This window comes from Hippocampus zosterae, chromosome 12 (genome assembly GCF_025434085.1).
Source record: "Hippocampus zosterae strain Florida chromosome 12, ASM2543408v3, whole genome shotgun sequence".
In the NCBI taxonomy this organism is placed as follows: Eukaryota; Metazoa; Chordata; class Actinopteri; order Syngnathiformes; family Syngnathidae; genus Hippocampus; species Hippocampus zosterae.
Window position 1 is genome coordinate 15,201,727 of NC_067462.1, and position 576,716 is coordinate 15,778,442.

The 576,716-nt window shown below is 43.1% G+C and overlaps 15 protein-coding genes, 3 long non-coding RNA genes and 1 other non-coding gene across 34 annotated transcripts; 10 read left to right on the plus strand and 9 right to left on the minus strand.

The window, feature by feature from the left end:
* The first annotated feature begins 11,156 nt into the window (after window positions 1-11,156).
* Window positions 11,157-85,156, plus strand: plcl1 (phospholipase C like 1). The gene is made up of 12 exons (XM_052081743.1): window positions 11,157-11,941; window positions 59,140-59,214; window positions 59,969-60,256; window positions 62,469-62,747; window positions 64,785-65,176; window positions 66,804-67,911; window positions 68,930-69,106; window positions 74,130-74,492; window positions 75,594-75,797; window positions 78,495-78,570; window positions 78,729-78,838; window positions 79,614-85,156. The coding sequence occupies exons 1-12, from the start codon at window positions 11,771-11,773 to the stop codon at window positions 79,812-79,814; spliced, it is 3,444 nt and encodes a 1,147-aa protein (XP_051937703.1). The 5' UTR covers window positions 11,157-11,770; the 3' UTR covers window positions 79,815-85,156.
* LOC127611334 (uncharacterized) lies at window positions 75,805-78,063 on the plus strand. The gene is made up of 2 exons (XR_007965291.1): window positions 75,805-76,936; window positions 76,987-78,063. It is a non-coding gene; the product is annotated as an uncharacterized LOC127611334 (long non-coding RNA).
* Window positions 85,157-89,089: 3,933 nt separating the features above from the next.
* On the plus strand, window positions 89,090-272,969 carry rab5b (RAB5B, member RAS oncogene family). Of its 3 annotated transcripts, XM_052081807.1 has the most exons (7): window positions 89,090-89,097; window positions 267,919-267,942; window positions 269,533-269,791; window positions 269,874-270,025; window positions 270,593-270,715; window positions 271,664-271,757; window positions 272,018-272,969. In XM_052081807.1, the coding sequence occupies exons 3-7, from the start codon at window positions 269,626-269,628 to the stop codon at window positions 272,131-272,133; spliced, it is 651 nt and encodes a 216-aa protein (XP_051937767.1). In that variant the 5' UTR covers window positions 89,090-89,097; window positions 267,919-267,942; window positions 269,533-269,625; the 3' UTR covers window positions 272,134-272,969. The 3 variants fall into 3 exon arrangements, with proteins under 3 accessions (XP_051937767.1, XP_051937766.1, XP_051937768.1); XM_052081806.1 differs by lacking the exon at window positions 89,090-89,097 and having other exon boundaries at window positions 267,845-267,942; XM_052081808.1 differs by lacking the exon at window positions 89,090-89,097 and having other exon boundaries at window positions 267,884-267,942; window positions 269,538-269,791.
* On the minus strand, window positions 157,886-200,249 carry satb2 (SATB homeobox 2). 3 transcript variants are annotated; one of them, XM_052081747.1, is made up of 15 exons: window positions 199,442-199,559; window positions 191,757-191,802; window positions 190,000-190,215; window positions 182,467-182,652; window positions 175,737-175,863; window positions 174,644-174,767; window positions 174,083-174,185; window positions 172,934-172,984; window positions 172,269-172,861; window positions 170,359-170,571; window positions 170,178-170,264; window positions 169,134-169,286; window positions 167,706-167,900; window positions 160,915-161,112; window positions 157,886-160,094 (listed from the first exon to the last, which is right to left on the minus strand). In XM_052081747.1, exons 2-15 carry the CDS (start codon window positions 191,782-191,784, stop codon window positions 159,606-159,608), a joined length of 2,763 nt encoding a protein of 920 aa, XP_051937707.1. In that variant the 5' UTR covers window positions 191,785-191,802; window positions 199,442-199,559; the 3' UTR covers window positions 157,886-159,605. The 3 variants fall into 3 exon arrangements, with proteins under 3 accessions (XP_051937707.1, XP_051937706.1, XP_051937705.1); XM_052081746.1 differs by lacking the exon at window positions 191,757-191,802 and having other exon boundaries at window positions 160,915-161,091; window positions 199,442-200,249; XM_052081745.1 differs by lacking the exon at window positions 191,757-191,802 and having other exon boundaries at window positions 199,442-200,249.
* Window positions 231,981-233,242, plus strand: LOC127611329 (uncharacterized; the record flags this gene model as incomplete). The annotated part of the gene is made up of 3 exons (XM_052081815.1): window positions 231,981-232,422; window positions 232,514-232,802; window positions 232,907-233,242. Coding segments are annotated over 3 exons (984 nt in total), but the record flags the coding sequence as incomplete, so codon positions are not given.
* dnajb11 (DnaJ heat shock protein family (Hsp40) member B11) lies at window positions 239,414-244,789 on the minus strand. Its single transcript, XM_052081795.1, has 10 exons — window positions 244,590-244,789; window positions 244,132-244,288; window positions 243,394-243,491; window positions 241,875-242,007; window positions 241,403-241,545; window positions 241,155-241,237; window positions 240,799-240,856; window positions 240,605-240,716; window positions 240,373-240,532; window positions 239,414-240,204 (listed from the first exon to the last, which is right to left on the minus strand). Exons 1-10 carry the CDS (start codon window positions 244,661-244,663, stop codon window positions 240,140-240,142), a joined length of 1,083 nt encoding a protein of 360 aa, XP_051937755.1. The 5' UTR covers window positions 244,664-244,789; the 3' UTR covers window positions 239,414-240,139.
* Window positions 245,147-254,645, plus strand: tbccd1 (TBCC domain containing 1). Of its 3 annotated transcripts, none has more exons than XM_052081780.1 (10): window positions 245,147-245,440; window positions 245,697-245,875; window positions 246,692-246,756; window positions 246,823-247,089; window positions 248,801-248,959; window positions 249,613-249,729; window positions 249,803-250,052; window positions 250,135-250,321; window positions 251,369-251,884; window positions 253,564-254,645. In XM_052081780.1, the coding sequence occupies exons 2-10, from the start codon at window positions 245,836-245,838 to the stop codon at window positions 253,787-253,789; spliced, it is 1,827 nt and encodes a 608-aa protein (XP_051937740.1). In that variant the 5' UTR covers window positions 245,147-245,440; window positions 245,697-245,835; the 3' UTR covers window positions 253,790-254,645. The 3 variants fall into 3 exon arrangements, with proteins under 3 accessions (XP_051937740.1, XP_051937739.1, XP_051937741.1); XM_052081779.1 differs by having other exon boundaries at window positions 245,147-245,437; window positions 245,509-245,875; XM_052081781.1 differs by having other exon boundaries at window positions 245,147-245,437.
* crygs2 (crystallin, gamma S2) lies at window positions 255,035-257,057 on the plus strand. Its single transcript, XM_052081809.1, has 3 exons — window positions 255,035-255,178; window positions 255,766-256,008; window positions 256,657-257,057. The coding sequence occupies exons 1-3, from the start codon at window positions 255,170-255,172 to the stop codon at window positions 256,927-256,929; spliced, it is 525 nt and encodes a 174-aa protein (XP_051937769.1). The 5' UTR covers window positions 255,035-255,169; the 3' UTR covers window positions 256,930-257,057.
* lcmt2 (leucine carboxyl methyltransferase 2) lies at window positions 257,066-267,620 on the minus strand. The gene is made up of 14 exons (XM_052081817.1): window positions 267,453-267,620; window positions 267,235-267,359; window positions 265,828-265,909; window positions 265,563-265,746; window positions 265,337-265,493; window positions 264,531-264,720; window positions 263,304-263,411; window positions 262,660-262,747; window positions 260,824-261,042; window positions 260,526-260,756; window positions 260,356-260,453; window positions 258,852-259,039; window positions 258,180-258,315; window positions 257,066-258,101 (listed from the first exon to the last, which is right to left on the minus strand). Exons 1-14 carry the CDS (start codon window positions 267,489-267,491, stop codon window positions 257,883-257,885), a joined length of 2,064 nt encoding a protein of 687 aa, XP_051937777.1. The 5' UTR covers window positions 267,492-267,620; the 3' UTR covers window positions 257,066-257,882.
* trnar-acg (transfer RNA arginine (anticodon ACG)) lies at window positions 266,918-266,990 on the plus strand. Its single transcript has one exon. It is a non-coding gene; the product is annotated as a tRNA-Arg (tRNA).
* A 126-nt stretch (window positions 272,970-273,095) lies between the features above and the next one.
* Window positions 273,096-278,406, minus strand: dbr1 (debranching RNA lariats 1). 2 transcript variants are annotated; one of them, XM_052081786.1, is made up of 9 exons: window positions 278,238-278,406; window positions 277,711-277,909; window positions 277,516-277,640; window positions 277,012-277,092; window positions 276,848-276,933; window positions 275,303-275,527; window positions 275,142-275,219; window positions 274,924-275,069; window positions 273,096-273,995 (listed from the first exon to the last, which is right to left on the minus strand). In XM_052081786.1, exons 2-9 carry the CDS (start codon window positions 277,905-277,907, stop codon window positions 273,305-273,307), a joined length of 1,629 nt encoding a protein of 542 aa, XP_051937746.1. In that variant the 5' UTR covers window positions 277,908-277,909; window positions 278,238-278,406; the 3' UTR covers window positions 273,096-273,304. The 2 variants fall into 2 exon arrangements, with proteins under 2 accessions (XP_051937746.1, XP_051937747.1); XM_052081787.1 differs by having other exon boundaries at window positions 277,711-277,957.
* A 188-nt stretch (window positions 278,407-278,594) lies between these two features.
* Window positions 278,595-295,374, plus strand: armc8 (armadillo repeat containing 8). Of its 2 annotated transcripts, none has more exons than XM_052081777.1 (22): window positions 278,595-278,890; window positions 279,842-279,918; window positions 281,083-281,154; window positions 283,295-283,437; window positions 283,517-283,614; window positions 283,707-283,799; window positions 283,894-283,974; window positions 285,283-285,358; window positions 286,002-286,092; window positions 286,157-286,217; window positions 286,300-286,500; window positions 286,573-286,668; window positions 290,494-290,576; window positions 291,137-291,218; window positions 291,339-291,425; window positions 291,669-291,761; window positions 291,863-292,012; window positions 292,846-292,941; window positions 293,037-293,132; window positions 293,987-294,059; window positions 294,314-294,407; window positions 294,490-295,374. In XM_052081777.1, the coding sequence occupies exons 1-22, from the start codon at window positions 278,846-278,848 to the stop codon at window positions 294,521-294,523; spliced, it is 2,022 nt and encodes a 673-aa protein (XP_051937737.1). In that variant the 5' UTR covers window positions 278,595-278,845; the 3' UTR covers window positions 294,524-295,374. The 2 variants fall into 2 exon arrangements, with proteins under 2 accessions (XP_051937737.1, XP_051937738.1); XM_052081778.1 differs by lacking the exon at window positions 278,595-278,890 and adding an exon at window positions 279,129-279,190.
* Window positions 295,375-296,206: 832 nt separating this feature from the next.
* On the minus strand, window positions 296,207-425,317 carry kcnh3 (potassium voltage-gated channel, subfamily H (eag-related), member 3). Of its 2 annotated transcripts, none has more exons than XM_052081742.1 (15): window positions 424,779-425,317; window positions 339,561-339,794; window positions 336,080-336,214; window positions 333,450-333,589; window positions 328,148-328,400; window positions 326,078-326,235; window positions 324,234-324,435; window positions 318,561-318,920; window positions 316,680-316,879; window positions 316,177-316,426; window positions 309,860-310,074; window positions 304,653-304,912; window positions 301,924-302,024; window positions 301,765-301,817; window positions 296,207-300,786 (listed from the first exon to the last, which is right to left on the minus strand). In XM_052081742.1, the coding sequence occupies exons 1-15, from the start codon at window positions 424,852-424,854 to the stop codon at window positions 299,863-299,865; spliced, it is 3,561 nt and encodes a 1,186-aa protein (XP_051937702.1). In that variant the 5' UTR covers window positions 424,855-425,317; the 3' UTR covers window positions 296,207-299,862. The 2 variants fall into 2 exon arrangements, with proteins under 2 accessions (XP_051937702.1, XP_051937701.1); XM_052081741.1 differs by lacking the exon at window positions 424,779-425,317 and adding an exon at window positions 340,350-340,522.
* LOC127611335 (uncharacterized) lies at window positions 409,003-411,895 on the minus strand. The gene is made up of 2 exons (XR_007965292.1): window positions 409,894-411,895; window positions 409,003-409,788 (listed from the first exon to the last, which is right to left on the minus strand). It is a non-coding gene; the product is annotated as an uncharacterized LOC127611335 (long non-coding RNA).
* Window positions 425,318-426,397: 1,080 nt separating the features above from the next.
* On the plus strand, window positions 426,398-441,795 carry idh1 (isocitrate dehydrogenase (NADP(+)) 1). Its single transcript, XM_052081793.1, has 9 exons — window positions 426,398-426,531; window positions 430,478-430,607; window positions 432,450-432,741; window positions 434,832-434,934; window positions 436,113-436,290; window positions 436,888-437,039; window positions 438,172-438,312; window positions 438,392-438,554; window positions 441,098-441,795. Exons 2-9 carry the CDS (start codon window positions 430,486-430,488, stop codon window positions 441,189-441,191), a joined length of 1,245 nt encoding a protein of 414 aa, XP_051937753.1. The 5' UTR covers window positions 426,398-426,531; window positions 430,478-430,485; the 3' UTR covers window positions 441,192-441,795.
* A 563-nt stretch (window positions 441,796-442,358) lies between these two features.
* Window positions 442,359-447,520, plus strand: epsti1 (epithelial stromal interaction 1). Its single transcript, XM_052081811.1, has 4 exons — window positions 442,359-442,557; window positions 444,024-444,097; window positions 446,639-446,808; window positions 447,265-447,520. Exons 1-4 carry the CDS (start codon window positions 442,492-442,494, stop codon window positions 447,432-447,434), a joined length of 480 nt encoding a protein of 159 aa, XP_051937771.1. The 5' UTR covers window positions 442,359-442,491; the 3' UTR covers window positions 447,435-447,520.
* Window positions 447,521-486,660: 39,140 nt separating this feature from the next.
* Window positions 486,661-499,041, minus strand: tnfsf11 (TNF superfamily member 11). Of its 2 annotated transcripts, none has more exons than XM_052081797.1 (4): window positions 498,646-499,041; window positions 494,354-494,389; window positions 489,466-489,592; window positions 486,661-488,091 (listed from the first exon to the last, which is right to left on the minus strand). In XM_052081797.1, the coding sequence occupies exons 1-4, from the start codon at window positions 498,844-498,846 to the stop codon at window positions 487,658-487,660; spliced, it is 798 nt and encodes a 265-aa protein (XP_051937757.1). In that variant the 5' UTR covers window positions 498,847-499,041; the 3' UTR covers window positions 486,661-487,657. The 2 variants fall into 2 exon arrangements, with proteins under 2 accessions (XP_051937757.1, XP_051937756.1); XM_052081796.1 differs by having other exon boundaries at window positions 486,661-488,094.
* A 20,733-nt stretch (window positions 499,042-519,774) lies between these two features.
* akap11 (A kinase (PRKA) anchor protein 11) lies at window positions 519,775-554,921 on the minus strand. 5 transcript variants are annotated; one of them, XM_052081725.1, is made up of 12 exons: window positions 554,657-554,921; window positions 553,284-553,370; window positions 551,566-551,676; window positions 546,945-546,998; window positions 542,648-542,779; window positions 542,246-542,504; window positions 537,385-541,468; window positions 535,828-535,956; window positions 530,137-530,223; window positions 527,502-527,548; window positions 525,591-525,790; window positions 519,775-523,378 (listed from the first exon to the last, which is right to left on the minus strand). In XM_052081725.1, the coding sequence occupies exons 2-12, from the start codon at window positions 553,344-553,346 to the stop codon at window positions 523,193-523,195; spliced, it is 5,352 nt and encodes a 1,783-aa protein (XP_051937685.1). In that variant the 5' UTR covers window positions 553,347-553,370; window positions 554,657-554,921; the 3' UTR covers window positions 519,775-523,192. The 5 variants fall into 5 exon arrangements, with proteins under 5 accessions (XP_051937685.1, XP_051937686.1, XP_051937684.1 ...); XM_052081726.1 differs by having other exon boundaries at window positions 553,284-553,388; XM_052081724.1 differs by lacking the exon at window positions 554,657-554,921 and adding an exon at window positions 554,572-554,651 and having other exon boundaries at window positions 530,137-530,220.
* Window positions 554,922-555,915: 994 nt separating this feature from the next.
* LOC127611332 (uncharacterized) lies at window positions 555,916-562,059 on the minus strand. Of its 2 annotated transcripts, XR_007965289.1 has the most exons (8): window positions 561,804-562,059; window positions 561,546-561,635; window positions 560,165-560,257; window positions 559,965-560,066; window positions 559,785-559,859; window positions 558,803-558,916; window positions 558,656-558,733; window positions 555,916-556,910 (listed from the first exon to the last, which is right to left on the minus strand). It is a non-coding gene; the product is annotated as an uncharacterized LOC127611332 (long non-coding RNA). The 2 variants fall into 2 exon arrangements; XR_007965288.1 differs by having other exon boundaries at window positions 561,546-562,057.
* Between the last annotated feature and the right edge of the window lie 14,657 nt (window positions 562,060-576,716).

The following is a 576,716-nucleotide window of genomic DNA, read 5'->3' on the forward strand; positions in this document are numbered from 1 at the left end:
GAGCGAACACAAATACATACAGTATTGAATTTCAAACAGAAGTAAGATTGTTAAGAATTCGGTGCATTGTGTGAACTTCACTATAATCGTTTCTTGAGAAAAGACAGAATGAACAATTTTGCTGATTCATTCTCAACTATTTAAAGAACTCCCATAGTGATGTGGAGTTGAGCCACATCTATGCAAGAGAAAAACGATCTGGGCAATAATCATCCAGTAATTGATCATTTTCCCCAGGACTGATTGAGGAGTTTGTGTGGCGTTTGCATGTTCTCCCCATGCCCGTGTGGGTTTTCTCCGGGTATTCCAGTTTCCTCCCACATTCCAAAAAATGCATGGCAGTTTAATGGAACACTCTAAATTGTCCCTAGGTGTGAGCGCGGATGGTTGTTCGTTTGTGTGTGCCTTGTGAATGGTTGGCAACCGGTTCAGGGTGTCCCCCGCCTACTGCCCGAAGACAGCTGGGATAGACTCCAGCACACCTCACGACCCTTGTGAGTATAAAGTGGATCAGAAAATGGATCGATGGATAGTTTTTATTTTACAATGATTAATCACAAATTCTAATTCTCTTCCTCTACAAAGCAAGTATGAATGTAGCATTTCATTGTGCTTTTACAAGTCTATAATCCATTGATCAAATGACTGCACATTTGCACACAATGAATGTGTACCCTTGAGGAAACTGCTTGATCAAGCATGAGCAGCATTTAAGTGGTGTCGGTGAGAAGCTCACTGAAGTTAAGTGGTCCAGACAGACGGGTCCATGCCCACCATCCCCCTCACTCTTTGACTCGTAGGCCATCTGCCTCGTTCTTATGAGGAGTAATTCAATCAGTGGCAGGCAATGAGCCTTAATCTTTGACTGACTGTTACCTCATCAGTCACTATTGAGTGACAAGGTGTGCAGTGGCCTCACAGCTGGACGTCACGCCTCATGTTTTCTCTCAGTGACTAAAATGAGATGAGATTAAAAATCAGACGGAGGCTAAATAATATTTAATTAAGAAACCAATGAACAAATGAAATAACTAGCTAACGCATAAGTGAAATAACGAGGCAATGAACCTCCCCCCACAAAAATAGCATCCCAGTGAACTGGTTAACATACTAGTCATGAAGCAACTAATAAGGAGTACAGTATTCATATTTCATTTTTCCACATATTATCTGACAGCCTCATCCCAAAATTGAATTCTCTCAACATTCAAGACAGCAGCCCATGTCCCAATTTTTTTTTGGGGGGGGGGGGTGCGGGAAGTGCAGACTTGTTGAATATAAAAAAGACATTTCATGTCGATAAGTTTTCACAGCCTTTGCTCAGGACTTTGTTGATGCACCTTTGTTGCAGCCTCAAGTCTTTTTGAATATGATGTTGGAAATCTTTGTATTCCCATCTTTGGGAAGTTTTGCCCAGTCTTTTTTGCAGCATCTCTAAGGCTCCATCACGTTGAATGGGGAATGTCGGTGCACAGCCATGTTCAGATCTCACCAGAGATGTTCGATCGGATTCAAGTCTGGGTTCTGGCTGGCCACCTCAAAGATATTCAGATTTATTCTGAAGCCACTCCTTCAATGTTTTGACTATGTGCTGGGTGTCGTTGTACTATTGGAAGGTTTAAAAACCTTCGACCCTGTCTGATATCTTGAGCGCTGTGGAGCATGTTTTCATCCAGGATGTGTATGTAAAATAGCTGTTAGTCGTGTGCAGTGATGCATATTTTAGTATCATCCATCCATCCATTCTTTGGAACCTACTGATTATCCCCACAAGGGTCATAGGTGTGCTGGAGCCAAGCCCAGCGGACTTTGGCCAATAATATCATCATAATTAACTCAATCTAATCTTGTTTTCTGATTAAAATACATAGCTCCCAAATGAAATAACTCGTCAATGAATCCACTATGGATTTAAGTGACTGCGCTAACAACCCCCCCCACAAAAAACAAGTTCAGTAGTTCTAATTCATTCGTAATTGAGGCAAGTCTCTTTGTTTATAATAAAAATAAAAGTGGTATTTGTATTATAATATGTCAATAATAATGTCATTAGCAGTCTTTTCTGCCATCATTTCATGAAGTTGCACAGATGAAGGCTGACCTGAAGTCACCCTCCCCTCCATTGGGGGACGTGCAAATGGAGTTTTGCACTTTTTTTTAACAAGTTTACAACATTCGTGGAATTAATTACTGCAGCCACAAAAATGGCTTCATTATGGCAGTTGGGAGAAACAAATAATAAAGCCCAGCAAGGCCACTAACAACCGACTGCATTTATTACACACACATGCACATTGCACACACAGTCATTATTGTGTCTGCATTGATATTTGTTGAGTTTGTGTATGACGATGTGCAAAAAGGAAATAGATGAAAGGAAGGAAGGAAGCAGACTGGATGAGAGGTATTAATGATATACAGTACAGTAAATATACTATTGGGACGAAGGTTAGAGGAAACACTTAAAAGACTATTCACTGCGGACTGTATATTCATCTTAATGTAACAGACGGTGTCTGTATTAAGACAGCTGTCGACCGTCGACACCTGCATTTGCGATTAAGCGACAATTAAATACAAAACACTAATGAATGATTTCGCACCATTCATTTGAGCTCCGTTGACCCAATTTCTCTGTCGAACGCACTCTTGATTATTCTCCTTATGTTAATAGTAAGCTGTGATTGGCAGGCGACTAGTTCAGGTTATAGCTCACACTCGCCGAGTCCCTACAAAATAGGGTCAAAACCTCAAACTCACCCGGACACTAACGCAAATGGATTGGGTGGATTATAAAAATGGATGGAAACTGGAGTGGAAGGTTCGTCTCGACTGTTGATTTGTTTGTTGATGACGCCATCTAGTGTTAAATAATCATAATGCAATCCTAATTTGGTTCAGAACCAATTGAACACCTGCAAATAATGCCTGAATTATATTTATTTACGAGAAATTGGGGAAATTCCAATTAGGTATTTCTTTTCTCTTTTATTTCCTTTTCGTTCTTTTGACCAAGTAAATTGTGCGGGATGATGTAATGCATTGCAAATGTTTTCTTTCTCTCCCTCATGTAAACTAGCGAGTGATACTCTGACAGACAGAAGAGGTTTATTTTGACATCCGATTATATAATTTTACATACAGTTTATTGAATTTGACAAAGGATTTGTCTAAAATTAAATTCAGCAATTTCCATCCACAGCCATCCATGCCCTGTGCCATTCTGTTGATCATGAGCTGGGGTCCACCATTTCGGGTGATAGGTCAACTACAACTCTGGACTGGTTGCAAAAAGAAAATAATAATCTCAGAGCACATCTGGCTATAGAGACAGACAACCATCCACACTCACATGGTCACTGAGTGGGACTGCATCCATGCTGTTAGCAACAAAGTCAGACAATTATACCACTGCACACCATCGGTAACTATTTCCGGAATTTATTACCTCTAATCAAAAACAAACTATTCCTAAACCTGAAGGCATATGTAATTTGATACAGGTGTCATATTGATTTATTCTCGTGTTTCTTGAATGTTTGAATAAATTTGATATCACACGTTAAAAACAAAAGAAGAAAAGGTGAATTACAGTACACTGGGATGTTTGGAAACAACTATACAAGTGGAAGGAAGAGTCTCATTTCATCATTTACCGACATCAATTAGGAATCAAGGTAAAAGGATATTTGGCAACATTAGCCAAGGGAAAGACAGAGATGTTGGCTTTTACAAATCATCGGCGCTGTTTCACTGTGGCCATATACCCAGTCCATACAAATGTACGAGGCAAACTCTAACGTTGGACATTGTTAGAAAACGCATGTTACATACATATCTCCATTTCAAATGTTGACAGTGCTTTTTGTCGTGTTTAGGCCACCAGCAGAGAAGAACCTGTAGCCCTGACATACCACCAACTGGTCCAATAAAAATAAACTCAATTTGCACGATGACATGACAACGAGAATTAATAACAACATACCTTCTTCCTCTCTCTTAAATGGAAATTGAGTCAAGGTCTTGACGAGACCCCCACAGGAATGCAACACAGAACATCATGCACACGCACACACACACACACGCACACGCACACGCACACGCACACGTACACGCACACACACGCACACGCACACGCACACGCACACGCACGCACACACACACACACACACACACACACGCACACACACACACATTCAAAAGTCATTTAACGTTTTCACGCCAAGGTGGCAGCATAGCACGAAGGCATGATTTTCAACAGTGGCACACTTGAGCATTGACCACAGAACAAACACCGTAGCAACCCTATAATACTAGTGTTTATACCGTCTTAGTACCTCTAATATTGTAAATATTAAGTATAGAAAATAACAATATCTTTACTGTTATTGAGGAAAACACAGTATGCTAAAGAATAAGACAGGCACATGTTTTTACAGAAGTAAAACTATGAATAAATTGAAGAGGAATTTAGAATGTAATTGTTTTGAATCACCATAATGATTTAATGGTATTTGAATGAAATGTCATTTCAGTGAATTGAATAACTGTATATATTATCTTGCTAAGGTATTTTTAAAGAGTCACAAGTCACAAATATGTTCTCCCCATGCCTGCGTGGGTTTTCTCCAGGTACTCTGGCTTCCAAGAAGACGCAGCATGTTACGCTAATAGACTGGTGAGCAGCCCAGTGTGAACCCCACCTCATGCCCAAGGTTAGCTTGGATAGGCTCTAGTTGCCTGCAACTCTAATGAGGACAATGGCTTTATAAAATGGTAAATAGAAAACCTACTGGCGGATTTAAGTCGCTATCCAACAAAGTAACAAATTAGCAAATGAACGATATAACGTACGATTGAACTAACAATAGCATAAACCAGCAAATAAATCAACGAACTAATTAAAAACTCATTCAGTACCAGCCAATTCTAGACCAAGTCTGAAAAGACGTTTAAAAACGTCTTTGGGAGTGAATGAGTTTTAACCCAGTAGCACTAACCGGCTAATAACCTACTGTATATCAGTGGTTCTTAACCTTCTTAGAGGTACCAAACCCAAGCAGTTAACATGCACATTCACCGAACCCTTCATGAGTGAAAAATAAATATTTTTTTAAAAAACAAATTCAAGATACAACCCCTATGTTTTTTGTTTTTATTGTACGACGTACACAACAGTCACACACAGCACTGATTGGACAAGCAATGTCATGTGATCATTTGCAACCAGTGATGGACAAGCAGGCGTGTCATAACTAACATTTTGAGTCGGGTGTGTGTCTTACCCTCCATGGCAGAGGCTCCGTCGAACCCCCGAGACACCTGGGGTTCGATCGAACCCAGGTTAAGAACCACTGATCTATATACAAATAACCCAACAAAATAATAAATGGACCAAGGAACAGGCTAATAAACAACAAACAAATCCACTACAGCTAACAAACAACTAATTAAATATCTAGATAATCAACCATGGAAGAATTATTTAACCAATTAGCTGATGAATAGTCTAACAAACAAACACAATGTAATGAACCAATTAAATTAAATGAACCAATGAATGAACCACCTAACAAAGGTCGACTACAAAGAACCAAATGCTGTACCTCGCGATCAACCACTTCACAAACCAAATGAGTTCTGTAACTAGTTAACAATCCAACTAACAAACTAGATATCTACCGAATCAACTAATGAACAAACTAACTCGCTAACAAACAACTATTCATTCATTCATTTTTCGAACCGCTTGATCATCACTTGGGTCGCGGGGGGTGCTGGAGCCCATTTCAACTGTCTTTGGGCAGTAGGCGGGGGACACCCTGAATCGGTTGCCAGCCAATCGCAGGGCACACAGAGACGAACAACCACACACGCCCACACTCACACCCAGGGAATCAGCCTACCATGCATGTCTTTGGAATGTGGGAGGAAACTGGAGTACCCGGAGAAAACCCACGCAGGCCCAGGGAGAACATGCAAACTCCACACAGGGAGGCCAGAGCTGGAATTGAACCTCTGCACTGTGAAGTCGACGTGCTAACCACTGGACTACCAGGCCGCCCAACAAACAACTAACTTTTATCGAATGAATTTTTTGTATTGTCAACAACACAGCCAAGCAAACAAACCAATGAAACAAGCAATAAAAACAACCCCGTCTAGCTAATGAATTAACCAAAATCCAAACAAACAACAACCAAACAATCAAAGAAACTAAAAAAGTCAGATATATTCAGCTCTAGCGATTTGCAACTTTGAGAACAAGCAGGATAGAAAATGTATACAGATAAGCATGGATGGTTTTCATTAGACAGCAACATGAGCTCAATGATTTTATTTTAGCTAAACGATGCTAGTTCTTTTAGAATTGCATTCTCTAACTTAACTCATCTTTGTACACATTCGGTGGAAAAATTGCAAACGAGTGAGGGGTTTTCTCATGTTATCAGCGAACTAGTGCGTTATGTGTTGCTATTTCAGCAACATATAACGTCTGAGTGTGAGGGGTGGGCTGGGTGCACTAATGGGCCTCACTGGCTGACCACATTCCACAGCTGTGTGGCTCAAGGACCGACACATACTGTATCTCCTCCGCTTTACAACATTTCCCGAGGACCCACTCTTGCATGCCTTCAAAGGTTTTTTTTTGTGTGAAAAAAATAAAAACAACAATTGCTAACTCAATGAACGATTAAAAAAAAAATACAGTTTATAGGTCCCTTCCGTGGATTTACCCAACTGTGTCCGGTTGCCTCTTCTTTGAGTAGATATTCTACTTTTTATGTCTTGGGTCATTTCTCTTTCACCTCTCCAGAGGATGAATCCTAAAAACGGACTTTTTTGGATGGTTCGCAGGCATTCAAGGGATACTTTAACATGGAAGCAACTAACTGGCCCCTTGAGAAATGGAATCCATGGGAATATATAACAATACTGTGTTATTATAGATCTGTAGAATGGAAATCCTGGCTGTCCGATGAAAAGCACATGCTGTGTTTCCAAATGTTGGGAGTTTTCAATTGTAATCAATTACCAAAATAACAACAAAAATTAAATTATATTATCATTGCATGAAAGATAAATCGATACCTTATTCATTGTAAAGGGGAAATATGGATCAGAATATATATTTTTTGCGACATGTACCACTATATTAACTGTACTTGTATAATTAGTAATTAAAAATGGTGTTTACAGTTTTCAATCCGTTAGCAAGATTTGAATATACCGTAGCTTCACTTCATGTCTCTTACAAAAGCCATGCCCCTCACTAACATAAAACTGCAAAGGACTGCTCTAGTGAGGATGGCCCATTCGCCACTTATAAACTTTCGAAATGTACGTTATGTTTTTTTTCCATCAGGAAAATGAGATGAGCTTGCATTTTCAATTTCATCTATTTGTTTTGGAGAAATCAGTAAATAACTAACTACTGTACTCTCAAATTGCCCCTTTCTGCAAAGCCATAAAGCCATGCCCCCTCCTGATTCCTTTTTCTTGGTGGGAGGCAGCGGAAGAACTGGGTACGATTTGTCCATTCAACATCATTATACATACGGTACATTATTAATAATGTTTAAAAAAGAACTGCAATCATTCGCAGCAACATTGATGTGGACATCTCTATTATCTCCACTTCAACGTTTGAAAATATCACAAGGATAAGCCTCGACACGGCTCATTAATGACAGAATGCAGAATTGAGCGGCTTACATGGAATTTCTCTCATGCTGGATCTATTTTCATTGATTAGTGCCCATTATACAAACACAATGCTTTCAGGCTGACAAAAAAAACTGTCCGTGCCCATTAAAAAAAAAATAAAATCACAATCCCCAAGATGTGCTGAATGTCATAAAAAATGTATCAAATCACTGCTTAGTTTCGCAGGAGAGTGAATTTTCTGACAGATCTATTTCGTAAGTGCTTATGTTCCGCCCAATCAAAGGTCCCTTTAAGGATGTGCATGGTAAACAAGCCGACTTTAACCATGGCTGCTACATTGCTAGCATGACTTATTCATGTTGGAGTGTTGCAAAACACTAAAGCTGTTTCTCAGTTTGTGTTCTTGTCTGTTCCTACTTCCCTGTGATCTTCAGTCGCAGTTATTAAATCCCTGGTGTTTCCAAAAAGAGACCCCAAATATGGGTCTGGAATTATAGTATTTCGCCTGACGCAAGGTCAGTCTTGATAAAACTCATTCACTCCCAAATACGTTTTTAAACGTCTTTTCAGACCTGGTCCAGAATTGGCTGGTACTGAATGAGTTTTGAGTGAAAAAGTATTATTATTTCAATAGCACTTCAGTTTAGCAACAAAAGTTACTTTTTATTTCGCATCAACAGAATTATTTTTTTTGTGTTTACAATTCTTTAATTTCAACAGATTGACGCTCCATATCAGAATAAAATGTGCTTATTTGTAACATAAGGTTCTATTATTGGCTTCAAAGATCCGATTTTGTTTTTTTTCTCTGTCATGGACTTGTTGGAAAATCACAATAGTCCCAAAGTCATTCTCAAAGCCCGCATAATAGATACATCTACCAATATTTTCATTCGGTGACTATATGACACTTCTCAGACAATTGTATAAGACAGTTACTGCCTTTGCTTTCAAGATACCCAGCCATTTCATTTCCCGATCTGCTTTATCCTCACAAGGGTCGCGGGGTGTGCTGGAGCCTATCCAAGCCGTCTTCGGGCAGGAGGCGAGGGAACACCCTGAACCGGTTGCTAGCCAATCGCAGGGCACACAGACACAAACAACCATTCGCACTCACACTCACACTCACACACACACTCACACTCACACTCACACTCACACTCACACTTAAGGACACTTTAGAGTGTTCAATCACCTGCCCTGCATGTTTTTGGAATGTGGGAGGAAACCGGAGTATCCGGAGAAAACCCACGCAGGCCCGGAGAGAACATGCAAACTCCCCACAGGGAGGCCAGAGCTGGAATTGAACCCGGAATTGAAGCCTCTGTACTGTGAGGTCAACGCGCTAACAACTGGACCACCGGTCCTATGCTTTCAAGATACCATATTTTATAAAAATGAAAGACTACATGACATTTGATATCAATTTGTGAATAAATCTTAAATTGAGCATATTTGGAAAGAGCATGTTTCTGGATTACAACGTCAATTTGTTTATCCTAATGGGAAGCATGTACAAATATCAGTCAGCTGTACAGGCTTGGTCTAGTAGAAAAAGCCTGCGCGTTATCGATGTCAGCAAGTGTATAACAATCCTCCCAGATTGGGATTGTGACCTTGAGCGGGACATTTAAATCTTCCGCCCTTCTGCTCAAGACAACGAAAGGTTTCTTGTGCAGAATACACTTTGCATCAGAATCGTAGACATACGTCACACAAAACCAAGCATACCTCTGCTAAATTTTTCAGCAGGGTGGTGTAAAACCTTTTTATAAGAATTGATTTCGGCTTTGTGATAGCACGGTTCAAAGGTCCAGGTCGGACCCTCAAACTAGAGGTAATCTGATGTCAAAATGCTCAGTGATGTTTTGTACATTTGGAAGCAAGCACATTATCAGTTGTGCATGGTATGTAACACAACACATGCTGAGGTCAAAGGTGAGATGGCTGGACACATGCAACAATGCTGAACTGATTTTGTTGAGAATCCCGTGTTGCTATTTCAAATTGTTTGCTGTGACTTATTTGTGCATTCATTTTATATGTTCCTCCTTAGTTATTCTAGTCTTAATCAAGCATGACTGCTCATGACAACATTTATCTCAAGGAGAGGTGAATCTATAAAGCTCTATTTTTCACCGCTCGCCAAATTTAGAATTGTTTGGCCTTGGCTCCGGAGCCTACACCCCACTGAAGTTGAATTATAGCAAATCCAAAGGTCATGTTTATATCTCTACTGAACTAGTCGAAATTGGTTTTTAAATGATAATCATCCATAATACAAAGCAGTTTTTAATACAATTCACATAGTGGATTGTGCAACTAAACCATAATTTTGAAAGCGTTTAATTCTTTTTTTCCCTCTATAGGAACATTAATTTATACAATACAATACATCTTTATTTATATAAGAACTTTCACAACAGCTGCAGCTGTAACAAAGAACTTTGTAGAGCAGTTAACCAAAAATTACAAAATACGGTAATATGACACAAGACATGCATGGACAGCCATGCAATCATAACCATATTCCAGCATATGCCTTGTTGGTTGAAGCAGTTATGGATGAAAGAGGAGAGAATCAAAGTGGCCTTTCACCAGTGGATCAGAGACATGTTCAAAATGTACACACGTCTGCTAGAAGCTAAGTATGAAAGTAAACAAGAAGTTATAGTGCCCCTTGATGAAAAAAGAGATTGGTTCACTTCTCCTGTCCCATTGAAATCCACTTCAATTCCAAGCGCCGACTCTCAGGTCTAAATACGCATCCGCTCTCCACGCCGACGCAGACTGTCCAAAAGCACTCCACTGAACACAGATTGTTTCTTCAACGAAGGTCATGGCCAAAATGCTGAAAACAGACCACAATTGGTTCACACGAAGCACAACAAACACCATTTGACAAAAAAAAAAAGTTGGACTCTGCACCGGATCTTGTACCTGTGCTTGAAGGGATTGGAATCACTGCATCGGGAATATTTTGCCTCTCCTAATCTGTTGTACCATCGTTTTTAATGCTCCATTATATTTTGTCCCTGATGCGTTTTTTTAAAGTCTTTTCTTTGTCATGTTGTCCTCGTGGATGAAAAAGGTCGCTGCCTATTTTATCAATAGAGTAGAGATTACAGATATCTGTTTGAAAATTAAAAGTAAAAAGATAAATACTCCAGTAAAGAAGAAACAAATGAAAAATCTACGTGAGCATGCAACGAACTACAGTATTTGTATTTCGTTTCTTCCGACCAATTATTACTTCCTACCATTACGGAAAAGTCAAATTGAATATTTTCTCATGGCACACCTAAGGATCTCACTGCGCAAAGAAAGTAGGAATCGCTTCTTTAACCAATGAAGTAGTACATTGTGAATTTTTGGATTAATGGTCCTTGTTTTTTCAGGACTCACACATTTCAATCACTGTATGCCCATTGGCCAAAACACACGCCAATCATGATTGAGGTCACCATTAAGGCGGGGTTTGACTGTAGGCGAAGAGGCGGGCGCGTGTCAATTGTTCCGTTTTGCCGTCAAAAGTCACTCGCTGGTGCCGTCAACAGTGCAACCGAGTCGGTAACAGTAGCACATTATTTTGGGCGATGGGAATCGCGGCCATGTACAGAGAGAAGGCAGAATCGCATCTTTTTCTACTTGTTTCAACTTGGCTTCCTTCGTGCACTTTGACATCGGAGAGGACGCCACCTAGCCAAGCGCGGGGTTTGGAACCCGTTTGGATTGGATCCACTTGCAAGTGCACCGTGACAGACGTGGGCGGGTTTTGACGCACACTCGCGGACCCCCTCCTCTCCACGATAAAGCACTGGGAGGACTTGTTGCGCTTCACCAGGGGGGCGCGCACCAGTCTGGTTCTGCTCCAAAAGAACCAAACATAGACACGGCCGGTTGCGTTCAAGGACCCAAACAGTGAAGCCAGTGGATGTCGTTGTGATTCAACACCGCGGGCTTGCGCACACACACACGCGTACACACGCTTGATCATTCTTCTTTGTTTGAACATTTAAATGGCATTCAAGCACAACCGAGCCAAACTTTCCACAGGTTGATTCATTTCCTTTTTCAAATCACCGACTCGAGCCGCATCAACATGTCCGAGCGCGATGGACTCTGCAGCGACGGAGCGCCGGACTCTATCCCGGCTCGAGTGTCCCGCGGCCGGCGCAGCGGTGTCGTCCTGCCCGGCGGGGGCAGTCAGGACCCGGAGACCACCCTGCTGGAGTCCGTGAAGGCAGCACCCCGTCGAAGCAGCATCATAAAGGTAAGAATATATACATGCCTTTGACTTATTTGAGACAATTTGAGTTTTTAGACAAAAAAAATCTTCATGACTTGAAATATATAAATTGGCAACATTTGGGAGATTTTAATTGAAGACTGACACTACACATTGTCGCTAATAAAAAGAATGTGTGCTTAAAAAATCAGATCTTGACATATATTAAATGACCTCCAAAAGGGGAAATACATGCATTTAAATGGACGATGACAGGTACTCTGTTAAAACATGCTCAAACATGCTGATAAAAATATTTTGCATTAATTGTTTGATAACATATACGACTACTAATATTAATAATAATATGCGTTTTCATCTGAGAAAAGTGTAATATTTTTTGTATGTCAATAGAAAAAAAAAATCCCAAAATTTAGTGATACATGCTTTTTGTTGCACAGTGGTTAAGATGCTCAGGGGCCTCCAAGGTTTGTATGTGGGGCCACCTCAAAACCATTAAAAGCACCACCAAAACATGCTCAAAATATGGTGTTTTTATTGAACAGTGACAGGTAATGAGGCTTCTCATTAACATGTTTGTTGATTTTTATCATAGCCTAATCTTTTTTGTGTTTGGGGAAAATAGTCAAATTATCCAAAAAATGCGAAAATAAGTTATTATATTGGACAGTGACTGACATAAGACACAGCACACTTATGTTGCTGCCTAATAAAAAAAAAACTAAACCATGTATCGCCAACTTGTATGAGTTTTATCAGGACAACATCAAAATCAATTTCTTCAGCTTTTGGAAACAAAGAATATAGCCAATGAATGAAGGAGATACATGCTTTTTATGGGACTGTGGTAATGTGGTAACGTGTAGAGCTAGATTAAAATGGTGAGTAGCCACCTTAAAACTGTCGTAATCTCGCAAAATGGATGCAACAAAATTAAAGTATTAATTCAGTTTGCTTCTTTTGAATTTAAAACTATGTTGTGGGACTTTGTGATTGATAGGTTGCCCAACCCTGGTTATGTTTATTACCTGGTAGTCTGATTCCAAAGCTCTCACCTCTATCAAGGTGACCTCATGCTTTTCCATGCTCACACGTGCTCAGGTTGCAGGTGAGTAAGAAGTAGGATGAGGAAGTGGGGAAGCGGATCATGTTTGGCCATCATTACACTTCATGTCAGAACCTCATTTGTCAGCAATTGTGTGGTTGGGTTTATGAAACTACAACTCAATCCAGGACACAGAGATCGACTGTACGTACATTTCACCGCAAATGTCTCCAGATTAAGGGGTCGTCGTTTGAAGAAACCTGCCTTATTGGTTGTAATCCATCCATTTTCCAACACCGCTTATTTTCAGTCGCGCTGCGGACGAGCTGTCGCCTTTCCCAGCTGACTTAAAACAGATAGTGGCCACTCTCAGTAGCAACAACTGAAATCACGAGTTTTCTATAACTGGAGTTTTTCACATCCCTGTGCCAGTCCGTGGAAATATTTTGGCCTTTTTCTTTTAAACATGAACAACCTTCTTAAGGTCACGCCACAGCATTTCAGTTCAAAATTCAAATTCAAGTCCAAACTTTGACTAGGCCATTCCAAAACCTTTGTTTTGTCTTATTTAAAACGTTCAGAAGTTTAATTGCTGGTGTGTTTGTGTGTGCTTTTGCATAAGGTCATGAACTAATGGCTGAACATTCTTCTTTAGGATTCTCTGGTAGAGAACAGAATTCATCGTTTCGGGTGGGGTGAGAAAATGAGAAAAATGGCCTGAAATATTTTAGTACCACTTTGATCACATTTTGTATTTCCTCCCCTTTGCTCAGATAATTTTTGGGTCAACAATCAAGCAAATATTTTTCATATTTATGATTGTAAATCCTTATTGTGATTGTGACAGAACAGAACAATAGCCAATTGTTATGTTGAGCGTTTGTGTGCTATGCACCACCCTGTCCCATTGTGGTCCTGTTTAGGTTCCAAACTAACTGGGCCTGAATTGTGTGCCCTCTGCTGGTTGCTGCCATGGAGCAAACTCCATTATGCCTGCAGAGCTTCAACCTGTTGTGATAACACTTTACAGCAATTCCGCACCGTTGATAAAAGTGTTGAAATCGATAAAGACATCAATTTATGATGCCTGCTTTTAGTCCAGGTGTTTAAGACCACCTCGGCTCATTTCACACGTAAAGCAAACATCCGTCGCCATATTTCCCATCAATGATCCGTGACAGCAACCCGTCCATCTGCAAGAGCCAGATCGCCCTGTCTCAGCTCTGCTGACAGAAAGTGGCGGATGAGAGCCGCCATGTCAGTGATGGGCTCAGTCATCTGTGACAATGTTGCCCCGTTGGCACCCACTGTGAGGTGTCACCGCGTCACATCACTGTCAATTGGAGGAGATGATCTGGTTGCATTACAAGCCTTAGGTTTAAATGGGTATTTTGTCATTTTATTGACTTTTTAAAGTGATATTTAGGTGATTTATTTGTTTGGCTTGTCACATGTAAAAAAAAAAAATAGAAAACAGACATCAATCAGATAAATCAATGTGCTCATTGCTGTTTGTGAATGCAAATTGAGATAATAAAAAAAACAACATTGCAAAAGTAATAATAAAAAAAAGAAATCCACAATTAAAAAAAATACATAAGAGAAATAAATTAACAGAAAATATGACTTTACAGAAAAAAACTTTACTTTTATGAACTAACAAAGACTTGAAAAGCCACCTTTTATTTGTTTATTTGTACCCATTTTTATTGACTTATACTACTATACATATTGTTATGTCATTAAATATTTTATGTAAATCGGAATTTGTACTTTGCACATTACATTCATGGCTAGTGGTTTCTCAGAGTTACTAGCTCCTTGGCATTATCACGAGTCAGAATTTTGTCATTCAATAAAAAGGGGTAGGTGCAACCAAGTTCTGCCTTCAGTGAAATAGGTCAGATATAAGGATCAACGAGAATCCAAACAAAATGAATGTAAGAAAAAAAAAGCGTTGACAATTTACTGATGGTCACTTCATGTCAAAATACTGCACACTCACCTGATCATTCGTGAGCTGACTGCTTACAAACGTTGTCTAGCATTTGGTGCCTCCATAGCATTACGCGAGAATTCATTGTCCACCTTGAAAAAAAATGCATTTTAGATACACACATGCATACAGACACACAATGTTCCATGAAATAAAGGGCCCAGTTAGTTCAGGTGGCATTCGCGTGACTTGACCTGACTTAACTGAGTGGATGGACACCACTGTCACCAAGGCCGTCATATATAGAAAAATGCCCAGTAGGCCGCCTCAATTCCTCTAAGCCATATGTTTAATTTACTCGATAACCGCAGCGGAGTACTTGCTTTATCATGTGTAATGTTGAATGTCTGTGTGCACATGTGTGTGGCCATCTATCTACGGTATTTATTTGTCCATCCATGTGACAAAAAAACAAACCAAAAAAAAAACCACACAGTCACTCACAGCACACAGCACTTCTGCTTGGCGCTATTATTTAAAAAAAAAAAGACAGGTTCACTCATGAACATCACATAAACACTCAAACCAATTTGGTGAAAACAGGCAACTGCTAATCATAAATCATAATGCGTGCTTGTGTATTTGGGTTATACGATTTAGTCCTCAGTGGCCGAACAAACTCACAATACTATGTGCATGTCCTCGAGTATCACAGCACCGCTGCAACCACACCTGCCACTGTGCATTCACAAATTATGTCAACTATAATCAAACATTATTTAAATGCATACAAAAGTAATCAATGTTTATGGCACACAAATATCTATCTATCGATCTAATCTAGAACGATTTCCTTACACAGTAAAATGACTTTGTGGCCTTTTTTACAGTCTCACTGTAGAATGTAAATCACAGGTAGCCAGAGATGCACGTCTCGCCCCAGGGAGAAAGTTATAAACTAGCGACAGGGTTCTTGCAGGACCGCCTCTAGAATGTCAGAAAAAAAGATACCAGGCCACGCGAATGCATTCACTACAAGTGCTACAAAAGTGCGCTTTCAAGTCCAAAAGGTGTTTTTAATCGTCAAGTTTATTTATGTAGCCTTGAATCACAGAAGAGTCTCAAAAGGCTTTAGAAGCTGACAGTTGACAAATATTAACGACATCCCTGATCTTAACCCCACAGGAGGACATGGAATAACTAAAAAAAATATAAAACCTTCGTAAAAATAAGAAACCTTGAGATGGGGCCGCAGATTGGGACATAACCCTTCCAGGATGACCAGGCTACAATGGAGGCCCGTATACTGACATCCAATTCATTCAATCATCATCACCAAACCGGCGATTACGGGGGCAGGCGAGAGAGAAGTCAAAAAGGTCAACATGTAGTTCATCTAAATGCGATAGTATACAAATAAGTCTTAAGTGAAGTTTTAAGCTGGTGGCTCAAATTTCCGTATGTAAGGCATTGTAGGGCACTGGAGCTTTAATAGAAAATACTGCACATGTCCTTTCAAGAAGAATAAAACAAACAATTGACAGTATTTCCTTTTTCACTCATTCATTTTCCAACCCGTTTATCCTCACAAGGGTCGCGGGGGCTGCTGGAGCCCATCCCAGCTGTCTTCGGACAGTAGGTGGGGGACACCCTGAACTGGTTGCCAGCCAATCGCAGGGCACACAGAAACCAACAACCTTCTGCGCTCACACTCACACCTAGGGACAATTTTGAGTGTTCAATCAGCCTGCCATGCATGTTTTTGGATTTTGGAGGAAACCGGAGTACCCGGAGAAAACCCACACAGGCCTGGGGAGAACATGCAAACTCCTCACAGGGAGGCCGGAGCTGGAATTGAATCCAGTAGCTCTCTCTGTACTGTGAGGTCGACACGCTAACCACTGGATTTGTTTGTTCGGTTCAAAGATATAATCATGATTTTTAAAATGTTATTAATTATACCTAGAAAATGCTTTTCCAGTTGAAACGGCATGGTCTTAACGCCAACGTTAAGAACTACATGGCATCAACAGTAGGATTAATAATGAAGTCAGTATTTAGAACAAATTTTATTTACGACCATTTTTGAGTTGACTGGCTTAACTCAATGGCAAAGTTACGTTTAACCCATTTTGAGCTATACAATCCCATCACACAGTCGTGCACCCATTTTGTGCCATTTTGCAACCCTTGTTCAGTGGGGATGAGATGTGAAGACGCTCTTGATGGTACCCTGTGTGCTGAGCTACAAGATCTTCGTACAATGTGTGCGGTTGCCCTTTAACAGAAATCTATTGAGGAGAAAGCGTTGCAAAGCAGGGAAAATTTCGAAGCTTGTTTTGCATTCCTGCGACAACACACGCGTCTGAGACACCAACCTACACGCAGACTTGTTTGTTCAACTTTTAAAATGCAAACACAGGAAATGAAAGGCATAGGCAAGTAGCATTCCCGATAATCATCCTTATGATCATCTTCATCAACTTTAATAGATTGTTCTGGTTACGTTTTAGTGTAATTCATGGTTCAAGTTTGTCTGAATTGGCGATGACATCATCGCTTCCCTTGCAAGCAACCTCAATATCGAGCATGTTATTGTTATCAAGGTCAAGAAGTACAGACTGTTTTGAAGAGATCTCGTCATTTTTGAGAATGTTTGCAGCCGTTTTCATTGGACATCGGCGCTCTAACCTTCTTCAACTCTGACTCAGACTCCCCTGAATGTTTTTACAATATTATGAGGTTATGTAACTCTGATGAATTATGAACACTTTCTATGCTGTTCCCGTCTGTGTGACATGGCCAACGCCACTAGAAACCACTCAAGATTTCCAATTCAGTTCTCCACGATACAAAATGGATGACTGGCTGAGTTCTGATGTGGCTCTATACGGACGTAACTGTGTCGGCAACACAAATGGCATCACATCACAGTGTGGGAAAAGAACGCATTCACACTTGGTGAATTGTAACCCTATTTTTTTTTCCGATAATGACAAAACGTGCATGTTGAACGTTCTAAAGACTCCACACTCGGTTCATTGAAGACTTTAAATTGTCTTTGAATTTTACGAAAAATACGTAAAAAACTTTCTTCCCTGAAAGATTTATCTGTGTTTGATGTTTACAAAAAATAATATGAATACCATGTCAAGTGCATGTTGGAGGGTTCACGCATGACACGCCCACTCAATGATGTCACGATGTGCCCCCTCACGCAAATTGGTGCCTGCTACGGACGACAATGCCCTTCGCATTGCGTGTGTACTCTGCGTAAAGGGAGCGGCAGCTCTAGCCTTGCTTACACTTGCGTACACTGGTGAAAAATAAGGACGCTAAATCGAATAATTCCCTCAGTCGTAGAAGTCGGCACAGATTCCATTTTAACAGAATAATAATTTCCCGAGCAATGCGATTAACTCAAAAAATAAACTGCATTCCCGTAATTAGTGCACAGCTGCGGACGACGATGGAAATTCCGCCGCATCGTGCAATTTACGCAGAAACGCTAATCTCAATCAGGTTAAAGATCTTAGCTCAGCCTCAGTCTGCCATATCCATGCGAGCCAAACGAAGCATCATTCAATTAGCTTGTCATGTTTGCATGTAAACTGCCAGCAGGCAAATATGGCGATGGCGGCTGATAGCATGGGATTAACAAGTATTAGGGCACAACACACCGACTGTGAGAGAGGTAATTCACATACGATGCTGTCTGTTGTGTAGATGAGACAAACATCTTTGCAATAAACTCTAGACTGAACTAAAAGTGCTGGTGGTAATCCAATCATTTTGTCATTGAGTCACTCGAGGATTCCTAGCAACTCAGTGTGTGATTAAATGTGTGTTTGCGTGTGTTCAAATGTCACCAGCTCATGCAATTGGAAGGAGGGCAGTGTGACATTGATGACATCACGCTGACGGGGTTTTGGATGCCGAGGAGGCATGGGGGGCGGATGCTATGATCATCGAAACATCTTGATTCGCCAAGCCATCTGGCGAGATGTAGCTTGGGCCTCGGACTTGCAGGCGGGTGACACTTATGGAGGGGAGAAAAAAAACCCGAAATATGTGGAGATGCATTTTCAGAGTCTCAGATATGAATCAAGTGGGAGAGTATGATACATACTCGTACATCAGCACCGTCACCAGCCCTTTATTCCTGAACGTAAAAACAACAAGCGGATGCTTTGGAACCGATATAAATATACCTATATAAAAGTCTATAAAGTCAGGAAAAGCCTGCTAGAACAACTGACCTTGTTACTTAGAGAGACATTTTCAGGTGCTCATTGAAGTCCGAATGGTCTTATCGTCCCTAAATTTCACTGAAGACTGCTGTCTTTTATATTTGTGAAAACACATCCAGAAGTGGGCGGCCCGGTGGGCCAATGGTTAGCGCATCGACCTCACAGTGCACAGGTATCGGGTTCGATTCCACCTCTGGCCTTCCTGTGTGGAGTTTGCATGTTCTCCCCGGGCCTGCGTGAGTTTTCTCTGGGTACTCTGGTTTCCTCCCACATTCCAAAAACATTCATGGCAGACTGATTAAACACTTCAAATTGTCCCTCGGTGTGAGTGTGAGCACGGATGGTTGTTCGTCTCTGTTTGCGCTGCGATTGGCTGGCAACCGGTTCAGGGTGTCCCCGCCTACTGCCCGAAGATGGCTGAGAAAGACTCCAGCACACCCCATGACCCCTATTTGAACAAAACCATTCATAAAATTATAACCTCCTGACAAGTGAATAGATGAGATCAGAGCTGGCATTGCATGTGAAGCACATGTGGGTAGTTTGTTAGTGGTGTGAATTGTGTGTTTTTTTTCCATTTTATTTTATTTATTTTTTTGTTCCAAATCCTGTTTTCCCCTTTAAAATGTTTACATACATTATTTCCTTTTTCTCACTTTGTTGCATTCAGTCAAGCTCTTGTATCATCTCCCTCAGTGCCAAGCAGAGAACAATCATTTGTTTACTCCTGGACACTGGTCAACAGTGATGTGTGTGTATGTGCGTGTGTGTGTGTGTGTGTGTGTGTGTGTGTGTGTGTGTGTGTGTGTGTGTGTGTGTGTGTGCGTGCGTGTGTGCGCGCCAGCGCGTGCGCAAGGATGCATGCAAAGCAATGCTGGCCACTGAGGGCCCACTGTGAGTTGGTGTCATGCTGCTGCTGGTGCAGTCACATCAGCTCATCACAGCTGTTGACTGTTGGGGACAAAGCATCTTCTGTCATGTATCAGCACATCACTTTACATAATCACAGGTCGCAACATTTTGTACACCTGCATGCTTTCTTTTCACATCGTGGACTGCTTAGCTTCATTCAAATTTCACACGAGACAGTGGATTTCACCCTACAAGCTCAAGAATAACCATATTTCTGTGCACCAGTTTTAATGATCATTAATCAGTTATCATGCCCGACCTACACATGTTCCAAAAGTTGGGTGTTTTGCTATAATTTTTCAATGGGTGTGAAAGGTTATATTTCCACATTCAAGGAATGTTTTGAAAAATTACAGTATTGTTATACGTTTCAAAATGTTTGTCATAATCTATTCAGGTAGATTATCACACCTAGGGACAATTTAGAGTGTTCAATCAGACTGCCATGCATGTTTTTGGAATGTGGGAGGAAATGGGAGTACCCGGAGAAAATCCACGCAGGCCCAGGGAGAAAATGCAAACTCCATACAGGGAGGCCGGAGCTAGAATTGAACCCGGTACCTCTGCACTGCGAGGTCGACGTGCTAATCACTGGACCACCGGGCCGCCCTCAACTTGATTTAATAAATTTATTTATTTATATTTAAAGTGATCCCTTTCAGTCGAACTGCAGAGTGACAATTTTTTTTTAGCTGTTACTGACAGGCAAAAGCAAATATGATGGAACTTTTGGTGCCTGAGCAGATGATATTTAATCATGTTTGCAGGAGAATGAGGTTGGGAATGAAAGCGTGTTTGGGTCTTGTATTAGGATGTTAATGCGATTTATGTTGGGTTTAGAAAGTTGACCTTCACCCCTCCCTCGCTTGTGACGTGGAATTAAAACACCAACGCATAAAAGAGGATTCGGGAGAGAAAAAAAAAGTTGAGGTTGTAGTGCGGCAAGGACATCTGAGAGACAACAAGTTGTTTATCTCCAAATCACTTCCTGTCCCGCCCACTTTGTTTGTGTAAACGCATCTCACTTCGTCCTTGTACCACCATCTCACACACTCTCCCTCTCTGTCTTTGTGGATCTAAAGTAGAAAAGAGGATGGCAACCAGACAGACATATACACGTGTGTGTGTATATGTGTTTGTGTGTGCTTTGCCCGACAAAACAAGCCGACATGCAGTCTCTAGAGTTTCCCCCGATCTATCCACCCCGAGGTTAATGCTACGCACAGCTGACACACGTGCACGCGCACACACATACACACACACACAGGAGATGATGTAACAGGCTCCCGTGGTTGTGGGTCAGACTGCTGTCTCTCATCCGACAAATTTGAATGATTAAAATATATTAGCATTTGTTTAGATTTCAACAGTTTTGTCCATAGGGCAAACAGTATAGTAAATTGTTGCACTCAGACTGTGCCATAATGGACTGCGAATGGAATTAAGTATGAATATTATATAAATATACGGCATTAGTCATTCAAGTATAAAAAGTCGTATAGTAAAGTCGTTATAAATAATGAGTTATAAAGTGACCCCCCCCCCCACACACCACTATTTTAATAGCAAAAATTTGAATTTCCTATATTTGTCACTATGTGGTAGCAAAGTAATGCTTTTTTGTGCTCATTTGTTTTCTGTCATTTTGCTCCGCTGCAGAAACTGCCGTGTGAACGCAAGTGGGGCTGCACCGACGCTGTGTCGGTGCTGGCACGCGTGAACGTTCCACACAATTTGCTGCGGTGCAAAATATATCGCAACAAACTACATCAGTGCAGCGCCGGAGCAAATGTGCGCCGTGTGAACACCCCTTATATGTCAGCGTAAAGCTAGCAAACGTAAACGAAAATATACGGGCCTAATCCCAATTCCCATATTTCCACTCTTGTTCCCTTCAATTGCTAGTGAAGAGTGTGTGAGTTTGCAGGTTTTCCCAAATCGCCCCAAAACTCTGTTGCCCCGCCCCTTTTGCAACCGTGTTCCACGTCCCCGCAGCCAAAGTATATGACCCGTATACAATTATTGCGGATGTGATGAAAATAACGGGAAATTGGTGATGTTCGGTGGAATTCCTGTGCCTGTGCCATAAAAAATAATTTCAAGCATAAATATCAAATTATTACATAATTAATGAATTTTATACACGTAATTTCAATCGATGTTTTAAAGTCACCTACGTATTTTGTCCGAGTGTGGTTGCCGTGCTCAGTGACCTTCTGCGCATGTGCTGCATATCGTGCGCTGCATACCGTGCGCTGCATATCGGTTGCAAATAGTGGAGGCAGAGCTGACATCAACTGGAAGCCCGATCAGGAGCTTTTCCTTGACTTCTTCCTGACTGCAGTTTAATATCATTTTAAGCCATTAAAAAGCCACAGTGGTGCAAATCAATGATGTAACACGCAAGGTCCCATTTCTGCAATTTTTGCACGCTTCTAACCTGTATTCACGAACACTGCGTGAACACTATGCACACATTTCAACATGTACGCTTCAATGAGCACTGTGGGGTGTACTGCGGTTTGAGTGTTGGGATTGGGCTGTGTTTGGTTGAATATTTAGGTGTTTAAATATAGTGTTTCATTCTGTTTTGTGAAATGGATTAGTTTTACACCAAGCATAGTCTCTTCCATGATCAAAAACTATAAATCATCATCAGAAAATCTGTTGAGTTGAGTTAACAACACATTATTTTTAGAAAAATAACATCTGAACATTAACTGACATGTAAGTGTTAAAATAAGTTAGGTCTTAACTTTGAAAGAAGATGAGTTGCCTGACACATCTAATATTTAAACATTCAGATTCATATCCCAAGAGGCTACTTGCACGCATCACCAAGCTCGTCTTCCCTTATTATCAAAGTAGCTTCCTGTGTACTTTATTCACCCAAAAGTTTGTAGTCTATCATTAACCACTAATTGACCAAGTAATTTGTCCTAATTTCAGCAAATATTTGTATGACACTTGAAGGCTACGAAAATAAAATAATTAAAAGCCACCTTGACTGATTGTGTGGTATTGTTGCAAAGCTGAATTTATTACAAAGTATCTCCACATGATTGGTCAAGTTCCGCCTGACCTAAATTTTCACATATTTTGTATTTTTATTTTTGGTAAACTGGAGTTCATGTGAATGTTAATGTTCTGACAAATCAAATCGTTTCCTTCCCTGATGAGCTAATGAAATTCCTGCATTCCTGCAATGCCCTCGCGCTCTCTCCCCGCGTATACACAAACAGCAGCTGGTCCTTAGCAACCATTTAGATTCAGTAGGAGAGGAAGAACAGATATTTGCTGAACCGTGTTCATGAATGGACAAATGGAGCCACACACTTCAATATCACATAGAGCATCATCCATACATCCCCTTGTGACATGTACTTATCCTCATTGGGTTTGCGGGTAAACTGGAGCCGACCCAAGCCCGACTTTGGGGAGAGAGCAAGAGTACATCCTGAATTTGTGGAGTTGCTCCTTTCAAAAGAAACTCTCCAGTAATTTTTTTTTCACCTTTCCTCCTGTAATTGTTGAAAACTCACTTATTTGCTGTTTTGGTGATTCGGCCAAAGCAATAACAGTATTTTTCTGCTACCATTTTGTGGCATATGTGTACCCAAAGAACTACTGTATGTTGAAGTGAGTTGAGGAGTTTTCATTTCGACAGAAATATATTGCTTATCCCTGTCAGGAGTTCCGGAGTCGTCCGGAAAAGAATACGATTCCAAAAGTGTAGACGCAGATAAGAGTTGACAAAATTTTTACTGTATTGAGAAAAGCAAGACCAACAAATTACAACGAAAGACGCTGATAACAAAGAACCAGGATAAAAACAGGACACACCAAGATTCTTTCAAGAGACACGTACAAATATGAACATAAATTGCTTGTCACAAAAGGACAAATTAATCCAATACATGTAGAATACAAACCCAGAATAATATCATGTACAAAAAGTACTTATATGGATGAAAATACAAGAAAAACGTGACGAGAGAACTACGAGGCAGAAATCAGGAATATCAAGAATATACAGACACTTGGAAACGAGAGTCGTGAGAAAGGCTGAATAATCTGACAAATGGTTGTCGGCGTGGCGGAGCTTTGAAAGGGGGCTGGTTAACGATTATGATTCGAGACATGTGCGGTTCTGGAGGGAACGCCCTCCAATCCTGCTGGAGACTGAAACACAAACAGGGCAAGATCATGACAATCACCATCAGTTAGAAACCGTTTGGGGTTAGGGGAGCATCAATTATTGCATATTTTCGCAGTTTGAGACAAGACAAATCCACTATGAAAAGCGGGGGTTCGTGATATGTTTTAATTGTGTGAGCGAGTATGTCGTGGTGCGTTATTTTTATTGCTATTCGTTACTAATAACTTTGTTTTAAATCCAGTGAAGATGTTTGATTATTTGAATTTTTAGTTTTATTTTATTTTTTTAAACTGTTTGGATTTTGTTGTACTGTCTCAAAAGGGCTGCTGGCAAAGGGTTCATTGAAGCAACAAAACAGACTTTTGTATGATATGGTCTTCCTGGGTGCAATAAATATGATTTGTTTAAATATTTAAATGTTAGTACACAGTATATACGTGTATGCGTGCGCATGCATATTTGTGGTTGTGTTCGCGACCAAGCTGACTTGGTTTGAAGAGGGTGGGGGAAACTTTGGTTTGTGCGTTTGTAAAGGTTGCTCAATGACACGTTCACTGGAGGATTGCAGGACAGATGTAAAGCGTAGAGGCACACACAAATTCGAGTGCTGGACTTCTATTGATGTTTAAATCAAGGCCAAATTAAAATACAGTAATTTAGTTAGCATGATTTGACCCCACCCAGACAAACATCAATCGTACACGGAAGTAATTAGTTCTCGCTAATCTCGCTTCTCTCGTACTTTTCATGTCAACCATAACTCATTAGTGTTAACACTGCTTGTGTAGTTACAGTTCCAAATATGATTTTTACAGTAAAATAATAAACCACTTGATGAATGAGGAGGGATTATAACTCACATCTGTCACATAATAATGAAGTGAAATCGAGGACGTTGAGGCACAAATACTTTAAGAAATGGCTACCTTTGCAATCTTGATGTTCACAATGTTATGTTTAAGGACCTGTATCCAAACACTTGGCTTGCACAAGTAAAATCGATCTCCTGATTATCCTGTCAATGAAAGCAATATTCGGTATTGGAGGTTCTTTTTCATGATACAAGACCACCCACTGAAAACAGGCTACGTTCAATGAGGCTTAACAAATAGCGGTAATTGTACATCCCTTCACACACAAATACAAATTGAGAACACTCAAAAGCTTATGCCCAGATGCTCACACTGGAATAACCAGCCAACTCAATTTAGGCTAAGTATGTCACTCACTAGTTGCTACTCCCACAAGGATCGCGTTGTTAAATGCCCGGTCGCTGACGAACAAGACCCATATTCTGAGGGAGTATTTCCTTTCCAATGACTTAGATTTTCTGTGTCTGACGGAGACTTGGGCAGGTACTGGTGAGTACAACGCTTTGATTGAATTGTTGCCACCTGACTGTGGTTTCCTCGATACCTCGAGGACATCAGGCCGTGGTGGAGGTACGGTGAGCATCTTTAAGAACAATTTCAAATGTAAACGGTGCACATCCACCACATCGGCCACCAGCTTTGAAGCAACCTTCTTTGAAGTTGGTCGTGTTTTTTCGGTGCTTTGTGCTGTCATTTACCATCCTCCTAAATACAACAAAGACTTTTTAAGCGACTTTTCAACCTTTCTTGCAGAAATCAGGCTGAGATATGATCATATCCTCCTAATGGAGGATTTTAATATCCATGTGTGCGGTCCGGAAAAACCGCTGGCAAAAGACTTCTTAAGACTTACCGACTCTTTTAATTTTGTACAGTATGTGACCAGCCCGACACATGAACAAGGACATAAATTTTTAACCCTTGCACTGCTAGTCGTTTCTCTGATGCCTTTAATAACCTTTGCGTACCCTCGTCTAACACAGAGGAACTCACCTCTTGGTTCGACTCGTCATGCCGTGTCATCCTGGATTTGGTGGCTCCTTCAAATACTGTGCTCCCAAAACCTAAACCCGAGCCATGGTTTAACGACATGACCCGCGCAGCTACGCAGGGGTGTTGCAAAGCTGAACGCAAGTGGAAAAAATGCTCCGCATCATAAGGCGTCCTGTCCATTTTGGAGAAAATTTAAGAATTTTAATGGCGCCTTATAGTCGTGAAAATACGGTAGTCCTGCTGGTACAGTTAAGAAAAGAACCTAACTGGTTTTCGACCACACCTTCAAGTTGTGCTGTGGTTATTTTCTCCTCCCCTTCTGACTGTGGTGCCAACATAAATAAGAAATAGAAAAAAAAAATCTTTCAGACTTAGCCTGCTAGTGTGCATTAACTGCAGAACCAGGTCAGAGACTGGCTTTGTTTGCTGTTGGCAACCAATCTTCTCGAAACTTGCAGTCATTATTGTGCAAAGCAAGAACAGTTCACATTTTGAGTCACCATTATTTCCTTGAATAGTGACCTCGAAGAGACGCTGTGTTCCAATGAGTTGTTGGGTGTGGCATCCTCTTATGCGAACGGAGCGCTTTTGAGAAATTAATGCGTGTTACTTCACTTCATAGATGTGATTGGGAACGCGAGTGAACTGCATTTGAACTCCCTTGCTAAGAAAAACAGAAGCACCTAGTGTACCTAAGCTTTTAGAGAAGACGAAGAGAAGCGTAATGGGTTTTGTCATTAATCCTTCTCTATTGGTAGACTCTCCTGCTATGTTGGTCTCACTCAGGCTAAAGCAAGAGTTCACCTCTTGCACTTTGACACTGGGGTATCGTAAGCACTTTATTGATGACCTGTCAGCGTATCGCCCAGATTATCAGACAACTCTTGACTGGAATATTAGTGACACGGGCAGTTTTTTTGTTTGTTTTTGTTTTCCATACTGTGTGTTCAGGTTTATAAATGCTCATCTAAGGCTAATATTTGTTATGTATGATGCAGGCCTTCCATGCAAAGCATCCTGCGGTGTTCATGGGAACATGGGAGGCTAATTAGCATGAAGTCAAACAGTGGCCACATGCAGAGTTAGGAAGGTCAGTGTACAGTACATAAGGTAGGCTCAAAACAACTCGCTAGTGTGTATCAATTAGCTCCCTCGCCTGCCTGCTTACGCTGAAGCATTGTCATCATCATCTTTCAGGAACATCTTGTACCATGCTTTTGATAAGATCACACACACCAAACCGCAAGAATTGATGAAACCTCAGACCATGTTGACAATAGGCAGTCTAACTCAATAAAGCTGAAATATGAAGGTCATTTCTCATGCTAATTACGTGTCGTGTTCTTTTTTTAAAGCATTATTAATTTGGTATTTGTTAAAACATAAAAACAACAAAACACGAGTCATATCTCACACATGATGTCGGTGAAATGTGAAGATAATTTTTGTTGTGAATCAAGTTTTGCAGGTTTGCTCATTTTGTTAGCTTTCCTCATTGTCACACAAGTGGAAACAAGATTTACAGACTGTAAAACATGAAAACAAGTCTGATAAGTTGTTGGAGCAGTTCTATTAAAGCTAATCACAGAATCTATCAGTAGATAGCACTGGCAGATTACCAAAGGCACAGTGCCCAAAGGATACCCTTAAATTTAATAAAAAGACACAAACCTACATCCACGCTTCGATTTTCTGATCCAGTTATCCTCACGAGGATTGCGGGCATGCGGGAGTCCATCCCAGCTGTCTTCGTGCAGTAAGCAGGGGACACCTTGAAATGGATGTCAGCCAAACGCAGGGAATGCATAGACGAACAGCCATTCGCGGTGAGAATCACACCTAGGGACAAATTAGTGTTCAATTAGTCTGTCGTGCATGTTTTTGGAATATGGGAGGAAACCGGAGCACCCGGAGAAAACCCACGCAAACACCACACAGAAAGGCCGGGGGCCAGGAATCAAACCCTGCACCTCTGCATGCCTCTATCGCCGTATCAACCAGACACTAACATGAGCATCAATAATGTGGTGTTTACATCACATTATTGGATTTTTAGAGGTTATTGTGCTGCCACTGCAGCATCTTTTGTGTGCATAGTACACAAGGCAAAGTTTAATCAGATCACTCTTGTGTGTTTGGCTGTATGATATGGAATTTCAAGTGTTTTAGTTTTTGTGGCAAATGGCCCTGTCTGGCTGCTGCAGGATATTTTGTTCTTCCAAAACCGGGCCCAACGCATGGCAGTAATAAAGATTTGCGTTTTATTTGTCAGTACTTGAGATATCAACATGGGCCCAAAATGATTCGATATTATTGTGGTAGGGCAGCCCGGTCGTCCAGAGGTTAATGCGTCGACCTCACAGTGCAGAGTTACCAGGTTAAATTCCAGCTCCGGCCTCCCTGTGTGGAGTTTGCATGTTCCCCCTGTGCTTGTGTGGGTTTTCTCCGGGTACTCCGGTTTCCTCCCACATTCCAAAAACATGCATGGCAGGCATTGAACACTCTAAATTGTCCCTAGGCGTGAATGGTTGTTCGTCTCTGTGTGCCCTGCGATTGGCTGGCAACCTATTCAGGGTGTTTAATCAATTTCACCTCTATTTCGACTCCATCCACTTAAAACTCATCCACTAGTGTTCTCCACAGGGACGAAGCCAGAAATTTTTCGGTGGGGTAGCCAGGGTGACACAACATTTCAGGTGCCCATTCACATGCTCTTTTCCCCCTCAGTAACTATCGTAAGTAAAAAGCAACATTTCTCTGAATTAAAATTTGTATCTAATGACATTTTATTATCTGTTGCTGTGCTTTCATTTCTCATCGTATACTTCCATCACATGCAGTGATAGCTAGCTAATTGCCAAGAAAAGTGATCTTTTGTCACAGACGGCTGACACTATTTAGCTTACTGCAACGAATGGCCCATTCATTCAAATCATATCTCATGAATCACAATGACACAAAAATCTCTTCTTAATTCTTCACAATTCCAACCGTTGCCGTTTAGTTGTGTTGTGCAAGATTGGCAAATGTGTGCATTTTCTTTCATGAAACCACAACTGTGGATGAAATGATGAACAATGACTTCACAGCCATGTTGTTTGCTTGCTGTGGTGTGAAAGTAATGATTCTGATGTTCTTCGCCAAAGACAGATTTCATGAAGAGTTTGCTTGCAGATTAATTGCAAATGTGCTTTTTAAATATAAAGTTGATATAAATGTGTATTGCGGAGTATCAGGAGATCTAAAAATACTGCATCCATGGAAAGGCACAGGTATCTATTGCTATCTTTTCTGACAACAATGAGGCAGCGGGTGGCAGTGAATGAGGTCCTGATTTGAGCCCATGATGTGCTTCTGTAATTTGTAATCTAAATGACCAAGGTGACGTATGTAGCTAGCTCATTAGCATATAAAAAACAGCATACATTTGAATGTGATGCCAGTTAGCGCCACATGCAGTTTGCGGTGCGTTCCTATTTGCATCGGAATTCAGAGCTGGGAATGACATCGTTGACGAGTTACCAGCGTTTTGGTGATGAAATTAGGAAACAAGATGGTGACATCCGTGAATGTTAATCTTGCAAATCCGACCAACTTCTTGGACAAATATGCCGTCCTTCTGCAGCCTTCAAACATGGTGGATGAACAGGAAACATTAAGTCGCATAAGGTTTTTTGTTTTAGTGCATTTAATTTCTTTTAAAAGTGAAAGGGTGAATTTTCATCACAGCATGCAGATTTTGTTTGATTCTGTTTCTGTGTAAGTCTTTGTTAAATCACTATTTTATATACTCCTTCAGTTTTGCTGCTGCGAGACTAGAGTTGCTCAACTTGGCATGACAAATCATACAGATAGGATGCCGAGTCGCTACATGTTCCGTGATGCATGTGAATCAATCCACGTGGTACATACAGTATTCGTACAAACCCTTTGGGTTTTTTTTGCTTGACATTAGCATGTATTAAAACATTAAAAAAAAATCACATGACGTACTATCATGACAGTCACACATTGACGACTGAGCGAACTAAATTTCTCGCAGCACTAATTGGACAAGCAATGTAAAGTGGGTGTGTCATAACTAATTGACATCTTGAGTCCGACATGGCAAAGGCTCCATCGAACCCTTGAGACCGATTCACCGAACCCCTGGGGTTCGATCGAACCCAGGTTAAGAACCACTGGTCTCGAATAATCAATATGACACAGCAGACATGGCAAATTTGATCGAAGACTCAAACAGAGTGGGCGATAATGCTGACTATAAACCACTTTTGCACACCATTTCTGTGTCATCAAGTCCCTTGAATTTCTACAAAACATGCCAGGAGGAGATGAGTCACAACATCTGGTTGGGAGACAGTTGCTAGCATCCTACATTGGAGAGGCTGCATTCCCTTTTGTCCCCAGTCCTAAGAGTGACAAGTCTCAGACCGAGGCTGAGACCAAATCCAGGTTCAGCTGTGTGACGGTGGTCATATAGCATGCCTTTGGAAGGGTCCAATGCAAGTGGAGGCACCGACAAGATCTACAGAACACACGGATAAAATGGTAGCTTGTTTTCTATACGTCCACAGGTGCCTCAGAGATGTGTCAGCCACACCCAAACGATTGCCCAAAAAAGGCAGATAAAAAAAACTTGAGCAGAGTTTCCCAACCTTTTGTGGACCGCATTCGATATGTGTTCAAATATGTACCCTGTACCATCTAGTGAAGGAGCATTGAAGCACCTTGACTCCTGCTCATCATCAGAACAAAAAATTTTTTTTTTCGATCGTAAGTAAGTAAAATACCAAATAAGTGGCATTTGGGAATTCCTCACGATACACACAATGAGCTTCCACAGCACACTGGTTGGGAATTACTGGACATCCTATATGATCCTGCTTGTTCTTATAATATTCATACTCTAAATATGTATCAATAATACACTGCTGTAATCCTTTTTTTTCCTGTCAATAAGTGTTTTATTCAGCTGACTGTCCGTTTGTTTTATTCTTCTTCCAATTTACTGCAATTAGTCCTGGAAGATATAAAATGCAGTTTGTAAAATTATTCAAAAAATCCGAAAGAAAGATACAAAGTGTACTAAAAGTTTCTCTTGGTAGCAAAGTATGGATCATTGTACAAAAGAGTATGCATAAAATGTAAACTACAAGAAAAGATCCATCAATCTAACTCTTACAGTTTATCTCGCAGTAGACCGACCAATCATGGCCTCAAACGCTTGCTGGGCTGACTTCACTTCAGCCAGCAGTTTTACGTGGCTCGTCTGTGCTGATTTTAGCCAGTTATTTTTCTTATAGGTCTTTTGGAGACCAGATGTTGCCACATCACGTCAATAAGGAATAGCGTGTGCTACCAGGGAGGGCAGGAGATGGTAAAGGACTGAGGGTTCAGGCATTATTCCCCGTAAAAGCTTGACAATACAGAATACACGCAATAGGCTATCACGCACTGTATCATAGATGTCACTTTTGTTGGTGTTATTTTTATTTCTTTCTTACTTGTTGTGATGTTACTGTCCTCGGCCACAGCCACGTTTGGTGGTGCCATCTGCACCAATTTACTGTAAACAAATGCATGTCTCGTACCAATCTACGACTCTATTGTTTAATACAGGGTGCAACATAGTTTGCATATACCACGTTAAAAAAAAGTAAACATTCCGACATCCGTGTCCAAAAGAAGGCTGCATTAGCTTCAACGTTAATGCACTACACATTATGATGATTACATAATGTAACAATGCGTTGATGCGTAACTCCCAGGTGTGTTTTTTTTTTAAAGAAATATACCGGTAATCAAAAATTAAAATACTGAACAAATAAGGAGTGAATATTTGACGCACAATCCGGTTTGCTTCGTTTACCCGAGGTCTTCCCATGTTCAGTGACCCTGTGACTGAGAGTGGGAATTTCCTCTCAACTGCGCTGTCTCTCCATTATGCCAACCTATCGTAAACATTTCACTGACACTTCTCTGCAGCGCAGTTTGATTTATTTAGTGCAGCTCTCCATCTCTGCCTCGGCCTGTCACCCCTATCTCAAAGAGGCCATGTTTCTCATCCATTCTTGTTTGTTACCAAGGCACCACCACCCCTTGCTGAAGTGCTTTATGCTTAGGAGTGTTGAACTTTTTTTTTCAAATACTCCGAGGACCATACTAAAATCGTGAAAAAAATGTGATGCAATCATTGTTTCCGATGTTTTATGAGAATTTGTGGATTTAATGTTGGGTTTTTATAACACTTCGACTGAGATACTTTATACCAAGTTTGATGCCTTGTGAATAGAATGAACGCACTGGACACATTAAAATCTTTGTGATGTGTCATAAACACGTGCTAAATTGTGTTATGGTCCAGTGAAACAAAGTGGTATTTTGTGGCCATAATTCAAAACACAAAACTGGTCATCACCAAAAGAAAACCATACCTAACTGGACAGTGAAACATTGTGGTGGCAGGGGCATTCCTTAGCTGTTTTCTTCAGCTAGAACTGGGGCCTTCCACAAAGTGGAGAAAATAAAGAGCAGTTTAAATACCAGTCAGTATTAGTGCTAAACATTAATGCTTCTACTCGAGAGAGAGTAAAAAAGGCTGGAAAAGCCAACTGGATTGTACTGATTACACCTGGAGAAACTTCCAGGTGTGTGCTGACTCTCATTTAATAAGAGTGTGAATGTGATTCTGAATACAGCCACAACAGAGTTGTAAGAGGGTGTGCACACTTTTGCAACCACGTTATTTAAGTTGGTTACTGTTCCTTGCCTTCTTGAAAATATAAAGAAAAGAGGAGCGGGGCTCACTTCATTTCTTTGTAAACTTGCCATTTCGTCTATTCCACTATGTTTTATAGTATTGTATTATTTTCTTTTATATAAAATGCTAGCATCGCCACTGTTTTAGCCACAGATTAATTCATATTTTCCGTCCTGTCTCATCCACCTGCTCTACGTTTCTAACTTCAGGATGTCTTCGTCTAGACGTCTTATTAAAGTTGATAACATGGCGACACTGTGCAACCACAGACGGCTCAAGGTGACATATTCCCTCCTTCCCGAGCTCGTTAGCATGCTGTGTCTCCATGGTGGACGTGTTAATATTCGTTTAAAAGCCAATTTGTTAATATAGTATTAATCTCAATCTTATCTGAAAACCTAATTTAAATTTCCACAAGTTAGGAATGAACACACACACACACACACTCACACACACACACACACACACACACACACACACACACACACACACACACGCTCATCTATTACAATAAATTGTAATGTTTGTTCCATGACAGCCATTTAAAACTGTCAAGTGAAGGATCTTTGTGAATGAAAAATTACTCACTGGCTTTGTCTGTCATAAAAACAAGGCAGCAATTGGCAGATTCAGAACCAAAAATTAAATGAAGACATTGTACCCTTAAAGTGTTCCTCCGTCAGCCCATTTCGAGGTATTGAAGGAGAAACGGAACAGTATTGTAAAGTGATATCTGGTGTTCCCATCTTTATGTCTGGTCTAGTATTCGCCAGAACAGCGCACCCGCAGCCCTCCTGATGATTTTTAATATAAGCTGTCATAATAGGTACGGATGTGAAGTCACGTCCTTGCACCCAAGAGGGTGTGTGTGCGTGGGGGGGGGGTGTTGTTTTTGGCAATTGGTGATTGTCGTCATTCTTGTGGAACCGTTGTGGAGTGTTTTGGCCGTGACATGAATTGAAGGAGAACATCCTTTTCGACAGCATGGTTGTACCAGCACCGATTTTGATGGGGTGGAATTCAACCGTCGTCACTTGACGGCTGTGGGGCACTTTTTAGTAATTTTTGACAGCCCCGTTTTGTTCAGTCGGAGATTTCAGTGCTGTTGGGCAGTCTTAAGACGAGGAGTGATGGGCGTCAATGTGGAGTGTGGAGGTGTGTGTGAAATATGGAGAGAAATGAGTGTTGACGCTTGAAAGTGAAGCATATCCAAATGGAATGATGAATTGTACCATTTGTGCTGTATGTACAGCATGTATGTATGTTACACGCCAACAGACGCTGCTGTGATCAAGACTTCAAAGCTATCCGCTTCTATCTCTGATTGCTTCAAACAACAAAGAGTATCTACATATTAATCTAGCCTTTGTATTGGATCGTGTTGTTTCAAGTTTTTTACCCCTTAGAGAATGACATTTTGAACGACGATATGTTTCACAGAAACGTTGCCTCGATGTACGTTAGCAATTACGCACTTCTGTCACACTCTCATCACACGTGGTGATGCTAGCATGTGCCACACACACACACACACACACACACACACATACATTTTAATCTACAAAGAGGACACTACACCATTCCCACTTCCTTCCAGTTTCAGTAATGTAACCCAGAGTGCACACTGAGTTGTTCTACTATACTTTGAAGCATACATTCACACAGATACACTCACATTCACCACTAATGTGACGCTACAGACGACACACGGACCGTTCTATTCAGTAAATCCAAACATGGGTGTAGTTTACGAGCCATTTAAATAAAGCTCTTTCGCGTATTGCAGAGAGACGAGAAAAACCTGGATGGCATGCCAGGCTTATACAGCACTACAGGAAACCCTGAATTATATTGAGTATTAATTATGCTCAAAGGCCAGGTGTGAAGTAAACTTGTTCAACCGTCTTTTGAAAGATACTGAAACTATTTCTCCTGTCAGCCATTGTACTGCATTGTTGATTCTCCTGTTAACTGCTCTTTGCCATTGTTATCTAGTTCATCAGCAAAATACCTCAGCACTGTGTGGTGATGCACTGCACACATTCATGCAAACAGTTGTTTTCAGTGGCCAAGAAGAGAATTCGTAACAATACAGTTTCGTTCTTGCAAAGCGTGTGCTTGCATGTAACCTTTTACGAAAACAGTCAAACTATATGAGTGCCTGGATGGAATCCTCTGTAATGTTTTACAACTATCAGTGCTGCCGAATGCATCATGCTTTATTTTATTTTTTTTAACTGTCCTAAAATAACTTGCAGTTGCACCCCCACTACGTTAGGGGGCAGTGGCGCTCTCATTGGCAGAGTTTGCGCAGGGATCATTCTCAGGGAGTAAATATGACGAGGCGTATGTAGCGCTTGGCTTCAATGTGCCTGCGGTGGCAGACGAGGGAAGGTCGATATACTTACATTGTCTAAAAATTTTGGCAGCGGACTGAATGAAGCCAAATAAATTCAAGCGTCACTTATTACACCCAAATCACGCTGATAAGCTGCTTGAGTTTTTTATAGCAAAAACGTGCCGAATATTGCCAACAATCATGCCGCTTTGTGACTGTTACAGTACTTCAGTAAACTAATCCAGTCATACAGGTCCCGGCTACACATTGAGCAGGAGCCGAGAGTTGCTGTGTCCTGCTTCAAACCTCGCTTCGAAAAGCTGTGCATTGCAAAATGTGCTCATTGTAGCCATTAATCCAGACATCATCTTTGATTAAAAAAAAAAACCACAAATTATTTTATGTATTTTTGTTTTGCTGGTTAAAGTTTTTTTTAAATACTATGTTCCTGAAATAATGTTGGTGATTAGTTTGAATGTACTATTAGTTATTGAGTTTATGTCATTTTATTTTTCAGTATCATATGGTTTGACATGGTCAGTCCAAAAATAGTTATTGTTAAATTAAGGATTCAATGTTATTTTTTAATTTCAGATGCACTTTAAATCTTTTCTGTTCCAGTTACTAAAGCTATTCTTTGTTGTAAGTTGGTCCATATTTCTTTCTTTTTTTATTCTCTTATGCCTGTACGTTAATAAGGATACAGTGTTATGCAAATGTGTACTTATAACAATTTTATAGACAAATGATACTATTTATAGTCGTGGGGGGAGATGTTTTCCTCTTCTTTGGGGGGACCATGACAGAAAATAATTGAGAACCACTGCCATAGTGTGACCCGCTATTGCTGTCTTAATGTGGCGTCACACTTCCAGGTTTGACACATGCCAGGATCTTGGCATACATAGTTTTCATCAGATGGCGAAGAGTTTCTTCTTGTTCTGAAAGCATAACTCATTAGAGTTGGGTCCGGATGTCGGTACGTTTTTTTGGTACAGACCAATTTGGGTAGGTATGACCACCCCACTAGTCACATGAAATCACATGGTATCGTGATTTGATTCTGAAGCACCGCTTTCAAAGTTGCGACTGTGCGCGAGTGGAAGAGTTGGCGATATTCCATGACATACTTGAATACAGCACTGTACACAGACTCGCTTAATAACATCACCCACTCACAAAAGTTTACACACACTAAAAATACATTTCCCTGTTGGAACCCATTTAGACTCAACCAGCCACACAAATAGATGATATCACGATAGTCAAGCTGGCCAAGCACTTTCCAGCATGCTCTGATTGAGCTTGGAGAGATGCACTTCTTGGTGCTGGCGCGGGCAATGGCTGGCTATGTGGCCGGTTGCCTGCCCAGCACCAACACAGAGATTGTGATAGTTCATAAAAAACATACTAAATAACTTAATATATTAATATAAAAATAGAAATAATAATATTATCGAAGGGCGGCCCGGTAGTCCAGTGGTTAGCACGTCGGCTTCACAGTGCAGAGGTACCGGGTTCGATTCCTGCTCCGGCCTCCCTGTGTGGAGTTTGCATGTTCTCCCCGGGCCTGCGTGGGTTTTCTCCGGGTGCTCCGGTTTCCTCCCACATTCCGAAAATGTGCATGGCAGGCTGATTGAACACTCTAAATTGTCCCTAGGTGTGAGTGTGAGTGCGAATGGTTGTTCGTCTCTGTGTGCCCTGCGATTGGCTGGCAACCGATTCAGGGTGTCCCCCGCCTACTGCCCGGAGACAGCTGGGATAGGCTCCAGCACCCCCCGCGACCCTAGTGAGGATCAAGCGGTTAGGAAGATGAATGAATGAATGACTAATATTATCGATTTGACCCCAATTATTCTCTTTATTCTAGTTCATGTCCTCTTCCAACTGTCTTTTTTATTGTGATGGTTTGGTCGAAGATGCGTTTGAACTCTTCATAATTATTTTTGCTTCCTTTTATTACTGTGTAACTTAGTTCCTTGTGCAAGACATTTGCTTCCTACTTTTTTATTTTGTTATACTTAATTTATTGTTTATTAACTCATTCACTCCCAAAGACGTATTTAGATGTAGTCTGAAAATGGAATTTTCAGACCCTTTCAGACCATTTTCAAGTACAGTCAATATAAAATGAGGAGCTGGGATTAAATGTGTGTTTGTGATCTAAATGCGTCTTTGGGAGTGAGTGAGTTAATATTTATTTATACTACTTTTAAAATTGTAAATGGTTGTTTGTGTGTGCCCTGCGATTAACAAGCAGTTTAGGGTGGACCCTGCCTACAAAGACAGCTGGGATAGGCTCCAGCATGCCCGTGACCCTTATGAGGAAACGCAGATTAGAAAATGGATGGATGTTTTGTCAAAGTACTGGTACATGTTTTGGGAAAAAACCCAAACATTTCTTTTTTTACATGTGGAAATTTAAAATACCTTGGCCAATCACAAAACCATTCAAAGTTTTATATTTCTCTCTCTTGATCCCAGAGGTCCTGTGAATTTACGCTCACGGAAAATTGCCCGTGTGCTGCTGAAAGCGCCGCCTGGACGTTTCTTAAGGTGATAGCTTCAAGGCTAATCGTTTTTAGTTCATTCTCCAGTGCAAGCGGGGGAAATAAAACATTTTTATTTACTTTCCTCAACCATGGCATGAAAATGGATTCTAGACTCATTGAGAAGCTTTTCAAAGGGAAGGAACAGTAATATAATACATCAATTGTCTTTCAAGTTAGTATTACCTTATTTCTTTTTGGGCTGAAGTTACCATTATTTGTTCATTCATTCATTCATTCATTCATTCATTCATTCATTCATTCATTCATTCATTCATTCATTCATTCATTCATTCATTCATTCATTCATTCATTCATTCATCTTCCTAACCGCTTGATCCTCACTAGGGTCGCGGGGGGTGCTGGAGCCTATCCCAGCTGTCTCCGGGCAGTAGGCGGGGGACACCCTGAATCGGTTGCCAGCCAATCGCAGCCATTATTTGTTTGTTTGTATTATTGAAGACAAAAAAAGCAAACAGTGCTGACAGAAAATTAAATCAAATTTATTGAACTAGGGAAGCACATTAATCCTTTCATGCACCCTGTCACCTGACAACATGATAAGCTGTCCACGGTAGTAACCACTGTCCCTGAAAGACCGAACATGAGAAACAGAACTAAGTTACAGTAAGAAACAAAAGTCAACAAGAACCAAGGTTGAACAGGACCTTGGACCTATTTGTCAAATACAAAAAAAGACCCCTAAAAGGGACCCTGCAGACAGCAACACGTTGGAGAAAAAGTCTGATGGTGACCATCATCAATAAGATGTTTCTGTTTGACCTTAAGAGTTGCTGATATTATGACTTCTGGCTTGTCCCATTAGAAGTCACGGGTTCTCCTATAAGTGGATGTTCAAATGTGAAATACATTTTGTTACAAGGCTTTTATGATAACTCGTGAGCTTGTTGTATATTCTTGCACCATTCAGGTAACTGCTCAGGATTGGTGTCGTGATGGCGTCAAAAAATGAAATTGTGCATTTCTTTGTGTGTGTGTGTGTGAATGCGAGGCATCAAGAGTGCCACATCTGTGCATGGTGACGCCGTGGTGGCAGTCATTTCCATGGTTACAGTGATTCGCGATGCCCTGTGAATGTGTGCCTCCTGCAGACAATGCTGTGAGCTCTCATTACTGCTCTCTGTGCGTCCTACATCGAGCTGGGAATGCCACGCAGCAGGAAGAGGAGGCAAGCCTACAATGTGAAGAATGGAGGGAGGTGCGGAATGAAAAGAAATCTTTAAAAGTGGAGCCGTGGAGTTAAAATGGGGAAGATAGTAGATGGATGCCAAGATGTGACAGAATCAAATAAAAGCAACAAGGGGGAGATCAGTTCGGATTGTAATCGAAGCTGTCGATTCAAACACTTTTCAAAGACTGCTTTGTACAATGGAAGTTCTAAAGTTGCACGATTTGGAGTCTTCGAAATACGCCTATGGTTGGATCTAACGGAGGCCCAAAAATATGGCTAGGTTCTAATAAAATCATGATCGACTTGTGGTTAGCACGTCTGCTTCACAGTTCCCACGTTCTGGTTTCGAACCTTGGCTTCTGCCCTCCTGCTGTGTGGAGTTTGCTGCCTGTTCTCCGTGTGCTTGAGTGGGTTTTATTCCGGCTTCCTTCCACCTTCCGCAGACAAATGTTAGACTTTAAATTGACCATGTTTGTCTCGATGTGCCTTGCTAGCGACTAGTCCAGGGCATAGCCCTCCATTCGCCCAATGTTAGCCGGGCCAGGCTTTTGCTCACCTGCGACCTTAATGAGGACAAGCAACAATATGAAATGGATAGCTGGATGATCAAAAGAAAAAAAAAGAATTGAGTGATTCGCACATCGACCTCACAGTGCAGAGGTACTGGGTTCGATTCCAGCTCCGGCCTTCCTGTGTGGAGTTCGCATGTTCTCCCCATGCCTGCTTGGGTTTTCCCCAGGTACTCCAGTTTCTCCCTACATTCCTAAAACATGCATGGCAGGTTAATGGAACATTCTAAGTGTGCTCTGCGATTGGCTGGCATGGCTAGCAACCGGTTGAGGGTGTCCCCCGCCTACTGCCTGAAGACAGCTGGGATGGGCTCCAGCACACCTTGCGACCCTTGTGAGGATAAAGCGGTTCATAAAATGGATGGATGGATGGAATTCACAAATACACAGACTTTTTTTGCGGGACTCTATCCTGTTTTTTTTTTTTTCCAGACATAAAAAGCGATTTGCTGTTCTTTTACTTGGGTCAATGCAATATAAGTTTAGTAGTACTTTGGCATTATTTCATAGAAAGTGTGTCAAGGAACTTTGTTGAAGTCGGTTTAGAATTCTTTTTTCTCCCATTTCACAGTATCTATAGGCGATATTGGGGCACCAATTGGAAGGGCTTGATCTCTATCCATCACAGTGGTTAACTACATTTATTTCCGAAATTGTAATTTTTACTTTTGTATGACATTTGGGCACTAAATGTGCTGTCACACGATGACACCCTTCAGCATTAATGCAGTAAAGTGCTTTTTAAAGAGGACTTTTTGCTCTACAAGCATATGTGTGTGTCACATTCTCGTAGGCGGCACATAAAGGACTTGGTTTGGATGATGACTGTCTTTGTATAGTCCATGTGTGTTTGTGATCTCAGGGTGCCTGTGAGAAATGACAGATGTCGTGTGCGTCGAAGAGATTGAAGAAGCGTAAGGGGGAAAAAAAAGAAGCTAATTGAGTTCGGAGCTGATAAGGAGATCATCGCGATGACAAATAATGCCGCTAATGTAGGACACGGTCCTACCAGTCCTTACCTTTTTGCAACCATTTTGCTGAGAATTGAGGCACTATAAGCATCTGTCAGGTTTCTGGAAAAAATATTTGCTTGCTACATCGAGACAAGTGCGACCGCGGACCAAGTGTTCACAGTCGGATCCTGCGGGAGGTTGACACTGAGTGCTCCGTCTCTTTCAAGCACCTTCAAACTTGTTTACCAGTTAACTCAGCTTGTTGGTGCTTGTGGCTAAACAGGTAGCAGCATGCAAAATCATTGTTTGCCACTGCAGTGGAGTCTCCATTTCATTGCCCGCCTGAAGTTTTATGTTCTTTAAATATTCTTTTATTTGTTTGGGTCCAGGAAATTTAGATGATCGCGATGATGTCAGACAAAATGTTAAGATCTGGCGGGATTTTTCTTTTTAACTCTTGCATTGCACATTTTCAGACGTTTATTCATACTGCTTCGTGTGTTTGTGTCTGTTCATCGGTGGTACATGACCTTGTTTCCTTCATTTGTCTCGTGTGTGTGTGTGTGTGCATATGTATTTTTGTTACATAAGCAGATTATATTATGTAATATTTTGTTGTTGTTTTTGGTCGAGGTCATCATTTACTTGCATGTTAATGCATGTTCTGTGTGTGTGTGTGTGTGTGCGTGTGCGTGTGCGTGTGTGTGTGTGTGTGTGTGTGTGTGTGTGTGTGTGTGTGTGTGTGTGTGTGTGTGTGTGCGTGCGTGCATGTGTGCGTGTGCATTACCCTAGTATAGCATCTGCAGCAGCTGGGTGCCACCCGTGGGGGTTTTGACCTCCGTGCGCACACACCTCCACTGGCTAGGAGCTGTTTTCTCTCATTATCTCATTCTTTTCTCTCTCTCTCTCTCTCTCTCTCTCTGTCTCTCTCTTTCTCGCCCTCACACACACACGCACATTTTACACACTTACATCCACGCACGCAGAAAAATTCCCACAGTGCCAACATGCTTCCATTCATGTGTCCATTAGCATTTAATCTCATGAGATTTCAGCGCAGGCTGTATGGAACGAGTAGCCCTGGGTGCAGAGTGCAGTTTGAGGCGTGGTTTAACGTGGGGCACACCTAAACGTTTGACTCCGCCCACACAATTCTAAGCGCCTTTTTTTTTCTTGTTGTTAAACAATTTTTTGGGGGCGCTTTTAATGATGTGCCATCTTATGACATCATGCTTCTTTATATTTTTTTAACACTTTAAAACATTACGTCGCATTCAGTCAGACATTTCCATTGCCATTTTCTATCCCTGTGTATTTATAGCGAAAGGTCGATTACAACCTGGATTAGTCACAGGCAATCACAAAGCTGCATTGAGGGAATTTGATCCTGCTTGAACCTGATTAGTCGCCAGTAAATTGCAATATGTGAATGGAGTTTAAAGCGGCAATTTCGTATGACACTCCAATACTAGAATACTAATAACAATGGCATTTTGTGTTCCAACTAACTTCATGCAAAAGACCAGAACTGGTCTCCAGTCAACCAACCACAGGGCGATTGTATGATGGATGGAAGTTGATGCCATGCCAGTGAGGCTCTGAACCACTACATTTCCATAGACATTTTCTACAGACATTTTCGCTCCATCTTCCCGTCTCGCTGTCTCCAATTCTATTCAGGTAGTAACACAACGGCATTTATCATCATCTATTTCATGCCTGCTGCATGCCTCTTCCTCCCTTGTCTCGCTTTGCCAACCTATTAAATCCATGGTCCAACTTCTCTTTCCATCGTTTTGTCACGCTTATCCCTTCACCGCTACATTCATCATGCCATATGTGTGTCATTTGAGTGGCCCGCTTGGCGGTGCGGTTATGAACAGAGAAGATGATTAACTCTAATCCGCTTGATTAGCTTTGCCTCCCCTTGATCAAAACTTAGCGAGCACAAATAATGCAGCTGCTCACATCCAACAAAGAAACGGCAACATAACAAGGAGTCAATAAAAACAGCCGTTTATCCTTTTTGTAATCCCATCTGATTTAGTGGCTCATGGCTACAGACAACACGACAGTCTGGACTGGTTGCCAATCAACCACAGAGCCTTGGTGAATGACACATCGAGCTGGAATTGATCCCATGCAAATTTAGACATGATCGATTCTTCCTGACTGGTTGCCAGTCAATTGCAGGGCCTTATTGGGGTTTAGAGTGGGAATTAATACTGTGCCAGTCCCACTAAACTACCAATGGTATTTTCCATCCTAGAGACTAACTGCAAAATGCTGACTCCACCTTGGAGCTGTCACCAGTAAATCACAGGGCGATTTCAAATGCGGCAATGAATTTCTTAATTTAAATGCATCATCGAAATCATCCATTTATCCATTTTAGAATCTGCTCTATGCTCACAAGGGTCGCGGGGGGTTCTGGAGCCTATCCCAGCTGTCTTTGGGCAGTAGGCTGGGGACGCCCTAAGCTGGCTGCCGGCTAATCACAGGGCCCACAGAGACGATCAACCATTTGCACTCACACTCACATTAACCTGCCATGCATGTTTTTGGAATGTGGGAGAAAACCAGGATTCCCAGCGAAAACCCACGCAGGTACAGGCCGAACATACAAACTCCACATAGGAAGACCACAGGTGGAATCGAACCCTGCACTTCTTTGTCTTAATGCAACATCTCAAATAGAACAAAGTTGGAAAATGAATGACATTGTCGTTATAATTTCAGCAATTCTTTTGTTAATATTATGTACGTGAAATGTAGTTTTAGTTTTTTTTTAGTAACATGTTTGTTCGACTTTTATTGATTTGTGTTGTAAATATTTATATTTCCACTCACCTTCACTGTATTTCTGATCAAAGACGATTAAACACCAAAACTTAGTCAAGACCATCCCTGCACAGATTTACACTGTGCTTTACACCATCATCCGATCTGTCCGCCATTCGAATCAGTTTATGCACACATTTATCTGCATCCATCCATACACTTGCACATCCTGTCACTTGCCTTTAAATGTCTTCTGTTAAATGTTCTGTGTGTGTGTGTGTGTGTGTGTGTGTGTGTGCGCGTGCGTGACTTTTAATGGTACATATGCTTGGTACTTTACCTCAATCGTGCGTTAGTATTGATATAAATTTTCTCACATGCGTAGCCTATTATTTGTGTTTCCAAGTAATGTCAGTTCATGTTAGCTCCAGTGGCTTCAATACATCATTTGTCCATCTGTCTCACTTGGCGTTATTTTGCTCTGTCTTTTAAGGCCAAGGCCACATCTTCAATTTATTTACAGTAATTATGTAAAGAACACAGAACAGCAGCAACTATTGCTCTTCTTCGACTTCATGGGAAATGAGGTCAGAGCGTGGTGCCTTGTCTGATGGTTATCCTGCAGATTAAGTAAGGAACATAAATCTCATTATTACATTGAGATGTTTGCTTCACTGTCTGCTCAAACGGGCTCGAGTTTTGTTTTTGCTCTTGTGTTTCTTTTGCGCTCATTTCACCCAACTTTTCCGGACGTCTTTGCAGCATTGCCATTCGTTGTTGTCGGAGGTTTGTCCTTCGAAGAAGAAAGGACAAGAGAGCATTTGCCTTATGTGAGCGCCCCCAAACTCCATGAATTCATTTTACGCTTGACTGACAGCAGCCTTCGAGCACCAGTACTAGAAAATAACAAATAGACAGGAGATTAAAATACAAAAGAGGGAATATGTCATTTCTGATTGAGATATCTGTCTACACATATTTTTTTTTTTACTTCCAGTAAGTGAGGCACAATGTAAATTGAGCAGTATTTAGTGAAAAAGGCAGAAAAGCTCTCCCATGCTAATTTCCATCTATAGCCTTCAACATGTTTTCATATGTTTAATTGTGCTTTAATTGGTTTAACTGTGTTGAAAGCTTGTGGGAGGTATAAAACCATTTGTGTGATCTCTCGTGTAGAAATCCAGAATTTTATTATTAAAAGAAATTATTAACAATTGATTGCGAAATGAAGTGTTAAGAATTCCGTGGGATGTGTTGAATTGATTGTTGATTAATTGTGTCTTGAAACAACTGAGTCGAAATGAAGTGCAGCACTTGGCTGCAACTACCTGAGCCACCGTTGCTACCGTCTCACCTCAAAAGAAGGACATCGGTACGTCAGCTATGGGAAGTTGTCGTCAAGTCCAACGTTATCGAGTCCAAGTCAAGCATGAGTCACAAAGGTTTGAGTTCTCATGGACAGAGTCCATGTCCAGGTATGGTCAGGAGAAAACCTTAAAACATAAAAATACTATTTTTATGACCACAAAATTAGAGAACTTGTGATGTTCAGGGTGACACGATGGACGACTGGTTAGTGCAGTGGTGCAGGGTTCGATTCCGGCTACAACCTTAAACTGTGGAGTTTGCATGTTCTCCCTGAGCCTGTGTGGGTTTTCTCTGGGTACTCCGGTTTCCCCCTACATTCCAAAAATAGGCATGGCAGTTTCATAGCACATTCTAAATTGTCCCCAGGTGTTAGTGTGAGTGCGATTGGCTGGCAACTAGTTCAGGGTGTACCCTGGCTACTGTCTGATGACAGCTGGAATACGCTCCAGCACACTCGTGACCCTTGTGAGGAGAAGCCGATTAGAAAATGGATGAATGGATGGTTACGATGCTCAGCACTCTTCTTAGATGGCATGGAAGCTTTTCCTTTATCAAACATGTGTGCAGATAAACAACAGTGTTGCTTTATTCATGGTGGTCGCCCTTGGACAGGACAGACGACGAGGAGATTCGGCACCGGGGAGCAGCAAACTGCACCGAGTAGTGAGAGACGGCTACTAAACAGACTAAACTCAACGCTAATGAATGAATACGAACTCATCGCTGTGGCAGGGTTTGCTGTCACCAATTCCCTCGCGGTCAGGTTAACCAATCAGATGGCTGTTTTGATAATCTGAAAAACTATTTCAAGTTTCTTTTGAAAGAGGTCATTCATTTTCAGGCATTAACCCTTTCATGCACCGATAATGATAACCTGTCACCTGATAGCATGATGAGCCGTCTACTGTAGTAAATGATGTCCCTGAAAGGGTTAAACATAGTTGGACTTGGTCAAATAGGATAAAAAAAAAATCTATAGTTCAGTCCGGGGCAGCCCGGTCGTCCAGTGGTTAGCATGTCGGCTTCACAGTGCAGAGGTACAGGGTTCAATTCCAGCTCCGGCCTGCCAGTGTGGAGTTAGCATGTTCTCCCCGGACCTGCGTGGGTTTTCTCCGTGTCACGTTGTGCACGAAGTGATAGGATAATTGCTTCGCGCACAACAAAAAATAAGGAAGTGGATCCCCGAAATGCAGACTCCAAACAAGGTCTCCGTAGCAAAAGGGTTTAATATACAAAAATTTGCACCGACAAAGTAGTAACATAAAGTGCTGGTTAGAACAAGGACCAGAGAGCACAAAAACAAATAACAAAAAGCGCTTGCACAAAAGGCAAGGGGGGAAAATAAGAATCGCGAAGGCAAACAAAAAACAATGTAACCACTACACGCAAGCGAGAGCCAAATCACAAACTAAGAACCATACTTACAAAATACTGAGCACCGAGAGTTCAAAAAGCGAAACACGACGAGGTCTGTAGCAATAGCAGTCAATGAGCAAGGAAGTAGCAAGGCGAAATTCAATACTCCAGCGACATGTGCATATCAGAGGGCTCCTTAAATACAGAGTGAGATTAATCATAGATTGGCAGCAGGTGTCCACAGAAGTCCGCTAATGCCACCTGCTGGCCAGACTGAAACATAACCGTGACACGCCGGGTGCTCCGGTTTCCTCCCACGTTCCAAAAACATGCATGGCAGGCTGATTGAACGCTCTCAATTGTCCCTAGGTGTGAGTGTGAGTGCGCATGGTTGTTCGTCTCTGTGTGCCCTGCGATTGGCTGGCAACTGGTTCAGGGTGTCCCCCGCCTACTGCCCGAAGATGGCTGGGATAGGCTCCAGCATCACCCGCGACCCTAGTGAGGATTAAGCGGTTCGGAAAATGGATGGATAGTTTAGTCCTGATGCAGAGTATAATTTAATGAGTGTCCTTCACCTGAGTTTCTTTGTTAGCATTTGCAATGGCATGCGGTATAGTGTAGTGTATAGTATACATAGTATATAGCTGTAGTATCAACAGCGAATTGTGTGTGGGTGACCGTTGACATGCAAGAGTGAATGCTGTCGTCCTTTTTGGGAGATTGTTGCTTTACTGCTGTCTGGGCTAGTAATGGTGCCGTCTGCCAGACTAGTTGCTCCGTTATGCTACGTAACAAGGACTTTGGCATGCGGCAGTGACATAGATAAAAAAAAAGGGTATTATTACTTGCTGTTGCATCATTTCTGTCAATTGTGCTTGAATAGAATACATTGTTGGAATTTGTGGAGAGGGGGAGGGGGGCGGTGGCAGTCTGAAAGTCTAGTCAGTACTCCACTTTAAACTACAAGCTCAATCTGCCATGTAACATTATCACATGAATACTTCTCTCGGGGTCAAAATAATTTTTTCAGAGGCTGAATTTGAAAGCATGTTTACTTCACGCTGCTACTCACAGTTGAGGTTTACAACTGACAAAACATTTCCCTTTTTTTTTTTACATTTACAATTTAAAAATCAAACCATTTCCTCAATAGAAAGTCTGCTAGATTCATGCTAACATTGGTCAACCTCGGTAAAGCTTTGTTTATGATTGGCACTCTCACCACATGTCATGTTGCAAATGGTCGTAGCCTAAGAATAATGGCTAAGAGGAAACTAAAGTAGTTTCACCGGGCTAAAAAGGGATTTGATTATGGGGGAAATTGAATGGCTAATGACGAAAACATGAGCATTTGCTTCTTTGGAGTAAGGGTAACACAAGGACGAACCTTGGGTATTTGTCTGTGGTGATGTTTATCATTCGAAATCTTGAACCTCCATTCTCTCGTCTGGAAAGTCTTCTCCCTCCCTCATAAAGGACCTTTCAAATGTGAAAATGTCATCATGACAGTGCATGCACTCAGCATGCCACCTGCCAGCTAATTACCTTACAGTCAATTATTTATCTTCCTCATCCTGCTTTTCGTTCTTCATCTTTTTCTGTCTTCATCTGTGCCTCGTCTTGTGTGAAAGATTCATCAGGCCATTTTGCAAAACATCTCCTTTTCTGAAGCATACATGGCTCACATCCAACTCATCTCGGTGCGCTCCTCTTCCCACACACCCACACATGAACACACTGCGCTCCGATAGCAATCTGGACTGTCGTTTTATTTTCGTTTGCGAACGTATTGGCTGTCCCTTATTTTATTCCATTGATGAAGTGATTGCCCTACAAGGCCTTCAAACTCAGGAAACCTATAAGGGCCTCTCGAGTAAGAGTGGGTAGTTCAAGAAGCTTGGAAATCGGCATTGTTAGCCGGAAAATATACACTTTTATTTTTGTCCTCACTGGCCTGTTCCCCCCTCAAAATGACACATTAAGACATGATCCCTCTCCATTAAATCATGTGTGCCACAATTATTAGCACCTCTGATTTTAATACTTTGTACAACCCCCTTTTGCCAACACACAAAATCGCACCTAATCTTGTCATATACTATTTCACAAGATGGGAGAATACAGAACGAGGGACCGATTCTTCTTTGCAGAATCCCTCGGAGTCATCCAGTGACTTGGGTCCTCTCATCTGGACTCCCCTCTTTAGCTCACTCCGCAGGTTTTCAATGGGGGAATGAAATGGCCAGGGGAGGAGCTTGATTCAATGACTGTTGAACCATTTCGAGATTTTTCAGTAGGAGAGTATGCTTCGACAATCAAAAAGTTCACTTTGTTTTAAGGTTTTGAGCACATCTTAACCAAGGGTGCCAATCAGTTATGGAGGGCATTGTATAGCTGATTCTTTCTTTCTTTCTTTCTTTCTTTCTTTCTTTCTTTCTTTCTTTCTTTCTTTCTTTCTTTCTTTCTTTCTTTCTTTCTTTCTTTCTTTCTTTCTTTCTTTCTTTCCTTCTTTCCTTCTTTCCTTCTTTCCTTCTTTCCTTCTTTCTTTCCTTCTTTCCTTCCGCACCAATGATCTAATTTAGGGATGGGCAACAGCGGCCCCTGCCTGCACACTGAGTGGCACCGTGATTAAATTTAACCCTCCCAAAAACATTATATGAGCGCACATGTAATTGCACTTTCATCTGCAAATGCACCAAAATTGTGTCACAAACCTGTCCTCTTGAACAAATCGTTTCTCATCTTGTTCTTAACCCCCCCACAATCTTGCCCCACTTTCTCCCCGGCGTTCACCGCCATTCATTCCAGCTACAATCTTCTCCCTCCTAACCTAACCCCCCGTCGGTGGCTCCACTCACTTGTACACTGAGTAGATATAAGTGGAGTCAGACGAGCTTGACGGTGTTACGTAACAAATGTCCTCTTGACTTGGAAGTGTGTCATCTCTTGGGATAAAAGCCCCCCCTCGGTGGCCATAATCCCAAAAAAGACCCTCTCCCAAGCCCCCTTTGGGCCCTCCCTGGAGAATGTTACTGCTTGGATGGTGTGATGGAGGAAGGAAAGGGCAAGGGAAGGAAAAGGAAGAAACAATAACAGAGACGTGATCTACAAGGACTGAGTGGAGGGGGAAGGCGGTTGTCGGGGGCGACCACTGTTCTTGAGAAGTAACGAGAAGAGAGGGAGGTCGATGAAGATAAATATTGTCAACATGAAGGAGAGCTGATGTCTCGTCCTTTGTGTGCCTTTACAACGATAATCATGCTCCGCTTTCTCAACGCGGACAGAAATGTATTCATGGAAACAACCGATTTACAATCATGGTTCATCGTGCTTCATATTGAGCTTTCATATTTTCACCCAATAACATAAGACAAATATGCAGATGTCAATCAAAACCGAGCATGATTGTCACATACGGCTCGCTGTGCTGCACTGGTGGCATCCACGGGAGCACTGGATTAGCGTCTGCCTGTAGCAGTAATCTATTGAGTTAATCTGCCGCCTGTGTGCCTGCGGCTCAGTAGCCGGATTTACGGCATCAGATCATGAGATCCGATTGGCAGCAGAATTACGCAACAGCCAGGTGTTGGCATGGGTTGTCACTCAGGTGTGTGATTTATGAACAAGGATAACGAGTTGCTCGATGAATGGGAATTGAAGTGTGTGTGGGTGTGGGTGTGTGCGCACGTGCCACAGCTCGAAATGGATTTTCACATGAGTGTTCCATTGGCTCCCTCAGTTCATATCAGTTGAGAGATTGTTGAAGGTTATTGCAACTCAACTCAAGGCCTTTTTATTGTCGCGTGACTAAACTTTCAAGAATCCAAACAAATGATGCAATTTACTTTACATTATGTGAATGTGATTCCAGCTCACCCGCCAGGAGGTCTAGAATTCTTGAAAATCGATTAATGCATTTTTATGTAGTGGCTGGCGAAAGTATCCATCCCTTCTCTTAAACTTTTGACCTTGTGCTACATTACAGGCATTTTTTTTTAACAATCAACACCAAGTGGGGCGCAATTGTAAAGTGGGATGACATTCATAAGATATTTGAAATTTCTTTTTGGAAAAAAATGGGGCATGCCATATTTTTCAGCCCCTTAACAGTCAGTGCGAAGCCCACGCAGAAGTTCTCTGAGGATTTCAAATTGATCCAATGTTAACTGATGATGGGAATAGAGTCCACTTGTGTGTAATCCACGCTAGTCTTATTGGAAATGAACCTGTTCTATGATGGTTTTAGAGGTATGTGAAATGAATATTGGGGAGCAGACCAAGGACCACAGCAGCCAAGGCCAGGATAAAGTTGTGGCGAAGTTTAAAGCAGGATTAGGAAGGCAAAACGCAGAGCTGCCAAATGTTACGGAATCACTGAGTCAATGCAAATTCGTTACGCCCGCCACACATCGAGATTGTTCCAAATATTTTATAAAATCATCCGAGTGGCTGCCACAGCTGAGTTCTTATTTTGCCTACCAGAGTCCGTCTGTGATGGGAGAACTTGTTTGAAACAATTTTGGACTTGTTTTTGCTTAAAAAGAAACGTTAAGACGGTCAACAACTGCTGTGCTAAACAGATGAAGGAACAAATTCCATCTTGAGAAATCACATGACGTTCAGTGGCCTGTGCGTGTCAGAGCGCTGTAAAACACCTCTTCTGATGAACAAAGCGGAGGATGAAAACGAGTGACCAGAGATCTTCAGTAGGAATCCTTTCAATTGGAATGAAAAAGAATTGTACTTGTAAACGCATTTCAAGTCGGCGAGTATAATTTCTACCGCTTTATTTCACTTTTGAAATCAGTTACCAGATTTATTAATTGCTTGTTTTGGTGAAAAAAAAAAAAAAACCTTGAAAAAAGTAATCGTGTCGTAACTCACAAATGCAGTATTGACGAAAAAAAATAATTGCAATTCGATTATTATTCGAAAGCTTTCATCTCTCGTCTGCACTCCTGGGTACTAACATTTAGCATTTGTTTGTTTTTTTCCCCCCCACTGGGAAAGTAATTTTCTAGAATAACAATACACGTTTGTTTGAGTGTGCGTATGTCATGTGAACTCATTCATCTTGAGTGAAGAGCCAGCTGCTGTCCAGACCTGCTCCATATACACCACAATGACCCATTGTCCTTTCACTATTTACTTTGACTGCACCTCTTACTGGCCTTCTGCAACCCCCGTGCCTCTTTTCATCTCCCTCATTCATGCCTCTCGAGGAGGACTCCTAGGAAAAGATGGAGGTGCAACTGTTCATTCTTCATCATAACAACCATAAGTGCAGGTTCTAATGAGGTCCAATTTATATTCCTTCTGGGCAGCAAGGTGAATTAGTGGTTCGCACGTCTGCCTTAAAGTTCTGAGGTTTCAGGGCTTAAATTTCTTCTCAGGCCCTTCTGTGTGGAGTTTGTTTGTTCTGCCTGCAGTTTCAAGGGTTTGCTGCAGGTCTTCTAGATTACTCCCAGATTCCAAAACCATGCATGTTACGTTTACTGAAGACCATGAACTGACCGTCCAAATATGGAAACGTGACTATGAACATTGTTTATTTTGCATGCATAATTGGGATAGTCTCGAACTCATCCGCAACAATAATGAGGACAAGAGCTTTAGAATATGTGGTCCATGTATTTATCCAACTTGCGTAAAAAAATAATTTCAGTATGTTGTTCATTTTATGGGCGGCCCGGTGATCCAGTGGTTAGCGCACCGACCTCACAGTGCAGAGGTACCAGGTTCAATTCCACCTCCCTGTGTGAAGTTTGCATGTTCTCCCCGGGCATGTGTGGGTTTTTTCCGGGTAGTCCGGTTTCCTCCCACATTCCAAAAACTACTGTGACCCTTGTGACGATAAGCGGATCAGAAAATGAATGAATGGATGAATGAATGTTCATTCTAAATATGGTGTGTGGTCTTGAATTATTTATTTATTGGACCAAATTTCAGTTTCAATATTTGTGAAAAAAAATTAATCTTGTGATTAGTGCAAATATTCATCAAAGACAGTGATCTGCCATCATAGTTTTTTTTCCATTTTACCCCAGACAATATTGTTAAAGATCCACATTGCAAGTTAAAGTTACCAGCTATGGTTGCAAAATTCGCATTCCAAGCATGACGCTTTAAAAGTAACTTAAAAGGAATAACTAACTCATTACTCTCCATCGACTTTCAACAACCCATGCAATTGCTTTCCCAGCCCGACTCGTCAGCAAAATGTCAGCAATTGTATTTCCTCAAAGCATATCTGCAAGCAATAAATATGTACTTCCTCCATCTCTAAGCTTAACCTCCAGCAACTGGATTCAGTTGCAAAACATGCAAGCTCATGCACGTCAGGCATATTTTGTGTGTGTTGCGCTACGAGGTTGTATGCAATGCAGTGATGGCGAGGGGAGATAACGTGTCTGAATGTAAACCTGAAGGGCGGATGTGAGCCCGCACAGGGCCTGACTTCGAAGTTCCACTCTTGTCGAATTAATCATATAATGGGAACCATTGTGTCTGCTTATACTTTAGATGATATGCCGAGGAGCGCCTCATACGGTAACCTTCGGATTATATGTTTTCTGCTAAACGATGACGATGAAAGTGTTACATTGCTATGTTGTGGTTCAGCGTTCGAACCACTGCTCCATTTGCATATCTTTAAGCTCTTGTTTTCAATTGGCTTACCCGTGTACAGGCAAGTCCCAATTTTAAGAATTCAGCATTGATGTCTACCGGAAGAGATGCAGCGTCATGTGAGGAGCAGGAATAGGACTTAGGAGCAGACATGACACAGAAGTTGAAAAGTACAAGTCTTTATCGATGAAAATACAAAGTAACTACAGAGAGCAGGGCTGGATGCAGAAGACGCGGAAGAGCTGACACTCTAGTAGAGCGCTCGACATACTGACAAGCTGTCACTGAGTAATCCAAGTTTACATACTGTGAGACATAAAGCCCATACAACAGAATAAAGATACAAAAGCAAAAAAAGAGCCACAGCAACAGTATAGCAACATAAACAATTAGGAGGGACAGTCACAACATGCAGCCTAATATAAGAAGAGGAAGAAGGAGCAAAGAAGGTCCTCCACTAAAGTCCAGCGCTCGCGTGGTGGGATGCCTCCGAGTGGCATGAGGGCGGGGAAACGCTCTTGGGCCCCAGACGCGGCTAAATGCCCACCAGCATCTCACGGAAATTATGTAATATGTTTTGCATTTTATATTATGCATTAAGCTTTCCATGCATTTGATTATATTATTTTGCTGTTTGAATATGCAAAGTTTAATTCTCTTCTGTTTTATGTGACGCTTTCCATGAATTTCAACGGGAAGTGACATAAAAAGTTCAAAGTCACGTTAGAACATTGTGAGCGAAAAAAAGAGCTAACAACAGTTCATCATTTATCAACATGTTGTTGTTTAGAATTCACGGTACTTGTCGAAAGAATTCCTAAGCGTCTGTTATTGATCAGTGGCCTTGCAGCGAGAAGCAACATCAGGAACGGAAACAACTCAATGATTGAGCCGGAAAGTTCTGTGAGACCTTCAAGCACACACGGATGAAGGCAACTTTGCTCGCGAGGTAAACATTGATGCCAGCCAAGCAAACGTATGGATTTCCAATGCCGGCATTCCCTCGTTAGTGAGCGCCTGTTTGCCTTTGTTCACGTATGCGTCCCAGAAAATGTCGGAGCCGAACAGATACGCTTAGTGAAAGCAGGTCAGCGCTTATTTAGGTAGACAGAGCATGAGCGGCCTGGCTGTGCTGATGATGCTGAGGGCCTCGGACGTTTGGAAACATTGATGTTGTGGCTGGAGGCTGATAATCCAGAGTGTGTGTGTTGCATATTTGTAAATTGACCTTCCTGTGCATGACATACAACGCCATCCAGGAAACTATGAGCACGGTCTGGCAGAGTGTTTAATACGGCATTCGGCGTTTCCCCCCAAGAGGACATCTATGGGTACTAATTCATTGGCTGCATCGCTCTCCGTCGGTCTCTCACTCTCTTGCTCTCTCTCGCACTCTGCGATGGCATTTTGTTTGGATTGTTCATCTGCGATTTAATCGTAGGCTTCACGGCTTAGTCGCCGCTCAGAGGAAAAATCAGAGCAGATGGGAAGTGGAGAGACGAGGCAAGTGGAGCAAAGGCTGAGGGCGAAAAAAAAGGATAAAAAATAGCTTGGGTTGTACCATTCTATTAAGTCAGTGGGTCTTAACCTGGGTTCGATCGATCCCTAGGGCTTTGGTGAATCGGTCTCAGGGGTTCGACGGAGCCTCTGCCATGGAGGCACACCCGACTCAACATGTCGATTAGTGATGCCTGCTTGGCCATCACTGGCTGCAGATGATCACGTGACATTGCTTGTGCAATCAGTGCTGTGGAAAATTTAGTTCCGTTAGTAGTCACAGTGTGATTGTCATGATTGTACGGCATACAATTAAAAAAAAATACGTATGCCATGTAATTTACTTTTTTTGTTTTTAAAAATGCATTTTTTGGTATATCTTGATTTTGTAAAAAAAAAAGAATCACATTTATTTATTTTACACTAATAAAGGGTTCGGTGATTGTGCATATTAACTGGTTGGGTTTTGTACATCTAAGAAGGTTAAGAACCATTGCATGCGGTACACCCAAGTATCATACAAATGTTGGTGCAAAGCTCAATAACACTTCGGATACAAGTGGAAAAAAAACGTTGTTTTCTGTAGTATTAGGATAGGGCAGAAAATGAACTAAAGTAAAGCGTACCCTGACATACTGTATGGGTTTAATTCATTTAGTGAGCAAGCTCAAGCTTTGTGTCAAATCCCCATTTAAATGCAATTCATCAATTCCAGTGGTCCAAAAAACAACTGTTCAGGATTGCGGGGGAGTTTGAACCTATTTCAGACGACTTTGGGTGAGAGGCAGTCTTCACTCGAGACTGGTTGCCACTAAATCACAGGGCTATTATCCAACACAAAAAAGTGATAATACTGTACTCAGGGGGTATTGTGTGTGATGGGGCATCAATTATATTTCTTATATAACTAGATTCCAACATGGTGGATGATTGGCTAGCACATCAACCTCACAGTGCAGAGGTGCAAGGTTAGATTCCGGCTGCGGCCTTCCTGTGTGGAGTTTGGATGTTCTCCCTGTGCCTGCGTGGGTTTCTACACCGGTTTTCTCCCACATTCCAAAGACATGCATGGTAGGCTGATTGAGCACTAAATTGTCCCTAGGTGTGAGTGTGAGCGCGGATGGTTGCGTGTGAGCTGTGTGCGCTGCGATTGGCTGGCAACCGGTTCAGGGTGTCACCTGCCTAGTGCTCGAAGACAGCCGGGATAGGCTCCAGCCCGTTCCGTCCCCCTTGTGAGGATAAAGCGGCTTGGAACATGGATGGATGGATGGATGGAGTATACAAAAGAGAGAGACAGTGGTTACACGGAGAAATGTGAACAATCATGATGATGTGAGAGATTTTTTTTTTTACATATCATGTACGTACATTTAACATAGGTACATAAGTATCATATTTCACGTATCATTCAGTATTCATGTATCATATCAGTGTGAATACTTTTGCCATCTCTGCTCCTGGCTTGAAGACTTCATGCTATTGCTGTTTATACCGCTCAATTATAAAAAATAATAAATTGACAGCTGCACTTGTCTGCATCATCCGTTTCCTAAAAAAAGTAGACAAATCAAATATTCCCTGGAAAAAAGATGTAAGCTTTTACCTTTTTCATTGAAATGTTAAATCGGTTTGTTTTCTCTGTAGAAAGGCAGGATATTATGCATTTTTTCCCCTTACTGTACCTATTGAGAACATACAATAGCTGTAGTTTTAACTACCATTATGGACTGTGCTGAAAAGAAGCTTTCCACCCCTGAATCAGAACATTAGTCTGATAAGATAAGATAAGATAACCTTTATTTGTCCCACATTGGGGAAATTTGCAGTCTACAGCAGCAAAATTAGGGAGGAGGAGGAAGGGTTTCATGCACAAAAATAAATGTTTCAGAAAGGTGTACACAGTATGAATATAAGTTGCATATATATATGTATTATGTATACATAAGGTGGCTTTGCAATATTTATAATGGTTTCAGGTTTTCATGCATGTTTATTCAGCAGCTTGACATCAGTCGGTAGGAACGAGAGTGAGTCAAATACATGAGCAATTACAGTTTGCAGCACATGCCTGTAACACAGATGCAACAAAGCAGATTTTTTTCCAGCTCTCAGATTGCCCTCCTTGGCTTCCCTTGTGTTGCTTTACAGTACATTATTGATGATGCCGATGATAATGTCAGGTTACCTTGAAATGTAGGTCTGTTTGTGGCACATCTCTGCACACATTCAAAAGATACACTCGGTTTCACGATGAGGCCCTCACAGTTACAGGTACATATGTTGACGTTGTTCGGATAAGCGCTCAGCATGATGCAGTTCAGTTGTATACCGCTCCAATCCACCACCATAGTAATACATCTTACTCCATTGATAACTCTCTGACAGCAACAGGTATTGCATTATCGGCTTGCTGATAATACAAGCTTCAGTAAGAGCGCCGACACTCATTATGTGATGCGAGCAGGTCCCCCCTGGCTGACACCTCCTCACCGCATCGCTGATGAAGGTTGTCAAAGCGGTGACGTTTGCCCGCCATGCTGCGATGGAGCTGTCAGTCATATGTCTCGATGGAGGGTGATTATAAGTGCAGGGAGCTGACAAGTGAGCAGGGTGTGTTTATCAACCTATTTTTAAATGACCTAGGATGATGGTCTTTCCTGACGCGCGCACACACACACACAGACACAGACACACACACACACACACACACACACACACACACACACACACAGGCCTGTACTTCCTGCCTGTTCTAAACAAAGCTCTGCCCCCTCTTTGTCCATGTTCCACAAAGTGACTGTTGTTCCTGACTTCTGACCTGTCTGTCATTAAGGCTGTTCACACGGCAAGATTTGGTCCGGTGCTACGCAGGGGCTGCCCTAGTAGAGCATTCACACGTGCAAATTAGCTCCGGCGTAGCCCCGGAAAAAGGCTTACACCGGACCAAATTTGATCCACCTCAGGGAGGTGGTTTAAAAATTTGCTCCGGAGCAATTGCTTGTTTACGAAGCAGCACCGATGTAAATTTGCACGTGTGAATGCAACTGAGTCAAATTTGCTCCAAAGCAAATGCTTGTGAAGAGTACGTATGGCGAGAATGCGTTGCTTTCGTGCTCTGTCGGACTTCCGTCATGTGTTTGTTTAATAACGACACAAGACTTGGCTGGTAACATCTTTCCTTTTGTAGGAGACTGCACTGTCTCAGAGTTGTTTGTGTAGTTTGTTCCTTTGTTTTGTTTTCACAACCCCCGCCCCCCAAATAATTTATTTTGTGATTTCCTCTCTTGATTTTCTGTTTGGCACATTAGTGTTTGCTTTTCTGAGTGTCATTGAAGTCATCGTTGATTTACGTTTTCGTGGGCGGTCACTCTCGAGCAGAAGGCACGGAGACCGAGAAGGAAAAGGACGTGCCGGTCCAGTAGTCGCTTGAGTTGTGTATACGTTTTAAAAAGAACCAACACGACAGCTCATTTGTTTTCTGTCATTTTGCTCCGCTGCAGGAACTGCCGTGTGAACGCAAGTGGGGCTGCACCGACGCTGTGTCGGTGCTATCACGCTCAGCGGCTTTGTACGTGTGAACACTTCACACAATTTGCTGCGGTGCAAAATATATCAAAACAAAATACATCGGTGCAGTGCCGGAGCAAATGTGTGCCGTGTGAACAGCCCTATTATTGTGTGGCTCATGCTAAGCAAGGCAGGGTGTCAAATGCTGGTCTAGAGGAACTAATGACAATGAAAATAATCTCTCATAGAGTCAATGACGCAATCATAAAACCTGTATTAACAGTACAGGTAAAGTGTAATTTTAATGAGCCAACGAGAGACTACACCAATGTAGCCGGATTTTGAGCTGACAGACGTGTCGCAGACCAACGTAGTGTCTCGTCGTCGATTTTGAATTCTCTTGACATGTCGTAGCTCGTTTAGCACGACGTACTCAAGGATAAGACGCTTCATGACAACGAAAGTCTGGCATGTCGTAATTTTTGTTCTTCTTGCCACATACTGTAACATGTCCTACGTCGTGCTTCAGTTGGTCTCTCTCGGCATTGACCAATAGGAAGATGTGCCCACCTACTTATGATGAGAGAATGGACCTGGCACACACAATCACGATGTGATGTGTAGTATTTCAAAAGTGAAAAAAGGGGAAATCTTGGTATACGTAGCATTTCAATTCATGCTATGGTTGCTAACTACAACGCTTGTTGCGGATTCTCAAATATGGTATCATTCAACAAATCAATTTCTTTTTGGGGAATAGACAGTGCAGACCGCCCTCTCTCCACCATCCAGGAACGAGGCCATACTCTCCTTGTTTTTTTTTTGTGTGTGGCCTTTTCTGAACATAGAAAGAATGCACATGCACTTAATGCCTCCGTCAACATGACAGCCGCTTGTCCCGCATCCCCGACGGTCTGCGCCGATGGACTGAATCTTGATGGAAGCATGCAATGATTGGGCAGAGTCTGGTAGAGTGGTAGTGTGACATCTCGTCCAAGATACAGAACGATATTTATCTGGTAGTCTGACAGTCATGTCGTTTGAACTAGGCCATAACGGTCATGGAACTGTGTTTTGTCCCCCAGGGTGGCGGGCTTGCCGAAAACTATCCCAGCGGTCATCGGGCAGTAGGCAGAGTACACTCCCTGAACTATTTGCCAGACAATCGAAGTACATTCCAAGCAAAAAAAAAAAAAAAAAAATCCAGTGTTGTCCAAGTAATTTTTGTTCAGTTGTAGTAGAAACACCTCCCGCCCGCCCTTGCAATAAATAAATAAACAAACAAACAAATAAATAAATAATATGTTTTGTCCAGAGTGTTTTTGTCTCATGATGGTCTCAGATGATCGGCAGTAGTCATGTTGATGATCATCTGCGGATATGTAGGCTGTTGCTTTTTTTGTTATGATGTTTCCTACATTTCCTTTGGCTTAAATTGACTTTTTTACTTGAAAAAGTTTGTTCTTAACTGTCATTTTTGCAAAAGAGGTGATGTCACGTTAACCACGGTACAAAATATAAACATCTTGATGCTACAATGATTTTTTTTTCCCAGGATCCTTCGGTGCAGAAGGTGGGCGGAGGCAGAAAGAAGACTGTGTCATTCAGCAGCATGCCCTCAGAGAAGAAGGTACATTTTAAAGCACGTTTCATACCTACACGCAGATACCATGTGAGATAGTCGAGTTCTTTAATGTGGAATCTTTTTATTTCTTGACACCATTGACGTTGAACAGGAATGTGAATTCACCTTTTCACTCAGCTACTTTGAGAATAACATCCCAACCACTGAAACGCTATCTTCCCCCATAAAGACATCTCATGGACTGGGTGGTTCTCTGAAAACACAGGCCAAGAGTGCGACATCTGAGACCAAAACTGAAAGAAAAAAATATTATTTAAATCAATCCTCCCTGCAGTGTACTATCAATAAATAAAGATAGCTGACTCGGCCATTTGTTGTATGTCATGGTCTACTCAGTTGTGACACAGACTCCAAACGCGGAGCACAAAAGTACCGACTTATTTTTAAATGAATTATTTTTACACTTGAATAGCTTCAGTAGCTTCATACACAGATATCGAGCTGAAATACAAATGGCTAATTATACATCGAAATTTCCCTCTGAATGGCGACGCAAACAATGGCCATCATTTACGGCTGTTGCATTCCAGGATCACATGGGCACCACAATTTATGAGATGTTTGCTATCGCAAAATGAAAAATGCTAAACTGAGCAACTTTAAAATCTTTACTGACTCGCATGTGAGAATACACCCCCCAAAAAACAATGCAGGTAACTAGTCTGGAAAAATGTACTGATCAATTTTATTGTCGACATGGAACGTTCAGTTAAACACAACATTGTTTTTCATTCCACAGGTGAACAGCGCAGCCGACTGCCTGGCCTTCATGCAGGGCGGATGTGAGCTGAAGAAGGTGCGCCCCAACTCCCGGATCTATTGTCGCTTCTACACACTGGAGGCCGACCTGAGCTGCTTGCGCTGGGAGCCGTCCAAGAAGGACGGGGATCGGGCCCGCCTGGACGTTGTCAGCATCCGAGAGGTGCGAACAGGCAAGAGCACTGAGACCTTCCTGCATAATGGACCCCTGTGCGAACAACTGGCTGAGGAAGCCGCATTTTCTGTCATACATGGAGAGGACTACCAGGTAAGACTGAACGAGGGGCGTGGTGGCTTAAAGGTTTGGGTGGGCAAATGGTTCCATTTGGAGTTCAGCCGACCTGTTGCATGCTTCCAGCCAGGTCGCAAAACAGTCAACAATCCCTTACATGTTATTGGACCAAAGCACGGTGATTGAAGAAAACAGGGAAAATGGCTAGAATTGCGGTTTTAGCCTTCTTACCTCTACCAGCCTTATTTGAATGTGTGAAGTGTTAACTTGTCAACTATTGAGCTCTGTTCCAAAGGTGGCGGTGTACCCCGAATTTACACGTAAATTTGAATGCGCCCCAGTCGTTCACCAGTCGTGAATTCATCATTCTTATGGCTGTCACTCATCTAATATTGTATTATCAGTTATTCGAATAATTGTTCCACGGATTAATCAAATAATCCTATGAAATGTTATTTTGCATTAACATGTAGTACAAAACTATTTTTCCTAAATTACTGTTTATTAACAGTGACTAAGCAATATCACTTAAGTGAGAGTGATGTTGTATACATCAGCCTTTGTGAATCTGATTCAGTTGCTGGTTTGGTCCTTGTTTTCCAAAGTAAAAGCAGATATTTGCAAATGTCTTATTTTGATCAAACGCAAAAGATATTCGGTCTGCTTTCATGAAGGTCGATAGAAATAATGGCAACCTAGGAAATAATCTGTCTGCCTTGCTCACTGTATTATTTTCAAAATCACCACATTCAGAACTTTGAGCAAAGTTCTCCAACTGACTTTATATAACATCAGCCAAAGTAGAAGAAAATAGATGAAAACAAAAACAACAACAACAAAAAAATTGCAGTGACCGACGCAAAACGAGCCATTTGCAGCTCCGTCTTGTCAATTTCACCGTGTACATTACGAAACAAGTTTACCAACTAACTTTAAATATCACATAAACTGAAATAGAGGCGAGCTGAGGAAAACTGAGAACTGATTCGAGCAACGTGAGCCAGAGTCAAGCCGAGCCAAGCACAGACAGATCATAAGTCACTATCTCCCTGAGAGTGAGGCACGGCTCCTCTCGCAACAGGCAGTCTGTCTCGGGACGAGCAGTCGCTGTGTGTGATTGGCCAATCATAAAGTGCCAAGAGTGAATACATAAGTAGTGACCCAATTAGTTTTTTTTGTCTTCTGCACGAGTCCAAATAATGACGAGCTGTACTGGTTTCATGCTCATCCTCTGCAAAAGTGCATCGCTGGCCTGTGTGTGTGCGTGTGTGTGTGTGTTAGTACACTCTGCTCAAGCGCAAAGGCCTACGTGGGGCTTTTTTTTTTAATATATATGTTAATTGATCGCTACTTTGCAGATTTTCGTTTATCGCGGGTGGTTTTGGTCCCCATTGATCGCGATAAACGAGGGATTACTGTACATCAAGCTGTATTGGATTGGATTGGATTCCCTTTAGCGTAGCTCCATCTAGTGGATGTATAAGGCAACCGTATGCTCCTCCCAACTCTATGCGCCTTTATGCAGCTTGCCCTTCATATGAACACTGTTTTAAAATAGGCCATTCATTGATGGCGCACCTTATTGTGCGGAAAATACGGTATTTCTGACACCTCTGATTAATTCCAGTGGATATTTTTTTAATACGAGAAATGCTGTTCGGCCTTGAATGAAGGCCATAAATTCAAAATAATCAAATGACCAACAAGTTGTATGATAATGTCAAATGCCAAATGAATACTTGGACACACAAAACATTGAATTTTGGCAAATAATTAGAAAATAGATTCCCAGAAAAATTTACCAATAAATTTCTGAATGAACAACTGCGAGGGTCCAAATGAATAATACTTGACTCCATCCATCCATCCATCCATCCATCCATCCATCCATCCATCCATCCATTCTTCAATTTTCTAATCAGCTTGTTCTCACAAGGGTCGCAGATGTGCTGGAGTCTATCCCAGCTGTCTGTGGGCTGTAGGGGGTGGGGTTACATCCTGAACTGGTTGCCAGCCAATCACAGAATATTAGACTCTTGCAGAGGAATGTTAAACTGTTCAATAAACCATTGCCTGTACCAGTTTGCAATAGGAAAAATTTGAACAAGGAGGCAAATGTTTCAAATATATTGTCTCTTAAAGTGAAAGTGCAATCAGGGTTTCGGTCAAACTTCAAGTTACCACGATATCTTCATTGATCATTGCACATGTTTTTTATTTTTTAACCCAAACAATTTCATCCCTATAGTCTCTAGATTTGGTGGCACTCTCAGCGGATGTGGCCAATATCTGGGTGACGGGCCTCCGTTACCTGTTGGCGCACCCCTCGATCGTTGGCGGCGGACTCGCAGGAGGTAGCGGTTTGGGAGAAGCAGCAACGATGGAGGGCAGTCTGGGCAGCAAGATGAGGAGCGAGTGGCTGGTGACAGAGTTTGCTCGAGTGGACGAAGATGGTTACGGCATCGTGTCTGAGGATGTGGCGGTCACGACTATCATTAAACTTTGCCCTGGCATCAAGGAGGCCAAGGTGCGACTGTTACCTTTGCTATGGCATGCAGGCATGGGGAATCTGTGTACCGTAACTGTCCTGACTTAACTCATATAGCATTGGTTAATACATCACAGCATCAGTCCCAATATAAAGTCAAGCTATGTTCATTCCAGAGTATATGTTCCAGTTCTGAGGTAAATACAGTGATGTATGGGGACAATTTGAAAATATAAAAGGCTCTCCAAATAAGATGTAACGTGTGCTTGCTTCAAGCTGCTTATTGTCACTCAACAGTTGATGCTTACTGTAAAACTAAAACAAAAGAGATCTAAGCATTGGATTTTTAAACATCAAAATGTTCTTTACTGCTAACGTATGAAGCGAAATGCATAGACAGGCAAGGGAAGTTAGCATAAACGATATAGTAATTATAAACGTTCAACTCACTAACACAAATGGGGCTGCAATACATCCCAACCTAGCATAGAATAATACTCACCATCAAAAAAATGTGTTCATTGTCTCTTTCTTGATTGGTGATGGTGGTGTTGTATTTCTCATAATGGACCTAAGGTGCTGCCCAGCATATTGAGGCAAAATGAGGAGCATTTCTAAATTTGGACTTTCCTGTACACTGTAAAACTCTGTTAAAAACCATTGCTTGAATTCTGCGATAGCGCTCAATATCAGTGGTTGGATCTTCCACAAACAGCATGAACTTGTTTATGCGTCAAAATGCTTTTTAGATCTCACCTTTGATTTTTTAGCAGAAAATATATTGTTTTTTTTCTCTCAAAGTAGCTGCACCTTTGTTTTTCGATTGAGTTTTCACCTTTCAGATTTCAAATATTGATGTCAATGGCGCCATGTACTACTTAAAGTATTATCGTTATGTTATATGGAAGAACAGAGGTGGGGCGCGAGAAGACTGCCATAGTGCAGACACAGAGTGACTTTTGTAAGCCATTTGTGGAACAGTGGCACAAAAATTGGGTGTTGAACAGTGATGAAAAGATACAGTGTCGCTGTGGGAAAAAGTTATACAACATCCTGCTTTGTTAGGTTTTCTGTAAAACACACAGGTCACGTTTTTGATGGGCCGACTTGGCAAGATTAACATAAGTACTGGGGTTGGGCGATTTAAAAAAAATAGAAAAAGAATCATTATTACTTTGTTTGACATTGAAATCACGCTATTCAAAAACAATAATTCGTTGATTTCAACACATCATACTTATTCCATTTCTATTCATCCCTGCAAATAGAGCACTTTATTGTTGAACACATTTTTTTTTTGGTCAGGTATAAAATTACCCAACTATCAAAAGTCATGTGTAATTCTAGCCTCTTGCACTTTCATTCTGCCGCACACATTCAAACCATGAATAAGCATATCCCATCATCTCTTTATCATGCAGGATTTATTCTTAGTCATTTTGTTGATCTATTTTAATTTCTGCAAGCCTTGGGACTTCCTGGGCTAACCTTTTGTATTTCGTGCCATGTCAAAGGCGATGTCCCACGCTGGTGTATAAAATCAAACAGGGTCTATAAGCCTGCTTTGTTTGCAAATGTTATGTAATTTCCTCAGGGAGGCGACCGTCTTTTCACATTAGTTTGAGGGGAGATGCTAATCAGACTTTGATAGAATGAACGTGAATTTGCCTTGATGAGGAAAAAAAAAAGATTTTCCAACATGGTCTCTGCTTCATTTATTGGTTTTTATTAATGGCAGTGACTCTCTTTCTGCTTCGTGAATTTGTGTCCTTTGCTGTCAGAAAGGCAGACATTATTTCTTCCCCCCAAGGAGCACGTAACAAGAGAGAATGTTAAGAAGAAAAGGAGCAAGATTAACGAGTGAAGGCGAGTAGGACAAAGGATGAGTAATAGGGACGACATTGTTACGGCGCCATGTATCTGGGACATTTTCATTTCCTCTGTGAAACAAAATAAACCAACGTTTAATCAGATTGACCAACTTCATGGAACGGATGAGTCAAGAGTTTTGGAAAGTTTGTTAACATTCATCTCACTGATGGGACTCTGTCCTCATCTTACGATTTGCCTTCACAGGTCCGTCTGCGCTTCAAGGAGATCCAGCGCAGCAAGGAGAAGCTGACCTCCCACGTGACGCGCGAGGAGTTCCAGGAGGCCTACTGTGAGCTGTGCACCCGGCCGGACGTCTACTTCCTGATGGTGCAGTTGGCCAAGGACCGCGAGTGTCTGGACACTCAGGACCTGCGCCTCTTCTTGGAGACGGAGCAGGGTCTGTCCTTGGCCACCACCGAGGGCTGCTTGGAGCTCCTGAGGCGCTATGAGCCCTCCGCACAGGGCAAGGAGAGGGGGCTGCTGGGGCTGGATGGCTTCGCTCGCTATCTGCAGTCTCCTGAGTGTCAGCTGCTCGACCCTGAGCATGAGGGGGTGTGCCAGGACATGAACATGCCTCTGTCACACTACTACATTAGGTACCCAATGCTTCACAGATGTGTAGTAACATTTCAACATTCTTCGCCGCCGTATAAGTGTCGAAATAAGTTAGTCACTGTAATAATAGTACAATATAAAAATTGTAATGCCGACGAAGGCGTCATGCAAAGGAAGCTTAGGTCACAAATATACCTGTCGCTCATGCACAACACTTTTAGCATTCTTTATTTTCACAAGTGTAAAAGAAGGTAACCACTGTAAAACGTAAAAAAAAAAAAAAAAAAAAGGCATTATAGCAAAAATACATTCACTACAGTAAGAACATAAACACAATAAAACAGTCTTGCTTAGTGTTGATACCAACTGATGACGTGTATTGTGACTCTGGAGTCTGCGAATTGCTGCTTGTTTGTGACGTTGTGTTTCTCTCGTGAGCTCTGTTGCGAATAACGAAATCCATGAGTATCAACCCTATAGATGCCATAAGGTGGCTGTAAAGCACTACTTTTGTGTAAATGAAACTCCTCGATTCACTTTCACCTCCAAGGAACTCCTTGACACACAGATGATGGTGCCAAATATATATATATATATATATATATATATATATATATATATATATTCCTCCCATATATATATATATATATATTTGACCAGATAGTTTTGATATGCAAATACCATTCCTTAAATAGGAGGTTGACTGTGTTCTTTTTCTCCTGACATACTCCACTTTTGGAACAAGTGTATCCAGAAAGGCTAAAAAACAGACAAAAAAACCTTCATTCTTTGCTGTGCAATTAACTTGTGATTGGAAACGTGCTCAGGTTACAAAAACAAAAAGTTGAGTGAACATTAACATTCATTCATTCATCTTCCGTACCGTTTGATCCTCACTAGGGTCGCGGGGGTTGCTGGAGCCCATCCCAGCCGTCTCCGGGCAGTAGGCGGGGGACACCTTGAATCGGTTGCCAGCCAATCGCAGGGCACACATAGACGAACAACCATCCACGCTCACACTCACACCTAGGGACAATTTAGAGTGTTCAATCAGCCTGCCATGCATATTTTTGGAATGTGGGAGGAAACCGGAGCACCCGGAGAAAACCCACGCAGGCCCGGGGAGAACATGCAAACTCCACGCAGGGAGGCCGGAGGTGGAATCGAACCCGGTACCTCGGCACTGTGAAGCCGACGTGCTGACCACTGGATTACCGGGCCGCCCCAACATTAACATTATTCATTTATTAAAGTCAACAAAGTTTGATAACATTTTAAGTTGACAAAATATTTTAACTTCTGATCATGTCAAAATTAACTTTCCCGTATTTTAAAAAAAGAAATGAGAGTTTACAGAACCAATTACTTAAAAATAAAATTAAAAACAACTTAGCAATTTATTTCGGAGCAAACAGCTTGCATTGTTGTGCTAACTAACATTATTATCATGATAGTTTCTGAACCTCACCCTTACATCATAAATATTACTAAATATATTACTATATTATTGTTAATACTATCATTATTTTGAAAACCTGATGTGGTAGAGAAAAAAAACGAACTAATTCACAATCAACGCAAAAATGTTTCATTGCATCCCTTATCAAGAAATGTATTAAAAATCTGTAAACCTATGTTATTCACTAATTCTTCCGATTGTTTCGTCAGCACCTCGTACCGGTCCTACCTTCTGGATGATCAGGTCCATGGCAGAGCAGACCTTGGCGGGCTTATCAAAGCCCTTCAGTCTGGCTGTCGGTGCCTGGAGCTCGGAGTAACTGATGGTCCAGAAGGAGAGCCTCTACTCGGGGTTGACTATGGTCCAGACATCCCTTGCCACCAGCATCAGCATTACCGCCACCACGCACCCGTCACCATCCGCTCTGCTTTGGAGGTGGTCAACATGTACGCCTTCCTGACGTCGCGGTACCCACTCCTGGTCTACTTGTGCCAACGCTGCTCACTAGCCCAGCAGCGTACGATGGCACAGCATCTGAAGAAAGTACTTGGCTCCCGGCTTTACACTCCGGAATCCCTACCAGTCAGCTTGGGAGGTCGAGCCACCACCTTACCATCCCCTGAGCAACTGAAGGGACGTGTCCTAATAGTGGGCAAGAAGCTCCCTCCGGATCATGAAGGATCCGACGGGGAAGTGTCTGAGGAGGAAGAAGAGATCGGAGGAGGGGGTCCTCTGGCTGGGCGGCGGTTGACCATCCCGGGTGAGGAGGATCTGGGTGTGGTTTTGGTGGTACCTCCACCCTCCAAGCCGAGGAAACTGCACCTCCACAAAGAACTCTCGGACCTGGTGGGAATCGCTCGGGTAGACAGCCGCCACTTTTACGCCCAACGAGCTGTTCGCAAGCAACACTCGCCGCCCAGCAGTCCCAGCTCTCCCGGCACTCCCTCGGTGAACGAGACACCATATTGGACGCTGTGCTCCTTGGGTGAAGGGGAGGCCGGGCGGCTGACCACAGAGAGTCCGGAAGACCTCGTCATGTTCACCAAGCGCACTTTAACGAGGGTGCGGCCCAGCTCGGTGCGTCTGGATTCCAGTAACCCAAACCCGCAGGGATACTGGAAAGGTGGTGTGCAGCTCGTGGCCTTAAACCAGCAGACCCCCGGCGCCATGCTGGACCTTCACAGGGGCCGCTTCTCTCAGAACGGAGGGTGTGGTTACGTCCTCCGACCTGCCGTCATGAGGGACGAAGTATCTTATTTCAGCGCCCATACACATGGCTGCGTGCCTGGTGTACCACCGCAAACTCTTCGCATTAAGGTTTCTTTCCATTCTATATTATTTAACACTTCATTGCCATATTTCCCCAAATAGTGGCAGGCCACTTTTCATTTATTTACTGAACTTCAGATAGGTGAAAGGATTGTCCTTGTGAATGTGGGTGTAAATGTTCTTTTCTCTGTATATGATTACCTGGCGAGTTGTATATCATGGGTGACTCTAATGAGGATAAGCCGTGCAGAAAATCGATGAATGGATACATGGCAAAAGAATTAATTGGCCTAGTTTCATGAAACATAAAAATGGATGCGGCCCGGTGATCCAGTGGTTAGCGTGTCAACCTCACAGTGCAGAGGTACCGGATTCAATTCCAGCTCCGGCCTCCCTGTGTGGAGTTTGCATGTTCTCCCTGGGCCTGCGTGGGTTTTCTCCAGGTACTCAGGTTTCCTCCCACATTCAAAAAAACATGCATGGCAGGCTGATTGAACACTAACTTGTCCCTAGGTGTGAGTGTGAGCCTGGATGGTTGTTTGTCTCTGTGTGCCTTGTGACTGGCTGGCACCCGGTTCAGGGTGTCCCCAGTCTACTGCCCGAAGACAGCTGGGATAGGCTCCAGCACGCCCCGCGACCCTTGTGAGGATAAAGCGGATCGAAAAATGAATGAATGAATGAATGAATAAAAATGGATACACACAACATTGTGGAGTGACCATATATCAGAGTCTACTCAAACTCTAAATTCCATTAAAGATCTACATAACCTAAACCTTTACTTTAATACTGTGCAGGAAACAACAGGCTGTAGTAAGTGCTGCTGTTTTGGTTATTAACAGAATTATAAATAAAAATATAATATAATTTTTTTTATGTCTGCTGATAGGAAGTTGGAGGCATCTACTGTATTTGATGAATGCTGTTTTTTTTTTGTCTGATGTGGCATGTAGCGCCTAATTTGGGCAAAGCTTTTAGATTACGGGTGGCCACTATTTGGGGAAATATGGTATTTTCAAATACACCACCTCCTGGGTTCCCTCTGATGTCATGTTCTGCCAAACAGGTTATTAGTGCACACAACCTACCCAAACCTCAGGGATCAGGTGCCAAGGGAGAGGTCATTGACCCCTACGTGGTTCTGGAACTACACGGAGTCCCTGCTGACTGTGCTGAGCAGCGCACACGCACTGCTCTGCAGAACCAGGACGACCCCCTCTTTGACGAGACCTTTGAATTCCAAGTAAGATTTTGTGATACTTGCTATAACGTACTGCTCTGTATCTGAATATATTTTGCAAATATAATAAAAAGCAAGGACATTGGCTTGTTAAAAGTCGGTGGCGGAGCGAGTGAGGGACACCAACGGAATTTTATGTAAGTCTTATGATGATTCAAACACAAATCACTCGTGTGGCGCCTTGAGTCTATTTGAGCGCTGAAATTATTAGCAATATTCTTACCAGAATAACAATTGACAAATCTCTTTTTATCATCACAAAAGCTACATCAAAGCCATCGAGGATTAAAATGACAAATTAAATAAATACAACAATAAAAAGCTCAATAAAATTCCCCAATTGAATGACTCAATAGTAACTGAACTATTTTGAGGATTAAGAATTGCACTAAAGTACAAAGGAGTGTTAGGGCCAAAGTGAAAAGAAAAAATCCCAGATTGAAATTGAATTTTTTATCTTGAAGAAAAAAAATTTGGATTGATTGGAAGTCATACATCCATGTTGTGAGCTAAAGCCCAAAACATTGCCGATGTGAAAATCATCAATTTTCCATTTTGTGATTGAAACACCAGAAAAATAAGTAAAGACAACTTCCCAGTTGGAATTGACGTGGATTTCTTGAGACAATCATTGGCAACGACCTCTCAGAATATCAGCACACTTTATTCCTCACCCGTTTTCTCTTTATTGCAATTCCTTAACAGTCGGGTCATCCAATACATGGTTGCCGTTCTTTCATTTAGTAGTACACTTCTTACAGTGTATTTTACTCCAAAAAGATGGTCCCGGACTAAACAGCGTGAAATTTACACTTGGAAGAGAGAAAAACACTGAAAAGTAAATTTGAAGTATTTTTACTGTTTATGAGACAATTTGCCTGGTCATCAAATTTTAATGATCATTTTCGAGGACTGGATGAAACTTTGTCCCTGTCCAGTGAAAATAAATGTGCCTTGATACGCCACAGAAAAGAATGCTGTTAACACCCTTGTCAAAATTAAATGATTAAAAAAAGTCAACAAATACCCAGTGAATTTGATGGATTAAATTTTGTTGTTTTCCTTTTTATTGAGGTGTATTTAAAAATACAGTTGCCTCCCCCGGCCACAAGAGTCGGAGGAAGGCGTCAGAATGTAAAAGAGGCTCTTATTTTTGTGTAAAATGTTGTAATTGTTTTTTTAAAAAATATTTTTCTTTTTTGTGCACAAACGATCCACTGTCTCTGCTCGGTGTATGGTGGGTCTAATAGCGTTTGACTTTCGAAAGTCACAATGTTGGCAGTAACTTCAGCTCCCTGTTTGTGAAGTTATAACTCCCGAGTTGTAATATAATTGCACACGCCATAAATGACTGTTTAACCTTTAGTTTGACTAAAGATGCGAGCTCCAAATTTCATTTGTAGAGATGTGAAGAGGGTTTGTATTTTTCTTTCTTGTTTTGCTCTTTGCGTCTTGTACATCAGAGAAAATTACCAGCAATCATGCTTTGCCATAATTTAACTGTTGCCATGGTACCACGGGATCATTTTTTCAAGACACAGCCGTCGGTGGCTTTTTTTTTTCAATCATTCCAACGTTTTCCTGCTTGCACTTGTGTGGTATATGGTTTTTGCTGCTTCGCTGGTCTTCAAAAAACACTCGGTGATCGGTGGCTGTTTCCCGACGAATGAGCACTTCAGGGACCACGGCTGATTGGGAAAAGATTTTATTCAACCAATGTCAGAGTGAAGTCTTTCCAAAAAGTTGAGTGGCCCAAGGCATGGATTTAAAAACCTTCCCAACCCCTGTCAGGCCCGTATCTTTTATACCTGGCAAGGAGCTGATGTCATGGCTTTGTGCACCAGCTGCGGTTTTCAATCTACTAGTTTACTTCAGTCCTAAAAAAGGAGATCTTGACCAGCGCTGTTGGTGATGGACGACAACAGCCACTTTACCTTATTATAGGATTGCACACACTGCTGAAACTGGATTCTCCCTGACCAGCAAATATAGAATAGAATCGTGTTACTGACGCCAGGTGGACATTCTAAGGCCACCTACAGGAATAGAGAGGGAATTCCAAATTACACGTCACTTGCACTTTGAAATACTAAGCCGAAAGCACAACTTTCATCAACAACCAGACAATAAGTCATCCAACCCTCCATTAAACCATCCCCTATAGCCCTTATCGTGTTGAGGGTCACAGGTGATCTGTGATGCTGTCAGTATTGTAAAAAAATATTTATAAGGAGATATTAACCACTAGATAATAAAACTCACCTATTGAAGAGACCCACAAGGGGGATGGAAAACTTAAATGAAGTGGCTACAGTTTTTCATCGGTGCTACTGCAGCCACCACAGCCAGTAGGACTGCACACTTTTATCACCAGATGGATGACAAAAATGGCATTTTAAATAAGGACAAATATTGTGTGACGTAGTAAATCCATTCTCAACGCTAAATGGCTGTTGCAATGTGATGTGCGTCTTCCAATTCAAACTCGATGTGTTTGCCCCCACTCACATCCCCTCAAATGCACGAATCGTGCCGATGCAGATTCGCACCTATCTGCGTGAACACAATGACTTTCTCATATCACAAGAATAGTTTAACTCACATTTGGTCTGACCACAGCATTTGGTTTCGGCAATTGCCTGCTCTAATTAAGAACATTGTCCTCAAGCAGGCTGAATTGCCTCTTACTCCTGCGTGACTCAACATTGCCGCGTCATTGAATTAAATGTCACATAGCTATTCTGTTCAGTTACTGCTTGCGCAAACACACACACACACACACACACACACACACACACACACACACACACACACACACACACACACACTCATTCATTCATCTTCCGAGCCGCTTGATCCTCACTAGGGTCGCGGGGGGTGCTGGAGCCTATCCCAGCCGTCTTCGGGCAGTAGGCGGGGGACACCCTGGATCAGTTGCCAGCCAATCGCAGGGCACACAGTGACGAACAACCATCCACGCTCACATTCACACCTAGGGACAATTTAGAGTGTTCAATCAGCCTGCCACGCATGTTTTTGGAATGTGGGAGGAAACCGGAGCACCCGGAGAAAACCCACGCAGGCCCGGGGAGAACATGCAAACTCCACACAGGGAGGCCGGAGGAGCTGGAATCGAACCCGGTACCTCTGCACTGTGAAGCCGACGTGCTAACAACTGGACTACCGGGCCGCCACTCATACAATAAATACAAATAAATAAAAATATAATTTGACTAAAGAGTTGTGAAAGCTAAGAGTTCAACGACATGAACTAGCAAGTGCGAAATTTGTAATGTTAACCATGGAAGGGGAAATGGAAGTTATTGTGGCCTAGGAAAAGGCCTGGATGCTCAATAAAACACGAGCAGCACAATTAATTACATATCAGTTAAATGATCAGTTCAATACTTAATTCAATCATATGCTAGCAGGTAACTAGCATGTTGCTCCAAGTATAACGGCTAATGATGATCATGAAAAAAATTAGACATGCTAGCCGACAACACAGTGTATTTTTAGTACTCCACAATGTAAGGGGCTTTATTTGAGTGTCATTTTACAGTACAGTGGTTAACTTGTATTACATTTGACAGTTAAGAATATTTAAAATAAAAATTCGCTTTACCTATACATTGCCGCATCACGGAAAAAATATACATAGATTATACAGAGTACCGTCTGCAGTATGTGCGTTATGGTAATATCGTAGAACTCTGACTTGTGTTTGTGTACACGATTACACGTCCTAATTGAGCATTGCCTACTCATCTTCGTGCACACAAAGCAATAAAGGAGTCACGCTGCCAACACACTCGCCGTTCCGCCACTTTTCTTCAGCTTCTCCTGCCACCTTATTAGTGCGGAGGCTTCCTTGGAAATGTGTGCAATTTAATATTGCAAGCCCCTGTGCGGCGCAGCGGGATATGCCTTTTATTGTAGCGTGTAATTAAAGTGGATGCTGCGCCTCGATGGCTTGGCAAGTGACAGCTCATAGCGGGGAGCTCTGTTTAAGCCTCCGTGTGGCTCAGGGTTGTCGCGACATGATGTGAACACTCGATGTACAGTAGCTTTTCTTTCTTTTTTTGATATTTGTCTCCCTCTCAAAGCTGAACGCAGAGATGCAATATATACGGTTTTGTGACACGCCACATGCTCAGTACTCGGTGAAGATCCCTTTTCTGTTCCGCGTACATAATGCAAGGGAGACAAGGGCATGCTTGGATAACTTTGCTGACCTCACCAATTTTAAACAATTCCCACTGACATCTGCGACGTCTTCTATAATTTGCTCTAGGTGCCCCATTACGAATGTGCTGAGTGTGTGCGCATAGTTCCTGAGTGAAATGAAATACGCATTCATTTTTCATCATATTTTCTTCACTTTTCAATATTTTCAGTGATACAGTGTATATTACATATGTGACATTGCGATCCCAACCTTTTTGATTTCCATAACACTATTCAACAACAGATTTTAATTACTTATGGCTTTATTATTTTTTTTTTCATTTTTGTTTTCTGAACCGCTTTATCCTCACAAGGGTGTGCTGGAGCCTATCCCAGTCGTCTTCGGGCACCCTCAACCGGTTGCTAGCCAATCGCAGGGCACACAGAGACAAACAACCATCCGCGCTCACATTCACACCTAGGGACAATTTAGAGTGTTCCATTAAACTGCCATGCATGTTTTTGGAATGTGGGAGGAAACCGCAGTCCCCGGAGAAAACCCACGCAGGCCCGGGGAGAACATGCAAACTCCACACAGACATACAAACAGCACTGTGAGGTCGACGTACTACCCACTGGACCCCCCGGGCCATCAAGATGGCTTTATTTGTCACAAAATCTATTTTTGACGCAGATTTTAAAAAAAGTCTTTTTTTTCCTTTAGTCTGTGTTAAAAGAGTCCTGACATACAATTTGCAGCTTGGTAAAATGCAATTTTGCGTATATGAACTTATGAAAGCAATAAAAACCCGTTGGTTGTTCGTCACATGACCGGTTCGTCCTTTTCCTTCATCTATAGGTGAACATGCCCGAGCTAGCCCTCCTTCGTTTTGTTGTGCTGGACGATGACTACATTGGAGACGACTTCATTGGCCAATTCAGCGTGGCGTTCGAGTGCCTTCAGTCCGGCTACCGCAACGTACCCCTGCTGGGCTTGATGGGGGAGCCCTTACCTCACGCCAGCCTCTTTTTGCATGTAGCCGTCACCAACCGGCGAGGGGGCGGCAAGGTCCACCGCAGGGGCCTGTCGGTGAGGCGGGGCAGCCGACGCGGGCGCGAGTATGTCACCTTGAGGAACACGGGTATCAAGGCGGTGGATGAGATTTTCAAACTGGCCAGTGCACCTCTCAAAGAGGTGATGGACCTGCGGGAAGAAGCTCAGGTAAAGTTTGCTGTTATAAGTTTGCTTCAATGGGTGCAAGTCCACCCTAAGAAGACCCCAATACAAGAAGTGTGTCAATGATTCTGCCTTTACAAAGTTAAGTGATTACTTAACTTAAACTAAGTGGCACGATTACTTGCACCACTTGTGAAAATACTCTCTAAACCAAGTTGCACCTAAAACATTTCTAAGCTCTCCACGTACTGACTTTAGAATACAGTAGATTATTGCGCCTAAGTGTTCATGAAAAAAGAAAGTAGCGCTTTTATTCATAGAATGTATATTTATTATTCCTATAAATCACTGTAACATAATGCAGTGTTGACCATAAACATTGTGATAAAATATAGGTAGGCTTTAGTTTTTACTCTGGCTTATAGTGAACTTTATTTGACAGAAATAAGATGGCACATAAAAGCTTAAAGGTGTACTATATGTGAGTGAGTGTTTCTCAAATTGATGATCGTTGGCCAAAATTGGTTGCAGGTCAATTTTTATTGGATTGAATAGAATGATCATCGGTATTATTGATCCAGCTCATCAGGTAGTCCAATTTCTTGTATTTCTGGTCATCATGTTTGTTTTATTGATTTCATGTCTGTTGTGTTCTTGATCATGTTATCGGGATACATGATGTACTTTTGTTTTGGTCAGTTTTGGGTTCCATGGAGGAAAAGAAAGTTATAATTTTGTTTTGAGATTAAAATATCTGGGTAGAGCTATTTTGACACAAAATACAAAAGACTACATAATGGCGCAAAAAGTCAGCTGTGAAAAGAATCACAAAAAAAAGAGGCGGGTGATTATAAGTATGTATAAATAGCAGCAACATTGGAAACCTTACCGCCACTCACCCACCTATTTTAACACGCACACACACACACACACACATGCACGCACACACTGTTGGCTCATTGGTGACGGTCATCACTCATCTTGCCTTTGCTGCAAATCACACACTTTTTCAAACTCGCACTCAGGTGGCATGTGGTGTTCATCTTGTTTGCTCAGGCCAAGTCTATGCTGGTCTCGCTGCAACTCTTTTAATTTTTTTTATTTTTTTGGTTGTTAATATGATTCATATTCTGGTGCTGCTTTCAGGGCACCATGGCCAGTTTCAAAGAGCAGTGTGGACTCCCCACAGTGGCTAAACTCAAGCAGTGCATCCAGAGCCTGGCCACCAGGCTGCAGAGCCCAGAGGGCACCATGGGGGTCACGATGGTGCTCAAGGAGGGCTACCCGTGTCTGGAGGCCCTCGTCAGTGTGTCCGAGCCCACCCGCAAGCTGCTCTCTGCATATGACACGGTCAGTGCACCCCATGTGCTCAAATTGGTATTTTAATTATATTGAATTTACACTCTTCTATTCAGTGTGCATTTGCCAATTTTATAATTCAAACTTTTATGTTTCTTTTATGTTACTTAAAATAATGCTGTTAGCCCCAGCAGATTTATGACTGAATTGAGATTGAAAGGAGTTATCATCATTATTATAATTAGCCTTTCTGCAAAGCTTCTTAAAAAATGGATGCTTTTTTTCTTTTCAAAAATACATAGCAAAGAAAATTGGTTTGTTTCGTCTTGTTTTTGTTTTTTTGCTCTCACCCACTCAGATTACTATTATTATATTTTATTTTTGTTATTGACTTTTGAGCCAGTGTGGTAAAACAAAGTACAGTTCTAAACGTGCATTTGTGAATCTACATCTGTAATTCATGATGATGGTGTCCGATAAATGAACATGCTAACACGCAAACACAATAACATAATTTGTCTGTGCGAAATACTAAACAGCAGCGCATTAGCACTGAAATGAGTGTTAATGAGTCATGACGGGTATCCTGGCTGGTCCACTGATATTAAGTTCTCACACAACAAGCCAGTCTAGCACCAACATGAGTTTGAAGTTTTATTTTTTTTTACTTTAGGATAAATTTCAATGTTAGCACATGATGACTCCCGGAATGTGAATCTAGAATCTGTTTCACATGTCGCTATTTTGTGTAGAAGGCACTGACATGTAATGTTGGGATGAAAATGTTTGACCTTCGGAGGGAGTATCAGCCACAACAGACACCTGTTTGTGTGTGTGCGTGTGTGTGTGTGTGTGTTGGGGGGGGGGGGGTGAAGCTCTGCTATGTTTGGTGGGTAGGGACCAAGTGATGCCCTGCCATCCTCAAAGGCTTTTAGTTGCCTGTAGATGTCACAATATGGCGCCAAAGCACTGGTTTTGTCTAAATGAAACACTTCAACTCACTTCCAATCGATCCTTGACACAAAAATGCCACGCAATTGTCACAAAATAATACTTTTATTGCTTTGGCCTAAGCACCAAGACCGCAAAATATGTGGATTTTTCAGTGAATATCTGAGGACAGGTTTAAAGAAAAAAAAAAGCGAACATGTGAGTTGGCGACTCTCGAACCCAAAAAATAAATGAATACTGTGCTGTTTTGTGTCACGTGCTCACACAGTGTCCCGACACACTGTGTGAGCACGTGACACAAAACAGCACAGTATTCATTTATTTTTTGCTGTCCATTATTTATTTATGTACCGAAATTAATTATTTTGCTGTCCAAGACTAGGCATTATTGTGTGAAGACACAGTTGCGGCAATATCTGAGTGTAAGTATCTTGAGTGCAAGAGGCTTCCGTTTTTTAAACCATGCTGAAAATTGAACCTAGCGAGTTCTCATATTTGCTAATTTATACAAAACACAATTCGGCATCATGACAATATGTGATTAAAATCCATCCAGCCTTGTTACTGGACCGAAAAAGTGCAACATTACAACATCGCCCCCGGGCCGACACTCTATAATGTGAAAACATCAAATTGCAGTGCCCACACACACACACACACACACACATATTTGTGGCATTGAGTATGCAGAGAGACGCTTGATGACACGCGTGAAGCAGTCACCCACACGCCTCGTCAAGCTCACGCATCTCATGCGTCCAGCTGCTCCCTCTCCATCTCAGGAGGCCTCCCTCCCACCTGTGTCACCGCTCGGCTGTTACACCTCCACACATTTTGTCATGCATCCATGGCGGATTCAAATTTTGCCTCACAGTACCAGTGGTGTAGATGATCAGACCTAGAAAAAGCCAGCATGTAAACTATTTGCATTTGGGTAGACGAGGCATTAGAAGTTGGTTCGTCATCACAAGTTACCATGACAGTTTGGGACAATTGTATGCAGCCAAGTTGGGAACAATATGGCGGAGGCCCTTTTTTTTATGTCAAGCCGTGCTTGATTAAGGTGTGGGAAAATATTTCCATTAAGGCCAGAGATTAGATTTGTTGAATAAATTGTGAGTTTCCCATCTAGTAAATTCTATATTAGGCGAGACAAAATGTATCGGACCGGCAAGGTCAATTGTTTTGTTTTGTTTGTATAATAGACAATAGCCCTTTCAGGGACAGCGGTTACCAGAGTGGACAGCTTATCGTGTTATCAGGTTGCAGGTTATCATTATTGGTGCATGAAAAAGGGATAGACAAATATGAGACAAAAGTTCCAAAGTGCAGCTTTTATTTAGTGGTATTTACATCTCTTGGTGTTGTTTGAAGCCAACCACTAAACCACTTTTGGAGGGGACTGATGGGTTTTTTTGTTCATCAAAAAGTTATGTCAAAATGCTGCATTAAGAGTAATTGCGACGTCACATCATTTTTCACTGAAATCTTGATCAAATGGTGAAGTTTCCCTCTCACTGTGACAACCGCTCCACTTTCTGCAAGTGGAATGGCTCCATGTCGCAATACTTTGCCCTTGCCTATGTAGAAAGTTTATCGTGTCACATACCGAACTGTGCTATGGACTTCATTTTGGTCATGTGTGTTTTGAGATGTAACGTCCCTGAACCATTCTGATCTTTGTTGCAAGAACATCGAGTTAAACTCATGGGAACAACATCGTCGCTTGGTGAGTGAAACAGCTAACTGTGCTAATAAGTCTTTTTTCAACACAATATATATATTTTTTGGTTTCAGATGATTGCGGCTCAGAAACAATTGATTGAAAATGCTGATGGGGTCCAGGATAGGATTGCTCAGGTGCAGAAAGAAGGTAAACAATCATAATCCTCACTTGTGATGAACACTGAGAGGTATTCATTTCACAATGTTTATTAATGTGGTTCTAGTTTGAAGCGGTGTGCAACCGAGAGCTAATTTTGGATCACAAACCAGAAAACCTGATTGTGTGTGTAACGGTGTATTTCGTAGGCATGGAATTCCATGAAGATCTGTCTCGGTTGGCGGAGAAGGAAGGAATGAAAGGATGCAAGCTGAGCAAAGCTGTCGAAAGTTTCACCTGGAACGTCACTGTGCTCAAGGTACGGCAAGTAATACTCATACAGTTCACAAATATTAACCTTTTCATGCACAAATAATTCCAACCTACATCAGGATTTTTTTTTTTTTTATCAAGTCTTTCGGCATGAAAAAAATTATGGCAATGGAAGGCAACAGACATATTGGTCCAATGTAGTTTTTGATTCAACATCTGTGACATTAAGATTTATTAGCGTAGGAGAAGCGGCCCGGTGGTCGAGTGGTCAGTGCGTTGACCTCACAGTGCAGAGATACCAGGTTCAATTCCAGCTCCGACCTCCTTGTGTGGAGTTTGCATGTTCTTCCCGGGCCTGCGTAGGTTTTCTCTGGGTACTCCGGTTTCCTCCCACATTCCAAAAACATGCATGGCAGGCTGATTGAACACTCTAAATTGTCTATAGGTGTGAGTGTGAGCACGGATGGTTTTTCGTCTCTGTGTGCCCTGCGATTGGAACCGTTTCAGGGTGTCCCTCGCCTACTGCCTGAAGACAGCTGGGATAGGCTCCGGCACCCCCATTACGTGGATAAGTGGATCGGAAAATGAATGAATGAATATAAGAGAAAACAACATTTCTATTTGATATTTGACAATGTAGCAATTTTGTTCTTACAAGTATCCATTTATTTATATTCTTATTTAGCCATGTTTCAATTCATATTCATATAGTGCAACACTATATTTTGACTCGAATTCAAACCAATACCGAGTTAATTTTTTTTTTAAAGTGTTTTTGCTAATCATGCAGAGACATTGATGCCCTCTTAATGTTGCCTCAGGGTCAGAGCGACCTGCTGCGCGGCGCCAAGATAGATTCCCTGGATGCCCTGAGGCAAGTGGCACTGGCCTGTGAGGCCTCTGGACTCACTTGTCCTCCCTCCAACAACTCTGCAGCCACATTCTCCGCGGCTGAGCTGCACTACACCTCTCATAACTTTAGCGGGCGCCGAAGTAGCACGCACAGCAACGGACGCATCTGATGTCGGTGCAGTGTGAGTTCTACTTTGTGAGAGTCTTACCGTGGTTCGAACTGAACAGAGGCCTTTTCTGAATGACGCAAAATTACCGCTTTATTTTCTGACAGAACATTGAGCCTCAGTCTAACTCAACTCCAATTTTGTTGAATTAGTAACGTACTGTATAAGAAAATATTCAGAGATTTTATTTAATTCTTCATATTTAATATAAAGATCATATGGGATCAATAAATTATTTTGAAAAAAAGCATTGAAAATGTCACATGAACAGATGAAATTCTTTTTAAGCATTTAAATTACATGAGTGTCAGCAGACCATATGGATTTTAATTTATTTATTGAATGAATCCTAAATAAGTGCTTCTGGACTTAAGACCCCAACGCACACACCTCTAATTAATCTTTCCTTGCTTTTTTTGCATTTGGACCCCTTGCACACTGTCACTACAAAAAAAAAAGAACCCAGCTAATAATTTTGTATATTTGTATATTATGGTTTCTATATTCATATGAAGCTTAGTCTAATTGGATTTTCTGGTTTCAGACGCTGGATATTACTAGACTTTAATTTCACGGTCAATTTGAATTTCCTCCTCTCCTGCTTGAAGTCAGTAATATCCTGTCAGAAACTCTGTCATTTCACAGATGATCACGTTACATAAATGAAATGTATGCACAGTATTCATAAGCAACCGCATTATGATGCAGGTTGTTCGGTGGCCTTTGGTTTTCCTGTCATGTTAACTTGGAGAGGTTAAAATGCGAGGACGCATAACTGGAGAGGTTGTTTGCTCAAAGTACACGTGCGGATCACATGACCCCCCATTTCCGGTGACATGTGCGACAGGGTGGAAGTCAATATGACGCTCTCTGTCATGGATGTAGTAGCAATAACAACAATAGAGACGGACGTCCGTTAAATAAAGATACATTCGGCTGTGTTGTGTCTTTCTAATTGAACACATTGACTCTTCGAATGTGTGAAAACATCAACTGGTTGTTGATGATGGTGTTAACTTTGGCCTTTTAGGTGTCTTTTCTTCGTATGTCGTCTTTGAACCCAAACTTCACGAGTCTTGTCTGTATATTTTGATCCATCAAGTTTTTGCATTGGGAGAACACGCAAACGCCACACAAGGACGGCCGCAGCCCAGATTCGAACACAAAACTTCAGAACTGGGAGGCAAATGTGCCAACCACCATATGAGTTGTCATAAATAAATCGATTTCAGACTCATTTCGTGAAATAATTTCCCACGGCGTGCATGATGATGATCCCTCATGACACCGATTTGGTATTTCTGAATTGTTCGGCTGAAAACAAGTCTGTATGTCGCTACGTAATGATTGTAATGCGAGTTACGTCATTACGTTTATGTTGATGTCCTGTTATTGCCGCATGGTTAGACTGACCGCTTGCTGGATTCCTTTGGATGCAAGACAGGCTGCCACTTAAATCAAAAGAAAGCCAATAGGAAGAGTTTAGCATGAGACCATTTGCTACACCAACCAGCTGATGGCAAAAATAATTCATTCCCAACACGTTTGCTGCTTAGATGGGTTGCCAGACTATGGTGTGAAAACTAAAACGGTTTCAGCGTTGTTTCAAATATCTTCACATCCTAAAAAGTCTTTTTCAATCTATGTCTCTGGTGAACTTCTTACCTCACAGACCATCTTTGACATGAATAATGCATCCGTTCCCGTAAAACAAACCACAGTGTTATATTTCCAGGTCCGCTTCACGAGGCCGCTGACACGTCGAGGGGGTCATCTAGGTTATATGGAATATCACATGCGGGGATCTGGCAAAATGAGCCCTTTTGGCAATTCACGCTGGCATTAGGTTTTATTAATTAGGTCCGACCAGATTGAAATTAAGGTCATCGGCACGGTACTGTAGGAGCAGAAGAAAATGAAATGATAGGCTGATGGTCGTGTCCATATTTTAAAGCGTTGTAGTTTCCTTTGCGTTGTTTGGATCTCATAAGCTAGTGGGATTTTTCTGGCTCTCTAGCAGTCTTAAGTAGTATAAGCATCCCAATGCTGATCACAAGCCATTAGCGGACACATTTGCGTGGTGGCTTCTTTCGGTGTCTGGGCCTCGCAATGAGACACTGCTTGAGGCAGCTTTTGTAGCTGCAAGGGAGTTTCTGTCTCTTAGCAACCATACGGAAGGTTTGCTCGTTCAACATTTTATGATTCTAATGGATACGACATAGATATGTCAATAAAGAAACCAGAAAATTGGGGAAAACTGAATCGTGAAACACTGAGTAAAATATTTCTGATTTATTTTTTACAAGCAATTTTGATGATTATGGTTTACAGATTAAAAAAAAAAACTCACAATTTGTCTTCTGGAGAAATTATACACAAAATAATTCAAAAAAATATTTAGGAAAGAAATGAGGTAATATTTGGCAAAGTGTTTTCCTGTCTGTGTAATAAATGTGGAGACATTTTTCTCTGCTCTTCGTAAAGGGATTGGGACTGAGCCCTGCCGCAGAGTACAAATCTTCAGGTAATTCACACCCTCCTAAAACAGCTTATAATTGCCTGTAGATGGATCAAGATGGCAACAAAAAGTAACACGAATATCTGTGTGAAACTTCTCTCCTTTGCGAGAGGAGGCCACCAGATGGTTGCAAAGTACTACTCACGTCTACGGTTAAATGAAGCTCCTGAATTCACTTCAACTTACATAATTTCCTTGGCACCAAGATGCCATAAGATGGCATTGAAGTCATACATATTACACCGACTTGAGAACAAAAAAGCGAATGAGTTTTCAGCGAATGATACAGGATAGGTTTTCAAAAGGAAATCCACAAATAGGTGAATTTGTGAATGCTGAACTGCCAATATACAGGGGTTCACTATAATTTTATTATTAATATGAATATTTTATATTTTTTTACTCGAATGTAGTATCTTCTCTGCGGTAATCAAATTTATTGAAATGCACCATTGCATAATTTAGAGTTTCTAATAAGTTAATTTTTATTATCAAAGAATACGTTTACATCGGCCAATACAAACAACACTCATGCCTTATAATAAAATGCATAAATTATGTCGGTGTCAGTTCTCTGCAGTTTAATACAAACCCAATTCTAATATAGATGGGTCGTTGTGTAATGCAGAATACAGTGATTTTGCAAATCTATAGTCTACATGCAATTGAATATACAACAGAGACAAGTTATTTACTGTTCAAACTGATCGTTTGTATTTTGGCATGTTTACCACAGTGTTACATCACTGGGATCTCCAAAAGTCTATTTTGCTCTTAATAATGCGTTACAGATTCCACCTTTTCAATCAAGTCAAGTCAGGTCAACGGTATTTATAGAGCACTTTCAAGCAGCCATCGCTGCATACAAAGTGCTGTACATGGAGCGATTTAACATACACAATGTTAAACACAAACATACTTTTCAATGGGAGACAGGTCTGGACTGCTGGCAGACTCTCGCAGTCTTTCACAACAAGGCCACATTGTTGTAACAGATGCAGAATGTGGCTTGCTTTGTGTTGCTTTGAAATAAGCACTGATGTCCATGAAAAAGACATTGCTTGTTTGGCAGCATATGTTGCTCCAAAACCTGGTTACACCTTTCAGCATTAATGGTGCCTTCAATGTGCAAGTTATCCATGCCATGGGCACAAACACCATCGCAGGTGCTGACTTTGAAGTTTTGCGCTGATAACAATCCAAATTGTCTTTGGCCCGGAGGACATGATTTTGAAATGTCGACTCAGACCATAGAACACTTTTCAACTTTGCTTCAGTCCTTCTCAGAGGAGCTTGGGTCGAAAGAAGCCGGCGGCGTTTCTGGGTGTTGTTGATAAATGGCCTTTGTTTTACATTGTAGACTTTTAAGTTGCATTTACTAATGTAGTGCCGAACTGTATTTACTGACATTGTTTTTCTGAAGTCAATTAAAAACCTGTAATGCCTGACCCATTAAGGGATAGCCAGAAAAATCTGATTTTTGGGAACTGAGATTAAACCTTATAGCAAAACCCTCAAAAATATTTTTGGCAGATCATGTTGTTTTAGATATTTGTTGTATCACATTGATAAGCATTTTGTAGATTACATCAGAAAGTGATAATTTGGGGGAAATCACCTGCAGTATCAAATTTGATACAGATGATTTAATGTAATATAAAGAATGAGTTACATAATGAAGATGCATGTATCAAATATGCAGTTATGCCGTTTTTTTTGTGCAGTGACGCGTGAGGGATCGAATGTCACAGGCATTCGATGTTGGTTTTGGCCTTGCCACTACCATACAGATATGGTAAGGACCGAAGAAGATGAGATCCCAAAAGTCTTTGCAATTTTATGTTCTCGAAACTTTGTTCTTAATACTCTACTTGACTATTTGTGAAAAGATAAGAACAATGATCAGTTTGAGCAAATATCTTTGCAGTGTATTCAATTGGATATAAGTTGAAAAGGGTTTGAAAATGGTAGTATTATGTTTTTAGTTTTGTTTTACATGACTGTATGTCCCAACTTCATTGGAATTTCGGTTTGTCGATTAAAAACAGAGTAGGCCTGTGAATGTTTAAATTTATTGTTTAGGGCGTTTGTCAACATCTGCTAGTTTTCTGTACTTGAACACGCTGCTTGACAAACAAAGTTTCCAGTATTTAAAGCCAGAGTGTTTTCTCCTGCAAAGGGCACTTCGGGAGCAAGCAAAAACTCACTGCCAGGCCTGGCTCCAGCACCACCGAGATATCCTGTACAACCTCAGCAAAGAACTGCTAAAGCTTCGACTCTTGACTGTTAATTAATTTGGAGTTTTCTGAATCACCATTTGGGAGAGGGACATTGCGATAAGGTGTCCGCGTTGCCCGTGTGTCTTAAACCTTTAGAACCTCTTGTGTGATGCTACCTGTCATTGTAGTTGTGTGCCAATAGTGCTTGACGTCTTTGCACCATTCGTGTATTTCTGCATACGCAAATATGTAAAGTGTACTCGTACCCGTCATGGTGATGTCAACCTGTTGAAAATGTATTCCCGTAACGCATTCATGGCATCTACATTGACTATGTTGGCTTTGCCGTTTTGACTCAATATTGGTCCTTCAACTGCTCTAACATTCACTGTATGGTGTTTTTGTTTTTTGTAAGATAGAATGAAGACCAAAAGAGATATGAAATATTTATGGATGTGTATTTTAAAAGCTAAAAATAAATAGAATGAATGACTAAATGTACATTGCTTATATTTTAAAAAGTTATGGTGTTTTTTTATCTGACAGGAATTCTAATGTAACAAACATACGTATTTCAGGCATAATAAACGGATCTTTTTGTGATGAGACCTTTGTGTTAGACTTTGCTTTACTTCCCGACTTCCTTCCTTCCTTAGACTCGGTTTTAATTCATGCAGCCTTCTTTTCTTTGCTTTCCTTCCATTCCTTCCTCCTTTTTATTCTTATGCGCATTCTTTATTCTTCCCTATCTTTCCTATACTATTTTAGACTCAACTTTCTTTGTTCTTGACATTATAATCAATACAATACAATACAATACATTTTCAACGGTACCCGAAACAAGTAAATTACTTCAACACCTCTGCATGTGTCCTTATAGCATATGGCCTCTTAAGCATATAACCCCGGGTAAAGCACAGATTATTTAATGTCTGTCACATTGTCACAGATTCCATATAATAAGCAGAATTAGAACATATAAAAATACACGCTTTATATCCTAATTTTGTTTCTTATAGTTGTTTAATGCTTATATATTTTTCAGGAGTATTGGATAAAATGTACCAATGTACGTTAGCTGATTCCTAAAATGTTTTTGTGTTCATTTTATACTATGATGAAGTTTCCAGGAACCCCCCTTTTTGAAATTCTGACTGCCCCATATATGGACATGAACACTTTTGGATTGAATGCCCGTTGAATGTCACCACGAATGCAACAATATGGCTGGTAAGACAACTGTGCTCCATTATAAACATGGCACAATGGTCAAAAAGGTTGAATTTTCATTCCGTGATAAATGTAGTTAATTTATTTTCTTGATATAATACTCTTTCTTTCTACATTAATAGCAACGCATTGATATAAACTGATGAATCATTAACATAATTGTTTGTGCATGAATAGATTGATTTTGATATTATAGTGTTAAATAATACCACGTTGATGTCTTTTGCGTAAATATTGAAAATGTTTACACTGAAAGCGTACCAAGTCATTTAATCCACAAATGCTCATAATCAATAATAATAATCCACTGTTTCAAGATAGGGCGGCCCGGTAGTCCAGTGGTTAGCACGTCGGCTTCACAGTGCAGAGGTACCGGGTTCGATTCCAGCTCCGGCCTCCCTGTGTGGAGTTTTCATGTTCTCCCCGGGCCTGCGTGGGTTTTCTCCGGGTGCTCCGGTTTCCTCCCACATTCAAAAAACATGTGTGGCAGGCTGATTGAACACTCTAAATTGTCCCTAGGTGTGAGTGTGAGTGGTTGTTCGTCTCTGTGTGCCCTGTGATTGGCTGGCAACCGATTCAGGGTGTCCCTTGCCTACTGCCCGAAGACAGCTGGGATAGGCTCCAGCACCCCCGCGGCCTTAGTGAGGATGGGGTATGCCGTCTGATACCCAGTCCAGGGGTGTAACCCCGATCAAGCGGCTCGGAAGATGAATGAATGAATGAATGTTTCAAGATATGAATCAGATTTCCCCCCCTCAATTTTTGAATGGTCTATCTTCAATTCTGCCAGCAGGGGGAGCTAAGCAACAACAAATGATTTACTGAATGCGGGTCAAATTGAACAGAATAGTTGTCAATCTGCTCATACCCATGTCCATAAATAACTACTCTATTTTATCATATAATATATTTGCCCATATAATTCAATGTCAATAGAATTTTATTTCAATATTTTTTTAATGAGGAAACATGGTGAAGTGGCGCTTAGCATATCTCAACTCAACTTTATTTATAAAGGACTTTAAAACAACCATCGCTGTCTGCGAAGTGCTGTACATGGAGCAAAAATAAGTTTTACAACAGCAAACGATAAGACAAGAAATGAATAATGATGACAATAAAATGTACAAAGACAAAGCAAAATCAAGTCTTATACTGAGCCATAAGTGAAAGAATCCACCTCACAGTTATGAGAATCAGGGTTTGAATTTGGAGCAGTTCGGGAAAAAATACTTGTTTGGTTCATTGAAAAACTCAAAATTGCCTGTCGGTGTGAATGGTTGTTTTTCTATATATGCCCTGCTCATAATTGGCTGCCGTCTGATACCCAGTCCAGGGGTGTAACCTGCCTGTCGCCCAAAGTCACCTGGGAGAGGTTCCAGCTCGCCTATCATCTTAATCGACAAGCACTGTAGAAAATCTTATCGATGATTTCTACTGCTATAAAGATTAATTTGAATATGAAATAGAAAATGAATTTGAATAGAAAATGTGTAAGGAACACCTGTCAATAATGTATGTGAACTCTTCCTTCTATGGTGCATTTGGAATATCGTTAAATGAATGCTTTCCTAGCACATATGTGTTAATGAGCTGAAGTATTGTCGTTTATGAAGTTGACGGGCAGTGAGATCCTGACCCCCCCGGAGGTGTTTGGCAGCAGATGGGAGGTGATGGAACTGTGTGGTTAGCGTAGGTGGTGACATGACAGCCCGTCGGCCCCTAATGCAGGCAAACATCTGGAGGTTCGCCGGCCACGTTGCTTCTTGGCCCTGCGGCAGGGTCCTCTAGCCCGGGGCCAGACGCCACCACGGGTGAGGAACACACACAGTTGAAGTCAGTCCCCTGAGAAAGGATGCGGTAGCTCTGATTACTTCAGTGTAAGTTAAAATCAAACTTGTTTTGCTATATGACAGGTGACAATAAAGAAGTCATTAGTTTGCACACGAGGCATAACTCCACACTCTGATAAAAAGCTGTTTGAACCCATCTGCTGTTATTTCAAAAGTAATTTGAGCTAGAATGACACTCAGTAGGACATCGACAGATCGATAGATCAATAATAATTTTAACAAGATGCAACTAACAAAGCGTGATGACAGGATTAATGTTTTCAGTGGTGGTAATACTGTACTGTACCCAGTTTTGAATAGCCCTGACCCTTTAGAAATAACAGAGAATGTCGACTGGTTAGCACATCTGCCTCACAGTTCAGAAGTTCTGGGTTCACATCTGTGCTACTGCGAATGCCGCAGCACCGCGTGTATTCTGTGGCGACAGGTTCAGATTAAACCTCAACTCTTCCCCACAGTCCGCTGGGATGGGCTCCAGTTAAATAAATACCAGCCATTTTCACTGGAGCAACCCCCTCAATCTCCACGTTTTACTGGATTTTGAATATTTGGTTCTAATGCTATAAAACATGGAGCCTACCAAAATAAAATTTGGACTATCTTATTACAGCAGGAAAAAACGTGCTTCTATCTTTTTCCATGCTTCAGCAATTGGCATTACAAAATGGCTAAGTTTCATGAAAATGGCGATTCCTGGGCAAAAAAACTGAGAAAAAGAGCTTTTTTTGTAAAAGCATGAATTTCAAGCACATTTACACGATTTACAATGCAAACGGCTTATTCTCATTCACAGATTGCATCAGACCCCCCTCCTCTCTATGACGCAATAAAAAAAAAGACATACTAGTACGTCCTTGGTAGGCGGGGCCTAATTTTAAAAAGACGTACAAGTGCGTTTTGTGGAATTACAGAGTTAACATGCGACACTGGTGTGGAATAAGCCAGACAGAGTGGATGGTTGGATGAAGTTCATAGCTCCACTTTAACTGGACATGCAGAGGGAGTCATAGAGGTGTAAAAAAGCATTTCTGACAGTCTAAGTCACATTAAAAGAAAGAAAAAAAACCTTAGTCTTTGATAATGCAGGCATACTGTGAAGGTTAGATGTGTTGCAGAAGAGATTCATTATGTGTAAAAGGATGTTGATTGTTGTAAAACAAGAAAACAGTGACGTGTAACAAGTGATGATGTGTGAAGTCTTATTGTTTACTGCCAGGGACACCAGTAAAGTATTTGGGGCCCAATGAAAAAATCTTTACTACTTTTGCCCATTTACCAGATTCAATGCCGCAAATTGACAAATCATATTTTCTAGGGTTCTTGACAGTCACGGCCACTTGTCATGACTTTTCATGCCCATTTGGCATCTGTGTTTACAGCTAAAGCCTAATAAAAAGCAAAACCCTTTGATGTTCACGAAACTAAATTCTAGACACATATGTTGTGGTCATAATTGAAGTGAAGTGGTGAAATTTTGTGCCACTCTTTTCCTCGAAATGTCAGTTCAATCGTATCATGTCGTAGGCATTTGACTTTAGTTTGGCTGCACTGTAAATTAATTTTAGTAGTAATAAAGGATCGGCCGTCTGGTTTGTTTCAATCTATCCGCTTGAGAAAAACAGTCAAACACGCACACAGCCATGCGTGCCCCACTCCCCCCCCAACACACACACACACACAAGATTGTATGGCAGGTCTATGGAGGCTCTTCATATTGTCCAGACGGCCCAGTGTCAGGCAGCTAAATGAATGGCTGTTTATATTAGCAGGCTGCTTTAATGAATTAGAGCCACGGCTCGGCTATGTCACAACATGCAGGCTCATACACACCAGACCTGTTCCACTCCTCACTCTCAATTTAAGGTAAGGGGAGGGAGCTCAGGCGTCCTGATTGCGTCCGTCGGGACCAGGTGAACCAGGCGGCCCGACGGCGCCCTTCCAAGGGCTTTCTGCTTATTTACAAAGGGCATCTGGCGAAAAAGGGCGCATATAACCTCACTGGTTGTGTTGCCATCTCGTTGCCTGTGATGGGCAAAGGCCTACCTGTTTGTATACGTGTGTGTTGGAGGGCGGCCATGATTACGGAAGCAACACGCGCACGCACACACACACACACACACACACACACACACACACACACAATTGAACAAATATGTATACAAGCTGAGGTTCGCCACCCAGCCGCACGTATACACTGGCGACAGGCCTCTGATGAGATCGCTTCTGGTTCTGCTCACCCTGGGCCACATACGTCAAGGACATGGCCCTGGGGCCAAATCGAAAGATTCTTTTCAAATATACATTTATGCAGCTGGAAAGAAAACAATGGCCATAAACTAAAAGTCCCAGATATGATGTCCAACTCTCAGAGGCAATTTTTTAAAAAGTACACTATAATATAATTGTCACTTGCCCTTTTAACACTGTCCATACCTTTTTCCTGGTTTGCTGGATTGTGTATAAGGTACTGATTTGGGTGCGTGAATGGGTGGGAGAGAGATGAATTTGACGCAGTGCAGTGTTCAAAGTTCAGTTCAAAATTTCAACTTTCAACCTACTGTCTCAAAAATATGACAGCATTTGTGGCTTATATGTACTATTTTTAGGAATTAAAAATTAAATTAAAAAAAGGAATTAAATTTAGGAATTAAAGCAAAAACAGGGCTCTAGACATTAATGTGCAAGCAAAAAGCCAATCTTAAGTGTGCAACTGGACTGCTCTGTTTGTCTGACATTTTGCTTCTCATCCGAGAAGGCTTCATCAGTTGATGTCACAAGGCTTGGTCGGGACAGACCAGCCTGAGTTGGTGTGGAAAACCCAGCCAGAGCAGTGCACTTGTGATTGACTCAATGAGCGGAGAGAGAAATTACCTGGATGATTGATGACAGAGAATATCCACAAGCACAACTTAGGTACTTATAAGTAGGACTGAGGATGACTCGAAATTCTTCCTCCAGTTATCAGGTGTGCATAAAACGGCTACCCGCCTGCTTCACCAGCTTTCTTCCCCATAGTATCAGTCGCTGTCCCAGCGAAATCAAAAGGGAAAACACGTTAATGCCTACCAGACAAAAACAAATAAAAATGTATCGTGCTATTTGTCGCCAACCAATATAGATTTCCTGATTGAGCCAGTGTCGACATATTTATTTTATAGCTACCGGTAAGTAAATGTGTTTCCATCGGTAGATACTGTAAATAAATAAATACATTGTGCATTAGTTGTACAGTGCAAACTAGTGTATTAATGTGTAGCTCATGTCCCTACTATTTGAACAATGAATAAGAAGTGAATACATGTACAAGGCTCGATTTTCATCGATAGGTAAGAAAGAGTGCGCTGCGCTTAAAAACTGGCCCATCTTTGATATTTGTGCCGGGTCAAGTCTACTTTATCATGTTTGGGAATCTGGCAGACTTCACTGCACCATGCGGACCGAGGGCGTTTTCTTTTACACGCCCCTGCACACATGACAATTTGGTGAGAGAAAGTGAAATAGACCTCAGACCAGTAAAAAGCAGGTCTAAATTATGGCGCAGGTGGTGTCACACCATTTTGGTGGATTTAACCACAGCGCAGGCAGTCAAACTCTGCACTCCACTGACATGTGTAGTGGATGTCATTGCTTTTCATTCGTAAGTAGGACCTCTGCGTCCACCGAACCCACTGAATCCTTTTAGAAATGAATGAATTAAATACGTATTATTATCATCACATTTATTGTTTTTTTTTTTCAAAAGACCTTGGAAGTGGCACAGTGAAAGGGACGTGTGTGTGTGTGTGTGTGTGTGTGTGTGTGTGTGTGTGTGTGTGTGTGTGTGTGTGTGTGTGTTTGTGTATACGGGATGGGCGGGGGGCGGGGATGTTTCACACAAGGAGACAAATGATTGGGCTGAAGATGGTTTCCAAGTGCTTACTTCACAGCAGTGATCTGTGATGGCTCCAGCCTTTACATTATCTGTAAATGGGGCTTTCTGTTTTTTTCCTAGAGCCATTACTGCAATAAATAACCACAGAAAATAATCAAAGCTACTGCATTTTAAACCTAAACTCTCTTACTTCACTTGTGCAATAATGAGCAATATTTGAGCCATTTAATTTCATGTGCAATATGTGTCCTGTGTGCAATGTAAGCCTCAGTCCACACTACCACTACTGCTACTGTTGTAGTGTGTTGTTGAGTTTTGTATTTAGTATATCGTATGCATACTGAGGGTATACTTAATTTAAATAAATGAATAAATAAATAAAACCGTTATTTTATTTTATTTTTAATTCTCTCTCTCTCTCTATATATATATATACTAGCTGGTTCGCCGCCCTCTGGGCGGCTCATCAGCTAGTTCCTGCGGAAGGCTGGTAAGGTGGTGGTTCGCCGCCCTCTGGGCGGCTCATCAGCTAGTTCCTGCGGAAGGCTGGTAAGGTGGACCTTCGGCCCGCAAAAGTGTTGTTGCTTGGTTAATTTTTTTGTTCATCTTCATTGCTTATCGCGAAAATAAAGAGATGTTTAGCTCTACTGAATAACTAACAATTTCATTGCAATGCTTGTGGGTAGACAACATTTTTTCGCTAAGATGCCCGCGCGATCGTAGTGAGCCACTGCCTGAGCGGTGCAGTGGCACCGCGCAGTGGCACCGCGCAGTGGCACCGCGCAGCGGCGCGGTGAAGTAGGTACGTTTTGAAAAGGGACAGACGGAAGGACAGACCTCGTGCGGGACGACGCGCAATATATATATAAGATATCCTTTATTCGTCCCACACTGGGGAAATTTACAAAGATATATATATATTTATTTATTTATTTATATGGAGCTGGATAGCTCAGTTGGTAAGGCATCGGTTTGGCATACGGGAGACGGTGGTTCGAATCCCGCTTGGGGCAAAAATGAGCACATAACACCATCCAGTGTGGGTCGTTGGGCAAGATCCTTCACGCTAACGCCTACCTTATACAATGATGAGAGACAATAAAACGAATGACATGCCGGCTCAGACGTCGCCCGGCCAAACAAGGTCTGCGTCAGGTGTTGGGGAACCAGAGCACCTTGATGAAAAATGGGCTACTGGAACAAAGCGGAGATGGGCGAGATGCGATAACATGGCTCTGTTGGAATGCTACTACTCAAGTCAGAGGGGTTACATGCAGAGAATGTGGGCTAAATGGTTACTTCGAAACCCACAGTCACGGTTGACCACAAAACAACTAGTAGCTCAGTGTTCCAACATCCACAAACGGCAACTGCTGTCACAACTTGAGATTGATGAGGTACAACGCAGGTTCCATGGTGAAGGGCCCCAGGCTGCCAGATCAGATGAGGAGGTCATACAAGAGATTGGGAGGCAAGCCCCAATGAATGCAGATGATGAGATTGGGTGGCCAGCCCCAATGAATGAAATGCTGAGCGAGGCAGCAACTGACCTGAAAGCTAAGATCATGGCGAGAATGAAAGCTGGGCAACCTAGAAACCGATTACAACGGCTATGTGAAGTACCATCTGAAAGGCTCATAGAAAGTGTGAATGATCCCTACCATAACGATCACAGAAACCAATGAGCTAATATACGCTTCAGCATCAGTGATCCTGGAGACTCTGGGCTATACACAACCATGGAAGCCATGAGATACGTTACCCACGTTGGAGGCTAAGATCAAGGCGGCCCGGAAAGATGTGAGTCAATTGACGGAGGCCCAGAGAGGTGTGATGAAAAGGCCGATACCCAAGAGGTACATCCAGATGACCATACCTGAAGCACTCGAAACTGCCAAACAAAGGCTCCAAGCCTTGTCCAGTCGCCTAAAGCGGTACACGAAAGAGAATGAGGCCAGACGAATAAACAGGCTGTTCGCAACACAACCTGCGAAAGTGTACGCTCAGTGGCAGGGTCCTAACAACAGAGCTAACCCACCAAGACTGGAAACTGAAAGGTACTGGAAAGGCATATGGGAGAAGGAGGTTGCACATAACAGCAGTGCACAATGGCTGGTGACCCTGAGAGAGGAGCACAGCAACCTCCCTGAACAGAACCCAGTTACCATAACAGTGGAAGATATACAGGAAAGAGTCTCTGATATGAAGAACTGGACAGCACCAGGCCCGGGCATGGTCCACACCTACTGGCTAAAGAAACTCACAGCACTCCATGAGCGCCTAGCAGTACAAATGAACCAGCTGCTGCGGGATGGGACTCACCCAGAATGGCTAACCGAAGGGCGAATGATCCTGATCATGAAGGATCCCTCGAAGGGTGCAGCCCCATCCAACTATCGGCCAATAACCTGTCTCTCCACAACATGGAAGCTCATGTCAGGCATCATTGCGGCTAAGATAAGTGGACACATGGATCAATACATGAACGAAGCGCAGAAGGGCATTGGTAGAGATACCAGAGGAGCCAAACATCAGCTCCTGGTTGACAGAACAGTCGCAGAAGACTGCAGGTCCCGACGTACCAACCTGCGCACAGCTTGGATTGATTACAAGAAAGCCTATGACTCTATGCCACATACATGGATCACTGAATGCTTGGAGTTGTATAAGGTGAACAGGACCCTAAGAGCCTTCGTTGCGAACTCGATGAGGATGTGGAAAACCACACTTGAAGCCAATGGCAAGCCACTTACCCGAGTGTCCATCAAATGTGGCATATACCAAGGTGATGCACTCTCCCCACTGCTGTTCTGCATAGGACTTGAACCCCCTAAGCCAAATAATCACCAAAACAGGCTATGGATACCGCCTCAGAAATGCAGCTACAATCAGTCAGCTCCTCTACATGGATGACATAAAGCTGTATGCTAAGAGCGAAAGGGACATAGATTCCCTGATCCACACAACCAGGATCTACAGCAGCGACATCGGGATGTCATTCGGGCTTGAGAAATGTAGTCGGATGGTGACTAAGAGAGGAAAGGTAGTCCGCACTGAAGGGGTCTCACTCCCTGAAGGAACAATAGCAGACATTGAGGACAGCTACAACTACATTGGTATACCACAAGCCAATGGCAACCTCGAACTGGCAACAAGGAAAGCGGCTACGGCCAAATACCTACAGCGAGTGAGGCAAGTCCTAAGAAGCCAACTCAATGGCAAGAATAAGACCCGGGCAATAAACAGCTATGCCCTGCCAGTGATCAGATACCCTGCAGGAATAATAAGGTGGCCAAAGGAAGAGATTCAGACCACGGACGTTAAGACCCGAAAGCTCCTAACCATGCATGGAGGGTTCCATCCCAAATCCAGCACCCTGAGACTGTACGCAAGCCGAAAGGAAGGAGGCCGGGGACTAGTGAGTGTGAGAGCCACTGTCCGGGATGAAACATCCAAGCTCCATGAATACATCAAGGAGAAGGCTCCAACGGATGACGTACTCAGAGAATGTCTCAGACAATGGGGAACAGAAGATGAGGCACTGGAAGAGGGACCATCATGGGAGGACAAGCCCCTACACGGGATGTACCACCGGACCATAACTGAAGTGGCTGATCTCAAGAAGTCTTATCAGTGGCTAGAGAGGGCTGGCCTGAAGGACAGCACAGAGGCACTCATCCTGGCTGCTCAGGAGCAGGCCTTGAGCACCAGAGCCATCGAGGCCCAGATATACCACACCAGACAAGACCCAAGGTGTAGGTTGTGCAAAGAGGCACCTGAGACGATCCAACACATAACTGCAGGGTGTAAGATGCTGGCAGGGAAAGCATACACGGAACGCCATAACCCCCTCCGTGAGTCGTCACCTTACCGTGGTGGAGGGGTTTGTGTGTCCCAATGATCCTAGAAGCTAAGTTGTCTGGGGCTTTATGCCCCTGGCAGGGTCACCCATGGCAAACAGGTTCTAGGTGAGGGGCCAGACAAAGCACGGCTCAAAAGACCCCAATGACGACAAAAATAAATGGATCTAGGTTTCCCTTGCCCGGACGCGGGTCACCGGGGCCCCCCTCTGGAGCCAGGCCTGGAGGTGGGGCTCGTTGGCAGGCGCCTGGTGGCCGGGCTTACACCCATGGGGCCCGGCCGGGCACAGCCCGAAGAGGCAACGTGGGTCCCCCTTCCCATGGGCTCACCACCCATGAGAGGGGCCAAAGGGGTCGGGTGCAATGCGAGCTGGGCGGCAGCCAAAGGCGGGGACCCTGGCGGTCCGATCCTCGGCTGCAGAAGCTAGCTCTTGGGACATGGAATGTCACCTCTCTGGCAGGGAAGGAGCCCGAGCTGGTGTGTGAGGCAGAGAATTTCCGACTGGATATAGTCGGACTTGCCTCCACACACAGCCTGGGTTCTGGTACCAGTTCTCTCGAGAGGGGTTGGACTCTCTTCCACTCTGGAGTTGCTCACGGTGAGAGGCGCAGAGCAGGTGTGGGCATACTCATTGCCCCCCGGCTCAGTGCCTGTACATTGGGGTTCACACCGGTAGACGAGAGGGTTGCCTCCCTCCGCCTTCGGGTGGGTGGACGGGTCCTGACTGTTGTTTGTGCATATGCACCAAACAGCAGCTCAGCATACCCACCCTTTTTGGAGTCCTTGGAGGGTGTGCTGGAGAGTACTCCTGCTGGGGACTCCATTGTTCTGCTGGGGGACTTCAATGCTCACGTGGGCAATGACAGTGATACCTGGAGGGGCGTGATTGGGAGGAACGGCCCCCCCGATCAAAACCCGAGTGGTGTTTTGTTATTGGACTTCTGTGCTCGCCACGGATTGTCCATAACGAACACCTTGTTCAAACATAAGGGTGTCCATATGTACACTTGGCACCAGGACACCCTAGGCCGCAGTTCGATGATCGACTTTGTAGTTGTATCATCGGATTTGCGGCCGCATGTTCTGGACACTCGGGTGAAGAGAGGGGCGGAGCTGTCAACTGATCACCACCTGGTGGTGAGTAGGCTCCGATGGTGGGGGAAGTTGCCGGTCCGTCCTGGCAGACCCAAACGTATAGTGAGGGTTTGTTGGGAGCGTCTGGCGGAATCCCCTGTCAGAAGGAGTTTCAACTCCCACCTCCGACAGAGCTTTTCCCATGTTCCGGGGGAGACGGGGGACATTGAGTCCGAGTGGACCATGTTCCGTGCCTCTGTTGTTGAGGCGGCCAATCTGAGTTGTGGCCGTAAGGTGGTTGGTGCCTGTCGTGGCGGCAATCCTCGTACTCGCTGGTGGACACCAGCAGTAAGGGATGCCGTCAAGCTGAAGAAGGAGTCCTATCGAGCCTTTATGGCCTGTGGGACCCCAGAGGCAGCTGACGGGTATCGACTGGCCAAGCGGACCGCGGCTTCGGTGGTCGCCGAGGCAAAAACCCGAGCGTGGGAAGAGTTCGGTGAGGCCATGGAAGCCGACTTCCGGACGGCTTCGAGGAAATTCTGGTCCACCATCCGACGTCTCAGGAGGGGGAAGCAGTGCACCACTAACACTGTGTACAGTGGGGATGGGGCGCTGCTGACTTCGACTCGGGACGTTGTGAACCGGTGGGCAGAGTACTTCGAAGACCTCCTCAACTCCACCAACACGCCTTCCTTTGAGGAAGCAGAGCCTGGGGACTCTGAGGTGGGCTCTCCTATCTCTGTGGTTGAAGTCACCGATGTGGTTAAAAAGCTCCTCGGTGGCAAGGCCCCAGGGGTGGATGAGATCCGCCCGGAGTTCCTCAAGGCTCTGGATGTTGTGGGGCTGTCCTGGTTGACACGCCTCTACAACATCGCGTGGTCAACAGGGAGAGTGCCTCTGGATTGGCAGACCGGGGTGGTAGTCCCTCTTTTTAAAAAGGGGGACCGGAGGGTGTGTTCCAACTACAGAGGGATCACACTCCTCAGCCTCCCTGGTAAGGTCTATTCAGGGGTGCTGGAGAGGAGGGTCCGTCAGGAAGTCGAGCCTCAGATTGAGGAGGAGCAGTGTGGTTTTCGTCCCGGCCGTGGAACAGTGGACCAGCTCTACACCCTTAGCAGGGTCCTTGAGGGTATGTGGGAATTCGCCCAACCAGTCTACATGTGTTTTGTGGACTTGGAGAAGGCGTTTGACCGTGTCCCTCGGGGAGTTCTGTGGGGGGTGCTTCGTGGGTATGGCGTACCGAACCCCCTGATACGGGCTGTTCGGTCACTATACCACCGATGTCAGAGTTTGGTTCGCATTGCCGGCAGTAAGTCAGAACCGTTTCCAGTGGGGGTAGGACTCCGCCAAGGCTGCCCTTTGTCGCCGATTCTGTTCATAACCTTTATGGACAGAATTTCTAGGCGCAGCCGAAGCGTTGAGGGAGTCTGTTTTGGGGGCCTCAGTATTACATCCCTGCTTTTTGCAGATGATGTGGTGCTGTTGGCTCCTTCAAACGGGGCTCTACAACTCTCACTGGAGCGTTTCGCAGCCGAGTGTGAAGCGGTTGGGATGAAAATCAGCACCTCCAAATCTGAAACCATGGTCCTCAGTCGGAAAAGGGTGGATTGCCCCCTCCGGGTCGGGGAGGAGATAGTACCCCAAGTGGAGGAGTTTAAGTATCTTGGGGTCTTGTTCACGAGTGAGGGCAGGAGGGAGCGAGAGATCGACAGGCGGATCGGTGCAGCGTCTGCTGTGATGCGGACGTTGTATCGGTCTGTCGTGGTAAAGAAGGAGCTGAGCCAAAGGGCGAAGCTCTCAATTTACCGGTCGATCTACGTCCCAACCCTCATCTATGGCCACGAGCTATGGGTCGTGACCGAAAGAACGAGATCCCGGATACAAGCGGCCGAAATGAGTTTTCTCCGCAGGGTGTCCGGGCTCTCCCTTAGAGATAAGGTGAGGAGCTCGGTCATCCGGGAGGGGCTCAGAGTCGAGCCGCTTCTCCTCCACATCGAGAGGAGCCAGATGAGGTGGCTTGGGCATCTGATTCGGATGCCTCCTGAGCGCCTCCCTGGTGAGATGTTCCGGGCATGTCCCACCGGGAGGAGACCCCGAGGAAGACCCAGGACACGCTGGAGAGACTACGTCACCCAGCTGGCTTGGGAACGCCTCGGAATCCCCCGGGGAGAGCTAGAAGAAGTAGCTAGGGAGAGGGAAGTCTGGGCTTCCCTCCTAAAGCTGTTGCCCCCGCGACCCGGCCCCGGATAAGCGGTAGATGATGGATGGATGGATGGATGGATGGAACGCCATAACCAGGTGGCTGGCATAGTCTACCGAAACATCTGTGCGGAATATGGACTGGAAACCCTAAGGTCAAAATGGGATCCTGTGGGACTTCCAGATCCAGACTGACAAGATGGTAATGGCGAACCAACCAGATATCATGATCATAGATAAAGGGCAGAGGAAAGCCGTTGTAGTGGATGTAGCGGTCCCAAGTGATGGAAACATGAGGAAGAAGGAACATGAGAAACTCGAGAAATACCAAGGGCTCAGAGTGGAGCTGGAGAGAGCCTGGAAGGTAAAGGTGACAGTCGTGCCTGTGGTGGTCGGAGCACTCGAGGCAGTGACACCCAAACTAGATGAGTGGTTGCAACAGATCCCAGGAACAACATCGAACATCTCAGTCCAGAAATGTGCAGTGCTGGGAACAGCAAGGATACTGCGCAGAACCCTCAAGCTTCCTGGCCTCTGGTAGAGGACCCGAGCTGAATGAGGGACGGACACCACCCGAGGGGTGAGATGAGGATTTTATTTTATTTATTTATTTTTTTTAATATATTTTTTTTTACAAAATGCACTAAGGAGGGCACCCAAATTTCATTGTATGCAATACAATAACAATCAAGACGATTCTGATTCTGCAATGTCTAAAACTATGCGAACACCCCTCTTGTGCTGAATTTTAAAGGGGATGAGTGGAGCTGCGTTTATTCCCACAACAGCGCAATGGCCCCTTTCTATCTATACCTGTCTACGATAATACCAAAAGAAAGAAAACTCCACCCATACGCACAGTTAGGCTGCACTTTGCGCTAGACTTGTACTGGAGATGAAAATAGAGCCCATAGTCTAAACACACTGAGATGAAACTGACTGACTCCTATGCGCTAGTGTGTTAGAGGATGGTTGTCAGTTCATCTTACGATCACATTAGTTTGTTGCTCTGAGCCTCAGGATGGAATAAGTAGACCAGATGGAGACAAGGGCAGCGGAATGGAGAGAAAACAAGTTTGTTCTCTTCTCTTGTGCAGCGTGAAACTCACTCATAGTAGTCGCAACTCTTACAATCAAGCAAAGCTTCTCCGTATGTAAGTTTGAGTAAAAATGGCCACGACTCATATTCTGCTTCATTGTATTCTACTTCACTTTACAGGCCGGCAATTATTTCCTGCTCTCATCTCGCCTCATTTTCTTTTTTTGCCTCCCTTTCTTTTACAGGGTTAAATTAGCCAGCATCCTGCAGCACGCGGTAGCTCCTCAAATTGCTTTTGTCCTTTTAGCACCGTGTAGCTGGCAAGCATGCACGTGGGGTGGATTCGCGGCGACTAACAGCGGGGTGGAGGGTAAAGATTGCTGTAATCACGGAGGGCTACCTGTTCATTAAAAGACCCGGTGGGGGTTGCTATTTACAGCATTTAAGAACAAATTAAAGTGGCACAAGCTATTAACACGCACAACATTTGTTGGAATATAGAAAAGAGACAAAACAACCCATGTTTGAGCATTTATTTATATATTTGATAGTAGCCTCTTCAAAACTGAAAAGAGTTTTTACTTGGAGTTAACTAACTGTTGGTGAGAAAAACTGAGACAAAAAAAAAATCTTTCAAACTTGTGAATGGCTGTAATTATCATATAATGTGTCTGAAGATGGCGTGTGATTGCTCAGGTAGGGGGTCGGGAGGAGAAGAGTTCGACGAGGTGAAGCAGACACTTGTCATAGTAATTGCTAGAACTCGCGCCTATTCATAATAGGCTCTGATTTGATGCAAGCAGGATGAACAAGATTCATTCTTTCAAAGAAAGACAAACTCTGATGAGATTGTGTTGTGACTTGATCTGTTTTTACTTTTTTTTTTTTTTATTTGTTTGAATGGACATTCACAACTCATCAACCTCTAAATGACATTCCAATCATGGACGAAACTTTTGTCAACTGACAACTTCCACTCTTTCACTTGCTTAAAATTTCTGCATGGCTTGTGCATTTTTTTTTAAATGTACCTCTTATGGACAATGACTGGATCTAAAACATTCCCAAAATGCCACAAAATTCTTTTTCATCTGTTTTGCCAGTTTGAAACTTGTGCCACTGACAGCTTGCAGGACTAAACGTAGAACAGCATCGCTGATACTGTAGCCCGTCTGTTCAAAGTAAGCGTTTCAATTGTTAGCTTTGACACACTGTTGTAGGCAAGTCACTCCCTGAGCGTCAGTTGGAAGTCATCCCCGTATAAGGTGTGCAATGGATCCGCTTGTCATTAAAGGCCATTTGCACAGAAAAAGACCAATTTGCATCAAACGGTTGAATTCCGAGAAGTACAAAAAATAAATAAATAAAATCATTTAAACTTTTCCATCAAGGCATAGTCCTGTCATCAGCTGGATACCTCATTTAATGCATGTTTAAGAAAAGAGCAGATGATCCATCGAGCATAGAAAACATGTGGCGCCATTGTGCGATACTCTTTTGTTAGTTATCTAAAAGGGGGATAAGGAAGATGGAATTTAGAGCACTTTTAAAAAAGGCGGCTGTAATGTCGGTGAAATTACCTCTGGGTGAGGGCTGTCATTAAAACAGGACAGGCGCTGGCTTCTTGGACGCAAGAGCGGCTAATAGCACCGAGGCTCTACGCCGCCAACTGTTTGAACCAGCCCCGCTGAGAGTCCTTGTCCGCTATGTCTATTTAGACTTGGACAAAGCTGGAACATTGATACATTCATCTCGGAAGACTATTTGCACTTTAAAGTGTCTGTCTTCCCTTTCCTGTTTTGAGATATTCAGGGAAATACACCTCAAAAGCCACACAAACCTCAAGTTTGAATGTCATTTTTGGCTGTCACGCCCTTGAACTTCACTTTTTGATGGGCTTTTTTTTTTTGTTGGGGCGAGGGGCACTTTTGCCTAAAGAAGGAAAAGCCTGACCTTGTGTGTTTTTATAAAAATTCAGAAAGTGTTATGTTTTTATGTTAACTGTTCTGTCAAGGGGCCCGGCGTTGAAGTGGTTCTTGCGTCGACCTCACAGTGCAGAGGTCGTGGGTTCGATCCCGGCTCCGGCCTTCCTGTGTGGAGTTTGCATGTTCTCCCTGGGCCTGCGTGGGTTTTCTCCAGGTACTCCGGTTTCCTCCAACATTCCAAAAGCATGCGTGACAGGTTGGTTGAATACTCCAAATTGTCCAGTGTGCAAGTGTGAGTGTGGATGGTTGTTTGTTTCTGTGTGTCCTGCGATTGGCTGGCAACCGGTTCAGGGTGTCCCCCGCCTACTGCCCAAAGACAGCTGGCATAAGCTCCAGCATGCCCCGTGCCCCTTGGATGTTATGTAAAGCGCTTTGTTCCAATTGCAGTTGTTGTAAAAGCACTGTATGATGTATTGTAATGTAATTTTATACTTAAAAAAAAAAAACATTTATGACAGTGTTGAACTGCTTCTTTCGCATGTGTGAGTAATGTTTTAAGCGTTTCACTCTACTTGGTGCGTGATTTCCATTGGGAAAACTCATCTTGTTGACTCGTGTTTCAGAACGACTTATGCTGAGCCTCAGTGTCTCTACTATAAATACTGCGAGACAGCAAGTTCAGTGAGTGAAGACAAAAATGGGTTGAACTGCCACACTCTTGATTTGTTGCTGTCTTGTATAACTTGATAGGACTGCATATATATGTGTATTTTAAAAAATCTGCAGCCTTGGGCCGACTTGTGAAAATACAACAAGTGGCAGTTTGTCATTTTTTTTGTTCATAACAAGTCTCACCACAGAGCAGACCGAGATCAAAACAGCGAAGCTGTTATTGTGCGTCCACAGGGGATCGCATTAGGGAAAGGAAAATCATGACTGACGGCAAGCAGACACAAAAGCGACATCTGCAACTTTGGATTGAATACTTCATTTCATCACAGTATCCAGATCATGGAGTATTACAATAGTACGATAAAAGATTCAATTCCAAATGTGCCTTGTCAAATAACAATAAAGATAGACAACTGTTATTTTGTGTGCATAAAAACAACAAGAAGGTGCCAAGATTCGAGCTTTATTTTTCATTTTTGTTCCATAAAAACAAAAAGCACGGCCACAGACGAGACCGAATTGGGCAAGACTCCTCGAGTGCAAACACTAAGCTCAATTTCTGCCTTTGTGATTTTACGTCTCAACCGTCTCCTTCTGTTAAAGGACAATTCAAAACTGAAAAATCCCTTTATTTGGGGATTGATTCATGACATGTCGGTGTCATGAATCATTCTTCTTCCTTGGCTTATGAGTTTTATTTGTTCCGTTACCAAGCTCATATCGTTAATTTCATTTTACTCACGTATCAAATGAATTGAAATGCCACGAATACATTTCAAACATACACTCCGAGTTGTTTTATTTCAGTCCCTGTAAAAGGAAATCTTGAAAATGTCTAAACGCCTCATACTGTACATGTTTGAAGATAAATGCTGAAAACGTGCTGACAGCTAAGTAATATTGAATTGCGGAGGTGTAATATGAAATTGATTTTTGCACTTTTTTGTTTTTTCGCTGCCCTTGCTAAAACGGCGGCCGGTGACACAAATGATCTTCGGCATTAGTTGCCCCTTCCCTATTATACGAGGGTGGTCTGGAAAATTCATAGGCTAACTAAGAAGGAGTTATGCCGCATCAATGAAAGGAGGCGTGCGTTAAATTCAACATGAACTCATGCGGTCTGTTTGCCTTCCGGCTAAACCCACAGCGGATACGGAATTGAGGTCTCGAAAAAGCGGTACGAGAAACATTTGGCGAAAACTCATCAATGGAGCCAGTCATCAAATATCTGCAGAAAAATGACTCAACTCCCAAGGAAATACATGCTGACATCTTTGCTGTATTCGGGGTTGATGCTCCATCTTCATCAGCTGTGCAAAAGCGGGCAGCTGAATTCGCATGCCTTGGTACGTCAAAGGTTTCTATTCGGTGGGTGCCGTGACTTTTGACGCCTGATCAAAATTTAGTCCTCGCCCACCTTCGACCGCTGGTGAGCCCGTCACTGGACCCGCTGGAGTTTGCCTATCAGCCTGGCATCGGCGTGGAAGACGCCATTATCTGCCTCCTCCACTCAGTGCTGTCACACTTGGAGAAGGCTGGGAGCACTGTGAGAATCATGTTCTTTGATTTCTCCAGTGCCTTCAACACCATCCAGCCCAATTTGCTGGGAGGCAAACTGCAGAACGCCGGAGTGGACCACCATCTCACAGCATGGATCATAGACTACCTCACAAATCGGCCGCAGTACGTGAGATTGCAGAGCTGTGAGTCGGACCGGCTTCTCTGCTGCACTGGAGCGCCGCAGGGGACTGTTCTGGATCCATTCCTGTTCATCCTCTACACCTCGGACTTCAGACACGTCACTCCAAACTGCCACCTTCAGAAGTTCTCCGATGACTCTGCGATTGTTGGCCTCATTACAGAAGGGGACGATCAGGAGTACAGGGGACTGACAAAGGACTTTGTGGACTGGTGCCAGCAGAATCTCCTCCAGATCAACCCTAGGAAAACTAAGGAGTTGGTTGTGGATTTCTGCAGGAAAAAGTCCTCACCAGCACCGATGAACATCCAGGGTATGGACATAGAGAGGGTGACCTCCTACAAGTACCTTGGTGTTCTTCTGAACGACAAACTGGACTGGTCTACAAACACGGACACCCTGATTAGGAAAGGACAGAGCCGACTCTTCCTACTCAGGAAACTGAGGTCTTTTGGGGTTCAGGGGTCACTCCTTAAGATGTTCTATAACTCGGTGGTGGCCTCGGCCATCCATTATGGCATTGTCTGCTGGTCAGGCAGCATCTCAGCCCGGGACAGAAAGAGACTGGAGCGACTGGTCAGGAAGGCCAGTTCTGTCCTGGGTTGCTCCCTTGACACTCTGGAGGAGGTAGGCAACAGAAGGATGCTAACTAAGCTAAAAGCCACGATGGCCAGTCCCTCCCGCCCCCTCCAGCCCACCCTGACAGCACTTGCTAGCTCCTTCAGCCAGAGACTGTTACACCCGCGCTGCAAGAAGGAGAGATACCGATGCTTGATCCTACCGACTGCTGTCAGGCTGATGAATAAAAAATAACAATCATAATAATAATAATAATTAAATGATGTGAAGGAAAATTGTAAATAGTACTGCGATTTATCCATTTTGTGTTCATATTGCATTTAATTGAAAGATGTTTGTTGTTTTTTTTCTCTTTCTTCTTTCTTCTTTCTACATACATTCTTGCTGCTGGAGGCTGTAAATTTCCCCAGTGTGGGACGAATAAAGGATATCTTATCTTATCTTAAAGCAGATCCAGACGCTTTTCAGGATTGTTTCCGAACCAAAGATGAATGTTGGCTTCACCACTTTAAGCTAGACCATATGGCAGTCCACGCAGTGGAAACAAGTATCTTCTGCCCCCAAGAAGAAGGCCAAGGTGGTGTCTTTGGCTGGAAAAGTGATGGCCTCTGTCTTCTGGGATGCAATGTTCATTGACTTCCATCAGAAAGTCCGTATTATCAAATGGAGAGAACGATGCAGACGAAGGTGTCCTATCAGGTTGAGGACTCTGTGCAGACTCTGTCATCAACACCTTTATGGACGCTGTTTTGTGCATCGCTGGACACATTTTGAGCAATAAGAAATTGCTCAAAATGTCTTTGTTGGCTGAAGCATTCCGAGTGTCTTACATTGGTTGGGATGCAGCCACAGAAACCCACTCCATGAAGCTCTCTGCGCACTGTTCGTAAGTTAATTTGAAGGACACGTAAAGTGTGAAATTCTGTCGCGATTGACACGGCAGAATGTTGGCGACATTTTCGCACTATGCGGCTCAGCATCTGATGAGCTCTCTCCATCGGTTGAGCACTTCATGACTGAGTCGCCGTCGTTCCCAAAACCTTCTACGTTGCGATAATACAGCAGCTGACCGTCGACTGGAATATTTCGCCGCGAGGACATTTCACGAGTGGACCTTTTGCACATGCGGGTGACATCCAATCGCAGGTCCATGCTGGAATTCACTGTGCTCCTGAGATTGTTTTGTTAAAACAGTCTGCACGCTTGGGCGTTTGACCACTTCCATGGTCACGGGTATATAAAATCAATCACCTGATCCCTTTTATTTGGATGGCCATATCGTTTAACAACACACATTGACTGGGAACCATTGTCGTCGGCAACTGACCAGCAGGTTGATGCACCCGCTGACTCTCAATGTGGAATGCTGGTTTTCACTGAATGGCAACTGCACGCAAACACACACACACGAATGCGGTACACACACAAAAACAGGCAGGCAAATAGACACTATGCTCACCCATCTGTCTTAAGCACACACACACATACACACACACACACACACACATACACACACACACACACACACACACACACAGAGCAAGGAATCTGTGACCACTAATTGTGTCTGGCCTGTGCAGTCCCTCGCAGACCGGGTCATGGGAGTGCTGCGGTGCAGGACAGGGTAGCCATTGTGGTCGCCTCAAACATAGCTTACGCTCAAACCTGTTATTACCCTGAGAAACTATCATCGCTTTTTTTTTTAATATTACTCCACCCTTTTCCTTCCCAGTGTGTTTAATAAAGCTGCAAAAAAAAATATTCTTCGGCTCGTTGCCTTATTCTCTTGGGAGAACTGCAGTAGTTTCTCTCATGATGATTTTTGTTTGCCATCAGAATTGCAAAACAACCGAGCTGAACCAGATTTTCATGAAGCTTTGGACAAAATGCGTACTTCCTAAAAGGACTCGGGGCCTCAAGATTGTCTATTTTTCACTTATGCATTTTATTGAGGAAAATTAAACTGGGATTCATTCTCAATAATATGAATCTGTTTTCAAGCAATCCGTAAATCCAATTAATTGCCCCTGGAAGGCCCCCTTTTTCACTGCCCCTGGAGATGTCCAGCTCCGGGCCTGGAGGGCCGCTGTCCTGCCTGTTTTCCATCTCTCCCAGCTGCAACGCACCTGATTCAAAGGAGCAGCTCATGAGCCAGCTCTGGAGTAGCATTAGAGCGAACTTGATAGCGGGCAGGACAGCAGCTCTTGAGGACTGAGTTTGGACACCGCTGGCCTAAAGGATGTTGCTTATAATGTCTGAAAACTGCAATCAGTTGTCACCAAAATTGACATGGGGATCTCAACTTGTGCCTACTTCAGCCTCTGAAAATATCAGAACAAAAACACTCTCAATCGGTGCTCACTATAAAAGAATGAAGAAATGAGCTGCTTCTGTAGCGCCTTTTTAAGACACCAACGGATTCTTGCCGGTTTGAAAAAGAAAAAACACCAGCCGGGAGGACTGCAATCGATCACTGTTGACCTCACTCTGAATGTTTGTTGGCCGTGACGACAGCGGCGTCGCAAAGCCATGGTCGGGGGGACAACTATGGCCAAAAAAGGGCAGAAAAAAAAACTATCAGCAAGGTGATTACTTTTTTACAATGTTGAGCCCTGAATGATCTGAAAGATCTGCTGGTGCCAGTGTCCTTAAACGCTGGTGTTCAACACTGCTTGTCTGCCAACAGTTCCCTACGGGAACCTCCATGGCGGCAGCAGGACGCTGATTAAATCCTGTATTGAGATGATAATCTCAGTGAAAGGAGGCATCCGGTTGCCGAGCCGGAAGAGCCACATTGATGTTAAAAGCAGCACCACAACCGAAGCAAGGAAGAAGCCATCACTCCCGAGGGGGCTGTGATGGATCCTGGTTGAAGTAAGCCATTTCATTCTCAACTCCGACCACAAGAATCATTGAAATGATGGTGCAAATTACACTCCACTCGCTTGGTTGTGGGACTCACTTGCCTCGTTCTGGTACCGATGTCGTCAGGATCACAATTTTTTTACCTAAATGTTGGTGTTCCAAAAGAGATGTCTTTCAAATCCCAAAACTAGAACCTGCACATTTTCTCAGGGTGTTGTGAGGTGGCGAGCAGCCACGAGTTGCCTCTTCTCGGGCATTGAGTGAAGCAAACACAGTGTTATGTTGTGAGGCTGGTTGATTGTTTGGCCACAATGAAGGGGAAAACGTGTCATGCATTGTGCTTCAACATTCATGAATGAAAGTGGTGCACAAACAACTGCTCATATCCTCCATTTGAAAAAAGTTGCGTCCGTCAGGCTTTGCGCAGGTGTGAAAAAACAGTGTTTGAAAACACAAGAGCAACACTTCAAGTGCTGCTACAGATAATGACTTAAACCAATGGTTCTTAGGCTGGGTTCGGTGAATCGGTCTCAGGGGTTCGACGGAGCCTCTGCCATGAAGGTTAAGACACACCCAACTCAACGTTTCAATTAGTTATGACACGCTTGGCCATCACTGGCTGCAGATGATCACATGACATTGCTTGTGCAATCAGTGCAGCGGGAAATTTATTTCGCTCAGTCGTCAGCGTGTGATGTCGAGCAAAGAAAGAAAGTGGTCGGACGAATGAATGCGTACAACGTGGATACACGTGCATCACGGAACGTGATGGGACTCGGCGTCCGATCTGCATGATTTGTAATGCCACTTTGAGCAGCGGTAGTCTCGCGCCGGCAAAACTGAAGGAACACTTCTTGAAACTGCAGGGAGATTCCTTTTGTTCACAAAAAAATGTAGATCTCTTTCTCTTGTTAATAAATGCATTTTAAAGTCTTGAATTTGTAAACAAAATAAATAAATTTAAAACTTTTTTTTTCAATAATAAAGGGTTCGATGAATGTGCATATGAACTGGTTGGGTTCGGTACCTCTGATAAGGTTAAGAACCACTGACTTAAACAATCTCAATAAGATGCACCAGAGATGCTCATCATCAAATGTAATAGTGTGTGCAGATTGCTACGGACGCGTTTTTACTGGGCCGGGTGGTCTGTCCCAATTTTTCTCTGACCAGGGTGGAAAAATGTTGTCATTGAAGCTCAAAGCTGTGGCCAGTAAGGATGAGTTTAAACTGGTTAAACGAGCAGCCAATTTGTTCATATATTCAACTCCACTTTAGTTTAACTTTAAGTTTAGGTTACGCTGACGAGCACTACAGACTGGGAAGGCTCTGAGCCCATTGGAGTGACATGGCAGCACAGGGAGGCTGAAATCTGAAACAAAATTCCATAAATAGGCTTCCAATACTGGAATGACACAGTGCGTAAAATTGACTGATGCAGTCTTTGTTTACAATTGTAATTAATATATTAAGAGATGACCAGCATCCCTTGTCTGGTTGTCCCGTTGGATTCAATTTCCTGTCTCACTTTGAGTACGGCACCAGTAATTCAAAAAGTGTAGACGTGGCTAGCTTTTAACTTCTCTTTTCAAGGACTCTCCTTCAACTGTTGACTTGAATTAGCCTCTCGCCGCCTTTATTAGCAGCAGCGGTGGAATCAGAGAAAGCCGTCTACGTGGAGGAAGGAAGGAGTGGGGGCAGCGAGGGAGGTTGGGGGGGGGTCTCGACCGCTAAGTGCTTCACTTGTGATCTCTGATGGCGGTCACGGGGTCGCCGCTCAGCGTCAGCTTGATGACTTGTGACACGGCGTGAGCAACCAAAACCACTTGTGAGAGAGCCGCTTGCTCTTCGCATCGAGCGGCACACAAAGCCACATCCTCGACGTTATTAAGTGGAACGCCAACACTCGTGCACATGTGCCGCGCAAACATCTACAAGACGTGACCCTTGTGTCCTTACTTCATCTTCTGATGCTCTCATGGTCAGCTTGGTGCCAGAATATGAAGTGATAAGCTATTTTAGACCAGCGTGCAATTAATGGGTCAGAATCAGACCTCGGGTTTGTGTTTACGGGACGCTTGCTCTCTAATCATATCACCAAATTAGCTGTAATTTGAGGTTTTAAAGGGAACTGTTCTCCTTTTACCCACCGGTTTAGTCTAAATGTACCGGCGTCAGACATGTTGTAATTAAAAATGAAATGTAATCATGTACAACACATACTTGAGCCATGACAGCAGACTTTGGGAAACGTGTGAGCCTCGGTGGGAAAATGTATGGCAAACACACCAGCTGCAGTGGGCCGATGCCAAGATGCATACAGTTGACTGCTCATCCTTGTGAAAAAAAAGGAAAACTTTTTTAAAGGCTCCTCGCTCCGAAACAAAGTAAAATACTGCCTGTAGATGATTTATCTTTATCTGGTTTATGACTAAGACCTGGAATGCTACATGCTTTTTTTGTGTGTGTGTTTCTGTGATGAGTTTGCATTTCGTCTGTATCATATGGAATGTTGATTGATTATAAATGTAAGAAAAAAAGTGTGGGAAACTTAGTATTTTAACATTCTTAATGGGCATTCAGTACAAATATATAACTAAGATAAACACTGTCATTATTATGATGTAAAAGCAAATCCTCGACTTGGGGAGGTAACATTTACTTGGGTCTGTAAGGCAAATGTTTGGCAAAGTTGTTGACATGGGAGAAAAAGTATGCGTAATTCAGTGGCTTGGTGGTGATTAAGTGCTGCTCCCAAATTTCGTCACTTCTGTGACGTACACTTCGAGGACAACAATCGCAGAGGTCACTGTAGAAAGTGTAATGTTTCAAACTTATTTGAGGGGGTCAAGGTATTTGAAGAGTTAGAGCACAGGTGTCAAACTCAAGGCCCGGGGGCCAAATTCGGCCCACCAGGTCATTTCATGTGGCCCGCGAAAGCAATTCATGTGCTTCAACTTGCTAAAATCTGTACCGAAATGCCAACTTGTCATGTGTAATAAATAACGTTGAGATTTGGCAAGAATTTTGTTATCCTGTTTACACTCACTTGAACAAAGCATTATAATTGACTTGACTGATTTCATAACTAGTAGTGTATTCATTTGTTGTAAAGAAGTAATAATTTTGTGGTATCACTGTCATAATGAGTTCGACACCCCTGTGTTGGAGGAAAGAAGGGATTGTTGGCAAGATGGGCCATACATGTATGAGCCAGATGCTCAGGATGTGGAAAATGTTGTGCCTGAACGGCCGGCCATGGGGTGGAGACCGAGACCCATTGGGATTGGAAGAATGGTAAACGATATAGACTGCGGTTATTAGCCTAGCATTGTTGTTTGCAATTCGAGGCTGTGCCGTGTTGTAAATTGCGCACGATGGGATTGCCTTACTTGGTCCATGTATTCCTGCTAGCACTGAGAACAAACGTCATAGTGCGTTGGTGTCCTACATTGTCATTGCCAAGGTACTTGTGTTGTCGGCCACTCCACACATTATATCGGGAGCATTGATAGTTGTAAAACATTACAGAGGATTCCATCCAAGCACTCATATAATTTGAATGTTTTCGTACAAGATTACATTCACGGTCACGTGTAGTACTTAACTACATAGATGTTTTCATAAACAACAGCCAGAGTTATTCATTAATCATCACACCTACCTTTTTTACAAATCTAGTTGAGAAAACAGAGGTCTTCTCAGTGCTTGTAACAAAGAATGCTCGTTGACACCAGCGTCAAATTAATTTGCTTTGCGAGAACGAAACTGTATCGTTCCAATTTTCTGGTCCACTGACATACTCTATTCTTTTGGCCACTCAAACAACTGTTTCCCTGAATGTGTGCAGTGCATCACCACCGCCAAAGCATTTTGCCGAATAACTCTGACAATGGCGAAGAGCAGTTAATAGGATAATCAACAACGCAGTACAATGGCTGACTGGCGACTTGGCATTCTGTAAAAGGTGTCACTTGGAGGAGATTGCCGAACAAAAGCATGTTCGTCGTTCAGCGTTGCTATGGGTCAAACTATGAACCTGCGTGGGTTGCGTCAAACATAGTTTGGTTGGTCAAATTTACTTCACACTTGACCTTTAAATTGCTTCCATGATTATGACATGACAAAACCAGGATTACCAAGGTGTCTTTTGCATAAATTTAGCAGTGAGCATTAAAACGGGAATCAGGGACCGATTCTGCTCACCTTTCTTAATCCACCTAAAACCTTTCCAATTTTTGGTCTCACTTCTATTCTGTGTAGAGCAAAGTGCAGGATCAGATCAAATCTCCTTTCTCTCTTTTCCCACCTCTTCCTGGCTCACTCATTCACTGGCCCCCACACCTCCATCCTCATAGGCCCAGACTGTCTCCTGTGTGTTTATCTTCTCATCAGGCTTCTTTATTGGTAAATAAGCCTCCCCCCCCCTTTCCCTCCTCTCTTTTTTCACTCCTTATGCTCATATCCATCCCAGTCTCGGTGCTACTTTGTGTGTAACTAGAGGGCAGTGTTTAGGCTATTAGAGCCATCTATTTACATTCTGGAGTTTCCTATTGATTATGTCTGCGTTCCCTGTGTGTTTACATGGGAAAATAAATAACATATGTGGCAAGCTCACTCTGACTCAACGCGGTCGTACCCGTTTCTCTCCTTGTTCTTAGATTAGAATGCTCTCCGTGCTTTTGTCTCAAAACTATGGTGGCGTAGCGGGAAACTCAAGCACAGGCTTGTGTCTGTGGAGATGCTTAAGAAGCGAATCAAAATTTTTTTTGGGTCATCTCCAGAAGGTCCATGATTATCAAAGACGGTCACTGAAGATTTGATGATCATCCCTTTCCTCAAAATCTGCACTTCACTTTTGGTGTTTGAGGCCTTTAACTAATATCACTGTGTGTATTGTTTCCTTGCGCAACCAAGTACCAACCAAGTGCAACCAAGAAGTTGTAAATTTCCCCAGTGTGGGACGAATAAAGGATATCTTATCTTACAGTGGTAGGTTACCTTAAGTGATGTTTCCAAGACAAGGTTCAGTCTTGACTGGTCGACAGACAACACTGGCTTAGACAATGGAAAGAAAAAACTAACCTGAAACTTGAGAAAATGTTTGCAAGGGTACAAATGTGATTTTTATTGGGTCAACAATTACAACCCAGCCACAAGTGAGGAATGTGAGTTGAAACCTTATAAGAAATGGATCAAGTTCAGCTCCACCCAACAACTAAGCTTGTTCCCAAGGCCTCTGCCCAGCTACTGAGCGAACTTCTGCTCTGACTACCGACCGAAGAACACATTACAGAAAAAAAATTCTCTGACCTGACCAAACTTTAGCCCACTTTTCTGACCCTTACCAAAAGCAGGACAACAGAAAGTTCCTTGAATACAAAGGAAGAGGGAACAAAGAGCAATAACTGGTGAAGCAGTAAAGCGGAAAATAAGCTTTTGTGCTCTCAGTAAGTCAGGTTGTTGTCACCAATGCGGAGTGGCCTCATTTGTACAATTTTATTCTTATAAATACTGACACAAATGTTCAAACTGTAACAGTTGTATCTGGTCTCCCCTTAATGTACATTTTATGCATTTTAATTAATCATATGCCAATTGAATAAACAAAAACTTTTTTCTCCACATTTACAACAGCAATTTAGCTATATTATGAACCGAGTTAAAACTGAGTGGCTGAAGAGTGAAAGACTCTTTCAGCAAATAAAGAAGAATATATATAAAGAAGAATATAAAGAAAAATATATTTTAGCTGATTTTACAAACAACTGGTCTACAATACTGTTCTTAAATGTTTTCATTTCAACATTGAAGACATTGATCTAAAGTTGACGTAAATTATCTTGTTTTAGTGGAACATTTAAATGTCTGATTTGTTTCTATACAGCGAAGTACGTTATTTGTATTTGGCATCGGGAATGTGTGATGTTGTGCTTGAAAAAATGGATACACTACAGAGAGCATATTTGTGTCTGAGAACTCATGTATTTGGGGCCGTTGTAATTTTTCTGTTGGTCTTGTGCACCTCACCAAGACCACAGTCTGAAGGCAGTGGAGATGAATGCAAAGTCAGCTTCATCTTTGCTTGAAGGTTGTGGCGGGTAGCAACCGAGTAAGATGGTGCTTGATTTGGAATCCTGCTAAAAAAAAAAAACCCTTCCAGACCATAGCAGTACATTACAACTGCTCGATTGGTTGTTTTCTCTGTGACCATCAGAGGGCAGTGCAGTTCTGATTAAACCAATGGGCACACTCTCACCTTCAGACTTTGACTTGGTGCCTAATGGTCACAGGATCTGCCAAGCAAGCTCCAATCAGAAGGAGAGCGTCAATTCTCATGACCATCCTTCAGTTGTTCACCCGTGTGATTTTTCAACTTTTTGCTCCTTGCTGTTGTTGTTTTGCTGCGTCGCTCTGTGGCCTTGCGGCAGCTGCAGACATGCCCCCAGATGACAGTCTAATCAGAATGCATGTCCATGTGAAACGCCACCAGTCATTACTTTACTAAGTATAGGATGGCCACTGCCCTCCTCCAAATGTTTTATGATAGCCACGCAGTGTTCAAATATGTGAGAACTTTTCTGCACAGAGCTGAGCGTGAGGAGATGTCATGGTGGTTTGGCACGCAAGCCTTTCAAGAAAAAGAAAATCACATTCATTCCAACATCACACTAGAGTGGCACTCCGCTGAACGCTGCTGACCTTCACCAAAGCTGAAAAACAATAGCTAACATAGACTGAGCAAGATTTCTCCCGCCTAGCTTACTACAATAAGTGTTCATTTTGTTTTTGCTGCTTGACATTCGGTTTAGTTGACGTTTTTCAGGTTTATTGTTCTACACTGCCTTCACTTAATCAAAATTCATCCCAATCCAGTCATGACTTCTGTCAATCCAGCATGTTTTTATGACACAAAGTCACACCATGTCCTGCGGCGAAGGCCATGCTGAATTGGGCACAGTTTTTAGGCTTTTGGTCAGGAACCCGAACTGACCCACAGAGGCGCCTTCACTCGAGCCAACAGAGGACTTTTTCTCTGCTGTTGACTAAATGCTAAATGCTGCCGAAATCCTGCTCACAGCTCAGACGCACATCAAAGTCATGCTAATCCTCAAACGGGCACTATAATATGGATATGCATCAACACACATTTTATGAAAATCCCTGAAAATAGAACATTTTGTGAAATCATGTTAAATTCACCTCCACATGAACATGTGACGTACTTTCGATACTTATTTGGCATGTCCTTGTTTATCGTAGTTGCTTGTTATTGATAATACTCGTGTAGCCTGGACTACCGGAGACAAATTGCTTGTGTGTTCTACATACTTGGCCGATAAAGATGATTCTGATTCTGATTCTTTGCAAAAAACACCTCTCCTCAGGTTATATCTTAATGTTGTAAGAGGTCAACACTTAGCATGAGAATCAGCCACTTTTTTTTTTTAATCTTCACCACCCAAATTTTTTTTTCTAAAGAGAGTCCCTCATAAAATGTCCATAAAATATCTCTTCATGTCTGTCATTACCCATTGGCTGAAAACAATGACACTTGTAAAACACTTTTTATTTTTAGTGTAGTTGTAAAAAAAAAAATAAAATACCTGCTGAACATGTATTTCATTTTAATGGTGAAGCTGCTTTTTATGGCGGCCGGTCATATGAGCTCTATCAATAAGGATGAGGCGAGGGTTCACTTAATGTATGTGCAAATACACTGTGCGCAACTCGACAAAACAGGTCCGTATTGCCTCGTGTGGCTACTTAACCTGCTGAAATTAGCAGCAGGGAAAGGGTCTGCTCACTGGCAATGCAATCAGGGAATTAGCAACGTGCTACGTCAACATGGCACACGCCTATTAAATCCACGTTATGGACGTGGCATTTGTTCACATCAGCGCCCAAGATGGCAGATAATTGGGCGACGCTAATCCGGTAATGCGTACAAATGGTCAATTTACAAGCACCAGCGCTGATTAAGGCGCCGGGTCAGACATTACGGCGATACACGTGGCTCGTACATGCTAACGCAAGGTAGCGCTTGTGTGATGCCATCATGGATCAGTATGTAGGTTGGCTTGCTCGTAAAAAAAGAAACAAACAAAAAAAAGCCATTAAGTACAGCGTCGTTAACTAGCACCTCACAGTGAGCTGCCATAATGTCAAAGTGCTTATTATGCACTTTACACTTTGACCCTCCTATAAACGAATGAAATTACTAAACGGTGAGTCTGCAAATAGTTTATGAGGGATTTTTCGTGCAGCGTTCACTAATAAAATTGACAAGCTGTCCTAACTGCATGAACCGCGTCTACTTCAAATATGCCAATTATATTGTCTTATTGTGTCATAAGCACAACTTTATACACAGATGGATTAAAAGAAACTGAAAAGGCTTCATCAAAAATGTTCAACCCGGCACAGCAATCTAATAAAACATGCCTTTTAATTTATGAGCATCGATGAAATGTTGCATGCACATGACCTCGTGGCTACCCGTTTAACCTAATAGAACCAATATGAGCCCCATATATCACTTATTACTGATATGGAATCAATATGAATTCAATCAGATAATGATACTGAATGGAACTTCCTGGTTTCATTCAGACAACTGAGCTTTTATTGGGGGAAGCACCTCTGGATTGCAATGCACATTTGTTTTCACAGATTAGATTTGTCACCGTTGATTTGGCTCTGATCTTTCATATTGCTTTCTCCGCTCATATGGTTAACCCTCCTGGCTCTCATAAACACTTTACCTGCAAAGATGTCATTTGGGACACTATTACCAGAAGAGTCCATAACATTATTCTTCACCCAACCAGTGGAATGCGCGCTATTATACATTTTGTTATTTTAACACTATTGTACTCAGCAGCAAGGACAGCGAATTCATCAAGTCACTTCAATTTTACAGCAGAATATTCCTTTTCATTTATTTTAAGGTCTTTATTAAATATAAACCTATAAATAGGTGCAATATAGTGCAAATGAATCGTTTTGACGCTTATGGATTTGTCATATCAACATAACATTGCTAATGTGTGATGTCATGCACTGACCGATTTAGAGTTTCCATCCTTGACTATTGTAAGCAGTCAATATATTTTGAAGTTTATCCTTACCTTTAGTTCAAACATGTCACGCTATACATGATGTGTCATAACCGAGATATTCTTATTCTTTTAAAGGAGAATATTATGATCTTCAAAGTGTTTCATCTCGGTGGTCGTTACTTGAAGAGGGGGTTTAGCAGACGTAGCTTGTTCACAAGGGCTTTTTGTACCTTTCAGACATGACCATCACAGTCGACCGCTGGAAGGTTTTCATTTGATTTTGGACAAAAGTCTGGATATCATCAGGTGGCCTCCATGTTCTGGAAACAGTGTGCATTGAATAAATTAGTGGCCGCATCGATTTCAACCTTTCCTTCCGTAAACCATGTCGCTAACATCCGCTCTACTCCCCACTCTTTTCTTTGTTGTTTGTTTACTCCCAATGTCAAGCGTTTTCCTCCTTCTCCTTCCTCCATTTGTGTTGTTCATGAATCGAGATGCATTTTTTTATGAACATTTATGTGGCATCATTTAAAAGACACAGGGTTACCGCATAACCACCACGAATAATGCAAACGTGCTTAATTTCTTCTGAAACGTAACAAACAACAACATAATTACACTTTATGGACAAATGTGTCGGTAGATATAGTCTCGTCCAGGTGTCACCAATGTGGTAGCCCCCAAGCAGCACCTGACTAGCCGGCGGGCCTAGTCCAAAAGTAGCTCATCAGTGATGGGGCATTGTGATTTTCTACGGATGTGATCATTTGATAATGTAAACACTGGCAGAGATTTATAATGTGTTGAATATTTATAATGACCTGTTTCTGCAAGAAATCATCTACTTCATCAGTGTCTTCCCATAAAGGAATGTAACTGATTAGCAATGATAACATTCAGTTAAAAAAACCCCCACACGATTAAAGGTAATTTGAGCAAATTTCTCATTTCAAAAGTGTGTATCAAACAGGCATTAATCCATACACAAGAAGGTCAAGGTATTCGTTATTGTCAAATATGCTTATGTATGACATGCAGCATAGATGAAATAAAGCTCTAAGTTTCAAAAAGGTCGAACTCCAGGGTTGGTCATCCCACCAACAGGTCGCTGACACTGATGCAGGACATCATGGTCTTTACTTTTAACTTGATAGAAAATGACTGGCTCGCAAACATTTCCCTGATGTATTCCACTCATCATGAAGGCCGTGATTTTGGATCGTTGTTGGTTGGTATTAATGTACAAAATCATGTACAGGTAGGTATGTGACATACAGGTATTCTCTGTTAAAGGTCACCTTGAAGTTATGCCGAAAGGAATTGAAAAAGAAAATATTTTTCAGTGTTTATGTTCCATAGATCAAGAAGGAGCCGAGCTTTTCTGCCAATATTCTTCTCTGTCACATCCAAGTCAATTCAAGGGCCATGATGATGCCTTTTTTAAAGACGATGCTTTTTTTTCTACACTTGACACTCACTTCTCCTTTCATGTGTTTGTGTTAATATGCCACCAAGACGCTTCGCATTAGAACATCGCTGGGTTCTGTGTAAAAAGCTAAATAAATGATTGATCCTATGTTGCGGTTCTGGTGCTAAATAATTAGGCCTGTTCCAATGCTTTTGGCCATATCAGAGTGTCCTCGCATGCTTTAAATCTTGCCAGTCCTGAAAATGGTTTTCCAAAATTTAGACCTTATGTGTCCAAATGACATGTTAAAATCCCACACAAGTCTCCCATTGTGTCAAAGAAAAATAAATGTCATTTTATTGAGCACATTGGCAACAAATGACTAACTGTAGAAGAAGAAAGATAAACACAAGGAAAATCTGTAAGAATGGAAGATTTTTATGTATATCATGTCCGGATTGAAAAACATCCCAGATTGACAAAATTCTTGCTTGTTTGTAGATAAACCTCACACGCCACTTTGGAAGCATTGTGGCGATTTGTTTGTGTTTGGTTTATTGGTGAAAAGACCCTCCCAGATCCAGTCGACTATTACCTCCGCACGTACCTCCACAGTTGGAGAAGCTCAAAAGACAGACTGGATGTGTGTTCATTTATTCATGTATTACTTTCGAGCTGTGTATATTTGTTGCTTGTGTGTCCCATTTATCTGCATGTGAGGCTCTTTTCAGCTCATGTGACAATTTAAGTGCCCGCATCTTCGTGCACTCACCAATAAGATCTCCGTGTGCACGGGGGAGCAGTTTCGGGGTGGGGGGGCAGGGAGGGTCCAGTGGTTGCCTTGTCGCCTTGGTTCTGGTCTGATCAGTGCCAGCAGACCCTGTGAGCGCTGAGCTGAGAGTGCAAAAGCATGTCAAGCAGTACACAGCTGTTTACACACCAGGCCGCAAACACCCCGCACCGACACGCCTCGCCCCCTGATAAATAATGCATACACCCGACAGACGGCCATATTGTTGCCTGCATCCATGTGTGTTCGTCATGGCAGCCTTGACACCAAATAGGAACTACTGGATGTCATGCCTTATTTATCTGTTGCTCTATTTATCATCTTTCTGTGGAATTGTGTTCATTTGTATGTGGAATTTGATGTCTTTTAAAGGTATTGAGATCAAGCAGAGAAAAATAAAAGTATCGTGTAATCCAGGCATGTCCAAAGTCCGGCCCGCGGGCCAAATACGGCCCGCGGTCGAATTTCATCCGGCCCTCGGCCCCCGTCATAAAATCAGTGCCGTCTGGCCCGCAGGTTGGGCGCAATGGAACACGTGTTGCATTGACTGAGGTCTCGTAGACTGGCGAGTGATGTTTCATAGAGTACTGCTTCCCTCTAGTGGCTAAATGAGTAATAGCATTCACTAAATGAGTAATAGCATTTAGACACTAGAGGGCATCACTCACGAGTTAACAAGACATCACTCCGTGTTTATATTGACTGATATGTCATATTTCAAATTCCTGTTTCAAATGAACCAAAAGAAATTCTTAAGATTGTTGAAATTAAAATAAAAATGGAAATGTGAAACAGACTGGCTTACTAAAATTTGTTCAACAATATTGTTGTTCAATGTAAAGAATGTCAGCCAAGGTCGGCCCCCCGACATTTTACCACATAAAATCTGGCCCCCTTGGCAAAAAGTTTGGACACCCCTGGTGTAATCCATCTTGAGAGCTTTTTCGCCTCAAATGACAGATTTCCACCAAACGCTGTCAGTGTTTCCATTGTTCAGGGCCCCAGAATATCAAGCTGGTACTGATATTGCAAATGTACCCCCAACAAACGGATGTGAAAAATGGGATTGTACCAGATTTTTCTGATCCGCTTTATCCTCACAAGGGTTGTGGGGCGTGCTGGAGCCTATCCCAGCCGTCTTCGGGGGACACCCTGAACCAGTTGCCAGGGAATCGCAGTGCGCACACAGACGAGCAACCATCCACGCTCACACTCACACCGAGGGACAAGTTAGAGTGTTCCATTAACCTTCCGTGCATGTATTTGGAATGTGGGAGGAAACCGGAGTCCCCGGAGAGAACCCACATAGGCCTGGGGAGAAAATGCAAACTCCACACAGGGAGGCCGTAGCTGGGAACGAACCCACAACCTCTGCACTGTGAGGTCGAAGCGCCAACCACTGGACCGCCGGGCCACCATGTATCAAAATGTCTCCAAAAATATATGACAATATTTATAACAAAAACGGATCTGCATTTTTTTTACCCAGAACATTGAATGAATTCTTCTTTGCTATCGATACCATGGTACATTCAGTTATGAGTGTCCCAATTTATGATTTTTTTTTTGGGGGGGGGGGGGGGGGGTGACATGCCATTCCTTGGTTGAATTTTTTCTGTGTACGACGAGCCAAGTTACGAGCCATTTTAAGATACCTCACCGCTCGGGTGAAGTGAAAAAAGACAAAGGGCGACAATCACTGCACTTTAAGGACTCTTGTCAGATTTTGAGGTGCCTGGTCCAGTATATTGCACTGATCAGTGCACTGCACACGCTACAGCTTTTTTTTTTTTTTTACAAAACCCGCACTCACCCTGTCCAACACACGGCGGTACAAAGCAACGTGACGGTTTTCAAAAGACAAAAATGTGTCAATTACTTACCTAAACAGTGATAAATTAAGAAATCCAAATGTCAAAAGTATCAACCTGAGCATGGTGCCGAGTGTGTAGAACGGGTGTCGATGGCTGTCATGGCCACCGGTCAGACTTGATTTGTTGATTTTTGACCCAACAAAAACATTACAGGCATCTAACCCAATCAGTGTTTAATTTGAACCAGCTGTTTGGTTACTTTTGTAAGAAATAACCCATCATTTTGACCCAGCACAAATGATCAAAAAATGTAGTTTTCGGTGATGAAATAACCCAATTGTTTTTAGAGAGTAGGTAGGTTGATGGCCGTATTTAGCTATTATTTCCTTCTTTTCAATGGTAATTGGTTTTAGGCTTGCTTACTAACACTCGCAAGTTGTCCCTTTTATTTGGAGCCACATTAAGGGCCAATTTAGAGCAAAAATAGACAAAAGTACTTGCGATGTGTGACGCATGGAGCAAATGATGTTCACGCTGGCCATCCCAAGACACTTGGTCATTGAAAATAGCGAATGAGCTGAGTTTATTTCACATTGACCGAGAAATATGTTTCCAAATGTGCACCTTTGCTACTTACTCCAAATGTGAAAATCAGTTATGTTCTTTTGATAACATACAAACAAACAAAATGTTAGTTTTAACAAATTACATAGTACGACTTCCTGATTCAAATATCGAATACAAGTTGAAGTTGACTTTTTTCCCCCAGAAGTTTCACTGTAGTTTTTGAGTAATTCTGAAAGAAAGAAAGAAAACCTTTATTAGTCTCGCAATGGAGAAATTCCCAATTCACAGCAGCAAAGTTATGAAAGGAAGAAGTAGAACAACAAAATACTGCTACCTGTCATTTGTATTAACGATTTAAAAAAACGTCCTTTTTTGGGGTTCTGTTTCAGCTTAATATTTGAAATCAATATGCGATACAATATAAGAAAAAAACAATGTTTTCCTCACACTTACTGATACTGCGAATAATGAAGGCTCTCGAGTAGAGTGGGCCACCCATACTAGGAAGGGCTTAAATACACAGAAGAGAAAAAGATGGGAGGGGTAAGGGGAAAACATCTCTGATCTCATTTATTGAGTTTAATTAAATTTTCAGCTCTAATTGCAATTAAGGCACTTAGTATGTATAATAATGTTTGCATCACAGAGCAGCACAGATGCAGTCCATCAAAGCAATTAAATATTAAAATGGTTGGTGCTTGTATTAATAGCAATGCGGTTTGCCCATCAGTGCGTGTGTGCGTGTGTGTGTGTGTGTGTGTGTGTGTGTGTGTGTGTGTGTGTGTGTGTGTATAAAAACAAGCATCCACTGCAGCGAAAGGGCTGTCCCTTGGTATTGGTGCCATTGCCAAGAGACTTTACACCGCCATCCTTCGCGCCTGGTGCTGATATGACCTATTTTCACCGCAGCACTAAAACACACTAAGGTAGAAAGTAAAGGGGGGAAAAAAAACCCCAGGAGCACTTGAATATCCTTCTTGCGCCTCCCGAATCACTGTACTGTAAGTCTAATGCAGAATTAGTGTTTTGCTGCAAAATAATTCATGAGTGCACATAATGAGTGCATTTTTAAGTCAAAATGACGATTTGCTTGATTCGCCTCTGCTCTCGCTCTTCCTTCTAGATGTCTTTTCTTTCCCATGTGATACCTTCCCTTTTCCACACATATATTCAAACATGCGAGTGGATACGCAAGCTGAATCACGGGCCAGAACATAAACATCAAAGATACAAGACTAAATGTTTGCGTTTACAAATATTACAATGCAGTTTCAATGGCAACTGTCAGAGAAATTTACAGTACATCATAAATCTTACGACTACTGGTACTAATGCTAGAGTCAAGTTTGTTAGGTTCACCCCTAACCGAATAATGTTTTAGGATTCCAAATATGCAGGCTCAGACCAAGTGCCATTACAAAAAATATGTATTAAAGAAAACCGCACCGACAAAATAGAAGACTCATGTAAACTGGACAGTATGGTGTATACACAAATCTCAAACCACAGTGAAAGTTTCTAAGTGAGTAGATATAAAACAGTAAAAGGATGAGATCTGATTGGCAAGAAATATTTACCAAATATATTGTCAACTACTCCTGTAGAAAGGTATGTTTAAAAATGAGGAAAGTGTGAATCTTATTTACATTGTATATACTTCAGTGGGAATTAATGCCTTTGTGATCTTCCTATTTATATCACATTCTTAGCATTATGCAGTTGTCACAATTTCTGCATAATACTCCTAGCGGTCTTTCGTCGATTCTCTTGTGTTGTCGACCTCCATAGTTCAGTACTGTGGCAGCATTTTGGCAGATTTGGGGTCGAGCCTAATGTCGTAGTTCCTGAAGCAAGCAGCTTAACATGTACTCATCAATGATTCAGCATAGGACTGCAAACATACATTGATCTTGGTTGCCAGGATTTTACCTCCTTTTTGTGTCAAAATATATCCTGGAATGCTATGCAGATGTTCTCATTTAGTGGCGAGCATCATATATGTGCACTGTTTCCAGTGTAATGGCGGAACTGTCTATCATCTTCTTTCACTGTTAGATTTGATGCTTCCTGCAGTTTATTCACATGATCGCATATTTTTGGCACTTTATGGGTCAAAAAACCCCCAAAGAACCCTATTTACATGCCCAGTGCAAGTGTAGTGTAAAGTACAGTCTCGGTCTGTGTATGGTTGGAGTTCACTTTTTCTTGGTATTCTCGTATTTGGCTTATTTCCTGGCCAATGGATTCCGATGCCCACACAGTCTTTGACATTACAAAAGTAGAAATGAACTTGCTGGAGTACATGGAGAAGATTGAAGCGTGCAAAGCAAGTTTGTAAGAAACTAGAAGCAGACCTCCACAGGTGGATGATGTAAACTTGGCCAGGGCGATCACAGATCACCCCTGTGAAGTGGCCACTTGGAGACAGCCTCAGAGATGCTGCAGAATCTGTCTGCCTGCCTTCAAATCCATTGAAATCCAACAAATTACTATTACATCATCTGTGCCACAATTTAAACCTGCTTTTAGCTCGTCTAATGTCCAGTCTACTTTCTGTCATTAAATTGTCAGGTGCACTGAGGCGTGTAAATCAAAACACCCTCAGACCGCCACTTTTTGAACAGATGACATGCTCAAGTAAATTGTGACACTTTGCCATCGTTTTGCACATCTCTGTCGTGCCAGTAGTAAGCTGCATAATATGTATGTACTGCGGTGGCTATTCCAGTGTAACACCGCATACTTTAATCTTCTTTCACTTTAGTTGTCACGGTCAGAGCCTACCACAGTTCGATCACTAAACCCAAAGTTAGCGAGCTGTCCTCAGACTTTAGCGTATTTTGGGTTAACATCAATCTGAAAAAAGAAAACAAGCCTGAGGTAGAATGGATTTGGTCAAGTAATGGAAGCCTCAATTCTATATTTACATGCCATACTTGACTTCACGGTTTACAAAGTTGAAATGAAAATGATGAACATTAGCAGGATTGTTTTTAAGCAAAGAATTGCTTTAATTGTACAAATACAATTCGGCCCACTAATGTGAGGACATTAGCGTAGCTCGTCGTGATGGCTAACGGGGCCTGGAATGTGCGGCGGGGGGAAAACATCAGCAGTAAAGCTATGCGACGTCCGGCCTCAGCTAGGCATGCATGGTCAAATATAGCTGCCGCTGAGACTGTCTAAGTACAAGGCTCCACTGAGCTCTAATGGATGGGTGTCGCTAACCTGTGGTGCAATCACACCAGATTCCACAGAGACATTTCTGCACAGTGGCAAACAAACAAAGGCAAAAAAAACAAAAGCGCGGCTAGGGCCATGCTAATCACGAGGCTCGTTGGGGCGTCTGTGGCCTCGGTGGCGAACATATTATGTGGTTCTTTGTGCGCGCGCCAGCGCGCCAGTGATTGTGAGCGCCATCGCTGGCCCATGTTGACCGTGGGACCCTTTCAACAATAGAACATAAAAGCAGTATGACAGTCCGTATGATTACTTGGCTTTCAACGTGCCCCGTTCAGATTGTGTAATTCAAATCACTCAAAGAAAGTATCCCGAAGAAACTTGGATGAGTGGAACGCGCCAATAATGGTCAAATTAGGAATTAAAAAACTTCATTGAATCATACCATCTTCATGCACGATACCATCAAATCCTGTGAGATTTCTGTCAGTGATCATCTGAAGCAAGGTGGTCATAAATTTTCCAAAGGGGCCGTGTTAGAAAGTGGCTGTGTTGTTGAGGATCACGCCAACGTGTGTGTGTGTGTGTGTGTGTGTGTGTGTAGTTCATGGATACATTCGGATTTATGAGTCAGGATTGTTGTGAGGACACTCGTCAAGTCCAAAGGTGGCTTGCCTTTTTCTACTGTTGCCCATCATTAACCAGCATTTAACTGCAGCCTTGTGAGTACAATTTAACAACCCCTGTATAGGAGTCACACAGTACACCCACCCACACACACACACACGCATACACACACACCCTCCGTACTGTCATCTCTCTCCAATATCCGGACTGTTAAAGCTCTATTTATTAACCAATGAAAAGGTCTTGGGATACTTCAAGTGCACTTGGTCACCTTTGTCCAAGTGTCCCTTCAATCCTTACACATCTGTAAACACATTGGCACACCAGTTCCAGTATGAACTCCACTGTCATAAGCATTAAGGCTCATAGAATTCAGAGTTTGGCCAATATTCTATCTATCTATCTATCTATCTATCTATCTATCTATCTATCTATCTATCTATCTATCTATCTATCTATCTATCTATCTATCTATCTATCTATCTATCTATCTATCTATCTATCTATCTATCTATCTATCTATCTATCTATCTATCTATCTATCTATCTATCTATCTATCTATCTATCTATCTATCTATCTATCTATCTATCTATCTATCTATCTATCTATCTATCTATCTATCTATCTATCTATCTATCTATCTATCTATCTATCTATCTATCTATCTATCTATCTCTTTATTGCCAGTGCTATTTGAAACTTCATGACTGTTTAGTCTTCCTTTCATAAAAAAAAATGGCGCCCATAAAATGCCTGTTAAATGTCAAAGGTCCATTTCTCACTTTATCTCTCGATAGATCTCTCGATTGATCTTTTGTTCTGTTTTTCTCTTGCCTTGTCATGACTACTATCATGTCCATCCATCAGCCCATCCAATGTACAGTATATTTGTGTTCAATGACATTTACAATTTTTTCCCTTTGTTTGTTTTAGATTTGCAGTTCAGTTAAGTCACTTTGGTAAATTTCTCAGATCAGAATAGAAATTCTGACAACTAGATGTAAGAAAGAAATAAGGTCATTTCAAACACCCGTCTCACTTTAATAATGATGATGATTATTCCTTAACTGATGTTTCACAGAAAATGGAATTGACTTTTTTTTTTTTTAACATGAAAGGAGGGGCGGCCCGTTAGACCAGTGGTTAGCGCGTCGGCTTCACGGTGCAGAGGTACCGGGTTCGATTCCAGCTCCCGCCTCCCTGTGTGGAGTTTGCATGTTCTCCCCTGGCCTGCGTGGGTTTTCTCCGGGTGCTCCGGTTTGCTCCCACATTCCAAAAACATGCATGGCAGACTAATTGGACGCTGTAAATTGTCCCTAGGTGTTAGTGTGGGCGTGGATGGTTGTTCATCTCTGTGTGCCCTGCGATTGGCTGGCAACTGATTCAGGGTGTCCCCCGCCTACTGCCCGAAGACGGCTGGGATAGGCTCCAGCACCCCCCGTGCCCGTAGTGAGGATCAAGCGGTTCGGAAAATGGATGGATGGATAGATACATACTTCACTGTGTCACTTGTGCACCTCATAAAAGCATTTTTTCCATTTCTTTGAACAACCCGTGCAAATGCTTTGGCACACCCATGCACCAGATCATGTTATTCATGTTATTTTGACAAATTATTGACCGATCTTAATTGTTGAAAATAACTTTCTCTCTTTGATGATGCAATGGTTGAGCAAACGTTCGGCTTTCAGGGCCTCCTGAGAAGTGATGATTTTGGAGGTACGAGGATTGCGCCCAACACCAGGGCTATGTTTACATATGACAAGCCAAGTAATAAAGGAGTTGATCACTCAAATCTTGTTTGTTGAGTGTTGTCAAAGTTGCGTGTTGATACCCTGCATAAGCAGTTAAATAACCACATACTCTCACTGATCTAATTCAGGCGTGGGAGCAGCTGGTGTAGTAAACGTATTTAAATGAATAACACAGTGACTAGTGTTGGGAGATCTGGGCATTCTCTGATGGGGGAAGAACCTCCTACAGGACAGGATAACTCAAGCAACCCACTCCAAGTTGAAAGATGAGGAAGTGAATACACGATTGTCTTGTCTGCTTACGACATGACATGCATGCGTCTTGAAGTGATGACGTTGGGGATTGAGTGTGTTTGCAATTTTAGAGAGAGAATGTGTTTTTTTTTAAATCCTGTGCCTTTGTTACCCCAAAGAAAAGTTTGCTCTGGGGGAGAAGTGTCAGTCATTTTTTGTTGTGGACGACATTTCTGTTACTGTTTCCCTTGTAGGGTCGTTATGACTGGAAGCATATAAACAACAGTTTATTCAACTCTTGTTTAAGTTACTGTCATGAGGGCTTTGGTAACAAGAACATTATTCCAATACATCCAAGAATTTCAAATTTTGGAAGAGATTTTAGCAAGCATCATTGCGGGCCACATGAAATGATGTGGCGGGCCAGATCTAGCCCCCCCGGGCCTTGAGGTTGATACCCACAGGCTCGGGGAAGGACCAATATTTAAGGTTCAGAGAATGAAATTGGATCGGACCAAAAAATTGTCAAGACTAGTTGTTCACATCTTCAATGACATAGAGATGTATTTTTGAGACAAGAACTAACGGCTAAACAAAAACTAAACTAAACTATTGGATGTTGGAAGAATTTTGAAATTTGTTAGAACTGTTGAGAAAAATGCAGTTGTGGTTATACATCTATTTTACGTATGCCTTGCTTGGTCGCGGGTGAGCTGGAGCATATCCCATTTAACTTTGGGGCAATAGGTGGGGTGCACCTGGAGTTGTCGCCAGCCGTCCGCAACTATTCACATACACATTTACGCCAACGAACAACAGAGTCTTCAACCAACCAAACTTGCATGTTTCTGGATCATGGGAAGAAGCTGGAGTATCAGACAATCGCAGGGAAACCATAAAAACGTCACAGAAAAGGGCCTAATCCAAGATTCAAACACAGAACCTCTTGCCTGTGAGGCAGATGTGCAAGTACAACATGAGAAATACAAATAAATTCAAATGACATGCGAATACTTCTTTCAGCAGAATCTAACATTGCATTTGTCATCCGAGCAGTGCCTCGGAATTTCCATTCCTATTCGTTTATTTTGCTTGATGATACAATGAATGAACGTCCAAATGTTAGAACATTTGCCTGCGCAGTTCGGAATGGGTTTTACGACGGTAACGGTTTGACCCTTCACTTTGCAGAATTGTTTTCTGTTGGGGTTTTTTCTTCCACTTTGAAGGCTTCACTCTACTGTAGATTTCCTGGTATGCAGCCTGCTTTTAAGTGGTTGGTGTGCCACCAATTAAAATAAAATAAAAAAGGACTCTGACTCTATGTGGAATTTGTCACGACAGGTTTAATTTCACTTGAACAAAGCAGATGTCACAGGCAGGACACGCCAAGGCCACACAAGTTGACTTTGCTTCGTGCTCGGGGAGGGGGGGGGCGAAGAGGGGACAATGTCAGTCACAATAAGTCTGAGAAAACAAAGATGCTTTTCATAAGAGAAGCGCGGCTTAAAGTTGGAATTACGCCATGGGTGCATATGACGGGTAAAAAGAAAAAAAACCCCAAGTGACTTAAAGCAAGTTTGCCGCACTCCGAACATTTCTTGGGAGGAGGCCTTTTCCCACAGTGGACATTTTTGTCACAGCTACAAAACCACAGGTGTAAGCCTTAAAGTGGACAGTGGCCGCATACCATTTTGCTCCATTCTCTCTCAGAGTGCCGCTCGAGACCAGAATGGCTGTGCGGTGACAAATTAGTCACATAGAAAGAATTTTATTTTAATATCAACTTTTGCAACACATAATTTCTGGATAAATATAGAGAACAAACCCTGTTTACACCATTCAGTCACAACATTGAAAACCACTGGTCATTTTCGTCGTCCGAAATAAGAATCACCATCATTTTGTTCAACACACACAAAAGGGCTACTACCAATGATGAGAAAGACTGAGGCTACAATGACTGGCCCATGTTTGACTGACCTGAATGTTAGCAACACTCAGGTTGTGCAAAGTCATGCAAATACCTGCAAAAGCCCAAATATGTTCATGTTCAGGTTTCTAAAAACCCAAATAAGACCCCTGGGTTACTCTTCTTCTTACCTGGATATAAACGAGGGTCAGGATACCTCCATTAAAGGGAACTGTGATTTGTGATCTGCGCATGCTCAATCCATGTGGAATCTTAATCTTTTGAATATAGGGACTACATGTACCCGGCTGTTGGGTCTTACTGATGACCCCACACCAGCAATACCAGCACGAAAACACAACAAAACAATGCTTGTCTGTGATTTTTATTTATTTATTTTTCTATAGCAGGATGTACAGTTTGATGTGCTATCCATCAGAAATGCACAAGCAGAAATAAACAAACATGGTAAAACTCAGCACAGAAGCACACTTTTTGGAAACGAATGGAAACAGACTATTAGTGTGTTGAAAGACACGAATATGTCTTTGACAGTATAAGGTAATAAGCGGAAATGACGTGTGTCTGTTATGACGACGTCCAGTTGTCGCGGTTTTATATTCCAATTGATCACAATTACCATGCAAACGAGTCTTTCGCAATTTTGACCAATCTCTATTTTTGTCAATGTTTGCTTTCAAAAATTAGCTTGTAGCAGACATTGATCCTCTCCTCTTTCATCTATAACTGCTTCAATCAACAAAGAGTATACACAAAAGTGGTTAAGATAGAATGACTGTCTGTGTCTTATGTGTTGTGTTGTATTATTTTGTTGTTATGTTCTTATGACTTCAAAATGACGCCGCGAGAGTGGCTGCCTTTACAGCAACTCCTATAGTTTTTGTTCTTCTACTTTCTCCCTTTCATAACTTTGCTGCTGTAAATTGGGAATTTCTCCATTGTGAGACGAATAAAGGTTTTCTGATTCTTATTACACAAATTTTGACGCCACGTAATCGGAGTCATTGTTGACCTTCAAAAAGAAAAAAAATGGCACCCATTTCGACCTAGCTTCAGTGTAGCGACAATCGTGGGACAGGCAGCCGTCCCTTCAGTAAAATACGGCATAATAAGTGACAAAGAGTCAGCAATTCAGCCATGTTCAGTGTCTGTCAAGAGACTCACCTCCAAGACATACACAGTAATCGACTAGCATTCCGGTACAAATAACAATGCCAAGGACTGTTGCCATTGTACCTTATATCATCTCAGTTGACAGTTGATCACTTCTGCATACTCCAATAACCTTTAAACTCTGTAACTCCTGCTTCAGCAATAAAGGTCTCGTAAAAGCTAAGTGATAAATGCAAACATACACAGCACTCATTTGATGGCATGCCCGCTTCGCTTTGTTCCTTTTGAGTCCCCCCTGCCCCCACTAAATGTTTACACCCCCCCCCCCCCCCCCTTGAAGTTTTTCCACTTTTATCGCCTCTTGGTTTCTTTCCTTCACATCTGTCAAATCTATCTTGCCACCCTCCTCGTCTATTCCCTTGTTTCATGATGATGAGATAGGACCAGATGCCAGGCCAAGGGAGCCACAAATTCCCCCAAGCCGCACACAGACGGTAACATATCAGTTCATAATTAATGACATTAGCTGCCTTCGCAGTCTGTCTGTGGCTGAGTGTCAAGAGTTGCATAGGTGTCTTGAGCAAAAGGAACGATTGGAAGGACTTAAGTGATTAAGAGGAGTGATGGTAACGAGTTGGGAGAGTTGACAGGAAACACCCGTGTTTGCAAAGAAAATCATTTGGTGAGTCATATAACCGGAAAAAAGTACAGTCTAGTCTCTAGTACCTTTTAATTTTTCCATCCTTGATTCCCGCATTGCCAATTTTAAATGCCGCTGACACAAAATAGGGGTGACACAGTCAGCTCTGCAGGTTTCCACATTTAGAGGTACAATAGTATCCGGTGTACCGTGCAGTAGCCCAACAAAGAAGAGAGATGATGAAGTTGACCCAGCAATTTTTCACATTCTCTGTGAATATTCAGAAGCCTCTGGAACACTCCAGGCTTCTATCCAGTGTACGTTTGGAGGGGAGCACTTTCTAACTCCGAGGTTTCCTTTATTTGGATATTTTTACAGACACGCAAGGAAACGGCGTTGTGCCGTTGTGGGCATGAATGCAGCCCACTAGCCTGGTGAACAATGGAAACGGCTCCTCTTGTTCCCTTTAAATACGAGCAGTCTTTGAAAGTGATTTTTTGGAGTAGATGTCATAGTGTGCAAAATACATTTGTAAGTAACTGTAAGTAGACCTCCGTGGACGGATGATAGAAAGATCGCTACTGTGGAGTGGGCACTTGGAGACCACCTTGCACCCTGATGCCTCTTGTCAATGTGTGAACCCCCGCCCCCATAGCTGTGCTGCCCTCAGGGTGGTGATTTTAAAAATATGAAATGATAATAATAATAATGCATTCAATAAATTGATTTCGACAATGATTCAGAGGGTTTGTTGTTGCCATATTTATGAATGAAATTCGATGACCTGCAATTGGCCAGTTCATGGTGTTACCCCACCTACTGCATGAAGACAGCTGAGATAGGCTCCTACATCATTGCGACCCGTGTGAGGATTACGCAGATGGAAAATGGAAACTCATTTACCGTACATGCATCACCATATCAGCTCAGAATCTGTTTGCCCGTGCATCACGATCAAATTCAACCAAATCACGTGACACAATTCACGCCAAAACTTAGACCTTTTTCAAGCAGGTGTCAAGTTTAGCTTACTTTCAACTTTCAGCCACCCAACTTTCAGGTGGTTTCTTTTCGTGTAAAAGAAAATACCCTCGGTCTGCCAGAATGCCCAACATGGTACAGATCCATCTGCCAAATTCCCAACCAAGCTAAACGAGACTTGCCATGGCACAAAAATGAAGATGTTCCATTTTACACATATGACCGCAGCTGTTTATGAATATAGAGCCAAGCCTGTCAAAACCAACATTTTGCCATTCAGTTCTCCCATTTAAGGCCACCCTGCAATTTTGCAACTTCTGAAGCAATATCAGAGCCTCTGTGTGAACGTATTGCGTAATGTCGGAACGCGGGTGTGAATGTTCATTAAAGTCCGGCTTTCCTGGATTCTTTACAATAATGTCTTGCGTTATGGAAGTGATAATGTAATATTGCAGGATCTTTATCTGAAAGATTCCTGATAAACTGCTTCTCGCTGAATTGGAAAGTGATGATGAAGTCAACCCTGCAGTTTTGTTTCCTCCCAAAGGGTATTCTACAATTTCTTTCTGCAAGCAATTTCATACTTCACACCAGACACTGGCTTCATCTACTTTGTACTTACCTGACTGCATGGTGCTTGTCGCTATGTTGAAGCACAAATAGGGGTGTCAATATGACAACATTGCTGGGTTCTGTGTAAAAGGAAGAGATGCCAATCTTGTTAAACCAATTGTAAAATTTATCTGCATGTGTAAAGAGGCGAACAGGCCCAAAGATTGAAACTATGGCCGCATTTGCAGTCAGTTAATTGCAAGCACTGAAACGCCTCAATCATTAACAAGCAATTGTGTGTGGTCTCGGCAGCTATTAAATCCAGAAAGCAGGGTTGCCAGATATTTGATTAACCCTGCATCAAAGTGGACACTGTTTGCCCCCAGTGGAGTCTTTGTTTTGACAGTTGCTGCTTGACCATCCCCAATTGGAACTCGGCCAAAGACCTCCAGTTAGCTTAATATTTATTTTTCAGAACATTTTGTAAACGAGGAAGCCGATTAGATCTTTAATTGTCCGTAGGTGGCATTAATTCTCTTTTTAAACGGATGTCTATTTACGTCAACTACTGCGGTAGCGCTCCTCTGGGACGCTTTGGTTAGCTTGCATGCTTCCTGTCCCACCCTGTTGGCCATCAGAACTCATATCAAATGTAGTTTATACATGGTGAGCAAACCGTATTCATTCTCGAGGTATTTATCAACCACGTCTTCCGAAATGAAGCTGATTAATGACCGCTAATTTACTACGGCCCAGAGGGCTCGCCATCATTCTAGCGTGCCATAGCCGATATATAATTGCCCATTTTAGAAGACTGTGATTATGCACCATTAAGTGGCACGCAAAGTCAGGCTACGGACTACTTCAATGGCGACAAACATAAACTTAAGCATGTCCCCAGAGGTCCCCCCCCGCGCCCCCTCCCACATCGCTCACCCTGACTCTCTGTGTCCAAAAGCCTTCTGCTAAATTAGAAGGATGCATTTGAAGGATTCTCAAGGGAGCAACTTTTATCTGAGTTTTGTGCAAACAACTATAGCCCTAGCTTGTCATGATGGGAAGTCCACGGGGAAGGCAGGCTACCAGTGATGTGGCTTAATGTGCATTTGTGTGCATTATGTTCATGTTAATGTGAGGGAACTGCAACACCAGACCGCAGACAACGCTTGCAAAAACATCTAACATGCCAATCTCCAATGCGCTAATGTCTCATACCTAACTGAATGCAAACCCGGTTACTGGACATGAAATGGACGATCTTAGAGGTGTTTCTGCCTGTAATGGAAAATGACTGAACAGCACCACTTGCCAACAACATTGTGCTGGTTTCTGTCCTGTGCATGTTTCTAATTGTTCACATCAAAACAAATCAAGAAGACATTTTAGCTAAGTTTGGATTGCTTGGATGTTGCTCCTTGTTAGCTACTTGTTTCAGTTTTCAAAACCCAAAAGTAATTCAGGTACTTTGTGAATGCAAGCTATAGATATAACTAGGTAGTTGTCAGACACTCATTAATTATTCTCCAAGGTAAAAAATACAAGTATTATTCGTTTATTATATTTTCTTGTTGTTAGCTCAATAACTAACGTGCTAGGTACCGGGTACTAGTATGCTCATCAAGTGAACATTTGCTTATTGTGTTGAGTTTTTACTAATAAATGTACTTGCAGATGATATAAAGCGACCATGTAGTTTGTTAAATATATCCCCCCTTTATCCCCTCCTACTTTAAGCACCTTAAAAAACATTCATACAGCCATCCATTTTCCGATCGGCTTTATCCTCACGAGGGTCACGGGCATGCCGGTGCCTATCCCAGCCGTTATCCTGGTCGTAAGCGGGATACAGCCTGAGCTGGTTTCCAGCCAATCGCAGGGCACACATAGACGAACAACCATTCACACTCACATTCGCACCTAGGAACAATTTTGAGTGTTCCGTTAACCTGTGGTGCATGTTTTTGGAATGTGGGAGAAAATCCGGAGTATCCGGAGAAAACCCACGCAGGCACGGGGAGAACATGCAAACTCCGCACGGGAAGGCCAGAGTCGGAATCAAATGCACATGTTTGGGCATTACAATAAGTACACAGTAAAATAAATACATAAATAGCACTATAAACAATTAAATAAATAACACATCACAAACACTGAACTGCAATATGGGTGACCTCCAATACTATAATAGTAAGTAGTAGGTAAACTAAAAATTCACTCCATCTTAATCAAATTAATGTCATGAAAGAAAGCAGAGCCTTTGAATGCAACTTTAATTTTTTTTAGAAAGTGAGCACTCATGCATTCTTCCACTGTTTGGCTTTGTCAATTTGTCTTCCTCAGCAGGAAGACTGTTCATCCTCTCTGTTTGCACTGCCCATAATCTCCCTCCCTCCTATCCTATCCCGCCCTCCATCTCTCCTCAGGCCCTGATGTTCTCAGCGGCTCCTCTGGGGACGGCAGTAATAATTATTATGTAAATAAATACGCCTGCTGTAATCACATTCGTGCCACTGATCCAATTAGAAAGCTGATAGCAGCCGGCTGATTGCGCGGCCTGGCGGCTGGTGGTCAGGGCCCTTGTGTTGAGTGTGTGTGTGTGTGTGTGTGTGTGAGAGAGAGAGGCCGGCCCAGCTCAGCCACATTAGCGGGCTGCTGTAATGAGAGCCGTTTGGTGCCACGCTGCATGCAGTCATGCACTGGAAATAATGCTCTTTGACCAGGATCCTGCATGTCTGCCAGCCCTTGTGGTCTGCTCTCTGGCTGGTCTGTCACTCAAGCGCACACTGAGTGAGTGTATGTGTTAGTGTATGCGTGTGCATGCGTGTGTTTGTACTATCATGATCCCTGGCTCTGGATCACTTTCACCATGCGTTGTCTTATCGCCAATTACGGCCTTGTTGTGATTCCCATCAGCTTTAATGATGCTCCACTGAGACCATCAGCGTCAGGACTCCCTATTCCATCCACGCTGACCTCATTCTGCTCTTCTGTTTACTTCTTCTTTCAGCACAGCACGCTTACAATCTCTTCTTGACTTCCCTTGCCTTATTATGCTGGCAATGTTTGTTTGGGTTGCATTTTAAATGCTGTTAAAAGCAGATGTGTCCAAATTAGTGTCTTCACTCTTTTGGAGGTTGCATATTAGGTCATGCGCAGGCTGTCCCAATTCGCATCCTTCAAATTCAGGCTCTTTCCCTGTTCTACATTGCAGCCATCCTACATGACCACAATGATGACTTGACTGACGAGTTTCATTTTCTCCCTTACGAAGCTCGCAACTCAATTTACTAGCATATCAAATCAATTGTCCTTATTGAAAGTAATCGAAATGCCATTCGTCTGTTCCAGCTGCCCCAATAAACACCCCAATTTTATGACACTATGTTCTTAATGCAGACAAATAGAACTGTCATCTTAAAAACTAATAGGACAACATACAAAGCAACAAATGAGAATGTAAAGAAATAAACCGGTTTTAATTTGGAAATTCCCACACATTGAGTTTAGTATCTTTATGCATTGCCCTTTATTGGGCATGGCTTGGTGACTGTTCCCAGGATTCAGCCTGGATTCAGTCCTATTGGCCTATGTGGTTACTGTAGTGTTCGTGTCTTCTCTATGCTCCTTGCGAGTGCTTTCATTTTGCATTTGTGGATGTGACAGCCAAAAGTTCGTAACACTAATTTCCGCCCGTAACACAATGAAGCATTCAGACAATTTGCCAAAGAAAATGATTCAGTAAGGATTTTTTGGGAGGGGTGGATTAATAGCACATTTTGATGTGTTTCGCATTTCTGCTTTGTTGGCCCCATTTTTGGTTTTCAGTTTGGGCCGAGAATTTTCATTTCAATGCATATTCTACTGAACAGTAAGAAAACAAGTTGGAACACAAGTCAAGGTGCGGCAGTAGAACAGCAGCCAATGTGAAGCTTTTTTTACTTAAATTGATTAAATTAAATTAAATGCACCAAGACTAACGGTAGTCCTTTTTACCAATGGTTATAAGGTAAATATGGTCATTTAGGATTTTCCAGGACTTTGGGGTGGCCTATATCACACTATAATGTAACACAAAGCAGAAAGTGGAGGAAACACTTTTTGCTGCAATATGAATAGAAGTTGTATTACTATTTTAGCTGTAAATGATTTCTTTATATATTTGCAAATATAGAAAATCTCTAAATAAACACATCTCATTATTAGTAGTATTGCTTGCAGTAGGGCGTCACAACTGTGGAGGCTGTGGGTGTTACAACCCTCATACTTTTTCGATACCTCTTTTTGCGGGCTGTGTTAGTGGTTATTTTTAAAGAGCCACAAAAAGAAAGATAATGATAATAATGGATGACAATCTGCAAATGAGCCACAGGCCATTGTTTGGACACTGCTGCCAAAGAAATGTTTTTCTTTTTGGTTCAGTTAATGTTTTTTGTTGTAATTTTTGCTAAGTTTGCAAGTTTTTAGATTTTCATTTCACTGTTAGAAATGAATGCATACATGATATTCAAGCACAAGGATAAGATCCTTCGGAAGGTGCACAATTGGTGCCGGTCCAAATTAGGATCGTTTGGCCTCAGCAAAGGCCTCCGTGACACCGGGCCATTGATGTTCCAATATTTTGTGATTTATGTTTGCGAAGCATTGATGTCTTTACGTTTGTGTGTTTTGGCAAGAGGTCTTGAAGGTGTTAATAGCAAAAGAAATGTTGGTTTTCTCGCTGTTTCATCATTTGGTTGGTGTGAATCATTTGTAACCTCAACGTTTGCCCGTTGGGGCCGCTCTCTCCGAATGCCATGTGTCGCCTGAGCAGACGCCTCTTCATGTTGGGAAGTAATGTATGGTCCCAGCGCTAACTCCCTGCCTTTTACATCTCAATCAGGTCACTCTAGTTTATTTATATATTGTCAGGAGGACGTGGGTGGAGGTGTGGGGGGGAGTGGGGGGTTCCAAGAGATGAATGTGGCAGTTTTCTCCCCCCCTTTCTCTGTATTTAGTTAGCAAAAAGCTTTTATAATGAATTTGAAAGGCGGCGCGGATCCAAGCGTTTGAAATTCCCAGAGCACCGCTAAGTGAAATGAGGAGGGAGGGAGGCAGGGAGTAAAAGTGGGTGGGGGCGTCCAAAAACTGAAAGCATTAACGAACAAAATGTGTGTTGGATTTAAAAAAAAAAAAGTTTAAATGATTTTTTCCATGATTACAAAAAAAGAAAAAAAGCCTTTCTGATTGTGTCCTGCTGCTATATGTCACCGTGTGCCACACGCTGGCACGCTATATTAAACGAGCACTCCTAATATTTTGAGCTGGCTGGCAGTTTGAATTTCAGCTCGCCGACGCATCTTGTTTCTCTCAAGGCTTGACTGTTTTGACATGCGGCCGGATTAAATTATAAACAAGCAGGCCTCCTGATGGTGATGCTGGAGCCACTAATTTCCCTAATTGTTTGCAGTTGTCTGGGAGGCGCGGGCCTAAGACCCCCCGCCCTCCCCTCTGACTGGCACGGCCTTTATTGAAGGAAGGAGGTAGGAGGGAAGCGGGCAGTTGGAAGGGATTTATGAATACATGCCGAGAAAAGATTTTCAAGTCAGATTTTGGTTGAGATATTTACATGATTTAAAATAATAGCAGTTGCCCAATTTTAGATGTCCATGTTTTTTTTCATGAAAAACGGTGGCTCAAAAATTATGAGTTGTAACGGTTCTAGTGTGAATGGCACCCTGCGCGCACTCTCACTTGATGCCTCCCTCAAGCAAACACACTGTTATTTTTAATGTGATTTAATTTCAGTCCCAAAAGAATGTAAGGAAAAGCAATTAAAACAATTGAGCATCTTGCAAGGGACTAATAAAAGAGACATTACAAGGGGTCACGATGCTAATAAATGTTAAATGAAACATTATTCACAAAAACAACCAAAAAAAGTTGTCCCCTAACCCACATAAAAGGACAACATACTGCAGTCATTAAGAATACAACTCTCTTCATCAATGAACTAATCAACCAATCAATGAACCTTTTTTTTTGATATAACACCTTTCATACTTAAAAAGAAGATCAATGATAAAAGACAAGCACAACACTCCCACTCATCCGCTGTCTATGAACCACTGTAAAAACGAGTTAAAGTTGAAGAAAAAAAAAAAAGAAGACAATACATACCATAGCTTCTGAGACATGGCTGAGCACAGAGTGGAGTGAAGAAGCGGCATCACGGCGAGCCGTCAGCATCAGGGGCTGAGCGTTTGACAATAATCATAACGCCATTTTCATTCCCCAAGTCCTCCACATCCCAACAACAGTTTACATGATGCCATCAAACAATTTGGTTGCCCCAGAGCAACAGCGCATTATGCAGCCGCACATTTTGTACATGCCAGAATCAATTCCACTGATTATGAGACTGAAACTGATATCACACTTAAGAAGTTAAAAAGTAATTTCACATTGCATGAAAGATTCATTTCATTTTACACTTGGGAGACAGTTAGAAATGTTACAAAAATATGAGAATTGAGACGCCGAGATGCTGTGATGTTAAAGTCAATAGATTTTTTTTTTTAAATGCAAAGAAACTTTAGCTAATGCCAGATTTTGGTCTGGATTTTAGCCTGTACTAGTCTACTACACTAGTGTTCTAAGATTTGGAACATCATGAAAGTCTTACGGTGTTATTGGACTATCCGTAAAAACTTGGGAAATTAGTTTTGGAAGCAGATTGTCACAGATCAAGTCTCGACAAAATAAAAAGGCAAGTAGTAGTCGGAAAGATGCTGTTCTGCTTTCTGACTTTTGTCCAGGTGCCCTTAAAGAAGGCAGTGACCCAACCCTACAGGTCCCGGCACCACGCTTTGTGCTCTCCTTTAATTTTAATCTCTCTTTGCATGCCCTCATGCGAGTAATCTGGTGCATGGCGCAAAGAGTGCATCAGAGTTTGGGCTGAACAAATTTGAAAGATAATTTAATTGGGATTTTTTTCCCTCAATATTGTTATTGTGATTTATTATGTGGTTATATTTTTCAAGGTCATTGTCCGAGGTTTTTTTAAATTTTTTTTTAACAGACACAAGCAACCAATTCATCTGCATTACTTCTGGTATATGGCTGGCTTCCGCTCAAGTGAAGAACAAAAAAAACAGAGTGCCACAATGTGTGTTTGTGTGTGTGTGTGTGTGTGTGTTAGTTTTGAGTAATTGTAACAGGGGACGAAAGTATCGTTACACAGTCATGTAGGTTACTTCTTTCCAATCTATTTCATGTTTTATTATGGTTTTATAATTACATTTTTGTGTCATTTTTTGTGGGGCTGGAAGAGAGAAATGGTTGATTTCAGTGGGGAAAATTCATGGAGTAAATAGCGTCAAGATCTTGATCCTGGAATAAAGAGTTAAAATTGCAAGGCACCATACCATTGTATTTAATATTTCTCATAACATCTATAAGTTCGAAGAGCTTATGTGTGTTGCACAAACGTGTTCTCATGCTTCCTGCTAGTGTAGGGCAAAGGGAGTGGTTGAAAATGGAGCTGTGAATGTTATCCACGGAGGCATCAACAGACAGACAGGCGCAGTCGTATCACCGCTGTTATCACCCAATCGCTTCTAGCGTCTCTGTGTGTATGTCCAACGCATGCATTTGTGTGCGTGTACTTGCTCGTTGAATGTAAATTTAGCGTGACACTGTAGATTGTGCAGGAGCAGGTGAGCTAATACACTTTTCATAGGCCGACTCCAGACCTGATCTGCAACACGTACACACGGGTTGTCCACCTCACAATGAAGCAACAAGCATAGCGAATATGTGCAGAATACTGTAGATCAGTGGTCCTCAACTAGAAAGGCTGACGGTCCACTTTTTTTTTTAGTAAGACGGTCATGGGGAGCAGGGCTATATGCCAATTTAGTATGGTCAAGCCAAGCTTATACAAATCAACATTCCTCTCAACCAACCAATAATGGGGTGCATGAAAATAACAATTATTCACTTTGTCAGTACACAGCAAATAATGAGAGGTATTGTGTTGAGGCAGAGGAACTATTTTATTTTGTTAAGTTGTGCCTGCTTAATAATAGAAATAGCCCTTTTAGGGAAATAAGACATTTTTACTTTAACTTTGTTAAACAGTAGTTGTCTTTTTCCCCCTTAATTTAACAAAAGCAAAACAAAATACTCGTTTTACCAAAATAAATACTAAACATGAAAACAAAAATATTTTCATTTGTACACTTTCCCTTTTCCGATCCCCTCTGAAATCACTGAAAAATATATCAGAAGAGGAGTTAAAAATCATTTTAAATACTGACACAAGGGACCACAGGAATGTGCAGTGCTGTTCTTCCACTACAGGTGAATGCAATGTCTGAGGCATGCAAATATTATTTGAGGACGCCATTGGGATGTTCATTTACCATGTTGTGTATTCTGCTGTTAAACAGCTGCAAAGATCCCCGGGTAGACGGGAGCAAAACTGCACACAATCGAAACCTCCCGCGATTCGTCTTGTCTAATTGTCTGTGTGCGGCTGTCCTGTGCTGAAGCTGTGAGCATACTGTGGCGTCGCGCATGCGTCTGTTTCCTGACACAATCATCCATTTTGAATGCGTGACGCTTATGTATGGGCACACCTTAAGTTCAGAGGAGCCAATTAGCGCATCGTTATCGCCGACATGCCCTGCTCAGCCATGAGCATGAGCCAGTTCGTCAAACATACACAGTACACACACACAGTTGAGCTGCTGCGTCCTCTGCAATACATCTGTTCGTGCACGCAAATAATAAAACGGATCATTTTAACAAGCGATCGCGGTAATACGCAGATTATAGTCCAAAAATATAAAATGTCTAGCGTAAACATCACTTTATAATTTGTTATTTTATATAATTTGCCGAGGGTCCGGCTGAGGAGGCCCGGACAGAGGAAGACGGCGGCCCGGACAGAGGAGGTCGGCGGTCCGGTCGTGGATCGCAGTCCGCCAGTTGAGGAAGACGGCTGTAGGTCATCATTATTTTCATATTTTATATAATGTGTGTCAACACAAAAACAGGATGCAGGGTTTTTTTCACTCTCAATGACAAAACATGCCATTTAGGAGACAAGAAACTGTTTCATTTGTAATCACATTGTATTCCTCAAATGTTGTCTGCCGCTTCCAAATTGGTCATGAGAGTGCCATCTACTTTAAAAGAGAAACACATTTTCCTGTTTAAAAAAAAGAAATGGACAATGAACAGCTCAATCCATTTGAACTCTGTTGGTAATCAAAACAGCAGCACTTGCCAAGTTTCTTTGTCATGTGGTGTCTTACCGAATGTTCTTAACTCATTCGCTCCCAAAGACGTTTATAAACGTCTTTGGAGACTTGGTCCAGAATTGGCTGGTACTGAATGAGTTAACGAGCCCCCTTAACGAAGATCTTGCTTTACGTTGAGATGGCCTCTTTGGTGAGGTAGTCCTTTTTGTGTTCGTGTCCCTTGTTATGTTTGGTTAATATTGTTTGACATAATTGAAGGAAATCGCAGTTAGTGGCAGCTTAACCTCCACTGATGTAACAATAACAAGGTTGCTCATTCAAGTTGAACTCCAATACAAATGGAAATTGGAATCTTGTGAAATGATCCCAATTTTTAAGTACTTGAACTCGGATCACTTTTTTTCCCCGCTAACTGTAATGGAATGCAGTTCCATTAAAAAAAAAAAAAAACTCCTGATTACATTCTGTAACTTCCCAAGCCTGGACATCTATGTTGATTGAATCAAACACCTTCTGGAAATTAAAAAATTGAGTTCTTGACTTTGGGAAATTTTAGCTGGAATTAGCATGAGAAATTCCTTGATAATTTCCATGTAATGTAATCTCTTCTTTCCTGTATCTTCATTTTTTACATTTATGCCATTCTTCACTGTTGCAAGGAGTGTGCATGTGTGTGCGCGCGTGTCACTTGTGCTCTGTCAGCTGTTTAACTATTTCAGCAGATGTAACAGCTTGTGCCGATGAATATTGAATACGGCGTGCACCCATGTCAATGTGCATGTGTGTGTTGTATCTGTACAACATGCGATAACGTCTGAATAATGACAATTTCCTCTGGAAGAGAATTGCGTGCAATGTACTGTAGCTTAATCTTGATTCTTGTTGATTAACACAAACACACACAAATAATGAGGGACCTACGTCGGCATGGAACACACTGGCCCGGCTCATTACTTATTTTCACGGTAGTAAATATTTGAATCGTTCTTGTTTGTCTTTGCTCAGAATGAATGGCTTAGGAGACCGAGCAAGTGCAAGGTTGATGTCCTGTCGATCTGTGGAACGATCGTTTGAATGTAATAAGATAAACACACGTAGGACAATAAGTGACCGGGGGCCATTCAAGCGGCACACCCGACTCAATAGGCTCCTGATGCGGTTAATGCCTGATGAGAGTTCATCGCAACATTCATAAATGCTAGTTACTCATCCACTGCCTGTCTTGTTTTGCGGCTCTTAATATGAGGTCATGGACAGCGCACGCAATTGCTGCTTCGGAACGTCTTCCTCGCATGCGAAACAGGTCACAGAGTTGCATATATATTGATATATTTTATATATCAATATTTTTTCTTAATCCAGGGGGCATCTCACTATTTGAGTTCTTCTTATTGTACTGTGGCCCTCCCATGGCTGAATTCCCCAAGCAGCTTCTCTGTCACCAAGCATCAGTGCTGAGTTAGGTGGAGACTGTCATCGAGGGACGGCCCCAGGCAAAGGCGGCCTGTGCACACCTGCCGCTTGCTCGCCTGAAGGAAGCTTGCCCAAGCCTACGGCTGCTAGGCTTAAGATGCTAACAGTCTATTCAATCAGCTGCCTCCCACTATTCATTCATCTTCCGAGCCGCTTGATCCTCACTAGGGTCGTGGGGGGTGCTGGAGCCTATCCCAGCAGTCTTCGGGCAATAGACTGGGGACACCCTGAACCGGGTGCCAGCCAGTCACAAGGCACGCAGAGACAAACAACCATCCAGGCTCACACTCACACCTAGGGACAAGTTAGTGTTCAATCAGCCTGCCACGCATGTTTTTTTGGAATGTGGGAGGAAACCGGAGCACCCGGAGAAAACCCACGCAGGCCCGGGGAGAACATGCAAACTACACACGGGGAGGCCGGAGCTGGAATCGAACCCGGTACCTCTGCACTGTGAAGCCGACGTGCTAACCACTGGCCTACCGGGCCGCCCTGCCTTCCACTACTCATGTTAAAATTATTTTTCCATCAATGCATTCATGATGGGCTGCATCATCCGTTTTTATTGAATAATGAGAATGTATTCTTTCAACATGTATTCTGTACAAACTGACTGTATTTATCAATTAGCTCATATTTGATTATCGTTGACTTTTCGTGACTCAAAACCTAAGGATCATTTATGCACTCAATACAAAAAATGAAATGACAACAAAGATACAGTGGGTGAGTTTTATTAATTCTGTGAACAAGCGTGTAACTCAATTTACAAATAAATTAATTCAGTATTCCCTTTTGAAATAAAGTGAGATGAGTCATTATCCATTCCAGCCGCCCAAAAGCGCCCACATTTTTTTCCATTTGGTGGTTTTTTTTTCATGTCAATAACTCTTTGAAGAAACCCTTCTAAATGCAAACCCACATCTGCACATTTTCAACACCAAAGAGATTAGAATATATCTACACTATACATACACATAACCTAACTGCGATTATCACCCCCGCAATATTGCAGTTCCTCTGTTCTATGCTTTGGATACAAAAGGTGAATGAACCATGACTTAACATGAAAAAGTTGATCTATTTTGAGTTCATAACTTACTAAATACTTTGACTTGGGGGAATTCATATAGTTGATTGAATAGTTGATCATCTATTCCAAAAGGATTTGTTTGTTATAGTCTTATCTAGCTGGAGCTAGACAGCTAGATAAGGTACAGGCAGATACATGTTTAACCTGATCCACATGACATTTCCCAAATGTTTACACTGTAGGCCTTGCATCCAATTTATGCACAAATATATATAATATATTACACAGAGTAATACACGTTTTATGCATGTGCCTGTTTCAAGATGTGTGAGAAGGGGTAGGAAGATGTGCAATCTATCCATTCATGAATTACCATTGATGATCATCCAGATTACAATTTTTAACGAAGACTGTTATAAACATTTTAAAAGAGAACAAGCACTTCTCAGGTCACTTGTAAGTATAAACAAAAAAAACCCCACACTCTATTGCCCTTATTTATACACAGGGTTTTTGTTTTACGATGATGTCGTGTACCCTTACGGTGGTGATATCACCCAACTTTTCATGTTAGTCTTAACGTGCTTTCGTCGATCACTAACGTAAGCGAATGCGGTAGGGAAGTAATAATTATAATACATATTTGTAAAACATTTCCAGGCTATAAATATAGAGCAAGCAAATGAAAATCAGTCCCAGTAAGCACGGCGATAACTGAGAGTGCCTTCTTGGGCCACATGAAGATTCTTTGCGGGCTGCACAAGCTCCAGCAGTTGCAGAATTTATGGCGATGATGTTGGAGGTGTTCACAATGTTTTTCTTCCAAAAAAAGTTGAGGTTATTAAACACATCAGTGCATGCGTATGGTAATTTTTTTTGTCATTGCTATGTATTATTCTGAAATTATTCACCTCCAATCTCCACACTGATACTGTAGCGTTCTGATTTATGTCCGTAAACTTCAAGCAAATGGACAGAATGATGCTCTAAATGGAAATAACGGGCTTCTGGTGAACTGAATCAGCTGGTGTCATTTAGCTGGCATCAAATGTAACTCCTGCTTTGTTTTTAAAAGAGCCCATTTGTGCCAGTAATGACCCAGGTGAGTCTTTAAACTCATTTTACCCCCCATTGTTGCCGTCTCTACTTTTCTCATTGTTTTCTCGGCCGCAGCCTTCTTGGTTTAATCTTTTGATAAGGGGCAATCATTACATTTTCCTTCATGCATCTTTCATGTCCCAGTCCAGATTAGTTATTCCAGGATTTAGAGAAATGCTGAGTGTGATTTATTTTTAATCACAGCAGCTGTTTGCCTTCTCATATTGAAGATCTAGGCTGACAAAGAGACAGATTGGAGGAGACGCATGTGACCCGGTGCAACACGGGACATTGTTTATTCACACTGCATTCAACTTTTTACATAAAAATTTGTTTGGTTTGTTTTTCTTGGCTGTTTGTAACGACCCTCAGTAGAGTCAACCTGTACCAAAATGAATAGGTTGTTCCATACCCAAGCCCAAAGCAAATAATAAATAGTGTTTTTGCAGGTATGTCTCACATTTCTGAGATTGGGGGTTAAAATCTCTGGGTTCTCTGGCTTCTTCCCGCATTCCCAAAACATGTATTTCAGCTTAACTAAAGACTCAAAATTGCCCGTAGGTTTGAATGTCAATGTGAATGGTTATCAGTTTGTGCCCTATCGTTCACTGGCAACTAGTCCAAATTTCATACCGACTAAACATGGACACACACAACGATGTGGCACAATGACGTAAATGAAAATTGACTTTAAAGATGTAAGATGATATTCAAGAAGAAGAAAAAGACCCGTGTTTCCATAGAGGACAGGAGGGGAGAGTTATAAGATGGCAATGATGAAAACAAATCAATAAAAATAAAAAAATGGTTGCTGTCTGGGAACACAATTTATACAAAAATAATAATAATAAATAAATGATGTATATGACCCCTTCTGAGTCAAAACATAAATATAAGAACTAATACTGTTCAAAAAAGGAAAGCATACCGGTACCTTCGTTGTGGGACTGTAACAGATTGCCTCTCCTAAATCACGTCTTTGGGCCACGGCATCCGTCAGTATGTGCATAACAAAGCTTTACCTTTGCGGATCAGGCGTGTATGCTCACGTCTCCCGCGGCCACAGCGGGAGACCACAGGTGTGTGTGAGATCAGTGATCAGCCTCTGTATCGGGCCTCCCCTCCGGTGCTGCATTGTGGGTAATAATAGCAACAGCAGATGTGCCTCCTCCCTCCCCCCTTATTCACCCTTAATGTTCTCTAATCATCCCTTTTTCAGGCCTAATAGTCCGCAGTGGTGCCCTCACAGCTGCTTTAGGAACCCTGGGTATCAACACACCTGTCAATCTCGCACACACGTGACACACGAACTTGCTAATTGCAACTGACTTTGAACATCAATGTCAATTACCCTTCGCGTTGATCCAACCTGATATTAGCAGTCGTTGCCCCCACTGGTCAGGCTGAGTTTTTTTTTTTTTGCAAAGACAGCCGCATCACTCTCGTGCAAATGTAATCCTTTTTTCTGCACTAAAGATATCTCATTTGTTATTATTCGATTTAAAAACGCCTGACCTTAGCTAATCGCTCTCGACCCTCTGCCCAAATAGCTGGCTCCTAGCCACACGGATGTGAAACAGTTATGCTCATAATGAATCTGAAGGTGTGTTTGATTGCACTGTTCCACTTTTCCTGCATTGTGGTTATCGACACATTATCCCTCTTTGCCTTCATGGGTACCCTTTTCCGTGTATGCATCACAAAAAGCCTTTTGGTGCACTGACACTGTAATTGGTGACTCAACGGAAGCAAACCAAAAAGTGGTACGAATCATTTCTTTTGGTGCCTTTCGAAATAAAGCTTTGTCATTGCGAATTCAAACAACTGTGTACCAATTGATCTGAAGTGTTTGTGTAAACAGATCCCAAGTGTCATATTTGCAGTATCGAGCTTTGTTTTGAAATTTGCCTTTGATCCCTTGACCTCCAGTCATCACGAACGGGAAGCCCGGAGGATGTGATCACTTGAGCTTTAAAGCTTAATGTGCCTCCTCTCAACGCGAGGTCAAATTCATTCCCCTTGGAGACTTCCCAGAAGGCTTCGGTGGGGCAGATGCTGCACACACATCAGCGTGCTGACGACCACAAGAGCCTCTGGGTGGTCTTGCGGTGTGACAGTACTGTCTGTCTTTCTATCTGTCGTAGCCCACTCCCATCAAACCTGCTGTTTAACACTGAGAGGCCGATATATGTTTAACTGCTGAGACACCCTGCTGCTCTTCACACACTTATTCACGGTGCATGTGTGTGCATGTGTTTGTGTGCATGTGTGAGTGTGTATGTGAGTGTGTGCGCGCTCATGGTCACAGATTCAGTAATGACTAACAGCTTTCACAGGACCAGAGGCAGGCTAAAGGGGTGGTTGAAGCCCACCAATTGAGCGAATAATAACTTGAATCGGGAGATTTAGGGATGAGGTGGAAGAAGGAGGAGAAGGTTTTTTTTTTTGGAGCTGAATGAAAACCAGAGGTGCTTGTCTCCTCCGCCGCAGTGGGCCTGGGGACTTGAGCCTAATGACGGAGGCTGCGGTGTGAACACAGCGCAAAACATGCCGATCTTCCAGGAATGTTCTTACAAGCACATTTCCATTGTTGTTTTGAAGATCCTACAGCAGTCATTTTGGCAGACAGTAAATACAAATCTACTCGCTGTGAAATTACTCTACTGTACCCATTTAAGTCGGGGTCACACAAACATTTGATAGGATGTATAAACAAAAAGGTGTGGCGTGGCTATGTTGACGTAATTTTTGTTGCGCTTAAAAAAGCTTTGGTCCTCTTTCTGACCCTACTTGTCATACTGTGTAGATTTGGTCTTTTTTCCATTATCGCCAAGCAGTACTCCAAAATGTAATATTTAACAAATGTATTAAACCAGCATCCAGTGTACATTTTACCCCACAGCTACCACAAACAAACAGCATTTGAGATTCAAAAAATCATTTGTTTTGGTAAAATGCAATCCATCTATCCATTTTCTTTGCCTCATCTTGGTTGGGGTCGCGTGGCACAAGCTTGAGCAGGCAAGGCCGGATTTCCCTCATCTGGCCCCTCTTGATGCAGAGGAGCAGCAACTAAACTCTGAGTGAGACCCTGGACACCCTGCGGAGGAAACCCATTTTGGCCACATTCAGAGATTGCGGCTTAATGAAACCAACAGAACGTTATCTGTAAACAGCAAAGATGCAACACTGTGGCCACCAAACCCAACCCCCAAAGTGCCTTGGTTGCGCCTCGAAATTTTGTCCATCAAAGTTATATGAACAGAATCAGTGACAAACTTTGACAGTACATGGACCTGACAGCCCCCATCACAGGGTTCAGTACCTCATACTTCCGAAGAACTCCCGAAGCTGGCTACACTATAACTAACTATAGTGAAAATGGTTTTGTCGTAGTCAATTCATTTGGTATGTGAGCTTCCGGTCGAACAGTTTTGTAGTTCTCAGTCATACTGCACCTGTCTTACGGATGATTTTACTTTATGTGAGTCGTCACCTTACCGTGGTGGAGGGGTTTGTGTGTCCCAATGATCCTAGAAGCTAAGTTGTCTGGGGCTTTATGCCCCTGGCAGGGTCACCCATGGCAAACAGGTTCTAGGTGAGGGGCCAGACAAAGCACGGCTCAAAAGACCCCTTATGATGAGTAAAATTAATGGATCTCAGTTTCCCTTGCCCGGACGCGGGTCACCGGGGTCCCCCTCTGGAGCCAGGCCTGGAGGTGGGGCTCGTTGGCAGGCGCCTGGTGGCCGGGCTTACACCCATGGGGCCCGGCCGGGCACAGCCCGAAGAGGCAACGTGGGTCCCCCTTCCCATGGGCTCACCACCCATGAGAGGGGCCAAAGGGGTCGGGTGCAATGTGAGCTGGGCGGCAGCCAAAGGCGGGGACCCTGGCGGTCCGATCCTCGGCTGCAGAAGCTAGCTCTTGGGACATGGAATGTCACCTCTCTGGCAGGGAAGGAGCCCGAGCTGGTGTGTGAGGCAGAGAATTTCCGACTGGATATAGTCGGACTTGCCTCCACACACAGCCTGGGTTCTGGTACCAGTTCTCTCGAGAGGGGTTGGACTCTCTTCCACTCTGGAGTTGCTCATGGTGAGAGGCGCAGAGCAGGTGTGGGCATACTCATTGCCCCCCGGCTCAGTGCCTGTACATTGGGGTTCACACCAGTAGACGAGAGGGTTGCCTCCCTCCGCCTTCGGGTGGGTGGACGGGTCCTGACTGTTGTTTGTGCATATGCACCAAACAGCAGCTCAGCATACCCACCCTTTTTGGAGTCCTTGGAGGGTGTGCTGGAGAGTACTCCTGCTGGGGACTCCATTGTTCTGCTGGGGGACTTCAATGCTCACGTGGGCAATGACAGTGATACCTGGAGGGGCGTGATTGGGAGGAACGGCCCCCCTGATCAAAACCCGAGTGGTGTTTTGTTATTGGACTTCTGTGCTCGTCACGGATTGTCCATAACGAACACCTTGTTCAAACATAAGGGTGTCCATATGTGCACTTGGCACCAGGACACCCTAGGCCGCAGTTCGATGATCGACTTTGTAGTTGTATCATCGGATTTGCGGCCGCATGTTCTGGACACTCGGGTGAAGAGAGGGGCGGAGCTGTCAACTGATCACCACCTGGTGGTGAGTAGGCTCCGATGGTGGGGGAAGATGCCGGTCCGTCCTGGTAGACCCAAACGTATTGTGAGGGTTTGTTGGGAGCGTCTGGCGGAATCCCCTGTCAGAAGGAGTTTCAACTCCCACCTCCGACAGAGCTTTTCCCATGTTCCGGGGGAGACGGGGGACATTGAGTCCGAGTGGACCATGTTCCGTGCCTCTATTGTTGAGGCGGCCAATCTGAGTTGTGGCCGTAAGGTGGTTGGTGCCTGTCGTGGCGGCAATCCCCGTACTCGCTGGTGGACACCAGCAGTAAGGGATGCCGTCAAGCTGAAGAAGGAGTCCTATCGAGCCTTTATGGCCTGTGGGACCCCAGAGGCAGCTGACGGGTATCGACTGGCCAAGCGGACCGCGGCTTCGGTGGTCGCCGAGGCAAAAACCCGAGCGTGGGAAGAGTTCGGTGAGGCCATGGAAGCCGACTTCCGGACGGCTTCGAGGAAATTCTGGTCCACCATCCGACGTCTCAGGAGGGGGAAGCAGTGCACCACTAACACTGTGTACAGTGGGGATGGGGCGCTGCTGACTTCGACTCGGGACGTTGTGAACCGGTGGGCAGAGTACTTCGAAGACCTCCTCAACTCCACCAACACGCCTTCGTTGGAGGAAGCAGAGCCTGGGGACTCTGAGGTGGGCTCTCCTATCTCTGTGGTTGAAGTCACCGATGTGGTTAAAAAGCTCCTCGGTGGCAAGGCCCCAGGGGTGGATGAGATCCGCCCGGAGTTCCTCAAGGCTCTGGATGTTGTGGGGCTGTCCTGGTTGACACGCCTCTGCAACATCGCGTGGTCAACAGGGAGAGTGCCTCTGGATTGGCAGGCCGGGGTGGTAGTCCCTCTTTTTAAACAGGGGGACCGGAGGGTGTGTTCCAACTACAGAGGGATCACACTCCTCAGCCTCCCGGGTAAGGTCTATTCAGGGGTGCTGGAGAGGAGGGTCCGTCAGGAAGTCGAGCCTCAGATTGAGGAGGAGCAGTGTGGTTTTCGTCCCGGCCGTGGAACAGTGGACCAGCTCTACACCCTTAGCAGGGTCCTTGAGGGTATGTGGGAATTCGCCCAACCAGTCTACATGTGTTTCGTGGACTTGGAGAAGGCGTTTGACCGTGTCCCTCGGGGAGTTCTGTGGGGGGTGCTTCGTGGGTATGGGGTACCGAACCCCCTGATACGGGCTGTTCGGTCACTATACCACCGATGTCAGAGTTTGGTTCGCATTGCCGGCAGTAAGTCGGAATCGTTTCCAGTGAGGGTAGGACTCCGCCAAGGCTGCCCTTTGTCGCCGATTCTGTTCCTAACCTTTATGGACAGAATTTCTAGGCGCAGTCGAAGCGTTGAGGGGGTCCGTTTTGGGGGCCTCAGTATTACATCCCTGCTTTTTGCAGATGATGTGGTGCTGTTAGCTCCTTCAAACGGGGCTCTCCAACTCTCACTGGAGCGTTTCGCAGCCGAGTGTGAAGCGGTTGGGATGAAAATCAGCACCTCCAAATCTGAAACCATGGTCCTCAGTCGGAAAAGGGTGGATTGCCCCCTCCGGGTCGGGGAGGAGATCTTACCCCAAGTGGAGGAGTTCAAGTATCTTGGGGTCTTGTTCACGAGTGGGGGTAGGAGGGAGCGGGAGATCGACAGGCGGATCGGTGCAGCGTCTGCTGTGATGCGGACGTTGTATCGGTCTGTCGTGGTGAAGAAGGAGCTGAGCCAAAGGGCGAAGCTCTCAATTTACCGGTCGATCTACGTCCCAACCCTCACCTATGGTCACGAGCTATGGGTCGTGACCGAAAGAACGAGATCCCGGATACAAGCGGCTGAAATGAGTTTTCTCCGCAGGGTGTCCGGGCTCTCCCTTAGAGATAAGGTGAGAAGCTCAGTCATCCGGGAGGGGCTCAGAGTCGAGCCGCTTCTCCTCCACATCGAGAGGAGCCAGATGAGGTGGCTTGGGCATCTGATTCGGATGCCTCCTGAGCGCCTCCCCGGTGAGGTGTTCCGGTCATGTCCCACCGGGAGGAGACCCCGAGGAAGACCCAGGACACGCTGGAGAGACTATGTCACCCAGCTTGCCTGGGAACGACTCGGGATCCCCCGGGGAGAGCTGGAAGAAGTAGCTAGGGAGAGGGAAGTCTGGGCTTCCCTGCTAAAGCTGTTGCCCCCGCGACCCGGCCCCGGATAAGCGGTAGATGATGGATGGATGGATGGATGTAATACATTGAATCCAACCATACAACCGGTAATATGTACTGCAGTTTCTGCAGTTGAGAGTGTGTTCTGGTATATACAATAATACCTGTATTTGCGTTGTTGATAGTTATCCATCAGCTTGTTATTTATTTTAATATTATCTTTTGTTGAGTTTTTATTACACTATACTTACTGTGGTCTTCGTCAAGACATATCACATTCTAAAGTTTATAAAACTGACAGCATAATAACGAATAAAGAGCTAAACTAAAGGAAGCTTTTTGGAAAAACAAACAAACACACTCACTCGAAAAAGTAATTATAACCGAATTTGAAAAAAAAAACCCACTCACGAATCAGCGTGCTAGAAAAGGTGTGTTTTAATGAGTTTGTGTTAAAGCTTGTAAAGTATGTAGCACAATCAGTAAACTTGAAAAATAACACTGTTTTTAAAATGGCCCTTAAAAATGCGATTTTCATATATGACTTTGAGTTACAGACGGGCGCCAGTCAAATTCAGGACATATACTGTGCATTGACAAACAAGCATTGTCAATCAAATTTACACATATGGACAATTTAGCCTTCACTAAACTTAACGGAGACTTTTTGGCAACATGAGGGGAGAAGTGAAAATTACTCGGTGCAAACATGCACAATCCTCAAAAGAAGTTCCAAAGTAAAAACCTCAGAACTAAGAGGTAGAAGCACTAACCACTGCTGCCCACTTTTATTTTCATGCCCTTTGAAAAAAAGTGACAAAGATGGTTTGCATTGGACCGCTGCATTCTTTACAATCTTGAGAAGTACCCAAGACAGTTGTGACATTTCCATTTCAATGTCCTCTTTTTCCATTCTGTTTTACAGAATATTTATAACCGGTTGGGGTTTTATGCTGTATGATGATGGGAAAATAGGGAGTGCAACTATTTTGATGAAGTTTATTATTTAATATCCCAAAGCATTTACAGGGAGGCCATGTGGTAATACGCTTTTGTTTTACAGAACAAAAGAGAGCGTGCAAAACATTTGCAGTTATATTGAGGTTGGCCACATATTAGCCCTTTCTTGCATAAAGTTGTCCCTTTCAAGTGGATCACTTTTGGCATTTTAAACAACTGCAGAGGGTTGTTATTGTGTATTTGGGCAGACTGCACCTTTGCAGTTATTTGCGGCTCTACACCATCTATTTTGTTAAGACACATGCTTTTTTTTAAGTATATGAAAACAAGAAGCTGCCTTGTCATCCTCAATTTCCAGTAAATTTAGACTCCAAAACATCCTGGGGTGTATTTTTCAGTTCTGGGTTGCTCTGATTGCATGAACAAATGAAGCAACGTTTGGTTCCTGTGGCCGCAAAGTTGTCTCCCTCGCTTGTTTTCCTCGCTCTTCTCCGGTTTGCCTTGCTGCTTTTTGAACAATGCGCATTATTGTTCACTATACAAAACTAGGTGAACATGCTCTCTCTCAATGAAGGATATTTTCTGTTGAAAGGAGAAACTGATGACAGGTTCCAGATCTCATAAAAATACCAACGGCGCTAGTAAAAATAAAAATTTGTGACTCGATCATCCGCTGGAAGGACTTGAGAAAACCAAATGTTTTCCATTAAAATTCCCCAGTCAACAAATTTGGGGAAAGGTAGTGAATAGACGAAAATCTCTTACATTGTTTCAATTATTTATTACTTAACAGACAGCCATACAAATCACAAAAATGACACGTCAGCTCAAAAAGACTTCATTCTGGCTGCTTTTAAACTATTCATGCCTAACATCACACAAGACATCATTTGAGTGAGCATCAAGGCACTGTGCGTTTTGTTTTTTAATTTTTTTTTTTACTTTTCTGAGACACTTCAAAAATAAGCAGTGGCAGTATCTCATTCGTAAGAAATTGGGATTTGTAACTGAAGAGTACAATGCAAATCTGCTGGTGTTAATTCAATACTAAAGGTTGTTAATTTTTTAATAAAAAAGTGTCTACATGCCTTCTCATGACCCAGTGTTAAAGTAACATTTCCTGAAGTGTTAAATGTTCACCCATTAACACTAACTAACAAATGTTGCGTTGAGAGTGCAATAATGACACTGTTGAGTGTTTCGATTAACACTCAGGAGTGTTCAATCAATACTATATAGTGTGTGTGTGGGGGTGGGGGGGATACTCCATGTCTCAGGATCTTAACCCTTTCGGGGACAGTATTTACTACAGTGGACAGCTTATCATGTTAGCAGGTTACAGGTCATCATTATCGGTGCATGTAAGGGTTGAAAATAAACACATGACACAATTCAATTCAAAATACTTTTTTCTTTAATTAAATCAATTTCGGACTGTTCATTTAAACGAGCAGTGGCGCACAACATAAATTTTTTCATCATTTTCACTCATTATTGAAAATTGCCCATTATGCCGATAATAAAATGAGGTCCGACACACCAAAAATAGTAAACAAATCCTCCGCATTCAGGTAATCATCAAAAGTGGTAGCAATAACAGTTGAGATGTGTGAGATTAAAATGAGAGTACATTTATTGACTATTGCTTTCTCCAAAATGTTTCTCTGAGGTATTTGTGTGGCACATAACCAAAACGTGAGGCTTGCGTTTGGTTTTAGGGGTTATAGACTGTTCATTATTTTCTGAAATAACCAATGCATTTAAGAAGACATTTTTTTCATTCATTGAATCCTGATTAGATCACTGGAGTGGGAAAAGGTTTTGTAATTTTAAAGACTCTTTGCTAGGATCTACAGAGACTGACCCTATTCTTGGGGAGGACGGGATAAATGGTTCATCTCTGCAGGTGTAAATCATCCCATTGTGTCAAAATCACAGTATGAGCTGATTGTCTTCCTTATTCATGTGTGTAGATCATCATCAACACTTAGGGGCTATTGTTTGTCGCTTAAAAGATTTTTCTTCCTTGCCGTGCTGCAACTCATCTAAGGAGGCATTCAGAAGATTTCTCACAACAAAAGTCAGCTTTTTATGTCTGCCAAATGGCTTTTGATTGACACATCCAACCGGGATACACTCTGCCTGTCCTGTAGTGTGAACCACAGCCCATCTTGAGTCAGTTTAGTTAAGGTAGTTTTGCCCAATTCAGAGAAACCTCCGTGACCCATCAAATTTGAACCACAAAGCCACAGACTCCACTCGGAGCCAAATTGACTCTGTCTTGACGACGCGAGCAAGGCAATAACTAGGTTGGAAAGTTCAAATGATGCCTGTCAGGCCTCGATACGATTTCCTAGACTGTCGCTGCTGTTGGGCCTCTGCTGTTAAATAAGCATCATGTCAACAAGTACGAACCAACAAGAGTTACCTATTTCTTTTTTCTCTTCTCAAATCATGTTTTATCTATGTGGCTCTCCTCTTTCATCTATAACTGTTTAAAACAACAAAGTGTATGCAGGAAATGTGATTAAGATTGCACGGCTGTTTGTGTCTCATGTGTTGTGTTGTATTATTTTTTCATTTCATGTTAACTGTTCTTTTGATGGTGGCGCAGACACCTGCAGAGGCTCCTCTTGTTATCTTGTTGCCTGGATGAGAGAGAATAAACTTCATCGGTGCTGTGTGTTGCACATACAGCGCATTTGACAATAAATTTGTACTTGACTTGACTTGCCATTTTGTATATCAAAAATGCATCATACAGCATTTCATAGAGATGTGGGATGATTTAAATATGCAAAAACCCACCGCTCATATCTCAAAATATACAATATATGCAAACACACTCATCTTGGCAACCACGCGCGCACACACTCTCACACACTCACACACACTCGCACACACGCACACGCACACGCACACACACACACACACACACACACACGCACACGCACACAAACTGGAGGACAGTAAGAACTAGCCAAATGGGGTTAAAAATAGATACATGATTAAATAAATGAATCGATAAACTGTCTAAATATTTTTTTAATCGATTAAAAGCAAAATAAAGAAAGAAAGAAATCAGTAAAAAGCTTAACCAAACAGCCTCGGTTAAAGACATCAAAAGTCACTTCCTGATGCCCTACGGCTGGCTGTTCTATAGGAATACTGGCTGACTGCAGCGTAAGTTTTTGTTCAAGCTCTAGGAACAATTGAAACCTCTGCACAGGGTTGATATGATAAAAGCATATCAGATACTGAAGATGTGATGGCATAAAACCATTAACATTTTTAAAATCAGCATAAAAAAGTTAAAATTGATTCTGAATCACAAAGGGAGCCAATTAAGTAATCTTAAAATGTGCTCCTGCCCTTCAGTCTTCATTATAAAACTGTATATAAAAGCACGCAAGACCACCCTGGTGTTGGACAGAGAGAGAAATGGGTGGATTCTGGCTTTTTCTTTCTAATGGTAAAAACCTTGGTTTGGTTAATATGTCGAAAATTTTCAGCTCAAAGTAAAAAATGACACGCATGTTCTTTGTACATTGTGAGGGTTTGAAATCATGTAGTTACTGAAATAGTTTCTCGATCTCTCGCCTTTCGGACAATAACAAAAACCTCTGTTGTTTCCTTGTTGAGCTGTAGGAAATTCACTTCAATGCATGACTTCATATCTAAAAAAATACAGTTAAGAAGGGTATCAATTGGCCCTCTGTCATCAGGGGACTGTGGAAGCTGATGTCATGTCTCTTGATTATGTCCCAGAGGTGAAACATATTTAAATTAAAAAGAATTGTACTTAAAATTGACCCTTGTGGAACCCCACACTCAATGCTGTGTTATGATGAATATCTACAAAGAAATTACTGTATCAAAGCTGACACTGAGGCTGTCGGTTTTCTGTTAAACTCCATACATAAGGTAATTTAAAATCTTTAAAAGGACTGCCTTAGTAGTTCATCCTGAATCCAGATTGATATTTCTCAAAAATATTGTTACTATTTAGGAAACACTCAACAAAAAGATATTTAATTGGTTAAGAAAACAACAACAAAAACTTTTACTTATGTTAGTTGGATTACTTACTATCACTTGCTATTGATCTTGTTGCTATCAACAAGCTAATTATCTGAAGCTGTTGCACAGCTAACCAGTCTCTTTGAATCACAGAGCTGCTCCTCAAGACTCTTTCACATGGAGGCCCTGGGTTGAAAATGTGCTCATCAGAGCCTTAACAGTAGATCCACAATTTGAACCACTTTTTATGCCTAACCCGGTGAAAAACAATATTGTTGCAACTCTGCGCTTTCAACTGACATGGCATCCCGCAATCAGATAATTAGACCCAGGACAGGCGTTGAAGTGTAAAATTGTTGGGCGATTGTTCTCAAAACACGAACAGGCAAAAGAATTGTAAAGAAGTGTGAAACTTCACAGCCTGCATCTGGCATCGTAGAACTCCCTGAAACACTTTTGTGATGGCTGTGATATTATTTCCGAAGCCAAAATTTGTTAGGTGAACTTCATCACACCCATTTTGTAACGATGCTGTTATGCATGTATTATGAAATTGCCATGTTGAATATTTGCCTTTTTTTCTTTTTCTTTTTACTTCTTGGTCTCTGTGATATATGCTACTCTACTTCAACCCAAATTCAGTGTTTTTCTGCTAGATCAAATTCTTATTTGCAACAAGAGTGGCCTCTTGGGTATTTAATTTCACCAAAAAGCAAAAGCAGCTGCTCAAAAATGTTTGCCTGTTCTTGAAATCCTGCTATTGGGATTGTAAATGTCTCTCTGAGACATATAATTTTATTTTGTGTTTCATTATCAAGCATTGTGTTTTGTTTCTTTATTACGCTTTTGTGGGGTGGGTGTGCCTCCATGTGAGACTGACTGATATTCAGTACCATGAATATGTTTAGATAACCATGACTGAATAAAAAAAGATATGAGTGTTTTGAGTGTTTCAAGGGGAACCATAACACATTTTTGGGTTAATTTAACCCTTTCATGCACCCTATAACTAGATATCTAAGATATGGTAAGCTGTCCACTGAAGTCACCGCCCTTAAAATGACGATGTTTTACGTAAGTTTTGTTCCATCTCCAGACCTTCATTTAAAATGCTGAATTTTGCAGTTTTCTATTCATTCTTCCGGTTTCCCCAAACCTAGGCATTTCACTATCAGGTGAAATTGGAATAAATAAGGGTTCTGGCAGAAAAGACACTTCTTTTGAATTCACAAATTTTATTCACTTCAGCACTGAATGAAAATTTTCAAATGAACTATTTCATCGGAACTGTATTCAACCCTGATTCCTGTCTTACAGAAAAGCACAACGATATCTGATCAGTGTTGATGTGATAATTAGAAGGCAGTTCATCTGTCTGATGTATTGTCACAAGAAACGATTGATTCTCGTAATGTTTCGAACATACTGTATGTGTACACCACTGCACCAGACGTTAAACACTAAACACTAAACACTTTTCAATCCTTCTTAAATACTCTTAAAAAAAATAGATCGGATTTGGCTGAGACAATGCAACAAACTGATTTCACTGAGTTGACACAAAACAATGAGACAAAACGCTCCTTTGCCACATACTGGCTCAAACACTGAAAAGTAGCTCTGAAAAATTAAGAGACATACACTGATAACAATTCATCCCACTTGTTGGCATCTACAGAAGGAATAGAAATGGATCTGCCATGTTTCTGTCATGGCTCAAAAAAGTAGATTGTCATCAACTGCAGCAAAGTAAACCACAATTTCCCTTTGTTTTTTTTTTAAGTTTCTTTTGTGGACGTCACTGCAACAAACAAAATAACACAACATGACGCGGGATCTCTTCGCAAATATTACTCAGTAACTAGTTCTTTTTAAAATCGCCCCTCCATTTACACTCTTCGTGCGTCTTATCAAAAATAACTGCGCTGTTGAAAACCAGGGACATTAAAAAAAAATCTTTTTGAAATAGCACTTAACAATTCTAACCATAATAACAACAATAATAACAATATTGATTATAATAATCATATATAAAGATAGCAATAAATAGGGTTGGTGAGGTTTAAGTGCAGGGAGGTGTGGTTAGACACAAGACTGTGGGCACCAATTAGATGGGGACTGGGGGGGTTACGATGTAAGAGAGACTGTCTCGTAAAGTGACTGATTGCTTGGCTGCTGAATCTTTGCACAAGTACCTCTGATTTTTTTTGGCGTGGGGTTGGCGGGACGGGGAGGCTTCCTTTGGATGGCCTTAGGTTTGAGCCATGGAATTGAGTGTCTCTGTGCCACGTACTTCTTGGCTTGCAAAACAGTCCATGACCAAAGCTTGGTGAGACTTGACAGCATATGGTAAAGTGAGTTACAGGGTGAGGCTAGGTGAGGGTACATCACACCTACAAAATATTCGTAAGTGCTAAATAGGACTCGTAGTGATTCTCAAGGGCTATGTGGCATGATTGGATGGTCTTTCTCAGGCAAGGAACAGCAATAGAAACACAAGTGTCCATCCTGAGGTTTGACGAGAGGTCTCCGAAGGCCCAAGTCAGTAAGAGTCGCTCCTCGACTCCCAGGGTCCAACGTGTCTGTGCCACTCAGACTCAAGAGATGGATGCAAATGTCTTTGGCTCGAGCCGATCTTACCCTGCAAACCCATTTCTAGGAACTCTTGAGTTATTTTTGAGTAAATTGACCACATGAGCAGCTTGAATTGAGCAATTGAGCAATTGAGATGTTTCACATTTACCGATCGTTTCTTGTAGCCAGAGTAAAAAGCTAGTCCAAGATTGTCATTATGAAATTTCTGGCCAGTGGTTTATAATTCCTGTGCCTACTTCAGCTGTACATTTATACCATCTTTATTATCAAGACAATGATCAGTTTCATTGTCCTTTCAATACTAGTCCCCTCATTTTCTCTCTGTTGTGTCCGGTCGCCTCTACCTTTGGTAGTCAGGCTGCTCTCTGGGACTAGATGAGGAGCTCCCTGGAGCCAGGGGGCCACCTGGTCGGGGGTGACTCTTGTCCTTGCCCTCCTCCTGGGCTAAATTGTTGCCAGAGGATCCCTGGCTAGAGTTGGAGGACGTTTGAGGCTGGTTCAGTCCTCCTGTGCCTCCACCACCATTCCCCTCAGACTGGTAGATTTCCTCCGCCCCGTCCTCACTGGACTCCGGATCCTCTGAGCCCGACAGCAATTCCTCTTCCCGATATTCGCTGACATCCACTCCTCCGCTGGCTGTCGCCCCCTCGCTAAGTTCTTTGAGGCGGCCATGATGCTTGACGTGATAGCGCTGGTTCTGGAAAAACTTGATGATGGTGTGCTTGGGCAGGTCCAGCTGTGCCGACAGGGTGTGGATTGCCTCTTGGTCTGGGTACAGTCCAACATCCTGGATGAAGCTCTGCAAGATGCCCAATGCCTCCAGGGAGATCTAAAATGCACAGATTAGGAGCGAATATTGAGTTCAACCAGCTAGTCCGACCAGCCTTCCACTTAACATAGAACGATATCTTTTTAGCGCACTATGGATTCCTAAACTTTGATTTGGCGGTCCAGTTTATGAGTACTTCAGCAAGTTTGCATGAACATGATACATTTTTTGGCTATACTGTAATCAAGTTTTGTTCGGACTTTTTTGTTTTAGGTATATGCGGTGTAGTGTGGGATGTGCCAAAACACCCGCCTTCAGTAAGTTGACGGGGTATGTGGCTTAAAAGGTTTTGAGGAAAGATTGGTCAAGACGATGCCTTTGTGCCAACTGTGGCTTCTTGCTACTGTCTGCAGTGCTGACAACCTTTTAAAGGCGTGTGGGTTAGACGGTGTGTACCACAGCAGTCGGGATATTGAAGGAGGGTGCATATGACAAAAGATACTGACCAGGGATTTCCTAAATGAAGGTGCCCCCCAGTTGTGTTTATGATTAAAACTGTAAAAATGGTTTGCCATTGTCCACTTTCACATTGTTTTTCCCTGCCATGTATATCTTTGTCAATATAATAATATAACAATAAATGGACTTATTCTGATAATTTCCTCGATTTTACCTTTGTCACTTTGCTCACATTCGATTGATTATTATTACGACTGGTTACTTTCAAACCTTAATATAATTCTCAAGAGATCATTGAGGGTAAGCCCTCATTTTCAATGATGTCAAGAGATAAAAACTCCACTCCACTTCACTCCACCTCTACTATAATAATAAAATAATTCAAAAAAAGGTTAGGGAAAATACTTTATTTAGTCTCTACCTTTGTGCGCAGTCTTGGCTTTTTGCTGCTGCCAGAGCTACCAGTGGTGCTCTGTGCACTTCCGGTCGTGACCACAGTCTGCGCGCCGTCCTCGTTAACAGGGGCCGACAAAAGGTCCTCTCTCATGGGAGACGAACGGTGTTCCTTCATCTGGGTTGGGGGTGGTCTGTGCAGCGCCTGCCGAGAAAGGCAAAAGAGCTAATTAATGGGGTGCAATGACCCCTGATCAAGACTACAACCTGGAAAAAATGTCAGAAATGAGACCCAATAGAATTTTTTTTTCACAGCAGACTGTATTGTTAGCCTCTTGTTAGAGCACACAGTAGCCAGGGCTTTCAGGGTGAAGCTGGGGCGTTCACAGTCCAGGGTATGTCACGCACCATTAACATGCTTGACCAATGGACAGTCTAACTACCATGTATCCATCTACCTTTGACCTAATGTGATGAGGGGTGACGGTTCTAGTGAAACACTAACTTTACATGTCTCTCAATTATTAAAATTTTAACTCATTCAAAGTGACAAGGTGTATTCCACTGATGATTAAATGGCATTCATTTAAAAAAGTAAAAAAGAAAAAAATCTGAGGGAGCAATTGGGTGGATTTACTGTTCACGTGCATTCAAAATTATTAAAGTAGCAGAGCGTTATGACATTTCTTCCTCATGGCACTTTGTTTTTGTTCTTGGAACAAGTTCATCATAGCATCTAGACTAGATTCATTTTTAATTGCGTTCATTTTTAGTACACGAAGTGAGCTTCATCTCTCGGGACGGGCAAAGAATGGGAATCTGGAGGGCCTCGAGAAGCATTTTAAAACGGTACGCGTGAGCTAGTGTCGTTCACAGGCTGCCTAAATGCGTTGCATGGCTCAGTGTCAGGCTATTGCTCATCATGGCATGCGTGTGTACGTGCGTGCGCGTGCGCATTAACGGGTCGATCACGGTAGGTTGGTTGATCGAAAAGTAGATATTCGGTCAAAAATGTTTGGGCAGCCCTGCTTTAGGCAGTTTGGAAGAACTCTCTTCAACCTGTGAGAGATACACGTCGAGAAAAGTATTGTAAGTGGAGAAAAACAAGTCTGGGATTGCGAACGCATTTGGTGTTCCGACAGCTCCAGGATCAAGTGTTGCGAGACTTGGCTTGTTTGTCAGAAGGTGGTGGCGTGTTGTGGTCGTGTCACTTTAAGGGCAGGGCGGGGTCCTCCACCACTGGAATGTCCAGCTATAAATCTGCGGCGCATTAAAATTAAAGGAGTCACGTAAAGATAATAGTCATTCTCTCTTCAATAATGACAGGGTATTACGTCAATAATGGCGAGGGCAGGCTCTGATTTCAATTGCGGGGGGTGAGGGGTGGGGTGGAATGGTCAGCTTACAGGAATTTGCTATGTTTATATTTTCCCTCCCTGGCCCGTGCTCGCCTTCTTTAACGGAAAGTGACATATTTAGATGTTGAGAAATTCCTTTAAAAACGACCCCCACTCCCTCCCCACACCCCTCCTCCGTTTCTGCTGACGTCTAATGCATCATGAATGATTAGTTGAAGAAGGCCTCTGTCAAGCTCAGCCAACTCAAACTGGATGATGCCATGAACTCTGCATCCACGCCTCCTCCTACTTCCCCCACTTTTTACACCTCCAATCTAAATCTAAATCTAAATCTAAATCTAGATGAATTAAATCCATAGAGCTAGTTTCTTTTGTCAGTAAAATCTATACGTACAATATTTATCGATGTCACAAAATATGAATTGTATTTCTTATTAGGTCCTAGGTTAAAAAAATACTGTCATCATAATGCCTTCCAAAGATGGGCAAGATGGCAGTCTGTTTTGCTGGCAATGCAGTGTGCTCTGATGAACATGAAATCAGTTTGAAATGTTTGTAGGAATGCCATGTCGGGTGAAACAATGACACTTCTTTAAATGAAGAAAAAGGAGGAAAGGGGGAAAAAGTGAAAGACAACAAATGATTCCTTGACATTTTGGTCCTAGGTTTATGAAAACAGTGTTTTGGAGACTTCAAGTTTGAAATCATTTCTTTGAGGTGGAAGTGTTTTAAACGTGGTGGTTTTACACATTAAACACTGAAACAAATGCTATAAGTGTTTCATGCGCTCGTGTGAATATTGCATTCAATGGTTTAAGCCAGTTTTCTCAAACTTTTCTCAGAGGTGAATTTTTCCAAGGGACCCCTTTAAAATCATAATTGAAATGAGCGCAAAAGTCCTGAATCTGTATCTTTTTTTTTGTGAGATATTGTTTAATTGCATGACATGAGCCGAATGAGTACGCTGCAGTAGACTAGCACACTCAGAGTATGGAAAGTGGGGAGGGGGACACATAACGCGATCATTGGTGTACTATAAGAAAGGCTCAAAGAGCAATTTGAACCCGTTTTGTACAGAAAAAAGAAAGCAAGGGAGCCATCAAACCCTTTTGACATCTGGAATGATGATTGTTTTTTTTGTACTTAATATTCTTCTGCATGCACCAAAAATATTTGCAACTTGAAGCTTAGTTTTACAGTGAATGTTGAAATGAACTCATTGAACCACAATTTTTGGTTTCAAAAATCCATAGCAGTTCTTCTCATAGCGTGATATTGTCGTCCTTTCCTGAACCTCCAATTCTGTTTTGCCGCCCTGCCGTGCCTGCTCTTCTCTTTAAATGCACAGATGTCAAAAATCAAGTTTCCTGTAAATTGAGGCAAATTACAGCACAGAACGATAAAAGAATTATAAAACATCAAATATTCATCTTCCCCTTAATGAGCCCTTGCCCTGTCAGGTGGTGGGGGGGGGGGGGGGTTTGCTGGGATGTGCACGCATGTTACCACCATAGATGCCATTAACACGGAGATAAATTTATAATGAAGAAGAGAAAAATCACTTTTCTGTTAGTTTTGTGCTTGACTTAGGACATCGTGTTATCAGTGAGTGTGTTTTTTTGTTGGCTCACTTTTACAGATGTGTGTGTGTGCGTGTGTGTGTGTGTGTGTGTGTGTGCGTGTGTGTGTGTGTGCGTGTGCATTGGGATGTGTGAGGAATGGATGAGTCACAGCACTTTCCTCCGTTATTGTGAAATGAATCTTTAGACGAAAATGTGCTGCACACTTTTCCGTTATTGAGACAAGCTGGCGTTGGAGCTGAGTGCACGTGTGCTTTCCGAGGATTCCGCTTTGATTCAGTCTTTGTGTGTGGTATTCATTCCATTTATCTGCAATTAAATGGTTGCGTTAATTGTGGCTTGCCCCCCCATCCCCAAAGAAAAAAAGCTAGTTCCACCCTGCTGAAGGCAAACGGGGAGTTGAAATCAGCTTATATAAGGTCTGTTTAACAGTTTTCAAGTTTGTGGAAAAATAATACTGGTCAACATTAATTTTAATCAAAGATGGCTTTATGTGTCACTGAATGTATTTTATTAGCTGTTATAAAAATGTCTTTACTTTATTTCTAGCACATCAGATTTTTGAGATATTGAGAGAAAAAAAGAGAGAGAGAAAAAAATGTCTTTTGTTTCTATTAAACACAGACACATACGGGACCATGTGCCCAGGAAATGTTTCTTCTTGTTCTAGTCCTGGACTCCTGGGGTCCGAGCTTCCTCAACACACACACACACACACACACACACACACACACACACACACACACACACACACACACACACACACACACACACACCCAGCCCCTACACACAGTCTTGAATCAGAAATCAATTTAGCAAAAACAATAAAGAAATAATTTATAAGGGCAGGCTGTGCCAAATTAGCTGTGGGACGCACTTAACTGTAAACACCATGTGAATAAAAGCTGTACAGCGAGGACAGGCCCTGTGTCACTCACAAAGAAATGTGAGGTTGTTGTGGGAGGTGGGGTGGAGGTCACTCACAAACGCACACACTCACCACAAATACCTACACACTCTCACCTGCCCACCTAATAGACACAACAATGAAAATGATAATAGACACAACCCCAAAGACCCTCAGACATAATCTAAAAAGCATAGGCAAATGTGTGTGTGTGTGTGTGTGTGCGTGTGTGTGTGTGTGTGCGTGTGTGTGTGGCTCCTCTGTACATCCATTTTTAATTTTGTGTGCTCGCTTGTCCCATTGTCCGAAGACAAAGGAGCACTTCAAACTATCAGTATGTGTGCAACATATGGGACACACGTGTGGTGCGTTTTTGCTCACCAACCATGAAGACACATACACATATGTCCTATACATACAAGTATATATTTAGATGTATTAAATATACACTGGCGCACACCTCATTTACCATTAATAAGCCATCAGCCCTTCACCACATGTGGCTGCGGGTGGGGAGAATCAATGGGCTCCAAGAGGGCCAACAGTGTTTTAAGAGTGCGAGAGGAGCCGAGGAATGTCATCACGGTGCCACCGCAGCTTCCTTCCTGTCCCGTCATTAGTCTTTAATACCGAGCTCGTCATTTGCACACTGAGTCATGACATGTGGTGCACACTAGCGGAGTGAGGGCAACCACGATCGGCCCTTTAAGGGGGAACAGCAGTGTGATATGTAACAAAGTAAAAATCCGACTGGATTTAGTTCGGTCAATATTTTGCGTTTGATGCAAAACCGATGATCGACTGTGATGTTATCATTTGTGGGATTGATCAATGACGTCTCTGACCCACGAATTAAAATATAACGAACACAAAAAGCACATCTATTTCTCTTGTCTTGTGAGCGGAAGCCTTTGCTCTGGAAGGAGAATGTTTCGTCTCCACGCCCTTGAACATCCAATCACAAAGTAATTGCATTTATGTTTTGACAGGTAAAAAAAATACATAAAAAAAAAGATCTAGCTACCGTATGCGTGTTATTCAACTTTAACATCTCTTTAATTCTAAAATAGCTTTCATCACTTGGTGTGAGTTAGCTAAACTTCCAGCCACGCACATCCAGCCAATCACAGATGCGACACGAAAATAACTTTGTTCTTGACAGACACACAAAGCATTTGCTAAACAAGGATACAAGATATACTGCGGTCATTCCAAATGTGATTTGAGCTATTCTTGCCACGTGATTACATAGAGAGTCTATACAAAGATGTTTATGAATCTGTGGCGGAGCCACATGACTTTCAGCATGAACCAACCTAACCAAAGAAGGGGGTCCTTCTTCCCCATACGACCAATTATTAACAACTCTCAAAAGATACAGTGGAGCTTCGAAGGTCCATTCTCAGTCATTAACTTTATGTGGATTTCACAAAGCAGATAATTAAGGGTCAAACTGCCCCCATCATAAAATTTACCCTTCAGTCAATGTTGTGAGTAAAATTCAAGTAAACAGCAATTTATACTAAAATGCCCAAACAACAAAAGGCTTCACTTTATCCCTTCGTCATTAATATGGTGAGTGGCTTCGCGCATTTCGCTTGTTTTGAATAATCATTCGTCACCAACAGTACAAAAAATAAAGTCAACATTGTTCATTCTTAACATAAATAAAGTCAACATTGTTCATTCTTTAGCATTAAAGTGTTCGTTGTCTTCTCTTAAGACCTCTTGTGGAGGATGCACCGAGTATTGGTACATGTATTACAAAAGCCAAAGAAAAAAACAAAATCCGAAAAAACTAATCTTTACAGCCAAGTTGGTGGTCAAATTCCAAATTTTACAACCTGGAGGCTGTTTGGCTTCAAAGCTTTCACTGTGATTTATTTCTTAAATAAGGTAAAGCCACTTTAATCTTCTACGTAATGAACTGCTTGCTTACCTTATTGTTTGGTTTCTCTTTTTTGGGGTGTGCATTGATTTATTCATTGCCTAACCCTAATTATAAAACACACACACACACACACACACACACACACACACACACACACACACACACACACACATACAGTTCATGCATAAAGCTAATTGTTTTGCCTTGAGTTTAATTTCACTAAAAAGCGTTTGAGGAGAAGGATTACAATTAATTTAGTTTAGCGGGTCTAAAAAGCTCTCTGTGTTCTTTAGACTTGCCACTAACTAGTCCTGGTGTTTGAAGTTAGAACTAAAGTGTAAACACGTACACATTCTCTCCCTGTTAAAGGCCTCTTCAAAAATCTAATGAGGCATTTCCTGTTGTGCCACCCAGCAACCACTCTTCACTCTTCCCTCTGCTGAGACAAAAACTAATGAGAATGTAACAGTAGCCACATTTCCACCCAAAGCTACATTTCAAAGTAGTTGCAGGAGCTAAAAGTAGCGTTAGTGCTTACAATGTAATGTCCTTTTTATGGGTCATTGTTAAGTGACCCCAGGACACAATTTGAACGGTAGTTTACGTGGCACTTGTAAAGCAAGTAGTTGTCATCGGAATGCACAAAATGAAGGGGGGGGGGGGGTGCCGAAGCCTATCCCAGCTGTCTTCGGCAGTAGGCGGGGGATACCCTGAACTGGTTGTCAGCCAATCGCAGGGCACACATAGACGAACAACCACACCTAGGGACAATTTTGAGAGTTCAATCAGTCTGCCATGCATGTTTTTGGAATGTGGGCGGAAACCGGAGTACCCATAGAAAACCCACGCAGGCCTGGGGAGAACATGCAAACTCCACACAGGGAGGCCAGAGCTGGAATTGAACCTGGTGCCTCTGCACTGTGAGGTCGACGTGCTAACCACTCGACCGCCTGGCCACCATGAGCAAATATACAGTACCTGATTAAAAAGTCTCAAAGAAATTCTCCATATGGACGTGTGCTCCATAAGGGCTTGTTGAAGTCACTGCCCCAAAGCCAAATGACATTTAAAAAGTTTTTGTACCTGTGTGTCCTGCGGAAGGTGAAGGACGGTGTGTAGCCTCTCGCTGTGATGGTGCCGTGACTCCTCCTCGTACGCCTGGTCTCTGTCGTTCTGTGGAAGGGCAAGGAACCTCCGGATGGTGCACAGGTTCTCCCACAGGGTACGGTTCTCTGGACTGGGGTTTTCCTTCCAGCGGAGCAGCTCACACAGCCAACCCTGTAATGACAGACACAGGTGGCCCAGGTGTAAGGTTAGTAAAAAACGAAATGTCAAAGAATTAAAAAAAAAAATCTGAACAACTTTTGAGGTCATATTGCTCCAAAGTCAAGTTTTTTTCATAATTAAGCTATTCAAATAGTCAAAGTCATAAGATGATGAATCATCAAATGAAGCACAGAAAACTCGACTTAAATCCAGTAAAGTATATGTACTTCGTTCCAAGCCTAACGAGAAAGCAGCTATTCAGTGAGACAAGACAAAAGAGGTGTGCTTAAAAGTGTGCAGGGTGTGCGAGGTAGGTGCACATCCAGAAATGGAGATGGAGAAGATTTAATTATGTCTGCTAGACTGGCTCTGTTTGCGACACCAGCTGTTGTGTTCAAGCCGCCACCTCAGGCAGCGTGCAACGCTAATAGCCTGATCATCTCTTGCTGCTGCTCGCGCTGGCCTGGTGGCCAGCTGAAGCAGATGGGTGCACTGAACTGTAACCCTCCCGCCCCCACCCACCCACCAAGTCCCGCCCCGACCTGGGGGACCTCACTAACCTTGCGCGCACACACGAACACAAGCATGCAAATACCGTATAGAAAGTGCGGATCAGCCCTTCACCGTCTTATGCCTGATCGCAGTTACACACTACTGTCCTACTGGTTGAATAGCTGAATTTCTCATGTGGAAAAAATGGAGTTAGGCCTTAAATCTCATAAGAATCTTGGACATAGAACTGTCCTCATACTATATTATCAGCACTTGTCACTTGACATTGTTGCAGCCAGCAATAAAGGAGTCACCAAGAGTCATATGGATGACGGAGCTGAGATGTTTCTATTTAGCAAGGCTTGACAGTGTACATTTTATTTTGGTATTTTTGTTGACACACATTGACAAGATTCCTAACTCAGGCCATTATTAAGAAACACTTTTTTTTTTTTTTTTTTTTGGCTGAGCATTTGAGATCAGCGCAGGTAGTCAGTGATACGGTTCACTGGCCTGACTTCTGTGCGGGTAATGTGGGTTCAGTTGTTACTCAGCGAAAGTGTGAATGTGAGTGGGAATAGTTGTGTGTCTCTCACTTTGCTAAGTCAATGGGTAGCAACCACATGGTTGTCACTTGTGATTAAACGGCAGTGTTTTATGTATGTGTTATGTTTATACGTTCACCCAAATTTGTGAGTTTCACGAAATATGCTGCCTCGTTTTTTGGAGTGTGGGTGTTTTGCGTTCCCTCACTTGACTCTTGTTGGCAGCCACCTTGGCAAAGAGTGCCTGGGACACCTTGGCTCGCTTCATCTCCTGCTGGATTTCGTCATAAATTCCAGACGTGATGTTGACTAGCGATTCCAGCTTGATTGGTAGGTCAGGCACAGGACCTGTTGGCTTTGGCTGGAAAGAGGACATGTGATGTTTAGGCAGTCAGGTTGAAGGAAATTTTAATTGGTAATACAAACTAGCACCGCCTATTAACAATTGTATCCAATTTCAAACGTGATCTGTACTTGTTTTGTGCACGCAACATAGGTCACAAGTTTGGGGGCGTGTTTTATGGATAATGTGGCAATGTATGTTTTCAGGGCAAAAATGTTACCGCTCTTGCTTCAGTTGGTCAAATCAAAACACTTTTTCCTTTTCTGTCTCCAGCCTCAAGATTTCTTTTGCGCCCGATGTATGTTATATCAAAATGTTGTTTGAAAAGTTGTTTTGATGTATGTTGCTAACTGTACTTGAGATCTAAAATGAACCAAATATGGTATCTCTTTCTTCAATTCTGAAGAAGCGATGAGTGTTTTTCCCGTTTCTATTACCGGTACATGTTAAAAGAACAGCTGGATTGTTTCGCTGATTGATTGTTTTGCTTGGTTTTTTTCCCAAGTAACTTTTATGTATGGAAACATTATTTGGCATGTCAACAGTGAACATATAAAATTCATTGAGCTTTAGCATTTTGTGTTGTGCCGTTGCAGTTGGCTAGCTTCCGAGTGCATCAAGCTCTCAGGTCGCTGGCATTGTTTTGAAGTCCTCTACAAAGACGTGCACAGACGAGGTTAGTTTACATTCCAGATCCTGAGATAATTTGACATAGCCATAATAAATAATAGCCCACACGGCATCCGAGTTAAAAGGTCTTATCGCTGAAAATGCTCTTTTACATCCTTTATGTTTGCAATAAGCTCCTACGATATCTTTGAAGTTGTTGTTCCATTATTCTTGGAATTTGTTTAAAAACCGTAGGCATTCACATTATTTATATGATATGCAAGATTACAGAGAACTCACTGAGTTGGCTATCTTATTCTTGTTCTTCCAAATGGAGGCCCAGGTATCAGGTGTTATCTGCTCATCCAAGCTCCTCTCCCACACTTTCTAAGCATAGACACAGGACAAACAGCAGGTAAAAATGGAGTGTGTGCGGCACCATAAAATCCTTATTCGACCCATGAGCCAATGCGTTTTGTACCTGTGAGAGGCGTGGAGCGCCGGGGTTGGATGAGTTGGAGGCAGGAAGGCCCACTGTGGGGTTCATGGTGCGCTCCCGCTCCTCTTGGTAGATGCGGTCGCGCTCGCCCTCGGGCAGGTTGAGGAAGTTCTGCATGGCCTTCAGGTTAACCAGCAGCGACTGCGAGGCCGTGCGAGGGTCCTCCTCCTTCCTCAGGATCTCTGACAGCAGACCCTGAGTTGACGAGAGCGATTTTGTTACTGCGGTGTAGCTGTACAACCCAATTGCAATGAAATTGGGACGTTGTGTTAAACATAAATAAAAACTGAATACAATGATTTGTAAATCGTGTTTAGTCTATATTTAATTGAATACACTACAAAGTCAAGATGTTTAATGTTTAAACTGGTAAATTATGTTTTTAGCAAATAATCATTAACTTTGAATTTTATAGCTGCAACACGTTCCAAACAAGATGCGACAGGTGGCAAAACAGAAAGTTAAGGGAATGCTCATCAAACACCAGTTTGGAACATCCCACAGGTGAATGGGCAAACTGGGAACAGGTCGAGGCCATGATTGTTGAAGACAGACTTAGTCACTCAGTCAATGGGGACTTCCTTGGAATAAGACCTAAAAATGTCCAATGCTTGGGGTGTCTTTAAACTTAAAACAAATAAACATTTATGTAATGACTGTCAAGCGGAGCTGGTGTAGCTTGGAGACGGGAAGACGGGATTGTGCACGTGTGACGAGCTGGGGCAAAATCCTAGGGAACATTTTGTTCTTGTTCTTTTCATTGGCTAATGGAGTAATCCTGCCATTGCGGGTTAGAACGCACGATAAGCTGTTTGTAGTTTATTTACTGGCGTGTATTCGCTAAGCAAATCGTCACACTAATAATATAACTGCTTCACTCATTGATTTATTAATTTTGCCAGAGCCAGATTTTTGCAAGAAATGAGGACGTTGCAAAAATGCTTGTCTCAAAGAGCTAATCAGAATCTGTCAAAGTCACAGTACGTGCCATCGCTAGGTTACGTGAGCAAATTACATGAGGAATCGATGCATTATTCGATAGGATAATCAATTCGATTCTTTCATCACAACCCCAGTTATGAATTCCCACCAACGCTATACTATACTTAGTCTGTGACTCACGGACCTGTTCGTGGGTGGATTTGTCATACTCTCTTCTTGGCTTCCTCTGGCCCGTGTTTAGCGTTGTCCACATCATGTCACCAAACAGCACAGTCACTATGTGTTACCCTTTAAATATGCTGACTTAAGTTATTGCAAGTTTGAATTTTTATTTAGAGGGCACATCTTTGTTGAACATGTCCACGTGGTCAAACTATTCTTGTTATATAATCAGTTCTTGGGGTAGCATTTTCCCCGGGCATTTTTCATGAGTCTTTTTTTAATTTCTTCAATAATTCTGTTGAGTTGCAGTTCAAAACCAACGCCTGGTTTTCATTGGTTGATTTACATAAAGAAAAAATTTTGTGTGTTCTTGGATGGAATTCTTTGTACTTTGGAAGTACAACTCACACCTTTTCTTTCGTAAGTTATATGACTTATACATTATTGCATTGATCTAGTGGGGTGTGCTATAAAGTGTTTGGCGTCGCCTTGAATGCATCAGGTGCTTGTTGTCGTGTACCTGTGTTGAAAAAAAGAGGTCTAATGAGCTGGCAAGGTACCCCCGCCATGCTTCTGGTACTGCTACTGAAAATACCTCCAAGGTGGGTAGCCGCCAATGAGGCCAACCCTGCGTAAAGAATTTCGCTTTTATGACTAGATTGGGTCTTGATGAAAGACAGCTTTTATTCCTTCTCACACATTGTGCTCTTTGGTCTGATCAGAATCATCGAGAAGATTCCCTTTCACAACCTTCCCCTAACTTGCCTTTGCATTTCCTGTTTCCTTACCTGCGTGCGATTGAAGGCCACCCGGGCGAAAACAGCCTGGGAGACACTGGCTCTTTTCAGCTCATCACGGACCTGCTGGTAGATTTCAGAGGAAACCTCAGAGGCCGAGGGGTTGTTTCCCGGATGGTCACCGCCGACTTTGGAGGAACCCCGCGGGATGGGCGGATGGTTGAGGAATTGCTGGTTGATGGCTTGTGGGTGCTGGTGGGCCAGCAGCCGGCTGACGGCTATCTGTTGGTTGATGAGGTGGGCCATGGCGAGCTGCTGGCGCACCAGCTGTGGGGAGAGTTGAGGCGAGAGCAGCCCACCTGGGCCCAGCAGGGGCTGGAGTCCGCCGGGCGGGTGGGGTGGTGGCGGTGCGGGCACCTGGCCAGTGTGGAGGGGGGGGCTGTGGTGGAGGGGGCCGTGGGGTGAGGGCTGTTGCTGGGGGAGGGGAGGCTGCTGGGATGGCTGCGATGGTGCCTGCGGATCTCCGGATCCTGCCTTCAGCAGAGGGCCACCGCCGCCCAAGTGACCGAGCTGCGCCAGGCTCGCCAAGTGAGGAGGTGGTCTTTGGCCCAGCATGCAGAAGTCAGCCATGTTGTCTCGCTCGACTACAGAGCAGACCAGATTGTCAGTTGTATCTCCAAACATTTCCTTTGTTGTCAAAAAAGAAGACTGATTACTTTTGATGTCCGCAAGATCTCGCCCAGACCACATCTTCTCCAAATAATCCACTGCTCAAAGCAAACAAAACGAGAAGCAAATTAAGGGTTAATCATGGATGCATGATATTTCCAGTACAGTACGCGCTAAAGTAAACCAACCTACAGGAATACCTACCATTCAGAAGTAAACTTAAAATCTAATTGAAAATACCTGTATCCAATATTTGTCCCTTTCTATTTCTATCGGCATTATTTTTGCCTTTTATATATATATATATATATATATATATATATATATATATATATATATATATATATATATATATATATATATATATATATATATATATATATATATATATATATTCATTCATCATTCATTCATCTTCCGTACCGCTTGATCCTCACTTGGGTCGCGGGGGGTGCTGGAGCCTATCCCAGCTGTCTCCGGGCAGTAGGCGGGGGACACCCTGAATCGGTTGCCAGCCGATCGCAGGGCACACAGAGACTAACAACCATCCACGCTCACATTCACACCTAGGGACAATTTAGAGTGTTCAATCAGCCTGCCATGCATGTTTTTGGAATGTGGGAGGAAACCGGAGTACCCGGAGAAAACCCACGCAGGCCCGGGGAGAACATGCAAACTCCACACAGGGAGGCCGGAGCTGGTATATATATATATATATATATATATATACATACATACATATTACCACTAATAAGTAATTACTGGTATCACTGAAAACGACTTTATAAGTTATTCATATATGCTTAAGGCTTTGTTAAGTGTTCAGAAAGATAAATTGTCTATTTGTGAACACAGATCAATAGAGCCATTATTGTATAATGATCATTTGTACTGTGATATTTGAGGGTATCGCTATATAATTCTGTATTGCCACAGCACTGTGATATACACACGTGAATGCATACTTCTTCTTACACTTCAACGTCAGCTATAAAAAAAATAGTCACTTAAAACAAATTATAGATGTCAAGAAGTTTAAAAAGCCTGGAAGGGATTAATTCTATTTACATAAGGTCTTGCAGGAAAAACATTAAATTGACCAAAATTTGAAGGTCAAACGGATTATTTTCCAGTTGTGAGGTTCCACTGAATTTATTGCCATGGAGGGAAAGCCCCATTGCGGCTATCGAGCGTACCTTTGATTTTCTTGTACTTCTTGTACCAGCGACCAAACTCTTGGCATTTCGCAGTGGAGACGTTGGCATAGTAGGAGCTATTCACGATTGACGAGATCATACTCTGAAAGACAGAAAAGAAACAAACTAAGATAATTAATAGCCGGCATGAAACCAAATGTTTAGTCACGCCACAAAAAAAAAAAGTTATAATACATGAGACACACACAATTGAAACAGACAGTAATCATGACTGCAAGTCACCCGTAGAAACTCGAGTTCGTAGAGAGCAGTGACAAAATGTCCAACACGCACGCACGCACACACACACACACACACATGCTTGCAATTGATCCGCTTGCTGCCATCAACGCCCGCACCAGAGCTCCGTTTAAGCCTGTAAATCTCCCACAGCAGCCATTATGATGCAGCAAGAGCGCTGAACATGCAGCTGGTCAGTTAAAGTTACACGCCAAAGTTTGATTAAAATGTAGTAATAGTTATTAATCATTTTTATGATCTGGCTTTCTAATTGTGTGTGTTGTTAAGACGGACAACTTGTTTTGTTGGTTCTTTTCCAACCTGCGACAGAGGACACTCTTTGGCCAGAGTGCTTTGGTTCATTTCCTTGAGGAGCTCCTTGAGCGCGTTCCGGACAGTCGCGTGGTTCCATTGCTCACAAGGAAGGTCTTCAAGCTTCGAAAAACTACATCAAAAATAACAGAGAGATGTGGTGAAAATATTTAAAGTCTTTGCTTAAATAGAAGTCCAGATACATGTGTAAAAAGTACTAAAGTACTGATTCAAATCCTCCACTCCGAAATCTGTCATCATGGATGCTCAGTCAATCAACCTCTCAACCGCACTTTATGTTGCGTTATCCGTGGAGGTTGAAATAAGTTTATTTTGATAATGAAGTATATTACATACGTTTTCATATGTAGGGAGTGAAAATAAAAACTCCCCAGGACAAATATACCCACAGATACCCGAAGTTTCAATGTGTTGCCGCAAAGATTATAATTGTCACGCAGCGACTACTACTTTCAATGCACAAAAGTTGGAGCTATGGCGTTGGCAGAAAAGGCTTCATTTTCACACAGGCAGTGTCCATCCTCGGTTCTGGTTCTAACACAAATCCCAAAGACCCCCACCCCCCACCCAATTCTGTCGCGGTGGTGGCTACACAGAAAAATCTCTGCTTTTACAGGCAATATAAAATGAGCAGTCACTTTCTTGGTGACACTCTCTCCAAAAGGATGAGCGGCTTGTGTCATGTGACTCCCCTCCATATTATGCCATAAGGATATTTGCCTTGCTCTCAACCCCTCACCTGCGGGGTCTTCGCCGTCGTCTTTTAACCCCAACTAAATTAACCCAGGACCATGCGCCCTGCTCTGCCATCGCTACCTTTACGCGTATCAACATGTCAACAAATCCCGGCTGGTATGTGCCTCGACAATACTAACAAAAATGCCTCTCATCTGTACTTTATCTGGTTTTATCTGTCCATCAGGGCTTTGGCTCCACTCTTTCCCAAGGAATCTGATGCTAGATAAATGCTTGAAGACTTCAATTGAGCTTTGGTAATCAATTCTTAATGTGCAATAAGCTGCAGTGACATCACCACATTACTTCAGAGCTGGAGTGTGACCAAGAGAGGGAAAAGTCTGACCTTTGGACTTGGATACGAAGGGTGACCATGTGGTAGACCTCCATGAGCATGTCGGCCACAGTCGCCTCCGGGGCATCTGTCAGGAAGTGGATGGGCAGAGGGTTCCACCTCCCCACCTTGATAATACCTGGACGAACCAAAGCAGAGGGGAAACCGCATTTTGATTTGGAGCTTAACACGAACCAACAAGCTGCTATAAAAATATGAACAGACATTTGATGACTCGACTCCAAATGCTTTTGGCCAATATTGAACAATATTAGTGATCCGTTCCACTATATATTCGTCTAATACGTGCAAGAATTGTCTGCATGTGGCATTTGGTGCTGCTGATTTGCTTAGCAACAGAGTTGGGCTTAGCAGTGTCCCACAATGGCCGTGTGTCTATGAACGGAGACCCTGTCACACTTCATCAGCACTGCAGTGCCTTACAGAAAAGGCGCCATCCCACTTCAGCTACTGCCGCCAATTTTCGTCGTCCTACCGTCATGTGAAAAAACACATATAATAAACTCACCAATGATGCTTTTATACGTAATAGTCCCTGAGTCATTGAACACAAACCATGAATTCAATCCGACATTAACTTAATTTTATGGCTGCATCTTCATCACGATGACTGTGGTCAGGTTTGAGTTTCAAATGAACGAGTTGTTTCTTGTTTCTCGTGTTGTGACATGATGTCAATATGGAGCTCTTGATTAAAACAACATGCTGAACGTCTGAATTAGGATCATAAGGAAAATCAAGCGCATACATGAGCGGGTACATAAATGTATACACACGCATGCACGCATGCACGCATGCACGCACGCACGCGCACTGGCTGGAGCTGCAAAAAACTAAACAAAGCTAATCACATTACTGTCCTCTAAATGAGATCCAGACCAGTCTGAGAAAAAAAAGTCTGTCTTTCCCAACCCCTTTTGCATGCCTCTCTACTTCTAATTTCTTTGGATTTGTTTCTTAAACTTGGTCCTCTCACTGTGTCATGGTCATAGCATTAGCAATCGAATGACACCCTATATAGCGACCGTACGAGTGAGAATAAGCGGTACATAACATGGATGGATGGATGGATGGATGGATGGACATTGCTCCAGGGATGCCACTAGAATTTTGGGGCCCTGTGGGAAAAAAAAAACTAAAAACTTTTACTTCGGGTCCCTCCACGTCAATTAAAAATAAAGTTTTGGGAAACCCATGGCATTCCCTCTCCCCCCAGTTTCGGTGCTCCTGCACAAGACCATCAAGATAATATCCATTTGGAACCCTTAACTTAATTATGAAGATGTAAATTTCAGATTATCAAACCAATATGAACGTTAATTATGCGCTTTTCTTCCCCTTTTTTGAATTAGCATTTTATTAGCCATCCAATGAAAAACAAACATGTCACTCCCGAAAATGTTTTCTAGCAAAAAAAGATGCTTTCGCAATTTTTAGGAAAGGAAAAAGGAGCAACTTGGACATGAGTTGTTTTGGATAGCAAATATGTTTTGTTTGTGTAAAAAGAACAAGTCATCAAGGCTGTTGTTCACGAGTAAACAACATTATTCTTATTTTGTCATTGTCCAATAAAAATACATTTCACTCCAAATGTTGATTGTCCTCTTAATATATTTTCTAATGGACCACAACAATACTCACACTTTAGGATTGTCAGACAGGACACATTTCTTCCAAAAAAAACCCCAACAACCCCAAAACGATTTAAACAGTGATTTAAACACAAAATAAAACATTGGATCCTCATTGGGGAAACAACACATGTGACCAACCAAACCAATGCTGCAAATATAATCTACACGATATCCCTACGGCGTGACATGCCTACGGAAAACACAGCGGATATAAATGTTGACGTTTCAACAAAACCAAAACCTTCAGCACATCTCTGAATCCATCCGTCTGTATCGCTTTGCGCTGTTGTTGTCGTCTGCACTCAGCGCGCCCGATAATCGGCTGTTGGAATCAAACGCGTGAATAAGCAGACAAACACAAAAACTCACTGTAGACGTGTCCATGCAGCATCTGGCATGCAACAACACACACACTCACATACACACATATACGGCACACGTGCACACTCCCAGTGTGATGGCAAGTACGTTAATAATTGATTCATCATTTCTGGTCAGCAAGGGGGCTGTCTGCTTGTTGTCCACATTTCAAAAGTTGAAATTCTTGTTTCCCGCATTAAACATTCCGAGTGCCATCTGCGTTCCAGCATGGATGCCCAAGTGCGCACTCCCAGTCCCTGTGTCCCAGGGTCCCATGTCATCAGCTTTTTATTGAGGCTGGACATTTTAAAATGCATCATTTTCTGATGCACGTACTTTGGTGAGTCCACTGATGTTTGATTCACTTGGTTCGAATGTTTAAAAGCACGCTGTAACGGCAATAGATCAGTTTCCACTTCATCAGCGCGCTGTGTCACTGATAAAGGTACACAGTACGGTGTAAAAAACTAGGACAGAATCAAATCACTTCATGTGGAACTGTGTCGTGTCGATCTTTGTACGACGACACACTGTTCTTGTGTTCAGCAAATTGTTACAATGTGATGGCTGCTCACTGTAACAATGCTGCCCAGTATTTTAAGATAAGATAAGAAAACCTTTATTAGTCTCACAATGGAGAAATTTCCAATTCACAGCAGCATAGTTATGAAAGGAAGAAGTAGAAGAACAAAATATAGGAGCTGCTGTCAAGACAGCCACTCTCGCGGCGCCATCTTGACGTCAAAATAACAAAATAATACAACACAACACAAAAGACATAGACAGTCGTGCAATATTTTAAACAACCTCCCAAAAAAAGGCACTGTGTAAGAAGTGTTTAGGCGCGTGTACTCAAATACAACACAAGCACTAGAATGGAGTGTATTCACTATGAATGAACCCCGACTACTGACACATTCAAGTGTGTCCCAGATAATGTAGAAAAAAGCAGGAGCCACTTTGAATCAACCCCTCCGCCACCCCCCACCACGAAGGTCCCAAAAAGTTGAACGTCCAGTGTCATGGTGCCGCACGGACCCGTCAGACGTGGCACTGCAACAATGCTGACCACTGTTCACTGTTCACCGACGTCAAGCCCTAAAGTACACGTCTGCGCCCATCCGTGCTATAAAAACCTTCAGACCCTTATAATTGAAATAAACAATATCTCCCACTTAATTACCGGCCTGGGCTAATTAAAGAATGGCCGTGGTCCTCGGCCGGGCCTTTAAATACACCAGTGGGACGCAAGAATGCAGGACACAATTCAAACAGGCAAAAAATAGCCGGGACTCTGTGTAATTTTGGTCGTGGACCGCAGAGGGAAAAATGTATAATTTAAGCCAGAAATTATTCAGTTAACATAAATGGTTGTTTTAAAAAACAAAAAGTATTCATTAGAGAGAAGCCGGAGGGAGGCGCGTCGACTTTGTCTGAGAGGCTGCATGACGACGCACTCTTCCATTCAAAGCGTATGCCGGTGTGTGCGTGTGTGTGTTTTCGAAGGCTTCTTTGCCGAGGTGAAATCAAGTTGACGCGCGTCTCTGTGTGTGCGTGCGTGCGTGCGTGTTGATCTGCAACTGGCTGGGAAAGACTCGCGCTGCACTCACATTGGTTTTGCATTTTGTGTGCGGCGTGTGATGCCCGCAGGAATTAGGGCCAAGTGGGGCAGTGCAGCATCCTATCCAGTAGGTGTCATTTTGATTGAAAACAACAAGGGCAACGACAAACTCGTGGCAGTCTGTAAAAGTAGGGATTCAATTGCAAAAAGAACGTCGCTTAATAATCATCATTGTAATAATACTCGTACATTTGAAATAAATTACATCTCTCCCTGTCCTTTTTCTGCCTTTTTAAGCACTGGAACTCTGTCTGCCAAGCGCGAAAACTGGATGGGAACACGCTACATTTACTCTGTTATGTTTTCCTTCAAACTTTTTAGATCAATTGTACTTGTCAGAGTAGATTCAATGCAACATACTTTTCACTTTTACATGAGTGTTTTTGTTCAGAGGAAAAACAACTCCACTAAATCGAGATATATTCTGCTTGCTACTTTTAGTTATGCTGTACTTATTATTAGTTGCACAGTCTTGGTTGGCCAGAGAGGCGTCAGGGTCAGGCGCTGTCAAATAACGAAATGCACTAAGGAGTGGCACCCAAATTTCGGTGTATTCTATACAATGACAATAAAGGTGATTCTGATTCTGATTCAGATTCAACAATCCAATGCAACCAATAGCACCGTTTGACTCAATTTCACCAATCAAACAAAACCAGGCAGTCACATGACTGCACGCGACGTCTCCACAGCACCACACAGAGGCAAGGTTTTCAGAGTGACTAATTTAGGTTACATGGCAGAAATGACAAAGGAAACAATGGCGTGCGACTCACAGTCAATCTCACATCCAGGGCCTCACATTAATCCATTTACCCGACAGACGATGAAAAAAAAAGGTATGTCATGCACTGTGATCTGCATCTGCCTAAAATTTTCCATATTTCAGCCTACAAGAACGCAACTTGAGAAAACACCTTGTGGATTTCTTTGCAAACTCTGCCTGGTGAGTCTATTGTGCCGCTTCATGATTGGAGACAAAGAAACTCAGTTTGCATCAATTTATGTTCTTTCATAAAGATTAAATGTATTATTGTTTTAGTTGAATGTGATATCGTTGGCATTGGCAGAGCTTGACTTTTAACCTTGGGGTGAGGGGGCTGTGGGGGCGTGGCATGGCCATGCACATCTCAGGTAGTCAGCAAAACAAAAACACAAAACTCACAGTTTCGCACGCACGCAGAAAACACTGACAAACATCCAGTATGTGTTGCTAACAGAGATCGGAGAAAAATGTGGAAAAAAAATTCTCGGAAAAAATCTGAAAATATCCAAAAATCAATTTTCTGGCCTGGTACCTGGGGGTTCAAGCATATTTTAAAAATGGGGTGAGGGGAGTGTTTCGGTCTTGACTTGTAAGAAGCATCCAGTGCATGTTTGTGTTCACTAGGCTTCACCAGGTGAGCTGCAGGCCTGATAAGAAGTGCCAGCCTTGAGGCCGTAAAAGAGGATTTAGCTGCACCACTGTGTTTACAAGTCAGGAAGAAAACGACAAACTCGATCACATTCGAAGCAGCATGTGCATGTGTATTTATGCGTCTGCTAAATTGAACAGGACTAGCGGCCGATGACACATGCAAACATTTTGGTTAAGATTTCTAACAGATGTAAAGTGTCTTGCGAATGGCTGTGTCATTTTTTTTTCATAAGTGTAATGTTGTGCATGTAGGAGGACGGGTGAGTGTCACTGCCCTTTTGCAGATGACTTCAATATGTGCAACACTTGACAGCTTATCTTTTGTTGTCCTTTATATGCATTCTTTACACATACTTACAGAAAAATACATTGTTATTCAACATTTTGTTCTTGACTCTTGAGTGTCTTGTGTTTGCGAAACATATTAATGCCTCTGGAACTTTGACTGGTACAATGTTACAGCACAGTGACTGGTGACTTGAACAATAGTGCCTAATTGCTGTTTAGAGGACAGTGTGTGGTGTAAGACAGCGGTAAAAATGCAATCTGTCTTAAACAAACGAGCAGTATGATATCTGCCTGCCGGAAACTCACTACCAAATCAGTGTCTGCCTTAAACGCGATATAAATGTTCAGTATTGTCTGTCTAGACACACTGACACGATGGAAGCACATAAACAGTATGGATCAGCTCTCTTTAATGGTACACGTGTCCGTACAGTGACAGCAAAAACACTGTACTTTATACTCACTGAAACAATAAAGTACAGTGTCTTAGTAAAACATTGGAGAGCAGTGGATTTTTCTCAGCTGTTATCACCCTGTGATAGCATCTTCCTGTTGTTGCAAAGTCACGAACGATTTTAGAGACCTTAATAATATTTTTTTCCATCCATCCATGATCTGAAACGCTTTATCTTCGCGAGGGTCACAGGGGTGCTAGAGCCTATTCCAATTGTCTCCGGGCAGTAGGCGGGGTACACCCTAAACTGGTTGCCAGCCCATCACAGGGAATGCATTTTTTAAAAATTAAAATAGCCTCTGAAATTACATTTACACAATGTTACATTTTAAAAAAGTTTCTAATATACCGCCAAAAGCACATCGCTAGCTATGACGTCCGTTAGCCAAAAGATTAGCTGCATTGTATTTTTGTGCAGACAAGCTAGTGACGAGAACACAAGTGAGTAACGTTTTCTCACGGTTATTTATGCTAATTATATGTTCTATGTGGGAATTTGGTACATCTTAGTGCTGTGTGGAAAAAAATCTGAATACAAATACATGTTATTTTTTAATAACTGTCTGCAACCCACCTAACATGGGTCCTCGGCCCAATTTTGGGTGCTCACTGTTACAGTACAGTTTCTACTGTAACAAGAAGACCTTATATACTCACTGCAAATGTACAGTGTTTGTAAGGCTCTTTTCATCCAAACATTGACACTCATCTGCTTCTGTGTGGTGCATTTCAGCCAAAACACTTACGGTAATTGATACCAACGCGCAATGGCAAAGCAAAGAGATTGAAGACATTTCAAGGACAAGTGTTGATTTTAGCACCAAAAAAATGGTTTGATGCACTCAGTGATTGATTTGACAACCACTTCCAACTGCTGCTCATCCACACTTCATTCACAATTCCCTTTAAATACTGGAAAAGTAATGGAACAGGTACATGACACTGACCGTGGGCTTGTGCGGCCGAGCTGTGCGAGTAGCCGAGGGCCAGCAGTGCCGTCTCCACCAGCTGGGAGAAGAGAATGTCCTTCTGCACTAGAACAAACTCTGCGTGCTCCTCCCTTCCGTCGCATCCGTCTGCCTGGTTCCCACTGTCCACCTGCTCCACCACACAGAAGACAGGAATCATCAGACCTAGCGGAGGAAGAAGAAAAAAACTCATATTAGATTTGAGACCATTTTGTCTGTTATTCTGAGAGAAGTTGCGAAGATGAAATACAGTTGTAACAGCTATAGCTCACACACACACACACACACACACACACACACACACACACACACTGTCCTCACAAGGGTCATGGGGGTTGCCGGCCAGTGGGTGGGGGACACCCTGAACTGGTTGCCAGCCAATCGCAGGGCACACAGAGATGAACAACCTCACACCTAGGGACAATTTAGAGTGTTGAATCAGCCTGCCATGCATGTTTTTGGAATGTGGGAGGAAATCGGAGTACCCGGAGAAAACTCACGCAGGCCCCGGGAGAACTTGCAAACTGCACATAGGAAGGCCGGAGCCAGAATCGAACCCACGACCTCTGCACTGTGAGGCCCATGCGCTAACCACTGGATCACCAGGTCACCGGTTTGAGTACACTTTCAAATTCAAATCATGATTCTTCATTTTGCACACATCATATACAGTATAGCAAAATAAATATCCAGTGTCTATACACGCGCGGCACATTGGTACAGTGGTTAGCGCGTCGACCTCACAGTGCAGAGGTACCAGGTTCAATTCCAGCTCCGGCCTCCCTGTGTGCGGTAGGCATGTTCGTGCCTGTGTGGCTTTTCTCTGGGTACTCTGGTTTCCTTCCATATTCCAAAAACATGCGTGGCAGGTTAATGGAACACTCGAAATCGTCCGAGTTTGAGTGTGATTTTTGTGCGATGGTTGTTCATCTCTGTGTGCCCTGCGATTGGCCAACACCCGGTTCAGGGTGTCCCCCGTCTACTGCCCGAAGACAGCTGGGATAGGCTAAAGTGGATTAGAAAATGGATGGATGAATGTCTAAGCAATAGGACCACATTCTGAAGTGGTGTGAATTAGTTCTCGCAGAAGATTGGAATTTACTGGGATTTGCAATTTGAAAATAAAACACATATGGGGCAAAATTGCTGATTTTGGGTTGTGTTTTAATGTATTTTTTTTCTTTTTGACTGCAGTTGGAATGAAGCCTCAAACCTTATGCTGTTCGGTTCATTGGTGTGGTATGGGACGGATCAGCAAACTTTAAAAGGCTTGTATTTTGACAGTGGGGAATGTACTGTAGGCAGATTGGGGACTCAAGCCATAATAGCTAGTCAGGGTGCAATTTTCCGGTTTGGGAAAACAAACACAAGTATGTCAAGTGGCAAGCAAAGGTGCATCCTCTCTTGGCCCTTCGAAGGCTGGCATTGTGTCTCGTTCCGCCCTCCAAAAAGCTCCCATTGCAGCCAGCACTCACGTAATAGAAATGTGCACCGTTTGGAGCCACTTTGAACGGAAACATAATAAAATAGGAAGCAAAACTGAACAGGTTTGCCAGAGAAGGAACTTGTTCATCTCTGCTTCCATAAATGTCTTTCAGAACGTCCACCTTGATTAGCTATTTTTATTTTTTTTTTAAATATATGACGGTCTATTGTTGTGGAGCCACCTGTCAGCTGGCTCGTGATGAAAGCTGTGTGTGTGGGCCTGATGGGCTTCAGAGCTTTAGGCAGCGTCCCAGCACTAATAATGCACTGTACCATTTTCCCCCCAGTCTACCCCATTCACCCATTTCACTTCAGCTCCATCCAGCTTATTGTTTTAATCAGCCAATTCCAATATTTCAATTTCCTCCTCATTAATCACTCCACTCGCGGGCCCTCCAGGCGCTCATGGAGTGAATTACACACCGGAGCACCGTGCCAATTGGAGTAAGTGAATTTTTCCCCAACAGGGAAATATAACTGTCAACACTCTCTCTCTCTCTCTCTCTCTCTCTCTCTCACTCTCTCTTGGATGTTGTCATGCTAGGCCTCACTCGCCACTGGATGCTCTGGTTTGGATGATGCGACGTGGCCTCAAACCTCTAATCCCTCTAATATGTATGACGAGGGTTTAAAATAAGATGTGTGTGTGTGTGTGTGTGTGTGTGTGTGTGTGTGTGTGTGTGTGTGTGTGTGTGTGTGTCTTTGCTGTGGCTGCGTGGTTTTGGCCAAGACACATCGTGTTTCCTGTCTTCAAGGAAAATGCTGTCATTATTCCTGCATCGGGAAACCCCTTCCTCCTTCCTTCCTCTTTCATCGTCACCTTTTTCCTCTTCCTCACCATCCAATCTCAGCTCTTCCTTGCTTTGATAACCTCTTAAACTCGTGCTGAAAACCGCTTCATCGCCGCAAAACCACTCAATTTTATGTTTGGCATTCCAGCAAAAGAACCCCAGGAATGTTATATGATAAATATTGGTGAGGAGTGCCCAAATGTATAAATGCCCTTCTAATTTTAGCATGAGTCAAAGGGAAAAGGGACTCTGGGATTAAACTTGGGGTAAACATATGGCAGCAGCGTTCGTGCACATGTGCATAAATAAGAATAACTCTGGATACCGGATCGATCAACCACAGTAGTCTGCGTAAATCTTGTTTATATGATGCACTCATTTTTATTTGCTGAGCCCCTTCCCCCTCGCCTGCTAGTGATAAAGAGACACAGCCTCTCTGCCTTCTTAACAGAGGAGCTCAAAGAGTTCAAAGGTCAAATACAAGTCGCATTACAGTGGAACCTCGAAGGTCAAAAAATGAGATTTCAAGAAAACCCTAATCTCAAAGAAAATAATCGAAATAGATACGATCCGTCATATCACCTTTGTTGTCTGAGGTACTTTTTGCATGATGGAAATTGTAATTCTGAAGTTGTATGACTTATTCTTGAAAATTTTGAATTTATTTTTATTTTTTTTACTTTTCCAGGGAAGTTGGGTGGGTGCAAACCTCCGAATTTCACAGAAAAAACATACAGTAGAGATTTATCAGCATCTTTTTTAGAATTTTGTGGGGTGTTAAAAAAAATAAATAATTGAATGAATTTTAATGGGCAGAAATTATACCCTTGCTTTTGGTCCGGTCCAGTCTCCATTGGCCATAATTTTAGTTTTGTGTGTAATTTTAGTTAGTGTGTAGTTTTGAGTTGTAATTTCACCATTCACCGCTAGATGACATACCTAGCTTAGTTGTGCTTGCACTGGGTCATATTTAAGTCGGCATAATATTTATGCGTAGATTTGGAATGACATGCAGGACAAATGTATAGTACGCCAATGACAAAATTCAGACTATTGAATTTTGTAAAAAAAATTAACTAAAATGAGTTGTTGCACTTCATTTTGGTTGCTGTTCAGCAGTTTTGTGCTGTCCTTGAATTTTTGCACCAGAAAGCCAGGTGCGCTCGATAAAAATCACAGTTTGTGGTTATTTTGTTGTTTGCTTCAAAGCCTTTGCTATTGAATAGTTGGTCTTTCATACATGTAGGGAGAATTGCATTCTGAAAAATGAAACATTTTCAGAGCATGTATTTCGGACATATGCCTGTATTTTGCTCACGTTGAAAACAGCATTTTTTTTGTAGATCTTGTTCGGAAGTGTATGATCTCAGCGGCCCCCCGGTAGTTCCGAAATTGTGGCCCCCTTCATCATTTAAGTCGCCCATGCTCGAAGGTGGTACTTATTTTTTTGCATGATGGAAGTTACAAAATCAATTTCCCGAAATCGTATGTAGATCCCAATTTGGGAGTGAACGCTGGCGAATTTTGGACGCCGCTACTCCCCGTGATTTTTTGATTTTTAAGTCCATTTCATGTCAATTTTTTTATCTTTTATAGCCGACATATTTTATGTCGACCTGCTTTTATGGTCACCGAGTGAACAATGATCAATCCACACTCGATCGGCCGAACTGTCATTACCTGTCATCGAGTATTGAGTTGTCGTTGAGTTGCGGCTAGCGGCTAGCTTACCCACTAACTGTTGCCGCTTCCCGACTTCATTACTCCGGTCCGGCTATGTCAATCAGCTGTGAGTGGCTTGCTTTCTTCTGGTTCGCTCTGTGTGTTTTCCACCACTCATTGGAAGCGCTTCACCAATATGCAGCCACTGAGCTCAAACTCAACTTTAATCAACACGGTCCACCACCGCCTGCTCTGCTCCAACACCCGGACATCCTTTACGTGCCCCGGCGAAGGTGCACTCACCGGGGCTCACGCCGAAACTATCGATACGACAACTCCAGCTCCATCAGGTCGTTCTGGTCCACCGCTCGCCGCCCACGGAAGAACACCGGACGCCGTGCGGATGCCTCTGTGTTGACACGCGTCCCGAGGTCGGATAGCATCGCGGTCGCTCGCAGCTGCACTCCTGTCAACGTTGGCCTACTGAACATCCGCTCCCTTACGAGCAAGGGCCAGTTCGTCCACGACCTCCTGACAGACCGTGAGTTTGACATTCTGTGTCTGACTGAGACCTGGCAGCAGCCAGATGATTATGGTACTCTTAATGAAGCTACTCCACCGGGCTTTGTTTATCACGCTGTGCCGCGCACGACTGGGAGGGGAGGCGGCCTCGCGATGATTCTGCGCGAGGATTGGAAATTTGCACCTGTAAATGTGCCTGCTTTTTTATCTTTTGAAGCGACTGTTATACAGCTCTCTGGATCAACTCCCACACTGATTGCCACTATTTACCGTCCACCAAAACCAAACAAGAATTTTATCACTGACATTACTACACTCCTCACTCATCTGTATACACTATCACCAAATGTGATTCTCTTAGGAGATTTTAATATACACATGGACAATATCAATGACTCACTTACCAAAGACTTTACCTCCTGTCTGGACAGTTTTGGTTTTCAACAGTATGTCAACTTTCCCACACACAGTAAAGGACATATTCTGGACTTGATCTGCTGTATTGGATTATCACCAACAAACTGTAAAACCGATCTCCTCCCATACACAGATCATCTATTGCTTTCATTCAATGTTAACCTGTCATTTTTCAAATCCAACCCACAACGCATTATACATTTCCGTAAAATCAAGGACATTAACCCGGACAATTTAGAATCACTTATCAACAACCTCCCCAGTACTGATTGTCTTTCTACAACAGATGAGTTTTTGACACACTACAATACAAATCTCCATAACATTCTCAATATCCTGGCCCCACTCAAAACCCGAACTGTCTCCTTCAACCAAACAGCACCCTGGTTTACCCCTACCCTCAGACAACTTAAATCAAAAGGCCGTCAACTTGAAAGATTATATAGAAAAACTGGACTCGCCATTCATAAAGAAATGTACACTACCCACTTTCTCCATTACAAGGACTCAATATCCAAAGCCAAATCAATCTTCTACTCTGGATTAATCAGTTCCAATGAAGGCAACCCCAGATCACTCTTTTCACTCATTTCTAAACTCACTAAACCTGCTGACACTCTTCCCTCACATCTCTATTCCACTGATTTTTGTAATACTCTGGCCTCATTTTTTACATCCAAAATCCAACTTATCCACCAGCAACTCACCCCTTCAGCTGCTCCTAACCCTCCTTCTCCATTCTCCCCGGTTCCTACCCACCTATTCTCTGCATTCACATCCCCATCTGTCCACCAAATCTCCATCTTAATCCAGAAGTCCAAATCCTCTACTTGTCAGCTTGACCCTCTCCCTACTGTTTTAGTCAAAGCTTCTATCCCGGCCCTCTCCCCTCTCATCACTAACATTATTCAAACTTCCCTCTCTACTGGCATTGTACCATCTCATCTCAAAACTGCTGCTGTCACTCCCATACTGAAGAAACCTGGCTCTGATCCCTGCGACTTGAACAACTTTCGTCCCATATCAAACCTTCCGTTCATCTCCAAACTTCTAGAGAAAACAGTAGCTGCTCAACTTCACACCCATCTTTCCTCCAATAAGCTATACGAACAATTTCAATCTGGCTTCCGTCCCCTCCATAGTACTGAAACTGCCCTCCTCAAAATATGCAATGACCTTCTTCTCTCTGCTGACTCCGGTTCACTCGCCATCCTCCTCCTGCTTGACCTCAGTGCAGCCTTTGACACCATCTCTCACTCCATCCTCCTCGACAGACTCTCCTCCATTGGCATCACCAGCATCCCCCTCTCCTGGTTCCGCTCCTATCTTTCTGACCGCACCCAGTTTATCCAGCTCAAACGTTTTAGATCTCACCCCTTTCCCCTCACTTCAGGTGTTCCTCAGGGTTCTGTCCTTGGCCCATTGCTATTTCTAATCTATCTTCTTCCCGTGGGTAATATCTTCAGGAAACATCACATTCATTTTCATTGCTACGCGGATGACACCCAGCTCTACATCTCTACCAAACCTAATACCGTACTTCCACCATCCTCCCTAACCAACTGCCTGCAGGAATTAAAATCTTGGTTCACCTCAAATTTCCTCAAACTGAATAGCAATAAAACTGAATTCCTCCTTATAGGCACTAAATCCAATCTAAACAAAATAAACAACTTCTCCATTCCCTTCGAAAGCTCTTCCATCTCCCCCTCCCCTCAGGTCAAGAGTCTGGGTGTCATCCTTGATAGCACCCTCTCCTTCACCTCACATATCAACCACATCACTCGTTCTGCATATTATCATCTTCGAAACATCCACCGGCTCCGCTCTTCTCTCACTCCTCAGTCCACTGCTATACTTGTACACACCCTCGTCACCTCGCGACTCGATTACTGTAATTCCCTTCTGTTTGGTCTCCCTCAAAAAACCCTCCATAAGCTTCAGCTGGTCCAAAATTCAGCCGCCCGCATTATCACACTCACGCCATACATAAACCATATTACACCTGTCCTCCAACATCTCCACTGGCTTCCCATTTTACACCGCATTCAATATAAAATCCTGCTACTCACATTCAAATCCATTCATGACCTAGCCCCTCCATACCTATCTGACCTCATCCATATTCCTACGCCTGTCCGCTCTCTTCGTTCCTCCTCCTCTGTCCTCCTCTCTGTCCCCCCTGCTCGCCTCGTCACCATGGGAAATAGAGCCTTCAGTCGCTCTGCTCCCCAGCTATGGAACTCACTCCCCGCTGACCTTCGTAATACAGCCTCATTAACACATTTCAAATCCCGCCTCAAAACACATCTGTTTCGACAAGCCTATTCACTCAGACCATAAAGCCATTGTTTTATTTATTTATTTTGTTGTATTTTTTCTTATCTTATTTGATGTAGTTTTTTAACATTGTACTCGTGATTTTAACTGCTTGTTGTAAGGTGTCCTTGAGTTTCTAGAAAGGCGCCCACAAATAAAATGTATTATTATTATTATTATAATTTGTAAGACCTCGTTCAAGTCCAATGTTACTGCGGCTTTTTGTGCAGAAGGCGGAATGGCGGAATTTACATAAAATGATATCAGTCACCAATGAATGACAGAATTGGAATTCTAGACCTATAACATCACTTACCTCCAAGGGGTCTGAGTGCCGCCCCATTTTGCCGTAGGCGGGGCCCTGTGGGGCTGCCGTTGAGTTCCATGCGGCCCTTCTTGCCCGGTGGGGGCGGGCTGCCGATGTCCGGGCTGCCCCCTCTGCGCTCAGGACTGTCCTGCGTGACGGGACTTTCCCCTCCTCTCTCCATCCTCTTCCAGACCCCCAGTGGAGCTCCAGTCAGAGAGAAAGAGGCTAAGGGCAAATACAAAGTGGCATCATGTAATGTTGCAATGCATCATTTTCACACCAACACAAGCAACGAATTACACTATTATGACCGATCTTCAAGTACTTAATGACATAATTTCAAATAATACATACTTTGTAATGTTCCGTGTCAGTCCACTTAAACATTATAAAACATTTTCTATACAACATTCTGGGATAACTGTGTGTGTGTGTGTGTGTGTGTGTGTGTGTGTGTGCGTGTGTGTGTGTGTGTGTGTGTGTGTTTGCACGCGCGCATGTATGCGGGTACGAGGTAAAAGTTCTTGCACTAAATTCAATGATATACTAGAGTTGTTTTTTTTACTTAGCCTATACAAATTTAGAGAGAAAATAGTAATTGCAGATGTAAGATTCATCTATCTCAAGATGTGTCGCTGTGTTTTCATATGTGACGATTTTTGCACTTGTTTTGTAAAACGTTTTCGTCAGTTCTATTCATGTTGTTGTTATTGATATCATTAGCAAAATATTGCAATACTACATAAAATATATTGATAAACAAGCATCAAATATGTATAAATTTGATGGCTTTCTGAGAAATGTTGTATATCTAAATGACCATTGGAAATATGCTTCAATTTTGGAAAACATGTCATGACCATACTGTGATCATTTATGTCTTAATCTCAAAACATTTTTTCAGTTTTCTTCCAAACATATGAACAATTGTAGGCATGTCCGATTGAATAAATTACTTTGAGTCAAATTGTATATTTCCTCATCATTTTTAGGTCACTGAAAAATTACTACGAACTTAGTCAAAAGTGACAGTTTTTCTTAACTTGGTTTTATCACCATTCAAACTTTGTGCCATGATCTAGTTATCTGATTGGCTACAATATTCTTACAGTTAGGAGCTGTATGGCCATCTGCTGCCTTGGCGTGCTTTTTTATTTTTATTTTTTGCTCGACTGCAAATGTGTTTCTGATTCAGATGGATGTTAATTTCAACACCATTTTTTTGAACCCCCATTTATATACACTTCGTTTGTGTGGACATAGTCATAGAAACGTTAAAATTGAGGTTGACACTTAACAGAACAGAGCAATAGAAATAAACAGTCGCATGTGTGTGTGTGTGTGTGTGTGTGTGTGTGTGTGTGTTTGTGTGTGTGTGCGTGTGTGTCTACACGCGTGTGCGTGCACGTGGGTGTGTGTGTCTAATACAGGCTAATGGATTAGAAGCTGTGCCAGGCCCGACACAGCTTGCTTCGGGCCAAATGGACGTCTTTTATTTACACTGGTGGCCCCTGGACAATATCTGCTGGCATGTGTGGCTAAGAAGGGGCGGGCAAGATAAGAAGCCATGAGTGAGCATCGAGAGAGAAAGCACAGGCTAGTATTTGTCTATTAGAGGTATGGAAATGGAGATTTGAGAGGGTGACAACACAGTGGGCGTCTATGCTGAAAGACTTTTTCCATCGATTCGTCAAAGCAAATGAGAATGCATGCTTCTTGTTTGAATTGACTTTCATGAACATTTGATTAGAAAGTGCTCCACTCACACGTTTTAGTCCCTCTCCAGTTTTTCATGCACCAGCTGTCCTAACCCTGCGTGGAAAAACAATTGCCTCAGCCAATTTTACTCAGCCAATTTGTTTAATTAAAAACAAAAGTAATTTATAAATATAGCTATAATACTGTAATATTTATAAATATTCATTTATTTCTTCTGAATAAATGTTGCAAAGATTTAAGGATCCGATTCAACAGTGGGAAAAATTAACCAATTTTTAAATGTTGTGTAAGCTTCTGTCAAAATCCCCGCCAACACAAACTCTATGCTTATGATAATTAGCTGAGCATGTACATTCAATTTTAAATGGCCTTCCTAACCAATGATTATGATCACTGCATTCAATAGCATCTGTCCATTCATCGTCACAATTTTTAAAAATTATTATTAAAGGTGATTGAACTAGCGTTTCGTGTTGAAGTTTGTTTACAAGGTGTGCTAACTACCCATAGCTAACAGCTAACATCAATCACTACAGTAAGCTTTAGCATTCAGGCCATCTAAATGTTATATTAATCTGAGGAAAAATCATCTAATACACCGCCCCCCCACACCCCACAGACACCCACACATTTTACTGTCTTACATTTTGTGTAGATTGTATTAATTATCTATAAATTACTTCATTGATATTGCTGATGCATTTGCAATTCAGTGCAAAGGCTAAGCTAATTAATATGTCACATCCGACAACATTTATAATTTAATTTCCCTGCTTATTTGCTGTCTTCAAGATGGGATAATTGACTGCAACCTAAGCAAAAATAACTCCACACAAGGAGTTGTTGCAAAGTTGTTTTTATATTTTCATTTCATTTAATATTCCCACACGTGAGTAGAATTTATTTTAGATTTGAAGAAAATCATGGAACTTTGTTATTTGAACAAGAGACATTTCAATATTTTTAAACGTGGGTTTGCACTATAAAATGAGACTTTACAACGACAGCATGTCAAAATTATTTTACTTTGTAGACGAAGTTTTCAAAGTGACATGTCATACAGAACCAGCACAGATTCTCCCTCCCTGACAGGGTTGTCGCAAACTTTAATATTTCATGATCAGAACAGCTAAGACTTGTGATCCCAAAAGTAATAACGAAGAGATTGTATCTGTGTTGTCTCAAACGGGCCTAGACCTGTTGTAAAATCTTGACGATGCCTATCAAAAGCTAGCTAGATAGTTTTTGCCGTCATCTCGCCATCTAACCAGCACAAAACATCACCATCAACATCCAGCATCGTGGTCTCTAATCTCCCAACCATGACATCACCTTTTGGTATGTGACCCAGCAGATAAAGACTGTTGTGATTTAAAAAGAAAAGTCGGTTCAGTCTGTTTCTTTTGCTTTTAAACCTAACCAAACTACCAGTGCTTTGTTGGCACAAAAGCCTTGATGTGATGATACCATAACAAGCGCCAATGTGGCAAACAAACAAGATGGCTGTGCCCAGCCCTCCCGCTAAATAATTTGCTTTCGATTTCATTAAACCCCATCCGAGAAAACTTTATATATTCTGACTCAAAGGTACCCAAAGCGGAAGTGCCTACTGGTAGTGTGTACTTTGTAGTCCTTGCTGCTTTAAGCTTATTCTATAAAGTTGGTCAAAGGTATCAAATTCAAGTCCTGTCATTTTATGTGGCACCATAATAGTTTGGGACACATTTTCAAAACTAGCCATAAAATAAATAAATAAATAAAAATTAAAAAACATTATTATAACCAGATTCTGGAGCAATTGTGATGGGACAATTATCATATTCTCATTCTGAATTGATAAATTTGACACACTTGCTCTACAGCACAGTTCTCAAAATCAAGGCCTGCAAATCCAATTCATGAGTGTCGATTTCATGTTCCTCGCAAATATTCTTCAATTTTAACAACAGTGATTTATATGAGATATTGCAAGCATTTTGTTACCAATACATCCTTTAAAATAAATTGAACAGTTGAACAAGCAACTATTCACTGTCTTCTGATTTCTAAACAAGTTATTCAGAAATTCGTTGTGTATATGTGATAATATAAGGTGATCATACATTGATATGAACTCATTATGAATCATCCATCCATCCATTTTCCAATCCGCTTATCCTCACAACGGTCGAGGAGGGTGCTGGAGCCTATCCCGGCCATCTTCGGGCAATAGGCGAGGGACACCCTGAACCGGTTGCCAGCCAATCGCAGGGCACATACAGACAAACAACCATCCACGTTCACACTCACACCTAGTGACAATTTAGAGTGCTCAAACAGCCTGCCATGCATGTTTTTGAAATGTGGGAGGAAACTGGAGTACCCGGAGAAAACCCACGCAGGCCCGGGGAGAACATGCAAACTCCACACAGGAAGGACGTAGCTGGAATTGAACCCGGCGGTACCTCTGCACTGTGAGGTCGACGCGCTAACCACTGGCCCACCGAGCCGCCATTATGAATCAATGAGTCATAATGACTCTCCGAGGGATACCATAACTACGATGTGGCCCGCGCTCGACTTGAATGCTGCAACGATCTGGTACAGATCTGACTAAAGGTTAACCCGAACCCAAGCCCTTAAGCATCCGATCACAAATGAATAGTGTTAGTGTAGTTTTTCTTATTGATTGGTAAAAAGGCCTCTTGAATGATGTTGATGTACATGGATTTTTTTTTCCATTAATGTCAGAGAAGCAGCTGTTGTAAATGTGTAAACATTTTGTTGTAGTGAATGTTTATCAGCACTTTTTGAAGATTGTTTTAATTACCGGTAGGTTAAGTTTTAATTATTTTTACACAAAGTTTTCACTATGGAGTAAATGAAAAGGTTCGAAAGCTGTAGAGTAAATACTAAAGGAATTTAAATAAATACACTGCTCCATCTTCTTCTCGATCGGTGAATTTCATTTTTTTTCAAACCCTGATCGATGGTTGACCCCAAAAACCTAGATTGCGTCAAGTCGAGTGTTGAGTATTCATACATACATCTTCCGAGCCGCTTGATCCTCACGAGGGTTGCGGGGGGTGCTGGAGCCTATCCCAGCTGTCTTCGGGCAGTAGGCGGGGGACACCCTGAATCGGTTGCCAGCCAATCGCAGGGCACACAGAACCGAACAACCATCCGCACTCACACTCACACCTAGGGAAAATTTAGAGCGTCCAATCAGCCTGCCATGCATGTTTTTGGAATGTGGGAGGAAACCGGAGCACCCGGAGAAAACCCACGCAGGCCAGGGGAGAACATGCAAACTCCACACAGGGAGGCCGGAGCTGGAATCGAAACCGGTACCTCTGCACTGTGAAGCCAACGTGCTAACCACTGGACTACCGGGCCGCCCGTGTTGAGTATTATTTTTTATTATCCCTGCTCTGCTCCGGAAATAGTTGGGCCATGTACTGTTAAACTGGTTTAGTTTTTAAGATGGCAAATTCAAACACGGCATTCACGGAACAGCACGCTAGCCTCTTACTTAGCCCCCATGACAAAGATATCGGAGCAACTGGTTGTGTTGAGCGATTGTATACCATCTTCCACAAGTCATTCAGCACACTAAGCAGAAGACTTTGCAACCATAAAAATATTTAAAATACATTGGATTGGATTGGCACAGTGTATTACAAGCTAAGCCAAGCTTTTTGTAGTTTTTCTGCTATGACTACAACTATGCTTTCTTATTATTTTTATTTTCCGACTTGAGTGATCTGAGACTTTTTGAATGGGGAACAATACATTTTAACGACAAATGCCCCTCAAACCACACGATTACCATGACAACAATGCTTGCATATTGTCCAAATTAGATGTTGACACATTCAGCGTCAGTATTCCTGCCAAACTGTTGAGTCACTGCGGGCATCCGCCCGTGGTGAGATTTTACAACACAACCTGATTAGTTGGAAATAATGATGATAATTTATCTGCGTGATATTGCCCAAACATCAAGCAACTGATAAAATACAGTAATCTTTACTTCAAGTGCCATCTTGAGCAACTCCTTTCGTACCATCTTTTTACAACTTGATAAGTGAATAATGGCGTGTACGGGGCATCAAGGAGGAAATCAAGCAACCTTTTCACAGTGTTATCGCCCCCTGGACGCATCCCCGAATCAGTCGCAAAAATAGGGCGTGTGATCGTTAAAGCTGTTAATAAAAGCAGCGATAAGAGTCACTCTCCCGTATCTGCTGTGAGAAGTATAATGTCTTTTTGATAAGCACAAGTTCAGGACACATTTTCCAGTTTATTGCTGCCATTGAAATACTCACTGAGTTGTGTTTCTTGATTCCGACAAATATCCTTCGCAGCAAGAGCTAAATGCTAAAGGGCGATCAAATTCCACAACAATCATAGTAAGGCTTATTGTATATCATGGGCTTTTGTGGGTTGAAGGCTTTTTATTCTAATTCGTCTGAGGTTTTATTGTGGGGCGAGCATGTGGTGTGAATCTTTTGTCTCTCCAGTTAGTGTTATAATTCGTATGCCAAACAAATTACCATTTTGCGGGCTTTTCGATACTCAAACACAAAGCAAATTTTGCTGATGTGCTCATCCTGCTTGAAAGTGAAATTTGGTAAATGAGTAGACCCGCGGAAAAAAAACATCAACAAATCGGGCCAGAAAAGACAGAAAGTCGTCCATTTTAAGATCATTTGGACCATTTCGAGCAGTCCTTCAGAAACAAAAGAGATTTTGTCCAATTTCAACCAAATGGACGTCGAACCGTGGAAATTTTTGTCATGTCGTGAGGGCACACGTTGCCCATCCCATCTTTGTAGACATAACAAATCGACAAGGAGCTCAGGTTGTAGACACATCTGGAGAATGACAAAACGCAACAACAAATGTACAGATGCATATTTTTCAAACCGAGTTGCCCCCATCCAGTCCCAGACGACTTATGTCCACTACATCGTACTTCTACCTTTAAAGTTCTTGTCAAGTCATGAATTATTGTGTCCTGTGTACCTAAAAGTAGACAAACACCTATACTGTAGGTTTAAGAGAATGAAGCAATGAGTCAAAAGTTACGTAATCGGACAGAAAGCTGGCTCAGAAGATATTCAACAGTACAGAGTTGCCTCATCTCTTCCTCCATGAGCCGCAATTGAAGCTTATCAATTATTAGCGCAGATAGCAAGAGATAAAAGAAGCCCTCTTCCCTGAGCGAAATGCACTTTTATCGCATTACAGTGCTATTGGTTAATGCTTGTCTGTGCTGATAAAATGAGGCGGGATGGAATTCAAGGCATGGCTGTCAATATGTACACAAAATCTGTGACGTGCGTCACCGAGGCAACTTGACATGCAAGAGGAAGAAGAAAATAAACAAAACAAAGAAATTGTTTGTTTTTCACGTACAAAAGGTCACATTCGACTTATTGTTTGTTTGCTGTGTTGTTCTTACATAACAGATAGGGAACCTTTTTCCAATCAGGGTCCAGTTCAGCTGCCTTGAGCATGCAACTTTATGCATCTTTCTTATAATATCGCTAATATTATTACATGTGGTCTATTTCGAGGATTTGTAAATTCTTAATCGCAGTTCTTTTGAGGTATTATTTGGGTTTTGAATTCATGAGTTTTCTGGTGGGCCTCATGAAATAATCGCGTGGGTTGCATGTGGCTCACCGGTCGAGGCTTGACCACTACTGTCTTTGAGAGAGCACACGAACCCACCCACACACACGCACATCATATACTGTGTATTATATATCTGTGTGTGTGTGTGTGTATATATATACACACACACATATCCAAATGCACAGTATTCAGTAAAATAAAGATGACAGCTCTTTTGTCCTCCCCTTTTCTCTCTCTCTCTCTCTCTCTCTCTCTCTCTCTCTCTCTCTCTCTCTCTCTCTCTCTCTCCCTCCCTCTCCCTCTTTCTTACACACACAAACACACGTACACACACACACGCACACACTGCTAACTTTTTTCAAGGACCACGCATACTCAGTGGCACACGCGTGGACAATGCACACTTACTGTACAAGATGCAACAGTCAAACAGTATAAAAGAGAGGCAAGTCTGTGTAACATCCTGCACGTTGTTTTTTTAATGGAATATGCATAAAATAAAGATGTGAAAGATGAAAGGACGTGTGCCTTTGCAAAGAAGGTACTGATGTTAATTTTTTCGCAATTAATTGAGCAATTTGTCTTCGGCTTGCCTTTAGCAGGGATGTGCAATGTTTTGGGTCTCTTTTGCATCTTAAAAAATGAACCAAAATATTTGGAACAACCGTCAGTATGATGCCCACTTGTGCAGGCATAACAGACGTCATCCTCAAAGAACAGCTAAATAATCATGCCAATAAGCATTTTTCTCTTCGTAAATGAAAACATGTTCTGATACAATGACCGGTGTAATACAATGAGTCTCCCAAATAAATGAGGATGATGAGAAGGAAGGTCCCACGTACTAGGGAAGCTTGTTTGAATCGATTAGCAATAATGACGTTGAAATGAAATGGAGCGGGTGAGTCCTGAAATGAAACATTGTGCAATTTACGCTAGAAGTGAAATTCATATACATACATACATATATTGGGTTGTTATTATATGATCATATTTTTGATCTTTAAAGTCTCAAACACTTATTTGTGAAAAGACAATAAAAGCTGAATTTCCCCTTTTTGTGTTTCTTGTTGTTGTTGTTTATTAATTTACGGTTCACAGAAGTGCAAACAAAAATATTTCGCCACTGTCTCTTTTAGATGTTTTGGTTTGTACTTTGCATAAGTAACCATTTCACTAACGTGTGTCATTATTAGTATTATTAATATTAATATTCCTATTGTTATTGCAATCCTCAAGAGATGCGAGTGAGAAGATTGATTTTACTGTATTATTTATTTATTTATTGCGGGATGTGTGTGGAAGTTTCCTGAAAAATAGAAAAACGAATTCGTGTTGACTTGCTTCTAAAATTAATCTTTTAAAAGTGGGTTATAATGTCAACTGGGTACAACATATAACTCTCCTCGTTATTTTTGCTTGCCTGATTATAGTGATTGATTTTAGAGGTTAAAGTCGCACACGGAGGCCTTTTGCGGTCATTTCTCAATTACCGTGGAAACCTTTACGATAAATTCTAACCACCATTTGACATCAGACTAGAATTATTTTTTTGCATAGAAAATACGATTGAAGCAATGTTGAGAACTTGCGACGCTTTTGCGCAAAAATGATCCACGCTGCACGTAAAAGACGTTGCACGTTTTTCTTTCACGCGTGTCAACGCAATCTTAAACGGAACAGAAAATTACATAAAAAGGTTTGTAATTGCACTAACATGATAATGGCATGCCGTGTGCATGAAATATCAAATTTAAAGACGAATATCATTGTGACACAGCAATTTTACAATTCGTTTATACTTTATACATTAATTTCAACACTTGAAAGCAAGCTTGCATTTTTTTAAACTATTGCAAATGACATCAAATAATGAGGTATATAAGCAAAGATCATTTGGATACTGATAATAATGGCGTCTATATATTTCATTAAATGTATATTTGATCATTTTTGGCACACTTTTGAACGCACAGGACAATTAAAAGATTTTTTTTTTGTCTTCGAATGTGTAATTGCCGGCCTGACTGGTTCCCCTTTTTGGGGTTTCGCGGTGCAGGTGGCCGTGCACGCGGGCTGCAGGGCTGCGGCTCTCCGCCTTCATACTCACAGTTCACGGCGTGTGTGTAGCGCTGCTGGCCGCCGAGGAGGTTCTGTCCATTGATCAGCAGTAGTGAATCCAGGGCTGGGCTTGGATAGTTTCGGCGCCCGGACGGATCACACACTCTACTCTGGTCGGCAATTCGGAGCGGGACCGGGGATCCAAAAAGTTGCAAGTGCAGGTGAGGATGCGCCTCTTTTCTTCTTCTCGAACCAGAACCAAACGAATTTCTTCTCCGCGGTTTTTGTTTTTGTTTGTTTGTTTGTTTTTCGGAAGAGTTCAGAGTTGCGCAACGGAGCTCGGCATGGTCCGCGAGAGTGAACGAGGAGGCGAAGCGCAGCGTGGAAAAGCTTTGAATACGTTTTGTAATCAGAGTCACTTTCAGTGAGTGCCTGCATGCGCGCCACTCACTCCCTGAGTGACTGAAGGAAGGAGGGAGGGAGGAGAGACACAAAGAGGGTGGAAGGATGGAGGGGGCGTCGCTTCTAATGCCATCCATTAAAGTACACCAGTGGGCCGGATCCAATTTCTTCCTCTCTCTTTTTCTTCTTTTCTGTGTCACAAAAACACATTCTGCACATAAATTTCTGCACCTAATTTACATTTATAGCCGGTATCCCGCGCGAGAGTAGTACTTGCAGCTATATATTTTCGATTGGTCCGTCAATTTTACGGTCTTCTTCTCACTGTTTTAAAATTTGTGATCATAGTTTTCTGTATTTGATTTCCCCATTTTGTCAACTTCCTTCTCCCGGTTTTTCTTTCTTTTTGTAACTTTTCTAAACTTTTCCGCACGCTCTTGTTTTCACTGTCCTAATTACTTCATTCTTCTGTTTTCCTCGTTGCTTTCAGAGTTTTCCCCTCATTTTTCCAGAGTTGTTTGCACTGTTAAAGACTTTTTACACACTCATGTACACGTGCTCACTCTCACTCACTGTTGTTCGTGTTTCCACTCTTCAGTAGGTCTTTATTTTCATGACTTTCCCCACTCTTTTAAATTGTTTCCTATCGACACGTTGTTCTTTGCCCTCCCCATTGATGGGAAATTATTATTTTTTTCCTCATAATTTTAACAAATGTTTTTTTCACCAAATTTTCAAACATTTTCTGTCTGAAGCATATACAGTATATCACTGCACATTATTTCTATTTGAACATTTATTACATTCAGCTGGTCACGCAAAATGCCAAGTCATTATACATATTCATAATAATAATAATAATTACTATTATTATTATTATTCGCGACCCTAATGAGGAGAAAGCGCTTCGGACAATGGATGGATGGGTGGCTTATTATTATTATTATTATTATTATTATTATATTAGTCAACTATTAGAAGTAAATTCTTTCATTATGTCATCAATAAGATGAAATGCACTGCTTAAAAAAATCGCCTGCTAATTGGTCAGATCAACAACTCCTCCTTCCACTACTCAGTACAGTTATCTCATATTTGATGGACAGGTATCACTGTACAGGATGCCTGTGCTCTTATTCTGAAAGCGCACGAAACGAAAATGTCATTTTGAATTCGAGATTCCACACCCTCCACACCACACAAATACATGTGAAAGATGATGATGACGATGATGACAGTTGATTATGGTACTGTATAGCGATGAAGGTAAAACTACACGTTATTTTCCCTTTACGTTTTCATCAAAACGATGTGCAGTTCTTATATTAGTCAATAGATCACAATGATGCAGATTGCCATGTAATAATTTACATTTATTTGAATTTAATTGACTCAAGTCTGACGAATTACCTTGTATATTTTACCACCGTAGCCCCCCCCCCCACCCCTTCAAAGATATATCCCACCTTGTTCTGAAGTGTTTCACCTCGATCTTCATTTTCCCCCCTCAAATTGTCTGTCCATTGTGGTTGCGCACTGTTCTGAAGTTAATTTTTCTACTCTCTGCCCCCTCACCCCCCACCCCCCAGTTTTAAAGTTCCCATTTGCCCTGCTCTAGTTTCCAACACTATTCTAAAGTTTGTATCTTTTGTTCTAAATTGTGTGTGTTCCACTGTTCGGAAGTTGTTCCCCTGTCCTTAAAAGTATTATTTCCACTGGCAATGAATTTTAGTCTGCAGATCCTAAAAGTCATCAAATGAAATGGTCAGAATGATGGAGTAGATCAGAAGCGCATTGAAATAGTGTCCATGCTCCCACACTGAGAACTATTGTCGCTAAACACTCTCCGCATCATTCATTATAACCGCCACCGAGGCGGTTTCGTCGTTTTGTGAACAGCCTTCATGAAACTTTGCTAAAGAGTACGAGTGGGGTGGGGTGGGGGGGATGATAGAGTTGTTCCTCCTCTGAGTGCCAGTCAAAATCTGTGAACATCAAGTTGGTCACCGTTGGCCTTCAGCTAATGCAAATTACTAATCATTTCACGAATTTAAACGCGCTGGCAAAATCGACTTCACAAAACATTTTTTGCCGCCTTTTATTCGCCACGTCTGTAGTGCGATGTTGCCGAACAAATTATATTTACTCTGCTCGCATATGTGCTTGCTTTTATTATAGATGGGCATAAAGTGGAAACAATAGCCTACGTCACTTAACGCTGTTTCCACACTGAAAAAAAGTCATCTTCGGCATTTGTAATGCTTACATAATATTAAATTGTAATGTCAACAGTGAAGACATTATTTTGGTATGTTGAACAGAAAAACCTAATTTACAATAATTTTTCCTTTCTTCAAAACACTACAAATCGGGTATAGACTTCAAGCTGTATGTAACTAATTTCAGGGAGTCATGAGAAGTACAGCCAAACTCTAAATAAGAGATTTATAGTATTCGCTCATCCATGAAGTGGGAGGGGCCACGATGGCCGTTGCATGATGGGATTTGTATGTTTTTCTGTCTTGCAACGTCTTTATGGGAACCGTTTTATAACTGGGATTATTTTTTCCAGTGTGCAAGGGTAGTGATTACTTTAGGTCTAACAATTCAATCAATTTCTAACAATTTAACACAGCGAATTAGCAAGTCCACCTCACAGCCCTAAGGCGGCTGGGATATAGGCTCCAACACACCCCTGAACCATGTGAGGATAATCGCATTAGAAAATGGATGGATGAATGGATGATAGATGAATTAAAACCGCGATAAGATGGACTGTCTTGCTTTTATTAGCAACTCCTTTCTGTACCTGAAAAATGCAGCCAAACGTAAATTGAAAGGAGAACCAACTTAAAATGAGTTGTGTAGATATTTTTTCTTTATATTTTTTTAGTACCGGCCCGCTCTTAAAATTGTCTTCAAGACTTGATTATTTCAGTAAAGTCAAGGACGCAAAGATTGACCAGTAAAATAACAAATTCAAGCGGAATATACATTCAAATTAGTATTTAATACATTTTAAAAGGCGTTTGCTCTCAACATGGAATATTTTTTCGTGATTTGATGCAATGAGTTGCCTTACATTTTCAAAGTGAATTGAGCTCCAATTTTTTTTTGTGTGCCCCTCCCTTTATTTAATATCTGTAGTTTGTAGAAAAGCGTTTCATCATTTATTGCAAGAGCTTGAAAAGACTGCGGTTCATTCATCATGCTGAGTTCAGAGCATGTATTTTGTTGAAACACACACACACGCACACACACACACACACACACACACACACACACACACACACACACACACACACACACATTAAATTCTGCGCGTCTGAATAATTAAACGCCAAGACGGGAAATGTTTCTTCAAGTCTTTGTCTATTTTGCACTTCCTGGGGATGAGGAGCGACTCCACGTAGGCGTTCAAACTAGCGTGAAGAATAAAATATTGAGCTTTAAAAAAAACGCTTGGACTGGTAAGATCAATTATGTATGTCATTCACGTCGCCGTGGGTGGCCTTAGCGGGCGTTCGCGCACAGAATATTTTTGCGTGTCACAAACAGAAAGAAAATAAATAACGACAAATGCTTACGCGTCTATTGGAAGATCTAAAGCAGGACGTGTTAAATGTTAAAAGTCATCCGAAAAAAAGGGGGAAATTGGCTTCTTTGAATCAAACCCAGATACTAATAAACATTTTTGCAGTGTTATGACAATGTTTACCAACATGCTAATGCTCATAGTTTTCATGTGAACATTTTTTTATTGTTTTGGCTGTGATCCACGACAATCCAATCTCGGATAATGCAACTATAATATTAAAAGTATCATTTAACAATGCTCAGTAATCGTGTGTGTGTGTGTGTGTGTGTGTATGTGTGTGTATGTTTATAGTATCTTACTTTATTGTATTACCGTAACAATTCTCAGGATACAGTTCAGAAAACTGCAGAAAGATACGAGAAATTGAGACCTCTTTATATTCATGCACATTTTGTGGTGTAGGTCACGATATTGTTTCTGCTATTCAAACGTTTTTTTCCGCGTTCGCGTTCCATCGACGATAAAGCAGACGGAATACTCGCGGCAAATTGAGCAAAAGCAGAATTAAAGCGAGGTTGAATAAGCTAATGATGATGACGACGGAGCCTCCTTGTTTGTGAATGAACATGGCCCACCGTCGCGTTGCATCTCTTGTTTATGTACGTATGCGTTTGCATTCGCTGAGGGCACGCGCGCACACTCATGCACACGCACGCCTACGCAGAAACGCGCACGTACGTACGTTGAAGAATTCATCGTGATGGCCTTTACACAGAATAATTAATAATACACGCGAAAAAAGTGTCACGATTTTATCAGTTTAAACATTCATCCAGCCAATGAGACGATCTATATTAAAAGAAGAATTATTAAAAGTAATGTTATGATCATCATCCTCCTCCTCCTCATCATACTCATCATCATCATTCTATGGGTGACAGAGGTGCGCGTCTACTGTTTTTGTTTGCATTTGTCTTTTTTTCGTTGCACACTTGAGCGCGTCATGCTTCCAGTCATATTTAATTGAAAACGAAAGTAACGAACAACAGGGACGCAAAGGAGAATTACAACAATTGTAAAAAAAAAAAGGATACCACATATAAACGAACATTTTTGCATGGCAGTTTCTTTGGATGCTTTCGTTCCTGCACGATTGGATTTATTTCTGGCTTCATGTGATATGGAAATCATATTTGATTAACTAATTAGTTCTACTTCATCTTTTATTCATTTGTTTATTTATTTATTCTCAAAGATGCCTAAAAATAATATCGTATGTGCACGAATTTGTCTTAAAGGGCAAAAGCACATGCAAATGGCTTCTAAGTAGTTTTAACGACTGTCTCGTTGGCTTCCACTATTCATTTGTCTTTGAGTTCACTACGACTACTTTTTACTGGGGAGCGAGGGGCGGGGGCTTCGGGGTCTTTTTTGCTTTGTTTTGTGTTTATTTATAATTGGTTCCATGCTTGCTTGTGTCCACGTGTCGATTAATGTTCTCTCCACCTCCCAGACTGTCTGACGTTTTTCAATAACATTTAATTTATTTAAGTTCGAACTACTTCCTAATTTAATAGTGAAAGCATATTATTATTATTGTTATTATTCAATTTTATTATTATTATTATTCAATTATTATTATTATTACTATGGGAAGACTTTGAACCCTACATGTGCCTCACTTAAAAAGAAAACAACAAATGTCAATCATCCTCTGATCACATGAACCATTTTTTAAAACATGCAAGTCATTCATCGTACAATAAACATTTTGAAAAAGAAAAACATCTCTGGCCTTTTCAATGTGAATTTGAAAACTGAAATGAATTAAAAACATTTCAACTTAAAATAATGACAATGAGAATAAAAACATTCCTTAGGCCACAAATGAAAGTTTAAAAAAAAACCTGACTATGATAAGTTGACCTTGAGGGTCTCCGTGTAACTCTCACGAGTCTTATTTTCGGGGGCGAATTGCCTCTGTCTTGTGTGTCTCTTTGGAGCTCAAGCGATTATTTTCCTCCTTCGTTCTGCGAAATGGCTCCCCAGCACCCGGCCCCACAACCCTGCAGCACCCCACAAATATGACTCCTACCTGAAATGAAATCAGGCCCCCGCTAACGAGAAGGTTGTGAGTGTCGGCACTCTGCACTTTGTCACGGCGCCGCAACTATTTGACAGTTGGAATTATCTGTAAATACTTCATTTCAAGTAAGAGTTCCACCCAATGTTCCCTCTAGTGCTGCCCAGCCCTCTCATTGCACTTTTACTCATGATAACATAAACACTGCAAAAAAAAGAAAATCTTATTGCTAACAGCTTGTGAGCGGTGTGAACTTGCCAGTAATATAAAACTAACAATGTATAGCGTACATGAGAGCTTGAAATCTTTCTGTGACTCAATAGGAAGTGTGCCACGACACATTTTGGACTTGTGATCCACAGGTTGTGAACCCCTAGATTGGTGCAACCGAGGTCTACCTAATGCGGCTTTGGAACGTGTGCATTTTTTTTTTCTGCTGACTCGCTGTGTTATTAACTCAAAATGTGGAAAATAATACGCCATTCAGGTTCAGGCCCTCTAAACTTGGCCCCTAATAGTCGGCCTTAATCAAATTAAAGCGGAGTCCTTTCCCTTCTGGTTAGATATGTTTATACCATTAAGACTTTCCTTGATGACGTCTCATTCAGGCTTTTTAAAGAAAACACAAAATTCACTGAAGGGTGCAGAGCGTTTTAAGCACAATAAAATCACAACATGTCCATCCTAATAAATGCCAAAGTGGGCTCTCGTTAGCCCTCAAGGCCCGTGTTTGGACGGGATGGAAAATGATACATGGGAGGCAGTTGAGTGCGTTATTAAAGAGGAAGGAAGCTAAAGCAGGGGCTGGTTGAGATCTTGTTGCTAGATCAGCGCACTTGATTTTGATCCTACCATAAAGCAGCTCAGTCTTCTAGCAGCTCTTCCACGCTTCCCGATATATCCCAAAGCCTTCTGGGTAAAGAAAGGTGTAGAATCTCACTTTGCAGGACAGGGGTGGGACTAATGCAAGAGCTGTCAATCATTTACTGTCAGACACCAATGAGGAAGCGCTTGTCCGTTCTGATTTGTCTAAAATAAGAGTCAATGATTGAAAACATGCGCAGAGGCGGACGCCTATTAGCCATTCGTGGTGTGGTTAAATGTCTGTGTGTGTGTGTGTGTGCGTGTGTGTGTGTGTGTGTGTGTGTGTGTGTGTGTGTGTGTGTGTGTGTGTGTGTGTGTGTGTGAGTGCGATACTGATCTGGCAGGCCGTTCGGATGGTGGCGGGTCAGAGGTCACCCCGCCGCTGTGATCCCCTGTTTGTTATTGCTATGCTGCCCTTGGACGGGTTAACATAGCACACGAGTGCGGCAGCTGGCATGTGAACTTCCTCTGATACACGCACGCACGCGCATGCACACGGACAAGGGGTCATTTCCATGTGTGTTGATGGGCCTTGAATGACTTTATCTAAACTGTCAAAAAGTGTTATCCGGAACTAATGTTTGCCAATTTAAGTGGGTGTTGAAAAATTCACCACCACACAGCTCATGGTATGAAAATTACTCAATTAAAGAAAAAAAAATTAAGCACATGATTCGTCTCACCTTTCAAGTATTTTCAGCTGGTGCTGTTAAATTGTAAAAATTCCCCTAATATGTTACTTGTCATTTTCGTGAGTTTTCATTTAATTTCTGACATAAACTTCCTGAGCCAGATTATGCCAGATGTAAAAAAAATGATGAGATTGTTGCTCTGGCCTATGATAGTTAACATTAAAGTTTGATTACCTTTTGACATAGTATTATACATACTTATATACGTTTGACACAAACTGGAATACACATTTGTTAAAACTGTCGGCATGACCTGATACGAGTATATTAATTAAAATATAATACAGTGCACTCCGCTTAATAGAACACCATTGGGCCGAAGCGCTTCTGTTCTACTAAGCGGAGTTTCCCCCTGTCACGGAGACACTTTATTAGGTACACCTTCAGGCACGTCGACGACCAAGTTATGCACGCAGAAAAACCCCTGCTGACGAGTTAGAAGAGATATTTCGACTGTGGACGTCCATATCTTTAATCAAACAACAAAACAACAACTTTAATCAACTTCAGTCAAACATCTCAAATCACGAGAAAAATTTCGTTACTTTTGTCTGGAAACAGGAGTCCGTAATTTTGCGGTTGACTTCCCTCTCAATGCGCTGGATAAGAGGGAAGTCCTGGAAACCGCGGGCGTACCTTCTGAGAATCCGGCAATGCATCGTATTGTCTGAGTATGTCCTTCTTATAGCCCTCGTCTCTTGAATGAAGTTGAAGCCATTGTGACGTGCATGTGTCTATGTGTGGAGTGACGCGTGCTACCTGTTACTGTATACGGCTACAACTACCGCGTTTTCTCGCGATAGTGGTACAGTATCGCGATAGCTACACTTCGAAAACCACTAGTTTACAATGTTCATTGCTTACGGCCTGTTCTATTAAGCGGAGATCTGCTCTACTAAGCGGAGTATCTTTATAGGAAATTGCATTAGGCAAATCCGTTCCAGAGCCTTTTGCTCTATTAAGCGGATTACTCTATTAACCGGTGTTCTATTAAGCGGAGTGCACTGTATTAATACATTTCTTGGTAAAAAAAAAATCACAGACCTCTTTGGCCCTATTTTATACCTCTAATTTGATTTTTAAGAATCAACGGATGATATGACAAACAATGACTACTCAGCCGTGGTGCGCCGTGTGCGGGTGCGTGCATGTATGATGGCCATTCTGAAAAATTGACACAGATGAAGAATTTCTGTCTCTGCCCCAATACATATGTTGGTCACTCCATAAATGAGTTTGTTAATTTTGCAAATGATTCATCATTTTAAAGTATAGAAATTGACATGCTCCCTTTGAGGGTGCAACACTCAGGGCTTATAAACATGCTGTTTTGGTTTGTTTGTTTGTTTGTTTGACTCAATGGCTGTCCTCTTTCGAGTCACATCCAGGGAACATCTTATTAGAGCCACTGAGGATGGCTCTCGTTTTCCTGTCTTCCTGCAATGCCTTGAATGCTGAAGGCTCGATCCAAGAATCTTGCCACAAACCATCTAAAACAAACCTCCACTGGTAGCCATCTAGCACCACATCTAGTCTGATCGCAATTGCTGACTGCCCTCGCAAGCCTCTTCTCAAAGGCTTCTTCTAGGCCGTCTTCTCTCAGATTAGTTAGCTAGAGCAGCCCAGCTTGCTTAGTGGACTCACACATGATGACAATGTCGGGTCACAGAGTGTTCAATTCAATGTTGCAGGCGGTCCCCTGCTGTCCGACAAATGCGATGGATTCCGTGGATGGACGGCACTGCTTTGCCCGCATAGGTCCAGAAATAATGGCTTCAGCAATGATTTTCATTATTTGGTCGTCCTCAACCGACTTGGTCATGTTCTTCCTCTGTCGTAGCACAATCATTCAAAATTAGCAGAATTATTGCACTGACAGAAATATGATAATTGGATTCTTGAAATGACATAAAATAGTAATAAAACAATAATAATTTAACATCAATTTGGTTTTCAATCCCACATACAACTATTATTCAAAAAGATGAGGGCTTGTGCCCAAAGATAAACCAATCATAAAAATAAATAAAAAACAGTCAGGTTATGGCCTTCAACTGTAATTAATCACGGTGTTGCACTGAAATGGAATTATCATGCAAAACCAGTTGTACTCTTGCTGTTTTGTTGAATTATCATTCAAAATTAACGGGGTCCATGCATTGACATCGAACAACCATTCAAAGACCACAGAACTTTTGCCTCGACAGAACTGCCAGTACAAGTCAATGCGATTCTTGCAACCTGAACTATCATTCAAAAACAGAAGGGTGACTGCACTGACAAAATAATTCAGGTTCTCTCAGGTTCTTACAGTTACATTGAATTCTCATTCAAGTATCATGTTTTCATCCTGCTGATAACCTTTTGCCCACTTCAATGCTAATCACTAATGTTAATTTGCTCTGATATAGAATTAGCATCCAAAACTATGAGGCTTCTTAGACTGACAGAGACCAATCATAAACCCTGGCACAAATGCATACAAGTGGTCAGTAAATAACTGCTGCATCCTCCATGTTGCAGTCATTCTGAGAATTAACAGGTGCATTGCTAAAAGTTACCATTCTGCTCATGCCGTTGTAGTTTTTGGCGACGTTGAATGTTCCTCATGCGTCTTCGCCAATATGTTTTAGGTTGGCTGAGTTTCTCAGCTCTGAGGTGCACAAATATCATGTGAGGGCTGCATTGTAGCGCAGCCAGCCGAGGTATGCTAATGTGGTTAGAGAATCGTTGTGTCTGCGTCACACGTGCAGACCACCATCCTCCTCCACTTTCATCCTCCAAACATGGCGCTCACACACGCACACACGTACACACACGCACACGCACGCACGCACACACACACACACACACACACACGCACACACACACACACACACACACACACACACACACACACACACACACACACACACACACACAACACACACACACATACACACATACATAAACACACACACTAATTGGGAACACATTGAAGGGAAGGAGAGGAATTCAGGGGGAAGACTACCCTCCTAATCGTTATTGTCCTGTCACTGGAGGTTTAAAATCAGCATGGGGCTTTGTAACCTCTATTTAAATAAGCGCTAACCTCCCTCAAAATTGCACTTAAAAGACAAAATGATCAGGAAGCACTTCTCAATCAATTAATCAATTAGTGCTCAGAATATTTGCAGGACGTTTCATACCAGAGGTGCCCAACCTTTTTTATCCTAAAATCTACACCCACGCACACGTGCGCATGCACACACGCACGCACACATGCCATGATGAGCAACAGCCATAACATGAACGAAACAGAAAAATAAAGTAGATCCCAGAGTTTGTGAAAAGGAAATCACTGCCTGTAGTGGGAGATCTGACACAGAGACACAAGATGCACTTTTGCAGTGTGTTAAATGCATACAAATCATAGCTCACGTGTACCGTTTTAAAATGCTTCTCCTGGCACTTTGCATTCCCATTCTTTGCCAGTGACAGTGGTGAATTGCAGATGAAACAAACTAAATGAGAATTTTTTTAAATACATTAAAAAAAAAAATTGCAACACCTCTAATCTCAAGCTGCAATTGCAGACTGCTGACCGTGAACAACTTTCAGTGATGGAGGTCACACACCACCATAGTTTAAAGGTGACCTGCTTTTTTATCTTATTTTATTTTTGTACTACTTTTTGGGGAAAGTCAAACTGATATGATGCTTAGGCTGCGGTGTACACTAACACAAAATTCTAAAATATTAATAACATCCACACAGGCATACTTTTTTTCCCCCCTACACCTCCTGCGATTGACTCGGAACCAGTCCGTGGGCTACCAGTCGATCGTGATTGACATTCCTGTTTTAGACAATGGACTGTCATTTCTGCATTTGGGCTATGATGGCGTGTTAACTTTCGGATGGCGATAGTATTGACAGTATTAACTCTTTAAAACATACTTGTTCTTTACAAGTGCATGGGCACCAGTCTACCAAAATAGGACCCTGATTCTTTTTGTATGAGGATATTGGATAAATCGATAAATCAAAAAAGGGGAAAACAACTCCACATTTTCTGTTCAACTTCTTGGCGAGGGAGTCTGAGTCAATATTTTTTTATTTTGATTTCACTTGGCATGCTGACATGCAATTGTCCATACCAAGTAAAATCAGGGGCGGCCCGGTAGTCCAGTGGTTAGCACGTCGGCTTCACAGTGCAGAGGTACCGGGTTCGATTCCAGCTCCGGCCTCCCTGTGTGGAGTTTGCATGTTCTCCCCGGGCCTGCGTGGGTTTTCTCCGGGTGCTCCGGTTTCCTCCCACATTCCAAAAACATGCGTGGCAGGCTGATTGAACACTCTAAATTGTCCCTAGGTGTGAGTGGTTGTTCGTTTCTGTGTGCCCTGCGATTGGCTGGCAACCGATTCAGGGTGTCCCCCGCCTACTGCCCGGAGACAGCTGGGATAGGCTCCAGCACCCCCCGCGACCCTAGTGAGGATCAAGCGGCTCGGAAGAAGAAAAAGAAGAAGTAAAATCAGTCCAATTTGGCGTGGTGTTCCTCAGGGAAGTGTTTGAGGACCATTCATTTTCTAAAAAGAGAAACAAAGGCCAGAGGAGATAAATCACACAGCAAATTCCCAATACTTTTGCCTGTGTGTTAATGCGCGGTGCACGTGCGTGTGGGGGGTATGAAATAATGCAATAACACGCAACCACATGCTGGTGGAAACGATGAGTGATGGGAAGTAACGGAGGCATTAGCGTGCATGCAGACGGCTCTGCTGAGGCTGTTTATGTAAGTGGTGCTAATAGAAGAATGGCAGATGACATTGCCAGAGCTCACCATGTGTCACTGATTAACCGACCAGAGTTACAGTGATTTTGTTGACAAAGCATCTGTATTAGTGACCCAATGTGAATGTGTGTGTGTGTGTGTAGATTAATGACCCAGTGAAAGGCCACATTAGTGTTGACACAGTCTATGGTGCCAGACTGATATCGCAGTCTTTGTTTTATTTCTCACGGCTCCTTCATTTTATAATTACTTTAACATTATTGGCTATGGCGCCAGAAGAACCCCATACCCACGGCAAAGCATGGTGGTGGCAAAATCAAACTTTAGACTGAAACTGGAGCTTTAGTAAAGCCCCTTTTTCACCATTTTTATTTTGTTTCCCCAGAACAATTGGGGTGGCACGGTCGACAACATCCATCTCAGAGTGCAGAGACCCTGGATTTGATTCTGCTCTTCAGCCCCTTCAGCCTGCAGGGGTCTGCATGCTGTTTTCTTCAGGTACCCTGGTTTCTTCCCACATTCCAAAAACATGCATGGCAAGTTAATGGAACACACTAAATTGTCCCTCGGTGTGATTGTGAGCACGAATGGAGGTTTGTCTCTGTGTGCCCTTGGCTGGCAAGTTAAGGGTGTACCCCGCCTAATGCCTGAAGTCAGCTGGGATAGGCCCCAGCACGCTAGCGACCCTTGTGAGGATAAGCGGTTTGGATAATGGTTGCATGGATGGGTATATACAGGTGGTGCAAAAATAGGTATACTTTTGTATCAAATTGGTGAAATTACTGACATTATATAATACTTTAATGCCTTTTTTGCTAGTTTTCCCTGAATCAGTAAGTAAATCAGTATAAGTATTTTATTCTCTTTTTCATAACTGTATACCTTATTTTCAACTCAGATATGTCTGGATTTATGTGCATTTCTGTGTTTAAGTGTGTATGTAAGTGTGTGTGTGTGTGTGTGTGTCCACAATTGCGGTATACTGTACATATAACAAATACCATTCTATTTCCATTGTATCAAACGGACCTTCATTAAGTGCCATGTTACATATTAGAGATCTGTTGATGTGCCAGGGCAACATGAAGAAGGCTGGGTAGGCACCGACAGTAATGTGGTGGGGGGGGGGGGGGTACTTTTTTTTTTTAATGTGGCACGGGAAAGCTAACACTTTGGTTAATCTGAGGCCAGAGCTGTTTTGTCTCAGCATGAGTCACTAAGGAGTGCCAAGAGGTCTTTGCAGGGACAAGGCCAGGCTCACTATTGTGTCGTTGGGAGCTGAGGAAGAGTGGGGGGGGGGGGGGGGGGATAAAATGAGGCTGCCGTTGACCTGGGTCGGGAGGAAGGTGTGTGTGTGGGGGGGGGGGGGGGTCTGTCTGTCTCTGTCTGCATGATGAGGCGTCCTAACTGATTAGGCTATAATTTGAGAGAGTGCCACCCCACCTCCCCTTTTTTCCCCCCACCGCCGATGGGAGGCTGCGCTGGGTGCAATAAGAGCTTCACACACACACACACACACACACAAACACACCCACACACACACACACACGTTCATGTGCTTATGAAATGATGGATAAGCAGAGGTTGCAGATTGAGGAAGTGATGATTTAAACAGAGACAGCGCACAACCACGGAGGACTTTCAGGTAGCCTTGCTGCACTGGTGGACTCCAGCTTCATGTTACCAATGCTTTACACTTATTTACTTGGCGCACGGACCCGCCTCAACATGCCGATGCATCATGACTTACTGTATGTAAAAGTCTAATACAGCCAGTGTGCAACCACCCATTTCACTCACTGCTGTTGTCTTCATTTAAGTGGCTAAAAGATAAGAGATTGTAGTTTTTTGTTTTTTTTAAATATGTTTAGAAATAATAAAGCAAGTTGGACACTTTTACCTTTCACTTTACTCACTTATCATTAAGTGGTGGAAAAAAAATTAATATACTGACACTTGGTTTAGGCATTGATTTTCCTCTAATTTGCCGATTATTTAACTTTATTCACATTGCAAATGGGCTGGACCTTTTGATGATAACTTTTATATTTCTTGTAGTAATTAAACATGTACAGTGATTTTTTTTGGGTGTTTAAAGAGGGCAAACTTGCCTTGCTGAAATAGTATGTTACAACTCAAGCATCACACCAGAAATCATTCAAGCATCTACTTACGTTTGCCTTATAACGCACAACTGTGTATGTACAGGTATATATTGCATATATTACCTTCTGATTGAGTCGACAGTCCAGAGCAAAATTGAGTGTGGCAAGGCACTGAAGAAACTGAGTAGGTTGGAACAGGTGGAGTGTCAGGTGTATTCTGTGATAGAAGATTCTCTGCTAAGATGAAGGGGAATGTTTGTAAGACAGTGTCAGAGTTTTCCCCCAAATGGTTGCCTTTGCAACTTTGAAAATTGCATTCTTCTGCATTGTGCTGTCAATTTGAATATGATTAATGAATTGTTTAGCCCCATCCATCCATTTTCTAATCCGCTTATCCTTACGAGGATCGCGCGCATTCTGGAACCTATCCCCACTGTCTCGGGCAGTAGGAGGGGTACACCCTGACCTGGTTGCCAACCAATTATAGACGAACAACTATTCATGCTCACAATCACATATAGGGACAGTTTTGAGTATTTCATCAACCTGCCATGCATGTTTTTGGAATGTGGGAGGAAAATGGAGTACCCAGAGAAAACCCACACAGGCACGGGGAGAACATGCAAACCCCACACAAGAAGGCCGGAATCGAACCCTGCACTTCTTCACTGTGAGGTGGACGTGCTATGCCTGTCGACGACAGTGCCGCCCCTTCTTCAACCCCAATACCGACTATTACATTGATCTCAGTATTTATAATCGGGCGACAGCGGATGTTTGCTTGACTGACTTCCAAATGTGGAACTGACCACTTAGTTTACATAAATTGCAAGAGGACCAGAATAGGAGAAAGTATGTTTTATGTGATATGATGAAAGCCACCAAAGAATCGCAGCAAATGTTTTTAATTTTTCCTATGGAGAATGAGATACTTATTATGTGGAAGTAATCGATGTTAATGGAGGTGTGTTTCCTGAAAGCAACAAACAGGGTATACACCTTGCAGCTAGCAGCATGTATTAATAACATGCGCCTCCCTGCAAATGACATAAAAGCTGATGTTTATCCAGCCAACACAGCTCACCTCTAAAACACAGGCTTCTTTTGTCAACCCAAATATAGCCCCCTCCTTGTCCTCCTTGCGTTGTTTGGCCATTGCCATGACACTGCGCGGGTCTCCAACGTCAACAAACGCTCTGCAATCTCCCATTAGATCAGACGCTATTAGGGAAGCGCGGAGTCGCTGAGCAAACAGCGTAGCTTGCTTTTAAAGGCGGGTTATCTAATCTAGATGACAGGGATGAGCTGGACTTTGGAGTTCACTGACAGACGCAGGGCAAGAGTTGTTTGGCGTGGGCATAAAACACTCTCAGGGTCAGACACTGTCGCCGTTGTCGCCGCTCACCCCCTTTCCCTGGAACTTCATTAGGAGTATTAGTTTTATGAGTGCAGATAAGAGCCTCTTTTTTGAAGGTTAGCACCAATTTGGACATCACACCGGGCTTTGCCGTATGACTTGGTTCCTGTTTGCTCTTAGGAGATCTATTTGAAGTTACCGTTCTTGACAATAACGTTTGAAAGATCTCTTTGAAGATAGTCTTTTTACAGATCTGTTACAAGCTGTCGCTGAGTGGACTTTTTTGCTTTTTGTGGGGAGCATGGAAAGTCTTACATCCTCCATTTTGGTAAAAATAAAAATAAACATTTGTTAGGTTTACTTTCTATTATGTCCATGGGTGTGAATGTGAGTGTAAATGTTACAGTAGGGGTGTTCACACGGTACACATTTGCTCCGGTGCTGCACCGATGTATTTTGTTGTAATATATTTTACACCGGAGCAAATTTTGTGGAGCGGTCACACGTACAAAGGCACTGAGCGTGTTAACTCCGGCGTAGCACCGGTGCAGCCCCACTTGCGGTCACACGGCAGTTTCTGCAGCGAAGCAAAATGATAGAAAACAAAGAGCTGTCGTGTTGGTTCTTTTTAAAACATACACAACTCAAGCAACTACTGTGCAAGCATGTCCTTCTCCTTCCGTTCAATGACTGCCCACGAAACGTAAATCAACGATGACTTCAATAACACTAAGAAAAGCAAACATATAATGCGCCAAACAGAAAATCAAGAGAGGAAATTACAAAGGAACTTCTATGTGGGAGGGGGAAGGGGCTTGTGAACACACAAAAAAGGAACAAACTACACAAACAACTCAGAGACAGTCCAGTCTACTACAAAAGGAAAGATGATGTTTGGGGACTATCCCCCCTCCGTTCTAGTTGAGATGGTACTGTATAACCCAAGAGGCAAGGTGCCACTTGCTACTGTTATTGTCAGCTATCATATCTTGTGTCATTATTAAACAAACACATGACAGAAGTACAATAGAGCACCAAAGCAATGCATTCTCGCCGTATGTAATCAACTCTTATCATGCGTAGCAAGCCCCCCCGTCCCCCGCAAACGAGCATTTGCTCCGGAGCAAATTGTACCGTTCACACGTAGCATTTTACGTCGGTCCTCCCCTGCAAATGAGCATTTGCTCTGGAGCGAATTTAACCCACCTCAGAGGTGGTTTAAAAATCACCTCTTTTTAAACTCTGTTTAAGATTTAAATTTAAATTTGGATAGCGGTGGTGATGCCACGCGAGAATGATGACCATGGCTCCCCTTTTCCCGAAGTCACCTTTTCCAGAGATGACTTTCTTCATATTTCTGACTGGCTGAAATGTATTTCGATTTAGGATTTAGAGTGCCACCTGTTGCTTTGGCATGTGTTTTCACTGCATGCACAGAAAATGCATTCCTTTGAAGGTAATACATTCGCTTCTTTAAAAAATACATGCCAATGTATGGACATGGTTTTACTACTCATACTGGATAGTGTTGACATAACTGTTATACTACTTTTACTTGTATAAACACTTCACCAATGCCACTTTTTAACTCCCATCAGGCCGCCCACAGAGCGTTTAAAGCATCCATAGCCTGAGTGTTTTTCTGTTTGTTTTGTCTCATGTTCATCTCCAGCCTTTCAAGCTTCTTTATCAGCCTCCTCCTCCTGCTTCTGATTGCTGGGGTCCAGGCTTGGGGGCCAAAGGCAGCGGTGTATGCCGACCCGGCGTGGGCCCCGCCTGCCCAGCATCACCCTTAACTGCCTCTGACAGCCTGGTGCTGTGTTATTAACTGTGATCAGCCACCAGCGGGGGAGCCTTCACCGCAGGAGACACAAAGCCTGCTTTCACCTCACTTCGCCCCCTCTTGACCCCCAACCTCGCCTAATACATATTTACATGTCTTCATACAGTGCATGTACAGTTGTAATATGGAGCCATTCATGGGCCTGTTAGGAGGCTCCTCTGGACCACATCCCAGGCCTCCAGGCTGATGAATAGAATTTTTTTTTTCTCGGATCAGCTTCGAAGGTAGTCTCACAATGAAGGATTAGTGCGACACATAAACAGAGTGCTGTATGTATCATGTACGGGCACGTGGCTTTCATCTGTATAGGTGGTCCACGCCACTTTTTGTCCTCCAACCCAGGACGTGGGAGAGCCATCAGCCACATGAAGCAACAACACTGCACGGCCCATTAGATGACAAAATTGAGGGCAGAAATAAATAAATGTGAACAGTGAAGAAGTGTAATGACAGTTGACTATGTTTAGCCTACAGAAAAGCATCGGGATAAACAGCAGCAGAAACCCCCCCAAAAGCCACATTTTCCCTCCCACGCGGGCCATAATGAGAGCCCCGCCATTCAATTGTTGAATAGTTGAGGCTTTTTGTCTTTGAGCTGACTGGCTTTAATATGGCAGCAGCACACAGACAGCGGGCTCGCGGACTGTGCCCTCCCCAGCAGCGTTCAAAGCTGTGGTGTGCTCGCGACACGCCTGATATGCATTATTCCTCACAAACTCTGCCCTTTTGTTTGCTCTCTGTTCGCATCCCACAAATTGTAGGTTTTGTCACTTGACTCTCCTTAGCTCAGCAAGAAGCAGCCCCACCGTCCTTTTTTTTGTTTTGTTTTGTTTTTCCCCTGTCCTCCTCGTGCCCTCGCTCGCCTCAGCACCATGACAAACCACGTGCAAGTCTTTATCTCCATCAATCAATTAGATGTTGGATTTGATGACAGACAGCAATAATCCAGGGGCATGCAGATAGTGGAGCCACATGATGTCCCCGACAGATTGCAGATGAAGGGGTATTCATTCGGCTGGTATTGAGAGAGCATCATCAAAATTCATGGACCTTTAAAATTGTATCACTGGGAACAGTATAATGGAGTTATTCAAGTTACACATTGTAACATATGCGTTGGAGCGTGGGGGATCAATCGCCGTGACCCGTAAGGTACTCTCGATTTGCGTAATTGACTTTTCATAGCGTAATGCAGTGGTGGGCAAACTACGGCCCGTGGACCAGATCCGGCCCTTTGGTCTTTTTAATCCAGCCCGCCGAAGATTGGTGCACAATTAAGGTTTGATTGCATTACTTTCGTTTGGAGTTGTAATGACAGGTATTTCAACACCAGGTGGTGCAGTTACTTCAAATTGCAGAGCACAGGGAGGGAGGGGAAGACGAAGAAAGAGGGAGAGAGTAATGACCATGGAAGGGAAAGTGGTATGTATCTGATTAAACAAATCGGGTAACAAAGTACGAAACACTCAGGAGACGCCTGGAGTCGGAAAGGTTATAAACTTAGAAATGACTTTGCATAGAAGTCAATCACTGAGTGCAGAAAAAGCGGTAATCTCTGCAGTGATAATTTTACAGTTTACCGGCAGCAAGTCCCAGGGACTCGGTGATGAGAAAAGTATGAGTCCCATTATGCATTGAGAGAGTCCCAAATTTAGAATTCTGAAATGGTCTACTTATTCAATTGCATATGATAATAACACAAACAACAACATATATATACAATTATAAACAAATGTTGCAAAAATGTAAATAATTCAGGAGCAGGCCTGAGGATTTCGGCTCTTTGAAGTGAACGATGAGTCGTTTTTAGACGAAAAAAACAACCATGTAGAGTAAGGTGTTTTTAGCCCCCCACCCCCCAAAAAAAAACGACGGCGAAAAGGAAGGCGTTTTTAGACGAAAAAAACCCACCATGTATAGTAAGGCGTTTTTCGCCGAAAAAAAACGACCATGAATAGTAAGGTGTTTTTAGCCCCCAAAAAACGACCATGTATAGTAAGGAATTTTTAGCGTCAAAAACGACCATGTATAGTAAGGCATTTTTGGCCGAAAAAAACCGACCATGTATATAGTAAGGCATTTTTAGCCCCAAAAAACACCGTGCTATACATGGTCGTTTTTTTCGGTTTCAAACGCCTTACTATACATGGTGGGGGTTTTTTCGGCTCAAAACGCCGTGCTATACATGGTCTTTTTTTCAGCTAAAAACGCCTTACTATCCATATTCTTTTCTTTTTTTTTCGGCCAAAATTACCTTACTATACATGGTCGTTTTTGTTTTTTTTGCTGAAAACGACTTACTGTACATGGTCGTTTTTTTTTTCCGGCCAAAAACGACGTGCTATCCATGGTCATTTTTTTTTCGGCCAAAATCGCCTTACTATACATGGTCGTTTTTTTCTGCTAAAAACGCCTTACCGTCGTGAGACAGGTTAGTTTTACCCTACTGATAATGTGTTGTCGCAATAGCAATCCTGCTCAGTACGAGAGGAACCGCAGGTTCAGACATTTGGTGTATGTGCTTGGCTGAGGAGCCAATGGTGCGAGGCTACCATTTGCGGGATTATGACTGAACGCCTCTAAGTCAGAATCCCGCCTAGATGTGCCGATACCGTAGCGCCGCCGCCCCGGGGTTGGTCAAGGTTAGCGGCCCCGGCCGCGCGGAACGCCGTTCGACACTGGGCTGGGGTACGCCCGGATGATGGGTGCCCCCTCTCCGGTTTATCACACCGCATATTTGTGGAGAGCATGGTGCTAAATGACTTGCAAACGACCGTACATGGTTGTTTTTTTCGGCTAAAAACGCCTTACGACAAGGTGATGGATTACCACTTCAGCACGGCCGAGGAGAGCGCTCAGGACCCTCGCATGAACAACTTCTTCAACAACATCACCAACCAGTCGGGACCCATGCACGGGTTCGGTTTCGGGCTGCCGACATCACGGGCGTACGCTGAGTACCTCGGGGGTTCGCTGTCCATCCAGTCGATGCAGGGCATCGGCACTGACGTCTACCTGCGTCTGCGCCACATCGACGGCAAGGCCGAAAGCTTCCGAGTGTGACTTCTCCTCCACGCCGGCCTTCACGACTCCCCTAATTCTTTGCTCCTTTGTTTTTAGCCACCTTTGTTTCTTTTTTTTTTTATCCATGGTCATTTTTTTTCCGGCCAAAATCGCCTTACTATACCATGGTCGTTTTTTTCGGCTAAAAACGCCTTACTGTACATGGTCGTTTTTTGGGGGCTAAAAATGCCTTACCATGGTCGTTTTTTTCGGCTAAAAACGCCTTACTATCCATGGTCATTTTTTTTGGGGCCAAAATCGCCTTACTATACATGGTCGTTTTTTTCGGCTAAAAATGCCTTACTATACATGGTTGTTTTTTGGGGCTAAAAATGCCTTACAATACATGGTGTCACGTCGCGTGTCCGCCAGCAGGTGGCGGGTTTTCTCCCCCGCCATCCGCGCACCTGTCCGTAATTTCGGGCTGATTACCCTCTTTTATTAAGAGACTCCGACAGTCATCTCGCTGCCGGAGAATTCCACGCCGTGCCATTGCTCTCTCGTGCTAATTCCTCGATTATAGATTACTCGTTGCCTTCTTGCCTTGCGGCCTTTACTCTTGCCATTCGCGATTAGTCACTAAATTGTACTCTCTTATATTGCCTATTCAGTAGTTCCTCGCACTTTGTTTTTTCGGCGAGCGTTTTCGGTTGTTTCCTTATTTCTCCCCTGGTCCTTATTTGACCAGCGTTTTGTGTTACCGTTTTTTCCCTGTCGGGCTCTTTCTGTTTTTGTCATTAAAGACACTCTTTGTTTTGACAAGGTTCTTTCGTGTCTGTTTTCCGGGGATCCAACTCTTTATTTTCATTGTTCTGCACGAAGCGATAGTTATCGCTTCGGACAGAACGTGACAGAATTCTCCGGCCACCATGGATCCCGCAGACATCGAAAGAATTTTGTCCGCTCTTTCCCGACAAGAGCAACAGATGAGTCAGCAGGGCCAAGCCATTAGGGAACTCCGTGGCGCGGTCTCCATGCTGGCTCATCGGTCCGATGATTTAGAACCTCGGTTGGTCCGGGTGGAAGAGCGGAGACCATCTCCCCCCGGGGTTCGTTCTATCATTCCCGAAGCGCCCCCCTCATATCCCATTATGACGAGGGAGCCATCGCTTCCACACCCCCCTCGCTACGGGGGCGAGCACGGGCAGTGTGGACACTTCCTCCACCAGTGCTCTCTCATTTTTGATCAACAGCCGTCTGCCTATGCTAATGACGCCGCCAAGGTGGCTTATGTCATGAGTCTGTTAACAGGTCCGGCAGCATCGTGGGCGATTGCGACAAGTGACGCCAAGCCGAATCTCCGTACTTCGTTCCCCGACTTCGTGGCTGCGTTCCGCCGGGTGTTCCATCATCCCGTGCGGGGCAGAGAGGCAGAGGGCCGGTTACTCGCCATCCACCAGGGGGAGCGATCGGTAGCGGACTACTCCATCGAGTTCCGGATCCTGGCCGCCCAGAGTGGATACGATGATCGGGCGCTGTGTGGCCTATTTCGCCGTGGACTAAACCCTCAACTCAAGGACGAGCTGGCGACCCGCGACCACAGCACCAACCTGGAGGAATTAATCGACCTCTCCCTCCTCATGGACAATCGCCTGAGGGAGCGAAGCCGGGAGCGTGGGGGTGAGCGGCCCCAGTTCCGACGAACACCCACGGAGGAACAGGTGCAGCTGGGAGGCAGGGACGCTGGTGCGGAGGAAGGAAAGCGTCGTTTCAGCGATCGAGCGACGACTGACGGCGTTCCACCATCTCCTCACGCCGCAACCAGCCATCCGGGGCCGTCACCCCCTGCCCACCAGGAGTACTGTGAGTCACGACCGCGCGCGCCTCCCTTCGAGCCTAGGCGAGTCGACTCGCGGCCTGGTCACCCCAACAGACTCGAACTCGAGGGGGAGATATTAGGGGGGTCCCGGTCGTGGCGGGTTCGGGCTCTGGTAGACTCGGGGGCAGATGACTGCATAATGGACACCGATCTCGCTTCCGAGCTGGGTTGTTCCGTGGAGAAGCTGATAGATAGGAAGCGGGTTTGTGATCTTGATGGGCGTCTCCTGGCGGTAGTTACGCATAGGACGGAGCCGTTGAAACTTCTACTGTCCGGCAACCATGTCGAACATCGTCGTTTTTACTTAATGCGGTCTCGCAACGCCCCGATCGTTCTCGGGTTACCCTGGCTCAAGACACACAATCCCGTGATTTCCTGGGCGCGCCCAGCGATAGACAGCTGGAGCCAGTACTGTTACCAGCACTGTCTGCAATCGGCCGTCGGGAGGCATGAACGTGTCACACCCCCCGAGGAGATCTGCCTTGACGGAGTGCCGGATTGCTATCGGGATCTAAAGGAGGTGTTCAGCGAGGATCGTGCCCACTCTTTGCCTCCACACCGCCCCTACGATTGTGCTATAGACCTGCAGGCGGGCGCTCCGTTGCCGACCTCGCGGCTGTATCAGGTGTCCCAACCCGAGCGCGAGGCATTGACGGAGTACATCAACAGCTCGCTCGCCGCAGGTCTTATTAGACCATCGCGTTCACCGTTAGGGGCGGGTTTTTTCTTCGTAGGGAAAAAAGACAAGACCCTGCGACCCTGCGTAGATTATCGGGGTTTAAACGAGATAACTATTAAGAATAGATACCCGCTACCCTTGCTGGACTCCGCCTTCGCCCCATTACAGTCAGCCACCATTTTCTCCAAATTAGACTTGCGCAGCGCTTACCACTTGGTTCGCATCCGGGAGGGTGACGAGTGGAAGACGGCTTTTAAGACCCCTCTGGGTCATTTTGAATACTTGGTTATGCCTTTTGGGCTCACCAACGCCCCTGCCGTTTTCCAAAACCTAATCAATGATGTGCTAAGGGACATGATTAACATCTTTTGTTTCGTTTACCTTGACGATATTTTAATTTTTTCCCGGTCATTACACGAGCACCAGCATCACGTTAGGCTGGTGCTACAACGTCTACTGGAGAACCGGCTCTTCGTCAAGGCAGAAAAGTGTGAATTCCATGTTCCCGTCATCTCCTTCCTAGGGTTCATTATTGAACAGGGCAGGTTAAGGGCGGACCCCATTAAGACGCGTGCCGTCACTAACTGGCCGGTTCCAACCAATCGCAAGGAACTGCAGCGCTTTCTGGGGTTCGCCAACTTCTACCGACGCTTCATCCGCGGTTATAGTCAGAAGGCGCTCCCCTTAACCCGCCTTACGTCCATTAAAACCCCATTTAAGTGGGATCCGACCGCGGATGCGGCGTTCGCAAACCTGAAGGCGGCGTTCACCAGTCCCCCCGTACTACAGCACCCTGATCCTGATCTCCCCTTTATCGTGGAGGTGGACGCCTCGGATTCGGGGGTGGGGGCTGTGCTGTCCCAGCGCTCTCCGGTCGACCAGAAGTTGCACCCCTGCGCCTTTTTCTCCCGTCGACTCAGTGCCGCCGAGTCCAATTACGACGTGGGCAACCGTGAACTGTTGGCAGTTGTGACCGCCTTGCAGGAGTGGCGGCACTGGCTCGAGGGGGCAAAGGAACCCTTCACGGTCTACACAGATCATAAGAACCTCGCCTACCTTCGCTCCGCCAAAAGACTGAACGCCCGTCAGGCCCGGTGGGCCCTCTTCCTCACCAGGTTTGACTTCATCCTCACCTACTCTCCCGGGTCTAAGAACACCAAGCCCGACGCCCTCTCCCGTCTCCACGAGCCTGCGGGGAGGGATCGATCCCCGGAGACCATCCTCCCGACCCGGTGCGTCGTGGGGGCCGTCCAGTGGGAGGTTGAGCAGCGGATCCAGGCAGCCCTGGAGGGGGTTCAGGTGCCGACGGAGTGCCCAGCAGGGAGGCTATTCGTACCTCCCTCCTTACGATCTGAAGTTCTGCAGTGGGGACATGGGTCCAAGGTGGCGTGTCATCCCGGGGTGAACCGGACTGTGCAACTCGTCGCCCAGCGTTTCTGGTGGCCGGAGCTCCGCAACGACGTGACGGAGTTCATCAAGGCCTGCACCTCCTGCGCCTGCGGCAAGTCGTCCCATCAGCCGCCGGCGGGACTGCTCCAGCCGTTGCCCATTCCTCCTCGCCCGTGGTCCCACATCGCCCTGGACTTCGTCACGGGTCTCCCGCCTTCCCGGGGTCGAACTGTCGTACTCACGATCGTGGACCGCTTCTCCAAGGCGGCTCATTTTGTTCCTTTGTCCAGGTTGCCGTCGGCGCTGGAGACCGCCGACCTCCTTGTCGAACACGTCTTCCGTCTCCACGGCATTCCACTGGACATTGTCTCGGACCGGGGGCCCCAGTTCGTATCCCGCGTCTGGAAGCAGTTCTGCCGGTCCCTCGGGGCCACTGCCAGTCTGACCTCGGGGTACCACCCCCAGTCCAATGGACAAGCCGAGCGTGCCAACCAGGATCTGGGGGCGGCCCTCCGCTGTGTGTGCCTTCACCGTCCCTCGTCCTGGGTCGACCACTTACCCTGGGTGGAGTACGCGCACAACACCCTCGTCTCTTCTGCCACCGGTAGGTCCCCCTTCATGGCCGCCTACGGGTACCAGCCGCCGCTGTTCCCGTCCCAGGAGGGGCAGGTGGAGGTCCCCTCTGTGCAGCACCACCTCAAGCGGGCCCATCGCGTGTGGAAGGAGGCCCGGGCTGCGTTGTCCCGCACGGCGGCCAGGAACCAGCGGATCGCGGATCGTCGCCGGCGCCCGGCTCCTTCATACGTGGTAGGACAGAAGGTGTGGTTGGCGACGAGGGATCTTCGGCTGGCCGGCACGTCTGCGAAACTGGGACCCCGATTTACTGGACCGTTCGAGGTCGAGGCCGTCATCAGTCCAGCTGCAGTCAGGCTCCGGCTACCGCCCACCATGAAGGTTCACCCCGTCTTCCACGTCTCCCTTCTCAAACCCGTGTCTCCCAGTGACTTGGCTCCTCCTCCCACGCCGCCGCCACCTCCGCGGGTCGTCGACGGTGACCCGGTGTACACGGTTCGTGCCATCCTGGACTCTCGGCGCAGGGGAAAGGGGTTCCAGTATCTGGTCGACTGGGAGGGCTACGGGCCTGAGGAGCGGCAGTGGGTGCCTCGCTCCTGGATCCTTGATCCGTCCCTTTTGCGCGACTTCCACGCTGCACATCCATCCAAGCCGGGTAGTCCGCCGGGAGGCGTCCATTGAGGGGGGGGTACTGTCACGTCGCGTGTCCGCCAGCAGGTGGCGGGTTTTCTCCCCCGCCATCCGCGCACCTGTCCGTAATTTCGGGCTGATTACCCTCTTTTATTAAGAGACTCCGACAGTCATCTCGCTGCCGGAGAATTCCACGCCGTGCCATTGCTCTCTCGTGCTAATTCCTCGATTATAGATTACTCGTTGCCTTCTTGCCTTGCGGCCTTTACTCTTGCCATTCGCGATTAGTCACTAAATTGTACTCTCTTATATTGCCTATTCAGTAGTTCCTCGCACTTTGTTTTTTCGGCGAGCGTTTTCGGTTGTTTCCTTATTTCTCCCCTGGTCCTTATTTGACCAGCGTTTTGTGTTACCGTTTTTTCCCTGTCGGGCTCTTTCTGTTTTTGTCATTAAAGACACTCTTTGTTTTGACAAGGTTCTTTCGTGTCTGTTTTCCGGGGATCCAACTCTTTATTTTCATTGTTCTGCACGAAGCGATAGTTATCGCTTCGGACAGAACGTGACACATGGTCATTTTTTGGGGCTAAAACGCCTTAATATACATGGTCGTTTTTTTTCAGCTAAAAATGCCTTACTAACATGATCGTTTTTTTTTCAGCCAAAAAGGCCATACTAAACATGGTCGTTTTTTGGGGGCTAAAAATGCGTTACTATACATGGTCGGTTTTTTTTTTGGCTAAAAATGCCTGACTATACATGGTCTTTTTTTTCGGCTAAAACGCCTTACTATAAATGGTCGGGTTTTTTTCGGCCAAAAAATGCCTTACTGTACATGGTCGTTCTTTTGGGGCTAAAAATGCCTTACAATACATAGTCTTTTTTAGGGCGGAGGGGGGCTAAAAATGCGTTTCTGTAAATGGTCGTTTTTTGGGGCTAAAAATGCTGTACTATACATGGTTGTTTTTTTTCGGCCTATAATGCCTTACTATATATGGTCGTTTTTGACGCTAAAAATTCCTTACTATACATGGTCGTTTTTTGGGGCTAAAAATTCCTTACTATACATGGTCGGTTTTTGGGGGCTAAAAATGCCTTACTATATATGGTCATTTTTTGGGGCTAAAAATGCCGTGCTGTACATGGTCGTTTTTTTTGGCTAAAGACGCCTTACTATACAAAGTCTGGGGTTTTTTGGCTAAAAACGCCTTACTATACATGGTCGTTTTTTTTTCGGCCTATAATGCCTTACTATACATGGTCGTTTTTTTTCGGCCTATAATGCCTTACTATACATGGTCGTTTTTTATGCTAAAAATTCCTTACTATACATGGTCGTTTTTTGGGGGCTAAAAATGCCTTACTATACATTGTGGGGTTTTTTTGGCTAATAAACGCCTTACTATACATGGTCATTTTTTTGGGGCTAAAAATGCCTTACTATAATGGTCGGGTTTTTTTCGGCTAAAAACGCCTTACTATACATGGTCGGTTTTTGGGGGCTAAAAATGCCTTACTATATATGGTCATTTTTTGGGGGTTAAAAATGCCGTGCTGTACATGGTCGTTTTTTTCGGCTAAAGACGCCTTACTATACAGAGTCGGGGGGGTTTTGGCTAAAAACGCCTTACTATACATGGTCCTTTTTTTTCGGCCTATAATGCCTTACTATACATGGTCCTTTTTGACGCAAAAAAATCCTTACTATACATGGTCGTTTTTTGGGGGCTAAAAATGCCTTACTATAAATCGTCGTTTTTTTTGGCTAAAAACGCCTTACTATACGTGGTCATTTTTTGGGGGCTAAAAATGCCTTACTATAATGGTCGGGGTTTTTTTCGGCTAAAAACGCCTTACCACACATGGTCGGTTTTTGGGGGCTAAAAATGCCTTACTATATATGGTCGTTTTTTTGGCTAAAAACGCCTTACTATACATGGTCGTTATACCTGGTTATTTTTTTGGGCTAAAAACGCCTTACTATACATGGTCACTTTTGACGGCTAAAAATGCCTTACCTTACATGGTCATTATACATGGTCGTTTTTTGGGGTTAAAAATGCCTTTCTATACATGGTCATTTTTTGGGGGCTAAAAATGCCTGACTATACATGGTCTTTTTTTTGGGCTAAAAATGTCTTACTATAATGGTCGGGTTTTTTTCGGCCAAAAATGCCTTACTGTACATGGTTGGTTTTTCGGGGCTAAAAATGCCTTACTATACAAGGTTCGTTTTTGACGCTAAAAATTCCTTACTATACATGGTCGTTTTTTTTGGGACTAAAAATGCCTTACTATACATGGTCGGGTTTTTTTCGGCCAAAAACGCCTTACTATACATGGTCGTTTTTTTCGGCTAAAAACGCCTTACGATACATGGTCGTTTTTTTGGACCAAAAACGCAAAAATCCTTTTGTGACTTAGATGGCTGATGAAATTTCAGGAAATGTCCTGTTGTGATTGAGATGGTCAGATGACATATCCCCTTTCCCCGGCAGGAACAGGTGGAGAAGATCGAAGCCAAGAAAGCTGCGTCTAAAAATGCCTTCTTATACATGGTCGTTTTTTTTTCTTCTTTTTTTTTGTTAAAACGGCATATTATTCATGGTCATTTTTTTCGTCGAAAAACGCCTTCCTATACATGGTGGAGGGGTTTTCGTCTAAAAACGCCTTCCTATACACGGTCGTTTTTTGGGGGGCTAAAAACACCTTATTCTACATGGTCGTTTTTTTTGGTTTAAAAACGACTCATCGTTCACTTCAAAGAGCCGAAATCCTCAGGCCTGCTCCTGAATTCTTTAAGTTTTTGCAACATTTGTTTATAATTGTATGTATGTTGGTGTTTGTGTTATTATCATATGCAATTGAATAAGTAGATCATTTCAGAATTCGAAATTTGGGACTCTCTCAATGCATAATGGGACTCATACTTTTCTGATCAGCGAGTCCCTGGGACTCGCTGCCGGTAAACTGTAAAATTATCACTGCAGAGATTACCGCTTTTTCTACACTCAGCGATTGACTTCTATGCAAAGTCATTTCTCAACTTGTCTTCCGTGCCATGTCATGCCTGTTGAGTGTTGATTTACTTCACATTAAGAAACTACTGCACTAAAACTTTAATTCACAAATGTATATCATATGCTTTTTTGTTTTTCTCAGTATAAATAACACGTACCCTGACTGTTCTCCTCTTTGAATAAAAACACTTCATTCAAGCGTTAGGGAGTGCAAGGGGTTATGATGGAGGGATGTTGCTGTCACGTCGCGCGTCCGCCAGCAGGTGGCGGGTCTTCTCCTCCGCCATTCGGCACACCTGCCCGTAATTTCGGGCTGATTACTCCCCTTTATTTTGAGACTCCGGCAGTCATCTCACTGCCGGAGAATTCCACGCCGCGCCATTGTTCTTTCGCGAAAGTAAGACCTAAATTAATATTACTCATTGCTTCCTAGCCTTTTGGCAAATTGTATCGTCGTACCAATTATTGATTGTATTTAAATTATTCCTATAGTCTATTCAGATATTCCTCGCTTTTGTTTTCCGCGAGCGTTTTCTGTTGTCACCTTATTTATACCCTGGTCCTTATTTGACCAGCGCTTTTTGTTATTCTTCTTGTCGAGTATTTTTGTGTTCCGTATTAAAGACTTTTTCTGTTCTTTGACAAGATCTCGTTTTCTGTCTGCTATCTCGGGGATCCACTTCCTTATTTTTTTGTTGTGCACGAAGCGATCTGTCAATCGCTTCGGGCACAACGTGACAGAATTCTCCGGCCACCATGGATCCCGCAGACACTCTGTACCGACAAGAGCAACAGTTGGGTCCGCAGGGCCAAGCCCTTTCGGAACTCCGCAGCGCGGTTTCCATGCTGGCTCATCGGTTCGATAATTTCGAACCCCGTTTGGTACAGGTAGAGACACGGGGAGCACCCCCCCCCGTGGTTCGCCCTACCACCACTGAGGCTCTCGCATCATTCCCCACAATGATGAGGGAGCCCTCGCTTCCACACCCCCCACGTTACGGGGGTGAGCACGGGCGGTGTGGACAGTTTCTCCACCAATGCTCGCTCGTGTTCGACCAACAGCCTTCCGTCTATGCTAATGACGCCGCTAAAGTGGCATATATCATGAGCTTATTGACAGGTCCGGCGGCGTCATGGGCGATGGTGACGAGCGACGCGAAGCCGAGCCTCCGGTCTTCGCTCCACGAATTCGTCACGGCGTTCCGCCGGGTGTTCCACCATCCCGTGCGGGGCAGAGAGGCGGAGGGCCGGCTGCTCGAACTCCACCAGGGAAGGCGATCGGTGGCGGATTACTCGATCGAGTTCCAGATATTGGCCGCCCAGAGTGGCTACGGAGACCGAGCACTGTGTGGGCTGTTTCGCCATGGACTAAATCCCCAGCTCAAGGATGAACTGGCGACCCGTGACCACAGCTCCGACCTGGCGGAGTTGATCGATCTCTCCCTACGATTAGACAACCGCCTGAGGGAGAGAGACCGGGAACGTGGAGGTGATCGGTTCCCGTCCCGGCATACCGCGGAGGAGCCGATGCAGCTAGGTGGCGAAGACGCTGTTCTCGGCCATCCGGAGTCGCCGCCCTCCCCTTACACCAAGTACTGTGAGTCGCGACCCCGCGTAGTACCTCCCGAGCCAAGGCGTATCGACCCCCGGCCGGGAAATCCCAACAGACTGGAACTCGAGGGGGAGATATTTGGGGAATCCCGGTCGCTGCGGGTTAGAGCCCTGGTAGACTCGGGGGCGGATGAATGTTTTATGGACACAGCTCTCGCGTCCGAGTTGGGTTGTGGTATTGAGGAGTTGGCTAATAAGAAGCGGGTTTGTGATCTCGATGGGCGCCCCCTGGCGGTAGTTACGTGTAGAACAGAACCACTGAAACTCCGCCTCTCCGGTAACCATGTCGAGCATCGCCGTTTTTATTTAATGCGGTCCCGTAATGCTCCGGTCATTCTTGGGTTGCCCTGGCTCAAGACCCACAACCCCGTAATTTCCTGGGAGCACCCAGCAGTAGGCAGTTGGAGCGAATATTGTTATAAACACTGTCTACGATCGGCCATCGGGGAACATGAACAAACCAGTGTCGAAACCCCCGAGGTTATCTGCCTTGACGGAGTGCCAGATTGCTATCGGGACCTTCGTGAGGTTTTCAGCGAGGATCGCGCACGCGCTTTGCCCCCGCACCGTCCCTACGATTGCGCCATAGACCTGCAGCCGGGCGCTCCGTTGCCGACCTCACGGCTGTATCAGGTGTCCCAACCCGAGCGCGAGGCGCTAACGGAGTATATAAACAGCTCGCTCGCTGCAGGTCTCATTAGACCCTCGCGATCACCATTAGGTGCGGGGTTTTTCTTTGTGGGGAAAAAGGACAAGACCCTGCGACCGTGCGTGGATTATCGTGGGCTTAATGAGATCACGATTAAAAACAAATACCCACTACCATTACTGGACTCCGCCTTCGCCCCTTTACAAACGGCCACTATTTTTTCCAAACTTGATTTACGCAGTGCATATCATTTGGTCCGCATCCGGGAGGGTGATGAATGGAAGACGGCTTTTAAGACCCCGTTAGGTCACTTCGAATATTTAGTCATGCCTTTCGGGCTGACAAACGCCCCCGCCGTCTTCCAAAATCTTATCAACGACGTGTTAAGAGACATGTTGAACATTTTTTGTTTTGTTTATCTCGATGACATTTTAATTTTCTCCCGGTCGTTGCAGGAACACCAGCGACATGTCAGGCTGGTGTTACAACGGTTACTAGAAAATCGTCTCTTCGTCAAGGCAGAGAAATGCGAATTCCATGTACCCGTCATCTCTTTCCTGGGCTTCATTGTCGAACAGGGCAAGTTACGGGCAGACCCCAGCAAGACGCAGGCAGTCACTAACTGGCCGGTTCCAACAAGCCGTAAGGAATTACAACGCTTTTTGGGGTTCGCAAACTTCTACCGGCGTTTTATCCGCGGTTACAGCCAGAAAGCGCTCCCCTTGACCCGGCTTACATCTATTAAGGCCCCCTTTAGGTGGGACCCGGCCGCGGACACGGCATTCAAAGACCTAAAGGCGGCGTTTACCAGTCCCCCGGTATTACAACATCCTGACCCTGATCTCCCGTTTGTCGTAGAGGTGGACGCCTCGGATTCGGGGGTGGGGGCGGTGCTGTCCCAGCGTTCTCCGGTCGACCAGAAGCTGCACCCCTGCGCCTTTTTCTCCCGTCGACTCAGCGCTGCCGAGTCGAATTACGACGTAGGTAATCGAGAACTGCTGGCCGTGGTAGCCGCCCTACAGGAATGGCGGCACTGGCTCGAGGGGGCGAAGGAGCCCTTCACAGTTTATACGGACCACAAGAATCTCGAGTACCTCCGCTCCGCAAAACGACTGAACGCCCGTCAGGCCCGGTGGGCCCTGTTCTTCACCCGTTTCCATTTTATCCTTACCTACTCCCCAGGGTCCAAAAATACCAAACCTGACGCCCTTTCCCGTCTCCACGACCCCGCTGAGAAGGACCGGTCTCCGGAGGCCATTCTCCCGGCCCAGTGCATTTTGGGGTCTTTGCAGTGGGAGATTGAGCAGCGGATCCAAGCTGCTCTGGAGGGGGTTCAGGCTCCGGCAGAATGCCCCACGGGGAGGCTGTTTGTGCCTCCGTCGCTGCGGTCGGAGGTCTTACAGTGGGGACACGGGTCTAAGGTCGCATGTCATCCTGGGGTGAACCGGACTATACAACTCGTCGCCCAGCGGTTCTGGTGGCCGGAGCTCCGGAGGGATGTGACGGACTTCGTCAGTGCCTGCACCTCCTGCGCCTGCGGCAAGTCCTCACGCCGGCCCCCGGCGGGGTTGCTCCAGCCGTTGCCCGTTCCGCCTCGTCCTTGGTCCCACATCGCCCTGGACTTCGTGACGGGCCTACCGCCATCCCGTGGGAGGACCGTCGTCCTCACGATCGTGGACCGGTTCTCCAAGGCTGCTCATTTTGTGCCTCTGTCCAGGTTGCCCTCGGCGCTGGAGACCGCCGACCTCCTTATCCAGCACGTCTTTCGCCTCCACGGTATTCCACTGGACATTGTCTCGGACCGTGGGCCCCAGTTCGTATCCCGCGTCTGGAAGCGGTTCTGCCGGTCCCTCGGGGCCACGGCCAGTCTGACCTCGGGGTACCACCCCCAGTCCAATGGACAAGCCGAGCGTGCCAACCAGGATCTGGGGGCAGCCCTCCGCTGTGTGTGCCTTCACCGTCCCTCATCCTGGGTCGACCACTTACCCTGGGTGGAGTACGCGCACAACACCCTCGTCTCTTCTGCCACTGGTAGGTCCCCCTTCATGGCCGCCTACGGGTACCAGCCGCCGCTGTTCCCGTCCCAGGAGGGGCAGGTGGAGGTCCCCTCTGTGCAGCACCACCTCAAGCGGGCCCATCGCGTGTGGAAGGAGGCCCGGGCTGCGTTGTCCCGCACGGCGACCAGGAACCAGCGGATCGCGGATCGTCGCCGGCGCCCTGCTCCTTCGTACGTGGTGGGACAGAAGGTATGGCTGGCAACGAGGGATCTTCGCCTGGCCGGCACGTCTGCGAAGCTGGGACCCCGGTTTACTGGACCATTCGAGGTCGAGGCCGTCATCAGCCCAGCTGCAGTCAAGCTCCGGCTACCACCCACCATGACGGTTCACCCCGTCTTCCACGTCTCCCTACTCAAACCCGTGTCTTCCAGTGACTTGGCTCCTCCTCCCACGCCGCCGCCCCCTCCGCGGGTCGTCGACGGTGACCCGGTGTACACGGTTCGTGCCATCCTGGACTCTCGGCGCAGGGGAAAGGGGTTCCAGTATCTGGTCGACTGGGAGGGCTACGGGCCTGAGGAGCGGCAGTGGGTGCCTCGCTCCTGGATCCTTGATCCGTCCCTTTTGCGCGACTTCCACACTGCACACCCTTCCAAACCGGGTAGGCCGCCGGGAGGCGTCCATTGAGGGGGGGGTACTGTCACGTCGCGCGTCCGCCAGCAGGTGGCGGGTCTTCTCCTCCGCCATTCGGCACACCTGCCCGTAATTTCGGGCTGATTACTCCCCTTTATTTTGAGACTCCGGCAGTCATCTCACTGCCGGAGAATTCCACGCCGCGCCATTGTTCTTTCGCGAAAGTAAGACCTAAATTAATATTACTCATTGCTTCCTAGCCTTTTGGCAAATTGTATCGTCGTACCAATTATTGATTGTATTTAAATTATTCCTATAGTCTATTCAGATATTCCTCGCTTTTGTTTTCCGCGAGCGTTTTCTGTTGTCACCTTATTTATACCCTGGTCCTTATTTGACCAGCGCTTTTTGTTATTCTTCTTGTCGAGTATTTTTGTGTTCCGTATTAAAGACTTTTTCTGTTCTTTGACAAGATCTCGTTTTCTGTCTGCTATCTCGGGGATCCACTTCCTTATTTTTTTGTTGTGCACGAAGCGATCTGTCAATCGCTTCGGGCACAACGTGACAGTTGCAAATCATGAAGTCCTGCCAAGTGGTATGATAGCATTGTTTTATACATGTCCTCGGCTCGGCCTCAGCTTCAAAATCAGTCCTTGGTCCCTGGCCTCGGAGTCAAGTCCTTGGCCTTGGCCTTGGCCTCGGGTTGCCGGTCCTTGGACACAACGCTGACAGTTTTATACAAATGTACTGTATATATATATTAAAAAACGACTGCAACTATATGTGCTTCATGTTTTTAAAAATGACAAAATATTAAAAAATACATTCTCTGAAACGGTTTTCCTTGCAAAGAATAAGAAATATTCATTCATTCATCTTCCGAGCCGCTTGATCCTCACTAGGGTCGCGGGGGGTGCTGGAGCCTATCCCAGCTGTCTTCGGGCAGTAGGCGGGGGACACCAGGGATGCCAATCGCAGGGCACACAGAAACGAACAACCATTCGCAATCACACTCACACCTCGAGAGAATAAGAAATAGCCGTGCAATATAAAAGCACCAATAAAACAATACAAACATGTCAAACTATTAGAAGATTGTTATACTATACAAAATAAAAGTAAAAATAAATTGAAAGAAAAAATGTAATTAAAAAAAAATGACAGCAGCCAGAATTTATGTTTCGTTGTGTTGTAAGACAATGCCATTTTTTTTGTTCTGGTTGATGTTATCAAATACCCTCCGTATGACGGCCAGACACTATTGGAGCTGGTCCAAATACCCACTGGCGCCGCAATACACAAACACACACGCGCCCTCTCTCACGGTTTGCCCACTTAGCCGTCCCTTTGCTTGTCCCTCACTTTAGCCTGCAGCTACGCTTAGCAGTTATTACACTCAGGGTCAAGTGTGATCCTACTACTTATCTGCATCAACAACTGGAAAGTGCATGCACACTCACACACACACAAAGACACACACACACACACACTTACAAAATGAGTGAAGAAAGGGACTTAGGCAGGAGATGTGAGAACATTACTGTCATGTGCACCACAAATAGTAATTACAGTACAAGTGGCTTGGATATGTTATTAATCATAATTAGGACCATGCATGTCCCTTTAAGAAGCTAATAAAAATACATACCACAAACGATTCCTTCCTTATGGCAGGCCTCACATTGATTGTCAAGTTTCTCACCAGTTGAAGTCCTGGAAGTGCTGGGAGTCCACAAATAATGTATGATACTTTAATTTTGGTAAGCAAAGTTGAGGGTGTTACACTGATATCACGCAGCTGAGTATGATTGTTTCATGGCTTCACACAAGGTTGCTCTGACCGCCAGTTCATAATTTTACACATTTAGCCGGAGAGTGTGAGTGGGTTTGCTCACCATAGTTTTTGGATTTGTTACAGTCTTACAAGTGGAAAAAGAAGTCAACAAATATTGATATTAAAATGTGTAAACAAAGATGCCCTTCGAACATATTCGTTACATTCCAGGGTCAAGCTGTCGTCAGCATAAAACCTTTATCAACTTTCAGTCACATACATGAGTACAAAAAAGAAAGAGGTTAATCACTTTTGATGTTAAAACAGAATAATAAAGACAAAGTCTTAATACAAAATGATTTATTGTAAAGATGATTCACATCACACATTCATTTTAAATTCCCAAATGTCATGTCAACCTAAAAAAAACCTTCACTTTCAGCATTCTTCCTCTCACCTTCTCTCTTTTTGAGGCCGCACCTTTTTTGGGGGGAGGGGAGAGTATCACAAAAAAGCCACAAAAACATTCTGCATTTGTTGGACACTGAACCACATGACATCATCCATCATGCAGTTTGTGAGTCCAGGGCCATATTCCTGTGTGGGGTGTATTGTTTTTAGAGGTTCTACTGTATATTGACTGAATACTGAATACTGTTACTAGTTGTGGGCCGATAAATCAATTGTTTATATCGTGAATATTCATGGATTTCATGGTTATTTTACGCACATTAGTTTTATTTAGTTTCATTTGCCCACTGCTGTGGTTTTCATCACACGTTCCATTTCTAGCCATCAATCTATTTTTTTTTAACCATTTGTCCTAATTTGGGTCCAGGGTGAGCTGGAGCATATCCCAGCAGGCTTTGGATAAGAAGTGAATCCTGGAATGGTCACCTGGCAGTTCCATCCATGCATCCATTTTCGATCGGCTTATACTCACAAGGATTGCAGGGGGTGCTGGAGCCTATCCCAGCCATCTTCGGACAGTAGGCGGGGGACACCCTGAACTCGTTGCCAGCGAATCGCATGGCACACAGAAACCAAAGAACCTTCTGCGCTCACACTCACACCTGAGGATAATTTTGAGTGTTCAATCAGCCTGCATGCATATTTTTGGAATGTGGGAGAAAACCCACGCTGGCCTGGGGAGAAAATGCAAACTCCACACAGGGAGGCCGGAGCTGGAATTGAAACCGGTACCTCTGCACTGTTAGGTCAACATGCGAACTACTAGGCCACCAGGTCACCCACCAGCCAGTTGAAAGGTAAAATTAGACGGACAACCATTCACCCTCAATATTCACACTGAAGGACAACTCCAATTTTTCAATGAATCTAACTGAACAGAAAGCAAAAATTTAGACAACCATATGGAGAACACATAAGCTTCCCACAGAACATTCAGAGCCGAAGTTCAAGCCTAGAACCCCAGGTGTTAGGGCATCAGACAAATGTCTGAGAAGAGCCCAGTTTAGCTCGCAGGCTAGCTGGTGGCAAGCACCACTCATCGCCCCATGCTAACCCCTCTGGTCGCCTGGTGGGGTATATTCCATCATATTCCAGATTCTGGATATAATTCCACGGCTCAAATATGTAGGAATGTGTAAACACATGAGTGGGGTGTGGTTTCAGCGCATTCAGCAGACACGCCACAGTGTTCCAGAGTGGAGAGAATGGTCTGATTTTTCGTGATATTGAAGCCCTCTTGTATATACTTTCAATCATACAAATCTAGCAGGGTTGTTAACAACGTCCTCTTTTGTGGTGTGTGGAAAAACATAATTATTGTCACTTTAAGGGGACTTCGATAACATTTGCCGTAAGGTCATTACTTTGTTCGAAATTATATCACTTTTCTCTTTTTTGTATTTTAGTTTCCACCCTTCAATTGGCATTCCATTACTTGGTACCCGCACACAATTAGCGTCGCTACAAACACGAACATATAAGATTATACGCAAAATGCATGGAAAACGACACCATAAAGGAATGGGAAGAGAATAACAGGCACAGTCTGTAATTGTAGTTTAAATACATCTTCAATGAAGTAAACTGAACCCCCCCCCCAGGTTTGAACACATTCTCTTATTCTTTAGTTGACCATAACTCTACTAATAACACATTAGGGCAAAGTACAGTGTGTCAGGGATGACAAAAAGTTTTAGTGTGTAAAACTGACTATAGGATGTTGAAAGAGACAACTCCCTGCTCCACAGCCCTGTTATCTCCGTGGGAGTTCATTACTCACATGGGAACACACAGACATACAAATGGCCGACCACACACACACGCACACATACATATAGAAGTAAAAAGAGATAGTCATTCATTAGCATTGTGTTGCATGCAGATGTGCACATCAGTCGGAAGGCTATAAATTATCACAACAGGGTCGGTGTGGCCCGCCCATGCAGACAGACCCCCAGAGTGTGTGTGCGTGCGCGCGCGTATGTGTGTGCATGGTGGGCTACAGATAAAGAACCACTTACCCTCTGGGACATGCCGCACAAGGTGGTTCACACATGACTGTACAACTGCTGGTTCTGACAAATGTCAGCCATTAAAAGATTCAATAAGAGTAGTTGAAGCAAAATTTGAACATTTCTGTCATACAAGTGTAAAAAGAAGTTAACTAATGTTTTATAACAGTAAAATAAAGAAAATGTAAAAATGCCATCATCAATCAAAATTAAATTCTGTAAGTATACATATTCATATTAAGATATTTCTTGTAATGTAATTTGCTATCACCGGTCACCCTGCGATGGTGCCATTACGAAAAAAGAAAGCCAAAGAAAAAGAAAGACATGGTGTTTCCCATCAGTCAGCAAATACATTTTTGTTATGGTTTCTATCAGAGGGCTGTTAAGACTGAAAAAAACAGAAATGTTTGTCATATTGTAACATATACACAATTGCTCCTGCATGTCATCACGGTTACAGTTTGTACTGTACTTGTGGGAAATGTAGTTGGGTAATGCATGCTTTAGACCAGTGGTGGGCAAAATAAATGTTGGAGGGCCCCACAGATTTTCAGTCGTTCTACAGGGGGGACCACATACGATCAGACGGCTCCAAACCATATACATGCCATTGAAGCTATTTTAGAAATGGACAAAATATAGGCATAATGCACATGCAAAATACTGTAGCTTTCGTGGTCCTAATGTATGTCATTATTGAGAATATATATTTCAATGCATGTATAATAGAACCACTATTTCAACCCAACAACAAAATATTTGAGGCAAACAATAAATTAAAAGGCAGAAAAATGACCATTTAAGGGTGGCGCAAAACACCTCAACAAGAAACCAATGTATGTGCAAGAAATCATTTTGTACATTTTTATAGAAATTAACTAATTCAAAATGTTGACATTATTGAGGTAATGTTTGTGCTGCATAACATTCCAAATCTGCAATCAAACAATCTATCAATTTAATCAATCAAGCCTACTCATGTAGTTTAGATCGGGCAGTAAATGACCCAGTGTAAGCAACTAAGACATGTCTGCCATCTAGCGGTCATAGATGATATTGAAACTACAGTCCACCCTGCATATTCGCAGTTTGACATCCACGTATTTGCATAATCGCTGACACCCCCTTCGATATTTTTTCATGTTTCAGATGTTTTCTGGGGTATCTCGTTTTATCTGTCCCTTTTCGTATTGGGGGGCGGGGCGTAAATATAGGGGCCACTCGGTGTGTGGTCTGCAGCCCACCATTTGCCAATGCCTGCTTTAGTGAGACTTGATGCTCACCAAATGTGGATCATGGGACTTGATTCTGATCCATCCATCCATTTTCTAATCAGTTTATCCTCACGAGGGTCGCCGGCGTGCTGCAGCTTATCCCAGGTGTCTTCAGGCAGTAGGTCGGGTAAACCCTAAACTGGTTGCCAGCCAATCGTAGGGCACACATGGATCCACTCACGATCACAACATGAGACAAATAGTGTTCCTTTAGCCTGCCATGCATGTATTTGGAATGTGGGGGAACAACCGGGGTACCCGGAGAAAACCCACATAGGCCGGGGAGAACATGCAAACTCCACAGTGCTCTAAAATATTAATAGCTGAGAATGTGAGTGTGAATTTTGTTTTTACAGTACGAGTTTTTTTCCCTTCTTTCTCAAGCACAGTGTTAATGTTCACAGTGTCTTAGAATAATGGTAAATTAACTTTTTTTTTAAACCTGCCTCACTTTTAATTAACACTTTGGCCTTGTGGTGGCTACTCGGAAAGATAAATATTTTTTAGGTGGCAGTGTACTTTGTATGAAATACACTCCCCCCCCCGCCACCCCGAACAATGTTATACAATTTAATGTTTATACTTAAGCCTTTAACCTGCCTTCTCTATCACTGAAAGTTAATGTGAAATTTAATTATACTTGTAATGTAACGAACTTACTGGGTAACATGTGCATTCCAAACGGAAGTTTTTCCTGAAAAACGCATTCGTCGATTCGTTCATATATGGAACTCTATCGCAATCTACTGGAGAATTAAAGTAATAGCATCCTCGTCACAACCGGTAGAAATCTTTATTCATACTCCCCAAAAATTAGTTAAGCCCACTCAGCTTTAAAACCGGAATGAAAACAAAAGACTAGTTAATTCACAGTTGGAGGCAGCGTTGCACTTTTGCAAAACACAATGGGGGAAAATAATCTTTGATCCATGATAAATGTGCAGCATTTGAAACGTTTATCCCATCTAGGTGAGGGGCTTATCATTAAAGTAAAAAGAGGCATCATAGGAAGTGCAAATTTAACAAATTGCTATGTTGTTCACATGTAAGTGTGCTGGTTCTTCAGCAATGAACAAAATGTGTGAATGGAACAAAAGACTATGTAAAAGAAGAGGACGTAGCCTTTGAGGCCCAAAGAGAATTCCCGTTAAAACCTCTGTTGGTTGTGAACATAATGCCAATTTGTGTAAAAGTCAAAGAGCAAACTGTCTGTGGATTTGTTTGATTTATTACAAAATCAAACTGGCCCCAGCGCCCACTTCTTTTATATAGCCTGTTACCTTAAATACACCTAAAAATGTGGTTTTGGGAAGTGGGGGGTGCACAGAAAAGATTGTTGAAATGTAAAAACGAATAAATTCAAGACATCCTGAGTTGGGAAAACAAAACATAAATAGACTTCGGCCAGAAAACGTAGTGCAGGTCACGCTGGTCCTGCTACTGCTGCTGTTGTAGTTTGCATGTTGTTTGTCATGTACGTGCCAGTCCAAGCAGCATATGCTAGTAGCCTTGTAGTCCATTGTATACCTTCTGTATGGAGCCTTGCTTCAACAGGTTCCGAATACCTGCAGAAGGAATGAAGTCGTTATTCGTGGTCAGTCGAACGTCAGTTAAAAACAGTGACTGACAAATCTCTCCTCGCAGCACCTAAGGTATGATTGCACAACAGTGGTCCCAAACGAACAGTACACCGATTTTCTCATTGATTCTTTTCACACATGCAAAGCACTTACCATTTTTCTGTTTTTCATCCATCTGTGTTTGAGGGAACTCTACGTCAAAGGTGATTATAAGAGACCCACGGATGTTGATATTGTCGAAGTTGGGCAGGCCTTCGCCTTTCTTCCACATCCTGGCACCAGGCTTGGTTACCTTGTCCCGCACTATGTGTACCTAGGAAGAAAACGGTTTGCAGTGCTTTGACAGCACTTTAAAGAGAAAGTGAGTATAACAGACAAGGAGTACCTTGTGTCCGTCCAAATGAATGATGTCCATTTCAAAGCCGACCAGTGCCTCCACCAGGGAGATGGTTACGTTGGTATACAGGTCATCTCCCCTGCGCTCAAAGACGCGATGTCTACGAAACACAAACGTCTCCTCAATGTCATGTTCTTGTGCATTCTGTCACCAAAGTGTTAAGTTATAAAGTTGGCTTGTACTTTAACACTTTGATGCGGAAACGCAGATCTCCGGGTTCACCGTCGATGTGAGGCTCCCCTGAGTAAAACACATATTTTTTTAATAAATTAAGAAATCATCGAATCTCCCTCACAAGTTGAATAAAGTATTTAGCAAACTAAAACGGACAGCACATTGTTACTTGTATTTTTGTCTTATCAGAAACACAAATGCAGTATATTTTTGTTGATTTTTCAAAAAAAATAAAATAAAACAATCACAACATTCGGAGAGCCGTGTTTTCACTGGCGCAGCAACCACACTGCTATTTGAATCTCTGTAATGATACTATATCGTAATGTAACAATGGTACCGTACTGGTGGTCCGAAAGCTTACCTTCCCCAATGAAGGGATACTCCATCTCATCTCTCACACCTTGTTCAATTTCCACCTCCAGTGTTCTCTCCTCATTCACCAGCCTGGTGTAATCAAGGACAAGGCACAAAAAGGCTCCATTGAACAAAGTCAAGTCAAGTCAGCTTTACTGTCAAATATGCTCTTTGTGCAACATATAGCACAGATTGGTAATTTTCTTTCCTCTCAAGGATCACGATAAATATATATTTTTTTAAAACGACACTCACTTGACATTGGGACATTCATCGCACACCATCTCTTGCGTCATCTGGAAGCGGCCCGGGCCAAGCTGCGTGGTCCTCATCTCCGGTCGACAATTGCATTTCCGCTTTCCGGGCGCCTCTTTGGCGACAGGTTTGTTACGCACGACCTGGCCGCAAAAAAAATCAAGACATTTAAAATAAGAAGTGGAAGATTATTATGGAACTTTTTTGTTTGTTGTTTTATGTGTGCCCTGTGATTGGCTGGGAACTACTTCCTACCGCCCAAAGACACTTTGGATAGAACTGAAGGATTCTGTTTTTGTGAAACAATTGCAGTGAAATTAAGAGGTGGATTAAATCACTGCCCAACAGAAAACCAGCCATTCACACTCATGGACAAATTTTTGTCTTTAATGCACCCATGTCGTAGTACCCATAAAAAGCCTACATAGGCATGGTGATAACATGCCAACTCAATGTGGGAACTTTTCGTCACCTCTACAAAATTGCCAGCGTAGACCTCTTCAAGCGTGACCTCCAGGTCAAGTACGATGTCATTTCCTCTGGGGATGTTTCGATCCTGCTGTTGTCGGTTGCCTCCAAACATGAAACCGAAGTCGCCAAAGAAACTACACATCGGGACACAACAATTGTAAGCCAACACTGTCGTATCACCAGTTGGTCAATTTTAAATTTGACTACAATTTCGATGAAAAATATGTCTCAAAGGTCACACAGGGGCTTTTCCTTGTGTGATGATTACCATAGAACTGAAAAGTCAAAAGGTCCAACAGCCATATAATTTGAAATTTCAAGCAACACTTTAGGGACTAATATGCCTCTAAGGTAGGGTGTCAACCACAATGTTGTCACAGGGCACTTTGGAGTTACGCCTTCCCTTGAAGGGCCGTTATGACAGTGAAACCACACAAATGTTTTATCGTCACATAGCACCATTACTTGGACACAACGAATTAATGATTACTAGTTCTGAAATCAGTATATTATAATAGTTTGTTCAAGTGAGTGTAAACAGGGTATAAAAAACTATTGCACAATCACAATCTTATTCATTTCACATGACAATTTGACATTGCGGTACATATTTTATCAAGGCGAATCTGCTTTCCTGGGCCATATAAATGACGTGGCGGAGCGGATCTGACGCCTGTGCTCCCAGGTAACACAATAAGCGTTTTCTTTTGCTTTCTTTGGGTGGAGCTTTTTTTTCTTTCTTTAAATTCGTATCGGAAGGGTACCAGACATAAAAAAGAAGACAAGTGAGATAATAAAAGTTTCTGGCTATGCAAGTTTAACCCTGTCGTGGATGCTTTTGTTCTTATTTCTCGTGCGAGGGTAGTTTAGTCTTTAATGCACCCAAGTCATAGTACCCATAAACAACAGATGACGTTCAACCAATGCTGTCGAAAAAAATTTATCCCTCCCAATATTTTTTGTGGTGTTGCCATTTTGAGGATACCTCCACAACTGTTCTATTTTAGTTCGTGACAAAGGTAGGTTAAATAAAGAATAGAAAACCATTATTGTGACACTACATGTAGCAATTGTGAATATGCAACATTAACTTAATTGTATTGAGGAAAACAAGATATTCCAATTTTTAAACAAGACAAAGTAAAATGTACTGAATGACAGTGAATACAGTACAGATGTAAGATTTACTTTTTGAATTGACATGTTCGAATTCTACATAAATGTAATACAGTAATACTATTTTTATAACAGATTAGTCTTAAGAGAATTTTACTTGACACTGGCAAGTGAATGTAACTTAAAATTAAACTATTCAAATTTGATTTTAAAAATGTGTGAATTGCTAAAGTATATTTTGAGTAAATGTTACAGGTTGTTTTTCTAGCGGTTGTTGCCATCTCGATTTCACATTTAAAGATTTTGAGATGTTTAACCCTTGTTCCCTGCAGGTTCACATTGGGTTCTACTATAATCAAGAATCCTGATGTCTATTGTCTTCCATTTATGTTAACAGGACCAACCTGGAGAAGATATCATTGTGTGAACTGTGGTGGCCTTCTTTAAGTCCATCTTCTCCGTATGCATCATACTGTTTCCTTTTCTCCTCATCTGAAAGCACCTGTAAATGAAAAGTCAAATGTATTTACATGGTCCCCAAGCACACAAGAGCCCCAAAGGGCGTCACACGCCCACAGTTGACGAATATTAACAACATGCGCTATCTTAACCCCACAGGACAGCAAGGACAACTTTTTTTTTAACCCGGGGAAAGACAAGAACACGTGACAACAGAGTGCCCGTCTACCGGTGCAAAATGCAAAATTAAAGACAGTGTGACAATAATGAACCTAGACAGTGTCCATCAACAGAGGGCATTATCATCTTTGTGAAGGTAGAAGTTGTGATGTAGCCATAAATCAATAACAATATACAGCTTTCAAAAACGCATAATCACCTTTTATGTATGAATTTTCCGAAATGTTAAGCCATTGATAGCAGTGCGAATCGAATATTAGAATAACCACAAAATGTTATCGCAAATAACATTACATTTCGGCAATTTCTAGCCAATCCGATGCAGCCACACAGTAGAGTTGACCAATCACGGCGAGCCAAATGTTTCCACGGGCAACCGATCAGCTCAGCGAATAAAAGCCGTGTGCTCAGAGTCGTCCGGAAGACATTACACGGTGAAATCTGACTCTTTGTATGCATTCTCACTTCTGAAGCTTTGTAGGAAAATTAAAAATGTCTCATACCTCGTAGGCAGCACCCAAGTCGGCGAATTTATCCTGAGCTTTGGGGTCGTCTTGGTTCCTGTCGGGGTGTAACTGCAGGGCTAGCTTTCTGTAGGCTTTCTTGATGTCCCTGATTGATGCACTCTTGCTCACCCCAAGGATTTTGTAGAAATCTCGCCTACGGGAGAAAGACATAAGCTAAAACCCATTCACAAATGTGCATGTACAAACACAATGATCCCGTTCTGGGACAAAAAGGCTAGTGAACAGGCTAGTTTGGTAGGCACGTGCACAGTTTTTTCTTACTTACAGAACTAGCTTCCTCCATTTAGTGACACAATTAACGCCGAAACAAATGTAAAAACAAGTGTAGTTTAGCCTCTATTGCACTGCACCAGTTGAACCAATCACAGTGGAACATGTGTACCAGCTGGCGATGCTGCGTGAGCGACCATTTCAGCGCAAAACCACTTACTTACCCGGCAAACACTGTAGTAATAACCCAGAGAAGCAAACAACACACACTGTATAGTTTCATCCCTTTGGTCGCCATATATAAACCCCAAAATATATATATTTAACGAAATCTTGAAAAGAAGAGCCGGCTTCTTCCGAAGGTTGTATCCAGCTGCCAGTCACAGGAAAGCCTTTTTTTCCGGCTTGTCGAGGAAGTGCCGCCTACGGACAGACGTATCAAAACTCCACCCACATTTAAAGAGATACATACCTTGATTCGGGCGATCCTCCACAGAAAGAGTAATCAATAACAATATCTTTTGTGAACCACTGTTAAAAAAACAACAACATTTTGCGGGATAATACCGATGACGTATTTAGAATCGCACTTCTTTGACTTTGTTTTTAATCTTCCACGCCAATCAAGATTATCAACAAGATTATCAACAAGATTATTAAAGTGTATTCCCGAAAGCGGAAGCCAAGACTATGTGAACGGCCGAAAGAAAACGCAGCCAGTGTGTATGGCGGGTGATAAATTGAGATTCCATACCATATTGTCATTGTGAAGGGAACCAGTTTGGCTTGTTTTGTAAATACTGTAGTTTACTTTATTTTGGACAGGGAACCTTGAGCTTGTAACAGATTGCTTCAAGACTGTTTCTAATAGTTTCACCGTTTCTAGCATAAATAACATTTTGATTGCAGCACGTGACGCATTCCATGATATTAATTAATAATGGATGTTGGCCGTTTGCATGGTGGACGACTGGTTAGTACGCCGGCCTCACAGTGCAGGGATTGAGGGTTCGATTCCGGCCTTCCTGTGTGGAGATTGCATGTTCTCCCCGTGCTGGTGGGTTTTCTCCAGGTAGTGTGGTTTCCTCGCACATTATAAAAACATGCATGGCAGGTTAATGTAATGGCTGGCACCCTCTTCAGGGTGTACCCCGCCTCCTGCCCGAAGACAGCTGGGCTAAGCTCCAGCACGCCCGCGACCCTTTGAGGATAAATAGATTGGTAAATGGATGAATGGATGGATGTACCTAATGATATGCCAACAGAATGTACTCGTTAACGCATGCGCAGCATGGTAATGGGGGCAGCACTGTTCTCCTTTTCGCTAACAGCGGAGGAGGGCGCCAAATAGGAAGTAGAGCAGAAATGTTCCCCAGTTTGGCGCAATCTCTCAACTAACCTCCGAACAAACTGGTGGACTTCTAACACGTGAATGGTTTTGACCTCTCAACGGGGCGCTCTCTTGGCGAGATGGACCAAGCAGACGTTTGGCCGTCGAAGAAGAGTGAAGGTAAGAGTCGCGTTTGTTAGCCTCGCTTTAGCTCAACTTGTCACTTTAGGCTAAGTTCACGGCGGTGAGCAAGTCTCGTTTGGGCGACGAATGTCCGGTTTGATAGTTAGACGCGCCCCTTGTCTCTTGAGATAACACATTCAGGTTTGACGATATGTGAAAGCGTTCGTTTTCGCCGTGGTTTTGCTACATAGATATCTGCAATGAGTCGGGTGAAGGTGGCAGCAGTCTGGTTGTCATGGCAGCATAAAGTTCAGTTTTAAAAGTCATTAATTCTCAGTGCAAGGTCTTATTTGGCATCGGAAGTCTTTCAGAAGTGTTAAGAAATATTAACACATGGTGCTAAATGGGATTTATGAATTGGAAATGGTAAAATAATAATAATAATTGACCCGAATGACTCGTAGTAACATCACGCATTCACAATTGACGGACCAACAAAAATAGTGATGTCGTCTTAGTTGTGGCTCTTAAGAGCAAATGCATATAATTTATGGACTGTAGCAACTTTGGGCAATATGGGATATGTCATCGTTCGGAAGCTTGTCTTTAATTCAAACTACTGGATTTAACAAAAAAATATCTATCTCTCTATCTATATATTGTGTGGAACCCTGATATGCCCAAACACATTTATATTCATTATTTAACATAAATTCTTTTTCAGTTTTAGTCTTGATGTGTATCTTTCACGTTTGCTCAGTGTCTGTTGGCTCCATACAATATCAGCAGTAACATTATTATAAAATTATTGACGCAAATTAATTTTTATGAACTCGTCAAACTGATTTGATACAGTACTCTATTTTTCCTCAGAAATGGATTCAGACAGGGTATGCATCTGGCCACGTATGGAGCCTTTCCTCCTGGGTGCCCTTCAGGTGAGTATACACCATCAAATCAAGCATGCAGTTACAAAATAATTCAGGGGTGATCCCTTATCATAGGTGGCGCCCTCCTCCAAGCTCAGCCTGCACTACCTTCGTAAGATGGCTACCTATGTGCGCACCCGTGATGGCTGCTTCCCGTCCTTGACCTGGCTCATGTGGAGACACATTGCATGTGGAAAGCTGCAGCTTGCGGAAGACCTAGCATGGCTCTACTTTGAGACCTTTGACCTCTTTACTGGCCACTCACCCGGGGAACGACTGGAATGGGCAGAGTGTCTCTCCCAGTGTTCAAGCAAAAGTGAGCTTGACCAACATAGGAACGAGGTAAAATAAATAATGATAATTGAAAAACTTTTGTTAGTTAAATTAAACAGAAAGAGAGTAATTGTTCTACAGTAATCCTTTACTACCTATATATCCTGGTTCATTTTGAGTTGCGGCCCGAGCTACTTGTGCATTTGTAAATGGAACACATCTATTTTTAGTCCCCGATTCCTCAGCTACATTACGGCATCCAAAGCGTGTATTGTTTTTATTGACTTTTTCTGAAGAGCAGCTCTACTTTGCTTTGCTGTGCAAGGGGAAAGCAGCTGTACATCAAACACAACCCCAACACATATTTCCTTTTATTATTTTTATTAATTTGGTTTATTTTGGGTTACAGTTTGCATCCCTCTAAAAATGGTAGGAAAAAGAGGATAATTTGTGACTTCAATTCCAGAAGCATGTTACTGCTGGAGCAGATATTTTTGACTGGACGATGCCGTTCTGACCTACTGTAAAGTCATTTAAATTAGTTGGTAACTCAGATTCAGAAAACTTTATTTATCCCCATGGGGCAATTTAGAGTTGTGCGAGAGCGGCCTATTAGATAGAGACAGTCAGAGCAAAGGAAATACAAAGGATGAGAGTAGGGCTGTCAGCTTAGCACTTGGTCTTAAGGGGTGTTCACACGGCACACATTTGCTCCGGCGCTGCACCGATGTATTTTGTTGCGATATATTTTGCACCGCAGCAAATTGTGTGGAGCGTTCACACGTACAAATCCGCTGAGCGTGTCTGCACCGGCACAACGTCGGTGCAGCCCCACTTGCGTTCACACGGCAGTTTCTGCAGCGGAGCAAAACGACAGAAAACAAATGAGCTGTCGTGTTGGTTCTTTTTAAAACGTAAACGCAACTCGAGCAACTACTGGACAGGCACGTCCTTCTCCTTCTCGGTCTCCGTGCCTTCTGCTCGAGAGTGACCACCCCCGAAAACGTAAATCAACAATGACTTCAATGACACTCAGAAAAGCAAAAATGTAATGTGGCAAACAGAAAATCAAGAGAGGAAATCACAAAATAAATTTATATGGAGGGCGGGGGGTTGTGAACACACAACAAAGGAACAAACTACACAACTCCGAGACAGTGCAGTCTCCTACAAAAGGAAAGATGTTACCAGCCAAGTCTTGTGTCGTTATTAAACAAACATATGACGGAAGTCCAACGGAGCGCGAAAGCAACGCATTCTCGCCGTACGTAAACTCTTCACAAGCATTTGCTCCGGAGCAAATTTTTAAACCACCTCCCTGAGGTGGATCAAATTTGGTCCGGTGTAAGCTGTTTTCCGGGGCTATGCCGGAGCTAATTTGCTCGTGTGAACGCTCTGCTGGGGCAGCCCTGGCGTAGCACCGGACCAAATCTTGCCGTGTGAACACCCCTTTAAATGTTGTAAAACACTATGGTAATTTAAATCAGAATACAATCATGTATAACTGTTCCACGTGAGGCGAAACAAAGTAGGGAGGATTTAAGGTACTTCAATGTCCCTGCTTTTAGGAAAGGAGAGCCATAGGAAAAAGACATGGGACAAACAGTCAAACACACAAGTACTTCATGAGAACACTCACAAAGAGCTGCCTGCCATGACATCCATATACTCACACTGAACCAAAGCCTCAGCCAACTCCAGCTCCTAACGTCACTTGCTCAGCCTCGCCTCCAGATACACAGGCCAGCATTCATGTTGATGTAGTTTCTTTGTTTCCCAGAGGTCTGTGGACACGCTGCAGTTCCTCCTCTTCCTTCACATTCAACAGCTCAACCGAGTGTCCCTGCGTAAATCGCTCATTGGAGAGGAGTGGCCCAGCCATTGCACACGCTCTCCATCTCCATCAGAACGTGAGGCCAAGACCAGCTCCCAGAACAAGGTCATCCTCATGTACTTTGACACACTCACCCGTCACCACATTAGGTCCACTTAGAATATCAGATGATAGCATCACAAGAGCTGGCAAGGCAAGTTAAATTGTATAGCACACTTCGTGTTCAAGACTTTTCAAAGTGCTTTTCATAAAAAAAAATTGAAAGCATTACAGAAAGACAAACAAAATACTAAGACATTACAGAAATCACAATAAAATCATATAAAATAAGATTTAAATGATTAAAACAAAGCGTCGATCTAGAGAAATGATAAGATAGTGTGCAAATGAGAATTAAACCTTACCAAATATATATATACCCTTTACCAAAATTAGTAGAATGGCATTTAGTGGCAAAGCGATTCTAATTGCACAATTTTATGGAAACACACTTCCTCCATGTGCCTGAATTTGGTCATTATGATTAATATATTATCTGGAGAAAATAAAGCACAATTTAAAATGTTTGCAAAAGTTGAATATACATTTTTGGAGTTACCCCATTATCCAAACGCTCACCAAAATGGAATGAGGTCTTCCATGACCCCACCCGTATTTCTGTTGCTCTTATAACTGAGGATTTTTGGGAGCACACAATATGAATAAACGTGGCCACAATCGATTGTTTATTTATTTTATGTGTTTTGGTTGTTCAGTAGAACTGGGACGACCAGGCCCACCTGTCCTTTGTGCAGAGCCACCTTGCGGAGCTTCTGGAGCTGCTGGTGGAGCCAAACCAGCTGTCTGAGTCTGGTAGGGTCCCGCGTGACTGTCAGGTGTGTGGACCACCCACTCGTGTTAGCTGACAGCAGGTTACAGATGACTGACCTGTGGCCTGTCTGCTCCCAGATCTCACTGGAGGCCGTACGTAGTCTGGGTCTGCTCCTGGAGGGCTGGGAGCACCCATGCAGGCCTGTCCAACCCGTCCATAGGTTGTTGAGCAAAGGTCCGCTCCAGATGCATGCGGGCTACTCTGCGCTCAGCCATTCCTTCATTCTTCACCAGCTAATCTCCTGTCTTCAACATAACCTCGCTCTCAATCCTTTTGGGATCACGTCCTGCCTGCGCTCCGGGAAGAAGCTAGCCTGGGCCCAACAAAGTACCCCAAATCTTAAAAATGACACAAATCTCCTCCTTCAAGCTTTTTTTTTACTTTACCTTACCATTCTTGTTGTATCTAGTGGAAGGGGCTATGAAGCGTGCCAAGATAGCCCGAAACACTCACATGGCCCCAGCTGGGAGCAAGATGGTGCTCATGTCTCAGGTCTGTAAGCAGACCCTTGCCAAGACATCTGACAAGATGACAGGAGCCAACATTAAGATCCACCGATGCGCTGACTCCTTCATCTACCTCCTCTCGCCTCTCAGGTTAATAATGTCCACTTGCAACTCGAAGGACACAAGTCAGATGCTTGAAAGACTGGAAATGTGCAAAGCGAAATGTTCAGTGAATAAAATGCTACTTAGTATTTCTTTCACAATAGCCTTTATACGGTCCTTTTTGTTTGTAAATTAAAAAAATAAAAACTACCTGTACATAACCTAACGTATAAAGCAATTGAATACACAGTAGCCTAATAGAAAATGTATTTACACAAGTCGGCTGATAAAATGTGTTTTGTCTTCTGCTCCATCAACATAGCACAATACCAAAAACAATTTGCAAGCTAACACAGCAATCATATACAGCCAGCATATGTATGTATACATTTCAGGAGAACAATTTTCACAGATGTAAATTTGATTTGAACAAAATGCATTAGTTGTAATCAGAAACTGTAATTTCATCCCAGTTTGAAACCGGATTTTGCTTGGATTACAATTAAAATCTTATTTAAAAATATCTGATACACTCTTATCAGATCTCAGTGAATTTTAGTCAAACTAGTTGTGTGTCCGCACAGTCAGATACTGTAACATCAAGTCAAGTTCTATCTGGATCTGAGACAGATTGCATGTAACATCCCGTTCACAACATGCACTTCTTTCTCAGTCTAATGTCATTCATTCATTTGTTCTCCGAACCACTTATCCTCATCAGGGTCGCGGGCGTGCTGGAGCCTATCGTAGCAGTTTCAGGTCAGGGTGTAACCTGGACTGGTCGCCAGCCAATCACAGGGCAAAAATAGACAAACAACCATTCGCACTCACAATAACACTGAAAGACAATTTAGTCTTAATCTTCAACCTGAGTAAAATCTTTTTTGTCTCCATGTGATAAGTAGATAATCCAGACCTGATTCGGATTTTATATTTGGCAGTAAATTCTGGGTGAATGTGTGGAAAAAAATACTTATTTCTGTTGAATCTTAATCAGTTTGAATAAAACACTGTTGTGTCCACATAGTCACAAGATGCAGTGTATTGTATAATCCAGATTTGATTCTGATTTAACATTTTGGTCTTTTTCCCCAGGTCGGTCAGTGTGGACAAGTGCAGGGATTGCACAGTGGTTCTCGGTCCAGTGGAGACCAGTGTGCATGTGAATTGCTGCCAGAACGTGCGCGTGGTGTGCGTGGCGGGCAGGCTTGTCGTCGGAGCCTCATCCCGCTGCACGTTCCACGCTATGACGCCCACGCGCCCTCTGCTCCTGCCCGGAAACACTGACATTACCCTGGGTCCATTCCACACCTTCTACCCCTCCCTGGAGGACCACATGGCCAGCGTGGGGCTGGCGGTGGTACCCAACGTGTGGGACCAGCCGCTGCTGCTGGGGACCGATCCGGTCAAGCCCTCCACTAACCCCGACCCCGCTTGCTACCGTCTCCTGCCCCCAGAGGAGTTCCACATGCTGGTAGTGCCTTTCCACATGAAGGGGGACACGTGCGAAGTGCCGGGGGGGTTTGCGACCCGCTATCAGGCAGCAATCGAGGACAAGCAGAAGAGGATACAAAGATGGCAAAAGACTGTCATGGAGGCCCAGTTGAACAAGTGAGTGCCCTGTCAAATGTAGATGGGCTTTCAGTTCAATGTCCTTCACCCACCATGGGGAACACAAATAATTACTTTGCCAAATTATACCTATTTATTTCTATTTCAATAATCTGCCCCTGGCCAGTAACACTGCCGATTGCTCGAAGTAAAACTGACCCTATTGAAGATGCGCGGTATAGAAGATGGACGTGCGGGTTATATCTATCATATCTATCTATCTATCTATCTGTCTGTCTGTCTGTCTATGAAACAATTTCATTTTTTTTTTAACTCCCAATTTCTTGACCGATTTATGACGTTGTACATTTCATGGGGAATAGTAATGTATACTTGCGCAATATAGCTCTACGCAGAATTCCTAACAGCTCCTTAGGCTAGGGTGTGGCAAATGCCAGTCAATATAAATCTCCCAAATATCTCCCAAAATAAAACTATAAAAATTGTGTTTTAAGTTTGCCTGAAGGTCTTTTTTTTTTTTTACAATTGAAGCGCTTGCGCTTTAAATAAGATATCCTTTATTTGTCCCACAATGGGGAAATTACAATCAGAATTCAGAAAGGAAAAACGCTGGGTAGGGAGAGGGGGAAAAAAACACGCTCGAACTATCCTCTTCCGAGGATAATTTAAGTCCAGGATAAAAAAAAAAAAAAATTAAAAAACATGAACATGTATTTTCGAAAGACAGAAAAACAGCTTTGCCAGTGTGTCACCTCCTATACACTTAAAGTAGAGTCGTAAATGCTGTAATTAAGATGTACATTAAACACAAAAACAAAGAAATTACCATACACACTGTGTGGTGGCTGTATTTTTCCATCGCATGACTGCAGTGTTTGAATGGAGAATTGAAGCAAACAGTCAATAACAAGGTCAGCTAATGTGAATGGTCACAGTAGTGTGTCACTATTGCTCGAGGGACTTGACACTCACTGTAACCCTGATTGGACAGTGTAAGAACAATCCAATGTTTTAATATGCACAACTACACTGGCCACAACCTACACTTCTAATGCCATAACATTTACAACAATAATGACAGTGTCACTCAGTAGAGTGCACCCATCCACCAAGGCCAAACAGTCCAAAACATGCTATTCTCACACTTTGACCAAAAGTCCTAATTACACACGATATTTGCGTGAAAAGCACTTCAACAAAGGAAACCAAATACAACATTAACGGAGCGTGTCCCCCATCTTGGTGAGTGAAGATGTTTTCTTCCGCAGAAGTGGGCATTTTACGAAATGTTGCCGGTCTGTCAGCGGATTGGGCACCCACCCGTTAGTCTGTCATTTTGTGAAGTCGAACTAAACTATAATCGTCAGTCTATCTGTGCGCCATCTTATTTTAACTGCGCTTCTGTCAGTAAATTTCACCGGTCTGACAATCCATCTATCGCCAGTCGTTCAACCGGTCGCACGAGCGAGTGTGCACATTTTAATGCTCTTGCCGGTACTTGGGGAATGAGGGGTGGAGTGGGGTGGGGATACAGCATCCCTCACATTCGTCGCGAGACAAAGTACATTCAGTTACAGTCGGACATTTCAAACTCAAACAGAAAAAAGTTCATTAATGCACGAAACGTTAATAACTACACAAAAGTGTAATAAATTAAACTAACAAAGAGCTAGCTTCTTTTGGTCACTTCAAAAATGTGTTCTGTATTCGTTCTGTAGGGAGCAGAAGTGCAAGTTCCAGGAAATGGTGGAGGCCAAGTTCCACGACTGGCTCATGGAGACGGGACACAGGCAGGAACTGGACAGCCTGATCCCGCTCCCCGAGTCCTCCTTGCAGGTCTCCATTGGCGCCCTGGTGAACGAGACGACGGTGAACGAGACGACGGCAAACGACACATGCATTAAGACAGGAGGAGCGGTGGGACATTCGCCTATGGCTTGTTGAGTTGTTGACCTCTCACCTTTGTGGTATTTATTTCAGTTGAAGAAGTTGATATGGACATTCATGGCAAAAATCTAGGGATTAAACTTGAATCCAGGCTTTGTTGTTTGAATGTGTTAATGACAGGTCATGTGTATGGACTTTATGCTATTTTCTGCATTTAAACTAATGAAGGGAAAACCAGTAAATTCTGCAGTTTTCATGAATTACATAAAGACGAGCACTGAGTTGAAAACAGACCTCCGCCAAAATCTGAAAACATTCAACCACAAATGCTCAGAAATGAACACTTTTTAATACATTTGACGTTTCGTATGGCCATCAGAGAACTTTTTAAAATCTAAAATGGTAGATAAGAAAATGTTTTCCGACTCTTGATTTAGTTGATACACCCTTGCATGTCCAAATGTTAGCGTTAGGATTCATGTATTGTTGAATAATTCTACTTCTGCAGTTTGTTTGGATTGTCATACTCAACAATGAGATCACTTTTTTCCCCTCATAATAGGGAAAAGTGGTTCCTAATTGTGAGTGGCACTGTCTTCGCTCATTCACCAACCAGCCACGTGTGCTTCAAAGTATATTTTTCTGTCGGTCACTGGAATTAACATGTATATTATATTTTTGTATTCATCCTAACGGCCACCTTGTTTGCACTTCCCACCTTTGATATGTCAAGGTTAGCTTCCTCTGTACATAGTGAGCCATTAAAAAAAAAAAGCAACCTGTCATACTATTGCTGACATTGTTTCTCGAAAACAATGAATGTATGCTGCTGTCACACTTCCATGCAGCTTTTAAACATGTATTATGCTTGCTCTTAAAAGAAAGAAAGAATAAAGATGCTCACGTCGGTGTACCAGTCTTGTGCTCTTTTCAAATTTGGAATAATACGCATCTGTTTGAATTGTTTATAAATTATATACCGTAATTAAATGGTGCCACGGACCTGTATCTGGATGCATCCACAAGGCAGAAATAAGTCCTGAGTTGGCAGCTCATCCCTCGCCAGGTGGGGGCAACCCGGCGTAGCTGGCACATGAAATTATGGTGAGGGGAGGGCGGGCATTGGACGCAGCCAGTGGACAAGTGGGGTCATTGGACACCTACCATGCCCGGCATTCATTATGCCATAATCCTTCCTCGCTTTTCTGGAAAAACTGAATAGCGCTAGAATCACTGACTCAATTTTTGGATCTCATTTTCATGACAAAGCGATTGTTCCTCTGTTTGCCTCCCACTGTTGGCGCTCGCCAACATGGTGAGGCAGGGCTATAAAAGGGAGCACTCAAGGTCTCAGTGCAACATCGAGACCTCAGGGCAAACACCGACCACTGCCGCCACCTTCGCATCATCGAGCCTGCGTCACAACAAATATCCAAGATGGGCAGGGTGAGTTTAGGCAAAGCTACATGTAAAATTTTGCTGTTTTCCTCTGGCTTCCCAACTACTCTGCCTTGGGATTGAACACCTCTAAGTTCAAATGTAATTCTTGACTGGATAGGCAAACTTGTAGTCTATCTTGGAGATGCCATTGGAAGCATAGTGATTCCCATCGCTGAGTTTCATTCTCATGGCATGGAATCTATTTCCAGTCAATGCGATTCCAACTGGTCTGTGGTGTAGTCTGTCTTTCTCACCAAGTCAGGTGGAATTGAAGATTCCACTGGTAGTGTAGTGATTCTCACAGCTGGCATGGGATCCATTTCTATGAGAGTGGGACTGGTGGTTTAAACTGAATTCCCTGCATTTGACTGTCACTCAATCCAGGGCGTGGTCTATCGCCTCTTGCCTTCAATCAGCTCACGCAGAGAATTCCATTGGCAGTGTAGTGGTTCGGGCCATCTGCCACGACCATATCACGAGATAAGCGGTAGAAAATTGATGGAACTCTTCATTGGACAGGCAAATCTTGGGGAGGATATAAAAATCATATTCTTATTCGATGTTAGAAAATGTTCTACTGTCCCATCCCACAGATTGTCTTCTTTGAGGACAAAAACTTCCAGGGCCGCCGGTACGAGTGTGACAGCGACTGTTCCGACTTCCACACTTACTTGAGTCGCTGCAACTCCATCCGTGTGGAGAGCGGCGCTTGGGTGGTATACGAGAGGCCCAACTACCTGGGCTATCAATACGTCCTGAGCCGGGGTGAGTACCCCGAGTACCAGCGCTGGATGGGCCTCAATGACCGCCTGAGCTCCTGCAAGATGGTCCACTTTGTGAGTCAGAGCCCGATTGTTGTGCCCACGTTCACTTGGAGGACTTGAGTGTTGAAAGTGGCGATTGTATTGATGCTGCATGGTACAAATACTTTTTTCAACCTCTGCAAGATTTTGGTTGATCGCTACTTTATGAGTAGTGTTTGATGTTGTCAGGTCCAAGAGTGACTCATCGCAAAAGATGTGTCTTGTGCCAGCCTAAAAACAACCAACTTTTGACTTTCAAAAACTCAAACTCATATTTGCAAATTCACCTATGTCACGTATTGCTTTGTTGCCTTCTTGTTACCGCAGAACCATGGTGAAGTGAGTTGAGGAGTTTCATGTTTTGATTTGCCGCCATTTTGTAGGACCTTGGTGCCAAGGAACTTTATTGCAGTGAATGTAGTCACTGTACCTCTATTTAGTGCAGCTTATGAACATATTTGTCCTGCTAACGCAATGCCCGCGGCTGCGTTCGTGGTTACCAGCAGTCATTGACCTCCTCAGAAATCAATCTACCGGTACTTTGACAGGGCCCATATACAACTGATTGTGGATCTCGAGGCAAAACGCTCATCTAAGCCTCCCCAAATGACATCCAAACCCAGTTTGAGATGGCCTTCCGAGTTGTTTCCCTGACGATCCCTGTTCCTCCCATCATTGCAGACAAGCGGGGGCGTCTACAAGATGCAGCTGTACGAGAAGGCCGAGTTTGGGGGCAAGGCTTGCGAGGCCACGGAGGACTGCCCCTCGCTCCTGGAAAAATTCCGCTGGAGGGAGGTGAATTCATGCAAGGTCTTCGACGGCTGGTGGGTGTTCTACGAGCACCCCAACTACCGCGGCCGTCAGTACTTCCTGGAGAAGGGCGAGTACCACAAGCCCGGCGACTGGGGCGCGGCCAGTGCTGCGGTCCAATCCTTCAGGCGCCTCACTGAATGAGTCGCCGACCCATGGCCACTCCCCACCCCACGCAATCGACGCTATGCTACGTGATGATGCGTGACAGGAAATGAGAAGATTTTCAACTGAGGTCGACAAAATAAAAGCCTGTCCAGAAAGCAGACAAAGACGTCTCTAATTTTGAAGTTTCTGTAGTTTTGCAAACATTCAAAAAGTTGGGCTTGTGTACTGTACGTTTTTCGATGAGTTTTCAAAGTGAATGGAAACCAGTCCAGGGTGTAATTTGTATGCAAGTCAAAAGGGACAGAAAATGCATTTGCGAGAGTAGTGCTTCACGTAGTTGACTTTTACGTTGATGACTTGATGTGTTGTGATGTGGTTTACAAATCATACAGTTCAACCTCAACCTGGCCTTGAAACTTGACCCTTGGCTTTCCACCCTGATTTATAACCCCGATCTATATTTGAAACATTAATTTGACATCTACAGCCTAATCCCAAACCTTACATAAATTTTTTTGAGACCCTAACCTTAGAAATGCCAATTTGAACTGGAAATCTTATCCCTGCTTTGAAAACATAACCTTGTTTTGAAACCCGAATCTGAAACTACTTTGAAACCTTAACTGTGCCTTGAAACCTCACTTGATAAAACTAATTTAAAACCATAACCTTAGCTTGAAACGTCAATTTGAAAACCTACTTTGAAACCTTAGACAGATTATTGAAAGTCCAATTTGAAACCCTTATCCTGTTTTAAACTATGCTTTGAGACCTGGAATTAAAACCCTGATACGAAACCCTAATCCTTGTTTAAAACTGTAACCCAGGCTGGAAACCCGAATCCCGGCTTGAAGATGGGGCTACCATCCAAGGCAAGAAGTGACACATTTAGAACGAAGGTTGAGAAAATGAAAGACATAAAAGCCTACCCAGAAAGCACAGTGAGATGTCTCTGATTGTTTATGTACACATTTTTGCAAACCGGCAAGTTAGATGACAAACTCTTGCCTGGTCACCTCGGAACCCCTTAAAGTCAGTTCGGTTTCTGTCAGTGCCGGGCTAAGATCCACGGTGACAAGTTGAGGGTTGAAATGAGTCCCAAAGGAGAAACAGTTTCCTCCTCCGCCAATCAGGATCAGCTCTGCTTCCTTTTGGACCATCAGCTCGGAGCAGAACGAGTGCAACATTAGAGGCCACGGCACTGAGGCCTAACGGCAGGAGAAGCACCAGTGAGATTCCCGACAAGTCTATGCGATGAAATCAGGTTTGAAGCAATTTGAACTAACCGTGATCAGACGGAACTCCACGCTGCAGCGCCTGGAAAGGTTGATCAGGGCCACTCCGGGCACGCTGTCTGAACGCAGCCAAACTCCGCCCACTACAATCAGGTGATCACCAATCACATGGGCGCCGTGCGAATATCTACAGTACAGTACAGTTTGCTCAGAATTTTCAAAACTTTGCTTTAGATGTCCTATGCGCCCCCATTGTCATGGCATTCTGATAAATATTGCGTTTGCTGGATGCAGACTAAGCAGAAACATCAAAGTGGGTTTTTATCCATCTGAGGTGAAGGTCATTTTTCCACCAAAAAATGGGGTTGACAAACTTCATACAAACTTCATACTCCCTGTATGAAGTTTTTATGTTCTCCCCAGGTACTGCGGTTTCCTCCCACATTCCAAAAACATGCAGGCTGATTGAACACTTGAAATTGTCCATAGGCGTGTATGTGAGCGTGGATAGTTGTTCATCTATGTGTGCCCCGCGATTGGCTGGCAACCGGTTCAGGGTGTCCCCCACCTACTGACCAAAGATGGCTGGGATAGGCTCCAGCACCCTCCATGACCCTTGTTAGGATAAGCGGATAGGAAAATGGATAGATGGATGGATGGAAAAAATGGATTCTGATGAAAGGAGGCCTATAAGCATACAGCATGTAAGTGTGAGGAACCCACCTGGGACAGGGTGGAGGCTGAACATCGATCCTCTCCCAGCAGAAGCCTCTCTCATTTGGCTTCATCACCATTATGTCCCCCAGCGGCTCTCCCCTTCTTCCGTGCCCTCCGAAAAGCACCAGCCCACCCTGGTAGGAACATGCTGAATGGGAATGGCGGGCCTCTGGTGCAGCACCCTCTACTGCCACCTAACAAGATTGCATTGCAGATTGAAAATAAGTCATGGTGGATTTTGAAATGTTCTAAAAAGATTCACCAATTATTTAAAGCTTGACCAGTGGTTCTTAACCATGTTCGAGGTACCGAACCCAACCAGTTCATATGCATATTCACCGAACCCTTCATTCGTGAAAAATAAAAAATATATGATTTTTATTTTTATTTTTTTTACAAATTCAAGACATAAAAAAAACACATTTATTAAAAACTGAAGAAAAGTGAACACCATTTGTATGAAGTATAATTTTTTTTAACTGTGCACAAAATGAAGCAGCCAGTGATGGCCAAGTGGACATATCATAACTATATGACATGTTGAGTTAGGCGTGTCTTAACCTCCATGACTCTGTCGAACCCGAGACTGACTCACCAAACCCCTGGGGTTCGATCGAACCCAGGTTAAGAACCACCGAGGTAGACCGAGGCTTGGTTTTAATCATGTTCATCTAATTATTTTAGATGTTTTACTATGATCTTTGCAATGTCTTCATATATTGTTTGTCTATAAGGCTTTTAATGTTTCATGGAAGCACTTTGAATTGTTTTGTACATTAAATGTGATACACAAAGTAACTTGCCTTGCCTTGCCTTGCCTAAAAGCCTAGAAACAAACAGTGACAAAATTTGGCAACCCGTTTCTTTAAAACAAACTGCATATCAAGAACAACATTAATTTGCAAGGTCAATCACAATTGTATTGATAATAAGAAATTATGTTTTGTAATGAAGCACAACATGTTTTATTTTTAGAATATTTGTGGCATGTATTTTATTTTCGACATGAGTGTAATATACGCAGGAAAAAAAATCCATCGTCTTTCTAGTTTATTTCTTGCAAAAAAGAAGAGTGATTGGGAAGCACCATTGAAGGTCTTCTAGCGAGCACGATAGCTGCTATCCTACTGATATAGCGGTAGCTTGATTCATGATATATTGACATTATATTCAAGATAGCCACAGCAATCATGTTTCAGGCCACTATGAGACAAAACAGGAAGGATGCAAGGCAACGCAGGAAACGGGACTGGCTTACATGACCTGGTCAGATTTGTCAAAACTTGCCAAGGCCGTCAATCACGGTGCAGGTGAGAAACCTAATCGGTTGTAGGAAACCTGCGTGAATACAGGTCTGGAAGGCATCAATAGGCAGGTATTTTAAGTAGGGAAAATTTGAGTACGAGCTTGGTCACGTAACAAATCAACATGAAAATCAAGCTACCGCTGTACTTGACATTTGAAGCATTCACAAAATAAGCTTGTATTTTGGTAAATCTTCATTGGTTACCTCAGTCCAGTGTTTCTGATCTAGATCCAGGAAATAGCCATCACCCAAAACTGCTTCAGACTCATTTTTTCCACCAAAGATAAACAAGAAGTCTTTTCCTATATAAAAGCAAACAATGAGGTTTTTGGTCTCGTTTAAAAAGGAAACAACACAAACTGCTCTGAATTTACCTTTATGACAGACCAGAGTGGCAGAGTGTCTCCATCTAAGTGGTGGATGAGCACCTGTACATGTCATCTCCTCCTCATGAAGTTCCACTACGTCCTCAGGACCAGGTGAACCTTCAAGACGGAGGGAGACTTTGACAAGGCCTCCGATGGGGCTGACTGGGGAGGAGCGTCCTCCGTATATCACAGCGACACCACCAGCGATAGAGGTAATGCTGTGGTAACGGCGGACACCTGGAGGAAAGCAAAGCTTTTGGTTGACCGTATCAACCCAATGAGACAAAAATTCCAATGAACTCACTCGAACAGGCTGAGGGTGTGACATGGAAGGATCTCCAGCCTTCAAGACCTCGATGCAGGACTCGACTCGGAGCCCCTCGGCCGGTCCTGCAGGAGCCTCCGGTGAGCAGGATGAGTCCTCCGTCCAAGAACGTGGAGGCCATCCCGAAACCCTCCAAGCAAACCGGCTCTGTTTTCACAACGAGGCCAGAGGGGCTCCAAGAAGGCCACTGCAGTGGCACTGAGAGGTAGAACAAAATCAGTCATGCCACAGAGATTTAAGATAAAAACAGGAAAGAACGATTACAGTAATCCCTCGTTTATCACGGTTAATGGGGAGCAAAACCACCCGCGATAAACGAAAATCCACGAAGTAGCGATCGACATGCCATCGACAACATTTTCTCAATGAGAAGAGCAGGCAGTGGGGAGCCTACTTGCTCCTCGGGGACTTTTGCTGCTGGGTACACCCTAGATCCTTGGAGGAAGCGGAGAATGGTGTGCCTGTCAACACTGTCCGTTGAGGATTTGGACGACATCTACATTTTCGGCCTGTGCTGTTTGCTGTGTGCAGTTTCCTGATCTCTCGAAAATTAAACCGACGGGAGCGGCTCTATTGGACGAGGCTGCCGGTCTAAGGATGGCATAACGCGGATGTCCAACACTCAGACTCAGAGTGTGCTCAAGCACAAACTGTTGCGGGTTTCACAGCAGGATGCTCATCAACTTGGAGAAAACTGGAATCCGTGTTCAATTACTGACTGAAATCATGGAATTGGCTGATCGACGCCACTAAAGAGACATAAGCCACGGACTCAAGGCTGTCTTAAATTCTTGGGCAGCCTGCTACCAAAACAACATCTGCTATCTCGACCTTCCCCCGATGAAAATATGCACGGAAGCTAGTCCCCCAACATCACCCCCTCCCTCATACATTCCCTTGATTCACCGTCTTCATTGTTTATGTCTTGTGACCTGTTGTAACTGTCATATGCTAATGCTGGAGTTTTTTTTTTGCCTCACTCAAATTATCCTCAAAATGAGGGTAGTTGGAGTGTGGGTTTTTTCTCCCTCTCTCCCTCCCCTGTGGTTTCTTTCTGACCTTCGGGTTGAGTGAACGCTGGCGCGTTTTGGCTGCCGCTGCTCAACCCGTATTGTTTTGTGTTTTTTGTTATTGTAAAGTGTCCTTGGGTGTCTTGAAAGGCGCTTGTAAATAAAATGTATTATTATGATCATTTGTCATCAGCCAAGTCTGTGACTTGTGTATTCGGGTAGATCAGATCATTACCGAGAGGCCGGCCCGGGGGTGCGGTATGCAAATATCGGGGGTAGTGTTTTCTTGTATTATGCAATAAAAGTTCGAACCGGCGGAGAGGGAGCCCCCTCCCTCCCCGGGGGTGCGGTATGCAAATATCGGGGGTAGTGTTTTCTTGTATTATGCAATAAAAGTTCGAACCGGCGGAGAGGGAGCCAAGTGTGTATCATAGGAGCAACTAAACCGTCGTTCGCTCTCAGAGTTCCGTTCCCACAGATATTGAAGACAATTTTAATGTGTGCCGAGTCATTTCTTTAACTTTGTCCGAGAAAATCTCTGACAATGACAAAATACAGTAAACATATAATAATTATTTTTTTTAAGTCCACAAAAAGTCCGCAAACGGTCTGCAAGAAGCTGCGGAAGTCATCCAAACAACAGCGAGTCACATAGAGCAACATACAGTAAACAGTACTGTACTACATGTATATGATTTTAAAAAAAAATTTATGAATATGTTTGAAAAAATCCGCGATGCACTGAAGCCGCGATAAACGAACCGCGAAATAGCGAGGGATCACTGTGAGTGAAAGAAATGAGCACCTGACGGATGGATGAGGAGAGACTGCGCTGTGAGAGAACCTCGAGATGCTGTGAGGATGAAGTAGTGCGAGCATTTCTGGTGCCACTCCTGACGAATAGAAAGGATAATTACTGCATCTCATATAGCAACCTTATCATGTATTCACGAGGATTCTGAGATATGACACTTCGAAGTTTGCCAATGGCTTGTGGCACAAGAAACTAGGGCTGAACAATGAATCGAATTCAACTCAACATTGCGTTTTTTCAAATCGCAAAGGCTGCAATTTGGAATGAAAAAAAAAAAACAACCTGTGTCATCAACAATTGCGGAAAAATTGCACGAGTTGACAAATGTGCTCCTCATGACATTAACATTCTGCTACTTAACATCTGGTGCGTTACTTGTACTAATACCACCCAGATGTCAACTCATGCAGTTTTGTAATATTTGTACATGAATGTCGTAGTTTTACTTGTGCACCCACTAACCAGAGTTAAAATACAATACAATACAAAAATGAACTAACTAATCCGCTAAACTTAAATATAAGATTGAACTACGACTGGGCCCGAACACTGCATAGTATTATTCAGTCAATTGTTATTGGGTTTTTTTTTGGTGTTTATTTCGTTTGTTTTTTAATCTCAACACAAAAACTGACCTCATGTTCATCAAAAGGCTCCAAATATTCCACTCGGTATCTCTCGTCATCAGGAATTAACCTGAGGAAGAACTCGTTCATATCCAAACACACACACTTCTCCCATCCCTGAATACAACAAACAAATAAATAAATAACCCCTAGCAATAACACACAGTCATTGATTCAATGGTAATGGACATCAATAAAGAGATTTAAATACCACATTTCCCCAAATAGTGACTTTCCCTCCAACTACAGAACCAAATTTGTTGAAGACAAGAAAAAAAACATAGTAACTTTCATTACAGTGTCTCTGTTACCTAAAGGACCGAGCAAAGCACGTGCGGCAAACAAACAAACAACCGCTGTAAAAATAAAAAATAAAATAAAATAAATCTTATGTGACGATGGAGCGATTAGCAACGATTAGCTTTGCTGCAGAGCATGTATGACATGTTATCATGCCACAATGTTGTATGTGTCTATGTATGTATGTCTTTTATTTTGTTTTAAACTCCACTTTCACTTGACCTACACTTAACTTAAGTGGGACATTTACTTATGAGTTCCTCAGCTCACAAGTCTTTCAAGGACATGACCACTCACCTGGTCAATTTTTGCTATTTTTGTTATGAGTTAAAGTGTTCAAGACACACTTTCGCTCTAGGGAATTTAAAGAAAAGAAATACAAATCAAGCAATTAATGTCGTGCAATGCCATTGCAAACCAGCAAGGAGCGTGACAGCCACTCGCCAATCGACTCTCGGCAGTGTATTGAATTGGACCAACGGTCAAACAGAGAAATACAAAATGAAAACACTCGCAAGGAGCTGTAGTTGGCACTCAGACACAAACTACAAGGCCAACTGGTCTGGTCTGGTTCTTGGATGTCACTCAGTTGGCCATGCCCCTTAAAGGCACAGAACACACAAATACAACTATACAGTTACAGTACATTTTATACAACCAGAACCAGTTTGGTTCGTCACATTCTCCTTACAACTATTATATATTTGGTGTTTTGGTAGCATTTAGTTGACGCAGTTAAGAGATTGGTCACAAAATGAATTGAACTCATAAATCAAACTACCACTATATGCCGGTAATATTGTTGAATAGTGGTCAAAAAAGAAAGTTCGACACAGATGCCGCCATCCATCTGCATTTGAGTCGATAAATGCGTCAATGCTGTCATTTTTCAGGGGAATATGGTAATTATGCTATTGCAATTTCGCAAATACTGGCCTTGTCGAGGAATCTTTGCCTCTGTGCGTCAGTGTCGGGATATTGTCGGAGCGCGTGCAACGTGGAATTCAGTTTCAGGAAATGCTCTTGCATGATGCGCCCAAATGGATCTTGGGGATGGATCTGCTCGTACATGACAAACAGAGATTGGGGCAAGAGCCTGGCTGCCCATTTGATGATGTCATCTGACCTGGAGGAACATAGTGTTCATGAATGACGATGGCCACACATGGACGTCAAAAGTATGGCGCTGTGACTGGGTCTTCGTTCGAGCCCTGAGGAATAACCCCTAGGCCAAAAATCATTCCTGAAGTCCAAACGCTGTTAGCACATTTGAACCACGCAAACTAAGAATATTTTGAGGACCTGCATTTCCATTGAAAGTTCCTGGAACTTTTTTCACTTTCCATTCAGATAGGTTCAGTAATCCAAACCCATTCTTGGGCTTCTCGAAAGTCTTACTAAATGTAAACAAGAATTCCTGCAAGTCAAACACATGTTGGTATACGTGGAGTTCTTACCTCCAGGATAAAGTTGCCGTTGGATTGTCTGAATTTTGTTCCAGGGTCATTTATCAGGGTCAATATAAGAGGATTAATTTCGAGACATTCAGAATAGTTTCAGGCGGGAACTCCATGACAAAACTTTTGCCTGATTGGAAGCTTTTAGTTCTTGGAACCAAAAGCACCACAAACTAAAATTCCATGGACCTTTAGTTGCAAATGCGGCTAACAGATCTCCAAAAGGTTCCTAGCTCTGGGGTAAAGTTCTCAAAATCAAAATGATTTTGAATGTGTGATGTTCACCGTTGTGTTTCCATGTAGGTCAGCACCACTTCAGAAAGAATCAGAGTGGGGGCAGTTGGATCCAGTCCCGCCTTTACCAGAGCTTCTTCTACATGGGATTCATGTCTCACATCCACCCCTAGCAGGAAGTACTGACTGCTGGAGACGTACACGGGCCCTACAGACACATATGATCAGCTGTGTAGCAAACGATACATAACGTCCCTAGATCAATGGAGTATTTCACCTGTCAAACAAAGTGAATGTTGAGAGTCCAACATTTTCGACAACGACACACTGGATTGAATCAGAGCCGCCTTACGCCGGGTCACCTCTGGGAAATCTACTTCAAACACAACGGCCTTGTTGAGTGCCGCGTCGCCATAAAGACGGAAATACAGCGAGTCGAACCCGGCACCCAGGGACAGAATCTACAAAAGATAGGAAAATAGAAGCTGTTATTATCTGACGACCTAAAACAACTTCATGGATTTAAGGAACAGTTAACTCACTTGTCTCTTGGCGCAATGTTGCGTGACTTGCAGGAAGGCGCGCACACAGTGGTCCACTGCTCTCCAGCGCACATAGTAGCCCCTAAATAATATGTAGGTGGACATCAAATGTTTTAGTTTTAGCATGTGTTGCAAGCATGTAATAATCATGATATTGTTGATAGATGGGATTGTTTAATACTAATGTTATGACACGGTGTTCAACATTCTTTTTTATTAAACATATCGCTGGCGTCGGGCGGAATCCTCACAACTTCTAAACAATCACTTTTCAGTGAACCCCCCCCCAAAATGTATTGCCATTGTGTCTATAAAAAGAGAACGCCAGTTTCGACACTTTGGACTGGTCAATATTTTGTAAAAATAGGAGACCCATGAAAAGTAAGTGAAAAAAAAATGTTACAATGGCTGAATGGATGAAGGAGGCTTCTGCCTGAGAGTGATCACAGACTGTTATGTTCATTTTCCGAAATAGTCAATGCCATTTACAGTGAATAACATTTTTTGACGAAATGACAATGACATTGGCTGGCATAATGGTCTAGATTTTATTGGAAAAAAAAACAACAACATTACAATGACAAGAGTATTATTTTAACTCATTCAATACCAGCCAATTCTAGATCCACATTTTTATTTTTTACCCTAAGTCTTGGAAAATGTAATACAAATAAGTATCTGGGGTTGAACATGTGGAGTGTGAAAAGAAATATAAATACAGTATGTCTTTGGGAGTGAATGAGCTCATTTAATTTAGTAAAAACACAGTGATTATTATGCAGAACACACACAACCAAATTATATAGAAGTTGGAAAAAAATCTGATGTATTTTTTGGCGTATGTAGAGAGTTTATTTCTTGATTGATCATTTTAGGGTCAAGCAAAGCACGTTTTATACATCTTCAATATCACCTTAGAACTCTTTCATCCTTTGAACTTGTAAATCAATAGATAGTTTCTGCTTTTATCACATTTGAAGAACTTCAAGCTGATGTCCATATTCAAATGAATCACAGTGATAAAAAAAATTGAATCCAGCCTGACATTCCAAGCCCAGTTGTTGGGAATGACGGGCCATCCCAGACACAGGGGCTAGTGGCGCAATGGATAACGCGTCTGACTACGGATCAGAAGATTCTAGGTTCGACTCCTGGCTAGCTCGTTCACTTTTTTTATCCCTCATTCCTGCACGGGATCCAGCAACCTGATAATCTTTCCACAATGCGCTCATATGCCCTTATTGGAAAGTTATTCCAACTGCCTTACCGTGCACATTTCGAATTATTCCAAGCATGTGATGTGGCATCACATGTTGGCGCATTCAGGCATTCGTTCGGTCAGTTCTGTCCGCGCCTTAGTGAATGTATTGTGTGTTGTCTGACAAGAACAGCAGCTTTGTGTCCGACCTGTTGATGAGTGGAGATCTCCTCGCGACTTTGCACACGAAGTGTTGCAAGAAGCAATCCTCGAAGTAGCCCTGAGCTGCAGCAGACACTTTACTCACGACGCTGCTGTCATTGGTTCCTTGCACCTGAGCAGACCAAGAAGAATTTGAAGGCATCTTAACAACCACGTCAGTGTAAGTCCCATGTAACATGTACTGCAGTCATGTAAAGACCCTCACCGCGGTGTCCGAACTATTCTGCTTCTTTCCGTTAGTCATGCCTTCACTTATACCTCACGTTCATTTAAAATACTATAACATACACATGTTACTGTGTTATACTATTTTGGATGAGTGGCCAAAGAGTTCAAACCATTGCTCACTCGGGCTCGTTGCTATAGCGCCCCCGAGAGGCCTGGAGGACGCCCAAAGCGGTGACACCGCAAGAATAATAAACTAAATAATTATAGACCGCTTGACCCCCACGCCCCCACTACCACCAGCACTCAGTTTGTCTTAAAAAAGTCCTACTGCCTGGAAATTCATATTTATTTCTTGTGACAGTACGTAAATGCATATTTTCGTGATGTATCTCGGGCTTTCTTGACAATGCTGCAGACAGCTAGTGCGCATGTACTGTTTTCCCAACAGGAAGCGCTTGGCTTCAGCCAGCTGATGTTTCTAGTATCTACATTGAAGTCGACAGTCTGGGCAAGCGACACTATTTCGGGTGAGTGTCTATCGGCCTCCTCTCACAGTCTCGATAGTAAGATTCAGTGAGAAAAAACGTCTTTGTGTTATGACATTGCTGTCGAATACTTGAGCTCTTTATCATTTTAGATGCGTTCAAGGGTCCAAGATGAAGTGGACGTGCATAGTGCAGCGGCGTCATGCTAGCGACCAAAACAAACGATAACATTTGACTGAGGTCACCACGGGAATAAACAAGGAAGCAAATGATATGTTGGCCTTCAGGGTGTATTATTCGATATGACAATGCTGCGTTGATATGTGCTCGGTTTTGTTCTGAAAGACAAGAAGAACGTCTTTAATAATCTGTTTGTATTGAGTGAAATTGTCACGTTATTAAATATTTTCAGACGTTAGTCAAATAAGATTCACCCACACAGTTACGCAAAGTAATACATTTACATTGTGAATGCTGATATGTGGGAAACATAATGGTTCGGGGTCGCGGGCGACCCTTGTGAGGATAAACGTATTGGAAAACGGATGATTCCATCCATGATTCACTTGATTATATATTTTTCAACCGTACAGAGATGATTGCTATTGAATGAAATATATTCACGTATATAACATGCTGGACATATACTGTAACTGGAAAAAAATAAACAATTAATGGTACAGAAATGTTTTAAGAAGAAATAACTGAACACAAAATACTATATTTTTTTTCTTTAAATTTTTACCAAAGCTGATTTGTTTGCATGTTCTCCACGGGCCTGCGTGGGTTTTCTTTGGGTCTTCCGGTTTCCTCTCACATTCCCAAAACACTCACACCTAGGGGCAATTTACAGTGATTGAACACTGTATATTGCCCCTAGGTGTGAGTGTGAGCGTGGAAGGTTGTTCATCTGTGTGTGCAATGCAATTTGCTGGCAACCGGTTTCTGCTGCCCGAAGACAGCTGGGATAGGCTCCAGCACACACCGCAACCGTTGTGAGGGTAAAGCGGATTATAAAATCGATGGATGGATGATTTGTTCAGTTACTAAGAAATGTTGAATGAACCACAAGCACAGAATAAACCCAGCTTACAAATATTGCAACCTAAATTGTTTCTTTTTTTTCATGAAATTGTATTCATTTTATTCAATTTAATGCCGATTCTCTTGGCTGTGCTCCTTCCAATACATTTTTGTGGATTTTTTGTCACATCTCCTTTAAGCCTGTACTATATATGTTGCCTTATCATTCTAATTTGCCAAGGGCATTCAAATTCAGTCGTGCTAGTCTTTAAAACTTAAACCGTATTGGCAATCAGGCCAGCCTTTCTGAACGGCCTTACCTGGCCTGAGTCCAGGGGCCTACGGTAGTCAAGGGCCTATCAGAATTTTAAAAATTAATGAATCCCAATTTGTTGATTTTTGAGTCAATCACTTTGCAAGCTGAAATAGAGGTTTTACGGCAGCAAAGTGAAGTGTGTGCTGCTCCCGGTACACAGAAATGATTATGTGAAAGTATAAAATATCCACAAACTATCAACCTACCGTATGTACATTTTTCCACAATGAGACTGAGCAGGCCCTTCATTGATTTTAAGTCAATATAATTCACTCCAACACCTCCTCTCACAGCGCACACGGCACATCATCAGCAAGACTCGCCGCACAGGTTGGAGGCAGAGCAAAAAGCGACCTTCCCCCAACGGCACCCTCACACGGGTCGCTATGAGTTCCAGAGGAAGTGGCAGTCGCTCCAACGGCGCGCTGCCGCAGACCAAGATCTGCCAGTTCAAGCTTGTGTTGCTTGGTGACATGGCAGTAGGCAAGTCTAGCCTAGTGCTGCGCTTCGTCAAGGGACAGTTTGACGAGTTTCAGGAGACCACCATCGGAGGTGAGGGCTGCGGGCAACATGATGAAAATATGTCTGTCCGTGTTTCACATTTGAGAGTCAAATCGATATATGTATGTCACAGCTGCCTTCCTGGCCCAGTCAGTGTGTTTAGATGACACCACTGTCAAGTTTGAGATCTGGGACACAGCAGGGCAGGAGCGTTACCACAGCCTGGCGCCCATGTATTACCGAGGAGCTCAGGCTGCCATCGTAGTTTTTGACATCACCAAGCCGGTATGCAACGCACACACACACACATACACAGACACGCACACACATTGATTGTGTTGATACAAGAATATTCAGGGTCAAACACAATCCATTTTGGATCACTGGTCAACCTCTAATTTGTTCAAATTTAAAAACATATGAAATAGAATAAACAGGAGATAGGGACCGAACCCTGCAAACAAGAGCGAAAATCCGCAAGTAATCGATGCCCACTCATGAGTGTTAGTAATTGCCAATAGATCCCAGAAGTTAGGGGCAAAGCTTTTTTTTTGTATTTGAAAATGAAGCTCCTCCCCTCGTTTCAAAACAATTCCTCAGTCCTGAGATCCTAAAAGATGTTGCTGACTAAAGCAATATTGAACAAATCCGCGAACCGGGCAATTCGTGAATGTCTTTACCGATAATATGCAGTGGTTCCCGATCATGATAATGGATTCATCTCATACGGAGGTCAAACTTTGACCTTCATAAAACCTTTTCTTAAGTGTTCAGAAAGTGACATCAGTCTGTGTCTGTGTGTACGCTTGTGTGCGCTTGTGCGTTTGTTGTTTTATGTTGATGTGCACACAGGACACCTTTGAGAGGGCCAAGGCCTGGGTGAAGGAGCTGCAGAGGCAGGCCAGTCCCAATATTGTCATTGCTTTAGCAGGCAACAAGGCAGACCTGGCCGAGAAGAGACTAGTAGAGTATGAGGTAAGCCCCCCCAGCCACCCTCGCTCAAAAACAAAAAACGTAAAATGGCAATAATACAATAATAGCTTTCAAAGTTGAACACATTATCTTTCTAAAGGCAAAATATTGATACACCTCTTGTTGTACTGGAGTTCGTTGATTGTGCATGAGCAATCAGCGGCAGATTTAAATCACTAAGTGGCACTGCAGTAACATTCAAACAAATACTTCAGTTATGGTATACTATACAGTCGCTTCATAAGTTAGATTTCTTTCTTACACATTGACAAAATATAAGTAAAACTCTGTTGACATCTGCATTGAAATACAGTGGAACCTCAAAATTGGAAGACCGTCCTCGACTCCCAAGATGTTCTCATTTCAAAACAATCTTCACCATTGGAAGTACAGTAATATGAAGTAAATTCATCTGTTCCAAGTTGATACTGTCACCATTGTAAGACCTTTATTCTACAGAATAGACAATTTTCCAAGTAAAATGTTCACATTACTGTCGTACGTACAGTATAAAAAAAAAAACAAGTTATCCACTGTGGAAGAAAACAAAAATGAATTAAAACTACCGGTACTCGTTGTTTGATGACACCAGACGGACATGAAATAGAGAGGCAAGAAGTGATTCTGTATTATTGGAATACCGTTAATAAAATGAATTGTATTTCCCGTATTGTAATGAGCAAATCAATAATGTCCTATCTTGTAGTAAGTTCCATTTCTGATTCAGTTGTCCAATTAATGGTACCCCTCTGTGGTGTTATCACACAAAAGCAATCAAGTTAACTTTTAAAGTTAACAAGCTGGAACCTCACCAAAACGTATTTTCTGACATCACACTGTTCCAACTCCCAAGTTTCGCTCGTGTATTTTACTCACGATTTTTAGTCGAGTTCCAAATTCGTTCAACTTGGTAATGCGTTTGTCCTAACCTGTTGCTCTTGGCCGGCGAAGGAAGCACAGACGTACGCTGATGACACGGGTCTGCTCTTTATGGAAACTTCAGCCAAAACGGCCATGAACGTCAATGAGCTTTTCCTGGCCATCGGTGAGTTACTGTTCATGTCACTCAAACTCCTCTAGTCGACAAAATTTAATATCCAGTATTATATTTTCCTCTCATTTCGAAGTCATGACTTTATATGACAGTCAAGTCTTGAATTGCATTACCGGTATGTTCATTTTGATTCACCGTTGCAAAAAACAATTGTGACTTGTATAAGTCTTCTAAATTTAACAGGTAAACCTTTGCTCTTACAACAACCGATTGCAGAGTTCTACGTCTGTGTGAATATTGTGTTTCTGCAGCCAAAAAGATGCCAAAAACAGACACCCAAAACCCGACACACGCAGCACGACATCGAGGGGTCAACCTTCAGGACCCCGACGCCCATTCCACCAGGGCTTGCTGTGGCGGGAACTAGATCACGCACACCCCCTTCATGTACTACCACGTGAACTCCCACTACCACAGTCCTGTCCCAAAACGTATCCCTCCTGTCTCAGCCAACCATCTTGAACGATCATCCTCATTGTGAATCAAGTCAGCTGAGAAGAGGAAAGGAGCAACAAAAGGGAGCACACAAATTATGTATATTCTGCCTTGCATCATTTCAGTTTGACTCTTGTCTGATAACCTACACCAACAACAACAAAGGAAGCAATATGGGGTAAAATAAAAGAGGCTGAATCTGCTTCACATGCTTCATCTGTCTGGTCCTGTGGGTGTGAAAACTGACCTATACAATTTATGTGTGTAAGTTTTTCATGTTTGAGTCAGGAGTAGTCCATACATGTCCTGCGCTACAAAGAAAAATACATAGTAGTGTATTTTTCCAACAATAATGGCGTGAGCCAAAATACATAAGCTGACATAAAACCCCACATTTACTCCTAATTACAATATACAAATAATGTGGGCAGCAGAGAGCACAGGGAGTGTTGATTCCTGACGCACGACGTGAGTTTTGTCAGTGGATAATGGAATGAAAAATGAAGAAACGGTGACAAGAAAGAATGTATTGTTGAATGGGTTGGAGTAGTTCTATGTTTGAATCTTATGAGTTCTGGAAATGTTTTCATTTCTCAAATTGTTGTAAATGTGTGGCTTCTCTCATCAAAACTTGAATGGGAACATTCTTGAAAGAATAATCAAAAATAAATGGATTGAGAAATGGTAGTGAGGATTATGTTATTTTCAACTGCCAATTTGTTTTTCAATTTGTATTTATTCATTTGAATAAATTGAACTTGAATTGTGTTTGCAGTGCTTTATGCTGTCTGCTTGAAAACACATTCAAATAATTAAAACTGTATGAATATTTAAATGGTTTGGGAATTCATGAAACGTAAATAAGACATTGACACTTACTGTTGAGATTGGACGATTTCTTTTTGTTGAAAGGACAAGTTAATTATACAACCAATGACAATTTCTGCCGTCTTGAAATCACAATTAGAAAAAAAATTAAGAAATACTTTTGACCAATTAAAAAAAATTTAAAATATTTTTTAAAAAAGAAAAACATGATTTTCATTGTTTTCTCTCCATTAAAAAGTCAGGAAAGTAATACATTTAAAAAAAGTTGTTTTCAGTTATTCATCATACTCATCCTCTACTGTGGCATAGATTAATTGATTCCTGCGTTTGATACGAGGTGTGATGGTCCGGTTTCCCATATCACCATCATCGCTGGTCCGTTTGAGGAAGCGCTCACCCTCCACCTCCGTGTCATCTGGAGGAAGATGGGGGATGGCTGGTGTGGAGTGGCGGGGAGGAGGCAGGTCCATGAGGGGCGACATGGCAATGGGCGACACTTGGGATTTGGGTGGGGGCAGCACCAAGCCAGTAGGCGTGTGGGTGTCCCCCCCGGGTGGTTTTGGATCAGTGCTGCTTTTGGACTCTTCCTCACATTCCTCTTCCTCCCACTCGTCCTCTATGGTGATCTCATCAGGATTGAAGGAATGGGACGTTCCCAAATTGTCAGTTGGGTACTCGCTGGGCTCATCACCGCTCTGAGTGTCGTCTTCCTCCTCGATGCGGCCGTCCTGAGTCCTACTTGTGTCGGCGGCCTGGCCTGCTTTGGTATAGAGGTCCGTAAGGCCCAGGGTGGCGCATAGTTCTGTGGTCTGGGGGTTGGCGCGGTAGCTGGGTGTGACGTGGTATTGGGGGCTGCTTGGGTCATAGGGCGGCACGGTGCGAGTGAAGTTGGCCGGGATAGCGAGCTCGCCACTGAGCTGCTCCACCACCTTCAGCAGTGCATCTTCAGGAACCGTAAAGTCCCACCTGATGAATGACGAAACACAGATGGTATGAAAACAGTTTTCTTCACGATTGTGGATGATAACAAGGAGGAAACAATACTAGGATATACCGGTCGTGAATGGTGACTGAATGGCCACAACATTAGGTACACGTGCACAATAGTTTTTTTTTTTTAATTGTCAGAATTGATTTTGTAATCCAGGAGGTCCTCAAGAGTATTGACATAGGACGATACAAGGTTACAAAAGTAGCAAAAGAAGGTAAAGTCAGGTACTGCCATACAAAATGTTTTCATTTGACTGTTTTATATTTATGTCCTCTTAGTATTTTTCAAACAAATATTTACGGACATGACTTAACTGCCACATTAGCAGAGCGAGGTGTTCCAATTTATGGAATATTTTGGGTAATGTGAGCATATAACTCCTACTCTGGCATCCCTTCACTCCCATTCATTTTAGAGTTATTTTCAAGATCCTCCTCTTTGTTTTCAAATCTCTGAATAATCTCGCGCCACCTTACCTCTCTGAGCTCATCTGCCCCTACACACTTGCCCGGCGCCTCAGGTCTGTGGACCAGTCTTTGTTAGAAGTACCAAGAACCACACTGAGGCTCAGAGGGGATCGAGCCTTTTCTGTTGCTGGTCCCTCTCTCTGGAATGACCTCCCACTGAATATTCGGCAAGCCTCCTTGCTGCCCATCTTTAAAGCCCTCCTCAAAACTCACTTGTATTCTTTGGCGTTTGACTCAGCATGACTTAGATTTGTTCTTGATTTTACTGCTTGGTGCTTTCTACCGCCTTTATTGCCGATTCGTCTTACTGTTTATTGTGTATGTTAAATCGCTCCATGTACAGCACTTTGTATGCAGCGATGGCTGTTTGAAAGTGCTCTATAAATACTGTTGACTTGACTAAATGATATAGTAAAGACCTATTCATAATGTGTACCGTTCATGCAGGCCGTTATTCTCTGGAGGGTTCCAGGGATGAGGGGTGGTCCTCTGCAGATCATCGGTGGACTTCAGGATGGCAAGCCACTCGGGGTCGTATTCCAGATTGTCGGATGAACCAGCCCTTTCCGGTATGTCCACGATCTACAGCAAATGCGCCCACGTCAATTTAGAGCTTCTGTCTCTTTACGGACACATTATGTAAGCTTCCCTTACCTGCAAGAATTCCCGATAGGGCAGACATTTATCCAGCGACAGGAATTTGGTGACTCGCGGGGCAGCGTTGGATTTAGTCTTAAACCATGTAAGGAAGATGTTGCATGAAAAAAAATGTTGATAACATAATGAAGCAGTTGGGGGTTAGCCGTCAGTCTTACAGGATGCTGCTTCAGAGCAGCGAATTTGACGTGAAGATGCGCCGAAAACCAGTAGTTAGGCTGGAGGTGTTCCAGGAGCTCGGCAGCGGCGGGACTCCCAAGAGAGTTCGACTCTACTTCTTGCCGCAGAAACTTCTTCTTCCGCAGTAGCTCCTCTGTGGGCCCGTGATGATAGATACCCCGAGGCCAGTCGTGGCTCAGGAAAATGTCGACAGGCATCCGGATCTGAATTTGGGAATGGACATTATGCTTTGAAATACTTTTTTCAATGGCGTGTGTATTTGAAAGCTTCTCAAAGTTAGGCTTTCCGCAATCAGGATTTTTGGCGGTCGATCGGCAGTTTTGAGGAAGAAAAAAAAAGAATTTAAACGAGGATGTGTCCTTGCTCCCACCCTTTTTGTTATCTTCTTTGCCCTGCTTCTAAAGCATGCTTTTGGAACTGCAAACAAATAAGTGCACTTACAAACTAGATCTGACGGTCGACTTTTCGCAGGCCTGCAGAGACTTCGTACTGACCGTCAGCTTCAAAAAGACCGAACTGCTGAGCCAGGATGTGGACACTGAACCAGTCATCTGACAAGTACCAACTCAAAGTTGTACACCAGTTTGAATACCTGGGATCCAGCATTAGCAACAACCTGTCTCTTGATGGCAAGATCAACAAGTGCATCGGCAAGGCTTCCACAACCCTAAGACGCCTTATCACCTGCGTCTGGGAGAACCCAAAGCTGACTACTCCAATGAAGATGGCAATGTACAACGCCTGTATCGTCAGCACTCTCTTCTCTAGAGCAGTTAAGCACGGACAACATACTCCAAACGAGAGCGCAAATTGAATCGCGCTGTCTTCGCCGCACCCTTGGTTGGCATCAATTGGAGTGAGAAGATTGCCAACACCTGGGTTTGTGGGAGTGCAGGTCTGCCCACCATGTTCATGCTGCTCATGCAACACAGGCTCATGGCTTGGCCATGTGCGAAGGATTGAGGATGGACGCATTCCTAATGAACTTGCCTCAGGAAAGAGAACTATTGGCTGCCCCCCATTGCGCTTCAAAGATATCTGCAAGTCCTGGACATGAACACACAGAGCTATGAAGATGTAGCATCTGACTGCAACAGATGGCACAGTGTTTTCCTCAAACAGCTGAAATCTGGTAAAAAAAAAAAAAAATCCAGACCACAGCCAAAGAAAAGCGTGCAGCCCAGCCGTCACTCCAACTAGCCGCATCTGCAACAGTTGCTCCAGAGACAGTTTACTCCCTCATTGGACTTACCAACCGTGCTGCCAGTAAACTGAATGCTCACTCTCGATAAACTATGTCATATCCAGTCGACAACAACCGAAGGAGGCTTGAACAAGAATGTTATTGGGACACAATTATATTGACATATTAGTGTCGACCTATTTGCAAGAGTTTTGATTTGAGGGTTACATGTCAAAAACCATAATCTTCAATAAAATCAATAATGACTCAAAAAATCTGATGTATTGCTACATTTCTGCATTGTGAAAAGGAGCAGCCTGGCTGAAGGTTTGAAGATTACCTGCTTTAGTTTAAACACCTCAATATTTCGCACATGATAGACGCTTCTCAGGGTTTCGGGGTTGTATGGTGGGAATTCATAGTGACCTGCAAGAGGCCAACACATCCAATTAAGACAGTACTTTATGGTGTACAGTACAGTGTCCAGTTTAATAGTGAACTCACCTCTTCGGTAGTCATGTGACTTGAAAATGCCAGAAATGCCACCAATTCGGATCCCTTTGTAGCGAACGACCCCAGCGTAACCTGCAGAGGAAGTTGGACAATCCTGATTACCTTGTCTTTAAAAGATTATCCTGAACAATGAACATGTGGCGTGTCAAAAGTGAATTTTTCCTCCCCTATCTGATAAGAAAATGGTTGGGGCAGGCAACTGTAAATGTTAAAACCTGTTCAATATATATATTTGCAAATCCTTATTTGTGTGATTGACAACGTGCTCAGCTGAGCCACAGGCTCTGCGATTATAATGTGAATGGAACGGAAGCCAGTTAGGGAAAAACCTGAGGCTCAGACTATTGTCAGATACAAATGGAGGATGAACTTTGTTTCTATGTCTGTGTGTCTGTATGTACGCATGTATACATGTTTGTACGTAAGCAAAAAAAAAACATTCAAAAGTATTTTTTATAGATAAAGTGAAATTGTGTATTGTCAGGCAATCCATACCCAAATAATATATATTGGGAGCTACCCAGCCTCCATAAGAAAGCTCCTGCAGATGATTGGAGGCCTCGTGGTTACCGCCGATGAAAATGGTAAGAATTGGAGCCTTCTTTTCACCAGAATAGTACCTGTAGTAAAGATTTTGCTTTAAAAATAGGCCCACTTGAGACCTGCAAAAAAATGCAAAGGGGCACTGACTTGTAAAAGGTTTGCATGGTTCGATATTTGGCAGGAACCGCCATACACTTGAGGTCGCCTTCATTGCGCACAGCTTGGAAGTCACCGCAGCAAAGCAGCAGGTCCACTTTGACGTCTTCCTTCTTCTCCAGGTAGGCGATGGTCTCGTAGATCTTGTCCAGCTCGCCATGGCAACAGCCCTCTACTGCAATCTTCATGGCTGCAACCAGCAGAGGCGATCTTGGTTTAGTCTCAACTCCTTTACTGACTAATGAGAGGCAACATAACGATATGTTACAATTTTTTTTGCACAAAGGTCAAAGCCCTCTATCAGTAAATACATATTAAGTATACACAGCAAATATAATGCAAACGGGTTCTAATAAAAATATTGTCTTCACATTGCTACGAAAAGGCCCAATAACAGCGCAATGTGTTTAGTGTTATTGCTCATTTCGAGTCGTTGTCGTCCTCCATGAGCACATTGGCGAATTGACACGCCTTTACCTGATTGTTCTTTGAAGCAACAAAAATTGACTTACAGAAACGTAATGGCGGACGGGGGGGGGCAAGTAGGACGCGGAGTCGCTTCTACACGCTGTAAGGCCCGCGAATCATGATGAAAAAGTACATATTTTGCTGGAAAACTGTTCACGTATGCAACGAAATTTCCCACCCTGCGTTTACATAACACTGCGCATGCGCAGGGGCCTACAATTTTGGTCACCAGCAGCAGATTCAATACTTATTAATAAAAGCTATTATGGACTTTCAAAAAGTACTCTATTTATGCGCACACATTATTTAGATGCAAATTTCATGCGTGTTTTTCTATGTTCTCTGTTCTGCCGGGCAGTTTAATGTGACGAATCTACTTCATGATAACCACTTTACGTCACGCTTATGTTTACTTGACGGACACATCCACTGCCTGCCTGTCAGACTGACTACACGCCAAGTTAGCGGTGTTACTTTGAAGCTCGCAATTACATTTGTGTCCACAGGGGGATACACCTCACATAAAAAAATAAACGCAAACTAAGACGTGGTTGATTTAACTGCATTTCTTTTTTTAAGAGGCTGCCTAAAGCTGGTCTGGGGGTGGGGTGTCGGCAAAGTGTTGCGCCGATTGGGGCGCTCGATCAGGGGACGAGAGATGGCGTGTTTGTTGGAGGCCCCTCTCCGCATCAGTGTGCTGTCTGTGAGTGTCACTCTTATCGATTAACATAGTTTTCATTTCCACTGTGTTTTCTTCTCACGCTTCATGTTGTAATTTTCAAACTCAACGAGTTGACATAAATATGTTGTTGTCAAAACTAGAACGACGTGCATGTACCCCGTTAGCACAAAGGCTAAATCAATGGTTCTGCAACATGTAGCGATGTTAGCGGTTCCGCCTACTGTAGTGCTTACCAGAAAGTGAGCACTCGTTTTTGTGTATATTCCTCGCACGGACAGGCGGGGACGTTGGGAACTCGTGAAGTCAGAACGACGATGAACGGTCTTCTCTTACTGTAGGCTAATATGTGAAGCGAAACGAGCGGTTGACGAGCTGTCAGTGTAACCCGGAATGAGTTAGCGGCTAACTGCTACGAGTTGTCATAACAGTTCATATTGAACAGTAATGTACGCATCGCACGAATACGATCTGTATCCCTTCACGTGACCACAGCCTAACTCATGCGAAAGATAACCAATTCTATATGTTTATGAAACGCAGTATTACCATGTTCCTTTCTATGCTAGCCCATTGTAAGCTTAGTTGGAGGTTAGTTGCCTCCAACCGGCTTGCCCAAACCTCAAAATAACGCTTACAAATAATTATTAATTCAAAGGAGGTGAGATCGGTGATTGCAAAATCCTACTCGTTGAACTAACGCTGCACTTGGCGCCGTGACGAGTTCCCACTTCGTGTGGATCGTTCTGGCTGTCACTGACAAATAGTACATTTTCAGAGAGGTGGCACATGTAGCTGCTAGGTGCATTTATTAGAGCTGTTAAAGAAGGGGATGGCAACTTAAATGGTGTGGTTGAGAGTATTTTTTTTAAGTATTCAAAAAACTCTCTTTGACATTAATTTTGACGTAAATTTAGAGAACAAAAATCCATGCAGCTGTTTGTTACCATCCACTTGTGTTTTGTTGTATTGTAGGAGGTCACTGCCACGAGTCGCCATTATGTGGACCGACTGTTCGACCCAGACCCACAGAAAGTGCTGCAGGGAGTCATGTATGTTCATCTCACCTCAACATCAAGTTTTAATTCAAACTATCGGTTTGCACAACTTCAGATAATATTTAAGTCAGCACTAATGTAATTAAAGTTGAAATGACATTGAATTGTCGCTGATGATGTCATTGTGTAGCACTAAAATTACCAAAAATAAATAAAAAAAGTCACATTCTTCTTTATTCACCGACAATGGACAACTCTTACACCAAATTTCTGTAGAGCCTTAGAAGAACAACACAGGATGGACTTTGGATGGGTTAAGTACTCCCCTGTTGATGCTGGATACTTCGAAATGGGGGGAGTAAAAAATAACTCTCTCTCTCGTGATGCTTGCCTTTGGAGCAGCCAAGTTATGATTGCGCGACTTGGCCGTATGGGCAAACCTGTCCTCGTTATGGGCTGACCACACCACAGTGGGTGCATGGTGGACAATGCCATGTTTGCAAATGATCATGGACCTCTTCGTGTGTGGTTGGATAAGGGATTATTCCAACCACTCTCCTGCCTCTTTGTGAGTGAGGGTCGAATGAAAAAAAGTTGAAAATACTGCTCAAACTAGCTTTCTTAACCTCTACTTGATGCCCCTCATTTACCAAAGCAGTGCTTTCAGAAATTCTGAGGATATTTTACATATATTAAGGTGACAGACCTGCTCAATAAAGCATAGTCATCTGTTCCTGAAATCAACACTCCCTCCTTCTCAAGCGAAAAATACACAATTAGCGACTAGTTGACATGGCACTCGAAACGCTATTAGAGTAGTAAAGTCTGTACAACTTGTTTCAAACACAAACTTACTACCTTTTAAAACTTCTCCAGTGCTTACATGATGTTCTCTTTCAGAACAACATTTTGCGTAAGAATTCATTTTCCCTTTTTATTTTTAACCTCTGGAGAGAAGGGGCTAGCTCTGGTTACAGCCTCCAGTCATCTGTACTTTTCCACCAGCCTCCTGCCATTTGATAGTGTTTGGCCAGCTTGGCGAAAACAGGAAACATATCTATGATCATACCCATGCAGCAAAACCACGTTGCACAATTGCATTACGTAATATATGTATTCATACATTTAGTTTGTGTCTTACACAATAACCAAAAACAAATCTTCACTCACACGATTGCCATTCTTTAATTTCCTTGTGAATTATGTTTGCTTCTGCAGTGACATGAAGAATGCCGTAATTGGCAACAATAAGCAGAAAGCCAATTTGATCGTCCTGGGAGCTGTGCCAAGGTATGTGTCCATGTTTCACCTTATCTTTTTTTCTCACTCTTCTGTTTTGGAGACAGTCTTATTGAAAGGCATAACGCCAGCGTCTAATCAATGAACCACAAACAAAAACAAACTACAGTGGAATCTTGCTTTAACATATGTTACGTATGTGTACCTATCCATATGTAGTGAGGGTGATTTCAGCTTTTCTTTATTTCCCCACAATGTTTTTATTTATACTGTATACTGTATGTGTCGTATACCTGTATGATACAGGTAACTTTGGTCTTGTCAGTGGAACAATCTGGCAATTTTTTTAAAGTAAACTTTCCATTCATAAACTCTCTAAGTATCAGTTTTCGGTGTCTCGCGCTGCCGTGGCTGGCAAAGCAAACGTGCGTGGACCTATGCAGTGCGCTTGTTGTTTTGTTTCTGGTTTATTTATAAAGCAACGTAACATCCGCTGTCACGTGTGCCGCGTTAATCTCGCGAGAAAAAAAATAATCTCGTTAAAATTTATTTAAATTAATGCCAATAAAAAACGCGCTAAACTGACAGCTCTAATAATAATAATTATTCATTCATTCATTCATCTTCCGAGCCGCTTGATCCTCACTAGGGTCGCGGGGGGTGCTGGAGCCTATCCCAGCTGTCTTCGGGCAGTAGGCGGGGGACACCCTGAATCGGTTGCCAGCCAATCGCAGGGCACACAGAGACGAACAACCATTCGCACTCACACTCACACCTCGGGACAATTTAGAGCGTCCAATCAGCCTGCCATGCATATTTTTGGAATGTGGGAGGAAACCGGAGCACCCGGAGAAAACCCACGCAGGTCCGGGGAGAACATGCAAACTCCACACAGGGAGGCCGGAGCTGGAATCGAACCCGGTACCTCTGCACTGTGAAGCCGACGTGCTAACCACTGGACTACCGGGCCGCCAATAATAATAATTATTATATATATATATATATATATATAAAGAGCTGTCAAACGATTAAAATATTTAATCTACCGGTAATTAAAAATGCAACTGTCATAATTAAGTAAAATGGACTAAAAAATTAATTGTGATTACTCACACATTTTTTATAGTTCCTGAATTTCCTTTTACATTTTTTTGTCCTATTTTCCCCCCATTTTAATGCTCTCATCAACATGGAATCATGAATCAGTTTTCTATGTGCCAAATGCAAATATTTACTGAAATAACAATTTTCAATTTTACATGAACATTTTTCACTTGGAGCAGTTATTCACACATAATCTCTCACACAATATTACTCTCCATCAACAACAGTGAAAACAATATTTTGTCACAAAACAGCTGCTTTAACAGCTTTTTTTATCAAATCAAAACAGAGCAATATAACATTATGAAGTGCACATCTATGGTAAACTCGTACTCAGCCTATAGTAGATTTAAACCATGGTTGCATACTTTGTTTTTCTCAAGTTTACTTTGAACACAGCAGTCTGTTTCTGTATGTTTGTTGAAGAATAACGAGACACCAGACACCAGTGTTCATTATGTGCCGCTGTATTCAAAACTGCCCGCCGTACAAAAAAAGCGCACGCACTTCTCCCGTGCTGCTGGGGCAAACCACCACAGTCAGGCTATGTTGATTGTGTTGGTCCTTCTTGTGCGGATGTCTTTCTACAGTTTTTGTGCAGACCTCATTTCGAATGACAACACTGGACACGTTTTATTTTCGCTAGGTCGCTATCACTGTCAGACAAACACAGAGAAGCTCCACCCGCTCTATTTATATGGACGCAGAACACTGTAACATTCCACACAAAATAGTCCCAAACAAGTAACATCTGCTTGTGACGTGTGCCGCGTTAATCTCGCGAGAAAAAAATTAATCCTGTTAAAATTCATTTAAATTAATGCCAATAAAAACGCGCTAAACTGACAGCTCTAATATATATATATATTTATATATATAGACACCCCACAGGGAGGTGTGTGTTTATATATATATGTATGTATGTATGTATGTATATATATATATATATATATATATATATATATATATACACACACACACACACATATATGAGAGGGAGGTGTCAAACAGAAGTATTTGTATTAAAAGTACCGGTACAGTATAATGTTTGTGTGTGTGTGTGTCTGCGTCTGTCTCTCTGTTGTAGGTTACTGTACCTTCTGCAACAGAGCTCCTCCAGCATGGAGCTAAGGACAGAGTGTGCGGTGGTGCTGGGCAGCCTGGCGATGGGCACTGAGAACAACATCAAGTCCCTGGTTGACTGCCACATCATCCCCGCCCTTCTTCAAGGTTAGGGCACAAGTATCCTCCAATCTCCGGGAGCATTGTCATTATCATGAGTGGTTAACTTCTTTCCTGTTGTTTGCAGGTCTCTTGTGTCCTGACCTGATTTTCATTGAGGCTTGTCTTCGATGCCTCAGAACAGTTTTCATCAGTCCCGTCACTCCAGTACAGCTGCTCTACACTGTATGATCACTTCCTACTTTTGTTTTAGCTAAAACATCCCTTCTGCGCCCTCCCAAAAACATTGTATGCTTTTTTAAAAAAATTATCTGCAGGATCCCACTGTGATCCCCCATTTAATGTCGCTGCTGAGCCACTCACACAGGACGCAGGAGTACACCACACAGATCTTCTCTCACTGTTGTAAGGTATTTGTTAGTAGTGGCTCATTGGCAGTCTGTGGACGTATGGCAACAGTTGAGGCAGACATTTTTGATTTATGTCTTGGTGGTTTGTGTTCAGACTCCAGAGCACCAAACGGTTCTGTTTAACCATGGTGCCATTCAGAACATTGCCCCTTTGCTGATATCGCCCTCTTATAAGGTAAGTGGCCATCATGTCTGCAATGTTTTTTTATTTAATGTTTCATATTAATTTGACTTCATTCATCAAGTCACCATGATGTCTGATAGCACCATTTGCAGTGATGGAAGTAATTACCAAATGAATAATACAGTGGTGTTTTAAATCACCATTCTTTTCGACAAACTTGTTCCATTATATGGGTAAATTATCACTTATCAGCTCATATGCACATTCACCGAACCCTTCATTAGTGAAAAACAAAAATATGACTTTTTACAAATTCAACACATACAAAAACGCAAGTAAATAAGATTTCAAGACATAAGTCTAAGTTTTTTTTAATTTTGTGACGTACTATCACGCCAGTCACACGTCGACTACTCAATTTCCCGCCAGCACTGATTGGACAAGCAATGTAATGTGATCATCTGCAGCCAGTGATGGCCAAGAGGGCGTGTCGTAACTAATTGACATGTTGGGTCGCGTGTGTTTTACCCTCCGTGGCAGAGGCTCCGTTGAACCCCTGAGACCGATCCACTGAACCCGTGTGGTTCAATCGAACACAGGTTAAGAACTACTGCTCTAAATTGTCCCTAGATGTGACTGTGAGTGCAAATGGTTGCTTGTCTAAGTGCCCTGAGATTGGCTTGCAACCAATTCAGCGTCCCCCGCCTCCAGCCTGATAATGGTTGGTCAGGATAGGCTCCAACACGCCCATGACACTCGTGAGGATAAACGAATTAGCGGATCTGTATGTCTATCTTTTAAAGTGGAACAAGTAGATTCAATGCACTCGAATATTCAAACTCAAATCCGATTTTCCGATTCAAATAGTTTTAGTTACACCCCTCGTATAGATTACTAAGAGTGCATAATTAATGTGTTGGCTCCCAAAATTATTTGAGAAAAATAGAATCTTTTTTTCCCCCCCAGTGCATTTTTAAGGTCTTTTTTTTTAGTACAGGCCATATAATGCTTTTACTTATTTGTGTGTAATATCCAGAGGACTTCAGTTACTTCTTGCTTAAGTTTTTTTTTTTTTTGGTACTTGTATGTATCTCTGTTTTGTAATATGAATAGTATTTTTCCTCTTGATGATTGTATTATCTTTTGTTTTGATTGTATTATATTTTATCTTTATTTGATTGGAAATATGTTTTTCTCATTTGTGGTATCGAAGATCTGTAATATATATTTTTATTGATACTTCATAATGACTGATGTGAATGGGGTCGTGGAAACCCACCTTTGATTGTCATCTTGACTATCGTGCTGATCGAAAGAAGGCACAATCAAACAGATGTAAACCTTTTCTTGTCCTTCCAGGTGCGTATGCAGGCATTAAAATGTTTCTCAGTGCTGGCCTATGAGAACACTCAGGTGTCCATGACGTTGGTGAATGGTGAGTGTTGTAGTCTATCGTACTTGTTTAGTGGGGTACACATAAACAGATAGGTCTAATTTTCCCACTTTTCTCATACTTGCAGTCCAAGTCAGCAGAGGCCCGATTCTCAAAATTTTCTCAATTATCAGCCTGAGTGAGCTTGTGGTTTTAGTTGTAGGAAAATAGTTCTTTTCCTCTCTGCTTTGCTCAGAAAACAGCGCAGGGACCGTCAATCATACATGTTAAATCTGTTCGATATTTACCACAGTACATCCTTATGTATGTCTCATCAATACCGAGTTAGGCTGACAAGGTAACAATTAGCCCAAGACTAGTTTATTCTATTTCTTCTTCTACCACTCTTCTTTCTTCTACTTTCTGGCAGTCTGGATGCCCTGTGGCACCATGTAGAATTTAGCTGCTCACGGCAGGACTTGGTCTCGATCTCTCATGATTACTGGGGGAACAGTGTACATCATACACGATAAAGCAGTCTTCACTCACATGGTGATATCTTCTTTTTACTCCTTATGTGTGGGGTCTCTCACATGAAAAAAAAGTCTAAAATCAGTATGTGTGTGTGTGCGCGTGTGTGTGTGTGTGTGCGGCTGTGTGTCCTGCTTTAGCCATTCACCTTGATAGGTTTTGTGTATGCTTGCAGTGCTGGTGGATGGCGAGCTGTTGTCTCAGGTATTTGTCCGAATGATGCAAAGGGATCAGCCCATTGAAATGCAGCTAACGTCAGCCAAATGGTGAGCGGATTGCAGATGATGTTTCTCTTGGAAACTTTTTTGACACACACTCTTTCTGCTGTAGTCTCACATACATGTGTCGAGCAGGCGCCATCAGGACAGATGACGGTTGCATTGTCCTAAAGGTGATGTGCTTTTCTCAAAAAATTTTTTCCAATATATTTTGAGGTATGTGTGTGTGACTTCCTACATTTGTTGCTGGTGCAGACGCTGCCTTGCCTGGTGCGCATGTGCAGCAAGGAGCATCTGCTGGAGGAGCGAGTGGAGGGAGCAGAGACGCTGGCCTTCCTCATGGAGCCCGATGTGGAGTTGCAGCGAATCGCCAGTACCACCGACCACCTGGTAGCCATGTTGGCCGACTACTTCAAGTACCCCAGCTCCGTGTCAGCCATCGCCGACATCAAGAGGGTGGGTTGACATAGGTGGGATTTTTGGTTCCACATTTTACATGGTGTTTTTGACAGTTCGCTTTCTGCGCAGTTGGACCACGACCTTAAGCACGCACATGAGCTGAGGCAAGCGGCTTTCAAACTATACGCCTCATTGGGTTCCAATGACGAGGACATCCGCAAGAAGGTTTGCCCTCCATGCTCTTTCGAAAATCAGTCAGTTCAGCATTCACAAATTTACCTCTTTTTGTGCTGAGGCCAAATTGACAAATGTATTACTATAGCACCATTTTGTGGTGTCTTGGTGCAAACTGTCTTGTATTAGATTGAGGAGTTTTATTTGGATCAGAAAAATGCATTGCCACCGTTTTGTGGTATCTTGGTGCAAATGAACCAGGTTTAAGTAAATTGAGGAGTTTAATTTAGACAAAAGCGCTTCTTTGCAGCATTGTATGCATCCTGTATCTACAGGCAACTTCTGTAAAAACATTTTTGAGGGCTTCCAGTAGTGAATTTTAGCTATTCGCATTGAGCCTGTTCCCCGCAAATATTTTTGCTGTACCGTATTTTCCGCACTAGGAGGCCTTCCATTTTCTTAAAAGCTCACAGCGTGCCTTAAAATCCTATGCACCTTGTGTATGGTTATTAGTCAAGTCAACAGTATTTATAGAGCACTTTCGAACAGCTATCGCTGCATACAAAGTGCTGTACATGGAGTGATTTAACATACACAACAAACAGCAAGACGAATCGGCAACAAAGGCGGTGGAAAGCACCAAGCAGTAAAATCAAGAACAAATCTAAGTCATGCTGAGTCGAACGCCAAAGAATACAAGTGAGTTTTGAGGAGGGCTTTAAAGATGGGCAGCGAGGAGGCTTGCCGAATGTTCAGTGGGAGGTCATTCCAGAGAGAGGGACCAGCAACAGAAAAGGCTCGATCCCCTCTGAGCCTCAGTTTAGCTCTTGGTACCTCTAACAAAGACTGGTCCACTGGTGTAGGGGCGGATGAGCTCAGAGAGGTAAGGTGGCGCGAGATTATTCAGAGATTTGAAAACAAAGAGGAGGATCTTGAAAATAACTCTAAAACGAATGGGGAGCCAGTGAAGGGATGCCAGAGCGGGAGTTATATGCTCCCTCTTACGGGTACCAGTCAAGAGGCGAGCAGCGGCATTCTGGACCAGCTGAAGGCGCTTAATGGAGGACTGGCTGACTCCAAAGTACAAGGCATTGCGGTAATCCAGCCGGGATGTGACAAAGGCATGAATTACTGTCTCAAAGTGTTCATGTGAGAGGAGAGGTTTTATTTTGGCCAGCTGTCTAAGGTGAAAGAAGCATATTACAGAAATATGTCGACCCCAAAATGGCACCTTGCTAGAGACATGCTTACAACGCAGAGTTCAAACTTAAGGCGATCGGGTTACGCAGTTGAACACGGAAATAGAGCAGTGGCAAGAGAGTTCAACGTTAAGGAGTCAATGTAATAACTTGCTGTTGGTTAAGTGAACTGTGTTGCTGCTTTATTAAATAAGTTTTACTGACATTTGATCGCTCTCGAGCAACGCCACTCAACAGCTAAGCCAGGGGTGCCCAAACTTTTTGGACTGAAGATCTACTTTTCGATCAACTAACCTCCCGGGATCTACCCTTACCGGCACGCGCACACACACACGCACACATGAACGCCATGACTGAGGCATGCGATGCACTTTTGCAGCCTGTTAACTATCGTAGCTCACACGTACAGTTTTAAAGTGCTTCCCTGGGCCCTCCGAGATAACTATTCTTTGCCCGTGCCCTCGGTGAATTGTACATGAAGCAAACTCTGAGTGAGAATAATGACGATAAAAGATAGAGCGCAACAGCTCTGATTACAAGCTGCAATTGCAGACTGCTGAGCGCAAACAACTTACGGTGACGTACTCACGCGCCACCGTAAATTCAAGATTTACCTTTATTTTATTTTTTTTATTTATTTTTTTGTGTGAGTGAAAATGAGACTGAGGATGATTAGGGTGCAGCGTACATGAACACAAAAATATTACTAACATGTACAAAAACACACAAATGGTTGTTTTTTTGTTTTGTTTGTTTTTTCTCCTCGACACTCCTCGGATCTACTTGGGACCTGTCTTAGATCTACCGGTAGATCAGGATCTACCTAATGGGCACCCTTGAGCTAAGCTATCTTAGGCTAAAAGCTTTGAACAAACGACAATAGCTAAGTTTCTTAGCTATTGTCGTTTGTTCAAAGCTCCTTTGATCTGTGGTGTGGTTGCGTCGGCGCTGATTACAATACAATACAATACAATACATGCTGATTTATATAGCGCTTTCACAACAGCGGCAGCTGTAACAAAGCGCTTTACAAAACAGTTAACATAAAGTAAAATAATAAACACAACACATAACATAGAACACGGACAGTCGTGCAGTCCTAACCACTTTTCCGTCACATTATGATTGGTTGTACCATGTGCATACTAAGGGCGTGGAAAATAATCGAAATTAATCGATACATCGATGCGCACGTGCGCGATGCGAGTGCATCGGCTCATTCACTGGGTACGACGCGATTGACGGGTGAAATCGAGATTCATCGCGATGCATTGGTGGGTATTGGTAAAATCCGATTCGAGCGCCGTTTTATTCATGTTAAACGTCACCTATCTGCCCTTTCCTAGGTGCAATGAATGCACCATCATTGTTTTGCGTTTTGTGTTGAATACGGACGGTAGCCGTGCGTCACATACAGTCCAGAACACAACTAGCGAAACACTATGGAAGTTCGCGCAAGCAGCAGCGAGGAAACTACTGTATTTAATGCTTCCGCAACATTCAGTCTTATGTTTGGAAATACTACGGCTTCGAAAAGAAAGACGGAAAGATTGATAAAAGCTCCGTAATTTGCAAAGAATGTCGCACTACGAAGCCATACAACGCAGCACCACAAATATGCAGACCACTTAAACCGATGGCACCACATCACCGACAAGTTTCCTGCCCCCCTCCCTATCCAGTTCCTCGTTGGACACCGGAGAAACTCTTGGCAAAACAGGTCAGGATCAGAAAAAAATCGCCTCTTATTTTGGGGGTCCCCTTGCAGCTCACTGTGACCGCGCTAGGAATAACTATATATGGATGACTCTTTTGGACATTTCATTTTGACACTCGGTGAGAGTGGTCTGTGTACGCTACAATACACACAGCAGCTTTGAGGCTGTGACTGCCACATTGTTTCAATTGTATTTTTTTCTGTCCTATGGAGATGGATATTTCATATAGGTGAGTAGTCTGTTTGTGTTTACACTACAGCAACAGCTGTGAGTCTCAGGTGCCAAATTGTTTACATTTTCTTTGCACAAAACCCAATTGTGAAAGGGCTTAAATAAGTTGTTTTACACGTTCTACTGTTTATAAGGAATAAAGTGGTCTACTTTTTGCAATACCATACTGAATTCCATCTTTTTTTAAACTTTTTTCTTTGCGTATTTGCATCATGTTTAATTGCACAATATCACAACAAATTCCACTGTATCTTATCGGATCACATTGATTTGAACTAAATGTGTATCGCGTCGTATCACATCACGAAGACGGTGAAACGTATCGCATTGTGTCGCCAGAAAATTCCATGTATCGTTTGAGTATCGCATCGCTGGTAGTGCATCGAGGTGTGTATCGAATTGTCCTCAGTGCTGAGATTCACATCCCTAGTGCATACGTGCTCGCGCACAGAGCAGATAGCAGCAGTCTATAGACTGCTGAGGTGCGCTTCACCCGAGTGGAGTTGCTACAGTTCTGTAGGCATTTCCTTGAGCGTAGCTTCATCTACTGGATGCATTGCAGGTTGCATCTTATAGCGCAGTGCGTCCAATATATGAAAAAAATTACAAAATAGGCCATTCATTGAAGGTGCGCCCATAATCGAGTGCACCTTTTAGTGTGGAAAATACGGTATTAGAATAATTGTAATGATTGTATACAACTATCATTCTTGTATCTCTTTGTCAAGATCACAGAGACGGAGAACATGATGGACAGGATAGTCAGTGGCCTGTCAGAGTCCAGCATTAAAGTTCGCTTGGCAGCTGTCAGGTGAGATCATATTTCAACTCTACAACACATATAGTCTTGGGGAGTAATGGAATACATACCGGTGTTACATATTCGGGAAACAAAAACAATTTCAATCGGAATTAAGGGGGTAATTGCTCACAAAATAGCTTAGTGGTCATTCCACAGAATGTTTTTGTTAGCCAATGATCAAAAGAGACTCGTGAAAATAGCTTACCGGTAATCTTCGGAGGTCGTGGCTGCCCATCAGCATCGTGTGTAGCTGAACATTTGGTCAATTTGTTACTATTACTTACTCTTTACTGCTTCTTCATTTATTGATGGATTCTGCTGTGGAGTCTAAATTTCATCATGTTATGGGGGCGGAACTTCACCGATATTGTGACCAGTAAAATCTGATGCCACTGCAAACAGAACAAAGTCTTACAATTTAAAAGATACTTGACAAAGGTGGGATGATGACAAAGTGGCTTGGCATAAAATATTTAAGTAACCACTTATTTTTTTCTCCCTCCCCCCAGTTATTAATGCATGGTGTAACGCTTACTATACTGCGTTACTCTATCGTGTTCTTGTTCCAGATGTCTACATAGTCTCTCGCGGTCGGTGCAGCAGCTGCGGACTAGCTTCCACGATCACGCGGTGTGGAAACCCCTCATGAAGGTAAACTGTCGTGGAATTTTAACCAACAAACAAATTTCTCCTTCAGTAGAGGAACTGCACCAATTCACCTAAATGATATTTTTCTATAACTCCCTTCTGGTTGTGCATGTTTTCATGTAGCTGTTGCAAAACGCCCCTGATGAAGTCTTGGTCATGGCATCTTCAACACTATGCAACCTACTGCTGGAGTTCTCACCCAGTAAAGAGGTAAGGACATATAAACGCACACCATTGACTTTTCAAAACCCTCTTCGGGGTCCTTCTTTTTGGGTGGTGGCTCTTGCGGGTCACCATGAGCCATGTTGAGGTGGCTCCTATAGAATCGACATATTGACGTTTGCAATTGTTTGGCTGTGTGCTGCTCCGAGTGAATTTCTACTCAAAAAACTGTGCTTTGTGTGTGTGTGCTTGGGCATGCGCGCGCGTGTGTGTGTGTGTGCACGCGCGCAGCCCATCCTTGAATCAGGTGTCGTAGAACTACTATGCAGTCTGACCCAGAGCGAGAGTCCTGCACTTCGGGTCAACGGAATCTGGGCCCTAATGGTGAGAAATGACTCCTCTGAACACACTCCAAATGGAATTCATTGGAGACAGTTTCATTGACTGTCCATACTCTATGTGTGTGTCTGTACTCGTGGACACAGAATATGGCGTTCCAGGCAGACCAAAAGGTGAAAGTGGAGATTGTTCAATGTTTGGGAACAGAGCAGCTCTTTCGCTTACTCTCTGATCCTGACGGTAATGTGCTGATGAAGACGCTGGGTTTGCTGCGGAATCTCCTGTCAACACGCCCTGTGAGAGCACTTACATACATAGACACACGTGCACACAGACAGCACTGTTTTGTTTTTTAACCCATTGTTAGGCCTGTCACGATGACATGTTTTTCCGGATTTCACAATAAACAATAGTTTTGGTTTGTTTATATACCACTGATAGGTGATGATGTGTGAGCGAAAATGAAGTACATACTTTTAATGAGCACATGTCGTTAACTTCTCAACAATCTTGAAAATTTACATTAAAACGTAGAACAATCAAATATCTTGGATAACAGTGTTATATGATGCATCTAAACTGACCTTTTTGTTTGAAAGTACGATTTCAAGCGAACTGTAATCTCTCCATTGCAAGATATGGATGCATCAGAGATCTTACACCGGAGGGATACCGACTTGATCGCTTTCGACTCCCAAATTGAATTGCCACGATTTTGTACACAATTCTACCAGTTAGTCTTCTAAAACAACAAAACAAAACAAAAAAAACAACCTCAGGCTTTTACTGGAAACCAAAAATAAAAAGCTAGGAAAATCCTAATCGAACATCTGAACTGTATTTGGGCTTAACCAGAGGCGACAGTTGTGTTCTGATGCCCATTTAACATAAGTTTACGTGTGATTAGTTAATTCGGAACACAACCCGATCCCCATTTACACACACTTGCCCAACCACTTTATCTCAGTTGTCTATTTTTACATCTCCTCACTCAAAACTCCTTCATTTTTAATTGAGTTGTAAATATTAGAGGTTACATTCAATGGTGGAAAAATACAATTGTATTTCTAAATAATCATGCAAATAAAGGCCAGCATGTTGTTTCATCAGCACGTTTATTTGCCGTCAGCACATGGATCAGATCATGAGTTCTCATGGGAAGCAGATCATGCAGGCCGTCACGCTTATCCTGGAGGCTGAGCATAGCGCAGAGATCAAAGAGCAGGTGAGAGGAGCCTAACGGTCGCGTTATTATTATTATAGGATGTCTGCCGCTGTCTTTTTGTGACTAACTTGTATTCAAACCATATCATTGAGCAGGCACTCTGCATTCTCGCTAACATCGCCGATGGCAACACGGCCAAGGAGCTCATCATGACCAATGACGACATGCTGCAGAAAATCAAATACTACATGGTAGGCCTACTTTTATGCATTATCCACGGTAGGGGCGCTCCAAAAGTTGGGAGGTGCATTGGTCGTTACTTGAGCCCTGAGCTACTCTGATGTAATTTTCAGTCAACAATAAGTGGCAAAATGGCCAGATAAAATGATGTTGATTTTTGCTGCTCAAATCATATTCAGCAAATGCAATATTAGTCAGAATACCAGATTTGGAGTAAGGTTGCATAGACCTTAAAAAACAAAAGGTTATGTCCTTTTAAAAGAGATGTTAAAATGAAAGTAAAGTAAAGAACACATCTACTCTAGATAGTTTTTTAAAAAATTTACATCAAATTGTTTTGTTTACATAAAAAGGCTTTCTGCTCACGAGACACGTGACAAAGTTAAAAATAGATTACCGTAACCTTCAGGCTCAAACGTGCACGATTGCAGCACAGAACGTCCCCGAAGTGAATGAGATTTTATTTGCTGTAATGTCTCATTTGGGGTCATTGAACAATTGGCAAAATAGGCCATGACAGCCAATTACAGATTTTGCATAAAAATGCAAAATATCGGCCATTCCAATTCAACTGATCGGTGTAAATTCTACGAGAAATGGTCAACATGTTTCCAAAATTGACTTCCTGTGGCTTTTGGTGCACAGGGTTTTTCAAGCTTTTTTTGTGGGTCTACTCATTTTAAACAACTGGGCTGTTTTTTTTCATCTCGGTATCGAGTTTGACAAAGCCCTCATAATGATGATTTATTTGTCCCAAGAAAAACACAGACAAAAAGAACTTTCACCCCATAATCAGGCCATAATGATAACCGATTCTATGGCTCAGTCGCAAATTTGAAGTGTCTAACATATTTGTAACCCTCAGGGTCACTCCAATGTGAAACTGCAGCTTGCCGCCACCTTCTGCATCACTAACCTCATCTGGAACGAGGACGACGGTAAAATGGCACACACTGCAAAGCCCCTAAAGGGGTCATTGTTCATGAATGCATTCAAATTGTGTTGACGTCGTACAAAATGTAGAGGAGCGCAAAATGTTTAGAAGAAACAACATAAATAGTCATAGAGAGGGTCCTAGATTTACATTAAAAGTCTACACATCTTGATTCAAATTCATTGCTGTCAAATTTGACACAAACACTATGCAAGGGCGTAAGTCAACATCTTCCCTCCTGTGTGTGTGTGTTGTCAGGTTCTCAGGAGCGCCAGGACAAGCTGAAGGAGTTGGGCTTCGTAGACATGTTGCACAAACTCTCACAGGCCTGTGACGCCAACCTCAGCGACAGGTGCGAACCTCAACTCAACTCACCCCTCTCTTCATCACAATAAAACAAACAAAACAACATATGCACCCGAATGTCCCCACAGGGCCAAGACAGCCATGCAGCAGTACCTGGCATGACCACAGGGGGAGTCACAAGCATCACTCGGGGAGGACGCCTGCTGTTTTTGTTTGGTTTAAAGACTGAAGCTTTTTGAGTTGCACAAAGACACCTTTCTTTTATTTTCCCCCTTTGAAAGACACAATTTACCATGATGGTTTGGAGACTATTTTTGTGAAGCTTGTAGCTTTTTGACGTGACGGACTGGATGACAAGATTTTCCTCTTGTTATTTTTGCATTTGTAATTCAAGAGGGCACTTTCCTTCTTTTATCTCTTCAAGACAAAGGACACCTTGAGAGGGAAAGGAAACAGAGACGGAGCTATTTTGAATTGTGGATGTTTTCATTCTTGTGTATACTTACCTCGTAAATATATATAAATATGAGCATAAAAAATATCTATTTTTGGAATGTTATTTTTTCTCCCCGATTTTACCCTCTGTGTTGTTTTCAGTCGTGTTTAGAAATCAAAAAAAGTCATTTTTGTCTTCAGTCTGCCTATTGAAGCAATTGATTCATCACGCACTCGGTCCTGTGGCATCCTCACTCCTTATTTTTTCTTCTTGGATTTATGTTAAACTTTCAAAAACATTTTGTGCATATCACAAGAAAATTATCCAATGACACTTGCCCCTCCTTGTGGACACTGAAGTGCAGCAGCACAGTAAGAGCATTGGGTGTCATACGTATTCTCAATCATTTTTCCCCCTCCCCCGGACTGTTGACTGACATTTCACACTTCATCAATGCTCTGATGGGATGAATGTTCTCACTGAAAAATATATGCAGTCCTCACCAAGGAGCTAATTTATGCCGCTACTTTATTCTCCTGATACTGTCTGAAATAAATCAATATGTGATTGAAGTGTACACTTTCAACTTTTATTTAAGAGTTTTATTGAAAATGTAGCATTTACCATTGCCAACGTGTGGCCAATGTGATGAGTGGGGTCACCAACAAACTGGGCAATTGTGAAAGCTCTATGTAAGTAAAGGTGTATTTTTTTTTTTGTATTCCCTTTAGAGTAACTCAATCTATTGGATGCTTAATGCAACCGCAGCCACTATTGTGGCTTCTATGCACCTTATAATGCAGTGTGCCCTATATAAATGAAAATACTTAAAATAGGCTATTCATTGAAGGTGCGCCTTGTACTCCGAAGCACCTTATCGTGCAGGAAATACAGTAATTTGTTGGTATACAGGCATGCGCACCCACAGCCAGTAGGTGGTGCTCCAGCATGCGCCCTTTTGTCCTGGGTGAAAAAGGTGCCCTTGGTTCAGCGGCTCTTTTTTTTCTGAATTCATCAATTTAAATTGTTCTCTGTCATGAATTCCATCAAAATTGTTGGCACTTTACATCCTCATGTTAAATGTAAGTGTAAGTGCACACTTACACTGACTTCTGATTAAGTCCAAATACATTTTAATGTTTGGAGTAGGTTTTTCCTGAGATTTATTTGCCTTCTAGTAGAAGTCTGAAGGTTTTGCTGGTCAGAACTTTTACAATCCTAAATATAATTTCCAGCTGAAGAAAACTTCATACTGGCCCTATTCCTGATGCTGCCATCACCATACTTCACTGTAGCTATGGTTTTATGCTCTTCTTTTCATCACACTTTTTTTGTTGTAGTGGTGTTTACAGTATGAAGTGTCAAATGAGAATAGCATTGGCTCTCTCAAACATCACAGGAGTCCACCATTATTATTACAAAAGAATGCTTCTTTATTTCTTTATTTATCGAACCCCTGCTCGAGTATTGTGTGACAAAGGTCTTTTTCCCTTTCGTGTTTTGTTTTTATAATAAAATACATGTTAGACCTCCCACAGGGTTTTTTGTCTCCACCCAGCTGCCCTTGTGCAGCTCCAAAGCAGGCACATTCCTCATGCAACAAAAGTTGTGACATGCATCAGATTCACAATGTTATTTTCAGAAGAAAAAAATAATAATCCCAACCCAAAGTGAGTTCCTTCTTGTCATGTTTTTGTGGAAAAAAAAGAGTAGGAGAAGAAAAAGTAAAACACAATGATATTTTACAAGAACATGGTGTAACATCACCAAGTAGTTTTTTTAAAATACAGTAGTACTGAGTCCTACTTCCACTTCCCACTTCCTCACACTATTTCCAGGGATGCATCTTGGGTAGTGAAGTATGCCAGGCTGGTGTCTCACACCAGCTTTGGCAAAGAGGGGTTTAACACGAGCGTGTGTGCGTGCGTGTATGTGTGTGTGTGTGCTACATTAGAGATCCTCAACAAAAATAGTCCATCCACATTTCCACATATGACAAAATATGTTTTGGGATCAAGATGTAAGGTTTAATCAGATGGCTTTTAGTTTTGTTGTTTTGTTCCAAATGCCTGCTCGTGATATCAGGAGTGTTGACATGGAGAAGGCACCGATGGTTGGATGGCTAAAGCTCAGGAGTGATGTGAAGGTTGTAAACAGTTTTGATGAACTGTCACAATACTATTGGATAGAGTCCCACCACCATCATGTTTCTATTTCCTATCAATAACAAGTTTGTCTTTGGCACACACCATGAAATTCCTTTGAAAAACGTCACCAAACGGGGCGGAAAACGTTTTTTTTGTCTGTTCAAACCCTGTCTGTTTTAGTTTGATGATGGGCAACCAGACCCACGACATTAGATTCAGGCACATGGGTCAGAAGCCCTTTAAAATTGATAGGCTTAAAAACGATGACAATTATTTTTTTGGAAACATTTGACCTCAGCCTTTTTGCATGTGTCAGATCTCATTCAAAAGCATTCGGGTTCTTCCTTAGACATAGAGCGCAGAAGACCCCAATTCCCTGAAAGTGTGTGAACATTTGATCGAAGATCATTGAAAAGCAATATTTTATTCTAGGGACATTTGATGACAATCCCAGAAACGTTGTGTTGCCTCAACTTTCATTCTGAATCATCACTGTTCTTCCGTTAGCTACCTGAGGAGCTATCTTGGGTCAACAATCCTTTCAAATGAATTGGGTTCTCGTGATGAGATGCAAAATATGCTTGAAAGTTTGAAGCTGTTTGTTTGAAAATTGTGGCTTGTATGTCTATGAAAATCATCATGTACTCAGTGGATCTCTTTGTATAAGGCCCATCTTCCATCGATATTGTGTCATATTCCCTGAAGGCTTAATGGTCATGCAACCGCACCTACTATGGTATTTATAAGCTACATGGGCTATTGTGGGCCAATTAAATACTTGTTTTTGGCTCTCTCAGATGGATTAAAAATGAACAGGATTCTCTGTTACAGTCGATAAAGAACTATATTCCCTGAATGTTTGAAGACAGGCAATCAAATAATTGCAACCTGACCTTTTATAGCAGCTGCCTGGGGTTATGTCGGGGGTCAAATATACATGAAAATCCGTCCAGCCATTGTTGACATATAAGATGGTAATGAAAGTCGGGCAACCTCACCTGGTGTCAGGTGTAAATAAAAACCTTTTGGCGTTTTAGGAGTTGAAACAGCAGCAGTTGAATAAATTGTCAAATAAGTGTATGTGAGTTATTTGTGCTTGGGCAAGCCCCATATGATTAATACACTGACAGATAGTGTACTCCACTGACTGACCATTTTAATCAATATTTTGGCGGTGGGAGCATCACGGACTGACTGACGGACTGGGTAAATTTATAGGCGGAAGCGGAGTTAAAATAACATGGATTGACCAACTAATCATTTCACTTTGGTTTGGCTTGAAAGAATGACGGACTGACGATGACGTACGGTACCCAGGCCGCTGACAGGTGACGAATGACGGACCAGCAACATTTTGTAAAATGCCCACCGCCTCAAATATTTTCAAAAATCAATATATTTTACACCTCTTGGATTCAAAATCAATCATGTTCTTCCTTAAATAGAAAACAACAATCCCTGAAAATCAGTGTGTCGAAAAGAATGCGTGGGCCACTCAGCAAAATGCCTTTTGACACAAGCTACCCTGGCTATTGTTGATTGGATACTTGGAGATGATTTTCATGAGTGTGCTAAATGTCGAACAATTCTTTTTAAAACTGTGATCAACATTGTATTAAATATAATTTGAAGGTATGACATTTTTGACTGCGCTGTAGAATAATAATAATAATGCCTAAAACTTTCAAAACAAACTCAATTCTTGTTTCTCCTTTAAAGTTCATTTTAAAAAGTTGTGGTTTTTATTCGTTTTTATAAAGACTGCACGATTTCACCCAAAAATATGGTGTGTTGAATTTACTCAATTTTATTCGTCAAGTGTTTGCACAAAACAAAATCATCTGTGTCCAGTTACTGCTACGTTTGTTAAGTAGCCTATACATCTACTTATTATGTAGCTTGTTCATCTATATAAAAAAAATGATCTGGATCCAGAAGATTTTATTTTGCGCAACTACTTGACAAAATAAAATTGAGTAAATTCAACAAAATGTTTTTTTCAGTGTATGACATTTCTGACCAAGAAGGTTGAGCCATTTTGTGATGGCTCACATTCAAAATCAAAAATATAAAACAAAAACTGAAATTAAAGAATACTTTCATCTTGGATGGGGGTACTAACTGGGAAAGCGCTGTTGACACGGAGGGGCCCACAACTTACTTTTTAAGTGTTGGGTGCAGGGAAAGAGCAACGACCATCCCATTGATGATGGTGGCCCGAAGAAACCAAAGGTAGCAGTTTTGGAAACGTCCATGCCGAGTCTAAAATGAAACAAAAGTCCCAAATAATGTACTGGTTTCATTTGGAGCTCAGCAAAATGAGAATTCAAAGTCGTGTGAACCTCCACAAGATGGTTCTGCTACAGTAGCTGCAGGGATTGACGGCCAACCGCTGAGATACTGTAAGACAGGGGTGTCCAAACTTTTTCTGCCAAGGGCCACATCGAGAAAGGTCCAAGGATGCAAGGGCCACTTTGACATTCTTCACCAAGAATTTATTGAACATGCTAAAACCAATCCATCGGTGTACAAGAATATGTGTTTAAGTATTTTTTTTATAAATAGTTTATTTTAGATATTTACATTCTGTTTTTTTTTAAACAGCCTGGTGAAAGAGCAAAAAGTTAATTGGATTTTGGGGTGGCTCCCTGCCTTGTATCCCATGAGACCATATCGGCCCTGGCACTTAGTGGCAGCAGAATCCCATCTCCATATTCAGAGCCAAGGCAAGAGCAATCTAAACTACGATGACCGTGACCTTGTATTTTTGTATTTGCAGGCCGCAATGAGCCCTCGGACCTTCGTTTGGACACCCCTTAGGACAATGTGTGCTGTTGTAGCTCCTTCACTTGAACGCTGATGTCGCATTTCCCTGATCTTGTCTCCTTTGTTCCCATTTTCTTTTGTCGCATTGCCCCTCACAATCCTGGCTCATAAACTGCTGGCTCATCTTCATCGATGAAGCTGATGTGCTCCGAGGAAATCCTCCCTTCTGTTGCCTCGGCCCGCCATTCCTGCATCTCCATCTCCTGGGGGGCACCGTCCCCCGGCCCGGTCTCTAGGCGAAGGTGTGAGTTAGAAGCCCGAGCGACCTGGAGTTCTCCGTATTTTCTACTCGGTGAGTCCAGAGACAAAGGCAGGGAGAGGAGGGAAGGGAGAGCGGCGACAACAGGGGACCCCGGCGGGACGGACGGGGACGGTCTCAAACAACGGTCGCCGGGTGAGGATGCGAGAGACGGCGGTGCGGAGAAGTGTGGGGGCCATGGCGGAGGAGGCGTGTCCTGGGAAGGAGGCGGGGGGAGCAGGCTTCGGCAACCAACGGAGCTGGTCTGTTGGGACGGGTGGCAGGAGGAGAGGGAAGAAGTGGAGGAGAGGGACATGGAGAAAGACAGCGACGGTGACGGAGTGCCGGATGCCAGTGGGGGGCGATCCTGTGGCGAGCAAATAAACATATTGGGGGAGGCCAAGATTGGAGACCCCTCAAAAAGTCCTTCCTTGGGTGAGGGGAGATTGTTGCATGGGGGAGGCGAGGAATTAGGCCTTTGTGGTGAATGAGGAGTAGGGAGAAGGCATTGTGGCAAGTCCACGCCCTCCACGTCCCCACTGTCCAACAGGGAATGAGTGTCCGGTCTCAGGAGGGAGCACGGCGTGATGGGAGCAGGCCCCATCAATCTGGCGCTCGCCGACAGACGGCTGGCGCTGCTGCTGGGAGGCGGGGTCAAATTTGGCTCGGTGGCCACACAGAGGGGCTGCGGCGCTCTCTGGAGCAGGGGCTTGAGTAGATGTGTGACTTCCTGAAGCTCCTGGCTGAGCTTGGACACTTGTCTGGAGAGGCTGTTCATCTGTGTCGTGAATGATGGGAGAAAGTATTAGCGTATCAAACTAATGTATGCTAATCTTATCTTGAAGGAAATTTGTGAGGTCAGATGTTACTGATAATAGACCTTTTTTCCACACCAAACATATCTAAGTGTGCCTTTGTGGACCTCACTTTGGAAATTGGCCTTGGACTGTGTGCTAAACTAGCAAGTGGCACGAGCATAGTGCCCAAATATGCAGAGGCAACTTCCCAGGTGCATTGTGGTCCTGGAGGTTTCTCAGTGAAAAACACCTCAATTGTCTTTTTTATATTATCAAGGTGGACGCCGGTCCAGTTTCTGCATGGTTTTTGCTTTTCCATTCCACACAGCGCACACTTTCATGAATATAGTCATTGGTGATTAAATCATAAGACTTCTTAGAGTTACATTCATCTAAAACAGGGGTGTCAAACTGTTTGACAAACTACTACATCAATAGTTTTGTCTTCCCTCGGAGGGCCTTTATGAAACCATAAAATTATTACTAGTATACAACAAATTAATCGATGACTAGTTTTGAAATCAGTTAAGTCAATTATAATATTTTATTCTCTATTGTTCACGTTGAGTGTAATCTGGGTCACAAAATTATTGGAAAATCTTAACGTTATTTATTAAACATGACAATTTGACATTTCGGTACAGATTTTAGCAAGTTGACACACATGATTTGCTTTCACGGGCCACACAAAATTATCTGGCGGGCCGGATCTGGCCTTGAGTTTGACAAGCGTTATCTAAAATGTTTTTGCCAAGTCGGATGGTGATGAAATGGATACTGAAGTAGCTTAACAAGTTGTTTTGAATGGTAATACATAGTCCCTTATATCATTGCACACGTTTACCCCTCTCATGACCTAATTGTGAACTGCTGTAATACAGTACAGTACATTGTATACCAATAGAGAGTCTGGTATCAGACCGTCAACATAAACATGTATCAAAGCGGGAACAACTCACCTCCTCTGTCAACTTGTGTACACACTGCTTGATCTCGGATGACTCTCGACTGCCTGCTCACAAACGCGCATACACACACATACCATGACATGCACTGTGACGAATGTGAAACCTCTAAAGACAAGACGTCAGTTGGATGGTTGCTTAGGTGGACATTACCTGAATAAGGCGAGGGCGGCGCTGCAGGCGACATGCTAGGACTGAACTCAAACTTCTGGGATGATATGGAACTGTTTTCTGTCTCGATACCGTCCACAAACCTGTGCAGAAAGTACATGGTGGAGTTTTGTGATTTGGCATGGACATGTTGACGTCGCATCAACCAGTTGTTTGACGCCAATTTGAAGTCTGTAAGGTTGCTTTTGTAAGGCCTGATTACGTCTCTGCTACTCCAGTTTGCAGTGAATGAGCTCCTGATGCAAGACACCTGATTACTGTTCAGACTTTTAATCTGGCAGCCAAAGTCTGTCTCTCTCTCTCTCTCTCTCTCTCTCTCTCTCTCTCTCTCTCTCTCTCTCTCTCTCTCTCTCTCTCTCTCTCTCTCTCTCTCTCTCTCTCTCTCTCTCTCTCTCTCTCTCTCTCTCTCTCTCTCTCTCTCTCTCTCTCTCTCTCTCTCTCTCTCTCTCTCTCTCTCTCTCTCTCTCTCTCTCTCTCTCTCTCTCTCTCTCTCTCTCTCTCTCTCTCTCTCTCTCTCTCTCTCTCTCTCTCTCTCTCTCTCTCTCTCTCTCTCTCTCTCTCTCTCTCTCTCTCTCTCTCTCTCAATGCTGAGTACTTTTCCGAACACATTTGTTAGGTAGCTGTGGGGTGGACCAGCAGATTGTGATGACGATTAGATTTAGGCAGGTTGAAGAGCAGAAGCCATTTTTGACAATGATGTTGTGTTATAGTTAGGATGCAATTGTCATGCAAGATTCTTCGAAATCATTGGTGGTGGCTTAATGGCTCAGTTGGTAACTGTGCTTGTGACCTGCTGTGGTGAACCCTGACAGATAAAAGTTGCTTTTTCTTATTCTTAGAAAATGTAGGTAATGAAATTACAGTTGATTTGTATAGCGATGACTGACTAACCCATTTCATAGTAGTTTTAAATCTATTAAAAACATACACAATCTACATCATGATCCCGAAAATGATTGAATTTCTATATAAATTAGTGTGCCAGATGAATGTTAAATATTTCTTTTTGTGCTGAATTTTCATCATGTGATCAAACTTTGATTGATAGACCATGAACATTGCACCGTTGATCTGGAAGCAAGACTGAAGTTCAAGTTGCTATAGCAACCAACCTGACTCTTCCCTTGCAATGTGAGCAACTCGTGTAAGCATGGTTGGAAAGAAAGTTGTTTAAGCAACCTCGCTATCCAGGGCTAGGTTAATGTGCCACCGCAAATGAAATCCTACAAAATATATTTCACATACTTTTATTATCTCATGCCTCTCTCCTCCGCTCCACTTCTTACTGTCATTATCTATTGCTTATTACTCTTTTTTCATTTGATTACAGGATAACAGCAAGCCTGGGCCTTTGTTTTGGACATGTTTTTGACATGTTTAATGGTCTCATCTAGGAGACCTAAGTACAGTCAAACCTCGGTTTTCGAACGTCTCTGTTCTCGACCAAATCGGTTTTCGACCAAAAATTTCGATTTTTATTTTTTTCATTCATTCATTCATTCATTCATTCATTCATTCATTCATTCATTCATCTTCCGTACCGCTTGATCCTCACTAGGGTCGCGGGGGGTGCTGGAGCCCATCCCAGCCGTCTCCGGGCAGTAGGCGGGGGACACCCTGAATCGGTTGCCAGCCAATCGCAGGGCACACATAGACGAACAACCATCCACGCTCACACTCACACCTAGGGACAATTTAGAGTGTTCAATCAGCCTGCCATGCATATTTTTGGAATGTGGGAGGAAACCGGAGCACCCGGAGAAAACCCACGCAGCCCCGGGGAGAACATGCAAACTCCACACAGGGAGGCCGGAGCTGGAATCGAACCCGGTACCTCTGCACTGTGAAGCCGACGTGCTAACCACAGGACTACCGGGCCGCCCGATTTTTATTTTATGCCTCGGATTACGACAACGAAAATCGGTTCTCGACCAAACTGAGCGCCCTTGAATGCGCCACTTGACTCCTCTCGCCTTCCTTACACGAGGAAGTGACACTTCCTTGTCTAGTGTTCCATTATGAGCAGACGTGTTCAATAAAGATTTTTTTTTTAAATAGCATGGTTTCGGTTTTCGAACGAATCGGTTTTCGAACAGCCTTCTGGAACGGTCGAAAACCGAGGTATGACTGTAATTGTTAAGTTGTTTGTTTTATCTCGGCTGATAGTCTTTGTTTTATTTCTGTGGGTACTCTCCCACATTCCAAAAACTGGCTGACTGAACAGGCTGACTGAACACTCAAAATTGTCCCAAGGTGTCAGTGTGAGTGTGGGTGGTTATTCGTCTCTGTGTGCACTGCGATTGGCTCACTACCGGTTCAGGGTGTCCCCCGCCTACTGCCGCAAGACAGCTGGGATAGGCTCCAGCACCCCCCACAACCCTCATGAGAATAAAGCGGATTAGACAATGGATAGACGGATAGAACCGGCCTTGTTCCTATCCCATTTTAAGTTCTGTGTACAGGAATAAACTTTGTCCACACAAGACGATTCAGTGCATCTTATCATGTCATCTTATCATGTCATCAGGTTACAGGTTATTATTATTGGTGCATGAAAGGGTTAAACGTTACTTGTAAACTATGGAACGCTGTTTGGTTTGATCACTTGATATCTTTGATATGATATCGAAGTACTCGTACAATCTTTCGTCTGTTCCTGGATATCAAGAACATGAAAATGTTCAAACAGCTTTCCAAATAGTCGTGCTTACCTGGGGCTGAGCTCTCCAGGCGCACTCGCAAAGCTGACCATTGGTATCTGCAGGGTGATGGGGCGGGTCTGCTCGGCGGGGGCGCGGAAGGGTCTAGGGGGCAGCAAAGGGGAACGTAGTGGTGAGTTGATGCCCCGGCTGAGGCGCACAGGCGAGCGGGGCGCACGGGACACCAAGTTCTGCTCCTCGTCACCGCCTTCCTCGTCCTCTCGGATGGAGGGCAGCTTCTTCACCAGGCCGCCGTTACTCTCCCAGTCAGCCTGACACCCACACATACACGCACATTACATTTGCTGCATTTCTTAACAATGAAAGGCAAATGTATTGTTCATAAAAATGTAACTCAACTGCACTTAACAAATGTTCTGTAATAGATTTGAAAAAAAAAAGAAGTTCAAACCACGATAACTTTATGTACAGTTTGAACATTTGATTAAGTAATACTTACGCAGGCCACTAGAGGGAGCGCACATACTACCAGTGGTTACTTGTACTTGTGTGTTGAGACACACTGGGCTGGCAGATTTTTTGTTTGTGCTACCACTGTCAATTTTTAAATATTTTAATATGTAAATAAAAAAATAAATAATCTTCACACTTATTGTTGACCAGAGGGCCTCAAGCAGGGGCTTAATTTGCTTATGTCTCCAGCAGGCACAACATACGTGTGTCAGAAATGGGAGAAACGAATTTAAAGTACAGTAAATTTAAAATCTTTTTAAAGCACCGAGACCAACCCCTGACCCCAGACTCAGGGGTTGAGTCAGTGATGTGTTCAAGGTGCTTCGTAGACCCTCACTACACTTGTTCTCATCCCTGATCTCATTCTTTCAGTCAATACTTAAAAGCTGATGGGTGGCGGAATGAATGCCAACTAGGAAATGAAGTTTCACTCTGAGGCTCATGCTAGGCTAATTAGAGTATCTTTATTGACTTCCCTTTTTGTCTTTTTTTGGGTGGTGGGTTGTTTTGTTAGATGCCTCATTTAACATGACAGATGTGGCCCGAGAATGAGTGTGTGTTGTGTCATTTCAGGTTAATCGCCGCCGCGCTTTTATTTTATATACAGCAGAATACTGTTTCCAGCCCTCCCTCACCACACATATCACAGTTAAGTGTGCAAATTGAATGAGGAAGATTTAAGTCAACATATAAATGGATGTACAGTTGTTGAAATATGTTTAGGCACATAAGAACCTTGCAAAAAAATACATTATATTTATTGATACGACACAAAAATAAAAGAAAAACTAAAATAAAATACTCATAGTGAGTGTCCTAAAAATGGAATTCATTATATAATTTTAAAAATAAAATACATGTATAAATAAATAAACAAACACAAACAATTATGCATGCAAAAACTAAATTGACCAAGTTCAAAAACAATCACATGAAATTCAAAAATAACGACAGTCAAATGAAAAGTTGACAAATGCAGTGCTGTAATTATGAATGAGACAAATATCTCCACTTTTCTGTTCAGTGTGGCCCTCGTGATTTTATTGAAACTGATTTAAAAACTGTTTTCAAAGCAGGACTACAGTGCAGGACGACAGTAATTATTCATTCACAATGAAAGTGTTTTGAACAATGACACCTCTTGCAGTCTAAAAACAGAAGCAATGATAATGACTGTGTTTCATGTCTCATCATGCAGACAGATTTCCCATTTGCATCTTTCTCCATCTTCAGCCCACATCTTTGCCTGCTCAGCATCCTCTTGTTCACTCCCCCCAGTACCTCCACCCCCATCATCTTCCTTCTGTGGCAGCGTGATTTATTTTTAGCTCCTCTGTTCTATTTTTAGCTGGCGGCTCCAGAGGCATCCAAAGAGACCCTGCATGTGCGATGTGGGGGCATGTACCACTCGTCTGTGTGTGTGTGTGTGTGTGTGTGGTTATGCGCGTGTGTGTGTGTGTGTGTGTGTGTGTTCCTAAATGGAAGTGCACGTGCCTCTGCACATACAGCACTTAACAATACGAGTGCTCGCCCTTGACTTCTCGCGTGAGAGCAGGCGTAAACGGCAGATGTTCGCCACGTGAGGTGAGGACAGTGTTAATCAATCATGTTGTCTGTATGACATGTTCTGAAGAAGGTCTCGCTGCATGTCTCCGTTTGCCCTCCAATTCCAATGGCCACAGTATAACGTTACCTGCATAATATCATGACATCTGGTACAAACAAATGTAGTGTCAAGCTGTCTGTCTATCAGTCTATGTAACTATTAACTAATCCATTAATTCATTGATTGATTATCTATCTACTGTATATGACTAGTGATTCTTGCTTTGCATTTATCCACCCTTTCATTAATGCAGGTCTAAATATCAATCCATTGATCCATCAGCCCATTCAGTCTGATCCATCCATCTGTCCATTCCTCCACTCGTCTAAATATCCTTCCATCATCCATCAGCAATCTAGGGCTGGATGATTATAGGGGGAAAAAAAAATCACAATGATTTCGACTGAAATTGAAATCAAGATTGATACAACAATTATTCACTGACTTCAAAACTTAGCGTTTATTCAATTACTAAAACTCGAAAACCCCAAACTACTATCATAGCCTCATGCCCGTTCGTCCCCGCAACATTTTATTCTCAAACTCCCTATTGTTTTGGCCAAGTTCAAAATGACTTTGTAAATATCATGTGAAATTCAAGCCACTTTCATTTTCATTGTGCTACATCCACACCTTTGATGACTTGCATTCTTTGCACACATCCAAACTTACTGACCAAACCTTGGACCTCGGGTATCGTATTTCTTGCTATATCACGTAGAAATTTGTGCTGGTATAACAAAAGAGTCCTTAGATCATTGTGGCTTTGAATTTTGAGGGAAGTAAAATTGCTTGAATCCTTGAAAACTCAACTTTAGTATAATTTGTAAGGACAAGGAAATAAATGAATAAGAATTTAGAAATAAGAATACGGTATAGTAAAATAAAAAGAATTTAAAAAACAAGACAGTATATCAAAACAAATACAGATAATGGATGCATGGAAATAGCATCAGCGGTGCGCATGTTGGACTCTTGGGGGCAGTGTGGTGCCATGCATGCATGGAGTACACATTTACAATAAGATCAGAAGAAATATGCGATTGAATTCTATTAGGATAACTCGTTTTTCACAGATTGGGAAGAATTTCTGGCTATGAGCATTGTCGTCTGTGGACGTTTCTACAGCTTTTGTGTGTCAATATTCATTATTTTGAAGCAATGTCACTCCAGAAGTTGATAAAAAATTTTTGGGGAGGTCAGCATTCGCACGAGCAATGTTCACAAAACATTTATTGTGTTCAAATGTAAGTACAGTCGCTGCACTCTTAGCCATTACCCAAGCAACATGGTGCATTCAGGTACCTTTCACAGCGGCTGCAACACACACCTCTGCACATTATTCATTTTTCTTCGATTATTACATTTTAAAGATCGAGGGAAATCTAAATCACAATTACATTTCAATTGATCATCCGGCCATACTGCAATCATCCCTCAACCTAAACATTCATTGATCCATAATCAATGTATCCACCCATCATTCATCCATCCACCAACTTAAAGCAGGGGTGTCCAACCCAGGTCCTCGATGGCTCCTATCCATCCTGTATGTCTCCGGCCTTCAACACAGATGATCCAAAAGAACGGGATCGTTATCAGAATTCTCAGAGCTTGCTGATGAGCTGACCATTTGAATCAGTTGTGTAGGAGGAGGGAAACATCTAAAACAGGCTGGATAGGGGCCCTCGAGGACCGGGGTTCAACACCCACGACCTAAACCCTCACCCATTCATACCGACCCACAATTCCATCCATTCCTCCACTCATCTATCTATCAGCATTGATGGATGCATTGACTGAAACTCACTCAGCCATCAACCATCAATCAATCAATCCAAACATCTAGCAACTCAGCCAAACCATCATCCATCCATTCATGCATACATCCATGAGCCCATCCATTCATCCACCCATCAACCCATCCATGAGCCTATCTACCCATTCACCCTTTCACGTTTCCAACCATCCATGCATCTGTCCATCCATCCATCTGAAGGTGTACCAAATAATGTGGCAGGTAGTGTGTGCTATTTCTTGTGTATTTGCTCAACTAGCATAAATAAGCAACATAAATGCTCGTTATCCAAACACGTGCTCCTCAACTGTCCTCCTCGTGCATAAAACTTTTCTCATGTCAGCACACTGGGAACACTTGGACTCTGCAGTTTAAAAAAAAAACAAAACAAAACAAAAAAAAAAAAACTGCAGAGGGAGAGAAAGAGGCAAAGCCAGCCACTCATCCTCCTCCTCGAGTGGCTGGGTTATTTTTATCCGCCGTGATCCAATCTTAGAAGCAGCTGCAGGGGACACAGCCAGCCAGGGAGAGCCCGTGCTTCCCCCCTTCATCTCTCTGTTCTATTTTTAGCAGCAGAACAGCTTCAAAAAGCAGCACTGAGCTATTCTCGGCATCCACTGCTGCTGCAGTACCCGCCGCTGCACTGTTTGTGTGTGCATGTGACTGCACACTGTGGTGTAAACAACCCAGTGCATGTGTACTAAATTCATATTAGTCAGTTCATGCATAGCCTTCATGCGTGAGAGCTACTCTAAAGGTGAGCATCCCCTGAGGCTTTCATTTTACATGCCGGTGGTTGCACATGAAGTTTGTGCGCACACACACACACACACACACACACACACACACACACACACACACACACACACACACACAAACGCACACATTCACACACACACCACCATGAATGCACATTTTTATTCATCTTTTGCTTTCATCTATATTTGACTCAATACATTTTCTACTCTGACCTCAGTGCTATGGAATGCACTTTAGCGTGATGCAAGCATCCAGTCATCCATTTTCTATACTGCTTCGCCTCAATTGGGGTCACATGTGAGCTGGAGCCTATCCCAGCTAGTTTCGGCGCACATAGAAAACAACCATTCATAGCCACACTCACATTAACAACTATGGACGTTTGTGAGTCTTGAGTGGATCGAATGTGATTTTTGGCATGTAGGAGGAAGCTGGTATTACAAGAGAAACTTCATTGTATCAGAAGAAAAGCATGTAATTATCTCAGCCGTGACATAAAATAACGCCTTTTTGTCTGGTGTGTTCTTGAAGATGAATTGATATATTTATGTGAACGTGTGGCAATAAAAGATGCCAACTCACATCTGAGGCATGGCCCTCACGCAGGTTGTAGGTGAGGTCATGTTGGATCTCACTGATGAACTTCTGGGCATACTCTGGGTACAGTCGCAACACCTCTCGGAGGCCCTTCAGGCTGATGTATTGAAGGTCGCAGTAGGTCAGCGCCTTGACGTTGGCGTTGGTCTTGATCACTTGCTCTTTCGTCAGAGAGTCGGAGCCAATAAGATCTCCCTTACCTGCATCAACACATTCCCATTTAATTTGAACATTGTTAGAATATAAAATATTCTTCTTGATTTAATTTGAGATCGATGTACGGATATAATGATGAGCCAAATGGACCCGTAAGTGGACAGCGGTCCAATATCCATCTGAGCTTCCTCCATTCTATTTAGCTATCTGTCATTTATATTAAATGGGGGGAAAAAATCCATCCATCCATTACAGGTGCATGGGTGGCTGGATGGTTTATGAGCATAAATGGTAGGATGTGTGATGACAAATGACTGGAGGAGGATGGCAGATGAATACATGACGGATGGGAGTGTGTGTAAATGAATAGAAGATGGCCAAATACTGTAATATGAGTGGTTGGTAAATGCTAGACGACAGATCCAAAGGGTGGATGCAAGATGGCGCAAGAGGGTGGACTGAAAACTCTAAAGAGGATGACGGACTCGAAAGAGTATAAATGGCTGAAATAACCAGTGGCAGATAAAGAGGACGGATGGCTGAAGATGGCTCAAAACAGTTGAATGGAAGATCCCTAAAGAGAATGGATAAATGGTAAATGCTCAAGAGGATGCCAGAGATGCGCTGATGCAGAGGAAGGATGGCAGATGGAAAGATGGGTGTAAGATAGCGAACGATGATGATGATCGTTGATGATAGATGCTAAAGAGAATAGATATACACCGGGAGTGCCAATCAGTCGATCGTGATCGACTGGTGAACTCCTAATTTAACCGTGAAGAGCGCAGTGGAAAGAAATGTTTGTCGCACCTAATCAATAGGTTTGGGCATGTTTGAATTTGGATGATTCTGGTTTTGGATCTGGTTGTTCGATGTGATTACTGTCACAAACAAATGATTAAAAACAAAAAAAGAGGGAGCTATTATTTTGTGGATTCAGTCACATTAAGTTCTCAGGTTTTTTTTACTTTGTACTTTTTAGTGTTTATAAACTTCACTAAGTGGCTATTTTTAACTAGTACAGTACTGTGAAATATTATTTGCCCCCTTCCTGATTTCTGGTTTCGTTGGATATTCTTCACATGCAAAGGTTTCAATTTATCGAAGCAATTTGAAACCGCTGACCCCGCAAAGGGGCTTCTTCGTATGGGTTCGGCTTCTTCTTCCGCGCGGTCAAGTAGGCGTCAAATTTTACCGTGTTTTAAAATCTGCATGATTCTGAGCGTAGCAGAATGTTAATCCCGGTTCCATTTGTTTCTCGATGCCCAATCTTAACGATCTGTATCACTTCCACAAAAAAAAAAGAAAAAAAAAGTGTGGAATAGTCAACATTCAATCTTGTGTATCACTCTGTATGTGCATAGAATCATCATTGGTGCTGCAAAGGAGAGGATGCAGGTACAAATTAAAAAGGGCTCCGGCATGTGGAGAAGGAGTAAGAGGCTGAAGGGAGAGTGAAAGGAGGTGAGGTGGACGAGAGGAAGATGGCAAAAGAGGGAAGGATGAGGAGGAAGGCTGAGAAGAAGAGAAGAAATCAAGCTATGACACAAACATCTTGTGCACGGCCTTCCCTCCATCTGTGTTTCTGCCTCCCCCTTTCCTCCCCTCGAACGCTCTGTGTCACACGGATGATGAGCGGCGACCGAGTTGACAAGCGCCAGCAGCTTTGGGGAAATCTGCCGTTAATAATTGCTGCAAAACGTTCAAGTGAGCTGCAGACGGAGCTCTCAAAATGACACTGTGCAGACTCGATATGTGCACGCGCGTGTGTGTGTGGAGTGCATAATATATTTTTTCTTGGTAGTGTCAGTGATTTGCAACCTTTTTTTTCTTTTTAAACTTTTGGATCTAAATTGCATCTTCCAAATTGTGTTTTTGAGATGATTCTGTTCAGTGTGCGTTGCTGATTTGTGTTTCATTTCCCCAGTCGCTTGAGTGCATTGATTATTAGCGTCAACATTTGTCATTTTTCCTCCTAATTTTCACTTTCGTTCAATAAAACGCTGTTATTGCTTAATCTCGGTAGTCTGCTTCAAGGTGTAGGCTTCATCCATTACCCTTCATCACAGGTTTTCCATCGCCATCAATCAACTACAATCAAAATAGCCACGAATTAAAAGCATTTACGGTGAACCTGTTTATCACACTGGATACGTTTTAGACCCACGAAGCATAAGAAGCCCCAATATGGAGATCACAAGAACAAAAAACAGTAGTTTTATGTTGTAAAACACATTTGAAATATATGACAGTGTATCAAAAACATCTGTTGTGTGACGTCTTTTAAGGTTCTCCTGGCATTCAGAGAAGACGGCCGAGAAGTGCATCGGCAACAGTGGCACTCCTCTTTCTCAGGCGAGGGAAGTACAATAAGCATTCTGTCAGACCCATGAAAGACAAGCGCTTCAAAATGTCATGTAGCGAGGTGGTGAACAATGAACTTGGATCGAGCTGTTGTTTGTGCCGAAGCAACGGGGGGAGATTTAACCCTTACAAGGCTTTGTTAGCCAATCAGAAGCTTAAAGAATATCACGTTAAAGTATGATAAAAACACAACATGCATGAAAGAAACCAAACTTAAATGACCACATAGGAGATTAAGATACACTCTGTGGTGTCATACAAACAACACAGACTAAATAAAAAGCCAAGACTATACAATTCAACCACACCCTCTATTTGACACCATTTTGGTTCAAACCATTAGCCAAAGGCATTTATTACGCTGTTTTGGAGTTGTCAGTACACTGCACTGATTTACGCCCGTGCTGCAAGTTATACTGTGGACAGATGAAAAGGTTACATCATCGATCATCACTCCTTCTCGCATTAAGGCATGCGCACGTGCGCATGTCACTGAAGTTAAAGAAAAGGTCGACATTTGGGGAAGGGAAAAAAAGAAAACCAGACATCCTGTTTTTTAGCAGGCATTTTCCTAATGGGACAAACTCATCACAATCAATCAATGACACTCAGGAGCCCAAAGACAAAACAATCCTAAATTGGATTTATTAATCATCTTGTAAATTTAAAAATGTATTCTGTTAAATGACCAAATCGCATTTTGTTGACACAACACATAAAAGCACTTTATAAAGTACAGTATTGTACTTAGATAACACGAACTATCAGTATTTGCCGAGAATAGGATCTAGGTGTGTGTAGGGCGGAGGAGAGATACCGGGTTGAATTCCAGCTCCAGCCTCCCTGTGTGGCATTTGCATATTCTTCCCGCGCCTGCGTGGGTTTTCTCCGGGTACTCCGGTTTCCTCCCACATTCCACAAACATGCATGACAGGCTGATTGAACACTCCAAATTGTTCCTAGTTTCGAGTGTGAGCGCGGATGGTTGTTCGTCTCTGTGTGCCCTGCGATTGGCTGGCAACCGGTTCAGGGTGTCCCCCATCTACTGCCTGAAGACGCCTGGGATAGGCTCCAGCACCCCACGCGCCCCTTGTGAGGATAAGCGGATCGGAGAATGGATGGATGGATCGGTATGTGTAATTGCAAATGCATTGTGGAGTTTGACACAGAGGGAGGGGGTAACATTGGGGGGTGGGGGCGATGAACCCCCACCAGTTGGGAAATAAGGTCTGAAACAGAGGCCGTGTGGAGGGTGTAGCAGCTCAATGAGATACTGGAAGACTGGCAATAGTGATGAAGTGTTTTGAATGAAAGCATCGAGAAATAAGGAGCCAGAAAAGGTTTTGGAGGACAGCACTGTTGTGGTAAAAGGACCAAGGCTGGTTGAGGAGGGTTCCTGATTAGCAGGAGTTATTTATTGGAGTACTTTGAAATCCAAACTGTATTCCATGCTGTTGCAGTTGTTGGGTATGGATGTGAGAATTGCGTATACAGTCAAACCCCGCATACTGGTGGTTCAACATCCACAGATTTACATATTCCATGATTGTTTTTCAAATTTAGCACAATATTCTTCGAACATTTTTATTTGTTTTCCCCCCCCTATTTTTCATGGAAATCATACAGTACATTGAAGGATTATCGGTGTATATTACGTATTTTCGGCACTATAAGGTGCACCTAAAAGCATAAAATATTCTCAAAGACTGACAGTGCACCTTATAATACGATGTGCCTTCTATATGGATCAATATTCGGATTTCTTGGACGTAGTATTTTAAATGTTCTGTAAAGAGCTTTTTTACAGCTGCGTCGGTTATGAAAGCTCTATATAAATAAAGCTGTATCGTATTGTATTCCCTTCAGCGTAGCTCCATCTAGTGGACGTCTAATGCAACTGCAGCCATTACTACAGCTTCTATTATATGCGTCTTACAGTGTGGTGAGCCCTATATATGAAAACAGTTTCAAAACAGGCCATTCATTGGAGGTGCGCCTTACACTCCGAAGCACCTTGTGCTCCATTTGAATTGTTTCACAGGCATTGTAGCCCGAGTTAATGTTGCAGAATTTGAACACGGAGAGCTCCGTCCGTGATATGGAAGAAGGTATTTCCATACAGAAGAGAGCAATGGAATGGTTGTGTTCCTGAAGACTAATAAACAAATATTTTGTTAGAAAAAAATCATCCTGAGTAAAGGTAAATATGTACCTTTCTTATTACGACATACATTAAGTTATCGATAAATTAGATGTAAACTGAATCAAGCAAACCGATCAGTGTTTATGGTCCAATGTAAATGACTTAAAATGATCATTACAAACATCATTACATTTGTTGTTGTTTTTTGTAAAGGAAAGGTGTGAGTCCAAGCAGATTTGTGTGTATACTTTCCAGCATTAATAATGCAGAGACATAAATAATGTAATATTTCATTCATTTTTAAGAACAGCACAGCCCCATGCTGCATCGATTGATGTGTGCTTGTGTGTCCCGATCAAGAGCAAATCAGTGCGTGGCCTTTGGCATTTGGACATATATCCATTTCACCTTACGCGCATGTGTGTGCACTTGCGCAGATAGAAACCAACACATGTATGCACACAGCATTACTTCAGACCATCTCGATCTTTTCGGGAAGTGACGTTGGAGCCGTGCGGATGTGTGCCTGAGGTCATTCATTTGCAGATAAGTACCCGCTAAATTTGACGCCCCCCACCCCCTCAAAAAAAAAGATTGAAATTGAAATTTTGCTCACGGTGATCTTGTACCGTGGCCCCTCTGTCCTTCTCGTTTTCTCTCTCTCTGATGGCAGTTCAAACTGATGTTGTGCACATTGAATGGAAACATACAGATGTACCTTGACCGAAGAATGATCCAACTTCTCAGTTTTTAATGTTATGAAGTGTTTTTTTTTTTTTTGCTTTACTGCGAACCAAAATTTGAATTAAGAGTTGCTTGACGCCTTGAGTAAAGCGCAAAAAGAGAGAAGAGCTACAGTCTCTTTTGAATGGAATTTTGGTGCGTTTTAATTAAACCGTGTAAAAACAATTTTTTTCTTCTGCTGCTGTTTTTCTTTACTTAAACATAAAAAAAAGTGTTGTGTTTTTTATGGCAGCTGATTGACAACATTTCAATTTATTTGAACATTGAGTCAACACACTGGTCAAGGGAACAAATTCACCACACAACCACATTGAACATTTGAAGTGTTTGCAGAGTTAGGTCTGCCCAGCCATCACGTGTGAAATGAAAAACAACTACCGGTACTTATGGTATATATTTTCTTCTGCCGATTTCTGAATATTGTATGTGTCTTTTTGGTGATGCGCCTGTAATACGTACCACATACAGTGTATGTACTGCTTCCTCCATGATTTAATGTCCTTTTTAATTTACTTAATAAGGGCACACTTTTTTTTCCCACACTCTACAAGTACAAGCAGGAGCCAGCCGGAACGCCCAATTTCAGGAACTATCATATGATGTCAGAGTAAGAACTGTATTGATTTGTAATCATGTTGATACAAGATGCTCAAAGCAGCTTTTTATTTGCCAGCATTCCATCTGTGGCATTGCTCACTGCAAATTGTTTATTTTTGTGTACAGTACTATTGATTTTTATTCATGCACACACATAGACACACTTGGCTCACTTGTGCAAATTTTTTGACAAATGTGTACCTAGTAAGATTCATAATGAACTACCGCAATTGAGTAGATGACCTGCAATGGTCCTGACACTTATTGACAATGCCAAAGTTGGAACAAGCATACTCACCCAGTATGGCGAGCACAGTGTTGTCTTTCAGGACTTCCATGGAACCTGAACACACAAAGTAGATGGCCTGCAAGGCATCGCCTTGCCGGATGAGGAACTCCCCGGGGGCACAGAACGATGTCTTGATGATGAGCGACAGCGAACGCAGGCACCCCCTGCTGGCTGATTCAAACAGCGGGAGCTGGAGCAGCTCCTTGTTTAGGTGCATGGCGATGTCAGCTCGTAGTTCATCTGGGAAATCCTTCAGGAGCTGAAAAGAGATACAAAGTCGTCTGCCGTACTTAAATTAGCCAAGCAGCATTCATTTGTGGTGAAGACGTGGAGGAGGTGAAGCCGTAGATCAAAGTCAAAAGGTAAGCAGAGCTGCAATGGCTTTTGTTGGATGCAGAAATGAGTGTGAGGCTGCTGGGGCGGTAATTGGGGGTGCAGGCATATTTGTGTTGTGTTGTATTTGTGACGTTTCTGCTGTGTCACTTAGACGGCTTCTCACCGAATCAACTCACCTCACTGACGTCGATGCCATTGTTGACTGACCAGGTTGTCTGGAAACACTCCAGCATGCGTTGCTCGAGAGCCTTGGGCAACCGGTGCACCCTGATGAAATCCTTAAGGTCTTTGGTGCGCGTGTGGTAGAGTGAGCGGCGTGAGTACATCCTCTGGATAATGGCGGTCACGTTGCCAAACACCACAGCGTGCATCAGTGCTGAGAGAAAAATCAGTTGAGTTATGCTACCATAATCAAACCCCTCCAATAGTGTTTACTACACAGTCTGCCATATGATTTTTAATAACACGGCCAAGTGAAGCGTCAACAAATAAGGAGAAGAGCCTGTTTGGAATATATTTATTTCAAGGAGAAAATATTTGAATTAGGCTGTAAATTTAGGTCAGTGCTTCCAACAGTGTTTAGGCCCGCAGAGAAGGTCTTGGCCTTCACCACTCACCACTGCAGGGTTAAACCAAAAAATTGCCCGGGGAAGTCTTTGCATTCCAGGAATATTCCTCACTGTGGCAATAAAGTCTCAGCGGCGTTATTGCCATCAGACATTAGTACAATATTATGTACAGCGCTTTCACAACAGCTGCAAGGCATAAAAACAAATGTACTATATTTTCATCACCCTACAGTATAATACGGGACACACCGCCATACAAGAAAAGTGATTTGATTTTAGTGATGAGTTAAGTCGCACTGCATGGACATTGTTTTGAAGGGATTGCAGAGCGACCACATGGAGCTCATCATAAGGACGATTTTCGGTAGGATTAATGAAGAGGTCGCCTCGGCTAGCTTCCTTTCACTCTGTCTTTTTTCACTTTCCAATTCTCACCCTATCAGCAGGAGTGAGCTTGTTAAAAACCAATGGAAGCCTTTTTTTTCGCGCTTGAGTAATTGAAAGATAGCAAGATTTCTGCAGGAAACAAATATAATGGAAACAGAATGCCAAGAGCTAAAGTTATTGCATACAGGGTTGGGGATAATATGCTGCAAAAAATGTTTAAAGAAAAAGTCATATCACAAGTTACTCATGCTTTTGTGATATTATTTCAGTTACTGGGTGGCAGCGCGTCAGGGCCATAAGACAAAGTTAGAAATGGAAAATGTGTGAAGAACCTTCTCGTCTTCCATTGATAATATCTCTAGTCAACCAATCACCCATAAACAGATTTCCTTTCAATGGTTTGACTGATCGTGGAACGTCTGTCCAATAGAATATCTCTTTAAAATCTATATATTGCTTTCACAACATAAACTGTATTCACATATAATAGCTAAGAAGTCATTTTTTTGTGAGACACTTCACAGTCATGTCGTCATGAAATAAAAAATGCAAAACACACTCAAAATGCAAGCGGAAACAAATACAGGTTAGCACGTTCGCCTCAGAGTGCAGAGGTGCAGGATTCAAATCCGGCTCCTGTGTAGATTTTACATGTTCTTTCCGTGCCTGTGCGGGTTTTCTCCGGGTGCTCCGTTTTCCTCCCACATTTTAAGACATGCAGGGTAGCTTGATTGATCACTCTCAATTTTCCAGTTCAGGATGTACCCGGCCTACTGCCTGAACACAGCTGAGATAGGCTCCAGCACACCCCAACCCTGTTGGCTATAAGCGGATCAGAAAATGGACGGATGGATGTCTTCGTGTTTTTTCTCTGACTAACCATTACCAAGTGATGAATAATAAAATAATTTTGTTTTTAAAGCAGTGCCCCTCCCATATTTAAATTGAGAGGTGCTGGTGCAGCATCACTTGGCACCCACAACACACATCGGGCGCAAAGGACAACTGGAAAATTTTCCTTCAAATTGATTCGCTGGCTGAATTCCAACAGACTCAAAAGATGATGCACAAACAAGAGTAGAAAAAGGAGCATCCACTCACCGCCAATGAGCATGGTACAGATCGAGAAGATCTTCTCCGAGTCCGTGTTGGCCGACACGTTCCCGAAGCCCACGCTTGTTAGGCTGCTTAGGGCGAAGTAGAGCGATGTCACGTAGCTGCTACGCATGGACGGGCCTCCGCCCAGAACTCCAAAACCTCCCGCCGACGCGCTCTCGCCAACCGATGTGTTCCCTCCGTATTGGCTGGAGTTCCAGGGACCTTGACCCGCCGACTCGGAGCGTGATTCGTTCCACTGGCTGCTGTTGGCCGAGACTACGCCCGAGGAAGTCGGGAACAGTGCGGCCAGAGGCGACAGGAAATAAGGTGTCCCTAAACGCTTGGCCAACTCATGCAGCCAACCTAATAATGGAGAGTACAGAGCAAAAGGGAAACGGACCATACTTATAATTTGTCAATTATTTTATGCACATGTAATTCCATGTAATAAGTAACAGAAAAAAAAAGTTTGGTGCTCCCCATTTACATTGATGGCATGTATTATCTCAAATCAATAGATTGGCTAGAGTGCAACGGGCTATTAGAGCTAAGACATATATTAGAGTAAAGTTCACAAATTAAAAAAAAATCTTTCCTCGCAATCAGAGTATGAGAGAAATTATTAGATGTAACCTACAGCACAGCACACAACAATTTTATTTTGAAATGCAAATCTAAGGCATTCTAATTCATGTGTTTGCTGCGAAGTATTCTTCGTGAGAAACGTCAATCTTCGGCAGCGGAATACTTTATATTATATACCGGGTACTTGATGTTTTATTTCATTCAGCATTAAACTGAATTTCAAATGACCAGACAGACACTGAATCATTAAAAACCCAGCAGCTGACGGTAGTGTAAACATTTATGGATCTCAAAATTCACATCTGGTCTTGGCTAACTGGTTCATTCCATTGTTTGCTCAGGTTTGCCCCAGACTCAATCGCTGGTACGGCATTGAGTTTGATTAAGATTAAGATATCCTTTATTTGTCCCGCAATGGGGAAATTACAATCAGACTTCAGAAAGGAAAATGCTGGGTAGGGAGAGGGAAAAAAACATGCTCAAACTATCCTCTTCTGAGGATAATTTAAGTCCAGGATAAAACAAGACCCTAGCACATAAATAAGCATTTGACAGTTACAACAAGTCACAAGACATAACATGTAATAAGGGGAAGGATGAATAGGGGGGGGGGGGGGGGGGATCGCGACGCGGCCGAGATGACCAGCTGCACGGATTCACACGAGCGAGTCGAACCACGTCACGGAGGATAAAGACTCGGAGCGATGAAGACGGTGATAACAAGGATGTGTATGTGCGTGTAGTTGTCCAGTTGTGTATGTTTATGCGTGTACAGGTCATAGCTGCTTCGTCGAGCTCTGCTCATCATGAAGACAGTCCCGGCTTATCAGTCCATGGCCGAGAAGGAGGGGGGTGATGGTGGGGGCCCTAGATTCCATGCGTACTTCCATCCATGGGAAAGGCCAGATAGCGTTGTTTGTTTTGGAGGGACGGCCGGCAACAATTTCAGACAGCCTTGAGTCCGTGGTCTGTATCTCTTCACTGACGCCGATCAGTCCGAATCCGAAAACTCTTTCCGCAGAGCGGATTCCAACTTCTCCATGTTGTTGTCGATCGCGCGGAGTCGCTCCAAAACCGCAACAATATTGTACTGTATTTCCAGGCTATACAGTTGTACCTTGACTAACAAGTTATGACTTATTTTTTAATCAAAGGCGTCACTACATTTACTCATGGACCAAACCAATTTCCGCCACCTTGTTACTTGTTTTTAATAAATGATTTTGGAGGAAATGCAGTACTCTAAAATTTAAAACGGGACATAAAGAAATAAATTGTTTTTATGAAGTGTAATTAAGATAAAAGTCACGCACGCGGACACACGCACACACATTGTCGTGCATTCGTGTTGGCGTCTCTTTAATGGGGTGTGGCTTTGTGAGTCCAGTATGTCAGCAACTTTTATCACACCTGCTCCAAGATACTTGCGAGTGTTTTCATTTTGTATTTGTGCACTTGGCTGCTGGACAGGTTGAATTAATGGCTGAAAGCATATCAGTGAGTGTGGATCTATGTTTTTCCCCTACTTTTTCCTTAAATTGCTTGTATACAAAGCAAAAGATTTTGGGTGTGCTCCTAACTTGAGAAGCCATGGTACCACTGTATTTAAAAAAAAATACGGCATTGGTAATTATTTGAGGCACAGCGTTACTTACAACAGAGACAATTATTTGAGGAAATAGACAACAGTACGATACAGTTTTTGTCTTTCCAACTTCAGCTGTCTTTAGCCCGACCAAGTTAACCAGTTTGTTCATGGCAAATAATAACCAAAATAAAGTAGACGTGACATTGATTTATTGAGAACGAAGTAAAAAATTGAATATTTTGTGGAAGTTTTTTAACTGACGAATCAACTGAGAAACAGTGACACTATGATGTAGCCTTAAACATTTCCACGAAGACTCTGTCAACATTCGCGCACTCGTCAACCATCAACAAATCCCATTAAAGTCCCAACAAGTAATCTATTGCCAATGAGGACTCAGAAAACATTTCAAAGTAAAGTCAGGAAGACAGCGGTGAAGGCGCGTCTATGAATAATTTAGAAGAGAGCGCTTGAGATTGAACGTACGTGACGTGGTAAAGCCCTGCCGAGTTTCTGACTGTACAACATGTGAGCGAAGAGGGCTCATGTAATATACATACCGCCCATTGATCTACTGAATGCGCTAGGCGTACTATCTTTCTGAATTAAAATCTGTCTGTCTGTCAATCCATGTGTCTGTCCTAACCACCCACATACCAAAACAAACATGTTTCATTATAATTAAGTATGTAGGGGTTGGTTGGTAATCCAACACCAGCAGTGTATATCTGACAGACTGTATAGGTACACGGTATATTTTCAGGACAAGTATTAATATTACTATTTTTTTTCCTTCACCAATTGACTGTGAGAAATTAGACCTCATAATGAGGTCCACTTGAATCCGATTCTCTGTCAGATAAAGGGCTCTCTCAACGACTGGAGCTACAGTACATTCAAGTGATAATAATATTTCCTGTCATAAGGAGGAGAAAGGAAATCAAATGGTCACAAGGCACCGTATCATCCGATAACAGTAAATCTTTATTTCAATGTGTCAGCGATTCACGAAAATTGCCGATACCAGTCACTGATACTTACGGTGACCCCTTCTGGCCATTCTACTATCAAAAGGTAAATGGCATGCATGGCTGACAAACATTTTTTGTGTAAATTGCATGCATGTCCATCGTTTCTTATGCCCGTTATGGGGCAATTCCTGTAAGTATATGTAGGTTTATAAGCAGGGGTGCACATAAGTATTTTGTTGTCTTGAGGAAATAGAAACTGAAAACCGGAAAAAGGTTCACCTGGTTAAATTAAAATTACATATATTCATATATTAACAATAAACCATTCATGAGGTCAGTGCTCACTTGAGAACCATGGTAAAATGTTTATATCGACCCCGGTCTATTAGGTACAGTGTATAGACACGATATGTTTTATGAAAGCTTCGAGGGTCCTTTTTATGGGGCCAACGCAAGTCAAGTGCAAAGCGCAGTCTGACTACGCACGTTTCTTTTGGGATTTTCGTAGATGGGCGCAGGTAGAAAGGGGCATTTGCGGTGCTGTGGGAGTGAGCACAGCCAACTTTTGATATCAATCTCCCCGGATTTCCTTTAAATTGAGCAGAGAAGAGGCACACACAGTCCTTGTTATGAAGGATGCAGAAATAGACTCACTGGTGCCCAAGCAGAAGAGCAAAATGCGCAAAGCATATTTATAAGGAACTGGATTCAGACTTTCATGGGTAGATGATGTAAAGTTACTGAGGGCGATCACAAAACCGCTCTGAAGTGGGCATTTGGAGACCGCCTTCCACCCCGATCATTCGTGTCTGTGTGACACCCACCCTCCCCTCCATCCGTCTAGCTGTTTCGCGGCCCATGTGGGTGTTTTAAAATGCATATCTGATTATGATCATAATGGTGTCTTCAATTAGTTGATTTATTAATGATTCAGAGGATTCAATGCATGCTGTTGTCATATTTATGAATGAAATTCAATTATATCTACCACACAGGGCAGCAGAAATCATTCTGTTTGCGCCTCGATCACACCTGCCATAATCGCATTACACCACCTGCACCATGACTTGGAGCTGCTCCAAGCTGGTCCAAGGTCTAGTCAACTTTCAGTCACCAATTGGTCAGGTGGACGTTTGAAAGAAAATGCCTTCAGTCCTCCGGAATGCCCAGGATGGCACAGAGCAAATTTCCAAACATGGCAAACTAGACTTCCCCCAGTACGAAAATGAAGACTTTGCAGTTTTTACGCTGAGTGCACATGCACTGTCTACAAAAATAGAGCCCTTATAATGCATTATTTATGTGTTGCTACCAAAATGTACATGTTTATTCTCCATTTGCGTGTTATTGACATTGACATTCTGCATTTTTGTATGTCATGCATATACTTACTTGACTAATTTTCCTTCTTTCATCAATTGAGAAAAATCGAATGCTGTTATTATTCAGTGGAATCATAAGGTCTATTTTTTCTCTTAATGCAGGCCAGGTAAAATTGCGCTTTTAATCACCCATTCGTATTCTATAGAAAGCTATGCTCATTGGTTGCTGACTTTTTCAGGACCTGGATGTACCTATATTTTGAAATATTTTGAGTTAGATTTTCAGACTGTGGTTGTGCAAAGCATCCAGAAACAAGTTCAAACTTTGACAAGAATTGTTAAACTAAACTAACCATTGGTGAATCCAAAACAAAAAAATAAAAAGAAAAATGCATCAATCTGTCCAAAGTGCTAGTGGTATCGGTATTCTGTATAGGTGCAAACTTATGTAGTAAATATTCACACTGCTATCGGTCTGAAAAAAAGTGTCATTGAATATCCCTAAAAGGAAGCGAAAGCATCAATAACTGTCCAATGCTACTGAAATACTGCGTCCAAAAGACTGGAACTTCACTGCAATCATTGGAGAGCTGTAGTGTGAAAGAAATACTTTTACCGGTCTATTTTGGGAACAAGGAACAAGATGAATGTGCATTTTATGATGAATAGAGCTCATTGCTACCCCAAGGCTCAAACAGCAGCTACTGAAGAAAGGCACTTTAGATTGCTAGTTCATATCAGGTCCTGTATATTCACATGAAAAAAAAACAATATTGGATTTAAATTACACTGATGTTATGGAATTCAGCTGTTTCGTGTGGTCCTTGAATTGTAATTTTTGTGCATGACAGCCCTGTGCACTGGGAAGGAAAAAAAAAACACCTTTTGTTTGTTGTTTGCTTCAAATCCTTTGTTGCTGGATGAGAATAATTGAGCTTTTACACAGGCATTCAGAAATGTATCGTACAAATAAATGACTATGTTGAGAGCACATATTTTGCACCATATCCATGTCTAAAACTGCATTTTTCTCACACACCTGGGGAAGTCAGTGATGAAAAATTGTGGCAGCATTTAAGTTGCCCAGCTTTGACTTATGTGATGAATGTCAAGTGGTTGTGTGCTGACCTTTTGGGATTGTGAAAGCAAAAAAAATATATATATATATATATATGTCTACCATACTGCACAGTGTCCGAGGTCTACTGACCAATGTCCCAGGATCCCGGACTCTCGATCTCCCTGCGTCCGATGAAGTACCAGACGCAAGCCATCCAGTGGGCCAGCAAGGCAAACATGGACATAAGCAGAGTGAGGACTACGGCGCTGTACTGCGAGTAACGTTCCAACTTCTGCAGCAGCCGCAGCAGGCGAAGCAGACGCACAGTCTTCAACAGGTGCACTCCAAAGTACTGCAAGAGATGCGGTGCAATTAATTCCTCAAATTTGCAAAACACCGTTATAAAAAATAAAATAAAATTGAAAGAGTGGTGACTACGGAGCAACCATTAACTGCTGACCCCATCTGAACTCCAATGGGTAACCAAAACATCAGCACCTACCGGCACATAAACAATCTCTCAGATGAATGTTTGCTGCAGGAGAGCTCAGACGTGTGAGGACATCCTCGCGAGGATAAGCGCAATAGAAAATGGATGGATGGTTGGACATGGTACTGTTGGCTTCAAATCGTGATCTCCATCTCTCACTGAAGCATTTGGCAGCCGAGTGTGAAGTGATGGGGATAAAAATCAGCACCTCCAAATCTGAGGCAATGATCCACAGTCCGAAAAGGGTGGAGTGTCCTCTTCAGGTCCGGGATGAGATTCTGCCCAGAATGGAGGAGTTTAAGTATCTTGGGTTCTTGTTCACAAACGTATGTAGGTTGGATCTTGAGATCAACAGGCGGATCGGGGCAGGGTTTGCTGTGATGCGGACTCCCGTATTGGTCTGTCGTGGTGAAGAAAGAGCTGAGCCGAAGGGTGAAGCTCTTGATTTACTTGTCAATTTACGTTCCTACCCTCTGGTCATGACCAAAACAATAAGGTACCGGACACAAGTGACCAAAATTTGTTTCCTCCGCAGGGTGTCCGGGCTCTCCCTTAGAGATAGGGTGAGAAGCTTGGTCATCCAAGAGGGACTCAGAATTGAGTACCTGCTCCTCCATGTTGAGGGGAGCCAGATGAGGTGGCTTAGGCATCTGATCATGATGCCTCCTGGATGCCTCGGGGCATGTCCCACTGCTCGGAGGCCCTGTTGACGACCAAGGCCACACTGGAGAGACTATATCTCCCAACTGACCTGGGAACTCCTTGGTATCCCTCTGGAAGAGTTGGAAGACGTAGTTGGGGAGAGGGAAGTCTAAGGGTCCCTGCTGAAGCTGCTGCCTTCGCGACCCAACCCCGGATAAGCAGTAATTTACATAAACTTTTCACCAATAGAGAGGGGGCTTATTATTACAGGGAAACATATTAGAACCCGGATTATTGGAACAACCATGAAGAGCGTTTGCATTCCAGTCCGTGGTGTGAAGTTTTGGACTTTGTGATGAGCTGAAACCCTATACAAGCATGAATCTGTTCAGGAAACGGCTCAGACTGATTATTTTCACTTGGTATAAAGCTGAAATTATGGGGTAATCCTTACCGGTACTTCACATTGTAAACTTGATGGTACTTGGGATGCAATTTTGCAGTGTGTTGGTGGCATAGTTTTTAAAACCATAAACCTATTGTTTGCGACATTAATATGTGAGACAGGAGTCAGTTGTTCATCGTTTTTGGGAATTCATGAATATTGGAGTAGGGATAGGATGAAATAAATTGTACGTCTTCCTACCCCTTTGCTAGGATGTTGAAAAGGTATGTGTAAGAAGGATAATAATAGGTGTGTACACCGTTATTATTTGTAATGTCATGTTTATGTGGTTTTTGACATGTCTGGAATTATATAAAGAAAAGAACGAGGAAATAAATGACACTCTCAGGTAGACAATGGTACTCTTTAAATGTTGTGAGAGTTAGGAGGTCAGGGAACATCAGAGACAAGACTCACCACACTGACGTTGAAGGCATAGAGTAGGTCAAAGGGGAGGGCAGCGATGAGGTCCACAAAGAGCCAGGTGGTGACGTAGTGAACGCAGATGGAGCGGGCGTCGTACACCACCTGACCTGATGTGCTCACGAAGGTGGTTCGAAAATTCAGCACAATGTCTGCGGATGAAAAATGAGGCAAAACAATGAAAGTTGAAAAGAAATAAACGTTCTTACAAACAGTGAACAGATAGTAGACACACGCTCCACACAAAACCAAAACGTATAAATATTTAAAGGCTGCAGCTATAACTTGTCAAAAATACACATTAGCTATAACGAGGACATTTCTCATTACATTATAGAAAATGTTGATACCCAACACTGGCCAGTAAGTTCCAATCAACGGCTTATGGACTGACAGGGGTCCGCCATTGAACAGTTGTGGGTGGCAAGTGTAATTAGATTGAGAGATGGCATACCCACTTTTTGCAATAAGAACAATTGGGCTCCCATGGGCAATGGTTCACATTTCCGTCGCTTAGACGAGGGACAAACAGGCCAGCTATTCTCTAGGAAATGACTCAAGCCATCAAACATAATGTTCAGTAGCAAATGGTTCATATCCTTCCTCTCCGTTGCAAATCACTCATTAAAAACTTTTCTTTGTATCAAGAAACTTAAGGATGACTGATGATGGGACTCATGAGATGTGCAGTTTTCTTTGTATTTACCACAGCGGAACAGATGATGACCAACAACTATTGTGTTTGGTCAGGTTATAAATGTAATATATCCAGAAAGGGGCGCTTTGGAGAGCTACTAGTGTTCTCCCATTTGTTCTTACAAGATCAAGCGAGTTGTTACAAAGAGGTCAAGGGTTATTATACAGGCCACCAGATGAATCGGGGTGTGTCTCCATCTAATATCAGCAAGAGTCATGGCATATACAGTATTATGTACGGTTCATCCATATCGTCCGCTTTTGTTCATGTGTCAAGAGCCACCCCAAAGATCTATAGGCAATTTGGAGTGTTTTTATTTATTTATTTTTAAACAACCTTTCAATAAAATGGGCAACCGTACGACATTAATGGTTGCCCAGAGCCAGTGCTCCCCTGTCACCTACCACCTACCTTCAGACAGTGGCCCAAACAGGCCAAAATCTCCAGGAGTCAGCTACCAGAAATGGCCCAAAAATGATGAAAGAACATAATCTCCAAAAAACCCAGATTGTGATGAGAAAAGAAAAAAAAAACCAAAAAACATTGCAACCGGTGTACGCTAAAAGAGACATGAATCAGTATTAGCATCATATTGCTAGCTTTGGTTAGCCCAATTATTTCCAATATTGTGCAAACAATGACAACTTTTGTCATCAGCTTTATGGTGTCATTACTTTTGTAATGCTTGTCGGAATACGGCATATGACTAGGCTTAATGAAGAGGAGCTAATGGTGAGTGATATTTTTCATCTTTCTTTTTTTTTTGCTTCAATCCCAATCATGCATGAGGGATGTCTTCCGTGGGAACTGTCACACAAAAAAAATTGGGGACCTTTGGCTTTACAACTGCGACAACAATATTTTATATTGTGCATTGCTGCAGTGTAATAAGTAAATGTTTTAGGGAGCTTAGTAGACAGTCAGGGCCCTGAATGCAATTGTTTATGTATTTGTGTGACTGAATTTTTGCCACGTTTAAAGCGTAAAATGCATGAGCGAAGGTAGCTGACCTTTTTTTCGCTTCACTCTAGTGGTGGTGTATTTGCAGCTTGCTCCTGATTAAAATTTGGCTCATAACACAAAGCAAAAAAAAAAATTAATACAAAATGACCACGCGATGGATCATTGTTCCAAAAATTTATAAGTTGCGGCACTGCAGTAAAGGTATCAATGTATTCCTTGTTCTATTAGTACAGCCGCTGTTAGTCAATTTAACAATACCCTATATGTTACCATAACTAGTATTTGGGCCATTATCGTGAGCTGACAACTGATAAATTGCCTGTCAAACATTAACAAATAACCATCTGCTATATTTTGCCAGTGCTGTGCAGAGAAACTTCAGAAGAGTCCTTCTAGGATCTTACCTAGCATGAATAAGATTTCCACCAGTATGTCACTGACGCTGGGGGGGCTTCTGGGGGCGTTGCCTTCATCTCGTCCACCCACCACAGTGAAACAAACATTATAGGGCACGGTTACGGCCACATAGAAGGTAGCCAGTAGGATCAGCCAGTCCCACCCGGCCTTGAAGGTGCCATAGTGGAGCAGGATGAAGCGTGACTTCTGGATGGCCGCGACCTTGTACTCTGGGATCGGTGGTTTCTCCCCAAACATATTCTGCATGGGGGGACAGGGAGGGAGTTGACTGAGACGAGTATTATGAATGATATGGACTGACAGGACATTTAATCAGGTGTGCCTACTGGAAGAGTTGTCTCAAAGTTTCAAAGCTAATAACTTGAACTATATCGTCACAGTGAATCCCACCAAGCATCCTCAATTTCTTTTATACTGCATGTGAACCATAAACATTTAGTTGTTGTTGTTTTTTAAGTCCAGCCATAAAGTACCTGCATGTTTAAGCAAGCTATCATTACGGCTACTTCAACTTAACTCAAGGCCTCTCAGCCACTCAAAATGCCGCTTAGAAATGGGTACAAAAATAACTGAAATGTATAAGAATTTTCAAAATTTTATTTTTGAAACTACCAAATGAAATATCAGTGGCTCAGTTTATTCAGAGCTCTACTTGAGTTTGGATTTTTTTTTGGGGTGATTTTCATTGGGTGTTTATTTTTAGACATTTCAACATTATATAATTTTCATCATTTTTAATAAGATAATCAAAATGACACAAAATGTTAGCTTTCAGCCAAGATTTCTAAGGGCGGACTAACTTCTTCTTTCTGTTATTTTTTTTTCTCATTCATGACATCCCTATCATATTTCACATTGCGAAGTAAAATCAGCTTTGGTGGCTGAATCCCCCCCCAAAAAAATCCAGTTTGTGCTATCATGCCAAATCTGTGGGGGCCACACACAAAATCCCACTGAAATGTAAACTTTCAGATGAACAAAACCTTCAAAAGTTCAATTAATCTGACATCGAAACGCCTTCACATGAACAACACCTTCAAAAATTCAATTAAGCTGACATCGAAATAATGATGACACAAATCAGAGAGGCCCTCCGTTCTGCGTAATCGAATGTTAATTATGGCGCTTTTTTTTCTTCTGAAAATCCAATTGAACCGTGTTTAAAACACTCCATCATAGATTAATTTAGGTGCTCACAGAATATGCTGGTTTTGCTGTGGGGTGTGTGGGGGGGGGCGGGTTTTGCTATGTTTTTTGTGCTGGTTTTATAACATAGCAAATACTCTTTTGTGGGGAAGAAACTGTGGACATGCTCACAGTTAAGCATGAATTAAACCATCCATATTTTGAATCATATTGTATCTATTAGGGGGAAATGTTATGTCTCTCAAATAAACTGGATGAGATTAGACCACATAAACAAAGATAGGTAACAAAAATGTTTATTCACAAAACGCAGGACTGACAAAATACAAGAAAAGACTGCGATAACAAATAACCAGGAAAAAGCAAAATAAACAAAAAAGCTTCCAAGACAAGGAACAAGAAAATCATAAATTGCTTTTCGCTTACAGGATAAGGATACAATACACAATAATATTAAACAATAAATAACAATTTCCAAGAAAAAAACACAAATACAAAAACTTGCTGAGAAACTAAGAGGCAAAAATGTCTGAAATAATCAGGCACTTGGTGACAAGAGTCGAATACTTTGACTACGCTACAATGGATGCCTCCGGGTGGACTACCTGGTTTCAAGGGTTTGGATGAGTAGAAGGTATGACGTAGTGACAAGTCCGATAAGGTGGCGGCAGTAGGGTGTGCGCTACCAGATCAGAGACAGGTGGTGTCCGTGAGACGTGCGCCGCCGGAGCAGAGACGAGTTGCGGCCGCAGAGTGTGCGCCGACGGCACAGGGACAAGTCGCGGCCGCCGGGTCGTGGAGTCCAGAAAGAGTATCAGGTCCTTGTCAATTCTTGGACAATGAGGAAGAGGATTGTAGACAGGTGGACAGCATGCCGATTTCAGTCAGTAATCATGACCGAATCTTCCCCAACTCTCCAAGGTGGGTCTGTTCCAGTGAAAGTCCAGGTTATGGTTTCTTAGCCATGGCAATCACAAACAGCGCCGCATGAGAGGGTATGACCAGAAACCTCCTTTGTTGTTCAAGATGTGTGTCTTAACTGAATAGGGTTGATATGTTTAACGTCCACCAGGGGACTCACATATGGGTGAATCCCCAACTAATTGCCCTTCACTTTTCAATTGGTCACCATCTCTTCTTTGACACACAGATCTACAAAATAGGTTTTGGCAACGGAATCTACAATGGTCATAACTCTACATATTTTCCCATAACCAGACACCCAACATGGAGTTGAAGTCTTTTCAGGTTTTTGGTATTGTACAACTGAAGTGTTGACTCAGTGAGTCTCAGAGCAATTGCCTCCTGCTGTCACTGACTGTGTCCGATGTTGCTCGGTGTGCTCCTGCCCGCCTTCCAGGTGTCTCTCCCTCATGTGATTCTCCAGACGGATGGCAAAAATAATGAATTCCTCAGGGTTAGTTGCGTCATCGTGAATCGCCAACTCATCCTTGAGGAAGGGACTTCGTCCACAATGCAAAATGCTGCATAGCACGCAGTTGTCAAAACCACTCTCTCATATACAAAACTTAAGGGAATAGTCAGCCACAGACTGACTACCCTGGTTACACTCGAGCAGTTGTCTTTTGGCCTCCTTTCCCGGAACTGGGTGGTGAAACACGCGATGAAAATCAGCAAGAAATTCGGAGAAGGAAGACCGAAGTTCTGGTCGCGCGTTGCTCACGGCCCTAGCCAAAGAACTAGCCTGGCCAGTCAATAGACTCATGACAAATGTGACTTTAGAACGATCATGGGAGTGGGTGGAGCGTTGATGGTTAAAAAAATAATAAATCAAACTACACTGATGAATAGACTGCATGATCCATGATGGATGTGGTATGTTGGGTTCGACAGTGACAGTGAGGGGATCCGAGGGGAGCGTCCCTCAGGTGCCCAGTTGCTTGACGTGTGTGAACAACTCCTAAATCCAGGTAGCCAGCAAGGGGACCTCATAACAGAGCTCCGCAAGCACGGTCTCCTACTGTCCCACCTGTCTTCGTTGACTGGCCAAAGCTTTTGCAAATTTATCCAAGTCCGCGGGATCCATGGTCGGATTATTCTGTTATGTCTCCGGATAGGAGTGGATCCCACAAACGCAGACAAGTATCAGATCTTTAACAAAAATGTTTATTTATAAAACGCAGGACCGACAAAGTACAAGGAAAGACGCTGGTAACAAACAACCAGGAAAAAGCGAAACAAATTAAAAACGCTTGCAAAAGGCAAGAAAAACGTAAATTGCTTGTCGCTCAAAGGACAAGGAAATCCAATACACGAGAATACTAACCAAGAAATAATAACAAGAACTACTTACATGGCAAAACACAAATATGTGGCCAGAAGCCAAGAGGCAAAAACCTCTAGAATAATCAGGCATTTGGAGACAAGAGTCGTGAGCAAGGCTGAAATAATCCGACAGCCAGTTGTTGGCGTGGCTTTTAAGGCAGCTGGTAATGAGGTATGATTACAGACAGGTGCAGCTCATGAGGGAACGCCCACTCTCCAGCTGGAGACTGGAAAAACAAAGCAAACATGACAGGATCATGACAGGCAAATATACTAACCTTATCAAAATTGAAGAAAAAAAAGCTACAGGTTTGGACGCATGTCGATGCACCAAATGTGAAAGGGATTGCGTGAACGTTCCCTTAAGTGAGTAATAATAGACCTGTTGTCTTGACAACTGACTTAGAACCTGTGCTAGCACTGAAGCTAAAATAGCTCTGTGTGGTGTTGTAGCACATTTCTTCAGGTGTGTAGGTGCTGGCTAACATTACGGACCCTGCTGTCAGGATTCAAAGTACTGAACACTGCAGCAGAAGTCAAAGTGACCTTTACACCATCTGTTATCTGAGCACTGTACCACACTACATACCGTATGCAAGTGATGACCGGTCAAGGTTAGCAAGGCCCACTGTGCTGAGGTAAACAATACTCAGAGCACTGACCCACATTTAAAACATAAAATCTAATAATTGTGACATGATTCTAATTTATTGTCAACAGTCCATCTGTTCTTTTTTTTTTAATATTTTAGCGTATATTTTGGTTGCACTGGTTGCAGTCCGGATATGTGGATTATTATTATTATTATTTTTTGTCATTCCAATGTAAATGCCCAGGGATTTCAGAATCAGTCCTGATGGTCAATGTAAATTAAACTACCGTATATTTGGAATTGGACTTTTTTTCTCAAGCTATTAGATTTTAAATTTGTCTGATGCAGGTACAATCAAATCTGACAAGCCACTACTGTATGAAACCTGATATTTTAACACGATTAAGGTAACCACAATAAAACCGCTTCTGTGTGTGTGTGTGTGTGTGTGTGTGGGTGGTTGGTTGTCTGTGTGTGGATAGCTCTCTGGGCACATCAAAGATTTTCATTCATTGTGGGTGGGTCTGGCACTGAAACTAAATGGGGATTCACAACAGTTTTAGTGGTGTGGAAGTGCACTTTTCTTGATTTTACTTTTGTTATGTGCCACATCGTAATATTTCACAACACACAGTGTGATGGATGGAGTGTACTCTTTTAACCACAAAAATATTTATAGTTGCAAGTAGTGATTAACTGTCATAATCGGTGGTGATGTGTCGACTTTTGATTAGATTAAGTTTTGTTTTATGTTTTCTCTTTGTGCCTTTATTCCTGTCTCGCTCATGAGGGTTTTGTTTCCAACCCATTCTAGTCAGCCTTTGATTGCTGCCCTTGCGAGTCGGATTTTTACGCCAAGCGCATGCGCCCCGTGTATAAAGAAAGGGCCTCACAAGTGTATTTCTAAATATCCAGTGGGGTTTTTTTGATGCCACCGCAGGAGGTTATCACCAATACCATTACCATGATGTAATGTTACATACGCTGTGAATTGGGAATTTCTCCATTGCGAGACTAATAAAGGTTTTCTTATCTTAATTTACTGTCAAAGGTGTGCTCATTATCACAGATTCACCTAAGGGACAGTATGACTGCAAATATTGGTCAGTTTCCTCTCCATTCCTCTGTCACAGCTCTTCGAAGTGGAAGGATACTTACCAGTGTGGTAATAAAGTTTAAATAGTTAATTTAGTTTAAAAATGTAAATCCAATTTACAAAGGATGTCAAAATGCATTTATTTTTGTTCACCATATTTCCTACTCACATTGTTGAGCTTGAGTTTGTTCTTGTCTTGCTTCTGCAGGTGCCCTGAAAGGTGGTAAAGGACAGCTCGGCTGCGACGGCGGTTGGCGTTAAAGCCGGGGGGCCGAGTCACCTGATGCACCTGCAGACCCGTCTCCTCATCTGTAGACCGCCAACAGAATCAGCCAAACAATTGGAGACAACAATTTTGCAAGATTGACAAGATGAAATGTGGGCTTGAACATGTCTCATTCTATGGAGGAAGTTGATCAGTGTGCTGGGGTGGATTCTCACTTTTCCCTTAAGATCTTGAATGGTTTCGTTTCGTTTTCGTTTCGTTGATTGTTTATTGAACATATAAAATATACAATACTGCAACATTTTGGCAAAAAGTCAAAGCAAGCAAGATATAAAAAGGAAAAGAAAATAGTCATCATCACAAATTATCTGTTCAAAAGAATAGGAAAAAGTAAAAAACTTATCCAGTCCTACCCCTTGTTATATAATATGTGAATTAATCATGTCAATACAGAAAAAAGGAAAAAGTCTACAAATCACCAAGTGCTTTTACCCATATGTGTGCTATACTTATCTAATTATACAACTTTTGATTTATTTATACATACTCTAACACCTTTATATGTTGATTTTCTCATATTCATAACATACTACTTTTCAATTCATTCATCAATGTAATTCTGATGTATTTCTATATTTTATAACTATATAAAATTTTATCAACTTTTCAATTTTTCTTGTACTACTCTCTTGAATTTGTTTTTGAACTCAGCAAGCGAGTTACTCATTTTCCTGGTCCATTCCAAAATTGTTCCACAGATTTACATCTGTTACAGATACACTCCTTTGCTTGATGTTAGTTCGTGTTTTGGATTTTTTGGATTGGTCAGTACCCCTTAAATTATAACAGCTTTCTAGAATTTTGAATACGGTTGAATACGTTATTGATAAATCTATATATATATATATATATATTGCGCGTCGTCCCGCACGCGGTCTGTCCTTCCGTCTGTCCCTTTTCAAAACGTACCTACTTCACCGCGCCGCTGCGCGCCGCCACTGCGCGCCGCCACTGCGCGCCGCCACTGCGCGCCGCCACTGCGCGCTGCCACTGCGCCGCTCAGGCAGTGGCTCACTACGATCGCGCGGGCATCTTAGCGAAAAAATGTTGTCTACCCACAAGCATTGCAATAAAGTTGTTAGTTATTTAGTAGAGCTAAACATCTCTTTATTTTCGCGATAAGCAATGAAGATGAACAAAAAGTTGAACCAAGCAACAACACTTTTGTGGACCGAAGGCCCACCTTACCAGCCTTCCGCAGGAAATAGCTGATGAGCCGCCCGCAGGGCGGCGAACCACCACCTTACCAGCCTTCCGCAGGAACTAGCTGATGAGCCGCCCGGAGGGCGGCGAACCAGTTAGTTAAACATAAAAAACAAAGTGATTTTTGTTCATAGATCGACTCTTCGATTTCTTTTGTAACTTCAGCTGTTTATTTGTTCTTTGCTTTTATTTCAGAGTAGAATGAAACGTCATGTAGGTGTAATCACCTCCATAAAATGTATTATTACTTGTACTTCAACAGTAATTGAAGTCCCGTAATATTAGCTTATTCCAGCCCAACAACCACAATACGTCATCACCTTTCTCTATTTTGCTGGGTGAGTAAAATGGCCGCCACAGAATAATTTATTAGGGCCCAGATCGAAACAACATTCAAGAAAAAGAAAACATGTCATGCCTCAAGGCAAAATAAACATTTCTGTCAAACAGGTAGAGGTTTACCGGCCTCGGTGGATGCCACGCTTATTGAATATCTAGTGCTCATGCCATACAAATAGATAAAAGTAAGGATCACTTCACATGGCTGGTTTGTGATCAAACCAAGGCCTTTATTTATCAGAAATCCATTTTGAAATGCAAGGAGGATGATATGTAAGTAAAAGTAGAAGCCTTGGGGAGAAGTTCAGCTAGCGCCTTCATTTTCACAATATCCACTGCGCTCTCAATGGAGGGGGCAGGGCTGAACATACATTTTAAATTATTAAGGCTGTGATTTATTGCAATCCGTGCGATGCTATGTGCACGGACAAGCTGAAGCTCACGGCCTCTTTTTATTGCCTCGTTCACTGTTAGTTAGACTGCAGACAAATTACGACAGCCGAGCTGTTGCAACAGATTTGGCATTTCTTGCCCCGTGTCTTTTCCGCAAAGACGGCATATCGGTCTGAACCGTGCGGACTTTCACATAGCATTGCGGCATCCTGCAATCAGATAATTGAATGCCTTTGGCACCCCGTCAGTACAGATACTACAGTTAAAGCCAGAAAATAGTATGCTTGATTTTGTTCCCCTATTCTGTGAGAATGCTGTTTTAGTCATATGAGCAGGACTAAAATAAGGTAGACAATTAACAGCTTTTACAGGCAACGTGAAAAGGGGCTTTGCTTCATGATATAAAATTCATTTTAGATATGCTCTCTATGCAGAGGAACCGTCAGAGTAGAGAATATTCAAACTACCAAATCTTAATATTTTCTGATTCTGAATTTTTGTTCTTTGCTCCCAGTTGGACTCCCAATGTCCTTTGTAAATACTTTTTTGACACAGGAATCCTACCACAGTTCACTCACCTGTGTCAGGCCCTTGTTCTGAATCCTGGTCCTTCTTCTTGTCAGTGATGTCTTTATGAGACACCAGGAAGAGGACCACCTCACCCTTCTCGTTCTTGATGGGCACAATGTCCAGAAGACACCAGAAGTGTGTGCCTGCACTCAAAAGGAGCATCATGAAAATACTGTCCACTTCAGGCATATATACTCACAATTTTGGGCACAATTTCACGAGGACCCTAAAATGTTCCAACTTGATTTAACAATGGATCAAACATTTGTTTTGAAGTTTCTCCTTGTTGGAAAAACACCACTTTTTTCCCCACACACTCACACATTGAAAAGGTGGGTAAGTGTTATTCAGCATTTATTCATTCATTCATTCATTTTCCGATCCGCTTATCCTCACAAGGGTCGCGGGGGGTGCTGGAGCCTATTCCAGTTGTCTTCGGGCAGTCGGCGGGGGTCACCCTGAACCGGTTGCCAGCCAATCGCAGGGCACACAGAGACAAACAACCATCCACGTAGGGAGGCTGGAGCTGGAATTGAACCCGAGTATCTCTGCACTGTGAGGTCAATGCGCTGACCACTAAACCACTGCGCCGTCTCATTCAGCATTTAGAGAAGTTCAAATGAAGTCCACTTGTAAAGGTCTGAATGCATTCATTCATTCATTCATTCATCTTCCGAACCGCTTGATACTCACTAGGGTCGCGGGGGGTGCTGGAGCCTATCCCAGCTGTCTCCGGGCAGTAGGCGGGGGACACCCTGAATCGGTTGCCAGCCAATCACAGGGCACACAGTGACGAACAACCATCCACGCTCACACTCACACCTAAGGACAATTTGGAGCGTTCAATCAGCCTGCCACGCATGTCTTTGGAATGTGGGAGGAAACCGGAGCACCCGTGGAAAACCCACGCAGGCCCGGGGAGAACATGCAAACTCCACATAGGGAGGCCGGAGCTGGAATCGAACCCGGTACCTCTGCACTGTGAAGCCGACGTGCTAACCACTGGACTACTGGGCCGCACGGTCTGAATGCATTTTAGGTTTATCCTAAAATTTCACCCAAAAGCAAAACAACCCAAACCTTTTCTGAGCCGTGTACATACAGTACATACAAAACATTTCATTTTAATTCAGCCTGTCTCATTGCAATCATTACACAGGAATGAATATAAGGAAGAAAAAAAAATGTCGGACCAAGAGAAAAGCAGCTGAGAATCTAAAGCTAGTTGGCATTGGTTGTAGCGCACTAGCTTGAGCTTTGCTTGAACTGTAGTATATTTTGTACTAGACAGACATAACAGATAGACTGTCACATCTTTGATGCTCACAAAAATTCAATCTGGCATAAAGTGCTGCTGCTTGATCACTGACTAGAGCAAAGAAAGCTCCTCGACTACCGTCACTACATATTCTCACCGTATTTGTAGTAATAGTCAATGCCGAAAACCGAGCTTGCTTTACCGTGATGTCTAGGTTTGTCTTATGATCACTTTCTGTTTCTAGGCTGTTGCCAAATCTCCAACTTCTTCACAATGATGCTGTTGGGCAGCTCATTAAAAGTAGAAGAAATGATCTTTCTCCAGGTCTGTTGCTAAAATCACCGCATACAATCACTTTCTATTGCCAGGAGGCTGCAAAAATGAGAATATGCTCAGACAAAGCCTTTAACTTGCCGGTTAGGACAGACGAGGCCTATTCATGCAATTGCTGTGCTTTTGTTATGGTTTCCTGTTACGCACTCTTAATCCCTCAGGAGGCGATGCGTGGCATTTATGGATACTGTTTCCTACACAGTCTTACTAACCCAGAGTAGCTCGGGTGTGTAAATAATGCAGGACGGCAGTGTTCCTGAATAAAATCATTCAACATATTGTCCTTGTTTGTCTGATAGAATGGTTAACAATGGCAACACAATGTAGCTTCTGTTTCATTTCATTTAATATTTGCCAGAGACCAAGTGTTGGATTGTGATTAACAAATACTTGGTGCAGTATTCAATGAAGGAGTAGATCGGTATAGTGACTTACTGAGTAAAAAGGAAAACCGAAAAGTCTTTTTGCCCGGATCTTTTATTGGGTAATCTGCAATATTCCTCAATTTCTCTCATGACAAGATGAAAAACCCAATTAAACAGCACTAGAGTGACAGTGTCACGTCGCGTGCCCGCCAGCAGGTGGCGGGTTTTTTCCTCCGCCTGTTCTGCACACCTGTTCGTAATTTCGGGCTGATTACCCTCCTTTATTAAGAGACTCCGGCAGTCCTGTCACTGCCGGAGAATTCCTTACCGTGCCATTGCGCTCTCTCGCTATTTCATCGTTCGTATTTACTCGCTGCCTTTATGCCTTGCGGCCTCTACTGTTGTTATTCGCGTTTCACCCAGATTGTGGTTGTTCTAGATTACTGATCTCAATACTTCCTCGCTCTTTGTTTTTTTCGCGAGCGTTTTCGGTTGTTTTTCCTTATTTCATGGTCCTTATTTGACCAGCGTTTTCTGTTTCCGTTTTCCCTGTCGGGCTCTTTCTGTTCGTATTAAAACCCTTTGTTTTTTCATACAAGACCTTTTCGTGTCTGTTTTTTCCTGGGATCCACCTCGTTATTTTTTGTTGTGCACGAGGCGATTTTTCATCGCCTCGGGCGCAACGTGACAGACAGCCTAAACAACATCAAACGTGTTTTCCCCGTAATATACATAAGCTGTATTGATTCAATCTTCATTAACCACGAAAATAAAATGATTAGAAACATCCATCCATCCATCAATTTTCCGAACTGCTTGATCCTCACTCGGGCCGCGGGGGGTGCTGGAGCCTATCGCAGCGTCTTCAGGCAGTAGGCAGGGGACACCCTGAATCAGTTTCCATCCAATCGCAGGGCACACAGAGACGAACAACCATCCACGCCCACACTCACACCTAGGGGCAATTTCGAGCGTCAAATAAGCCTGCCATGCATGTTTTTGGAATGTAGGAGGAAACCGGAGCACCCGGAGAAAACCCACGCAGGCCCGGGGAGAACATGCAAACTCCACACAGGGAGGCCGCAGCTGGAATCGAACCCGGTACGTCTGCACTGTGAAGCCGACGTGCTGACCACCGGACTACCGGGCCGCCCGATTAGAAACATATTTGACCTTTTTGTTTTGTTTTGTTTGACGGGCAGCAAGGTAGGTGAGTGGTCAGAAAGTCTGCCTGACTGTTGGTGTCAACCAACTATTATGATGATGACGATGATGATTATTTATTTATTTATGATCACTCCTAGGGAGAATTTAGAGTGTTCAATCAGCCTTCGATGCATGTCTTTGGAATGTGGGAGGAAACCGGAGTACCCAGAGAAAACCCACGCAGGCACGAGGAGAACATGCAAACTCCATACTGGGAGCTGGGAATGAACCCACGACCTCTACACCGTGAGTCTGACACGCTAAACACTGGATCACCGGGCCACCATTCTTAATTCTTATTAATTGTTATCATAAAATATGACACACCTTCTTTCTTGTAGAAGACCAATTCTGTCTTGAACTCACGCCGGTCGTCAAGGGCTCCTTGGATTTGTGTCGTGAAACGGTCGCTGGTCTCAGGGCCGTACAGGAATTGGCAGGCGCAACTTTTCTGCATGAGCTCGGCGCGAGCATAACCCGTGAGCTCGCAGAAGCCATCTGAGCAGTACACGATGGGGTAGAGCGATTGAACCTGTGCGTTGCCCAGCACAAAGTTGCTGTCTGAGACACAAGACAAGAGAGACCAAATAAAATACATGTACATATATTACGTGCCCATGTCAGATACAATTGATTAGTCTTAAATCACACAATTGGGTTTTGGTGCCCTGTCTTATCAAGAACTCTTGTTTACATAGGACATCATCTGGTGAAGGTACAGTGCCATGAAAAAAGTATTTGCTCCCTTTTTTATTTCTGTGTTCTTTGTACATTTATCACACATCGAGATTTACAGTTCATCAAACCAATTTTAATGTCACACAGAGAAAATTTTGTGTGTGTATGTGTGTGTGTGTGTGTGTGTGTGTGTAACGTACAGTTTGATGGTTACCTCACAGTTTTGATGGCCAGTGTTCTTGCTTCAATTTTTTATCATCAGTATAGTGCTGCTGAAAGTTTTTGCTTCACTTCAAGACAGAATCTTTTAATCTTGTTCAATTTGCCACTGGCACAGTAATTATTCCTTACTATTACTCATTTGCCAAATAGAGTCCACTGTTGCTCTAATTCTCGTTAATTCCATTAACATCGCATTGCATTGATCATATGACATACCGGTACATTTCTGTAGTGAGTCATCACCAAATCTGACTGTCTTGACTTGACTTTGCCCGTGGGTATTCGGCTGTGTGTTTATTTCGTCTATGGTCATGCTTTCTGCTGGATAATTGAATTGATAATCACCAGAGGACGAATGTGAGTGTGTTAATGTTTAATTCTGCCAGACCATATTCAGTTAATAGCCAGCAGGCAAATAAATAAATGACAAAGCACATTGTAAGTGACTTTGCATCTTGATCTTTTAACACAAAGACCTTGCCGTCTTATGTTGTGTGTGTGTGTGTGTTTGTGTGCGTGTGTGTGTGTGTGTGTGTGTGTGTGTGTGTGTGTGTGTGTGTGTGTGTGTGTGCGACAGCAGTCAATTCCAAGAGCCAATAATTACTGCTAACTTCTGCCCTGCCTGACAGAGGTTAGCATGTGTTAAAACATTTTTTTAAAAAAATCACACTACGTACTCTCACGACAGTCACATGCTGACTACTGAGCGAACTAAATTTCCCCTAGCACTGAGTGGACAAGCAATGTCATGTGATCATCTATAGCCAGTGACGGTGCCCTGTGCTGGCACTCAGACGCGGTCTGAGCAGATCTTAGTTGAGATCAACTTTCTTCCATCATATTGTCACTTTCTCCAACAAGGCTCCCTATGGTGTGCCGGCATGCCCATCTTGGCCAAGACCGGTCTGCCATATGGCAAAAGCGCAGTGAGCGTTGCATTGATACAAAAATCAGGATTTGCTGGCATTTTTGCACCCAACTGCAGATGTGCCGTCTATGTAAATGTTTAACTCGGACAAATGAGATATTGTTTCCCTCATTCCACATACGAAGCTCTTCTAAGAACATAAAACAATAACGCACTGGTATTGTTGGACGATCCGAGCCTAAACTAAAGATCGAGTCAGGGTGCTATGCTGTTCACAGTCACTTGGGAGAATCCCCTAATCCATAAGGAGCAGGTAGGTAAACAAACATACAGTAAATCAACAGGTTTTCTGGAGCCGACGGCTGATGACCAGGAGTGTGGCCAGTTCCTTGTTGCCACGGAAACGGCTCATGTTCATTCCTCCTTTAAACACATTTGCTCAGCGGCGGTCCAAATGTCCTCCAATTCGTTGCCTCTGCGACTTAGAAGTGGCATTCTCGGTTTTAATGAACACCTTTTCTGCTCGGCACATATCTGCCAGTGAGGTCAAAGCATTTGTGAATGGAATGGCAAATGAGCAGCGCTGGTCCGACCTTGAGTGAAATGTATATTTATACTTAAGAGCCAAATCCCTTGCACATTGTGTCTGTGGAGTTCATGTCAGTGTCCTCTGCCTTGGCTGGTGGAGGAAATTATTCATGGTGTCAGTCCCAAAGCCCCATTGGTAAAACCCAGACTTTGCTGCTGGTGCCAGTGCTACAAAAACTTTATCATTCACGGGGAAAAGATGACAATTCCTGGTTTATGAGCAATAAGGGTAAACAGTATTCAGTTTCTTCGAGAGCTGTTTCAGGAGCATGTGCTCGGAATGAGAATAGGCTAGGACAAACCTTGGTGAAGTACACAGGTGTCTAAAAATGTCTACTTTGTTTCCTCCTAAATGACAAAATGATTCCTGTCATTTTGGCATACGTTCAAATATTCTTCCAATTGAACAGATATGACAAGCATTGTTTTCCTCTCTTAATATACTGGTACACTAACTTCAACACTAGTTGACTAGTTTCGGCAGTGCACCTTATTTGAGCGACACCAGTTTTCATATTAGGTGTGTGTAAAATATATATTCAGGTGATTATAGATTTATATAGTGGCCCGGTGGATCAATGGTTAGCGCGTCGACCACACAGTGCAGAGGTTGTGGGTTCGATCCCAGCTCCGGACTTCCTGTGTTCCTCCATGGGTTTTCTCCGGGGACTCCAGTTTCCTCCCACATTCCAAAAACATGCATAGCATACTGATTGAACATTCCAAATTGCCCCTATGTGTGAGTGTGTACGTGGATGGTTGTTCGTCTCTTTGTGCCCTGCGACAAAAATTAGCTTGTAACCCTTTGTTTGGAAAAAATAAAAAACAGTACAAAGTATGTTGATTTTTTTATACCTATACTAATTTTTAAGACATAAGAAACCAATAAATAAATAAATAAAAATCACCCTGTGTCTTCCGATTTCTCTTATAGTTTGTGGTGTCCCAAAAACAGAATACCAAACCATATCACCTCCCACTATCGTGAGTTTCGTCCCACCAACCAGATACCAATCGTAGTACCAGGACTGACCTTTTGAGAAGAAGTATGTTACCTCAAGCAATGCAGAATGCTGAAAATGCCAAAGAAGAATTTCCGCCAGGATCTCAGAGCGTAAGATAGCATTACAAATATGAAGCATGAGTGATGTTTGATTGAGGTGCTATAAAACAAAAAGTCTGAAATTGATATGTTGCAGATTGTCTGTTCTCTATCGAACCAGGGACTGTCTGCATGGTGTGAGTGTGACAATTTATAAATGAATTGTAACTGAATTGACATTGGGTCATGGATAAAATTTGGTGCCCTGAGACTCTCTTGTGATTTGGGTTTTTCTAATGTTGATCATTTTATTCTGCGTTGTTTTTCTATGGGTACTCCGACTTCCACCCACGTTCCAAAATCATGCATGGTCTGTTAATTGAAGATTCTAAATCATCACTGGGTGTGAATGTTAATGTGGCTGGTGGTTTTTCGATAGTCCAGCATTCATCTCGCCTCTTTTGTGGATACGGTAGCAATTCACCATAGAAAACATATCACGACTGTCCTACATTTTGATGATGCTTGCATTGTTAAACCTTATTCTAAAAGAGCTTTGTTTCGATTGTATGTTTTGGGGGTATTTACAAGTGGTTGGCTATGTGGCTATAACAACACTTTCGGAAAGGGTATTTATGTTGATTTATGATTTAAAAATATATTTCTCTCAAAAGCACGAAATAGTAACTTTGAAGACACACGGGTCTATCGTGGAAAACATGCCCGAGGACAGAGCAGAGCAGCTGTACAGCCGTGATGAAAGATTCAACCCGATGGCAGCAACTTCAGATGACTGGAAAGTGTGTGCATGTGTGCAAGGGGGTTTGTGAATGAGATTCTGTTAACGTGTAGTGTTTTTTGAACAGAGTGTCTGAGGGCAGCAGTAGACAGAGTACACCTTAAACTGGTTGCCAGTCAATCGCAGGGCACACATAGTCAAACAATGATTCGTGCTCACAATTACACTTACGGAAAATTTTGATCATTCAAACCACCTGCCATGCATGTTTTTGGAATGTGGGAGGAAATTGGAGTACCCGGAGAAAATTCACACATCCATGGGGAGAACAGGCAAATGCCACACAGGAAGGCCAGGGCCATATTCCTCATCCATGACATCTGTACCGAGAAGCAGTTTATATACCTTTCGGGCCCACAGACCTCAATGACCTGTGTCTCATATTGTTTTTAATTCACCAAACACTACTCTGTTTGCGTGTGTATGTGTGTGTGTGTGTGTGTGTGCATGTGTGAGTGTGTCTGTTGTTTTTATTTCATTTTTATTCTTCAGTTGGCTGTGTGTCGGCTAATGCGGCGCCTGTGTGTGACGTTGAAATAACGTTCTTGATGCAGATTGGCTGTCGCCAACGAGGAACAAACTGAACGAAATACTCACGGAAACTGTGACCTTCCTTTCAAGCCGACGGAATGCCCAGCTCTGAAGTGAAGCATGTCTTGCTTGTCAAAACTAACAATGTTCCCTCATGCTAATCCAGCAAAACCCAATGCAGCTCTGCTTACCTTTTGGCTTTAACAAGATAAGAGGGGTGTCACACCCATGTGGCAAGTGAGTGTTTCTTTCTGAAAGCACGTCTCATTCATTGTTTCTCAGGACCCTATTTTCATAGACAGGCGTGTATGCGCTCGGCATAAAAAATGATGCATCTTAATTGTCGTACCAGGCAAAGTATAGTTAACCGTTTTGGGGAATTTGGCAGACTGTGCTGCATCTCGCTAGGATGGGTTCCATGATATGTTGTTTTCCTCACGAGATACTCTGTCCACAGCCTCTCATCTTTTAGTCATCTACGTCTCTCTTCCCTTTTTATTTGTTTGCAGATAGAATGTATATTTCATGTGAATTTGTTATGATTTCATGGTTGTCTCATGCTAAGTGCAAGCTGACACTCTTACTGGTAGGTGAGGAGAAAAAGAGAAGCTACTCAGTTATTCATTCGCACATGATGTAAGAGTTACAGTATTATGCTGTAAATGTGAAGTATAACATGGTTGGAATGAGTCACTGTGTATTGTCAAATGATGACCACAGGTCACTTTAAATGGATCGCTGTGGAGAGTGCTGACCACTACTGCAAAGGGGGCATGCTGATGGAAGTGCACATCCACCATGAGACAACACTTTTACTTGATCTTTTTGTGGTCTTTCCAGATGCCCCTCCGCAGACAAATAAAAAATGTAACCTCGATGATATGTGGAGGTTCACAGCAGAGCTCATGTGGACTACTGTGTGTGCGCTCTGAAGTACTTTTGGACACACTGATGAAAATTGTACATACGAACCCCCCAAAATTGGCTTGGTAAAGTGCCCCTGGAATTTGTGGGAACATTCCAAAAGCAATTCTATGGAGTACAATGAATACCGTCTCAGGCAATCATGCCTGAAAATACAAATAAATAAAGTAAAACTATGGAGCAACATGCACTCCATGATGTGCTCGGAATGCCTGATTTAAAACTACCCCTCTTTCGAACCATAAGGCTCATAGATGGACAAATGTTTGTCCATCGATACCTTCTAAGACAATGAAATACATTGAACCTTCGGGGTACTGAGCTTGGGTGCATATTGCTTCTCAGCTCGGGAATTTCACGAACGAACTCGAGCGTTGAAAAGCAAACATGGTGTGCTTACTGCATGTGTGTCTGCTGATGCTCTTTCAACCAGTCATTTCCAACCAGAGTGCTGTGACACCTGATTGTGCGTGGAAAAATCCTCAGCGGGGCTGTGAGAGATGATCAAATTACACTTTGCTTGTCCAAAAACAATACATCTATTTTCATCTCTCTACATATGCTATTGACATAGTGTGACAGGCAGAACAATTAACTTTTTTTCCCATTAAATGGCAGAGATATCATAAACGTGTGTATTCACCCAACGCCACGGCGTCCTTCGAAGGCAAAAAGGAGACCTCCATCAAACTCACACGTGAATTCCAACAAAATTCTTTCCGATCTTTTGCTACTTTCCTATTGTAAAATGTCTTTTTTTTTCTTTTAATGTTACAACTTTTTTCTGGTAAAATTATGCCGTGAGAGGTGACCTGTTGCAAGGCCTTTTTGATGTCATACAATCTAGAATATTACTGTATACTAAACTCAAATGAAGTGCAATTTAGGCTCCGGCTAGACCTTCCCATGTCCCTCTTCAAAGTGATGACGCGTATAATTGATTCAAATGATTGAGATCAGGGGTCACCAACCTTTTTGGAATGGAGAGCGACTTCTTCCCTTCTGACCAATGCATCAGTTTGACACACACTTCTGAAATAACAAATGTGCTCAAATGACCTTTAATATCGTGCTATTATTAATTATTAAAGATATTCAAGACTCTGATCATGTTCATGATTTCTCAGCTACATTGTCTCAATAATTTCTACAAATGTCCCATTTTCACTGGCCACTCCCACTTAAGCGCACTTCACTACGTTTTAAGAACAGGCCTGCGGACGACTCTTGCGGTCCTTGAGGTCACCATGTTGGTAACCCCCTGATCTAGTACACACTCGAAAATAAGTTAAGAATAGAGCAGCAAGACTGTCTTTCTGAAAATGTATAATAAAATATCTCAAATGGGATTCATCTTTCTCAATAAAAACACCTTACTATTTCCATGACTGAACAAACCAACACTGTTAAAACACAAGTTACAGTTCTAATTTAATGTCAAACAGAGCGGTAGTGGAAATAAGCAAAACAACAAACAAAGACGGCTGCATCAATGATTTCACTGGATCTCATTCATGTGTTTTCTCCTTATTATTCCTCAATTTACAGTCAAAGCATCTGCTAATGACATGAAGGGCCCTTGAAGCTCCTGTGGGAGACATTTTGTGTTTAGTCGATGTCATCCACACTTGAAGCGTCAGACACAAGCGCTCAAATGACTCAGTGCCACCAACCACAACAGCAAACAAACAAGGATGACATTAACCTCTCAAGTGATCAGCTTTAAGCGAAAATGACTTCAAACAATTGACATAGAATTTAGCTGAGGGATGGGGTGAGATTAAGTGATGGTGCACGCCAAGCTCTTTTCCCCCTGAGAGATGCTTCGACTATGTGTGTATATGACAAAGGTAATGAGCTATTTCAATCATATTTTTCATACTTTATTTGACACACATTCTGAACAGGAGTGGAATAAAATGGGTAACTTTTGAATCTCCGAGACAAATGCTTTGATTATGCGTGCATGTGAATGAATGGCTCAGCAACAAGCAAATGTGATATGGTCTCACTATTCTGCAGAATAAGAATTATAAATTGAAAAAAAAATATTACCGTTTCCCACTCATTGTAAGTCGAAACATCCTGATAAGGGTTGCCGTCGCTTTTAGTTCCTGTATTTCGGCGAGGCAAGTGTTGCCGTCTCTTTTAGTTCCTGTTCCCTGGCGAGGCAAGCCTTTTGGACAACTTTGGGACGTCTGGGATCCATACCTTGAGGGAGGGGTACTGTCATAATTGGGTTTATGGACCAACAGGTGGCACCGTAGGGCTCCCCCGGCAGCTGCACACCTGTTGGTCATATGTAATTAGGGCTTTAAAAGGACTCCCAGAACCGAACACTCAGGGTCAGGTCATTGTTGCTATTGCTACTGTCGTGTCTGTTTGTTTGCTGTTCCTTTGCTCCTGTCGTATTTGTTCCAGTAGTGTTTTGGTTATTGATAGCTTTTGTTTAAGTCATGGTTTTAGTTTGTTACTTTGGACTTTGTTTTGGATTTAGTTTTATTGTTTTAAATACAATTCTTCAAATACACCCTGCTCCTGCCTCCTGCCTGCTTTTTGGGGTCCACCACCACCTCGCTACGTGACAGCGGGCCTGATCGAATCTCATTGAGACCGGTTCCGGGCCGTATGTTTGACACCACTTCCGTAGATATTTATTTGCATTATAAAATTGTCATGTAATTTTCTGAAATGTATTTGTTTTCATAATATCACGACTTTGTGGTAATATTACATCTGTTTCTTCTCTCATTAGTGCGGCCCTAATACTCATTCGAGCTTCAATTTTAGCGTTGCTTTTTGGCTAAACAATAATAATAATAATAATAATAATAATACATCACATTTGTAAGCGCCTTTCACAACACTCAAGGACACTGTACAGCCAAGACCAATAGTAAAACACAGATAAAATAATAAATAAAGAAAGAAAGATTTAAGGCGGGTAGGCAAGTCTGAATAGGTGGGTTTTGAGCTGGGTTTTGAATAAGGAAAGAGAGTCAATATTACGAATGTTGGGAGGAAGTGAGTTCCAGAGTTTTGGGGCAGAGCGACTGAAGGCTCTGCACCCCATTGTACTGAGGCGGGCAGAGGGTAGAAAAAGGTGGAGGGAGGATGAGGATGAGGACCTGAGTGAGCGAGAGGGAATGGAGATTTGAAGAAGATCTGACAGATAGGGGGGCGCAAGGTTATGGATGGCTTTGAATGTATAGAGAAGTATTTTGAAGTTGATTCTAAGTTTGACAGGAAGCCAGTGGAGCTGTCGGAGGATGGGGGTGATATGATGGAAAGAGGGGGTTCTCGTGATGATCCGGGTTGCTGAATTCTGAACAAGTTGAAGTTTATGGAGGAATTTTTGATGGACACCGAAGAGGAGTGAGTTGCAGTAGTCAATACAGGAAGTGACGAGACTGTGACGGAGGCGGTTTATATTGCGAAGGTGGAAATGAGCGGACCGGGTAATGTTATTGATGTGGGAGTGAAAGGATAGTGAACTGTCAAGGATGACACCTAGACTCTTCACCTGGGGGGAAGGAGATATAGTGGCATTATCAATTGTGAGGGAGAAACTGTCGGCTTTGTTTAGAGTGGATTTGGTACAGACGAGTAGGAGTTCAGTTTTATTGCTGTTTAACTTGAGGAAATTGTGGGTGAACCAAGATTTGATTTCTGAGAGACAGTGAGAGAGGGACGAGGGTGGGAGAGAAGCTTCGGGTTTGCTGGACAGATAGAGCTGGGTGTCATCCACAAGGCAGTGAAAGTGTAAGCCAAATTTGCAGAAAATGTTTCCGAGTGGAAGGAGGTAGACAATGAAGAGGAGCGGACCGAGGACAGAACCCTGGGGAACACCAGAAGAAACGGGGAGGGATTGTGAAGTAAAAGAATCAAGTTGAATGAACTGAGAGTGGCCAGTGAGATATGAGTGGAACCAATGTAGAGGGGTGTTGGTGATGCCTATGGTAGAGAGTCTATTGAGGAGGATGGGGTGAGAGATTGTGTCGAAGGCTGCACTCAGGTCAAGGAGGATGAGGATGGAGATAAGGCCAGAGTCTGCTGCCATGAGAAGATCGTTTGTGATTTTTATGAGGGCTGTTTCAGTACTGTGACGGGGACGGAAGCCGGACTGGAATTGTTCATAAAGACTATTGTCGGTGAGGTGGGAGTGGAGCTGAGAGGCGACAGTTTTATCCAGAATTTTCGAGATGAAGGGAAGATGGGAAATGGGGCGTAGGTTATTGAAGTCATTGGGATCTGAACCAGTTTTTTTCAGGATTAGGGTGACAGCTGCAGTTTTGAAGAGCACAGGAACAATTCCAGTCGACAGAGAGGAATGGATAATGGCTGAGATGAAGGGAAGCAGAGAGGGTAGGCAGGATTTGACCAGAACTGTGGGGAGGGGATCAAGCTGACAGGAGGAAGTCTTGGATTTAATGATGAGGTCTGAAATTAATGAGAGATGGGGGAGTTCAAAAGAAGAGAACAGTTTGCAAGGGGTGAGAGGGTCAGATGAGGGGAAAGGTACAGAGGAGCCCAGATGCTGGTGGATTCTGTTGATTTTTTCATTGAAAAAGAGGAGAAGTGCATTGCAGGTGTCACGAGAGTAAAAGTGAGGTGGTATGGAGTCAGGAGGTTGAGTGATTCTGTTCCAAAGGGAAAAGAGAGTCTTAGTATTTCCAGCATTGGAGCAGATGAGTCCGGAGTAGTAATGTGATTTTGCTTGAGAGATGGAATCCTTGTAGAGGGATAGCTGAGCTGCATAGATGTCCTTGTGAGCAGTGAGGCCGGTTTTCCTATAAAGTCTCTCAAGCTGCCGGGTTTGGGATTTCAAGGAACGTAGATGGGGGTGACCCATGGGGCAGACCGAGTAAAAAGGACAGAGCGGGACTTGACATGGGCGAGCGTATTGAGGATGCTGGTGAGACCGGACTTATATTGGAAAACCAAATCATCAGGAGTGGAGTCAATGTCCGGAGTCAGGGTGGTCAGCCATGCAGTGAGAGAGTCAATGTTAATGTCTTTAATATTACGGTAAACAATGGTCCGGGGGGATTTGGCAGTTGAGAGCTGGAGTGTAATGTTGAATGAGATAAGGAAGTGGTCCGTTATTGGAAGTTCATCAGCAGTACAGTTGGAGAGGGAAATACCAGAGCAGCAGATCATATCCAGGGTGTGACCTTTGATGTGTGTGGGAAAATCTACAAATTGATCAAAACCAAGACTGTTAATTGAAGAAGTGAAGTCAATGGTGAGAGGAAGAGCAGTGTTGTAAATATGTATATTAAAATCTCCCAGGATTATTACATTTGGTGACAGAGAGGAGAGATGGGTGAGGACAGTAGACACTTCATTTAAAAAGTCGCGGTGGGGTTTGGGGGAGCGGTACATTGTGGCAATAATCGTGGGGATGGGTCCGGATATTTGACAGGCAAGGCATTCAAAGGAGGAAAGTGGCGGGAGAGAAACCGAAAGTACTTTCCACTTCTCGCGGTATACTATTGCGAGACCTCCTCCGCGACCAGAATCGCGGGGCTTGGAAATGTAAAAAAATCCCGGGGGAGTGGAATCGTTCAACTGTGAGAAGTCCCCGGGAGTTTGCCAGGTTTCATTCAAGCAGAGAATGTCAAGCTTACGGTCCGTGAGGATATCTTGAATGATATTACCCTTCCCAGTAAGCGAACGGATGTTAAGTAGCCCGAAGTTGACGGCGGCAGTCTCGCTGCTGCGGGGGCCGTTAGCCGACCTAGCCAAGCCGGCTAACGCACGATGGTCGATGTATCAGCCGGCGTTTCTGGATGGCCGACGGGAGGAAGACCAGAAGGAGATGATGGTGTTCGATCGGTTGAGGAAGAAGCCCCGACGAGACCCACGATGAATATATTTCCGGGAAGGAAAGCGAACGATGTCCGGGAGCCGGTGTAGAGCAGGAGGAGGGCCCCCCATTGGAAGCGGAGCCGAAGGAGCTCGGCCAACGAGTACTGGAGCAGACCCTTGACAGGTCGATGGAGGAGCGACAGGTTGACAGGTAGGACGCTGAGACGCCGGGACAAAACAGTCGAAGATAGTTGAGAGTGCGAGGCAGGCGTGAATGGGGGCTGGGTGGAATGACTGTGAGATGATGATCGTGATTCCATGCGAAACAGTAAAACAATCGAGCGTAAAAACACCGTAAAACACAAAAGTTTGTGGGAGAGCAGCGGCAGCCAAAACGCGCCAGCGTTCACTCTACCCGGAAGTCCCAGAATCATAATCAATCAATAAGAACGTAAAGCAGCTGCAAATGTACCGTACCACTCTTTCACTCAGCAATGTGATGGTCGTCTTCACGCGCGTGTTTGTTGGTGCGTGCAAGTCTATATGAAAGGCTTTGGCGGTCATAATGGCGTTCAGTTTCCTGGGACTCACATGATAGCTGCCACACTGATGAACTCTTTAACCTGCTGCTGAACCCTCCCCGAGGCTCGCACACGTCACCATTCATGGGAAATACTGGCATGACTTTGGATCCTCTCTGTCATTATGACCTGCATTTTAATGCACTTCAATAAGTCAGCACAATTTGTGGCAGGGGGGCCCATTTTTAGAAAAGAAAAAGATTTCCTAAATGCACCTAATTCATGACAAGGAATGTGTGTCAAGGCAAGGCACGTCTGGTTGTTTGTCTGTGTGTGCCCTGTGATTTGCTAGCAATCGTTTTCTGCTGCCCGATGATGACTGGGATGTGCCCTGCGATTTGCAGGCAACCGTTTTCTGCTGCCTGATGATGACTGGGATGGGCTCCACCATGCCTGCGACCCTTGTGAAGATGAAGTGGATCAGAAAATGGATGGATGGATGGATGGATGGATGAAAATAAACTCGAAAAAAATGATTCAAACTGTCAAACAAAACTTGTTTTAAGCAATCAGTAATGACACTTTCTCAGCAAGAGGTTGATGGAGCCCCTCACCCTCATTTGGAGACACCAGTAACCACAAAACTGCATCATTTTCTCACTCTTATAATATAATCAGCAAACTTAGCTCACCTGGATTCAGTTAGATTGGAGTTAATTGTCACAGACGAGAATGGTATCAGATGCAGTGACAGCACATTGCTCAATGACCCGGCCCCAGGCACTGTTTGCAGGCTCATTCAAGTGGCTGAATCATGTGTGTGTGTGCGTGTGTGTGTGTGTGTGTGTGTGTGTGTTTTTTGTGTCAATTAGCTCAATGTTCCTGTTCAACTAGCCTGACAGCGAGCTCCGACTGGGCTGAGTGATCTAATTAGCTGCATCCACATCCACAAACTCAAAAAAATACATCATCAACAGCCACTCTGCTCTCTGTAAAGCACGCAAACATAGTAAATGTTTTCTGCGCTCTTGGCAGAAAGAGTGCATTGATTTCATTCTCTGCTTCAATTGCAACTTCAGGGTCAGCACTCAATCAAACTGTGTGTGAGGCGTGGCTGTTGCTCTTATTTGGTCAGCACCAAATTCTACACGAGTGCTTCTTAACCTTGTTAGAGGTACCGAACCCAACCAGTTCAAATGCATTCACCGAACCCTTCATTAGTGAAAAACAAAAATAAGATTTTTTTTAATTAAATCAAGACCTAAAAAAAAATATATATATATATATATATATATATAATGCTCTTGCGAAGCGGAGGGCCAGTCTCATTCGGCTGGGTCGTCGCAGTGCGTAGAGCCGATCAGCTTCACCAGGGTCCGCCAATGACCACGGTCATGGGCCAGGTCCGCTGCATCCTCCAGGGTAAGGCCCTGGTGTTTGAGATCATCTCTGATGACATCAAGCCATCTGGTGTGGGGTCTGCCGCGTGGCCTTTTCCAGCCGGCTGTCGCTGGATCAAATGAGAAGATGGCACGAGTTGGGTGTTCTGGGGGTAATCAGAGGAGATGACCAAGCCAACGGATGCGCATCTGAGCGGCCAGTCGGGATGCAGGGGGCTGGAGGTTATGTTTTCAGAGGTCTGGGTTGGAAACATGGAGGTGCCAGCTGATGTTCAAGATGGTTCTGAGTGACCTGCTGTCAAAGCCGTCGATCCTCTTGGCCTGGGTCTTGTTTCATGGCCAGGATTCTGCACCATACAGGAGGATGGGAAGAACTGCTGAGTTATAAATGCGCATCTTGGTCTTTTGGGACACTGAGTGGTGGCACAGTGACTGCATTCCCGCGGCCGCGAGGGCGCGTCTGCGGTCAATCTCTGGCTTGAGATCGCCGCTGCTGGTAATAGTGGAGCCCAGGTAGATATATTATATATTAGACAATGCCAGCCACCTGGTCATGGCGTTCCATGTAGGCTTTCCCTGCCAGCATCTTACTGTTATGTGCTGTTATGTGTTGGATCGTCTCAGGTGCCTCTTTGCACAACCTACACCTTGGGTCTTGTCTGGTGTGGTATATCTGGGCCTCAATGGCTCTGCTGCTCAGGGCCTGCTCTTGAGCAGCCAGGATGAGTGCCTCTGTGCAGTCCTTCAGGCCAGCCCTCTCTAGCCACTGATAGGAATTCTTGAGATCGGCCACTTCAGTTATGGTCCGGTGGTACATCCCGTGTAGGGTCTTGTCCTCCCATGATGGTCCCTCTTCCAGCGCCTCATCTTCTGTTCCCCATTGTCTGAGACATTCTCTGAGTACGTCATCCGTTGGAGCCTTCTCCTTGATGTATTCATGGAGCTTGGATGTTTCATCCTGGACAGTGGCTCTCACACTCACTAGTCCCCGGCCTCCTTCCTTTCGGCTTGCGTACAGTCTCAGGGTGCTGGATTTGGGATGGAACCCTCCATGCATGGTTAGGAGCTTTCAGGTCTTAACGTACGTGGTCTGAATCTCTTCCTTTGGCCACCTTATTATTCCTGCAGGGTATCTGATCACTGGCAGGGCATAGCTGTTTATTGCCCGGGTCTTATTCTTGCCATTGAGCTGGCTTTTTAGGAGTTGCCTCACTCGCTGGAGGTATTTGCCATAGCCGCTTTCCTTGTTGCCAGTTCGAGGTTGCCATTGGCTTGTGGTATACCGAGGTACTTGTAACTGTCCTCAATGTCTGCTATTGTTCCTTCAGGGAGTGAGACCCCTTCAGTGCCAACTACCTTTCCTCTCTTAGTCGCCATGCGACTACATTTCTCAAGCTCGACTGACATCCCAATGTCGCTGCTGTCGATCCTGGTTGTGTGGATCAGGGAGTCTATGTCCCTTTCGCTCTTAGCATACAGTTTTATGTCATCCATGTAGAGGAGGTGACTGATTGTAGCTCAATTTCTGAGGTGGTATCCATAGCCTGTCTTGGTGATTACTTGGCTTAGGGGGTTCAGTCCTATGCAGAACAGCAGTGGGGAGAGTGCATCACCTTAGTATATGCCACATTTGATGGACACTTGGGTAAGTGGCTTGCCATTGGCTTCAAGTGTGGTTTTCCACATCCTCATTGAGTTCGCAACGAAGGCTCTTAGGGTCCTGTTCACCTTATACAACTCCAAGCATTCAGTGATCCATGTATGTGGCATCGAGTCATAGGCTTTCTTGTAATCAATCCAGGCTGTGGACAGGTTGGTATGTCGGGACCTGCAGTCTTGTGCGACTGTTCTGTCAACCAGGAGCTGATGTTTGGCTCCTCTGGTATCTCTACCATTGCCCTTCTGTGCTTCGCTCATGTATTGATCCATGTGTCCACTTATCTTAGCCACAATGATGCCTGACATGAGCTTCCATGTTGTGGGGAGACAGGTTATTGGCCGATAGTTGGATGGGACTGCACCCTTTGAGGGATCCTTCATGATCAGGATGGTTCGCCCTTCGGTTAGCCATCCTGGGTGAGTCCCATCCCTCAGTAGCTGGTTCATTTGTGCTGCTAGGCGCTCATGGAGTGCTGTGAGTTTCTTTAGCCAGTAGGTGTGGACCATGTCCGGGCCTGGTGCTGTCCAGTTCTTCATATCTGAGACTCATTCCTGTTTGTCTGCCACTGTTATGGTAACTGGGTTCTGTTCAGGGAGGTTGCTGTGGCTCCTCTCTCAGGGTCACCAGCCATTGTGCACTGCTGTTATGTGCAACCTCCTTCCCCCATTTGCCTTTCCAGTACCTTTTAGTTTCCAGTCTTGGTGGGTCAGCTCTGTTGTTAGGACCCTGCCACTGAGCGTACACTTTCGCAGGCCTCATTCTCTTTCGTGTACCGCTTTAGGCGGCTGGACAAGGCTTGGAGCCTTTGTTTGGCAGTTTCGAGTGCTTCAGGTATGGTCATCTGGATATACCTCTCGGGTATCGGCCTTTTCATCACACCTCTCTAGGCCTCCGTCAATTGACTCACATCTTTCCGAGCCGCCTTGATTAGAGCCTCCAACCGTCTTTTCCATGGTGGGTAAGGTATCTCATGGCTTCCATGGTTGCTCTTATAGCCCAGAGTCTCCAGGATCACTGATGCTGAAGCATATATCAGCTCATTGGTTTCTGTGATCGTTACGGTAGGGATCGCCCTCAGTGCTGCATTCACACTTTCTATGAGACTTTCAGATGGTACTTCACATAGCCATTGTAATCGGTTTCTAGGTTGCCCAGCTTTCATTCTCGCCATGATCTTAGCTTTCATTCCTCGCTCAGCATTTCATTCATTGGGGCTGGCCACCCAATCTCATCATCTGCATTCATTGGGGCTTGCCTCCCAATCTCAACCTCTGATCTGGCAGCCTGGGGCCCTTCACCATGGAACCTGCGTTGTACCTCATCAATCTCAAGTTGTGACAGCAGTTGCCGTTTGTGGATGTTGGAACACTGAGCTACTAGTTGTTTCGTGGTCAACCGTGACCGTATATATATGAAATATAAATGAAAAATTCTCTCTCTCTCTCTCTCTCTCTCTCTCTCTCTCTCTCTCTCTCTCTCTCTCTCTCTCTCTCTCTCTCTCTCTCTCTCTCTCTCTCTCTCTCTCTCTCTCTCTCTCTCTCTCTCTCTCTCTCTCTCTCTCTCTCTCTCTCTCTCTCTCTCTCTCTCTCTCTCTCTCTCTCTCTCTCTCTCTCTCTCTCTCTCTCTCTCTCTCTCTCTCTCTCTCTCTCTCTCTCTCTCTCTCTCTCTCTCTCTCTCTCTCTCTCTCTCTCTCTCTCTCTCTCTCTCTCTCTCTCTCTCTCTCTCTCTCTCTCTCTCTCTCTCTCTCTCTATCTCTCTCTATATATATATATATATATATATATATAATTTTTCATTCATTCATTCATCTTCCGTACCGCTTGATCCTCACTAGGGTCGCGGGGGGTGCTGGAGCCCATCCCAGCTGTCTCCGGGCAGTGGGTGGGGGGACACCCTGAATCGGTTGCCAGCCAATCGCAGGGCACACATAGACGAACAACCAACCACGCTCACACTCACACCTAGGGACAATTTAGAGTGTTCAATCAGCCTGAAAACCCACGCAGGCCCGGGGAGAATATGCAAACTCCACACAGGGAGGCCGGAGCTGGAATCGAACCCGGTACCTCTGCACTTAGAAGCCGACGTGCTAACCACTGGACTACCGGGCCGCCCAATATATATATATATATATATATATATATATATATATATATATTAAAAACAGAAAAAAAGTAAACACAATTAGTATAAGTAGAATGTATACATTTTTTAATTGTGCACAAAATGAACCAGCCAGTGATGGCCAAGCGGGCGTGTCATAACTAATTTAATCAGAATCAGAATCGGAATGTTCTTTTTTGGCCAAGTATGTAGAACACACAAGGAATTTGTCTCCGGTAGTACAGGCTACATTAGTGTCATCAATAACAATGTGGAAATGTTGAGTCGGGTGTGTCTTAACCTCCATGGCAGAGGCTCTGTCGAACCCCTGGTTAAGAACCACTCTTCGACACGTTGATTGAAACACACTTTCTACTTTTGGCACAACATTCTCATCAAGATTTATGTCAAGAAAATTGAGCTTACAAACCAAGCAATAAACAAAACAAAACAAAATATATAAAAACTGCCATGTAGAAGTGAATGGTGATATTACAACTTGTTGATATATATGTTTTGGTCGTTGTTTTATTTTAAATTGTTCTAGGAGCCACTCAGAGTGTGGGAGCGAGCCACATGCAATCGCCCATCTCTGATTTTGAGTTTTTTTTTTAACTCCACACAGACCATTTAAAAAAAGTATATGATTCACATTTACAAAATAAAATGCAATTAAACAAATAAAAAGCAGCAATATGACCATAAAAAGGTTCATAATTTACAGAATTAAACTCCTACGGATCGGACCATCTCGTGTTCAAGCAACATTATGTCACTGTGTAAACACAGATGAAGAGGGTGTGTGTTTGTGTGTGTGTGTATGTGTGCGTTTGTGTGTTTGTGTGTATGAGATAGGAAACACTAGAAACACACACACACACACGCATCAAGCATGTGTGTGTGTGTGTGTGCATGTGTTATCCTCGGCAAGCTGCATTGTCTCCAAAAGACACCAACGAATGTTGCCTGGTGACAGAGATCAATTGTGGTCCGTTTCCTTGGAGACAGTCGAGAGGGTGGGGCATGGATGAGGAAAACAAACACAGTGCCTCTTCCCCTTCGCCCCAGCCCCAAACCTTGAAGTGATCATAAGGAAGTAAATGCATTTGAATTACAATCATTTAAAAAAAAAAGTCCACTCCAAGTTGCAGAATTAAAAAGTATTGTCACTTCCTACTTGTTTTGCCACTCAAACATCAGAGCGCTCAAAACTAGACGTTAGCAAACATGTTTTTGCTCCTTATACTGCTGCAAAGTAAAAGATGTATGTCCTACACAGCAGCTTGGACCATAAATGTCACTCCGCTTTCGCACCAACAGTCACTTTCAAGAGTGGATGGATTTCTACACTATAAGGTGCAGAGACTATACTCTTGTGGGAATCTGAAGCCCAAATTGTGCTGGCCAATTCTACAAAAAATGTGCCTAAGCACAAAAGTTTAGTAATGCAGGGGGAATACATAAGAAACAAAGTGAAAAAAGTGACACTTATTGAATCTTCAATATTGGGTCATCATTAAACCTTAATTTACTCCACTGGGAGGCAAGTAACATTTTAGCATTAAAAATTGTGATAAAAGTACAACAGAAAGTTAACTTATTGTCAAAAATGAGGTCAACCTATTTAGATTAAAACCTCGAAACAATAGAACACAAACAGTGGTTGGCGTCGGCAATGCGCCTCAGGCAGCTGCTGTCGGCGAGTTTCTTTTCAACATTTTAAAGTTTCACACAGCATTAAAAAAAAAAAATAAATTGTTCACCATGGAAATACAGACTGCCATCATTTTGAAAACAAATCATACAAATGATAGAACATTGACAACACAATGCAAAGATGAGTTGCATCAGAAAATACAAATAGAATAAAAATACAATAAAAGAATGCACCCGTTTAAGTACTCAACCTCTCAAATGTACATTATTATTATTATTAACAGGAATGAACCACCGTAAATAATGAGAAAGGCTTATGACAAAGATGTGCCGGCGAAGGTTTGTCACATCGTCGATGCGCCTCGTACATCTTAAGTGAACCACTGTCAAAACAAAGGTTTTGATCACAAGTGACAACTTGTTACATGATCTAATTGCCGCACAAACACACAAAGACGGAAGCACAAAACGCATGGGCACGCACGTGTACACACACACACACACACGTTTGTCTCGCTATCTTCAAATGGACGTAATGGATCCACCTCCGCCCTTCCCAAATATCCATCTCAATAAAAGATGAAGCGAAGCCCGCAAATCAATCCCAACCCAAATCCAAGATGGACCAGAAAGAGCATTTAGAAAATCCCAAGAGTCAACCGGCTGCGGTTTTGAATTTAAAGCGCTCCTTGCATAAAAACCATGAAATAAATAATCAACTGAACATAAGTGTACCCCCTCCCCCAACCATTAGAATTTCACACGAATCACTGAAACGCAAAAGCAGAAATTAAATGTTTTAGATTGTTGCTCAAATGTATACCTTGTAGAGGCGAATTATTATTAGAATTGAGTATTTTGACATTTTGCAACTCAAAGATTATTCTCCTTTACGTCACCGGTCTCCCTTAGAGAATGTGGTTCAAATTTGGCAAGAATAAGAAAAACTCTTTGGGATGAGTTCATCCGTTTCCTGCTGTACCAAATTCAACTTTAAATTCTCCACAAAAAAATGCTGCCCTGTAGTTGATATTCAAATTTTACATGATATGCGTTACAGCACTTCCTTGATGTGTGTGTTTTAAGAATGCTAAAACAAATGCTAAAATGCGTTGCATTCAAGCTTTGCAGACTGTTATAAAAACATTGCCTAGTCACTTCATTAAGGTCTTATGATGCTCGTTGAATCCTGAAACATCCTAAACTGTTTGTCATCCAATCGCAGGGCACACAGACAAAGAACCATTTGCACTCATAATCACTCCGTATTTAGAGTCGTCCACATTTTGCACAAGAGTTTTAACCTCCCATGCATGTTTTGGGAATGTGGGAGGAAACCGGAGTACCCGGAGAAAACCCACGCAGGCATGGGGAGAACATGCAAATTCCATACAGGAAGACTAGAGCCCGGAATCAAACCCTGCCCCTCTGCACTGTGAAGCAGACGTGCTCACTAGTCATCCACTGTGCTGGCTAAGTGTTAGTTGAATACATTTTGATCATGTGTAACCCAAAATCAAGTGCTTGTTTTTTCAGTATATACTTGAACAGATTACATTTCCCACCATGCAAGTATTCCTCCATTCAATATAAGACAACCATCCATTCATCCACTTATCCATCCATCCATTGTTGGAGCTGCTTCCCCTCACAAGGGTTGCTGGAGCCCATCCCAGTCGTCATCGGGCAGCACAAACCGGTTGGCAGCAAATCGTAGGGCACACAGAGACAAAAAAACATCCGCACTCACAATCACACCAAGGGACAGTGTTCCATTAACCTGCCATGCCTGTTTTTGGAAAGTGGGAGGAAACCAGAGTACCCGGAGAAAAACCCACGCAGGCACAGGGAGAACATGCAAAATCCACACAGGAAGGCCACACAGGTAGACAAACAATCACTCACACACAATTTACAGTTGAGTGTTCCATGAACCTGCCATGTGTATTTTTATAATGTGGGAGGAAACCAGAGAACCCGGGATAACCCATGCAGATATAGGGAGAACATGCAAAATCCACACAGGAGCCCGAATCAAACGAAGACAACCACAGTAATACAACTATTTAGTCTATGCCATTATTTTTCTGTCAGTTCAGTGATTAAAGGGGAAATGTGAAGTTCTCTCAGTTATTCTACAACTATGTTGACGAGGCACACATAAAGATTCCTCTGCACACAAACACATGCGTACACACGCTCTAATTAACAGGTTTTGATTGACTGGTCCAATCAGCACCCCTTGAATTGAGCAATAAATCAAGCTCTAGATTCACAGTCAATGCGCCCGAAGAAAGTAATGCACACAAATTGCAAAATTGAGACATCACCATCGATTGTGGTGAGTGGATAGAGGGTCCAAAACTTTCGCATAAAGTTTTTCGCTCTGGTGCACCGACGGCCCAACCCACTTGCAGTCTATTATCGGAACACAGACGCATCATAATGGCAGTATTGTTCTCTGCATACCTTGGCTTGGACCCAGACGTAGCATTAACAGCTCATTAAGAAGTTGTCAAGCTGTAAAAGTGAATTGATCATTCACATACGACACGCGCGCGCACATACAAACTCTTGCTTTCACCATGGCAACATGCCAGATGATGCCAAAGGCCACACGCCGATCGCATCTGAAATAGTCAATGTGTTTAGAAGAATGTTTCCTAGAAGAGGCAATAAAAGGTTGTAATGTGACCTAATGGTGTACAAATACATGCGCGCGCACACACACACACACGCACACACATGCACACGCACACACATGCACACGCACACACAACACACACACATACACACACCAGTCCAGCTATCTTCATGAGGACATAATGCATCCGCTTGCTTCTCCAAATATCCAGCTCAATAAAACATGAAAGCCAACCTGCAAATGAAGCCAAACCCAATCTTAGATGGAGCAGGAAAAAAGCATTTACGAATCCTCAAATACGCTGATGCCCGGCAGTGGTTTTGAATCCCAATTGCTCATTGGACATAAAATAAGATTACCTTTTTTTTTTTCTTTTTTTTTTTTTTTAATGGGGGTTTTGCATGGTTCCCTGGCAGAAATGAAAAAGCAAAAACAAATTAAAGATACAAGTAGCAATGAACGAAGCAGACTGAAGATTCAAGGCATGTTCCGGGAGTGTAAATGAAATCAGAGTGTCATGAGTGGATTTATTTCATCCATACTTTTCATCACATACAGGGAGGGCTTCAGATGATCTTTTTTGCTCTGCAGCCACAGTGGCTTGTGATTTCCTCGCATTTTCACGGGCCACTATTTTATTGTTGGGCAATAGGGGAGATATTCGCAAGCGACTGTTGCCACATCAGGAGAAAATAAAAAGTTCAAAATGACATTAAAACGTGATCCATTTCACATTTCAATGTGATACGTTTCTTGTTTTATGTATGTTTTGGTCATTAAAGTGCAGACGGGAAGTTTGCCAACCGACTTTGCGGGTACGGTCCTGGAAGACATGATGCTCCACGGGTTATGTTAAATATGACTCAAACTAACCATGCCACTAGGGGATGCGACTGGAGGTGATGAAGAGTCCCATGATTATGTCGGTGTAATTTTGGAGAGACATATGAATAGGTACATTTTGACTTTTAATTTTTTGGTGCTGCACTTGTGTGGCACGAACTTACAGTATATTTCTCTCTTGCAGCTGTTTTGGGGTTTGGTGGCCTCTCTATTTTGCATTGGTAGAGCTATGGAAAAATCCGGAGAGAGATGGATTCCACAAGTGTAGATAAGGATAAGATTTTGACGAAAAAAAAATGTTTATGTACAAAAACGCACAACGTACAAAAAAAAAGACACTAGTAACAGAGAACCAGGAAATAATGAAACAAACCACCACACTTGCAAAAGGCAAGGACCACAATAAACCCAAACAGCTTGTCACGAAAAAGATAAGTGATTCCAATGTACGAGGATACTTAACTGAGGAATAATAACAAGGAGAATACAAGAAAATACTTAATCGACAAATATGGCGAGAAGCGATGAGGCAAAAAATAAATAAAAATCATGACCGTCTAGAAAATTTAGGCACTTGGAGACTTGAGTCGTGAACAAGGCTCATATAACCCGACAGCCATTAGTAGGCATAGCATGGCTTTTAAAGGCAGTGGGATATTGAGGCCGACAAACATTTGGTGTGGCTCATGTACCAACCTGGAGACTGAAAAAAAAACAAACAAACAAAAAAAAACATGACGGATCATGACATGCATTGGTTTTTGCTTCCACTTTTTTGTTTTTATAATTGGAGCATTCCTGTCTTGCTGTGTTTTTCTTTTGCATTTTTATGCATTTTTGTGTTTTGTTTTTTTCAGTGTTTGCATTTATATCTTGGTGTTATTTTTGTTTGTTTGTTTGTTTGTTTGCTTGTATCATTCCTGTATTTTCAGTATATGACCATTTGCAGCACGCCATAGTTTTGTGCCATATGTGAATGGGAATTTTTATGCAAGGGATCCATCTGCACATAAAATAAATAATGAAATAACTAACTAAATAAATAAAATTTGATATATGTGTGTGTGCGTGTGTGCGTGTGTGTGTGTTTGAAATGTCTCCGTACTTGAGGCGTGGATTTTTTGTCACGTCCCGTGTTTGCCAGCAGGGGGCAGGCCCTGTTGCCATCCTACACACCTGTCACCCATTAGGGACTAATTACACTGGCTTTATTTGTGCGCTCTGGCAGTTGACTTACTGCCGGAGAATTCCACGCCGTGCCAAAATTTATCTCGCCCAATTTCCTACTTTCATTGATTCATTGCCTCTTAGCCTTGTGGCTGTTATTACGCGTCGTTTTTCCTCTTACGAGTGAAATTATAATCTTTGTCTAATCTGACCCTCCTTGCTATCTTTTTCCGCAAGCGTTTTCTGTTGTCCTTTTATTTGATCCCTGGTCCCTATTTTGACCAGCGCTTTTTGTTATTCTCCCTGTCGGGTTATTTTGTGTTTCGTATTAAAGACTCCTTTTGTTCTTTGACAAACAGCTTTCTGTGTCTGCTATTTCGGGGATCCTCTTCCTTATTTTGTTGTGTACGAAGCGATCCTTCTATCGCTTCGGGCACAACGTGACATTTTTTTATATGTGCATTTGAGAATTAAAATATATTTTGTTTCTCTTCTGTACTTTTCAGTGCACTCTAACAATTGGAGCCTGCACAGGACCGCCTTTATGAACGGGCTTACGGGGCAGCCTGGTGTTCGACTGCTGAGCACGTTGGCCTCACAGTGCAGAGGTGCAGAGTTCAGTTGGGGCTCCTGCTTTCCCGTGGGAAGTTTGCATTTTCTCCCCAGGCCTGCGTGGGTTTTCTCCAGGTACTTCAGTTTCCTCCCACATTCCAAAAACACGAATGGCAGGTTAATGGAACACTCTAAATTGTCCCTAGGTGTGAGCGCGTATGGCTGTTGTGTATCTATGCCCTGCGCTTGATGGGATAGGCTCCAGCACGCCCCGCAACTCTTGTGAGAATAAGCAGATCGGAACACGGATGGATAGATGGATGATATCATTGCAGCATCTGAAGACCAATTACACACCCTTATGATAGACTTGTGTGTCTTCACGTGACTGATCCCGCATGCATTAGTTTACGCAGAGTGACTGACAAGACCATAGACCAGTGGCAATTTATCAGTCAATATTCTGTCCAAGTGAATTCACATCTCACTGAGATGATTATCATCATTAAAAATAAAAAGTATTATGAGAGCAGATGGGACTACATTGATATATGTGTGTGTGCGTGTGTGCGTGTACATTGGTGACTCCAAGTTTTCTACCCTGCCAAAATTGCCTTGTTTGCATTTGGTGCAAGGCATTGTGGGATGCATGGTGTGGACATACCAGTTGGTTAAACACCTGCATACATTCAATTGAAGCAGGCCTAACCACGATCAATAGTTTCACAAAAAGCTGAGTTTCCATTACAGGTTCCAGAATGACCCGACCATGTACCATCCCGGTCCCTTTGCTTTTGTTGCATCTCCAGAAAGAGGAAGCAATCAAATACTCCAGCAGTTCATCCATCGGTTCATATGAAATTGCTACTCTGGTTAAGTATTGTTGTAAAACACAATATATGTGTCCTGTAAAATTCTGTATTTTTATGACGTAGTGGCGGTCTGTCTTGTCTCGTCTGTCTTGCTCGCTTCAAACCAGAAAAAGGACATGCGCAGTGGAGTTCCTTACCACGCTGCTGAAGAACCACCTGCACCTGTCAGGCTGTTTCAGGGTAGAATCGGTGCAATGGAAAATATTATCGACAGAGCATCCACCCAGCAGACGCCTGAACCCCATTAGATGGCAATGACTGGTTCAGTGGGGAAGCTCGGCTGTTTGGTGCATGGCATTTTCTCACTCCAAAAAAAACACAATTAAGCTAAATGACTCAAAAGGCTGCAACGGAAAGTAACTCGGCAGAGGTAATAAAACTGGAAACTGTGAAAGAAATAGCTTGTGTTTGGAAATGAGCACGTGCTGGAAGGAAACGTGATGGATGACTTGAAGCATCAAATATAACATCACCACTTGAAATGAGTCCCAGGGGGCCTGAGATGATGCACAAGAGCGATAAAAAGGTACACAAGAGAGCATGCACGTGTGTAGAACAGGTGACAGTAATGTTCCTCAGTGAAAATAATCACAGATTTGGTTTTATAGGGGTGGTCAAACGAATTGTACGTCATGGATTACACATAGTGTAATTCGATGTCCAGTGGGCTGAACCATAAACCCATTGCAAGGTTGAAGATCGGATTATGTCATTTTTGGGTATTGGCTGTATAAGATGGTGTTTTTTGAATTGAAATAAGTTTGGGTCGTTTTATATTCGGGGTCTAGACATTATACCCATTCACGACGCTAGATGGCGCCAGATCTCATTTAAGCAAATGCTGAACTTGACTTCCCAGGCCAAAGTGAACCCCTGCCACGAAGAATAAAAATAAAAATAGCAGTAGCACAAAGAAGAAAAATTTAAAAAAACAGCGGGAACAAGGAAAAGAGAAGAAAATAATAGAAGAGATTACAGAAAATGGAGAAACGTAGTGACAATCCGGAGAAAGGTGGGTCAATGATCGGCCAGGTTAACCGGCAGCTGAGGAGAAGTTATGATGTACATGATTTACATTTCAAAAATCCAGAAGTCATTCCTTTACGAATGTTACTGCACTTTAGATTTGAATGAGGCCAAATAACATGCTCTTTCTCTCAAATATATTGTTATAATCATTTGTTTCAGATATACTGTAATTATTTTCTGGCTGAAAAATAATTTGGTGTTCAAAAAGTCTTTTTTCAAACTTGAGTCTTGAAAAAGAGGGGGTCGTCTTATAATCAGGGCGGTTTTATATTCGGGCCAATACGGTATATACTGTACATATATATCTCCTGTGTGTGCACAGACTGTTGCAAAAAAAGCTGCCCGTTAAGGCACAAAACAACAAGCGCCGTGCGGCCGTACAATCACGTTCCAGCGGTGACAGTCAAATAGCGTTGACATTGCCCTCACACAAAAAAATTGTGTTGTTACAAATCCGCAAAGTAGTAGTATCAAGTTTCGAGCCGTGAGAATGTCACAGACAAAAAAAAATCCCAAAATTGTCCAAAACAGATCCACATGACAATCAAAAAGAAAATATGATATGATAATCAAACAAATCAAACAATTTGTGGAGCTTTAAGAGGCCACAAGCTCAAATGTGCCTCCTGGACATTGAACCCCTAAAATTAGTGCTAAGATCAAAGTGATTTGCTACCAAAAAAATAATAAGCTGGGCGGCTCTCTGTCTACTATATATACCAAATTTGTGGACAATTGGATAGAAATTGATTTAAAACAATTGTATTTGACATTGCTATTCCCTTGACCTTTGAGTTTGATACGACCTTTAGGCTTTGATATGCACAAAGCTCGGAACATCTAATGTTATCTTTGCTGATTTGTCCTTGTTACAGAGTGGAAAGCAAGTTTTTCAAACAAGAAAACGACTGAGCAATTGTTTCCTTTGTAAAATGCACCTGTGGGTTAGCAATAAGGAAGTTTATTTTAGGTGAGATGGAATCCAAGAAGTGGAATCATAAAGCTGTGTGTCAGGGTGTTCAAAGAAAGGTCACAGTACAGCAACAACAAAAAAATGTGACCTTTTAATTCATTTTGATGGCAGGTTGTGGAGGAGCAGCTCAGTCCATTACTATTTCACATTGTAAGGTAGATGGAAACGACAAAAAGAAGTTTGATACCTCATGGATTTGGATGACCAAACCTGAACGTTACTTATTTTGATCAATAAAGTGATAGCGATGGCATGAAGGTGTAGCTTTGATGTCTTCAAGACAAAACTACCAGAGATACTTTGCATTTTATGACCTGCTTATCGTCACAAGGGTCGCGGGGCATGCTGGAGTCTATCCCAGCCATCTTGCGGCAGCAGGCAGTGGAGACCCTGAACTGGATGCCAGGGCACACATAGACAGACAATCACCTGCGCTCACACTCACACTGAGGGTCAATTTAGAGTATTCTATTAACCTGCCACACATGTTTTTGGAATGTGGGTTTGGGGAGAACGTGCAAACTCCATACAGGAAGGTCGGAACCGGAATTGAACCCTGCACTTTTGCACTCTGAAGCCGACACACTAACCATTTGACCGCCGGGCCGCCCAAAATACATTCCGAAAGGAAATATTGTTTTCACTGTTCATGAGATTCCTTAAAAGATTCGACACCACTTAGGCCAAATCTGATGTAATTGACTCTCCTACAAATGTTCTAAACCCAATCCAAGTCCACACAGCCCCAGGGCCATGTTCATATCCAGCTGAGATGAGCTTGTTTAGATGGATGGAGTACACCAGCATGCAGGGTTGCAGATATGGTTCTATTGATGAGAAGCACAATTCTCTCCGCGGGGAATCAAATTGCAAAACCAGTGCTGAGCCAGCGTGCCGGTTGAGCCTGTTTTATGTGGTGATTGAAATGCAATAACACAAACAAATACCGTAATCTAAAATAAAACATCACAGCATTTTTTAAAAAATGGTGAATGTTCGAAATGGTAATCCAATTTTGACAAAACACATCACCCACAATATACCGTGTTGGCAAATAAAGAAAAAAGAGAGAAAAAAAAATGCAATTTAGCATAGGCAGCCCGGTGGTCCAGTGGTTAGCGTGTTGACCTCACAGTGCAGAGGCACCCTGTTCAATTCCAGCTCTGGCCTCCCTGTGTGGAGTTTGTATGTCCTCTCCGGGCCTGTGTGTTTTCTCTGGGTCCTCCAGTCCCCTCCCACATTCCCAAAACATGCATGGCAGGCTTATTGAACACTCTAAATTGTCCCTAGGTATGAGTGTGAGCATGGATGGATGTTTGTCTGTGTGTGCCCTACGATTGGATAGCAACTGGTTCAGGGTGTCCCCCGCCTACTGCCCGAAGACAGCTGGGATAGACTCCAGCACCCCCCCTGCGACCCTTGTGAGGATAAAGCGGTTCGATAGATGGATGGCAATTTAGCGTTGCCCATCTGTTGAGGACTGGCAGTTACAATTAGGACTCATTGGAGCGAACTCCCTGCCCTGGAATTTGCCTAAAATAACTTCCTCAAGCCAAATTCCATGTCGATACATGTCCACTGAATTTTGTGTCAATTGGTGCTGCTAATGTTTTCAAACTTTCTTGTTGCTGTTACTGAGTGAGCGTTGGGGGCAGAGGTTGTGATCAGGTAGAGGTTGTGATCAGGAAGCCTACAATACAGCAAATACATTTTCCCCATGGTTTCCAAAATGGGTGAATTTATGAATGCCTATTTATAAAAATATGCATCCCAAGACTACCGTCAGACCAGGGGATAAACTTTGTCCTGATATTCTCTGCTGAGCTGTCCTCATCACTTTTTGTTTTTATGTCCTTGGCACCTCCTGAAATTCCACTAAAAATTGGGTGAAGTCAACAGAGGAGACTTTCTGGCTTCCCGTTGTTCTTGCTTGCCTTCTTCCATAGCTTTTCTTGGCACTTTTCTGAGTTTAATTTCGATATCCACTTTTTCTTTTTCCATTTTAGTATCACAATGTTCAACGACAATACAAGAGTCCTTCCTTTGACACTGGTCGAACTTAAATGTGGTAGAATTTTAAAAAGGACATTTTCCATTGAAATACTTAATTTAAACTGTTATACCTCATTGCCTAAGTCAAAGTTTGACCAAATCTTTTTTTTTTTTTTTGCCTCAGACATCTTCCAGGATGCTGGCCCCTCAGCTAAAGTCAGCTACATCCTTAGTTAAACATATCATTCATTTCTGTGCCTGAAAGGAAATTATTAAAGCATGAAAGATCATCAGAATACGGTTCAGTTTTTTGTGTTTTCTGGAGTAAATGAAAAAAAATGACTGAGGGAATTATATTAAGAAAGTGCTGAGATCATAATTTCTTCATTCAGAGCACATTGGCACTGTTTAACACTGCTAACATACTAGCTAAAATTAAAAAGTCTAATTACATTCGTCAACAATTGGTTACTTTTTTTTGTCATCAGAGATGCATGTAAATTTTACAAGATTGATTTTTGGGGCTGATTCCCTAGTTTTTCCTTAATAATATTAATAAGAATAATAGCAATGATTCTTCTTCTTATTATTAGAATTATGTCATATAATATAGGTACCCCTCCGTGAGTCGTCACCTTACCGTGGTGGAGGGGTTTGTGTGTCCCAATGATCCTAGAAGCTAAGTTGTCTGGGGCTTTATGCCCCTGGCAGGGTCACCCATGGCAAACAGGTTCTAGGTGAGGGGCCAGACAAAGCACAGCTCAAAAGACCCCAATGACGACAAAAATAAATGGATCTCAGTTTCCCTTGCCCGGACGCGGGTCACCGGGGCCCCCCTCTGGAGCCAGGCCTGGAGGTGGGGCTCGTTGGCAGGCGCCTGGTGGCCGGGCTTACACCCATGGGGCCCGGCCGGGCACAGCCCGAAGAGGCAACGTGGGTCCCCCTTCCCATGGGCTCACCACCCATGAGAGGGGCCAAAGGGGTCGGGTGCAATGTGAGCTGGGCGGCAGCCAAAGGCGGGGACCCTGGCGGTCCGATCCTCGGCTGCAGAAGCTAGCTCTTGGGACATGGAATGTCACCTCTCTGGCAGGGAAGGAGCCCGAGCTGGTGTGTGAGGCAGAGAATTTCCGACTGGATATAGTCGGACTTGCCTCCACACACAGCCTGGGTTCTGGTACCAGTACTCTCGAGAGGGGTTGGACTCTCTTCCACTCTGGAGTTGCTCACGGTGAGAGGCGCAGAGCAGGTGTGGGCATACTCATTGCCCCCCGGCTCAGTGGCTGTACATTGGGGTTCACACCGGTAGACGAGAGGGTTGCCTCCCTCCGCCTTCGGGTGGGTGGACGGGTCCTGACTGTTGTTTGTGCATATGCACCAAACAGCAGCTCAGCATACCCACCCTTTTTGGAGTCCTTGGAGGGTGTGCTGGAGAGTACTCCTGCTGGGGACTCCATTGTTCTGCTGGGGGACTTCAATGCTCACGTGGGCAATGACAGTGATACCTGGAGGGGCGTGATTGGGAGGAACGGCCCCCCCGATCAAAACCCGAGTGGTGTTTTGTTATTGGACTTCTGTGCTCGCCACGGATTGTCCATAACGAACACCTTGTTCAAACATAAGGGTGTCCATATGTGCACTTGGCACCAGGACACCCTAGGCCGCAGTTCGATGATCGACTTTGTAGTTGTATCATCGGATTTGCGGCCGCATGTTCTGGACACTCGGGTGAAGAGAGGGGCGGAGCTGTCAACTGATCACCACCTGGTGGTGAGTAGGCTCCGATGGTGGGGGAAGATGCCGGTCCGTCCTGGCAGACCCAAACGTATAGTGAGGGTTTGTTGGGAGCGTCTGGCGGAATCCCCTGTCAGAAGGAGTTTCAACTCCCACCTCCGACAGAGCTTTTCCCATGTTCCGGGGGAGACGGGGGACATTGAGTCCGAGTGGACCATGTTCCGTGCCTCTATTGTTGAGGCGGCCAATCTGAGTTGTGGCCGTAAGGTGGTTGGTGCCTGTCGTGGCGGCAATCCTCGTACTCGCTGGTGGACACCAGCAGTAAGGGATGCCGTCAAGCTGAAGAAGGAGTCCTATCGAGCCTTTATGGCCTGTGGGACCCCAGAGGCAGCTGACGGGTATCGACTGGCCAAGCGGACCGCGGCTTCGGTGGTCGCCGAGGCAAAAACCCGAGCGTGGGAAGAGTTCGGTGAGGCCATGGAAGCCGACTTCCGGACGGCTTCGAGGAAATTCTGGTCCACCATCCGACGTCTCAGGAGGGGGAAGCAGTGCACCACTAACACTGTGTACAGTGGGGATGGGGCGCTGCTGACTTCGACTCGGGACGTTGTGAACCGGTGGGCAGAGTACTTCGAAGACCTCCTCAACTCCACCAACACGCCTTCCTTGGAGGAAGCAGAGCCCGGGGACTCTGAGGTGGGCTCTCCTATCTCTGTGGTTGAAGTCACCGATGTGGTTAAAAAGCTCCTCGGTGGCAGGGCCCCAGGGGTGGATGAGATCCGCCCGGAGTTCCTCAAGGCTCTGGATGTTGTGGGGCTGTCCTGGTTGACACGCCTCTGCAACATCGCGTGGACAACAGGGAGAGTGCCTCTGGATTGGCAGACCGGGGTGGTAGTCCCTCTTTTTAAAAAGGGGGACCGGAGGGTGTGTTCCAACTACAGAGGGATCACACTCCTCAGCCTCCCTGGTAAGGTCTATTCAGGGGTGCTGGAGAGGAGGGTCCGTCAGGAAGTCGAGCCTCAGATTGAGGAGGAGCAGTGTGGTTTTCGTCCCGGCCGTGGAACAGTGGACCAGCTCTACACCCTTAGCAGGGTCCTTGAGGGTATGTGGGAATTCGCCCAACCAGTCTACATGTGTTTTGTGGACTTGGAGAAGGCGTTTGACCGTGTCCCTCGGGGAGTTCTGTGGGGGGTGCTTCGTGGGTATGGGGTACCGAACCCCCTGATACGGGCTGTTCGGTCACTATACCACCGATGTCAGAGTTTGGTTCGCATTGCCGGCAGTAAGTCGGAATCGTTTCCAGTGGAGGTAGGACTCCGCCAAGGCTGCCCTTTGTCGCCGATTCTGTTCATAACCTTTATGGACAGAATTTCTAGGCGCAGCCGAAGCGTTGAGGGGGTCCGTTTTGGGGGCCTCAGTATTTCATCCCTGCTTTTTGCAGATGATGTGGTGCTGTTGGCTCCTTCAAACGGGGCTCTCCAACTCTCACTGGAGCGTTTCGCAGCCGAGTGTGAAGCGGTTGGGATGAAAATCAGCACCTCCAAATCTGAAACCATGGTCCTCAGTCGGAAAAGGGTGGAGTGCCCCCTCCGGGTCGGGGAGGAGATCTTACCCCAAGTGGAGGAGTTCAAGTATCTTGGGGTCTTGTTCACGAGTGGGGGTAGGAGGGAGCGGGAGATCGACAGGCGGATCAGTGCAGCGTCTGCTGTGATGCGGACGTTGTATCGGTCTGTCGTGGTAAAGAAGGAGCTGAGCCAAAGGGCGAAGCTCTCAATTTACCGGTCGATCTACGTCCCAACCCTCATCTATGGCCACGAGCTATGGGTCGTGACCGAAAGAACGAGATCCCGGATACAAGCGGCCGAAATGAGTTTTCTCCGCAGGGTGTCCGGGCTCTCCCTTAGAGATAAGGTGAGGAGCTCGGTCATCCGGGAGGGGCTCAGAGTCGAGCCGCTTCTCCTCCACATCGAGAGGAGCCAGATGAGGTGGCTTGGGCATCTGATTCGGATGCCTCCTGAGCGCCTCCCTGGTGAGGTGTTCCGGGCATGTCCCACCGGGAGGAGACCCCGAGGAAGACCCAGGACACGCTGGAGAGACTACGTCACCCAGCTGGCTTGGGAACGCCTCGGAATCCCCCGGGGAGAGCTGGAAGAAGTAGCTAGGGAGAGGGAAGTCTGGGCTTCCCTGCTAAAGCTGTTGCCCCCGCGACCCGGCCCCGGATAAGCGGTAGATGATGGATGGATGGATGGATGGATAATATAGGTAGTAATGTTGATTAATTAACGGTTAGGCTCATCAACAGTTGGAATATTTTTGTGAAACATCAACGCTAGAATAATGACGATTCATGTTAAAATCCGTACTGCACAAGAATTTGTAGGACACATTTTATAAGTGAAAAAAATCTCTCAAAACTGTTGTGCGCGGAAAAAAAAGAAGACTTAAAAAAAAAAAAATCAGTGTCAAAAATACATTTGTCGATGCACAAAGCCACCTCTGATCGGAATTTTTAAAAAAACAACCTGTACTATGTCCTCTCAAAAACGTAATGATAATTCATTCGTCGTTAATGCTCCTCATGGAGGTCATTTTTTAAACAGAAGTGTTCAATGAAATTCTGAAAAGATAAAATAACTGTCTCAGACATACAACACTACTGCATCTTTTGATCCAAATATGTAGTCGATAGCAATTAAACTCGCTAGCTAGAGTAGATGCTAAAATAGCATCAGTCAACATCTTCCCTCAGCGCTACATCAGAAGCTGCTGGACTCAAATGCATGCCCCCAATCACAGAATATCTAAGTCAAATTCCTGTTGTTCAATATTGGCCAAGACGAACCACAAAATAATTGAAGAAATTGATTACAAAAATAAAGCCAGTCACAGCACTATGCTGCAAAAGGGCGAAAAAACAAAACAAGATGATGAATTGAGAAATTTAGTACTTCATTTTAACAAAACTGTCTGCCAAGAGAACAGGATAATGTGACAGTGAGACGATCAATACGCTGCGACTAATTAAATTAGGAGGCTAAAAAGAAGGGGAACCTGCGAGCGGGAGGTTTCGGGCAAGGAAATGAAACAGGGGGAACAGAGTGTGAAGAGAATCTGCAAAAAGAGATTACTACACAGCGCTGGTAAGATCCCTTTGAAAACATCAATGAGGGACATTAAAAAGCGAGTGAGAAGTAATGAGGGAAATGGTTTTGGATGCGGCAGCAAATTACTGAAATGAAAGTGAAAATAGGCTGAAGGAATCTGAAGGAACCAAGGTCTTCTATTCAGAATCATAACACAGACTCAACAGACATGCCAGACAACACTCTTTTTCTTCTCGTGGGGTAATTGTCATACTTTTGAGAAAAAAAGAAGTGATTTTACGAGAATAAAGTATGGCAAAAATAAAACTGATTTCTGTTTTAGCAGAAGGAAGGACTGGTTAGAAGAAAATTATATTTAATGAGGAAAATGATTGTCATACTTGAAAATGTATCGAGTCGGATCATGTCATCTAAGATTTTTTCAATAAGAAAAATTCTCAGACTATTACTCGACACTTTCAGCAATGGTTATTAAAAAAGGTGAAATATACCCCATTAAAAGTTGTTTTACTATGTGAAAAACATTTAATATTTTTACAATAAAGTTATGTTATTACAGTAGGAAATCAAAATAGGCGGCACGATGGTCGACTGGTTAGCACAGTAGCCTCACAATGCAAACTCCTGTGTGGAGTTTGCATGTTCTCCCTGGGCCTGCGTGGGTTTGCTCCGGATACTCCGGTTTCCTCCCACATTCCAAAATCATGCATGGCAGGTTAATGCAACACTCTAAATCAGGGTTATCAAACTCATTTTTGTCATGGGCCACATTTTAGATACCATTTCCTTTGCAGGGCCGTTATGACTGAAACCAACCAAAAAAAACTCAATAATAACGGTTTATTATTTGTTACTGGAAGGACGTTTTTGGTAACAAGAAAGTGCTTACACTATGTGTCTAGTTTATTACATATGAGAATTTCACATTTTGGTACAGATTTTAGCAAGCATCATGCAAGTTGACATGCTTGATTTGCTTCTGCTGCCACATAAAATGACATGGCGGGCAGGATCTGGCCCCCGGGCGTTGAGTTTGACACCTGTGCTCTAAATTGTCCCTAGGTGTCTATGTGTGCCCTGCGATTGGCTGGCAGCCAGTTCAGGGTGTCCCCTGCCTACTGCCCGTAGACAGCTGAGATAGTCTCCAACACGCCTGCGAGCGAGTCTTGTGAGGATAAGCGGACTCGAAAATGGATAGATGGAAATCAAAATAAACAGTTAAATGTAGTCATAGATATATATTTTTTAAACAAATAAGGCGAATAAAGTCATATACAATGAGGAAAGAATACCATAAACTTAGAAGAATATTGCTATAATATCACATACACGAATTATTTTCAATTTACACTTTCTGATAGTGTGTCTCAATGGCTCATTTTTTGGTTGTGTTGTAGTGTGGACTCTACCTGGAATTGACATACTTTTTTATTAAAAACTATCTAAAAATATCTATCTATCTATCTATCTATCTATCTATCTATCTATCTATCTATCTATCTATCTATCTATCTATCTATCTATCTATCTATCTATCTATCTATCTATCTATCTATCTATCTATCTATCTATCTATCTATCTATCTATCTATCTATCTATCTATCTATCTATCTATCTATCTATCTATCTATCTATCTATCTAGTGCTGTGAGTTTCTTTAGCCAGTAGGTGTGGACCATGTCCGGGCCTGGTGCTGTCCAGTTCTTCATATCTGAGACTCATTCCTGTTTGTCTGCCACTGTTATGGTAACTGGGTTCTGTTCAGGGAGGTTGCTGTGGCTCCTCTCTCAGGGTCACCAGCCATTGTGCACTGCTGTTATGTGCAACCTCCTTCCCCCATTTGCCTTTCCAGTACCTTTTAGTTTCCAGTCTTGGTGGGTCAGCTCTGTTGTTAGGACCCTGCCACTGAGCGTACACTTTCGCAGGCCTCATTCTCTTTCGTGTACCGCTTTAGGCGGCTGGACAAGGCTTGGAGCCTTTGTTTGGCAGTTTCGAGTGCTTCAGGTATGGTCATCTGGATATACCTCTCGGGTATCGGCCTTTTCATCACACCTCTCTAGGCCTCCGTCAATTGACTCACATCTTTCCGAGCCGCCTTGATTAGAGCCTCCAACCGTCTTTTCCATGGTGGGTAAGGTATCTCATGGCTTCCATGGTTGCTCTTATAGCCCAGAGTCTCCAGGATCACTGATGCTGAAGCATATATCAGCTCATTGGTTTCTGTGATCGTTACGGTAGGGATCGCCCTCAGTGCTGCATTCACACTTTCTATGAGACTTTCAGATGGTACTTCACATAGCCATTGTAATCGGTTTCTAGGTTGCCCAGCTTTCATTCTCGCCATGATCTTAGCTTTCATTCCTCGCTCAGCATTTCATTCATTGGGGCTGGCCACCCAATCTCATCATCTGCATTCATTGGGGCTTGCCTCCCAATCTCAACCTCTGATCTGGCAGCCTGGGGCCCTTCACCATGGAACCTGCGTTGTACCTCATCAATCTCAAGTTGTGACAGCAGTTGCCGTTTGTGGATGTTGGAACACTGAGCTACTAGTTGTTTCGTGGTCAACCGTGACCGTATATATATGAAATATAAATGAAAAATTCTCTCTCTCTCTCTCTCTCTCTCTCTCTCTCTCTCTCTCTCTCTCTCTCTCTCTCTCTCTTATATATATATAAAGTGCCCTCCGCTTAATAGAACACCGGTTAATAGAGTAATCCGCTTAATAGAGCAAAAGGCTCTGGAACGGATTTGCCTAATGCAATTTCCTATAAAGATATTCCGCTTAGTAGAACAGATCTCCGCTTAGTAGAACAGGCCGTAAGCAATGAACATTGTAAACTAGTGGTTTTCGAAGTGTAGCTATCGCGATCATCAGCTCCTGGTTGACAGAACAGTCGCACAAGACTGCAGGTCCCGACGTACCAACCTGTGCACAGCTTGGAATGATTACAAGAAAGCCTATGACTCGATGCCACATACATGGATCACTGAATGCTTGGAGTTGTATAAGGTGAACAGGACCCTAAGAGCCTTCGTTGCGAACTCGATGAGGATGTGGAAAACCACACTTGAAGCCAATGGCAAGCCACTTACCCAAGTGTCCATCAAAAGTGGCATATACCAAGGTGATGCACTCTCCCCACTGCTGTTCTGCATAGGACTGAACCCCCTAAGCCAAGTAATCACCAAGACAGGCTATGGATACCGCCTCAGAAATGGAGCTACAATCAGTCACCTCCTCTACATGGATGACATAAAGCTGTATGCTAAGAGCGAAAGGGACATAGATTCCCTGATCCACACAACCAGGATCTACAGCAGCGACATCGGGATGTCATTCGGGCTTGAGAAATGTAGTCGGATGGTGACTAAGAGAGGAAGGGTAGTCCGCACTGAAGGGGTCTCACTCCCTGAAGGAACAATAGCAGACATTGAGGATAGCTACAAGTACCTTGGTATACCACAAGTCAATGGCAACCTCGAACTGGCAACAAGGAAAGCGGCTACGGCCAAATACCTCCAGCGAGTGAGGCAAGTCCTAAGAAGCCAGCTCAATGGCAAGAATATGACCCGGGCAATAAACAGCTATGCCCTGCCAGTGATCAGATACCCTGCAGGAATAATAAGGTGGCCAAAGGAAGAGATTCAGACCACGGACGTTAAGACCCGAAAGCTCCTAACCATGCATGGAGGGTTCCATCCCAAATCCAGCACCCTGAGACTGTACGCAAGCCGAAAGGAAGGAGGCCGGGGACTAGTGAGTGTGTGAGCCACTGTCCAGGATGAAACATCCAAGCTCCATGAATACATCAAGGAGAAGGCTCCAACGGATGACGTACTCAGAGAATGTCTCAGACAATGGGGAACAGAAGATGAGGCGCTGGAAGAGGGACCATAATGAGAGGACAAGTCCCTACACGGGATGTACCACCGGACCATAACTGAAGTGGCTGATCTCAAGAAGTCCTATCAGTGGCTAGAGAGGGCTGGCCTGAAGGACAGCACAGAGGCACTCATCCTGGCTGCTCAGGAGCAGGCCTTGAGCACCAGAGCCATCGAGGCCCAGATATACCACACCAGACAAGACCCAAGGTGTAGGTTGTGCAAAGAGGCACCTGAGACGATCCAACACATAACTGCAGGGTGTAAGATGCTGGCAGGGAAAGCCTACATGGAACGCCATAACCAGGTGGCTGGCATAGTCTACCGAAACATCTGTGCGGAGTATGGACTGGAAACCCCAAGGTCAAAATGGGAAACACCTCCGAAGGTGGTGGAGAATGACAGAGCGAAGATCCTGTGGGACTTCCAGATCCAGACTGACAAGATGGTAATGGCGAACCAACCAGATATCGTGATCATAGATAAAGGGCAGAGGAAAGCCGTTGTAGTGGATGTAGCGGTCCCAAGTGATGGAAACATCAGGAAGAAGGAACATGAGAAACTCGAGAAATACCAAGGGCTCAGAGAGGAGCTCGAGAGAGTCTGGAAGGTAAAGGTGACAGTCGTGCCTGTGGTGGTCGGAGCACTCGGGGCAGTGACCCCCAAACTAGATGAGTGGTTGCAACAGATCCCGAGAACAACATCGGATATCTCAGTCCAGAAATGTGCAGTGCTGGGAACAGCAAGGATACTGCGCAGAACCCTCAAGCTTCCTGGCCTCTGGTAGAGGACCCGAGCTGAATGAGGGACGGACACCACCCGAGGGGTGAGATGAGGATTTTTTTTTTAATATATATATATATATAGATATAATCTATATATATATATACCTGAGGACCTGGAATAGGCCAGAATAGAATAACTCTGAATCAGAAAAGGTTTATTGTCATTGTGCATTGTGCCACAGGGTGCAACGAAATGGAACAGACCCAACATGTCCGAGAAACGTGAAAGAACCCTGACCAACAGCGGCATATGTTACGGGAGTGAGTTGGGTCGCTACGTTTTCACAGATGAAAAGAAACCAGAAGAGAGAGGACAGACTGTGCTCTGACCTGGTTGCCAATCAGTTGCAGGGCACATATAGAGACAAATAACCATTCACACCCACAGCCACAGCATCACTGAGTGGGAACTGATCCCACACTGACCGCACACAAGTTAGGCGAGTGTACCACTACACCATCAACGACATAGAAAAAAAAAGTTTGATTTTGATTAAAAAACAAATAGCCTGATTCTTAAGAATAAAATATACACAACATGGACCAAAAAAATAAAAAATAAAAAAGCAAAACAGGGATGAAAAGGTGCTCTGTCAGGATGTTGAAAGTGGCGCATGGCTTAAATAGTTTGGGAAGGGCCACTTTTGTCAACTTGCAAAATTCTGAAGATTTGTAGTAGGATGTCTCGTTGGTATTTTTACAGTCTGGCCTCGGCCCTTGCTGCCAGCGACTCGAGCGTGTGTGGAGGGCATGTACGTCATTTTAAAGACATTAATTTTACATTAGAGGAGATGTAAGCCATGATAGTGCGACTACAGTGTAACGGATGCTCCATTCATCAGAGCGAGGCCACGTCCAGCAACGACCACCACTAATCACACAGTCAAAGCCCGACTCACGAGGAGAATAATGTGCAGCCCCGCAGGGACAACATGATGGATCATCGGTGAATGATGAGCAGGGTATTTTCCATAATGTGTTGCAATACACTTGATTTATTACCCATACCCAAATCCAATTCTAATGAAGTTGGGATGTTGTCTTGATCATAAATAAAAACAAATTGCAATGATTTGCAAATCATGTTCACCCTACAGAATATTTAATTGAATACACTTCAAAGACAAGATATTGAATAGTAAAACTATTAAAATTTGTTTTAAGTAAATAATCCTTAACTTAAAAATGTTATGGCTGCAACACGCTCCAAACAAGCTGGAACAGGTTCACGTTTCCAACTGTGTTACGGTAAATCATCGCTTCTTTTAAAAACATTCAAGAAATATTTGGGAACGGAGGACACAAATTGTTGAAGCTTTGTTGGTGGAATTTTTTCTCTTCCTGTTGTCAAGCTTCAGCTGTTCAATAGTTCGGAGTCTCAGTTGTCATATTTTACGCTTCATAATGCCCCTCACATTTTCAGTGGGGGTCACTAATGGTTATAGTGGTACATTTGTTCCGGCTCTGACCTTCCTATGTGGATTTTTGCATGCACTCCCCGTACCTGTGTGGGTTTTCTCCGGGTACCCTGATCGGCTTATCTTGCAACTATTAACTAGTTGCCCTGAAGGCAGCTGGTACAGGAAAATGAGAAAATTGATATATACAGGTACCTGTATATATATGTGGATGTGTATATATATATATATATATATATATATGTTTGTGTGTGTGTGTGTGTGTGTGTGTGTGTGTGTGTGTGTGTGTGTGTGTGTGTGTGTGTGTGTGTGTGCGTGCGTGCGTGCGTGTGTGTGTGTGTGTAAAAATTGGTTCTAAATCAGGCCAGCAATACAAATTGTTTTCGATCCTTTTTACAATTTGTGAATCCATTAAACTGTCTTTTGCAAACTCTTCAGCTGAATGGCTCCAGCGGAACCCACCGGCATACAATACAATTCCTTGCATCCGAGCTACTAGCAGTGAATGGGACTTCTTCTCTTTGTATCCATTTTCTCAAGCCACTCAAGGCTTCAACCAGGCATGCGAGGAAAATATTCACGGCAATCTGCAACCTTTTCAATAAATGGCCCTTCGCCAAGACGCCAAAGGAGTTAATAGGGATGCCTGCTGGTGTTTTTACGCTTGCATTAAACTGTACGTTCACGCATAAAAATCGCCATTTTCCAAGCCGATAGTTTTGAGACAGAATTTGACGGAACAATTTACATACCCAGGCTTAATCTCCCATAAACACATTTCAATATGCTTCATTATTACTCCAAAGAGATTTGATGAGCGTCGCAAAATCATTGCATTTAAGAGCACTGGAAACCCGTCCTAGTCTTCGTCAGCATTTGCGCGACTCATTAATAATGCCTAAAGAATGTCTAAAGAAGAATAAAATCTGCTTTGGAAAATAGAGGGATCTCCACACTCTGCCATAGCTCCTTCATCGCAATATTATTCTGCTTACATTGACGTTGTGACAGCAGAACTTCTACCATTGCCTTAAAAATAATACTTCAAACAAATTAAACAAATGACTCAATGGAGTGTTGTTGCGTCATGCTCATCCCTTAAAGGCAGCATTTTTCTGCTCATTGTAAAATCGAAGGACAAGTTCAGAACATTCTGAGAATTTTCATAAACAGTATGATGTGTTTTATAATTATTATTTTTTTAGGACATGTATGTAATCAAATGCCCATATTCAGAAGCAAACTTTACCACAAATTAAGCAATTCGCCAGTTTAGCATTAGACTCCATGTGTATTTCTGTTTAGTTGTAATGGATAAAAGAGGTGAATGCAACGATGATTGATGATAAAGCCTATCCAGTGAATGCATAAAGGCATCTTTTGTTATTTTGGAGTTTAATTTCGGATTGTTGCAGATGGGTGGAGTGATGCCAGGAGTGGGGGGTCGGAAGGTTGGGGTGTGCGTGTGGTGGAAGAGGGGCAAAATTATGGGGGACAGCGGGGGGGAAAAAGCACTCTGTTTTACGACAACACTGTTTTATGCACTGTGTTCTGCATAACCAGTCCATATTTCAGGGTGTGGCTTCACAAAATACAATACAATACAATACATGCTGATTTATATAGCGCTTTCACAACAGCGGCAGCTGTAACAAAGCGCTTTACAAAACAGTTAACATAAAGTAAAATAATAAACACAAGACATAACATAAAACACGGACAGTCGTGCAGTCCTAACCACTTTTCCGTCACACGCTTTGTTGTTTGAAGCAGTTTCAGATGAAAGAGGAGAGAATCAAAGTGTCCTTTAACCAGTGGATCAGAGACGTCATGCTCAAAACGTGCACATGTCGGCTACAAGCTAAGTTTCAAAGTCAACAAGAAGCTGTAGCATCCATTGACGAAAAAAGAGATTGGTTCACTTCTCCTGTCCCATGGAAATCCATTTCAATTCCAAGCGGCGACTCACGGTTCCAAATACGCATCGGCGCTCTTCGCCAATGCTCCTCTCTCCTCATCCTCAACTTCAGTTTATTTATTTAAGTAAATAATCCTTAACTTAAAAATGTTATGGCTGCAACACGCTCCAAACAAGCTGGAACAGGTTCACGTTTCCAACTGTGTTACGGTAAATCAACAACTATTTATTTACTTAAATAAATAAACTCAACAAAAGGTCAATAAAGTCAGCGCAGCCCATTTTGTCATGCAATTTAGGGGGAATTTTTATTAGGTGTCTCAGTCTTCAGAGTCAGTGAGATGATGAAGTGCAGTGTGATGATGTGTCTTCATATTGCGACAAACAGAGAGCCATGAACTCCACAGCTGTACTGCCATCATCACAGCTCTTTAAGTCATGTTGCCAATACCCGCCGCCTTCAGGGGTTGATGATCCATCCCAATGCTGTTGTGTTTCTCACATCACTATCTGGGAAATGAAGCATTTTTCAATCTTTGGCTGTCCCTAAGTGTTTTTTGGCACCAATTTGTGGGCTCCTAGGTGAAGAGTCCCTATAAATAATTCTAGTCCAGTCTAACACTGGATTCGGCCATTTTATTCTTTGACCAAGCTCATCATCATTTCCCAAGAGAGAGCGAGCACAACTTTGACAGAGTTTTGGGTTGGGAAATCAGTAGCACCATTTGGGCGCATTTCAGTTTTAGATGGAAGTGAACAGTAACGGCAAGGCCTTTTGTTTGGGCACCTTGCTCAGGCGCCAGCTTGACAACAGTCAATACAATAGGCAGAGGAAGAAACAAGTTGTAAAATGGGGCTATCAAGATGTCCATTATGTTACGACATCATATAAACAGTGTAGTTCAGTTTTATTACTTTGATAGGATGAAATGAAACAAGAGAGTGTCGTTATCCTCCATGTACTATACTTACACAGATCCACTGATAATGTGAACGTTATGCAAAATTGATGATCAGTTGTAGTGTCACAATATGCCGATCGATCAATGATGTCATTGATCAGGTCGGCAAAAAGAGACACTACAGCAAATTTGCTCACCGCAGGTACGTTCTGTGCTACCGTTGTTAATTCGCTATGGTTTCTCAGAAAATACAGTCAGTTTTATTTCAAAATGTTCCCAATATTTTTGAGCACCCTAAGGTCTTTTGGGTGGAGGAGTGTTTTGGTACTTTGTCTGGTCCCTGATCTAGGACCTGTTTGCCATGGGTGACCCTGCCAGGGGCATAAAGCCCCAGAAATCTGAGTTCCTAGGATCATTTCATCCACCACAATAAGGTGACACTCATGGAAACACAGTCACAAAAAACAGCTAGATAACTAGCGAGTTACCTAGCTAGCTAGCTAGCTAGCTAGCTATATAGATCTTGTGAGGGAAAACATTATCTCATGGAGCTCTCGACAGAGGCAGGCCCCGCCAGCAGGCCGCGGGTCATATATATGAGGGGTGTTTACCTGTTTCCCAGCAATGGCCTACATAGGCCAGTATTATCCAATCAAAATTGCTCCTTGAGCCAACTGCAGCCGTGAACAGGAAATGAGCAGTGAAAATCGATGAATGGATGAAACAAGCGAGAATATTTTGTTTTTTCTGCGACTAGATGCAATCATCAAAAGAACCACATATGGCTCGCGAGCCATAGGTTCCCGACCCCTGGTGTAGCTGAAGGAAATTTTAGTTGACCCAGCTCTAGACTCGCTCACTGATCTATATTCCACCGCAAGAGTCACCGCTTTGAAGTCAAGATGGCGCCCGAGTAGGCAGCCGTCGGCAATGGCTCTCATGAGCCTTGCTTTTGTTGTTGTTGTTTTTGTGTTTGTTTTGTCACTTTGTGTTTGTTGTTATGTCGTGTGGACCTGATGTGGACTTTTTTTTAGCATTTTTTGGCCACGACATTCATCAAGGAGGAGACTCTGTGCTTGGTGGTTGCGCCTTCTCGGCAGCATCGGTATACCAGCACTGTTTTTGACTGGGAGGAATGTCGGCGCCATTTGACTGTCGTTGCTGGACAGGCCCGGGGCGCTTGTAATGGGCAGCATTTTTCACAGCCCCACTTTGTTCAGCGGAGAGATCGGTGCTGTTGAACGGTCTGCGGGTGGATGGATGTAAGGCTTGAGAAGCCGACGATGAGAAGAAAGGAGCTAGCCCGGAGCGCCGATGCGGATTTGGAACTGGGAGTCGCGGCTTGGAGTTTTTGGAGATTACGTTGGACAGGAGAAGTATACTAATCTCTTTTCGTCAATGGACGGTACAGTTTCATGTTTGCTTTCAAAACTTAGGTTGTAGCAGACGTGTGCACATTTTCAGCATGGCGTCTCTGATCCACTGGTGAAAGGTCACTTTGATCCTCTCCTCTTTCATCTATAACTGCTTCAGACAACAAAATGTACGCAGAAAAGTGGTGAAGATTGCACGACTGTCTGTGTCCTATGTATTGTGTTGTGTCATTTTTGTTATTTTGACTTCAAAATGGCGCTGCCAGAGTGGCTGCCTTTCTAGCAGCTCCTATATTTTGTTGTTCTACTTCTTCCTTTCATAACTTTGCTGCTGTGAATTGGGAATTTCTCCATTGCGAGACTAATAAAGGTTTTCTTTTCTTATATTATCTTAATAGACACTTTCGAGCACTCAAGGACATCTGCACAATTGCACACTTGTTGTACTACAAATACTGCTACTGGTAAAATGGTTCAATGATTTTCTGCACCAACTGTACAAACTGCCATCGTATTGTATTCTACCACCGGTAACTTTAGCTCTGCTTGATACTTTGCACATTGTCTCACAGCTGTCATTGGGTGGTACCACCGCACAACGGTAACCTTACATCATGGAATGTCCTTCCATGAGTGTAGCCTGTACTACCGGAGACAAATTCCTTGTTTGTTCTACATTTTTTCAACCGTTTCGACCAGTCGTCTGTCCCTTCCCCCAACCACAAACTGCAACCTCTCTCACTGAGGACTTCTTCTCCTCCCCCTCCTCTTTCGACCAGCTCTCATCAACCCAGTATGTCACCTGGTTGCCTGTCCGTCACAACAGAGCAGGTAAGGAACCAACTGAGGAAGATGAATGTGAGAAAGGCAGCAGGTCCGGACAAGATCAGTTCCCGGCTCCTCAGGACCTGCTCTGACCAGCTGTGTAACATTGTCCAGCACATCTTCAACCTGAGCCTGAAGCTGGGCAGAGCTCCACAGCTGTGGAAAACTTCGTGCCTGGTCCCAGTGCACAGACCCCCCACCCTAAGGAGCTGAACAGCTACAAACCGGTGGCGCTGACGTCTCACCTGATGAAGACGCTGGAGAGACTCATCCTCGCCCACCTTCGACCGCTGGTGAGCCCGTCACTGGACCCGCTGCAGTTTGCCTGCTCCCTTGACACTCTGGAGGAGGTGGGCAACAGAAGGATGCTAACTAAGCTAAAAGCTATGATGGCCAGTCCCTCCCACCCCCTCCAGCCCGCCCTGACAGCACTTGGTAGCTCCTTCAGCCAGAGACTGTTACACCCGCGCTGCAAGAAGGAGAGATACAGACGCTTGTTCCTACCGACTGCTGTCAGGCTGATGAACAAAAAATAACAATCATAATAATAATAATAATTTTTATCCATTTGTGGTCATATTGTATTTAATTGAAAGATGTTTGTTGTTGTTTTTTTTTCTCTCTTTCTCCTTTCTTCTTTCTACATACATTCTTGCTGCTGGAGGCTGTAAATTTCCCCATTGTGGGACGAATAAAGGATATCTTATCTTATACTTGGCCAATAAAGATGATTCTCATTCTGATTCTAAATGATACCTTTGTTTTATGTACTGTACATAAGAGATGAAGCAAGGCATAAAAATGAGAATATTTTTGATTTGGGTGTGGCAACATTTTGCCGCCTTGTTAAGTCTGAAGTCTAAACAAGCGCTTTGTACAGTAAAGGCATGGATTGTGTATTCACTCATTGAAGCACTACAACATGAGTGGAGTGTATCCATGCATGTGGCACATGCGGTGAACACATTTCCAAAACACAAAAAAAACTCCTGAAAAATTATTTAAGTACCGGTAATTGCTCAAACATTCATTTTAATGTGACAGGTGTGAAGATAGTGTGTGACTTGAACGACAATAATCAACCGACCAAGAACTCAGAGTTTTCTACCATTCCCAAACGCCAAAAACACAAAAAGTGTGTAAACATAGACATGTGAAATGTGTGCATAATTACATATTTGTGGCTTAGCAATTGTGGTCGTGCCACTTGTTCTTGTGACCTGCGCTGCATCTTGCCCCCACACTCTCAGAGGTTGCAGATCAATAGCAATTTCTTTTCACACCTTTTCCACTGTGACCCAATATCCTCTGTAATGCCCCATAGGACAGCCAGCTTATTGTCGCGGGGATGGCCTCCCTTTTATTCTCGTGTCAGGATTCCGTGGGGATTTAGCATTCCCGCTGTGACGGAAGTCTGGCTAAAATGGAAATGATGTAAGAAGCCATTACCCTTTTACCCCGACCCTCACAAACAAACATGCTTTCACACCATTCATGTAGAACGGTGCAAAAAGTGCAGACTATGCTGATTTGTCCAGAGATTGTTTGCTTTTCACAGACCACCATAGTAGGAAAAGCCAATATCCCGTGATAATCATAGACGTCGGCACAGCGGTGTGGAGGTGTCTAGTCGGTGCCTGGTTCTGTCAAGGGTTGTCAGCTCCTTTAAAGAAGTCTGAGGTCAACAGTAGAGGTTGTTCTATTCAGGTTGGTCAAGATAGGCACATTATCGTCGAGCAGCCAATAAAGTTAGCGGAACATCAATAAAAATCAACCCGGGACTCCTCTGGGACTGAATGGGCCACAGGCAACACTTTAATTATCTTTACAAAGAATTCTGAGGGCTGCTGTTATTCCCTCATGCATTACAGAGAATCTGTACGTGTACAAAAACTGCACATGAAATCAATAAAGATTATAAATCACAAAGGACAGCTTATTGAGTACACTGAACCTAAGATGAGACACATCCGGTGATATTTTTACGTTGGACGGTGCACCATATCTCAAGACCTATTAGCATGAGTTGACATGAGTATGTCCAAGTCGGCAGAAATTCCATATTTAATCTGAGTATATGATGATTAAAATCTCTTTCAACTCATGCTAGTAGTTAAGTAATAAATCGAGAATTCCCAAACCATCGTGTGTTCATTCATTCGTTTTTACCACGTTACGGAGATGATAGTCAACAGTATCAAAGCTCACTTTGTATAGAAATCAGAACCACCAAGTTGGATACAAGGGGTTGGATATTTGACGGTCCGAAACTACAAAAAAATTGCATATGGAATAGAAATAAGCATAATTTCCATCTTTATTGTGATGGGGGGGGGGGGGGGGGCAACAGTCTTTATACAGATAAAAAGTGATACAAACAGTTGGAAAACAAACATAAGCAAGAATCACATCAGGTGCATGGGGAGTAATGTTGCCCAATGTTTTTTTTTTCTTTCAAAAAGAAACTGAACAATTAAACGTGAGGTCTTCAATGGGCAGATTAGAAAAGATAAATTAATCCCAACCCACCCGACACACTGAAGCAAAAACAAAACAACAAATTGTTCAAGCCTTTTATGCACATGTATTTGGCAGACACAAATGTTAAACAAACCCCCCAATTCTCTTATGCATTGCTTTTTCAAGCTCTATTGCCACTGTGTTGATCCTCTGGCCCCAGTTGAACCTTTTCCTTCTCCCACATTTCTCATTCTTGACTTTGGAATCGTGTCTCAAAGGTCCAGCCATGAAACGGGTTGTGTTTCAGCTGAGACATCAGCCAAAATGCCTCAAAGTGATCTTCACTCTCCTTCTCAATCAAATCTCAATCCCTAAAGAAGGCAAACACTTGAAAGCGCTTTGGCATCCATGCAGAAAATGAAAGGACCTATTTTCTATTTCGGATTGTTTTATCCAGTGTACACTCATGATATATATTTTTTATAATGTATCACCAGACAGGTTGATAGATTTTGAAAGGCATTAAAATAAATCATTTACATAATGCATGAAGAGGGAGAATTTTACTTGCATTGTGTCAAGGCTGTCTTTAAATATTACCATCTACAGCCCCATATCGTGTCTCTAATTTGATTGACAAGAAACAACTACGCCAGAGGAAAAACAACCAATCAGAGGCACAAGGCATGACTTACAAGTTGTCAATAATTTGTCATGCACTTGCGGGCACACTCATAGAAGACGCACCGACATGGCCGCACAAAGAATACAACTTCAAATTCATAAACAATTCATAAGCAATGTTAGTGTATTTTTTTTTTCACAGATCATCTTTTTGTCAGTTCAGATCACAATGATAGTTTTAACAAACATGACAAGTGATTTTGAAATGTGTATTTTTGGGTTTTTAGCACTGTATCTGATATAGTGATTTTAACCTTCAAGGACAGCAAGACTAATTGGGATCTGTGAGTTCACGTGTTCCGTAGGTGAAACAGGTGGGAAGGAGAGCAACCAAAGCCCCACCTGCAGTGTTCCCATAACACTGCGTTGACACACAGTGCGGCACACCACAAACCGTATGGATGCCGGGTGGTTAAAATCAGCATTGTACACTACAACACACACACACACACGACCCACATTCACTTTGGATCAGCATCAAAGCTCTTCCACCTCCAACATTCCTCCTGTTGCTGCAAGCGACATTCGACACATCATACTTCACGTTCCCCAACATGCTTACATCATCCCTGATTCTGTCTGCCTTTGTTCTTCTGGTTTAAATTAAAGCTCAACCTGCTTCTGCTTTTGCACATCAAGTGCCATGGCAACACCGCTGTGGCCATCTTGACGATATTTTCAATATTACTCAGTGCAGAATTTAATTTTGGACCTTCTCCACCGCGCTTGTGCAAGTGCTGCCAGTACCCAGGTTAGCACCAGTTCTTTCTTTTTCCACCAACAAAATCGTCTCTCCCTCTGGTGCTTGAAAATGGTGCTTAAGATGGCCCCAATTATTTGTTGGGCCAGACTCTGGCACCAACCACGTCAGGGGACGGGGGTCAGGGGTCGGTGGGCGGGGTTATCATGACAATCGCAGATGTAGAAGAATACTCCCTGGACGTATGAAAATTTTGCACAAACTGTTGAGCGGTGAATTCCGGCACAATTGTGTTCCCCCCAGATAGCATAAAATCACTGATTTGCAGCCAACCTCGTGATCAATGACAATGATTAAGACAGGGATAAGCGTTGATTGTTGCTTGTTTTATATATATATATTCATTCATTCATTCATCTTCCGAGCCGCTTGATCCTCACTAGGGTCGCGGGGGGTGCTGGAGCCTATCCCAGCTGTCTTCGGGCAGCAGGCGGGGGACACCCTGAATTGGTCGCCAGCCAATCACAGGGCACACAGAGACGAACAACCATCCACGGCCACACTCACACCTAGGGACAATTTTTAGAGTGTTCAATGAGCCTGCCATGCATGTTTTTTGGAATGTGAAACCGGAGCACCCGGAGAAAACCCACGCAGGCCCGGGGAGAACATGCAAACTCCACACAGGGAGGCCGGAGCTGGAATCGAACCCGGTACCTCTGCACTGTGAAGCCGACGTGCTAACCACTGGACTACCGGGCCATACCGCCCCATATATATATATATATATATATATATATATATATATGGGGCGGCCCGGTAGTCCAGTGGTCACTCATATAAAATGCATATATATATATATATATATATATATATATATATATATATATATATATATATATATATATATATATATATATATATATATATAATGCATATATATATAAAATAAAATAAATCCTCATCTCACCCTTCGGGTGGTGTCCGTCCCTCATTCAGCTCGGGTCCTCTACCAGAGGCCAGGAAGCTTGAGGGTTCTGCGCAGTATCCTTGCTGTTCCCAGCACTGCACATTTCTGGACTGAGATGTCCGATGTTGTTCCCGGGATCTGTTGCAACCACTCATCTAGTTTGGGGGTCACTGCCCCGAGTGCTCCGACCACCACAGGCACGACTGTCACCTTTACCTTCCAGGCTCTCTCCAGCTCCTCTCTGAGCCCTTGGTATTTCTCGAGTTTCTCATGTTCCTTCTTCCTGATGTTTCCATCACTTGGGACTGCTACATCCACTACAACGGCTTTCCTCTGCCCTTTATCTATGATCACGATATCTGGTTGGTTCGCCATTACCATCTTGTCAGTCTGGATCTGGAAGTCCCACAGGATCTTCGCTCTGTCATTCTCTACCCACCTTCGGAGGTGTTTCCCATTTTGACCTTGGGGTTTCCAGTCCATACTCCGCACAGATGTTTCGGTAGACTATGCCAGCCACCTGGTTATGGCGTTCCATGTAGGCTTTCCCTGCCAGCATCTTACACCCTGCAGTTATGTGTTGGATCGTCTCAGGTGCCTCTTTGCACAACCTACACATTGGGTCTTGTCTGGTGTGGTATATCTGGGCCTCAATGGCTCTGGTGCTCAAGGCCTGCTCCTGAGCAGCCAGGATGAGTGCCTCTGTGCTGTCCTTCAGGCCAGCCCTCTCTAGCCACTGATAGGACTTCTTGAGATCAGCCACTTCAGTTATGGTCCGGTGGTACATCCCGTGTAGGGGCTTGTCCTCCCATGATGGTCCCTCTTCCAGCGCCTCATCTTCTGTTCCCCATTGTCTGAGACATTCTCTGAGTATGTCATCCGTTGGAGCCTTCTCCTTGATGTATTCATGGAGCTTGGATGTTTCATCCTGGACAGTGGCTCTCACACTCACTAGTCCCCGGCCTCCATCCTTTCGGCTTGCGTACAGTCTCAGGGTGCTGGATTTGGGATGAAACCCTCCATGCATGGTTAGGAGCTTTCGGGTCTTAACATCCGTGGTCTGAATCTCTTCCTTTGGCCACCTTATTATTCCTGCAGGGTATCTGATCACTGGCAGGGCATAGCTGTTTATTGCCCGGGTCTTATTCTTGCCATTGAGCTGGCTTCTTAGGACTTGCCTCACTCGCTGGAGGTATTTGGCCGTAGCCGCTTTCCTTGTTGCCAGTTCGAGGTTGCCATTGGCTTGTGGTATACCAAGGTACTTGTAGCTGTCCTCAATGTCTGCTATTGTTCCTTCAGGGAGTGAGACCCCTTCAGTGCGGACTACCTTTCCTCTCTTAGTCACCATCCGACTGCATTTCTCAAGCCCGAATGACATCCCGATGTCGCTGCTGTAGATCCTGGTTGTGTGGATCAGGGAATCTATGTCCCTTTCGCTCTTAGCATACAGCTTTATGTCATCCATGTAGAGGAGGTGACTGATTGTAGCTCCATTTCTGAGGCGGTATCCATAGCCTGTCTTGGTGATTACTTGGCTTAGGGGGTTCAGTCCTATGCAGAACAGCAGTGGGGAGAGTGCATCACCTTGGTATATGCCACATTTGATGGACACTTGGGTAAGTGGCTTGCCATTGGCTTCAAGTGTGGTTTTCCACATCCTCATTGAGTTCGCAACGAAGGCTCTTAGGGTCCTGTTCACCTTATATAACTCCAAGCATTCAGTGATCCATGTATGTGGCATCGAGTCATAGGCTTTCTTGTAATCAATCCAAGCTGTGCACAGGTTGGTACGTCGGGACCTGCAGTCTTGTGTGACTGTTCTGTCAACCAGGAGCTGATGTTTGGCTCCTCTGGTATCTCTACCAATGCCCTTCTGTGCTTCGCTCATGTATTGATCCATGTGTCCACTTATCTTAGCCGCAATGATGCCTGACATGAGCTTCCATGTTGTGGAGAGACAGGTTATTGGCCGATAGTTGGATGGGGCTGCACCCTTTGAGGGATCCTTCATGATCAGGATGGTTCGCCCTTCGGTTAGCCATTCTGGGTGATTCCCATCCCTCAGCAGCTGGTTCATTTGTACTGCTAGGCGCTCATGGAGTGCTGTGAGTTTCTTTAGCCAGTAGGTGTGGACCATGTCCGGGCCTGGTGCTGTCCAGTTCTTCATATCTGAGACTCTTTCCTGTATGTCTGCCACTGTTATGGTAACCGGGTTCTGTTCAGGGAGGTTGCTGTGCTCCTCTCTCAGGGTCACCAGCCAATGTGCACTGCTGTTATGTGCAACCTCCTTCTCCCATATGCCTTTCCAGTACCTTTCAGTTTCCAGTCTTGGTGGGTCAGCTCTGTTGTTAGGACCCTGCCACTGAGCGTACACTTTCGCAGGTTGTGTTGCGAACAGCCTGTTTATTCGTCTGGCCTCATTCTCTTTCGTGTACCGCTTTAGGCGACTGGACAAGGCTTGGAGCCTTTGTTTGGCAGTTTCGAGTGCTTCAGGTATGGTCATCTGGATGTACCTCTCGGGTATCGGCCTTTTCATCACACCTCTCTGGGCCTCCGTTAATTGACTCACATCTTTCCGGGCCGCCTTGATCTTAGCCTCCAACCGTCTTTTCCATGGTGGGTAACGTATCTCATGGCTTCCATGGTTGCTCTTATAGCCCAGAGTCTCCAGGATCACTGATGCTGAAGCGTATATCAGCTCATTGGTTTCTGTGATCGTTACGGTAGGGATCGCCCTCAGTGCTGCATTCACACTTTCTATGAGACTTTCAGGTGGTACTTCACATAGCCGTTGTAATCGGTTTCTAGGTTGCCCAGCTTTCATTCTCGCCATGATCTTAGCTTTCAGGTCAGTTGCTGCCTTGCTCAGCATTTCATTCATTGGGGCTGGCCACCCAATCTCATCATCTGCATTCATTGGGGCTTGCCTCCCAATCTCTTGTAAGACCTCCTCTGATCTGGCAGCCTGTACCTCATCAATCTCAAGTTGTGACAGCAGTTGCCGTTTGTGGATGTTGGAACACTGAGCTACTAGTTGTTTCGCGCTCAACCGTGACTGTGGGTTTCGAAGTATCCATTTAGCCCACATTCTCTGCATGTAACCCCTCTGACTAGGGTTGCTTGAGTAGTAACATTCCAACAGAGCCATGTTATCGCATCTCGCCCATCTCCGCTTTGTTCCAGTAGCCCATTTTTCATCAAGGTGCTCTGGTTCCCCAGCACCTGACGCAGACCTTGTTTGGCCGGGCGACGTCTGAGCCGGCATGTCATTCGTTTTATTGTCTCTCATTGTATGAGGTAGGCATTAGCGTGAAGGATCTTGCCCAAGGACCCACACTGGATGGTGTTATGTGCTCATTTTTGCCCCAAGCGGGATTCGAACCACCGTCTCCCGTATGCCAAACCGATGCCTTACCAACTGAGCTATCCAGCCGCCATATATATATATATATATATATATATATATATATATGCATTTTATATGAGTTATACATACAAGTCACTACATACAACTATAATTGATGCTATGCCTAGCAGATGTTAACAGCACATTATTATAATATTATTATTATTGTTATTGTTATTATTATTAATAATAATAATAGTGTGGGGGCACTCTTGGGTAAACATCAATGTAAACAATGACATTTGGACGCTTTACGATGATGTAATGACATAGCTCCTACTTGGATCCTTTGCCGGTGGAAAACCAACCATGTTCTTCATAAGAACTTTTGAAGATAACCTTTATTTGTCCCACACTGGGGAAATGTGCAATTAGTTTAGCACCAACTAAGCACAACACTAGCCCTGGTGCTGAACAAACACTAAGTTTTTGGGGGGTGGAGGGGGGGGGGTGAAAAGGGGGTAAATGAACTATTTTTTGGTACCACACAGTGCACAATAAATAAACATGTCCATAATGGACCTTGTTAAGGGTGTGCAGTCCCTGTTGGTTTTTTTACCCTTAAATGGTAAAAACAAAAGTGCAGAATTATATTTTGTAACAAACCAAGTGACATTGCTGTGTTCTTTTATTTACCGCAAGGATTGAAACTGAATGAGTGCGTGAAACATGCAACATAGAGAAAAAGAATGCATATTTTGATATTTAATGAATGGTCAATCTAGTGGGCGACAGTACAGTAGTTTGTTCGAATTAAACCAATGGCAGCTGCGAAAGTTTCAAAATGAAAGCTTTAATCATCCTTAAAATGACAAGAAGTCCTCATAACTTCCTTGAAAAAAAACCCCACAGACACAAGGACGCTCATTGCTCTATTTTAGTTCAGCTTTATTAAAACTTTCCTCTCATTCTTTATTCCTTCCACAAAATTCTCCGAGTATCTTAAAAAAAAACACTTCAAGCGTAACAGTTGAGTGCACAAAACAATCAGCTCCTGACACGCTACAAGAAGTGACGATTTTCTGATTAATTCCGCTCGCACTTTTGCTTCTGCTGAAATGATCATTCGTCTGATGAGAGGTTTTCATCTCCCTGTCTGCTTTTATCCTGAATTGTCTTGGCATTCCTTGGAAAGCTTACGGAGTGACTGGCCCCTAAACCTATAATGCTTGTCGTGTATTTACTTCAGCCAATGAAAGGATATTTTTATCATGAATAACTCCGCCCGCATCAGGACAGACATGAAAAAAGGCAACAAATCCTAAAGGCCGACAGGTTTTCTTTTATCTAATAAATTTTTGACTGCCTGGCCGCTTGTCGCCGGAAACAGTGGTAGCCTCATTAAAACGCAAACCATTGACAAGCCGCATTTTGTTGATCTAACCTGGACGTTCCTTAAGGAATTTATGTCAAATTTGATCTTAATGCCATGAAGCACAGCAGTTTTACAGGATAAACAGTGCTGGGATACACTCGAATTTGGGGGATTTCTAAGGCAGTTACATACATTTCAAGAATCTGACATTACTTCCACCGTCATAAATGTTTTCTTTTTTGTTTGTTTGTTTTTAAGTGGAGAGGCCCCACCTCATATTGAGTTCAATTAAAGTGGTTTTCAATGACATTTTCCACCGTGCATCTTTTTGAACATTTTCCCAGAAAACCACAAAAAGCCAGAAAAAAACCCCAAACACGTCTTGAGTTGTGATTCTTACGAAGCAATCACAAGATTTCCTGATATCCTAGGTGATGTCATGCATGAAGGCGGTTGGAACGCCAAAATGGTGCGCCACTCAGGAATGGATTTTGTTGACTGTGACAATTTTGCCACAATACCGCTCACATTCACATTTTCTCCGTTTTATTTTATTTTATTTTTTTTATAATACAGTACAGAAAAAGAAGAGAAAACTCATGCAAGCTTGAGGAGTAAATGCAAACTTGTGAGGGTCCGAGCCAAGATCCAAACCCAGAACCTCTCGACTGTGAGGCAGACGTGCTCACCAGTAGTGCGCTATGTTGCCTCAGTTTAACGACTTCGGTGCATTAAATATGAACATTTCGGAGAAAAAAAATGGCTCAACCTGGTTCGTGTACTTTTGTTCGTATCCTTTTGGGCTCTCTCTTCGTTGTTCCCTTGGCACCTGGTCCCTTTGTTCCTATTGTATCATGGCCAGGCAGAGGGCAGTGAGGTGTCATTTGGCAGAAATGGATCCACTTATGTTGACTGTTCTTTCCAAGAACTGTTCTTTCCAAGAACAGTCGACATAACGGATTTGCCGGATATATATTTCTACTTGGGGAACGAAGGACAACACTGGCTGTTTATTATTACATATATTTTTTCAGCTATTATTATATTACCTGAATCTGCTGCTTCAAGGTTAGCTCATTCCATTGTCTCTTCGGTTTTCTGTATCAGCTTAATTATGTGAAACCCACTCTTGCTTTTTTGTTTTGTTTTGTTTTTAACTCAAATCAAATTAAACATGGCTCGCTGGCATAAAGTCAATAACATAAATAAGTCTCTTCTGTACCTCCCCAGAATATGCTGGGGGATCAATTTGGTCCACGTTCTTAATCATGCATATCTGAACAGCCTTGTGGAGAAATCACAGCATGGAACACAAATCAAAAGAACGTTTGTGTTCATGTCCGCAACTGAAATATATTATGCATCAGTTTGTACTGAGGTGGCATTTGCCTACTAGCGTGCTGGTGGGTTGATAGTTTTGTGTGCACAACAAAAACACAAGTGACACACTAACTTTAAAATAGAAATTTTCCAGTGTACAGTGTACAGGCGTGAACTGTCAAGTCATGTGGTTCAAATCTAGGTCCAGTCAAGTCAACCCAGGTTCCATACATTAAAAAAAAAGATTATGATCGAAATACTGACTGACTTTATTTTTTTATGTCAAAAATTAAATTATTTCGTAAATAAAATAATATTCTCATTTGATTCCTGCAGCACGTTTCCCAAAAGCTGGGCGAGGAGCATGTTTATTACCGTGTTCCATCATCTTTTCTTTTGACGAGATGCAAATTGTTGCTTTAATCAACTTCAGTTTTTGTGAAAAACTGAGCCTTTCAGGGATGCAATCATGACATTAACCTGTTTCTAACCTGTTTCCCATTAACCCGTTCAACTGTGGAGTGCTTTTTGAGCATTTCTAAATGTTCCCAGTTTTTTGTTGCGCCTGTCTCATCTTTTTTTTTTGGAGCAGCTGAGTTCTGAAGTATACTTGTAGATTGAAGATGAACATCTTTGGTAAGACCAGAGAGTAGGGCATTGCAATAATCTAAAGGTCAGGAGATAAAAGCATGCTTCAGCACTTCACTCTCTCAGGCCTGAGAGAGAAATTGGCAGGCTCTAATTAGTCTTGGATGGTAAAAAGTTCTTAGTTACGTAGTCAAGGTGTCTATCCATCCATTTTCCTCACAAGGGTCGCTGGGGGTGCTGGAGCCTGTCTCAGCTGTCTTCTCAGCTGTCTTCGGGCTGTGAACTGGTTGCCAGGGACAATTTAGAGTGTTCAATCAGCCTGTCATGCATGTTTTTGGAATGTGGGAGGAAACCGGAGTAACAGAGTTTGCATTTTCTCCCTGTGCCTGCGTGGGTTTTCTCCGGGCACTCCGGGTTCCTCCCACATTCCAAAAACATGCATGACAGGTTAATGCAACACTCTAGATCAGTGGTTCTTAACCTTGTTAGAGGAAACGAACCCAACCAGTTCATATACACATTCATTGAACCCTTCATTCGTTTTACAAACACATTTATTAAAAACAGAAAAAAAGTAAACACAATTAGACAAAGTATAAAGTACAAGTTTTTTAATTGTGCACAAAATGAACCAGCCAGTGATGGCCAAGTGGGCGTGTCATAACTACCAGTAATTGACATGTTGAGTCGGGTGTGTCTTAACCTCCATGGCAGAGGCTCTGTCGAACCCCTGAGACTGATTCACCGAACCCAGAGGGTTTGATCGAACCCGGGTTAAGAACCACTGCTGTAGATTGTCCCCACGTGTGAGTGTGGGTGGTGATTCATCTCTGTGTGTCCTGCGATTGGCTGGCAACCAGTTCAGAGTTTCCCCTGCCTACTGCCCAAACACAGCTGGGCCAGGCTCCAGCACGACCCTTGTGAGGATAAAAGCATATCAGAAAATGGATGGATGGATGGATACATTTCAGCCAAGCGAGTCCCAATTCCTAAAATTGCCAAGTGGCATTATTTCATACTTTCTCCCAAACTGCGGTTGTAAAGTATCAAAACGTATATTTTTTGGTTGGGGAACCTTATAGCCACCCCTTTCTACTTTTGTACTTGTTTAATTAAGACATATTATGGCATGGCACCAAATGGTAACATAACTTCAGCTGGCTGCCTTGCTCCATGTTTGTGAAAAGATGACACTAAAAGCAGGAAAATGGAGGCTGCTACTCCGTTGATATGTGACCACTTTCATAGCAAAGTATGGCCCTGGGGGCCCATCCAGCTGTCTTCAGACAGTAGGCGGGGGACATCCTGAACTGGTTGCCAGCTAATCGCAGGGCACACATCGACAAATAACCATTCGCGCAATGGGACAATTTCCATTAACCTGCCATGCATGCTTTCAGAATGTGAGAGGAAAATTGAGAAGCCGGAGAAAACCGACGCAGGCATGGGGAGAACATGCAAAGTCCACACAGGAACGCCGGAGCCGGACTCAAACACTGCACCTCGACACTGTGAGTTCAATGTGCTAAAATGTTGACCACCATGCTGCCCATAAGGTAAAATATGTACCGTAGTTAAAAAAAAAATCAAAAGCCTTTATTGTCATTCAATGCTATATATAAAAATTATGAGCGCCTATCCACTGGTGAACGCAATAATTTGGCAAATTTTGTTGGAAATAGTGTTGTTATCCCTTGTTGAGAGAAATGATGGCTCTGGAGAAGAAACTGTTTTTGAATCTGTTTGTCCGTGTCTTTCGAATCCTGTCGTGCCTACCAGAGGGCAGCAGATTGAACAGTTTGTGACCGGGGTGAAAACGGATAAATAGGAAGCACCAAGTTGGAGAGCTAAGAGCCGCTGCAACCGTGCATGCCACCAGCATCCAATAAATGTTATGTATTACTTTCATTTTGACAGTTGTGTTTTTATCTTATGTGCACACAAGTGGATATTTAGCGAGCTAGCAGGCAAGATGGCTTGTGTCTGTCACATTTTTGCTATATTTGTTTGATTTTTCCAACCTCTGCTAATAATTCTAAAGAAGTGACTTGCAAAAATGACAATGGCGGTTCTAATAATGTTAGCAACATTCTTATTTCCTGCACAGTGGAGGGAACAGGGTCTTTCGATAATAGCGTACGTAAATCTCCAGTTTCATAGACCGTACACATTGTGTGTAGTATAAGTTATCACGATCTTTATAAATCAGTCCTGACTTACTCCCTTTGTTGTTGACACAGCATAGTGCTAAAGCGAAAAAAAAAATAACATTGGCAACAGGGAATCTATTGCGGAGAATTAGCTTCATGACCAATGGTCATTTAACTGCATTTTCAGTTTTCTCATTTATTAATTGTATGTGAATGGTGTTGTCTTCTCCGTAACACCTTTTACTCGAGGTGTTAAAAAAATATCAACTCAAAAACAAACAAACTCCTCTTTTCACGTTGCCTTACCTCAGTCGTCTCAGTATCCCGACCTTTCCTGAATGAAAAAGTGTCATCCGCCCACCTTGATAAATGAAGATATTACGCTCCCGTTTTAGATGACGTGACATCTTTTATTCTGTTGCGTTCACCTGCGCCTGTTCACCACTTTATTCAATGTGAAATAATACAATCGTTCATGGCAAGGCACTTATTCATTTTTCATACGTTTCATGCTGAGATTTATTGCACCTAATTGAGTCCCTACCTACCTTGCAATTTGTCCATCAGCCCCTCAAGTGACTTGTCAATTCTTAAAAATTCTCAGGCTTGACTCCTACATGAGGATTTGTGTAGTTTGTAGCCTTTTTTATCTCAAGATCCTGCAAAATACCTGATCAAAGCCATAAAGGGAGACATTTTTCCAAAGTGCCTTTTGTTAGATGAACTGCGAAGACACATTTCTCATATTTTTTTTCTTTTTCAATTCTTTTTTTGTATGTGTTCCTTAATGTATAAGAGTAACGGTGTGGGTTCATTCATGAAGATTTAATCATAACCAGTTATAATGCTTGGCAGAATATTGAAGATTTTATTTTAATACAAGATAGAGTCTATCCACATTTTACAGATCACCATATTTTAAAAAATGAATTGACTTTTCAATCACCCTCTATAATATAGATGCCCCTGAGCCAAAAAGTTTGCCCACCCCTGCTCTATACCATCCTCATTCCTCGATATCATCCTCATTCAATGTCAATCTTGTTTATACAGAAAAATGTAGCGATCACGGACAAAGGAAGATTACCCCCGTGTCAGTGACACTCAACTGTGAATATTCTTTAATATACTACACATCAGAGCTCACCGACTGCGGTTCTCGAAAGCCCCTATCTTGCATGTTTTAGATGTGTCACTCTACCAACACATCTGATTAAAATGATCAGCTCATCAGTAAGCCTTTTAGCCAGTTAGTTAAAAAAATAAGATCAGATCAGTAGAAGCCTGATAATGACCCTGATCATTTGAATCAGGTGTGTTGGAGGAGAGAAACATCAAAAAACGTGCAGGATAAAGACCCTCGAAGAGCAGAGTTGGTAACCCCTCCTGTATGCTGTACATCAGGGGCGCCCATTACGTCGATCGTGATCGACCGGTAGATCGCGGACTGGTCCCAAGTCGATCTTAAGTGGTGTGGAGAAAAAAAAAAACCAACCATTTGTGCGTCTTTGTGCATGTTCGCAATATTTTTTTTGGTTGTGTTAATGTACACTGCACCCTAATCATCCGATAAGTCTCATTTTCACAAAAAGTAATAAAAATAAAATAAAGCAGTTAAATCCTTACCTTATGGTGGCGCATGACCTGCGTCACCGGAAGTTGTTAGCGCTCAGGAGTTTGCAATTGCAAGTTGTGGTCAGAGGTGTTGCGCTATATCTTTTATCGTTATCATTATTCTCATTCAGAGTTTGTTTTGTGTACAATTCACAGAGGGCACAGGCAAAGAATAGGAATCTAGGAGGGCCCAGGGAAGCACTTTAAAACGGTAGCTATGATAGTTAACAGACTTCAAAAGTTCATCTCATTCCTCCGCGTCAGGCTGTTGCTCATCATGGAGTGCGTGTGTATGTGCATGCGAGTGCAAACCTAGTCTAGTGTGTTTGTGACCGCGATGCGACTCACTTGGTGTTTCGGCACATGGAGCTCGACTCCCTCGACGCACCTGATAATTTGGTAACCGAAAGTATACTGCGATCAACGCAAAAATGGACATGTCTCCCTGTTCGCGCAAGGGAAAGCCTAGTTTAGTGTGTTTGTGAATTTGTTTGGACGAGCTATGCCTTGCTGGGCATTCTGGGTGATGCGTCTGCCGCGCCCCCGGCGCATCTCACAATTTAGACAAAAAATAGACAAAATTTTAGAAAGCATGTCGAACTCACGTAATGCAACCCGATTTAGGTGCATTTGATCTAGGCACAGGCAGATAGATTCAGTGCTCCGCATACATGCGTGTTAGATGCTCTGCCAATGTCATGCGCGGATCCCAGTAAGTCTGTTTCTGTCAATCCCGGCCAGCGTTCCGACCGCCCTGATTTTAATGCAAAGGAGGGATGCTGTTACAATTGGCCGGGACATGGCTACATTCCACAAACGACACAAACTCTCCATTTCATCCACTGTTACTTGTGCAAAGACTAGCAAAATAACAAAAGAAAGAAAACTATACCCATGTGCACAGTTAGACTGAGCAATGTGTGAGACTTGCGCTGGGAACAAAAGTAGAGCCCAAGGTGTTTCTCTTTATGATGGCAGTTATCCCTGTCTTCAGCTTGTTAGAGTTCAGTGGATTCACTGGTGACAAACAAACTGTCCTTGGGTGGGCTTGTGAATCTAAATGGGTGTTTGTCTATCTGGTTCCTGCGATTAAATCAGGGATGCAGAGGTGGCAAATCCAGTTCTAGAAAGTAAAAACTGCTGTAGGCTTTAGTCACAGGCACTTTTATCGAGTCAAAGCACCTGTGGCTGAAGCCAAACATCAGAAGGGTTTTTGCTTTCTGGACCTGGATTTGCCACTTCCACAGTTTATTTTAAATTACGTTTCATTTCAGTTCTATGTTCAGTTCTTGTTTTACGTTGATTTTCTTTTTCAACACAATAATTATCAATGAGTCATTAAAATAGCTGAATGTGCATATTTCCGGCTCAAATACATGGGCAGAAACTGAAGGGAAGCACTGCTCGCTCCATGCCTCCGGTAACTACGCACACAATAAATGCTGACTCAGGCAATTGGCAGGAGCACTCACACAACAGTTATTGATGTTTATCTCTCTACCAATAAATGTGTTTTATCACACAGGTATTGCACATGCTGATGTTCAACAGTCGAATACATCTAATCGACGCGTGTGGATTCTTAAGACCAAAAAAAAAAGACTCAAAGTGCACTCTGAAGTCAAGAAGTGCCGGGCTTCATTGGAGCAGTGTATAATCGAAGCCAATAGAGGCAGCGACACACACAAACACAAGAGAAGGGATCTCAACCTTAGGTCAAAGCGGTGCACCGCTGCCAGAGTGACAGCCACAGATATGATGAGCGGACAGATGGACAGACAGGTGGATAAACAGAATGGCAGTTTGGAAAAATGAGCTGTCAGATGAATAGATAAACAGATGGATAGACAGAGAGGCGGATCGGGCTCATATAACCAGACGCAAAGACAAGTGGACAGACAGATTTATAAATAGATTACAAAGCCACATTTGGGAACGATTGCTATCTGATGCTCATTTCAGACCTGATGAGTCTTTTGATGCACGCTAGAATTGACACAGCACGGCACGCACGCAAGGCCAAAGAGACGTGCACGCTCAAGGGCCAGTATCTTTTTGCCATATGGCAAATTTGTGGCTTACTGTACACACTGTACCGGAGAGAAAAGTCGAAGAATGTGTTCACAAGTAGCTACACAAATCTGTGGTCATATTTCTACAGACAGCAATTTGATCCTATGGTCTAGTCATGTATTATCCTGCTGTTTTCACCGAGGATATGAACATGTGAAGTTGAACAATTTGGAATTTGACCAAAATATTTAGTAAAAAATACATCCCTAAAGTCATAGGGAACTTCATTACTTTGAAGCGACGTCACACATGTCACATGGGATAGATTTCACAATCCTCCAATTCATGAGCCTCAAAGGATTGATTCTTTGTGCCTGCTTTGCTTTTTCTTGTGTGTGTGTGTGTGTGTGTGTGTGTGTGTGTGTGTGTGTGTGTGTGTGTGTAGAGCAGTAGTAGCCTCAACAGGAGATGTAGAAAATAAGAGTAGACAAAAAAAACAACAACACCAGTAGAAGCTGAAGCAAAAGTACATATTTTTGTTTTCTTTAGCAATTGTTGAATTGTTTTCAGTTGTTTTTGAAAAATGTGATCTGAATCACCATCAAATGACACTTTCTTAGTTTAAGATAAGATAAGATATCCTTTATTCGTCCCACACTGGGGAAATTTACAGCCTCCAGCAGCAAGAATGTATGTAGAAAGAAGAAAGGAGAAAGAGAAAAAAAAAACCTTGACCTTTGACCCTTCTTGCAAACTTGAAATTGTCTTTTGAGTTTTTACTGTATGTTTTTTACTATGGTTTTGTTTGCAAAGTGGCCTACAGCTGGACTGATTCTTGACACAACATTTAACAAGTGACAAGTCTTGCAAGCAAAGTTACAGTTAAGATATACAAAGTAAGTTAACCAGGAGTTTCCTGAGTGAGTTTCTGGCACATTAATTCAACCCTATGGCCTATCTTCTGTCTGTGGTTTTCCGAAAGGCTATTGCCACTTGTTTGGCAGGTATGACCTGTAGGAAAAAGGACTAAAGATCTTAATGTACCAGGAGACACCGGTGACAATATTAATGAATGCAAATGAAAACAGTCAAGATACCTACTCACTATCGACTGTCTTCTCCTCCTCCATTAAGACCTGATAAATATTCCATGTTCCCTTTGTCTCCTCCTTATCCGTCAGTTCCTCGCCTTCATTAACACGGGTGACCTATCTGCTCTGTGATGATTAGTAATGTCTGGCCAAGCCATTGCTCCTTTAAGATAGGCTTTAAACTACCGGTAGCTTTCAGCTGTTATTATTATCATTATTATGATAATTATTACCGGTTGTATTATTTCTACTTTTAAACTTAACCTTGTTTACACATTTCCAAGGCTCCCACAGTGTTTAAAATAAACTTGCAAAACGCTACAGCAGAAAAACATGGGTAACAATACACCCACGATGTCAGTTTAAATATCATTTGTGATTAACAATAATCATTTTTTTATGAGAACCTGCCGGTTTTGTAGGAAACAACAGCCACACGGGGAAAAGACATTATTATCATTTTAAGAAACATTTGTGGTCTCTTGTGGTAAAATTAAGAGGGAGAAGGGATCAAACACACACGGGTGCGCATACATACACACATTCTAACACACGCATGTATGCTCTCTCACACACACGCACACACACAACCACACACACACACCTGCACAGTATAACAGTAAGTTTACAACAAACGTTACCAAGCTTACCCTCAAAATTACAGCGCTACAATAAGATAAGATAAGAAAAGAAAACCTTTATTAGCCTTGCAATGGAGAAGTTCCCAATTCACAGCAGCAAAGTTATGAAAGGAAATAAGTAGAAAACAAAATACAGGAACTGCCGTAAAGGAAGCCACTGAGACAGAAAACGTGAAACTCGCCTTAACTTTACTCAAAAGAGTTGGGCTGCAGTGCCCGACAAGTCTTTGTATATCATTAACAGTAACCTTCAGTAATTCCCAGGAGTGTGAATTTATACCACTTCAGCAGTGCCGACAGTCCACCATTGATGGACACCTGTTTCCGCTGGACTGATTGATGACCGAAGAAATAAGATCAGCGGAACCGATTTTCGGAGACCCCCTTGTTTACCATGAACCGGGAATAAAGACGGGCGACGTTTTGAGGATGAGAAGCGGGAGGACAAGTCGTAATAGTTTACGATTTTTGGGTGTTACCCTTGTAAACGGTTTTTGACTGACGGTTCTAGAATAGCAGCGGCTGTATGTAATTTAGCAATGAAGAAAGCGTGTTAAAAATAACGATGACGGACTGACAAAGTGACGGGTTGGGCCATCTTGAAATAATGACAAATGAACCATGAAGGACTTCCATCCATTGACAAACATGGACACAGTATGACTTTGCTACTGGTTTCGATAAATGTGGAGCCCAATCACAGATGACACATCAGATTTAAAACATAAATAGATTTTTCAAGCCAAAACCAAAGTGTAATCACACAAAATTGCAACACTGTGTAACTGACCCCCCCAAAAGCTTTGGTACACACAGCGAGTGAATACTGCTTGATCGTAATCTCTTTGTCCACGTTTTCTATTAATAAGAACAAACGCATAGCAAACCAGATGAAGAGTCAACACTCTTGCAGTACGTCTTTCAGCACCACAGAAATGCGGAAAGCATCAAGGAGACATAGAGAGTGAGCGAGCGAGAGAGAGAGATGCTGTCTATTTCAGCACTCCTACAGGAATACATCTATCCATCCATCCATTTTCTGATCCGCTTATCCTCACCAAGGTCGTGGGCATGCTGGAGCCTGTCCTAGCTTTCTATGGGCAGTAGGCCGGGGACACCCTGAACTGATTGCCAGCCAATCGCAGGGCACACATCGACAAACAACCATTCGGTCTCACAATCACTCATAGGGACAATTTAGAGTGTTCCATTAACCTGCCATGCATGATTTTGGAATGTGGCAGGGAAACCGGAGTACCGGAGAAAACCCACACAGGCACGGGGGCAACATGCACATTCCACAAAGGAAGGCTGAAACTGGAATCAAACCCTGCACCTTCACACTGTGCCAACAAGCTAACCAGTCAGTCACGGTGCCTTCCGGAGCAAATATCAGTTCAAATATTTATATATATTTTTAAATACATCTTGTTATTGATTCAAATATTGATGAGAAGTACTGATCGCCCTCTATAGAGTTGACACATTTAACACTACGCGACACACAAGTTACCCTTCGCAGCTCTGATTGGGAATTTAGCAAAAAAAAAAGCATTAATAAATTGTTGAGCTGCCAACACATTTTAGAATAAGTGTCTCCAAAAGGCCACAAAAGAATAGAGTGTGCAAACAAGGCTGGAGTTGTGTAATGCCAATACAGATGACATTGACAGCTGAAGTTGTGTGCAACAGCAAATTGCACGGTTTCACTCTAAGGCCAAAATTGCAGTGCCACATTCAAGCATACCTCCTCCGCGACTTCCTTCACTATTTTTGTGAACTGCAGCCACAGCCCCCTGCACTGTTCATACAAATGTGTCACGGTCACATACTGTCTCCTGTTTCATTTTGGTTTGCTCATGTCGGGTTACATTCCATGAATGCAGCAGTCACGAAATGCAACAGGCCTTTTTTTTTTCTTCTTCTTTCTGGGGCAAAATTGTTCAAACAAATAAGGCATTTTCGCTCTTCTTTCTTGCTACATGCAAACAGCATTGTTAAATTCCAGTATCGAAATACATTAGGAACAGAAAACCTGAATGTACGTAGAGCTCATCAATATGACATCTAATTGCCATAATTACAGAACCGTATGACTCTGATAGGCTATAATAAGAGGTGAGATGTGGCGCTAACACGTGGCGGTGGCTTGAAGCCACCGTTGTACCAATTGAAAGAGATAGCCCCCAACACATCAGAAACACACACACATGCATACACTCATATCCATGTATATATCACACTAGGTTGCATTTAAACATTCAGCCAATTAATTTGGAATCTGAGAGCTACGGAGTTGTAGTCAGTTTTTCTTCCAAGGGGAATATAAATAAGCGTGAAGAAAATGATTGCTAATGCTAAAATTGCTGGGTGGGTATGATGAGTACAAAAAGTAATTGGACGCCAACAGGAAGTGAACTGTCGACAAAATTAGCAATTTGTTTGGCTTTTGTGCATTTTGACGAGACATCCTTATTTTTCTTACTCAAACTCATGTACATGTACACTCCAAATGATTGTGTGTGCAGGTTTTAAATGAAGTAACCACCTGAATATCCACCTTTTGTTTTGAATTTTTACATAGCTTTTTTTCCCTCCCGTTTTTAAATCACATCTATAAATCTCAGACAGGTTTAATCATTTACCTGATGAAAATACAGTACGTTCAAAAGGTTCATTCATATGATGAAGCAAATCACAGTTTCTTTTTAATTGGAGTGGAATAAAATTGTAAAAATAATGCTGACATTCCAGTAAATTTCAACAAAATCACCATACTGTGTGTAATTCAAAGCAAACCCAATTTTGTTCCGATTAAAGTGTATTCAGGAATGTATTTATCATGAAATTGTGCTATATTTGTCCCCATTGCGGGACAAATAAAGAATATCTTAGAATGGTGGAGGGCCACCGTGTCCCAGCAACACTGAAACATCAACAAGGAGGGGTGGTGTGGTGACATTTTGTGCTGGAATAATGTGGGGTGAGATGGTAATGCCCAAAATGTGCATTTTCCATTCATCCATTTTCAACAACGCTTATCCTGAACAGGATTGCTGGAGCCTATACCAGCTGACTTTGAGAGGGAAACAGACTACACTCTGAACCGGACGCCAGTCAGTCGCAGTCAGGGCACATATAGAGACAAACAACCATTCACACCTACATGCACACCCACATGTACACCGTCATCAAGTGGGAACCGATCCCACACTGCCCGCTCACAAATTAGGCCAGTGTACCACTACACCATCAGTGACGGCCAAAATGAATGTGCAAGAGAGAGAGATGTTCAGTTTCTAAATGACCGTTTGCTGCCATGGTAGAAAAGAAAAATGTTTTGCACAACATGCAAATGAACATAACATCCCCTTCTGCAAATCCACCATAAAGACTTACAGTTGCTGTTCAAGACTTAGCTGTGATGAACACACGAGTTGTGGACCCAACAAGTGTGTGGCAAATAATTGGCACCTCATAAGTCAAGACCTCGGTCTTATTAATTAATCGTTTTCTTAATCAAGCCCGGTAGTTTCTTGAACAGGTTGCGACTATTTTCCATGGCTTTTCATTTCAGGGCCAATTGTGTAATAGTATGATTCGTTGATTTGACAATTATTTTACAGTTTTACAGTCATAACAGCCCTCCATTACTATTATGAGGCCAGCCACAAAAATGAGTTTGACAGCCCTGCCTACGGCAGTGTAGAATTCTAGTGAACTACAGCTATTCTCTCAAAGATACTGTTTATGTAAGCAAAGCAGCTTATCTGTGCCCTTACAGAATAGAAATGCATTGTCCAGTTGCATATGGAAGCCTGCTGAACATTTCTATGAAATCAATTAAACCAACATGGAGAAGCATGGATACGTGTATGCATAATGCATGACAACAAAAGGCCTTTGTCCGTCTTGTAGTATCTTGAAATAATCCAAAACCCGCAAAGCACATAAACAACAGGTTTGGATTTGCACTTAAGGCCTAGTAAAGGCTCCAGTTCGTGTGCTCCATTAACAGGTGCGCGCAGTGTTTTAGCATTGCTCACTCACCATGCTGGAGAAGTCAATATTTGCAGCAATTAAACAAAAGCAGGAAGAGATTAGCAAGTTGAGAGTCATGGTACAGCTAATGACACCATAAAAGGCTCATCTGCCATTCCCAAAACAAATACATGCAAGGGTGTACACCGTCTTCATCGAATATCATCATGCAACGATGCTAGACACAAACACATCAAACGCCACACACTGCGGTGTTTCGACCATCTTTAGATGGCGATGGAGGGGACAGCGCTCGTCCTTTGGCTCTGGCTGCCACTTCCCGTCTGGGTCATTTGTCTCTGACTTAGTTCAACTGGCAGCCTGGCTGAGGGAATTGACTCCAAGTGCCTTGTAAGCAACCTTCAACTCTCTTCAGTCACATGACAGAGGGGTGTAGTCAAATTTCGATTTTTCAGTTCTGCATCATCATTAATATTTCAGACATGACCAAATATCTTTTAATGATCTGACTACTCAAGGTGAGGCATACCAAGGTGCATTAGGGCCACACATACTATCAGAAAAAAGAATTCAACAAAGTCAAAATTGCTCCCAAGCAGCTTTATTCTTCTTTATAAATTATGAGAATAACATCATTGATCCAAAAAAAAACTTGGCATCCATTGGTAACTTTAATGTTTTAGGATTATTATCATTCCTGTCATGTGAGGAATGGAATTAGGACCCAGGAGAAGACAAGTTGACAAGTCTTTTTCGATGAAAATACAAAGTAACTACAGAGAGCAGGCCTGGATGCAGAAGACACGAAAGAGCTGACACTCTGGTAGAAAGCTCGACGTACTGACAACGTGTCACTGAGTATTCCAAGTTTACATACTGTGAGACATCAAGCTCAAATTACAAAAGATACAAGGCATGAAAGAGCAACAGCAGCTACATAGCAAATAAAACAATAAGGAGGAACAAACAGTCACAACAGTAAAGGTCCCCCCCACCCCCACTCAAGGGGCACCACTCTTTCGTGGAAATGAAAAATGTCCTCACACATTTATGGGTTTTCCTTTCAGTGTTTACCTATAGGAAGGAAAGACAATGCAAACAGTGTTCTCTCCATGGAAAAAAAAACATTTTTAAAAGCAATATTTGTAATACTGTTCATTTATTGGCATCATGCAACTCGACAAGAACATCTAATTTTGAGGCCTTCATGAAACTCGCACAGAGCTGTCAGATCCTTCTTCATCCTTTGCATCTTTAAAGCCTATGGCTACGATATAAGAAGGCTTTACATCCATACTATTTGTGTACTATTGCGCCATGTGTGGCTGTTTCTTCTTTCAGTAAACCTCAAAGACATCCTTGGGGGGCATCAAGTGCTCCATCTGGCCACTTCAGATTGCAATGCTTCCTGCATTATAAGATAAATCAAATTAATCTTTTTTTTGCACAGACATGATCACCCCAAAGTGTACACTGAACATATTGGAATACATACAACAGGAGTTAATACAGTAAGCCCCCCTCCATCGGGGTTAAGTTCAAAGCAATGTGAAATCTATGATGTAGAAACATTATTTGAATACTCCTTAGGCATGTTCATTTTATGGCAGTTATGGAATTTATTTTTTTTAAGGTCACGAATAATACATAGGGCGGCACAGCACGGTGGTTGACTGGTTAGCACGTACGCCTCACAGTCCGGCCTTCCTGTGTGGAGTTTGCATCTTCTCCCCATACCTGCATGGCTTTTCTCCGGGCACCCCGTTTCCTTCCACATTTCAAAAACATGCATAACAAGGTAATGCAACACGCATGAATGCAACACTTGTCGTGAGTGTGAATGGTTGTTCCTCACGGTGTGCCCTGCAATTGGCTGGTGACCAGTTCAGGGTGTCCCCCACATACTGCCAGGAGACAGCTGGGATAGATTCCAGCATGCCCGTGACCCTCGTGAGGATAATCTGATTTGAAAGTGGATGGATGGATAGAATAATACCGTATTGGCCCGAATATAAGACGGCCCTGATTATAAAACGCCCCCCTCTTTTTCAAGACTCAAGCTTGAAAAAAGACTTTTTGAACACCAAATTAATTTTTATACAGAAAATAATTACAGTACATCTGAAATAAATAATTATAACAATATACTGTAGATGAGAGAAAATGTTATTTTGCCTCATTCAAATCTTAAAATCTGAACATTTAAATATGTAAACTAAAGTGCAATCACATTCGTAAATGAATGGCTTCTGGTTTTTGAAATGTAAATTACATCATAACTTCTCCTCAGCTGCCGTTTAACCTGGTCGATCTTCGACCCACTTTTCTCCAGATTGTCGCTATGTTTCTCCATTTTCTGTTATCTCTTCTATTATTTTCTTCTCTTTTCTTTCTTATCGCTATTTTTTTATTTTTCTTCTTCGTGCTACTGCTATTTTCATTTTTATTCTTCGCAACGGATTCGCTTTGGCCCCGGGAGTCAAGTTCAGCATTCGCTTCACTGATATCTGGCGCCATCTAGCGTCGTGAATGGGTATAATGTCGAGACCCCGAATATAAGACGACCCCCACTTTTTCAGTCTTATTTGCAAAAAACATCGTCTTATATTCGGGGCAATACGGCGCATACATTCTTAAACATATATAAGAGCAAGCGATGGATAAAACGATTGTAAACCAATCTCTCAATGTGTTCATGATAAACAAATCTTGTTTTTTTTTCTAATCTAATTTACCATCTCGCAGGTCACATCAATGAACTCCATCCATTCATCGATCCATTCTCTACCGCTTATCCGGGGTCAGGTCACAGGGGCAACAGCTTAAGCCACTACTTCCAGCTCCTCCTGGGGGATCCTGTTCCGTGAGTGCACGACTTGCAGCCGCCACCAGTGCCTTATTCTGACGACGCACAACATGAGGCTGCCACTGGTCTCTTTTTCAGCACTATACAATCCTGCTCCGGTGGCACACTTTCCTGTGCATGGAGTGCCGACACTTAAAATTTCAGTCTCTCAAAATGGTATTTAGATACCAAATGCATATGGGCTTTTGGAAATAGCCATGTTATGTATTGACATCATCTAAACATCCTCATTGTCAGGAAAAAGCGATGGATTTCGTTTGCATTCTGCTGCCCAATCTGTTTACATGCCATTAATTCTTCTGACAAGCACAACGTGATTGGACAAATCACATTGATAGAGGAAAAACTCATATAAAGTTGAATTTAATGGCTGCTCCATTAAATTTTAAGCAGAGCTTCAAGTCCGATGTTAAATGGAATCCTTGCTGCTCTTTATTAGAGTGCACTCGCGTTAGTCACTGCCATTACAGAAGATTTGGCCCTCTACTTCCTGCTCGGAGAGCGTCAGGGCACATGGATCACTCAGTTCTATTGATACATTGTCTGTTCACGGAACAGCCTCATCCTGAAAGGAAATACTATATATTGTGCATTTTCACATTTCAAAACATTTTATTTTCTTTTTTTTACTTTCTATAAAACAGAACAGTTATGTCGGATGGATTTGGCATTTTTCTAGTCAGCTGTAATTTCTTCATTCGCCAACCTGATCAATGCTGTCATTGATCGACTCCATGAAATGAGACATTACAGCCGCAGTCTTTGCCACAAATGCATTTATCAGTGGCGGGCTGCTACAAATGAATTTTGGCAGTCACCTAGGTGCTCTTCTCCTTGTGTGCATCTTCTAATCGATATCAGTACAGTTTTCCTTTCCAGCATGATATTGGAAATCAAGTGTGCCAGAGTTCGGTCCTTGAGTGTCCCTATCCAGCATCTTTTAAATGTCTAACATCTCCAACAACGCTGATTCAAATGATCAGCTCAGCAGCAAGCTTTTTGGAAGCCTGATCACGATTTAATCAGGTGTGATGGAGGTCGAAGACATCCAAAACACACTGGATAGGGTCTCATGAAGACTTAATACGATGCCTCAAATGACTGAAGTATTAAATGTGCCATCATGTATGTTTATTAGCTGTAGGCATTGACAGCTCCAACAGTATCGAGCCCCCCAAGCTACTCCAAGCAGATGTAGAGGCCATCTTGTCACTGTCACGACACATTCAGTGCTGTTTTTGTTGTATGTGTGTGTATTTTGGCTTGGAAACACTATTCCATGTTTGGCAAGGCCTAGGTACACGTGTCTGAATGTTCTGAATTCTGGTTTACGTTGCGAAAGAATGACGGAAAGCGAACCGGCCACACGTTTTTTTTTTCACCCCACACATTTTTCAGACAGCGTGAGACAATTAAAGACAAAAATGCAACTGTCACTTAATGTGATGACCTCACTGTTATGTTATGTTATTTAGATTACATTTGGTTTTGTTCACTGGTGTGTTATTTTTGTCCCCACCTGTTCTTGTCATTCGGGTCATTTGTGTTGAACCAATCAGCTCCCGCTTTGTGTCCTGTCGTGGTGTTTCTCATTGTCTCGTCGTTTCTATGATAGGTTTTTGTTACAGTACTTGGTTTCTTGTGGTTTTCAGGACTTTGTTTGTATACTTCAGTATTTAGTTGTAGTTTTTCTGTTGCATGTTTAATAGGCAGCTACAATATAAAAATTGAAGTTATGCTTTGTGCTACATTTGTGTAAATGTTTCATGATGTAATCACATTACTTACTTCTTCCTACTCCCTTGAACATAATAACTGTGTTGAATGAAGACTGATTTCTTTCTTTTTACTATTTTATTTTATTTACCTTATTTTCTGTCAAATTATTACTGTATATGTTTTATGTTCAATAAACAAACCAAACCAAAAAAAAAAAACAAATTTGCTTTCCCCCTTCTCTTTGGAGAATTGCAAAGATTGCGAAACATTGGCAAAAATGCTTGAGAATATACAGTATGTGTTGATGCCAATTACATAAGTATATAAAATAAACAAGTTATCTAAAAATATCAATCTATTGCTTCATCTTTGATGTGATCGATGATGGATTTTTGGTGGAATTAAACTAGCTGGTCAGTGATTGGCCCTAAAAATCCTGATTGTGTAAAGTCTAGTTATAACATGCTTTTGGCAAAGTACCCCAAGGATCAAGAATTATGTTAAACAAAAATCTGATGGTGGTTCTTTTCTGCAATTAACTGTTTAAGAGACTGGTTGTCTATAAATTCACACTTACTCCTTCACACCTTACATCAGCATCCTACTTACACCTCTTCCTTAAAAAAATTAATAAATAAAATAAAAATCTCACTGTCATAACGGGACTGCAATGACTTGACCTAAGATGGAGAGCACATTTCCACCTAAAATGACTTCCTCCAAAGTTCGTCACAAAAAAAACAACTACCGGTACACACATACTGTCTGTTACTCAAGAAGCATGAAGCTGAGTTTGAATGTGAGAATTTGAAGGCTTTTCGCAACTTACTAGCTGAGTCCCAATTGAAAGGCTCTACCCTCGATTTATGACTTATTTTTTGCAATTGTGCGATGGATCTCAATGGCAATGAATTTGCAGTCCATGTGGGTGGGCTTCATCAATTAATTGAGTCATTGTTTAATTAATTCTTTATTTTTATATTATTGTTACTGATAGTATAAGAATATCTCAGCCACTTTTTCGAAATCCTGGCAGGATGATATTAGCATGGAGTGAGTGCAACTTGCCGTACTTTACATAATTTTGTCATTGTTCTTGTTGTTCCTAAATTTGTGTCAATCACTAGCGCCTCTGCTGGTTGCAGACAAATCGAGCATTCATCATCAATCATCATCATTCATCTATCAATTTTATTATTAAGATCATGTCCAGTTAGACAATTTTTATATGTTTTCTCCGGGTGCTCCGGTTTCCTCCCACATTCCAAAAACATGCGTGGCAGGCTGATTGAACACTCTAAATTGTCCCTAGGTGTGAGTGTGAGTGTGAATGGTTGTTCGTTTGCCCTGCGATTGGCTGGCAACCGATTCAGGGTGTCCCCCGCCTACTGCCCGAAGACAGCTGGGATGGGCTCCAGCACCCCCCGCGACCCTAGTGAGGATCAAACGGCTTGGAAGATGAATGAATGAATGAATTTTATTTTATGTTTGGAGTTCTTTTCACCAAAACAGCAGCAAGCCCTCAGTCCGGGGTAAAGATAGAAATGTTACATCACTATACTGACAAGACATAACTTACTAAACATTTGTACTTTTTCACAGTTGCTTCAGACTGAAATAGAAGTCGAGGGACCTATTCTCATGCTCAGTGCAAGCTGAGTGCAAAGCGCAGTCTTAGTTTTCTTTCTTATAGTATTTTTGTAGACGCGTGCATTTATAAATGGGCTATGCGCCATTGTGGGAGTGAACGCAGCGGACTTGCTTCCTGTCCATTGGAAGCGCCTCCTCTCATTCCCTTTAAATTCAGCACGGGAGAGGTGCACGGCCTATATGGGTACAGTTCATGCCGAAGCTCGATGTGCAACATGTACATTCATAAGGAATTACAGAGAAGAGCTCCACTTGCTGACCGTGTAAATGTGGCCAGAGCGATTAAAGATCACCGCTAAGTGGGCACTTCTACCCTGATTCTTCATGGACATGTGTTGCACGACTCACCAGTTTTTACGTCCGAGCGCTCGTGCACTGTCTATGAAAATAGAGCCCAAAAACTCATTTTTAGACCTCTGGATATGCTTTCCCACAGTCTTGTTTTTTGATGTGCACATACGCATGAACCACTAGCAATTTGTGCACGTCCATTTAAGATGGACATTTATATGGTCAAATACGGCATGACTGGTAACTGAAAATCTGACCATTGATGATGTCATCAGATCTTGCAGGAAGACAGGAATTAAAACAGAGACGCAAGCCCCAACAGAGCAAAATAATGCATGCTGGCTGTGGTAATTAAATCCCAGATGAGTTTAAAAATCCTAACTGAAGAAGACTTTTTGTCAGCTCTCAAAAGTTAAAAGAAAAAAAAAAGGGTGGCTGAAGCATTAAAATTTAATCTGATGCATGTTACTGTGCATGTTACTGCTGTTTTTTTGGGTATAATATTCCCCAAATGTTATCCATAAGCAAAATGGTCCACATTACTGCAGTGGATTGAATATAAAAAGGAGCCATTTATTGATACACAGAGAAAATACTAAGTGTACCAGATTTTCATTCTATCTTGATTGAATATGACCATTGTGGAGTTGGAATTCCCAGGTTAAGACCAATAAACCATAAACATGATTTTTTATGATTCTGATTTGTTTATCTGATATTATTCTTTTTAGTTTAGTGTCGTCTTGTTTCTTCGTGTGCTGTCTTCTTTCCTATGTTTTGTTTCCCCCTGTTCTCATCATCCTGTCCCCCGTGTTAACTAATCAGCTGCCTCCAATTCTTTGTCTTGTCCAGATATTCCTTGTTGGCTTGTCAATTTGCTTGGATTTATTTTCCCTGCTTCCCGAATTGTCCAATCATTGTTTGTGTGTGTGTGTGTGTCTGTGTGCGCATGTGTGTGTCTGTGTGTGTGTGCCTGTCAGTTTCTGTTTGTGAGTCCATTCGTGTTTTTTTTTTTTTTTTTTGGTCTACCATGTTGTGTCTGGTCTTTTGGACTCCGGTTCATTTTGTATTTTTGATTACGTATGTCCTGTGCCCTTTTTTTCACTTTTTGCCCTTTTTTGCTCTTTTTTTCACTATGTATGAAAAATACAAACATTTTGTTTTGAGTTCATCCATCCTTGCCTCCCTGCTTTTGTGTCCACTTTTTTTCCACTTAGCACCATAACAACTTGCAAGTTGTGACACGAATCATATTTAAGTCATTGATGTTTTCTTGCCCAACAGCAACATGTGATTCACCCTCAGTGCATTTTCTGCGGCGGGTGAACACATCTGATGAGCTGCTGCAGACAGCCACTGTCCACTATGTATGACTGACATGCAGCATGATTGCTAAGAGAATGAGTATTTTTGTGTGAAAGTGAACATGTAAACAAACTCTCACAGTATCTACAATGATTCATGATAACTAGCTCCCATTTGCCAAGAAAATTTAGTGATTATTTGTCAGAGTGATCATTTTCATAATCTGTCTCAGGAGTAAAAGGGAAATTGTTGAATTTAAAATTATCATAATGACTCTCTCAAGATTGTTTTATGGAGTACTTTCTTGATTATAAAAGCACTTAACAGCCAGACTAATGAATGTGTTGTTGTCCTTTTCAATCACAGGGCGCAAATAACTGCACCGGGGATGCATTACGCAGTGGGTACTGTGTGAAATTAGCAAGTGCATGCAGCACATGTAAAACAGTTTGCCAGTGTGCAGAAGGTTGCAGGTAGGGGGTTCATGTTCAAAAATGTCCAAATTATTTTTGAAAAAGGGCAGTGGCATTGCATGATGAACTAGTGGTTAGCACATCTGCCTCACGGTCTACAACGTATCTGGGCTCGAATCATGGCTCAGGCCTTCATGAGTATATATTCTCCCTGTGTGTTTAAGACTTACTTGCACATTGGAGGAAAAAACTAAAACAATCATGTATGTTGGGGTAAAGGCGGAGTTTACAGTAAAAAACCAAGACCTTTTTGTCTTGTAGTTAAAACTGCCTGTGCGACCTGACGATTATTCAATGAACTTTTGAAAAAAAACATTCCACTCTGGCACCATTTTAAACCTCTTTTTTTATTACTATTACTTTAACAATTGACAAGAATAGCCTCCTGTAATTGCTAACTAGATGTAAATAATCCGAGGAAGGAACAGCGGCGGACGTGGTGTCCTCAACATAACAAAAAAAATCACATGGCGCAAGGATGGATGAGTAGGTTACTCCAGCACGGCAGATTCCTTCTTGGCCAGGATTGTCATGGTAAAGCAGCCCGGAGACGGCATCCTAAAGCCTTCTCGCATAGGGAATGCAGATGCATCAGGAACTCTTTGTTGAGTTGCTGGTTTATAGTCTCACCCACATTGAAGAGTAACATTTGTAGATTGTGTTTGGAAAATGATCTTTTGAGAAACCTGTCCTGGAACTTTTCCAAAGAACTGTATATATTTTCATCAATTGTTGTGACAGTTAATTATTGAGTGTGTTCATGTTTTTACACTGGTTAAAATATTTTTTTACGCTGGCATGGCAATTAAGGATGTTTAAATGTTACTTAAAACATTACCCATACAATTCATCGTGGTTTTATGATGGATAGAGTGACGCTGAAATTGGATTACTGTATCGCTATTTATTTTCCATGGAAATAATTGTTTTTAACCTTTATTGAAAATGTATACATAGCTATAACTATATCTATACATTTATCTGTATACAGTATACTGTATGTCTATATCCATTTTCCGATCCGGGGGGTGCTGAAGCCTATCCCAGCCGTCTTCGGGCAGTAGGCGGGGGACACCCTCAACCGGTTGCCAGCCAATCGCAGGGCACATACAGAAACGAATGACCATTCGCGCTCTCACACACACCTAGGGAAAATTTTGAGTATTCAATCAGCCTGCCATGCATGTTTTTGGAACGTGGGAGGAAACCGGAGTACCCGGAGAAAACCCACGCAGGCCCGGGCTGGGAGAACATGCAAACTCCACACAGGGAGGCCAAAGCTGGAATTGAACGATGTACCTCTGCATTGTGAGGTCACAGACTCTGGCCTGCTGTCAAGTAAGTGCAATGCTAAATAATATAAAATTCAGGTTGCGGGGGTTAAGGTTTCATTTGCTCTGTCATTTGGTTGCAAATTATGACGTGGAGGTCACTGTTATGGTCTGATTTGGGAAATTAATTATTCACCCGTGACAGACATTTGCAGGTTTAGGATTACACTTCATTTCCCAAATAACACCATTTAAGTGGGCTTGTCATGAATTCTAATCAGATGAATGTCACATTCTGTACCAATTAGCAGTGCAGAGGCCATCGTATGTTTAACAAAGTATCCACATTCTGGACCATTCTTATTTTTTTTTAAGGGTAGCGGGTGTAGAAGAGGGGTCACCAAACTGTTTGAACTGGAGAGCTACTGCTTAGCTGCTGATTAGTGTGAAGAGTGTTTTAGAGTTGTCCAAATTAAGCTACATAATCTGATCCTTGGATGCTAGGCGTGCACCAAATTGGTGACTACCGATGTAGGGCATTGCAGGTGTCATTTACCAAACAACATAAGCAATAAACATTAGAAGGTGTATCATTATATCTGCTCGAGCCATAAGCTTTAAACACACAAAGCCTCGAGGCAAAGATTCACCTAAGGCTTTGTGCTGCTTCAAGACTAAACTATTCAGTGAAATATATCGTACACAAGCAAACAAATACGCACACACACAAAAAAGGCGTTAAAAGTCTTGCTGCCTACACGAAATCTGAAAAGATGACGCCAGGGATGAGAGACTGTTTGACGCTTTACTTATCAGCTAGGGAGTGTAACAGTGTTGCACCTTAAAGACTCTGTGAAGTGAACCAATTGATTAGTTTCGAAATACATGCTATATGTTTGAAAGAAACTTAGTAGGAAGAATTTAGTAGGAAGTCATACATAAAGATAAACACCAAATCAATGTCAAAGTAGATGTTTTTTGCTTCGTCGAGATCCTTAAAATTGCGGCCATTCATTCATCCTTCAACCTGTTGTTCAAAGGTTTTAAAATGGTGCGCATATGTCCACTTCTTCAAGAGAAAGAAGAAAAAAATGTTTTTGTCGGGCTCAAACCCACGGCCTCTGCACGGTGAGGTTAACGCGCTAAACACTGAACCACCGGGCCACCCCACCATAGAAGATATAAATTCAATTTCATCTATTGTAATTTTGTTCCTTTATGTACACTGTTCACCGACTACATTTTTATGAGAAGAGACTGATGCAGGTGGTAAATGCCATTCAATCGCAGTGTTTCGATGATGTGAAAAATTCAAAGTGAAAACAAACAAGTCCTCTGCATGCATTTCACCCACGTTTTGCATATGACGTAGAAACTGCAGCTTGTGGCTCTGAACATGACAGCATGATGTGCAGGGTACTCAGGCTCTAACTTGATTAAGCACCAAGTCGAGGTCCACTCAATTAAACGCAGCAATTGACTGCTGCAGTCCCACACAGCTGCTGCCGCTGCCCATGAAAGGAGCGCAGCAGCAACAAAGGCAAATGGACATTGATTAAGACATGTTTATGTTGTTTCTGGGAAAGACTTTTCCATGCTCTCGCTTCCCAAAATGAGTCAGTCTCACGTGTTCCCACGTACAAAATATCGATGTTAATGAGAATCCATGTGAATCTACTCATAGCATCATTATGCTAAGAACACGCTGTTAGCCGTTATCCATTTCACACGTTTTCTATTTGCAAGACTGCATTTTGTGTTAAAACGCATCCAATCAAATGACATTGTGACTGAAAACTGCGTCAGTGTCGCTTATATTTCCATCCTGCTGTTCAGATGTCTCATCAGCATTATGTGTTTATTTACTGTAGCAAGAAATAGAAAGAAGAATTATATAAACAAAGTACGGTGAACATCCTAAAAGCACAACATTGGGGCCAATTCTATAATGTTCTTAGATCAAAAAGGCTGCGCAGATTCTCCCATTGACTTCAGTGTGTCACTTACGCATTCATGAAATGAACCCACTTTAAGTAGAGCGACGTTTAAATCCAAGGGTGTCTTGTCATATCTAGCGGCGCGCGTATTCTCCCAGAGACTCAAGCAGCTTTTCTCTTGGTCGATCAGGAAAGTGTACTAAGGATGAATACTGCGATCAAATGAAACACGGACGTTGTATCGGTCTGTCGTGGTGAAGAAGGAGCTGAGCCAAAGGGCGAAGCTCTCAATTTACCGGTCGATCTACGTCCCAACCCTCACCTATGGTCACGAGCTATGGGTCGTGACCGAAAGAACGAGATCCCGGATACAAGCGGCTGAAATGAGTTTTCTCCGCAGGGTGTCCGGGCTCTCCCTTAGAGATAAGGTGAGAAGCTCAGTCATCCGGGAGGGGCTCAGAGTCGAGCCGCTTCTCCTCCACATCGAGAGGAGCCAGATGAGGTGGCTTGGGCATCTGATTCGGATGCCTCCTGAGCTCCTCCCCGGTGAGGTGTTCCGGTCATGTCCCACCGGGAGGAGACCCCGAGGAAGACCCAGGACACGCTGGAGAGACTATGTCACCCAGCTTGCCTGGGAACGACTCGGGATCCCCCGGGGAGAGCTGGAAGAAGTAGCTCGGGAGAGGGAAGTCTGGGCTTCCCTGCTAAAGCTGTTGCCCCCGCGACCCGGCCCCGGATAAGCGGTAGATGATGGCTGGATGGATGGATGGATGAAACATCATATTTAGTTTTGATTCAATCAACAGCTTCCGTTCCTACAATAAACTGCTTGAGCAGCTTCAAAGCTAGCATTTTTCTGCTCACACAGGAAGGTGATGATTGGACAAAAATGTTGTGCTCTGCGATCGATTGCTCTCCGAGATTTCTGTCAATTTGGATTGAGATTTGGATTTGTATTTATTAAATTTCATGTGAGAATAAATAGACCTGAACATGTTCCTGATCAAATGCAGTTCCAGATTCAAAAAAATAAGAATTAAAATTTTTTACAGTCCTACATATAGTTTAAAAATGTATTGGGCTTCAATTCAAAACGAATGAATTAAAATTGCAGCATTCAGATTCAGTTTTTCAATGTGATGATTCAAATTATACAATACAAATTCATCCATCCACCATGCAAGCTGTTTATCCTCACCAAGGTCGCGGGAATGCTGGAGCCTATCCCAGCTTTCTTTGGGGAGTAGGCTGGGGACACCCTGAACTGATTGCCAGTCTAACGCAGGGCAAACACAGTCGAACAACCATTCACATTCACAAATACAGCTAGGGACAATTCAGAGTGTTCCATTAACCGACCCTGCAAATTTTTGGAATGTGGGAGGAAACCAGAGTACCCGGAGAAAATCCACGCAGGCACGGGGAGACCATGCAAACTTCACACAGGAAGGCAGGAGCCGGAATCTAACAGTGCACCTTTGCACTGTGAGGCGCACGTGCTAACCAGTGTCGCCTAATGAGAATTCAGTTTATGTCATTCAAATTCAGTTTTTCAATGCAATTATTCAGGTGGCCCGGTAGTCCAGTGGTTAGCATGTCGACTTCACAGTGCAGAGGTATTGGGTTCAATTCCATCTCCGGCTTCCTGTGTGGAGTTTGCATGTTCTCCCCGGGCCTGCGTGGGTTTTCTCCGGGTACTCCAGTTTCCTGCCACATTCCAAAGACTTGCATGGTAGGCTGATTGAGCACTCTAAATTGTCCCTCGGTGTGAGTGTGGGCGTGGGTGGTTGTTCATCTCTGTGTGCCCTGCGATTGGCCGGCAACTGATTCAGGGTGTCCCCCGTCTACTGCCCGAAGACAGCTGGGATAGGCTCCAGCACCCCCCGCGACCCAAGTGAGGATTAGCGGTTTGGAAAGTGAATGAATGAATGAATGCAATTATTCAAGTTTAGCGATTCAAAATCAAACAAATTATTCAGATTTGGTTTCTGTTGGCACATGTTTCAGCCCAAAGACATTTGTTTTACAAAACATTGCTGTACATTTGTATTTGAACCCATTTGGACCTGATTATAGTCAAGAGATGTCTTCTAAATCTACAAACCCCATTTTTCTGACCCCCTAACCTGGCTTGCCCATCCAAATGGGATGGACAGATAGGTGGACAACATGCATCTTTCCTGCATGTTTCTTGCATGTAATGCTTGATTTTTTCATGTTTAGTCCTCATTCATAATATCTCACTTACTCTCTTGCATTCTTTCTTTTTCTTTTTCAGCCTGGGGCAAACATGGTGGAGAATGTTCCTAAGGCCAACACATGGAGGCACTATCCACAGAGCCAATACCCAAACCAGTCAGTGCTAACAAGTGTGGGAATAATTACAAACGGTTGTCTATACGACACGAGTATCCCGAGTCCAAAGGTACCACGTTTCTTGATAGTCTAATATGTGCTTGTAAATTGAGTGAACAGCTTGTAATGTAAGCAGGCTGTTTGCTCACCTCAGTGTTACTGTTAATTGATACTTATTATGCACTGATCCTGTTACTTCTTTGTTTTGCACCGTCAGTGTTAATTGTTTTTTGTCTGAGACTAATTTGAATATCTTTTTCTTGACTTAAAGATTTTATAAATATTTTGCATTCATTCATTCATTCATTCATCTTCCGAATCGCTTGATCCGCACTAGGGTCGCGGGGGGTGCTGGAGCCTATCCCAGCTGTCTCCGAGCAGTAGGCGGGGGACACCCTGAATCGGTTGCAAGCCAATCACAGGGCACACAGAGACGAACAACCATCCACGCTCACTCTCATACCAACTGACAATTTAGAGTGTTCAATCAGCCTGCCACGCATGTTTTTGGAATGTGGGAGGAAACCGGAGCACCCAGAGAAAACCCACACAGGCCCGGGGAGAACATGCAAACTCCACACAGGGAGGCCGGAGCCGGAATCGAACCCGGTACCTCTGCACTGTGAAGCCGACGTGCTAACCACTGGTCTACCGGGCCGCCCACCTTCAATGAATGCTCTTTGTAATTGTTTTCATATATTGGACACACCGCATTATAAGACGCAATCTACAATGCATCCACTAGATGGAGCTACGCTCAAGGAAATGCCAACAGAACAATACACTACACGACACCCTGATTTTAAGGATTTTAAGGCTTTAGGTGTTTCATCTCCAAGCCAAGCAACATTGGGAAGAACTCAGTTTCAGCATGTTTTCTCTCTCTCTCTCTCTCTCTCTCTCTCTCTCTCTCTCTCTCTCTCTCAGACACACACACATCACACATACGCACACACAAACACACACACACACAAATGAATTTACTCATGGTTTCCCCAAACATGGCATTCAAATTCCAGAATTAATAGGCTGACTCATTAACCTGCCTGATCACAGTGCATTAAAGTGCAATAAAGTTGGTCTTGGTTGCTTCCCCTCTGTAAGGCAAGTACATCACAACAGCCTTTTACAAGTAAGAAACCATACACGTTTGTAGCGCTATTCAGAATTCAATGTAAGGGCTTCAACAATCTCCAGCAAACAAAGGGTTGAGTAAACAATCTTCATTTATTGATAGCACACTGCAGCAAGGTTTGATTTAAAGCATATATTATCTTTATAAACTGGTTTTGCACAAGCTCAATTTTTTGCTCATATGTCACACTCCTGCACCATGTTTTCTAAGAATAACCTGAATACCTGTTTTGGGAGGACATTAATTTACGAACTCCCAATGCACTTTAAACAAACTGTCGACGCTATGAAAAAAAAAGTCGCTGTTCTTTGTATATTTTTGAGATCGCTGTTGTAGAGGCAATGACATGCTCTTCTTCTCTGATGCACAATTACAGACTCAGGATTGGAGACACTGGTGAGCAATGTCTGCCGACAGTGGTATTACATTTTAAAATGGCTAAACAGCAGGTCCATAAACATTTTTAATTTCAAAAACTGATTGTGGGGCACGCCGAGTGTGGGCAAGGGCCACAGGTTGCCAATTTCCCATCCCTGAGTTAAGTATCAAGTATCAAGCCCAACTTTATTGAGACTCTGAGTTATTCATGAGTGTATGTGGATTGTTGTCTATGTGTGTCCTGCGATTGATTGCCAACCAGTATAGGGTGTATCCAACCAATCCAAAGACAGCTGGAATAGGCTCCAGCACACCCATGATATAGAGAACAAGATGTGATGGCACTACCTCACACCCTGGCTTTTACGCAAGGTTTTTACTACTATTACACACAGACATGTACACACACACACACACACACACACACACAACCCAGTAATTTACATTTCGATGCAGAATTTCAGTCAAACACACATTTGGTCTTCACCTTCCCACCAAAGGCTTTTCTTCAGGAAGTAATGTCACATCGTTTACGACCACATGGCAATGTGACACATAATGGAACAGCCCCTCCTCCACTAACCATGGCGAGTGCAGAAAGCCCCTTGCCCCCACAATCAACACCACCACCCTCCTCATATCCCGCACCCCCGCACCACCTGACAGCCAAGAATGGGCCACAATGGATTTTTGACATCTGTGCAGTTAATTACAATAGCTGTACACGGTACTGGTGGAGATGTGTAATTATTAGCACGCTGGCCGGGGGAGAGCCACTATAAGAGAGCTGAGCCACATCTTGCCGTGACGGGTGCTGATCCACACAGCCAGTGCTTGAGACACAAAGACATGGTCCCGCGCCACCCGCCTCTCCAGCTTGATTTGTCTTGGCAGTGTGTGTGTGTGTGTGTGTGCGTGTGCGTGTGCGTGTGCGTGTGCGTGTGCGTGTGCGTGTGTGTGTGTGTGTGTGTGTGTGTGTGTGTGTGTGTAGTGCAGGCAGTGGGTGGATCCATTTGTGCACTGTTGTTTTTTTGGGTCTTTTCCCATGCAGACGACACCATTATATTGGAGACAACAAGATGAAGAACTGTCTTTTATCGTTCAATAATTAACTGTGAAGTGATGAGCATCTCCAAAGAAACATACGAGGTTGAAACTTATCTTGCTGTCAGAGTACGCAACTGAGTCAAGAGAACAAAAGTGCTAACACACAAGGCTGCCAAGAGAAAATGACAATGGAGGAAAATGTCAAGTTTCCTTTGTGCATTGGTTCAATCCTTTTAAAAAATGGACCGCAAAAAAAAATCCCTGAGAAACTCTCCTCTTCATTGTGTTGTGATTCGCGTACTTTAGATGGATTTTGGGGTACTGTGTGCACAATCATGAACATGGCATAGAATGTGCATGGACTAAAGGAATAGGACTGCTCAACCATTTCACTTTCTTCCTAGAAGGGTTGGATTTCTGCCCATCCACAAACAAATGGACTTAAAAAATTTCCCTGAAGAACTCCACACACAATTGTTTCTAATTGTGTATGTACTGTATGAGACACTTTATATTTTTATGTATCTTAATGTGCTTTTTAAAAGTGTTGGAATATTTAGACTTTACACCTATCTGAAGTAAAAACATGACATTTTTGAGTTGCTTATTGATGCTGGGGGAAAGGCAGTGCTCCGCCTAGAGGTAATCTCTTTCCCAAATTTCTATGATGGGCTTCTTCACACCAAATTCATCAACGCATGCCTCAATGGACCCTGATTTTTGGCGCTGGGGAAAAGAGCAGACTCATCCCAAATTGTCCCCAAAAAGTTGAGACTGGAGCATACAAACTAAAGTGTCTGTCTATTTCAATCCCTGATTTTTTAAAAAATTGAGTATGAGGCCCATTGTCCAGTAAAGTGAATGTTTAAATATAAATTGAACCGAGCATGAAGAAAGGACAAGGTGGCCATTATCTTTGCAGTATTTCCACAAATATTACCAGTAAGTGTGAAGTCCCAGAAGAAGAGAGCCCAAATGTAATATAAGCATCTCGCACCCGCCCACCTGCCCAGCATGGGCCTGAACACAGAGGGAATGCTCATTGCATCTGTCCACAAACCAATCTTGCCAAAGCCAAAATAAAATCCCCACAAAAACTGCAAGTAAAACGTCCCTGCAAACACTTTTTTTATTTTATATCACAACGTTAGAAAACCTTAAAATGCATGTTTCTTTGTCAGAGTAGCCCACCACTGCAGTATTTATAATAATTCTGCCAGCCATTCATGAATGGATGGACCAGCGTGCATTCATAATATTTAATGTACCGTGGCATTTTTCTGTATGGAGCAGTAAAAAACACAGCAACTACCTAACTTATATTCAGAGAATATCATCAATACTCACGGGTGCCATCGAATCGTGTTGCGATCGTGTCCAGGAAGGTGTTCTGCGGGGCCAGTAGCCCTCTCATCACCGGCATCCTGCTCCGGGTCGACTGGGTCCTTCTAACTCGGCGCCCCGGGGCGCCGCTGCACTCCTCCTCCCGCTGCTCAGACCCGAAGTTCGGCAGGAAGCGGGAGGTGCCCGGTGCGCATCCCAGCCCCTGCAGGAGCGCACCGATCCGAGAAACGCGTGGCGGCTCCACCTTGACACCGCAGGGGCTGTGACCATAATCGAGCCCAAGACAGAGAGCGAGCTGGAGTGTAACCGTGAGGGGTTAGTCAATGCGCACCTTCCAGTTGAGCAGAGCGCAAAGGTGAGCGTGTTTTTGCATGCAAAAACAAAGCAGAAGAGACGCAACAAACAATGGATGGATGGACTCCATGTGACTTTGTGGTGCTGATGATGTGTGAGTGAATCTTATAGCGACAAGCTCCTCCTCATCCCCTTCCCCCTCATTTTCTCTCTATCTCGCTCTCTCCCTCTCTCTCTTTCTCTCCCTCTCTCCCCTTTCTCGTTTGGCTCCCCTCTCCGTCTCCCTCATTATCCCTCTCTTGGTTAGCAAGAGCGAACAGATGCCGAGTCACATGACGCCTGTAAGGTCCTGATGATGTGGTCCTCTTTCAAAGTAGAGGTGGGAGACAACAAAGAACTGCCAGTTCATTTTCTCATAAGATAAGATAAGATAAGATAAGATATCCTTTATTCGTCCCACACTGATTTACAGCCTCCAGCAGCAAGAATGTATGTAGAAAGAAGAAAGAGAAAAAAACAACAAACATCTTTCAATTAAATCATCTTGGTTGCTTTGTGTTACAAATGAACAAATACATAGAAATAACAAAATAATAGCCATTTCCCCCTACTTTTCAGTATAAACGAACGCAAATTCGGGACAATTTGACGTACACGTGGTGTGGGAAAAAGGATTATGTCCACATACTTTGCTCAACATGATTTAATAAATAATATTTTGTATTACGCAGCCGTAGCCTATTACAAGGTGAGCGCGTTTGGGGTTATCTATCTTTGATGAAACAAGTGTTTGAAAATTGTGATGAATAGTGACCTTTACACTAGTAATATTGGATATTACACCGAGACACCTGCCGCTTTCTTGCCTCTCTCTCAAAGTCCGCCTAGTTGAATGAAAGCAAGAGGAAAAATGTTGAATCAATTGCACGGTGAGTTACCGACATCTAGTGGGTGAAAAGATAAATATAGTATATGCACATGTTTATTCATGAAATTATGTATTAAAAAAGAATTGTGTTGTAACTGTATTTGACATGTAAAATTGTGTTTTGGCAAATGAACACATGGATTCGAATCGGTAATAAAACTATAAAATATCTCCATAATAAAAATGATCCATAATGCCATCATTTTCCGAACCCTTCATAATTACACAACTTGTTTTGTGTGTGTGCGCGTGTATGTGCATTTATTCGTATGTATATCGACTGATATCATCATTACAGTACAGTACAGTACACGAGTTTTAAAACATGACACACGACACGCCCACTAAGTCGTACGGTCGTATCTGATTGGCTCTTAATGTTTTTTCCTCTTCTCTAATTGGTTGATGTCTTGTCAAACTAGCTGACTTCGTCTGTGTGACTCTCCTTCCTCCAAACTGTCGTAAGGACAGCCAGCTCGGCAAAATTGTGGGCATCGCATCGCTACCTTCATCCCCTTTTACCTGCAAAATAAGGTACGAATATGCAGCATTTTCCCTTCCGTCTTCGTCGTAGACTGTCAAGCAGCAGGAAGGACGGTATTGTCACTTTCATTGTTCGCTTCTGTTCTTCAAGCGTCAAATATACCAAGTGAAGCTAATGTGGCTATTTAATTCTTGTACGAGCATAGACAGCCCAAGACGATATAAAGATATATTTCCAAATTGATCGATAGTGTAGGTGAAGGTTCTTGTCGTATTTTGATGTTTTTATGTTTATTTGTTCCTGCGAACAGACTGCTCTTTTCTGATTGGACTGGACTTCCTGTTTTGAGTATTCCAATTACAGTATCTTAGATCATGCTCGGGAAAGAAATTAACCAGTCATCATTGAAAAGCTTCTACGAGTGAGGAAAAGTTATTCGGAACAGATTTTGACAAATATTTCATTCAAAGAACGCGTTGGGTTAGCTTTTAGTTTGAAAATGTATTAGTCTGGATCAAGTTTAACCCTTAGATGCATATGTGGGTCAAAAATGACCCGATGAGGTTTTTTTCATGAATTATCTTTGGACTGAAAATTTATTATAATTTCATATTCCAGGTATTCCTCAAAAAACATGTTTTTTATATAATGTCATTCACAATTTTAACTTACATTTTATACATTTTAAGAAATTTCAGTTTTTGTCTTGCTACCCAAAGTTTCCATAAATGGGTCAAAAGTGACCCGTGTACATTTTCTATGGAGTCCAATGGGAACCACTGATTCGAATTGACTTTGGCTGTCAGCAATACATTGACTGCGGACTGGGCAGACTATACTATCAGAAATGAACCCCTCAGGAAAATTATTTTACACTGTAAGAGCTGATACGTCAAAGTATTATCTTCATATAAAATTGTTTGTGTGTTGTTCATGACTATGATTTATCTACAAATTGGCCTTCCGCCTGGAAACAGATCATATGGCAGTCTTTTGCTATGTATGGTACCTGTTCCTGGTCAACTGCAGACAGCAATTCATCCCCAGTGATTGTGTCACTGTCGATGAACAGCTTGTGCCATTCAGGGGAAGGTGCAAGTTTCTAGCCAAGCAAGCTTGCCAAGTATGGCCTAAAGATCTTCTGGGTTTGTGATGCACGCATCCCCTATGCAATAAATGGTATAGTTTACACGGGGAGACAACCAGGGGAAGACGTTCAGAAGAATCTGGGAGAAAATATTGTCCAGCAGCTGTGTGGTAGATTTAGAAACACCGGTCGCAACATCACCATGGATAACTTTTTCACCAGTGTGCCACTCGCGCAGCATCTCCTGGAGAAGGAGCTCACTATTGTGGGGACTCTATGTCAGAACAAGCCAGACATCCCTACTCTGATGAAGCTTTCCAAGTCCAGGGAGGTTTACAGCACAGAGTTTGGATTCAATGATAGCCTTACCATGGTCAGCTATGTCAGAAAGAAAGGAAAAGCTGTTGTGCTCCTGAGCACGATGCACCACGACAAAGCAGTGGATGAACATAGCAAAAAGAAAAAAAAACCCAGAAGTGATCAAATTTTACAATGAGACAAATGGAGGTGTAGACACCATTGACCAGATGGTTGGCAACTACCCGTGCAAGCGACAAATACAGAGGTGGCCCATGGTGCAATGGTACAACATAATTGACATCGGCACCCTAAATGTCTACACCTTTTTCATGGCTCAGCACCCAGATTTCAAGAGTGGCATCACCAATGCACGACGGCTGTTCCTCAAAGAGCTGTCAAAGGAGCTTGTCACACCCTACATGAGGAGTCGACTGGAAAGCTGCACCCAACTGCAAATCCCGATTATTGAAGCAATGAAAAGGTGGTGGGTGACAAAAGCCACCACTAAGGCACAGGAAAGAAATACACAGGGCCAACCAAAGTGAAAAAGGTGTCAGATCTGCCCAAGTAACAAAGATCGCAAAGTCAGCAATAGGTGTGGGAAATGCAATGTACCTGTGTGCAATGATCACTGCCAGAAAGGCAAAACAGGCAATGCAGACAGACAGACAGACAGACAGACAGACAGACAGACAGACACACACACAAAATGGATGTTCACATTTTTCTATTGCTGTTCTGGGTAATTTTTATTTTTCAAAAATGTTAAAAAATTAAAAATAAAGATATTTCAAACATGAAATCATTCCTGTATGGTCCTAAATATATTACTAAATTTTATACAAGTGATTATTCTTAACCAAAATGACAAAAATGTCATTAAAAAAGCATTAATTTTATTATGGGTCATTTTTCACCCACCTATGGAAGAGTGTAGGGGCCAGTCACTCATGCATCTAAGGGTTAATTAACCCTTTTGGTAACATGAACACTTCTTCAGCAGTTTTGTCTATTTTCTTACTTAATTATCCAAGCCGGGGATAGATGCTGAGTCACAAGCGAGCCACTCTTGCACTACAGTATGAATGAATTCATTCACGAAGGTCTTATGTCCACCGCCCCTCCCAATGTCGATTTATCTGTGGCTGCGTCCTAATCCGTTTGTGTTGCAACCAAGGGCGGAGCTACGTGGTGGCCAGAGGAATGGGCCTCCACCCCTTGTCACTCTCTGGCCACTCTCTGGTGACTTCACTACAAGACTCAATTTGCCAGAGCAAAGTGTGTCAGTCGAGGCGCACCGCAGTAAACAGTGGAGCACAAATAAGAAATTGAAAACAGCAGTCCCTGGACAGAGGAGGAAACACATTGCCTTATCAGTCTGTGGAGATATTGCGCCATACAAGCACAGAGTTTGTATATAAACAAGTGCATTTATAAAGGTAGTTAGTATATTGTCGCTTGTACTATTTCTGACAGAACAATACAATACAACACATCTTTATTTTTAGTGCTTTTACAACAGCTGTAGCTGTTATAAATCGTTTTATAAAGCAGTTAACATAAAATAACAAAGAAGATGCCTCCGTTACGAAGTCAGACCTGTAAGACCTGTCAGACCTGTCAACCTGTCAGATGGGTCAATGACGTGGCCCAGTGTGAACAGGACCAAATCTGATTTGGACACTGATTTGAATTAGACACAGTGTGCCAGAAGTCTGAATGCAGCCTTCGACCCCTTGATACTCTGACACAAATAATTTGTTGTAACTACATATGTAAAGAATAATATTGTGGTGACCCAAAAGGGAGAGACATTCACCAGGACCCTTTACCTTTAAGGGGGGTTGACATGTTTCTGAGTTCAAAGGGATAATTGATGTGAAAAGATGAAAAACACTCACTTGCTGCATAAACAGTCAGTTGTGGAGAATAAATGGGAGACAACTCGCCATCGGATACTTTACTGCATTTTAACAATATTACATTTGAACTCTTGAACATCCACATTCATCCCTTATGGGCAGTAGAGGTAACAGATGTGCCCTGAAATATTTTCAGTGACCTGGCAGGATATTGGGGATGCAGACGGCGCTTTCTTGGAATCTATGTCCACTCTGTCCAATGAGAATGACACTTCAAAATGTGCATTCAGCCACTATAAGTGGCAGACAACAGGTTTTCGTAACAGGGTTTGTTGTTGACTCCAGACAGGACAAGACAGTGTGTCAAAATATGGTAACAGTTTTGTGGGCTTCAACTTCATTTGCAAATGTCTGCAGCTCACATTTTCTGAAGTTCCTCGGATTTCATTTTGTGACCCATGATTAGATAATCTAATTATCTGTTCTTGCAGAGTACTGAATTCCCACCAGTAGAACGTGTTTATACTCGTTTGCATATTCATTTGACGGCATGGCGAGGGAGGAATCTGGTACTCCAGCGATTGAGATGTAGGAAAGGAATGCTCTTGGATTCATCCACGCGCACAGATAAATAAATATGGATGTTTTTTGTGCATGCAACATTTGGCTGTACGCTGCGTTTCAGTATGAACGCCTTTACACATGGGTTCACAGGTTTCAACATTTGTATCACATGTGCGTTTACAGGATAAACAATGGCTGCCAAAATCAAAGCTGGGTCTGTGGTGGAAATGCAGGGTGATGAAATGACCCGGGTCATCTGGGAGCTTATTAAACAGAAGCTCATCTTCCCCTACTTGGAACTTGACTTGCACAGGTAATAACACCGACATCAAATTTTGGAACGTATCACATTCCCAGAGTTGCCAACCTACAGAAATTCACTTTCTGAGTAATTTCTTTTAATTTTCCTAATTTTTTACAGTTTGACTGCACACTGGAGTATTTTACTTTACATGTGTTTAATATAGGTGTCCCAAATAATAAATCACTGAAAATTATTTCCTTAGCAGTGACATTTCAACATTGCATACACACATACTAAATACACACACACACATTTAAAAAAATGCTGAACAAAGATTTTAGTCCTACTGGTCATTTTCATGTGAAGACCTTTTCAAGGGGGCGGCGCGGTAGTCAACTGGTTAGCACTTCGCCCTCACAATTTAGAGGTGCAAAGTTTAGAACCCGGCTCCGGCCCTCCTGTGTGGAGTTTGAATGTTTTGCGGCACAGTGGTCGACTGGTTAGCGCCCTGGCCTCATAGTACTAAGGTCCAAGGTTCAATTCCAACTCCGGTCTTCCTGTGTGAAGTTTACATGTTTTCCCCGTGCCTGCGTGGGTTTTCCCCGGGTACTCCGGTTTCTCCCACATTCCAAAAACATATATATCTATAGATCTATCTATAGATATTTATATCTATAGATAGAGAGAGATAGACACACACGTACACATATTCGCAGTATATGGCTTACTTTAAGGGTGTATAACATTGTCAGACTATGCTTTGGCTGCCAATTTCGAGCAACTTTTGTCTTGCTGAGTTTGCGTCGCCATTTCCCCTTTGGTGTCATAAAACTCTTTTCTTTAGCCTTTGCTCACACACCTTTGTTCAACTATTTCCCAAACGTACTCTTGTCAAAACACATCTTTGAGCGGACTGATACTGTTTATGTTTTTACTAGCCATATTTAATGATTGCAGGAATTGTCAATACGGTTGTGAAAAAAAACTCACAGTGTCACATATGCACATTCCCGGATGACTTTGCAATCCATCTGACAATGCATGTCTAAAGAATGTTGAGGTGATGTATTCCACTTGCCTTTGCAATCCATTGCACAAAGGCAATGTACATGTCAAACCTGATCTTGGATGCTGAAATGTTCCTTCTCACTGTTATGTAGAACGTCAAATAATCAGCATCACATCACAAAGGCTCAGGATGGAGAAAGTTTTCAAACAAAACCTGGACGTGCAAGTAAAGCGAGTCAGGTTGCGGGTTAATTCCTTTTGTGCATGCAGTATTTCAGGTCTTGCATGAGGTATAATTAGCAGAGAAATTAGGTGAATTTGATGCCAGTAGAAGTGTAGGCTATTCTGCTCGAATTCCTTTGGCTTTATGTTCTTAACTGTCCTCCTTTTCTAAATCTAGCACAGCTATTGTGCTTTTACACAGACAACTAATCACCTGGCTTCTGCCATACTAATTAAAACTGATTAAAAGAAACATTCTGTCCACATTTTCATCTTTTTATTCTTAAAAAAACAAGACATTGTTTCAAATTGACAGTACAGAAAATGTACAAACATTTTGACTCGGTTTACTTCTTTGGTCTGTAAAATGCAAGAAAAGGGGGAGGGGACGCTACACAGGCTGATCTCTAGATGGCTACAGGCTGCAATGTATGATTTGCACGTGTTTTTTTTCTTGTATGTTTTTTTAAGCAGCAATAAAAGGAATTGATCGACATGCTGATCGTGTATTCCGATGGCCGATTGACCGAAGCATGGTGGGGGGGTTCAAAAGTGGCGCTTTTTGCAACTATGCGATTTGAGGAACATCATAAAAACTTTTCACAAATACAAATGTCACCATTTTTACACGATCATTCTCATTTCATGTGACTAAATGCGTTTCTCTCGTCACCTGCCCAGTTATGACCTCGGAATGGAGAACCGTGACGCTACGGACGACCATGTGACGGTGGAGGCAGCTGAGGCGGTGCGGCGCTACAGCGTGGGCATCAAGTGTGCCACCATCACGCCAGATGAGAAGCGGGTTGATGAGTTCAAACTGAAGCAGATGTGGCGCTCGCCCAACGGGACCATTCGGAACATACTGGGTGGCACCGTCTTCAGGGAAGCCATCATCTGCCGCAACATCCCCCGCCTGGTTCCCGGCTGGGTCAAGCCCATCATCATTGGCAGGCACGCCCATGGAGATCAGGTAACTGTCTGTTGGATCGCAGTGTTGAGTTGGGCTGTCATGACTAATTACGTTTTTTTGAAAAACAGTTTTCAAACAGAGATCCAGAAGCACCCGCAATAAGTGTAAATCCAGAATATGGATGAACCGTATATATATATTTTAACAGTCTTCCTCCTCCCACACCTTTAGCACGTATTAATAAAGCACATGACCATATTAAAACACACTTTTTTTAAGGTATTCCGAGCATCTCTTCTCACTCTCTCAAGAAATGGGGAAACACATATAACATCACTTTGAAAGAAGAAAACAAATAAGAGGCTGCTTTCTTCAAACAGATTGCAATAAACAAAATTTGTCTGCGAACATTCGCCACTGAGTGAGATACCAGCTTAAATCATCAAATGTTTTAGTATTCGGCTCAATGTATGTTTTTTTTTTGCAAAGGAAAATGAAACTGGAATTCATTTTCAGGTAGAGCAATACGTTTTGGAGCAATCTGTTAAAACAGAAGCAAGATTCCATCAGTCGATGACCTTCTCAAAGAGGGCCCTTGCAAATATTGCCCCTTACAATTTTTTGTTGAAGGGGTTATGGGTAGGAGTCACTGACCGTAATTTTCGATGTTTGCTACATATGGGTCTAGTGTATTCTTGCCTGGACAAAGACGTTTTGATGCTTCTAAATGTTAGTTGTCGACCTTGGTGGGGCGATGATGGGCGAGGGTGGATTGAGCATGAACGCTCCTAAACTGGCTGCCCAGGGCTACGCGTCCCTTCAACATGCCTCTTGCCCAACGTCAGCTGGGATAAGCGTCAAATCAACCGTGACCCAAATAAGGAGGGGTGATTTAGAAGAGGAAAGAATGGCTTAATTGTTTTGTTTTCTGCCTTTTTGTGTGCAGAACCTACATCACAGTTGAACTAGGAACATAAAGCAATCTTAAACTTGTAATTCTATTGTGTGACCGCAAAAATGCTCTCTTTCAAAATGCGTACTCCGGTAAAGAGAGTCGCGCCAAGAACAGATCGGCCCTACTTTTGTTTTCATGAATCTAGAATTGTAATAAATAATTGCAAAAATAAATTGCCGGTGTTGGGCCAAAACCTCCTTTGTGACATTATGTTAAATTTCTTTTTTTCCATCTACCGGTACTGCCGATCAGTCCAGATGTGTGGGTGTTATTTTTTTGCCAATATAAAGTGTTGAAAATGGCCTGTGCTCTTTGAAGATGCAACATTAATGGTTCAACAAACATGTTTTTAGGGTGTCCTGAAAAGTGATGATTTTACAGGTACGACCTGATGCCAGCAATATCTAAATCTTACATTTTATTTAATTTTTGGATAGTATAGATTGTCATTTTACTAATTTCCCTTCATCGATTTTGGGGGGTAATAATGATTATTAACTCATTCATAGCAAATGACAAAAACTTTTGTCTTGTAATCATCCACACATGCAGAACCAGGCATATATTTATTCTTGTCATTTTTTTTCACATACTATGGTGAACGAGGGCCTGAATTTGGCTTGGAGTGAATTAGTAAATTATTGTTCTTTTTTCAAATATTATTTTTAATGGAATAAATACCCCTGTGAGGCTACGCGGATAAGAAAATGGATGGACGGATGATTTATTGACAGAATTAGAAAATACCTCAACTGCCTTGTTTTGATTGAAATTTGTTCCCAAATTGACTGTGTAGAACTGTGGTGGAAAAAAGAAATCAATTTTGGTTATTGCATAACAAGCTGCTTCCTTTCTCCCTTTCTCTCTCTCTCTCTCTCTCTCTCTCCAATTTGTGGTTACTTCAGACATGACTCTGTTGCCAGGAGATGTACAGTAAAAAGATTACATTTCATAAGCTGGCCTTTGGACCATCATGTTCTGTTCCGCAGGCCAATGTCAATAGCACTCTAGCCCCGGAGCAACAACTACAACTAGGTGAAGTGTCATGCAGCGGAAAGTTGCGCAATGTCTATGAAAACCTCTGCTGTATCTCTTCCATCAAAAGACTTTCACAGGCCCAGTTCTTTACTTGAAATGTAACTTTGGGTGGTGGATTTCTAAAGCATTGACAATTCCTTCAACATGTTACCCACAGTACAAAGCCACCGACTTTGTGGTTCCCGGGCCGGGCAAAGTGGAGATGATCTACACGCCTGTGAGCGGAGACCAGGTCAAGTTCGTCGTCCACAATTTTGAAGGTATGCACTGGGGTTTGACACCAGTCATACTTTGTGATAGTGTCAGAGAAAAAAACCCAAATGAGTTAAGAGTTAGGAATTGATCATTGACATGCATGTTAATAGTTTTATGCAGTAACAGCGGTTAAATTGTTGTTGTTGGCGGTGTTTTTTTTTTCACTTTTACATTTTAAATGGGATGTCAAGTCAAAAATTTTCATCACAATAATACATTCTGTGCAAAGCCAGGAGTCAGAACACGGCATTCTGATTCATAATGTGCAGAAAAATCCACCTGTTTTTATGCGTCTCACGGGGAAGCCATTTTGCCAACTGAAAATAACATCACGGTTTCAACAGGCTCAAGTAATGACTGTCACGGCAAACCTGTTTTGTGGGTTTGGTCATGAGGCATTAGCAAGCTGAGTCCTGAGGCAGAGCATGTCCTGCCGAGAACTCCAGTGTTATCCATGTAGTCGTTCTTTGCAGGGGAAAAAGAATACACTATATGACTGAACTGTTATCTTGTCTGTCTACATGTGTTGCTGCACCATTTGGTTTCAAATATCTGCTGCTTAAAGCTTTACATAACACAGCCACATCATTACCAGTCATTGCCCATGTTAGCATTAGCCTTAACATAGCAGATTAAAGGCTCAACGAAGTGGCTGTTTTAAATATGCAACGTGTCGTTTTGTTTTTTCTGTTTCATTTGGTAATAAAATTAAACTGAGTGACAATAAATAGCTTGAAGCCATTTATTTTAAAACCAATTCTGGCATTGCTCCCATGCAGCGTTTGTATCTCTGTGCTCGCAAGTCGAAGCAATAAAACAGCCAAATGACAGCTGAAAAAAAAACGTGGAAATTGGATCACTCGTACCTCAAGGCAACACTCCATTATTCTTAATAATATTTGTATGTTTTATTTGATTGTTTTTCACATTTCTAATTTTAACAGTCTACCAGGCGTTTTAGTCAACAGAAACTGGCAAAATGGCTGCCCCCCGAGATGGCTAAAAATGGGTGGATTGTGCTGCTTAACTCACTCTACAAACGTAATATTCATCGGAATTCCGTGTTTATACTAAGTCGGGGCACATCGAACGTATTATTGTAAAGAAAATGTTTGGGTTGATCAAAAATTTGACTAAAATAGATCCGGGGCACACTGTCTCTACTGTGCATATTTGTGTGTAGGCACTGGCGGCGTGGCATTGGGGATGTACAATACGGACAAATCCATCAGGGACTTTGCGCACAGCTCCTTTCAAATGGCTCTGGTGAAATGCTGGCCTCTGTACCTCAGCACCAAGAACACCATTTTGAAGAAGTACGATGGACGATTCAAGGACATTTTCCAGGAGATCTATGAGAAGTATGCGTGCACATTTACACCCACACACACTCACATGTTTCTCATTCATCATACTTTGTATACAGTGGAAACTACAAGTCAAACACACAAAATCAAAATCATCACCAGCAAATCTCATGAGACAACAGCTCAGTGAGCATCTCAAACAGTGGTCGGCAACCTGCGGCTCCTGAGTCACATGTGACTTTGGAAAATAAATGAGTGTCTAATTTCAAATTTGTTTTATTTTACTTCATTTGTTTTTCAAATGTCATTCTTAATTTAACAGCGATGGTGTTTTTGTAAACATTTTTTGTTGCTCAATATATGCGCGGATGCAGATAAGCGACACCTGTCGCCAAGATTCATTGAGTATTTAGCTGCTGGTAGATAAATCTTGGATAAATCCAATAAAAGAAAAGTTTCTAAAGAAAGCGAAATGTTTTTCTTCTGCTTTTTTTGATGATATGTCCACATAAGCATAGCATTGATCGCAATGAATGTAAAATGAATAAGATTTATGATGATGGTGCTGATGGTTTCATTGTTTATCATATTTTCTCTGGGAAAATATGTTTTAAATCCACACTCACACTCCTACTTATCCTTACTCGACAGGGAATACCGTGCTCAGTTTGAGGCCAAAGGTATTTGGTACGAGCACCGTCTGATTGACGACATGGTGGCCCAGGCAATGAAGTCAGATGGAGGCTTCATTTGGGCCTGCAAGAACTACGATGGAGATGTACAATCCGACTCAGTGGCTCAAGGTTGGTACGATTGACCTGTGGTCCATATAACAGCAAAACAAATCTGAAATGCAGCAACATGGCTTTTCAGTATTTAGGTTCCAACTACTACACCAGGGTATGATGAACAGTGTTTTTGCTTCCACAAATGTTAGTATGGAGCATTTTGGGATCACGACTCGGTGGTGCTGTGACTAATTGACAAATTTAACAGGTACTGCAGATTTCTACCGGGCGGCGCATTCATCACACACAAGCTTTACTAAACGTCGTTAACCTTGCCATATTTTTGTGTGAATACTGCAACACATTCACACAAACTGTTTAGTTCCGCAAATTCTCCTCACTTTTTGACATTGTACCCAATCCAAATGTCTCAAACAATTAAAATCATTCAAACTTCCAAATATTGACAAAATATATGTGACTCACATCCCAAAAATCCACACTTACTTTACAATTGCTTTTGTTCACCACCACCCACAAAAAACATTCGCATGAATGAGACATTCCACCCAAATATGTTCTTCATCATTCCCATTCCAACTTCAAAATGTGCGGCTCATTCAGAATATCATGGGAACTCATTTTCACATTCTCAGAATTACATTTTTCATTTCAGTTTTGGGGACTGTACCCTGCCACGAAGAGCGGAAATCCAAAATGATTGATGATTTTCAATGACGATATGATCACTTTACATGACACCGAAACAACAATCCAACCCATCGCTGTCACTCCAAATCACTAAATCCAATGTAATCTTTATCCTCAGTGTCACTTTTAAAGAACTCCCCAAACCCCGCAGGTAAAAGATGCGGCGTTTCCTCTTCTCCGTCGCTTATGTCAGAGTCATCTTCAGTATTTTATTTATTTTTTAATCAGTTACAGCCAAATGGGCAGTATCAACACATGCCTAGAGCACCCTCTTGTGGTTAAATGTGAAAATAATACAGTATGTGAAATGATATACGTAATCTGTTCATTTCACACACAAATTGCTACAGAGTACAAATTGCACCCACGGCCAAACTATGAAAAAAAATCGGTGACTTATAGTCCGGAAATTACTGCATATGCGTTCAAGCGAGGCCTCCGTAGTCATGGGTTGGAGAAACAAAAACATGCAATATCAGCTTTTTCCCACTTTTAGGCTACGGCTCCCTGGGAATGATGACCAGCGTGCTGATCTGTCCCGACGGACGGACCGTGGAGTCGGAGGCGGCGCACGGCACAGTGACGCGCCATTACCGGCAACATCAGCAGGGAAAAGAGACCTCCACAAACCCCATCGGTAGTGAACATGATCGATAAGTCAAATGTGCATGTTCTGCTTGTGTGTGAGAATGATTGTGGCATCCCGCTCCCCGCAGCTTCTATCTTTGCGTGGACGCGGGGCCTCCTCCATCGAGCGAAGCTGGACAACAACATGGAGCTCCGCGTGTTCTCAGAAGCACTCGAGGCTGTTTGCGTGGAGACCATCGAGGCGGGCTTCATGACCAAGGATTTGGCCATCTGCATCAAGGGGTTGTCAAGGTTAGTGTTAAAAACAGTCACAATTATGTGGTACTGAAAATCCTTTGACAGGTAGCTGGAGAGAGAAAGTCTAATGCCAATAGTGCTCATTATGTAGATCGCGAGCTATCGGTAGCTCGCGAAGGTAGTGTCGGTAGTGCTCATGGCATTAATTCAAAACAATGCCAAATAAATGAATGGGGTCATTTGGCCATGGTCATTTTATAAGTAACTTACATTCTGAAAAAGTGTGGACACCCCCCGTCTGACACGATGTTAGGGTTTATCAGCTTTCAGGTGTCATTTCAGAATGAACCTAAAATACACTGCTTTTGACCTCCACCATCGGTGGGGGATAGGGATGAGCTTGACTCCAAATAAAAAAATGGGTGATCCTAACTGATTTTAATTGCCTATATTCATAGTTTAGATCAGTGGTCCTCAACTAGAAAGGCTGTAGGTCCCCTTTTTTTTTTTTAATATAAGACAAAGATCTGGTCCCATGTCCCCCGGCGGTCATGGGGAGCAGGGCTATATGCCAATTTAGTATGGTCAAGCCAAGCTTATACAAATCAACACTCCTCACAACCAACCAATAGTGGGGTGCATGAAAATAACAATTATTCACTTTGCCAGTACACAGCAAATAATGACAGGTATTGTGTTGAGGCAGAGGAACTCTTTTATTTTGTTAAGTTGTGCTTGCTTAATAATAGAAATATCCCTTTTAGAGAAATAAGCCATTTTTACTTTAACTTTGTTAAACAGTAGTTGTCTTTTTTCACCTTAATTTAACAAAAGCAAAACAAAATACTCATTTTACCAAAATAAATACTAAAATTGAAAACAAAAATATTATTTTCATTTGTACAATTCCCCCTTTCACATCCCCTCTGAAATCACTGAAAAATATATCAGAAAAGGAGTTAAGAACCATTTTAAAAACTGACACAAGGGAGCACAGGAATGTGCAGTGCTGTTCTTCCACTAAAGGTGAATGCAATGTCTGAGGCATGCAAATATTATTTGAGGACGCCATTGGGATGTTCATTTACCATGTTGCGGAGTTCTGTTGTTAAACAGCTGCAAAGATCCCCGGGTAGACGGGAGCAAAACTGCACACAATCGAAACCTCCCGCGATTCGTCTTGTCTAAAGGGCTGTTCACACGGCAAGATTTGGTCCGGTGCTGCGCCGGGGCTGCCCCAGTAGAGCGTTCACACGTGCAAATTGGCTCCGGCGTAGCCCCGGAAAAGAGCTTATACCAAATATTTGCTCCGGACCAAATGCTCGTTTGCGAAGCAGCACCGGTGTAAATTTTCATGTGTGAACGCAACTGGGTTCAATTTTCTCCAGAGCAAATGCTTGTGAAGAGTACGTATGGCGAGAATGCGTTGCTTTCGTGCTATGTCGGACTTCCGTAATGTGTTTGTTTCATAACGACACAAGACTTGGCTAGTAACATCTTTCCTTTTGTAGGAGACTGGACTGTCTCGGAGTTGTTTGTTCACAACCCCCCGCTCCCCATAGAATTTATTTCGTGATTTTCTCTCTTGATTTTCTGTTTGGCGCATTAATGTTTGCTTTTCTGAGTGTCATTGAAGTCATCGTTCATTTACGTTTTCTTGGGCGGTTGTTTGCAACAAAATATATCGGTGCAGCGCCGGAGCAAATGTGTGCCGTGTGAACGGCCCTTAATTGTCTGTGTGCGGCTCTCCTGTGCTGTAGCTGTGAGCACTTTGTGGCGTCGCGCATGCATCTGTTACCTGACACAATCAACCATTTTGAATGCGTGATGCTTATGTATGGGCACACCTTAAGTTCAGAGGAGCCAATCAGCGCATCGTTATCGCCGACATGCCCTGCTCAGCCATGAGCATGAGCCAATTCGTCAAACATTATACACACACAGTCGCGCTGCTGCGCCCTCTGCAATACATCTGTTCGTGCACGCAAATAATAAAACGGATCATTTTAACAAGCGATCGTGGTAATGCGCAGATTATAGTCCAAAAATATAAAATGTGTAACGTAAAAATCACTTTATAATTTATTATTTTATAAAATTTGCCGAGGGTCCGGACAGAGGAGGTCGGCGGTCCGGTCGTGGATCGCGGTCCGCCAGTTGAGGAAGTTTGGTCAGAGATACCAACCCCTATCATCGCATATCAGGAACATTCTGGATATTTTGTCCGGGACAAAACGACAAACGTGCCCTATCTACAAAGATGCTGAACAACATGAATATTTTCTTTCAATTTTGTTTCTCTGCGTAGTTTCAAGTGGAGTATGCGCGGGGAGCTTTAGATCCAAGATATACATATTTTTTCGTTTTGTTTTGTTTTGTTTTTGCACACACAGCACAGAGCAGGAGACATGGAGTGCATTTGGTTGATTCATGAATCAAAAACCTGTTCTGAATTTTCCTGTTTGGCTCCACTATTGTTGGGTAATAGTTCGCCTTTTTAATGGTAGAAATTATTGTCCTGCGTAAGTACGTATTGGCCTGGTAGCTTGTCAATAAAAACCTGATCAGTTTTTCGACAAATCTTTCTCTGCTTACAGTGTGACGCGCAGTGACTACCTGAACACCTTCGAGTTCCTGGACAAGCTGGCAGAGAACCTGAAGGCCAAGCTAGCCAATCAGCCCAAGTTGTGATGCATGTGAACGCAAAGCACACGCGCGCGCGCACACACACACACACACACACACACACCAATATACACTCACAGACATTGCTGCTGCTTGAGGCTTGCTCGTCACACAGAAGCAAGCAAGACCGGGCCCTCATGTCCAGCAGGCCTTTGGACAAGAAATACATTCATGACTTCAAACAGGAAGTGTGAGTGGACTGAACTGTACTCAACCGAAGTACTAATACTGGAAATCTAGAGTGTCACTGTCCAATATACAACAGGCATTTCCAAATTTTGTGTGTTGTCTTTTAATTTGAAAAATAACAAATATTTTTATGATTGTGACTAAAATAAAACAAAAATGTGGAGCTCCATGCTTTTTATTGCACAGTGCCTGACTGACAAGTTCAAACCAAATTGAGTTTTAATAATTCTGTTAAATAATATTCAAATGGTTTTGTTTCTCTCTCAAGTAGAATTCATTTACAATAGTCTCCGTGTTACTGTTCGTATTGTCTGTTTGCATCTGTGTAACACTATCCTGCCATAGAATATAAAATGTCAATCTGATGTTTTTTATTTCATGTTTCATGAGAAAATAAATACATAAGTGTTTTCATTTACAACTTGTTTAAATGTTATGTTTGCCATTCCTATTCTGTCCGTTGATTTGTTCATTTGCACCAGTTTTATAAAAACAGCTGACACGAAAGACATTTTTTGACATTGAAACGAAATAGATCACACTATAATTTCAATTTTCATGGTAGTTGTAGACAAGATAATACATTGTTTGTATTTGTGGGGAGAAGATTTACTTAAAAATATTGACTACATTCAACATTTAATCTCATTTTAAATTCTGCAGCAGCCAACTTTTACACAAAGTCAATTCCAATGAATTTGGGACATTGTGTCAAACATAAAAAACAAATGCAAGCCATACAATTTGAAGTTAATACGTATTTGCTAAAAACGAAAAGTTTATCAGTCATTTGTCTTGTCTTTGTTGTGAGTTCAATTGAATGTAGGTTGAGCATGATTTTCAAGTCATTGTATTATGTTTTTAATTTATGTTTAACACAACATCCCAACTTTATTGGAATTAGGTGTGTAAGAATACACTTTTTTTACACAGAAAAAAAAACTGATCGTATCGGCCAATCACACTCATGAATTATCGGTATCGCCACTTTTAAAACCCTGATTGGCACATCCCTGCATGCAATAATGTTCATGTAATTTGAGCAAATTGGTAATTTCAGAAGCTTCGCAAATGGATGGATGGATGATTTGTGTTTCGTTAGTTGAAACAGGAATATATGGCCCAAAAGAAGAGGCAAGAGGAGGATGAGCTTAAACGGAAGAAACGGGAGCAAAGAAAAAAGGTAAATCAAAAAAAAAAAACATATTCTAGCTTTTTGTTTTCGGAGGGGGGGGGGACGGAGATATAAAACTGGTGAGTGTAAAGACATGCCAAGAGTGATTTTTTTTTGTGGGGGGGGGGCTCTTTCACATTTCCTTGTGCTCTTCTGTGTTTATATTTCTGTCAAGTCAGCACTTTTTGACAGAGTCCAGTTACAGTTAATATTTCCCCCCGGTTTGAGTACTTGTCGCAACAAGTTCAAAATCACCACGTCCCAACAACCGCTGAAGGAGCAGTAACATTTGCAGACACTCGATGTCACTCGAGGCAAGCATCAGGGCATGATGAAAGAACGCTACTATGATGAGTGCTCTGCAGACTACAAGTGAAGTGAAAAGTTAAAGTAGCAGTGTCTCTATGCATAACAATTGCCCCTTTTTTGCCTACATTTTGGTGTGTCAGCCTTATTCTAAAATGTATGACATTTGTTCGTATGGCTCACTATCTATCTATCTATCTATCTATCTATCTATCTATCTATCTATCTATCTATCTATCTATCTATCTATCTATCTATCTATCTATCTATCTATCTATCTATCTATCTATCTATCTATCTATCTATCTATCTATCTATCTATCTATCTATCTATCTATCTATCTATCTATCTATCTATCTATCTATCTATCTATCTATCTATCTATCTATCTATCTATCTGGGTACTCTGGCTTCCTCCCTTACTCCAAAAACACCTCTTAGGTTATTGGAAAACTCTAATTACCCTTAGATTTGAATGTGATTATAAACTAGCTCCAGCTGAGAAGGCCGATGGCCTTGCCGAGGTGGCCAATCATAGTGCTTAGCGGGTGTCCTGCTGGCTGCCTGAGAAAGTGGGCGTGTGTTTGTTTGGCAGTCGCATTACGGGAGTGGCTCCTTAATCTTTTACATTTCAGATTGAGGACCCAATCATTTTCATGGGTTGGACAGCGCTAATGCTGAGAGAGCAGGAACATCCAGGAATGCTGCGAGATGGATGAATGGAGGAAAACACAACTTAAAGGGTGTTTTTTGCGAATAATTTGGATCTCAACATCTCTAAAAGCTGAAAAAAGGTTAATTTTGCATGAAACCTTTGAAAACATACAAGTATTTTATGCTTTGCTTTGAGGCTTCATAGAAAAGGAATGGACTTAAAATATTTCCCTGAGGAGCATCATTCCAAATTCTCTTACTGATACTTCACTTGTAATGGATTTTGGGAAAGTACTTATGCAATGTACATTACGCTGACAAAAGTAGGACAGTAAGTGAAGCCAGATCCTTGGACAGACTTTCTTTGGGAATTTTTGCTAAAAGATCCAAAAGAGCATTTTTTTTATAGCTGCACACAGCTTTTTACAGGATGTGCTCATATTGCTTACAGTGCTGTGACAAAGTATAGCACTGTATATAAACGTGGTTACTGTGTCTCCGTGATGCTTTGCAGGCTGAGTGTCTGGAGGAACAGAAGCAGGTGAAGGAGAAGAAAAGGCAAGAACAACTGCGGCAAGATTGTGCCCAGTGAGTCTTTCTGTCCGTCTATCTATTTGTAATAACAAACTGTTTCCTTTTTAGGCAACTTTAACTTCATAGTTGCGACAAAAAAGTTGGATGTTAGCAATGCAGACAAGCGCAACATACAGCAGCAGTTTGAACAGTGTGATGGTCCAGTATTTATTATTGCTTTGTTTCTATTTAAAGAGTGAGGGAGAGTCTGTTTAAAGACCGCTGGAAATTGCATATGCACTGTTCTAGATTTATTTCCAGTACCTCCCTCTCCCTCTTTAACACAGCGATCATGCAAAATTGCCACTTCCCAAGCCCCACCAAATATCCTGGCATGTATACACCTTTGTGTATATATGCACCACAGTGCAGAGGTGCAGGATTCGATTCCGGCCTTCCTGTGTGGAGTTTGCCTGTTCCCCCTGTGCCTGTGTGGGTTTTCTCCAGGTACTCCAGTTTCTTCCCACATTCCAAAAAAATGCATGGCGGATTAATGGAACACTTGACATCGTCCCTAGGTGTGAGTGTGAGCGCGAATGGTTGTTTAACCATGTGTACCGTGCGATTGGTTGGCAACCAGTTCAGGGTGTCCCCCGTCTCCTGCCCGAAGACAGCTGGGATAGGCTACCAGGATGCCCCGTGACCCTTGTGAGGAAAGGCGGATCCGAAAATGGATGGATGCATGTTATTCGGAGAGATTTGATTTGGCACAAAATGAAAATGAGTTTGAACCCATGGCTTTAGATACAGTGGCCAAGTGTCCCATTACAAACACAATTGAAGGTGTGTCCTGCGGGGAAATCAGTCTTTTGACATAAATAGGAACATATCTTTGAAGGATTTAAAATGTTACACTTAATACCCCTGGATACAAGTACAGAATAAGCTATTTTAGTGAGACGTAATGAATGTTCCCAATCATTGGTGACACATCACTCTTCCCTTTCATTACAATATGCCGCATACACTGCATTGACATGATTTTCGCAGCTTTTTTATTGCCGCGTTGACGGCTGCTGTAGTTGGCAAGATGCCACGAACAGGAAACACATGGTGACTGATGCAAAGATGTGGTGATTGATGACACGCCAAAAGTTGAAAACTCAGCGATGCACCTTGTAAATCTCTCTGAGACCGATGCAAGGTCACATGACACAAGAGGAATTCGATGGCTGCAGAACCAAGGAAGTTCATAGTGGTGTGGCAGCTACAGGAAGACAGCAGTCTCATTTCCTGCTCGAATGCGCCATTTTGTCAAGACATACACACACACACACACACACAACATTTGGCCTTCTCAACGTGGTTCTGACTTGGACCTCTCAAACTTTCTGAGATGACTGTGTGTGTGGGGGGGGGGGGGTTGTTTGAGTGTGTCGGTGTGCGTGCATGTATGGGTGGGCATGCACATGCACATGTAGCTCACAGAAGGATGTTGTTATGACAGACTAACAACTTGATAATGACCTCGTAAAAACACATGCACGCACATCTTCTACACATTTGTGAAATTGTTCAAGCTCACGATGTTTTGCAAGTCTCCTCTTCAGCAAGAAACCTCACAAATGTGTTCTGCCAATAAACATGACCAAACCCAGAAAATAGGTGAGCTATGGCGGTCGTTACCTGAGCCCTTAGGCACGATGATGATGATTTCAGTCGACTGAGAATGTCAGTACAAGGCAAAATGGGCATCCCTGAGAAGGCTTAAAAATAGGTGGGTTTTTCTGCTTCATTCATATGACACAAATGTGTGATTAGTCAGAAGACTGTGTTTAAACCAGCAGGGTCACGTGTATATTACAACTTATAGTAAATTTTGTTATTATTTTGTTGACTTCAATTATTATTCACCCTGTAAACTGACAACACAATAAGCTGTCCACTGTCGTAACCACTGTCCCTGAAAGGGTTAAACCAGGTCAGTATTATGGAACATAAGATTCACATTCTGTATTTTGTAGTTAAAAAAATATATATTTAAACCTATCCTGTTTTGTGCTCAGGCACAGGGCCGTGTCTAATACAAAATATTGCTTTGGCACCCTCTTGTGACATACATGGTGCCAAGGAACTAAATCAGGGGTGCCCAAACTTCTTGGACCGAAGATCCACTTTTCGATCAACCAACCTCCCGCGATCAACCCGTTACCGCGCACACACTCACAATACACACGCACGCCATGAAGAGCAACAGCCTGACACGGTATGCAACCACTTTTGCAGCCTGTTAACTATCGTAGCTCACACGTACCATTTTAAAGTGCTTCCCTCTGCCCTCTAGATTCTTATTCTTTCCCCATGCCCTCGGTGAATTGTACACGAAACAAACTCTGTATGAGAATAATGGTAACGATAAAAGATATAACGCATGATCACAAGCTGCAACTGCAGACTGCTGAGTGCTAACAACTTCCAGTCACACGCCACTTGTAGGTTAAGTGAATTGAGCAGCTCAGTGTTTAGTAAACTAATTTGTTGCCATCTACATCAAATCTGCACAGTCCAGTAACATATGTGTGTGTGTGTGTGTGTTTATTTGCAATTTCTTGACAGAGTGAACTCGGCCTTCCTGGACAAGCTCGACCGTCACGAGAAAGGACGTGAGAAAACCCCAATGAGAAAGGCCGATGTCAGCCACTCACCACTGAGCACTGATGGACAAGAAAAACCGGGACCCCATCCAGAGGAGAGCTACTCTGGCCAGATGATGCAAAATGATTTAGGTAACGGTATGAATGATATCCTGCAATATATTCGCATACAAGAGGGGCGAGCACACTCGTCCATTGAAAAAAAAAAGAAATGCAAAAATCTGTATGTGGTTTTTCAAAATTTTCATTGCCACTGTTCTTGCTGTACGGAAAAAAACACAGAATGGTGTTGGGCGGGGGCGGGGGGGCTTTATTTATCAATATGCCACCTTGGGATGAGGTGTAACAGTCAGGACAATGTTTGTGTAAATAATGAATGCTTGATCCTCAAAATCGGGAAAAACGTGGATTTCATCATCGTGTCAGACATCAGCGAATCTCATGAAACGACAACTTCAATTGACAAAAAGTGTCATAGATAATTAAACTCACTGAAGCCTGTCACGTCACTCTTCTGTATCAAATAATACTGACAACCCCTGCCCCCCCAAAAAAAACCCAAAAAAAGGATTGTCTACTTATTTACAGACGAAGATGAATACCTTGAGCGGTACCAATACGAGAACCTGGAATGGGCCTTGATGAAACTGATGGTAAACCTTCCAGAACTCAGCAGAGTTTTCCTGGAGGACATTCTTGACCAGTGTGCTGGTGACTACCAGCGAGCTCACACTTTACTAAAGCACACAATGACTTGAAGCTGAAGCTTTTTTTTGCTTGTCTGAAGTATATTGTGTTGCCTTATGTATGAAACGTTCTTTTAAATGTGTCGCTTGCATTTAATAGCAACATATTTAATAGGGGCGGCCCGGTAGTCCAGTGGTTAGCACGTCGGCTTCACAGTGCAGAGGTACCGGGTTCGATTCCAGCTCCGGCCTCCCTGTGTGGAGTTTGCATGTTCTCCCCGGGCCTGCGTGGGTTTTCTCCGGGTGCTCCGGTTTCCTCCCACATTCCAAAAACATGTGTGGCAGGCTGATTGAACACTCGAAATTGTCCCTAGGTGTGAGTGTGAGCGCGAATGGTTGTTCGTTTCTGTGTGCCCTGCGATTGGCTGGCAACTGATTCAGGGTGTCCCCCGCCTACTGCCCAAAGACGGCTGGGATAGGCTCCAGCACCCCCGCGACCCTGGTGAGGATTAAGCGGTTCAGAAAATGGATGGATGGATGGATATTTAATAGGGACTATCCATTTGCTGTTTGAGTAAATTGTATTGAATTTGTTTTGTTTTTAAGAACAACGGGCCATATCAAATGCTCACACACACCCAGTATGGCCCACAGCCCGACTGTTGGCTACCCATGATCTTGGTGTATTTGCTGTCTTGTCTGCAAGCATGAATGAATCACGGTTTTTAACACGGATTTGAATTCTCGCAGAGGGTCAGCGGCATGAGTCAACATCGTCTCATATTTGCGGCCCTTAATTGAATCAGTGTGTGCAGCTGGAAGTAGGACCGTTCCACCCAAATACGTAGATGATGCACCCCTTTATTTTGTTGTTAGTAATACTATAAAGAAACCACTGGGAGTTGGACTTTGGATCACACTTGTAAGAGTTTTGTTACACTTCATCCAATTACCCCATTAGTGCACAAACAAAATATTTACGAGATGTTGACAACTTATGTTGGACCAATGGATGTTTTTTTAATGGAAAATGCATGTCATTGATTTTTATTTTATTGTTGTTCTTTTTATCTTCCACATCACAAAGATTTTTCATAAATTGGGAAGGTGCCTCAAATTAAATGTGTGTCAACTTCCTGCAATCTAAGACATTAAAAGAAATTAAAAGACTTCCTTGGGTACCAAGTCAGTGAACATGTTCATAAAAAAAAATATATATATATATATATATATATACACACACACACACACACACAGTATATATAGTAGCAGGCTCCAGAGCGCTTAAGTGGCCCGGATAAGCGGATTAAAAAAGTGGATGGAAAATTGTTATGTAAAATCAGGTTTTAGAAAAAGTTGGGTCTCTGGAGTGCCTGGCCTCCGATCAAGTTTGAAATCCAGCAAATGGTTAACTATCTGCCCCTTTTTCCACCCTGATGTTACCTAAGAGTGGGACTGATTTACACAATAAAGTTCCTCCATCAAGTTTCTCTATCCTTGATATAACCAGCTAGGCTGGCTGTAAATCCAGCGCCACTTTCAAGTGACACCATGTAGTGTATGGACTGCTTTTATAGTTCTTACACTCACTCTCTGTTTTTCCACAATCATGAAAAACATCCGCAAGTAGAAGGCAGCAGCCAACTGGAACGTGCATACTCACCGGGAAGATCCTGCCCACTTTTACATACCAACTTGTTAGACACATTGCAGGAGCCAGCCTACGAAGCCTTTCTTGTGATGAGCACAGATTATGCCGTGGTTCTCATTGTTATAAGTGCCAAACTTTATTTTTACAATCAAAATGTGCCAAATTTTCAAAACAGATCTCTACGGAATTGTCATGTCTCATTAGATCTCCAAAGAACTTTGAAGAGTGTTCTAGAGTGTCTGAGGGTCAAACTGGTCTGGCCGGCGAAGTCTGCAAGTGGGATCCAACTCGAAGGGGGATGGTGGCCACTCAGTGGCACCCCTCCCGGTGCGCAGTGAACTACCACCTGCTCCGTGTTGACCTGGAAAGGCTCAGGACAGTGGCCTGGGCAGCCCGAGGGGCTTCGGTCTAGCGGCGCACCCTGTGCTCGCTGTCCCTTGACTCAGATGTGGGTCCTCACCCTCGGTACAGCTGGCCACCGGCTGGCCCTCAAGCCGGTGTCAGGAGTTCGCGGCAATGTTAGCAGCCTACCCAAATGTTCTTGAAACACAGTCCAAGAAGTCGAAAGTTATGTGGGTTAGTCTGAGGGCCCTTTTCAAAATACATACCAGTGCATTTAAAATGACGGCCGGTGTGCGTCAGCTGCGATGGGATCCCGGACACGCCAATGGCTGTCTTGACCGTGGCATGGGGTAGATGGAACCCGACCAGTAAGAAAGTTGTAGCTGTGTGCACTTAAGCCTTGGTGGTGGGCTAAAGTGGGAACAGCCACACAGATGCAGATCTTGGTAGCAAATATTCAAAAGAGAGACTTGAAGGGCCGAAGCGGACAAGGGTCAGATCCTGCCATTCAGAAGCACAGTGTGATGGCCTGCGTCGCCCCCGGACAAACGAAAGGTGATTGGGAATGTGATCCACCTGTGCCACCTGTGCCTGCTGATTGGTTGCTATGGGAGGACACCAAGTTTAAAGGTCCTGCCATTACAGGTACTCCCTCCCAAAGATTTTGTTTGACACTCGTTGTGTCCCAGGTACTAAACCATCAACTGACAATTATTATTTGAATAGTATAGTGACTTAGCCTGCAAACGTTCCCCCTCCCTCCCATTTTTGGTGAGCTACTTCCATTAAGTTCATTCCCGCCTGTATGTAGAGAACACAAAGCAGTCGAGGTAAGCTGTCATTTCAGTTCGCCTGTTTAAGATCGTTTATGAAGCAGGTTTGGTGACTGTGTTTTGGTTTGGTTTTCTTTATTACAGGGGTCTAGATAGAAGGTTTGGGTCAAGTTTGATGTGTTTTCTTAGTTGTTTTGGCCTGGGCTTGTGCTGAAGCAGCGCAAATTTATTGGTTTCCTCACTGGCCAGTATAGATTGTTGTAGCGTCATAATGCATTTCATCCCAAATGCACAGCCAGCGAGGGCAAGCCTCACCTGGCAAGAGCCCACTTGATCATGTGAGTCACTGAGTTCCCCTCGGTATCAATCTGAGATTCCTCCAATGTGATGTGGTTGGGAAAGGCGGAACATTGTGGACTATACTTCAAGCGATAAGGGTGTTGCGTGAATTTGCTCACGCCTCCCAAACTTTTGTCTTGACCAATCTCTGCAACGGTTGAGTAAAGTGGAATATTAAACTCTTGCCAATCCAGTAGGTAAAAAAAACACAAATATTTACCCAGCTAAAAAGGTACAAAGTGCTTCTCTCTGTTCTTTCAAAAAGGAAACTGTGGGTAATTCTGTGAGAAGAGAATTAATTGCAGCATCTGTGCATTTGTCACAGTTTGGTTTGTATGTCCATAGCGCTTCTTGTTTTCATCACAGCTGCATGCCCTGCCCCTAAACTAGCTGTTGTTTTGTGACTGCTTGGCAGAACCAGTGGCGTGGCTCGTGGCAGATCAGGGTGCTCCGGACAAGATGAATTCTCTGGGTTTTGTGAACTCGTAAGTACACGAGAATGCAGCTTCCAGGCAAGTTTAGGCCACCCCTTGTTTAAAAAAAAAAGGGAGTCACAAACATGGTATGCAGAGGCCTTAGAACTTTTTGAAATTATGAAACAATGTGAGGTGTATATACATTGTTAAAGGTAACATGTCTCTGCCTTGTGTTTTTATTTGGGTGGAGAAATTACTGTCACTGAATGTTGTGAATTCCAGTTTCCATACCAGTGTCGCACAGAGCTGGAAATGCTGCCATAGGTGTGGTTCATTGCGTGCTATTTGTAAGCACAAAATCTCGAATGCCGAATGTCATAAACTTTGGACTCCTTGACTTTATTTTGCCAGAAAGAAAATGCTGTGCATATAATTTCCTTCAAGTACAAAAACACAAACAAAGCAGACATGTTAATGATTCCCCAAATGCCAAAAGAGCATCATTGTTGAGAGCAATTAACTATTTTTTTCACTGATAGGAATGTTAAAAATAAAATATCCCCCCCCCCCCACCCCCAAATTATTTGTGCAGTTTATGAGGGTGCAATGGTTAACTACGAAGCTGACTAACTGAATTTATTAGTTTGTATGGGGAAAATTGAGCTGTCAGCCAATCATTGAGTGGACTTAAACTATCACTAAAGAGGCAACATAGTGATGCGTGTATAAAACCAATACCGCCAAATGTTCCTTATGATCTTTGGTGATGAAGCACTGTCGTGCATCTCAGTCTCTGAGCAGTTAAACAAACAAATATGTCTATGGGACACCCAAAAAAAATGTTTTTGTTGATGTGTGTTTTTTGCCGTGCGACATGACCTTATTCTGACGGTGGCGACCCACCCTCTGGGAATCCCCTGACTCAAACGGTGCACATGGGCCAACACACATTGCATTGATGCTTGTTTGTGTGTTGTTCGTGACAACTTTCAGTCCTCAAAGACCACTGAAGTGAGGTCGTCTGGCACTTCTTTCACAACACATAGCTTTTGCTTCCTGGCTTGTTCCTGTACTGTACCTGCCTTTTGTTCTCCGCCTATTCCCGGTTGGACTGAGGCAAATCATCCCTCCTTTTTCTCCTTTCTCATTATGGGACACATTCTAATACTTTGTGTGTATGTCTGAGCTTAGAAACGTGTGATCTAATGGCCCAAAGAAGGTCGTCTTGTCTGATTGTGACTGCCTTTAACAAAAGCCATATGCGAATGCCTGTCTGGACAAGTGGTAATGAGGTCATTGTAAAACAAGAATAAGAATAAGAAAACCTTTATTCGTCTCACAATGGATAAATTCCCAATTTACAGCAGCAAAGCTATGAAAGGAAGAAAGTAGAAGAACAAAAAATATCTAGGAACTGCTGGAAAGGCAGGCACTCTTGATCAAACTACATGATTGGATAAGATTAGAAATAAAAGCCAAACTTACATGAAGGAAAGCTGCTTTGCATGCACTACCCTTGGAGGAAATGTCGCTCTTAGGTAGGCTGACTGGGCAGCCTTGTTGTCCAGTGGTTAGCGCATCGACCTCACAGTGCAGAGGTACCGGGTTCGATTACGGCTCCGGCCTCCTTATTTAGTTTGCATGTTCTCCCCAGGCCTGCGTGGGTTTTCTCCGGGTACGCCGGTTTCATCCCACATTCCAAAAACATGCATGGCAGGCGGATTGAAAACTCTAAATAAGGGATGTCAAAATTATTTTTGTCGCAAGCCACTTTAGGGTCGCATCTTCCCTCCGAGGGTTGTTACAACAGTGAAACTAAATAAATGTTTATGTATTTTTACTTGTACACAACCAATTGATTGACTCAATATGATGCCTCCCGACTTAAGGGAACAGCAACAACCCAGTGACTTTCTGGCGTCTACTTACGCTAAGCCCTCTTTATTCTTTTTTTGGTTTCTTGCTTCCATTGTTCCTCATCCATTCACTTGTCTCGCATGTGTTTTTGCATTAACCTTAAGATGACATAGTTTTTCGTTTTTGTACTTATTTTGGCTCACATTTTCGAGGTCCCTTGGTTGATTTAAGGATTGTACTTGCTCTTAAGTTTTTTTGTTGGCTCTGCTTTGGGGTTTAACATTCTGGGCACGCGATTGTGACAGCTTGCCTCCTAACACAGCTTGGGCTCTGGTTCCAGTTTTTTTAAGAGGACTTGAACTCTCTTCTCTTCCCCCGGTGAGAGGTTTGCAAGTATTTATTTCTCCATAGCTTGATGCCTTTACATTGACATCACGGTGTCAATACTTACATTTGTCACCAGGACACATCAGCCGTAGTTGATGATGATTGAATTCACAGGTTTGTTAACGGACCTGCTTCATAAACTTAATGAAGAGAATTGTCAGGCTCAGGGCAGGTATTGAAGGAGTCCTTTTTGATGGGTGCAGGATTGCATTTGTTTTTTTCATAGATTTTTCCATCAAGTGGCTATCTTAAATTTTTGCTGAAGCAGTTGGGATGAGAATCAGAACCTGTAAATCTGAAGCCATTATCTTGAGTTGAAAAGGGTAGAGTGCCTTCTCTTGGTCGAGGATGTGATCCCGCTCCAAGTAGCGGAATTAAATTATCTTGGTCTTGCTAAGGAGCTCAACAGGCAGACTGATAAAATGAGCTCCTCGTTCATCTGTGAAAGACTCAAGAGTCCAGCCAGAGGCATCTGTTTACAAGGCCTGCTGGATAGGGAGCTTATCTGGTGAGAGGTTATGAGTACGTCCCGCCAGGAAGAGGCACTGAAGATGACCTAGGACACACTGGAGAGACTATGGGCCTTATTTTCGTTCTGAGCACAAGTTTCATGCAAACCGTGGTCGAAATACGTGCATGGTTGGGATTTTTTCTTTTGGCACTTTGACAGTCTTTGTGCTGCTAGAATCGTGCATACCGGGGCATTTGCACCTTTTGTGCACAGTTGTCGAATGTAAGTAGTCCACACCGGCAGGAGTGGCGCCTTGTCCATTGAATTGAAGTCAAGAAACGCGTCAAAAATTGCGTAATTCTTTGCATTTTATTGTCCCTACCTCAAATGTAAATCAACTGTAGCAGCGAGAAATTTGAAATAAAATGAACTCTTGATCTGATTGATTATATTGTCCCTAATGGAAGTGCACTGTAAACTCTAAGCAGTTGTACTGAGTGGATGTATTAAATAGTGTTGTATGATTTATGTGAATCATTAATAAATATATACATGTATGTACTGTGTGTGTATATATATTCATTCATTCATTCATCTTCCTAACCGCTTGATCCTCACTAGGGTCGCGGGGAGTGCTGGAGCCCATCCCAGCTGTCTCCGGGCAGTAGGCGGGGGACACCCTGAATCGGTTGCCAGCCAATCGCAGGGCACACGGATACGAACCACCATCCGCGCTCATACTCACACCTCCGTCAATTTTGAGTGTTCAATTAGCCTGCCATCCATGTTTTTGGAATGTGGGAGGAAACGGAAGTACCCGGAGAAAACCCACGCAGCCCCAGGGTGAACATGCAAACTCCACACATGGAGGCCGGAGATGGAATTGAACCCGTTACCTCTGCACTGTGAGGTCCACACGCTAACCACTTGTCCACCGGCAGCGAATTAGCAACCAGCCAATGATACAGTTGACGAGACAGCCCTGTGGATGTGGCGAAGAGAATCTAAATCCCTCCTGGTTACATTGAGGACAACAATCATGGTTATGAGCTATAGAGGTTATAGTCAACATCGCTGTCACTGAGCCATAATGAAATGCTACGTACGTTTTACACGGTGTCTCCAATGCTGATGTATTGACTTGATCCATTCTCTATGGCATCCCAGAAAATCCCATCAACATTTCCTTTGAGTGCTTTGGCTCTTGGATGCACCCAAGTTGCTCTGCCCACGTCTGTCGGTGCAGCGGCAACAAAAACCACAGGAATGTCCGCCAAGAAAAACAGCCCGTCACAACCTTGTCAACTTGACTTTTTCGATATTTCGTGTTTACAGTGGCCTAATCTGCTGCATTAGAGCCTGTTAACGATACTACGGTGGGGAAATTAGGGTGAAAGGCAGAAACCGAAAAGGGACATTTATGCTGATTATTTGGGAAATACACCGGAACGCTCCACAAAGTCAAACAATTTGGAGTTCAATCAAAATGTTCTTTTTGGACGGAAGTTGGTCGAAGTTTATGCCCTCTCAACTAGAGCTGGATAATCTTCAACATCATTTTACAAGTTACACACTCTTGATTTAATATTTGAAACAAACATGCCCTGAAACATTTTCGTCAATGGGGGGGTTGGAGGAACTCACTCTCTGCACACCCCTGAGCTTCATAACTCACTTTAATACAGTTCGTTGGCACCAAGTGCAAAGAGATGGTGCTAAAGCAATACTTGGATATTAGACATGGCTTCTTACTGTGCACATTGGGGCATATTCTTCTGTTCAAGTTGCAAGTCCCGGATTGTGAAGTTATCCTGAAACGTGAATTCCATAGAGATCCATTCAGAATATATTTTGTACTTGAAATGTGAAATTGAGGTGCATACAGATCCTGAAGTTACGTAGTGGTCCAGTGACGTGTGCAGCTCATCTAACTGGCTGCTTTGAGTATTTGCATTCTGTATTTGATAAATACAATAAAAATAGTTTTGTCACATGAGCGCAATGGATTTCATGACGGCATCTTGCCAATTAAAATAAAGGATTCAAAATCGAACCCACCATTGTCGCCATTACAATGACAGCAGTTGTTCTAAGCGCTTTAAGACAAACTCCAAGCCACCAGCACGAGTTGGCCAGCAACGCGCTCAGTCACGCGGCCTTCGCGCCTGAGGCCGAAAGCGGTTCATTGAACGTGCAATATGATGTTTCACCCTCAAGAGGTGCTAGTCCTTAGTACAACCTACTGAGCACCCACGAGGAAAGCTGATTAGGTCTCTGGGAGAATACCTGCACCCAAAAGTTTTACATGGGACACCCTCATTTAAATGTCACTCCACCCATTGTGTGTACATTTCAGGAAGAGGCGTAATTGACACAATTATATTTGGAGAATCTGCACAGCGCAAAATGTGTGTAGCATTTAAGCACTTGGAGAATATTCCCCATAAACTGCAAATAGGTGAGTTTTCTGTGTGTGTGAAAAAGAGAGGATAGGATTGCCCCCCCCCCCCCCGCAAAGAAAAAAAAATCGGTGAATAGGGGAATCATGAATACACGGAGGAACACTACATACTGTTTTAATAAATGTAGGAGGGTTAAAACTCTTAAAGATTTTGATTTGGTTTATGTATATCCTGTATTTTCCCCTATTGTGGGTAGGTAAGGACCATACTGTATGCATTGTGCTAAACTGGGGTTTGAATGTACAATACATAATTTTAGTTGGGAGAAATTTGTTTGAAAACTCAAACAAGATGGCAATGTTTCACTTTGGAGGCTGCATGCATGGCTTTGCTCTCAAATACAAGCAGTAACTGATCAACATGACTGAAGCCGTTCATCATTTCACAGCTGTAATGGTCGATTCCCCCTTTTGAGAGGAGACCAAAATGGTTTTGTTCCTTCACAGTAAATGTGTCGTAGTGGCAGTTTGCTCTGTTTGCTTGTTGGGGCAGGGTGTTAATCTGCGATGTGGTTGCTTCTATATGTTATTCTAAGTTGAGGTTTTGGAGAGCGGGGGAAACGAGGCTGCTTGTCATCCAGTGGGAGTTGACCGGTTTCTCATGGAGCCTTCACATGCAACGTGTGCCAGAGCTTGAATGGCAAAAGTTCTCAGCACTAATGCAACCTTCATTGTATTGTAACATTTATAACCGGTGTTTTATACTTGGCGACATGACCATTTATTGTTTTGGTATGATAATATTTGGAAGTCTACCAACCACTTACAATAGGCTACTACTTACCAGGAAAATGATTTACATTTGCTATTACAGTCTTCTGAAGGGTTTTTAATTCCAATTTTACACCCAGTAGTAATGTGCTTAACCCCAAAGAACAACAATTCTCTGTTATTCATTTCAACACTTTACAACTAAATGCAGTCGATCAGAAGTAATGGAATATAATCGGACAGATTTTAATATTCTTAAGTTGTCAAATTTAATAGCTCTAATATGTGTGAGAAACCGAGAACGGCGTACCCTCGCATATCTGAAGTTTTACATTTCCCAATCCACCTATTTGCAGATGTTTTATTTATTTCCCCAACCCTATCTTCTTTAATTCACCGAAGAACTCCCCTATTTATTGTTTTTGTCCACAAGCCAAAGCAATACAAGTATGACTTTGGGAACATCTCGGTGGAAAGGAACTATGTTGAAGTGAATTTGGGAGCTTTATTTACATAAAGTAGTGCTTGATACCAAGAAACTATGTTTCATCCATCCATCCATTTTCTGATCCGCTTATCCTCACAAGGGTAGCGGGGCATGCTCTTCGGGTAGTAGACGGGGGGACACCCGGAACCGGTTGCCAGCCAATCGCAGGGCACAAAATAGACGAACGACTTGCACTCCAACCAAGGAGCAATCTAGAATGGGCAATTAACCTTCCATGCATGTTTTTGGAATGTGGGAGGAAACTGGAGTACCCAGAGAAAATCCACGCAGCGACTGGGAGAACATGCAAACTCTACAAAAGGAAGGCCGGAGCCGGAATCGAACCCTGTTCCTCTGCACTGTGAGATCGACGCGCAACCATTTGATCACCGTGTGTGTGTGTGGGTGGGGCGTCTATTAATTGCCTATGGGTGCATTGCAAATGATTCTTATTTGAGCATACCTTATGTTGCGCTGATCAGCTGTTAATTCATACACGCGAGAAAAATATACACTATAAAATATCAAGATACTGAGGATTTTGTTTATTGGACAGTAATGATATTATTAAGTAATATTGTTATTGTCAAATAAATTGTCACCACATTGTCTATTTTATCACTCCAAAACACAACAAACACATATTTCCTGTTTCAGATTAAAGAATCTGTAAAATATCAGAATTTGGTTTTCAGTGAAAGTAACAATATTAGATATTAAATATTGTTGGTGTCTGATAAAAAGTTGGTACAGTATCAATTTTTTGTGCAATAATTTTTGAAAAATGCTCACCATTCCGTCCCTTTAACACCAGTAGTGCTAGATAGTCCGGTTAAGACAACAACAAAAAAGCCTCCATGCCCTGAAAGAAGAAAAACCTAAATCAGGATGCTTTTGACACAGTAATCCTTTTGTGGAAAAACATTTTGCCCACTTTTGGACATTAAGAAAAAAAACCCATCAGATTTATTACTGCTGGATAACATTAGCATGATTTGCGACATCGGCTCAATTCAGGAGAAAGAAAGAATTACGCAAACATGTAAACCCATAAACATGGGTCAGCTCCTTCCTCATAAACATTCCGGCAAACAAACTCATTGACTCAATGCAGACATTTTCCTTTCGGACCTTGGCCGGAATGACCCGAGTTCGACCCGAAACCTGCGGTTGGCTCTGCTCGCCTTGCGTTGGCTCGCCTCTAGCACTTCATCAACTTCCTAATGCTTTCTCAGCACACTGCAGCAGGCTGCGTTTGAGCAGGGGCCAACTCACCATAATTACGTTCTTTCAAACTAAAAAATAAATAAATAAAAAGAACAGGTCTCTCGAACCTCTCTTGTCTTTCCAAGCTCATTCTTCTCGTGCAATAAATCGTGACTTGGAAAATGTAATCCCCATACGATGGTACAATATGAAAATTTGAGGGGAAAAAATACAGATCAAGTTGCACAAAATCTTAAAAATTTAAAGTGCATTTATCCTTAGATTAGAGAATCACAAAATTAAATGTATGTGTGCATGCGTTTCTTGATTTTATTGTATTTTTTAATTGTTTTTGTTGGGTGTCCCGGAGGTCCAGTGTTTAGCGCGTTGACCTCACAGTGCAGAGGTACCGGGTTCAATTCCAGCACTGGCCTCCCAGTGTGGAGTTTGCATGTGTTGCATCCGCTTTATCCTCATAAGGGGTAATTATAAAATTAATAAAGTTAATTTTATAATTGTCATGTACATGTACTTCTAATGACTTCAAAAACAATTTTAAAAACATTACAGTTGGTCGCCATGTTCATTGAAGACGTCATTAGACAACAGTCGCGTATGTCAATTTTGGACGAGACTGAACAATGATATCCACACACAACGGCGGCTTTATCGCGTTAATCCTGAAAGAATGAAATCATATTGTTTTTCGCCAATAAGTCTACGGAGTGAGCTCTCACTTTAATATGAAAGATGCAGCGCCTGATGTATTTTTTTTTTTTTATTGTCACAAAATCCACCTTGGGGAACCAGTGGACCAGGAAGTGCAACGCTCTACTCATTGCAAGCCACGCACGCATGGACAATGGTGGAAAAAATAGCTCCTCCTCCCTTGCGCACGTGATTTACGAGCACGACTCCTCTCGCATTATGGACATAAGACCCAAAAGTCTGGGGATCGCAAAGGGTTTAGACTCAGAGGAAACATAGATCCTCCCTTGCGCAGGTCAGCCCACCTCTGGCTCATTAAAAATACTCTACATTGGTTTTTAATGTCACCATTGCGGTGTCTCCCCTCCGACTATAATTCGCTCCTTGTCCTGCAACACACCTGATTCAAACGAACAGGATCAATATCAAGCTTCTGCAGAGCTTGCTGATTCTCTGATCATTTTAATCAGGTGTGTTGCCATAGGTAGAGATGGGCAACATGCATGATGAGCTTGACACCAACTCTCCTTTGGAGTAATCTGTATTCCTATCCGACTCCTGGCAGTTTACAAAAACAGATGAGACGAGGAAGTACCACCAGGAAGCTGTGGAGGGCAGTGTGGAGTTTAGAAGCAAATTGTACGAACGGAAAAAAAAATGTAAGCAGGGACAGGCCTTGATGCGTTTAACGACGTCACAGACTACCATTATTAATACCTCAGCCATCGCCATATTCATCTTACTAGGGGAAAGGTTTTGGATTTGGAAAACCGCCCTCTGCTGGATTAATTGCAAAATAATCATTCAATTCCGGCACGTGAGCATCTCGTTCATGTTCTATTTTTACTTGAACATGACACCGGTTTGGCCTTGCACATCTGGAAGGAATATCAATTAGATCACTTAGACGTGAGCAGTGGCGACGACAGCGCTGGGGGAAAAAAGTACACACAAAACCAGACGACGTGAGCAATTTGAATACAGACACTATCGCAGCACTCTGAAGCGGAACAACACCCACGGGGCTGAGACGAGGATTATCAGTGGCACCCCGTTATTATTATTATTTTGTTATGATTTGATCAAACGTCTGTGGGGTTTGTGAATCACACATGATGAGGTGTTGTGATGACCACACCTTGGAAAAGGAGAGCTGTTGACCTTAGATGCTTTTATGCTGCCTGGGTGAGGTTACACACTTACGTGTATGTGTGTGTGTGTGCGCGCACACACTGCACAAGACAAATAATGGTTTTAAATGTTAAATGAGATGAATCCCCCACACAAAAGTAACGTGTGCATGTGTGGTGGGTGTGTGTCTGTGTGAGAGAGAGCAAGCCTTTCCTGGCTCCTCAGAGAACCCACGTCGCTCCAAGTTCCACCAAAAGTGTCTGAGGTCGGAGACGCAACAGCGAACATGACTCTGGCGTCACTTTTGAGCGTCGTCTTGTCCTCCTCCGCCTCTTGTCGGCACCTCGGTGAAAAATAAGCCGTGACCGGAGAGAAGGAGGAGGAGGAGGGTGGACTGACTGAACCTATTTGATGACTTGATATATTTAATTTCCAGGATAAAATGACACTTGATACACTGTAAAAGTCAGTTTGAAGTCAGCTAGAGGCCTCTGTTTGAGGGGTGGACTACTATATATATATATATATAGTAGTGGTGCCCAGACTTACAATTTTATTTTGTTCTTAAGCGAAGAGTTCAAACACGCAGACACACAACAGTACATTTGTGTGAGGTGTGATGTTCGGAGCTCTGACTCCAGTGTGAGGTGGCCATTCACCAGGGTTCATTTCATGTTCATGTCTTCTCCATGCTCCTTGGAAATGTTTTCAGTTTGTATTTCTGTGTTTGACTGCCTCGTCCAGCTCAAAATGAATTGATTACTCTGTTTTGGCATTTCATTGGAATGGCTTATCTTAAGCTTGCTTGTAACAACAATGTTGGCTCATAACACAAGCAAAAAAAAATGACTGAGTTTAACTTGAAAAACTCGTAAGGGGGTGAGCTCATAAATGGAGGGGCCGCTGTACAGGGGAGCAGTCATCGTTTCAGAAGTATGAGGGAGGGGGGAATTGGTCAGGAGTAAGACAACTTTTGTGAGTCGTATGGCATTTAACTACAAGTTGCCCAAAAAACGAAAAGCTCGGGAAAATTTAAGACTTTTAATGGCGCCTTATAGTCGTGAGAATACGGTAAATGAAACTTTAAACATGATACATTTTTGCTCATAGATTCTTCTAACAGATGCACAGTCCGGTTCACCCTAGGATGGCAAGCCACCCTGGACCCATGCCCCCACTGCAACACCTCCGAACGCAGAGGTGGGGGCACAAACAGCTTCCCTGCGGGGCATACAGCCGGGACCTGAACTCCATCCAGAGCTTCCTGTATCTTCTGCTCGATCTCCCATCCCAACGCCCCCACGATGCACTGGGCCAGGAGAATGGCCTCCTGTGTCCGGTCCCTTTCCACGGGGTCTTGGAGATGGGAAAAGGCGTCGGGCTTGGTGTTCTTGGATCCTGGAGAGTATGTGAGAAATTAAATCGGGTCAATTAAATCAGCACCATTCCTGCAAGGCGGCGACCACCGCCAGCAGTTCGCGATTGCCCACGTCATAGTTTGACTCAGCTGCACTGAGTCGACGAGAGAAAAAGGTGCAGGGGTCAGCTTCTGGTCGACCAGGGAACGCTGGGACAGCACCGCCCCCACTCCCGAATCCGAGGCGTCCACTTCTACAATGAAAGGGAGGTCAGGGTCAGGATGTTGCAGTACGGGAGGATTAGTGAAGGCTGCTTTTAAACTTGCGAATGCCGAGTCTGCCTCTGAGTCCCATCTGAAGGGGACCTTGATGGATGTCAGTCGGGTCAGGGGGAGCGCCTTTTGGCTGTAATTACGAATAAAACGACGGTAGAAGTTAGCGAACGCCAAGAAGCGCTGTAACTCCTTCCGGTTAGCCGGTGTTGGCCAGTTCGTCACCGCCTCCGTCTTGTTGGGGTCTGCTCTCAGTTTGCCCTGCTCAATAATAAACCCCCGAAAAGAGATGACGGGTACATGAAATTCACACTTCTCTGCCTTGACGAAGAACCTGTTCTCTAATAAACGCTGTAACACCAGTCTGACGTGTTGCTAGTGTTCTTGTAACGACCGGGAGAAAATCAAAATATCGTCAAGATAGACGAAGCAGAAGATGTTCAGCATGTCCCTTAATACGTCATTGATCAGGCTTTGGAATACGGCGGGAGCATTTGTCAGCCCGAAGGGCATGACTAAATATTCTAAATGACCCAGCGGGGTCTTAAAAGCAGTCTTCCATTCGTCACCTTCCCGGATGTGGACCAAATGGTAAGCACTGCGTAAATCTAACTTCGAGAATATAGTGGCTGTTTGCAAAAGAGCGAAGGCGGAGTCCAACAATGGCAGCGGATACTTATTTTTGATTGCGATGTCATTCAACGCACGATAATCCACACACGGTCGCAGGGTCTTGTCTTTCTTCCCCACAAAGAAAAATCCCGCACCTAACGGTGATCGCGAAGGTCAAATTAGACCTGCAGCGAGCGAGCTGTTTATGTACTCCGTTACTGCCTCTTGTTCGGGTTGGGACACCTGATATAGCCGTGAATTCGGCAACGGAGCGCCCGCCTGCAGGTCTATGGCGCAGTCGTATGGACGGTGCGGGGGCAACGAGGGTGCGCGATCCTTGCTGAACACTTGTCGTAGGTCATGATAGCAATCTGGCACTCCGTCAAGGCAGATAGTTTCGGGGGAGTCGTCACCGGCACGTTCGTGCTCCCCTACGGCTGATCCTAAACCATGTTCGTAACAGTACCGGCTCCAACTCTCTATTGCCGGGCGCTCCCAGGAAATCACGGGGTTGTGAGTCTGGAGCCAGGGCAAACCGAGAACAACCGGAGTCTTATTTTTGGAGTCTTAGTGGTTTTGTTCTTTGCGTTACAACCGCCAGGAGGCGCCCATTGAGATCACAAACCCACTTCTTATCGGCCAAGTTCTCGACATAACAACCCAAGTCAGAGGCGAAGTCGGTGTCCATAAAACAACCATCAGCCCCCGAGTCTATCAGAGCCCTAACCCGCTGCGACCGGGACCCCCCATATATCTCGCCTTCGAGTTCCAGTATCCTGCGGTGTCCCGGCCGGGAGTCGGCTCGCCGAGGCACGGGAGGCTCTGCGCGGGGTTGTGACTCACAACTCTCGGTGGCCGAAGATGGTGGAGGTTCCGGACGGCTGGGAGCAGCATGAGGTCCTTGTTGACCGCTGTCAGACCGAGCCCGATCGTTGAACCGGCGCCTTATCCACTCCGATCCAGAGCTTTCGCCACCCAGCTGCATCGGCTCCTCCTCGGTGGCGACATTCCGGAATCGGGGGTGGTCTCCGGGTCCTGCTGCTCGAAGCGTCCCACGGTCCTCCCCGCGGTACGTGGCACGCCGGGACGGGAACCGATCACCTCCCCGCTCCCGGTTTCTCTCTCTCAGGCGATTGTACAACCTTAGAGAGAGCTCGATTAACTCCTCCAGGTCGGAGCTGTGGTCGCGGGTCGCCAGTTCATCCTTGAGCTGGGTGTTTAATCCGCGACAAAACAGTCCACACAGCGCCCGGTCATCGTAGCCACTCTGGGCGGCCAAAATCTGGAACTCGATCGAGTAGTCCCCCACCGATCGCCTCCCCTGGTGGAGTTCGAGTAACCGGCCCTCCGCCTCTCTGCCCCACACGGGATGGTGGAACACCCAGCGAAACGCCATAACGAAGTCGTGGAACGAAGACCGGAGGCTCGGCTTCGCGTCGCTCGTCGCAATCGCCCATGACGCCGCCGGACCTGTCAACAAGCTCATTATATATGCCACCTTCGCGGCGTCATTAGCATAGACGGAAGGTTGTTGGTCGAAGATGAGCGAGCACTGGTGGAGAAAGTACCCACACTGCCCGTGCTCACCCCCGTAACGTGGGGGGTGTGGAAGCGACGGCTCCCTCATCATTGTGGGGAATGATGCGGGTGCCTCAGTGGTGGTAGGACAACCCACGGAGGGAGGTGCTCTCCGTTCCTCCAACAGTACAAGACGGGGTTCGAAATCATCGAACCTGTGAGCCAGCATGGGAACCGCGCCGCTGAGTTCCGTAATGGCTTGGCCCTGCTGACTCAACTGTTGCTCTCGACGGGACAGAGCGGACAAAATCTTTTCTAAGTCTGCGGGATCCATGGTGGCCGGAGTATTCTGTCACGTTGTGCCCGAAGCGATAGAATAATTGCTTTGTGCACAACAAAATAAGGAAGTGGATCCCCGAAATAGCAGACACAGAAAAGATGTTTGTCAGGCAAAATTAGATTTAATATAAAGACAAAATACCCGTCTAGGCGAAACAACAGAAGACGCTGGTCAAAATAAGGACCAGGAATGAATAAGGAGGTAACAGAAAACGCTTGCGGAAAAACATAGCAAGGAGAATGATTAGGCAACTATAGAATTTCACACGAGCGGATAAGACTGCACGCAATAACAGTCAATCGATTTTAAGATGATAATTTACTCGCGAAGGACTCGGCGAGAATAATGGCACGGCGTGGAATACCCCGGCAGTGAGTCGACTGCCAGAGCGCCCAAATAAATGTGCATGTGTAATTAGTCCCCAATGGGTGACAGGTGTGCAGGTGGCAAACAGGGCCTGCCCCCTGCTGGCAAACACGGGACGTGACAAGATGGGCGACTCGAGTCATTTGACTTGACTAATTCTGACTCCTGTTGCTATTTTTAGGACTTGTGACTTACATGGCAAAAGACTTGGGAAGATTTTAACTTGGGATTTGGAAACTGAGTGACTCGACTAAATTCACACTGCAGGGGGTGATGTCCAATTTGAATTTTTTGCTGAATCCGATTTTCTTTGGAGCCTTTCACATTTCAAAAACAAATATGACTGAGTTCCATCCACTGCAAAATTGCTGATTTCCATCCCACAAAGACACCCAATGGTGCAAATACCCTCCTTTGATCTGCACGTGTCTCGGAGAATACCAAAAGAAAGAAAACTTGCACCTATGCACACAGTTAGTCTGCACTTTGTGCTAGACTTGCGCTGGGCACAAGAATAGGCCTCATAGTTTCTTAAAATTTGACGTGAAAGTGCTGCAAGAGATAATAATGACAAATTAACTCCACATTTTCCTTTATTGTTTGTTAAGGTACCTACTAATTTGTCTTGAATTATTTCCAAGACTTTTATTCCACTTCCATTTCGTCTTCATTTTCGTCAACATTTTTATTTTTTCAGCATATGGCTGTCTCATCTGCTGACTGTGTGAATGTCATTCTGTGTGGGGACTGGTCATGATGCCTTAAAGGACAGCTCAGTCAAATGTTCAAAGGAATTTGATGGTTTTCTTAGCTGTAAAAGTCTGGGGGAGGCAGAGGGGACAGATTTTGAACTATACTAACCATGACCATACCAATGTACACAATTTTGACATTTTAAACAATATTAGAATTATAATATACCGATAACTTACAATTCATGTCAAGTGAAAGGTGAGTTTAAATTAAAATCAGACAAAAGGCTGTCATAGAGAAATACAACGAAACTCACCCTATAAGTACAATCAACATGGGAAAAAATATTATGGAACAACCAAACTTCGCCACAGAGTCTTTTAAGTGTACTTTAATTCAAGATCAAGTTCTGTTTCTTTTGGGGGGGGGGGGTTCCGAGATAACAAGATGGCCACCAATAGAAGGGGTGTTTGCGCCGTCATTGGTGTGAATGCAGCCCACTTGTTTGCCATAAAATGGATGCAGTTCCCCTCATGACCTTTAAATTCAGAAGGACTCCAGGCAGGAGATTGGCGCGCAGAGAGTATATGCATATGTACCGTATTTTCACGACTATAAGGCGCCATTAAAAGTCTTAAATTTTCTCCAAAATGGACAGGACGCCTTATGGTGCGGAGCGTCCTTTATATGCGCTGAGTTCCAAAATCTGACTGACAGCCGAGACGCTGTTTATATAGAGAAAAGGCGGAAGTGACTGTGGCCGCATGCGGGAAAGAAGTCGGCCAATCAGGGAAGGGTGGGCGTGTATATATACATATATGGAGAGGGAGAGAGAGGACAGGCAAGCTAGTCCGCCAATGGTGAAGTGTGGGCGTGTAAGTGGACGCCTCAAGCCAGTACCAACACTTGTATAGAGTGTGGCAATGTGCATTGTTGCAAAACAACTCCAGTTTTGGTTTCTAAGAACCCCTGAAAATAAATTCGACAAAAAGACACGCCTACGAAGCTCAGTTCAAACTTAAAGCCACCGGTTATGCTTTTGGCATGCGTGCCCATCTCACAGCAGCGGTGAAAAAAACAAGTCAAGCAAATGAACTCTGAGCTTGCCGTTATTCCCGGAGGGTTGACTAAAGAACTCCAACCGCTGGACATTGGCATCAACCGGGCGTTCAAAGTAAAGTTGCAAACGGCATGGGAACAATGGATGATCGGTGGCAAACACAACTTTACAAAGAGTGAGAGGCAGCACTTGGCGAGTTACGCCACAATACGCAACAACGAGAGGGAACGCGGCGGTTTTGATGGATTACGGTACTTGCACAATTGTTCAATTCTTTCTACACACACACGCGCTGCCACCATGTTTCGCTCTGTTCTTTACTTTCAAATGTGGGAAAGCTTCACACGAGAGAAATGTTGACTTTGCTGTTGCTACTCCTTCTTTCCGCTCGGCAATGCGTAGCAACTCACACTAGCATGTGATGCATTCAATGATAACTGAGATGTGCAGTCCTCTGCTTCTGATACAGAGGATGAGGACTTTGATGGATTTCTGGGTGATGATTGATCGATAAACGTGAGAACATTGTACGATGGCTAAATAAAATACACCCGAACTCAGTTCTGCTTTCGTTGCCTTTTTAAAAACGTGTTTTTATCTTATCTGTATGTCTTGGCATGCTACCGTATGCTGCAAGCTAACGTGTTAGCGTGCGCGCATGCATGCCGTATGTTTAAGCTGGCGTATGTTTTACCACTGTAAAACTGCGGCCATTAGTACGATGCGTCCTGTGTATGTGTAAAATACAGAAATGTCACCCATTAATGAGACTGCGGCCATTAGTACGATGCGTCGAATAGTCGTGAAAATACGGTACTACCCCTGATCGCGCATCCGAGTATGACGTCTCACTTACTCACCCATAGTTTTAACGTGATCAATGGTGTGCCTTTAAAAATATTTTTAAGATGATAATGATTTTAAAAATATTTAATTCATTGATTTCTACAGGGGGCGGCCCGGTGATCAAGTGGTTAGCACGTCAACCTCACAGTGCAGTGGAACCGGGTTCAATTCCAGCTCCAGCCTCCCTGTGTGGAGTTTGTTATCCCTGGGCCTGCATGGGTTTTCTCTGGGTACGCCGGTTTCCTCCCACATTACAAAACCATGCATGCCAGGGTCATGGAACACTCTAAATTGTCCATAGGTTTGAGTGTGAGCATGGTTGGTTGTTTGTCTCTGTGTGCCCTGCGATTGGCTGGCAACTGGTTCAGGGTGTCCCCCGCCCACTGCCCCGAAGACAGTTGGGATAGGCTCCAGAACCCCCCTTGTGAGGATAAGCGGATCGGAAAATGGATGGTTGGATGGTTTTCGACAGGATTCAGAGTGATTTTCCCACACAGTTGTCATAATTATGAATGAAATTTGATGACATCTATCTACCATATGTTGGCAGAGCTCAGAATCGGTCAGCCTGCCTCGATCCACCAAAAGACCTGGACATCAACTGTGCCACAACTTAGACCCGCTTTCAGCTGGTGTAAATTCTGGGCTACTTTCTGTCACCAAATTGTCAGTCCCAGTGGCAACACGGTTAGCCAAATTTTCCAAATACGCTAAGCTTGACTTGCGTCTTCATTTTTGTACCAAGGCATCATTTTTACACCACGTGCACGTGCACGTGTCTATGAAAAAAGGGGCCAACTGCACATAGCTTTCCATTATACACATGAATGCACACACCATTCGTAATTTTTGATTAGTTAAATAAATGCTCTCTACATAACTTTACAATCTGGATAGTTAGGTGGTTAGTTAGTTCGGTTTTAGGTCATACATTAACATTCCTCATCATCAATATGTCATACAAAGCCACAGTGTAGTATAATAAAATTGAGAGGAAGCATCATGATTCTTTTTCCATTTTCACGGTGTAACCATTAGGCACAATTGTGGTTTTGTCAGTTGGAAAGAATACAAATGAGTCAGGATGAATATTCACAATGAAGGTTTCGGGTGTGAAATGGAATGTTTTGTGTGGTAATGAAATTTTTGGAATGAACGAGTCAAAATTGAAAATTGTTCATGTTGAACGGTGTCCAGAGTGAAAACATCACTTTGGAGGGGGGGGGGGGGGGGGGGGGGGTCTAAATGACACGAGTTGTAAGTAACTTTCCAGGGAGCAAATGTCCTCTCTTGCCCATCATTTTTACCGCTCCACTTCCACAGTTAACCCCCTTTGTGACTCTAAACAGATGGAAACATTCGCATAGTGTCACTGGGGTGACAAACAAGAATACCACTCTTGTGAGCTAAAGTGTTTAGGCGGTCGTTTGTGCTGTGCTGCTGCAACTGTCACTAAAAGCACAAAAATCTCTTTGCTATTGCCTCAATGTTACTTGAGTGCATACGTGTAGTGATGCATGCCAATAAACCATCTTGTTCCGCGTGGATAAACATTCTTCTTACTCAATTTAGCTGCATTGTATACACTCAGCCTGTGATCCAGCTCGGAATCAAGCTCTGCTGAGCTAACAGAAACCATCAATATTACGGTATGTTCGGTGGAACATCCAACAGGTCGCAAAATTGTATATTTATACTGTACTTTATGTCACAATTGTATATTGTATATTTGCACTTTAAAATGCTTTAAAAAAGCTTTTTATGGGAAATTATTGTGAAAAATATGTTCTTGTTCATGGCTTGTGTACAGATAGTTAAGTCTCTGCAGTGCCTTTATTAAAAAGGAATGAAAAGAGCCACTTCGATTGGCCGGGAGTCGGCTGCATTCCATCCCACAATGGCGCAAACACCCCCTTCTACTTTTGCAAGTTTACGAAAATACCCCAAAAAGAAAACTCCACCAATGCGTACAGGTAGATTGCACTTTACACACGAGAATAGTGCCCTCTGTCTCATTCAAACTGCAGTGGAGACTGTCGCTATGCTTTTATTTCTTTTTCCACTTCACGTAGGCGGTATCTCGTAATTCCAAAAACAAGTTGGGGGCACTTGTTGGTCAAGATATCTGTCATACAGAAAACAATGCATGAAAATGTGAAGATTGTTTTACAACTGGTAAGTATAAAAAGCTCTGACCAGGATGTTTTGTGCAGTGTACCAAGGCCATTGACGATGTTGTTGCTTCGGTTGATGGAAATAAGTATCAAAATAATAAATCAAAAACATATTGACATGCTGTTGGATTTTTGGGGGGCTTTTGCCTTGGGTGAAGTCACCCCCAAGAGCACTGACGTCTGCAGCCGCATTCCAGCTCAAGTGCCTCTCGAAATCTCGCATGTGGTTGTTTGATTGAACGCAGCCTCTCGCTTGAAGAATAATAAATTGAGACGTCCTCGTGCTCCCACTGCCAGCAAGCTTTACAATAAACACTCTGCCACTTCTGGTTAGCGTCACGAGGTTTCAAGATGACTTCCCGATTCGTTATTAAGGGGATTTTTGTTCCACCCCTCTGCCTGTTCAAGTGCATCCAGTTATTGTTGTGGAGATAAATCAAAATGCCTTATTGATCCCTTGGGGAAAGTTATAGTGACTCAGTGTGGGAAATTATAAACACAATAGTTGGGTGGAAACATAGATTGAGATGAAAAATGGGTTTCATTTCAGAAAAATATCAAATTGTAAGTATTTGATTTGAAAACTGTTTTTTTCCCCGATAGGAATTAATTGAAATGGAACGAAACCGTTCCAGTGTCCTACTAGCTATTCAGATGAATTATATGACTTTGTTTCTGACCTGGTGAATCATATGTGGTATTCAATGAATATTAACTCCCACTCTGAAAGCTTCAGCGGCGCGTTTCAGATAATCTTGGTAATTTTGTTTTCAATAACAGACCCATGATAGTGATTCCCTAAATTTGAGATCTGGGCCTGCTGCTGTCACTCCCAGCATAACCAGTACTTTGTATAAAAGAAGCCGTAATATTAATGCTTACCGACGGCACTGTCTGAAAAATTACCCACAGCTAGTGCTTCCTTTTCTCCTCTTGTTGGTCCTATTGATAATCTGATGAATAATTTTAACATGGCTCTCTGTAGTTGCCACAACACTTTAGCGCGATTAAGAATAAAAACGGATACTAAGGAATCCAAATCCTGGTTTACGGATGACAGCAGAGCACATTTGCAATACTACAGGAAGCTTGAGCATAAATGGTAATATGTCTTCATCAGTACCCTTTGGAGACAGTAGCCCAACAAGAGCCCACTTCCAACTGTTACCCCTGTTCCGCTAATGAGTTCATGCTATTTTTCCCTCCAAAAATTGAACTTGTTAAAGAAGCGATTAACACTGGCACTCGTTGGTTGCTCTCTCACTCCTTGAGAGTATCCCTTAAAACAGGGGTGTCAAACTCATTTTTGTTGAGGGGCACATTGTAGTTGCCCTTCCCCTTGGATGGCCATTATCCTCCTGACGACCAGTTGTTCAAATTTGACCTCTGTAGAGGACATTTGTGAACCTAAATATCTCCCACCCAGTGCATCCAATCGCATTAACTCATTTTGTTACTCTAAAGAGGACATTCAGTGCTTTCCAATGATACAAAATTTGTAGGGGTTAGAAAAAGTAAGAAAATGGCTTCCCTCACTTTTTATGGGAAGAGGAAAAGTACCGGTAATACTTTTTATCGAACACATTTTGTCTTGAAATGCTGTTGGCATTTTAATTATAAGATTCTTATGAACACGTTAAAGTGTTGTTTGAGTTGTTTTAAGTGTATTTGAGCCTGCTTAAAAATGTAGTGGGAGTTCAAAAATTTCTTCTGGAGTAGTCCAATTACTTCACATTGGGGAATTTCATTTTTTTTCCTGGTAGTCAGGAGGTTAAGACTGTGAAACCATATAAAGAAGTAAAGAATAACAATTTCTTCAACTATTTAAGTGACTGGAATGAGGGGTTTGGTAACAAGAAAATGCTGACAACAGGTCTCATTTATTACATATGATGATTTTAAATTTTGATACAGGCTTTAGAGCGCATCATGGAAGTTGACATGCTTGATTGGCTTTCGCGGGCCACATAAAATTGTTTGGCGGGTCAGATTTGGCCCCGGGCCTTGCGTTTGACACCAATGCCTTAAACTATTCCCTCAACTTAGTTAGTGAGGCAAAAGGAAGAAAATGTTTGCTTGAGCCTCTCCTGAGGACACTTGTTCAAAAGGCGTTTCCAGTCTTTGGACCCTCTATTTTACAGTAAACATGACTAACTTACCTGTTACTTTTGGGCACTGCACCGGCAGCTTTTAAGATTATTGTACTCTTATCTGTACTTTGAATCATGTACCTGTACTTTTTTTAAAGAGCAGTTTTCAACGATAACCACCCTATCACAAGAACCCTACCCACCCGGCTACCCCACCACCCACAAGGACCCAAACACACATTGGTGCATAAACAAATAAAAAGGTAATTGAATAAACGGTGGGTACTGAGCACCCTGTGAGGAAAACATAATGTCAAAAGACCCTGCTTTCAACTCTGGGAGTTTAAGTAACGATAGTTTAGTGTCAGATCTCCCCAAAATCCTTGGAAAAAAATTCACCACAACCCATTAATGATCATATGACCTCAAGCAATCTACTGTGAATTATTTCAGTCCAGATTCAGGGTGAATCACACAATTGAGGCAGCCATTTTTTATGACCTTTTAATAGCAATGGAAACCGACACAGTATTACTACTTGACCTCAGCGCTGCCTCTGATACCATTGATCATGTCACACTGCAAGAAAGCCTTGAAATGAAAGGCCACTTTCCAACCACTTAGAACGTATCCCTCAGTGAGAACACACCGTCTAATTAATGGGAATGTGAACTCTGATTATTATAACTTTCTTTACCTGTGGAGTGCCACAAGGATCAGTTCTTAGACTTAATGTTAAATCTTGGCCAGTCTCTGCTGCCACTTAGAGACATCATTTGAAAATCTGGCATTAGCGTTCACTTATGCTGATGATACTCAACTTTCCGTACCCAATGAACTAATTCAGCCATGCAACTGCTGTAAACTCGAGGCTTGTTCTGTTAAGATTAAATAATGGAATTCTTGTCACTTCTTGCCCCTTAACCATTGCGTCCTGAAAGAAAATGACATTGAAATTCATTTTCAATATCATTAATGCACTTTGGACCAATTTGTAAATAACTATTTGCCCCCGGAACACCCCTTTTTTATCAGTAAAATCAATGCCCCCCCCACACACACACACACACAAACATATCTTGGTGTGATGTCAGCAAAGGAACCGGAGACAGTAATGTCTAAAAACATCAAGTAATCGTTACCAATATGTGCATGGACATCTTGACTGAAGCCAGCCTGAAGACATGAACCGGTTCAGGGTGTCACCCACCGACTGCCCGAAGACGGCTGGGATGGGCTCCAACACCTCCCGCGAACCTTGTGAGGATAAAGTGGTTAAGAAAATGGATGGACCTATTGCATACTTAAGAGCCGATGTTCAGCCAGTTGAAGTGTCCCTTAAACACTGAGAAAACTGATTATTGACCTTGCCAAAGGAAACTGTTGAAGGGCACAACGCTAGTCATGTCTGTTGGTTGTCGTTGCGTAGTTTTGCGCTATTTCAAATGTATGATGTAGTGACACCTCTTTATATGATACAAATGACGTTTTAAGATGGTGACACACAAGGAACTTTGAGGCATATTTTTCCTGAAGATTGACAGTCCCAAACTGTACCATATTATAAGCATTCATATTTGGAGCTTCTCATGCATTCTGTATTAATTCCGAGCGTGTGTCCTTAACCAGGAAAAAAACCCAAAACTCTCAAGTACTCCCACAATGGAAAGAATGATGTGTTGTGTAAATTGTGCTATTGACCAAGCCGGCACGAGGCAAGCATTGTTTGTATGCGTGTATATGTGTGTGTGTGTGTGTGTGTGTGTGTATAGAGAGGCAACACTTAAATGCAGGCATGAATCACTTTAGCGTTTGCTTATTTTTTTGTTGAGTGTGCATGCAGGTCACTTCCTCCACTCTGCTGGGTCTATTTCAAACTTGTGTTGTAGTTCTTCACCTTGTGCAGTGTGTGTTCATGGTTTCATAGTGTGTGTACTGTCAAAGTTGCAATTTTACCCGGAGGTGTGTATCTGTGTTAGCGGGAGGCTCGTGCTTTGCAGGTGTGGACTGTTTTACGTTTACGAGTGTGGGAATGAGTAAGCGAGTGTTTTGCGTGAGAGTCGATTTGCCTTTCGTGTGGTCACTCAATTTTTGCAGAATTGCTTTTACTGTAAAGCTACTGCCGACTTGTGAGTGGCCACGAACACTTACTGGATTACAATCCAACCGTGTATTGTGGGATTTTAATGCATTTGGCCTGCAGCTGTTAAGAACACACAAATGGTGAATATCAAAATACATTTTCATGTCTCGTTTGGCACCTCTTGCGGTTATTAGTGTCTGCAGTTTTCGTCAACGTGCCTCCAAGGGCAAAGCAGCGTTAGCAATGCCAACTAAAAATATCTTTTACAAGTCTCAAAATATTGCATGTCTTTAGGGCTGTGGTTTTTTTTTCTTCTTCAAAGCACAGGCGCTTTACGTGGGGTGGTTACAAGAGAAATGAAAGGTTGCAACGGTGGCAACAAAGGAGGATGGAAGGCTTGTAGAGAAATCAAAAGTGTGCTTGATACATTGCTAGTTGCAAAGAATGAGATCACAAATCACATTGGCTTAACAGAGAGTTGCAGTGAAATGGTACAGTATGCTGCTTGCAACGAGGAGATGGATTAAGTCCAGATAGATTTGGCTGTGAGCCAATTTCAGTATTAGGTGTTTGTTGGAATAATCAGTTACAACAAATAGCTGTGATTCGGAATTATAGAAAAAACGACAATTAAGTTGCTTGACGGCCATTTGATGTAAAACATGTTTGGAAAAGCCACAACGAAGCATGTTGTGGTGCCTGATACCAGGATTTAGAAAAGCAAGATATCCTCGGCTAAAGGATACTGGAATAAAACATGTTGGAAAGGTCACAACTGTGTTTGGTATAAAATCAAGTGATTCGCTTTGTCGTAATTCGCAGCAAAACGGGGTTTGGATAGCCACGTCAGTGGATGGTATGTGAGAAATGGTAAAATCAGGATCAATTTGCTCCTGTTAGGCATGTTGGAATCGTCCTAACCATGCACTCACTTTAAGAGGACGGGTTGGTTGAGGGTCATTTGCTTTCAAAATATGTTGGAGTAGTCATATCTACAAGTTATGCTGCTTGCAACTTGGAATGAGATGAAAATGGGATAAATTAGGTTGAAGGTCATCTGCAGTGAAACATGTCAAAACTGTCCAACATCTGATGTTTATATTTCTCGTATAAAATTTGCTTCAAGAAATCGCAAGATCAGAATGGATTTGGTTGACTGGTAATAGGAACGAGAAAGGATTGTTTTGGTTTAGGAAGTGAGCAAATCAGGATGGATTTGTCCAAAAACAAAGAAATAAATACACTTGGAATTGTTTGACTTATCATTTGTATTATTTGTAAGAGGAATTTTCCAGCAGCACCCTTGCTTGTGTTGACTTGCCAACCTGAATAATTGACTTGGACCGACGGTTATTTGGAACTCATATTGTCAACATTAACAGTTCACATTCCAAATGTGTACATTAAAATGTGCAATTACATCAAAATGTATGATTGTTGTGTGTACCTTGTGTTTTCCCACGTTCTTGTCTGCCTTTGAATGTCACTGAGTTCGTCACTGTGACTACATAATTTACAACAGCTGTGTGTGTGTGTGTGTGTGTGTGTGTGTGTGTGTGTGTGTGTGTGTGTGTGTGTGTGTGTGTGTGTGTGTGTGTGCACGTATGTGTATCATGTGTGTTTTTGTGTCTCTGGTTGGATGGTTTGCGAGGAAATGGCTCAACATGGCGTGTTTGTTTCCAGTCATTGGCGGCAGGATTAACTAGAAGTAAATAAGGCTCTTCCTTCTCAGGTGATGCGTCCAGCTTATAAATGTGGTCTCACTGCTTGCTTCGCGTCCAGGAATGAGTTTGTGAGTTTGATCGTGGCCCAAGGTCGAAGCGGGTTCTGGTAAAAGGCTGTTTGGCAGAAGTGAAGAAACACAATTAAATTAAGGTTGTTGGTGGTGGAAGTTTTTACTAACCTTTAAATAAACATGTGCTTACTTAACACATGTGTTTATTACTTAGGATGTGTCACGGTTTTGTACTTTGAGCAATTTAACAGGGTATTTGTTCAGTTTCACACAATAAATCCAAATTTATGCAAAAAATGAGATTGACATACTTTTGCCGTTCCTCAAGACCTACTGGAAGGGAAAATGCAAGTGAGCGTCTGTACACCTCACCCCACATACTGCACTGCTGTGCCAATAGTGTGTCAACATTCTGTTATCGTGTCTACTTCTGGCAAGGCCTGATTGCAGTGACATCCATTTGCAGGACCACAAACTGATTGCCCAGGACAACAATAAAACCGCTTTGACTCTTGTAGGCAGCACTTCATACACTTCAATGTGTATGTGCACGCATGTGTGTGTGCGTGTGGCACATGGACACGTCATCAAACACAAATGCTCCATTACAATGTCGACACCTTGAAAGAACAGTCAAGAATGTGTTGATTATTAGACGCTAACCCGTTTAGCTAATGCTAATGTGGGAATCCGGCGACCTGGTGCGCCAGTGGTTAAGGCGTCGACCTCACAGTGCAGAGGTACCAGGTTCAATTCCAGCTCTGGCCTCCCTGTGTGGAGTTTGCATGTTCTCCCCGGGCCTGCGTGGGTTTTCTCCAGGTTAGGATAGGCTCCAGCACCCCCCACGACCCTTGTGAGGATAAGCGGATCAGAAAATGGATGGATAGATAATTTGGGAATCCATTAAAGCGCGGTGCAGCTTTGCTTCCCTTTTGCATTGAGACAAAATGCAGAAATACAGTTCAGTCGCTGGTGCTGTAGCGTCGGGGTATCCACACGTTTTCGTTTCATGGCCGCACCCAAAAGAAAAATGGAAGGATGAAAGGGCCACTTTAAAATTCATCAAAGTTTTGAAACACGCTCAAGTCAGACAAGAAAGAAATGATATGTTGTGTGTTATGTCTAGTTAATTTCATCAGCTTTATGTTCAAGGTGTAAAGGCAAATTGTTGAGTTCAAGTTTTTGGGGTGGCCGACAGCCCTCTATCTCACCGAATAGATGCAGCTCTTCACTTCACAGTATCTCCATGTTCAGAACCCCCCCAAAAAAAGAAAAAAATTGAGTTAGGTGAACATTTTACAGGTACTTGAGTATCATTATTGTGATGTCTTTGTGGATCAGTCATGGAGCACAAAGTGGAAGAAACCACTATAATCTTTATTAACTACATTGGTTTGAAGATACATTTTTATTCTTTTAATCATAATAAAATGTTATTTATCTTTATTTTCATTCGAAGAGTGAGAAGTGTCCATCTTCACCTTTGAACTAACCTTGTGGCCCCTGTCCAATGTCATATTTATTTGTTTGTTTGTCATGGCACAGGCTATTAAAAAATGGATGGCGGGCCGCAAATGGCTCCTTCGTGTAGTGGTACGCTCACCTGACTTGTGTGCATTAAGAGCGGGGTCGGATCCTGTTAAAGCTGACTGTTCATCTCCATGTACCCTGCAAGTGGCTGGCGACCAATTCAGTGTGTAGTCTGCCTTTCACCTGAAGTTTGCAGGGATAGGCTTCAATACCACCTCTGCGACCCTGCACATGGTAAGCAGTATCGAAAATACCATGACACGATGTAATGAAATGCAGAAGCAAGTATGATAGTCCATCTGCAAAATAGTGTTCCTGACAGTGTAGTCTGGACTCTGGCTATCCCTTGAACTGGGCTCAGGATCTTCGGGAGACAGAAACTGTGTGTCGGGATGGCTTTTATTGTCTGTGAATTGGTGAAAGTGTAGAACGATTCACGAACGAAACGGGCAGATACAACAAAATTACTTCCTATGGGTAGGCATGCAGACAAGCATTTAAAAAGTCGCGTGAGCCAAAGATGTCCTCTTTCAGTTAAACATGACAACTTTTTAAGTAACCGTGGATGCTATGTGAGAAATTGTAAAATCAGGATCAATTGGCTCCTGTTAGGCATGTTAGCCATTTTTTTATGGGAATAAAAATTAGGGCTATCGCTTTTTTTGAACACCAAACTCATCCAATCATCCCTTTATGAAACAGGAAAAGGCCTTCCTCAAAGCATTTCAACAACATCGAAGGCATATGTGCTTTTCCAAAACATCCTCCTAAAATGAAGACTTAATCATGATTGATTAATTAGGATAATGACGATTAAGAGGCTTGGACAACATAAAAATATGAATAAGGCCCACTAACACGGATGCTGGGTGGAACATTGCAAGGAGAGATGAAATCATGTCCAGATGAATGGCATTCCATCTTCATCTGTGTGTGTGTGTGTGTGTGTGTGTGTATTTTCGTGGTTTGAGAAGTCTGGGACATGATTTTGGTCTCAAATGTTGACACTGCCCTGGCATGACCCCGCCGTCTGACTCATCCATCCCCCCGCAACTGTCCACACTTGGAAGAAGAATTTATATGCAAACAATACTCTGTCTTCACTACAATTGTGTCATGTTTTTCAATGATCTGATGCAGGTGCGAGGCCATCTTCATGGGAATCTGAGATGAGCTATCTGGGGATTATAATATGCTGTTGCATTGTGTGCGATTAGTCCGGGGATTCCCTCCGTATGTGCCTCTGAGTTCCTGCTTTTTTTCTTTTTTTTTTTACATTTTAGGGGGAAAAAAACAGTTGTCTCTTAATGGGAAAAATGTGATATTTTTTTTTTTGCATTCAAGTTTATATGAGTGAGTCTGCTCGTGTGTCTGTGCATGTGTGTGGTTGTATGGATCTGTGCACCTCACTCTAATGTGTGTGTGTGTCTGTGCGTGTGTGTGTGTTAGCCACGTCAACCACAATTTCTTTCCTGTTTTTATAATCCTCCTCTCCTCTATGTTTCATTTCACATCCCTCCTGATTTACTGTGTGGGCTGCCCAAGTGATCAGAGCCCAAAAACCTGCAGGGTTTTTGGGCGTTGTGGACAATGAAACGTGAAATATAATATGACATCAAACTAGTTGAAACCCCATAAGCTAAATGAGCAATAACATAATTGTGGGAACAAAGCAATGAATGCACCTCTTGCTGTCTGTTTTTGTTGCACATCCAGGACTAGAAGCACAAAATTGACATTGCCTCTTCTAAATTGGTTCAGAGCAGAGTACCAGCTGAGTAGCCCACGGTTCGAATACCCTCCCATCAGATATTTTCCCTCATCACCTGTAAATCCTTATTTACATTTTCCTAAATGTGAGGTCTCAACACTGAGTAAACAATCAGCCTTGAAATCAAGATGCTTCATAGAGCATAACGGAAATTGTCTCCTAGAGCTTTACTGTGGGCGTCATCCCTTTTATTTTTGCTCTTGCCAACAATATGGTGGCTATGTCCGCTGAATTGTAATGCAGAGGCCTCTTAACCACGTCCAGGATGCAGCAGACCCCGACAAGAGCGTTTATGGACAACTTTACCTTCACGACATCTGTCTCAGGTGCTGACAAATAGGATGGTTGTTGACATGTTCTGCCACTTTTCGCTATCTGGACATATAGCAGTGGAGTGTCATTCTACACAGCCTTCAACCGATTATGGAAATGGCAAAGAGATCCATAGAGACCGCGAGTGATGTCGCGGAGAAGGCCACCAAGCTCATCAACCTCAGCTGGGTTCCTGAGCACGCCGATTTTTCATAAACAAATTTGGCCATCCTCTCATTTTATCCGGTGACCAGAAATGTCTGAGATTCTCACTAAACACGAGGAGTGATCAACAATGGAGGAATGGACTGTAAGGGTTGAAAAAAAATCAATGGTGTGTCATAATAGCTTTGATTGATGGCTGAGTAAGTTTTATGATCCATGCAGAGCATAATCCTATACGAGCAACAACAACTCTCTTAGCCAGTGAGAGTGGGATTGTGGAATCTTGGATACAAAATAGTCTTTCAGCAATTGCTGTGCAGAAAGAGTCAACAGGTTGGCAAATCTACGTGGTATGTAGATAATTGTTTGTTGCCTCTGAGGAGTACTGTCAGCATGTCTCTGTCAACCAAATCCGTTTTAAACTGTTTCTTTTAAGCAGTGCTGATGGTCTTATATTAAAGCAGGTGTAAATTTGAGTTGAAAGTCGCGGTCAAAATAGCTCGTTGACAGATGGTACGGCTTTCATTTGGCAGGTGCGATGCAACCAATTACAGTGAGTATTCCAGCATTTTGTTTGAAGTTATCTCCTTTGTATTTCATAATGATGTATGTTTGGGACCAAAAAGGTCAACTAGCCTGGAGGAAACATTGGAGACTGGAGACAAGTCTGAAATAGTTGTGAAGGATTCCTGCAGTGAATTGGATGGATTTGTTCATCTTTGTGGCCTTATTGATCAGACATATTTATTTAATGCTATTATTGTCTTGTTGCTGTTGCAGTTTTCGAGATGTATGTTTTCTTTGCGTGTTCATTTAATTTTTAGTTATAAAAGTACTTTTTTCAGTGAAAAAAAATCATTTATTGACACTCTATCATCCATCCATCCATGTAACTCAGCTGCATGGTATCCAAGTGGTTAGCAGGTCTGCCTCAGGTTCCTGTGCTTCGGATTTGAATTACGAAACTCAAATGTCTTCATGTAGGCTATCAACTACATCAATGCCCTGTCGCAAAGCATTTGTAGAACTCAAGTGATACTTTTTACATAAATGTTAGCTGTCTTTGATTTCCCCTTCGCGATTGAGCGCCTCTGAATACACAATCACTCACATAACAATTTGCAAATGATGGTATATCAAGCACATCGCCTTACAGTGCACAGATGCAAAGTTCGATTCCAGCTTCGGTTTTCCTTTGTGGAGTTTGCATGTTCTCTCCGTGCCTGCGTGGGTTTTCTCCGGGTACTCCGTTTTCGTCCCACATTTCAAAAACATTCTTGGCAGGTTCATGGAACACTCTAACTTGTCCCCACATGTGAGTGTGAGCGCGGATGGTTGTTCGTCTCTGTGTGCCCAGCGATTGGCTGGCAACCAATTCAGGGTGTCCCCTGCCAACTGTCCGAAGACAGCTGGGATCGGCTTCAGCGTGCCCCGCGACCCTTGTGAGGATAAAACGAGTTAGAAAATTGATGGATATTCGCAAATGGGACAGTTTCAGACTCACAACTTGGTGAAATTTTGAATTATGGAGATTTTGAAATATGGCGAGTTCAGTCAGGACACATCCATTTTTCCAAAAATAATTCCCTCCTTTCTTCCTTATTTTGCTCAATACCATGCTAAGAGATTTTTATGTGGCTCACAGAAGATGAAGAGAGATTAACATTGGAGTAAAGGTGGTCTGTGATAGTTGGAAAAATAATATGCGCCTTTAACACTTTTTTGGGGGCTTGATTGATGGCTCGGGAAGTCTTCTGTTCCATGCAGAACGTGTTATGATCCGACCACTATGCCTGTCAGTTCCCAGTGGAATGCATTGGAATTTTTCTTTGGGGGTTGATTTTCAGCAGTGGTACATCAATTTTGCCTTCAGACAAGATATCTAAATGACAGCAAGAGGATAAGGTAACCCATGTTTACATCGCTGACAAAAGATGATTCATGTTCCACTTGTGGAGTATCCAATTTGCAAAATAACCCCATGTATTTTATTCTGTTTGCCTATGAAGTTTCTCAAATACTTAGGGTGCTTGAAAAACATTGGTTAAAAAAGAAAAAAAAAAGAAAACATTGGGCAGTGAGACATTATACACGCAAAGCGTATGAATGCGTCCTTAATGATAGTTATACGTACATGATGGTTAGCCTTTCCTGTTCTAAAAATGGTGCAAAATTAGCATTCATTAGGATCTATGTACTAAGTTGACGTGGCTGATGCCCTATGACGGAAAAATAAAAAAGAAGCTCTCGATCCCGCTAGACAGGAAGGTGCTGTTCCTTAACTGTTCCCAAAAAGTGCATTTAGAGAGGGGGCCAAGTGGTTAAAATGGCACGACTGTCGGTCTGTTTTATGTGTTGTGTTGTATTATTTTGTATGTTAAGTGTTCTTTTGATGGAGGCGCGGGCACCCGCAGCGGCTCCTATTGTTGTCTGTTTAAGAGACAGGAAATTTCATCTGTGCTGTACACATACAGCACATTTGACAATAAAGTTGTACTTGATACTGATATTTTGAACAATTCCATACTTCTAGCTTTATGGAAATGGTCAGTTGTGCATCCTGTTCAAACATGATCTTTCACAGCAAGGTCCATAGTCAAGTCAAGTCTCGTCAACAGTATTTATAGAGCACTTTCAAACAGCCATCGCTGCATACAAAGTGCTGTACATGGAGCAATTTAACATGCACAATAAACAGTAAGACAAATCGGTAATAAAGGCTGTAGAAAGCACCAAACAGTAAAACCAAGAACAAATCTAACTCATGCTGAGTCGAATGCCAAAGAATATAACTGAATAGAGACATGGAATGGTCAAAGAATGGTCGTAATTCCCCAAAACTCCTCATACTCCACTTCACTTTACTCCTCAACCTTGTGGAAAACCTTTCTAGAGGAGCCAAACTGTAACTTTAAGGGGTGGACTAACATCACGTTCAACCGAATTGATTAAGAAAAGCAAGTTACTTAAATTCATATGCGAGTCAAACCAGGTGACAGAATATTTTTGGCAATATAAGTGAAAGTACTATGTAGAGACGCACCATTTTGTAATCAAAGCTTCCCTATGGCTAGATTGTGGACATGGTACATGTCACTATGATGAATGTATGGCCTCATTGCAAAATTACTAAGTGAGCACCTTACTTTGTCCTCAACGATTCATTTCAGGTACTTTGCATTTGGAATGAGTATTTTTCCCCCACAGTTATTTGACAGGTTGCCATAATAAAAATAAGATCACACACATGGCAGTGAACCTGCGTTCCAATCTCAAATTGCAGCGAGATTAGCATCTGTTAGAATATCTGTACTTATATGCCGTACGTCCTTTACACATTGGGTACCTGGCAGACGATGATGATGACACGGCCTAGTTGCAGCAATAAACGGCCTTCTCGCTCACGCCCATGAAAAAGCCTGTAAATCTCACTCTGTTATTGTTGTTTTAATAACATCGGTGTTAGCATTAGCCAAGCAGCTCAAGTGCCAGACATCAAACACGACATATCGTTCATGTGCGCCAGTAATGGGGTGAAGTCCGACGGCTTGTGAAAATAGACAACCCCGCTGACTCAGCAGAAGAGTCCAATGGAATCTGAATGGATATATATGTTTTAGCCACAAACGTATGCATGCCCAAACATTTTGTAGCACTCGACATCAAAACCGCAAAACCTCGTAAAGCCTCGGCAGCCAACGTTTCCTAATTGTGTAACGTTGATGCTTTCAGTGCCGTTCCTTTTGGAGAGAACAAAATACCCCGATCGGCTTTCCACCACAGTTTTTCTTTGATAAACAGTTTCACCTCAATATTGAGCGTCAGTTAGGACATTGAAATCATATCCGGAATCAAACGACATGAAAAGATTTTTTTTCCGGTGGTCATCAGGTAACATCTGAGTACCGTTAAATGAACACCATTTCAGTGTCTCCTATTCACTGCCACAGACCCTGGTGTTTTTACATATGTGAACAATAAAAAAAAGGCCAGTGAGACTTTTATTTCTGCCAAATGGGCCGGTTTTATGTAACAAATGAAATTCCTTTGTGGATATGCTGAGCTTTGTGGGGGGGTGCACATGTTTCAATGCTTTGGCTCCCCAAAAGCGGAGAAATCATTTTTCATGATTTCTTTGTACATGCACATGTACCTCTCCTCGCACCTAAAATTCAAATGGGATATGCCAACAGACACCCACAATCCAAAGGAGAACAAGTGCTATTGAAAACATATGGCTGGATGATTGTTTAAGATTAGCCTCTGACAGACAGAGATTTTTTTAATATAGTATACATAAGCAGGCCACATTTTAGTTGCCATTTCCCTTGGAGGGCCGTTATGACTGAAATCATATAAAGAAGTCAAGAATAACAGTTTATTCAACTATTGTTTAAGTTAGTGGAATGAGTTGTTTGGCAACAAGAAAATGCTTACAATGGTTCTCTTAATTATTAGATTTGAAATTGTGTTAATTATTTTAGCAAACATCATGGAAGTTGCCATTTTTGATTTGCTTTCGTGGGCCACATTAAAATAATGTGGCCAGATCTGGCCCCGGGGCCTTGAGTTTGACACCTGTGGTATACATTTAAGTCGGGATGATTCAGATTCAGATTTTGGAGTTTAATGTACTATGTGTAATTCTCTTTTGTTATTTGCGTTTTATAATAAACCTCTACTGGGAGTGGTAAATACACAGCTTAAAATAAGCACCCTTTTCCTCTTATTTGGCAAACTGACTGAATGTGAGAGAGCATAGGTGTAAAGGAATAAAAACTAAAAAGTCCAATGATCTATGTATTTTCTGTTCCGCTTATTCTCACATGGGTCCCAGGGATGTTGGAGTCCAATCAGGCTTTCTGGGAGAAGTGAGGTATACCCTCAACTGGTTCCCAGCCAACGGCGGGAACTAAAAAGCATGTTTTAATGTGTTTGAAGTGTGTGGGATGGATAAAAATGGTTTTCATTTCAAACGTTTGCTTTGCATGGTCTCTGTAAAGCGTCAATTTTCACTTATTGCAGTGGAGTCTGGAACGTACCCCTTGCGATAAATGGGCGTCAACTATACAAATAATTTACCAGTAATTCTGCACACACATCAGTGCTGAACACATTCCATTCCTCACCCAGGTTTTTTTTTCTTTTTTCTTTTTCCAACACCAGACCTTCCACCCAAGTCATGGAATTGTTTAAACATTGTGTGAGGTCCATTCCCACTGTACAAATGTGGGAACCGTGACCATTGTGTGTGGTGACTGCCCTGCCAGGCCTTCAAAATGTCCTGCTGGTCCCAACATTACGCAAGGGCAATTCTCATCACGACTCTGGTCCAATGAGGTTTGCTTCAGGTTTATTCTGTGATCCAAATGTCGGCTGTGGGTTTAGCGGCAGGGTGACAAGCCTGGGCAGCTTTCCTTTGGAGCTTTAAGAACCATTGTGGCAGGCAGGTTGAAGAACCTCACAACTCTTTGGATCAGTGTGATGGAAGAGAATCTGTTGATTGTGTTAAACATACTGTATTCACCAAGGTGACATAAACATTTCTGTGGGTTTTTAGTTCTTGACATTCCACATAGTCCTCAACCCTAAATACTATTTACCAGAGGTGATGCCATCATTATTTCAGGTCAGTCCTGTCCGTCTAAGTCGTCAGCAACAGTTAAATGATGTCAAGAACAGGCTAACCGGTACCACATCACTTTGCAGGTGTCGCATGCCTGACACGCAGCCAAATACACTAAACGACTAAAACAATGATGCATGTCTTTCCGCTCCTCAGACCTCAGTGTCATGTGTCCCATTTTGTTTTAATTCCACCGGTCATCACAAGGTACATGTTTGTGTGTGTCTGTTCTTTTGATTCGTTTCTTAATTTGGCTGTCGGCTTGTGCAGTGCGACGTAGATATTACGTTATCGACGCCGAGTGTCTGTCACCAACGAGGGGGGGACTGGACTCACATGGGTCAGTCTGAGATACGAACAGAAAGAGTCACGACTGACGGACCTTTCTTCAGTCTGATGGAATGCCCACCTCTAATTATTTCTTTATTATTTCTGACCCGAAATAACTTCTTAATTACCTAGATATAAATGCTTACTTACATTCCTACCAACATACTGACCTACCTGTCTGTCTGCCTACCGATTGACATATCTACCGAACATCACTGTTGATGTTCTTACATACCTAGACATGAGTCTCGGCAATAGCATTGCATTCTCCTGAAGAGCACATAAGACATTTGTGTGTGCCCTTTGCTTATCCAAATGTCAAAGGTAAGTTCATTGGAATTATATTAACTCCACACGTGTGTGCAAGTTTGAAGACAAATTGGTGTCATTTTGTCGCCGCGCAGTATAGTTTTATATGTACGAGTATATTCCTTGTGATTCCTGGTCTCTGGGGCTCCATGAAGGTTGACAGATCTCTGTGGAGTTTTTCTATTACAATGAAATTCAATTGAGAACATCTCAAAATTTGATTGGGGTCCATCTCACTTTCAAATCATTTTGTGATCATATCGATTTTTTTCTCTTTACGCACGTGTTTTTGCAATAAAGTGCTCAGTGAATGTAGAAAGGACATTGAACTCAGAAACATGCCCACCATATCTCACTTCAATACACCATAAAACTTAATTACAAAAGTAGTATTTTTTTATTTATTTAAACATACAGAAATATCAATTAAATCACACTGAAAAAAAACAAATTATCAGCTGAAATCAGGTATGCTACTATCTTGTGAAATAAACAATAAATCTATATTGCTTTCAGTTAGAAGAGTGCACACACAATTGTCAAGAGAGATACATAAATATGGAATTAGAGCTGAAGCCCCTGTGTTTTTCATAAAACAAAAAGCGTGCCTACTATTTCCTAAGTGCTGCATAATGAATGTTGTCGACATAAAATATACATTACTTTTCTTTTTTTTTCATTTTTTGTTTTACAGCTGAAAAGTCACTTTAACAATGACCTGCCTCTGTACTTCTATAGCTAATAAATAAATAGTGCATATTCCCATTTACCTCACCGGAGAGCCAAATGAAAACCGAGGGGAAAAAAATAAGTTAAAGACAAACCAAAGTCAATTTGGTTCCTCCTTTTCAAAGAGTCTTTTCGTGTCATTCAAGAACAGACAGTCCAGCTATCTGCTTCGCTTGTTGATCGTCACACACAAAAAAACAACTACGTTATTTGTCGAAATGTAGTCAAAAATGTCGTGATATAATCGGAGCGCATTTGGGACGCTATACGTTGAACTGGCTGTGTAAATAAAAATAAACTAAGCCAGAGTCAGAATTGTGATTTAGAATAAGGGACTGAGTTTGTTTACATGAACCTCACTGTCCCAATTCCAAGCAGATAATGCCACACGCACAAAAACATTAACCGTGTTTAAATTGATAAGGTGCATTTGCTGCTTGGAGGAACATCCGCGCTCACACTCACACCTGGGGACAATTTAGAGTGTTCAATCAGCCTGCCATGCATGTTTTTGGAATGTGGGAGGAAACTGGAGTACCCAGAGAAAACCCACGCAGGCCCGGGGAGAACATGCAAACTCCACACAGGGAGGCCGCAGCTGGGATTGTACCTCCGCACTGTGAGGTCGACGCGCTAACCACTGGACCACCGGGTCACCCTAGGTGTGAACAATAGGTGCAAAATTGTTTGCCTAAATGTGCCTTGTGAATGACTGGCACCCCACACCTTGGGAAAGGCTCCAGCACACCCGCATCTTAATGAGCAATGGTGAGAACGTTTGGGTCAGTGAGGGTGAAATTGACACCACGGGGGTTGACTTGCTTTCTGTGGTACGGTAGCTCCACTCGGCACATTGCTTGTTTTGGGACTGACACAAAATGGATGATGTTGGGACTCGAGGCATTGCAAGAACAAAATGGAATAATTTAGGCACATCTTTGGTGGGGTCAATGATTTGCACGTAAACATAGCAGTCATGAAGGCACCTCGTCTGGCCCCCGCGTCGATCGCACCATCCAAAACATTTTTGGTCTAGAAAACAGCGCCAGCTGAGTCTGAGCAATATTTTTGTCCCGCTGATGTTAAAATGCAAACAGATGCTGCCTCAGCTTCAGTATTTCCATGGTGATGCGGAGCTCCTCTTCCAATAACTCCTCGCTTTGCGTCCTTTGTTTGTCTCATCAGTGCAAAAACAACAACCGGTACACTAAAATGTGATCTTAATGAATAACATGAGTTTAAAACACGCACGCACGCCCGCACACACACCCACACACACACACACACACACACACACACACACCTTAAAAGAATCCAGCGCTACATTGGACAGAGTCGAGTGTGGTTTTGTCTATGTCAGGAAAAAAGCAATGTGGTGAAACTATGAAATGCACAATATCAGGGGCTCTTTGGGGGTCACTTCAGTAGCATGGCAGCGTCCCAAGTCTGAACATTTTCAGTTACCCAACTTAATGGCCCCAAAATACGTCCCCACTCCATCGGGGTCCAGCATCCACGCGTTGGACACGGTGACGTACAAGGCGTCCCCTTGCTGCAGCCAAAGGCCTCTGCCCTGCTGGGCGCAGTACATGTTGTAGCTGGAGTTGTCCCAGCGCATGGTGCTGCCCGTCTTCATCAATAGGTCCGCTTTGCTGTTCTGCTTGATGCGCTCGTGGTACACGTACTGGATGAGCTGCGTATTGCTCACGTCCATGGAGGACCCGCCGCCTTGGTCTCCATCGCCGCGGTACTCGTAGTAGCGAAAGCAGGTTTTGGCGTAGACGTAGTAGAAGCCCGACTTGACGACCAGCAATTTGCCCTTCTGGTAGTCCATCCTGTGACGGTACCCGTGCACCTCGTCCCAATCGATGGGGATAGCACTCGGTTCGCCTGCTGCAATGAAAGAAATCGATTTAGGTAACATTTAACGTACGGAGTCCCTTATTATATGTTATACTAGCTGGTTCGCCGCCCTCCGGGCGGCTCATCAGCTAGTTCCTGCGGAAGGCTGGTAAGGTGGTGGTTCGCCGCCCTCCGGGCGGCTCATCAGCTAGTTCCTGCGGAAGGCTGGTAAGGTGGGCCTTCTGCCCACAAAAGTGTTGTTGCTTGGTTCAACTTTTTGTTCATCTTCGTTGCTTATCGCGAAAATAAAGAGATGTTTAGCTCTACTAAATAACTAACAATTTTATTGCAATGCTTGTGGGTACACAACATTTTTTCGCTAAGATGCCCGCGCGATCGTAGTGAGCCACTGCCTGAGCGGCGCAGTGGCGGCGCGCAGTGGCGGCGCGCAGTGGCGGCGCGCAGCGGCGCGGTGAAGTAGGTACGTTTTGAAAAGGGACAGACGGAAGGACAGACTGCGTGCGGGACGACGCGCAATATATATATAGATGGTGGTTCGATATTTGCGTCGCAAGTGTATCGCATTGTTTTGTTTTTTTTCAGTTTTAACAAAAAAGTCCTTGCATGTGGAAAAGGAGAGCCACGGTCACGATGCACTTTTTAGCCATTAGTCGAGACATCGGTGCAACACAAACGCACTCAGAGCACGTGGTTCTTGCCCCCATCCTGACTTGCTGATGTCCCAGACGACCGCACTAGGCCCCGCCTCTTAAAGGCATGCATGCACTCAGGCATAACCATAACGTACAGTATTTTCTGTCGATTTGATGCTTTTAGTTTGGATACATCCATTTACCATGTGTTAAAAAGTGTGTCAGCTTGAATGATTAATAAGTTACATGTTGAGAGCATGTGGTAGGTATAAAACTATGCCGAGACTATTTTGTTGTTGTGTAAAATGTTTCTTTTTGGCCTAAAGTCTGGGACAAATAAAAGATATCTTATCTTATCTTAAACACACCCATTGTAGCCTGGTGATCGTCTCAAGGTATCTCATTTTCCCCCAGATTTTTCTTTTTTTTTTTGCTTTTCCTTGACCTCCTGGGGTCTAATATCAAGGGATGTTGTTAATATTTGTCAACTGTGAGCATGTGTAGGCCTTTGAGTATGACTACTAGGCTTACTTCTGCTACTCTACTTTCACATTCTGTTTTTTTCTCTCTTGATAGAGCAAGTCTGTTTAATTATTAGGTATCTGTTGTTGCAGTGCAAGTAAAAAAAATGTTTTTTTAAACGACAAACAATTTCACGGGCGCAAAAACACTTTTTTTCGCCACAAAGTACAAAGATTGGATGTTTTGCGGCTAAAAACGAGTCAAAACCCTGAGTTGCATGCACTTATATAGGGTGAAGAGGACTCACGCTTCGCCAACTGTTGATGCACCTTGATCGGAAGGTGGGCGGAGGGCAGGTTCTCCTTCTGGTTCTTGAAGCGTCGGTTCTTCTTGGTGGCTTTCAGCGCATTTAGCACCGGCTCCGTCTGTACTTGCTACCGCAAAGAGTTGAACGAGAAGACAAATTGTGACAAAAGGGCAGGGGAAAATGTTCAAAATGACAAACCAACCCCAAAACACCAGTAATAAACACATTATATGTTTCACCACAGCTGTCATTTGAAATAATGGGCAAGTCTTTAACTGTGTGTACTTGACGGCAGTCGAGACAGAGTACGCACACACACTGTCTCGTTCAGTCCAAACATGGTTTCCAAGCAAGTAAACAGTTACCGCCGACTCACAGCTGGCTTGAAAGCAACAATATTTACACCCTTTTACATCAACATCACTTAAAAATCGTCTTGTTGCTGCACTTCTGACTGCTGATAAGGAGAAATGTTTTCGATATTAACGAACCAACCGAGAGGGAATTTTTCTGCCCAAAGTAAATAATGTAAAATGCAATCGTTATATAAGAATGAATTAACTTTAAAAAAAGAATACTAAGGACTGAAACCTTGAACAATCACGCAAATGTAATGAATTGCAGCTTAACCGATCGTGTCAAATGCAGAGGTTAAGATTCATATGTGTGTGTTCATATGACAAACAAAGATAAACTTTCTTCTTCTTCCTCTTTTGTTGTGGATCAACAATTCAATAACCATCTGATTTGACGCTTTAGTCATAGATTTACCCAAACAGTGTTACGCTTATCTTTCATAAATGTGTGAGTAAAATTGCATGAATATGTATGAAACAGTGAAACTACTACTCCTTGTTGTGTAGTGTATGAACTCAGGACATTCTTGCTGCTGGAGGCTGTAAATTCCCCCAGTGTGGGACAAATAAAGGATATCTTCATCTTAATCATCCTGTCCTATCTTTGATAATCCTGGTAGCTGACTTTAAGGATGCATAACAATGAATCATTACACACTGAATGGTTAATCGCTCCATTTTAACTTGTTGATGATTTGCGTATCTTATCAGGTATGTTGATCTTGAGCCAGCAAGTGGAACCAGAAAAAAGGAAAGTTATGAAAAGGTGTGTGTCGTGTGTGTGCGTGTGTGTGTGCATGAGAAAGCTCCTTCTCAATTTCTCACAAATAAAGTGCCTCTCAAAATATGATGCCCTCCCCCCCAAAAAATCTTGTTTGATATGTAAATGTCCCTCGTCAGGTAAACTTCAGAAATGTTGCACTAAACTTTGGACAACAAATGGAGACGACAGTGTAATTCTAGATTCCCCAGTTCAGCGACCATCACTGTTTTGCTTTTTCTAAAAATCTTTTTTACGACATGGACAGAACGACTGCGCTCGGGTGGCATAAGGGGAATGATAAACTGGCCAGCCGCAAGGGGCAATGAAGGAGAGGGAGATGGTCTTCCACAATGTAGACCAAGTGCGAGAGACAACCTTGCCAGACAATTTGGGCAAGATGTTCCATGCCGTGGCATCGATCATCTGGAGTCTAGGTGCTGATCACAAAGCCAAAAGCCAAAGCAAAGAAAAACGGACAACTGAAGGAGAAGCAGTAGTTAGGGCGTGAAAGAGGCTTTTTGTGAAGCATCAGAAGACAACCCAGGAGAGCAGAATGTCACTACTGGGACAGAAAACGATGGCTGAAGGAATGGCTAAACTTCATTCAAAATGCAGTTAAATATCGGTTAAAAATACATTGCAGCAGATGATCTGGGAAGTTGCAGACAAGGAAGGAAGGAAGGAAAGAGGCACCTCCAAATACATTGTGACCGCAGAAGGGAGGAGGAAGCATTGGGAGACCATGAGAAGCCCATAAAACCTGACGAACAGTCCGCCCGCTTCAAGCCGAGGAACTGAGCTGGCAGGAGGTGAATATGTTTCTCGGATAGACCCGAGACCAACGGGGCAAACATTATGAAGGGTGAAGAGACACAAAAGAAAGAAGGGCTTCCTTGCTGGCAGATGGTTGGTGCATGAGGATTAGTTCAGCCCTAGAGAAGACAACTGCAGCGATCAAAATTGGTTTCATTTATCTTCATAGTTACAGATTTGTTTTAATATTTGCAGTCATGACCCTTGGTGTACTTTTCTGAGAGCGAGAGAGAGAGAGAGTATCCAGGGCATGATAGAGCGGGTTTATAGAACAGTAGAGACATTATGTAAACAACGTCAAGAAGACATTGGACAGAGCTGAATTTGGCTTAGTTGAGAAAGCCGAGATTCTCCTCTCCAGATTGAGAAGCTTTGGCCACGTACAGGACCGGGACATGGATGCATCTCGTCTTTGGAAGGATGCTGGAAAGGGAGCCGCCCGGGAGGATGCAGACCAAAGAGACACTTTATGGATGTAACTGGGAAGACTTGAAGACAGCTCAAGTTGGAGCAGAGGATTGAGAGAAGACAAAGAGATGGGAGAAGATGATTTGCTTTGTCTCAACCCCTGAATAAGATGAAGCAGAAGGGAAACGAATAAGTCACAGTTCCAGAACCCTGCAGCGGGTGTTGCTACATAGTAGACATGACAAATGAGGTGAGCATGATGGCACATGCTCAGTGCTGGGCTTGGCATTCATTGTCTATCAGTCAGCGTTAATGTCACTTATAATCTTATTGAACATATTTGCACTGAGAGTAATTACATTAGAAGAGCTCAGCGTAGGCCCTGCCTGCATGTCCTGTCCCTCAACAAAAGGGTTCAAAAATCCGCCCACCACATCAGTATGATGAAAGCCCTTAAGCACAACATGGGCCAAGTGTTACAGTCATGGGAATCGGCACGGTTGCATTGGCTCATTCCCCTTCATCGGAAATCCGAAACAGATTCCTAGAGCCAAAACTTCCTGCTATGTTTTTAATCACAAACAAAAATTTAAAGAACCAAGTAGAGAAAGAAGAACACTAAATTCCTCCTGTCTTATCAGTATTCACTGTGTTGTATGTGCGCAAGCAAAATCTCATCATATACTTCGACGAAGAGAACTTTGCCTGAGGGCCTCAATAAATTAAACGAACGGCAGACACTTATGAAGTGCAATACGCACAATAATCCATCACTTGGAGATAAACCTCCACCAATCACTCACCAACGGCTCTGTGTGGTCTCATACTAGACAGTTGAGAGTTTAAATCTCTGCATCCTCCTGAATTATTGATTCTAAATTGTTCATAGGCTTGAATGTGAGTGTTAGACCCATTTGAGGAACCGGACTTCAGAAAATGGGTCGCTGGATGGATCAGCAACATTTTTTTTTTACATTTTCCTCAGCTTGATATGGCAATAAAATAGAGGTCAAATGCAGCGGTGAACTGTCAGGTCGTTTGTCTCTGTATGTGCCCTGCGACTGACTGGCGAACTGTTCATGGTGAAGTATGCCTTCTGCCCGAAGTCATTTGGGACAGGCTCCAGCAACTCCCCGTGACCCTCTTCAGGATAAGTGGTGTTGAAAATGAATGGATGGGTGCATGGATAAATGTAGAGTTGAAAACAAAATTAAAAAAAAGACTATTCTGGAGCCGGCGTCCTGGTGGGCCAGTGGTTAGCGCGTCTACCTCACAGTGCAGAGGTAGCGGGTGCAATTCCAGCTCTGGCCTCCCTGTGTGGAGTTTGTATGTTCTCCACGGGCCTGCGTGGGTTTGTACTCCGGTTTCCTCCCACATTCCCAAAACATGCACGGCAGGCTGTTTGGCCGCTCTAAATTGTCCCTAGTTGTGAGTGTGAGCATGGATGGTTGTCTCTGTGTACCCTGAGATTGGCTGGCGATCGGTTCAGGGTGTACCCCGCCGACTGCCCGAAGATAGCTGGAATAGGCTCCAGCACCCCCAGCCCCCTTGTGAGCATAAGCGGATCTGAAAATGGATGGATATTCTGGAGCCTGACTCTCAGAGTCTACTGGAAAAATTATTTTCAGTCAAGACGCAGTCTCTATATACTGTATCATACTCGCTAATTCAGTTGAGAGACTTCACAAGACCTTTCTCTGTAAGTGCTGCTGATTTGGTTGGCAGCGGGGTTCAAATTCAATTGGAATTGGTCCGTTGAGGTTTCACAGAGTGTCACTGTGGTGTGCAGTTAGGAGCTCGAAGTCTAACTGCAAGATTGAGTCTGTGATCTCGATTTTCCATTCACTCTGTGTTACGATTTGTTGACATCATAATCCTTAGTGACACTTTGTATGCGCATCATGTAATAGAAATAGTTTGCCCAGCCACAGGCGGCTTTCATAATAAAATAATAGCCATAAATTTCCAGATTGTTTCAGGTTTTAACGACTTAACCACGTCACTGAAGCTGTCAGTCATGTCTTCAGATGAACGGATTTACCTTGAATGCTTATAGCCCTTCAAAGAAACGGCGTGTGAATGTTAACATGAGAGAAGCATCATTCATTTTCAATTGTTTTGTTTTTTTGGTCCTTTATTCTCTGACAATATAAACTCTTTGCATGTTTAAAATTTCCTTCTTGATTATTAATTTCGTTTTTTGGCCAAATGTTCTTTTTATTATTTCTTTTCCCAAATGGCTTTTTTTCAAGCTTTTGATGGGCTAAAACACCCTTTAGTGTTCCAGTATAATGCCATCTGTTGTTTTGGTATGTTTAAAGTGCGGCTCGGAAGATGAATGAATGAATGAATGAATGAATGAATGAATGAATGAATGAATAAAGTTCAGGATTGTACTGCTATCAGTCGTTTTAACACTGGCTACCATGCAGTATGTTCTTTAACCTTTTCCTGCACCCTTTAACGTGATAACATGACAAGCTGTCTACTGTAGTAACTGTTGTGCCTGAAAGGGTTCAAATGAGCATACATGAAGAGTTACACTCACTTCAATGGGTCGACGTGGAGCAGTGGTCAGATCTACCTGGAGACAAGAGGACAGAATAGAGTTCAGTGTATCATCACACCATCTCAGAAAAGCACATTGGACAAGATTACGCCTTAAAACGCAAAGGAAGTCCAGTCTTTTGTGTGTGTGGAGGGGCGGGGGGGGGGGGGTATTTTCCAAAGTCCAATCAGCATTCCCAAGTAGCAGGCTTAAGAGTCAAAGTGATTTGTAACGTGGTTCTTCTTATGCGATTGTGTCAACAAGACCTTCAGGCTTGCATAAAATGAGGGGAGGGGAAAAATGTTGATGGTAATGATCACATCATTCCTGCACTTGGCTCTAAGATCGCTGGGAAAGTGGTACAGGTGTTGAAGGCGCATGATGGTCCAGTGCCAGACTACGTTCCTCGCACGTTTCCTGACTCATGCAAGCATGCACCCCTTGTCATCATCTTAACAAAGACCACGCACTCCTCTGCCAAAGCTCCTCCTCAAGGAAGTGTCTAACGCTGACTGTTATTCCAAATCCATTCCAAACCAGTTAAATTAAACACAGTCACTCTTCTCGCTCGGCTGGGCGACACCCAGCAACAAATAGCATGCTTATGAAAACAAAGTATCTTCAGTTCAAGTAGAAATGCCAAGTGTATGCAATAAGTATACTCCTATTTCTTTAATAGGGATGTCAGACGTCGTCTCCACCAACCAGTCCCAAATTCAATATGGTGGTTAACAGCAGGTCATGAACCTGTGAGCCTCAGAAAGCCTAAACCAAGTCTTTGCAGACTGAGCTACGCTGCCATTTAAGGCCCAGCCGTGATGAGAACATGTGTTCATTCAAAATGATGGGGTTAAACCGTTTAGTACTAGTCGGAATCAGAGTCGTAATCATCTTTATTGGCCAAGTACATGTAAACACAAGGAATTTGTCCGACTCATAAATAAGTCACAATAAATGTTGCACCGGCCCGGTGGTCCAGTGGTTAGCGCGTCGACCTCACAGTACTCCGGCCTTCCTGTGTGGAGTTTGCATGTTCTACCCGTGCCTGCGTGCGTTTTCTCCGGGTACTGCGGTTTCCTCCCACATTCCAAAAACATGCATAGCAGGTTAATGGAACACTCTAAATTATCCCGAGGTGTGAGTATAAGTGTGGATGGTTGTTTGTTTCTGTGTGCCCTCCAATTGGCTGGCAACCAGTCAGTTCAGGGTGTCCCCTGCCTACTGCCCAAAGACACCTGGGACAGGGTTCAGCACCCACTTGTCAGGATAAAGCAGATTGCAAAATGGATGGATGGATGGATATAAATGTAGACTTAAAGCACAGTTATTAAACAATAACATGGGTTGATGAAACATGCCACTTTGAATGTAGTAATAACAGATGTTCCAAAAAAGTGTCACTATGAAATTAGTAGTCAACCTTTTTCAGAGAAACACTTTGAAGGTAAGGTTTGACCATTTGCAACACGTGACACATAGTATGCACTGTACCTAGCTGAATTTTCAACGTTTACATTTTAGTTCGGTACATTTCAGTAAAAGAGTTACAAAATATATACACTGTACATATATTTATCTTGCAGTGGAAAGCGATTGATAGTTGCCTAAGTATTGTATTTCATCTGAAACGTGGGATTCTTTGATTGCCAGAATGGTAGCTAACCCACAGCATGTTAACCACTATTTAGCCTTGAGGCTAATGTTCGGCAAACTCAATATTATTTCCGCAAAATTAAACCAATGTCTTACCTCTTCCTGGTTATTAAGTGAAAGGGTCTCAGTTTCAATTCCACTCGTCTTCACACACAAGCTGTGATAGATGTTTGAAATCTGAGACCATAATATTTGTTTATGATGCCGACCGTGTCAGTGTGGTGCGTCTTTACTATTTGTTTTTTCCATAATATATTGTCATACAATCTTTTCTCTATTGGATTTTGGTACCTTTTTGGGGGTTTTTTTGTCGGACGCTTTACTTATAACCCTGAGGATCTCCTGCCAATTTGCCTCTGACTTGGAGCCAGTGGTTCCATTGTTGTGAATATTTTAGAACCGGTATTTGTTCATGAAGTACCAAATCTTGCCAGTATTCCGCCTCTTTCTCATACTTCTCAGCATAGCCAAGCACAAATTGGTCCAAGTACGAGTTATAGGTTCTGTACAAAGACTGCTCCATTTACTTTAAATACACACTGTGTACTGTCCCTATATTTGTCAGTTTCGCCAATATAGAGTACAGTACATTAAAAATGCATACAGTGAACCCTCATTTATCTCAGGGGATACGTTCCAGATAGCACTGGGTGAAAAGCCAACTCTTAAAAAAAGAAAAAAACTCACACACTAACCCAGTGGTTCTTAACCTGGGTTCGATTAAACCCTAGGGATTCGGTGAATCTGTCTCAGGGGTTCGACGGAGATTCTGCCATGGGGGTTAAGACACACCCGACTCAACATGTCAATTAGTTATGACACGCCCGCTTGGCCATCACTAGCAGCAGATGATCACATTACATTGCTTGTCCAATCGGTGCATTCGCTCAGTAGTCAATGTGTGACTATCGTGATAATACGTCGTGTGATTTAAAGAAAGTGGTTGGACGAATATGTACAACATGGATTAATATGCATCACGGACCGTGATGGGACTCTGCGTTCTATCTGCATGATTTGTCTTGCCAAGTTGAGCAATTCTTGTCTCGCACCGGCAAAACTGAAGGAACATTTATTGAAACTGCATGAACATTTATTTTGTTCATTCTATGCACAATTTAAAAAATGTACTGTATGTCTTGAAATTTTATTTTCATTTTTCTTTTTTTAATAAACATGTTTTTCATGTCTTGAATTTGTAAAAAAAATCATATTTTTATTTTTCACTCATGAAGGGTTCGATGAATGTGCATATGAACTGGTTGGGCTCGGTACATCTAACAAGGTTAAGAACTACTGCACTAAATGGTTAGACATCTTAAAACACACTTTTGAAGTAATCTTGAGCACGTGTCCTCACTTGCTCTCAAGAAAGTGGAGACAAATTGCACATCACTAAAAGAAAACTAAAAGAAGACTCTTGCATGCAGTTGTCCAAATAAGGTGTACAGCATGCATGCCTCAAGCTGTCTATTTATCACTTGCAGCCAAAGTTGACTCTAAATCTGACCCATTATTCAACTAACCATTTAAATAGAATGTTTTTCAAGCCAACTATTTAACACTGTAGGTGTGCAACTCTAAATTCAGAAAAAAATAGAACATTTTACAATAAACTGTCTACACTTGTGTTTAAGTAACACATATACTGTACAGTAAGCTTGATGCACATAGCCTATCCTGTTACATTATCTACAAGAAGACTAAAATATGTCTGTAGACCTACGTATTTATAAAGTCAGTACAAAGTACGCTAAAATATGAAATATAACCATGCTTACCTATTTTAGTATCCCGTATAATATGCACAACTTGAGTGAGGTTGTTTTTTTGTTTTTTTTAAAGGCACTCTGCAAAGTGTTTATGCTTTAGGCGAAGTGAAAGCATATCATTCCATAAACATACTGAGAGGAAGAGACCAGCAGAAAGTCCTCCGGATGCTTTCCAGGTGAACCCAAAGCACCCTGACACAGCCCAAATGTGGTCTGCTCCCTTTTGGCTTGTCTTGACACGACCATCATCCAACTCCCCAAAAACCACCACAAAGTCTCCAAAAAAGCCAAATCGTGGCACAATGTAAATATTATTGTAAGTGAAGAGAGGGGCTTTCATAATGACCTGACAAAAACAAATGAGGCGTGCAGACTATTTTGATTGTGATCTCCCCCCCTTGATTCTTTTTTGTTGTTGTTGCACTTTACGTGTTGGAACATCTCGAGTCCTTTCGAATCTTGAGAGAACTGTTGTTTATACTGCGGTGCTTATCTTGCATATATTAATCACAAATAACAGCGGAAGTACACAGTCGAGTGGAAACATCTGCGTTGTGCAAGACGATATGCCGGGTATCATATTTTTATTTAATTATTCAAGTTCCGTGGAAAAATTCTGAGAACAAAGCCCACTTGACCCGTCTGTGTAACCTGGCTTTGACGCATTTTTTTTTCTTTTTGCGCACAACTTCTTTTTAAGTCATTTATGACTAAAGTACTTCGGATGAGCGCTACCTCAAAGTGCGCCGCTTTCTTTCTCACTTTGCAGATTTTAGGGCATTATTAAATTGGGAAAACCAAGGCTTAACACAAAAGACAAGAAAACAACGAAAAAGAAGAAAAGGGGAAAGAAAAGCAGCTCCTTACCTGCTGCAAATAGCCGGTCAGGTGCATCAGGATGGCCACGCTGGACGCCACCTGGAGCAATCCCATGACCACTAGGGTGCCGAATAGAAGCGGCCGGTGCGAATGCTCCGAGCCGGCCGCCGGCTGGAGGCGGTGGTGGCCGGCCTCAACATCCACGGTCGTGCGCAAGTAGCCTCTGTAATCGCCATGGGCTGCTGCCATGCTCCCCGTGCGTGCGTGCAGATGGGACTCAGTGGACGCGCTGAAGTGAAGCGGTGGGACAGTGTGCGAGCGAGTTGAGTGTGTCAGTGGTAAAGTGGGTGGGCAGAAGCAGAGTAAGAGAGTGTGAAGTAAAACTCCCCCCTGCTCCTGTCTCACTGGTGAGGCGGGTGCTATAAGTCCAGATGGAGCTGAGTGAGGGAGCGCGCTGCAGGTGGTGAGCCAGTCCTTATCGCAACCACAGGAACACGTGACCCACCCACCGCCTTCGCGTGTCCACACCCCCACCGGTTATACCCCCACGCATTTGCAACCTGCTAGTTATGTCATGTCAAAAGCTGATTTCAATTTAGAGTTTTCAAAACCTGGCTGCACATCTACATTTCTCCTTCGGGCAATCAGCAACAAATCCAGGCATTGGTTGTATTTTAGAAAGAAAATATCTATCAGGGATACGTAAGATTGCTAATGTTGGTCCAAAATGTTCACTCATCTTAGGGGGTCTTTTGAGCCGTGCTTTTTCTGGCACCACACCGATGATAACCCTGCAGGGGTGTAAAGCCCCGCTCAAGTTGGCTACTTGGATCATGGGGTCATACAAACCCTTCCACCATGGTAAGGTGAGAGCTGAGGGAGGCGTTTGTTTTGTTTTCGCAAAAAACAAGGTAAATTGTCCAATACCTCCAGGAATCCTATTTAGTGGTTGGTCACTTTAAAAAGCCATATAGGGAAAAAATGACAGCTTCTTTTTCTCTGCCATTTGACAAAGTAAGGTAAGGGTTAAAAAAAAAAAAAACTCAAATTTGCACATATTAAAGAATTTCTCGACAGCTATTTTCCAGATATTTTCTTTAAAAATGTTTCCAAAATAACAGCAATACAACTGTAATTCAAAACAAGTTTGTTGTGCAGCATACATAACCTCACAATACTGATTAGTATCGGTTCCACCAATGTTTCAAAAAATTCCCCCACATCAGCCTCAAAAAAAGTAAACGACACCTCCCTCAAAGTATTTTTCATCATAAAAGGACACATTCTACTGAAGACTTCTCAAGTTAATGAGTTTGTAAAAGTCCCCTTGCAAATCGCCAAAGGACAGAAGGCGAGCGCATGACAAATGTAACAGATGGTGTTAGCTGCCAAGCCATTTTAGCCATTAGAAAATATTTTAGTTAAAATTGCAAAATCAACTAAAATGACACTCAGTAGTGTGCAGGCCACGACAAAAAAGAAATAAAATGGTATTCATTCATTTGTCTGAATGCCATTTGACCTTTGACCTTGATCCCAATTGTTGAGAAATAACCTTCACAATACTGAACTGACTGTTGGCAATTCATTCATTCATTTTCCGATCTACTTATCCTCACAAGGGTTGCTCTGGGTGCTGGAGCTATCACAGCCAGCCAATCACAGAGCACACAGAGACGAACAACCATCCACGCTCATACACACACCTAGGGACAATTTAGAGTGTTCAATCAGCCTGCCATGCATGTTTTTGGAATGTGGGAGGAAACTGGAGTACCCGGAGAAAACCCACTCAGGCCCGGGGAGAACATGCGAACTCCACGCAGGTAGGCCAGAGCTGGAATTGAACCCGGTACCTCTGCACTGTGAGGTTGATGCGCTAACCACTGGATCACTGGGCCGCTCTTGTTTGCAATTGCTTTTCTTATTTCACCCTTTCAGGGACGGTGGTTACGACAGTGGACAGTTTACCAGGTTATCAGGTTACAGGGGGCATGAAAGGGTTCATGATGGACACAGTGGCATATTAGACCATCTCCAATTGTCCGTGCATTGGTGGAGCTTAGATTTACACCGCATACTTTAATTCTGTTTCTATGGTTTGGGCAGAAGTGTGCGTTCGTGTGTGTGTATATTAGCAATTGGTGATGTCAAGCTTAAATTGACTGGCTCTTATCCGGTCCGTGTTTACACTGCACTCACATTGGAGGACATCCAATCCATGCCAGATATTTATCCATATTTTGAAGAGGTTTGAATCAAGGCAAAAGGTATCCTACCCTTGTGCATTGTTTTTCTATTTACAGGTTTCACACATTTCAGAAATTGTTTCGCTTGAACCATGCAGTGTAAACCCAACAAGCAGAACTGCAGTACATAGTATATTGTTGCTGTCTGAAAATTATTTTTGTTCAAAAAAACAAAACAAAAAAGTGTGTTTTGTTGCGTGTTTGAAAGAGTACATTTCAGAAAGCTCAAACTTGGAGGGGAAACCATTTTCGTGGGACAATGCTGTTTCGCTGTTGTTGTTTTCTGAAATACCCGCGTCAGTGTGGATTTTAATCGGGTTTTCCAGGAATTAGTTATTTTAGTCTGAGAAAGTGACAAAACAAAACGAGTTTGCAGACTCCCCCCCCACCCCCACCTACAGCCCTCCGCCCCTTAACCAATAAAACCTCAGCGCACTGCGCTCATTTGATACTCTGTCTTACGAGCTTTATCAAACCACACACATGATTTCGGTTATGTTCGCACAACCGCATAACCTTTCACATCACAATAGTAGTACACTACATAGGCGTCAGATTATTATTTTTTTTTTCCCAACGTGAGACCACTGTTTTGCAATGTCAAGACCTCCTTTGCTTTGGCGAGGCCTCGGTCCTGGCACTGGCGCTGGATGTGGTGCTGTGGTGCTGTCGCACAGTCAGGGGATCGTTAATAACGGCGTGAGAAACCATGTTTTTTTACGTTGGGTTGCAGCTATTTCCTGTTAAAGTCGGGATTCGAGTGCTATGTCAGTGAAGACCAGATAGAGGGCCGGGATTGTGACTCGAGTCTTTTTTCCAATTTTGATTTGGAGCTCAGGGATGCAGTTCCGTCCAGGCCAAAGAGTAAAAGGACCTTCGGGACTGTTATCAAGGCAAAGTATAAGTGTCACTATCTCACGTCAGAAAGGGGAATTGATGCCCATGGTATGGGTAACTTGCACTGTGACGGTAAATATGGGTTTTGGTGCAATACAGTATGCTGCCATCCAAGATTTTTTTTTTTTCATAGACATCCCATTTTAATTTCAGCTTGGCAATGCCAAGCCACATCTGTGCACTTGTTACAAAACTGTGGTCTCGTAATAAAAGAGTATAAAACTTGCCTGCCAGCAGTGCAGACCTGTCTCCCATTGAAAACGTGTGCCACATTGTGGAGCGCAAACTACAATAATGGAAACCCTGGAATGTTGTGCAACAGAAGTTCTACAACAGCAACCTACCTCAGTTCCAAGACGATTGTTTTGTTTAAAGGAAGGTGGATCGAACACAGTTGTAAATGTGACCCATCCATCCGTTATGCAAACAGCCTATCCTCACGACGGTCGCGAGAGCTCTGGAGACTATCCCAGGTGTCTTCGGGCAGCAGGACGGGAACACCCTGAACTGGTTGCCAGCCAATCGCAGGTAAATATGGCCCTGTACCAGCTTTTTTGCAGTGTGCTGCAGTCATCAAATTCAAAATGAGTTTCACCATAAAATCAGTTTAGGAGTAAATATTTGAAAGAAAAAGTTGATCACTTTCACCACTAAATATCGTTGCAGTGTAATCAGTTTGATATCAGTTGAGAAGGATTGGCAAATCATTGTATTTTGTGTATTGATGTTTTAATCAACGGCTCAAGGTCATTGGAATTGGGCTTTGTAAATCTTTATAAACGTAAGGCAGTGCTTCTGAGAGCGTTAACACTCACAGAAGAGACCTTGCTGGGCCTGACAAGCATGTGTGTGGTCCACGAATGAACTCCATCCATCCATCCATTGCAAAAAAACCAAGACGCAATATAGAGGCCACCAAACTGGACCCCTTCAACTCCTCGGTTATGTCTCGAAATTCAGTTCAGGTTACAATCAGAGCGCAACCCTCACTAGAAACTAATCCAATTTACTGCCAGCAATCCAGACCAAACCCTGGCACCAGTCGTACAGGCACCAAAATGTCCATTCTCATGGAGCATCTTCCACAGGGCTTCCCGAGAGACAATTACGAACACTTTTTCCAAGTCCACAAAGCATATGTAGACTGGCTGGGCGAACTATAAATGGACCATATGGAGCCTATCTTATTTAACCGTGAAAAAGGATTTTATATTTTAGATTAAACTCGTATGTGCTTTTGCAAACATGAAAGAGGAGTCAAGCATTTGGGGGAACCTTCCATATTGTTTTTTTTTCTTGCGTGCCTGAAAAGTGTCCTGGCCCAGATCTGACAACCAGATGACGTATGAGTCTTTGATGAGCTGAGAAGTTACAAATGATAATTTCTCCAGGAAAACGGAAACACACGTTTTAAAACAAGCCACTTTTTTTTTATCTGTCTTTTTCATCAACTGGAGAGAGGCTGCACTTAAGAAGTCACAGAGGGCAATAAATGTGTCTCGTCTCTCACTCCCACATCCTCTGTGGTAACAGGCTTACTCCAACTCTTCCACGCAATGCACAAAAACACTCAGGATTGTCTTTCTTCACGCTTGAAGCTACTATCTCCATAGTAACCTCCTTGAAATACCCCCTTGTTCAAACCCCAATCATCCCATCACAGTAACACATCGCATGGACCTGCGGTTTAATCAAACGTTTATATTTGAATCCATGGGATGTTCCATTCATGAGGAGGATTGGGTTTCAGTTCATTTGCGTGGGCTGGTGAGAGAGAGCACGCTAGTGTGTATGACACTGACACTGTAACTGTAGGGCAGGGGTGTCAAACTCATTTTTGTCGCAGGCCACATTATAGTTACCATTTCCCTTGGAGGGCCGTGATGAATGAAACTTTATCAATAAATCAAGAATGTTTTTTATTCTATTGTTGTTTAAGTAACTGCAATGAGGGGTTTGGTAACAAGAAGATACTTACAAGATGTAACTGATTTAATACATATGAAAATGTCAAAATTTGGTGCAGATTTTAGCAGGCATCATGGAAGTTTCTGCTTTGATTTGCTTTTGCGGGCCGCTTAAAATGTTGTGATGGGCCACATCTGGCCCCTGGGCCTTGAGTTTGTCACCTGGCTATAAGGGATAATATGCCAAGGGATTATATCACCAATGTGGGAACCCGGTAGCCCCCAAGGACCTTATGAGCAGCCCGCAGACATGTTCTGAAACCAACGGCAAGGTCAATCCCTTTGTTTTTATTGAATACTGAAAACGGTTGGATTTCAGATTAAAAGATGAATGTCACACAAAAGTTCAGAACTCCTGTTTTTATTTCAGGGTATTTACATCTAGATAAATTGTTTGAATGCATCCACTTTTCAAGTGAGCATGAGTATCAGAACGGGCATAATTAAATTGTGACATGACCCTTACTTGCAAGAACTACATAAAACCTACGACCCATTGCTTTGACCAGACTGCTGCATTCTTCATTGGAAATGCTTTTTTCCAGGCCTTTACTACAGCCTTTTTCAGTTCTTGCTTGTTCTGGGCGAAAGTGGGGTTGGGGTGGGGGGGGGGGGGTTCTCCCTTCGGTGTCCACTTCAGAAAATGAAGTGCTTGCTTTATATCAGGGGTGGGCAATTATTTTTTGCATAGGGCCACATGAGAACCAGAAAATATTATGGAGGGCCGGATCAAAAGGGTGAACTAAATTCGACATAATATTAAGAGTACATTATTCTGTCGTATCGAACGGGATTTGCTTGACTTGGTGCTACTGTGGGCTTCCGTATCGTCTCCCCCTTCCTCCCTTATGCTCTGCAACTTCAAGTAACTGTGCCACCTGGCATTGAAATGCCTGTCATTACAAGTCCAAATGAAATGAATGCAGTCGTTGACATCGAACCTTAATTGTGTACCAACCTTTGGAGGCCCGATTAAAAAGACATACGGGCCAGATTTGGCCCGCGGGCCGTATTTTGCCCACCTCTGCTTGGGTAAATGATTGAACTGGCCAGTCTAAGACCTTCCACTTTTTTCTCAGGATGAAGTCATTTGTTGTGTTGGGAATGTGTTTTGGGTCAATATCATGTTGCATGATCAAGCTCCTTCTGATTCTCAATTTTTCTGGCCATTGCCAGACAAAATTATTTTGTAGACTTGGTTGTAATAATAATTCATTCTAAGGCTGGCAACATGAGTTACATCTTCATTAAGACGAGTGAGTTCACACTGAAAATATAGTGTGTTGACCATACTCATTTTTTTGTCAAGTTGTTGCATGAAATAAAATCATCTGGATCCAGATACATTTTTCAAATAGATTACACATCTACTTAAAAAATGTCTAATAATCCTGTGGATTCTGTTGTGTGCAGCCACTTAACAAAATAAAATGGAGTAAATTCAATACACCTTTTTTTTTCCGGTGAATTCCAGAAGCTCCACCATGCTTCACAGATGAGCTTGTGTCTTTTGGATCATAAGCAGATCCTTTTTTTCTCCATACATAAGAACCTTTCATATTTTCATACACATTTCAGACATTTCTTAAACTCATTGAACCTAAACATTCAATATGTTGTTTTACATTGTTGTAAACATCAGACACCTTTTGTAAACCTGTTTTCAATGAGTTTTACTGAACGTTTTCACAAAGATCAACAATTCAAAATATTCAGCGTACACGATCTCTCCCTATGTTGGTACCTCAACATAAATCTTTTTGAAAATTTTCAATACAATTTTGTTTTAAAAAAAAAATCCAGCGGTGGTTGACTGCACTTGCGAAATCTCTCAGTCAGAGAATTACCTCCAAATAAAAAGTAGTAGACAAAACACTCACATGTCAACACAGTTGCAGAGAAAGTGAACTTCAGGGCGGGAAATGGAACACTGCCAGTACGCAGCCACCCCTCACCACCTTCTGTCTCCCACATCCGCACATCCCTTGCAACTTCCTGTTCGCTCCCCGGCTTCCTCTCATCTCTGACGTGACGCACTTCTTCACTACATTGTTCCTTGAATTCAACTCAAGTGCTTAATTGCAGAGTGACTTCAGTATTTGGTCATGAGTTATATGCACTAAAGGTGAGCTGTTTCTATGGAAACAAACAGAAGAAGAGAGAGAGAGAGAGAGAGAGAGACAGAGAGAAAGAGAGAGAGAGACAGAGAGAGACAGACACATATACACACACACACACACACACTAATGACAGGGCAAGTCCAAGTCATGACATCAGCAGGATCTCCCCACTTGACCCCCACCGCCTCCCGCTTCTTCATTGTCGTGCAGGAGCTTAGATGAGGTCATCAAAATGAGGGATTTGTCAAGATTATTCGCATTTAGAAAATAGGCACAACAAAGTCTTTTGTTTTGGTTTCTTCTTTTGTTGGGTGTAATATTTTAATGTTATTGATGATATCTGAGTCATTAGCAAGGGTGTCAGCCCGCCCGGCATCCACTCTCATCGTCTTCCATGATTCATCCCTTCCCTCCTACAGGGAAACTCTTATCTCTCGCTTGTTATGGCGCTCTCCTCCCCGCCGCTCCCACGCGGCTCGCTTTCATAGCGCCAGGGTTCATACAAACACACACGTACGCACGCACGCATGCACTCACAGACATATCACTGGTGGAAAGTAAGTTCATAAACCTTCTTGTTGTACTTAAATATATATTTTAGATACATCCGTGCTTTAAAATACAACTTTAATTAATTCTGTGACCACACTTGTAACGAAAAACACTCAAATCCTATCTCAAAGAATCTTCTCTTAATGAAATGAATGGAAATGCCATTAATTTGTTCTAGAGTTTCCCCAAAACCACATACATTGTTGTAATGTGTGTTTTAATGAGAGAGAAAATGACAAGTTGGCTGGTAACCAGTTCAGGGTGTTTCCTACCTTCTGCCCGAAGACAGCTGGGATAGGTGAGGATAAGCGAATCATAAAATAGATGAATGGGAATTGGCATATTTTGACAGAGTCATTAGTAGAAAATTACAGTGTCTGTTGCTAACTGGTTAGATCATCTCCAGTTTGCCTATAAAAGTCAGAGGGGAACTGATGATGCTACTGTCACCCTGTTCAACACCTTGGTTCAGCATCTTCATCTGCAGAGACTCACTGATATAGCTGTAAATGGAGGTCATATATCTGGTCGGGGTGGCCCGGTGGCCCAGTGGTTCGCGCGTCGACCTCACAGTGCGGAGGTACCGGGTTCAATTCCAGCTCCGGCCTCCCTGTGTGGAGTTTGCATGTTCTCCCCGGGCCTGTGTGGGTTTTTCTCCGGGTACTTCCCTCCTACATTCCAAAAACATGCATGGCAGGCTGACTGAAAACTCAAAATTGTCCCTAGGTGTGAGTGTGAGCGCAAATGGTTGTTTGTCTCTGTGTGCCCTACGATTGGTTGGCAACCGGTTCAGGGTGTCCCCCGCCTACTGTCCGAAGACAGCTGGGATAGGCTCCAGCACCCACCGCGGATCAGAAAATGAATGAATGAATATCTGTTCAGAAATGTCCTCTCTGACTGCTGTCAATGGGTCCTTCTCAATGATTCTTGGTCCATTATCACTGTGCTTAACAAAGACTCTCCACAAGGGACAATATTATCGCCATTGCTTTTTCTTCTTGTCCACTCAGGAATTCCAGTTGGCCCAGAACAAGTCTAGTCTGTTTAGGTATGCTGACAATATGGCCTTGGTTGCCTTTTTAATAAAAAATGGGAGCTCAGTGGGGGTAGAAGTATGTAGATGGATCTTCTCTCCAAAACTGGTGTGATTTAAGCACCTTAGAGATGAATATACCGTATTTTGCGCACCATAAGGCGCAACTAAAAGCATTCAATTTTCTCAAAAGCCAACAGTGCGCCTTTCAATCCGATGCACCTTATATATGGATGGATATGTATTATTTATTTATTGTGCAATAATCTAATTGTAACATGTATTTGTTACATATTTTGATGCATTTTCACACATACACACACACACACACCCACGCACACAATCGAGGTATAGGCTTGATATGAAGTTTCATTTGAAGAATGGATTACAAATTTTTGCATATATTTTTACTATTGACTATTCCAAGGCAAGATGCAGTCAAACATCTGTGGCTGGCTGGCAACCAGTCTAGGATGCACCAAAATCAACTGGGATAGGCGCCAATCATTACTGAAAACACTTGGATGGAAGGACGCTTGAGTTTAGAGTAGAAATTAACTTTGAGTGGTTCCAGGTTTTTGCACACTAATGGATATAACTTGGCATTGCAATCATGGGTTCTAGAAATGTCAAACTCAAAACCAAAACTGAGTGATTAATGTCATCTAGTAAAGTAAAAAAAGATATGTCATTCAACATTTTTGAGGTAATTGCAATACAGTCCATGCAATTTGGTACCACACCATTTTCTTACGGTCTCCAAACAAATTCCACTTCGCAAAAGATTTCCACCAGACATCCAGTGATTCATGTTTAGAATTGCAGCAACAAGCCTAATGATCTTCAATGATGCACACTCCCAGATGTTTGCTGTAGTCAAGAAAGGCATTTTACAACTTGACAAGTAACATTCATTCCGTGCCCTTAATTTCGACATCTGTAGCCTCAGTTTACAATGTCAATAAGCGGCAAAGAAGAACACACAAACAAAAAAGAAAACGTCTCAGTGCTCAGGTGTAAAAAAAAAAAACAAGACTGATTTTTCAGAATACCACAATGACCAAACCTGACTGTTCAGAAAAAGAAGCCCAGACAGTGGCGGTTGACATGCTGTGAGACTTTTACACTTCTTTCCGGTGATCAATCGCGTAACTCAGCTAGCTGGTAATGCTAATGTGTATGGCACACAACCCGTCCAGCACTTTGGATCTTGCTACTGATCAGCAAACCTGCCAAAACTATTCTGTCAAGGTTACTCAAGGACTTCAACTGCCAGAAGAAATGAGTACATGTATTTACATAGTTTTTATTTAAGTTTAAGTAGTGTTACCTTTTACTTGTAGTAAACAGTCAAATGCCACTGTCCACCACCGGCGAGTGCCCGCAACAGGTATTCCTGGTTACGTGAACGACCTTTGAAATAGACCACGGCAAACACAAACCATTAAAGATAATTGTGCTGTAGTCAAGGGAAATATTTCAAAGCAGGAAGGCTACTGATTTTTACTCCAATCCAACAGGGTAAATGCGTCAGTGCTCACTTGTTTCCGACCAATTCTCTCCTCCCATTTTTCAAACAAAAGGTGCAATGTTATCAGTGAACATTCCTCAATGCTCATGAATGATTAAGACATTTTTGCTGCAGATGAAGATGAATGTTTCCCATCCTAATTTCACTCCCGAGATGAAATCTATCAGGGTGGCGCGAAGCTGAGGTCGATCCCAGCTGACTTTGGGCGGGAGCGGCAGATGTTTCAAAACACGCTTGAAGAAACATAGACCCTGGAATCCCCCGCACAAAAAAGTGTTGGGACTGAATGGAATGGGATGGAATGACGTGTGCGAGCATTGCTTTGGTTCGAAGGACCTCCAATAGGAGAAAGAAGAAGATTCCGTCCATCAAGTAACACACGCTTGAAGTCAGTCAATTTGCAGGGATGATTGTTCCAAATGGAGTCGCTGATGGTACACATGCCGGTCTTGTGTGCGGGCAACGTGGGATCGGTTCCCACTCAGTGACGGTATGAATGTGGGTGTAAAAGTTCTTTTGTCTCTATATGTGTCCTGCGATTGAATGGCGACCAGTTCTTTGGCATTCGACTCAGCATGACTTAGATTTATTCTTGGTCTTACTGTTTGGTGCTTTCTACCGTCTTTATTACCGATTTGTTTGACTGTTTACTGTATATGTTAAATTGCTCCATGTACAGCACTTTGTATGCAGCGATGGCTGTTTGAAAGTGCTCTATAAATACTGTTGAGTTGAGTTCAGGCTGCATTCTGCCTTCTGCCCGAAGTCAGCAGGGGTAGGCTCCAACAACTCCCCATGACCTTCTTCAGGATAAGCGGTGTTAAAAATGGATGGATTGTTCCAAATGAAAGCGAGAACCTAATCGAGTCCAAATGATAGTGTTCCAAAATGTGTGTGGTAACTGGGTGCTATTTGGCTGTGTTCTTCACTTCCCCCCAAATTGTGTACCATGCAAACGGATTTCCACTCGACACCGTCAAACTTTCAGGGAGTCATGCCCAGTGGTCAAAAAAGAAAAGCCTATTTGATGGTTTTGTTTGAACAACCACCAAATGTCAATTTTCGGGCAGAAATGTTCTGGATGGAAGCAAAACCCTCATTGATTGTAACATACTGTATATCCAAGAAGTTTGAGGTGAGTGCAACATGGCCTTGTTATTTTAGTCTAAAATCCATTTTGATTGAGGATCCTGTAGATGCCAAGACTTTTGAGGTCCAGTGCGACATTATCAGGGGCATGGGATGATAAACAATGACTTTTTGACCCTGTTGATTGTGTGCTGAGGTGTGAAAGGAATCATGTTGATTCATGCTCACTACAGGGATCAAATGGTTCACTTTAATGAAAATTTCTTTCATATTCTGCGTTTTGCTCAATCGTATCGATACTACTGACAGATGCTAAAACAAAATGCATGGTGGCAGAGCATACACGTGCCTCACTGGGAAGGGCAGTAACGGCAAATTAGTTGTGTGCAACACAGAATCACATATATCAAAATTTTCACCAAGGGGGTTGGTGAGAGAGCAGCCAGTGGTAACCACCATGTAACTGCGCCCCTGGAAATTATTTTACCTTCGGTACCGTTCCATGAGTGCTCAGTAGACACCCTCAAACTGGTGTATTAAAACTCCATTTGAGTACTATTTCAATACTAGTCCAGGCAGCACCAAGGGGAAAACTTTATGGGAACATGACTTGCAGTGTTTTTTTTTTTTGTGTCCGTGTACTCCGGTGTCCTCTCACATACCCAAAATATGCATATTCGATTCATTGAAGACGTGTGTGGAGGGGTGAATGGTTGTTTTTCGTCATGTACCTTGTAATTGACTGGCGACCAGTACAGGGTGGAACTCAGCTATCACCCAAAGCCGGCTGGGATAGGGTCTAGCTCATCTACAATGAGGACATCCACTGCAGAAATTGGTCGGATAAAAGCTCAACCCTTATTTGTATATCTGGTACTGTCAGTCACTGCGTACAGTCATCAAACGCCATGGAAACACAATAGGAAGGATCAAATCAGTGAAACAGAGAACCGTCTTTTCATAAACACAGAGAATATTTTCGTTGTTCAGCTTGCCAAGAATGATTGAATAAGATTCAAGAATTCAAACTCTGTTTCTTCTTTCCGCAGTTAACGTGATTGAAGCGTGGACAATGGAATGATGAACATAATTACAATTAAATAGATAAAAGAGATTCTGATGTTCAAAACTTTTGTTTCTCTGCTGCAAGACATCACCTTAAAAGAGGTTCACTTCTAAACCTTTTTCACATGGAGATGGTGACCTAAGAGTGGGATGATATTTTTTGTATTTATTATATTTTGATTTGATGATGCACTTGAAGATGTTTGGGCTGGGGAGAGTAAGTACATTAGCCACGGTCTGACCATCAAATATTTTACACCGGATACCTTCAAACCGTCGGAGAATGACGTCCTCTATTAAAACAAGACGTGTATTGATGCTGAATGAAATGAAACAAATGGTGGAACTGAGTCAGCAGCAGGTCACTCTCCTTCTGCCCTCACTCCTTCCCAGCCGCCCTCAGCAATTCATGAGGCTCCTCACCTATTAAGTGTGCGCTGATGAAAGTTGGAGCACATGAAACAAAACAATGGAGAGTTTCTTTCAGGCGAGTTAAACAAAAGGCCTGGCCGGGATGATGTAGCCGGTTTTCCCCTCCGACACAAAGCCCGGCTCACAGGAATCATGGATTCCACGGACTTGACTCAGCGACACCCCCCTTCTCTGTTCCTCCCTCCCCTCTCCAGTGGACTCTCCCAACAACCCACCCGTTTGTTGCTGTTGGGTGGGAAGTGATGTCAGCAGGGGATGCACCATGCCAGGACCCCGCCTATCTGATGTCACTTTGCGCATAGACGACAAGACACAACACCGTGGGGCCTATCTGGATTGCTGACTGTTTATTTTCTGCTACACAACGAGACAAGCACCACAAATGTGTGTGTGCGTGTGTGAATTGAGCGCAACGGCAAGATAACCTTACAGCCTGAGTGACATTCCAGTGGTTTCCTACTCGACAGATGAGATCTTTCTGTGGTTTTGTGATTCCGACTGATGCAACATCAGAAGTCATATGGTTACCGGCGAAACCACACCGACATTATTTGTCTCGGGGAGTATCAAGGCTATGTATGCACTGATAACATAATGTGACCACATCTATTAGGGAATACAGGGCCATGCGAAGAACCATGGAGGAGTTTGAGAGTGGATTAGACGTTAACCGCCAACTATTATGTTCCCCTATGACTAGACTGAAAAGACGTTCTCTCATGCCAATTACGTTGAAGGAAGATGTTTTAGGAGCGTCCAATTCATCAAAAACGGTCACTCTCACTGACAACCTGTGGAGCAATGACACAAAAATGCACAGTTTTATTCCCATCCCGGTCAGAAGGGGATTATTATTGTTGTTGTTTTTTATCCATTATTTTCCTTTATTAGGTGTAAACGTTTTAGTTTCGGACTGCTGCTTCCATTTCGGAATATCAAATTACTGATTTTTACTGATTACTGATACTGAACTTTGCTGTCCATCCATCTGTGTTGGGCTCATTTCTGGGAGTCCTTGCCAGTACGTTACCTGCCATATATTTTCAAATGTGACACGTGAAATAAAATCCAAGGATCCATGGGCCTCTAAGGAGTACTTCTTATGTCCACCATTATCTCAAATGTTGGAGTCACTGTTGATGTTGTTGTTTAATCGCTTGACTGGTTAAATTCCCATTGAGAATGTGAGTGTCTCTCTAGCAAAGACCAAAATGCAAATCCTCCTATCTGACAGAGGTGTCAAATGCAGGCCCAGAAAGTAAACCCTGCCACTGTTTGTCTTTAGCTACAGCCGCTTCTACTCAACCGACAGGTGAACGAGTTCTTGAGTAGAAGCACCTGTTGCTTAAGACAAACTGTGGCAAGGTTGACTTTCTAGACCTGGATGAGATACCTCTGTCAGAAGAGGTTGCTTCTCCGTCATCTGTCAAAACAAATCGCTGGTGCAACATCATCGGCTGAGTACATGTGTGAACATGTTATCTTTTGTACATCTTTTAAAAGCTGAGTTTCTGGAGATTTTAATAGTACCCTAAATGTTACAATTGTCGAATTTGAACCGGAACTTGTGGAGACCTCAGGCTTTGATCCTGTAGTGTTTTCAAGTCCTAATCAACATTCTAGATCCATTTTCAAGGTAGATTTACTTGATCTGGTTGCAGAACTACTTTCCACACAATTTTCAAGACAGGCCTTCCACAAAAAGCTGGATATTGTGTGAAGAGGTCGCCGAACTCCTGCGCTAGCTAGCCTGTCCCAGCAAGGAAAAGGGTTTATTCATCATTTTCAGACGAGCAATTATGAACGGTACCCGTGGCTCACAGCCTCCTGAGAAACGCTGTAAATTGCACTGCTGGGACTGCCTATTGCTTGCAACTGACCGATTTGGTGTTTGGAGCCACACTGGATTTACCCATTTTAAGTTTTTTTACCAAGGCAGCAAGGAAACATCAGAGCACGGCTGGGCACTTACAAGTTACGGTGCGTTTAAAAACGTTTGGGGACACTCGCGTAGATCTGCTGCTCAGTAAACAGGCACTACATTGGTGAGTAAATGAATTTTATTTTTCATTTCTTCTTGTCATTTTATTTCGCTAGTATTAAATTAATGGTAACAAAATAAAATGACAAAGATACAAAAATGTATCAAATAAATCTGCTCACCTGCAATTTCTAATGGCGCATTGTAATCACCTTCATGTACGAAAGTTCATTCCATTTCAGCTGCTCAACATTTATTAACACAGTTATTTGCTGTTGTATTGCCAATTTTCAAAATGCAAATTATCTGTTTACTTTATTTTCAAATAATAGTTTTTTTTGTTCTTGTTTGGTTGGTGTCTTATATGAAACTGCGACATTGCACAATTTATTGGACATACTTGTTTAAGATCACACAGCGTAATTTGTGTGGCATTTTATTTAGTATTTTTAAATCATCTTTTTATTTTTGACAATATCTGTAAATTTAGTTTCCTTCTCTTAATTGTGAATGCATACTTGATGGTTTTAAATGCTCCTGAAATTAAGTGCTGCTTGAAGAGCCTACATTGTGCATGTATGTGACCTCGCTGAAGGCCTAAGGTAGAAATGCACGGCCCACCACTGTTTGCATGGCAACACATCAAAGCAGAAATCTGATTGGACAAAAAACAAAACAAAACGAAACCGACAAACGACTCTGTGACCAAGACACACTATGAAATAAAAAAAAAGACTGCTGGGAATACATTATTCCCATTTAATTTACGTTGTAAATGTAGTCATTTTGGGTGGGAGTTGGAAATCACCCTCGGCTTGTCACCAGTTAGTTGCGGGTTTTGAACTGACAACGTTGGATAGGATTTAACCGAAGAACTTGAAACTCAAACAGATGAAAATTTGTCCCCAAAGACAAACAAGAATCTAGAAGACAAGACAAGATCAAACTACCGGTAATCTAACATCAAATATTCAGAAAACAGATTATTGCTGTTGTTGTTGTGTTTCCTTAAAATAATAACTTTGACAATGTATGACTCCTGGATAAAAGTGCATTTATTTACATTCATTTGGTTCATGGAAAATTCAAAACCAGAACAATTGAAAGTAGTATAGACAACGACAATGCAGAGTATATTCAAAGGTCTCGTTGAGTAATCTTGTTTCTGGGTGCATTCCAAATATGCATATCGGGGTCATAAATCAAACAAAATGGCCAAAGAACACTAACAATACACCTGAAGGCCAAATCACACCCTCAACAATAACAATTCAAAACTATCAAAACAATGATAACGTTTCTTGAAAGACAAATTGGGAGAGGATGAGGGAACCTCACGCCCTCTCAGACTCCCGCCATCACAAAAGTAACCTTCACTGTCGCCGATGGGAAGCCCACGGTTTCCCGCTGTAAAGTGTTTGGAAAACAGCCTTGGAAGTTGAGCTCAGAGTGAGGGATCAAACGGCGGTTTCCCACGGAAACGCAGGCTGCTATTTTGTTGACCCAGCTGTGCACCCTGGCGCCCTCCCAAGTGCAAAAAAACCTTCTCGCCAGATTGCAGCGTCATCCGATTCCCCCGCCAGTGCTCAGACGAAACGGACACTGGAAACTGGAGTCAGGTGTTGGGGAACCACCAATGCGCTTCCAATGTACCTCACTAAAGATTGTATAACCCTCTGGATAGATGATGCTGGAATATTACAACGTCAATTACACAGAACACCATCGCTGGAACATTCTTTTTAAGTACCGTTTGTAGATGCGCTATACATGTACAGTAGAAGTTTGGCTCGTAATGGAAAAGTCGTACCATGTAACTGCTACAGTTCCAGAAAAGGTCACATCTTTTTGGTTATTAATTTTCTTTTTTTTAAATGGGGATTGTTTTGTTGGGTTGCAGTATGTGGGAACAGAGACGACACAGTCGAGTCCTCGTCTGCTCTGAAAGTAGTTGGCTGGAGAAGCTTTCCCGCAGTTAAGTGGATAACTGGTCATAATATAGCTTTAATGGACCGCCATTGCTCATCCGACATAAGGGTTTTGCTGGCCACCAAATACAGGACACGTCATTGGATACGTGATCATCTAAAAGTGGTCGGTTTCAAAAGTGACTTGAAGGTTTTGTACCATATTTACTGGAGGACTGATCCTATCTAGCGATCGCAGCAGTCGATCACCGGGCTGCCCATTGAACATCTACAAGATGTATTTAATGTATTTAAATAGTATCTTATTGTTGTTGTCTTTTTTCATATTTGATAATGACGTCAAGGAAAGTAAGTACCGTATTTTCACGACTATAAGGCGCCATTAAAAGTCTTAAATTTTCTCCAAAATGGAAAGGACGCCTTATGATGCGGAGCGTCTTGTGTATGCGCTGAGTTCCAAAACCTGACTGTCAGCCGACATGCTGTTTATATAGAGAAAAGGCGGAAGTGACTGTGGACAGGCATGCGGCAAAGAAGTCGGCCAATCAGTGAAGGGTGGGCGTGTATACATACATATATGGAGAGGGAGAGAGAGAGAGAGAAGGCAGACGTGAGTGAGGACAGGCATGCGGGGAAGAAGTCCGCCAATGAGTGAAGGGTGGGCGTGTAAGTGGACGCTAAAGGGACGCTCCAAGCAGGTACCAACACCTGTATAGAGTGGTACCTCGGGTTGCCAGTCCTTGGACACAACACTGGCACATTGTTTGGAACTGTGCGAAAATTATGCGTCGAGGACGCGGGACGCAGAGGTCACGAGATGGCTGATCTCTAAACATTCTCTGAGTACTACTATTATTACCACTCCCACTAATACTACATTAATTAATTTAATACTTTCAAATTCACAACGATCATAAGAATGAATTAAATCAACCATGATTTTAAAATATGTATTATCAATATTCATTATTCCAAACACGAGAAAGCATTCAGCAAACATTACTGGAATCGAGCAAAAGGACTCCAAATCCCAACGACCAAACCCAGAAGTGAACTGCCGACATTATTGACTGCAGCTGTAACGCAAATTACTTGGTTCAAACAAACATTCTAGTGCGACCGCACAAACGTGACGACTGCGCAAACATAACTAAATAAAAGACACCACTGTTACAGAAAGGCTTTACACCAGGGGTCACCAAACTTTTTGAGAGTGAGAGCTACTTCATGTGTCCTGATTGTGTGAAGGGCTACCAAATTGATACACGTCTAAAATAACATTTGTACAAATTACATTTAATAATATTAGAACATTAGCTAGCTAGATATATACTGTAGCTAGCTAGTTAGATAGCTAAATAGGTAGCTATAGAATCTATAATACTGCCCATGTTTGCATTTTTAAATCATAATTTCTACGAGCAAATCACAATCCTAGCACTGGCGGGCTACTGGTGTGGTCCTCACGGGCTACCTGGTGCTCGCGGGCACCACGTTGGAGACCCCTGCTTTACACTCTAAACTGCTGATCGCGAACGCAACAAACCGTGATTGAAACTAACTGTGATGCCGCTCTTTATACGTTGCGCTAATTGTTACCTGTCAGTGACAGACCTGCCCCTCTTAAAGCGCCAGAGTTAAACCATCAATATGGGTTTCCTTGGATGGAATTTATTAGATTCGTTTGTAATTTTTGAGGTCCTTATGCAAGTGTTTCGAGGCTCTAATCCCTCATTGTGTCTGAGGACCGGCTATCCAAGGCCAAGGACTTGACTCCCAAGGCCTAGGACCAAGGACTTGACTCCGAGGCCAAGGACCAAGGACTTGACTCCGAGGCCGAGGACCAAGGATCGCCCTTCGGTCCTTGAGCCGGTCCTCGAGGCCAAGGACCGGCTCGAGGAACACATCTCTGTCGATTTGTTGTTCGAGAGGGTTGGGGAAGATTACTTGAACCCTACACATGTACTGCTTCCTCACTTCCATTTGTGCGTTCGAAGAAAATTTCTCACAACAAATCGATATCTCTCATTTAAGGCTGTCCTGTACTACTACAGTATGATTTATCTTTTGTTTTTTTTTCTTTTATCTTCCGTAGCTTGACATACTATATTCTTTTATGTTTTATTGTCATGTATGTACAGTATATAAAGTAAATTATATAATGTCAATTGGATTGCCCTCATTTTGTATTCAACGTTTTGTCAATAAAATAATGGGAATTTTTTAAGAAAAGGAGAGAAAGAGAGAAAGATACTTGTCAGACACATTCCTTGACTGCTGTATCATCCTGAGGAAACCTGCAATTAAATGTTTCTGCCTTGTACTCATTCTGTTCCCCTTTTTGTCAGCCCTCCACTATGCCGACCAGACAATTCCATTCATGAGCACCATAGCAGTGGCCTATTACACGTCGTACAGTAATTACAGGTGTTAAATGACACAGCAACAGAGGTGTTGTTGCATCTGTTATTGAGACCAACTTTGATATAAGACCACAAACCTTCTGGTTGTTTTGGCACCTATCGAGTCGACTGCCTTGGAGTCGACACACTCTTGCTTGCAATTACAGTACAGCATGCTTGAGAGCAGTGTGTCGACATTTGGTGGGTTGGCTTTGGAATGTAAGCAACAACAAGCTTTTCCATAAACCACCTTTCCGACAGGATTACATAATTTCATTGATAGATCAGACGGCCGTTGGAGTTGGAGTTCATGTTTGTCATGAACGCTGTGGTTTAAAAATGTCAAAATTTTCAGGGATTAATTGCCAGCTTCAGTATTTGACGGGAGTTCATTTTTAGAGGGCTCTAAGTGTGAATGAAATGTGGGAGGAAACCAAAGTACCCGGAGAAAACCCACGCAGGCCCGGGGAGAACATGCAAACTCCGTACAGGGAAGCCGGAGCTGGAATTAAACCCAGTACCTCTGCACTGTGAGGTCGACGCGCTAACCACTGGATCACCATTCATTTTTATTAAATGTATCCATTCGGATTGTGCATCGCTTCACAAAATACAATACTGTACAACTTTATTTCTATTGTGCATTTCACAAGAGGTGCATCTGTAACAAAGCACCTTACATCAAACATAACAATAATAAAACAACAAAAGAAAGTGAAAACAGTAAATTAAAACACAAACGAAGGATACTAATTCAAATACAGTGGACACCAGAAAACAATGGAACAGTGTCAGTCTCACATTGGGTCGAAAGCCAAAGAGAAAGATGTGTCTTCAAACGAGTTTTAAATATGGACAGAGAGAAGGCTTGCGAAAATTTAACGGAAGGTCAACCCAGAGGAAAGGACCGGCAACAGAAAAGGCTCACTTCCCTCTGAGGTGCTGTTTAGTCCTCGGCACCTCCAGTAGTGTCTGGTCTGCAGACCTGAGGCACTGGGCAGGTAGGTAAGGGTGGAGGGGCTTAGAGAGCGAGGCCATTACAGAAATTGAAAACAAATAGAGCTATCTTAAAACAAACTCTAAATTGTACAGGGAGCCAGTGAAGAGAAGCCAGAATTGGGGTAATGCGCTCCCTCTAACGAGATCCAGTCAGGAGGTGAGCGCCAGCATTTTGGACCAACTGGAGACACTTGAAGGAGGACTGGCTGATTCCAAGACGGTGTAAGGTGCATGACAGTATTCGATCAGAGATGTAAAGAGGTATGGGAGACGAAGCCCTATTCATATCCAACCTGTCGGGCTTGCACATGTATCTCATTATGTCATTTTCAACAAAATGATTTGTGGACGTATGGTTGACTGATAAATTATAATTTTATCACTGCACTCTACTGTAAGTCCTTCGCCTGCCAATATTGCTACATTATTCTTCTGGCAGCACAGTGGTTTAAATAAATGCATGGGCAGGATCAGCCAAATGATGTCCGGAGGACGTTGGGCCATCAATGGCAGCATGCAAAATAGAAGTAGACTATGAGGTAGTACATTAAAAAAAAAAAAAAGCGACAGAAAATAAAGGCGTTATCTAGTAAAGTAAGTTAAACAAAATATTGCTTTCTGTATGTCCTGAGTGGGTTGAGCAAGTTTTGGGAGTCGTGTCCATTACATTTCTGACTGTGGACGGTTCAGCCATCCAATCATCCATTCTCGACCGCTTATCAGGGTTTGGGTTGTGGGGTCAACAGCTTTAGCTGGCAAGCCCAGACTTCCCTCTCCCCAGCCCTTCCCGTAAGGTGTGCACGCGCTTGTGGCCATCCGCTCGGTGAAATGTTGTGTCACCCTGGCCACCACGCTGAAAAAATTCTGGCTATCCCCCTACATGCGCTTGTATTCATTTTTTTAGTTCCTTAAATGAGGAAAAGGAGCCAAAAGGGGTTACCACGTAAACGCTTTATTGCCACACAGAGCTTTTTTTTCTGAAATAAAGTACTGATGTCAAGCTTACAAATGTGCATTCACTATTCAGCAATGTCACGTAGAGAATACTTCGCTGCACATGTGTGTATATATATACACACGTATTATATATTATATGCCTTTATTTGGTAGAACTTTACAAGTAAGCAGGAACAGATACAGAGTGTGAGTGGGGGCTGGTGTGTGTGTGTGTGTCTGTGGAGGGGGGGGGGGGTTGAAAGCAATACTGGAATACAACAGCAGTGGCCATTTTACAAAATTTTGCAGGTGCACATCCAGCGTCCAACAAGCACAAAAACAAGCTGGAATGTGAAGGGAATGTCTTTGTTCACACATAGTCTCTTTTCACAATTTTTTACATACCTTTTAACTCAGTCTCACTGCAAGGTTCATTTGTAATACACACCCTCTTCATCGTGAGCAACAACTTTTTTTTCTTTCCATAGTGCACCTTTTGACATATTTGTTGATTAAACAAACGTGAGACAGATGGACAGACAGACCATTTTGGGCAGCAGCCTATAGTGTTGAAGCAGGAACAGATGGCATGGCGCTTTCAGAACAAAATCTTGAGCCATGCAGGTGAAGACGAAACGAGAGATGCAAAGCCAGGCTTTTATCAATTACAACACACGTTTACAGAAGCATGTCTTCGCTGTCGGGGAGAAGTCTCTTGTGTACAAATTTGGGACAATTTTATGTTTTTTTTCCCCACACTGCCATACTATTCATCAATCCCTTCTTCAGCCTATAATATTTTTAAAATGTAAAATTCACCAATAATTGATGAATTTTAAAATATATATCTATATATTTCTTGAAAAGTAACGGTTTAGGAGATGAATCCACCCAACAGCGATGCATTGGTTAAAAGATTTTGGACTTTCTAAAGTTTCGCGCCATTAGAATTGCACGGTGGGCCGTTATCAAATCCTCGAAGGCGGGGGGTGGGGGGTGTTGGGGTGTTATAAGGCCCACGACGTAGCTCATTAAAACCGCATCCAAGTGGTTCCGCTGTGCCTGCGCACACAGATGCAACCCATCAGGGAAGTTGTGGTCATCCATCTGTGGCCTGACATCCATTCATCGTGAGTGTGCGGTTAAACAATGCACGTTATCTGCGTCAATAAAACTTCTGCAATTGGGACACACGGATGACCAACACTGGTGATGACTGGCGTTAACGAGAGGCCAGTTTGGCAACATTACAGCCATCAACATTGGCATATTTCCACTTAGCGCCTTGAAAAAAATACTTTTGTAATATCGACGTACCTAGTCAACGTAATTCACAGTCGGGATGGGCATGATAAATAACACTTTTTAATTGATCCTGAGAATTCAGTAATGTGTGTGGAATTGTGTTTGGAAGCAAATGAAGCTCGACATCTCAACTCATTTGATGTATCAGGAAGTCTAAAGGGCCACCTCGAGTCTCACCCCGTTTAACCTTCGGAATTGCCTGTTGCAGTTTAAAGTCTCAATGAGTTTGCCATTGAAAGAAATATTGGCGAATGTCTCAGGTCTCAACTTGATTGCCTTCAAAAGAAGTTTTTGTTCGCCATCAACAGAAACCTGCAAAGGTTTACAGACTAAAGCCTGAATGACCCATCGAAAGAACTCTTGATTGCAGTCTAAAAATGAGTGTGTTTGCTATCTAAATCTAAGCGAGTTTGTAATCCAAAAGAAATCTTGACTGGCATCCGAGGCTTATTAACATGTTTGCCTTGTAAAGAAGCCTCAATTGCTGCTTAAAGAAGTTCCAGCGACAGTGCCGTTTATAGTCTGGGCAAGTTTACTGTCTTGAATCTCAACATGTTTTGCGGTTAATGAAATCCTGCTACATTGTTTGCGGTCAACAGAAATCGCAACAAATTTGCTTTCTAATGAAGTCTCAATGTGTCCGCTTGATGTCAATCTCTCAGTGTGTAAAGAAAGTTGAAGTAAACTACAGTCAAAAGCCTTGCCATCTCAAGACGTCGGAACGAGTCAAAACCATGAAGAAGCTCACCGCTGGGATAAGCTCGAGCACGTCCCTCGTGAAGATGGGAGGTCAACGATGAGTCAGCAAGTTTACTCGCTTCCTAGTCAACTGGTTTGCCGTAATAACGAGAAAAAGAAAAAAAAATCCCTTGCAGTGTATCGTATTTTTTTTTCATCTAAAAGAACCTTGACTGACATCTAATGACTCGATTGCCGTTAATGGCCTCAGAGAGTTTGGATCGGGAACTAAAAAAAAGTCTCGATTAGTTTGCTGTCTGAAGACGTTTAAGCGAGTACTATCTTAAGAATTGAATCGTTTGCTGTCTAAAGAAATCTCTTTTGCCATCTCGTCTCAACTTCAAAGGAGATTGTCCAATGTAAATAATCAATGAACGGAGGGATGCCCATCGCTAATCCAACTGCCATTATTTCCCTTCCAATTCAAAGTAATAGTTGCAAGGCAAGCCACCATTCTAAGATGAAGTAGGAACACTATATTGGCGGGCAAAAACAATTACGAGTTATCATTCTGTTGCCACAAATGTGATCACATTGACAAATGAGAGCATGTTTTCTCTTGCAGCTGTCCGCTCAAAACAACACAGAAATTGGGGTAGGGAGAGGCTAAACTTAATAGGGCAATTTTCCACTTTAGGAGGTAGCATTGGAGTCGTAAGTGAGCCATGACCAACCGCGTGTTAAGGGGTTTCCACACTGATGGAATCAACATGTAATGTTTACTAACCCACTTTTCCAGCACTGTTGTGTTGAAAGGAGATGCTTCTACTATATGAAAGGCAGAGTGGTAGATCGACTCTGAGGCATTTTTTGCAGTATTTCTGTGTGAAAGAGGCTACGGATAAACCTTTAAAACAAAGGGAAGGGTGTTTGCATTTTTTTGAAATGTTGCTTGAATGAGAGTGGAGAAAGTAACAATTGAATACTTCAGGGAGAGAAATACTTTTTTCGAGGCGGCTTCTATTCTGATAATGTAAGGGTGTGTGTGGTGTTCCTCTCGTTTGTGTGTGTTCCTCTCACATGTGGAAACACCAATGTCGCCAAGGTGAGCTGTGAATGTGATGACCTCATGGGCTTGGCAGCCATGGGGATCCCCAAACAAAAACACACACACACGCACGCACGCACACACACTCACGCTTTCTCTCAGTTGCAAATCGCCATGCCAGGAACAAATGAGATGGGTTCGCTCTCCTTCCTTTTTAGGAAAGTGAGGTGTGAGGCGGTCTGTTAAATCAACATGTGCAAGATTACTGGAACAATCAAACAGTGGCGAAATAATACATTATACAAGGCCTTCAATCAGCTGACGGCGCCCTCTGGAGGAACATGGCTGCGGTACCGCTTTGCTCAAGGGGGGCATCAAGGGGCTTAGGCGTGCTCCAGCAGCCGCTTGAAAAGGGGGACGCGGTAAGATTCTCTCCCCGACTGAGGCGTCTCCTCCCTGGGCTTAGGCTGAGCGTGCGTCTGGCTCTCTTCACAGTAGCGTAACAAGAAGTGCAGCAGGTCTCCCACCCTCCACTTCCTCTCGCGCAGTCTTTGGACCACGGCTGGCAGCTGAAACCACAGCAACAATTTGACTTCACTAAGATTGAAACACTTTGATTATCAGATTGAACGGAATGAAATCAGTGAGACTCCAGTCTACTTGGTCGCAGCCATTTCACTTTCATTTTTGATATAATATTGTCAAAGACGGGCAATCTCGAGGCAGATCACCTTTCATATGATAATCAAGCAAAAATTAACGTTTCACAATATTATGGAAACAACAAGTGTGTTTCACTTGTATTAGAGAATAAACAACATCCCCAAATGAATTGTCAATCGATTACTTGATAAAAAGATCAATGTCTCTAAAACTGGAGCCACAAAAAAGATGCCGACAAATCAAGGGGTGGTACCTCCGTATTAGACACAAGTAAAGACAAAGAATGATCTTGGGGACGGGGGGGGGCATATACTCGGGGATGTGTTATATGCAGCATTTTACAGCATATATGTTTTTTCTTAATAATACATTTTTTGACTGGTGGGACTAGTACAAAAAATATGGTTTGATAATATTCAATGAACTGCATGCATCGCCATTTTCTTCTCAATCAAAGCTAGATGGAAGATGAAACATACAAACTGCGATCAAGGCTTTAACTGGGCAGACACATTTACTTTGCATTTCATTTTAAGGCACTGTCCCATGAAAAGCATACTGCACATCTCCAAATTTTGCGAGGGTTTATCCGGAAAAACAAAAAACAAGACACTATTTTCGTGCTTGGATTTTTTTTTAATGTTGTGTGTAGATAAGTATGGAAAAACCTAATCCAAAAATTGAACGTAGTACACATTACAAAAGGAATGAACTCGAATGGTCGCGTAATTTTAAACAACTAATTGACATGTCCAAGATGGTTCAGCCTTGCTTGAATAAATGATGAATAAATGGAATAGATGAAAAATAAATGTTTGTTGCTGTCACAGATGACCTAAGATGCCAACATAGGACGACTCTTGTCAAAATTTAATTCAACTTACTTCAACATAGTTCCTTGGCACCAAGACGGCCATCCCCGAGAAAAACTTTTTGAGTGAATAATGCTGGATAGGTTCCCACGAAAAGGAAAAACAAATCAACCTGTAAATCATATGAATCTAAAGGAGATTTTGGTCTCTTTATAAATACACTAGCTAAACCCCGGTGGAATGAAAAAATACGTCGTAGACAAGACAGCTATTGTTTGTCGAAAAATATGTATTTGGACAGATAAGAGAGAAAAACATACAGATGGCAGAAAAAACGCATCCGTCCGACCTCGAGCGTCGTGTCTACTGTACTAACCTAGCTGTTGTCTCAGCTAGGCTTACTTAGCTGGTGTCGTAGATCAAAGCTCTTTACAGGGTTCCCACTCTTCCACTTGCTTTTTATTTATGGACCTTTTAAGAACTTTTGAGGGCATTTTTAAGGACTTTTTCCCCACTCAGCAGGGGATTCACGGTGGATATAATGCCCGCTCAGCATAATGCGGGCTGAACACAAAGCTACATATCACTGAGCTGGTGTTCAAATCATTGCTGCCAAAGGAGGGGCACATATTTATTTTTAGGGGCAATTAGCCTACTCTTTATTTGACATACTGTATGTCAAATTTTCATTTTCCTACCTGTATTACAGGTGGGAAATTCACAAATAAAGTAGACCAAGAAAAATTTAAATTTAGATAATATAAAACGCCAATATCTTTTTGAATAAAAAAAAAATAAGGATTTTTATTGATTTTAGAAGCTTTCCCTGAAAATTAAGGACAATTAAGAACATAATTTTACAGCTTCTTTTTTTTTATTATGACCTTTAAAGACCCGTGGAACCCTGCTTTGATGTGTAATGCCCATTGCATCAGCGCTGATTGGTTGAAGCCAAAAGATGTGCCCGTGCGTACATGTCGGCGTTGATGCAATCACAGCAGAGAGCAGAGGACTATTGACTGCTGAGTCGCGCTTCGCAACAAATCCACAAAGGCGGAACTGCGACTGAGGGTTCATCATTTAAAATGCCTGCATGATAGTTACAAGAATGCGGCTCCTTGAGCCTGAGGAAGTGGGTGTATTATTTTTGCCATGCTGTTTCTTGACAGCTTGCATCTCCATAACCCTGATGCTCTTCTAAGAACATATCTTAAAAGAACATTCAGGCAACAACAGCTGCTTTACTTGGAGAGGTCGAAGGACGTGAAAGCTGAGTGTTTTGACAACCGAAATGCATCTTTATTACCTGCTGGAGCTCATTGTCGGGACTCAGTTGGATCAGGGGAGCGCCGGCGATGGAGGCTGCCGCCCACTGCAGTAAGCTCCTCAACTGGGGATCGAGCGTCAGGTGTTGAGAGCTCCATCTGATGTCACGGAGGTCCGAGTTTTGGATGATCAACAGAGTCCTGGAGGCCTGGACATGTGTTGCATCCACACACAGAGTTCCTACAGCACGGCAACACATCATTAGTGTTGTTCACACGGCACACATTTGCATCGGTGCTGCACCGATGTATTTTGTTGTGACATATCTTACACCGGTGCAAATTTTGTGGAGCGTTCACACTTAAAAAGCTGCTGACTAAAGAGAAGCGTGTTTAGCCTTGTGCAGCCCCACTTGCGTTCACACGGCAGAGTCTGCAGCCGTGCAATACGATATTGTTAATACGGAATTAAAACAAAGAGCTGTCGTGTTGGTTCTTTTTAAAACATAAGCTTCATTAATTTGTTTAACTCAAGCAACTACAGGCACATCCTTCTCCTTCTCAGTCTCCATGCCTTCTGCTCGAGAGGCGTTTAATGACCGCCGCCGAAAACGTAAATCAACGATGACTTCAATGACACTCAGAAAAACAAACATAATGAGCCAAACAGAAAATCAAGAGAGGAAATCACAAAATAAATTCTATGGGAGGGTTATGAACACACAACAGAGGAACAAACTACACAAACAACTCCGAGACAATGCAGTCTCCTACAAAAGGAAAGATGAGAGAAGTACAACAGAGCATGAAAGCAACACATTCTACCCGTATGTAATCAACTCTTCTCATGCATATCGAGTCTACCCCTGTAGCGTTCACAAATATCATTTAATATCGGTGCTGCCCCGCAAACGAGCATTTACTCCCGAGTAAATTTTAAAACCACCTCTTTCAGCAGGGTTAAATTAGCTCCGGTTTAAGCTGTTTTCAGGGGCTAACTTTGTACGTGTGAACATTCTACAGGGGCAGCCCTGGTGCTGCACCGGAGTAAAAGTTGCTGTGTTGAACACCTCTAACGTTTCAAACTAAAGAAAGAGAAATGCAACAACAAGGCACGAAAGGTGTCGAGCATGTCACAGTCTATTAAAATGCTCTTCATCGCTAAAGGTCCTGTCTCATGGTGTACGATCATCTTCAATACTGAAGAGGGAACCCGTTTAAAACAAGCGGTGTGACTTGACCTTTTTTTTTTTTTAAATCAATATCCCCGTTTATATGCATTGGTAAGTAGTGCTCAACAGAGTGTATGTAGGCTCAGCATTTAAATGTCAATTTGAGAGACAGGGATGATTGGAGGAAATATTTTTTTCCCCACTCACCAACCGTAGGAATTTATTGCTTCTAAAATCAAACCACTTTTTAATACACTCAAATGTGGGAAATCATTGAGAGCTTTGAGGTTTTCAGCAAAAATCAAATGACTTCACAGCACGTAACAATGTTCTTGGAGACATTTTAAATGTGACGCGACGTTAGTGGGAGGACGTTTTCCTCTTTCTAATGTAGGTTCTACATGGGTCTTGATTCTAACAGTGAATTGGGCCTGTCAGAAGAATAGACAGACTCCATCAATTTGTGGGGGCACACGGAGGTTGTAATAATGCGGGAGTGTCAGGGGAGCGAGCGTAGACGATGAATGAACGTCAGTGTGGCTGACTCGTACTACGGGGGTGGTAAAATCCCCTGTGACAGGATGACGCACTCAGACACCATGGCGGGCTGGCGTGCGCAGCCGAGCTCGGAGTCAATGGGGATGCCAATGACTGGCGAGAAGAGACTAGACTCAAAGTAGAAGGACATTGCCCAATCATTTATCTGTGCCGCTTTAATGTTACAATGACTAATAGTGACACGAATGAGCTGAATGAAAAAGGGAGTTGAAGAAATCTTACCACTGGATTCCTCTTTGACCTCTGTTTCTTTGTCGTCTGTATGATCACTGTCGGATAAGTCACAGGGGAGAAATGAGATTACAAATCGGTTGGAATCAAGAGTTGTCTTTCTGACTGGAATAACGTTCCTGTTTTAATTCCGTGATGGTCATGATTAAGACAAAATCGTTGATTTCTCAATTTCCGATAACCCTCGAACCACAGATTATGTCAGAGAAAGATATGTTCAACCTGGTTGTGAGTCAACCGCTTAACTTGTCGGGTGGATTTTAAGTGTCACCGAGTGTCGTAAGTTGGGATCTGTAATGCGTGAAACTGAATTTCTGGCGGGGCAGAAAGCGGGTCGAATACAAAAGTCATCTTGCATATTTTAGACACAGTTACGATGACAGCGTAGCTTTTTCTATGACTGTACCTCCACAGTTATTACTTTATTGTCCAAAAGGACATTTTCTCAGCGCTGCCCTGGGGTCATAACTCCAATTTCCAAACTCTGACGTTTTACGTCACCGTGCTTGCGCCGATACGACTACATTTCCCAAACTGAGCTTTTTTTTCCTAACAAACACCTGTGCAAAGTTATGACTTTGCACAGGTTTACCAAACTCCGAGCCTTCTTACTACGCGACTAAGCCTGTGCAAAATGTAGAGACACAGGTTTTACCGCATGCATATTTGTATCTATGGTTTTTGGCACAGATCAAGGCAAATACAAAAGAGACATTTGATTGTCATCTGTTTCTAGCATGGTTTTTTTTTTTGCCTTAAAATTATTCAGAGTTGACAGTCAACAACAGTTTAGTACATGGACTAAAGACACTCAAACAGCAATGATCCAAAAACACAGTGTGATGAAGTCACATCTTACAGTTGGTCCCAACAGCAATCGGAATGTTAAGCTTTGACTCTCAAGCAAATTGCAGCGCAAGCATTTTAAAATCGCACAGTAGCATCTTCAACCCAAGTGTTCAGGTGGCTGAAAGTCAAAGCTAATGCACTGCGGCATGTTGAAAATTCCCAAAAGACACCACTGAGCTCAAATTCAAGCACAAAAGTACCAAAAAGAACAGCCGTGAATTGGGTTCCATTGTTGGGATACGACTGCAGTTGCTACAACTACCCGACTGGTTTCAGTTACAAGAAGCAAATAAAATAACATCTGGATTGAGTTTGAAGGGAAAGACATCAGGCTACAGCATAACGTCGGAAATTGCAGGGGAAAAAAATTAGAAAAGACGTGTGATGGCCACGATGTGCGATTTGTAAAAAGAGAATCGAGTAGCAAGACTTCCTTGGGTGAGAATGCCGCTGCAATCAAACTGTCAGTGAGTCTGTCAATAGTTTAAGAGATCGGGTTGCGTCAAGGCAAAGGCATTGGATTCCAATTGAGATGCGACCACGAAGCCACTATCAAACGTGACGCAAGAAATCAAACTGGATCAGAGGCGTATTTCGGCTCTATGAAAAGAAAGATTTTCAGTCGGAAAACGTTTAACATTCGACACACACTAATAATGTCCGGTTTTCTTGACAATTATCTTACACATTACAGCATCTGCTGCTGCATCGTTTGCGCACACGGAAACAGGACAATGCCTAGCTTCGGGGAGTTCTATTTGAAAGCTCATAATTCCCGGTTCTGCTGTCACATCATCATTTTGCAGAACTCTGTGTTAAAAGTGCTAAACAAGCTACTTTAACTGAACGCTAACAGACAAATGGGATCAAACTATGGTAATCACAAAGCTACGACAAAAACACCCTGATCTTGTGGCGAGTTGACTCTCAGCCTAATACCTCAAGCCAAAGGGTGTGAGGGGCTGATGAGTATTAAAAATAGCGCACGCTAAACCAAAAAGGGAAACACCCAAAAGCTATTTTGGTGTTGTCTACAAACATCATCAAAACACCGAGTGAGGGATTCCCTTTTTAAAAGAATAATGCTGAGCTGCAAACTTTGTCAAATCTATGGCAAAGGGCACCGAGGCTGTTCAAGTATCTGTGGGTGACTCGCTCTATTTTTCCGTTAGTTTCTCACTGGTCTGCATCTGGTCTGTGATGAAACAACAGAAAAATATTTTGCTAACATTCTCCCCAATACAGTTAACCACTTTCTTGTTGATGTAGCCTGCAGGCAAAAACACGACGCTGTTTTTTATGATCCCATAGCAGCAATGACATGAATAGACAAGCGGCAGCAACTAAAAATACTGTAAATAGCTTACTGTACTCCCGACCAGAAGAGCAGGCGGGCATTAAACAAGCCTCGCAAACATGATCAAACATGACCTCAAGAGAGCTAGTCACACCAGACATCCCAAGAATCTTGCGGAACTGCAACAGTTTGGAATGGTTCAAAATTCATCTGGATTACGTTTGGTCATGTTTACTGCAGACAAAGCAGAGTAAATGACTCATTAAATCTTATTTCCACTCAATTGTTCCACCGTATCCCGTGAATGTTTACAAAAATATATATGAACACATCTTATTATGCAAAATGTTTAAGAAATTTCAAAGGGGTCACATTCTTCTTCCTTCCACTGTAAATATCGCAGTAGTACCATATCGGCAAGTCACTTTGCAATACTCATTCCGTTTTGGCAGGCATTTCTCAATCGCGTTGGTTACTGACCTTCCCGAAGGCGAGGATGACATGTGTTCCTCCAAGAGCTCCCCTTCTAAGCCAAGACTGCTCCAGCTGCTGCTGTTCCCATTGCTGCTAGAGAGAGTAAGATCAGTGATGTACCACTGTCATCAAAACAACTCCAGTCTCAAAACGGGTTGTCTTGTCATCATTATTATAATCGGGATTATGTTAACTGCTTTCATGCTTATATACAGGTATGTATGTGTGCATGTATGCATGTGTACTTATGTGTAAATATGTTTTTGGCTGATACGATGCACATTGATATAAGGCCTAACGATTCCATACAAAGTGATACAGTTTATCGCTTTTTTTGGAACAATAAAATTGGATACAACAGCGAATTTTGATACTGTAACATTGGATGTTCTGTCAATAAACCTATACAAATTTAAAGGTATAGCTTTGAAGGTGATTTAATTTGGATAGAGCAAGTGGAAACGGAGGAACGGGATGAAACGGGGAAATGAAAACAAATACCTTGTTTGCCAATACGAGATTAAAATGTTCCCACACGGTGGAACCCTTTTTCTTTCGGGCTCCCCATCACAATAGCTTGACGGGAAGAATTGTGCTACAAAAGATTTGTATTTCTTTTGGCAGGGATGCATCAAATTGACAGAGGCACTTTCTTAAAAACATTGTTTGGCGGCTCACTGACAGGTAGAATACAGTAGCTCTATCGGTCATGTGAGTTTTCCCTAAAACGATATGCATACAGGCTTTAGTGCTATGAGCTTGACATATAAGATAAGATAAGATAAGATATCTGTTATTTGTCCCACATTGGGGAAATTTACAGTCTACAGCAGCAAGATTGGGTAGAAAGAAGAAAAGAAAAACAAAGTCTTCGCAGTCACAAAATGAATGTTACTGCTTCGATGTACACCGTTCAATTAAGTGCAATAAAAATATAGATAAAGGCACAAGATCTGTTAAAGAGATTACAGAGGACACCCGCTATTTGCGGAGAAGAGAAATTTCCGGGCCTGACTGCAAATAGCAAAAATCCAAGAATACCAATAATTAATCCCCATTATAATTACATTAAAAACATTTATTAACTCCCAAAAATTCTTAAGTGGGGATATACTGCCAATAAGTGTTTTCCATGTAAACCTGAGGTTGGTTCCCCACTATTAAAATAAATAAATTCCCTCTCTAGCTAGCTGTCTAGCTAGCTAATCTACAAATTGGAGAAACTGCAGGTGCCGAACCACATATACTTGGGGTCCACTGCACACTGAAAACTGTAGCATGAAACACTATCAGTAAAGGAAGAGCATTTAAATCCTTTTTTTGTCTCCATCTGATCCACTAGTGAAAGGAGACTCAATCTCTCTTCTTTCATATATAACCGCTTCAAGCAACAAGACGTATGAATAGTCATACAGTAATTGTATTATTTTCTATTTTCTATTATTTGTTCTGTTCTTTTATAGTGAATGTTTTCATGTTTGTGTCCCGTAAAGCGCTTTGTTACAGCTACAGCTCTTGTGAAAGCACAATATAAATAATGCTGTATTGTACTGTATCTGGTTCAATTAAACTATATATTTTATCTAGGTGGTTAGAGTGAGGACGTGGTGGGAACTTTTAGTTCATCACTATGGTCCAACACCCTTTGAGGATGAATTTCCCTTTAGTCGTTTCATCTGCTGTGGAAATGGTCGCACCAGGCTTTTAAAGGGAGTCTAATGAATGACACATGGTGGTGGACTTTGTTCCTGCAGAAACAGTGCCTGAAGAGACAAAAGCACTCCTTTAAGACACACCTTTAGAAAATATTATGATACATTAACTCAGCCTCCTCGGCAGTCAACACACTGTGCTCCTTTGGTATCTTGGGAAAGGATCTCATTGTCAGGTTTGCTTCCACAGAGATATACCCCAAATTTGACCAAAAAAAATTGGCAACTGGTGTGAGAACATGTCAAAGGACAGACACTGCAGATTGACCTGATCCCGAAATCTCTCTTTGGAATTTACGTTCGCTGCAGTTTTCCCCAATCTAAAACCACATTTCCTCTGAGCTACTTTAGTGCATTACAATGACAGCTATGATTGTTTTTAGATCTTATGGACCACGTATGTTCCAATAGAATTGAATCATTTAGCTGAAAGAAGAGGGAATGGCATGGCAAAGGCCGAGTAAATCTCCTAACTATATCTTTAAAAAAAAAAAAAAAAGAGTATCACTTTTATTACCTAGCTTATCCACGGGTGGGCAATTATTTTTCCGGGGGGGCCAAATGAGAAGCAGAAAATATTGTGGAGTGCCGGGCCAAAAGTTAGAAATAGAAATACAAAATAAAGTAGATAGCACAATGTCTTTGTATGCTAGAAATAATGTAACATTCGCTTCCACCATCACACTCAGCCCCGGTTCTCCTCAAGGATGTATACTGAGCCCCCTGTTGTTCACCCTCTACACATTTGACTGCTCTCCGACTCTTATTAGCTGTCCAGTTTGCGGAAAGTTTTTAACAAGAATCAAACCATTTTAGGAAATGTTCATTTACTTGAGCCACAAGCAATTCACTCTGAGCATGGAAATTGCCAGAATCGGACTGAGTAAGAATCGTTTTTTTCAAAGTCTCGTAGATTTGAGTCTTTCCGACTCCAGGCGTCTCCTGATTGTTTCGTTCTTTGTTACCCACTTCGTTTAATCAGATACAGATCACTTTCCCTTCCATGGTCATTAATCTCTCCCTCTTTCTTCGTCTTCCCCTTCCTCCCTGTGCTCTGCAACATGAGGTAACTGCGCCACCTGGTATTGAAATACATTATTATACATTACAAGTCCAAACGAAATGTATGCAATCAAACCGTAATTGTGCACCAATCTTCGACGGGCTGGATTAAAAAGACCAACGGCCCGGAGTTTGCTCGCCCCTGATATATACTGTAAACAAGTTAGATAACATCCATCCATCTTCTACCGCTTATCCGGGGTCGGGTCGCGGGGGCAGCAGCTTTAGCAGGAAAGCTCAGACTTCCCTCTCTCTAGCTACTTCTTCCAGCTCTCCCCGGGCGATCCCGAGGCGTTCCCAGGCCAGCTGGGTGACAGTCTCTCCAGCGTGTCCTGGGTCATCCTCGGGGTCTCCTCTCGGTGGGACATGCCCGGAACACCTCACCAGGGAGGCGTTCAGGAGGCATGCTAATCAGATGCCCAAGCCACCTCATCTGCCTCCTCTCGATGTGGAGGAGAAGCGGCTCGACTCCGAGTCACTCCCGTATGACCGAGCTTCTCACCTTATCTCTAAGGGAGAGCCCGGACACCCTGCGGAGAAATCTCATTTCGGCCGCTTGTATCCGGGATCTCGTTCTTTCGGTCACGATCCATAGCTCGTGACCATAGATGAGGGTTAGAACGTAGATCGACAGGTAAATTGAGAGCTTTGCCCTTTGGCTCAGCTCCTTCTTCACCACGACAGACCGATACAACGTCCGCATCACAGCAGATGCTGCACCGATCCGCCTGTCGATCTCTTGCTCCCTTCTGCCCTCATTCGTGAACAAGACCTCAAGATACTTAAACTCCTCCACTTGGGGTAAGATCTCCTCCCCGACCTGGAGGGGGCACTCCACCCTTTCCCGACTGAGGACCATGCCTTCAGATTTGGAGGTGCTGATTTTTATCCCAACCGCTTCACACTCTGCTGCGAAACGCTGCAGTGCGAGTTGGAGAGCCCTGCTTGAAGGAGCCAACAGTACCACATCATCTGCAAAAAGCAGAGATGCAATACTCAGGCCACCATAACGGACCCCCTCAACGCTTCGGCTGCGCCTAGAAATTCTGTCCATAAAGGTTATGAAAAATGAAGTAGACCAAGCAGACACCAATGCAAAGTCCAATTATGTGAAAGCATAACAGACAATGACTTGCATGCCAAGAAAGGACACGCTTAACAAGCTGAAAATCAAAATGTAATGATGAATGAAAATGAGAATCAAAATGAAAGGGCACTTTGATTATCTCCTCTTTCATCTATAACTGCTTCAAACAACAAAATGCATGCAGAAAGATTGGTTAAGATTGCATGACAGTCTATGTCTTATGTGTTGTGTTGCACTATTTGTCATTTTATGTTAACTGTTCTGTTGATGGCGGCGCGGGTACCCGCAGTTGCTCCTCTCTCTCCTGTGGTTGAGAGGAAAGAAATGTCATCTGTGCTGTATGATGCACATAGAGCACATTTAACAATAAAGTTGACTTGAATGAAATGCGTGTTCAGGGCCGTTCATACGGCACACATTTGCTCCAGCGCTGCACCGATATATTTTGTTGCGATATATTTTGCACCGCAGCAAATTGTGTGGAGCGTTCACACGTACAAAGCCGCTGAGCGGGGCAGCTCCGACACAGTGTCGGGGCTGCCCCACTTGCGTTCACACGGCAGTTTCTGCAGCGGAGCAAAACGACAGAAAACAAACGAGCTGTCGTGTTGGTTCTTTTTAAAACGTACTGTATATACACAACTCAAGCGACTACTGGACCGGCACGTCCTTCTCCTTCTCGGTTTCCGTGCCTTCTGCTCGAGAGTGACCGCCCAAGAAAACGTAAATGAACGATGACTTCAATGACACTCAGAAAAGCAAACACTAATGCGCCAAACAGAAAATCAAGAGAGGAAATCACAAAATAAATTCTATGAGGGGCGGGGGGTTGTGAACAAACAACAAAGGAACAAACAACTCTGAGACAGTCCAGTCTCCTACAAAAGGAAAGATGTTACTAGCCAAGTCTTTATGTCATTATGAAACAAACACATTACGGAAGTCCTCCAGAGCACAAAAGCAACGCATTCTCGCCATACGTACTCTTCACAAGCATTTGCTCTGGAGCAAATTTAACCCAGTTGCGTTCACACGTGCAAATTTACACCGGTGCTGCTTCGCAAACGAGCATTTGCACCGGAGCAAATTTGGTCCGGTATAAGCTCTTTTCGGTATGAGCTCTTTTCCGGGGCTACGCCAGAGCTAATTTGCACATGTGAACGCTCTACTGGGGCAGCCCCGGCGCAGCACCGGACCAAATCTTGCCGTGTGAACAGCCCTTTTGTCTTCAAAGGGTGAGTAGTTTCATTGAGTGTTTAACTCTGTGTTAAAGTTGCTTGAGTTACAATGCAACTAAAATCTTGAAAATGCTACTTGTATAATTAAGGAAGATGGTAAGATGGTGGCATTTTGAGCCTGCAACACATGTACTTACTTTCCTATGGTGGGAGAATTTAGTTTTGAAGGTCGACCAGCGTTACAGAACTGATCATATTCAACTGGATTTTCAGCAATATGGTTTTAAATTTAAATAAAAGGGATGGGACAGTACTTGGTTAAACCGAGTACTACTTGGTACACTTTGCGTGGTGCAATATTCATCTACTGACCGTGGTCTTGTCATTGATGCTGCGTGTGCACTTTCAGCCACTTCAGGTGGAACTGTAACCGACTTCAGAGGGCAGTTTAGGGTCGCGGGAATACGTTAAAATTACATGAAAATGCGAAGAAGCAACGGCTTCATTCAAACCTCCGGTGTGGATGAAATTTGGATTCACCATTTAATACCACAATAAGGGAGTGAAAACTCGACAGACATTTGACTGTCCGCCACCACACAAGTAAAAGTCCTACTCTGGAGAATCTGACACGTAATACATCATTCAGGATTTATACCTGTCACTGAGATGAAAGAAGCTGCTGTTGTCATCCTCGAAGCTAAGGTTGGACCAGCTGCCCACACTGTCGTCCCCGACACTCAAATGCTGGGACACAGTAGACTCGGTGGTTTCCCTGCCTTGAGAGCTACAAGCAAATTATTACAAAATTAGAAGGCATCAAAACATAAATAAGATATTAAGTTTGCAACGTATGTGCTTAGTAATGATGCACGTTTTTAAAATGTGGAGTTCAGGGTAGTTAAGAGCAGTAAGAAATATCCTTTAATCAATTTTCTTATCGTCACGAGGGTGGTGGACATGCTGGAGCCTATCCCAGCTGTCTCAGTGGCTGGGGTACACTCTGAACTGGTTGCCAGGTAATCGCAGAGCACGCATAGACGAAGAACCATTCACACTCACCCTCACACTGAAGGACAATTAAATTTAGAGTGTTCCATTAACCTGTCATGCATGTTTTTGGAATGCGAGAGGAAATCATGTGCTTGGACCGCGGAATTTTTGTTTTTGTTTTTAATGAGCTCTGGAAAATGTATCATGGGAGCAAAGGTGCTTGACGATAGCAACATGACAAAACTTTACGGTTCTATAATCCTCAATACCAAATCAATTCACGCCCCCCGCCCCCCCAAAAAATACTAAAATGCAAGACTTATTCAACTGTTCTCACAAATGTTCAAAAATGGTAAATGGTACTCCAATTAATTAGCCAAGAAATCATTGAGCATGCTTATTTTACCATATTCATTATTGTATACTAATTTCTAGGTAACCACATTCTTTATTTTGTTAACTATTGGGCATTTACCAGTAGGCTGTTTTATAACTGAATTTAAATAGCCATAATTGATTTTTTTTTTACCTAGAGCAAATGTGTTATTTATTGTGGCTGAGATGAGTGTTCATGAGATAAATAATTAATAGATGTGGATGTTTTGGTGAAAAAAACCCCAAAACGAAACAATGAAAGCGACCCCACGTTGGCTCTTGTACCTGTTGTTCTTTATATTGTTGGTGGCCCACATTGTGATATGTTATCCCATTCACAGCACTGTTAATCCAGATTCGCTAATCATGAAAAATGGATTACGTGATCTTTGAAAGCAAAAAAAAAAAAAAAAAGGGATTTAAAACGACGGTACATTATTTTAAACAACTGGCCTCACGATAATTAGTTCTAAATCAGATTCCATTCAATTATATTGTGTGAATGTTTATATGGAAATAATGACATTCTACTGTTTTAGTCAAATATGAATATGTTTTGACCAGATTTTCTAAAAGCAATAAAAAAGGAATTCCCCAACTCCTACAGAATAAATATTTCTCTGAAATCCCCCAGACAATTTTTTAAATGCTTGATGTGCTCCACTCAGGTTAAAGTGGTCATTCCAACGACCCTTTGAATTTTGACATATTGTAATTTTGGGGAAATTTTGTCACAATGCTATTGCTAGGAAGTTGGAACCCTCATGAAATTAGGATTTCAGAAAGACCTACATACTAAGACGCAAGACATGCAAAACGTTTCTGATGATGTCAGTTTTGTTGGTACCTGACATTGGCCGCTTGGCAGACGTTAAGTGCAGAGTTCATGATCTCAGCAGTCAGACTCTCTGCGTAGCTGGCTCCATCATGGCCAATGCCACTGTCTGCGTTCAGGCTTGTGTTGCTCAACTCTCGTTTGGCGTTCTCCATTGCCATAGACACCATCTGCTCTGCAAATGCCGACCGGTGTTCCAGGTCAATATGGATTTTAGGAATATCCAGCCCATGAAGTTGCTCTGGCCTAGTTTGATACTCTGGACCGCACTTCCTCCTCTGCAATATAGACTGATGGTGATGCCGACTAAGTTTGGAGCAGTAGGGACACTCCAGAGCTTGACCGTAACGACACGTCTTCTGTCCCTGAGAGGGACCTGGTACAGTCTCTTCAGAGAGCCTTTGCGTCTGTGAGTGTCTGTCCTGGCTGAGAGTCTTTTGATGGTCTTGGGATGAATGCTCTACTGAAGCGAGACTCATCTTTAGAGTATCATCAACTATTTTTCTTGCGTAATGCTCAATGACCTGCATCATCCCACTGTTGTGGCCACCATCAAGCAAACTTCCCGTGCTGTGGTAACGTCTAGCCTTACTGTCCTTGGAAAGCAGAGGGCAGGAGAATGAGTTCCTAATGAGGTTCTCTGTGATGTTTTCAAGCTTAGATTTCTTATAAAGACAAGAGTCTGTTAGAGACTTTGGGAGGCGTACAGACGACAGACGAAGTGTTCGTGTGACATCACAAGTGATATTGTACGCTAAAGACTCTGCAAAATTAACCAGATCGACACAGTCCCTATGGCCCTCTTTTTCGCTGCAACAGCACTGTGTATCCTCACAGGAGGGACAAATCACTGATTCAACGATGTCCTTGGTTGGAGAAACATCATTACCCGATGCCTTCCATTCATCTGGTAATGACTTTGAGGGACGCAGGCGGGCACTGGAGGATCTCTGTTTAATCTTGCGACTCGCATGAGCCAAACCTTGTTTTATTGACCGGTAGGCCAGACGACTAGCATAATGATCGAGGACTAACTCCCGACTGCCTCCCTCCTTTTTAAGCACCCTAATGAGGTAACCGGCGTATTCATCTGTCACACTCTCACAGCTGGTATATGTCGAGGACAATCCTGAGCTGGAACTACTTGACATTGAGACAGGTGAGCGGAAAACAGAGGATTGGAGACTGTTCGAGCATTGTTCGTCCACCTTCCGGTCCCTGCTGTGATCTGTGCCAGTAAGAGAGTGATGGTGGTGGTGATGCAAACACTCCGAGTTTGAGCAGTCTATAGTTCTTTTTCGGGGAGAACCAAGATATGAGCACTGCTGGACAGAGCTCACCATTCTCTTTACGTCATTGATTACTTCCCCGGCCACCTCCCCTGCATAGACCCACAAGGTGTTTAAAGTTTGCTCTGAGAAATGAGCCACGCTGTCACGCCTTTTCTCATCTGGAGCGGCAAATTCACCAACTTCATCTCCGACTTCCAGATTGTCTATCTCTGTTGCCATTGAGACTATATGACAAGCCAACTGTTCAGCATAATGGAGAGCTTCCTTACTGGACAGCCTGCGAGATGACAACTGTCTCACGTCCTGATGGAGACCTGACTCGACCAATTTGTTGTTGCTACTTACACCGGGGTCCTCTGGCAATTCTTCCTCCTCTTCATCCTCATTACCATCTACCTCTTCGGAAAGAGATCTCATCAATTTTAACATAAACTCTGTCTTGTCTGCCTCTGGACTGTTTTTCGTTGGACCCGGGCCAGTTTCAGTGTGATAGTAGGGAGTTGGAGGAGGCGTGGCTGGGGAAAATTCTTTGGCCAACTTGCTTTTTAACTTCTTAGAAAACAGTTTTATTTGTTTTTCCTTGGATACTTCACTTGGTTGCTGGGGGGTAGACGGAGGAGGGCCAGGTGTTCGACCAGATTTTTGACCCGAGTTTGGAGTTGCGTCATCCCCTGGGTGAGACATCTTTTGACCACCCAAATCTGCATTTGGCACCTGCAGGGTGTCCCTTTGGCTCAGGACTGTCTTTGCAAGGAAACCAGCACAGTCATCAAAACTTCTTTTCATTTTAGAAGAGCTGACAAGCTCACAAGCTTCAGTCACTATCATGTCCACCATGTTACCAGAGAAGTTTGGGGATGGTGACTTTCCACAGGAGGGTGTTTGAGTTTCTTGGCTGTAAGTAGTGCTATCTGAGGAAAATACTTTTACTCTTTTAGGGCTCGACTGTGGGGCATCCGTGAGGCTGGAACCATGCTGGTCTTCCGGATCTTTTAGACAAGAGATAGCTTGGCCAGCTTGGGGCACAGGTATACAGCTGGCCATGCCTGACACCGTGAAGAGAGCTTCCTTCACTGTGCAGGGGGCACACTCTCCTGAGGTTCCTGGAACATCCATTGAGGCTGCATTGGAAAGCTGCCTGGCAGCAAATGTGGTGCAGGTGTGAGCATTCATATTCTCTGAAGTAACATAACAGATGTTGTCTGGAGAAACACTGATGGCTGCTTGGCTAGTAAAGGCAATTTCATTCTGTGAGAGTTCAATGAAAGCCTCCTGAATAACAGACTCGGACAAGTCTGAAGCATAGGAAGTAACCACCTCCTCTTCATCTTCGTGGCCCTGACCAAAAGACCAATCACTGGGGGTTAAAGGTGTCGACGGATGAGAGAATTGACACACCTCCATAATACCTTCGAATACCAGCTCTTCAGCTAAATCTGTTGCAAACTGTGTCACTGTGCGATGAAACATATGCTTCTTCACAGTCAAGAACTCTTTGAGTGCACCAGATACTGCTTCCCCAACCAGGAAGTTAGCTAACCCATTCACTGCTCGCTCCTTCAACACATAGGCCTGCCGCATGCCAATCTCATGGAAGGCCATCTGAAATACTGAGGAGGTGAGTCTCGCAGCTAGCTGACACAAAGTGGTTGTACAAGTGGACACGCCTTTTTGGAGGTCCCGGAAAGCACTGCCGAGGCTCATTTCTACAAGGTCTGATGCAAACCTCTGAATGCCATCTTTCAAAGACTGGGATGTCTTCTGTAGGTTAGCCACTGTTACAGTCTCCTGGATTTCTGACAGCTTCATCGTGTAGCCTGAGGGATTGGTGAATTCCTTGTGGCAAACACAACTAAGATTCTTGTTGTCATTAAGGTCTATAGCAGATTGGTAGCCACAGACAGATCCAAGAATTTCTTTGGAGAGATTGCTGGCAAAGTCTGAGTAGGTCTTATACAAACAGCAGAGATCTTGAGGTTTCCGTAATTCAGTGCTGCCGCTCCCTTCCTCGCTTCTCTTCCAGAAATATTCAAGCATCCCACTTGAATCCGCCAGGGGGCTGAAGGCAGAAGAGCTGACAGGACTGAAGAGTGGACCACCGTTGTCCTCAGAGGGACTCTGTACAGGCCGTGGGGAGTCAGGCATCTCAGTGTGAGCTCCATAGGGGGAGCCTGGTTTAAGAGGAGTAGGTTTTTTCACATTGGCTGGGAGAATTGGCTGATCAAAGCAGTGAGGATACATCCCCTTTGTTGAGCAGCCTTTAGAGACATATTTGGATGACGACTCACTAGTGCTAGATTCTGTGATTTTAGTCTGTGTGGTTGGAGCACTAACATTATCCAATGGAAGAGTGAGAGTGCCACTCTCTGAACTGAAGCCTTCCAGGTCATCAAATTGGTCAAAGCTATCAAAGAATTCACTAACTTCAGAGTCAGAGTCTTCCACCCTCTCTCTGGGACCTCCTGGCACCTGAGGGATGTCCAGTTTGGCCCGCATGCTCTTCTGGTAGTCCACCTCATCCAGGAAAATGATTGGGCTTGGGCTTGAGCAATCAGATTCTTCAGATTCACTGATTTGAACTGTTGGTGAAGACAGACGAGCTCCTGGACTACAGTAAGTCCACTGGGTTTCCATGCCTGAACACCTCTGCACTGTGACAGAATTCTCCGGGACCGGCTCGTGTTTGGCTGCATATTTCTTTGACAATGAACTTATTATAATGTGGGAACCTGATAGTTCCTTTCCTCTCCTGTGGGTAGGCACTGTTTGTGACGCCACATCATGTCTTTTGAAAGGCCGATAAGCTTCAGGAGTCCATAGCAGTCATAGAAAGAAGACACACACACACACACAAAGGTTAGATGAAATGATCCAATTTTAAAAGCCTCTCCAATATTTTACCAATGTTTCAATGTAAATTAATGAGATGAGTAATTGTTTTATTTCCTCAAATAGTGGAAAGTGCCATATTGACCACACCACACTACTGCCAATAGAACAGATGTAATATCTGTAAAGGTGAAGTTAATGGTGTGTCTATTGTATGCCGCGCGGGACATACCAGATTACAACAACATCATTACTACGTCAGTGGCATACATCGTTTACCTGTATGACACAGGTAACTTTGGTCTTGTTGGTGGAGAAATCTGGCAACTTTTTAAAAGTAAACTTTCCATTCATAAACTCTTATGTATCCGTTTTCGGTGTCTTGGGCTGCTGTGCCTGGCAAAACAAACATGCGTGGACCTATGCAGCGCGCTTGTTGTTTTGTTTCTGGTTTATTTATAGAGCAACGTAACATCCGCTGTGACGAGTGCCGCGTTAATCTTGCGAGAAAAAATTTAATCCCGTTAAAATTCATTTAAATTAATGCCAATAAAAATGCGCTAAACTGACAGCTCTGATATATACACACACACACACATATATATATACATATATACATACATTTATATATGCGCATAGACTCATTATTTATAATAAACACCCTGGACCACTAGAGAAGGAAATTCTGCAGTCAGCTGTTGGGATCTCCTACATTTCTATATAAAAAGTTTCTGAATTCCTTTAAACCTTACAGAGATTCTCTCCCATTTCGTCCTCCTCGAGATTTTCCAGTGCAGTGACAAAGTCGTCTTCGATGGACGAGATGGATTGGTTGGTGTCATCTTCCTCAGACTGCCTCGCCTCACCCCTTTGGAAGCTTTGTAGCTCCAGAGCATAGCGGACGCCAGCTACATAGCATCCAAGAAGGCCTGTCAACGATGTGACTCCAGCCGAAGGTTGCCCACTGACACCAAGGTTGTGGCGCAGCACACACACAGCCTTTATCCAGCACTGCATGTTGAGTGTTCGGGAAAAACGAAGAAAAAAAATACAGGTTCTCCACAAGTTTTAAAAGTGGACTGTACTTGACTTTGCTATTTAGCATGCAGTAGTCAGCAGTGGAGTTCGGTTACAAGAGGTGTTTTTTAACTTACTTGAGGCCCAGTGTCCTTGTGCTCAGTCAGTCTGGGGGAGTCCTTGAGCAACTGAACTTCATTATTCCTCAGGTTGTAAATGTGGAAGGTTCTGAGAATCTCACACAGCCCAGCCGGAAGGGACGCTAGGGCCTTAAACAAGGATGGAATACATAGTTGCAAAATGAATCCACTGACAGTTATGTACAAACTATCCTTAGGCATCACACAAAGTCTCAACCAGCAGCCCCTTTCATCTAGACATCATGAGCAATTGCTGCATGACAGTCACACCGGTATTTACTCGACTTGGCATTTTACACAGAACTCACTGAAGGCGGAATATGACCAAAACTGCGTCTACTTAAACACGTATACAGTAGGGATGTGAATCTCAGCACTGAGGACGATTCGATACACATCTCGATGCACTGCCAGCGATGCGATACTTAAACGATACATGGAATTTTCTGGCGATACGATGTGATACGTTTCACCGTCGTCACGATGCGATACGATGCGATACACATTAAGTTCAAATCAATGCGATCCGATACGATACAATGCAATTTGTTGCGATATTGTGCAATTAAACATGATACAAATAAGCAAAGAAAAAAAGCTTTTAAAAAGATGGAATTCAGTATGGTATTACAAAAAGGATACCACTTTATTCCTTATAAACAGTAGAACGTGTAAAACAACTTATCTAAGCCCTTTCACAATTAGGGTTTGTGCAAAGAAAATGTAAACAATTTGGCACCTGAGACTCACAGCTGTTGCTATAGTGTAAACACAAACAGACTATTCTCACTGAGTGTCTTATGTGAAATATACCGTATTTTCACGACTATTCGACGCATTGTACTAATGGCCGCAGTCTCATTAATGCGTGACATTTCTGTATTTTACACATACACAGGACGCATCGTACGAATAGGCGCAGTTTTACAGTGGTAAAACATACGCCAGCTTAAACATACGGCATGCATGCGCGCACTCTAACATGTTAGCTTGAAGCATACGGTAGCATGCCAAGACATACAGATAAGATAAAAACACGTTTTAAAAAGGCAACGAAAGCAGAACTGAGTTCGGGTGTATTTTATTTAGCCATCGTACAATGTTCTCACGTTTTTCGATCAATCATCACCCAGAAATCCATCAAAGTCCTCATCCTCTGTATCAGAAGCAGAGGACTGCACATCTCAGTTGTCATTGAATGCATCACATGCTAGTGTGAGTTGCTACGCATTGCCGAGTGGAAAGAAGGAGTAGCAACAGCAAAGTCAACATTTCTCTCGTGTGAAGCTTTCCCACATTTGGAAGTAAAGAACAGCGAAACATGGTGGCAGCGCGTGTGTGTAGAAAGAATTGAACAATTGTGCAAGTACCGTAATCCATCAAAAACGCCGCGTTCCCTCTCGTTGTTGCGTATTGTGGCGTAACTCGCCCAGCGCTGCCTCTCACTCTTTGTAAAGTTGTGTTTGCCACCGATCATTGTTCCCATGCTGTTCGCAACTTTACTTTGAACGGCCGGTTGATGCCAATGTCCAGCGGTTGGAGTTCTTTAGTCAAGCCTCCGGGAATAACAGCAAGCTCAGAGTTCATTTGCTTGACTTGATTTTTCACCGCTGCTGTGAGATGGTCACGCATGCCAAAAGCATAACCGGTGGCTTTAAGTTTTAACTGAGCTTCGTAGGCATGTCTCTTTGTCGAATTTTTTTTCAGGGGTTCTTAGAAACCAAAACCGGAGTTGTTTTGCAACAATGCACATTGCCACACGCTATACAAGTGTTGGTACTGGCTTGAGGCGTCCAATTACACGCCCACCCTTCACCATTGGCGGACTAGCTTGTCTGTCCTCTCTCTCCCTCTCTCTCTCTCTCTCCCTCTCCATATGTGTATATATACACGCCCACCCTTCCCTGATTGGCCGACTTCTTTCACAGTCACTTCCGCCTTTTCTCTATATAAACAGCGTGTCGGCTGTCAGTCAGATTTTGGAACTCAGCGCATATAAAGGACGCTCCGCACCATAAGGCGTCCTGTCCATTTTGGAGAAAATTTAAGACTTTTAATGGCGCCTTATAGTCGTGAAAATACGGTAATAATAATATATATATATATATATGAATCTATAGCGCAAGATGTCCACCCATCCACTGTAAGTGCAACTCTTTGTGCACTGTTCAGCGACACAGTAATCTCACTTCTTACTTTGTTGTACACATCGGGAATATGTAAGTGAACACAGACCTGTCTGATATTTTATACCTGGGTTCCAAAACGTGCACGAGCTGTCTGAAACCCTCGTTGTCCACCACGCTAAGGCTGGAGGTCTTTGCATATGAAATAAGCAGTGACCTTAGTTATAGCCATTGCGCGGTCACAGTGAGTTGCAAGGGGACTCCCAAAATAAGAGGCAATTTTTTTTCTGATCCTGACCTGGTTTACCAAGAGTTTCTCCGGTGTCCAACGAGGAACTGGGCGTGGAAGCGGGGGAGGGAGGGAAACTTTTCAGTGATCTGGTGCCATCGTTTTAAGTGGGTCTGCATATTTGTGGTTCTGCCGTTGTATGGCTTCTTAGTGCGACATTCCTTGCAAATTACGGAGGTTTTATCAAGCTTTCCGTCTTTCTTTTCGAAGCCGTAGTATTTCCAAACATAAGATTTGAATGTTGCGGCTGCATTAAATATAGTAGTTTCCTTGCTGCTGCTTGCGCTAACTTCCATAATGTTTCGCTAGTTGTGTACTGGACTGTATGTGACGCACGGCTACCGTCCGTATTCAACACAAAACGCAAAGCAATGATGGTGCATTCATTGCGCCTAGGAAAGGGCAGATAGGTGACGTTTAACATGAATAAAATGGCACTTGAATCGGATTTTACCGATACCCATCAATGCATCGTGATGAATCGCGATTTCACCCGTCAATCGCGTCGTACCCAGTGAATGAGCCGATGCACTCGGATCGCGCACGTGCGCATCGATGTATCGATTAATATCGATTATTTTCCACACCCTTAGTATACAGGATTCCACAATGAAATAATTACCATATTTGGTACTCCAAGTTGCACTTTTTTCCATAGTTTGGGTGGTTCTACGACTTACACAGGTGCGAATTGTGCATATTAAAGTTAGAGCTCGGACTCAAACCCAAAATCCCTGTTCCCCAATAGTGTTGACGGGAGCAAACGACTTCATGTTTGGTTTCAAAATTCCGCTTCTAATTGGAGAAAAGTTTTCCTCTCCTGGTTTAAATGAGCTTACATGAACGAGAATCTTGCATTGTTGTGCGACTGATGGTAAAATCCTGCTTGGTTTGACACCTCTGATCAAGACCATACAGCGTCTAAAGAGCTTTACGAAAGCCTCATGCATTTACTTATTTGAAGACTATGTATCTTATGAACTGGGGTGTACCACAGGTGTTTTGACGCAGCAGCATAAACCGACAGAAAGGTTTTCCTTTTTAAATTAAAAAGGCTTACTTCTACTTCCATTATCCTTGTTCGTACCTTGCCCAGTGGTAAAATCCAGTGTGTTTTTTGTTACTTTGTTCCAGTAAATCAATCTGTAATGTGACGTACCAGCAAAGCTAACCTGTCGTCTCCTATCCGGTGTTCAAGTGGCCAAAGTTCCTTTGTATGCCGCTATGATGGTGTGAGAGCCCAAGAGTGAACGAAGACAAAGGTGTTGAAACACTACCCAGCTTGGCCTTATTGACTGACTGCTTAATTTAATTTAATTTAATGCTTATTAGCCAACCAAATATCCCAAAACAAACGCAAAGACTTCCGGACGATTGTTTCACGCATGTTCACTTCCCACTTACGTCACTATGAGACGTCGGTGCCATCATGCCTCTGTGAAAATACAACTATCAATAAGCTATGACCTGTTCTGACTTGGTTCCACAAATTCTAAAGGGACGTTCGCTCTTTCCGGCCAATTTGCATCCAAATTTGAGTCACCACGATTCCTGCACAGCCTTGGTAAATATTAATAGTAAATCCTTGTTGTGGAAGCTGCCGCATGCTAAACTACTGTGAGCCCAAGCTCTTTTGTTCTTGGTCTTGGATTTTGTAAAATAACAAAAAAAAATTTGACTCATAATCCAGAGCGATTTGTGTTTTTTGTTTTTTTTTTCATAATTTTTGGGACAGGTGCGACTTAAGTCAGAAAATTATGGTTGACGAGAGACACGCCAGTGTCTGGTGTGACTTATAAATTAGGCCTACTTCTGGAAAAAAGATGGCTTTTACAGGCAGTGTTAAGGCAGTAATTATCAATAATAAGTATAAAAGTACCTGATCCACAGCATCGTCACCTTCACTCTGACCAGGCAGACAAACAAAATGAATCTGAAAAAGCATAGAAAATGGTTCACATTATGTATGATTTTGAGGCACTTAAGTGTTCTGCATATGTTTTGTGTGTGCTTGCGCGTCTGCGTGTATACAGTACTTAGCTAATATATCTAAATATGTTCAAGGGCTGGAAATATAATTAGCAGATCAAAATTGAGATCTGAACATTCAGGATATTAAGATCGAAATGAAGATGATATAAGACCTTGCCACTCGTATTGCATGTACTGTAAATCTCAGTTCAACCAACCACATTCCTCCCTCCAAGTTTGGCGTTGATCGACAGTTAAAACCAGCAGATAACAATCATCTTAAGGAGGGTGAGAGGGAGGAGGGACACACACAGCCTCCGCTGCTGAGACAGCACATACGCAAGAAATCCACTTCTGTCTTCAATGTCAAGCATACACGGATGGTATACACATTGTGTTTTAGAACAGTACGTGACCATATTTATAATGTGAAAATGACCAGTGGATAAAATAGCACAGCTTGCTGTAAAAATGAACGAGCAGCCCACGCTTTGCCGGTCCGTTCGTTTGAATGGGTTGAGGAAGCGTGGGCTGCGTCCTATTTTGGTCGCAAGGTGCATCTTTGTTGAGTGCCACCCTGTTTTGTAGATTTCGTATATAAAAGGTCATACAATGTAACATATTGTGTGCCGACCATCAAAACATGATCCAGGCATAGTTCATATTCCTGGGCGTTTACACATAACATCGCCATGTATGCATCATTGCGTTCACAACTATCATGTCCGGAGGACAGTGGTTAACTTTTTTTTTTTTTTTCCCAAACCTTGAACACATCCATCCACTTTCAGAACCGTTTACCAAATTGTAGCATCGGATTGTTATTTATCATTAAAGCACAGTTGCAGTACAATGTGAATGTAATTATTTTTGATTTATTGTTGACTTTATTAATGTTAATGCTGTCACCATCCTCTCTGTGAGCCGTCACCTTACCGTGGTGGAGGGGTTTGTGTGTCCCAATGATCCTAGGAGCTAAGTTGTCTGGGGCTTTATGCCCCTGGCAGGGTCACCCATGGCAAACAGGTCCTAGGTGAGGGACCAGACAAAGCACGGCTCACAAAGCCCCTTAATGACAAATAAAATCGATGGTATCCAGTTTCCCTTGCCCGGACGCGGGTCACCGGGGCCCCCCTCTGGAGCCAGGCCTGGAGGTGGGGCTCGTTGGCGAGCGCCTGGTGGCCGGGCCTACACCCATGGGGCCCGGCCGGGCTCAGCCCGAAGAGGCAACGTGGGTCCCCCTTCTCATGGTCTCACCACCCGTGGGAGGGGTCAAAGGGGTCGGGTGCAATGCGAGCTGGGCGGCAGCCAAAGGCGGGGACCCTGGCGGTCCGATCCTCGGCTGCAGAAGCTAGCTCTTGGGACATGGAATGTCACCTCTCTGGCAGGGAAGGAGCCCGAACTGGTGTGTGAGGCAGAGAAGTTCCGACTGGATATAGTCGGACTTGCCTCCACACACAGCCTAGGTTCTGGTACCAGTCCTCTCGAGAGGGGTTGGACTCTCTTTCACTCTGGAGTTGCTCACGGTGAGAGGCGCAGAGCAGGTGTGGGCATACTTATTGCCCCCCGGCTCAGTGCCTGTACATTGGGGTTCACACCGGTGGACGAGAGGGTTGCCTCCCTCCGCCTTCGGGTGGGTGGACGGGCCCTGACTGTTGTTTGTGCATATGCACCAAACAGCAGCTCAGCATACCCACCCTTTTTGGAGTCCTTGGAGGGTGTGCTGGAGAGGACTCCTGCTGGGGACTCCATTGTTCTGCTGGGGGACTTCAATGCTCACGTGGGCAATGACAGTGAGACCTGGAGGGGCGTGATTGGGAGGAACGGCCCCCCCGATCAGAACTCGAGTGGTGTTTTGTTATTGGACTTCTGTGCTCGTCACGGACTGTCCATAACGAACACCTTGTTCAAACATAAGGGTGTCCACGTGTGCACTTGGCACCAGGACACCCTAGGCCGTAGTTCGATGATCGACCTTGTGGTCGTGTCATCGGATTTGCGGCCGCATGTTCTGGACACTCGGGTGAAGAGAGGGGCGGAGCTGTCAACTGATCACCATGTGGTGGTGAGTAGGCTCCGATGGTGGGGGAAGATGCCGGTCCGTCCTGGCAGACCCAAACGTATTGTGAGGGTTTGTTGGGAGCGTCTGGCGGAATCCCCTGTCAGAAGGAGTTTCAACTCCCACCTCCGACAGAGCTTTTCCCATGTTCCGGGGGAGACGGGGGACATTGAGTCCGAGTGGACCATGTTCCGTGCCTCTATTGTTGAGGCGGCCAATCTGAGTTGTGGCCCTAAGGTGGTTGGTGCCTGTCGTGGCGGCAACCCTCGTACTCGCTGGTGGACACCAGCAGTAAGGGATGCCGTCAAGCTGAAGAAGGAGTCCTATCGAGCCTTTATGGCCTGTGGGACCCCAGAGGCAGCTGACGGGTACCGACTGGCCAAGCGGAACGCAGCTTCGGTGGTCGCCGAGGCAAAAACCAGAGCATGGGAAGAGTTTGGTGAGGCCATGGAAGCCGACTTCCGGACGGCTTCGAGGAAATTCTGGTCCACCATTCGACGTCTCAGGAGGGGGAAGCAGTGCACCACGAACACTGTGTACAGTGGGGATGGGGCGCTGCTGACTTCGACTCGGGACGTTGTGAACCGGTGGGCAGAGTACTTCGAAGACCTCCTCAACTCCACCAACATGCCTTCCTTGGAGGAAGCAGAGCCTGGGGACTCTGAGGTGGGCTCTCCTATCTCTGTGGTTGAAGTCACCGATGTGGTTAAAAAGCTCCTCGGTGGCAAGGCCCCAGGGGTGGATGAGATCCGCCCAGAGTTCCTCAAGGTTCTGGATGTTGTGGGGCTGTCCTGGTTGACACGCCTCTGCAACATCACGTGGTCAACGGGGAGAGTGCCTCTGGATTGGCAGACCGGGGTGGTAGTCCCTCTTTTTAAAAAGGGGGACCGGAGGGTGTGTTCCAACTACAGAGGGATCACACTCCTCAGCCTCCCTGGTAAGGTCTATTCAGGGGTGCTGGAGAGGAGGGTCCGTCAGGAAGTCGAGCCTCAGATTGAGGAGGAGCAGTGTGGTTTTCGTCCCGGCCGTGGAACAGTGGACCAGCTCTACACCCTGAGCAGGGTTCTCGAGGGTCTGTGGGAATTCGCCCAACCAGTCTACATGTGTTTTGTGGACTTGGATAAGGCGTTTGACCGTGTCCCTCGGGGAGTTCTGTGGGGGGTGCTTCGTGGGTATGGAGTACCGAACCCCCTGATACGGGCTGTTCGGTCACTATACCACCGATGTCAGAGTTTGGTCCGCATTGCCGGCAGTAAGTCGGAATCGTTTCCAGTGAGGGTAGGACTCCGCCAAGGCTGCCCTTTGTCACCGATTCTGTTCATAACCTTCATGGACAGAATCTCTAGGCGCAGCCGAAGCGTTGAGGGGGTCCGTTTTGGTGGCCTCAGTATTGCATCCCTGCTTTTTGCAGATGATGTGGTGCTGTTGGCTCCTTCTAACAGGGCTCTCCAACTCTCACTGGAGAGTTTCGCAGCCGAGTGTGAAGCGGTTGGGATGAAAATCAGCACCTCCAAATCTGAAACCATGGTCCTCAGTCGGAAAAGGGTGGAGTGCCCCCTCCAGGTCGGGGGGGAGATCTTGCCCCAAGTGGAGGAGTTTAAGTATCTTGGGGTCTTGTCCACGAGTGAGGGCAGGAGGGAGCGAGAGATCGACAGGCGGATCGGTGCAGCGTCTGCTGTGTTGCGGACGTTGTATCGGTCTGTCGTGGTGAAGAAGGAGCTGAGCCAAAGGGCGAAGCTCTCAATTTACCGGTCGATCTACGTTCCAACCCTCATCTATGGTCACGAGCTATGGGTCGTGACCGAAAGAACGAGATCCCGGATACAAGCGGCCGAAATGAGTTTTCTCCGCAGGGTGTCCGGGCTCTCCCTTAGAGATAAGGTGAGAAGCTCGGTCATCCGGGAGGGGCTCCGAGTCGAGCCGCTTCTCCTCCACATCGAGAGGAGCCAGATGAGGTGGCTTGGGCATCTGATTCGGATGCCTCCTGAACGCCTCCCTGGTGAGGTGTTCCGGGCATGTCCCACCGGGTGGAGACCCCGAGGAAGACCCAGGACACGCTGGAGAGACTATGTCACCCAGCTTGCCTGGGAACGACTCGGGATCCCCCGGGGAGAGCTGGAAGAAGTAGCTAGGGAGAGGGAAGTCTGGGCTTCCCTGCTAAAGCTGTTGCCCCCGCGACCCGGCCCCGGATAAGCGGTAGAAGATGGATGGATGGATGGATGGCTGTCACCATCAGTTCTTGAAAAAAACTAAAGCAACACCTTCCACATCATTTTGAAATGACATTTTGTATTTTTGTTTCTTCAAAAGGTTTAATTTTTCACTGAACCCATTGTAATATCGCAATCGTATCGTTCGAGATATCTGGCAATGATTTTGAGATATAATATTTTATCAGAAGCCATATCGCTCAACCCTAGTATGTGCGGCATGCACCGGTATTATGTTTGCATTCTTGATGCGGACAAACCTCTGTCACTCTTGTGCTGCCTTTGGATGAGAGGTCCAGGTTGATACTGCAAAGATCCTTTTTGCTCCGCAAGAGGCTCTTGACAAACTTTGGTCCACTGTCATGTACAGTCTGCACACATAAGTCGAAGGTCATGGCATAGAATTAAACTGAAGAACAAAATAAAGTAAGTAGTAGCTTTTACGTCCAGATATAGTGTGCTGACAGGGTTTACAGTACAATACTCTTGATGCATCCAGTTTTCACAGGTTTTTAACCAATGCATGACAGCAATCATTTTACGTCTCAATGAGTATTCAGTCTTTTAGAATTACAAGAAACCCCACTCATATATACTGTATATATTTCAAATGGTGTGATATTGGTAGGTATCGGCTGATACTGATGCACAGCCAGGTAACAGAATGCGTATCGGACGACTACTTTGTGGTGTGTTAAATTGAATATAGGTTGAAATTACTTAGCAAATCAATGTATTGTTGTTATATAGATTCATTCATTCATTCATTCATCTTCCGTACCGCTTGATCCTCACTAGGGGGGTGCTGGAGCCTATCCCAGTTGTCTCCGGGCAGTAGGCGGGGGACACCCTGAATCGGTTGCCAGCCAATCGCAGGGCACACAGAGAAAAACAAGTACCCGCGCTCACACTCACACATAGGGACAATTTTGAGTGTTCAATCAGCCTGCCATGCATATTTTTGGAATGTGGGAGGAAACCGGAGCACCCGGAGAAAACCCACGCAGGCCCGGGGAGAACATGCAAACTCCACACAGGGAGGCCGGAGCTGGAATCGAACCCGGTACCTCTGCACTGTGAAGCCGACGCGCTAACCACTGGACTACCGGGCCGCCTTGTTATATACAGTACATTTTAAACATTGTCACGTCATTGGTTTGTGCATCAGTCAAGGATTGTAATGACACTGAATATAAGGATTATTTGATGAATTAAATACACCTAGTATGTATTTAGCATTCAGGGAACCTGTTATTATGCAATTCAAACAGCAGTGGAACCCCAAGTCATGAATGCTCCTTTTTATGTACAATTTCAGTTACGTAAACAATGTTGAGAGTAAAATGACATTTGCCTCACAGTTATGATGCTTTGGATGGGAATTGCGTGTGCTAGGTTTCCTCTTGCATTTAAAATGCAGACATATTAAACAACAATTGTACAGAAAAGACCAGAAAAATTTGTGCAAATATACATCATTTTGATTATTTTGGAGCGGGGGGTGGGGGGGGGTGGGGGGATTTTTTCAAACCTTTGGTATGGAGTAAATCAAAGTAATTCAAGCGGCACGAGATTAATATTATGGTATTTGGATTACATTACGAAACACATTTTATAACAGGCAACTAGTCTGTAACTGTATCGGAATAGGTTACTTGCACGTAACTTCACTTCAGCTTTGTATTTTTTCTACGACTACAGTATCTCGGGCAGCTACCATTCGTCTTGACTGTCCATTTGATCGCAAAACATGCTTCTTGTTTACACTTAAATAATACACTCTTGCTGCATCATTGCGTGTTATAATAAACTGAAGAGAGAAAAAGATCTTTCGGATTCCAAAGAAAATGATGCACCACGGCCCACAGACAGAAGAAATGTGTAAAACACGGCAAGCAAAGTGTCTAAAGCCTGCCAGTTTTCATAAACTGATACAGGTACACCCAAAAAAAGTGCAGCATCAATTCTTGTTGCTTACCTCTTTTCTGACCGAGGCCCTGGACTTCATTGGGGCTCCTCGAGCATGTGCACAAGGATCCATGGCGACCAAAGGAGGACCTCTCACCTCCAAACGTAAAGTGTCCTTTAGAGGAGGGAAACATAATGAATCTATGACATAAATCAATTCTAACGTCACATATTTCTTCTTGAAATATTACTTTTTCCTCATAGCCTTCTATGCTTGTATTATATAATTATATACTATGACATCCTAAAATATTGGAGCCTGTTCAGTGAGTTCATAGTGTGTTTCCAAATACTATGCAGTACTCAAGTGTGTGTGGGGAGGAGGGTGCTGGAGCCGATCCTGGCTGGATGATCCCTTTCAGTAAAATGATTTTGAAAAGGTTCCAACTGTAATTTTATGTATTGCATGTTTTGAAAGCAGCTACACAGTTACTAAAAAGGTTGATAATTTGTTACCAAATAAAGATTTCATTTTCAAATCATACTCCTTGTCATTTAGCCCTTTCCTTACTTGGGGCATGGCAACAACAACAACAACAAAAAAAAAAAAACCCTAATGATTGACAATACTCTTTTGTTGAAACTCTGTAAACAGTATATACTTATATACAGTTTTGAAAAAAACTTAAGTCTATTTAATAAAGATATTGCTCTTACCGGACTGGTGATTATTATTATTTTTTTTTTTTTTTGGTGATTGTACTCAAAAATCCTGATCATTTAAATTCTAATAAACTATGCTATGATATGGTCGCTATGCCGTAGATGGTTTTATTTTGTGGCTGGGTCCCCCACGATTAATGGGCTTTATCAGACACACAGGGAAACAAACATTGAATAATTTGGGCTGATGTGAGTTGTCTTCGTTTATTAAACTGACTGCAATACCTTGCATTCATATTGTCTTAAAGGTTTGTTTGTGGCCAGGATATCAATGGAAAAGAGCATATTCTTAATTGTCCATCTCTGCATAAATTGGACAGAACGGAACTCTCTCTTGTTTCGTAACATTAAAAGCATAAAATGCGAATATTACACCCCGTGGCCTCACACTGACTGTGGATGCGGTTGTTTAAATATCGATTGGACAATCAACAAGAACACGGGCGTTGCAAAATGGTTATCTTTACTCAGATATAGAAAAGAACCAAATTCAAATAGAAACAATAGTAAGCGTCCTATCTTGCTAGTTGACAGGCTGTCAATCAAGTGAGTTGCAGGGATAATAATAGGCCGCAGTTAGCGAACGACATGATGTCACCCAAACGCTGCAACTAGCAACTTGTAAGAAGACTAACGTAAACGCCGACGAACTCCAAAGACATAAACGACATTGGAATCTACGGAAAAACATCGCCATGGTCATGTGAACATGTAGTTTACCTCTGATGCTCGTTGATGTTGACTCCCAGCAGCGCCGACGCAAATCACTCTGTGCCATTCGCGAACAGGAAACGAGTTCGGTATTTTTGAACACTTCCCCTAACAAATCGAAAACGACCGACACAGTGGGCTCAATCCACTCCGTAGTTCACCTTTAATAAAACAATGAAATAATTTCGTCACCACAAAAATAGCCAAACTCAAACCACTAAAATTATTTGAAAAGTGACATCGACGTTATAACATCATGCGCGAGAAGTCTTTTGAATTTCACTTTTACAGATTACCCTAAACATAACCCAACTCCCCATTCCCTGCGCAGTATTGGCTGAAAACGAGAGTTGTCTGAGACATTACCAATCAAAGGCCGATAAACGGAGCGATGAAACTGCACATTACTTCACATTCTATTTGTTCTGTTAGTATAACTGTAGCCGGGTCTTTGGAAAGACTGGACTGGACACAAAATAATTTTTAGGTGGGCTTTATTCCCGACTGAACAATGAAGACTTGTTCAGCATTAAGATGAAAGACTGAGATCTTAACTGAATTTTAAAAGAGGTCGAACAGGGATCTAAGAGATCAAAGAAAATTATTTAACAGATTACAGACAATTACACCACAATAGACAACAGCAGTGGCTTGCTTAATAGGAAAACAGAAATAAAAATACATTATTTACAAGCCACAATACTTCTGAGTGCAGAACAAATAATCATTACAACCCAATGTTTTGAGATACAGCCACACTTACTCGATATGTTTCGGTGTGTGGGGTGTGTACAAAGCACGTGGTCAAACATAAATGATCTCCCCTCTAAAGAACAGATAACACAGTTCATATAATTTACAGTAAAAAAACATATTTACATCTTATAACATTGCGAACACTTGCGCTGTACAGCTGTTCACACGACTCACTAGTGGTAGATGTCAAACTCCAACCCAAACCACTCCAGATATTGAGCTCTGAATATCGCCAGGGTTACGAGGACGATCATGGGTGTATCAAGTTGGGACAAGCAGTGGGCACAGTTCAGCGACTACCCTCCTTTACGTGCATGTCACCCTTTCTGGTCTGATTCTCACACGCTGCATATGTTCCCGCGTGTTTTGATCTAGTGTGGCTCTTAAAGTGACAGTGCTACATTTGTTAAACAAGGAAGCCTTCACTACAAGCATCTAAGTAAGGTTCACCTGGTTACATAACTGTTTTTTTTTTACGAGCACAGTCACACACATTCTCACACACACACAGACACACACTCTCTCTCTCACACACACACACACACACACACACACACACACACACACACACACATTCCTGCACTTGCTGCACAGTGAGGACCGAGTAAAAAGGCCTACAAAGCGAGGACCACCCTTTCTGCTTGAAAAAGAAATGAAAAAGACACATTTCTAGACACAGGAGGGCGCCCTTAGGCAATACATTCCTTTAGATTAAATAAAACACCAAAGGTTAAGAAAAAGTTTTTAACTAGATAAGTGAGGACCGGGCACTGGCCATGCGTTCTTAATGATTTTGAAGTAGATTAGGTGCCGTTCACCTTACTAAACATTTAATGATGTAAATTTATAATCAGATATATTATTTTTAAACAGTTTATCACCATTAATTTATGGGTACTGTCATTTATTTAGTTTTATTTAGTTCTGATATTTGTGTGTTCAATACGCCACATGTTTGCACTGTGGCTGAGAGAGGAAAGTATTTTAATCTGTGCTGTACATTACACAGAGAGCATATTTGACAATAAAAGCTGACTTGACTTTATGATTTATTTTTGACAAACAAAAGTACTCTTATTCAAAACTTACAAGAACACCTGAAAAACTTCAACCTTCAAAACGCACACTAAAAAAACTTGCTGCGCCACAACCTGACACATGAACCCACATATACCCTACCAAATAACTGTGCTTTCAAACTCTATTCCTTTTCTCCCCTCTCTCTCATCCCATTCCCTCTCTCCCTTCATCTATCTCCCCCCTATGTCTCTCCCTCTCTCTATCTTTCATCTTCAAGCTTTTTTCCCAATTACATATCTTTTAATAATTTCATTGTGGAATATCTCTCCATGTGCGGTCTTCAAGGTCTGGCGATGCTTGACTACGACACTTAACGCAGTCATCTTTCCTTGGAACTTTCTTTAATGCTACAAATTTTGAAAGGTGTCGATCAATTGCTGCTCTTTCCTTTGGAGTCCGGGTCTCTTCCTTTTTTTAGTTTCCAATTCTGGAGGGGAAAAAAGAGGGTTATTAGTGGTTTAGTTGAATATAAACAGATCTGAACACTGCCTTGACTGATAACAGGACCAGAATAAAAACTATCAAAAATGCATTGATTCAAAACATGTTTTAGGCATCTAGTTTAAAGCAACTTTGTTGACTTAAAAACACCTCAGCAGCAATTTCCCTCAAGGCATGATTCATGAGTGTTATGCTCTTTACATTATTTAATATTTTTCAATATCCTTAAAATTAATGTGGGGTTTTTTGCCTAGTCTCCGCCTTTAATGTCTTGTTTATCTATGTGGGCCCCCCAATTGGGTGGCAACCACTAAAGGGTGTACTCTGACTACAGCCCAATGACGGCTAGGATAGGCTCCAGCATGCCCCAAACTTTTGTTTTCTATTTCTGAAGCCTTCTATTGTGAAGAACATACAGAAAAAACAGTCTTTGCAACTACAGTGATCCCTCGTTTATCGGGGTTAATGGGGACCGAAACCACCCGCGATAAACGAAAATCCGCTAAGTACCAAAACCCCCCCACCCTCCATATAGGTATATGAACATGTGTATGAGTATAAATATTTATAAGGCCAAATGTACTGGTATACATGCATGTTTGTAGTAATTAACAGTACTTAATGCTATATACTAATATATTTAAACATGTATAAGTTAGGTTAGGTTAGGTTAGTGTATAAATAACGAAATACAGTAAACACAGTCCTGTATATGTTGCTCTATGTGACTCGCTGTTGTTTTGATTATTTTCACTGCCTCTTGAGGACCTTTTGCAGCATTTTCACTTTTTTTTAATGAATATGTTTGAAAAAATCCATGACACACAGAGGCCGCGATAAATGGTAATCCAGCGGCACTGTTGACATTCATGTTTCGAAGCTACAATCAAAGCCTGAACCACTGTGCCGATTTCAGAGCAACATATGTGGTGAATATTATCTAATACGGTATGCATTACCAGTTTTCCTTGTTTGCAGTGAAATGCATTATTTTACAATCCATTCAAATGTCAGATACCAAATATGTAACTTCTGGTTGCTGATGGTGTATTGCAGGAGTGACCAACTCATTTTTGGCACAGGCCACATTGTAGTCATGGTTTCCCTTGGAGGGCCATTATGAATTTTGGGAGACCATATACATATTTAATCACCTCCACATTACATACACCACTCATAACATATTGATGGATAACTACTTTTAAAATCAGAAGTAAAACATAATGATTGTTCTTGTGGACTTCATATGACATTTTGAGATTTTGGTTCAGACTTTAGCAAGCCTCATGGAATTCGACATGCTTTATTTGCTTTTGCAGGCCACATAAAATGATGTGGCAGGCCAAATCCGGCCCCTGGGCCTTGACTTTGACACCTGTGGTGTAGTGGTATACTCGCATGACTTGTGTGGGATCAGTTCCTGCTCAGTGATGGTGTGAATGTGAATATTTCTGGCTGCAAACATGATTTCGTTGTTGAGAGGTTCGACTGTATCTCTCTTTGGTCAGATTTTTTTTAAAAATTGGATTCAATTACAATCAGTGTGTTACTGTAACCAAATTATATCATAACCCTGTAAGAGAAATTGCTATACAATAGAAATTGAAGACAATTTTACAACTGAGTAGACCACTTCAACGACTCGTCTTTACATCTGCAAGTCACAGTGACTTGTGCTGTTTGAGTTTCTTAAATTGTTATACGGATCTATCCAACAGAAATTCATCTTACCAACTTCACTATGTTCTTTTCAAACTGCTGTCTTCTTCTTCCCAAGAGATCTGTGTCCAGTCTTTTTGTCCTCTTCATCTAAGAAAGTTGGCATGTTAGTATAATGGTAATGAAACTTTGAGTTGTGTTGACGATGCACTGACTCACCGCTGTCTTCAACATCATCGTCGTCATGTGTAAGTGTTGCAATCCTCTTTCGTTTGGTGGCGCTCCCTGATGTTGATGGTTGTTCTTGGCCATGTGTGAAAGATGCGTCATAGACTGTAAATAATAATAATAATATACTTTGGGTGAATATGCTTTGATGATACACATTTGTAATTCCTGATATATTGGAATGTACAAAAAACAATCAGGACTTGGAGCGGGGGTGTCAAACATACGGCCGGCGGGCCGTTACCGTCCGACAAGCAGGTTTGATCAGGCCCGCAGGATCATTTAAAAGTGAAAAAAATGCAGAAAAGACATGGAACGAAAATTTTGAATAACATGCAATTCATGGAGTATCCGCTAGGGGACACACCGTTTTGATCAGAGTAGAAAGACACATTGTTTTGAGAAGAAGACAACAGCAGTCTAAGTCTGTCACTGAGACGGACGGACCCAAAACAGCAGATGCTATCAAGGACATTTTAATTGATTATTCTTTACACATTTAATGGCACTCTCTTTAGTTTGTAAGGTATAGGCAGGGATTAAATTTATAATTTATATGCACAAGGCTTAAAAATTCCTTTCTTCACAAATCTCCTTTAATCTAAAAGCGCATCACTGTATTTTTCAACACCAATTACTTGTTTAGTGCCCTTGTACAATCAGTTGCGATGCATATATGTGAATGATAAAAGTCAATCGTACATTTGTCTAAGGAAATCTAAGGTGCTTCATGAAATGTTTTGTAAAAAGATATGTTCATTAAATTTCTACATTTCCGAATGTTCTTGTGCTTCTTTATAGCAGAGTACGGTATAATTTTAATGGCTCGGCCCACTTAACATCTACCGAGGCCAATGGGGCCTGAGTTTGACAGAGTGAAATGAGTTTGACACCCCTGACTTAGAGTAAGGAAAAAAAATCGTACTAATGCCAGGTCTGTAACATGTCACTTGTGCCAATGTTAGAGACTCACCCAATCCATGTCTTCCCAACATTGTCTTTTTTTTCTTGACAGTCTTCTTAACTGTCTTATGGCACACCCCTCCATCTATAAAATAATGTTTTGATAGAATCAAAGTTCTTTCCACATGCATCTCAGAAATATGCCAGTAATACAGCAAAAGAGGATTCAAGTCGGACAAAAAAACATTACCGCCATATTCACTGCCAGAAACATCACTCATGTCGTCATCAGCGTCATCAGCATAATTTCTTTCTTTAATTGACTGCATCTTCGGTGGCCTTTTGTAGGTGCCTTGGAGCAAGATGATGTACTCAAATGAAATTCCTTACATCTCAGAAACATAGCAATGGTGCAGTGACAGATGGTCCAAGTCAAACTGAAAGCATTACCTGTGTTTTCAGTGTCCAAGTTGGTACTGTTACCGCCTCCATCATCTTCATCATCAGATCTCGTTGCTACAGCTGAGTGTGGCACTTCTCATTCTGTGAAAGATGACATTTACACCATGTAAATATGGATGGAAGACATTCACTCTTGCTCCGAGAATGAAAGGGTTTTCTCATTTATGCAAATGGTCTGGACACAGAGAAAATGAGAGCTGTCAAGGTGAAGGAATTACTAAACATCCATCCATTTTCCAATCCGCTTTATCTTCACAAGAGTCGCAGGGCATGCTGGAGCCTATCCCAGCTGTCTTTGGGAGGTCAGCGGGGGACACCCTGAACAAGTTGCCAGCCAATTGCAGGGCACACAGAGACAACCATCTCAAACTCACACCTGGGGACAATTTAGAGCAGGTGTCACCAACATTTTTGAGGGTGAGAGCAACTTCATGTGTACCGATTGTGTGAAGGGCTACCAAATTGATACACGTCTGAAATAACATATTTGTCCAAAATACCTTCAATAATATGAGGATGTGTTATTTTTAATACTTGATGATTTAAATTGTCAGACTTTGATCGTGTTTCGAAATGTCTCACAGTACTGCCAATGTTTGCATTTTTAAATCATAATTTCTACTAGCAAATCACAATGTCCAGGCACTGGCGGGCTACTCAAGTGGTCTTCACGGGCTACCTGGTGCCCGCGGGCACCATGTTGGTGACCACTGATTTAGAGTGTTCAATCAGCCATGCATGTTATGGGAATGTGGGAGGAAACCGAAGTACTTGGAGTAAGCCCACGCAGGTATGTGGTGGGAAAAATAAGCAAACGCCACATAGGAAGACTAGGACCGGAATTGAACCCTGCACCTTTGCACTGTGAGGTCGACAGGCTAACCAGCTTTAATCAGTAGTAGTTTAACGGTATTAGAACGGTATCGATCGCATGTTATCACTAACTCCCTGTTTGATTAAAAGTTCTGTCTTTGATCATTGTTCGTTACTTTTAATCCACAGGACAGATGTGTGTCAGAACAGCACACGTGTGAGGATAGTGAGAAGCAGCTGCCTGTCAAGTTGCTGCAACATCCCCCCAAATAACTCGACATACATATGTGCGTGCTTTCGTTTGCTTATTGTTATCATTGAAAAAAAGGTTCTGGTTAAAGGTGCCAGAGGCAGAGGCAACTGGGATCAATTGGTGTCTAACTAAAAATTGTTGTAACTTAGAAGTAGGTCATTTGGTCAACATTAGGGCTAACGTTTGAATGTGATTAATTTGAAATGATTCACGGTTTCTATATTAATTCCAAGCATGAACTCTAGAGCATATATTGGCATCCCTCTTCCTGCTATGACTACTAATGTTATTTTTATTACATACCATCTTGAGCTTCCTGTCGTCTCCCTGGATCTGGTCTTCTCTTTTTGCCACCTTTCAGACCTTTGGTTGAGGTGGCTGCATGTGCTCTTCCTTTTGAAATATTCACAGTCAGAAATCAGAAAACATAATTTTACACTAAAATATGAAGGTAAAAGAAAATATGCCGATAAAGACATGCACACTGTCGTGGAAACAAAGACAGAGGGAGAAAAGAATAAATGGAAGGGGATGACTTTAAAAATATATTAATTTACATACCAGTGATAACAGAGTCCAGGGTTTGCAGACTCTTTCCCTTCAGCGACTCTGTCCCACGTTCCATCGCAAACAGTAGTTTGGCAATCTTGGCCACTTGGAAAGTTTTATCGGTCTGCCGATAAAACTCACAATGGACTCTAATGTCGTGTCCCATAAAACGAGCAACTTGCTCGAGTTCCTGATTGTTCAGGTCGAGAAGCTGACATAAGGTAGCAACATGCTTCCTTAATTTTGTTGACCTCATCAGTTCTGGGTTTTTGGCCTTGCTCTCTTGTGCGTATTTTCTGAGGCACGTGTCACATCCACGAAGATTGGTGGTAGTTCCTTTTTTGGCCATCATTTAACTTCCCTGTTCCTTTCGATTTCATACCTTTTTGTTTTGATTTACATTTTGCCTTGAGGGCCTTAGCTTCATGCAAATCAATGTGGTCCTTTTCTGATCCACTGCTGTTGGACGACCGGGACCCCCTCCCTTCACTGAATGCTGGTTTGTGGTCATCTCCACTTTGGGCGGATGACACAGACTCCTCTGATGATGATGATGGTGTTGACCTTGTGGAGAAGGCTCCGGAATGAGTCTCAGCACCAGGCCTCTCTTTGAGAAGAGGTGTATGTTGCCCTGATGGTTGGGCTTTATGCATTTGAGCCTACACATCAGGGCAGAAGAGGGAAAAACAGGGAAAATTGTTAATTTTGTAGACAACTGAGATGGTGAAAAAGAGTTTTATGCTAGATCTCGGCAATTCTGTACAAAGTTTATCTGTCTTTGCCAATGTTTTCAACACTTGTCTTCCAACTTGCATTCATGAAAATACGACAATGTTTTGTCGTCACACATTTTCACAGGATGGAAAGTAGACCAGATGGAACTAAAACCTCCATTAATAAAACAAAGTATGAGTTAATCAGCATGCATTTTCTAGTCTCATGGAAAAGAGACAAATAATATAATTTATTAAATTAAAAACTGGGCAAAAATCGATGGACATTTTAGTTGACAGGCAGAAAAAAAGAGTAAAATGAATATGATTATGTAAATTAACTCAAAATACGATAGTAATAAATAAAATGGTACAGAGTAGTATTTGAACCTGTGATGATAAAACTCATGTTGGATACACGCTTCGGATGCTCTGTGAAATTAAGCAACTGGCATTTGAAAACACAGTAAAGCAGCTCGCGTTGGCCTGCAATCCGCCTCATTCATTCGGTATTTAATTTAAAAAATACATTTTTCTCGAGAAAAAATGATTTCTGGCTAAACATGTCTAGTTTAATATAATACAGCGAGCCAGAGCACTGGTTCATTTGTCTACTTATTTCAATTCGGTATGAGTACAGAAACTAACAATTTCTGTCTCATTTTTGCCGAAATATAAACCACATAAATTCAACGCGACGCGGCCTTGCCGTAACTGCCTGAGCGCAAGCCATGTACGTTGTTCCTAAATTGCTGTGTTCGTAGTTTGCCATTGTTTCTTCGTGTAGAAAAAAAACTACATAAAGCAGCTTTAAATTAAAACCAATTGACGGCCTAGAGTTTACAGTACGCCGCGAGTAACAAGTCCTTCGGTGCTCAGTACGCAGATTGTTACGACGACACTCGTATTCGCGGGTACCCGTCTCTCGACAAAGAAAGGATGATTACTTACCTGAGCATTCTCATTCTGACGGTGGTGCTCCCGGTTAGGGGCGAGTCTTCTCCGTGTTTTCTCCATGTCGTTAAAAAGCCAAATGGTGTTGGTTGTCCCGGTATAGAAATATAAATGGCTGGAGTGCGCCGAAAAGTATCGCGCGAAGACAACGCTCCTCCAGCCTTTGAAGCCAACCGCTTCTTAATTGATGCGAGGGGGAGAGTGGGGGGATGGGCAGAGTGGGGGGATGGGCAGAGCAGCAACTTCGGAGCGAAAACTCTACTTAAACATGATTAACCCTTTCATGGTCTTCTCACTTTAACGTTTCATATAACATAATCAGAAATTCACTGTTGTGTCCGAAAAACGTGAGGACACGACTTGCTTTTTCAACGGTCTTTTATTCCACTGATGTCACAGGTCTCAGTTGTCACCCAACCCACCAATGCTTTGCGACACTGCCGTAACATCGTGTAGCAGTATGGTAAACGGCCATATGCTACATTTACCCCCTCCCTTGATGGAATCTGGAAAACTCCTCAAATCACAAACAACTAGACAAGGGACAGAACAAAGCCCTTCCTGAGCTGAGCAAACCGGGTAGACTGCCGGTTTACCCGCTTAGCCTTGTGGGTATTCTGCCACGCAACAGGCTAAGCACTAGCTAGAACTCAGTCACGTAGTCGTCTAAATAACGAGGTCGGAGGCGGACCCGAGCTGGACGAGGCCCCGGTCCCTCGGGCACAGCTGGTTCCCCATGTTCTTGAAGGCGCCTCACCGGTGTCCCAGGACAAGCAGTAGGAAAATCGTAGTCCCTCTCGGAGAGGTCCAGATCTGCTACAGGTCTTTCATTCAAAGGAGTAGGTGATGCCACTCTCCTGAGGCGGCTGGCATGCCAACGTGACCCGTCGGCCAGACGGAAGGTGGCTGGTCCAAGTTGAGCAGTAATCTGGACAGGCGCTGTCCAGAATGAGTCCAGTTTGTGTGAACGGCCTGGCCGGCGAATGCGGACCCAATCTGACACCGTAAGTGCGGGTTGCTTTGCCCGGTGCTTCTCATCAAATCGCCGCCTCATCCGCTGCTGCTCATTGGCCACCCTGCTGGCTGGAGAGACTGCTGATGCTGGAGTGGCTCTTGTTGGAGGACGGAGGCGATCAAGGGGCAGCTGCAATTCGCGTCCCAGCATAAGGGAAGCTGGGGAGGTGCCAGTCGTGGCATGAGGTGTTGCTCTGTAATGCAACAGAGTGCCCTGTAGTGCGGAAGAGAAAGGAAGGCCATCCGCCAGGTGTGCTCTTAGTCCATTCTTGAGGGTTTGGTTGAATCTCTCTACGCCCCCGTTGGCCTGGGGGTGATACAAGGCGGTCCTGATATGCTTTATCCCCCTCGCTCCCGTGAAAGCTGCGAAGTCGGCTGAGATGAACTGAGGCCCATTATCCGTCGTGATAATGTCAGGCACGCCCCATCGTGCAAAAAGAGAGGATAGGAAGCCCGTGACGACCTCGGTTGTGATAGACCCAGCAGCCAGAACCTCGGGCCATTTTGAGTGGAGGTCGTATGCCACCAGGAGGAAACGCTGGTGATGAGGCACGGCATGGAGTTCACCGCAAATGTCGACCTGGATATGAGTCCACGGGCCGGCCGGCCACGCCACGGGTTGCAGAGGGGGGGGAGGGGTGTGGCCAGTCTTGCCACTTGTGAGGCACGCTGAACAGTCCTTGACCATGGTCTCCACATCGTTGTCAATACCTGGCCACCAGACCAGGCCCCTGCAGCGTTGCTTGACCCTCACGATGCCCAGATGACCCTCGTGAACCATGGTCAGGATGCGAGGCCTCAAGGTGACAGGAACTACAGTGCAGAGCCCCCTAGCCACACAGACATCGTTCCAACAAGAAAGCTCACCCTTCACCCGGTGAAAAGGTGCAAGTTCCTCTGAGATCTTTGCGGGCCAGCCCTCACGGATGAAGGTCCGGAGCTTGGTTAGTGTTGGGTCTACGGCGGACGCTGCCTGAAGGTCTTGCAGTGAGACGGCGGCTTGGAGGGGTGTGTGGAGATGGAGGATCAAACCTTGTTCCAAGGTGTCATGGTCTGTGTTCGGTGCGGGACTGGGCGTGGCCCGGGAAAGCAAATCCGCCACCACGTTGTCCCTACCTGGTGTGAACTGGGTGGTGAAATTGTAAGCTTGTAACCTCTCAGTCCACCTATACAACCGCAGCGGCTTGTGCCCTGACCCGGTTGTAGCTAATAAGGCTGTGAGAGCCTTATGGTCGGTGCGGAGTGTAAAGTGTCGGCCATACAGGTACATGTGCCACCTCTCACATGCCCAAACACAAGCCAGGGCCTCCCTCTCCCCAACAGAGTACTTCTGCTCAGCAGAAGTGAGTGACCTTGACGCAAAGGCTACCGGGCGCTCCGTCCCGTGATGGAGCTGAGACAGCACAGCCCCAACCGCAGTGTTGGATGCGTCACAGGTCACGAACGTTGGGCTTTCCAAGTCAAAATGGGCGAGTACTGGTGGGGAGGTGAGCTGTGCCTTGAGCCGGCGAACGGCTGCTGAGCATACCGGCGTCCACGACCACAAGGCGTCCTGCTTTAGGAGGGCACGCAGTGGCGCCGTCGTATCAGAGTAGTTGGGGAGAAAGCGCAAGTAAAAAGCCGTCATGCCCAGAAAGGTGGACAGTTCTGCGGGGCACGAGGGCTCTGGTAGGCGCAATACTGCATCGACGTTGGAGTGCAGTGGACTCAGGCCATCAGCAGTCAGGCGAAATCCCACAAACTCAATAGCCGATGCCGAAAAGATGCATTTCTCCCCATTCAGGGTGAGGTTGTGGCTCGCCAGCACATCGAGCACCTTGGAGAGGCGGTCATCATGCAGGTCACACGTCGCACCGTGTACTACAATGTCATCCAGGTAAACAACCACCCCCGGGATGCTTGCGAAGATGGTGGCCATGATCTTTTGAAAACAGCTGGGGGCAGAGCTGAGGCCGAAGGGCATGCGGGTGTAGCGGAAAACTCCCATGTGGGTCACAAAGGCTGTAAGGTTACGACTGTCAGGGTGCAGGGGAACCTGTAGATAGCCTTGGCGCAGGTCCAGTTTTGTGAACACCGTAGACCCATAGAACTTGGCAGCCAACTCCTCCGCTGTGGGCAGTGGGTATTTGTCAGGAATCACTGCCTTGTTAGCCATTCTGAGGTCAACGCAGGGTCGCAGACCACCCGTCTTTTTCTTTGCTGCCACCAGGTTGGAGATCCAAGGGGACGCGTCAATCCGCTCAATGATGCCAGCATCAAGGAGTTTCTGTAGCTCGGCCGAGATGTCATCACGCAGGGCGAGGGGCAGTCGGCGAAGAGGCTGGATCACGGGGGGCACAGTAGGATCAATGAGTGGCTGATGGTTGAAGGCAGTGAGACAGCCCAAACCTGTAAAGAGCGATGGCCAACGGTGCTGCCAGGATGTAGTCACCGTCAGGATTGCGGCGCCTACGTTGTCCGTGATGGAAAATCCGAGTGCGCAAAACAAGTCGAAGCCCAAGAGGTTGGCGCCATGACGGGAGACTTGGAAGGTGAATGCAGGGAGAGTTTTACAGCCATAGCGCACGGTGAAAGTGGCGGTGCCCACCATGCCAATTTTAACGTGGCCATAGCCAAACAAGTCTTCGGCGTTGGCCTTAATCGAGAGCCGGGGAAATAGGCGTCTAACTGTGGACACGTTCAACAGAGACCTGGAGGCTGCAGTGTCAAGTAGAAGTGGCAAACTCACGCCGTCCAGTTGCACTGTGCACCACTTGAATGGCTTGGCGCCGGAGCCCACGGAGTGAATGGTGGTCAGGCCTGACCGGACAGGTGAGCGGGATGAGGGGTTTGTTGGTGTGGGGGCAGAGCGGCACATCCTGGAGAAGTGGTTCATCTTCCCGCAGCGCTGGCATCTTTGTCCGGTGGCCTTGCAAGATGGCGCACGCGTGGGGTGTGAGGCCGAGCCACAGTTGGCACAAGGTCTGCGTGTGGCGGCCCCTTGACGTCCGGCCACATTTACCTCGGCACCGTCGTAGGTGGAGGCGGAGTCTGAGGGCTGAGCGGTCGGAGCGACAATCTGAGCCAGAGCAGGAGAGCGTGAAGCGGTGGGTGTGTCTGGATTCGCGAGCCGTGCTGCCAAGTGTGCTGCATTCTCGAGTTGGAACGCCATTTCCACAGCCTTCGACAGCGGGAGGTCGTCCGGCGACAGTAACAGTTTCTCCCGGAGCTTGGGATCAATCGTGTGCTCCGCTAATTGGTCCCGAATCATCTCCTCCTCCAAGCGGCCGAATTTGCAGAGGCCCGCTAAGCACCGCAAATCGGCAATGTAGTGGTGCACCGGCTCGCCCGTGTGTTGCCGTCGTTGGCGAAAGGTAATGCGCCGTACTATCACACTCTGCGGAGCAGCGAAATGTCCCGCCAATAAAGAGACACAATCTGCATAAGTCCGTGCGGGTCCGAGAGTACGGAAAATGCGCTGCCCCTCGATGCCCAAGCTGTGCACTAGCATAGCCGTTAGCCGTGCGTCGCTTGCCTCGTTTAGTCCGATCGCCGTCAGATATGTTGTAAAAGAGTCATACCAGCGGGACCACGGGACTGGTGGCTCACCGGGGAGCGTAAGGAACGAGGGGAGGGGAGCTGCGTTAAAGTCCATCCTCGTCGCCAAAATGTTGTGTCCGAAAAACGTGAGGACACGACTTGCTTTTTCAACGGTCTTTTATTCCACTGATGTCACAGGTCTCAGTTGTCACCCAACCCACCAATGCTTTGCGACACTGCCGTAACATCGTGTAGCAGTATGGTAAACGGCCATATGCTACATTCACACAAATTCTTAAACTACATAAAGTATTGTAACAACAGTCTTCTCCGTGTTTTCTCCATGTTGTCAAAAAGCCAAATGGTGTTGGTTGTCCCGGTATAGAAATATAAATGGCTGGAGTGCGCCGAAAAGTATCGTGTGAAGACAACCCTCCTCCAGCCTTTGAAGCCAACCGCTCTTAATTGATGCGAGGGGGAAAGCGGGGGCTGGGCAGAGCAGCAACTTCGGAGCGAAAATTCTACTTAAACACGATTAACCCTTTCATGGTCTTCTCACTTTAACGTTTCATATAACATAATCAGAAATTCACACAAATTCCTAAACTACATAAAGTATTGTAACAACATTTCAAAACACTTTAGTTATTAATTTATCAATCAAAGAAATTAAAACAAATAAAACACCTACACTGTGTATGCAATGCTCTGCTTCGGTTATTACAGTTTGGGATATTGTCAAAGCTGTTCCATATTAATGTTTGTCCATTTTTCCTACTTCCAAGACTACAACTTCACTTCAACAAGGTGACCGGCTCCCTTCCGCATCCAGCATTTAACAGTGCTGCCATTGAAACCAATATACCACGAAACTGTCAGAAGGGCTCAAGTTGTAGTTTATCAATGTAGTCACCCAATAATACTGAAATAACAACCTATATTTCCAACCTGCCTTTCCAAAAAGATGTGAAATGTTTCTTAATTTAATACAGGTGTCTCACACTCGCGGGCTACAAGACGCTAATTTCAGGCCCCTCACCTTGATGTGAAACTTTGCGTCAACGAAGCGAGTCTCCACTTTGTTCCCCCCCCCCCCCCCCACAGAAACCAAATATGTGTCACACCCTAATTACTGTCCATTGCATTCATAGGTACTCATCAACGAGTGGGTACTTAGCCACTGACAAAGACGCAGCTGTCCTGCACAATCTCTAATGTAGACATCTTTTTTTTCAAACCAAAAGTTCATTTTTACAGTGTAGCCATGTGAAAAGCTGTTCTAAAAGGACACGCATGGATGAACAACCATCCATACTGACACTCACACCTAGGGACAATTTAGAGTGTTCCATTATTCTTTCATGCATGTTTTTGGAATGTGGGAGGAAACCGGAGTACCTGAAGAAAACCCACACAGGCCCGGGGAGAACATGCAAACCTCATACAGGGAGGCCGGAGCCAAGATTGAAGGTTATCAGAACCTAGCAAGGGGCCAGTTGTGATTTGTTGTTGTAGGAACTGATTGACTAAAGGGCCGTTCACACGGCACACATTTGCGCCGGCGCTGCACCGATATATTTTGTTGCGATATATTTTGCACCGCAGCAAATTGTGTGGAGCGTTCACACGTAAAAAGCCGCTTCACACAGCAGTTTCTGCAGCGGAGCAAAACGACAGAAAACAAACGAGCTGTCGTGTTGGTTCTTTTTAAAACGTACTGTATATACACAACTCAAGCGAGTACTGGACCGGCACGTCCTTCTCCTTCTCGGTTTCCATGCCTTCTGCTCGAGAGTGACCACCCAAGAAAACGTAAATGAACGATGACTTCAATGACACTCAGAAAAGCAAACACTAATGCGCCAAACTGAAAATCAAGAGAGGAAATCACAAAATAAATTCTATGGGGGGCGGGGGGTTGTGAACAAACAACTCCGAGACAGGGGGTTCGGTACTCTATACCCACGAAGCACCCCCCACAGAACTCCCCGAGGGACACGGTCAAACGCCTTCTCCAAGTCCACAAAACACATGTAGACTGGTTGGGCGAATTCCCACATACCCTCGAGAACCCTGCTAAGGGTGTAGAGCTGGTCCACTGTTCCACGGCCGGGACGAAAACCACACTGCTCCTCCTCAATCTGAGGCTCGACTTCCTGACGGACCCTCCTCTCCAGCACCCCTGAATAGACCTTACCAGGGAGGCTGAGGAGTGTGATCCCTCTGTAGTTGGAACACACCCTCCGGTCCTCCTTTTTAAAAAGAGGGACTACCACCCCGGTCTGCCAATCCAGAGGCACTTTCCCTGTTGACCACGCGATGTTGCAGAGGCGTGTCAACCAGGACAGCCCCACAACATCCAGAGCCTTGAGGAACTCCGGGCCTTGCCACTGAGGAGCTTTTTAACCACATCGGTGACTTCAACCACAGAGATAGGAGAGCCCACCTCAGAGTCCCCAGGCTCTGCTTCCTCCAAGGAAGGCGTGTTGGTGGAGTTGAGGAGGTCTTCGAAGTATTCTGCCCACTGGTTCACAACGTCCCGAGTTGAAGTCAACAGCGCCCCATCCCCACTGTACACAGTGTTAGTGGTGCACTGCTTCCCCCTCCTGAGACGTCGGATGGTGGACCAGAATTTCCTCGAAGCCGTTCGGAAGTCGGCTTCCATGGCCTCACCGAACTCTTCCCATGCTCTGGTTTTTGCCTCGGCGACCACCAAAGCTGCGTTCCGCTTGGCCAGTCGATACCCGTCAGCTGCCTCTGGGGTCCCACAGGCCATAAAGGCTCGATAGGACTCCTTCTTCAGCTTGACGGCATCCCTTACTGCTGGTGTCCACCAGCGAGTACGAGGGTTGCTGCCACGACAGGCACCAACAACCTTACGGCCACAACTCAGATTGGCCGCCTCAACAATAGAGGCACGGAACATGGTCCACTCGGACTCAATGTCCCCCGTCTCCCCCGGAACATGGGAAAAGCTCTGTCGGAGGTGGGGGTTGAAACTCCTTCTGACAGGGGATTCTGCCAGACGCTCCCAACAGACCCTCACAATACGTTTGGGTCTGCCACGACGGACCGGCATCTTCCCCCACCATCGGAGCCTACTCACCACCAGGTGGTGATCAGTTGACAGCTCCGCCCCTCTCTTCGCCCGAGTGTCCAGAACATGCGGCCGCAAATCCGATGACACGACCACAAGGTCGATCATGGAACTACGGCCTAGGGTGTCCTGGTGCCAAGTGCACACGTGGACACCCTTATGTTTGAACAAGGTGTTCGTTATGGACAGTCCGTGACGAGCACAGAAGTCCAATAACAAAACACCACTCGAGTTCTGATCGGGGGGGCCGTTCCTCCCAATCACGCCCCTCCAGGTCTCACTGTCATTGCCCACGTGAGCATTGAAGTCCCCCAGTAGAACAAGGGAGTCCCCAGCAGGAGTACTCTCCAGCACACCCTCCAAGGACTCCAAAAAGGGTGGGTATGCTGAGCTGCTGTTTGGTGCATATGCACAAACAACAGTCAGGACCCGTCCCCCCACCCGCAGGCGAAGGGATGCAACCCTCTCGTCCACCGGTGTGAACCCCAATTTACAGGCACTGAGCCGGGGGGCAACGACCATGCCCACACCTGCTCTGCGCCTCTCACCGTGAGCAACTCCAGAGTGAAAGAGAGTCCAACCCCTCTCGAGAGAACTGGTACCAGAACCCAGGCTGTGTGTGGAGGCAAGTCCGACTATATCCAGTCGGAAATTCTCTGCCTCACACACCAGCTCGGGCTCCTTCCCTGCCAGAGAGGTGACATTCCATGTCCCAAGAGCTAGCTTCTGCAGCCGAGGATCGGACCGCCAGGGTCCCCGCCTTTGGCTGCCGCCCAGCTCACATTGCACCCGACCCCTTTGGCCCCTCTCATGGGTGGTGAGCCCATGGGAAGGGGGACCCACATTGCCTCTTCGGGCTGTGCCCGGCCGGGCCCCCTGGGTGTAGGCCCGGCCACCAGGCGCCTGCCAACGAGCCCCACCTCCAGGCTTGGCTCCAGAGGGGGGCCCCGGTGACCCGCGTCCGGGCAAGGGAAACCTAGATCCATTTATTGTATTCATCATTGGGGTCTTTGAGCCGCCTTTGTCTGGCCCCTCACCTAGAACCTGTTTGCCATGGGTGACCCTGCCAGGGGCATAAAGCCCCAGACAACTTAGCTTCTAGGATCATTGGGACACACAAACCCCTCCACCACGGTAAGGTGACGACTCACGGAGGGCCCCAGAAAATCCAATTCATTTTATTCTGCTTTGGACATTGAAACTGGAAAATATGACTTGCATTCAATAAGTAAAGAATTCCAATTCCAAGAAACCAAGAAACGATTAAATTCCATATTAGAGTTTGGAATTATGTTGCTTTAAAAACAATTGTAAATTTTTAAGTCAGTTTAAATATACTGTGTGTGCGGTTGTGTTTGTGAACATATGTATAATTTTATTTGCTGTAATTATTTTAGGAGGATGTGACATTGGTGATCCTCGTTACTCAAATACTGTATGTAGATGTTGCTCAAAATTTATCATGCTCGCCTTCACAGCAGACCTCAAAGTTCAAAAAGGCTGTGGCAATTTTGATAATTGACTTAGTCATTGGCCATGAAGAGGAGCGGCTGTTACCTGCTCCAAAACGAAGTTTTTGCAGCACCCCTCCCCCCAGACATGAGTTTGTTTACATTTCAATTAGCAGAGCTGCGCAGAAGCCAGCCACAACGCTTTGCAAGAAAAAAATGAGTTAGGTACTGTATTGCAGAAGTGTCCCCAGAATATCCAATTTATTTCATTCAGCTTTGGACATTGAAACCGGAAAATATGACTTGCATTCAATAAGTAAATAATTGTTTCATCTAAATTCCATATTAGAGTTTGGAATTCATTCATTCATTCATTCATCTTCCTAACCGCTTGATCCTCACTAGGGTCGCGGGGGGTGCTGGAGCCTATCCCAGCTGTCTCCGGGCAGTAGGCGGGGGACACCCTGAATCGGTTGCCAGCCAATCGCAGGGCACACAGAGACGAACAACCATTCGCACTCACACTCACACCTAGGGACAATTTAGTGCTTCAATCAGCCTGCCATGCATATTTTTGGAATGTGGGAGGAAGCCGGAGCACCCGGAGAAAACCCACGCAGGCCCGGGGAGAACATGCAAACTCCACACAGGGAGGCCGGAGCTGGAATTATGTTGCTTTAAAAACAATTGTAAAATTGTAAGTCAGTTTAAATATACTGTGTGTGCGCGGAGTATGTGACATTGGTGAGCCCAGTTACTCAAATACTGTATGTAGGTGTTGCTCAAAATTTATCATGCTCGCCTTCACAGCAGACCTCAAAGTTCAAAAAGGCTATGGCAATTTTGATAATTGACTAGGTCATTGGCCATGAAGAGGAGCGGCTGTTACCTGCTCCAAAACGAAGTTTTTGCAGCACCCCTCCCCCCAGACATGAGTTTGTTTACATTTCAATTAGCAGAGCTGCGCAGAAGCCAGCCACAACGCTTTGCAAGAAAAAATGAGTTAGGTACTGTATTGCAGAAGTGTTCCCAGCATATCCAATTTGTTTCATTCTGATTTGGACATTTCAACTGGATCATTATGATTTGCATCCAGTAAGTAACAACAGTAATTATTCTTTAGTAGAAATCATGGTTGCGTTGCTCAATCAGTCTTGATAACAGAATTTCCTTATGTGGGACATGACTATGGTACACGTCCTTTATGAACATGCAAGTATGTTAACAAAATACATGTGTAAGAACACATGCAGTCAAATGCAAAAATATATGCCCCAACAACACAAATAACACAAAAACGGCAGTATACAGTACAGGTATATGAACAAAATACATTATAACAAGAGTAGTCACAAAAATGAGGGCTCTTTGCGACCTTTGAGACCTATAACAGCTGGTGGCTTTTCTTTCCAATCACTCACTATCTCAAACTTGACCTCCCCTCGATCACCACCCAAGACAGCGTTGCTCAGCTGTCCAGAACCTAGGCTGTGTGTGGAGGCAAGTCCGACTATATCCAGTCGGAACTTCTCTGCCTCACACACCAGTTCGGGCTCCTTCCCTGCCAGAGAGGTGACATTCCATGTCCCAAGAGCTAGCTTCTGCAGCCGAGGATCGGACCGCCAGGGTCCCCGCCTTTGGCTGCCGCCCAGCTCGCATTGCACCCGACCCCTTTGACCCCTCCCACGGGTGGTGAGACCATGAGAAGAGCTTTAAGCTAGCATTTTCAAATTCTGATTAGAGTCGGCATACTTGAAACATGCAATATTCCACAGTATTTAAGTTTGAGTCATTCGTGTGGACATGCAGCAAGGTCATGAGCAATATTTCTTCTAATTTTCCATTTGTAATAGCATTCACACAAACTGCCTGAGTATTACTTGGACCACGGTGAGCAAAATCAAACAAGCGTTACACCTGTCTAAAACCTGAGATCACAAGTTACATGAAGCAGATGTTACAAAACAAGCAAAAATCAAACCACTGAATAGAGAGTTGTAACATATATACCAGCCCTCATTCGTTACTTTTTTTTAGCATGGGTCTTTTCAAGAATAATCAAGTCTCAATACAACCTGTAGCAATATGGTCCCACACTGCCTACTCATTAATCATGGAAAGCATGTCATTTAGTTAAACACAAACATTTCTAGTCTCCTGTCCACCGAAAAGTGTGAAAGAGGTTTAAACAAACAAAGAGGCTCATTTAAGGGGCTCGTAAACTATGTCCACATATGGTTTTCGTGAATTAAGCGGTCTCAAGGGGTGTTCACACGGCAAAATTTGGTCCGGTGCTACACCGGGGCTGCCCCAGTAGAGCGTTCACGCGTGCAAATTAGCTCCGGCGTAGCCCCGGAAAACAGCTTACACCGGACCAAATTTGATCCACCACTGGGAGGTGGTTTAAAAATTTGCTCCGGAGCAAAAGCTCGTTTGCGCAGCAGCACCGATGTAAATTTGCACGTGTGAACGCAACTGGGTTAAATTTGCTCCAGAGCAAATGCTTGTGAAGAGTTTACGTACGGCGAGAATGTGTTGCTTTCACGCTCTGTCGGACTGCATGTGTTTGTTTAATAACGACACAAGACTTAGCTGGTAACATCTTTCCTTTTGTAGGAGACTGGACTGTCTCGGAGTTGTTTGTGTAGTTTGTTCCTTTGTTGTGTGCTCACAAGCCCCCACCCCCATATAATTTATTTTGTGATTTCCTCTCTGATTTTCTGTTTGGCGCATTACGTGTTTGCTTTTCTGAGTGTCATTGAAGTCATCGTTGATTTGCGTTTTTCGGGGGCGGTCACTCTCGAGCAGAAGGCACGGAGACCGAGAAGGAGAAGGACGTGCCTGTCCAGTAGTCCTTGAGTTGTGTATACGTTTAAAAAAAACAACAACACGACAGCTCATTTGTTTTCTGTCGTTTTGCTCCGCTGCAGAAACTGCCGTGTGAACGCAAGTGGGGCTGCACGACGCTGTGCCGGTGCTGACATGCTCAGCGGCTTTGTTCGTGTGAACGCTCCACACATTTTGCTGCGGTGCAAAATATATCGCAACAAAATACATCGGTGCAGGGCCGGAGCAAATGTGTGCCGTGTGAACACCCCTTCAATGTTGCCTGCAGCTGCGAGTTGTGCGCGCCAGCATCACCGTGTGCGGCTGGGAGCACGAGAGCTACGCAAAACTGCTCACGAGCACAATTTAGAGGGAACATTGGTCATGCGGACATTTGGCGACTGATTCACAGCCTCTTCTAAGGAAAACCATGCCTGCAAGCTGAATTCTCGCAGTATTTGTGAATTCACACCAACTCCAGAATCCATCCAATAAAATAAAAATATGTGCCATCCTATTGTCAATCCCCATGATAAGTTATTTTATGATAAGATATTTGATTAATTCGGCTTGATGCACTCAGCAGGAGTTGGCCACCATGTGCAAACACGATGCCGTCTCTCAACGGCTTTCAATTCTCGCACACATTTTATTCATAAACTCCTGTATGTAAGTGTTCTGCCCACAGTAAAAGTTTCGGGCCATTTCATTAATAGAAATCGTGTTTAGAATATTCATTTAGTTATCGCGGTGCATTGTGGGTAGCAGACGCCGTGCTGGTAGCAGACTAATCGTTCCAGAAAGCCCGATTGTGGTCGTTGCAACTGGTCCTCCTGAGTTATATTCCTTTCGTTTCACCTTCGAAAGCAATGGCTGTAAGTCTGCTTGTGCTTAGAATTATTTAGAAATGTGTTTCGGAGATCGTTTTTCTTCAATTGTTGTCATTGAAACTTGCTAGCTCAGAGTACAGTACTGCTAACGACATAGCGATGATGCTAAATGAATGCTAACAACATAGCGACGATGCTAGGTCGGTGCTAGCGAGCTAATTAGCATGCGAAAGAATCGCGAAAACGCCTTGTTTATCGTTGTTTGTCACACTTCGAGCTGCATTTATGTCTTTGTTTAGTACCAGATGATTTGTGTTGTATTTATGTACACGAGGTTAGTGTTTAAATCTGTTCATTTCAGTTTTACTCTACATTTCATTGAGCTGATGTCACAGTTGTTCACTGTATGTGTACACATTGAAGAGATATGTCAGATCGTTTTAAAGTGCTATTTTCTTTGTCCAATTGTAATGGTCAGACAGTTTAAAATTATGCTAAATGCAACGTTTATTTGTGCCTCA

Coding starts and splice junctions, on each gene's coding strand:
- epsti1 (XM_052081811.1), top strand. CDS start 442,492: ATGGCCCAAAAGAAGAGGCAAGAGGAGGATGAGCTTAAACGGAAGAAA. Junction 442,558..444,023: donor AACGGGAGCAAAGAAAAAAG/GTAAATCAAAAA, acceptor GATGCTTTGCAG/GCTGAGTGTCTGGAGGAACA. Junction 444,098..446,638: donor CTGCGGCAAGATTGTGCCCA/GTGAGTCTTTCT, acceptor ATTTCTTGACAG/AGTGAACTCGGCCTTCCTGG.
- lcmt2 (XM_052081817.1), bottom strand. CDS start 267,491: ATGACTAACGGAAAGAAGCAGAATAGTTCGGACACCGCG. Junction 265,910..267,234: donor AGATCTCCACTCATCAACAG/GTCGGACACAAA, acceptor CATATTATTTAG/GGGCTACTATGTGCGCTGGA. Junction 258,102..258,179: donor TGGAGTTCCGTCTGATCACG/GTTAGTTCAAAT, acceptor TCCTGCCGTTAG/GCCTCAGTGCCGTGGCCTCT.
- kcnh3 (XM_052081741.1), bottom strand. CDS start 340,446: ATGACCATAGACGAAATAAACACACAGCCGAATACCCACGGGCAAAGT. Junction 310,075..316,176: donor CACTGTGCTCGCCATACTGG/GTGAGTATGCTT, acceptor GTGTTGATGCAG/GTAAGGGAGATCTTATTGGC. Junction 300,787..301,764: donor TACACAAGTTGACAGAGGAG/GTGAGTTGTTCC, acceptor TTCACGACACAG/ATGAACAGCCTCTCCAGACA.
- armc8 (XM_052081777.1), top strand. CDS start 278,846: ATGGCGTGTTTGTTGGAGGCCCCTCTCCGCATCAGTGTGCTGTCT. Junction 285,359..286,001: donor GTCCATGACGTTGGTGAATG/GTGAGTGTTGTA, acceptor GTATGCTTGCAG/TGCTGGTGGATGGCGAGCTG. Junction 286,093..286,156: donor CAGCTAACGTCAGCCAAATG/GTGAGCGGATTG, acceptor TTTCTGCTGTAG/TCTCACATACATGTGTCGAG.
- satb2 (XM_052081745.1), bottom strand. CDS start 199,931: ATGGATGGCATTAGAAGCGACGCCCCCTCCATCCTTCCACCCTCTTTG. Junction 170,572..172,268: donor TGGCCTTCAATCGCACGCAG/GTAAGGAAACAG, acceptor TCGTCAACTCAG/GGTCTGCTGTCAGAGATCCT. Junction 160,095..160,914: donor AGCCAAGACTGCGCACAAAG/GTAGAGACTAAA, acceptor TGTGCATTTTAG/ATCTCCCTGGAGGCATTGGG.
- dnajb11 (XM_052081795.1), bottom strand. CDS start 244,663: ATGGCGACCAAAGGGATGAAACTATACAGTGTGTGTTGTTTGCTTCTC. Junction 243,492..244,131: donor ACTTGGGTGCTGCCTACGAG/GTATGAGACATT, acceptor TTTCATTTACAG/GTGCTTTCAGATGAGGAGAA. Junction 240,717..240,798: donor TTCCGCATCAAAGTGTTAAA/GTACAAGCCAAC, acceptor TGTGTTTCGTAG/ACATCGCGTCTTTGAGCGCA.
- dbr1 (XM_052081786.1), bottom strand. CDS start 277,907: ATGAAGATTGCAGTAGAGGGCTGTTGCCATGGCGAGCTGGACAAGATC. Junction 275,528..276,847: donor AGGTGTTTAAACTAAAGCAG/GTAATCTTCAAA, acceptor TCCCAAATTCAG/ATCCGGATGCCTGTCGACAT. Junction 273,996..274,923: donor AATAACGGCCTGCATGAACG/GTACACATTATG, acceptor GTCATTCATCAG/GTGGGACTTTACGGTTCCTG.
- rab5b (XM_052081807.1), top strand. CDS start 269,626: ATGAGTTCCAGAGGAAGTGGCAGTCGCTCCAACGGCGCGCTGCCGCAG. Junction 270,026..270,592: donor TTTTTGACATCACCAAGCCG/GTATGCAACGCA, acceptor ATGTGCACACAG/GACACCTTTGAGAGGGCCAA. Junction 270,716..271,663: donor AGAGACTAGTAGAGTATGAG/GTAAGCCCCCCC, acceptor TGGCCGGCGAAG/GAAGCACAGACGTACGCTGA.
- crygs2 (XM_052081809.1), top strand. Junction 256,009..256,656: donor CCTGCAAGATGGTCCACTTT/GTGAGTCAGAGC, acceptor CCATCATTGCAG/ACAAGCGGGGGCGTCTACAA.
- tbccd1 (XM_052081780.1), top strand. CDS start 245,836: ATGGACCAAGCAGACGTTTGGCCGTCGAAGAAGAGTGAAG. Junction 248,960..249,612: donor AGACCAGCTCCCAGAACAAG/GTCATCCTCATG, acceptor GTTGTTCAGTAG/AACTGGGACGACCAGGCCCA. Junction 249,730..249,802: donor GGGTCCCGCGTGACTGTCAG/GTGTGTGGACCA, acceptor GTCTGCTCCCAG/ATCTCACTGGAGGCCGTACG.
- tnfsf11 (XM_052081796.1), bottom strand. CDS start 498,846: ATGGCAGCAGCCCATGGCGATTACAGAGGCTACTTGCGCACGACCGTG. Junction 489,593..494,353: donor CTCCACGTCGACCCATTGAA/GTGAGTGTAACT, acceptor TCTTTGCGGTAG/CAAGTACAGACGGAGCCGGT. Junction 488,095..489,465: donor GCATCAACAGTTGGCGAAGC/GTGAGTCCTCTT, acceptor CTTTCATTGCAG/CAGGCGAACCGAGTGCTATC.
- akap11 (XM_052081723.1), bottom strand. CDS start 554,607: ATGTCGTTTATGTCTTTGGAGTTCGTCGGCGTTTAC. Junction 535,957..537,384: donor TGCCAAGCGGCCAATGTCAG/GTACCAACAAAA, acceptor ATTTGCTTGTAG/CTCTCAAGGCAGGGAAACCA. Junction 530,224..535,827: donor TTCTTTCATCTCAGTGACAG/GTATAAATCCTG, acceptor TACTCTCTCTAG/CAGCAATGGGAACAGCAGCA.
- idh1 (XM_052081793.1), top strand. CDS start 430,486: ATGGCTGCCAAAATCAAAGCTGGGTCTGTGGTGGAAATGCAGGGTGAT. Junction 430,608..432,449: donor TTGGAACTTGACTTGCACAG/GTAATAACACCG, acceptor TCACCTGCCCAG/TTATGACCTCGGAATGGAGA. Junction 432,742..434,831: donor GGCACGCCCATGGAGATCAG/GTAACTGTCTGT, acceptor TGTTACCCACAG/TACAAAGCCACCGACTTTGT.
- plcl1 (XM_052081743.1), top strand. CDS start 11,771: ATGTCCGAGCGCGATGGACTCTGCAGCGACGGAGCGCCGGACTCTATC. Junction 60,257..62,468: donor TACATGGAGAGGACTACCAG/GTAAGACTGAAC, acceptor TCATCCCTATAG/TCTCTAGATTTGGTGGCACT. Junction 78,571..78,728: donor TGCTCAGGTGCAGAAAGAAG/GTAAACAATCAT, acceptor TGTATTTCGTAG/GCATGGAATTCCATGAAGAT.